The sequence below is a fragment of the Taudactylus pleione genome, unplaced genomic scaffold (assembly GCF_031769625.1).
Source record: "Taudactylus pleione unplaced genomic scaffold, aTauple2 ptg000012l, whole genome shotgun sequence".
In the NCBI taxonomy this organism is placed as follows: Eukaryota; Metazoa; Chordata; class Amphibia; order Anura; family Myobatrachidae; genus Taudactylus; species Taudactylus pleione.
This window is the reverse complement of record NW_028284415.1, coordinates 9,737,450-10,314,165: the sequence shown is the minus strand read 5'-3', so window position 1 is coordinate 10,314,165 and position 576,716 is coordinate 9,737,450. Positions and strand designations below refer to the sequence as shown.

Sequence of the window (576,716 nt, the reverse complement as noted above, 5' to 3'; positions counted from 1 at the left end):
GAGTGCAGGACTTTTTTGATATACAGTCAGGTCCATAAATATTGGGACATTGACAGAATTTTCAGATTTTGGCCTCTATTCACCACCACAATGGTTTTGAAATGAAACAAACAAGATGTGCTTTAACTGCAGACTTTCAGATTTAATTTAAGGGTAATTACATCCAAATCGGGTGAACGGTGTAGGAATTACAATAGTTTCAATATGTGCCTCCCACTTTTTAAGGGGCCAAAAGTAATGGGACTATCAACTCAAAAGCTATTTCATGGACAGGTGTGGATTATTCCCTCGTTATTTCATTATCAATTAAGCAGGTAAAGGGTCTGGAGTTGATTCTAGGTGTGACATTTGCATTTGGAATCAGTTGCTGTCAACTCTCAATATGAGATCCAAAGAGCTGTCAATTTCAGTGAAGCAAGCCATCATTAGGCTGAAAAATCAAAACAAACCCATCAGAGAGATAGCAAAAACATTAGGTGTGGCCAAATCAACTGTTTGGAACATTCTTAAAAAGAAAGAATGCACCGGAGAGCTCAGCAACACCAAAAGACCCGGAAGACCACGGAAAACAACTGTGGTGGATGACAGAAGAATTATTTCCCTGGTGAAGAAAAACCCCTTCACAACACTTGGCCAAATCAAGAACACTCTCCAGGAGGTAGGTGTATATGTATCAAAGTCAACAATCAAGAGAAGACTTCACAAGGGTGAATATAGAGGGTTCACCACAAGATGCAAACCATTGGTGAGCCACAAAAACAGGAAGACCAGATTAGAGTTTGCCAAACAACATCTAAAAAAGCCATTACAGTTCTGGAACAACATCCTATGGACAGATGAGACAAAGATCAACTTGTACCAGAGTGATGGGAAGAGAAGAGAAGGAAAGGAATTGCTCATGATCCAAAACATACCACCTCATCAGTGAAGCATGGTGGTGGTAGTGTCATGGCGTGGGCATGTATGGCTGCCAATGGAACTGGTTCCTTTGTATTTATTGATGATGTGACTGCTGACAAAAGCAGCAGAATGAATTCTGAAGTGTTTCGGGCAATATTATATGCTCATATTCAGTCAAATGCTTCAGAACTCATTGGACGGCGCTTCACAGTGCAGATGGACAATGACCCGAAGCATACTGCAAAATCAACCAAAGAGTTTATTAAGGCTAAAAAGTGGAATGTTATGCAATGGCCAAGTCAATCCCCTGACCTGAATCTGATTGAGCATGCATTTCACTTGATGAAGACAAAACTGAAGGGAAAATGCCCCAAGAACACGCAGGAACTGAAGACATTTGCAGTAGAGACCTGGCAGAGCATCACCAGGGATGAAACCCAGCGTCTGGTGATATCTATGCGTTCCAGACTTCAGGCTGTAGTTGCCTGCAAAGGATTTGCAACAAAGTATTAAAAAGTGAAAGTTAGATTTAGGATTCTTTAGTTTGTCCCATTACTTTTGGCCCCTTAAAAAGTGGGAGGCACATATAGAAACTGTTGTAATTCCTACACCGTTCACCTGATTTGGATGTAATTAAACTCAAATTAAATCTGAAAGTCTGCAGTTAAATCACATCTTGTTTGTTTCATTTCAAAGCCATTGTGGTGGTGAATAGAGGCCAAAATATGAAAATTCTGTCAATGTCCCAATATTTATGGACCTGACTGTATATATATATATACATACATACACAAACACATCAGGCAGGCAGCCCGATGTATGTGTGTGTATGTGTGTGTGTATATAACTATATATATATAAATATACAATATATACATATATATGTATATTAGGGGTGAGCGGGTTCAGATTTCTGAAATCCGAACCCCCCCGAGCCCCCCCGATCCGAGGCAGATCCGAGTCAGGCTCGACTTTTCCCGCCTGACTCGGATCTGAAATCGAGGCAAAACGTCATCATCCCGCCTTCCGGGTCTCACGGGTTATGGATCCTATATAAGGTACCCGCGTCAGCGCCATTTTCTCACTCGGCTGTGGACAGTGAAGAGGGAGGGTGGGAGTTAGGGCTGGCTGGGCTGTGTAGTGTAGTGTAGTGCAGAGTAGTGTTGTGCTGTGCTGTGCTGCGCTGTGCTGCTGTTGTCCATAGGGGCTGTGTCCACTACTTCAAACTCCATAGGGGCTGGCTGTGTTGTGCTGTGCTGCTGTTGTTAATAGGGGCTGTGTCCACTACTTCAAAGTCCATAGGGGCTGGCTGGACTGTGTTGTGCAGTCAGTTCTCCATAGGGGCTGTGTCCACTCCAAAGTCCTGTGCAGTGTCCCAGTCCTAAAGGGGTGCTGTAGTGTTGTCCAGGGGGTGCTCTGTCCATCAGGGGTGCTCCCCCAAGTGCTAAAAAAATAATATTTTTTCTGTGTTTGTGAATTGTGTGCGCAGTAGCCGCACGTGCATCAACAAAGTAGTGCCAAGCGTGCGCCTGTGTCATAAGTAAAGGGCCGGCTGGCTTGACCATTAAAGGGTGCTGTAACCCCCAAAGTACACTCCAGTCCAAACCAAAAAAAAAATATTTTCTTTGTTTGTGAATTGTGTGCGCAGTAGCCGCACGTGCATCAACAAAGTAGTGCCAAGCGTGCGCCTGTGTCATAAGTAAAGGGCCGGCTGGCTTGACCGTTAAAGGGTGCTGTAACCCCCAAAGTACACTCCAAACCAAATAACAAAATATTTTTTCTGTGTTTGTGAATTGTGTGCGCAGTAGCCGCACGTGCATCAACAAAGTAGTGCCAAGCGTGCGCCTGTGTCATAAGTAAAGGGCCGGCTGGCTTGACCGTTAAAGGGTGCTGTAACCACCAAAGTACACTCCAGTCCAAACCAAAAAAAAAAATATTTTCTGTGTTTGTGAATTGTGTGCGCAGTAGCCGCACGTGCATCAACAAAGTAGTGCCAAACGTGCGCCTGTGTCATAAGTAAAGGGCCGGCTGGCTTGACCGTTAAAGGGTGCTGTAACCCCCAAAGTACACTCCAAACCAAATAAAAAAATATTTTCTGTGTTTGTGAATTGTGTGCGCAGTAGCCGCACGTGCATCAACAAAGTAGTGCCAAGCGTGCGCCTGTGTCATAAGTAAAGGGCCGGCTGGCTTGACCGTTAAAGGGTGCTGTAACCCCCAAAGTACACTCCAAACCAAATAAAAAAATATTTTCTATGTTTGTGAATTGTGTGCACTGTGGCTGCACGTGCATCAACAAAGTAGTGCCAAGCGTGCGCCTGTGTCCCATAAGTAAAGAGCCGGCTGGCTCATTTCTTAAAGGGTGGTGTAACCCACAAAGTGCACTACTCTCCAGCAAAAATTAAAAAAAAAAATCTGTATTTGTGTGCGCTTTAGCTGCACGTATATATCAATATAACATAAATGGAGGACCAAACTTTCTCTGATAAAAATAAAATAGGGAAAGATCAAGAACCACTTCCTCCTAGTGCTGTTGCTGCTGCTGGGAGTTGTTCATCATCCCAGAGAGGAAGTAGGAACACCACAACTTTTACTAAACAATTGACCCTCCAACAGTCCCTAGCGATGAGGATGAAGTACGACAGCAGTCATCCTGAAGCAAAACGTATAACTGAGGCCTTGACTGCTATGTTGGTGTTAGACGTGGGTCCGGTATCTGCCATTAGTGCAGTGGGATTTAGACAATTGATGGAGGTAGTGTGTCCCCGGTTCCAAATCCCGTCTAGATTCCACCTGCATCCTTAAAGCAGCAGCGACAAGCGTGCGTCTGTCTGTTAAAGGGTGGTGTAACCCTCAAAGTGTGCTCCACAAACAATAAAAATATTCTTCTTTTTTTTTCTGTCTTTGTGAAATGTGTGGGCTGTAGCCGCACCTGCATCCTCAAAGCAGCAGCGACAAGCGTGCGTCTGTCTGTTAAAGGTGGTGTAACCCTCAAAGTGCGCTCCACAAACAATAAAAATATTCTTTTTTTTTCTCTCTTTGTGAATTGTGTGGGCTGTAGCCGCACTTGCATCCTCAAAGCAGCAGCGACAAGCGTGCGTCTGTCTGTTAAAGGGTGGTGTAACCCTCAAAGTGCGCTCCACAAACAATAAAAATATTCTTTTTTTTTCTGTCTTTGTGAATTGTGTGGGCTGTAGCCGTACTTGAATCCTCAAACCAGCAGTGACAATCGTGCGTCTGTCTGTTAAAGGGTGGTGTAACCCTCAAAGTGCTCCAAAAAATAAAAAACTATTTTTTTTATGTGTTTGTGACTTGTGTGCGATGTAGCTGCACATGCATCAACACAGTAGTAGCGCCAAGCGTGCGCCTCTGTCATAAGACAAGGCCGGTTTGGACATCTGTTCCGGACTGAAGGACGTGCCAACAATTTCTGACAAGTCTACTGTCACTGCATATGATACTGTCCTCAAAGCAGCAGCGACAAGCGTGTGTCTGTCTATTAAAGGGTGGTGTAACCCTCAAAGTGCGCTCCACAAACAATAAAAATATTCTTCTTTTTTTTCTGTCTTTGTGAAATGTGTGGGCAGTAGCCGCACCTACATCCTTAAAGCAGCAGCGACAAGCGTGCATCTGTCTGTTAAAGGATTACATCGGTGACAACATCCAAGTAGGCATGTCAGACAGTCCGTACCTGTACTGGCAGGAAAAAGAAGCAATTTGGAGGTCCCTGTACAAACTGGCTCTATTTTACCTGAGTTGCCCCCCCCTTCCAGTGTGTACTCCGAAAGAGTGTTTAGTGCAGCCGGGAACCTTGTCAGCGAAAGGCGTAGGAGGTTGCTTCCACAAAATGTGGAGAAGATGATGTTCATAAAATGAATTATCAACTCTTCCAGGGAGACCAGCCTCCTGAACGTACAGAGGGACCTGTGGTTGTGGATTCCAGCGGGGACGAATTAATACTCTGTGAGGATGAGGATGTACACAACACTGAAGAGGGTGAGGAATCAGTGGATGAGGAGGATGAGGATGACATCTTGCCTCCGTAGAGCCAGTTTGTGCAGGGACAGATTAATTGCCAGCCTGTTTTGTGGGGGCCCAAACGAACCAATCATTTCAGCCACAGTCATGTGGCAGACCCTGGCGCTGAAATGATTGGTTTGTTAAAGTGTGCATGTCCTATTTATACAACATAAGGGTGGGAGGGCCCAAGGACAATTCCATCTTGCACCTCTTTTTTTTCTTTGCAGTATGTACTGTTTGGGGCCTAGTTTTTCAAACTGCCATCCTGTCTGCCACTGCAGTGTCACTCCTAGATGGGCCACGTGTTTGTGCCGCCCACTCGTGTCGCTTAGCATAGTCATCCAGCTACTTCGGTGCAATCTTTTGGACATAAAAACACTATTGTGAGGTGTGAGATGTTCAGAATAGACTGGAAATGAGTGGAAATTAAGGTTATTGAGGTTAATAATAGCATAGGAGCAGAAAAACCCACACATTCTGTGATTTTAGCTGTTGTTATGCTTTTTTTTTTAAAAATACAGATCCAAAACACAAAACCCAGAACCCAAAACACGGAAGGGTGGTTTTGGCAAAACCAATCCAGATCCAAAACACGAAGAAAGATCCAGAACCAAAACCAAAACACAAAACACGAAAAGTGGCCGGTGCACACCCCTAATGTATATATATATGCATGTGTGTATATACAGTAGGGGTGAGCGGGTTCGGATTTCTGAAATCCGAACCCCCCCGAGCCCCCCCGATCCGAGTCCGATCCGAATCAGGCTCGACTTTTCCCGCCTGACTCGGATCTGAAATCGAGGCAAAACGTCATCATCCCGCCTTCCGAGTCTCGCGGGTTTTGGATCCTATATAAGGTACCCACGTCGGCGCCATTTTCTCACTCGGCTGTGGACAGTGAAGAGGGAGGGTGGGAGTTAGGGCTGTGTAGTGTAGTGTAGTGTAGTGCTGCTGTTGTCCACTACTTCAAAGTCCATAGGGGCTGGCTGTGTTGTGCTGTGCTTCTGTTGTTAATAGGGGCTGTGTCCACTACTTCAAAGTCCATAGGGGCTGGCTGGACTGTGTTGTGCAGTCAGTTCTCCATAGGGGCTGTGTCCACTCCAAAGTCCTGTGCAGTGTCCCAGTCCTAAAGGAGTGCTGCAGTGTTGTCCAGGGGGTGCTCTGTCCATCAGGGGTGCTCCCCCCAAGTGCTAAAAAAATAATATATTTTCTGTGTTTGTGAATTGTGTGCGCAGTAGCCGCACGTGCATCAACAAAGTAGTGCCAAGCGTGCGCCTGTGTCATAAGTAAAGGGCCGGCTGGCTTGACCGTTAAAGGGTGCTGTAACCCCCGAAAGTACACTCCAGTCCAAACCAAAAAAAAATTATTTTCTGTGTTTGTGAATTGTGTGCGCGGTAGCCGCACGTGCATCAACAAAGTAGTGCCAAGCGTGCGCCTGTGTCATAAGTAAATGGCCGGCTGGCTTGACCGTTAAGGGTGCTGTAACCCCCGAAAGTACACTCCAGTCCAAACCAAAAAAAAAATTATTTTCTGTGTTTGTGAATTGTGTGCGCAGTAGCCGCACGTGCATCAACAAAGTAGTGCCAAGCGTGCGCCTGTGTCATAAGTAAAGGGCCGGCTGGCTTGACCGTTAAGGGTGCTGTAACCCCCGAAAGTACACTCCAGTCCAAACCAAAAAAAAAATTATTTTCTGTGTTTGTGAATTGTGTGCGCAGTAGCCGCACGTGCATCAACAAAGTAGTGCCAAGCGTGCGCCTGTGTCATAAGTAAAGGGCCGGCTGGCTTGACCGTTAAGGGTGCTGTAACCCCCGAAAGTACACTCCAGTCCAAACCAAAAAAAAAATGATTTTCTGTGTTTGTGAATTGTGTGCGCAGTAGCCGCACGTGCATCAACAAAGTAGTGCCAAGCGTGCGCCTGTGTCATAAGTAAAGGGCCGGCTGGCTTGACCGTTAAGGGTGCTGTAACCCCCGAAAGTACACTCCAGTCCAAACCAAAAAAAAAATTATTTTCTGTGTTTGTGAATTGTGTGCGCAGTAGCCGCACGTGCATCAACAAAGTAGTGCCAAGCGTGCGCCTGTGTCATAAGTAAAGGGCCGGCTGGCTTGACCGTTAAGGGTGCTGTAACCCCCGAAAGTACACTCCAGTCCAAACCAAAAAAAAAATAATTTTCTGTGTTTGTGAATTGTGTGCGCAGTAGCCGCACGTGCATCAACAAAGTAGTGCCAAGCGTGCGCCTGTGTCATAAGTAAAGGGCCGGCTGGCTTGACCGTTAAGGGTGCTGTAACCCCCGAAAGTACACTCCAGTCCAAACCAAAAAAAAAATTATTTTCTGTGTTTGTGAATTGTGTGCGCAGTAGCCGCACGTGCATCAACAAAGTAGTGCCAAGCGTGCGCCTGTGTCATAAGTAAAGGGCCGGCTGGCTTGACCGTTAAGGGTGCTGTAACCCCCGAAAGTACACTCCAGTCCAAACCAAAAAAAAAATTATTTTCTGTGTTTGTGAATTGTGTGCACTGTGGCTGCACGTGCATCAACAAAGGAGCAGCGCCAAGCGTGCGCCTGTGTCCCATAAGTAAAGAGCCGGCTGGCTCATTTCTTAAAGGGTGGTGTAACCCACAAAGTGCACTACTCTCCAGCAAAAATAAAATAATATTTTCTGTGTTTGTGTGCGCTTTAGCCGCACGTATATATATCAATATAACATAAATGGAGGACCAAACTTTCTCCGATAAAAATAAAATAGGGAAAGATCAAGAACCACTTCCTCCTAGTGCTGTTGCTGCTGCTGGGAGTTGTTCATCATCCCAGAGAGGAAGTAGGAACATCACTACTTTTACTAAACAATTGACCCTCCAACAGTCCCTAGCGATGAGGATGAAGTACGACAGCAGTCATCCTGAAGCAAAACGTATAACTGAGGCCTTGACTGCTATGTTGGTGTTAGACGTGCGTCCGGTATCCGACATTAGTGCAGTGGGATTTAGACAATTGATGGAGGTAGTGTGTCCTCGGTTCCAAATCCCGTCTAGATTCCACCTGCATCCTCAAAGCAGCAGCGACAAGCGTGCGTCTGTCTGTTAAAGGGTGGTGACACCCTCAAAGTGTGCTACACAAACAATTAAAATATTGTTCTTTTTTTTTCTGTCTTTGTGAATTGTGTGGGCTGTAGCCGCACCTGCATCCTTAAAGCAGCAGCGACAAGCGTGCGTCTGTCTGTTAAAGGGTGGTGACACCCTCAAAGTGTGCTACACAAACAATTAAAATATTGTTCTTTTTTTTTTGGTCTTTGTGAAATGTGTGGGCTGTAGCCGCACCTGCATCCTTAAAGCAGCAGCGACAAGCGTGCGTCTGTCTGTTAAAGGGTGGTGACACCTCAAAGTGTTCTACACAAACAATTAAAATATTCTTCTTCTTTTTTCTGTCTTTGTGAATTGTGTGGGCTGTAGCCGCACTTGCATCCTCAAAGCAGCAGCGACAAGCGTGCGTCTGTCTGTTAAAGGGTGGTGTAACCCTCAAAGTGTGCTCCACAAACAATAAAAATATTCTTTTTTTTTTCTGTCTTTGTGAATTGTGTGGGCTGTAGCCGCACTTGAATCCTCAAAGCAGCAGCGACAAGCGTGCATCTGTCTGTTAAAGGATTACATCGGTGACAGCATCCAAGTAGGCATGTCAGACAGTCCGTACCTGTACTGGCAGGAAAAATAAGCAATTTGGAGGTCCCTGTACAAACTGGCTCTATTTTACCTGAGTTGCCCCCCCTCCAGTGTGTACTCCGAAAGAGTGTTTAGTGCAGCCGGGAACCTTGTCAGCGAAAGGCGTAGGAGGTTGCTTCCACAAAATGTGGAGAAGATGATGTTCATAAAATGAATTATCAACTCTTCCAGGGAGACCAGCCTCCAGAACGTACAGAGGGACCTGTGGTTCCAGCAGGGACGAATTAATACTCTGTGAGGATGAGGATGTACACACTGAAGAGGGTGAGGAATCGGTGGATGAGGAGGATGAGGATGACATCTTGCCTCCGTAGAGCCAGTTTGTGCAGGGACAGATAAATTGCCAGCTTGTTTTGTGGGGGCCCAAACGAACCAATCATTTCAGCCACAGTTGTGTGGCAGACCCTGGCGCTGAAATGATTGGTTTGTTAAAGTGTGCATGTCCTGTTTATACAACATAAGGGTGGGTGGGAGTGCCCAAGGACAATTCCATCTTGCACCTCTTTTTTTTCTTTGCATTATGTACAGTTTGGGGCCTAGTTTTTCAATGCCATCCTGTCTGCCACTGCAGTTTCACGCCTAGATGGGTCACGTGTTTGTGCCGCCCACTTGTGTCGCTTAGCATAGTCATCCAGCTACCTCGGTGCAACCTTTTGGACATAAAAACACTATTGTGAGGTGTGAGGTATTCAGAATAGACTGGAAATGAGTGGAAATTAAGGTTATTGAGGTTAATAATAGCATAGGAGCAGAAAAACCTACAAATTCTGTGATTTTAGCTGTTTTTATGCTTTTTTTCAAAAAAATACAGATCCAAAACACAAAACCCAGAACCCAAAACACGCAAGGGTGGTTTTGGCAAAACCAATCCAGATCCAAAACACGAAGAAAGATCCAGATCCAAAACCAAAACACAAAACACGAAAAGTGGCCGGTGCACACCCCTAATATACAGTATATATATATATATATATATATATATATATATAAAACTTTTATTGATAGGGGCCCCCACACATTAGTTGCACAGGGGCCCCTACAGACCTTAATCCGGCCCTGAGAACAATCCATCACAAAGTGAGTAAACTGAGTAAACAGACTGTCAGCATTTGGGTGTGGTGACAGGGGGCTGGTCAGAAAAATTCAGGTGTCTGTACATTTGAACGCCGTATCATGGGTGTGCATAAATTAGCCACTGAGATGCATACTCAGCTCTCTACCTGCGAGGAGACTCACAGTGTCTATGGCTGGTCACACTTGTTGTAAGTGCTGTGTGACTGCCCGATGTGCGTCAATGGTACCCAATGTTTATGCAGAAGAGCGATATTGGACGGATATGAGAAAGCAGCAATGAATCCGTGAAACTGCTGAATCAGGCCCTTAGTCCTTATGGAAAACTAAAGCTGAGTACACATCATGTAATGGTACAACCCAGCGACAGTGCGATTTGATGTAACGAAACATCGCGCACGCTGTACACACTGCACGATCCAGTGTATACAATGGCACGATTTATCGTTACATCATGCATCGTTGTTCACTGCATCATCCCATCTGCTGTGCAAAACAGCAGATGGGACATTGCAATGAACGACCATTATAAACTACAGATCGGGCATACATACTATATGATGTGTACCATATTTTGTTCCGATCCGCTTCGGAATGATATCGTATGGCGTGTACCCGGCTTAATATAGTGCAGATTTTCCATATCATCTACCTGGAACATAGGTGTGTTAATTGATGAACAAAATAGATCTACAGGTTGTACTAATTATATATAAGAATACTTTGAAAATACGCACTGTTAGGGTTTCATGAGTACAGAGTTTGAGAAACACCGCCTTATGCAGTAGGGAATAGTTTTATTTCTCCTGACTTGTATCTCTTCCCACCTCAGCTACTGTAGGTTAAATACTTATTGCTGAAGCTTCTAAGCTGCTTGCAGTTTCTATTTAAAAAGAAACTAAATCGAAGCATTCAGAACAACCATGTCCTACTGTATGAAATTATTCTAGGTACAGCAGTTATTCAGGCACACATTATATCCTGCCTTCTACTCTGCTATGTCCTTAAAATATTTCTGAAAAGACAGCCCCTTTGCTGTATTTCTGACAGTGGTCATTAAAAGCGATCAAAATCAATGTTGTGTTTCAGGGGCTAAATCACACATTTACTAATACTTAAAAATCAATATAAACAAATCATCTTTTAGCAGGGGCGTAGGGAGGGCGGTTCTGGTGGTGTGTGAGCTCTGGGCGCCGGGTGCTGGGAAGCAGCGGGAGATTGCTTGCGGCTGCTAAGCAGCAGCCACAGCAATCTCCTATGCCTGAGGGGGGGAGCAATCACTCTGATCGCGCCCCCCATGGCTTTGTGCCGGGCTGATGGGCTCACAGCGCCCCCTCCCCGGCGCGCAGCCTACAAAAGTATTATTTTTTTTCAAGGGGGCGTGGCCACGCCTCCCGCGATTTGGCCACACCCCCCCTTTACCGGGGCCCAGCGGCGCTCTCTACCCTTCAATGGTGGCAGCACCCTGGCAGTCAGAGTTACAGTAGGTGCCCAGTGACATGTTTGTATACCACCTACATAGCATTGCAGCTAGATCTGCTTGTGTTGGCTGATTTGTTGTTGTGCATATATCAAAGGATTACTGTGTAATATTTGCTTAAGTCACAGCTTTATTTGTGATATATAGATATACACTTAAGGCGTGTATCACCTTCTTGTACTGGAAAGCTTAAGTCCTTAGTGTATATAAGGCGCTGGTGTGACAGGAGGCAGGTGTGACAGGGGAACTGGAATGACAGGGGTCCGGTGTATCGGGGCTGGTGTGATAAGGGGCAGGAGGATGGAGTGACGGGACAGTAGGTCTTAAAGATAGTGCAGGAGGCTGGAGAGACACGGGGGGCAGGGGTCTGATTTAACCTCTGTGGTATGATGATGACATTGGTTATATTCCTAATCAAACCGGCATCTTCCGAACCATGTGATCTCCTGCATGAATAGTGGATACCGATTGAATACTTTCTGCCCAGGGAGGATTAATTTCTTTAGAATTTCCCAATTGCAGAGAAACCACCATATAGGTAAGGTGTATTTTTATTGAGTACACACAAAACTGTGGATTTTATTACTTTGGAATTACTTTAGTGGGTTGGAATAAATCTTGCCCTCCATGCCCCAGTTCGATACTACCCCTAATGTTTATTTTTATTTCCCTTTAATTTAACCCCACATGCAGGATATGCCTCATCCCTGGCACAATTGGAGGGGGCGCCATAGCACACACGTGCCCGGGCGCCCTGGCCACACGCTACACCTCTGTCTGTTAGTATATGTGTGATTTAGCCCCTGAAACATTTTCCTGTGGCCAGACCTTGAATGTAGCAAGTTGATTGAAACAGGACTGCAGGACTAGCTGACAACAGGGCAGTCAAGAGTTCCGATCTGGACCCTGGTACTGAGGGGGCGTGGCCAAAAATGAGAAGCATGGTCATGTCCTTCCCTAATAAACCTGTAAACAAACAGTATGCGCTACTTGCTCGGCACAGGGGTGGTTCAGGGGCACATCTGTAACAATTCTCCTCTCTGTCCACTACTGCTGCGGCCGGGTCTGTACAGCAGCACAGTGGCACATCAGGCAGTGAAAGAGAGGGGACTGCTTCTGCACAGCGGCAGCAGTCTCTTTTCTCTCAGTGCCCAATGTGGTGCTGCAGCTACACTGCTATACAGATGCAGCTGCATCAGTAGTGGACAGAGAGGAGAATGTTTTAGGTGGGGGCAGTCGCTAACCCGGGCCCCTCCAACTAGCCTGGTTAAGTAGTACCCATGCCCCCCCTCTCCTCAGTGCCCTTGGCAGATAATGCACATCCCTGTGGGACAGTGGTAACGATTGAGCATACTTAGCCTACTTTTTCAATTCTCCTCTACAGTAATCTGGAAAAAAGATGCAAATTACCACTTTGGGGGCAGGCTCTTTACATCATTAGGCCCTGACCCTGACACATCAAGATGCCGCAAATTGTTATTCCATAGGAAGTGGACTGGGCTAAAATGACATAATTTAAGCACTGCTCCATCCCTATAGAGCCACGATTCACAATATTATCTCCCCATCCTGCCCACTTTACTAGGAAGTGGGCAGAATGTGGGGGATCCACCTACTCCATCCAAAATATCAGGCGTCTTCTGCACCTTCCAGGAGAGTAGGTAAGTATGGGTCAAGTGGCAAATTTAAATTCTGTGGTGTGACCATAGAGTTAGAGGATCCATTAATGAGGGTGTGTGATAATGCTGTAATGTTATAAGTGGCTAAAGCAGAAGTACCCTCTCTGGAGCAGTGAGTTAGGATGTGTGTGCTGCGGAATGTGTGTGTATAAGATGACCTGTTATGTCAAAATTAATTCCTTCATTCATCTATCTCTATGTCAACAAATAGATTTTGATTATGTGTTATTTACATGAGAGATGTACAAAATAAAGTTGTAGCACCTTAATTATTGTGTGTTACATTGTAGCATCTAAATACAGTACATCCAGATAAAAATGCAGCTATTATGGGACTGTCCCACCATCCTAATACAGTAGTGACTACTTTAATCCCAGCTGCTGGGTGCTATGCCATGCTCCTATCAGTGGGTGCATCTCACATGCTAGACCCACCCACAAATGGGTGCAGCCATGCCCAACATGTTGTGGTCCCACAGGTTGTTGTTGTGCCTGGGCCCAGAATTTGTCTTGGCAGCCCTGGAGGTGACAGGCAGAACCAGGTGGGCATAGGGTTTAGTGGTGGGGTAACAAGACCATGGAGGGAGGGAGGTGGCTGAGAGTGGAACAACAGGAAAGGCCGGGGAAAGGAGCAGAGGGTTGGAAGGCAGACTGATGAGAGAATAAAGGGGGAACAACAAGTGGAGGAGACAAGAGGGGGAAGATAGAGATGGATAAAGCAGAGGATTATGTGGGCACAGAATATGGGCGCTGTTTGAAGTAAGGGTGTTCATGCTGTGGACGAGGTAATAAGTAAGATGAAAACTGGAGTTAAATGTTCAGAAATACAGGTAAAAGTACAGTGCTGCTAATGTATTAGTGCAGCTACAAGTGTGATATATAAAGAGAGGTGTGTGAGTAGTGGGTGCAGGAATTAGTTATTAAAAGAATGATTAAGGTGAACATATGTGACGCAAAGGAAAAAGGCAATACAAATGAGATTTTTTGTAGTATGACTATGAAGGGAAAAATTACAATGTACAGAGCCCATCCAGTCGGAAATTTTATGAACAACAAATATCAATCAATAGGAGCAGCACGCAGATAGGGGGGAACTTGCAATGTCCAAGCAGCGAGTGCAGCAAGGAGAGTCCTAGGTATTCATACAATGGCAGATGGTGAATTTGGAAACTCACATAAATATGTTGCTTGATGTCGGTCAGAAGGTGTTCTGGCTTTGAGGATGTTTTCCCTCAGTTTTCCTCCAGCTTAACTCCAGCGTAACTGCGTCTTAGTTATTAAATTGTAATTACACTTATAATCTAACACTTTGAATTAGGGATGTGCAGGCTCGGATAGGTTCGAGTTTGCACGTGGAGTTCGGATTTTTCCCTCCAAAAAAACGGAACTCAGAACGAGGCAAAACGTCATCTTACATGGACGAACATCATCATTCCTGGTCTTTTGTCCAGGAATGATGATGTTCGTCCATGTAAGATGACGTTTTGCCTCGTTCTGAGTTCCGTTTTTTTGGAGGGAAAAATCCGAACTCCACGTGCAAACTCGAACCTATCCGAGCCTGCACATCCCTACTTTGAATCTAATGTAGCCTACGTCTTTGCAGTCTTACTGATCACTAATAACTAAAGTTTCAAACATGTGTCTGTGTGCTCACTGATTGGGACCCCACCCCCAGAGCTCAATACACTAAATTGGGATGCAATAAAGTCTAGGATAAACAGTTTGTGAGAAGGGAGTAGACCATCACAGATTCACAAAATATTCCTAACTTCCTCTATAAAAATTGCTCCTAATATAGCAGTAGTAATAATTTACCTAGAGTAAAATCTGTAAAGCTGTGCAATAGCAATCAAGGTAACAGCATCTGATGAGGACTGTAGTAGCAGATTACCTGAAATCCAGAGAAAGGGAGAAGTCAGATCAGTCTTTGCTTGGTGTGCATATGGCTAATAAGATCTCCAGCGTAACTGCGTCTTAGTTGTTAAATTGTGATTACACTTATAATCTAACACTTTGAATCTAATGCAGCCTACGTCTTTGCAGCCTTACTGATCACTAATGACATATAAGCGATTGCACGATTACAACATCGTAATCGTGCAATCGCTCATTAATCATGCACAAATTGTGCACTATAATGTCGCAAAGACCAGCGATGCGCGCTCCCACCGGCTGTTTCCGTCATCAATCATCGGCTGAACAATGCCGGTCAATTTGCCGATAACGACAGATTGGCCATGTTCAGGGATGATGGAGGGTGCCTACAGGCACTGCAGGGGATGGGAAACGATGGTACGATTACGATGTCATAAACGTACTGTCGTTACCTCGTCTGCTAGTGGATGTACGCCTTAACAGCCTAGTCAAACTGAATAATTAATAATTAAATAAATGATTATATGATCTGATTATACTAATCTGTATATGCTGAGAAGCTGCAGGAAACCAAGTCTATATGCCTGGATGAGAAGCTAGGGATGGATGGCATTGCAAGACATAAAAGAATGCCCCAGTAAAGTATAGAATGTACAGTACACTGACTGTATACACACAATCTTGGCAAAGCCCATAATGAAAAGTGGTGCAACGGTCTTCCTCATAGAATAACAGAAAATAACAAAGAGCTTGGAATACAGCAATATTTGAATAAAATTAATATGCACAATTACAAATACATCAGCCGGTATAAAAAGACATATAAAGTTTTTAAAAAGTTAAAATATCAACACTTTAAAAATGTTCTATACCATCAATGTTCTAAGCACATAAAATTCAACCACTGTGTTAATAATAAGCTTTTATATTCATTGCATTTAGTGGCCAAAAACATATATGGCAGTAACCCATATACAGTAGCACTCTGGGCCATGTAATTATATGATGTAAGGCCTCATGATAAAGGCACATGAAGCATATTGCCAAATTGATTTGAGCAGCTTTCATTTTATGTTTGCTGTTTGGAGAAGCATGAATGAACCAGCATTTGGAGGGCATGCTGGCTCTTATAGTGCTAGCTCCCAGGGGTGACTCCCAGGTAAACTGGCTCCAAATTTGGATGTATTTCTGTATGTGTCTTTATCATGAGGCCTTACAACAGATAATTACATAGCCCAGAGTGGGCACTGTTATAATGCAGAGTAGGGACTGCCAGTATCAGAGAAGCCGTGAAGTGGCCTGGCAGCTTATCATGTACTTATAAATGCATGAAACAAATATCTCTGAATTTCTATTACCATATAGTTTTCATGTATTCTTCCAGGTACAATTTAGTGTGCTGGGGGAACTCTAGAGGATACTCCCCTTTCTGTTTTACTGGTTTAATGGCAGTAAGATTGCACCTGTCAACAGATGTTAATCACAAGAAGCACATAAAAAGCCAGTCTGTTAATAGTAGCAGCTGTAACACAGTTGTCAGTCTTTCTTATTAAGCATTCCTGGCCAGGTAATGCCTTAAAAAGCAAGTAAAAAACAGCTGTAGATTACTTATCTGTTTAAGCCGACTTGTAGCTAGATCTTTACCCAGGGGCTCAATGGATCTGATCCAGCTGGTGTATAAATGTTCAAAGTTTCCCTTAACGCGTTTCCCCACCTTATCGTGAGTCTAAGCAGTTTCCACAGAGAATTCGTAGTTCATTTTTATGAATATCAGTTTTTTCACACTTTTAGAAAGTAACCTCACAAGGTTCCCGGCTGTGCTAAACACTCTTTCCGAGTACACACTGGTGGGTGGGCAACTTAGGTAAAGCAAAGCTAGGTTGTACAAGGGACTCCAAATTGTCTTTGTTGTCCTCCCAGTATTCAAATGCACAAGATACAATTTGCACAATATTACATAGTGCGACTATAAGAACAAACCTGCATCATACTCACTGCAAAATGATGTGACTCTATAGTCAACACCACACAGAGACAGTAGCTTGTTTGTTTGCACTGCAGTGTGTGTGTGTGTGTGTGTGCAGTCACTGTGTGTGACAAATTAAACAAACACACTGACAATGAGGATGTCTAAGACACTTACTCCAGCTGCTAATTTAAAAACAATTTTTACTCCTAGCTACTCCACCTAGTCCTAATGGCGCCCTGATGGCGTGCTAAATGGTGTTTTTTTGTTTTCAAAACAGTTCTCCATCCCACAGTTCAACACCCTCTCCCTCCGCTCTCCTGTGTGAAATGCTGCCCGATCACGAGAGAAGGAATTTTATATGCAAACTAAAACACATGAAATTCAACACAGAAAGATGACTTTTGCCTCGTATTGGGATTTGAACTTGGAGGGAAGTCCCAAGCTGGGACTCAGGATTTTGTTTTCTGGGAAGAGAAGCTCTGGGTTCTATTTGTTTTACTTCTCAATATCATCCAGTTAATAGGAGAAATACCTGTTTCAAATATTGCATCCAAATATCACATTATTCATATAATATTATTAATCATATAAACCTACTCTCTTGGCTCCCGAAAATTGAGTGGCACTCCAGGCCACCCAGAAGAGTGGGTAAGTCTCCCAGAGATGGCCGCTACCTGCCCACACACACCCCCGCAGCTGCACTGCCACTGCATCCACCAATTTACCAAGCACAAGTGGCCAGACTGGGGGGGAGGGGGGGCGATGAAGTGATCTGGGCTGAATCTCACCATCATAGTGCCACTCCTTGCTTTACAATGCCATTAATATCCAAATAATATAGCAGGAGGTGTGGCCTGGAAAATACGATCATGCCGGCACACCCCCAACACCGCTCAATTATACCGCACCACACTCCCTCACTCCCCCCGCCCCTCCACTGTGCTGACCTGAGTGTACTAAAGGGAGATACAGGACCAAAATGAAAAAGACAGAGCTCAATCCCTGTACATATTGTTTCTCAATATGTACTAAGAGGTTTTCTCTGCTTTCTGCCTGCTAGCACCAAGGCACCTACAGATGCATTCTCACTCTTCTTTGCTGCAGTCGAACCAAACTGCCCCTCTTGGCGCGCTTGATCCTGTGAGACTCTGCTAGTGATGTTTGTCTTTTTATGTCTTTTTTGCCTAAAATGCATCTAAGTTGCAATGTGAAATGATTAGGACTCACCATGAGACTGTGCTGATTAATTTGATATGTGACTCTTGTATATCTGTGTATGACTTAGGGGCCTATTCATCAGCACTTAATTTTCACAAAAACAAGTGAAAATGCAAATTTTCAGTAAAAATTAAGTTATCGGGCCATTCATCAAGAAAGTAAAGCATCAGATATCACAGATATCTCCTGCTTACCTTCCTCTTGCGGAATTGCCCGCTGTCCTCATACACTAGTATAGGGACAGAATTCATCAAGCTCGGAAAATATTATATTTTCAGAGCTTGACTGTGGGAAGATAGCGAATGCTCCTGCCCCATCATCGCAACCCGCTCAGACATCGGGGATCTTTTGCGCATGCGTGACCTTTAGGTCGCGCATGCACAGTCCCCTCACTGCTCCGACAGGAGCAGTGAAAAGATTCACTGCTCAGAAAAGGAGCAGTGAAGCCGCTCGCGGGGACAGCTGATTTCGCATCAGCTGTCACTGCGCCAGGGCAATGATGAATTGTTCTGGTAGCCATGGCGAGTCAGAATGTTAATTATCGGGGTCTGGACCCCGATAATTAACATCATGAATAGGCCCCTGAGTCTCTTAACCAACATACAAATGCTACAGTATGATACAAATAAAAAGTGGTGCGCAAAAGCACTAGCACAAATCAACCATAAGAGTGTCACCTAACACTCTCCAATGTACAAAATGCAAGAAAAAATCTTCTTCCTCCTAAACCTTGCACTTGGCACTTAAATGAAAGCCTTCTTTCGGATGCATATTGCAAACCTCAGTTGTACCAGACTCTCACTGATTATTTTGAACCAAATGACACTCCTGAGGTTTCCAGCCTCACTGTTTGGGAGGCTCACAAATGTGTATTGAGGGGGAAATTGATCCAACTGGGTTCTTATATTAAAAAATAACGAGAGGATCATAAGCAACACTTGCTCCAGCAAATTAGATTGTTTAAATTGAAACACAAAGCCTCTTTGTCAGTTGCAGATCAGAAAGCTTTATCCTTGGCCCGATCTGAACTCAATAAACAATTGAATTAAGGGGTGAAAAGAGAATTTCGTTTATGTAAAAATCATTATTTTCAATGTGGCAATAAACCAGGTAAATTATTGGCACGGGCCTTGCGGGCTCAGAGAGCAGTATCTTTTATAGAGGTGGTCAAGGATGGGACTGGTAGAGATTGTAGAATGACCCCTGATATTGCCTCAGCATTTCATTCTTACTATTCGAAGCTGTATAGCCTTTCGTCCTTTGGCTCTCCTGCAGAGGTTGCTGCTTTTCAGGAGACTGTATCTAATTATCTCCAGAAGGTTAGTTTCCCCTCTGTCTCTGATGAGGATAGAGACTGGTTAGACAGCCCATTCATGTTGGAGGAATTGGAAGAAGCTCTAAAAAACACACCTACTTGTAAACGCCAGGGCCCTGATGGCTATATGGTTTTGTATTATTAAATGTTTAAGACCACTCTTTTACCCAAGATGTTGTTGGCTTTTAGCTCTGTATCTGTATTTTCATCCCAGCCCCTTGAAGCCCATGTTGCGGTTATACATAAGGACTGTAAGGACCCCCGGCCCTGTGCTCCAGCTATAGGCCTATCTCCCTCCTGAATACAGATATTAAACTATTTTCCAAACTTATTGCGAACAGACTGAAGATTCTTCTTCCTGCGTTAGTTCATTCAGACCAGGTTGGTTTTGTCCCGGGCTGGGAGGCCCGAGACAACACTACAAAGGAAATTGACCTGAAGCATCTTGCTGTAATGAAAAAGTCCCCAGCTCTTCTGTTATCCACTGATGCAGAGAAGGCCTTCGACAGAATAACTTGGCATTTTACGAGGGGTTTATTGGCACACATGTGGTTGGGTCCTCCCTCCTTACATAGGATCCTGGCTTTATATTCCACACCTACGGCATGTATTAAGATAAATGGTGCCCTTTCCGACCCAGTGCGGATTTTTAATGGCACTAGACAGGGATGCCCCCTATCCTCCATTATTTTTGTTTTGCGTATGGAGGCGTTGGCTAATGCTATCATTTTAAACCCTGACATATCTGGGTAGTTTGTAGATGGGTGTGAATATAAGCTGGCCTTGTTTGCCGATGACCTTCTGGCCATCCTTACCAACCCCTCTATTCACTTTCCTTGACCATAAAGTCTTAAGTCTTTAGATAAAAGTCTCAGGTAATGAATATATTAAAAACTTCTCCTTTTCCTCTGGAAGGCAATCGCAGTGACTACGCAGACCCATCGCAGAGTGATTGACAGAAAGTACCGTTTGTGGGAGGTGATGGGGGGTGGTCAACAAAATGCAGGTGTGCCAGTGCGATTGAACACCATTGCAGGGGCGTGCATAAATTATCCACTGTGATGCCATATGCAGCTTTGGCTTTCACTACTGGTGATGAGGTTAGCAATTCCTGAGTAAGGTCAGACTTGTGCAAGTGTGCGTGAGGCTCGGATGTTACCTGATGTTAGCAATGTTTTCGCAATCTTGCAAAGTATTGCGGATGTGTATAAGGTATTAGCACAGTGATTCCCAACCTCAATCCTCAAGGCACACTAACAGCCCTGGTTTTGGTGATATCCATGCTAATGCTCAGATGGTTTAATCAAAATATCTAAGGTTCTAATTAAGTCACCTGTGCTCAACTATGGCTATCCTTAAAACCTGGACTGTTAGTGTGCCTTGAGGACTGTGGTTGGGAACCCTTGTATTAGCATATCATCGCAGTGAGACTACGTGCGTAATCGCAGCCGCGATCAAAGTTGCCATCCGTACTGAATCAGGCCCTCAGTCTCAGCTGCACACTTATATATAAGTGTCACATATCAAACTAATCAGCACAGTCTCCTAGTGTGTCCTAGTCGCATTGCGACTTACAGATGTGTCCACATACTGTACATCTATCCTTGCACTACAAGTCATGTTAAACATAAAGCGTGAGTGCAATGCAACTCAGTGGCACCGAATGTCTTTTTGTGTGACTTTAGAAAGCACAAGCACTTGTGAATAGAAAGCACAAGCAGCTTCTGCTGATTAAAATGATATGTGGCATGCCTATACCCTGTGTGCGACTGCAGTTATATCTGCATGCAAAATGCTGCATTACAGCATCACAGCTCCTGACACTGTAACATAGCATTTTGCATGCAGATATGGCCACAGTCGCACAGAATATAGACATGTCGCATACCATTTTAATCAGCAGAAGCTGCTTGTGCTTCCTATTCACATTGCACGAAAAGATGCTCGGCGCTATCACCCGAGGAAAAACCTCACGATCCTGCTTTCGGGTCGCGAGGTTTTGTATTGAGCGGGCTTAACGCTGATTAGCTGAGAGAGCCGCCTGTCACGGCTCTCAGCCAATCAGCGTTAAGCCCATTAAAATGAACACTGAAGAAGAAGATGGTGCCTGCCATCTCGCGCCGCCTCATACCGTCAGCACCCCCCGCTGCCGACACTGCTGGCACCCCCACTGGCAGCATCCCCCACTGCCGACACCACCACTGCCACACTGCCGGCACCCCTGCACTGCTGCCTCACATACTGAAGACACAGTCAGTGACCCCCACACTGCCGACACTCCCACACTGAGGACACCACCAGCACCCCTGCACTGTCAGCACACATGAACTGAGGACACCGCTGGCACCCCCGCTCTGACGACACCGCCGGCACTCTGCATTGAAAACACCCCTGCACTGCTACACAGTCAGCAAACCTGCACTAAGATACTCTGTGAGGATGAGGATGTACACAACACTGAAGAGGGTGAGGAATCGGTGAATGAGGAGGATGAGGACGACATCTTGCCTCCGTAGAGCCAGTTTGTGCAGGGCCAGATTAATTGCCAGCTTGTTTTGTGGGGGCCCAAACGAACCAATCATTTCAGCCACAGTCGTGTGGCAGACCCTGGCGCTGAAATGATTGGTTTGTTAAAGTGTGCATGTCCTGTTTATACAAAATAAGGGTGGGTAGGAGGGCCCAAGGACAATTCCATCTTGCACCTCTTTTTTTTCTTTGCATTATGTACTGTTTGGGGCCTAGTTTTTCAAACTGCCATCCTGTCTGCCACTGCAGTGTCACTCCTAGATGGGCCACGTGTTTGTGCCGCCCACTCGTGTCGCTTAGCATAGTCATCCATCTACCTCGGTGCAACCTTTTGGACATAAAAACACTATTGTGAGGTGTGAGGTGTTCAGAATAAACTGGAAATGAGTGGAAATTAATAGCATAGGAGCAGAAAAATCAACACATTCTGTGATTTTAGCTGTTTTTATGCTTTTTAAAAAAAATAACAGATCCAAAACACAAAACCCAAAACCCAAAACACCGAAGGGTGGTTTTGGCAAAACCAATCCAGATCCAAAACACGAAGAAAGATCCAGATCCAAAACCAAAACACAAAACACGAAAAGTGGCCGGTGCACACCCCTAATATATATGTTAAATCCATCATAAATAGAATCTCATGCATAAACACCGCACATTACACACAGTTGTGCTGCTAACATGACGCACAGTAGCGAATGCACAATATCCTGCATGCGAACGCTGTTTATTAACTGCATGCGTGCACATCTGCCCCAAATCAGATAAACCTAACTAGCTTCTTTTCTCATATCCCTAATACTTACATAATGCACACTTACACAAAAGATTCCATAGCTATAAAGTAAAAGATCCAAGTTTTATTAATTTATTACAAATGCTGTGAAATAAAGACTATTTGGTATCTAAGGTTTAATACATGATAAATAAACCGTGTTTGGTATTATACTGATCTGCACTTTATCCACAGCTTTCTGGTATCATCGGTGTGAAGATCGGAACATGCGTTCGCAACTTATGGACCGTAAAGACATAAAGAACCAAAATGTACTCTGTAAAACCAACAGTCTAGATTTGCATGAGGTGGCAAAACGAAGGCAACCAGCTGTTGGAAGCTGGACTGTGGCCATTTGAATCAACCTGTTAAGTGCCTTGTAACAAGCGCACCATGAAGGAGAGCCAATGGTATCGCAACAAGACCTCTCTTTTGTTCAGCTTATTTCTGGGGGGGTATAAATATGTGTGCTCTGACCCTGGGTTTCTAGTCTATTCTGCTGATTGCTGATTGACGGAGATCTCTTGCTGATGCCGGAATCTGGTCCCAGAGCGCTTGTGTATGTATGACTGTATCTTGGGTCTGTATAATTTCTTTGCGCTAAATTGTATTTAGATCACAGGGTGTATTATCTGTACTTTGGTTGAATAATACTTTGTGCTTTGGAAACACATGTTCAAGGGCTAAGGTCTTTATTTTACTGTATGACTGCGTACGCAAATAGTGTAAATCTTAGAGGTTATAGGCAGGTCTTAGAAGGTATAGGTAGGAAGGTATATAGGGCCTGATTCAGACCCACTCGCGAGCGGCTGTCTGCTCGCAAGTGGGTCGATGTTATGGACTGAGCATGAGCACGACGGAGGGAGCTCCGTCGTGCGCATGCGCCAGACGCGACGAGCGAAGGAAAGTCCTTCGCTCGTTGTGTCTGATCAAAGGGGGCGTGCTGTCGATGTTGATTGACAGCACGCCCCCTTTGGTAGGCGTGCCGGGGGCGTGCCTCCCTGACGGGGGCGTTCCCACGGGAACGCCTCCCGTCAGAAGCCGGCCCACTGACATCACTAGTGATGTCAGTGGGAGTGATTTTGGCTCTGATAGAGCCAAAATCACTTCGGAGCTTGCGGTTGAAAACCTCAACCGCAGGCTCCGGCTCGCAATTTCGATGGTCGCGATGGTCGAGACCATCGCGGCCATCAAAATGCACGCTCGTATAGCCTGTGGGTGGTGACCCACAGCTATACGAGCGTCCAGAAGGACGCTCCATTTTCATGGAGGCCGGCCCTCATTCAGAGCGTGCGCTCTGCTCAGAGCGTACGGCTCTGAATGAGGGCCTTAGCCAGTATCCTTATAGTATAAACCACATGCAAAATAAATAAAGTAAAATAAATAATTCCATTCCATTTTCTCACAGCCCAGTCTGCTTAACATCATTTTGTTAGGCTCTCTTTAGAGGACTGCCTCAAAAGAGAGCCTAACAAAATGATTGGCCCCACACCTATAGAGTAGCAGTCCAACACTTAGCAACACTGGGCCATACTTGCCTACCCTCTCGATTTGGCAGGGAGCCTCCTGAAAATCGGGTGATGCTCCTGCTCCCCCGGAAAGGCAGACAAGCCTCCTGGCGGCCGCTGACCCCAACGCCCCTCTCCCATGTGGTTAAAAGGGAAACCCCCGCAGCGGGGGAGGCCAATTATGCGATTCACATAATTTTGGGGCCAAAATGCTGCAATCAAGTGGTCACGCCCCCAATCATCCGGTCGCACCCCGTGCTATGCCGATCAGGTTGCTCCCTCCCGTAAAGGGCTGCTAGAATGTCGGCAAGCATGCACTGGGCCCCTCTTATTACCCCTCACTGGCGTGTATCATATTAAATACTCTCAACTTAGTGCATGCCCTTGTTGCACTTCAAGTGCCAACATGCATATGTGCACCAGTGCATACTTGTAGTGCCACAGGAGCAAGCACTACACTTGTCCTAATATATAAATAAATAATAGTGCCCAATTTTAATAAAATGAAATAATGTTGTCCTCTTCCTACAAGAATGAAATATACAGTGTAGAGTTTTCTACCTGGTCTTCTCTAAACATCAGAATATACACAGCACATGTAAAATAGTGTACGATAATGGAAGTGTCATTTCTTATTTGTACATATATAAAAACAACAGTGTCTAACAGCAGTTACTCAGTCACAATATTTACTGGAACAAGTGTTGACTTCATGATTGTTCCTGTAAGATCATCCAGACAGTGAAGGATGTAGTTACACCCAGTAAGCTCACAGTCAGCACAGACCAAATATATCAATTACTAATGAATGTGAAACTGGAATGTCAACCTGTTTCCAGGCAAAGATCTGTGGAAGCCATATCTCAGCACCATTTAATAATCAGGACAAACTTGAACACTCCGATTTGTGTATTAAAACTGGAGCTGTTCTGTGCAAATCAGGACTGTTCGAAGAATTAATTGAAAGCGCTAAAGAAAACACTTTATTGCAATTAAAGACTCACTATAGCACTGAACGTTTTTAGCATTTTAAAGAAACATTTTTTTTAAAATTCATTTTATACACATTTATAGTAGATCTACAAGAAAAAACAAACAGATTCCCACAGCACACTGCAAATAGGCCAAAAGTGATTTACATAATAATAATAATAATTCATAGATCTCAGTTGCATTCATTTCCAAATATATGGTAAGCTAACAGCCATGGCAAGGCATCTTTTTCCTGGTGGTCCCTACACTACATGATAATAGCACCATTATTATTGCCACACCATTGTTGGTGGTGCCCGAAAGAATGAGATCCGTGCATGCGCAGCTAAACCATCTAAGGTTTTCTATCGATGATTTAAAACTATCTCCTATGAGATGTACATGCCTGTCCTACTCATTATTGAGGAGCAGTGCAGGAGGAGGGTGCAGGAGCATCATCAGAAACAATGCTCCATTAGGGTGCGTGCTAGATGAGACTATACATTGCGCATGGGTCTAACTTCCTCTCAGATCAGGAGGCGGTGCAGCTTTTTAGGCTGAACTTCCAAAATCTCCTGAACTTATATGAGCAGCTGCAGGATGAATTAGAACCGCTGACTGGCAGTAACTATGCAGTGTCTGGGTTGCATAAATTATTGTAAGCCTTGTACATTTTTGCAACAGGCTCCTTTCAGTTTGTGAGCTCTATGGTGTTGAGCAGGAGTCAGGGAACTTTTTTACCTTTTACCCCAAAATATATTTAGATTCGCTGATGTTACCCCCTTGATTTGAAAGGAAGGAAATCATATACTGTAGCAGTGCCCCCATATAATGCCCCTGTAGTAGTGCCCCCATATAAAGCCCCTGTAGTAGTGCCCCCATAGTTATGCCCCTGTAGTAGTGCTCCCATATAATGCCCCTGTAGTAGTGCCCCCATAGTTATGCCCCTGTAGTAGTGCCCTATAGCTATGCCCCTGTAGTAGTGCCCCCATATAATGCCCCTGTAGTAGTGCCCCGACATAATGCCCCTGTAGTAGTGCCCCCATAGTTATGCCCCTGTAGTAGTGCCCCCATATAATGCCCCTGTAGTAGTGCTCCCATATAGTGCCCCTGTAGCAGTGCCCCATATAATGTCCCTGTAGTGCCGCTTGTAAAAAAAAAACACTTACCTTAATCCCTGCTCCTGAATCTGCCGCCATCCTGTCCGCCCGGCCGCTCCTCAGAACTATGGGAGAGACATCATGACGTCTCTCCCATTGTGCGCATGGAGAGAGCCGGACACTAGAGTTCAGAAGAGAACTCCAGCCTCCGGCTAACGCAGTGCTGCAGGGAAGGAGCCATGAGCCTGCTGGTAATAACATCTCAGCGGGCGACCGGCTTAGAGCCTCCCTGCGGCACAGCCGGGCATGCAGAATGATTCATATGCATGCCCGGCTGTCTGTCCATTACCCCTCTAAAAACTAGAGAGGAGCTGGTCTGGTTCACCGAGAACCGGACCCACCCGAACATAGGGGAACTATGTAGGATCCAAGTCCAGCTCGGGTTTTCCCGCATAACCCGAAATCCAAAATGAGGCACAGCGTAATTATCCCGTTGTCGGATTTTCGCGGGTTTTGGATTCCATAACGCTCCTGTTGATCGGTGCCATTTTCACTCCGGCTGTGGAGAGTGTACAGAACAGACATGATCTGTTCTTCTTTGTTGTTCAAGGGTGCAGTGTTGTCAGGCTGGGGCTGCAGTATATAAAGTGGGGGGTGCTGCTGTGTCACTGTTGTCATGTCAATCAAGGGGCTAGGGCTGCAGTTCATAAAGGGGTGCTGTGTTGTCCAGGGGTGCTCTGTCAGTCCAGGGATGCTCTTCCTTAGTGTAAAAAAAAAGTTAAGAATTATCATTCCACATAAAATAAAACAAAAAAAACTTTTTTTTTATAATTTTTTTTGTGTGTGTGCTAGCTACGCTATTATTGTTCGGTGACACTGCTGGCCAGACCGCAGTTACATCTTCAACGTATTTGTGTCTCTGCATGTGGTTCGTCCACACTCCGCAGGGGTGCTTTGTTGTCCGGAAAGGGGTGCTGTGTTGTTCATTAAGGGGTTGCTGCCTCTCAGGGGTGCTCTTCCCTTGTGTAAAACAAATTATTGTTCAGTGACACTGCCAGCCAGACTGCAGTTTATCATCCACATATTTATGACTCTGCAGGTGGTCTGTCCACACTCCGCAGAGGTGCTTTGTTGTCCACAAAGGGGTGCTGTGTTGTTCATCAAGGGGCTGCTGCCTCGTCCAGGGGTGCTCTTCCCCAGTGTATAAAAAATGATTGTTCGGTGACACTGCCGGCCAGACCGCAGTTTATCATCCACGTATTTGTGACTCTGCAGGTGGTCCATCCACACTCCACAGGGGTGCTTGTTGTCCACAAATGGGTGCTGTGTTATTCATCAAGGGGCTGCTGCCTCGTCCAAGGGTGCTCTTCTTCAGTGTAAAAAAAACATATTGTTCGTTGACACTGATGGCCAGACAAAAGTTTATCATCCACGTATTTGTGACACATATTTGTGTGCTAGCTACGCTATTATTGTTTGGTGACACTGCCGGCCAGATCGCAGTTTATCATCCATGTATTGTGACACTTTAAGTCGTAGCGCAGTGTGTTATTCTTATTCATAAAAATTATTGTGACACTGTAAGTGGCAGCACAATGTCTAATTCTTATTCATAAAAAATCTTGTGACACTGTAAGTGGTAGCACAGTGTGTTATTCATTTCTTATTCATAAAAAATATTGTGACACTGTAGGTCAATGATACCGTAGAGTAATATTTAAAATTGGTACAAATTGACATGTGTGCTGTACCCCACTTCATTCGTGTTTGTTGATATGGAGAACGATCAGTTGAGAGGAGAGCAGAAACCACATACTAGTGCTGGAGCTGCTGCCAGTGCCACCAGTCAAGATGATACTAGTCCGTCTACATCATCTACTAAAGCCGATGCCCAAGGACATAATAGCTTAAGTCAGGGCATCTAAAATCAAAGAACCAATCTTTTACATTGGTAAAGAAAAAACATCAAAGGGAAAGTTAGCTGCAGAAAGACAAAATTGCCAATATGCTTTTCACCACACGAAGTGGCAAGGAAAGGCTAAGGCCTTTATTTATGACTGGTGGTACTGCCTCTTATGATGATGTAAGCCCTTCTCCCTGTAGATGTTTCAAAAAAATTTAAATCGTTAAGGTACAGGAACCAACTGTGCGCTGAGAAATGTCAACATGCTGACATAGAAATTAAGGATGCTTCTGTGGAAGTGTACCAGGATGAGGAGGATATTTGTGTAGCTAATGCTAATAAGGATGTTGATGATGAGGATGTTGTTGATGAGGATGTTGTTTGTGTAAATCAGGCCACAGTTGTTGCCCTTGAAAAGGAAAAGCCCATTGTCATGCCTGGGCATAAAACAAAAAAATCCACTTCTTATGTGTGGAATCATTTCTACCCAAATCCGGACAAAATTGTCAAGCCATCTGTACTCATTGTCATGCCAGATTAAGTAGAGGTAGGGACCCTAACCTTCTACTGTAGGAACCTCCTCCCTGTTACAAAAGTAACAACAAGCAGTCCAGTGTCAGCTAGCTCCCTTCTCTATGCTAGATCCAAGCACCTGGCATCTTCACCACCAACATTTCATCAACAATATCCTCAATCATGATCGGAAGTAGTCCTGCATCCAATTTGAGAAGGCTAACTCAGTCCTCCCCTATCCTAGATTCCTCAAAAGAATCCTTGAGCACTACATACGCTGCTGCTGCTGCTGTTGCTGGGAGTGGTTCTTCATCCCAGAAGGGGACTAGGAAGACTACTCATAGTAGTTCTAAAAAACAATTGACTGTTAAACAATCCTTTGCAAAAGGGAGCAAGTATGACAGCATTCACCCATTTGCACAGTGGATCACTAATGCCATAATATATTCAGGATGCTGGTATTAGATGTGCATCCAATATCCACCATTATTGAAGTGGTTTTTAACAGTTCATTGAAATCCTCTGTCCCCGCTACCAAATCCCATCTAGGTTCCACTTCACTAGAAAAGCAATTCCCAGCCTGTACAGGGAAGATGAAAAAACTTTATTAGTGTCCTCCAAAATGCCATTGTACCCACTGTCCACTTAACCACAGATATGTGGACAAGTGGAACAGGGCAAACATGAAATTACATGACCGGAACAGCCCACTGGGTGGGTGTATTGCCTTCAGCGGCATCATCAACAGCAGCATCTAAGAAAAAGCAGCTTATTCAGGGGCAAGCTACTCTTTGTATAACCATTTTCAATAAGAGGAATACCACTGACAACCTCTTAGAAAAACTCAAAGAAGTCATTGCAAAATGGCTTACCCCGCTTGGACTCTCCACGGGATTTGTGATTTCTGGCAACGTCACCAATATTGTGAGAGCAATGCAGCTGAGTGAATTCCAACACATCCCATGTTTTGCTCATACTATTAACTTGGTGGTGCAAAACTTTTTTAAAAATGACAGGGCCATGCATGAGATGTTCTCCGTAGCCCGCAAAATTTCTGGGCATTTTCGCCATTCAGCAGGTGCATGTAGAAGATTGCAGCATGTGCAAGAAATTATTAATTTTCCCTATCAACAGCTGAAGCAAGAGGTAGTTACAAGGTGGAACTCCACCTTTCATATGCCTGAGCAGATGGAGGAACAGCAATAAGCCATCTAAAGCTACACATGACATAGGAAGAGGAGGGGGACTGTACCTTGCTCAAGCTCAGTGGAAAATACTTTCCGTGTTGTGCAGAGTGCTGAAACACTTCAAAGTAGTCACCTGTGAAGTGAGTTCAGACACTGCCAGCTTGAGTCAGGTAATTCCCCTCATTAAACTGTTGGACAAGCAGCTTGAGAAACTGATGGAGGAGCTAAAACAAGGCGATTCCGCTACGTATGTCGGACTTGTAGATCAAGTCCTTTTCGCTTTGGCAGGACCCAAGGTTGTCAGGATCTCCCAATCAAAGCAATATATTTTGGCAACCGTGCTCGATCCTAGGTTTAAGTCATGCATTGTGTCTTTCTTCCCAATGGACACAGATCTGAAGAGATGCAAAGAACTGTTGGTAAGCAAATTGTCAGCTCAAGCGGCACGTGATGCAGCGATTGATCCTCCTTCAGTTTCTCCAGCAAGTGCAGCTGCCAGGAAAAAACTAAATTTTTCCAAAAAAGACCCACTGGTGATGCAGATGAGTCAACACAACCAGGCTTTGACATCTGGTTGGGTCTAAAAGAATTGCCTACAATTAATGAGATCTCTACCATGACTCCATCTGTTATGGTCACCATTCAAAGAATGTTGAGGACTAGTTTAATGATAACGTGCAAATAGGCATGTCAGACAGTCCATTTCACTACTGGCAGGAAAAAAAGGCAATTTTGAGGCCCTTGCACAAACTGTCTTTGCTTTACCTGAGCTGTCCACCCTCCAGTGTGTACTCAGAAAGAGTATTCAGCACAGCCATGAACCTTGTCAGCGATCAGCTTAGGAGGCTACTTCCTCAAAATGTGGAAAAGATGATGTCCATCAAAATGAACTACAAATTTCATGAAGAAGACATTTACTGTCAGTTACATCAAAAATTGACAGAGGCACCTGAGGCTGTAATTGTGGATTCCAGCAGGGACAAGTAAATATTGTGTGAAGATTATGTACACACTGATGAGGGGCAGGAATCAGATGATGATGGCGACAACATCTTGCCTCTGTAAAGCCAGTTTGTGCATGGAGAGATCATTGCCAGCAATGTCAGCTGCCCATTTTTTTGTGGGGGTCCAAACAAACCAATCGCTTCAGCCACAATTGGCAGTCCCTGTCGCTGAAGTGATTGGTTTGTTAAACTGTGCATGTCCTATATACAACATAAGGGTGGGTGGAAGGGCCCAAGGACAATTCCATCTTGCACCTCTTTTCTTTGTATTATGTACTGTTTGTGGCATTGCTGCCTGACATTTTTAATTTAATAATTTATGAAACTGCCATCCTGTCTGCCACTACCGTGTTGCAAAAGTTTAATAGATGTCCTATATTTTTTTAAACTGCAGCGCTTTTGTACCGCTGCTCTGATGCTCACTTTTTTATTTTATAGTTTCATACTGTATTTATTTAAACTAAAATCACAAATAGGTATACTTGCAAAATACTCTTACTGTATGCCATTTTTCATCCTTGATTTGTAGATTCCAACCTGGTGGGCTTGGTTTTCCTTGATCATAACAGCCATGTTTGGTCAGATGCAACTCAAACACCAAATGGAAAGGCTTTTTTCAGATGGTATCTGGAGATATTTTCTCTCCTCCCCTCCCAGCCTTCCCATCCATAATCCCAGAAGCACAATGATACCAGACTTTAAAAATCCCTCTGCCCCCTTCCGGTTCAGAGCTTCTGTTTTGTGTGATGCCACAGACAGCATCTCCTGCATACCCCTTTCATTTAAAAAAAAAAAATACTGGACCACCACAAGAGCTCAACTGGGGCAAGGACTGATTTGAATGAGTCAAATATTCTTTGAAAATGACTCCCCACTCCCTCCCTCATTATTTGCTTTGGAATCCAAAATTTAAATAAAATTTACTATGAATCAACCCTTCCTTTCCCTGCCTTCAGCTACATACATACTCCATCTCCCTCAGGCCTCTAGATTAATGAAAACATATGTTTACTTATGTGCCATGTTTGAAGTTGAACTGCCACATGTTTGCGCTGCCCATTTCTGCCACTTAGCTTAGTCAGCCAGATAGTTTGCTGCAAATTATGGGCCTAAACTGGATGAAAACAATATTGTGAGCTGTGAGGTGGTCAAAATGGACTGGAAATGAGTGGAAATTAATGTTACTGAGGTTAATAATACTGTAGGAACAAAACAGGCCTAAATTCCAGTATGTGATTTTAGCTGTTTTTATGATTTTCTAAATAAAATACAGATCCAAAATCATAACACGCAAGGTCGGTTTTACCAACACCAAATTCAGATCCAAAACATGAAGGAGATACAGATCCAAAACAAAAATACAGGGGTCTGCGCACATCCCTACTGAAAACACCAGGTGACTTGGTATATGGGTGTCAAACCTGGCTACTGACACCTGAGACCACATGGTAAGTTGGGAGGAATTCTGCTCTATGAGCCAAAGAAAGTTAGTGACATTGTTACCGCCTGCTGTATGCTACACAACATTGCACTGGAACAAGATATTTCTAACCTTTGGGACATCTCAGGATTTGCTCAGTATGGAAGGGGAAAATGAGGTTTGTGAGAGCATCATACACCAGTACTTAACATGTAAGTTTGTGAAAATCAAAGTCTTAAAATGGTGATATGTAACACAGTTACAGGTCTAAAAATGTAAAAGAAAAATTTTAACATTATATAGGGAACTTACATCTACCCATGTGAGGTGCTGCCATATACCTTTTGACATCTTTATATGGTAAGTGTAGTTATATTGATATTTTACCCAACAAACTATGGCCCTCATTCAGAGGCGCTCAGAAGAAGCGAGCGCTCGTTCTGAGGGCGGCCGCTTGTATTTTTAAGTGCGGCCTCCTGGTCGCGAGCTGTTACCACCCACAGCTTTAGCGACCGACCAGGTTGATGGTCGCGATTGTCAAAACCAATCTAGATTTGTTGCCATTCTGGTTCTGGTACCTTGTGCTACTCGGTTTATGTGTGCAGTTTTATGCAACTGTGTTGTGATGCAGGTAAGTTGTGTGGTTTGCACCTTCATGAACTTGACCTTCATCTTCCTAAAAGTATCCAATGAGTGTAACATTTATTTCACAGTTGGGATGGGTGGAGGTGAGTGAGTGGGCTGTGGCTGCTGCCTTTCCTCTGGCTCCTCAATGTTGGCTTCTGCTGTGTTCTCTGTAGGCTCTGCTGGATCTACCCCCATGAAGATGATGTGATCTCCTACATCTAGAGCTGGTGAGTTATACTGCAGAAATATTGTGTATAATCAATGCGGCCTTTGAATTCACACTGTATTTAGCAGTAACACCTGGATAACAGTGGTACATCGGGATCGGTACTCCTTCATTATCATCAGATTTGTCATGGCCCTTTCCCATGAGGCCACTCCCCTTTTTTAGGAGCGTGTCTTATTTCCCTATTTGAAAAATGGGGGGGGGGGCAACAATGCTTTTTCGGGCACAGGGCACCAAAAAGTCTAGTTACAGATCTGTACGGGAGGGTAAGGGTGCCTTTAGTGCCAAGTTTACATACCATTGTCCTACAAGCATAATTGCAAGTGGTGAATGGTTTGCTTAGTGTATTGGCTTTGACTTGTTTACATTGCTGAATGGATGGTGGGCTAAATTGCAGACATGTTACTTGACAATATTGATATATTGTGGCTGCCAACCCATGCTCTGATTGTACTTTTCTATCACTTCTATTTGTTGAGTACTCACCAGCAAGTTCAACATCATCATCAGTTTGTGGACAGTGGGGCAGCTGGTAACATGTCATTAAAATAGATAATGACATGTTACCATGGCCTATATTTGCGATAAGTACAGGCAGTGTCGGACTGGCCCACAGGGGTACAGGGGAAACCCCCGGTGGGCCCCACTGCCTGAGGACCCACTCCCTCCTCTAGGGATCAGGTTCCAGACTAAGCATGTCAATAATACATTATACATATGTTACATTTTACTGCACATGCCTATGGTGTATTTTCTACAATGCATTGCACCCCACTGTATGGGCCCCTATCACTGCATTCCCCTGGTGGGCCCTTAATGTCCCAGTCTGACACTGAGTACAGGAATCTGTACCCGAATATACATATTTATCATTAATAAATGGTGATCCTTATTGGATTTACCATTGCCAAAATAATGAATGCTGCATTTTGGGTAAACATTGTACACATTTGTAAATTGCAGTTCCTCTGCTGTGGTTCCTCACACTCTTCAGGTTCTTGTGTTCAAATTGGCCCCAATTGGTACAGTATAAGTTTATCAAATTGTAAAAAGGTCTGACTGTAAGATTAGAATGAATTATGGTCCTCGTTCAGCAGTGCACGCTGGTGCACTGCTGAACGCAGATTCCCGATGCTGCTTGCGAGCATCTTTGCAATTCCGTCCGATGCTGAATCTGGCCCTATGTTTCTACACATAAGGAAGCTAGAGAACCATAGGAACACAGATATAGAGTCATCCACAGAATACACTTTGGGGCATATTTATCACAATCAACATTTTTAATGCTGATCTGATAAATATTTTTCCTGAAAACTTGCAAGTGAAAATGAATGTTTTAACTTTTCACACAAATGTACTATTCTTCTCTTGTAAGGAGACGGGTTCTGACAACAGCCTGTCCTGGTGAATAGCTGGAAGCAGTGTGATAGTGTAAAGCTATCACACTGCTTCCTGGTTCGGGTCCAGATGTATCTGCTGTAATCCCCCCATAGTACATCTGGGGGATACTTAATATTTGTAGGTACCCCCCGAAAAGGTCTGTTTTCAGGAATATATTTGGCCCCTTAAAGTGGAATTGTCTTTATATACATGGTATCTAAAACCACCTTGCAAGATGGGCCACTACTGAGTGCATTCCCCCCAGACAGCCTATGTGCTCGCCCCCTAATCAATATTTCCCAGCCAGCCCCTGGGTTCCAGTGATGTGCGGTCAGGTGAGGCAGAGCCTCTCCTATCATACTTCTGTATACTCCACAGTTTTGATTATAAAAATTATAAGAAAAATGTAAAGAAAATATTATAAATATCTTCTTTGTATTATTCTAATTATTTTTTATAGTCAAAACTCTTGCGTAAAAAGTGTATGGCAGGTGAGGCACTGCCTCCCCTGTCTACCTTTTCCACACATCCTTGATCAAACCTCACCAAATTTCCAGCATTATATACTGCTGAACCTTTGTATAATGTCCACATTAACCCTTGGGTTCATATATGTATCTGTAAATCTGACTCTGATACTAGCCAGTGCCTCGCCAGCCATTTACCTCACCGCACATCACTGCTGAGTTCATATGTGATATCCAGGTACTGCAGGGTACCATTGACCTGATTGCCAGCAGGAGCCATAATGGTGAATGGAAAGAATCATGACACTAAAGATGAAAAATTACGATACCATCTAATGTAATAAAGTGACCTGACAAAGATATTTTTTCCACATATCTTTGTCAGGTCACTTTATTACATTAGATGGCATCTCAATTTTTTATCTTTAATGTCATGATTCTTTCCATTAGTTAATTTTTGAGACATGCCCCTGTTAGTATCAGTATTAAAACCATCAGTCCATTAGTTGCTTTGTTTATACATGTTCACTTGTTTATTTACTAATATCACCATGGTTACATTGTTATTTCCTCCTATAGGTGCATTTTTAATATGTGATGTGCTCTCCGTGTCTCTGCACGGCGCCTCTCAGTGACATCATTCATCAGCGACCTGGATGGTGGCGGGCGGAGGTATGGACAGCCCTGTAAGTATTTATTTATGTTGTCTATGTTTTTGTGCACTTGCACCCTGACGAAAATGCCGCTAATAGAGCATTGAAACGTTGGCACATACCTTGTTGTATGTTTCATTTAATCCGGAGTGCCGTCTGAACTGAAGTTATATATATATATATATATATATTTATGTACACTGCTGGCACACTTATGTGCTGTACACCATAACCCTGGAAGGCCAGTCAGGATGCCCCTCTTCCAGCGCACTGGTGCACCATGGGCTATAGGGGTCCCCAAATCCACCCCACACTCCTCTCAGCTTGCCTCCCCTCCTACCCGCATCGGAGCCTGGAACCCTCTTTCTCCGGGATCCTCTGCCCCACGAGGTGCTGCCAGCAGCAGCTCCAGAGTCCCGGCCCTTCTGCGCTTCACCGCTCTCACTGGACATCACGGGCAGCTGGTGGATTGGCAGGCCCCGCTGTCAGTCATCAGGGAGTGTGGCCAGGACACCTGGGCCAATGGGGAAGGTTCCGCTGGTGGGTGAGCATGGAGGATTGCTGGGCACTCACGTGGCTCTTGTCGGGAAGCGCACATCACCGCCACTCATTCTACATGCCCACAACAAAAACAATTGAATCCAGACCTGACCATCCGGATGATTAGCCGCGATGGCGGAGAAGAATACAGGGCGGAGAAATAAGACGCCCTGACTTCAACAATTGAATTCCCCCTTGTGATATTACGCAAATGTATCAAACCCCTCCCCAAATAAAGTTTGGTCTTTAAATGTAATAAATTAAGACATCTTGAGCTTCCATAATCTTTCTTTTTTAACAGTCCAGCATGAATGGGATCTTTTTAGATCCCTTCACTGGCTCTGTCCTCCTCTCTTCTCCTACCCTGCTCTCTTGAGGTGTCTGCAATATAGCAGACATTTGAGTTTTAAAATAGAAAAAAAAAAAAAATCTAATTAAAATGATTAGCTACATGTTTTTTTATATACTGTACTTACCTCTTCACCCGTTCCACCGCTGTCTATGAAGCTACGGATCTTCTGTGCAAGCACAAACTGTGATCACATGTGCATTGGCTATCTGACAAGGAGGAGGATTTTCACAGCTGCGGTAAAGCAGTTTCGAAAGTCATCAGGACATCATCGGGCACTGTTTTTGCAACAACTTTTCCGGCTGCACATTGTTAATACATGCTGCCGAAAAAAGTCTTATGAAATCTTATGAAATTTGCAATGATAAGAAATTATAATTTATGGGCTAAAAGCCCGATAATTGCTACATTACCCTCTAAGTAAGTGAAAAGTTTGGGAGCAAAATATTTTGTACTGGGTGGAAGGTGTCATTCTGGAGGGTCTCACGCAATCCTAAAAAGCATACATTCAGCAGCCACAGATATATATTTTATATATAAAGCAGATCTCCAATGTCGTTGTCAGATTCCTGCTTCAGTGACTACTCTATAAAGTAGACTTTGTGGTACTGTATGCGAGTGTTAGTAAAGTGTGTGGCTACTGTTACAGTGCTGCAAAAATATATCAGGGGTGTCCTGTGGTTCTGAAGTCTCACTCATTACTGCCTTCTCTAACTACAGTTAGAGGAACATAGTACACACAGGGAAGATGTATCAAAGCTTGGAGAGAGATAAAGTACCAACCAATCAGCTCCAAATGGTCATTTGTCAAACACAGCCTGTAAAGTGACAGTTAGAAGCTGATTTGTTGGTACTTTATTTATCTCCACTTTATCTTGCCCCATGGTTTGATACATCTCCTCCACAGACAGTACACAATGTGAGCATGTACTTGAAGATCTGCGGAGAGGAGACATTGTGTGCCTTTTCAGGGAAGCAGGTGTAAGTGTAAGAAAGAACACAAGGACACAAACAGCACACTGGATCACTAAGCGCTATAGTATAAAGATGGGTACAAACCTAAGGATTTTCTGTCCAACCATCCAACTAGTTGATTGGTTGGAATGAAAATCTAGTAACATATGGGAGTAGATGATGATCAGCAAGAAAACAGATGAAAATGGTCGTCAGACAAGTTTGTTAAATGTTTGATCTAAACAATTTGTTCAAACAACAGTTTTTGTCCATGTTCCGGCGTTTGGGAGCAAATTGCTGATTGTCATTTGCTTTCATACCTTACCAGATTTTCATTCCAACCAATCAGCTAGTTGGATGGTTGGACAGAAAATCTTTTGGTGTGTACCCAGCTTTAGTGTTAATCAGTTTGCTGGCAAACCTACAACCCTATAACCTGACTACGCCTGAAGTTTCTATACATGGAGTTGGGAGCAGCTTAAAGCTGCACAATCTACCACACACTCTGAGAATCTAAATAACAAGATGCTTAAACAGCTACACTGCCACTGAGCACACATGGTACTGGGTGAGCACTGCACTCTATTTGGGCTATCCTACTACAGCAGGAAGATATAGTGCCACAAACCTGTACAGTGCCACTTTACTGGAATGTATTTTCCACATTCTATGGACATTCATGTTGGATGTTGTAAGTACCGTATTATTTAGTGTACCGGTATTATGAGGTTTTTTAGAGCTAACATATTTAGATGCATTTTATTCATAATATATTTATACTGTTTCTCTCAATATTTTTATTCCTGTTTAGAATATATAAAACCTTTTATGGCTATTAATACATTTTTTTTTATCTAATCAATGATATATTGTCACTCCATTATTATTATTATTATATATTTGTATTTTTACATTGTTTTATTCTATTTACATGATTTATGCCAGTTATTACTGCTTACAATGTATACCCAAAACTACCATTTCCAGGCCAGCACCTTGGGCACTGGAGAATCCCTACACTCCCAAAGCAGCACACCTCTTATATCCATATCTCACTCACTTCATCAGAGCAGTCTCAACACATATACCTCAGGTAAGTGTTCATGTGAATTCATGTGCGTGTATGTCGAAGTGTAAAATTGTTCAATACAGAGAAGGTCCATGTGATTTGATTTCTAAGCATTACTATATATCCTATATTATACCGCTTTTATACCTAAATTCCGGGTCTGACCCGGCGGTTGGAACCGGGTTCCAATCCGGATCAGACCCGGAATTTCCACTGGCGTCGACCCTTGATATTCTGAGTTGGCGCCGTTCACACCGGAGCCGGGTCCCAGCGTTGAAGTGGACACTTGGAGATGACGTTATCTCCAAGCGCCACTGAAGCCAGCCAATCGGCAGGCATTTGGCACAATCCAGGTCATCGTGACCCGGATTGTGCCGTTTACACTGCAGGGTTTCACGGGTTACTCCCGCGTTAAACCCTGCAAGTTACCTGGGTTGGATTGCTGGGTCACTCCACCCGGGAGTTCAACCCTGTCCCCTTTTACACCAAGGAGCTACCCGAGTTACCCTGTAATAACCCGGGTTTTAGCTTTGTGTAAAAGGGGTATTAGTGTGAACAGACTGAAACATCAGCTAGAAAGATCATACATACATCTACAGAACTTCCCAGATACATATCTACTGTATGGTTTCTTTAAGGATGACAGTTAATTTTTGCTTATTCTTAATGATCATCTACTTCTTTAGCAAATATTTAACATACCACTGTAAATCTCATTCTATTTAGGCGTTAAATACAAACAAATTAAATTTCTCGACTCCCGAACGGGTAGATCTGTTGTGGAAATGATTATTTTAAAGTTGAAAACATCTGTTTCTGCAGCATCTCCCATCCAAATGACAGTTTGCTGGCAAGAGTCTGTCTTAAAGTCATAAACTTAATGAAAGTACATCCTCGCTTCATCTGATCAAATCACATTTGCATAATGGCAAGTTATTACATTTCTATGTTGCTAATTTTTTCCCCAGATTGGAGAGGGTCCCTTCCCAGGCTTTGTATGCAGCATAATAAGCTGCGGCTCTGTGGAAGGTCAGGCTCGCAGATACAGGTTGAAAAATGGGTTTAATCACTTGGGTAGTGGGGAATTACATCTCTATCTAATTGGATGACAAGTTGTAGGATGGTGAAATTAGTGGGAGCCAGAAGGAAGTTTGCAGTGAGAATTCTAGCTGTTCATATCAATCACATGTAATACAAATGTAGATATTAGCCTATAAAAACTTCCCGCTCACTGGAAATAATTGCATAAAGGAATGCTTTAAAGCTTTATTCACCTGTTCTAAACTGATTTTAAAAATTATTTCAACACCTCTGATATCTTAAATGCTATAAAAGCCAACCTTTCATAAAAAGATATGCAATTAGTATTAGATAACATAAATGTCAATTTTCTCAGAGACAGTAGATTAAAAAAAAAATCTACCTTTGAATGGGTATTCCGCTTTCAGACTATTTAAATAGTTTTGTAAATGGTCTCCTGCTAACTTTACTAACTACACTGTTATTGTGTTTTTGTGGTGGTTTTTTTCCGGGGAGGGGGGGTGATGTCTGTGTATGAAGCCCCAAATCTGTTATGCAAAGCCTCGCCCCCTTTTCGGGAACACGCAATGGGCACACTCGTAATGTCCCACTCTGCATCTCCAGAAAGTTGGGAGGTATGAATTGTTTATATGTGTGTACTATTTGGTGATGGTAAGAAGATTAAGAAGTATACACCAGCGGATTTTCCAGATAATCTGGACAGCTCAGTACTTAACCAGGAGTTTGGTTTATTGTATAGCAGTATGTTTGTACAGCCATGCTCACAGGGTCTCATTCAGACCCGCTCGCGAGCGCAGGACGCTCGCAAGCAGGTCGATGGTACCCAAATGCGCATGCGCATGATGGAGGGAGCTCCGTCGTGCGCATGCGCGAGACCCGGCTAGCAACGGGGTAGACGTCGCTCCGGGTCTCGCACCAAAGGGGGTGTGCTGTCGATGTTGATTGACAGCACGCCCCCTTTGGTGGGCGTGCTGGGGGCGTGGCTGCCAGACGGAGGCGTTACCATGGGAACGCCTACCGTCTGGGTCCGGCCCCACTGACATCACTAGTGATGTCAGTGGGAGTGATTTTGGCTCTGATAAAGCCAAAATCACTCCAGGGCTTGCGGCAGCGAGACCCTACCGCAGGGTCTCCATCGCAAGCCGGATGGTCGCGATGGTCTTGACCATCGCGACCATCATCATGGACGCTCGCATAAGCTGTGGGTGGTAACCCACAGCTATGCGAGCATCCATAAGGCCGCTCCAAGTTGAGGTAGGAGGGCCCTGATTCAGAGCGAGCGCTCTGGTCAGAGCGTCCGGCTCTGAATCAGGCCCACAGTTACATACACACAGTATCTTCATGGAGCGGAGTTTGAGCGGAACATACAGAGCACCAGCCGGTGATGCAGGGGCATTTCTAGAGAGGAGGGGCCCGTGCGCAGTCTTCGACACGGGCCCCCTCCTGTCCGCCCGGTGGCCGGCAACGCACTGAGCTGTGTGCGGCCAGCGCAGGAGTTATAGACTCTGGGCACTAGAGTGTGCCCAAATTCAATAGTGTATGCACATGTCACCGGGAAAATGGCTGGGGCGGTCATTTTCCAGTCGTTTTACAACGCCGGACGCCCGCGCCGACGTGGGACTCCGGAGAGGTAAGTACTATTATGGGTGCAGGGTGTGCGGTGCGGGGTCCCCTGGGCCTAGGGACCCGTGTTCCCCGCATACCATGCACCCATTACAGATACGCCCCTGCAGTGGCGTAATTTCATCCCAGGTGCCCGGAGGCAAGAAAATTGTTGGTGCCCCCTCACCAAAAAAAAAAAATGTACCACCCCCCACAACACCTATGCCAGCCCCAGCTGCTGCCACCCCCCCTATGCAGTTCCTTTTACACAATGCCCCCAGTAGTGGTCCCCCTATGCAGTGCCACCTATGTAGTGCCCCCCAGTAATGGTCCCCCTATGCTGTGCCTCCAGTAGTGTTCCCCCTATGCAGTACCTCCAGTAGTGAGCCCCCTGTAGTTACCCCCTGTAGTTGCGCCAGTAGTGAGCCCCCTGTAGTTGCTCACAGTAGTGAGCCCCCTATAGTTGCACCCAGTAGTGAGCCCCCTGTAGTTGCACCCAGTAGTGAGCCCCCTATAGTTGCACCCAGTAGTGAGCCCCCTGTAGTTGCACCCAGTAGTGTGCCCCCTGTAGTTACCCCCTGTAGTTGCCCCCTGTAGTGAGCCCCCTGTAGTTGCTCCCAGTAGTGAGCCCCCTGTAGTTGCTCACAGTAGTGAGCCCCCTATAGTTGCACCCAGTAGTGAGCCCCCTGTAGTTGCACCCAGGAGTGAGCCCCCTATAGTTGCACCCAGTAGTGAGCCCCCTGTAGTTGCACCCAGTAGTGAGCTCCCTGTAGTTGCTCCCAGTAGTGAGCCCCCTGTAGTTGCCCCCAGTAGTGAGCCCCGTGTAGTTACCCCCTGTAGTTGCCCCAGTAGTGAGCCCCCTGTAGTTGCTCACAGTAGTGAGCCCCCTATAGTTGCACCCAGTAGTGAGTCCCCTGTAGTTGCACCCAGTAGTGAGCCCCTATAGTTGCACCCAGTAGTGAGCCCCCTGTAGTTGCACCCAGTAGTGTGCCCCCTGTAGTTGCACCCAGTAGTGAGCCCCCTATAGTTGCACCCAGTAGTGAGCCCCCTGTAGTTGCACCCAGTAGTGTGCCCCCTGTAGTTGCACCCAGTAGTGAGCCCCCTATAGTTGCACCCAGTAGTGTGCCCCCTGTAGTTGCTCCCAGTAGTGAGCCCCCTGTAGTTGCCCCCAGTAGTGAGCCCCCCCGTGCACACAAAAAAAACAACAAACAAACAAACACTTACCTTTATCCCCGCCTCAGTGCTGCTGCCGTCCATCCCTGGTGCCTGCTCCTTGGCACTATGGGAGTGACGCCATGACATCACTCCCATAGTGCATTGCGGGACCCCGGAAGACGGAGGGAGCTCCTGAGCTCCGTCCCCGGTGTCCGCTCCTCGGCACTATGAGAGTGACGTCATGACGTCACTCCCATAGTGCATTGCGGGACCCGGAAGACGGAGGGAGCTCCGTCCTCCGGCTACCGCTGGGGGTTTGAATAGGAGCCGGGCGCCCGTGGGTAACACACCCAGTGGGCGCCCGGCAAATGGAGGGTGCAGGGAGTGCGGTCGCACCCCCTGCACCCTCCGTAGTTACGCCAATGGAGGTGGAGCGCTGATCAGCGGCGCTCTTTCTCCATGCAGCTCCCAGGGACAATGGAGCCAGGTGCCCCCTTCAGGGCTAGCGCCCAGCGGCAAATGACTCCATTGTCTCCGGGAGTTCCGCCACTGCGCCCCTGCAGTGATGTATGTTGGTAGCGGTGCATATACAGGTAAATGGAATGCCTTTGCAGGTATATGTTCTGAGTTATATAGCAGGGTCTCTCCGGAACTAAGTGGAACACATCCGTGTTTCATTGCAGTGCTCTAACAGTGGCAAAATGGCTCAGCACATGCACAGAAGACCAAACGAAGACCATCTTGGTAAAGACAGGTGCTTCCTTAAAGGAGCATCTTGGAGGTAGCGAGGTAGCGCACTTCATATTTCGACATGAATTAGCTAAATAAGCAAAGAAATCAGAAACTACTAACAGAGTGAATGTATAAAAAGTGCTTGATACAGAGGTGTTTGATACCACAATTTTCCTGCATCAGAGTGACAAGAGTATCACAGGAAAAAGAAAATGAAATATTTAGGACACTCTGTTCATAAATGTTGCTTTAAGCCCCTGCTTAATATAGTTTAGGCACTGTCTAATTGTCTAATGGTCCCACTATAATTTTGCTGGTTGTTAGCCTGCGTGCTTTCCATACCGAGCCACACAAGGATCATTAGTCTCATTACCAGAGACTGTGTTGCCTAATTCACAAGTATATTATTGACTCTGTTATATTTCATCTACATCATTACAGCTGGTATTGTGCACTATATAAAAAAGGATCAGCATTTTTCATTTGAACATATGGTATCAACTTTATTATCAGCTTCACAATAACATAAATTACATCTTTCGTGACTTTGATACTAACAATTACTGTGATGGGCTCACATTATTGAAGTCCACCTATCAATAGGGAGATGCCTAATATAAACTAGGCTATTCAGTGTTACCTCTGGATTTCCAGTTACGTATTGATAGAGTCCTGAAATTGGCTTTTAAATTTATTTTGTTTTTCACAGGTGGTATTGGAGCCTGATCAACTCCTCTATTTGTTTCCTCTCCCTGTGTTATTTACAATTTGTCTTTTACTTGTATGCAATATGTACTAGTACAGTCCTATGTTGTGTCATTTTTACATTTGTGTATGCATGGTACTAATTATTGTACTGTGTTTGTTTTAGGTAATTAAATGTTATATTGATAGAATACGTGGTTTTTGTGTTGTTCCTTTGTCCTTGCAGGAATATTAGAGCGCAGTATTCCCCTTTCTTCGTAATATAGTTTAGGCCCTGAATAAATACCTGATCACTTGTATGAAAAAACAGGTTTATTCCCCAGTTTTCTAAGGTAGGTGCTTGTTTCAGGAACCTGCAAAATAAACTGGTATTGTCCTCTCAGTGTCAGGCTGCCTGTGTTGCTATTATACAGATCCTTTGTGATGGTCTGTTTTAGGGGCTCCTGATTTTGCCAAATCGCTTCTGTTGTTGGGTAGAAGGTCGTCTTGTGTCAGGATTTTGAGAATATAGTGTATCCAGTTTGATATCTAAGCTGGAAAACCTGCCTTCTGAGATACACACTACTCAATAGTGGAAAAGGAATGTCTTGCAGAGGGCTGTGGAGACACTTCATTATAACTAAGGAGGTATGGTTTGTTGTTGTCACTGACCATAGCCCTCTAAGGTGGCTTCACTCTATAGAAGGTTATGGGCTCCTTTCCGCACAAATCCAAAAGAAAGGAATCCGAAAGAACACCATCGCAGCTGATAGCTGCGCATGGCTGCATATGCTCAATAGGACTCCAGTGTCATATACAATGGAAGTACTCACAACACAAAGGACAGCTGTCCTTTGTGTAAATACTTAATTAATACTTAATTAATCATGCATATGGCATTAATAAGTGCCACTATGTATGCAATAACTGGCAGGATTTGTCGCATATAATATGCAGTGCATAATACATCTAGCCCTCAGTGGTTCAAGCATTGTGCATCTGGCCACTCTGCACTCTACTTCATGTATTGGTCATTTGATGACTGGATACACTTACTGCTCAGCTGAGTCAATTTATCCCACTCACAGGACAATTCTGTTCCAAGTGTATTTTTGACTAGGGCTGAACTTGTCAGCCAATTTGTTAAAAATGGCCATATAAATTTGAATTGCAAATAGTAATTGGTTGGCATTCTTATAGGAGCTACTGAATATGATGGTATAAATTCTCATATTACTGCACTATGCCTGGAAATAATTATAAACTCTCTATCGTCAGATGACAGATGAACCATTACCATGAATCTTAACTAAAATAAAGACATGAGACCAAATGTGCCGTTCAAAAATTAATGATCAGCTTTATTTATTACAACAGAAGTATGGTGGCAGAAGAAAGAACGGCAAGCATATTGCAATCACTTGACGTAGACAAATGATGTCACAAATTGCGAGGGCCAACTATCCCTTTGTCAAAGGCAAATGTGAAATTACAATTTGCAAGGTATAATTATCCCTTTCTAAGCAAGTGGGGAGGTATCCAACATCCATGCCAATGCACTATTCAGGCCCACTTGGTTGAGAGGCGCCGCTGACCCCAGTAGTGTTAAATCAGCATAATCAGTCCATTGAAGGGGAGTGCACCCCCATACTGCAGCAAGCTGGCTGCCAAGTTGCCATTCTTTCCCGCCACACATGGTTCTCCACAAGAACCGAGCCCCCCACCATACCTAACTAGACAGGCAACAATGCTAACACTGAAAAAATGTCCTCAAGCCACAAAAAAGTCAGTGAGGTGAAACTCATCCGTACGGAAAAGGTGGGCATCTTGTACACGGATTAAGGGGTGATGCACCACCAACCCACCAATTTCCAACACATCTCTAGCCATGCACCTATTCACTTTCTTCATAGAGTGATCAATGACTGTCCAATTCGACCTATAATGCCAAGACAAGCGAGCAATGATAGACTCCGGCCAGAGTCTCACTACTTCTTGAAGGTCACGCAAATCCAAGGACGTCCTTTGGCATAAATCATTACCCCCAAGATGCACCACTAAGACAAGGGGGACACCAAATTGTTCTACCGCTCTGCGTAGCCTAGGTAAGAAAATCTTCCATAACACCCCCCCTGAACCCGAACCACCTGACCCTGTCCCACTGAGAAAACACATATGCATCAGAGGCAAAACGGATTGAGCAGCCCAAAACAAAAAGGAATGTCTAAACAACCATACGGGCCTTTCATCCAGGAAACCACCTGTAATATATAAAATGAATAGGTGAGTAAAGTGTGACACTTATTAACTGCTATAAGGAGGGGTAAGGAAAGGGGGGGTGGAAAAGTTGACCCGAGGTAAAAACATGACAAAAATCTGCACGATCTTTTGTAATTTTTAATATATATTCTGTATATTTATTATCCAGTATGCTTATTGCATATTTTTTCATTTTATTTTCTAAAAACAGGTGCCAAATCCCTCCACAACCCCACCGACAAAGTGACAAGTGGCCGTAGCTCTCAAGTCAAAACACAAATACAAGCAATTTGCATATACTCCAGAATGTCATGAAGAATGATCAGATGAATTGCAATTAATTGCAGAGTCCCTCTTTGCCTTGACAATGAACTTAGGACGTGATTCGGACCCTCTCGCTAGGCTGCATTCGCTCGTAGCTGTCCAATTTTTGCATTCTGCGTATGCATCGCAGTGTGCATGCGTGAACCAGTGTGAGAGATTGGGAAGTGATCGCTCATTGTGCATACACTGCCCAGTAGACTGAGTGACAGGAGAAGCCGTTTTTGGGTGGTGACAGGGGCTGGCTGCAAGGAATGGGGTAGAGGAGGTGCGAACGCTGGCGTGCCCGAACGTCCCAATGCCATCTCAGAGGCATGCATAAATTATAGGCAGCGTCATAGTACACGTTACCTGGCTTGTTTTTACAGTGAAGTGCTCGCAGTGCTTGCGGCAGGGAATGGACAACCACAAGCGCTGCCATCGCATCCGATGGTACCCGATGTACCGATGGTTGCATACACTTCCTGGAGATGATGTGCGCAAGCGAACATCTTAAGACAGGCTGGTGGGCATCTGCATACACAAAGTGATCGCATGCCAAGACATAGTGGGCGTGCTTATGCCTTAACGTGTGATCGCCTGCCTTATCGTGACTTCACTGAATTTGCATATGCTGGGTGCGAGCATACGCATCTAGCGAGCGGGTCTAAATTAGCTCCTAAGCCCAAAACAACATTTCCACTGCATTTCAGCCCTGCCACAAAAGGACCAGCTGACATCAGGTTAGTGATTCTCTCGTTAACACAGGTGAGAGTGTTGACGAAGACAAGGCTGGAGATCACTCTGTCATTCGGATTGAGTTCGAATAAAACAGAATGGAAGCTTTAAAAGGAGGGTGGAGCTTGAAATCATTGTTCTTCCTCTGTTTCTCATGGTTACCTGCAAGGAAACACGTGTAATTATCATTGCTTTGCACAAAAAGGGCTTCACAGGCAAGGATATTGCTGCTAGTAAGATTGCACCTAAATCAACCATTTATCGGATCATCAAGAACTTCAAGGAGAGAGGTCCAATAGTTTTGAAAAAGGCTTCAGGGCACCCAAGAACATCCATCAAGAGCCAGGACCGTCTCATAAAGTTGAATCAGCTGCGTAATTGGGGCACCACCAGTGCAGAGCTTGCTCAGGAATGGCAGCAGGCAGGTGTGAGTGCATCTTCACGCACAGTGAGGTGAAGACTTTTGGAGGATGGCCTGGTGTCAAGAAGGGCAGCAAAGAAGCCACTTCTCTCCAGAAAAAACATAAAGGACAGACTGATATTTTGCAAAAGGTACAGGGATTGGACTGCTGAGGACTGGGGTAAAGTTATTTTCTCTGATGAATACCCTTTCAGATCGTCTGGGGCATCTGGAAAAACGGTGAGAAAGAAAGGTGAGCGCTACCATCAGTCCTGTGTCATGCCAACAGTAAAGCATCCTGAGATCATTCATGTGTGGGGTTGCTTCTCAGCCAAGGGAGTGGGCTCACTCACAATTTTGCCTAAGAACACAGCCAAGAATAAAGAATGGTACCAAAACATCCTCCAAGAGCAACTTCTCCCAACCATCCAAGATCAGTTTGTTGACGAACAATGCCTTTCCCAGCATGATGCAGCACCTTGCCATAAGGCAAAAGTGATAACTAAGTGGCTCGGGAAACAAAACATTGAAATTTTGGGTCCATGGCCAGGACACTCCCCAGACCTTAATCCCATATAGAACTTGTGGTCAATCCTCAGGAGGTGGGTGGACAAACAAAAACCCACAAATTCTGACAAACTCCAAGCATTGATAAGGCAAGAATGGGCAGCCATCAGTCAGTATGTGGCCCAGAAGTTGATTGACAGCATGCCAGGGTTAATTGCAGAGGTCTTGAAAAAGAAGGGTCAACACTGCAAATATTGACTCTTTGCATAAACTTAATGTAATTGTCAATAAAAGCCTTTGACACTTATGAAATACTTGTAATTTTACTTCAGTATACCATAGTAACATCTGACAAAAAGGTCTAAAAACACTGAAGCAGCAAATTTTGTGAAAACTAATACTTGTGTCATTCACAAAACTTTTGCCCATGGCTGTATCTCCTGTAGGCATTGGACTTCCATCTTCCTAGAGTCTTGATTTCCTGTACCGACAGACCAGAGGGGGTAGCAAATGTCTCGGCACACATTCTAAAAGAATGGATGCCATAATTGGCTGGCAACAGCCTGAGGTGATGGATGCAGTGTAGAAAAACCGTCCTAAACTGAAATTTCATCAGAGGCGAGTCATCTGCGTGCATCAACCATGCACCAGGCAGAGAAGGACGGTAGCCCATGTATGATGTGGCAAGGCGTATTGGACATAGCCTGACATCCCTATAGAGTTTTAAGGACACCCAGAGTTCCCTGCCCAACTGGTTGGTCTTAGATCGCTGAATCTGACACAACAGTGTATCCAATAGGAGAACATGAGCATGAGCTAACGAGAAAGGGGCAAAGCACGATGCTGCAACTAATTTGCTGATGCAAAAAGCCCCATGGTAGGCCATCACATAAGCGATACTGAACAAGGCAACTTCAAATGAAGATGAACACATAAACTCTAAACTCGAGATCAACCGTAAAAGAAATGCAGGGCCAATGGGATGACATCGATCATCCATTGCAGGGACGATACGCGACCAAACCTAAGGGCTTTTTGGACAAAAAAGCTCTTTGTGATATCTGAACGACCCGCCAACTTAAAAAAGAGATGCCTGCAAGTCTCTTTGCCACATAAGCCAGAGACTTCCTGGCAGCGAACATGTTTTAAATGAAGGCTATCAACTTGGAGTACTGGGATTTGCCCGAGGATCTCTGTTTCTGCAAAAAACACTCACACTGGTGCCACAAAGCCTCATAATTCATCAAAGTCCGAGGGGCCATGGACCGACGTGCGAGACCCTTCATGCCGGCTCGATAATCTGCCAACAATGAGATGGACAAAAATCACCGACAATAGCAACTGATGGCACCAAGTCGCGAAAAATATCCCAATCCTGCATAGATAACACATCTGCAATGGAGTTCTCAATGCCAGGTATGCGATGAGTAGTAAAAAAACAAATTAAGTTGCAAACAACGAAGCACCAACCAAGCAAGAAGGTGCAAAACCGGTGGTGAAGACGAATGCTGATTGATAATTGCCTGCCAGAAGACAGTGGAACAGCCCTGTAATCTTGCCCCCCAAAGCTCCAATGCCACAACAATGGGAAACAACTCCAATAGGAGCACGTTTTTTGTAAGGCCCATTTGCACCCAATCAGACTGCCACGTGGAAAAACACCAAGAGTCACCTAGAAGAGCCTGAAGCCGCTTTATCTTATCTGTACCTGTATGGTGGACACCAAGGGCAGGGCAGTCAACACCCCAGCTCCAGCACTGGGCCTAGGCTGCTGTGTCAGCAGCAGCATCAATGCACCAACACCAACAACAGCACTGGTATCAAATTGCTGAGGGCCCCCAGCAACAGAAGGACTGGACCCTATTTGTCCTAAAAAGCCAGGAGCTCCCATAACGGATGAGTAAGATATAGCAGCCCCAGGCTTGAGGGATCTCATGCAGTGAGCAGGTTGCAAGCCTGCAGTATTGTGGGCTGCTGCCTGGTGGCCATGCCCCCTATGCCTCCTAGAATATGGATGTGGGCCATGCCCCACCACTCTGACTAAAATGGGCACAGGTGCCATTACAGGTTCCCGGACTACCCACTTATGCGCCCATTTTGGGCCACTCGGACCCCTGCCCGAGGAAGCCCCGGACTGGGCAGTCGCCAAGCTGGCCTCAGAATTAACTACCGCCATGGGCAGAGCTGGCCACGGGCGCCCGCTACAGGACAGCGTGTGCGCCCCTGGTGGATAACTGCCGACGGGGACACCGCAGCGGGTGTCCCACCCAGCAGAACGGCAACCAGACAGGTGGGCGGGGATGGAGCAGGCACGCTGGGGGCGAGGCATCCCTAATGCAGACAAGTAAAGAGAGGAGAATGAGGAGAGAGTAGAAAAGCAGAGGCAGAGGGAAGGAATAAGAAAAAAGAGAGTATAGGATAAGAAATAAGGAATTAATAAAAGATTAAAAAAACAATTCTCAAATTATCTGCAGACAAACAATATGACTTTACTGCTTACCGAGATCGAAGCAAAGAGGCAGGATCATACAACCAACTGACCTAAAATAAAACTGTGCTGTCCCTTAAACAGAACCACCCCCTGCCCTTAATTATTAACTCATTCTGTCCATGAGGTGTATGAATTTTCAGTTCTAGGCAAACTTCAGTTATCTTTATATCAATTAGTAAATTCATTATGTCTTTGGGGTAAATGTAATAGATTTTGATTTATTTTGAGAGTTTGCGGTTGCCAAATCTTGCTGCAAGATTGTTCTGAAACTCACACCATGTTATAGCATGTGAGTTAGATGGTGGCTACGTAACTTGCATGTAACAACTAGGGATGTGTGCCGACCCCTGTGTTTTGATTTTGGATCTGGATCTCCCCTAGTTTTGGATCTGGATTGGTTTTGCCAAAACCTTACCTCCGTGTTTTGTTTTTGGGTTTTGGTTTTGGATCTGGATTTTTTCTTAAAAAATAAACAAAACAGCTAAAATCACATAGAATGGGCCTTCTTTTATTCCTCCAGTATTAATAACCTTAATAACATTTATTTCCACTCGTTACCAGTCAATTTTGACCACCTCACAGCTCACAATATTGTTTTTTTCATCTAGTTAAAGGGCCCAAAGGTTTGCATCCAGCTTCCTGGCTCAAAACTGATTGATATAATTATGAATAGAGTTGAGGACTGTGCAAAGATGATGGTTGGGATACCCTTGAGGATTGACGAATTGATAGTTGATTGTTGGTGCAGCCCCTGGCAGTAAAATTGATAATAATTTAATTTAAAAACAATTCATTGGTGCAGCCCCGGGCTGAATAACTACTAATAAAAAGAAATTCATTGGTGCAGCCCCTGGCTGTAAAATTGAAAATAAATTAATTAAAAAACAATTGAGTGGTGCAGCCCCGGGCTGAACAATTAATAATAAAAAGAAATTCATTGGTGCAGCCCCTGGCTGTAAAATTGATAATAAATTAATTAAAAAATAATTCATTGGTGCAGCCCTGAGCTGAATAATTAATAATAATTTAATTTAAAAAGTACAAAAAAATTCATTGGGTGCAGCTCCTGGCTGAATAATGAATAAAAATAATTCATTGGTGCAGCCTCTGGCTGTAAAATTGATAATAAATTAATTTAAAAACAAATCTTTGGTTCCTAAACCAACCTTAACATTAATTTAAAATGTCAGACAGCAATGCTCCAACCAGCACATAATGGAAAGGAAAAAGGTGCAAGATGGAATAGTCCTTGTGCCCTCCCTCATGTTGTATATGAAACAGGACATTCAAAGTTTAACAAGCCAATCATTTCAGCGACAAGAACTGCCAATTGTGGATGAAATTATTGGTTTGTTTGGACCCCCATAAAACAAGCTGTCAATGTGCATTGGACATGGAAATGAAAATTATCCCATACACAAACTGACTTTACATTACAAGTTGTCGCTGTCCTCGTCATTGCCATCAGTGTGTACATCCTCTTCATCACACAATATTAATTCATCCCTGCTGGAATCCACCATAGGCGCCTCTGTAATTTTATTATATAATTGTTGGTAGAGGTCTCCCTCGTGGAATTTGTAATTAATTTTAATGAACATCATCTTTTTCACATTTTGAGGAAGTAACCTCCTATGCCGATCTCTGACAAGGTTGCCAACTGCACTGAAAACTCTTTCGGAGTACACACTGGAGGGTGGGAAACTTAAGTAATGCAAAGCCAGTTTGTGTAGGGGACTCCAAATTGCCTCTTTTTCCTGCCAGTACTGAGAGCGACTGTCTGACATATCACACATAGTCACGGTAGACATGTCACTAGTAGGCAGTTCTCTCAGGCCTGACCAGATGTAATTTTTTGGTGAATGATTTGCACGACCAGCAGGTATTCTGTAAGGAAAATTTTGCTTTTTCATGACAGCTGCAGAAACTGAAGGAGGAGATGATGGCGTTTCACATGGGGCTGCAGCTGACAATTTTTTTACCAACAGCTCTTTGCATAGTTTTAGATTTCGGTCTCTTGGAAAAAAACTCACAAGGTAGGACTTAAACCTAGAATCCAGAATGGTCACCAAAATATATTTTTCAGATTTCAATAGATTGACAATTCTTAGATCCTGGTGAAATGAATTAAGGGCTTGATCCAACAGTCTGACATACCTTGCGCAATCACTCCATTTCAGCTCCTCCTTCAGTTTCTCCAGCTGTTTTTGCAAAAGTCTGATGAGGGGAATGACCTGACTCAAGCTGGCAGTGTCTGAACTAACGTCACATGTGGCAAGTTCAAAGGGTTTGAGAACCTTCGACAACATGGAAATTATTCTCCACTGTGTTTGATTAAGGTGCATTCCCCCTCCACGGCCTATGTCATAGGCCATTGTATAGCCCTGGATGGCCTTTTGCTGTTCCTCCATCCGCTGAAGCATATAGAGGATAGAATTCCACCGAGCTACTACCTCATGCTTCAGCTGATGGCAGGGTAAATTTAACAGTACCTGCTGGTCATGCAATCTTCGACAAGCGGTTACCGAATTTCTAAAATTTCTGGATATTTTGCGGGCCACCGAGAGCATCTCCTGCACGCCTCTGTCATTTTTAAAATAGTTGCACCAAGAAATTAATTGTGTGAGCAAAACATGGGACATGTTGGAATTCGCCCACATGTTATGCTCTCACAATATTGGTGGCATTGTCCGAAATCACAAATCCCGAAGAGAGTCCAAGTGGGGTAAGACATTTAGCAATGATTTCCCTGAGTTTTTCTAAGAGTTGCCTCTTAGTAAAACCAGTTATACAAAGAGTAGCCTGCCTCTGTATCAGCTGTCTTTTGGTAGATGTTGCTGTTGTAGGCAATACACCTACCCAGTGGGCTATCAAAGTTATGTAATCCTTAGTTTGACCTGTCCCACTTGTCCACATATCAGTGCTAATGTGGACAGTGGGTACAATGGCATTTCTGAGAACATTAATAAGGTTTTTTTAATGTCCTTGTACAGACTTGGAATTGCTGTTCTAGCGAAGTGGGATCTAGAAGGGATCTGGTGGCGAGGACACAGGACCTCAATCAACTGTTGAAAAGCCACTGCAGTAATGGTAGCTTGTTTGCCTTTGCAAATGATTGTTTGACAGTTAATTGTTTTTTGGAGGTAGTCTTCCTCCTGGTCTCCTTCTGGGATGAAGATCCACTCACAGCAACAGCAACAGGCGTAGTCATCAAGGATCCTTCTTAGGAATCACGGATAGAAGAGGAGTCAATCATGCTTTGAATAACAACATTGGATGCAGCAGGACTACTCCCGATGACGAATGAGGATGTTGATGATGCAGGTGTTGGTGGTGGAGATCGAAGGCGCTTGGATCCCACAGAGAGGGAGCAGGTAGGTGACACTGGACTTGTTACGTTTTGAGTTTTGGAACTTGGTGACATACACTTTGATATTTGATGAATGCGCTCCAAGTGACGTAACAAGAAGGAGGTTCCTAGGTGGTTTAGGTGCTTCCATCTACTCACTCTTGCTTGGCATTGGTTACATATGGCTTGACAACTGTTGTCCGGATTGGGGTGGAAATAATTCCACACGTGAGAAGTGGATTTTTTTGTCTTTTGCCTCGGCATGACAACAATGGGCTTTGGCTTTTTCAGTCCATGGGCAACAGCTGTTGCCTTACTTAAACAAAGGACATCCTCGGCAACAACATCCTCATCACCAACATCTTCATCATCAACATCCTCATCATCCTTAGTGCCTTCAACTACCAAAATATCCTCCTCCCCATGTGCAATTCCAAAGCAGCATCCTCACTGACTACGTCTGCAAGATGTTGACTGCCCTTCCCCACATTTACAGAGGGCACACAAATGTTGGTACTTGGAGGATCCTCCAGTACACTAGTATTTAGGTCTGGCTCACACATGGCAACCGCAGACACACTTGCACTCTGCTCGGCGATTTGTGATTTTGATTTCTTAGGGCACACAGTTGGTTTTTCCTGAGCTGTCTTACGCTTCTTAACAACTTTCAATGTTTTAATGGTATCACCACCACTACTACTACAAGCAGAAGGGCTGTCAGAACCAACAGTCATCATAAATAAAGGCCAAGGCCTTATCCTTTCCTTGGCACTTTGTGTAGTGAATGGCATATTGCCAATTTTTTGTTTATCTAAAGGCAACTTGCCTTTCAATTTTTTTTTCTTTACTACAGTAAAATTAGCTTTACTATATCCATGGCATGACTTAAGCCCTGGGACATGGGCCTTCATAGAGGATGAGGAAGTTGACGGCCTTGCATCATCATGATGACTGCTGGCAGCAGCTACAACATATGGTTCTTGGCCTTGCTCTCCTGTCATGTGACAGCCCTCCATATTTTCTGTGGTCTTGAAGCAGTGTCACAAGCACCAATAGAGTAGCCAAGGTGCAGTTACAAAAATCACACATGTTCAGTCATACGCACACAAAAAAAAATAGACAAAAGACAAATTTTTTTTTTCGGGTCCAGAACTTGGGCCCAGAGCATAGATTGATGACAACTGGAGTCGGGCAGCACTAGGTTGCAACTTGCGTTCCTGTAGTATCTTGTGTGGCTGAGCCTAACACGCACACACAGAAAAAAAATAGATGAAAGGCACTTCTTTTTTCTGGGTCTAGAACTTTGGCCCAGAGCACAGATTGATGATAACTGGAGTTGGGCAGCACTAGGTTGCAACTTGCGATGCTGCTGTATCTTGTGCGGTTAAGCCTAACACACACACACAGAAAAAAAATAGACAACAGACAATATTTTTTGGGGGGTTTGGGTCCAGAACTTGGGCCCAGAGCACAGATTGATGGTCACTGGAGTCGGGCAGCACTAGGTTGCAACCTATGTTGCTGTATGTTGTGCGGCTAAGCCTAACACGCAAACACAGAGAAAAAAAATAGACAAAAGACACTTTTTTTTTTCGGGTCCAGAACTTGGGCCCAGGGCACAGATTGATGATGACTGGAGCCGGGCAGCACTAGGTTGCAATTTGCATTGCTGCTGTATCTTGTGCAGCTAAGCCTAACACGCACACACAGAAAAAAATACACAAGAGATACTATTTTTTTTTTTTTTTCGGGTCCAGAACTTGGGCCCAGAGCACAGATTGATGATGACTGGAGTTGGGCAGCACTAGGTTGTGTTGCTGTATCTTGTGTGGCTAAGCCTAACACGCACACACAGGAAAAAAATAAAAAGACAATATATTTTATTTTTCTTCAGGTCCAGAACTTTTTCCCAGATTGACGCAGCAGACAGCACAGCACCAGCCCAGATGGACGCAGCAGACAGCACAGCTCCAGCCCAGATGGATCAGCAACAGCACCAGCCCAGATGGACAAAGCAGACAGCACAGCTGTGGCAGCAAAAGATGGATCAGCAGTGCACCAATCCAGGGCACAGCAGACAGCAGAGCACAGCACCAGTACAGCACCAGCACAGGAAAGTACTACCTCTCCCAGCCCTACACTACCCACCCTCCCTGTTCAGTCTCCACAGCCGGAGTGAAATGGCGGCCACCGCGTGGTCCCTTATATACATAGTATCACAGCCTTGGGAACTTGGAGTTGTGTACCCAAACTGGGGTGTGAGACAGAGATACCTGAAACAAGAGGTGGTTTAAAAGTAGATGGTTTAATATAGTTTCTGCTCATACAGCAATAGAGAAGACTATGAAATAAGATGTTATACTATAGTCCTCTGTGCAGAGATAATGCAATATGAAAATAGAACTTGAAGGTCTTGGAATTTGTATCCGGACTGGAGTAACGTGGATTGAACTTGAAAAACTTGGAATTTGTATCCGGACTGCAGTAACATGGATTGAACTTGAGGAACTTGGAATTTGTATCCGGACTGGAGTAACATGGATTGAACTTGAAGAACTTGGAAATTGTATCCGGACTGGAGTAACATGGATTGAACTTGAAGAACGGAATTTGTATCCGGACTGGAGCAATGTGGATTGAACTTGAAGAACTTGGAATTTGTATCCAGACTGGAGTAATGTGGATTGAACTTGAATAACTTGGAACTTTGGAACTTGACTACTGAATTGAGTAGCGTGGATTGAACTTGAAGAACTTGGAACTTGACTCCTGAATGGAGTAGCATAGGTTTCACACAGGGAGCTAAGGAACATAAGTCATGCAGCAGCAATGGACATTGTTGCACTGGCAACCAGCATGTATTACAGGGAGGTCTTTTATACCAGCAGGCTGAGGCAGATAGGATGAGGCAACTTGAGACTGCTGGTGACTGGATGCACGAGTATCACCTGACCTGGACCAAGATGGCCGCGCCCATGGCCCGGAAGACTTGTGTACTGGAGCGCCGTGCATACATGTATCTGCGGCAGAGGAACAGCGGGGATGTTGCAGATGATTCTCAAGTGAAGGCCCAGCATCGGAAATCATGCGGGCAGCAGGCCGGCGGCACCGCGGACTGCGATGGCACAGTTGCATGGGAAGATGTAGGGGTCTGAGGCGGAGGTTTCTAGCATGGTTTGTGACACATAGAAACGAAAGCTCGAGAGCCGCAAGATTTCGTCTCTATGGTTTTGCCTCGGTTTGAGATCCAGCGGGAGGGTGGGGGAACCGGTTCTCGCCCCGGATCTCAAAATTCTGGTGGGTTCGGATCTCTGAAATCCGAACCCGCTCATCTCTAGTAACAACATGCGGGTTTGCTGCTGTCTAAAATTGTGAAAAACTTGAAAATCCAAAGTAGAGATTCATTACATGCGGTGTGTAGTCATTGGTCTGCAAAAGTCGCAGGAATTTGTGTGTGCTAGTAAGTGTTAGTACTGTCTTTAGTTTATAAGTGCTCAGTGTTAGGAAGAGGGGGATTCAGGTCAGCAGTGAGGAGGAGGTTGTAGGCTTCCCGCTCCTCTCCTGAGTTAGTGGAGGAGGGTGGAGAAGAGGATGAGGAGGAGGTAGAGGAGGAGCCTGCAGTGTGTACCCAGGCAAGGCCAGAACATGATGCAATGTGCATTTTTCCTATGAGGAAAACTGTGCACTAGAGCGCGCAATTGTGCCAGTGCATGAGAGGCTGCTAGGGGCTGAGGCACACCACACATCCCTGCCCCGCAAGTACAATACATCAATATTGTCAAGTAACATTTCTGCCAATAACATTGTGACATTTAGCCCACCATCCATTCAGCAATGTAATCAAGTCAAATCAATAGCAGTTAGAAAACCTGTCACCGTTTGCAATTACGCTTGTAGGAGAATGGTATGTAAACTTGACACTAAAGGAACCCTTATCCTCCTGTATTTGTTAAATAACCATGCTTGTACTTACATGAACTTAACTTAGTCACTACTGAATTACATTAACTACTGCATAACAGGAACTTAACTTAGTCACTACTGAATTACATGAACTACTGCATAACAGGAACTTAACTTAGTCACTACTGAAACCACCTGTGCACATGCATGGATATCCTAAAACCGGGATTGTAAAGGGAAGCAGATTAATAGGGACAATGTACTTTTGAATTAACAAGCATTATTACTTAAATGTACTTTACTCTTTCCAGGGCCTTCTCAAGCAAATCCTCAAACACCATCACCAATCACTATAGATGATTTAGGTGGTCAGGATCACATCACTCTCACAGTGGTAGATCCGGCAGAGAACACAGCAGAAGTCAACATTGAAGAGCCAGAGGAATGGTAGCAGCCACAGTCCACACCCTCCATCTATCCTCCAGCCATCCCAACTGTGGAAGAAACGTCCTTGTTTTTTTAGTGAGCCCTAACCAGGGGGTTTCTCACACATTTCTGCTCACAGCCTCCTGAGGGTGCAAGCAGAAATTCTGGTGCCAGCGGCTATCATGCCCTGACGGAGCAACAATTGAATTTTCCTCCACCTCCACCCATCCCAACTGTGGAAGAAATTTCGAACTCATTGGATACCTTCAGGAAGATGCTGGTCAAGTTCATGAAGGTGCAAACCACACAACTTACTAGCATCACAACACTTAAAATTAATTTGTTGCTCCGTCAGAGCGTGATAACCGCTGGCGCCGGTATTTCTGCTCGCACCCTCAGGAGGTTGCGAGCAGAAATGTGTAAGAAACCCCCTGGTTAGGGCGCACTAACTGCAGTTAGTGGACTTTCCGATGTTTGGAAATATGCGCAGGCACCAGTCCTGTTCTGAGCATGCGCAGTGATTGACAGTCTGCAGCCGTTAGGGGACGGGGAGGGATCGGCGACAGCCTCCGTTACCCGAAATGGAGGCATGTCGCTGCTGTTGGGGGCGGAGTTAAGAGGCCAGTGTCAGGACTGCGACTATTTCAGTACATAAAGATAGACTACTTTTGCCAAAGTTTCATTGTGTTCATTGGAGGAGCTATCCTGCTTGCTGGTATGCTTCTCATTCAGGGGATAGAGTGTTAAAGTGATCATCTGTTTCCCAGGTGTCGTCAGGTTGTGGGATTCCTAGATTGCTCATTATTTCAAACCTGATTCCATTTGGGTCACATGTTCTGAAACTTCCTATGGATCACAGACCTCTAGTATAAAGCCTGTTACTAACTGTGTCTCAGTGTCTCTGCAACGTTGCTTTCAAATCCCCGCTGTGCCTGTGGATTGCTGTGGACTTTGTTGTATTCCAGATGAACTTCTGATGTCAGTCACCCGCTGCACTACAGGGCCCAGCATTCCTATTGCCTAAGTATTGCTTATTGCTCCATCACAGCAGTTTCACCATTTTGCTGCACTATTTACTTTGCCTGTTGTTTTTCCGTTCCTGTGGATATTGAATTCATCCTTGTTACAGTTATCAACTGCACCATTATAGTGTCATCTTCGCATCACGGGGCTCAACCCCCGCTCTGAACCCTAGCCACACCACAGGGCTCAACCCTGCTATAATCTTCTCAGCATCACGGGGCTCAACCCCACTCTGTACTCTAGCCACACTACAGGGCTCAACCCTGCTACAATCTTCTCCACATCACGGGGCTCAACCCCGCTCCGTACTCTAGCCACATTGCAGGGCTCAACAGTGTTCCGGAATTCCATCACATCACAGGGTTCAACCCTGCTACAATCTTCTCCGCATCATGGGGCTCAACCCCGCTACGAACTCTAGCAATGCCGCAGGGCTCAACCCTGTCCTGGAATCTCATCGTCTTACAGGGCTTAACCCTGCTCCGACTTCACTATTCCACAAGGCTCAAGTTTGCTTCATCTCTCACTTCACCGCAGGGCACGGCCCTGTCCCGGAACTATACTATTCTGCAGGTTCTGCTATGCTATGGATTTCCATTACTACAGGGTTCTACCCTGGCAAAGGTCCTTAATGTCATCCTGAGGTGTTAGCCTCATTCTGGACTTGGGGTTCCCTACTACATTAGTTCTTATGTGCTAAAGACTGCTTGTATATATTTGGGGATTCTCTCCTACATATACTATTGCATATATGAATCTCTGTGCTGTTTGAGACTTTATTTGAGACCTTGCTGATTATAATTCTTTTATGAATAAATTCTATTTTACTTTTATCCTGTGCTAATGAGTTTCATGGAAAGGTCATTCCTAAGACCACCCCAGTTTATTTGTGCCTAGTAGTCCTGCCTCCCTCCAGGAGTCTCAAGTGTCGGCAGCCGTGACAGCCAGGATCTCCATCAGGTGATGGAGATTTCCTGGCCTCTTCCTCTAAACTGCGATGGTACACAGATTGGCCGATGTTACGTTGGACAATGCAGCTCGGATAAGTAATACACAGGGGGCGTGATGCCTCCTGCTGCATTACCATATCTGCAAAGGATTGCAATTGCAAAGCTGCCTGAGTGCATACTGTACATCATATATCTATAGCCTGAGTGCAGCTTTGCAATTACAATCCTTACAGAATCAGGCCCATAGTACTCAATAATTTATTGGATAGCAAAGTAACAGATGGTTCCAATTTGCCCAAAGGGTCACACTTTGTTTTTAAGGTGTTTTTAATTATTAAAAAAAAACATAACTTGTTGGGTAAGATATCAATTTAGCTATATTTACTTACCATATGCTGATGCCAAAAGATATATGCCAGCACCTCACATGGGTAGATTAAGTTCCCTAATGTCAACAAATGTTTAAAAAAGTACACTGGTCTATGAAAATAAACTTTTTTTTTTTTAGAAGAACTAAATAAATTGAATCTAAATGCATTTTTTGTGCTGAATTCGAATGTGCATTCAGATTTTTTCCATCGGGCAGGGTTTTTTTTGTGACATACTGTACGTTTAAAGTTTTATTAAATTAGCACTGACGTAAGTCTAAATAATAATATATATTCTGGCTGAATATATATTATTGTATGATGATTTTTGGGCATATTTTGCCTCATGGTCCAGCAATAGTCAGCCAGCATATTGGAACTCCATTTACTTTGGTACCTCTTTTCAATCATAGAAATCTGTTAATGATAATGCTTGCCATGCTCATCACTGACAGCCCCAAGATTTTCTGGGAAGAAGTCTAGGGGGTATATTTAGTGAGAGTTTATAGAAGTGGAGATGTTGCCCATGGCAACCAATCAGATACTAGCTATTATCTTCCAGAATGTGCTAGTTAAATGTTAAGTAGAATATGATTGGTTGCTATTGGCAACATTTCCATTTCTAAAAACTCTCACTTTAGTAAATATAGCCCTAGGTGGGAGTTCAAGAAGTGAATTTTTAAAGACATGTTGCATCCCATAGCTTTGTGTGAATTCAGTAGATCACTCACTATATCATGATAGTTTTCTGCTTTATGATTTCCAAGAAAACAAGAACAGATATTTTTGAATGACAACCAGGCTGCTTTATCCAGTGGATTTAACAGTTCTTGAACATTTTCATCATCCCTTACTGATCTTATTTGTTGCCCTATGAAAATGCTTCTTTTATTTTCCATCACTTTTAGTGCAACTAAAATTTAGATTTGAATTGTATAAATGCAGCAGAGTTTTTATCAATTGCTTTTACAAATTGTTCCATCAGTCCTAGTTTAATATGCAGTGGAGGTAAATATACTTTTTCAGGATCCGCAAAGGGGTATTTAACACATTTTTCTGCCCAGGAATAAGAGATTTATGTTTAGGCCATTGTTTTCTAATGTAGTGAGACTTCCTATCCCTGCTGTCCTATTCACACAAGAAACCAAACCAAGCAATGACCTTCAAATCACCACAGATAATCCAGTTATAATTTTCTAACAGAAAATTTATATTTTCATACGTCTCATTCATATCAGCGGCATGCGCTACAGGTATTGATGGGAATTTATTGCCATTATGTAGAAGCACAGCCTTCAAACTAACTTTTGAAGAGTCTATTAACAATCGCCACTCATCTGGCCGGTGTTCAAGAGCCTCCAGAACAGTACAAACATTCTTTCAAAAAACAACACCTTTTTCTTCAGAGAAGTAGTCTTTGAAATCACTATGGCGGATACAATAACTGCATATTCTTACATCTTTGTTGAGTAAATTCCATCCTTTGGGGGCGATTCAATTTTTTTTTTAATTCATTCCCCCTCCGTATTAAGCACATCCTGAGATGGTGAAGGGTCAGCTGGCTCCTCGCTGAATGCATCTATGTCCCCAAGATCAAAACTATCTTGTCCCAGGGCAATGGTGTAGCATACAACAGGCTTTAACAATGTCAGTAATTTTGTTTGGCTCATAGAGCAGAATTCCTCCTGACTTATCCAGACAGCGGAACCTGCTCTTCAAGAGGCCAAAGGTGTGCTCTATAACATTCTTGGTGACAATGTGAGCATTGTTGTATTTATGCTGAATGGGGCCATGTGGTCTCGATAGAGGTGACATGAGCCAGGTTTGACACCCATGTCCCGAATCACCTGGTGTTTTTAGAGAGGTAAAAATGAATACAAACATGTCAGGAAAGTTTACGTATAATAGTGATCACACCAGGGGTGTTTAAGGTTGTACATAAAGGAATAGTAACCAATTAATTTAGAAGCTATTTCAAACAGAATCACAGGAAGGGTATATTGGTTTTGCAAACATGGTTCCCAACACAGATGCAGAAAATCTTAACAAAAAGTTTATTTTGGGCAGATTGGTTCACTTTAAGAACCTACTTGTTAGGGGCCCTGCAGTCACAAACTATTACACACCTACAACAACAGAAGTAATTGCTAATGAGGACAGCAAGTACTATATACCTAGTAGCCAGCCCTCCGACATCTGTCAACATTCAAACTTCTCTCATAGGGCTGACTCAGAATATAGGCATCATGACAAGATCCTGGATAACCTGTAACCACACTTAGAATTGGAGGTGAACATCACTGACCACCTGTACATTGAGAGAGTGATAGTGATGCCTATTGACATACACTTCCCCCCTCAAGTGTGGTGTTCTGATCCCAATCTATGGGTCCCAGTATCCCAGTACAGTATGGAATTCCTAGAATATCTAGAACATCCCATTCCTAAACTCAGTGATATTTTTCAGGCACTCAGAAACGCCATTCCAGAAGCTCTTTAGCAAAATGACATAATCAGGTACGGCATTCCTGAACCTGTCTGCGTGGGGATTTGAGTGGCACCTGCAGCCACTCAGTGATTGATTGGTGCCAGATTAGGGAGAAGTATTGGTGCTGGACCGGCAGCCATCCAGCAATGACAGTCATCAAGATTGAAGGGACAGCAGTGGTATTTCAAAAAAGCTACTGGTTGAGAGCCAATCACAGCTGGCTCCAGATTGGCTGCCAGTCTGTGAGCTGTGATAGGCTTGTGGCCGGCGACTTATTTGAAATGTTGCGGCTGTCCTTTCAATCTTGATGACTGTCATTGTCATGGCTGCCGGTCCTGTGCCAATTCCCCCCCAGCTGTCAGCTCCAGTGTGCCTTGCCCCATGCCCCCCCAGTCCTGCATTCCCATATGATGTTGCTTGCCCTGTGCCCCCCACCCCAGGAGTGGTCCCCCTTATGCAGTGCTCCCAGTAGTGCCCCTTATACAGTGCCCCCAGTAGTGATCCCCCTTATGCAGTGCTCCCAGTAGTGTCCCTTATACAGTGCCCCCAGTAGTGATCCACCCTATGCAGTGCCCATTATACAGTGCCCCAGTAGTAGTCCCCCCTATGCAGTGCCCCCAGGAGTTGTCCCCCTATGCAGTGCTCCTAGTAGTGCCCCTTATACAGTGCCCCCCAAAGTGGTCCCCCTATGCAGTGCCCACAGTAATGCCCCTTATATTGTGCCCCCAGTAGTAGTCTCCCCTATGCAGTGCACCCACTAGTGCCCCTTATATAGTGCCCCCAGTAGTATTCCCCCCTATGTAGTGCCCCCAGTAGTGGTCCCCCCTTTGCAGTGCCCCTTATATAGTGCCCCCAGTGGTAGTACTAAGCAGTGCCCCCAGTAGTGGTCCACCCTATGCAGTACCCCCAGTAGTCCCCTTATATAGTGCCTCCAGTAGTAGTCCCCCCTATGCAGTGCCCCAGTAGTCCCCTTATATAGTGCCCCCAGTAGTAGTCCCCCCTATGCAGTTCCCCCAGTAGTGGTCCCCCTTCTGCAGTGCCCCTTATGTAGTGCCCCCAGTGGTAGTACTAAGCAGTGCCCCCAGTAGTAGTCCCCCCTATGCAGTACCCCCAGTAGTCCCCTTATATAGTGCCCCCAGTAGTAGTCCCCCCTATGCAGTGCCCCCAGCAGTGGTCCCCCCTATGCAGTTCCCTTTATTTAGTGCCCCTAGTAATAGTCCCCTTTATGCAGTGCCCCCAGTAGTGGTCCCCTCTATGCAGTTACCTTTATTTAGTGCCCCTAGTAATAGTCCCCTTTATGCAGTGCCCCCAGTAGTTGTCCCCCCTATGCAGTGTCCCCAGTAGTGCTCCTTATATAGTACCCCCATTAGTAGTCCACCCTATGCAGTGCCCCCAGTAGTGGCCCCCCTATGCAGTGTCCCTTATATAGTGCCCCTAGTAGTAGTCGCCTTTATGCAGTGCCTCCAGTAGTAGTCCCACCATCAATGCCAGTGCCCCTTACATATTTAAGGACAAAGACACACACACAAAAAAATACTTACCTGAATCTCCGCTCCTGCACTCTCATGAGTGAGCTCCAGGCCGGGTCCGGCAGTGGGTGCAGCAGTCAATGAGAGTCTGTCTGACTCTCATTGGCTGCCAAAACAAACACACTGCTGCCGGGTAGTACGAGTGTACTAGCCGGCGGCGGTGTTTGTTACTGTGTAGTGCGGACCACATGGAGTGCAGTCCGCACTACACTCACCAATGTCCAGTACCACGGCCAGCGCCCCCCCTGCGCTGCCAGTCTGATGGCACCCAGGGCACAAGCCCTGCTCGATCCCCCCTAGATACGCCTCTGGTCAAGCCCTCCCTGCTCTGCATCCCACAGGTCGTGTCTTCCCTGCCCTGTGACCCCCCAGTTGCAGCCCACCCAGATTCAGACATCACTGGTCTCCCATATATTGCACCCACCTTGCCCCTGTGCATTTCACAAACCACTTTTTCTCTTCCCGCTGCCCCTTCCATCTTCCACTTCTCCCTTCCACATCCCTTACCATCCTCCTCTTCTGCTGAAGGCTATGGAGTCCTGCTGGCCGACGATCAGAAGCGACGTGGAGAAGCATGGCAAGTAAGCAAAATCTTCTGACTTAAATTTTTCCCTCTAATGCTGCTATCACTGACGGCAGTAAAATTTGCCAGTTTTCACCAGTGAAGGCTTAACCATATGAACTGCACAAGTGTTATGGTGGTACTTCTATCACCATTTGCCATAATACCTACTTTATGTGAAACTGGCTTTGCAATGTATTTTATGTGGATCTGGCTTTTTCAATATATTTTAGGTGGATCTGGCTTTTTCAAATTTATTTATGTGGATCTGATTTTTTCAATATTAATATGAATTCTGCTTTTCTTCTATATGTGTTGTTGTGGCTTGATGTGGTTTTCCCTATAAATTTAGCATGTATTCTTTCTAGTTTTCGTTCCTATGTTTCTGTATTTGTATAGTTATATATACCAATATGATACAGTAGATTGACATGTTATAATAACACCAATCCCAACAACCCAAACTTTAAAATAAAAAAATGGTTACTCACCAATTGCTGCCACACCCCATTGTAGATCCATACACATTGCCCACAGCTCCGCCCACCTCTGCTTCCCCCCCCTCCCCACAAGAGTTCCTGAACTTATTTGTCTACAAAAAAAAGCACTGCCTAAACTATTGGAGCATCCCATTCATAAACTCTTATATCACCTATTACTAAACTATTTCAGACCCACAAACCTACATTAGAGATGGTGATATAATTTAGAAACTTATACATTAATTCTACAAATTATTTCTATAGAAGACCACAAAGTGTTAACTCAGTTGAAGATGACAAGGTGGCAACATCTTCCCTGGAAAGGTTCTTACAAAGGATTACATCCACATTAAAAATACATTTCTGACTAAACTAGACGTCAGACAAAACAATAATCCCTCCTATTAATGTGATTTAATGTTCATGTGCTAGTAGATGTCATTGTCGCTTCATTTCTCTTTGCTTGGGATTTACAATAGGGGCTATTACAATGGACAATTTTCCTAGCTTCAAACTGAGGTTCTATTTGTCAATGTGCGTAGGGATTATAGTCTGTACTATTTGCCCAACATGAATAAATGCACCATTGACTAATAAATGCATGCTTACATCCTATACATCACAAAATATTTTTCTATATCACTCACATTCAGATAGTGAATCTGAGTGATATAAAGAGCTCATAAATAAGTGGAATGTATTAATTGATTAATTAAATACTTGCATAGTACCTTTAATAAGGAGAGCATACATACTCTTATTTGCATTTTGCCAAATAGCCATTTTTGGGGAACAAACATACTAATTAGGGAGTTTGCTTTCATGTAAAAAGAAGAGTCGCCAAAATTGCATTTTTGCTCCTACGCAGCTGGGGGGTACAAAATTTGGCATCTGTCGCACCCAAAAATGGTGGCGTGGCCTGATTACTATAGGCCACGCCCCTATGTGATGTTATTTGGGGGCGTGCCTGCACAACACGCCTCCCGTATAACATCAGGCTGGGGGAGAGCCCAGCACTTTGTCACTAGCTGTGGTTCCCCTAGCCCTCTCCCGGCACTGAATGGATGCCGCATGCATGCGCGCTGCATCCATTCAGCTACTCTGGGGTCCGGCACCACCGCACAGCTACGGCGGTGGGAGTTCCCAACCTACCGACCAGACCACCCGCGGGACACTTCATCCCACGGGTGGAACAGCAGGACAGTGCTGTCCCGATGAAATTTGGATTTTGGGAGGGGTGCACCATCTATGTGGTTGCACCTCTGTACAACCGCACTGGTCAAACACCCCAAGTGCCAGCCCTGGTTGGGAGAGCCTGGAAATAGTGGATGTTCCCAGCTAAAATCACATCTTGTTGTACAACAGCCCATACCACAGAGGCTTTACAATCTTTGAATTCCCGCTTTTGTTTCACCATCATCAGAGTACATGTCATTTTGTGTTTCACAAGTGAGGCTATGCCCATGGGCTATAGTGGATGCAGGGGGTGCCATTGCTATGGGCCCAGAGGCTTAGGGGGCCCTAGACACAGGTCATATAGTTGTCCACCAAGTTACTGGAATTGCACGTTAAGCAATTGGCCCTTTGCCCATCATGAAAAGGGAACCCATCAGTGCTCTTATAGATGGCAGTCTCTAGCTCTTCCTCTCAGTAAGGCTTCACGCTGATATGATCCATCCATCGCATGCTCTCATTTCACCTTCACAACCAAACTAATCAGTGAGCTCGACAATAGGCTTCTCTTTTATTACAGCCATTGTAAAGTGAGCTGGGGACATAGTGAGCAATGTGGTATAATATGAACTGGGGGAAGTACAATGTGGCAGAATATGAAATGGGGGCTCTTTAATGTGCCATAATATGTACTGGGGACACTTTGAGGCTTAGGGGCCTATTCATGATGTTAATTATTGAGGTCCGTTCAGACCCCGATAATTAACATTCTAACTCACCACAGAATCCGGAGCAGTTCATCCTTGCTCTGGTGCAGTGACAGCTGATGCTGTCGGAGCAGTGATGGTAGTGCGCATGCGTGACCTACAGGTCACGCATGCGCACAAGAGCCCTGACTTCCAGCGGAAGGAGCCGGACAGGGGCGGAGGATCCAAAAGGATCCCTCTTCGCAACCCGGATCTCCTTCCCATAAGGAAGGAATGGGTTGCGATCCACAAGTGGGAGCATTCGCCATCGTTTACCGTCTTGATGATTGGCCCGAAAACGTAATTTTTACAATTGCCGTTGAAAATTTGCATTTTCACCTGCTTTTGTGAAAATTAAGTGATGATGAATAGACCCCATAATGTGAACTGGGGGCACTGTTTGGTTTAATGTGTACCGGCAGCACTACGATGTGGCATATTGTGAAATGATTGCAATACCATGTGGCATAATATGAATAGGGGCACTGTGGGTGTAATGTGAACTTGGGCACTACAATGGACTGAATTCAATTCAATGCGAAGATGAATAGCCGCGGGAGGGAGCTACCGCAGCTATTCAATACACCGCCATCATAGCTAACACCACCTCGAGAACAAGGAATGCAGTATCAGAGTGCTTGTAGGACACTATGGTGCAGTAACAGGTACAGTAGGTGAATTGTACTTACTCAGTTAAGGTATCTTAAATTTTCATTTGCCCTTGAAAAAGTCCCAAGGAGGGATGAAATGCGTTGGGTCACTATCATAATTTGCATACGATTATATGCTAATTTACCACCATTTTGCTTGTGTGGTTTTTGTATTTGTCAATATCCTTTATATTAAATCAGTTGTTTTTAGCTATAATAACTGGCATCAGTGTTTATGCTGCACCTTTTGAGCCCCTCACTCACATGCACTCAGCTTACCTAGACTCAGGGAGGAAATGGACCAGCAGATATCTTAACTGGGTAAGTACAATTCACCCACCTGTTACTACACCATAGTGTCCTACAAGCACCCTGATACTGCGTTCCTTGTTCTCGAGGTGGCATTAGCTACGACGGAGGTGGCACCAACAGCATCCTGAATCGCATAAGGCTTATATTTCATCATCTTCTTTATACAACACCAGCCTAAAGTTTTTGCCCACCTGATATAGTCAGACAGACTTCTAATACTGACTCTAATTGAGACAGGACTTAATTCACCCACCTTTTGGCCATCCTTACTTACCTCGCTATACTTGGTTACAAAAAAAATAGATTCCATTTATGATAGCAACATTCAACACCAAGGTTCAAGTTTTTGCCCACCTGGAGTCACCCCCTTCACTTTTACAGAAGATCACATAATAAGACTACTTGGAGACTCTGTATATGAGCAAACCATCACACCTACAGAGCTCATAATCTTATACAACCTTATACACATAACAACTATACTCACATATCTATTTACCACTGAGCGCTTTCCTCTTTTTGATTTGTATCTAGTCCTGTTAGGGAAGGAAGGGACACTTCCCGAGTGAGCAGCTAGTGGTAATTAATTTTCCTTATTCTGAGAGCGCTGACTGCTGTTTCTGTAAATACACTGCACAGTTTGGCCGGGCTAAAGGATTTCTTCCCGCACCCCCCTGGGGATGCAAGGAGAAATCCAACAAAAGTGCCGGGGGCGCAGTTGTGTGCCGGCTTAGCGTGGCGCTAGCAGCCGCGCACCCAACACTTTAGTCAAAGAATGCCGGTTCTCGTGTCTAAACACACAGGTTTAGTCATGAAAACTGCCATTCTCTGACTTATCCAATTCCCAACAAGGCACACAGCATGTTGTATTGAAAAGCTCCGGGAGCTCCCTCCCACGGCTATTCATCTTCAAATTTAATTGAATTCAGCCCAATGGGACATAAACTGAACTATACCATTACCATGAGGCATAAAATTAACTAAGGCACTACTAATTTTAATAACATTAACTAGGCACTACTACTGTATGGGCAGTGGCATAACTATATATTTTGCTCCCCCCTGCCAAAAATATTTGTGACGCCACATAGCATTTTGGTTAAATAATTACAGGGCCATTTATACGCAATTTGGCTCCCAGTGCAAAAGTTAAAAATGTGCCCCCACCGCCCTAGACAGCTTACAGTATTTTTCCTCCTTGTAGTAATTCCCCTTACACATTATACCACACACCATAATGCCCCATACACATCATTCCACACACCATAATGAACATTACACATTAAGCCACACACTGTAATGCCTATTACCAAAGTGCCCCTGACACCATTTTATGCCCCACAGTAAGGCTTCTAAGTACTTTTAAATTACCTGCTCATTGTCAAGGGTTTTATACAGTGCCCCCTGTAGTGGTCCCCCTATGCAGTGCCCCTTATATAGTGCCCCAGGTAGTGGTGTCCCACTATGCAGTGCCCTTTACATAATGCCACCAGTAGTAGTCCCCCTAATATAGTGCCCCCAGTACTAACCCCCCAGCAGTGCCCCCAGTAGTAGTCCCCCCCAGCAGAGCCTCCAGTAGTAGTCCTCCCTCAGAAATGCCCCCAGTAGTAGTCCTCCCCTAGCAATGCCCCCAATAGTAGTCCCCCACCTATGCAGTGCCCCGAGCAGTAATCCCCACCTATGCAGTGCCCTCAGTTGTGGTCCCACCAGTGCAGTGCCCCAGTAGTGGTCCCACCAGTGCAGTGCCTCCAGTAGTAGTCCTCCCCAGCAATGCCCCCAGTAGTAGTCCTCCCCCAGCAGTGCCCCCTGTAGTAGTCCCCCCAGCAGAGCCTCCAGTAGTAGTCCTGCCCCAGCAATGCCCCCTTATAGTAGTAGTCCTCCCCCAGCAATGCCCCCCCTATAGTAGTAGTCCTCCCCCAGCAATGCCCCCAGTAGTAGTCCTCCACCTATGCAGTGCCCCCAGCAGTAATCCCCACCTATGCAGTGCCCTCAGTTGTGGTCCCACCAGTGCAGTGCCCCCAGTAGTGGTCCCACCAGTGCAGTGCCCCCAGTAGTGGTCCCCCCAGCAATGCCCCCAGCAGTAGTTCCCCCCCAGCAATGCCCCCAGTAGTAGTCCTCTCCCAGCAGTGCCCCCAGTAGTAGGCTCCCCCAGTAGTAGTCTCCCCAGCAATGCCCCCAGTAGTAGTCCCCCCCAGCAATGCCCCCAGTAGTAGCCCCCCCAGCAATGCCCCCAGCAGTAGTCCCCCCCAGCAATGCCCCAATAGTAGTCCCCTCCCAGCAGCACCCAGAGTAGTAGTCCCCCCAGTAGTAGCCCCCCTGCAGTACCCCTAGTAGCAGTCCCACCCAGCAGTGTCCCCAGTAGTAGTCCCCTCCAGCAGTACCCCTAGTAGCAGTCCCACCCAGCAGTGCCCCTAGTAGCAGTCCCACCCAGCAATGCCCCAGTAGTAGTACCCACCCCAGTAATGCCCCCAGTAGTAGGCCCCCCCAGTAGTAGTCTCCCAAGCAATGCCCCCAGTAGTAGTCCCCCCCAGCAATGCCCCCAGTAGTAGCCCCCCCAGCAATGCCCCCAGCAGTAGTCCCCCCCAGCAATGCCCCAATAGTAGTCCCCTCCCAGCAGCACCCCCAGTAGTAGTCCCCCCAGTAGTAGCCCCCCTGCAGTACCCCTAGTAGCAGTCCCACCCAGCAGTGTCCCCAGTAGTAGTCCCCTCCAGCAGTACCCCTAGTAGCAGTCCCACCCAGCAGTGCCCCTAGTAGCAGTCCCACCCAGCAGTGCCCCAGCAGTAGTACCCACCCCAGTAATGCCCCCAGTAGCAGCCCCCCCAGCAATGTCCCCCAGCAGTGGCCCCCCCAGCAATGCCCCCCAGTAGTAGTCAACCCCCCAGCAATGCTCCCCAGTAGTAGTCCCCCCCAGCAATGCCCCCCAGTAGTGCCCCCCAGCAATAACCCCCAGTAGTAGTCCCCCCCAGCAATGCTCCCCAGTAGTAGTCCCCCCTGCAGTACCAGTAAACCCCCACCGGCCAGACAAACACATAAAAAAGAAGACCTCCACTTACCTTGATTCCGGCATCTGCTCCTCTGTCCGGCATCCTCCCGGGCCGGCCCGCTCTGCATGATGGGAGAGACATCAAGTCATGACGTCTCTCCCATCACCCACTGCGAGAGCCGGAAGATGAAGCTCCTCAGTGAGCTCCAGCCCGGCTCCGGTAGTGGGCGCAGCAGCCGAAGAGAGTCTGACTCTCATCGGCTGCTAAAACAAACACACAGCTGCCGGCGCCGGCGGCTGTGTGTTTGTTATACTAATAGTGTAGTGCAGACTGCACTTATGTGCTGTCCACACTACCGCCCTGCCTGGGTGACTAACAGATGCTAGAGGTAGGACCTCTAGAATATGTCTCCTCCTAGGCGGCGGCCATTTTTGGAGGGCCGTTTTCTGCAGATTTCATGCAGACGGCTAGTACGCATGGAATCTGTAGCCACCGTGCCCCACAAGCCTCCGCACCCCAAGCCACCGCGGGGTTGCAGGGGTGGTAGTTATGCCACTGTGTATGGGACAAAAAATTAACTAGGGAATTACTATGGGGCATAAAATTAACAACCAATGTGGAGAGAGGTATCTCTTTTGAAGCATTGGGACAGGGGGCCCTCAAAGTTTTGGCTATACCCTTGTCTATGCCAGTCAACTTATTCTGTGGCGTGGGATGCTTTGCTTAATAATGGGAACAGTTAAGGACAAATTCTGTAGTCTCAGAGTTTCATACAACTTGGCCTCACATGTGGATGCTTTGCATTCTCCTAAATCAATCCATCCACTTGTGAAATTAGATATCATCATTATCAGTGTACATTTGCACCAATCCCATAACTGGTGCAAGAGATCCATCTGACATCAGACAGATCTCCGCATACACAAATCCATCTACAAACCCATGACACCCCCTTTGGAACGCTTAGCCTATGTGCAAACATCCATTCTCTGTCAAGTTACATCCACACAGCAGTAAGTGGAGATGTTGCTGAGATGCATACTGTATGACTATGAAACGTAGTTGCTCAAAGTTGCGTTTATTCAGCTATGGTCCGTTAACGTGCACCTCTGAGTCAGCCACTGATGAGCAAAGTGTCACAGCTAAACACTGAGCTAGGCAAATATTTCCTTGAACAATTTTCTGAATTTTGAAAGCCGCTACAAAATCCTTCCCTGTTGTAAATCCGCACATCAGAATATGCAAGGACTGAGACACCCACTGTCAGCGTAAACGCTGAAATACCACTTGGTGCACCATCGAACAGGTACAGTATTTCATCTGGGTATGGCCTCCTATGTAGGTGGTTCAGCTGCTCCCTGTTATTTCCCAGTTACTGTCCAGGAACGCCCCTTACATTTCCGATACCGTGTGTCCGAATCTGTACATGCGACTCTGTACATACAAAATCAGGACGCATGTGTGGTGTGACTCAGATGAATAGGCATATAAAAATAATTTTTCCACTGCATCCAACAATGGAGCTGCATCTGACTCAGAACCAGGCCCATGGTGTTCAGGTGTCTGAACATTTGAAGGAGAATATTTACTATACCGTGGTTTGTCAAAGCAGATAATTATTGGCGTCTCTGATAAAAGTACATATTTAATACTGCAACCAGGGGTATATCTATAATGGGTGCAGTGTGCAGGGCACATGGGCCCCCGGGTCCAGGGGCTCCATACCGCACACCTTGCACCCATACAGTAGGTAATTATACTTACCTCTCCGCTGATTCCCGAAGTGCTGCTCCGCAGCGCCGAACCGGCGCTGTAGAGCAGCAAACACTCACTGGAAAAATGGCAGCGCCCATTTTCCCAGTGATCTGCGCATGCGCAGAAAATTATGTCCCCAGGAATGTAGGTGCAGGCACCATTTTCCCAGAGACCCATGCATGCGCTGTAGATTCTGCCATGAAGCCAGAATCTACAGCGCTCAGTGCTGCTGACCCGCCGTCAGAGAGGAGGGGGCCCAAACAGAGGCTGCACATGGGTCCCCTCCTCTCTTAAAATGCCCCTGACTGCAACTGTAATAAATGCTAAACCAGACTTGTTTAGCATTAATTCCTTTGTTTAGCATTAATGCCTATTGCCATTTGAAATCCATCGGTCGAAGCTGCCGATCATCGGCTTTGACAAACCGCAGCATAGTAAATATACCCTAAGATTCGTTAGAAACATTCTCTTTCTAGAGTTCATAAATAAGTGGAATGAATTCATTGAATACATACATAGAAACTTTGATAAGGAGATCATACATACTCTTATTTACATTTTGCCAAATTGCCACTTTTGGGAAAAAACATACTAATTAGGGAATTTGATTTAATTTAAAAAGAAATGTCCCTCAAAGAGACAATTGAATTTGCATACTTACAGTATTAGGTTATTCATATTGTTAAGAATTCATTAATTTTATTGATTTAATGATTAATATAATCCAAAATCTGCTTGCACGTTTGCAGTACCACAGGTAACCATGTCTGATACAATTTGCTTGAAGTCATTGACATATTTGCCTACTATTAATTTATCCTCCCCGGGAGAAGCCCAGGACGGAGAAGCAGGTGGGCGGCGATGGGGAGCGGGGCCTGACAGTTCACACATTAGGTCCCACCCTCTTGTAAAATCGCGTCATTAAGCCCCACCCCCTACTCGGGGACCCCCGATCTCCGTGAAAATTCTCCACATTCTGCCCACTTCACTAGGAAGTTGTCAGGAATGAGGGAAAAGTGCCTACACTACCGGGGTGCGGGGGGTTACGCAAAAAAAATGGGAGCCTCCGGGAGAGTTGGCATGTATGGTCATTGACTAGAATTTTTATTCAACAACATACATTTTTTCTCCTATGGTACAATCCACAAAAAAGAATCAAAGCAATTCAGTTACCTAGTGGATGGCTATCGATTATCTCTTTGGGTCCTGGGCGTTTATGCTCTTTCACTCATCCCCTGATCTATATCATGATGCAAATGGAAAACTAAGGAGAAGGAATTTTCTCAATGTTCCTCAATTTATTAAAATTTTATCAGAGATTTCACCAGTGCTAACCTATTTTGCGCAGCTTACCTCAGACTCCAAATATATCTACGGAAATGGAGGTATTAACACCATCTTGAGAAGACAGGGAACCTGTGAAGACCGAAAGGCTTCACTTAATCCCTGACATGTCAAACTTCTGTTTACATGTGCTGCATACTTACTGAATTTTGTCATCTCCTCTCCGATAGATGCCCGGTTAGAAGAAGGTGGCAGCTGATTAGGATGAATTATGGGCCTTCAGATCCGCATGCAAATGCCATCGCAGCTGCCATCTCTCATGCATCGTAATAGCGAAAATATGCTAATGTCTACAAAGTTTACCTGAAGATAGGGGCTCCCACTGATGCCTTCTCATATCCATCCAACGACATGCAACAGTGTAAAGATTGGTAACATTGATGCAGATCGTACAGCCACTCAGATTTTGAGTAAGTGTGACCTGTCTCAAGGACTGCGACTCTCCTGACATGTTGAGAGCTCTAGTGCTGTGAAGGAGATCGCCATGGCTACTTTATGCACGCCCATGAAATGGCGTATACTACTGAAAAAATGGCCAGCCATGCCTGCGTTTCCTTAAACACCCCCCCAGTTACCTCCTACAAACGATGACTACCTTTCACTCACTTTGCGAGTGAATCCCCTGTGCGGGCGTAATTGCAAATAAATCAGTGCATGTGCACAGTGCAGCTTTCGTGCATGCGTAATGGCTAACAATGGATTAATCTGCATAAAGATTGGTATTTGCGAGTGCATCTGAATCAGGGCCTATGTGTGTCATTTATGCAATTCTCATACAATCCCATCATATATAAAGGTCCACCACCACTCCACAGACCACTATTCCCAACACTATTCTTCCCATCCTGCCCACTTCACTAAGAAGTGGGAGTGATGTGGTATGACCACCACTCTTCCAGCAGCCTGGGGGGCTAACCAAAAATTTGGGAGTCTCCCAGAGGTTCTTGGAGAGTAGGAAAATATGATGCTTGGCTGTTGGCCACATATCAGCAATGTATTGTCAGGGCCGTAGCTAGGGTAGTGCGGCCGGTGCCATCGCACAGGGCACCACAGGGCAGGGGGCGCTGTTTGGGCCTGTCAAATTTCTGTTTATTATCATTCTTGCTTGTAGCTTCCCCTTATTTTATCCCCATCATCTCCTGGCCTCTCCCATCTCTTCCCTGGCCCTTCCCCATGAAGCCATGGCCCTTTTTTTTGGTGCATTATGTCCCTTTGAAAAATGAGGGGGGCGCCAATGCTCTTTCTGGCACAGGGCACCAAAAAGTCTAGTTACGGCTCTGTGTATTGTGATACCACACCAGCAGTTTTTAGCAATAGCGAAGGAGGAAAACCCTCACAGAGGTGCGCTGCTAAAATCTGTATGGCTGCGGCAAGCAGCCATACAGATTATTAGCACCAAAACTTAATAAATAGATGGCTTGGTTAAGTATAAGCCTGTTCATTATTTTAGTATATTACTTTGTAGTTTCACTTGCACTTTTAAACCAGCTACTTTTACTGATTGTTCAACATTTATGTTATACAGTAAGGTTTCTGGAATATCGTTATGACTTAATATCTCCATGGAGCATATAATTCCCTTGAATAGTAACCCCTCCCCCATGACACAGATTCTGGGTACTGTAGCTGCTGAATGGCTGTTCCAGAGATCAATGTTTCATGGAACTGAAGCATTTACGCCTATATTTCCTAATTGTCCTCCTTTGGGCCGACCTGTATGTGGGACTGTCCTCTGGTCTCATAGGTCACTCCTTGCTTCTGTCCTATGGCATATTCACTCAGAAATGGAATTTATAAAAACAGCTGTGTCCGTGTCCTCCAGCTCTATGCTGTGCCTTGCTGAAGTCATCCAGTGTTAAAAATAAACACTCACAGATTGAAACTCTCGATTCGGATAAATATTGTTCCTTTCCATTTCACATCAGTGGAATTCTGGGAAAGTACCACAGTCTATTCTTCTGCTGAAATGTCCAGCAACGTAGATAATTAAAAGGAATGAAGGCCTTGAATCCTATTCAGGACACGATGCCTTATTAACCTCTTCAATGACACTGATAGTAAACAGTTTTATAGTCTATTGTATCTACAATGAGGCCATTCTATTCTAGAACTGTATCTCATTTAAAAATGGCATTTAAGTGAAATTGTATCCTATTAAAGGGGCTCTAACCTTAACCTTTTACAGTACTTTGCCTGATTGTGCCTAGTACAGAATAAATCATATGCTTGGCATAGTTTTATGTTATCCTGATGTTTTTGCGTGTGCTTGTTCATATTTTCTGGGACAGATCATGACATCATATCATACGTCATACCTCCTCATTGGTACAAGGCCACACACACATCAAAAATAAAATTCTGAGAGGATTATCACACATAAATAAAACTGACATAGAACTCTAGAAGATAAAGGAATTCAGAGACAAGAATATTGGTGCTGATGCAAAAAGAACCTACAGCAGTTGCCCAGAAAAAAGGCACATGCAATCTGACACAGGCTTGTACATACTTACATTTCGAGAGGATTAATGGGAGAATGCAGGGACGGCCAAGATAGGCCAAATACAAATTGTCTGAGTCTGATCTGGACAAAGTCGCATACTGTATACGCTTTTAAAGTCTGTTGATGATCATTCGAAATCCCAGCAGTTTTGTTCCGGTTTATCGGCAGATTTACTAAGCTACAAAACCGCCAAGAAACCACACAATATAATAGAACATTGAATGACCATCGATGTTTCTCCCATTACAAGAAAATAAAAATTAGATTTACTACAAACCACCACAAAACCAACAAAAAAAACATTAGGTGGTTGTGACAGGAAAGAGTGCTGAAGAATCATGCTGTTTATGCTATGTGGTCATTCAAGAGGGAAGGAATCACAAAGCACTTATGGGCCTGATTCAGATTTGTACGCAGTGTCGATGTCGGACCCAAGCAGACAATTTTTTTCAGTCTGTGCATGTGTCCAAGTCGCACTGTGCATGTGACCCAATAGTTACGGCCGGGGGACACGGAGAGAACTTGGATGCAGAGAGGTGGAGTTTCAGTGGGGGTTCCTGGGCAGTAACGAGGTGGCTAGCCAGACTCAGCGACTGCGACTTTTTCCGCTGCTGCACTGATTTTGGTGACCCTGTTCCGACAGACATCCTCAACCTCCATAGGGCTGGTGTAATGAATTCCATCGGCTGCGGCATTAGCATAAAGTCACAAGCAGTGACATTAGTGTCCACCTCTGAATGAGGCCCATAATGAGGACAATCATATGTATTGCACAAGGAGACAAATACTGTAACATTACTAATTCTCTTAGGAGGGAAATACAATTTTATTAATTTATTTGGGGAAATAATTTTTTAATTTTCTCCTATTATATATTTTCCCTCACTATTATTGCCCTCATTATAAGCCTGGCACAGAGATGAATGCTAAGTGCACATAATGCCAATGTTCACCTAGTTGTGGGATTATTTGCTACTGCACATGTGGGTAATATTCTGAAAACCACTACAGTGCATGCATTACCCTGAGTATACGCACAAATACATAGTGTAAGGATCACTGGTATCAGACATGGCGAGGAAAAAACATGTGCGTTCCTGGGATCGCATGGGCGTGATATGACAGTGTTGTGGGAGTGTCAGTGAAAGTTGCTGCATTCTCAGATGCAGAGCTGCAGCCACAGAGGCTATGTTCAGACACTGCATCTGCCACAGGGCTGATGCAAATGTCGATGGTGCGCTGATGGTGAGCTGATGGTACACTGATGGTGCGCTGATGGTGAGCTGATGGTGTGCTGATGGTGAGCTGAAGGTGCACTGATGGTGAGCTGATGGTGAGCTGATGGTGGATTGTTCAGAGCCACCAGTGGTGTTGCAGTGTGCACGGGCCCTGAAAGTTGGCTTCTCAGGGCTTGCAAATTCCGGCACAGGCTACTACACAAGGGAAAGGTTGAAACTTGCATATCCATATTATCACCACTGCGACTCTGCAAAAAGATGCAGCCTCTGAATCAGGTACTCTAAATGTATTTTTATTCTACTCCTACTGATTAGCCAGATAGATGTAGCAATATACCGGTGGCTTTTCTGTAGTTTTACAAAGATGGAAATATACCGGTGGCAGTGTTGGTCAAAACCTAATGGAAAAAACATCCCAAAACAACCATAAAGTAGATGAGTATCGATGGTTTACAAAACTCAATCAAAAAAACTTCTAAAAGTAAATTTAGTGGTTCTGTGGTTCAATTTGCTAGCGATGTGCAGGGGTTTCACAACCCCAATCTTCAACCAATTCCAGCACTAGACAGGCTGGCTGGCTTTCACTATAACAAGGAGCCATTGAGCATGCTGTCCTACTGTCATAGTAAAGTCTATCCCTGGCCAGGTGCAGGATGCTGCCTCCATGGTAGAGTACAAACAACAGCATCACCCTTTTCAGAGGATACCAACTCTGTGCTGGAAAGCTCTTGGCTGTTGTAACTGGTTTACTTAATAAAACTTGGACATTTAGACGGCCTTTTGGTTACCCCAGCAGTCACAGTATAATGGTCAGGTCCATTATACCACCACCAAACACATATGTACTGTACAATTGTAAAATAAACTTTCATTGAATGAAATATTCCCCCAAACCCTTCTTCACCATTTAAAAAAATATATTAAAAATCTTGATCTGCCTGCGGCTCTGCCACCCTTCAGAGCTGAGCACCAGGCTACCACTTCAACTGCCATCATGGTAATCTGCCAGCTGGTGGATTACTATTATCCAACAGCAAACTAATTATTTTATAGGAGGGTTCCTTCAGATGAGTCCAATGTAATGGTTTGCACTTGGTCTCTTGCTACTAAATACATTGCTTTATTTTTATTTTAGTTTATGTTTTGGCTTCTTGCTTTGTCTTTCAACCATCTAATGTTTAACTCACAGACAGCTGTCATTTATTTATTTGTTTTCAGCCCTTGAATATGACACACAGCTGATCTCTGGTACAGTTATAATCAAGGCAGAGAGTGTATCAGAGATGTGTGTCCAAGGGCAAGATTATATAAATAAATCTGGCTAATGAGAAGAAAAAAAAAACATTCTGACAAGCAGTAAAGCAAATCATTTTGTCAAGTTGCAGGTGGGATATACAAGCCAAAATGTAAAGTTTTTCATGTGAAAATAACAATATTTGTATGAAATTTAGAGTAGAAAGCAACATTTTGATGATCTGTAGTATCTAGTCCCCATTACCGTCACACAGAGAATTGGAAAATTATGCAGCACTGGTGCTTCAAAGAAACCCAGGAGAAAAGGTTTCGATAAGTTCAGTAAGCAGGGTTTGGTGGAAGTTTAGACAACACAGCCTGTAAATGTAATGTATGAGGAAGAAAATGAAGGTCACATCTGTAGTTTATTGTCTCAGAAGGAAAGCCGTCTTCCCACTTGACCTTGAAAGTGACACTGTTCCCTTCCAGCTTTCAGCTGTTAGTTAGGAATATGAAGTGGGCCGTGTCACGCAGAATCAAGGCTGAACCACAATAACATTTTGTGACTTTGAATAGTGATTTTCACAAATAAATATTTTCATGTTGCCTGCCTCTCCTTTGGGCGCAGGAGATAGCGGTTCTAGCTTCCATATTATTTGCTCTGATTACAGCTGGGCTATTATCAGATATCATCACAAATCTATATAAATTGACAGGCAAAAGATATTACCATGCAGATGTGCAGCACATGTACAAGGCAATACACTATTTCCTGCAAGGTTGTACCTATATACCCAGGAATGGACCTAGATTATACACAAAATATTATCCATGATGGGAGGAAGATGGCGAATCAGGTGCTGCCTAGCCAGATACGGAATAGCCAATTAATGCACATTGTTGTAGTGTGGGGCAATATGTTTGAATTAGGGATGTGCAGGCTTTTATCCAGGAATGATGATGTTTGTCCATGCAAGATGACGTTTAGCCTCTTTCTGAGTTCCGTTTTTTTGGAGGGAAAAATCCGAACTCGGCGTGCAAACTCGAACCTATCCGAGCCTGCACATCCCTAGTTTAAATAGTTATGCAGTAATGGAAAATACACATGTATGGGTGAAGGCATAGTCCAGGTACAGTAGGTATGTGCAAGGCATCCTAAAAAAGTAATTTGCAAATAAATGAAAAATGTGGCCTTGCATAAATTAGTTTTAAAAGTCAATGCAAAAGGTATGTAAGTACCAGCAACATTCAGTAAGGTTATCTTCATCATAAGTGCTTTGGTTATTACCATTTAGTAATACACTCTACTGATATCATTCCCCTCGCCCCTTTTAGTTTTGCTTGTACTGAAAGTTTTATTTAATTAAATGCAAAAAACCCAGTGTGACAAAAATGCCCATCTGCTAAAGCAGGTGGTGTATTTTATGAAGGCTATATGGTAATAATCACATTTTATCGTTTTTAAAAAGCTTTTAAATGCCATCAAACAAATTGGTAATATCAACTAATTATCTGGCAATTTCTGATGCAAATCCATGTAAACAACACACAACAGATTAATTAATTCTCAATAAGTAACATTTATTATGCCAATTACATGCTCCGTTACCAAAAGTTCAGCAGAAACTTTAAATTCACAATAAAGAAAAAATGAATGCTGTGAAAAGGCGGGTAACTGCCGACTGTAAAAGTAGCCAGATAGAGTAACTGACTATGCTACAAGGAAACTTTTGTTCTACAGTACCTACAGATGAGCACAGTTGCAGTTTACCTTCATTTGGTTAGAATTTAAATGTTTTAATGTTTTGAAAAGTTCAGTCAAAATAGTCTTCATGTTACACTTTTGATTTGTCATTCCGTAGAATAACATTCAATAGTGTACTTTTCAATTCTGCCTTTTATGGAATTTATAGTCTAGAAATAGAGCCATGAAAAGAGTGGCTGCTGTAAAGTATACTAAGCTATTGCCATTATGTTGTTGCATTATTTTTTAAGCATCACATTGTAAGGTTAAGACACAAGTAAAACATCACATCCATGATGCACTGCACATGCGTCCCGATTGCCACCGCTGGTGGACGCAGGCACTCCTGGGTGATTACAGGGGGGATGGCTTGAGGCGATGGAAATGCTAATGCCAGAAATTCTGACGGACATATGGTTGCTCAGAAGTCCGATGGTGCGGCCGATATCCGCTGGATGGTGAATCTTTGTGCGCTCCACATCAGATTAGAGCTGCATCTGGTGGGCTTCTCAATAGACAGCCAATCAGCTGCAGCATCAGCATAATTTTGCAGTAGAGGATGCTACTGCTTTGCATCCACCTCTGAGTCACCATAAGGCAGAGATCAACCTTTATCAGCTCCATGACAAAGTGCTGCTGTCTATGGTCCTGAAATGCACTCTTTAGTGTATTTAAACAGTTTCCAGAGATATTTTCTGCTGCTTATCTGTAAAACATATTGAATTAATCCTCACACACACTGGATCACCAATTGATGGTCAAAATGCCATATTAAACAATATTTAATATGGTATATGTACAAATGTATATAACCTGGAACATTATTTATCTCTCTACAAAGGAATTATCTGAATTAAATAGGACTAGTAGAGTAATCCACTGCAAATTAAACCATTAATATGTCACTGGATGTGTGTGGATTAAATGTGGCACCGCTATTAACTCTCTCTCTCTTCTGGTCTTCTAATGTTTCTCCTCAAAAGTAAATGAATGATTTATACATCAATATAAAATGATATAGGCAGTGACATACTGTATATGCTGTATTGTTTTAACTTATTTCCACAGTAATTTTAACTCTACTGAGAAAGGAAGTAAAAAGGATAAGCAGAATTATTTGGAATGAGTTGCTATGTTATCATAAAAGATATTCATTGGTACTTATTGGAATAATAACTGCCCTGTCCTCAAAAGGGAGTTGGTTTTGATAGAAAGATTGTTGGTTAATGGGCACTATATAATGTGATATCTACTCATACATTTTTGCACAGTATGTAATGAATGGCTAGGTAGCAATAGGTTGAATTCATTAATATGTGTCACAAAAAGTATTGAAGCGGAAAGGAGCACTATGTATTATTAACTCTTTATTACTACCACAAATAAATTAGTTAAAATGTCCTACAGTATAATACAAAAAGAAGTTAATAAGTTAAACAGTACTATGTATTCAAAAGTAAGGAGATAGGGTAAAAACATTATATATAATTAACTGCTATGTAATAATAACAAATAAAGTGGAGTCCTTATGTAATACTACTTGATCTAGTCACAAAATGAAAGGGAATGGGAAATAGAACTATATGATTATATATCCCCCATATACTTACATGGAATGAGCTAAGCAACACTCGTAATAGTAGCATTGACTTTTTTATGCTACCAGTGAGGAACCTCTGCCGCAAGACAAAATGTGAATGAGTTGATAGAGCAATGCCCTCATTACCCTCTGATCACTAGAGACACCTATACCGGATTACAGTACAATGCGTTGTTATGGTACCATAGACAGATTTTCTGTTTCACCCTTTTGGATCTATTTTAACTCTCCTTGCTCCCCAGTGCTTCTACATTCCCTGCTATCACTGTTTTTATGGCTTTGTCTCTCCTGCTCTCTTTGTTTCAGTGTCTCTTGGGCCATTGTCCTTTTCTTCATACCTTCTTGACCTCCCAATGGTGACATAAAATGGGAAAACAGGAAATTAGGTCATGCTGATGAAAAGACTATATTAATATTTGTGCAGTTTCCAGCTCTATAGGAGAAATGGTAAAATCACTGAAAGTACAGTTTAAAAGAATTGTTCCTGCGTTGCGTGCACTGACATAAATGTGCATATTCGCAAGTGTAGAGAGTTGTAAACACGTTTGTGCCGCACCTGCCTGAAGGCCTGATTCAGACCCGGTCGCAAGCGCTGAGCGCTCACAACCGGGCACTATATAATGGGGCATGTGCCCGACGGAGCCGGCTCCGTCGTGCGCATGCGCAAGACCTGGCTAGCGACGGGCAATCCTTCACTCCGGGTCTCGCACCAAAGGGGGCGAGCTGTCGATGTTGAGTGACAGCTCGCCCCATTTGGTGGGCGGGCCGGGGGGGTGGCCGACCAAATGGAGGTGTTCCCAATGGAATGCTTGCCGTTTGGGGGCGGCCCCACTGACATCACCAGTGATGTCAGTGGAGAGCTTCCAGCTCTGTTAGAGCCAAAAACTCTCTGAGGCTTGCATCCACGAGACCCTACCACAAGGGTCTCATCGCAAACCCGATGGTTGCGATGGTCTTGACCATCGCGACCATCATCCTGGCTGCTCGCTATAGCTGTGGATGGTCACCCACAGCTATGCCACTCCAACAAAAATAAAAATAAAGGCCCTGATTCAGAGCGAGCGCTCTTTCAGAGCGTCCGGCTCTGAATCAGGCCCTCTGTTCCATACACTTGATTTGCTATTCATCATCACAATCAGTCAACACTTGTACCAGCCTATGCTAGGTGCAGAAGAAACACCTTGAAACAAAAGTATTTGTGCTATTGTCCAACTCTGCATAGCTTTCAGTTCCACCAACACATCGCACTGATTCTACATTGCCTTACTTGCAAATGCTCAGTTCCAGAGCACGCACAGTATGAAAACATACAAGATACACTCCACAAACAGGCATAAGCCCAACTCTGTATCAACCCCAGCATATTTTCAGTGCTGAACTGTATCATAGAATCACTATTTCTGCTTATTAATTTCCATATCACTCACCTTATTTGTCACTTTTCTGTGACAAAACAACCATTTTTCAATTGCATCATCTGCTAAGCTGGACACAAGCATAATGACCATATTTAGAGTCATTGGTGCAATCAATAATTGTTTTCTTTACAGTAGCTCAAACACACTCATTACATATGTCATCTGCTTGGCTCCAGAGCATGCACAGTGCAAAAATGTGCAAGCTCCATCCATAAAAGTGACTCATGCTCAATTCTGCATCAGCCCTACTGTACATGTGGAATTTATAAACCAGCAATTTCTTGAAGTCAGCACTTTTTGTTCAATGTACAAACTGCCGGATTCATTGAAGTAAAACCTCTGTAAAAAAATAAATAAATAAACATACTCGGCCAATGCCAAGTCTCTGAGAGGATCCATGATTGGCTGCCAATCTACAGTATAAGGTTAACTAGTTTGCACCTGAGATCTATAAGCAGTGGTCCGCTATGTTTGTATTGTGTTTTTTTAACTCTTTAGACTGTCAGAGTCAGATCACAGTTGCCTTCTGAAAATGTTCTGATAGACTTCCAATTATAGGGGAGTACTCCCAGCTCCTGTGAGTGAGTGCAGCCTTCCAGCATCCTACCCATTTCTCCTGTGAAGCTGTGAATCACGTTATTGCGAGACTTTCCACCGTGAAGCTATGCCATGAAGAGTAAGGAGGCACATATTACTATAATTATGATGCAATTAACCATAGAGAACACAGATATTTATTTTTAACCCTGCTGCCGATCATGCAGGTGTACAAGTATGGGCTATTGCTGATTAGGATTGACCTGACCATCCCTAGGTGCGAGGACCCATCATATGTTCCCTAGGTCCTGGACCGATGCTAAGTGGCAAAGAAAGGGAAGAGGAAGATTTTTTAAAAATCATTTTAAATTAAGACCGGCTAGATTACTGCGATTAGTTCCAACCAACCAATCAGCTTCTGTATTTTTTCTAGCACAGCCTGTAAAATGGCAGTTACTTTATCCCTCTATACTTCATCTGTCTCCAAGATTTGATCAATCACCTCCCCCCCTAATATTTGTGCAGTTTCCAGCTCTATAGGAGCAATAGTTAAATCACTGAAAGTACAGTTTATAAGAATTCCTCCTGAAATACACTCACAGATATAAATGCATATATTCACTAGCCCCAAGGATTTGACAGAGGGGAGACACAGGTGACCAGTGGAAGAAGGGGCAGGCCATGATAACAAGAACCATGCCATCACGCCATCTCCTGTCTTGCCCATTTCACTCTCCCGGCAGTCCTTAGGGACATTCCAAAATTCATGAGTCTCACGGACATTTCGAGAGAGTATGTAAATATAGTGTATAGGCCAGTGTGGGCAAACCGAAGTCTCAGCATCATAGGTGCAAGGGGTGCAACAGCTATGGGGCACATAGTTGGGGAGGGCATCTTCCTTGTCAAATTTACATGTGTTATATACATTTTTCACCATTGGGTGGTACATAGGGGCCCTTACAAACTTTTGCTATGTGTTACTCCCCTGCCCGGCATATTCTAAAATGGTTTTATACTGAATATTTGCAGTTTCCAGATTAACAATTTCTAACCAAAATTTAAAGGCACCAAACTATTTTTGAATAAATAGATTATTTAGCAACATCTGTAACCAAGAAAGCAAAATGTGTCTTGCACTGTATTTTATATTATATATGTTAAAAAGGAAGACAAGTTCACAACATTGTCAAATAGTATAAGGTATGTTTCTAACTTTTCAATACGATATTTTATGTACAATAGCTATTTCTGGTATCATTAAGATATTAATGTGATGCAATACCCATCATAAATATCTTTTATTATGCTTAGCCCTTGCCCCATTGCAATCCATATTCATCAATTTTATAGTCTATAGGCAGCCTATCACTTTCATTCATATGTGTAGAAATTGATCATTTTTATGTGAAAAGCCTTTTGCATGGATGTGATGTGGTAGTGTGTCCTTTCTGATGGCGATGCCTCTAACACTGAGCTGTAGCAGTCTTTTTATCACTTCAATCCCAAATGCGGATCATTTGTATGCAAACAGAAGTCCCTGCGTATGTAGGTGTGAGTAAATATAGGGAGGCAGGTGAAATGGTGCAGACATAACAAATGGAACAAAACAGGCCCAAATTACATCATTATAGCTATTTTTATAAATGTAAAAAAATATTCAGATCCAAAACCAAAGCAAAATGATGATTTTGTCAAAACCAATACACAATGACGAATTAGAAACACAACCAAAACACGAGTATCCACGCACATCTCTAGTCTCAATCACACTGGGGGTCATTCAGACCCGCTCGCGAGCGGCAGGACACTCGCAAGCGGGTCAATGTTCCCCACTGCGCATGCGCACGACGGAGGGAGCTCCGTCGTGCGCATGCGCGAGACCCGGCGAGCGACGGGCTCACCATCGCTCTGGGTCTCGCACCAAAGGGGGCGTGCTGTCGATGTTGATTGACAGCACGCCCCCTTTGGTGGGCGTGCCGGGGGCGTGCCTGCCAGACGGAGGCGTTCCCATGGGAACGCCTACCGTCTCAAGCCGGCCCCACTGACATCACTAGTGATGTCAGTGGGAGTGATTTTGGCTCTGATAGAGCCAAAACTACTCCAGGGCTTGCGGCAGCGAGACCCTACCGCAGGGTCTCCGTCGCAAGCCCGATGGTCGCAATGGTCAAGACCATCGCGACCATCATCATGGACGCTCACAGCTATGCTCACAGCATCGCGACCATCATCATGGACGCTCATCATCATGGACGCTCACAGCTATGCTCATAGCTGTGTAACCCACAGCTATGCGAGCGTCCATGAGGACGCTCCAAAAAAAGGTAGGAGGGCCCTGATTCAGAGCGAGCGCTCTAGTCAGAGCGTTCAGCTCTGAATCAGGCCCACTGTTTCTTTCCGTCACATGATATAGCACAATTAAGTAATAAACGACTTAAGGTGGGTACACACCAGGAAGATCTGTCTGCCATCCTGCTGTCGCGCCAACAGAGCGGCCGATCAGGTAAGCTATACACACATACCAATCGGCCGCTCGACGTGTCCGCGCTGCCATCACAACTGGGGGAACATTTGAATTTACCCGTTCAGCTGAGATGTCAGTCACCGGCGGCGGCAGCCCATACACACAGCAAGATGCTCTGAAATATCTGCAGATATATTGGCCATTTGCTGTGCTGCAGAGCAGATGCGATATGTGTTATGAGGCAGGCAGGATAACTTGGTTAGATGAGTTGCCTGCCAGGAGGGCAGGATTTCTTGGCTAGATGAGTTGCCTGCCAGGAGGGCAGGATTTCTTGGCTAGATGAGTTGCCTGCCAGGAAGGCAGGATTTCTTGGCTAGATGAGTTGCCTGCCGGGAGGGCAGGATTTCTTGGCTAGATGAGTTGCCTGCCAGGAGGGCAAGATTTCCAGGCTAGATGAGTTGCCTGCCAGGAGGGCAGGAATTCTTGGCTAGATGAGTTGCCTGCCAGGAGGGCAGGATTTCTTGGCTAGATGAGTTGCCTGCCGGGAGGGCAGGATTTCTTGGCTAGATGAGTTGCCTGCCAGGAGGGCAGGATTACTTGGCTAGATGAGTTGCCTGCCAGGAGGGCAGGATTTCTTGGCTCGATGAGTTGCCTGCCAGGAGGGCAGGATTTCTTGGCTAGATGAGTTGCCTGCCAGGAGGGCAGGATTTCATGGCTAGATGAGTTGCCTGCCAGGAGGGCAGGATATCTGGACTAGATGAGTTTCCATGCCAGGAATGCAGGATAACTTGGCTAGATGAGTTGCCTGCCAGGAGGGCAGGATTTCTTGGCTAAATGAGTTGCCTGCCAGGAGGGCAGGATTTCTTGGCTAGATGAGTTGCCTGCCAGGAGGGCAGGATTTCTTGGCTAGATGAGTTGCCTGCCACGAGGGCAGGATTTCTTGGCTACATGAGTTGCCTGCCAGGAGGGCAGGATAACAGGCTGAAAATAGTTCAGGTGTAAATGTACAGTTTGATTACACACAGTAGGGCTGAGAAAACTGTAGCTGCTGATTATACAGAGGAAGCACGGACCCAAAGGCTTGGACCTGCATACACTGAGCACAGCATGTGGATGGTGAATAGTTCAGGTGTAAATGTACAGTTTGATTACACACAGTAGGGCTGAGAAAGCTGTAGCTGCTGATTATACAGAGGAAGCACGGACCCAAAGGCTTGGGCCTGCATACACTGAGCACAGCATGTGGATGGTGAAAATAGACAGCAAGCTAACAGCAATCAGAGCAGAGTGGAACAACAGTCTTGAATAATTGAGCTACCTGCTGAAGCCTGGAAGGCAGCGTGGAGGGAGATGGAGAGTGGTAAATAGAAGCAGCGGCTGAAGTGTAGACAATCACGGAGGATAGCTGGAACAACCAGACCGAGCTGTAGGAGGAAACTCTATAACCGGCGAGGGGGAATGATCTGGAAGCTACAAATAGGAGGAGCAGCCAATCAGCAGCATATGGAGTATGAGTCACTCTCTGCAGCATCCCCGGTGCTTGGTAATCAGTGGAACCGGATTCTGAGTCAGTGTAGGTCCCGAGCCGGTGGGAAACAAGCCGCTGCCATGGCTTGTGACAATATGTCTATGAACAACATCGTTCACAGACATTTTTGGGGTACACATCTGCCGACCTGCTCTCGATATATGTGCCGTTCAGTTGAACGTCCGATATATTGTTCAGTGTGTACCCAGCTTTACTTCCGCTTGCACTTTCAGTATACTCTACCTTTATCATCCCACCCATCATTATGCTTAATGGTTGATAACAAGTTCTCTTGGTTCAAGAGCTTATACTTGTTGTCAATATCTTTTTCACTTCTCTCCTCCTTCACAATAGTTATTGGGAAACTGACCACTGTTTCCACATAACATTAATTACATAACTACTATTATTATTATATTGTTTATTTTTTGCACTACAGGTCCCAGTGGACCCTGAATGTCAGAACATACTAGTACATGTAGTCCTATAGGTGTCAGAAAGCTCTGGCAGCCATGTATATGGTGACACTTGTAGTTCTACAAGTATAAGCATACAAACCAGTTTTGGCATGTCATGGCTTGCTGAGATCAAGAGTGCACCAGCAGAAAATGTACATAATGTATTTTACATGGGCATAACTTCAAAAGGGTTGTTGGGGGAGCCCTAGTGGTTTCAGTACTGGTCTGTTTTCTGGGAGGTCCATGTTTCTTTGGTGAATCTGAATTTCCTAAGAAATTCCACTACATACTAAACTGGCTAGGGGTGTTCTCCACAGCTTGTAAATAGAAGAAAAAACATATGTACTGTAGTACAGTGGTAGTCCTTGATAAATTGGTAAAAGCCCTATCTATTGTACATAGAAGAAAACTGTTATCAATGGTAATAGGCCTCTCTACATAATTCATTGTAAATGTCACATTTTGCTTCCAAGTTTGCTATCTCAGTACAGTACTTCTCAACTCTCATGAACCTAGAACATCTCTCTATCTCTCTCTCTATCTCTCTCTCTCTCTCTCTCTCTCTCTCTTCCACAGTCATTCATGTCTCACATCAAACTTTACACAACCTTACACTAACCTCTTCACAAGCTACATCTTCCAGAGGCAAGATTTTTTAACTTGTAAACTTGCAAACTGAATGTATAGCTAATACAGACAGCCTGAGTGTAAAGATTTGTGTAACAATGAGATTCTCAAAGCAAGTGAAAATTCTGAAATTGTCAGTAGGGAGTTGCATATTATTAGGCAAACTGCAGAAGTTATATCAATAAAACAATTGTTTGGAAATCGATCCTTTGCTGGAGCAGTCTTTTTTTTTGCACTTGGACACAAAGTCCTTCCAACCAAGACCCTCCCACACTTACGGGTATAGCTAGAAGTTTGTGTACCCCTAACAAAGAAAGGGACTGCCCCCCATGTCACTCCAGGCTCCCCTGCCACTACAGGCCCACCCTATATCACTCCATGGCTTCCTGTGTCACTTTAGGCTCCCTTGTGTCACTCCAGGCCTCCACTGTGTCTCTCCAGGTCCACCCTGTGTCACTTCAGACCCACTCTGTGTCACTCCTGGCCCACCCTGTGTCATTCATGGCCCACCATGTCTCTTTCCAGGCCCCACTGTGTCTCCTTAAGCTCCCCCTGTGTTTCTGCAGACTCCCCTGTGTCACTCCTGGGCCTCACTGTCACTCCAGGCCCTTCATGTCACCCCTCTGTGTATCTCCAAGCTCCCATGTGTCTCTCCAGGCTCCCCTTGTATGGGTCTCCAGGCACCCCCTGTGTCTCTTCAGGCCCATCCTGTGCCTCTCTAGGCCCCCCTGTGCCTCTCTAGGCCTGCTGCATCATCCCCTGTGTCTCTCTAGTCTCCCCTGTGTCAATCCAGGCCTTCCATGTCACCCCTCTGTGTATCTCCAAGCTCCCCTGTGTCTTTCCAGGCCCCTCCTGTGTTTCTCTAGGTCCCTGTTGTGTCACTTCAGCCCATTACATCACTACGGCTCTAGCCCAGTCCCATACCTTATTGTCTTCTGGTTGCTGCTCCTCATTGCACCTGGCTATGGCTCCTTTGCTTCTCAGTGGTGCAGCATGACGTCATTAATGCTGCACCGCAATAACAAGAAAAAACTTTATTGTACCGGCCGTCTGTACTGCATGGGGGCCTGTAAACATGACCTAGTGAGGAAAGGGTAAATATTCCCTCTCTCCTGATACCTAAACTGTGTGACAACTCATCTCCTGAATTCTCCGCACTGTGTGACACCTTCTCTCCTGATACCCCCACTGATTGCCACACTCTTCTGATACACCCCACTGTGTGACATCCCCTCTCCTTATACCTCTACTGTGTGACACCTCCTCTATTGATACCCCCACTGTGTGAAGCCTCCTCTCCTGATTACCTTTACTTAGTGACAACTCCTCTCCTGGTACCTTCACTCTCCTGATAAACCACACTGTGTGACTGTGACACCTCCTCCTCTGTTACCCCCACTATGTGACACAGTCATCTCGATGTGCTTAACCTTGAACACGATGCCGTGAGCTCCCTCCCCAATGCAGCCCAGCAGGCTGTACTGTTCCATCACAACAGAGTCAGGGCTGCGGCCACGGCCTTAGGCTGTAATGTTTTGCCTGGCAACCACCACTCTCACATGACCTGCGAGCACCTCCCCTACCTCAGCATCACATGACAAATTTAGCTGCCAATCTTGTCTGGAACACGTGATGCTGTTACTCCCTCATCACCGCTGGGCGGCGCTCCCCCCTCGGCCAGTGCCCCTGACGAGTGCCATCCTGGCCAAGGGGTAGATACACCCCTGCCCACACTAATATCCTTTGGGACTAATATTTGAACACTGCTAGTGAACTTGCACCAAAAGAGTTAACGCCTCAAACCTATATATTCCTGGTTTCCCCTCTGAGTGCTGCCAGAAACTGTGAAAGTCTCAGGATACTGTGACTGCTGGCAGGTATGAGTCTTCTATAGTTCTGTATAAATAATTGCTTTTTTATTTTGTTAGATGTAATAATAACTAATGTGACATTGGGCAGGATGCACTATGATCTATTATGCCATAATTTGCGAGGGTTTGACCGCATTTCTCATATGCACCAAGCTTTGGAAAGCAAAGCTTTCCACAGCTTGGAGTCAGTGGGCAACACCATCTTCACATGGCGTTGCCCAATAGAAGCCTATGGGCATCTCTTTGCAAAGTTCATTATCCCACCCAGTGTCCCCCGCAGCGCGTGCATCCTTCTGTGCATGCGCAGAAGGACGCCAGAAGGACTATCGCTAAGGACATTTCTTATTGGGAGAACTATCCTTTGGAATTTTCTTCATGCGTACCGGCATAATTAACGCCGGCATGAATGCGATGAGTGGTGGGATGCATTGCATGCAAAATACAATGCTTGATGCATCCCGCCCATTATGTTTCTTTTATAGTGTACACTATTGCGAATATTTTTGTGTAAAGTATACTCCTTTCAGACTGTTGTTACACAGTAAAATGGTTGAGCCAAATGCTTAAAATATATTAAACCTGTGTCTTATACACAGAGGTGCTTCAGGCCTCATGCCTCGGAATATAATTTCTTTCTAGTATATTAGCCTTCTCATCAATATTGTTTTTAGTCCCCAAAATTGCTGTGTGCAGATGACAGATTATGATTAATGGAAGATCCTCAAAAAATTCCCTTATGTCCATTTAGTGTACCTGCTCTCTCCTGCTGACTGGCTCATTTGAACACAGTTGCACTAATTTACCTGGGAGCCATTATTTGTACTGCACCATCTTTTTTGGAAGGTGATTATGACACCCATTTACAATATGAGATAGACATCTTGCCAGCCTTAACAGCAATACATGTTGATTTTTTTTTTTATTAACACAAAATGGATGACAATCTGTCAGAAAATAGGTTTCTAAAATGGCTGCCCTGATCTCAGAGAAGCAAAAAACCTTGATTCTCTTAGAAAATAAAGTAATTATTAGCATAATTTATTTGGTATATGTTTAGCAGTTTTCAAGCAGTAGAAGTGAAAAACAATCAGAACAAGGCATTTTCCAGTACATTCTTTTTTCCACAGGCATGGCCTGCTCAGCTTGTTTAGCCAGGAAGGAATCCAATTTAATGCACTGCATCCTGTTACTGTTCATTCTATCATAAATGCAATGATTGTACAGTTCACTCACTGGCTGCATATTACCCTTAAAAGCCTTTGCTTCATTATCTACCTCATATAATGTCACCCTAATGTAATACACATTAGGAAAAAAACTGGAAGAGGTATCCCATATGTAATCTTGGTACAGGTACAGTAATTGAGGCAGGATGCTGTATGTAATTGTAATTGAAGTTAAGGTAGGATGTATAGTCAACTAATGTTCTTTTACTGAGAGAAGACAGCTTGGCTGAATACCTGTTCACAATCATCTGTAAATATAAGCAATCATCCTAGACCAACTATGTCGAACTCCCTGGCGCCACTTTAAGTACCATGAAAAGTTCAGGTGGGCACTCAGCTTCCAGGTATAGCCTGCTCCTCTCGTAAACAAAGCAATTGCATGGGGAAGCCTTCACTACAGAAAGGCTGTACATTTTACTGCTTACATTACAAGAAGATATGTGTGCATTCGGTTTTACTCGGATTTACTCGGATCTCAAAAACGGCATTTTATTGGCTATCACGTGTTTTGGATAGCCAATAAAGTAAATCCGAACTAATCCGAACTTGCGTTAATTTTGGCGTAAAGAACCGAGTAAATCCGAGTAAAACCGAACCCGCTCATCTCTAATTGCAAGGTTATCAATAGCTGTAAGAGGGCAGAAGTGGAAGAAGAAATGGAGGCAGGAGAAGGTACAGTTCAAGAGTATACACAATGGGAGGGCACAAAGAGTAAAGTGGGTGATGGGAGCAAATGTTAGAAGAAGGTGGGGTAGATAGACACACAGAATGGGATGTACTAATGGCAAATTGTGGTCAAAACATCAAAATATGCCATATGCATCAAGCTCCGAAAAGTGAAACTTTGACCTATTATGGTTGTACTGGGCTCTTATATACACTGTAAGTCCTTTTAAAACGCTTATACTATATGCACTACATGTCATGTTATGTTTGCACAGTACTTTTGTATGCATTCTGGACCTCATTCAGAGCCGCTCGCAAAATGCGAGCGCTTGCTCTGAATGAGGGCGGCCGCATCTCTAAAATGAGCCGGCCTCCTGGCCGCTCGCTAAGCTGTGGGTGACCACCCACAGCTTTAGCTAGTGGCCAGGTTGATGGTCGCGATGGTCAAGACCATCGCGACCCTCGGGGCTTGCGATGAGACCCTTGTTGGAGGGTCTCATCTGCTGCAAGCCACAGTGAGCTTTCAGCTCTATTAGAGCCGGAAGCTCACCACTGACATCACGAGTGATGTCAGTGGGGCCGCACCCAAATGGCAGGCATTCCGTCGGGAACGCCTCTGTTTGGCAAGCCACCCCCCCAGCCCCATCTACAAAACGGTGCGAGCTGTCGATCACCATCGACAGCCGCCCCTTTTGTAGTAAGCCCCGGAGCGAGATAATTTTTCTTTCGCTCCGGGGCTTGCACACGTGCAGTGCGGCCACTGTGCATGCGCAGGGTCTCAACATCAACCCACTTGCGAGCACATCGGCGCTTGTGAGCGGGTCTGAATGAGACCCCCCGTACTTAAAGAATACAGACACTCACCTATACCATGATGACAGCAAAAGGAAGAGCAGAGGTGTTTAGAAATAAAACATAGAATAATGGTGAAGCAGCAGAAGAGAGGTTACCAGCCGCTGCAAGAGCTCAACCCCCAGTGTTAATAGAGTGACTACTTGCTCTCTCTATAGGAATAGGTAGCATGAGGCAGTTGTGTCCTGCTGGAGCCCAAGTACTTAAATAAATAAACTAACGGGATGGTGGCCTATTACTATCAGTAACATTAATAAAACCAGTCACATGGCTGGGGTCCATATATCCAGCTTGTATCAGGGCAATTCCCCATTCTGCCATTGTCAGGATCAGCCGATTTGAGAAATCCAACATGTTGGAGATTCTCGATTCCCCAATTCCAACACAAAAATGCTCATAATAAGTAGAGTTTGGGATTTTTAACATGTTGAATTTCCCTGATCCATGATGGATCTCCAATCATTGATGTCTAGTGACTGGTATTTTTTGATCGCCGGATTGGATCGCCATTGGCAGACCAGGGAAACAGACCTGTATTGTATGGCCCTCAGGCTTCAATGTTTTGGGGGCAGCATCAAATTTCCTATAAATTATTTTGCCTGTTTTTATTTGTTCATTTGCTACTTCATCCTTACCAAACACATACAGTATTTTACACAGTATACATTAATCAGTCTGGTTTATAGGCATTTGGGGTTCAAAATTACTAAATTCATTCACAATGCCTTGCTCAACCTCAATAATAAATACAGTACAGAAGCAAAGCTGTTTAGATATTGGTGTGAGTGCAATTCCACCCACTAGTAGGTGCTGAGATGCAATGAAGCACAATCCTATGGTTTTTTTTTTAAATACATTTTTGCTTGTCGAACTCTGTGGTTTTTCGCAGGTACTCGCAAATATTAAGCATCACTGGGATTTACCAGGAAGGACCACAGCAGATATCTCCAATATCTGCCACAGCCCCTCCACTTTCCGACCACAAAGCAGCTCCTATTGGTGAGCTGTGGAGGTGGCAGGGTGCGTGACTGAGGGATAGCACTGTGGTTGGATGTGCAAAGTATGTAGAGAGAAGAGAGTCAGGAGAGAAAAGAGGAAATGAGTTGTCTTTGGCGTGGTGGAATTAGGCGGGGAGTGGGGGAGTTGAAAGTGTGGAAGTGAGAAGATGTGGGTGCTGGAAGGGGAGAAGGCAAAGTTTCATAGCTGAGGGGGAGTGGAGAAAATGAACAAAACAAGAAAGTGTGTACGGGACCAAAAAGAGGAGCTAGGGGTGGGCCACAAAGTAAGAGGACAGGGAATGGATCAATGGAGAGAGGAAAGGGAGAGAAGGGAGTAGAGGGTGAAAGAGGGAGAAAGAGTAGGGGCCCCATTTATCAATTGTAACCCTGTTATAAGGGTGACCGTTCCGTTTAGTGCCTCCACCCAAGCTAAGTGTAATAATAAGATAGTTTTTAAAGTGGGCCCCAATGATCATATAAATGATCAGATTATTTATTTCACTGATATAGGCTAATTATGGCTAACTAACCTTAATACTGTTTTTTTCTTTTACAGGTCTTAATAAATGTAAAAATTTATTTCAACATTAGCCATTAAACATTAGGTCAACAAATAATTCAATTTCCCTTAATACAGTATATGGTGCATAAAACTATTGTAACATATGGCATAACATTGAATGCCTTTCTATTCAAATGCGAATATAGCAGAGCATCACATGCAAATATATCTATCACAAACATGTAGGTTATTATCACACACCCTTTCCCTTTCCCGCATGAAACCATTATATAACATATAAAGCATATGACATCTGTTAGCAGTTCAGTCCTGTCTGAGCAAAAGTTGCAAAAGGCTATTGGTTATCAGTCTGTGTTCTTCAATGTGGTCCCAATGGTTACAGGGTGCCAAGTAATCCAACCTTTATGTTTGGGTTTTCTTTATACAAGTTCCTAGGTTTGATCTAAGGGCCTGATTCAGAGCCGGACGCTATTTGCGCTCGCTCGTTCAGAAAAAGGGGCCGGCTATTTAAATTGAGCGCTCGCTCTTTGCGGTCTGTTGACGCCTCTATGTCTGAGCGAGCGAACGAAACATGTGCTCGCTATTTTGTAAAGACGCCCCCTGGCCGCTCGCATCCTACGTCATCTCCGCTATTTATTTGATTAATCGAGTACATCGAAAGGCGTCTGAACTGCTCGCAGTGCTTGTGATAGGATTTTCCTACCGCAATCATGTGAACAGTTCAGGAAGAAACAACCAAGTGACGTGGTCGATGACGCTGCTTTGTTAATTATGCACACCCTTAAAACGCCCGTTTTGACCGTTTGGCACACCTGCGTTCGGATCACCACTCCCCGTTTTCAAGCACCTACCCCTGTTACCACCCACAAACGCCTCATCCTGTCACTCAAATTAGCAGGCACTCGCTATTTTGCGAGCGCTCGATTTCTGACCGCAATGACTGATTGACGCATGTGCATTACGACCCATACACATGCGCAGATGTGCGAACATCGCTCGGAGCGAACGAGCAGCCGCTTACGAGCGGCTCTGAATCAGGCCCTAAGTCTCAAGAGTCCAGTCTCACTCTGTTAGACTTTAGGGCATTAGTTGCTGTTGGACAAACGATTTGTTGCTTCAAGGATAAATGCCACTCAATTATTGATGGCAAGGACTGTATTCATAAGAACCTGTATGTTTAAATAGCTATCTTCTCTAAATAATCCTAAACTATAAGGACAATTGAAGGTGGATTATAATACCAGAGAGTGGTTTATAGGGTGAGATAAACCTAGACCAATTCCACCCCTTCACATTTAATTATCTACTCTTTGTATAGTGATTTCCCCTTCCTCTCCTGATATTAGGCGATGTGACAAAATGTCTAACTTGCTCACCACTCCTGGCCGATAGGGTTTTATCAGGCTTACTTCATGTGGCTGTGATGTTAGGCTGGCTGCTATCAGTAGAGCCTGCTTCTATACAGTCATCAGACATAGCTCCACCTGGCAGGTAGATCTCACAGCAAACTCCACCTCCCGTCTCACACTCTGTGTCACTGTATCAGCCCCTGCCCTGGCTCCGTAGTCTGGCTTCCGTAGCTGACCGTTGCCATTAGTCCTCCAACTGTCCAGCTAACGGCTTCCCACACTAGGCTCCCTCTCTCCCATGCACCCCTTCTAGAATATTCCCATTGAAATTAATTGAATGGGGGCATTTTTAATCACCCTATTTGGGGATACAATCCACCCTTTTAAATAGAGTATGATACACATAAGGATATATAATCACATATATATATATATATATATATATATAAACAGCGGGATGGCGGCACTCAATGCAAATAAATAGATTCTGCAGGCAGGTTGTTCACCAACATTTCAATACATGTTGTATTTTCGTCAGGGTGCAAGACGAAAATACAACATGAGTGCCGCCATCCCGCTGTTTGTATTGTTTGCTGCCTGACGGTTGTCTGGCTGTAACGGCGGGCACCTGCGATCATCTGCCATTGTTGCTGCTTGTGAAGGAGTGCTGCCTGTGTTTGCTTTGTTTATATATATATATATATATATATATATATGTACACATCCACCTGGTTACACTCTCCCCCTGATGCACCAACAAATTGTTTCTATCCCAGTTTACAACTTGAAAGAATTTCATCAGTGCATCACCAGCACCAGTATGACATATTACTTTGATTCACCGGGAACAATCATTGTTCATTTGAACCTGTTTCCCAATTACACCTTGCCCTCTTCTTTATCATCCTAATACCCACCCAAAGTAAGGCCATGAAAAAACTATACTAGGATGTATAATGTGAGGTATTTCGATAGGCTTTCCCAACGTATCATATGTTAACATCATTGGGGGTCTAACATTTCTCTTTGATCGTGGAATTGTCTCCCCCAAATCACTTAGTTCCTCAGAACTTTGCATTTCTGATTGGGATGTTCCCAATAATGAGCGCTCAGGAGGTGTCATGGTAGTAGTATCATTGGCGTCTTCCCTTTCTTGCACTTCCTCCAATATCTCTGAAGAAACTAATATCTGTTCTTGTATTTGTGAGAACTGAGGGTATATTACTATCTATTGAAGGAGATAGAATAATAATAATAATAATAATACCCAACCTCTTCCTCCAGCTTAGGGGGATCATTGTGTACTTCCTCATATTTTTTTTGTCTTCTCTTTTCCTACTGTGGTCTCAATTTGGGAGACTTTCTTGCTTAACACTTTCCAATTGGAGACCAGGATTGAATCTAATCTCCCAACCTATGTGCAATAAATGTTGCATATAGTATTTTTTAACCAGACCAGAGGCTCCTTCAGGCCAAATCTTGTAAGAGGGAATTCCTGGGAATTGCTCAATGACCTCATACAATTCAGGCTTCCATCTATTACTTAATTTGTGTCTGGATGAAGGTCCTAAATTTCGAACAAGAACCCTATCTCCAGGAAATAACTGTTCTTTTTCCCCAGTTTCTCAGCAATGTTCTGAGCAAGTGCATGTGCTTCACGTAGGTCTTCTCTTAGTTGTTCCACGTACTTTGTATGGGGTATATAATTGTTTTCGCTGTTGTTGACTCCAGGACAGACATCTATAGGAAGGCGGGCTTCTCTTCCAAACATTAGGAAGTAAGGGGAGTACCCCGTGGCCTCATTTTTAGTACAGTTGTACGAGTGTACCAACAAACTGACGTACCGACTCCACTGAGATTTTTTCCTAGGATCCAAAGTACCCAGCATATTGAGGAGGGTGCGATTAAAACTGGCTGCGGATCCCCTTGAGGGTGGTAAGGTGTGGTCAGTGATTTTTTTATGCCACTTATGTCACACATCTCTTGTATAATTCAGCTTTCAAATTCTCGCCCTTGCTCTGAATGCAAGCGAGTTGGTAATCCATAATGGATAAAACATTTTTCCCATAGGGTCTAAGCCACCATTGTAGCTCTTTGATCCTTTGTCAAATAAGCTTGCGAATAACGGGTGAAATGGTCAGTGATTACAAGCATGTGTGTCTTCCTTTCCTCTATAGAATCTATAGTCAAAAAATCCAAGCAAACCAAATCTAATGGACCATCTGAAGTGATATTCTTTAGAGCAGCATTCTTGGTGGGTAAGGTCTTTCGAAGGACACAATTACCACAGCTTTTACAATATTGTGTCACATCTTCCTCCATTCCTGGCCAATAAAATCGATTAGCTATCAAAGAAAAGGTCTTGTCTTTTCCAAAATGACCATGATCATCATGCAGAGCTTTCAAAACTATAGAATGGAATATTCCTGGTAACACCAATTGTTCTTTAACTTTCCCCATTTTAGAAGTCTTTACCCTATAAAGTACTCCTCTTTTGATTCTTAAAAAGTTATACTGTCTACAGAGGGTTCTAGCCTTCAAGTTGTCTGCAGAGATCAGTGGAGGCCGTCTTAAACCCTCCAACACAGCTCTTCTAACACCCTGAATATATAAATCTGTCCTCTGTTCTTCTTGTACCTGACGATAGTTTATCTTTTGAAGATCTCCCATCCCCCATTTTGACAACCAGCAATAGGCTAATGAGAGTGCAGCATCTGTGGCACCAAGAATCTCACAATAATTCTTTATTACTTGCTTAGCAAAAGTTCGATGGCATAATCCTCTAACTTCAGAGGCCGGAACTTCTATCCATTCCTCTTCTATGGATCCATCTGGTTCTTGTCTGAGTCTAGACAGAGCATCGGCGTCAATATTACTGGTCCCTGGCCTATACTTTAAACAAAAATTATACACAGACAGAGCCGCTAACCACCTATGCCCAGTGGCATCCAATTTGGTCGTGGTCTGAACATAAGTGAGAGGGTTATTATCCGTATGGACCTCATAGATCACCCCATACAGATAATCACGTAGTTTATCTATTATTATTATTATCGTTTATTTATATGGTGCCACAAGTGTTCCGCAGCGCCTTACAAAGTACATAAACAAATAGGTTGATTTACATTCACTTACAGTACAATACAATACAATACAATACAGGACTTGGATAATATACATTGCTACATTTGCGACCATAACACCCAGATAAGCAACAATGCATAGCAATCAAGTGTTAGATGCCCTGGTAGAGAGTAAGAAGTAGATGAAGGTAGAGTAAGGAGAAGCACAAGAGGGCAGAGGGCCCTGCTCATAGGAGCTTACATTCTAAAGGGGAGGGACAGACAAACAGGGGTGACACAGATGGGGTGGGCAGGGAGGAAGGAGTATGTAGCAGCAAGTTAAGATGAGAGCTGGAAGGCATTGATGGAATAGTGGGTCTTGAGAGTCCATTTGAAGGATTGAAGAGAGGCGGAGAGTCTGATGGGAAGTTCCAAAGGTGGGGAGCAGCACGTGCAAAATCTTGGAGGCAGGAGTGGGAGGAAGTAATCAATTGGCATGGGAGGCGGCGTGCATTTTTTGAATGAAGAGGGCAGACAAGAGAGTGAAGGGAGATGAGATCAGAGATGTAAATGGGAGATGAATGGCTGAGAGCTTTGTAAGTGAGTGTGAGAACCTTAAATTGGGTTCTAAAAGGGAAGGGGAGCCAGTGGAGAGCTTGTAGGAGAAGGGAGGCAGATGCAGAGCATTTTGAGAGGAAGATGAGCCAAGCAGCAGCATTGAGGACAGACTGCAGAGGGGAGAGAAGGGAGTTGGGGAGGCCAGATAGGAGGAGGTTACAGTAGTCTAATCTGGAGATGACCAATGAGTGTATGAGGGTTTTAGTGGCATCCTGGGTGAGAAAGGGTCTAATCTTGAAAATATTTTTAAGATGAAACGACAGGACTGTAAGAGATTCTGGATATGTGGTTTGAAGGAGAGGGAGGAGTCCAGGATAACTCCAAGACAGCGCACTTTGGGGCTAGAGGAGATAGTCATGCCATCAATTGATAAAGAAATGGTGGGAAGTGTGGTTACGCTGGGACATCCAGGAAGAGATGGCAGAGAGACAGTTGGAGACACGAGTGAGGAGAGAGGGAGAGAGGTTAGGGGAGGAAAGGTAGATCTGAGTATCATCAGCATAGAGATGATATTGGAGGTCAAAAGAGTTGATGAGTTCACCTAGTGAGGATGTATAGAGTGAGAAAAGGAGAGGTCCAAGAACAGAACCTTGGGGAACACCTACTGCAAGAAGCTGTGGGGGAGAAGAGGAGTCATGAGAGGAGACAGAGAAGGATTGGTCAGAGTGGTAGGAGGATAGCCAGGAGAGGGCAGTGTCACATAGACCAAGGGAGTGAAGGATTTGCAGAAGGAGAGGGTGGTCCACAGTGTCGAAAGCAGCAGAGAGGTCAAGGAGAATGAGTAGAGTAGTGGCCCTTGGATTTATCAGCAAGGAGGTCATTGCTGACTTTTGTGAGGGTAGTTTCAGTGGAGTGAAGAGAATGGAGGCCAGACTGAAAAGGGTCAAGGAGGGAGTGGGATGAAAGAAAGGTGGTAAGGCGGTTGTAAACAACACGCTCAAGGAGCATGGAGGCAAAAGGGAGGAGAGAGAGCCCATTACTACAGCCCATTTCAAAGCCAGGAATTCCAGTTTATGAGAAGGGTAGTTCCATTCACTGGGTGATAGTTCTCTGCTGATGTAGGAAATAGGCCACAAGTGGGAGTCATGTTGTTGATATAAACTCCCCCAAGCCCCTCCACAGATGCGTCTATATGCAAAACATAAGATCGAGAAGGATTGGCAAATGCCAAAACAGGGGTATGTGTAAGACTCTCCTTTAGTTCTTGAAAGGCTCGTTCACACTGTTGTGTCCACCGTTCTCCAAACTCCTCATTGACCCGATAGAAAAGACTTGGTACACTCTTCTTATCCCTCCTAGGGGATGATTTTTTTTTAACGGAGGATAGCCTTTAGTGAGGTTGGTCAGAGGTTTTGCAATTCTAGAAAATTGTGATACAAATCGCCTATAATATCCACAAAATCCTAAAAAGGTCAAAAACCTTCAACTTAGTCGGTCTAGGACATTCTTTCACTACCTCCACTTTAGATGGATCAGCAGCTATTCCTTCTCGACTAACTATATGACCTATATATCTCACAATTTTCTGACAAAGTTTACATTTCTCTAAAGATAATTTGAATCCATGTGCAATGATACGGTCTAATACTTTCAAAAGATGCAGGTTATGCTCTTCCAAGGTCTTAACAAACACAATGATGTCGTCAAGATACACCACCACTTCACGGAAATTCATGTCTCTTACCGTTTTTTCCATGCTTCTCTGAAAAGTAGCTGGGGCTCCCTTTGTCCCATGAGGCATTTGTAAAAATTCAGAAAAATCTAATGGGCAAATGAAAGCCGTTTATTCTACATACTTGGGATCCACTGAAACCTGCTAAAATCCACTTTTTAAGTCCAATACAAAAAACCACTGACTACCCTTCAAACAATCTAAGGCTTCATCAATCTTCGGCACTGTGTACTGATCTGGTACTGTTCGCTGGTTAAGGGTGCGATAGTCAATACACATATGTACCTCACCATTTTTTTTCCTAGCAACTACTTTAGCGAAGCAAATGGACTTTCAGACTCTTCAATGACTTGACTATTTAATAGTTTTATTAAATGTTGACATACATCCTCTAAGTCTGCAGGGGCCAGTTTACAGGATCTTTCCCTAAAAGGGGTCTCATCAGTTAACCTAATTTGGTGTGACACATTAGTGGCAAGTCCCAGATCCCATTCATGTTGTGAAAAGGCAGCATCTCTCAATATGAGATCTTTTATCAATTTAGCTTTGTCTTCTTTGGTAATATCACTTCTACAAATCACTCATCAAATTCCTGTGGGGCTCTATCACCCTCCCTTGTCTGTACTTCCCTCTCAATCTTCTTATAAACTTCAAGACAGGACGGATGTATACATAAAGATTTAGCATAACTTGTTCCTCCTGCTTCACGATACCATTGGGCCAAAGTTTTAAATAGATTTGCGTTGGTTCCAAGAATGATGGGAGCTTCTCTTTCTTCTCCCTCTGAATCTGGGCATATTAAAGCCATGGTGTTAATTTCTCCACTCACTCCAGTCACATTTTGGGGAAAACTCAGAGTAATTGGTATATATCCCAAATATGGATAGCTGTGATCACTCAATCCCCACAAGATGAGTCCTGACAAATGATGTCTATACCAGTCCTCAAATATGATGGATACTTGGGATCCACTGTCCAATAAAACAGTACACTTATTCCCATTAACAAACGCTGGTATCAGTGGAGCCGGCCCCATCAATCCCCTAGGTACAGAACAGTGATATTGACCACGACAACTCCCCATTACTCAATGTTGACTATCTAAGGAGCCGATGCGGGGTTCATCGGTCTCCCACGGGCGTTTCCCGACAAATTTCTACCTCTTCCAGTGTTAGGGGCCTCTTCAATATTATTCCACCTCTGATCACATTCAAAAGCACGATGACCAAATCTTCCACACTGAAAACATCTTTGAGATCTAGTTACTCTTCTTTTATTAGTACAACTAGAAGGCATAAGTCTATTATTTGTAATAGTTGCACTTTCTCTTTCCTTTATTTCCTCTTTGAACTGAAGCGCTAGTTGTCCTACTTCCCCTCTCAATTTTTCCAATATCTTAGTAAGATTGTCAATAGGAGCAGCTGCAGCTGTCTCATCTATTTTAGATGACACCACTTTAACTTTCTTTACAGTTTTCCTCTTGCTTCAACTAATGCCTCTTGTTGTTTTACTTCACGCTTCAATTGCATAAAAGAAGGGGGTTGTTTGCTGACAGTAGTATATCTTAGATGTTGGGCAATCGGATCTGTGGTAATCGCCCCCTCTATTAATTGTTGCATTATTTTATCATTCACCTTTTCCAGTGTCAGCCCTTTTTTTTCAACTATTTTATGAATTATTTTATCAATGTGGTATAGATAAGCGGTCAACTTCTCGCCTACATTTTGATAAGTATGTCTTAATCAGTATTTGAGATCATTTACATTTTCCATAGTATCAAACTCGAGATCTAGAGCTGCAAGATAATCCCTAAAACTTGCATTAGAATCATCTGTTCGGGTGGCATTTATTACTTCCATTGCAAGTCCCCTTAAGCTTTCTACTATACATTGTTTCTTCACGGCATCTGGACATAGCCATTCTTCTGATAACTGATGTACCATGTCTTTCCAAGCATCGTAGTTATCCTCGCCTGTTGGTACTGGCTGAATCAGAGAGAAACTCCTCAAGTGCCTGTAACCTCCTTCATAATGAATTCTCCCAAACTCATCAGCCATAGTTTTAACAACCACCATCATAGTATCATTGGGATTTGGATCAGTACCATTCTCTTCATTGGGAGAGGTTCTTATATCAGATGGTGTACAATTATGAACTGATTCTCCTGCCGTTCTCATATCACTTGTTGACTTTTCTGCAGGCCACAAGACACTCCACCTCTGCCCCTCACTATCAGGAACAGGAATCATTATAGGAATCATGTTCTTCTCTAATGGCTCTTTGGTGACTACTAATACAGCACATACTACTCCTGTCTCTCCTTCCCAAGTATCCACTACTTGTGGTCCTTTAACCCCATATATAATGCTTCAAAAGCTAATACAATTTGAGCACTCCTTACTTTACTCAAATCTCCCATATGTGTTATACAGTTTGATGGGGGAACATTTTTTCTTTCACACCACCCCAAAATATCTGCTTCTGTAAATAGCGCCATGATGCCTATTACTCAGCTAACAGAAGATACCCTGAGACTTGCCCTATTTTCCGAATCTCAGCAGTGCCTCCAGTTGTAACCCTGTTATAAGGGTGACCATTCAATTTAGTGCCTCCACCCAAGCTAAGTGTAATAATAAGATAGTTTTTAAAGTGGGCCTGCTTGGGTAGGCCCCAATGATCATATAAATGATCAGATTATTTATTTCACTAATATAGGCTAATTATAGCTAACTAACCTTAATACTGTTTTTTCTTTTACAGGTTTTACACATCACAACTCTCTCCCTCGTCAATCCTGCTATTCAGGTGAGTTTCAACTTTGTAAATTTAATATACCGAATAAATGTAACAATTTATTTCAACATTAGCCATTAAACATTAGGTCAACAAATAATTCAATTTCCCTCAATACAGTATATGATGCATAAAACTATTGTAACATATGACATAACATTGAATGCCTTTCTATTCAAATGCGAATATAGCAGAGCATCACATGCAAATATATCTATCACAAGCATGTAGGTTATTATCACACACCCTTTCCCTTTCCCGCATGAAACCATTATATAACATTTAAAGCATATGACATCTGTTAGCAGTTCAGTCCTGTCTGAGCAAAAGTTGCAAAAGGCTATTGGTTATCAGTCTGTGCTCCTCAATGTGGTCCCATTGGTTACAGGGTGCAAGTAATCCAACCTTTATGTTTGAGTTTTCATTATACAAGTTCCTGGTTTGATCTAAGTCTCAAGAGTCCAGTCTCACTCTGTTAGACTTTAGGGCATTATTTGCTGTTGGACAAACGATTTGTTGCTCCAAGGGTAAATGCCACTGAATTATTGATGGCAGGGACTCTGGGCCTGATTCAGAGCCGAACGCTCTGACCAGAGCGCTCACTCTGAATCAGTGCCCTCCTACCTGAAAATGGAGCGACCTCCTGGCTGCTCGCATAGCTGTGGGTGACCACCCACAGCATATACGAGTGGCCAAAAAGATGGTCGCGATGGTCAAGACCATCACGACCATCAGGCTTGCAACGAGACCCTGTGGTAGGGTCTCGCTGCCGCAAGCCCAGGAGTGATTTTGGCTCTATCAGAGCCAAAATCACTCCCACTGACATCAGTAATGATGTCAGTGGGGCCGGCTTCAGACGGTAGGCGTTCCCATGGGAACGCCTCCGTCTGGCAGCCACGCCCCCGGCACGCCCACCAAAGGGGGCGTGCTGTCACTCACCATCAACAGCACGCCCCCTTTGGTGCGAGACCCCGAGCGACGTATTCCTCGTCGCTCGCCGGGTCTCGCGCATGCGCACAACATCGACCTGCTTGCGAGCGTCCTTTGCTCGCGAGCGGGTCTGAATGACCCCCTCTATTCATAAGAACCTGTATGTTTAAATAGCTATCTTCTCTAAACAATCCTAAACTATAAGGACAATTGAAGGTGGATTATAATACCAGAGAGTGGTTTATAGGGTAAGATAAACCTAGACCAATTCCACCCCTTCACATTTAATTATCTACTCTTTGTATAGTAATTTCCCCTTCCTCTCCTGATATTAGGCGATGTGACAAAGTATCTTGCTTGCTCACCACTCCTGGCCGATAGGGCTTTATCAGGCTTACTTCATGTGGCTGTGATGTTAGGCTGGCTCCACCTGGCAGGCAGACCTCACAGCAAACTCCGCCTTCCGTCTCACACTCTGTGTCACTGTATCAGCCCTTGCCCTGGCTCCGTAGTCTGGCTTCTGTAGCTGACCACAGCTCACAGCCGCCAGCTGAGGTTTGTATTTCTTCCATCACTGCTGCTCACAGCAATCCTGGGCTTTAAAGGTGGGTTAATCCCAGTCACTGCTTTAAGTTTCTTATTTTTTCCTGAAACTCCAGAAAGCAAGCTTATAGGACTTGCTGGTGTTTCTGGTGTGGGACCCGTAGCTCTCAGTCTGATTGCCATTAGTCCTCCAACTTTCCAGCTAACAGTTCTCCCTGCTGCTTCCCACACTAGGCTCCCTCTCTCCCATGCGCCCCTTCTAGAATATTCCCATTGAAATGAATAGAATGGGGGCATTTTTAATCACCCTCTCTGGGGATACAATCCACCCTTTTAAATAGAGTATGATACACATAAGGATATATAATCACATATATATATATATATATATATATATATACAAACAAAAATGAATAAAGGTGGTACTCAGAGGCTTTAATATAAAGTGAATCAAGCGCCCACTGCGGAGTAGCTTTAATGTGACATCATATCAGCATCAACGTTTCGGGGATCATGTCCCCTTTCTCAAGACAACATGAGAAGGCATCGGAGCCATTTACAGCTGAGAGGACTGGTGAGTGCCGGGTCATAGTTGGATATATATATATATATATATATATAGATACATACACATTGACCTGGGTTACACAATGAATATTTGCAGTCAATTCCCTGAATTTCCGGGGGTGACCACAAGTATTTAGTATGACACAGGAACCGCAGCTGAAATCTCTGATACCGGCTGTGATCCCTCCATTCCCACAGGCAGCCACAGCCGCAGCTCCCATAGGTTTCTATATTTACCAATGTGATGCATTCTGGAGATCGGCCACTACACATCGCAAAACTTATTGGGAGAGAATTCCATAGGTACCCTCCCACAGTAATGGACCCCCTTCATGTGTGGTCAGTGGGACTGCTCATGTGCAGAAGCTCCGGCAGCACTTTCAGAGCCCCTGTCCCTGCGGTGCTGGATGATACATGGCAACAGTAAAATTGCATTTCACAATGTGATCTTGGACAATAACATTGCACCCAGATCACATTGGAAATGCGATTATTGATAAATGCCCCCCTAGATGAGCCAGGCGATATAGTAGGGGTGGAGGTGCAGCGTGGAGGAGCGAGAATACAGATAAGTCAAAACAAAGGCAAAAATAATAAAGACTAATATAAAATGTATTTAAAAATAAAAGACAGTACTCTTTAGGATAACTTTAGCAGTATGATATAAAAGATAACAAAAAAATGGAAGTTTGAAGCAGAAAATGAAAAGGTAAAAAGATACAAACATAAATAGCATTGCTATGAGTCTTTACAATGTTTCCATAGCCACAACTTGCAGGGACCAACAGGCACAAATTGGTGGGCAGGGCCAGTGGGCACAGACAGTGGGCAGGACAGTTGGGCATAGATCTGCAGGCACAGACCAGCAGGCAAGGAGATGCAGTGCCGCTTGTACTGGGGGGGGGGGGGTGACTCGGGGAAGAGGTGCCGCTTGTGCTGGGAGGGTCGGAGGTAAGGTACCGCTTGTACTGGGCGTGGGAGGATCAGAGGTGAGTTGCCACTTATATAGGGGTGCAGTGCTGTCTGTATTGGGGGAGATCAGAGGAGATTGCCGCTTGTACAGGTTGCAGTGCTGTCTGTGCTGGGGGGATCGGAGGAGAGGTACTGCTTATTCCGGGGGAAAGGGGGGAATCAGTGGAGAGGTGCCGCTTGTATTAGGGGTGGGGGGATTGGAGGTGAGGTGCTGCTTGTACAGGGGTGCAGTGCTGTCTATACTGGGGAAAATAGGAGCGATGAGGTGCCGCTTGTACTGGCTGAGCTGCTGCTGCTGTCTCTCTTCCTCTGCAGAAGCTGCTGTTGCCAGCACACAGCTCCCCGGCATGTCTCCCTTCAGCTGAGAAGCAGCAGCAGCATTGGTACCGGCGAGTCTCTGATGGCTGTCATAAGAGGTAACTGTGACAAAAGTAGGTGGACACTAGTGGACAGTGGGCCTGATTCAGACCCGCTCTCGAATGCATAGCGCTCGCAAGCGGGTCGATGGTCGGGCAGTGCGCACTGCGCATGCACGAGCCTCGGAGCGAGTGAGAAATCACTTGCTCCAGGGCTCGCTACAAGATGGGGCAGCTGTCAATGTTGATCGACAGCTCGCCCCATTTTGTAGGCGGGTTGGGGGGGTGGCTGCACAAACGGAGGCATTCCCGAAGGAACGCCTGCTGTTTGTGGGCGACCCTACTGACATCACCAGTGATGTCAATAGTGAACTTCCTGTTCTATTAGAGCAGGAAGTTCACTGGGGCTTGCGGTGGACGAGACACTACCATGAGGGTCTCATTGCAAGCCCGATGGTCGCGATAATTGCAACCATCGCCAGGCCGTCCGCACAAGCTGTGGGTGGTCACCCACAGCTATGCGAGTGGCCTGGAGGCGGATTTTTTAAATAAAAAAATCTGCCCTGATTCAGAGCGAGCGCTCGCAAATAGCGAGTGCCTCTGAATCAGGACCTGTGTCTGCCTGCTTATCATTCAGTTGGGGGGAAAGTTCTACACTAGAATGTCACAAGCTACAAGGACTGTTATTCCATGTAAAAGGTCTCATTCACAATCTAAATCTGCACTACCTACCTGTATAGGGTTTTGGAGATGATACCCTATTGCAAAAGCATTTTAGAATTGTTCTGAGAAAGAGTTAAAATGCAGGCAGTCCTCAAAGTGTTATACCAAAGCCAGCAGGTATTTACTTTTCGTCACACTGAATGTATATGTTGCCTTCTACCATCTCCCTAATTCCCTGGTGCATCTCTTCCCTCAGGACAAGAGCATGACATTTTTGTGTTAAAATTCCATCTTGTACATATCCTGCAGCCTGCGTAGAGGGACTGTTTCCTGACATAAGAAACCTGTGACATCCCTGATAATCATACTGGAAATTAATAAGAATACAATGTTACCAGATTATCTAAAAGGATGGCACAATCGACCATCTGCCTATTAATTGATTAACACTGTGGGGTATATTTACTAAAATGAGAGTTTTTAGAAGTGTTGATGTTGCCCATAGCAACCAATCAGATTCTACTTAACATTTAACTAGCACCTCTAGAAGATAATAGCTAGAATCTGACATCTCTACTTCTAAAAACTCTCACTTTAGTAAATATACCTATGTGTGAATTAGCATGTTTTACACAAATTGGAGGTCACGTCACTAAATTGTCAGGCCCCAGTGCCTTCTGTCTAAAAAATATCAGACCCCAGTGATATACCTTCCACAATTTGCTACATTTCCAAACCAAGCAAACTGTAGCTCCACAGATTACACCATTATTGTCTATACCATGGTCCAATTCCTTAAGATCAACTCCCTTAGACAAATATTTAAGGCTATTTATTTCCATGTGATGGGTTCCTCTAATCCAACTAAACTTAAATTTTGCACCAGCGCAGAGCTGGCGGAGACTGGGTCTCATCCTATATTTTTTAATGGGACCCATTTTGTTCCTCCGAGTTGCATTGTCCAGGTACATTGCGAGCAATGTTATAATGACTTTCCACACACTAAACTGACACATATCTGCTGTATACTCCAGTATGAAGATTGCCTAATGACCACTTGCTTAATTATTTCCCCCTATCGCTGGAATGGGTGATTTTTGGACTATTGCCGAAAGACATAATGATCTCGAAAGTCTGCAAAAGGCTTATACTGGTGTCAACTGTGACACACCAGAAGAGTCTCTAGGTCTGGTTCCAGCCTACATTCCCAGTCTTCCACATATTTCATGTCGACTGTGAACAAGTTACTTGTTTTTTTATGTACGTCACCTTAATGTTCCTACTATAATGCACAGATATTAATGTATGCTTTGTAATGTGGCTGGTAGTATGCACAGTATTTGTTATCTGCTTCAATAAAAATATTTATTTAAAAAAATAATAGTATGAAGACTTTAATGACCTCTCCCCAGCCTGATGATTAAATTATGTGGTGAAAAGCAGAAAAGTTTTCATTAATGAAAGGAATGGTTCCAAAGTGGCAGAGGGATGGAATCTGCTGAGATGTTTGTTTACATATTTGCATGTCTCTAAGGATGTGCACTCCAAGTTTTCAGATACTCTTAAGAGAATATTCATCATTATTATTATCCTCAATTTATAACGCATTGTTACTTAATACATAAGGTAGTCAGGGCATAGGAAGCTGTGTCGGTGTGGGTAATTTTAGGAGTGTGGCAGAATGTGAAGCTTGGCCTAATGTAAGGAGGCATGGCCACACCTCTTTAAAAAGAACAAACAGAAAAACTGCCTCTCAGCCAGGGGTAAATCCAGGTGGGAGGAGCACAATCAGTGTGATTCTACCTTTTCTCTGCACAGCCAGTGGAGACTGCTGCAGATCAGCAACAGCAGCAGCCTCTCTGATCCCACCACTGACATGTAAGAGGGAGGGGGGACCGCGTCTTACATGGGATGCTGACATGTAAGAGAGAGTGGTGGCCCCGTCGGACCTGGGAGCCCTCCAGCAAGCCCGGGCCTGGGTAATTAGTACCCACTCCCCACCCTCTCTGCGTTCATGCCCATCGCAGCCCAGCACACAGCAGTGTGTGCTGGACTGGGGAAACACAGGCCGCTGCAGCTGACAGGTAAGCAATGGGTGCGGGCGATAGATAAGGGTCTCCAACGGGACCCTCCATAAAACCCACACCCCCTATCAGCGCTTCTGTTATGAATGTGTAACAAACGTTTGTATCTCCCAAAAGTCAGTTCAAATGCATTGGCACGACTGCGTTTCACCAACCACCCCCTGTCACCACCCACAAATGGTACTTCATGTCAATCACTCTGTGATGGGTCTGCATAGTCACTGCGATCAATGTCCCGATCGCAGTGGCCGGTTCGCACACGCGCACTGCGATACATACGCATGCGCAGAACACTACAATCGGCAGTGGCGATCGGTAGTGAATCAGGCCCTCTGTCCACTCCAGTCCAGCTAGGGAAAATAAATTCCAAAACCAAATTCTGGATAAGATATTTAGGGGTCTATTTACTAAGCAGTGTTAGGAGACAGAGTGAAAAGTGATAAGAAAGTGATAAGGTGTCAGCCAATAAGCTCCCAACTGCCATCTCACAGGCTGTTTTTGAAAAATGACAGTTGGGAGCTGATTGGCTGGCACCTTATCACTTACTTATCACTTTTCACTCTGTCTCCTAACACTGCTTGGCAATAGACCCCTTAACCACTTAACTGGCTAATATTTTTTCAATAAATTAGCCACTACTGATTGAATTAGGTCAAAAACATCTATTTACTGTAAGTAGTAAACTACTGTATACTATAGTAGTAAGCATTGATGTACAATACTTTACCTTGTGTGTAGCCCCCTTAAAAATGTTGTTGTGGGCCTTGTGACCCTCATGGGCCCCTTTGGTCCTTGTGCCTGGACCTTTGCAGAGGAATTAGCTATGCTTAAAAAAAAAAAGATACTGTGTGATTATGGAGTATACCCTTTACATTATGCAACATGTAGAGCTGCAACGTAATGTTATCGTATGTCGAATTGTAGTGTCGCCACTTCACATTGACACATTGTAGTGCCCACAATTCACATTATGCCACATTTCAGGGCAACTACTTCACATTATGCCACATAATGGAAGATAAGAGGAAGATGACATGTAATTGTAATGTATAAATCATATATTGGGGCTGATAGTGTAGGGAGTATACACATCCACATAGCACTAGCCATGCCCACACAGCACTGGCCCCACCTCATTCACTTTCCACAATATCTCTTTGATCACTGTCAGCCCCATGCCCATGTGGCCCTTAAACCGGCCTTGCCCTTGAAGAGGGCAATCTGCAGTGCCTTAGCTAGCGCTCCCGGTGCAGGCCACGCCCCCTCTGTATGACATTACATGGAGCGGACATGGCCTGGACCCGGCGCTGGGAGCAGGTGAATACAGAAATGCCAGGAGCATCCTGTAAGGGCAGTGTTGTGACCATCTGGTGGCACAGGCACCCTGCTAGCCAGATGCAGGAGCTGTGGGTGAGTGGCGATTCCGCCCACAGAGCGCTGATCAGCCAGTCCTGGTTCCGAAAATTACGGGGAACAAAACATGTAGGGTTCCACCATAATTTAAGAACCATCACCTGGCTGCAGGGCCAGTGCTGGTTTTAAATATAGGGGGGGAAAAAATGCGTAGGGGTCCCCCTATATTTAAAGCCAGCACCGGACATAAACCGACCGGGGTGTAATGCCACTGCCAGGAGACCCTATTACCGGGTCTCCATGGCCAAAGCATTCTCACCCCAAGCCGGTCAGAAGCCCAGGGCTCTTCTCCACTCCCCTGGAGCGGTGGGTATGGGGGTAATAAAGTGTTAAATAGTATTAAACTATTGTATTTTACAGTGGAACTACAGGTGCCAGCATACCTTTGGCACTTGTGGAACTACAAGTGCCAGCAGGTAGCCATGGGCATGGCTTTGTGACAAGGGGCGTGGTCTCATGACGGGTGGCGGGGCCACGCACCGGAACCCCGGTTTTAGTCCCTCTGGGGGGTCCCGGAGGTGTGGGCTGCCCCCAGGAATCAGTCCCAATAGTGCCAGCTCCCTCACTGTGACAGGAGCCATGTGCTGCATGTAATTCTACAGTCACTGAGGGAGAGACGCACTTTGGTTTCACCCCTCAGTGGGAGACACCCTGGTGGGGCCCGCACCTCCCTTGTGATGCCACTGTGTGTGTGTGTAATGGGTGTTATTAATGGAAAAGGCAGGATGGCCAGATCTTTCCCAGTATGGGCAGATTTACACTTCTGTGATTTACAATTTTAAGAGGAAAAATACAAGAAGTTCACATTTTTTGAAGCCAGTAATGATGAAACAGAGACAGTGACCCAGTAGTGATATAAAATGGGAACAAGAGTTTTAGTCCAATCAAGGTAAGAGGCAACAGCCCAAGTAAGCAAGCCAAAGCTAATAGACAGGAAATCCAAATACTGGGAAGAAGAGGAGCAGTTCAAGAAGTCAGACTTAAGAAACAAGACCTTAACACATAAGATACACAAATAACTGTTGTTATATATTGGAATCTGGGTCTGCCAGATTCATATTGTTGTTTAATGCCTGCAGTACCATGTCTTACCACTGTGTTATTTTATAGTATTTCTTTACAGCTGCTGCAAAATGTGTTGCTTTATGTTTGTTCGCAGTTCAGTAAAGATGTTGAAAGCATGCTGACTACATCTCCAGATCTCCATGTATGTCTGTCTGAATGAGCACATACACAGACTGTTACGATCTCACACAGAGATGAGACCGCAAGGGACTGCTGACTAAGGATAGAACTGGGATATGAAGTGGCAGTCCTTCCACTACTGTTGCAAACTGGAGTGTGGCTGCAGAAGAATGGAACAAGCACAGTAATAATGGACAGAGGGCCTGATTCAGAGCCGCTCGTAAGCGGCCGCTCGTTTGTTCCGAGCGATGTTTGCACAACTGCGCATGCATACGGATCGTAATACGCATGTGCGAACCAGTCAGTGCGGCCGAAAATCATTTGTTCGCTATACAGCGAATGCCGGCTATTTTGAGTGACAGGAGGAGGCGTATGTGGGTGGTAACAGGGGAAGGTGCTTGAAAACGGGGAGTGGAGATCCGAACGCAGGTGTGCTTAAAGGTCAAAACGGGCGTTTTATGGGTGTGCATAATTAATACAGCAGCATCATTGACCATATCACTGGGTTATTTTATAGTCAGAACTGCTCGCAAGATTGAAGTAGGAAAAACCAACCACAAGAATAGCGAGCAGTTCATACGCTGGTCGATGTACTCGATTAATCTAATAAATAGCGGACATGACGTAGGATGCGAGCGGCCAGGGGGCGTAGTTTTCCAAAAAACGACCGCATGTTTGGTTCGCTCGTTCAGACCTAGAGGCGTGAACAGACAGCAAAGAGCGAACGGTTCATTTGAATAGCCACCCCTTTTTTCTGAACGAGCGAGCGCAAATAGCGTCCGGCTCTGAATGAGGTCCAGGGTACACTTGCAGCGGCAGATGAGAGGTTTCAGGATTGTCAAGGACTATGGTGCACGCTGGGTAGTCAGACAGGGAATGCCTAAACAACCTAAGCTAGCTGCACAGCATGGATGACCAGGACTGAGGATATTGCAGGATTTCACGACAAGACTAGACAGGCAAGGACTAGACAAGGACTAGAAAGGCCTAACACATGCAAAGACAAGACAGACAAAATACGAACAAGGTAAGACAGGCAATGTGCAAAATGTGTGGCAGGACTACAGGACTGAGGTCCAGCTTGAGACAGGACTTGAGAACTGAGGTGCAACTTGAGACTGGACAGAGCAGCCTTGCGGGCTGAGGTGCAACTTGAGACAGGACTTGAAGACAGGACGATGCGGGCTACAGGCCCATGGCGTGACTGGAACCAGCTGATGCGGACTTGCGGCCGAGGTGCATCTGAAACTGGAATATGCAGGCTTGAGGCCTGTGGCTTGACTGGAACCAGGTGATGCGGCCTTGCGGCTGAGGTGCGTCTGAAACTGGATGATGCAGGCTTGAACCCCGTGGCGTGACTGGAACCAGCTGATGCGGCCTTGCGGCCACGGTGCATCTGAAACTGGATTATGCGGGCTTGAGGCCTGTGGCGTGACTGGAACCAGGTGATGCGGCCTTGCGGCTGAGGTGCATCTGAAACTGGATGATGCAGGCTTGAGGCTCGTGGCGTGACTGGAACCAGGTGATGCGGCCTTGCGGCCGAGGAGCATCTGAAACTGAATGATACGGGTTTGAGGCCCGTGGCATGACTGAAACCAGGTGACGCAGCTTTGCGGCCGAGGTGCTTCTGAAGCTGGTTGATGCGGGTTTGAGGCCCTTGGTGTGACTGAAACCAGGTGATGTGGCCTAGTAGGATTATTGACTGGAAGCAGCAAAGATGAGAACACTGCAGAGTGACTCTGGTGGACACGAACAAACACAGCTGTGCAGGACTGAGGTAAGACTGGACTCTGGTGGACACAAATAACACAGCTTAGCAGGGCTGAGGTATAAAGCTGCTACAGGCAAGGTATGATGCACGAGGCATGTACTGGACACTGGGGAAATGACTCCATAAACAGGAACTGTAGAACTTAGAAAACCGGCTAGGACAGACTTCTGACGACAGACCAACTAACAAAGCATGACAGGCAGTATAACCAGCATGGAATGAAGGGCTGGCTGTAACTTAACAGATACAGGATCCAATCAGAGCAACACCCTGCAAGCCTCCCTAATGACAGGCTGCACACAGACAGATGATGATTAGTGAGCACCTGAGACAAAACACACAGACAGACAGGAATGACAGGCTATGAGCTAAACACAGACAGGACAGGATTTCCAGCTACCTGCCACAGCCGGAACAAGGACAGGACATGATGCAGTGTCCCAGTAGCAACTATGACTAGGAACTACCACCAAGATGATCTGCTAACCGCAGATACTAACACAGACACTACAACTGCATTTATCAAGCAGATACACTGAACTGATGTCTTAATATATCCACTGTGCATCTAAAGACTGCTCTGAAAGAAGCCAAAAGAAGCAGTGGGCACTAGATAAAGAAAATTAGTTGCTATGAATAGTACATGCCTTATCTTGATTATGATAAGACAATATTTCTATACCAGCCTTCCAACCAACACAGTGCGGTTTATATCAGGGAAGTGGACTGGAACTTGGGTAGCATTATTTACCTGTCAATTAACTGGGGTCAATTAAAAAAAGAGACAGAGGGCCAGCAGGCCCGGGTGGTGGTATGTGTGAGTGTAGTAACTGTATGCCCGCCACTGCTGATATAGGGGCCTATTCATTAACACATAAAATTTGATGGAGGTAATTAGGTTTAGAACTCGCATGGATTTCTACCTAATTACCAGAGGAATTCATCATTCCTCCTCTCCATAACTATCTATTCCGAAAAGCTGTCATTTCTGCGAAATAGATAGTTTTCCCTCACTACATTGCATTACCGCAGCTGGAATCCGTGCTGCGCATGCGCTGTTACATTCTACTTAGAGCTGCGGTAATTTTGTGTACCCCCGACCCCTCCTCCACCCTCCGCTCACCTCCCCCCCGTCCCGCACTTACCTGTCCGTGCAGCAGCCTCCGGCTCTGTCCTGCTGTTCTGTCATGTGGTCTCCCAGCACACCACAGTACAGATTAAAAAAAATATATATATATTTTTTCTAATCTTTATTGTGTTCTGCTGGGAGAACACAGTGTCCGACCAGCCTCCGGAGCCAGAGGACGCACCAGAGCGCCAGAGGGAGACGTCGGGGGATCTGTCCAGCTGTAAGCAGGTAAGTTTCACCTGCTATTCGCCACCTCACAGTAGCAAATAGTAACTCCATCAAATTCCGAAAATACATAATTTTCGGAATTTTATGAATACCATCATTTCCATATCTCCATACTAATGTCGAAGCTGAATAATTGAGTGAGACAAGTTCAGTTTAAAATTTAATCGCAGCGACACCATCTTGCGAATGGCCGCAAGACTCCATTTTGGAAATGAGATCGCAAGACACCATTTTTGTGGTCAGCACCAATTCAAGTTATAACTCAGGAGCTAAGAACAGATGGCAATGTTTTTGTTAACCTACCAAGGGCAACGGGAAAAAACAGCTTTCTGTGTAAAAGTAAATAAGAAGAGACAATGGGTATTTTTACATACAAATTGGGAATCCCTGGATGCAGATAAAGTATAGTTGTGGCAATTGTAATATAATATCTACACAATTGGATTTGCCTGAATCCTAGACAGGATGGCCCCAAATCCCACAGTTTGAGGTGATAATACATTTGCATTTCACACAAGAGTCTGTGAGAACAAAAGAGGTTTTGCTTTCCTTTGAACACACAACAGGTGGGGGCCTGCTTGACAGAGGGCATGTAGAACTACAACCCTCAGCCATCCACACTGCTGGATGTTCACTTCGTGTATGAGGGATTATGCACATAAATCTCACCCATTAATAACTAGCGTCCTTATACCAAACCTCGAATACCCACACACTACATATTCGCACATAAGGTTCCATAAGCATCAAAATGTATGATTCAAGAAGGTTCAGTTAGTTTAAATGCTAAGAAATAAAGATATTTGTTAACTAAGGAATTATACAAGATAAACATGTCATTCTTGGAGTTGTTCTGATGCATACTCTTTCCACAGTTTCCCGGTGCTATCGGTGAGGAGATCGCATTATGCATTCTCGAGTTATGGACCGCAGAACCTACAAGCAACCAAAATGTATATTTTAGATTCAACTGTTAGGATGCTAAAGGAGGCGTTACCAGAAAGACTCCGGCTGTTAGAGGCAGGGAAAGTCTATTTGAAACAACCTGTTAAATGTGTCGTTACATATGCTTCTCCTCTGGGAACCAATGAGATCAACAGGAAGTTCTTCCTTTGTCCTGTTTCAGTCTGGGGGGGAATAAATACATGTGTCCGAACACTGGTTTGCCAGTTCATGCTGAATTTTGGGTGAACTGAGGATATCTAGTCAGAAGTCTATCTCTGGGTCCAGAGGTGCAGCGTATGTATAACCGTACTTGGGTCTGTATTATTTCCTTTTTACGCCTAAATTATGTATGTATAGATTGTGTGTAACTGACTGTACTTTTACCTGAATAATACTTGTGCGTTGGAACCACAGATTCCACTCCTGTCTTTATTTGCGGTCATACTGCGTACGCAATTAGCGTTGTGTTTAGAGGTTTATAGGCAAGTTTTGTCTTAGAGGTTCTAGGCAGGTGAATCTTAGAGGTTTATAGGCAGGTTTTGTCTTAGAGGTTCTAGGCAGGTGAATCTTAGAGGTTTATAGGCAGGAATGTATTAAAAGGTTTATTTACAAATCCAACACTAATGTATGGGGATGTGGAAATTAACGCAGGGGAACTTAACCAGGAGATATCAGTGATAACTCTTGCGTTAAGATACTTCATGAATACTAAAATAATGTTATTTAAGGAAAATGTCCTTAAAAACGTTAATTTAGCGTTGATGAATAGGCGCCATAGTGAGAGCAATGAGAGTCATAGTTAGGCGTGGAAGGGAGGGGGGTCCTCTCCAAAGCCAAGAAGAGTGAAGTGGGTGCTACAAGGTCCAGCAAGCTCCAAAAATGTGGCTGAATATGGCATGGATTGTTATCCTTTATGTTACAGCTTGACGGTTTCCTGAACACTGAAATCCTTGCGCTAGTATAAATAAATAATTTAGTTTTCCCACTCATAGCTGCTAATCCAATCAGCCAGTACCAGCTGGCTAGTTAATTCTCAAACCAAATAAACCCAAAAGACTGTTGGATTGTGCTTTTGTCTTAATAAAGCTCCCTGAAGGAAGCGAAACCAGTCGACAAAGGGATAATAGTGCCCACAGACTGCATCCAGATATACCTGGTTTGTCACATTGTGTGAACCAGAGGCAAGTGAACCCCACGGGGAGGACCCGGTCCGAACGGTGTAAGGAGTGCCGGATTGCCGCACCAGCCGCTGTAAACAGAGACACCGTGGTTCCCCAGACTCAGGAGGAGAGCCATGCAGCAGAAACGCACTGCCGCCATCCACCACAAGTTATACGGGGAGGCAAACACTAATATTGAGTGAAAGAATTTCCTCTGGATCCCATGCACTTAAGCTTTTTCAACTTGCCGGTGAGCATTGCACACTATATGTACGCAAATAAACTATACAGGAGACTGTAAATAATTGTAATTCATTAGTAAGGATTTATACTCAAAAGTTACCTTGTTTCATATTTCATATCATTTTATACAAGGACCGATTGAAGTCCAAGGGACACTATTTTATACATGTATAATTTTCTATGTGGTAGATTTGTTATATCTCATGTGTGTCAAAATTTCTAACTTTGAATATGTATATTAAATGTGTTTTATTTTACTAAGAGAAGCCTTGTCTAAATGTTTTGTTTCAAAGTCAAGTGGTTATTATATTGTAATGGATTGTTATCTTGCAGTACTGATTTTGCACCTTTTCAAATTATAATCCATGTTTAATAAAGCTGTGACCTTTTTTGGCATAGTTAAGTCTATGTTTTTTCTGGGTTGATCAATGACATGGATGAGAGGAAGAGCATAAATCATTAGGAGGGTTCAAAATAAAAAGCAGCTGAGACGGAACTAGATCTGCCCCTCCTATGGGACAAGATACAGGCCTAAGGACCACTCTGCTCCTCATTGAATGTGCAGTTGTAGAGTGCAGCATATACTGTAGCATAGTGAAGGACACTGTTTGTATAAATGATACTTTCCTTTGCTTGTTGAAACAGCAGCAATAGATTGGATGCTTGCTATGCATACTGTGTATTGACAGAAAAACAGCTCACCAGCTTCTCCTACAGTGATTTCATTGTCTTCTCCCTGTTGTTCTATCTATCGTCAGAGTTTTACTTTATTTAGAACTCGGGAGGAGGCAGAGATGACAGTGCCTTGCTGTGAAATCTCTCCACTTAGCCACATAACAGGTAGCAGTTTGGCAGTTCTCTGCGCACTCCATCAGTAGGCATTAACACGGCTGATAATAAGCAGCTCCCAGTGGCATGCAGGTAGGAGGCCCCTCTTCGGGTTTGAACCATCGAATACAGCACTTGTCAACATTAACTTGTCCTTTGTTGTGATTAGACACTGGAATCTTAGACACCCGTTGTCATCTTGTACTGCTAGCCTCACAATAGCTGTCACCATTCCAGCATTTCCCAAGCATTCAGTAGCGACAGAGCACAGATGCAAAATTGGTATTTCAATGTACCTAGCTGCTGTAACACTGCAATTCTGTTAGTACATACCTTGATAGATGGCTCTTTTGAAATGCTAATAAATAGAGGTCAGTCTCGTACATCATTGCAGGATAAAAAGTGTCTGCGCAATGTCTTAAATTAGTCACTTATTAAACTTGAATGTTCTTTATAGACACTCACCATCATTATTTATGCACTACGGTTGTGAGATCTCTTCCAACATTTCCTCCGGATGTGTTCTAGTAATAGTAACTGTCTGGAGGACTACAGTAGGTCACACACCTTGGTAAGTTTTGATCTTAATTCATCGTGTATATGTGACCAAATATATGTACAGTCATTGATTGGCATTAGGACCATCCCATTAGTGGGACAACTTGTAAGTGATGGATGGCACAAATATATAATTGCAAAGGTATCATACTTGCCTACTTTTAAAAAAGCTTTTCAGGGAGCTTGTGAAAGCACACCTATGAGCGTGGTGGTAAAGTGGATGTGTACTGCTACATCTGAGAGGTGTGTCATAAATCTGATTTACATCCAAATGTAAATGAGCCACAAAGCAGTTAGTAAGATATATTTGTTGATGAAAATACACTGATACTTTTCAGAAAATGCATGTAGCCATAGGGATCATTGTGCCCCTATAATCAATGCAGGGAAATTATACTAATGATCCCATTTGAATGTACTGTATATATTATGTATATATATATATATATATATATATATATATACAGCTTCATAATAGGTGTAAGGTGCAATCATGGAGATTGCTAGACTCTTCAGGGAGTCAGGGATATTGCTACTATTTGAGGGAGTCTCCCTGACAATCAGGGAGAGGTGGCAAGTATGAAATACTGTATATGCACGGTGCACCTAAGGAGACTTCTTCTTTCACTGTTGTTATTATAATTAAGGTCTCCTTTGCTGGCTGGCAGAATAATAGAGGGGGATAATGTTGTGTGTAAACTTGTGAATGGCTCATCCCTTATTTGTAGCTTTTGCAAGTGTAAAAATAAATACTCAACTTGCCTTTTTATTTCTGTCGTACTGAATTTGTGTTTAGATAATTGTTATATGCGTAACACCTCTCTGGATTGTGATTTTTTTTTTCTAAAACACTATGGAATGTCTTTTTTAATAGTTATGTAGGCTTAAAAGACAGAGAACCATCACGTTAAACTTTTGCTAAATTGAAATTCTATAACTCAAGAGAAAGACAACATTATATAGAGTGCATCTGCAAAAGTAACCATGATAGGACAATTCCCTTCTGAACCCTACTGTATATATGGCAAATCAGATGAATTTCTGGGACCAATCACTCCACTGTCCAACACCATATGCCTGGTATGGAATCTACATACTGACCACACGTAAGCAGCATGCGCATGTATCAATTTTTCATGCCAGCAAATGAACAATTGCATTTCTTTAAAATCATATTGATATACAACTGAGGCACGCATGGTACAACTACAGCTATTGTAATGTTATCGTATATCGATAGAATGAATGATTTCATTTTGTACATTATAGTTCTGATGTGAAGGAACAAAAACACCTGCACATTGCAATGCGTGCTCAATGCAGAACAATTATAGGATCAGTAGACTACATGCTATTTAATGAAATCCTTTAAGATTAGAATATTTCACTTTATCTGATTATCATTCAGTTTGGTTATGTACAATTGTTTGTAATGGATCTGTTGTCACCCACGTGTGTCAATTTTTAAAAATAAATAAATGAACTTTGTTTATTTAAATAAACTTTTCTCCAAATAATCAATTACATATGAACATGGGCCTGATTGTGTGTCGCCTGTGATGTCGATGTGGGAGTCAGTTGAGCGATTTTTTATCCTGAATATGTGTCTCAGTTGCACTGCGCATGCGTCCAATGTCCGGTCTCAGAAATATCTTGAAAATGTATTGGGCATTCCTGGGCGATGACTGGGAGGTAACAGGGAGGTGGCTATGCCGATGCACGGAGATGGGCGTGTTATGGGAGTGTCGCAGGCGTGTGACTGAAGTGGTTGCGAACTCAGGCACCTTAATGCTCACATTGGCCACATTTTGATGGGGAATCTGTACCTAGCATGAGGCTGGTGCAAGTTTCGATGGTGCAACTGATTTAAAGATGCACCAAGCAGTATTTGAGCACCTACAGACGCTCAATGTATACCTGGGAAGGTCTTCAGTATTTGCATAAAGCCGCAGAAGCAATACCAGCAAAAGACGCAGACTCAGACCCTGCAGTGTGTGACTCAGAATTAGGTCCCATGTGTCAATTATTAAACATTCAAATAGAAAAGATTTATTGAAAGATTGGATGGGAAGGTGTGTGGTCAGGTTTTCAGTGAAATATTTTCTGTCTGTAGCAGGTTTATGATAGTACAATCATGACTCACGAGTACGCTGAGCAATGAATGAAGACAGAAATTCTTGCTCTTGTAGACTGTAGCAACAACAGAATAGCAAAACAGCCATAACACAATAGAGACAAATCAAAATCATAGCTTCACAAAAACGTACATATACCAGCATGCACTGCCACAGCATTGCTTTTAGGGCTACTACACATCCCAGTATGCACTGCCACAGTTTTACTATTAGGGCATGCGAAAATTGTGGCAGGGCATGCTGGAATATGTAGTTCCACAGTAGCTGGAGGGCCACATATTTGACACCCCAGGTCTACAGCATGTGTTTTTTTATCTTTCACAAAAGAAGAGATTATCTTTCAAAGAATATTTAAATATAAGCAAATCTGATATAGAAAAATACATAGGTAGTAGGACAGATGTGTTAACATGAACAAACTGCAGTATGAGTGTCCGGGGCATAGTAGAGTTGGCTCCGGGCTGCTTTACAAACTGCAGGATGAGTGTCCGGGGCATCTTGGTGATGGCCCCGGGCAGCTCTACAAACTGTAGGATGAGAGTCCGGGGCATCTTGGTGATGGCCCCGGGCAGCTCTACAAACTGTAGGATGAGAGTCCGGGACATCTTAGTGATAGCTCCGGGTGCCTCAACAAACTGCAGGATGAGTGTCCGGGGCATACTAGTGATGGCTCCGGGTGCCTCTACAAACTGCAGGATGAGTGTCCGGGGAATACTAGTGATGGCTCCGGGTGCCTCTACAAACTGCAGGATGAGTTTCTGGGGCATACTAGTGATGGCTCCGGGTGGCTCTACAAACTACAGAATGAGTGTCCGGGGCATCTTAGTGATGGCTCCGGGCAGCTCTACAAACTGCAGGATGAGTGTTCGGGGAATCCTAGTGATGACTCTGGGTGGCTCAACAAACTGCAGAATGAGTGTCAGGGGCATCTTAGTGATGACTCTGGGCAGCTCTACAAACTGCAGGATGAGTGTCCGGGGCATCTTAGTGATGATTCTGGGCAGCTCTACAAACTGCAGTATTAATGTCCGGGGCATCTTAGTGATGGCTTCGGGCAGCTCTACAAACTGCAGGATGAGTGTCCGGGGCATCTTAGTGATGGCTCCGGGTGGCTTTACAAACTGCAGGATGAGTGTCCGGGGAATTTTAGTGATGATTCTGGGCAGCTCTACAAACTGCAGGATTAATGTCCGGGGCATTTTAGTGATGGCTCCGGGCAGCTCTATAAACTGCAGGATGAGTGTCAGGAGCATCTTAGAGATGGCTCCGGGCAACTCTACAAACTGCAGGATGAGTGTCCAGCTCATCGTAGTTCCACAGTAGCTTGAGGGCCGCATATTTGACACCCCAGGTCTACATCATGTGTTTTTATATCTTTCACAAAAGAAGAGATTATCTTTCAAAGAATATTTAAATATAAGCAAATCTGATATAGAAAAATACATAGATGACAAGACTGATATGTTAACATGAACAAACTATAGGATGAGTGTCCGGGCATAGTAGTGTTGGCCCCGGGCTGCTTTACAAACTGCAGGACGTTAGGTTTTGGGGGGGAGGTTAGGGTTAAGCACCTCTAGGGGGGAGGGTTAGGCACCAATTTGGGGGGAGTTAGGGTTAGGCACTAAGGTTGGCAGGTTAGGGTTAGGCACTAATGGGGAGGGTTAGGGTGCGGGGTGGGGAGGGTTAGGGTTAGACTACAAGAAGGGATGGTTAGGGTGAGAAGGGGGAGGGTAAGTATACTTACCCAACCCCTGTTGGGATACCAACCATCGGGATACCGCTGTCGGTATTTTGACAGGAGGCATCCCGATAGCAGGCATTACATAGCCATTCCGATATAGGGCCTGATTCAGTGGTGCATGAAGTCGATTTCGGACGTAAGCGGCCAATGTTTTCAATATGAGCATGCCCCTGAGTCCACTGTGCATGCATCCCGATAGTTTACAGATGGCGTTTGCAGAACGATCAAATTTGGACACAGAGAGAATAAAGTTTGGTGGGTGTTACTGGGAGGTAATAGGAAGGTGGGTAGCCAGATGTGGGTGTGTTGTGGCCAGCGACTGCGTCTTTTTTCAAAGTTGCACTGGTGTCAGCAGCCATGTTCCAACTGACATCCATAGCAACCATAGTACTGCTCCAATGTTTGATGAGCGACTAAAGTGCATTAGATGTTGCGTTTATGTATGTAAACGGTGAATTGGAAATGCAGCCGGTGTGCGCTCAAGTAGAAAATCCGTCAGCTACGCCATTAGCATAATTTTGCAGTTGCGCTGTGCAAAACTACGCGACTGTGGCTGCATTAACGTCCCCCTCTGAATCAGGCCCTTAGTGATCTATTGACTGGCTCCTGTCAGAGGCTTTTGTTTATAGTGACATCTTACAGGTTCCTTCTGCAAACTGGACAAAAGCGAGAATATGTGTCATTATATTGGTAAGTTATTCTTTGTTCTTCTTTTCTCAATGAGAGCAGAAAGAGTATTAGTGGGTGACGTCATTCCTGCAACAGACACACAATGGAAATGCTTTTATGGCTAAAAAAGGAATCTAAATTATAGGGAACACAAAACATATGTACAGTTCAAGAAATAACCATTCTAAATATTAAATATTTAATTGTATGTTGCAGATTTATGAAAGAGGGGGATTTTCAACACGTGAGGAAACAAAAAAAAACGAGAGAGGAAAAAAGATGTCTTGCTGTTCTATAGGGCTGATTCATCACTCATGGAGTTATTTTCGACACCTTAATGAATCAGCCTCATAGAATACCACAGTATGAAGTGGTATTATCCATACATAATATTGAATTATTTCACGTGTAATACTGTATAATGAAGCTTTTGTTGAATTCTCACCAAATTCTTCACAGGCCTTCCTTTTAGGACATAAAATCTACCTGTCGCTTAAGAAGGCAATTTTGTGGATTGAATTCTGCCTGTCAATTCACTATGAACTAGTATAGTCAATAAGGCATAGCTGGGAGGGAGCAGGAGAAGCAAAATGTTCCCCTACTACAGTGGTTTCAAACCTGTGCACTACAGGGTGCGGCAGCGCACTGTCAGTGGTGCAGCATATGAAGTTATTTGGGTTGGCATCTTTGAAGGCACAGACACGTGCCGCCTTTTGCCTTAAGCTGGATACACACCTTTGTGATCCCCGGCTTATCGTGTTAAGCTCTCCTGACTAGCCAAGAAGTGTGCACCCACCTTGACCCCTTGTGAGCCCCCTGCGAGCCCTGTACACACTGTGCTAGAAATATCGGGAGGCTGGCCCGATAAATATTAAACAGCGCATAAGATGCGACCTCCCGAACCCAGCTGCTGCAGGAGCGTTATAAGCTGTTTATCGGCTAATGCACCTGCAATGGTCCTGCATACACACGTATACAATCGTTGGCCCGATCACCCAATATCGGGTGATCGGGCTGAGCATTGTGGCTATTTGCAAAGGCTGCACTACTTATGCTCCTTTCTGATCCTCCTCCTCCTTTGTGTGGCTTTATCCAGGTCGGCCCATCAGAAATTAAAAGATTTGCACATTCTATCAGCAGAATAAGCTAATGATTTCTGTGTAATGTCATTACCTGCAGGCTTTGTCAACAACTCAGATTTACAGTTACTCTTAAAACCATTGTTATTCTTGATGCATCATGATTAGCAAATCCATGTGAAAGGATGGACAGGATATTGATGGTAAGTGATGCACAACTTGTAAATGGTTTCATATTGCCAGTTGCAGATCTGATGCTCTGCAGAGCAGATATCTAAATGGTCCCCATTGTGTAATGTAAATTGAAAAATCAGGCTTAAGGACATATTTACCACAATCCACATTTTTTGTGGAAATTCATGACATGAAAATGAATATTTTCCCGCAAATGCACTATTCTGCTCTTGCCAGGAGACTGGAGCTGGAAGCAGTGTGATAGCAAAAAGCTACTGTATCACACTGCTTACTGGTTTGGGTCCTAGGCGCACACTGCTGATATCTGCTGTGATCCCTCCATAGTACATCTGGGGGATCCTTAAAATTTGTGCCCTCCCCCCAAAAAATAATAATAATAATAATAATGGTTGTTTTCAGGGAATTTCCTGCAAATATTTAATGATAACTAGGCTCCTTAAAAAGAGAAACTGGCCAGATAACTGTTCAATAAAACAAATTGTATACATGAGAAAACATCCAGAACCAGCCCAATACAAGCTAATTCTGTACTGTATACCTGTGCTGATCCTTTTAAATAACTGTTTTTAGATGAAAGCAATAACCACCAATTATATTGCATAATATTTTTTTGGTTACATACGAGCTGTACAGCATACTTGCCGGTATGTACCTAGAAAATTGCAATGGAGAGCCCTCCCAGTAAGAGCTGTCCATTGTGATAGACGGACTTCCGGGTTAATGACCCAGTTGTCTCTCTGGACGTGCCCACCGGGGGGGGGAGCAGAGAGGGATCCTATTGGATCTCTCTTAGGGGGCGTCCTAAAAAGAAGTCCAAAGGCTTCTATTGGGTAACGCCATCTAAACTGGTAAAGATGGTGTTACCCATCGGGTGGAAGCACCTGAATGCATCGCATTGCAGTGTTTAGTACATATGAAAAATGCGGTAAAACCCCAGAAAACTGCATTTTCCAGGGTTTTAACACATTTCTGAGCTTAGTGCATGCCGCCCACAGTCACAGTAGTATGTGTTGCAAAGGAGTTGGTATAAAGTCACAGATTAAGCATAATGATGCGTGACACAAGGTATGGCTCTGGTTGCTTGTACCTGAACTCTGTCGTTTGCCTATTTACCCAGATTAGCAACTGAGTTGCACTCAGTAGCTTCATGAAATGCCCTTGCAGTGTACTTTGTCACCTTAGTGATGCAAATAAGACGCACATTTTAAGAAAATATGATTGTGAGCTATGCCGCAAAGACCATGCCACTGCAAACTGGCTTTTTGGCACAATTTGAGCAAAGGTGTACAGTATATGTACACATCTGTAAATGCTCCTCCACCCTCAACTCTGCACAATCCTTTCCAGAACTGTGACCAAAAGGCATGATCAGGATGAAAAACGGAAAAACAACACTTCCTAGTACATCAACTCCTTTCGAGAACAATTTATAGACCAGCACCATTACTTACAAGTTTTGAACCATTACTTACCTACAAGTTTTGCACTCTAGTATTTTTCTAGCCTCATTCGTGTTTTAAACATGTTATTAGAGGGAGATGACATCAGAATTACATTATATTTATATTTTTTTAATGCTTTTTTTACATTGTTATATTTATGCAATGATTAGTAATTCTGCTTTTCAGCGATGAGCCATGGGTTCTTTCCAACCAGGCCACTATCTGGGGGGAGTTTGTTTGTTCTTCCTGTGCTTACAGTATGTGGGATACCTGTGGGTGCTCTGGTTTCCTCCGACGATCCAAAAACATACTGGTAGGGTAAGTTGCCTCTGATGAAATAATTAACCTTAATGCATATGTATCCATGTGGTACAGAATATAGAGTGTAAGCTCCGGTGGGTAGGGACTGAAGTGAAATACTAAAGAATCTCTGTAAAAGTGCTGCATAATTTGAATTAAGCAGAAGTAAACAAAACATTCTCAGGTCAATATGTAGAGCTTTTATTAGAACATTTTAATGACGATTTATTGTGCTGTAACCGTTTAATTACTGAGGAATATATTAATTAAGCCAATGTGCTAATGCAAAATGCCACTGATAAATTTTGTACATGATTTAATTTTGTATAATTATTTTACCTAACTCTAATGTAAGGCATGATTGAGTTCTCACTGGAACTTTAGCCTGGAGCCTTGATGTATTAAGAAATAATTCATCCGTTTCTCATCTTTAACAATGTCATGCCAATGAACATTGGTTTTTCATTACAGATCTTGGAGGCCATAGTACAAATGAGGACATGGGTAGGTCTGTTTAGGCCATTATAAAAATAATCCAACTTTCAAAAATGTCAACATTTACAAATTACACCAATCACGCAAAAAGTATACTCATCACATAAAAAGTACACCCATCACGTAAAAAGTTCAAGCATCACTTAAAAAGTACACCCATCACCTAAAAAGTGCAAGCATCACATAAAAAATACACCCATCACCTAAAAAGTACACCCATCACCTAAAAAGTGCAATATTCACCTACACAAAGAACAGGTAGCCATTTTGTGGACTGGACCAATATTTTTGAGATGACAGCTTATCGGGAAGGCAATGTAGCCTATTGAAAACTTGCATCTTTTGCGCGTGATCCCGTCCATCTCGCCAGTGTATGTATCCCATATTGACTTGAGTACCGTTTTTTTACACAATGTAGAGCTCTAGTTTTAAAGTATTTATTTCAGTACACTTTCTGTTCACTTATACCCCTTTTACACCGGAGCTAAAACCCGGGTTATTGCAGGATTAACCCGGGCAGCTCCCTGGTGTAAAAGGGGAGAGAGTTGGATCGCCGGGTCGAGTGACCAGGCAATCCAACCCAGGTAACTAGCAGAGTTTAACACGGGCGTAGCCCATGAAACCCTGATGTGAGAACAACGCACTCCGGGTCACGATGACCTGGAGTGTGCTGCAAGCCGGCCGATTGGTCCGGCTTCAGTGGCGCTTGGAGATGACGTCATCTCCAAGCGACCACTTACACGCCGGAAAAGCCGGGTCTATGCAGACCAGACTCCGGTGTGAGCGGCGCTGACTCGGGAATATCCCGAGTTGGCGCAGGCAAAATTCCGGGTCTGATCCAGATAGGAACCCTGTTCCAACTCCGGGTCAGACCCGGAATTTTGGTGGAAAAGGGCTATTAGTAAGGGTAAAGTGCTCAGTGTTTGTATCCGGTAGATACAAACACTGTACCATGGACAATCACAAGTTACAACCGAGGCATTTCATTGCTAGGTGCAGTTTCATCACTGGAAACACAAATATCTCACATGAAACAAACTTAAAAGTATTGCAACTTAAAATAAACTAACTTAAAGAATAGTGTTTATCCTTAAGAGTTGATAAAAGTCATGCATTTTTCAGTTATTTTCATTTCTAAAAATATTTTGCCTCATTGAGAAAAACTAAAAAAAAAATCACACTCTAATAGTCTTAATCAGGTGGAGTTCATCATTTAAAGTTGTCATTTCCTCTCTTCAGATGGAGAGTGCCTCATAGCAATCTCCGATTGGGAAATTGGAAATGGTCTTTAGTGGTTGTCAGTAATTCTTGCAGATGCCACAGGCTAATTCTTGTCCTGCTGCTCCCAGTCACTCCAATCCTATAGCCATATTGATGGATATTTCAAGGTTCATTAAGTTTCACAATAAAGAGCTCAGTGCTATCCAAGAGAGAGAATGGAATGGAGAAAATTTGTCCTGAGATGAGGGGAATGTCTGAAATATAAGAGGAAATATAGCTGGAGGGACACTGATTGGGCCGTATATTGTGTGCCAGATTAAAAGAATACTGCTATGTATACATAAAAAGCAATTTATTAACTAATCTGTGTAATTGAAAACTACTTCTGTGCAATAATGGCTGCTGAAATCTTGGGTATATTTAATGACAAAATAAAACACAACAAAATTCAAATGAATAGTTACCCCTAGCAATATAACAAGCAAATAAGTTGTTTAACTTGCAGGATATTGTTGATCAGTTGCTATGCGTTACTGTGCATTTACATATTTTGCTAGTAAGTAACCTTTTTAATGCAGTAATTGCCAGTAAGTAACCTTTCTAATGCAGTAATGATAAACTTTATATTCTTCTTGTGCCATGCTCTAACAATCAAAAGCATAGCACATTACCTGTAGTCTCATAATAACTAAAAATATTATATTTTATCATATATACCAATCCATACAGTAACATACCAGCAGGGATTTTAATGTAAAATAAAACAAGTGTTTAAAGCTTTAACAAGCTAATCTGACAATTCAGTTCTAGAAGACCAGAATTTTCACACAATTTTTATAGTTGAATATAAAACTGGAACAGGCACAACACAATTCTGCAAAGCATTTTCCTCCCTTCAACCTATAGTTTTTAATATGAATCTTGAAAAAGAATGTCTGTAGAACCAAATACAGACAACCCCATGACCCAAATGGCAGTAAAGCTAACCACTGCCTCACTATGATGCTCATATTGGTATAATTAATTATTGTAGCATATACCAACGCATACTATAATCTTTATTAGGTGACTGTTTCATAGATATTTTTTTAGCTATTTGGCTGCTCCATCCCAAATAATCATAGCATCTTATGTAAATAAGTTGCTATCTTATGTAATAGGGAGAAAAAATAGTGAAAGAGAGTGCTGATAACTGCAGTATTATAAATATTTATTAGATATTTAGCATAAAAAGTTATTAGTCGTCAATACATAACAATTGCCGGCCAGCAATAGCACAATCCAATAACAAGTTATTGGTCTACACAATTTAAATAATGGCACACACAGAATTATAAAAATTATTTTCATAAATATAATTATAACCTATTTTATCTAGAGGGTATTCAATATGATATTTCCTCTCTATTTGTGATGAGAGATTTATATTGCAGCTCCCATAAGCATTATCGGCAGCATGTTCCAGGGGCTGGGACACCTGTGCATATTTCCGTAGCTATCCCCTCCCTGGCTGAGAACATGATATTGAGCAATGTCCTTTATGCACAATATACCCTGTATTTCCTGGTTTGCCTGTTGAGCTTCCTCGCCATGGTACCCCTGTCCGAGAACAGGACTGACTTCCAGGGCTGCCATCAGAAATTGTACTGTATTGACAAAATAGGCAGGGCCCCCCTTGTAAGGGAATGGGACATAGGTAAGCGGAGCTGTAAATAATATGGGTGGAGCTACATCTGGGGTGGGGCATCAATTGGGAGAGGTGGACCTAGAATGGTAGAGGAGGGGTGGGACAGGGCAGGGTAGGCTGGACTTCAGGGGCACAAGGCTCGGAAAAATGGACTGGGGGCGGGCACAGGGCTGGGAAGGCTGGCTGTACTAGGGAGTCACAGGCTGGGATGGCTGGCTGTACTAGGGGCATCACAGGGCTGGGAAAGCTGGCTGTATTAGGGGGGGCACAGGGCTGGTAAGGCTAGCTGTACTAGGGGGGGCACAGGGCTTGGAAAACTAGCTGGACTAGGGGACACAGGGCTGGGAAGGCTGACTATGGGGGGCACAGAGCTGGTAAGGCTGGCTGTACTGGGGGGCACAGGGCTGGGAAAACTAGCTGGACTAGGGGAGAACAAGGCTGGGAAGGCTGACTATGGGGGGCACAGGGCTGGCAAGGATTGCTGTACTAGGGAGAGAAGCGCAGAGAAGGCTGGCTGGACTAGAAAGGGGGTGCAGAGAAGGGTCAGTGTACTTACCTGTTATTGGCAGCCAGTCAGGCATGGAGAAAACAAGGCAAGGATGTCAGCAGTGTGTACTGCACCAGCAGCCAGGGAAAAGAAGTGCTGGCGGCATTTTGAATATGGTTCAGCCGCGAGCCAATCACAGCTCGCTGACCGACAGCCAATCAGGAGCGGCCGCTGCTGATCGGTTGCTTGCGGACCGACAGTCAATCAGGAGCGGCCACAGCTGACTGGCTGTCATTCCGCGACCAGCCAATCAGGAGAGGCCACTCCTGATTGGCTGCCATTCCGCGAGCTCCAATTGGCTCACGGTTGGCAACTTACAGTATTTGGAATGTTTCCTGCGCAGAGTCTCCCTGGCTGCCGGTATAATGAATAATCCACACTGCTGACATCCGGGCCCCCTCTCTCTCCAGGCCCGGGACTACAGGCCCAGCAGTCCCCCCCCTGATGGCGGCCCTGTTGACTTCCATGGCATGTGCCTCCTGTTCACTGAGGGCATGTGGCTGAGCGGGAAGATCATGCTGGAGAGGGAGCAATTCACGCAAAATGTAGTAAAGTGAAGTAAATTGTGCTACCTGTCATCCTTAGGTTCATTTATGTGATGGGGACAGGTTTGTGCTTCTGTTTGTCCACAAATTTACATTACTGTACATTGGCCATAAATAGATTTGGTGCTGGACCAACCTGAGGCACCCCTGCAAGTGTCCTGAGGCACCCCAGGGTGCCACGGAGCACAGTTTGGGAAGCACTGCTATAAGATGTGATGGCCTTCAGTGCAGCTCTGGTTAAAGAATTGGCTTCTACATGTCCATCTTCAGATACCTTTTCTGACAAAAGTTTTAGTTTGACTTCACTACCTCAGACATTAAACTCAGATACACCACTTTACTCCCTTCTCAAGATTGTACGGTACAGGATCAATCAGTCCGAAAGAAGAAGTCTCAAAGGAATATTAAGAACCAACAAACTGACACTATCAGAGTTGGTTATGCTTCCCTCTGTTCATCTCCAAAGTCCTCCATTATTTCTAGTCATATCAATTCTTCCATTGGATACGGACTTGGAGTCAGAATTCGATCCTATACAAGGCAATGTCCTGTTTTCTGAGGATCCTCTGTTGTTTGATCCTATCCTACTGAGTCATGTATTTCGCCAGGAGTTACCTATGAGAACTACGACCCGTTCGTAAGAAAAATTCATCCTTTTGTACAAAATTGGTAGATCTACAGTTCCTCATACCAAATCTTGAGAGAGAGAGAGAGAGAGAGAGAGAGAGAGAGAGAGAGAGAGATGGAAATTGTGAATCAGTGTAATACATTAAAAAGCAGAATTAAACAATAAAAGATAAACAGACAGTATATCGTAAAGATATAACTAATGCAGAGGTTCCCAAACTCAGGGCCTGGTTCAGAGCCGCTCGCTAGATGCGATCGCTCGCACGATGTGTAAGCAATTTGAGTAGACAGTGCTACCGCACAGCAATGTATTGGCACGGCCAGTAGAGAGTGATCACATAGTGTATGCAGACACCCACCAGCCTGTTTTAAGATGCCCACTTGTGCACGTCATGTCCCGGAAGTGTAGCAACCATCGGTACATCGGATGCTATCACATCGCTTGAGGTTGACCATACCCTGCCGCAAGCACTTCAATATAAAAACCAGGTGACGTGTACTATGATGCTGTCTTTTAATTATGCATACCTCTACAATGCTATTGAGATGCTCAGGCACGCCTGCGTTTGCACCTCCACTCCCCCATTTTTAATGGCCATCCCGTTACCACCTACGAACGGCTTCCCCTGTCATTCACTCTACTGGGCTGTCTATGCGCAGCGAGCGAATGCATTGTGAACTTTCTGTAATCTATGCGCATGCGTACTGCTATGCATACCATTGGCAGCAGCGAGAGTATGCATCTTAGCGAGCGGGTCTGAATGAGCTCCTCAGTCCTCACAGCACCCTAATGGTCCAGGTGTTAAGGATAACCATGCTTGGGCAGAGGTGATTTACCTGTCTTTTGATTTAACTGTCTGTGCTCAACCATGGATTTTCTTAAAACTTGGACCATTAGGGTGCCATGAGGACTGAGTTTGGGAAACTTTTAACTAAAGGATATTAATGATCTACGGGAATCTTCAGAGACTACATCCCCTACATGTGTTTTTCTGTTTAATAAATAAAACTCTCAGAAATTTGTATATATCGCCAGCATATTGGTGTTGGTCCTTCTCTAGGGAACTCCATTATTTACTCAAATTAGTGCAAGGGTTACTGTAACTGGGAGCCTATTCCAAGGAGCATCTGTAAAGAAATATAATATACATGGATGAGGAAACAATGACACCTGGCTATTGATTGGACAAGTACTGCTGCCATCCAGTTGGCAGCTGTCTTTTAACATACATCAGATGCTATGACTTTACTACACCTGTATATAAACTGGCCAGCATATATCCACAGTAACAGTAGGTTATAGTTATACTGGGCAAACTGTAGGTATACAGATCTGCCCAGCTATTTTGTTGCTCATGGCGTGGCGTGAGTCGCGCCATGGACTTGTGGCGTGGCGTGCAGGCCTCTGAGTCGCGCCATGGACTTGTGGAATACCGTGGTATTCTTCAACGAAGGATATGCTACGGCATGTAATACAGTGCTTAACCACTGGGTGGCAAGTGCTCCACTTATCTAATTCATGTAATACAGTGCTTAACCGCTGGGTGGCGAGTGATCCACTGTTGTAATTTGTACTGAATGCCTTGTACTAAATGCCATACTGTTAAACTTACAGTAAATTGGATGGATATCACATTCACAGCATTTGCATGTTCGCACAACCAATACTGTATTTTTAATGTCACATAATGTACATACAGTACAGTACTGTACCGTACAGTAAGATCTTATAACAGGATGCAAATCACTGCACATACTGTATTGTACATACGGTACAGTGCAGTAACTGAACAGTAGAGAAGTTGCCCGAGTTGTTGTCACGGTATAACCGATACTGTAGATTAATGAGATGCACGCACAGCTTTCACTGAGATGGGATGAATTACAGTATGACAATTTATTTTTTTTATTAAAAACAGCAGCGGGAGGAGTGCACAAGGATGAGGCCACTCTGTGCGGTTCACTGTAGCTGTCGTGTGGGCTAGTGGTTAGGTGATCACTTTGGTAGCATTATGGTCCCGGGTTCGATCCCTGGAAAAGAATATACCGTACCGTATACTGTATATTTTTTTTTATTGGCACTGTCTGCTCTGGACACTATAGTGAAAGTACTTTAGTAGTCTTGTACTGTAATACTGTAGTATTGTTGTTTAAAAGGCTGCTTAAAAGTAAGACATTACAAACTGATTGTGTGTTTAAATAGTGCAAAACTTTCGTCAATGTCTGCGCTGTGGTGGCTGTCTGCTTCGAGGGGTTGCAATGGGATTTCATGCGCATGCCCAGTGGAGGGGTTACTATGGGATCTGTAGCGCCAAGAGAGGGCCTAAACCGCAAAACACAAACATGCGACAACGCAGATGCGGTCTCGGCCTTGCACACTATACCGACATTTCTTGGACTGTGTCTGAGAGTGGTTTCTGACTGCGAGAGAGCTCTCTGTGTTCAAAGCTGACTGTGCGTTTGAAGCGCAAAATAGCGTTGCATCGCAAACTTATGACAATGGTGATGCTCTTCCAACCTTGCACACTAAGTACGGTAGTAGTGGGATCTGTATGAGAGAGAGCTCTCTCTATTACACGGTTGGCGCTATGGTGGCTGTCAGCCATCTGCGATGGATTAGAAATGGAGGGGTACCTGTACAATGGGATCTGTGGCGCCAAGCCATACGTCATGTAGCGCTATGCCATGGCGTATGGATGATCATCACTGAGCATGCGCAGTTAGTTGGCTATATTACTGCAGCCGGTATGCTGTTGAATTTCCATCTCTGGCGGGCGCATGCCCAGTAGGGGGGGTTCGATGGGATTTCTGGCGCATGCCCAGTGGGCCGAGAGTCATACACAGTGCATCAGGTCCCTTCCCCCAAAGCAAGCAAGAGCCTCTCATTACCATAATAAAGGACGCTTTGTTAATCCATTTACTGTAAGCAGTCAGCTCTGCCCTAGTGTCCTGAAAAATGCTATGAATAGTGGCCATTGCCAAGGACACCATCCCCCGTCTGCTATGACAAATAGTGTGCCGCTATGAATGTGCCTGTACTGTATATTAAAAACTGACAGTGCCATTGAATTTTGCATCACACAATAGTGATTTCATAACTGCAGAAACTGGTAGTGAATGGACTGTATAGAATGAGAGACAGGGCTCTGTAAAACGCAAAACGCAAACATGCGACAACGCAGATGCGGTCTCGGCCTTGCACACTATACCGACATTTCTTGGACTGTGTCTGAGAGTGGTTTCTGACTGCGAGAGAGCTCTCTGTGTTCAAAGCTGACTGTGCGTTTGAAGCGCAAAATAGCGTTGCATCGCAAACTTATGACAATGGTGATGCTCTTCCAACCTTGCACACTAAGTACGGTAGTAGTGGGATCTGTATGAGAGAGAGCTCTCTCTATTACACGGTTGGCGCTATGGTGGCTGTCAGCCATCTGCGATGGATTAGAAATGGAGGGGTACCTGTACAATGGGATCTGTGGCGCCAAGCCATACGCCATGTAGCGCTATGCCATGGCGTATGGATGATCATCACTGAGCATGCGCAGTTAGTTGGCTATATTACTGCAGCCGGTATGCTGTTGAATTTCCATCTCTGGCGGGCGCATGCCCAGTAGGGGGGTTGCAATGGGATTTCTGGCGCATGCCCAGTGGGCCGAGAGTCATACACAGTGCATCAGGTCCCTTCCCCCAAAGCAAGCAAGAGCCTCTCATTACCATAATAAAGGACGCTTTGTTAATCCATTTACTGTAAGCAGTCAGCTCTGCCCTAGTGTCCTGAAAAATGCTATGAATAGTGGCCATTGCCAAGGACACCATCCCCCGTCTGCTAGGACAAATAGTGTGCCGCTATGAATGTGCCTGTACTGTATATTAAAAACTGACAGTGCCGTTGAATTTTGCATCACACAATAGTGATTTCATAACTGCAGAAACTGGTAGTGAATGGACTGTATAGAATGAGAGACAGGGCTCTGTAAAACGCAAAACGCAAACATGCAACAATGCAGATGCAGTCTCGGCCTTACACACTATACTGACGTCTCTTGGACTGTGTCTGAGAGTAGTTTCTGACTGCGAGAGAGCTCTCTGTGTTCAAAGCTGACTGTGCGTTTGAAGCGCAAAATAGCGTTGCATCGCAAACTTATGACAATGGTGATGCTCTTCCAACCTTGCACACTAAGGCACTCATTCAGAGCCGTATGCTCTGAGCAGAGCGCACGCTCTGAATGAGGGCCGCCCTCAATGAAAATGGAGCGTCCTCCTGGACGCTCGTATAGCTGTGGGTCACCACCCACAGTCTATACGAGCGTGCAGTTTGATGGCCGCGATGGTCTTGACCATCGCGACCATCGAAACTGCGAGCCAGAGCCTGCGGTTAAGGTTTTCAACCGCAAGCTCCGGAGTGATTTTGGCTCTATCAGAGCCAAAATCACTCCCACTGACATCACTAGTGATGTCAGTGGGCCGGCTTCTGACGGGAGGCGTTCCCGTGGGAATGCCCCCATCAGGGAGGCACGCCCCCGGCACACCTACCAAAGGGGGCGTGCTGTCAATCAACATCGACAGCACGGCCCCTTTGATCAGACACAACGAGCGAAGGACTTTCCATCGCTCGTCGCGTCTGGCGCATGCGCACGACGGAGCTCCCCCCGTCGTGCGCATGCTCAGTGCACACCATCGACCCACTTGCGAGCGGACAGCCGCTTGCGAGTGGGTCTGAATCAGGCCCTAAGTAAGGTAGTAGTGGGATCTGTATGAGAGAGCTCTCTCTATTACACGGTTGGCGCTATGGTGGCTGTCAGCCATCTGCGATGGATTAGAAATGGAGGGGTACCTGTAAAATGGGATCTGTGGCGCCAAGCCACACGCCATGGAGCGCTATGCCATGGCGTATGGATGATCATCACTGAGCATGCGCAGTTAGTTGGCTATATTACTGCAGCCGGTATGCTGTTGAATTTCCATCTCTGGCGGGCGCATGCCCAGTAGGGGGGTTGCGATGGGATTTCTGGCGCATGCCCAGTGGGCCAAGAGTCATACACAGTGCATCAGGTCCCTTCCCCCAAAGCAAGCAAGAGCCTCTCATTACCATAATAAAGGAAGCTTTGTTAATCCATTTACTGTAAGCAGTCAGCTCTGCCCTAGTGTCCTGAAAAATGCTACGAATAGTGACCATTGTCAAGGACACCATCCCCCATCTGCTAGGACAACTAGTGTGCCGTTATGAATGTGCCTGTACTAGCATTGAGGAAGGACAGTTCTCACGTCATCTCCTTCCTCCTAGGTACTGTACAGTAGTCATGTCCGTGTCCAGCTTGGAATTCCCCTAAAGGTACTGTAAACTGCGTAACTTTTAAAAAAAAAAACAGTCAGAACACACCAAAAATTCAATTTCATTTTGGGAGTGGAAGAAAAAAAATTGGGGGGAAAAAGTTAAACATGTAGGGGTAAATTTACTAAGATGGGAGTTCTATTTAAGAAGTTACTGTACTGTATGTTACCCATAGCAACCAATCAGATTCTACTTCTCATTTATCTACAGTAGCACCTTCTAGAAGATAATACCTGGAATCTGATTGGTTGCTATGGGCAACATCACTTAATAGAACTCCCATCTTAGTAAATGTACCCCCTAATATATAAAATGTACTGAGTTTAGTAAGGGTTGGATAACAATACTGAACAAAAGTAGCGAAGACTAAAAAAAAAAAAAAAAAAAAAGGGTATACCGTAGATCTGGGTATACCGTAGGCTACATGGGTATACCGTAGATCTGGGCATGCGCCTGAGATACGATGACGTACAGTATTGTAGGACACACTCAAGCCAGGTGCAACCTTGGTATTGCAGGCGGCTGTAGTGTAATGGTAAATGATCAAACCACTACATTACGCTGCCTGTACAACCCTTTTGCGGGTTCGAAACTTGAAAGGTTACACTTTTTATTTTTTATTATTACACAGTCAAGGTTACACTTTATTGTCATAAAGTACTGTGGCATAGAAATACCAGAATTTCTGGATAATGTATTAGTGAAGATTTAAAACAAAATAAAATTACTGTATACAGTATATATTTTAAAGGTCTCGAACCAGCGGCACAAGAAAATGGTAGATGCAGTAGGGCTAGGCATTAGCCCCCTAGACTACTGTACTGTAGTTCCTAGAGTCATGGAATCACTACAATGTCTACCGTAAGTCCGGGACAGGGTCGACAGTATTGTACTTACTATAATACAGACAACTGGGCATGCGCAGTGCTATGAGACTCAATACGCCACAGTGTAGCGCGCAACTAGCAATGCGGTATACTGTATGGTGTACCGTATGGAGCAACAAACTACAGTACTGTAGCTGGGCACATCTACAGTACATACAGTATAATATATTGCGTTTTGTAAGGGTTGGATAACAATACTCAACTACAGTACTATAGTGAACATTAAAAAATAAAAATAAATAAATTATCAAGGTCTCGAACATAAGGAGAGAAGTGTAAGCAAGACGGATCACCTAACCCCTTGCTCACAAGTCTCTCCTAGTAAGAATTGCATCTGTCCTCTACAGTACTTTATGTGACATCTACAGTTCCATACGATGAAGTACTCAGGCGTCTGTAGCGTAGAGGTAAGAAATTGAACTTCTACATTGCAGACGTCTGTACAACCCGGTTCCGGGTTCGAAACCTGGAAGGTTAAACTTTTTTTTTATTTTTTTTATTATTATTAGACAGTCAAGGTTACACTTTTTATTTTTAATATTATTATTACACAGTCAGTGTGTAATACGGAGATCCCAATTTCACTGTGTGTGAATCATGACCCGCTACTGTATGATCTTCCATACTGTACGCCATGGCATACTGTAGCGCTACAAGGGTATGGCTATGGCGCAGCACCACTGGCAATGCATTGCAACCCCGCCACTGGGCACGCGCCAGAGATCCTATTTGTACCGTAACCCCTCAGAACTGGCTATAAGTCACCACAGCGCCAACTGTGCTGATATTGAGGCAATTTTGCGGTTTAAACGCAGAGTCAGTTTGTAGTGCAGGGACTTCTCTCTCAAACAGAGTCAACTATCAGATCACTAAAGTTTCCAAGTCTGGGACAGCATTGCCATTGACGCAAGTTTGCGCTCTAGAGCACAGTCAGTTTGTAATACAGAGACTTCCCTCCAAACAAATTCCACTACTATAGCACTTTATGAAGTCATGAATTTACTATTGTGTATACTGTAAGTCAGTATACTGTGAAAATTCAGCAGTACTGTAGCAATACAGACAACTGGGCATGCGCCATGGCATAGCGCTACTTGGTTTATGGCTTGGCTCCACTGGACATGCGGCACACATTCCAATGTCATTGCAACCCGTCCACTGGGCATGCGCTGACATTGACGCAATTTTGCGGTTTAAATGCACAGTCAGTTTGTTATACAGAGACCACTCTCTTTAACAGGGCCCATTAGCACTTGATGGTCATAAAAAATCACTATAATGTCCACGTCTGGGTCAGCGCCGCCATTGACGCAGGTTTGCGTTCTAAGGTACAGTACTGTATGTAAAATAATAAAAATCCTATTTTCGCTGTTTGACTAATGAAGCACTGGGCATGCGCTCCACATGTACTGTATTGAATACTGAATATTTTAAGTGAAGATTTTTAAAAGTAATAAAAAAAAACATTTTCAAGGTCTCGAACCCACGGAACAAGAAGAGGGGAGAAGCAGTGAGACTAGGCATTAGACCGCTAGGCCACACGCTTCACCCAGTTCTGTAGTTTGTAAAGTAATAAAACCTCTACAATGTCTAAGTCTGGGACAGTGCCGACAGTATTTACATTTGCGCAAACACAGTATGATTTCAACCGCACAGTCAGTGGGTAATACAGAGCTTAATGATTTCAAACTGTATTATACATTCTTCTACCGCTTTATTATACCGTACATTCCTGATTCCATGTGGAAAACGCTGTAATACTGTATAGTGTACCGAATCACCGCTTCTGCCAAACAATCATCGGGCGGTGATACAGAACATACCGTACGGTACATTGGAAATCACACGCATGCGCTATGTAGTTTAGGAAAAGTGACACCTGGTGGGCAAAATGTTGTATTACACGTAATGAAATCAGACGCATGCGCTATGTAGTTTAGGAAAAGTGACATCTGGTGGGCAAAATGTTGTATTACACGTAATGAAATCAGACGCATGCGCTATGTAGTTTAGGAAAAGTGACATCTGGTGGGCAAAAAGTTGTATTACACGTAATGACTTTTTTCATTACTAAACTTTCTTTGTGGCACGACTCATGGCGTGGTGTGTGGCGCGCCATGCGTGGCGTGAGAGATAACGCTGTGATGCCACGTTATAGCTGGGCACATCAGTACCTTAAGCCACAGAATTAAGATAAATTTAAACCTATATAAATGTAATTTTGACACTACTGTTTTCTTGAATCAATTTAACAAAAGACTCACATCATTGCTGTATTCTGTTCATTTTTTTTATAGACTCCTCCAGGGGATCCCGGAGGGGGAGATTTAGTTGGGTTGTGCAGGGAGCCACCGCAGTCATGCCCCTCAGTGTACAATGTTACAATCCCCAACATTGACGCATTTCACCAGAAATCATGTAATCAAGTCCACAAAAGTTTGAATTGCTTTGCTTGAAATGTGGGAGAACTTCTCCTTAAAATCTTGCAGCATGAATGAGTGGAAGCTGTTCTACAATGCAGAGTAACGTTGAACAAGAGATACATTCCAATTTTCTGCCCAGTAAGACAAAGCTGTCCCTGTTCACATCAGTTGAGAGGTATGGCACACTTAGCTCCTGACATACTCTGTGTTACTCCAATATTTCAATTTTCTGAGTTAAAACGGGGGCATCACAGACAAGCAGGAGACAAACATCACATGCAGTAAGTTTCTGAAACCCTAATCACAAGCACCTTGATAATGAATTATGTTATTTTTATTCCAATCTTTCTAAGGACACATTCACATTTCTTTAATATTTACTGGGCACCATTGTATACACAATTTTGATCTTAGGATAGAAGTTGTTTTCTGTTCAACCAGGGAACAAAATGGGTTAAAGATATCTTCAGATACCACTGCACCACTCCTGGGGCTTTAATGTGCACTAGTCTATAGCAAACAATCAGACATTCCATTTTTATAGTCTAACCTGCACTAGACTAATCAATGCTGATTGGTTGCTAAAGGTTACTGGATTTGTACACCTCTGCACCCCATTGTCTGCTGTCATGTATGTAACCTGTTTACTTTGCTTAATGTCCAGTGATCTACAAGAAATGAACTCACCTCTTTGCTAGTCCATGTAAGGCACAATTATGGCTGGTAGCATTAATTATAAAGGGGTCTATTTACTAAGCTATGTTAGGACATAAAGTGAACGGAGGTAAGTAACCAGCCAATGAGCTCCTAACTGCCATCTCACAGGCTGTGTTTAAAAACTGACAGTTAGGAGCTGATTGACTGGTACCTTATCTCTGTTCACTTTATCTCCTAACACAGCTTAGTAAATAGACCCCTAAGTACTTAGGGCATTAACTGCAGTAACAGTAGAAGACTCATCAAAGTCAGTCTCTCTCTATATGTAAAAGTAAAAACTGACTGGTAACAATTGCCCTCTTGTCGTTCTTGGAAGCCCTCCACTCTGTTATGGTTTATTACCTTAAGCAGTTCTCTCCTTGCTGTATTTCCTTGGTTATCCCAATCTATTCTATCTTTAACCCTTTGTATACCACCACAATGACAACAGCATCTCCTAAAATATGCCACTACATTCAACCAACTACTAGTCTATAAGCTCATGCTCTTTCTGTTCAACTAAACACAATGCTGTAGCTTTACTTTAAAATTCAAAAATAGGGATGATGAATTAAAAAAATAAAAGCAAAAGGGTTAAAACTGTAAGCTCTATCGCCAAGGCTTTATTTAGATGTGTTTTGTTCCTAAGCACATATTTTGTATATGCTTTGAAAATCCATGTACAGTACTCCTCTTTGTTGCAGCACTGTTTAGATCTCAGCTAAAAAAGCAGCACATCGCATTACTGGAACACAAGTATAAATGTCCACAAAATAAGTACTGTGTATGCAATTCCCTGCCAACATGACAGACGCTGGTTCTACTTCCTTCCTGCAGTTGTCTCTTAGATTGCAAGCACTGTGTGCTAAGCATCAATTCATATAGCTGGTACTTTTAGGATCTATATCTCTTTATCTGTGTATCTATTTATCTATATATACATACATACTATAATTATATGTGTGTGTGTGGGCGAGTGTGTGTAAAAATGCATTTTATATATATATATATATTATATATATAATATATACACATTATCTATCGAATCAATATATAGTGTAAGGCTATGCTTATACTGTTGTCATGCTGTAGGACATGTACTGTAAACTGACATGCATTTATACAGAAATGTCCCATGGGGTAACAATACAAGTGAATTCCCACTGAGTGACAAATAAAAGGCTGGATTCTGGAACATGAAGAAAGAGAGAGAATGAGAGACTGGGTTCAGCTGCTGAGAACTCCTGTGAGTAATCTGGAATGAATCCATGCATGTACATCTGTGATCCCTGGTTGTGTCATTTCTAGGATAATGCCATTGATTTCCACACCTCGTTATATCAGAGAGGGATGCGCGCTTCCTTACACAGACTGGACCCTGCCACCTCGTCAGAGCATCAGGTCAGCCTGCAGGGACAGCTCCCATATACCACTGAGACGTCTCCATCAGCCCTCGTCCCGGGCCGGGGTAACAGTGTTTCCTAACTAGTGCACTGGTGACGGTGCCTGTATGAAGTGATGCAGGGATAAAACTGAGTCCCTGTTGGATGTGGGCGGACTAACACTGAGAACATCTCCTCCCCTTGTCTTACTAGTGCAGGCAGCAGCTTCTGCTATTCATTGAAGAGCAGCGTTTAACATCTGCAGTAAGGAATAAGGGTGAGTACAGTCCCTCTGTTTATGGGATAATGCATGCAATTGCAAATGCCTCCATTCTCTTTAATATGAACAGTATATTGTTTTTTAAGGCATATTTATATTTCTTTAACATTTGTCTATTGCTATTTTTTTAAGGATTAAAACAGTGGCAGCTTTATTCCAAGGCAGATGTATAACTCTGTGCAGCTGGGTGACTGGGGATAAGGTTATATGATTTAAGCTTGTAATGATGTAAGAAGCCGGGCTCTGCTGAGAAGGGGGGATGGTATCTATGCGCTTGGAAATGCTTCCTAGAGTCACGTTTTCAGAAATCACCTTATTGACAGGTTGTCAGAGTGTTAAAATAAGTGAACTGGGACTTAGAGCACTTAGGTCAGCATTGGATCTCCTGTACTCTATATGTCCTGCCAAGCCTTCCTTCATGTCTGAATTCAGAGATGCCTCACACTGAATGCCTTCTCATGGGATTGTAATGATCTACCTCTATGTAGACTCATTTCAACCAGACTTTTTCCCATAATCACAAACGAGGAAAATAAATCTTTGAAAATAGTATGTTGTCTATTTATTAATTATGTGACTATGTTATACAGTCTCAACTATTAACATGCATCATACATGCAATGAGATTCTATCTACTTGGGAAGGAGGTACTGTGTTATACTGTAGTTAGTGCACACATAATTACAATGTATATCTTCTGCAGGGTGTACAGCACTGCTCTAGTTACTGAATCATGTTCTTGTTTGTATTCCCACTTTCCAGGGACTTGGGTACAGACATGATGTATTAAAATCATAATTAATATGATTACAGTCAGTGGTCCTCTCTGCCCAGCTCACTGCTCTTTGGGATGTATCCTGAAAACCATCCGCATGTTGAAGATTTGAGCAGCACCCCATTCGGGATAACTTGTGTGACTTTGGTGTCTTGTAGCGTCACCCTGACTGGAATATCTGGATGACGGGGAAAGAGGTGAATTCATGGGCAATGTCAGACTGGAGGGGACACTTTGTGTAGGACTGTAAATAAAGCCATCACTTTACAAGTTGTCATATATCTACTAAGTAAAGAATAGCTTCTCATCTTATTTTAAAGGTTTAAAGTTGGGTATTGGTTGATCATGAGGTGGCAACACGTGCTCCTTCTTGTGGTCTATTTAGATCCACTTGGTCTCCTTTATCATTGTGAAGCCGCAGCAAAAGCTAAAGGTAACAAGAACCAAGGTCCATCCAAAAAGCCAGCCAACACTGCTAAAGGGAAGGAACTTAACAGTACAGCCGTGCCTGCCCCGGTCACCACCAGGAAGGTGAAGCCTCCAGTTGTACTACCTTATGAGAAGTGTATGGGCTATTATGATGTTAGTGGGCAATGGGACAAAGAGTTTGACTGTAACCACACCACCCATCCATACTGCTGTGGGACATGTTCTTTACGATACTGCTGTGAACAGAGAAACAAAAGACTGGATCAAATCTCATGTAAGACGTTGCCACCAATCTTGACAACTAAACCAAGCAACATTGTGGTGGAAGTTGATGCGTATGACCCACTTAACGACAAAACTAACACCACTGTCTACATCACATGTGGGGTCATCACCTTCATATTTATTGTTGGGATATTTGCCAAAGTGACTTATGACAAAGCAAGACGTCCACCTCGGGAAATGAACATACACAGGTAAGCCTACACAATCTGCCAGTCAATTTTAGAAATTTCGAATGGGTTAATATCGCCCTTAGTAACAAAGACAAAAACCATTGTCATAAGCTGAACCATAATTAGATTTGGATTTCCAAACAGTCTTTTATTCTGATTCTGTGTGGTACTGCAATCTCAACAATAAATGGTTTAGTTCCTTTTTAGAACAATAGTAGGTAGTAAGGTCTCTCTCTCAAAGCTGTCTACATCACAGAGTAGTAATTAAATTCAGCCAAATTTGTGCCATTTGCTTTTGAAGAAAAATCCATGATATTTACTGTTAAGCATTTTTAATTTTTAGATGGATGAAAATGAGCTCCAGGAACATTCAAAGCACATTTGAAACTTGGCATGCAATCTCACAAGCTGTCTACACTTGGTTCTCATAAGACAGAGCCTACTCTATACTTTTGCAGAAGACTGCACATAATACAAGAGTTTTTATTATCTGAGTTACTAGAGCAGATATATTCATTGTATCATTCTCCAGATCATCATTCCTAGCTTCAGCAGAAAAGAAAATATTATTTTGCATTATATAACATGCATTTGGTATATACAGTTATTATTGTGCTTTAATGTGACACATGGTTCCTGTGATTCTACCATCATTAATGCTGTTTAGAACCTGATGTGACAGCTTATTGTTGTAAACACAAAATAAATGGCTGTTGCATATTTTACGGGGTCAAGATATGTGACTACTATCATTAATACTGTGCCGGGTACAAAGAGATCAGAAACTCTCTATGGGGTTGTTGTATCATGAAATCTCATTTATGCTGTTCCTATATCATGAATAGTTTGTCATTACATATTCAGAGTATTTAATTATTTTTATGCTGATTACAAAACATAATCTTATAAAAGTGTGTAGGGACAAAGGTATTTAAATCAGTTCCCTGGACAAGAATAACAGGTCTAGATGTCTTCGGCTGTTGTGTGACCTTCCAGGGATTCAAATATCGCAAACTCATTTCCATCTTTTATTTGTTAAGCACATCAATGATTGACAACTTTGTTTTTTGGACAGACTGCTTTAGTTTATGATTGATTTCTGTTTTTGACCATCATCATGGAAATCCCACGAAGATAGTGGTTAAATACTGGTTTACGATCCAGGCCTGATTGGTCCATTTCAATAAAATAAACCCATGGTTAATTTTGTAATTGTATCTTTTGGTCTTCAAATAATGGTCAAATGTGGTGGGCACAAATTAGTATTATTGCATTGGCAGACATCAGAATTTTGCAGTACTGTAACACAAAAGATGACGTAATACTGTACATGTACTTTAAAATGGACTTGACAGATACCAATAGTTTGTGACAGAGCGAGACTTAGAATGAGATCTGTAACTTCCACATGATATAATAGGTACTCAAAATTTTAGCTGTATTTGTTCCACAGGAGTTAACATTTTTTTTTACAGTAGACACTGAGGTCTTTATTCCTTTGCCAATAGGAAGTAGCCACATGTGACATCCCAAGGTGATGTCATCACATCCCATTAATTCCAGTTGCATATCCTTTAATGCAACCAGCAGGCTCTACCATATAGATTCAGCCACCTGTCCTAAGCAGAATTATACAACTAGCATCCTGAAGCCCTTTACATCCAACTAGTGTAATAAAGATAATTAGACATCATTCTCTGAACTAAAAATATGTAAAAAAAAACTAGTCAGAACAGCAACCTGACATAAACATTTTGTAAAGTTATCTTAAATGGTCAGTTTTCTCGTAACCGCTGATACTGATAATCTGCTGTGGGATTATTTTTTAAGTACAGATTCCTACTTATGACAATGCAGAGTATTTAATAAGCTAAATAAACAGTATTCTCTGTAAGTGTAGGGACTTCTACGGTTTACCATAGCAACTAATTGTGTGAAAAATACAATCTCTTAAATAAACAGCCATTGATCTGCAAGTAAATGACTCAAGTCTTTGCTGTCCTTGTTTTGAAAGAATATAGCTGTATATATATATAGTAATATATATATATATATATATATATATATATATATTACTAATTATTTACATAGCGCACGGTTGCACACATATTCCGCAACACAGAGAATGTTTATCCATCCACATCAGTCCCTGCCCCAGTGGAGTTTACAAACAATATTCTATCACAGGGGTTCCCAACCATGATCCTCAAGGCACACTAACAGTCCAGGTTTTAAGGATTGCCATACTTGAGCACAGGCAACATAAATAGTACCTCAGTTATTTTGATTAAACCATCTGTGCTTTAGCATGGATATCACCAAAATTAGGACTGTTAGTGTGCCTTGAGGACAGAGGTTGGGAATCACTGTTCTAACACATGTACATACATTTACACACTAAAGTATATTTTTGTTGGGTACCAATTAATCAGTATATTTTTTGGAGTGTGGGAGGAAACTCACGGAAGCATAGGGAGAATGTGCAAACTCTACACAGCTTGGGCCATGGGTGGAGTTGAACCAAAGACCTCGGTACTGTGAGGCAGTAATGCTAACCATTACACTATCTGTGGAGGGAGAGAGAGAACCTAGCCTATAATATCCTCAATTAAAATAAAAATGTACCCATGTCTTTCCCTGCACAGCCCCTTGTATTTCACTACTTATTTTATTGTTTTGTTTAGCAGAGCACGTCAGGGTGTCTGTAGGAAGAGGCGCTCAGTGATCCTGTCTCTGTATGGCATCATCACAGAGCAGCAGTAATTCCTAGCTTTGCTTTATTTCTGTATTTTAAAGATTATCAATGATTTTCAGATAGGATATAATTGTGTATTCAATAAAGCTTGACACACACACACACACACACACACACATTATTTTTGTTCTTGGAATTGTGGAATTGCATTAGGGGGCTGGTTCTGTGTTGGACACTGTCACGGTTTGCGTCTTTATGTTAATGTAGCTACGAAGATCTGTGCATGTAGCTGGTGGAGATCTGTGCATCTCAATGTGAAAGGAGTAAGACGCCCACTGTCAGATTCTAGAATACCATTAGGGGCGTCTTTAGATGCCACCATTGGTTGCACCATCGGAACTTGCAGCAGCCCTCTGGCAGGTGCAGTTTCTCCATCTGAGCCTCCGATGTGATCGGTTCATCGGCTTTCCGCTACACACCTCCGTCACTCCCATAAAAGGCGAGATCTCTGTACATCTTTTCAGCCACCCCCTGTTACTTCCCAGTCACCATCCAGGAATGCCCCTAACATCTTTGCTACCATGTGTCCAAATTTGTACTGCACCTCTGTACGTACAAAATCTGTCCATGTGTGTTGTGTGACTCAGACGCATGAGCAGACTAAAAGCATCGCTCCACTACGTCCGATATTGCTGCTATGCTCGAAGTACTGGTGTATTCTCCTGTGGCTCAGTAAATGCTTTGATCTTTGTTTTGAAGGGTTAATGGGCTACAGTGACGTATTTAAAACTGTTGGGGAATAATGTAATTATTGCCCATATATACACAGTAATAGAGAAAGGATCCCCTTCTGTATGTTGCCCATATGGAAATAGTGTACAGGTGTGCATCACAGACTGTCTCCTTGATAGCAGAATACAAGGCATCAGTTGATGATTAAATACTGATAAGGGCTTGGCTACTGTACATAGATAGAAATGGTGACACAAAGGATATGTGGACGTTTCGGTTCTGCTCCATGATGTTAATGAATTACAAGTTAAGTAAGAAATGATGAGGTCTCCCTATGGATTTCATTTACATTTCTTACAGAACATACTGTACAGTCATTTGCAAGACTTATTTCCTGGAAAACTTTGCTGCTTGCTGAGGTATCTGTACATTTCCCATGTAGTCTATGTACTTCAGGAACAAGAACAGCTGGACAGGACTACTACTAGTCTATGCAGTTTTCAGTGTGACTTCTCTTGTTCTATATGTTATATAGTGTTCAGACTCAGAACTTGATTCAGCAAAGATCGATATTGCTAAAACGTACGCAGACAGCGGATTTGTGCGTACTGCGCATGCTTATGCATCACACACAGTGGTGCCTTTACGCTCGTGCGTAAAGGCACCACTGCAATTGCACTGCGATCAAGAAGATCACTCAGAGCCATCCCAGTGTGATTGACAGGCAGTGTGCATTTGGGGGTGGTGACGGGGGGGTGGTCGGCGAAATGCAGGCGTGCCTGTCATTGTCATTTGAACGCCGTGGCATGGGCGTGCATTAATTAGAAAGTGTGATTGCATACGCAACTTGAGTACTTACTGCATGCAATGAGGTTAGAAATTTCTAAGTAAGGTCAGGGCTGCTGTAATTCTGCGTGAGGGGCCAATGATACTCTATGTTACCGATGTTTATGGAGGTTTGCAAGGTATTACAGATGTGAGATACCGGTAGTGGGAGGTAGTGGGTGTCTCTATGCTGGCAGTGCGACGGCATTGCGATAGCAATCATTAGCATATTTTTGCAGAAGAACTGCGTGCGATTAAGGAGCTGCGATCGCAATAGCGATTCTTAATGAATCAGGCCCTTACTGTATGTATGTGTTGTCTTATTCTGCATGTTGGATGTAATTCTTAGTATTTGTTCATTCTCTGAATATATGGACAGCTGTATACTTATGAATTACTGCTTAGTACTAATTTATCTGATCTGCATGAGGAACAGAACTGTAAATGAACGCGAAGCATCATTGGAGATATTGCGGTCAAACCTCCAAAAATGAAGTTTTCGGAGGTCTGGCCGTTTAACGCATATACACCAAGCTCCAGAATGCGATATATTCCGGGGAATGGATGCATTGGGCAATGCGGTTGGCGTTGCCCAATAGAAGACTATGGGCTTCTATTCGCTACTCTCTCTTAGAGGGATCCAATCAGTTCCCTCCCAGCACCCCCTGTGGCGTGTGCATCACTCAATGCATGCGCAGATGGACTTCTGGGTCATAAACCCGGAAGTCCTTCTATTGCAAAAGACAGCTCTTACCAGGAATTCTGTCCTTTGTCATTATTTTCACGCATACGGTGATAATAAACGCTGTTATGCTTGTGAAGAGTGACAGAATGCATCACTTTCAAAATGCAATGCATCATGCACCCTGCCCACTGTCTGCTATTCTTTTGTATGTGGTAAAGTATTAAGAACACAACTATGCATTCCTATGGGATGCGGCCGCCGGTCTCAATCCCGACAGTGGAATCCCGGCAAGGGATTTAACTTAGGCGGCAAAATACTGATGCCTATGTCAATACTGATGCCGGAACGCAGAGGACGCCAGCCCGAACGAAGGTATGTCCGTGGCGCCCTTAGCTGCGCGGGGGGTGGTGGTTAGGATAAGAGAGTCTAGCGGGGTTATGGTCTGGTGTGTGTGGGGGGGAGATTAGGGTTAGGCACGTCGAGGGGGGATGGTTAGGGTTAGGCACCCCCAAGGAGAGATTAGGGTTAGGCACCTTCCCGGGAGGGTTAGGTTTAAGCAGCGGTAAGAGGGGGTTATGGTTAGGCAACCCAGGGGGGAGGTTAGGGTTAGGCACTAGGGAGAGAGGTTAGGGTTAGGCACCACTAAGGGAGGGACAGGGATAGGGGGACATTGGAGAGTTACTTACCTGCCACCGTCGTCATCTCCTTCTGACGAGCATCCGCTGTTGGGATTTGAACTGGCGGTATTTCAATCCCATTCCAATCCTATTCCTTTTGGTCTGTTAGCTGGATGCAGATGGTGGTGGTGGTGGAGAGGTTAAAATGTAATATAACTGAATATCAAACTTTTCAGTGAACAGTATCCTGCCATCTTTGATATATAACTAACATACTCATTTTACTGGGACCTTGATTAACCCACAGCTTGTGCCACATTCATTATACTTACCTCAGGTTATATGTAACTATGCATCTTTTACCAAGTGTATAGCATGCAATAAAAAGTAGTCATGTATTACTCGATATTATTAAACCACTGAAAATATTATTATTATTATTAATAATAATAATAATAATAATAATAATAATAATAATATAATGAACATAAAATAAAAAGATGTTTATACCACAAGTCATACTAGTTACAAAAAACTAAAAAACATGGACTTATATAGACTGAAAACATATCAAATGTATTCAACATGGAGTGTAGTGAAATAATTGATACATAGACCCCCTAAACTAGCCCACGTGCTATGCTAAATACATGACAATATATTTTCTATAAAATAATAAAAATAATATGGACTCTGTATTGTAAATTATATTGATATTGGAAGTTACAAAGGAGTTCAGTGATCAAAGGCACAAGACTGAGGGTTTATGATAATATGCAGCAGAAACTACGGGGGGATTGGCACATTATCCCTTATATTATTATAGAGTAATAAAGTGATAACAACAGAATTTACTAATTGAAAAAAATATATAGTAGATCTCTAGGTTACATATATTATTTACAGGCATTTAGTACATACCACTGTTAACATTTATTATTATTATTATTATTATTATTATTATTATTATTATTATTATTATTATTATTATATGTCCAGATTCCATACGATGTGAAAGAGTGCAGTGCAATGTGCCTACCAGGTGATGGGGAGGGAGGTAAAGGGGACCATATGCACTCATTCAGTAACTTATCTGCAATTCTCATGCTCAGTCAGGAGTAATTTTTCCTTGTAAACCATGTTTCTAGTAACTTAGATTTAAGCATAGTCATCCAGCCTATACAGAAGCATTAGCCATTCTGAAGGCTGAAGTCTTCTTTTACAGTAAACAGCATGGCTGAATGAGCTGATTATATCAGGCTCAGGACCGGTGTGTGAGTTATTGGCCCCCTTAGCACTGCACTGAGCATTTAATTCTAAAATATAATTATGTTCGTGCTGCAGTAGTCTATATCAGTGGTATCAATCTTGTTTGGTATCTTTGATAATGATGAAACAGTTTGTATTTTATAGAACACATTACACTAACAAATCACAATGATAGTTTGTGTAAGATAGGAGAAGGTCTCCATTTCAGTAGCAGTCTCAGACAGCTGGATTATTGAGTCAGCTCCTGTACATAAAGCACTTAATGTGTCATGTACAGAGGCACGTGCCCAGTTGCAACATATTAATGTCACATAGAGATGCAAGACCAACAGGACAGTGAGCGGAGGACAGATGAGGGGGGCAGGAGAACAATGAGTACTTGGAGTTCCCCTGAAAGCTAAGAGCCTGATCCCACTGCCTCCTTAATCTGGTTCTATTCTGTCTTGCTAAGTCACTAGTTGGGGCCCACAAGTCAAGGAGAGGTGATAACATTGGGCCCTTTTGATTCCTGGGCAATGATCAATGCACCCCTCTGCACCCATGGCAGATAAGACAGAGCCTGCTGCTTATACTATGTGACCAATCACTCTGCTGCACATAACTGGATTAAGGGGGGGGGGCACAGTAGTCAGGTGCTCTCGACCCCCTTTCCTCAGGGTGCACTGCAGGAGCCAGGGCATAGCATGGTTGGAGAAGCCAGAGGTTGTACTCCGGGCACTAGCAGCTCACTCCATCAGTGCCACTCCACTTTCCTGAACAGCTGAGCAGATATGGCCTGGGTGCTCAGTGCTTTTATCTATGCTCTGATCGGCCGCTGCATATCCTATTAACACTCCCCTTTCTCATTGGTGGATAGGTTCTTCTCGCTGAGGTTTCTTGGACTGCAGCAGGCATGAGCAGGGGCGTAAAGCACTGCAATCACCTACGCAGATATAAAGCTATCGCAGACCTAGGGACGGGACGTCAGCATTTGGGGGTGGTGACGGGGGAGTGTTTGTAGAAATGCAGACGTGCCTGTCTGCATGTGTACTCACTGCGTGTGATGAGGTTTGCAATTTCTGAGTAAAGTCAGACCTGTTGTAATTGTGCGTGAGGGGCCGATGTTACCCGATGTTCCCGATGTAAACGCAGGACTGCAAGATATTATGGATGTGAGCTAGCGGTAGTGGGCGTCTCTATTCTGGCTGTGCGACTGCTCTGCGATTACATTCATTAGCATATTTTCCGAGGCAGACCTGCGTGATTAATCGCAGCTGCGATCGCAGTAGTGATCCGTAATGAATCAGGCCCACAGAACACTAAGGAGGAGGACAATAGAAATGAGCAGGTGACAGAGAAAGATGCAGGAAAAATAAAATTTAGGAGATTATTTATTATTATTTTTTTATTTTATTGGGTTCTAGACCTGATAATTATAATTCCTTACCCCAGCAATAAGAATTAAAAGATCGCCAGAATGTGTTAATGACACATGTAGGTACAAGGGCTCCAATTGACTCAGAGAAGTGACACATTCCAGAACCTGGTAAATTCGGCAATTAATCAGCCCCCATAGGTTTCTCTGATAACTGCTATGGTCCCCCATAGATACATCCAGGGAATACGCAATATCTGCAAATATTCCTTGATAAATAGGCCCCTTAGGAGAAAAGGAATGAGAGTTGGGAGAGAAACCATGAATAACCTGAGAGAGCAGGAAATTGTGAGAGAAATAACACTGAAAAGAGAAAAGGAAATCTTCCCAGGAAATCCTCTGAAATCCACAGCTTTTACCTCCAAATTTGTTCTGCATCTCTCGCCCTGATTCAGAGGTCGATGCAGTGTTGATGTTGGATAACAGTTGACGATGTTTTTAGTCTGTGCATGCGTCCTAGTCGCACTGCGTATGCATCCAATGGTTAGCATCTGTGGATGCAGTACAAATTTAGATGCAGAGAGGTGGAATTTCAGTGGACATTTCTGGATGATAACAGAAGGTGGTTAGTCAAATGTGGGCGTGTAGCGGTCAGCAATCTAAGACAACCTATACTTAGGGATGGACATCAGAAGCTCATGGTTTTGAAGCCATCAATGTTTTTGATCCAATGGAAGTACATTTTCCATTGAATTCCAGGTTTTCAATGGTTGCTAGCCATTGGATACAGCTTCCGATGCTCATCCAATGGCTGACTACTGCTATGCAGCTGCAGACACCCAGTTGTCACATCTCTCCCACAAATGCTGTCCCTCTATCCTGTGCCATCTGGAATGCCAGATCGGTCTGTAACAAACTGGTCTCCACTCATGACCTTTTTATCTCCAAATCCCTACATCTTCTAGCCATTACTGAAACCTGGATTTCACCCACTGACACCACATGCCCTGTAGCTCTCTCCTCTGGGGGCCTCACCTTCTCTCGCACTCCCCAACCCGGGGGTTGCCATGGTGGTGGTTTTTGGGTCCTTTTACTCCTTCCAACTCATGCCCTCAGAACCATCCCTTACATTCTCTACATTTGACGTTCATGCTATACGCCTCTTCCAACCAGTACATCGAGTAGCAGTCATTTACCACCACCCTGGCCATCCCTCCAAATTCCTTGACAGCTTTGCCTCCTGGATCCCTCATCACTTTCTCTCCTCAGACCTTCCCTCCATTATCCTATTTTAGTTCAATATTCCAATTGATCTCCTCACAGAATCCTCTGCCTGTAAAATCCTTACCCTCACATCTTCATAATGGACCTTTCTCACCCTCCAATGTGAGTGAGCACTCACTTGATCTGGTCTTCATTCACTGCTGTGATATTTCAGATTACTCAAATTCCCCATTTCCCCTGTCTGACCATCACCTTCTCTCTTTTAACTTATCCCTCTCTCCTTCCCCTCCTCTACCTCCATAGGCCACTATCACTAAGCGTAACATTGAGGCTATTGACACAGTTATTTTTTTCTCCCTGCTTGACTCACTTCTCTCCCCTATACTCTCTCTCGGTATGCATTCGGCTTCCCGGTCGTCTGAATGCGACGCTTACATTACTGGCGCCAGAATACCGATGCCAGTCAGAATCCTGGTGCCGGCATCCCAACCGCCAGGATGCTGAAGGTAAGTAACAGGATTGAGGGGATGGTTAGGTTTAGGGGTTAGGCACTAGGGGGAGGGTTAGGATTATGCACTAAGGTGGGAAGGTTAGGTTTAGGGTGCGGGGAGGGGGAGGTTAGGTTTAGGCACTAGAGGGGAAGTTAGGTTCAGGCACCAGGGAGGGAGGGTTAGGGTAGGGAGAGGGGTAGGGTTAGCATACCGACCACCAAGTGTCGGTATGTTAACCCTGTCGGGTTCCAGCCATCGGGATTCTGACCACCTGGATCCCGACTGTTGGTATTACATACCGATTCCCTCTCTCCTGCCCTGAACATGCCACTTCCCTATACAATGCCTTCCTTTCTTCTGCTCTTGACTTTGTTGCTCTGGAAATTACTACTCACCATCGCAGATCCACAACTCAACCCTGGCTTTCCAAATGCACCAGATACCTGCAAAAGTATTCGTGAATTGCTGAGCAACAGTGGAGGAAATCACGATCTAAGCCAGACTTCCTCCATTTCAAATGTATGCTCTCATCCTACAGTGCTGCCCTGTCCCTCTCCAAACATTCATATTTCAACAACCTCATCTCCTCCCAGTCCTCAAACCTCTGATATCTCTTTGCCACTTTCAACTCCCTCCTCTGCCCTACACCTCCTTGCCTCCCCTCGTCGCTCTCTGCCCTTGACTTTTCCACCCACTTTACATCTAGAATTGACTTCATATGTTAGGACATCATATCACACCAAACTCAGCTCTCCACCCCCTCCTTTCCTAGACCACCCCTCCCCATCCATCTTACCAACTCTGACATACTTCTCCTCTGTATCTGGAGAGGAAGTCATGGCCCTCATCCGGTCCTCCCCCTTGACCCTATCCCTTTCTGCCTCCTCTGCTACCTCTCTCCTTCTGCCTATTCCCATCTTGCCCGCCTCCTCAATATCTCCCTCTCATCTGGCACTGTCCCTTATGCCCTTGCCTCCCCCATTCTTAAAAAACCTAAACTTGATCCTAACACACTCTCCAACTATCGACCCATCTCTCTCCTACCTTTTGCGTCCAAACTCCTTGAGCGTATTGTTTACAATGGCCTTACTGCCTTTCTTTCATCCCACTCCCTTCTTTACTCATTTTAATCTGGCTTCCGTTCTCTCCACTCCACTGAAACTGTTCTCACAAAAGTCAGCTATGACCTCCTTGCTGCCAAATCCAAGGATCAGACTCTTTCTCACTCTGGGTGCTACTAAAACCCTCACCCACTCACTGGTCATTTCCCAGGTTGGACAACTGTAACCTTCTATCTGGCCCAGACTCCCATCTCTCTCCATTCCAATCTGTCCTCAATATTGTTGCTCAGCTCATCTTCCTCTCCAAACATTCTACATCTGCCTCCCCTCTCCTTCAAGCCCTACACTGGCTCCCATTCCCCTTCAGAACCCAATTCAAGGTTCTTACACTCACTTACAAAGCCCTCACCAAATCCTCTCCCATTTACATCTCTGACTTCATCTCCCTTCACACTCCTGTCCATCCACTTTGCTTGACAAAGGTATGCCGTCTCTCCTGCCAACTGATTACTTCCTCCCACTCCCGCCTCCAAGATTTTGCCCGTACTGCTTCCTACCTCTGGAACTCTTTCCCTCTCCCTATAATGCTCTCAAACTCTCTACAAATCTTCAAATGGGCTCTCAAGACCCACTACTTCATCAAGGACTTCCAGCTCTCACCCTAACTACATGCTCTTTCCTCCCTGTCTACCCCATCTGTGTCACGCCTGTTTGTCTGCCCCTCCCCTTTAGAATGTAAGCTCTTTATGAGCAGGGCTCTCTTCCGTCATGTGCTTCTCCTTACCTATAGTTTCTTCTACTTCTTACCCACAAGGACACTTAACACTTGATTGCTGACTCCCTACTGCTTATTTTGAGTGTTTTAATCATTAATGAAGCCATGTATGCATTGTATTTAACTGCATGTCACTGGTTCTTGTTCACTCATTTGATTACATACTTTGTATGGCGCTGCGGAACACTTGTGGCGCCATATAAATAAAGGATAATAATAATAATCTCCTACACCTGGTGCACAGGTGTATTCATTATAAACTGACAGTTTAAAAAAAAAATTCACAGGTGGTCTGGAAAAAGTGAATGTTAGAAGTCATTTAGGACAGAGTTTGGCTATTACCAACTTATGATTTCCTGTGTCACTATTTTCTATTTTACAAGATTCATCTTAGGTGTGACTGGCACCTGAGTTGACAAGAAATAATATCTACAGCTCACTATTGGCTTGACTGTATTACTTGTGCTTTCCCTGGCAATGTCTGGGAGGATATATTGTAGTAACTGTGGGCATACCATTTCAAAAATGCACAAAACACAATAAATAAATAAATAAATAAATAACAGGAAACAAAAATATGCTACTCCTGTTAAACAGATTGAGGATTTCATCAGCTACAATGCAAAATCTTACCATCATTTTTCCCAGATATCAAATGTATGTTTTTATACAGCCAACTGTTCTGTGCTCTGGGTTAATGTTCCAGATCTGCCGTAGTGGCAAAAAATAATCCTATTGAGTTCTTTACATTCTACGTTGCTGTTTTCGAAAGAGCATTATTCAACCAAACACTGACTCTGACTCTCTCAGACTGCTCTTGCTAGAATTCCTTAAGCAACAGTGGGATCAGTACAATCATCTGTGTTTTGTAATACATACAGTATAGCTCTTGGTGGGGGGAACTATACAATCTGCTGAAATTTAGGGTTTCTGGAGAGGAGTCATCTATTTTAGCAGGGTTCTAGGTGTTCAGTTCCTGCAATCAGGTGGACTGGTTGCTTAATACAATCTATGAAGCTGTATGATGCATGCTATCACAAAGGTCACAATGACAGTAGCATTTGCACACGCTTGTTAATCTTTCCAGTTTCATGTAAACTCTCACGATGGATGACTTACTGAAAATCGGTAGTCAACACCGATATAGTATTCGTTTGTTTTTTAAATGTAATCACATTGGTTTGCAAAATGCGCGAACAGGCAGATCTTATTACAAATGATGAAAGTGAATCTGACAGCAATGTATAAATCCCACACTGCAGATTTTATGAAGCCTGTGGACAGAATATTGGGCAGTAAAGTGTGTCAGGCTCTGTATATTACTGTGCTACGTAAAAGACATGATATACAGTAACTGTAAATAAAAGTATATACTGTATATTTACTTAACTAAATCCAAACTGTTTCATATGACTCAGGTGCTCAAAGTTAACATATTTAAAGGATTAGCTACACCTAAAGCTTCAACTGTAGTTTTAGGCATAGTTATATGCGTATAGGCATATAGTTATATGTATATAGCCATACAGAGTTCACTGATATACTGTACAATAACATGCATAGAGGCCTATTCAAGAAGTTAATTATCGAGATCTGAACGGACCCCGATAATTAACACATTGACTCGCCGCGGCCTCCGGAGCAATTCATCATTGCTGAGGCAGCAGATTCGAAAATCAGCTGCCCAGTGAGCGGCTTCACTGTGCAGTGCATCTTTTCACTGCTCGCGAGAGCAGTGCGTATGAGTGACCTGACGTCCAGCGGAAGGAGCTGGACAGGGGCAGAGGGATACAAAAGGTTCCCTCTTCGCGACCCGGGACTCCTTCCCATAGGGAAGGAGCGGGTAGCGGTAGCAATCAAGCTCCGAAGGAGCTTGATGAATTCTGGCATCATACTAGTGTATGAGGACAGCGGGCCATTCCGCAAGAGGTAGGTAAGCAGGAGATATCTGCAGGAGCATGCGCAGCACTACCTACAGCGGCGGTAAGTTTGTGTAACCCCCGCAACCACCCCTCCCCCTCCGCTCACTGCCCCCCCATCCCGCACTTACCTGCCCGCGCAGGAGCCTCCGGCTCCGTCCTGCTGGTCTGACACGTGGTCTCCCAGCAGACCACAGTATTGTTTAAAAAAAATACTTTTTTTTTTTAATCTAAACTTTGTGTTCTGCTGGGAGAACACAGAGTGCGAGCAACCACCGGAGACAGAGGAGGGACCAGAGCACCGGAGGGAGCTGCGGGGGACCTGTCCAGCTGACCGCAGGTAAGTCTCACCTGCTATTCGCCACCTCACAGTGGCGGATAGTAACTCCATCAAATTCCGAAAATACATAATTTTCGGACTTTGCTGAATACCATAATTTTCATATCCCCATGCTAATGTATGGGAGTGTGGAAATTAACGCAGGGGGACTTAGCAAGGAGATATCAGTGTTATCTCCTGTGCTAAATGTCATCATGAATACTAAAATAACGTTATTTAAAGAAAATGGCCTTAAAAATGTTATTTTAGTGTTGATGAATAGGCCCTTAGGCCCCATAGTATCATGATACTCCATTTTTGCAGATTTCTACAAAGGCTAAAACAGGCCTGCTCTGCCCTCCTCTCACCTACAATAATGGCAAGCTCGGTGGGTGTCAGCACCCCTTACACCCATAACCTTCCTGTGGTCACCAAACACGTGGAGCATTAAGTAGTACCTGCATTAACAGATGACTCTCACACAGATGGTACAATTCCCAGTTAAAATATTTGTTTTTGGACTGCACCAACACTGTGAGTCCCTCATGCAGTAAGTCTTTTCTATAGCTATCAAACCTTAAAGTGTTTCCTGAAAGCTCACCTCCTTACCTGCCGAGGCTATGCTATCCAATTGCACACAAACACACACACACATGTCCCACCCAACCAAGTTCCTGCAAAGCTTACATTTATCCTATTTCTATATTCTAACCACATACTGTACTACTGTACTGGCCCTCAAACATATATTGATATGTGAATGGATCACATATCCTTACAAAGCATTTTTTCCAATTGCATTCTTCCTGCAACAATATGCAAACTGTGGCACATTGGGGCTGAAAAATCGCTCGCAATTTTTCCCAAGTAAGTATCATTTCTTATCCATACATATCGGTGCAATAAGAAATTATTTTGGGGGGCAATTTATGAAGAGTCTCTTGCCAAGAAAAGAGATCTAATAACTGCCCATCCTGCCAAAGACTAAAACTAAAATGTAAAATTGCACTATAACTGTACTTTCATATGCAAATCTAGTTTGCATAATGCACATGCATGGGTCTCTCTAATCTCCTGATCACGCTCAATATTGTATCCTATAGGCTACAGTAGATAATGATATGCAAAGATGGCATGAGCTATGCGGAGTGCTGCTGTCGCGTAAGGCAACAGATGGACTGCAGCAGATAACTCAGATATATGCTGCTGCTCCATTTTCAAATTACCGACATACTTAAATATGGAGGAAATCCTCCCTACACAGCTGTTTGCATGAGATTCACCACTAACAATGCTTTCAAAAGTAGGCGCAGTCATGCATACAGGCAGGGCCGCAACTAGGGGGGCTAAGGGGGCACATGCCCCGGGCACTGGACTAATGGGGTGAAGAGGAGAGGCTGCCAAGGTAGGGGTGCCCCAGGTAGCTGCATGTGTAAGTTTGGAGCTGCACACCGGGACCTGCAGGCAACCACGAGAGACACAGCATCGCCATAAGTCTAATGTGACTCCGGCCATGAGCCAATCAGATCTTGCGGACCGGCAGCAAATCAGCAGCAGCTGCCAGTCCACAAGCTCCAATTGGTTCGTGACCGGCACCACATTAGAATGACAGTGGTGCTGACTGATCCTCGGCATGTGGCATCCCCATTCCGTCCCATCCCACGCCGCCAGAGCTCACCCACCACGCAGCCCTGGCAGGTAGAAATAAGGAGCTGGCTTACTAGAAGATCCCATTTTAATGTGAAAGTTCATTTTAATAGTGTTTCTATCTGTCAATTCTGTGGGGGCTGCTGTCACTGGGAGCATTACTGTGGCATATTGTGTAAGGGACCTTACTGTGACATAATGTGCAGCAAGGGGCATTACTGTGGCATAATGTGTAAGGGGCATTACTGTAGCATAATGTTTTGTAAGGGGCATTACTGTGTGGCAAAAAGTGTTGTAAGGGGCATTACTGTGTGGTTTAATGTGTTGTAAGGGGCATTACTGTGTGGCATAATGTGTAAGGGGCATTACTGTGACATAATGTTTTGTAAGGGGCATTACTGTGTGGTAAAAAGGGTTGTAAGGGGCATTACTGTGTGGCATAATGGGTGGTAAGGGGCATTACTGTGTGGCATAATGTGTTGTAAGGGGCATTAATGTGTGGCATAATGGTTTGTAAGGGGCATTACTGTGTCAAGAAAACACACATCCTTTTTGTCCTCTATGTTGTGTTTTTTTTATTTTGGGGGCGCCAAATTACTGTCTTGCCCCGGGCGATGAAAACCCTAGTGTCGGCCCTGGTGCAGGGTAGGGAAGCCTGTTTCAGACGTATTCTTGCACCTAGCATGGGGCTCGTCAAATGCAGATACTGCACTGTCAAGTGCATTGTTGTAATAATCATCATCATCAGTCCGCACTTGCACTATCCTATACTTGGTTCAAAATATCCCATCTGCAAAACAGGAGTCCAACTCCCATAGCCCACAATTGCAATGACACACCCTCATTGAATTTTGATGAGAACGCACTGCTACAGCCCAGTTAAACCTTCTCAGTGACAAGTGGAGATGTATCTGAAATGTATATGAATCTGCATCGTACAGTCCGGAGCACGTGCAGTGAACCATTAATCCAGCTCCTGCATTCTTCTGATTTAAATAAAATACAACTGACATTATGAAGCAGTAAAGGAGTTATGCGAAACATTATTGATGTGATGTCAGTTGCTTTTTGCCAGCCTTTCTAGTACAAACTTGACTTGGCATCAGTATTATTCATATTTGCCAACATTCTAGCTGCCCCCTCCAGGAGGGTGAACATGATGCGGCATATGGGGATGTGGCTGGGGACATTACGCGGAATTAGGGGTGGAGCAGGGTCATGACCTCGTAATTGCATCATCGTGACCCCACCCCCGCCTGCACAATGCCGAGATTACTGCATTGTGAATCGGGGTGGAACCATGATGACGCAATTCAGCATGAATCGTGTCATTGGGTGAGGGGGGTCTGGAGGTATGCAGGTGCATGGCGGCCTCCCGGCCATTCCGGGTGAGTGGGCAAGGAAGGTATTATTGCCCGGGATCCTCTATAAGAGATATTTGTAAAGTGCAGGAAACAAAACTATGAGGTGAAGTCCCATTGATTTCACAATGTGATGACTCCAGGAACTAGGGCTTCCACTTTCTCCAGACACAAACAGGATATGACAATGGCTCTAGGGGTTGGGTATGCGATCCTGGCGCAGAGAAAGCCGGCGGTCGGAATCCCAGTGCCAAAATACAGATGGTTGAAATACCAGCACCTACAGGTAAGTAATTTAACCCTTCCCCCAACCCACCTTTCCTGCAGCATAACTCTAACGCCCCCCCTTCCGCAGCCTAAAGCTGGCCACACACTAGACCAACTTTCATCCAACCATCCAACTAGTTTATTGGTTGGAATGAAAATCTGGTAACATATGGGAGTAACTGATGATCAGCAATTTGCTCCTAAACCTAAATGCCAGAAAACAGATGAAAATGGTCGTCAGACAAGTTTGTTAAATGTTTGAACTATACAATTTGTTCAAACAACAGTTTTTGTCCATTTTCCGGCGTTTGTGAGCAAATTTCTGATTGTATTTGCTTGCATACCTTACCAGATTTTCATTCCAACCAATCAACTAGTTGGCTGGTTGGATGTAAGTTGGTCTAGTGTGTGACCAGCTTAACCCTAAAAAACCAACGAATATTGTAAGTTTAGTGTCCTAAATTGTTATATCGTTGGTGATGCTTCCTAGGGATGTAACCCTGTATAGATGTGGAGAGAGGAAAGGAGACTCTTTTTTTTCTGTGGCACAGCTGACCAAAAAATTCTATGCTGTGTCTGAGTGAGCTGCACCTCAAAGAAGATAATGTATCTCCCATCCAGATACTAGTGCGGACTACTTCACCAGACCATCAGTAGCTGGTACTCTCACACTGGCCAACTCCCATCCAGATACTAGTGCAGACTACTCCACCAGACCATCAGTAGCTGGTACTCTCTCACTGGCCAACTCCCATCCATATACTAGTGCAGGCTACTCCACCAGACCATCAGTAGCTGGTACTCTCACACTGGCCAACTCCCATCCAGATACTAGTACGGACTACTCCACCAGACCATCAGTAGCTGGTACTCTCACACTGGCCATCTCCCATCCAGATACTAGTGCGGACTACTCCACCAGACCATCAGTAGCTGGTACTCTCACACTGGCCAACTCCCATCCAGATACTAGTGCGGATTACTCAACCAGACCATCAGTAGCTGGTACTCTCACACTAGCCAACTCCCATCCAGATACTAGTGCAGACTACTCCACCAGACCATCAGTAGCTGGTACTCTCACACTGGCCAACTCTCATCCAGATACTAGCGCGAACTACTCCACCAGACCATCAGTAGCTGGAATTCTCACACTGGCCTGCTCCCATCCAGATACTAGTGCGGACTACGTCACCGGACCATCAGTAGCTGGTACTCTCACACTGGCCTGCTCCCATCCAGATACTAGTACAGACTACTCCACCAGGCCATCAGTAGATGGTACTCTCAAACTGGCCAACTCCCATCCAGATACCAGTGCGGACTACTCCACCAGACCATCAGTAGCTGGTACTCTCACACTGGCCAACTCCCATCCAGATCCTAGTGCGGACTACGTCAATGGACCATCAGTAGCTGGTACTCTCACACTGGCCTGCTCCCATCCAGATACTAGTGCGGACTACTCCACCAGACCATCAGTAGCTGGAGCTCTCAATTGTAATTGTAATTGTAACAGCTTCTATTTATCCATGTAGCTTGCAGGATTTATTTGATAACAGACACAATATAATTTATTTTTGTTCACAGCATCCCTTATATACATTGGAGCGACAGTACTTGTGCTAATATGCCATCACACTTTTATTGTGTTTTTATTGAAATTGGTTTTCAAGTGAAAGTTAGATAAAACCTGTATGATATTAGAATTTTATAAATATATGTTTAGATGGTCTCATATGCTTGCATTTATTTATATTTCATCAAAACAATATGAGTATGAATATGAGTCTAACATCTTCTGAGTACAGTATCACATGATTAATATCACTTTTTTGTATTTTTGTTTTTTGCTTATTTTTTAAGTCCGATACTTTTTGTACATTATTGCATGTGACTGGCCCCTCTTGATATTTTCCCCTCAGTTCATTGTGTAAAGAAAAAAAATGGATGAAAGCATTCATAGAGTAAGACCAAATTCCTCATTCTGTAAGCTGCAGAACTAATCATGCAGTGAGTATCCTATTAAGGTCCCCATACATCTGCGACGGATTGTCGCTATGTAGCGACAGGATCAGAAATTTCGACCGCCCGCCATCGATGTTCCGCGATCCGTTGCAGGATCGGTGAAATTCTTAATTTTACATTTCACCGATCTACCAATCACGATCATTTTTTGATCGCGATCGGCATATCTGTGAAATCCAGCATGTTGAATTTCAGCAGTCCTGCGATCCCGGGGTTGCAGGATCGCTACACCACGACAATTCATCACAGATGTATGGGGCCCTTTATTCGCTGTTCATTTTACCCTTGTATGTCTTATTTTCATGTACAGTAATGCTAATCGCACATTGTAACCTATGAAGTGTGAAGTGCACCCAAGATGGCTGCCTCGCTTGGTGTTCACTTGTGTAGAATAAACAATGCATGGTTCTGGTGATTTAGCAAGGATCTCTCCTTGTATTTTCCCCAATTATGTGTCATCTCTTCACTTGCATTAATCTCTTACATACAATTCTTGATCACTTATTACTCAGAGGCATCGATCCACTCTCATCATGTCTCCATAAACCTCTCTCATTTGCATTGTCACCTCAATATTTAGGCTCTAAGCCTGCAGATCTCACACCTTTACCTGTACTTTATCTAAGCTGAGCTTTCATCCCCTCAGCCTCCCCTTCCCCTTATTACTTCCATTACCAACTCTGCTCTCATTTACCTCGCCAGGCCTCACTTCTACCTCTTTGCCTTTTGAGAGCATTTATTCATAAAAATAAAGACAACTTCAAGCAGAAATATAGTTTAAAAAAAATATTTAAGCTTTTATTTCAAGTAATATATAAACTTTTGTTTTATTTACTTTGCATTATAACAGTGGTTCTCAAACTCGGTCCTCAGGACCCCACACAGGTCACGTTTTCCAGGTCACCCATCAGGTGCACAGGTGTATTCATTACTTACTGACACAGATTAAAAGATTCACAGGTGGAGCAAATTATTTAATTTGTGATTATGTGAGGAGACCTGGAAAACATGCACTGTTTGGGCTCCTGAGGACCGAGTTTGAGAACCTGTGCATTATAAAATAGAGAATTCTGGACCAAGATTGATCCAGAATTCTTACACTCTTGTCCTATAAGAGGAACAAGATGGTGGAAACCTCATGACTCAGGAGAGGAAAAAAACCTCTGTGGAGGAAACCTCTGGGGACCCATGGCTGAAGGACTGCCCATCCCTCTAGGCATTAAGAAGCTATCTTCAAGCAAAATATTTTAAAAAAATAAATGTAAGCTTTTATTTCAAGTAAAATATAACTTTTTTATTTACTCTGCATTATAAAATAGGGAATTCTGGACCAAGATTGGTCCAGAATTCTTACCCTCTTGTCCTATAAGAGGAACATGAAGGTGTGGAGTGACAGATAGACAGTACTAAGTTAGACAGTCAATAGATAGACACCAGAAGGTAGACAGTACATAGGTCGACAGGTAAATGGTCAACAGTGCTTTGGGTCAACAGTGTTAAATGGTCAACATGGTCAAAAGGTTGACATGCAAATGGTGTCTATCTATTGACTGTCTATCTAGTTACTGTCTACCTACCATCCGGTATACTGAACAAGATGGCGGAAACCTCATGACTCACAAAGAATCATCCTTCAGCACTCAGGAGAGGAAAAACCCCCTGTGGAGGAAACCTCTGGGGACCCATGGCTGAAGGACTGCCCGTCCCTCTAGGCATTAAGAGGCTATGCAGAGTTTGCCCAAATCACCCACCCACCACTAACCATGCATATCCCGTCATCCCTTCTGTCACCTCAATCTGCTATTTTGACCTACTATCCGGCCAGTGATAAACACATCTGCACATCCATGGCGAGCGCATGTCCACGGTGAGAGATAGAAAAGAGTGTGACAGACGGGAAGTGGGTGTGGGAGGGGAAGAGACAAGGCAGAGAGGGGAAGAGGGGAGTGGGAAGAAAAAATCCTAGCACCACCTTAGTATTTAGAGCTCCATGTAAGAAAGAGTTATGACCCCTTTAGTACTCATTTCTGGTGCTATAATGGGTGATGACTGCAATGCTATATTTAGCAAACAGCTCTAACGCTGTTTCTAAAGTCCCCACGGGGTTTGAGCTCTATGCGCATACACAGACGGTCATCACATATGTACATTAGTCAGTGAGCCATTGCCGGCAGCATTAGGCTGCCAGCAACACAGCAGGGCATGCAGCGGAGGAGGACACCGCTGGACCTCAATGTGGTGGTAAATACTAGCAGCATATTCGTATGTATCACAGTGACACAAAACAAAATATGCCACCAGCATTTAGTATCACTCTTACATGGAGCCAAAACTATGATCTAGATGTAACATTGACTAATGACAGTATTGGATAAAAATAAATAACTAAAGTACAATATGCTGTAATTCTATCACACCACTTCACATTAATAACAATGGAACAGGCCGCAATATTGGCATACCGGGCTTAGGAGGCAGAGTGTAAAGAATTTAATTAGGAACAGTATATTCCCATCCAACACCTACCTGGAGCACTGTGTAAAGGAATTAATTAGGCACAGTAAAGTCCCATCCAGACAGTGTCCACCTAACACCTATAAGAGATGTCCCAGATGTAGCCGCTTTGGGCTGTAATGACACTGTCCCACTAGGTGTGAGATTCTGTTTTTAACCAATACTGCCCTGTCCCCAAGGTCTTAAGTCATATTACAGTAGTCGCGCTGTCTGCAGATGCATGGAACTAAGCTGCCCTTATCTTTGTCCAGTCACTAACCTTATCCGAGTATCTCCTGATGGTGTGTGGTGCAGTGTCAGTGAACTGGTAGTGTATCAGAGAGGCAGCAACAGCAAAGCCCAGATACAGGCAATTACCATTATGACATCACAGCATGACCTCACAGACTCCAACAGACAGGCCAAGACTGGCTATTTCTGGTTTGAGGCCCCTGGTGTCTTTTGTATGACTGACCTAAGAGAACTGTGATGTCACTTCTTATTTACAACTATTACATTCACATCAGATTATTATTATTTCTATGGCAGGGTTTCCCTTGTAATTTTTTGGCTATGTGCTGCTTTGTATGAACCCAGTTACGGGTTTAAAATAAAAAAATTATTCCAGTATACAAAACATTATCAATACAGGTATGTAAAATATAGGTCTATCATTTACATTCCTTTGGGTAGCATTACATTTGTAAATCAAATCACATTCAGCACCATGCTTATATAAACCTCTAAATGATATAAACAAACTGAAATCAATAGCACCTCTATATAAAGAAGTAAAACTTTACGTTGTTTTTTAATGTTACAATGTATCAGTAATCGCCTCAATCAAGGATTAAGCACTGTTTATGGCACTGACCTCCCTCAGACGTATTGTGGTACTTTCAATTAAACATCATATTGGCCATAAGACTCAGCACTTTATTCTCTCCCTTCCCCATTAGGATCTACAGAGCAGCTATGGAAAGTGTTGTCCAATTGTCAAGTAGAACTTTGTTTAGAAAAATATATATATACTAAAATATTATAATAGTTGTCAAAAACCATAAGGGCAGCAAGTGAACAGACCTATATATGGTAACCAGAAGCTGCATCTGGGACCTCCGGGACTCTGCTTGATGGAAGACAGAAATCAGTGCAGCACATTAAACAGCTGAAATTGATTAGTTCATGTTCATGTGACTGAATGGCATGGACCTGTGTGATGGGAGGGGATGTTTGCACCAATCACAGCAGAGTATATCTGTGGACTGTATTATTCATATATACATACATAGATGCTAAGTACCACATTTTATTAGGAAACTGTTGCTGAGAAAGGGTCCCAGGCTGACAACCAACTTTATTTAATCACATCATTAATACAACAGGCTACAGCCCTGGGGTCCAGGCAGCTCACCTACATTCGCTATTGCCATGTTATGACTATGACTAATAACCTCCAGCTTCATTCCAGGTTAGAAGATTTAGGTCCCCTTCTGGATGAGCATTGGGAAACTATTGTATGCACCCTGCGACGTGCTACTATGTCGGTGCTGTTTCTACAGATTAGCTTTATATGTTACATTTATTACTCCCTGCAGGGTGGCTACATTTGGAGGTGCCTTGTGCAGTAGTGTCAGACCTTCCAACATTACCCCTTCCACCAGGTACAAAATGCTCTGCTCCTGGACTTCCCACCTAATTTATTATTCCTTTCACCTGTGTTGAACTGGTTGATTGATGAGAAGAAGGTTTCAACACAGGTGACTGCAATCATAAATTAGGTAGGAAGTGCAGAAGCAGAGCACTTTGTACCTGGTGGAAGGGGTCATGTTGGATGGTCTGTAACCCTCCCCCAGTGCCTAACCCCTAAACCTAACCCTAACCCTAAAACTTACCTTTGGAATAGCCGCCATTGGGACTGTCCAGCCGGGATTCTGAAACCTGTTGGGATTCTGGCGCCGGGATTGCTGCTCGCTTTTATTTATGCCTTTTGTCTTCCTTGATCTATTATAATTTGAAGACAGTCATTGTACCCAGGGCAATAACTTGTGGGGACCCTAACCAATAAAATTGGTAAAATGGTACACTGACAATGTTATTAAAAAGTATAACATACCAATCACCATCAGTTTTTTAAGAAGATATTTTATGATTAAGAAAAAATATAATCAAAATACCTACCAGTTTACATTATGCCACACTGAAGTACATATCAGTTTACATTATGCCACACTGAAGTACATACCAGTTCACATTATGCCACACTGAAGTACATACTAGTTCACATTATGCCACAATGAAGTTACATATCAATTCACATTATGCCACACTGAAGTAAATACGAGTTCACATTACACTGAAGTGCAAACCAGTTCACATTATGCTATACTGAAATACATACCGGTTCATATTATGCTCCACTGAGGTGCTCCCAGTTCACATTATGCCACACAGTGCCCCCCAGTTCACATTATGCATCCCCATTGCTACTTATCTCTCTGTGTGTGGCGGGCTTCTCTGATTTTAACTTCTTAATGGAACCATAAATGGTTTCTGTGTTTGACTGTGCTTGACACAGCAAATGTAAATGTATATACTACACATAGTTTTATGTTATCCCCCGGTGCCCATGAACAAACTCAGTGGTTTGTGTCTCTCCCCGAGTTCTGTTATATATTTGGAATTTGTTTCCTAATTTCCTCCTCTCATAAAATGTCGTACCTCAATGAAAAGACATACAGTGCATAAGGAAAGTATTTACAAAGCTTCACTTTTTCCACATTTTGTTATGTTACAGCCTTATTCCAAAATGGAATAAATTCATTTTTGTCCTCAAAATTCTACACACAAGACAACGTATAAAAAGTTTTTTTGAGATTTTTGCAAATTTAATAAAAAAAATAAACCTAAGAAATCACATGTACATAAGTAAATTACATGTACATAAGTGGCAAAGGCTGCCATGAAGCTCAAAATTGAGCTCAGGTCCATCCTGTTTCCACTGATCATCCTTGAGATATTCCTACAGCTTAATTGGTGTCTACCTGTGGTAAATTCAGTTGTTTGGACATGATTTTGAAAGACATACACCTGTCTATATAAGGTCTCACACTTGACAGTGCATGTCAGAGCACAAATCAAGCATGACGTCCAAGGAATTGTCTGTAGACCTCCTAGACAGGATTGTTTCGAGGCACAAATCTGGGGAAGGGTACAGAGAAATATCTGCTGCTTTGAAGATCCCAATGAGCACAGTGGCCTCCATCATCCATAAATGGAAGAAGTTTGGAACCACCAGGACTCTTCCTAGACTTGGCCGGCCGTCTAAACTGAGCGATTGTGGGAGAAGGGCCCTAGTCAGGGAGGTGACCAAGAACCCAATGGTCACTCTGTCAGAGCTACAGCATTCCTCTGTGGAGAGAGGAGAACCTTCCAGAAGGACAACTATCTATGCAGCAATCCACCAATCAGGCCTGTATGGTAGAGTGGCTAGATGGAAGCCACTCCTTTTAAAAAGCACATGGCAGCCTGTCTGGAGTTTGCCAAAATGTACCTGAAGGACTCTCAGGCCATAAGAGACAAAATTCTCTGGTCTGATGAGACAAAGATTGAACTCTTTGTTGTCAATGCCAGGCGCTATGTTTGGAGGAACCAGGCACCGCTCATCACCAGGCCAATACCATCCCTACAGTGAAGCATGGTGGTGGCAGCATCATGCCGTGGGGATGTTTTTCAATGGCAGGAACTGGGAGACTAGTCAGGATAGAGGGAAAGATGAATGCAGCAATGTACAGAGACTTCCTGGATAAAAACCTGCTCCAGAGCGCTCTTGACCTCAGACTGGGGCGACGGTTCATCTTTCAGCAGAACAACTACGCTAAGCACACAGCCAAGATATCAAAGGAGTGGCTTCAGGACAACTCTGTGAATGTCCTTGAGTGGCCCAGCCAGAGCCCAGACTTGAATCCGATTGAACAACTCTGGAGAGATCTGAAAATGGCTGTGCACCGACGCTTCCCATCCAACTTGATGGAGCTTGAGAGGTGCTGCAAAGAGGAATGGGCAAAACTGCCCAAAGATAGGTGTGCCAAGCTTGTGGCATCATATTCAAAAAGACTTGAGGCTGTAATTGCTGCCAAAGGTGGATCAACAAAGTATTGAGCAAAGGCTGTGAATACTTATGTACATGTGACTTCTTTTTTTTTTTAATTAAATTTGCAAAAATCTCAAAATAACTTTTTACACATGGGGCCTGATTCAGAGCCGTTCGCTATTTGCGGTCGTTCGTTCAAAAACAAGGGGTGGCTATTCAAATGATCCGTTCGCAAATTGCAGTCTGTTCACACCTCTAAGTCTGAACGAGCGAGCAAAACATACGCTTGTTTTTTTGTTAAAAACGCCCCCTGGCCGCTCGCACCATACGTCATGTCCGCTATTTATTAGATTAATCGAGTACATCGACCAGCGTATGAACTGCTCGCTATTCTTGTGGTTGGTTTTTGCTACCACAATCTTGCGAGCAGTTCTGGCTATAAAATAACCCAGTGACGTGGTCAATGACGCTGCTGTATTAATTATGCACACCCATAAAACGCCCGTTTTGACCTTTAAGCACGCCTGCGTTCGGATCTCCACTCCCCATTTTCAAGCACCTTCCCCTGTTACCACCCACATACGCCTCATTCTGTCACTCAAAATAGCAGGCATTCGCTATATTGCGAGCACATGAATTTCGGCCGCACTGACTGGTTCGCGCATGCGTATAACGATCCGTACGCATGCGCAGATGTGCGAACATCGCTCGGAACGAGCGTACTGCCGCTAGCGAGTGGCTCTGAATGAGGGCCATGGTCACTATGGGGTATTGTGTGTAGAATTTTGAGGACAAAAATGAATTTATTCCATTTTGGAATAAGGCTGTAACATAACAAAATGTGGAAAAAGTGAAGCGCTGTGAATACTTTCTGGATGCACTGTATAGCCCCTGCCATTATTCCATGCTTACAAGCTATTGTACTGTAAAGCGATAATCAGACATCAGTCAGACCGACAGGAATAATTTGGGACAAAATAATGGAGAAGAGAAAATACATTATGGAACTGTACTAAATGGTGAGCTCTGCAAAGAGGATTACTAGTAAGAAAAATTACAAAGTAAGTTTCTATAGGGGTCTATGCATCATCAATTAATTTCTACAAAAGTAGGTGAAAATTATGATTTTCACCTATTTTTGTAAAAATTAAGTGCCTGGGTTATTCATCATTCTTGTAACACAGGCGATATCACTGATATCTCCTGGTTATAATTCTCCCCCGATAATTTCCGCAGTGCCCATACTTTAGTATGGGGATATGGAAACTATGTAATTCATCAAGGTCCAAAAAAGCATTTTTTTCAGAACTTGACAGTGATACTGTACACCACTCTGAGATGGCGTACAGCACCTGATACAGCATAGGGATCTGAAAAGATCCCTCCCTGCTGTGCCTCTTACCTTCCTGATTCTGCCTCCCGGGTCCCCGAGTTCTAATCCAGTGAGCCGGGGTGGGAGAGGACATAGCAGTGGCAGCGGAGGACTGGCGCTGCAGGGCTGCACTGTCTCAGCGGGAGTCACAGACTCCTGCTGCACCTCTGCGGCAGTGGGGGTCAGGGAAAACACTTTAATAGGGTTAGCAGGGAGGTGCACTAGAGTGGATGTGGGAGGGGAGCGGGCTGGGGGGGCTGGACTCCTCCGGTCACTTCAGGGTTCACCTTCTGGCTGGGTCTTTGGGCTGGAAGGAGAGAGGAGCCTGGGAGTAGCGGCAGGGAACTTTGGCTGCCTGTCAGTGACTGCTTACCAGTGCAGCTCCTGCAGGCAGTGGCACAGTGGAGCCGGCGGGCATTGGAGACAGAACCCGGCAGACGGCAGCGTGACAGTGGAGCCAGCGGCACCTCTGAGACAGGACTCAGCAGACGACAGCGGGACAGTGCAGCCAACGGGACCTCAAAAACGGGACCTGGCAACATGGAACAGCTGGCACCGTGGTGGCATTGGGAGTGGACAGCGCGACATATAGAGTACCCGGCAGCGGGAAGGGGGGTAGATGCAGCAGATATGACACCAGGTGGGGGTTGGACCACAGCAGGCATAGAAGACCCGGCAGCGAGTTGGTGGGGCTGGATGGACACCTCAGAGGACCGGGCAGCAGGGAGTGGATGGGACAACTCAGAGGTCCAGGCAGCAGGGAGTAGATGGGACACCTCAAAGGACCGGGAAGTGGGGGGTGGGGTCAGGACCTGGCGGCTTGTGGGGAGGGGGGTGAACGGGACACCTCAGAGAGGACAGGGCTGAGCAGGGACACTGTGCAGTCGAAGGGGAAAAGTATCACATTTCCGAAAAGATGCCTTCACAGAAATAGCATCTTTTCGGAAGTGATATTTTAGTCATGCAAGGATGATGAATAGGACCTAGTTTAACAAAGAACTTGTGGCGAGTTCAAAACTAAACTATCACACATGATATTTTTATCATGATGAATAGTCCCCATAAAGAGGATATACTGTATTTTATACTTTCATCTCTATGTATTTACATTAGACAAATACAATGGAAAACTGAAGCACCTAAGCTTAGAATAAAAGTAATAAAAGGAAGTTTCCACAAACATGTTTTTTGTTCAAGTTCATATCTAACAAATCATTTCTAAAAATATTTAATTTTCTGATGCCTTACGATTAAAATGCAACATTAAATATATTCAGCTTCTTTGTATTACTAAGGAGACAGTATATATATCTATAACATTGTTTCAGTAATGTCAAATGTAACAATTGTCTTCACTGCATGTCAATTTTTGTTGCATTAAATAGGAAAGAGAGGGGATGTAAGAACTGAATTTGCTATTGCCTATGGTCCATCTGTGTGGTGTTTTTATGTTCTCAATGTGTTTGCTTAGATTTTCTCTGGGTTCTCCAGTTAACACAAACTCCAAAAACATAATAATGGTAGGTTAATATTCTGACAAATATTAACAATAGAGTGTGTGTGCGTGCGTATGTGCATACGTGTGTGTGTGCGTGTGTGTGTTTGCAGTGTATTTGGATAATAATTGTTCTTGTTTCTGAGCCATGTGTGCAACATCACTAGTCCAATTGCCCACTATGGGCTACAATATTATAGCTTGCATGGTATGCACTACCTCCCCATCTTGCAAAGATAAGGGTCGAGAACATGAACTATTTATGTCAATATATTAAATGGAGGAAAAAATAACGTGTTTGTTTTCTAGTTTCATTTTTAAAAGGGTTTGCAGCATATGGGCATATATTACTATGTACAGTAAAACAGATTTTACAGCTTAGATATTGCCATTTAAACATATGCATACATGACCTCTATGAAGCTGCCATACTGGAGAAAGTTATAACTTGTACAGAAGAAAATAATGCATATGCTTATTAGCACCATCTAGGGGCTTAGAGAGTGAAAGGAACTTGTATAACGTGTATGAATCTTAGGTTTTTTCAGCTTCTCCTAACATACCTGGGGTTCTTATTAACATATCGAGTTAATACCTGCTTTGTAGTAAAATAAATACTGCTCCTCTTGTCAGGTACCTTAATCATCATGGCTGGGGCAAGTTTCCAGAAGCCCTAGGCAAAGCCACATAATACCGCCCCTGCTCCCCCAATACCCTCCACACAACCTCTCACATACACACTTGACTTAAAATATTTTTAGATTTATTAACAACAGATTATATAAATAACTCTATAACAATGAAAACTATAATATTAACTTTTTACAGGACATGGACAGTGGCAAACGCAGGATTTCTAGAGGGGGGTTTCCAAATGCTTGAATTTAAAGCAAGTGTGGCCAGTCCACGAAGAGGGCATAATCAGCAATTAACCAGCTATAACATACATCATACGAAGTATAATGTATGTAATAATGTAATAATTCTGAGATATACAGAACCAACAATCACATTATTCCATTATATGCGTATGTAGGGCCATCCTGCCTGAGCTGAATATTTTTATTTCAGATGTGAGCTCCATTCCAGATAATTTCAGCAAGTTCGGGAATCTGGGGGAGCAGCAAAAGAACCTAGCACTGCCCTGGACATATATGTACAGATTGGTCTCTTTATGTACTGGCTAGTTCATTATTGTACAGTATTACTAATTAACCCTATCAATGGTCTATATCAGTGCACCCCTAGCAGTGCATGTTTTCCAGATCTCCTAGTTGGTGCACAGGTGTATTTATTACTGGTTCAGACATTTTAACAGATCAACAGGTGGTGCTAATTATTTAATTTGTGACACTGAGGGAATCTTAAAAAAATGCAACTTTAGTATTATATGCTATTTCTATTGTAGTCATCATGGTGTTGGCTTGGAAGGGGGGTTTCCAGGCAACCGGAAACCCCCCCCTGCGTTTGCCTATGATGTACTTGAAGAAATGCACACAAGAAATTACATTTATACTTTCCGTGCTTCTCGCATTCAAACATGAGTGTGCAACCGAAGTAGATCACCCATAAAGCAACCCAGGCACAGGGTTCCTAACAAGGAATACTTTGTGCATCACTATCCGTCATCTTATTTCTTTACATTTTACACCATACACATGCAATGCACATACATTCAGAAGTTGATCCAGAAAAAGTGACATTGGGTTTGGCTACCAGCACAGAATGATCTCAAGTAATAGCCCTTCCCCCCCCCCCCCCCAAAAAAAAAAGTTTTTTGGTTGGGTGGATCAAAATAAAACTTTGCTTTGGTACCCCTGAAATTTCAGATGACCACACTTATACAAATAGCATTATGTGATCGACACACAATACAGATTACATTTTTGTGAATCCACAAATTACAGAAGGAATGCTGATTATAGTCATACAGTACTGAAAGCATTTTTGTCACCACCATGCAGTACTGTGAGCATTATTGTGATAGCTATACAATACTGAGAGCATTTTTGTGGCCGCCATACAGTACAGAGAAAACTGAAAACTTTTGTGACCGCTGTACAATACTGAGAGCATTTCTTTGACCACCATACCATACTGAGAGCATTTTTGTGACTGCCATACAATACTGAGAGCATTTCTGTGACCACTATATAATACTGAGAGCATTTCTGTGACCGCCATACAATACTGAGAGCATTTCTGTGACCACCATATAATACTGAGAGCATTTTTATGACCACCATATAATACAGACAGTTTTTTTGTGACTGCCGTACAATTATAGCATTATAACCCCAATCAACATAATTATCCCCTTTTCCCACCACTATCATCAATTAATTACATTTATATTAATTAAACTTTTTTACATTATGAAGTGGACCACCCTACCCTACAGCCTAACCCTGACCCTCCCATCAGCAGCCTAACCCTAATGTTGACATTCTGACAATGTTGACATTTCACCTGTCGACATTGTGAGAATGTCAACACATTGCATGTCAACATTTTAACAATGTCGACATCATAGATGTTGACAATATGGTGTCAACATTATTAGTGTCATCATTGTCATCCTTGTGACTACATCCCTGTTCAGCATACTAGCCATTAATAATATAAACAGCCTACTTTACAAGCTAATCATGGAGCCTCTTCTGGGCGAATGGGAGAGAGGTATTTCTTTGTTTGTGTTCTTTTTGCTATAGGCATAAAGTATGACATATAAACAAAATAATATATCTCTATGATAGAGTGCCTGTAACACAAGCATGTGCATTTATTAATGAGGCTACGGCATAGGCACATGTGCTTACATTATAACCTTATTAAATCATCATCTTATTTATAATTAATTATGCTATAAAAATGTCATTTTTCTATTCAATTCCCCTGCCTACACATAAATTATTTCAGCACATAGCATGGTAAGGGCAAGAACAAGGTTAACTCATATAGTATCTAATCTTCTTAGGGTACTGTTTCTAGAACATAGGATATTAAAAACATGTACAAAAGCTAAAGGCCAAAAAAGGGTTAAAAAGGGAAAATAAGGTGCTATAAATATAATTAGAGAACTGTACACAAAGCTTAAAATTTAGCTTTGTGACGAGTGCACTGTAATAAGTCATATATTACTTACCAATGACATACATCCCAATATTCAATAAATAAATATAAATAAGCCTTTCCCATAATCAATTTAAAACACACATATATCCATCTAACCACACTTACGTGCTCATGTCACCATCTCCATTTTTTAGTTCGAGGGATATATTTACTAAAGGTTGATTTTTAACAATTTTGATTGCTTTACAATAGATGAAAATCTATCAACATCGAAGTGGTGTTTCTAGGGCTAAATCACACATTTACTAACAGACAATTTTGATTCGTTTTTTTAAGTATTAGTAAATGTTTGATTTAGCCCCAGAAACACAACATTGATGATCGAATTTCATCGATTTAAAATCGATTAAAATTGCCCTTTAGTAAACATACACCTGAATCTGAACTTTTGGGAGGTGTGATTTAGGGTCTGCATTCACCTAACCTCTATAGATGTCTAGTGCTGGACTTCTCTATAATGATAAGAGTTACACAGTTTCAAATAAGCAGCAGCATTATCAATCCCACTCTCAAGCAGTGGAGATAGACACTATGGGGCCCTATGTTCTACATACATCATTACCTCTATTTCACACTCTCCACTTATTACATTTCCTAATCTTGTTATGTATGCTCCCACCCAGTGGTGAATTTGCCATCAGGCACATGAGGCCCGTGCCTAGGGGTGCCACTTGGTTAGGGGGCAGCACTTGGATGCTTGTTTTATTGCTGTCAGTCTGAAATATACCAGTAACTATAAAATATTTCCATTGTACTCTAACATGCATGATTTTGATTGGAGTATGGACGGGTAGGACATGCTCAAACTGCCCGTGTAAGTTGTACTACTTAGTAAATATGTATACATACTGTAATTATAGTCACCAGAACAGGGGTGGCAAGGGGGCAACTCACCCCCCCCAAAACAAATATTTGAGAGACACCAGTATATGTAGAGCATGTTTACCATAGAGATATTCCCTATTCCAGCTGCTCCACTCCGCCCTTCCCACAGCCCTCCTCTGCCCGCCTCCTTCCCCCTCTACCTACCTCCAACTCCTACAGTGACTAGTAACTGTGGGCTGGCTCCTCCTCACCGGACATGCACCTTTCTCTCCTCCCACTTTATATATTCATCCCCTCCTACCCCTTAGAGCTCCCCCTTCATACTTTCTCTCTTCCCCCTTAGACCCAAATGCCCCCTACCAGTCACGTCACCCCTGACCTCCCCCCTTCCCCATGGCCTTGTTTTATTATTATATTATATTAAACTGCTAATCATCAAATAAGGACTTATAACTAAACAATGAAAATAATAAAGTTGGGAGTGGGGAGCAACCATTGCTGTTGTGCCTAGGGGCACCTTGACCTCTAAATCCAGCCCTGCTCCCACCTTGTCTCCCCTTATCACACATGGGGGTATGAACAGTAGTTATATGTTAGGCATATGAAGAGAGAGTCAGGTATCAGCTAGGTCAGTAGTAGGTAGTCATAATATACAGAGTTGTATAATAGTTTACAGAAGTGCAAAACACCTTTTACTTAAGTGCAGTAGAATGAAGTAAGACGTCTTTTATTATTATTATTATTATTATTATTATTATTATTGTTTATTTATATGGTGCCACAAGTGTTCAACAGCGCCTTACAAAGTACATAAACAAATAGACTGATTTACAGTGACTTACAGTACAGTACAGTACAATACAATACAATACCATACATTACAGTACATGGATAATATATATTGCTACATTCGCAACCATAATAGTCAGATAAGCAACAGTGCAAAGCAACCAAGTGTTAGATGCCCTGGCAGAGAGTAAGAAGTAGATGAAGGTAGAGTAAGGAGAAGCACAAGAGGGTAGAGGGCCCTGCTCATAGGAGCTTACATTCTAAGGGGGATGGACAGACAAACATGGGTGAAACAGATGGGGTAGGCAGGGAGGAAGGAGTATGTAGCAGCAAGTTAAGATGAGAGCTGGAAGGCTTTGATGAAATAGTGGGTCATGAGAGCCGGTTTGAAGGATTGAAGAGAGGTGGAGAGTCTGATGGGAAGCGGGAGAGAGTTCCAAAGGTGGGGAGCAGTGCGGGCAAAATCTTGGAGGTGGGAGTGGGAGGAAGTAATCAATTAGCATGAGAGGCGGTGTGCATTTGTTGAAAGAAGAGGGCGGACAGGAGAGTGAAGGAAGATGAGGTCAGAGATGTAAATGGAAGAGGAATGGCTGAGGGCTTTGTAAGTGAGTGTGAGAACCTTAACTTGGGTTCTAAAAGGGAAGGGGAGCCAGTGGAGAGCTTGTAGGAGAAGGGAGGCAGATGCAGAGCGTTTTGAGAGGAAGATGAGCCGAGCAACAGCATTGAGGACAGACTGGAGAGGGGAGAGAAGGGAGTTGGGGAGGCCAGATAGGAGGTTACAGTAGTCCAATCTGGAGATAACCAGTGAGTGGATGAGAGTTTAGTGGCATCCTGGGTGAGAAAGGGTCTAATCTTGGAAATATTTTTAAGATGAAAATGACAGGACTGTGAGAGATTCTGGATATGTGGTTTGAAGGAGAGGGAGGAGTCCAGGATAACTCCAAGACAGTGCACTTTGGGGCTAGAGGAGATAGTTGTGCCATCAATTGATAAAGAAATGGTGGTAAGTGTGGTTATGTAGGGGGGAGGGAAGATGATTAGCTCAGTCTTAGACATATTAAGTTTAATAAATCGCTGGGACATCCAGGAAGAGATGGCAGAGAGACAGTTGGAGACACGAGTGAGAAGAGAGGGAGAGAGGTCAGGGGAGAAAATGTAGATCTGAGTATCATCAGCATAGAGATGATATTGGAGGTCAAAAGAGCTGATGAGTTTACCTAGTGAGGATGTATAGAGTGAGAAAAGGAGAGGACCAAGAACAGAACCTTGGGGAACACTTACTGCAAGAAGCTGTGGGAGAGAAGAGGAGTCATGAGAGGAGACAGATCGGTCAGAGAGGTAGGAGGATAGTCAGGAGAGGGCAGTGTCACATAGACCAAGGGAGTGAAGGATTTGCAGAAGGAGAGGGTTGTCCACAGTGTCGAAAGCAGCAGAAAGGTCAAGGAGAATGAGCAGAGAGTAGTGTCTTTTTAAATACAATGAAGCTAGCAGGTACAGTCCCAATGTGTAGCTGCACTTTCAATGTAATATAACTTGGAACTAGAGATGTGCACTGACCCCCATGTATTGGTTTTGGTTTTGCCAATACCACCCTCACATATTTTGGCTTTGGATCTGTATTGTTTATTTTTTTAAATATAGAAACAGATAAAATCATGTAATGTTGGCCTATTTTTGCTCCTACAGTATTATTAACCTCAATAATATTGAGTTTCATTCAATTCCTGTCAATTTTGACCACCTCACGGCTCACAATATTTTTCACCTAATTGGCCAAAGGCTGGATGGCTAAACTAAACAACAGAGCAGTGGCACAAACACACGGCAGTTTAAAAGACTATAGCACATCTATGAAACATTGCCACACAACAATGGCAGACAGGATTGCAGTTTAATAAACTAAACGACCCCATACAAACGAAGAATGTTTTCATTAATCAAGAACTGCCCGAGTTCAGTACAGTTTGGAGGTTGAGTATGTATGTAGTGGAAGGCAGGTAAAGGAAGGAAGGATTGATTTGTTTCATAACATTAATTTAATTATTTGACTGCCGAAGATAATTTAAGAAAAAATAGACAAAAAACAAATTTACAGAATTATGGAGCTTATTTGGTATTATTCAGTAATATGCACTAGAAAAATTATTTACAGCAGTCAACAGAAATGCTTGTTGACCATGAATAAGCAGAAAATCTTTCTGCGTGTGGACTACATTTAGGAGAAACAACATGATATTATTATCCCTCATGCTTAGACTCTCTGGCACATCACATAAATGTGCTATGGGGGTGTGTTACCCAATTAGGAAGGATGGAGGGAGGAGGTGGAGTAGTACGGCCAGCATGTCAGCCTCGTAATATTTGTTAATGTAAGATTATAATGTCAGGGTAATGCTGATTTGGAGTTTGCAACTTTGCAGTACAATGACTAATTTTATTGACTTTTCTGGTTAAAAATGTTTTGCAAATGAATAATGTATTAGAGCAATATCCAATACAAATATTTGTTTATGCAAAAAAAGACTGTTCCCAATGTCCCCCAAAAATACAGCCCATAATGAAAGAAAGGTGTTGCTAGATGGAATTGCCCTTTGGGCACTCCCACCCTTATGTTGGTTTAACAAACCAAGCACTTCAGTGACAGGGACTGACACTTTTGTGACTGAAGTGCTAGGTTTGTTTAGGCCCTCACAAAACAAGCTACTGTACCAAGGGCTTAAGGAAGCTATTGTAACAGTGTTGTTAATGATCTCTACTGTGGCAAGATGATGTCATTATCATCCTCATCCACACCCTCATCATTGTTAACATCATCATCATCACAAAATATTAAGTCATCCCCGCTGGAATCTACCATTTTGCAGAAGTCTCTGTACTTTGAATTAATTGGCGGGAAAGATCTTCCTTATGGAATTTGTAGTTGATTCCTATGGAATTTTTTAGAACATTTTGAGGAAGTAGCCTCTTACGCCGATCGCTCGGTGGCACTGCACCTACTGCCCATTATTGCTAAAGTTTAAAAATATATATCGTTTTTTAACACAATGTCAATGCCTGGCTCTGAACAAAGTCACAAACACAAAAGTTCAAAGACCCAAAACGTTGGAATCTTTAAAGATGGCCTCGTGACAAGTCCATGGAGTGCTGTTCATTCTGGATATATATATATATATATATATATATATATACAGTCAGGTCCATAAATATTGGGACATTGACAGAATTTTCAGATTTTGGCCTCTATTCACCACCACAATGGTTTTGAAATGAAACAAACAAGATGTGCTTTAACTGCAGACTTTCAGATTTAATTTGAGGGTAATTACATCCAAATCGGGTGAACGGTGTAGGAATTACAACATTTTCAATATGTGACTCCCACTTTTTAAGGGGCCAAAAGTAATGGGACTATCAACTCAAAAGCTATTTCATGGACAGGTGTGGGCTATTCCCTCGTTATTTCATTATCAATTAAGCAGGTAAAAGGTCTGGAGTTGATTCTAGGTGTGACATTTGCATTTGGAATCAGTTGCTGTCGACTCTCAATATGAGATCCAAAGAGCTGTCACTATCAGTGAAGCAAGCCATCATTAGGCTGAAAAATCAAAACAAACCCATCAGAGAGATAGCAAAAACATTAGGTGTGGCCAAATCAACTGTTTTGAACATTCTTAAAAAGAAAGAATGCACCGGAGAGCTCAGCAACACCAAAAGACCCAGAAGACCACGGAAAACAACTGTGGTGGATGACAAAAGAATTATTTCCCTGGTGAAGAAAAACCCCTTCACAACAGTTGGCCAAATCAAGAACACTCTCCAGGAGGTAGATGTATATGTGTCAAAGTCAACAATCAAGAGAAGACTTCACAAGAGTAAATATAGAGGGTTCACCACAAGATGCAAACCATTGGTGAGCCACAAAAACAGGAAGACCAGATTAGAGTTTGCCAAACAACATCTAAAAAAGCCATTACAGTTCTGGAACAACATCCTATGGACAGATGAGACAAAGATCAACTTGTACCAGAGTGATGGGAAGAGAAGAGAAGGAAAGGAACTGCTCATGATCCAAAACATACCACCTTATCAGTGAAGGATGGTGGTGGTAGTGTCATGGCGTGGGCATGTATGGCTGCCAATGGAACTGGTTCCCTTGTATTTATTGATGATGTGACTGCTGACAAAAGCAGCAGAATGAATTCTGAAGTGTTTCGGGCAATATTATATGCTCATATTCAGTCAAATGCTTCAGAACTCATTGGACGGCGCTTCACAGTGCAGATGGACAATGACCCGAAGCATACTGCAAAAGCAACCAAAGAGTTTTTTAAGGCTAAAAAGTGGAATGTTATGCAATGGCCAAGTCATTCCCCTGACCTGAATCCAATTGAGCATGCATTTCACTTGATGAATACAAAACTGAAGGGAAAATGCCCCAAGAACAAGCAGGAACTGAAGACATTTGCAGTAGAGGCCAGGCAGAGCATCACCAGGGATGAAACCCAGCGTCTGGTGATGTCTATGCGTTCCAGACTTCAGGGTGTAATTGCCTGCAAAGGATTTGCAACAAAGTATTAAAAAGTGAAAGTTAGATTTAGGATTGTTTAGTTTGTCCCATTACTTTTAGCCCCTTAAAAAGTGGGAGGCACATATAGAAACCGTTGTAATTCCTACACCGTTCTCCTGATTTGGATGTAATTACCCTCAAATGAAATCTGAAAGTCTGCAGTTAAATCATATCTTGTGTGTTTCATTTCAAAGCCATTGTGGTGGTGAATAGAGGCCAAAATATGAAAATTCTGTCAATGTCCCAATATTTATGGACCTGACTGAATATATATATATATATATATATATATATATATATATAGTGACACAGTCAGGATAGGGGTCCCTCTCCTGGGGTAGACGGACTCCCTCTTTACACACACAGCAACTGTAGAAACAGGATACAAGTCAGGGGTTCTCGTACAAACTGGTCGGCGCCAGTCTTTATTGTGCCAAATGAATATAAACATAAACAAAACATAAACATAAGTCCTAGCCCAGCTGGGCACTAGCTACAGAGCACATTCCCTCTCTATAATAATGGTAGGGCCTATTGCCCTCACCATCAACAAAACACGTGCACAGTACTTACAAGGATTATCACCAAGTGTCTCTGAACAGGCTAGACTGCCTGCTCTCCCAGGTGTGAGACACTCAGCCACAAACAAACCCAGCTTACATTAAACATTTACAGCTGCAAGCCCTAATGAGCCTGTTACTAGGTTGAAAGGCCCAAAACCTGGAGTGGCCTGTGGAAGTAGCCCTCTCTCTCCTCACATCCACACCCCAGGACCCAAACCATCTTTTCCAAAAGCCGACACTGGTCTGCTTACAAAACAGACTTCTCCTGGGGTTTTTTAGAACACATAGGCCAAAAACCTAGGACAAATGTACCTGCCATTGACCACTTTACTAGTGCTTCTATCACAATATATATATTTATATATATATATATATATACACATTACCAGTTACAACTTTGGACGCACATCAAAACTATGAAAGAACACATATGGAATTATGTTGTAAACAGAAAAGTGTTAAACAAATCAAAATATGTATTATATTTTAGATTCCTCAAAGTAGCCCCCTTTTGCTTGGATGACAGCTCATCTCAGGGCTCAACCCTGCACCTACAGTATCTACATCTAGAAACTTTCCAGTAATTCCCCAAGATATCAATAAATACATTTCCTTTATTCATACAACCTTGGTCAGTCCTCATTTGAAACAGTTCCTGTCACTGTTACTCTATGCAGAAAACTTACCTTAAACCTCCACTGTTGGTGCTCCCAGAATCTTCCCCAGTTAAGTCTGATCCTCCGTAGGAGGTCCAATTTTCCACAGTCGTGACAAAAACATATTTTGATTTGTTCAACACTTTTTTGTTTACAACATAATTCCATATGTGTTCTTTCATAGTTTTGATATATATATATATATATATATATATATATAAACATACCAGGAGAAAGCTGCACTAGGAGTCTGTCAAAAGAGATTTAATTTTGATCCTTCACAATATCAAAGCCAACGTTTCGGGGCTATGTGCGCCCCTTTGTCAAGGTAAAGAAAGAACAGAAGTCTGAAAAGTTCTTACCTTATATCTCCAAAGAAGCCCGCCGAAGTGCCCGAACCCAGGCGCCGCCCGGGACCCCTCGTGACACCGGAGTCCCGCTCTGATGACGTAGATGCGCTGCGTAACCCTGGTAACCTAGGCAACCGGGATGCCAGCGCGAAAACGCGGCTGGTCGTCTTGGTAACAGAAAGCAAGGGAAAAAAAGAGAACACCAACGTGACACCGCTGTATCGGTTAAGATGCAGAATAAGAAAGTTAAAAATTAAAAAGTAGAGGGTCCATTAAATGTTACTATAAAGCAAGATAATTGTGTATTAAGATACAGTAATCCTCTACCACACCATGGACCAGTGTAGGGGACCAGAACTGTGTGCAGAAGGGTATGAAAACCTACAGGCACAAGACAGCGATCGTAAATAGAGACAAAAACATAATGCAAACAAAATGTAAATCATGCACACATACGTAAAGATAGGATCGGACAAGGGCACATGGCTCGTACGTAATTAAGTGCAACACAAAAATGTCGTGTGCACTGAGAATACAAAAAGGAAAGGACAAGGAAAAAAAGAAGGGACGAGGAAAAAAAAGGAGACGGGTAAAATAACAGAACTAAGTCAATTGAAAACGTTCCAAGCGATTTTCTCATTAAGTCCTGCCGGACTAATGGTGTTCAGGTTGAAAATCCATCTTGCTTCTACTTGGAGAAGTCGTAGGGCCCTATCTCCAACCCTGATGGTTTTGGGTACTTGATCGATAGCCATGTGTTTGAGGTCCGAAAGGTTGTGTTTCATCTCGGCGAAATGCCTAGCTACAGGTTGGTCAATGGATTTGCCGGTAAGAGCTCCTTTGATGGATGAGCGATGCAAGGCCATGCCCTCCCTCATGGTTCTAGTAGTCTTTCCGACATAGTATAGATGACAAGGACAACTGATCAAATAAATTATGAAGGAGGAAGTGCACATCAAGACGTGTCTAATGTGGAACAAGCGATCTGAGTGGGGGTGCATGAAAGTATGGCCAGTCACCATGTGCTGACAGGTCCACTAGGGACAAAATCGCCCTCCTGGAATCCGAGCACAAATCGATCTTGACCCAGGATCATTCAATTGATTGGGTTTCTCAACTTGAATCACAATGTGAAGCATATCGCAGAGACCTAACCAAATTTAAAAGAAACAAATTCCAGATAGTAAAATCCGATTACGATGATAATCGAGTATACCGATGGCTCATGGGAGGGGAGCCGATGTCACAACCTCAGAGACCATATAGACCCCGGTCGAATTGGCGTCGTCGCAGAGAAGGATTTAACCGCACTACAGCCTCCTCTAATAGCGATACTGAATTCAACCTTGTTGATTCAGAGGATCCCCAAGAAGGACCATCTGCTCCTCCAACCGAAGTTCCAAATATCTCTAAAGTATCAAAAAACAGGGGACGCCCACCCGCAGGGGGGGTCAAAACAAGAGGCTTAATTGGATCGACTTCCAAAAAGAAGAACTAATTTTCAACCTGTCCTCACGCCAGCTTACGTCAACTGAGACATCGGTTTTAAACAAAGGCCTCTCCTTTGTACCTACCAACTATCACGGTGACCTCTCTTGGAAGATTTCCTTACATCAATTCACTCGCAAGTTGAGACTCCAAGAATTCTTTGGTTCTAAACTCCCCACCCCTACACCACCTGAGGATCATGCCGATTTCATCAAACATAGACTTCGTTCTTCCTTTGACCCTCCCTCATCGAATGCATCCATCAAAGCATTCACTCGCCTTTTGGACGACGCAGTCAGACGCTATACGGCAGCCGCGCCTAAGAAACATTATAATCTTTCCAGCAGGGAACAACAAGCTCTGAGGGATCTTGGGCAATACAGGGACATAGTCATTCGCCCCGCCGACAAGGGGGGCGGCATTGTTATTCAAAATTTGACCGAGTATAAGGAGGAGGTCTATCAACAACTGTCGATTTTGGATACGTACGAACCTCTCAGCAGTGACCCCACGCTTGTGTATGAAAGAGAGCTAGACGACATCCTAACTCGGGCCAGAGACAGGAGGCTTTTATCAGACTAACTGGTGAAGGCTCTTACAACCGAACATCCGGTAATACCCATTTTATTCACTGTACCTAAAATACATAAGAGCATAACAAGACCACCTGGACGACCGATAATTTCGGCGAGAGGCTCACTATATCAACCTATCTCACAGTTTCTCGACAGTCTTCTACAACCTTCTTTATTGAAGCTTCCTACCTTCATCAAGGACACTTCAAGCTTCTTGACTCTCCTCAACAACTTAGGCCCTGTGCCAGACAACACATTAATATGTGTTATGGATATTTGCAGTCTGTATACCTCAATTCCCCACACAGATGGATTGGAGGCCATGACAGAATTTTTGATCTCAGAGAATGTTGACAACATCGAACACGATCTTTTTCTGCAATTACTACAATTAACTCTCACGAGAAATTATTTTTTGTTTGATGGACACTTTTTTCTCCAGCGCACGGGTTGCGCAATGGGGAGCAACGTGGCCCCGTCATATGCCAACATCTACATGCTGAAAGAGGAACAGTCCATGTTTTACAGCGATACCAGAGTGGCAAACAACATCATTGTGTTCGCCAGGTACATAGACGACCTATTCATGCTATGGTCCGGGGGTGAACAGCAATTCATCGCATTGATGTCGCACATTAACTCCAGAGCCTCACCGATTCGTGTCACCTATCAACACAGTTTCCATTCTCTCAACTATCTAGATGTTCAGGTCTCCATTATCAATGGATACATCATCACTGGGGTGTACTCCAAACCAACTGACAAGAACACCCTCCTATTGTCGAGTAGCCACCATCCACCAGCTTTAAAGAAAGGCCTCCCTAAATCACAGATGATTAGAGTGGCCAGGATCACCAGCGAGAGTCACAACTTGGAAATAGGTTTGAACGAGATTGTGCGCAAGTTCCTGCATAGGGGATACGATCCGTCTCTGTTACAAAAACAGAAGTAGGAAGTACTGAGTATCTCAAGAGACTCTTTATTTCAGCCCAGAGCCAAGAACTCTGAGACATTGATTCCTTGGAAAAGCCAATATAGTTCATCCAGTGCGGTCATACAAAGGGCTACTCGAGCGCTCTGGCCTATAGTCACGAGCGACAAGGACCTTCCTTCTTTAAAAGGCAAAAGACCCCTGGCTTGTTACACGCGCAGTAGGAACTTTAAGGACATTGTAGTTCACGCCGATATCACCAACTTTGACGCGGACCCAGATGCCTCCTCAAAGAATTTTTTATCCAAACAACCAGGCTGTTACAAATGCCTAAAATGTACTACCTGTCAGCACATGGTGACTGGCCATACTTTCATGCACCCCGACTCAGATCGCTTGTTCCACATTAGACACGTCTTGATGTGCACTTCCTCCTTCATAATTTATTTGATCAGTTGTCCTTGTCATCTATACTATGTCGGAAAGACTACTAGAACCATGAGGGAGCGCATGGCCTTGCATCGCTCAGCCATCAAAGGAGCTCTTACTGGCAAATCCATTGACCAACCTGTAGCTAGGCATTTCGCCGAGATGAAACACAACCTTTCGGACCTCAAACACATGGCTATCGATCAAGTACCCAAAACCATCAGGGGGGGAGATAGGGCCCTACGACTTCTCCAAGTAGAAGCAAGATGGATTTTCAACCTGAACACCATTAGTCCGGCAGGACTTAATGAGAAAATCGCTTGGAACGTTTTCAATTGACTTAGTTCTGTTATTTTACCCGTCTCCTTTTTTTTCCTCGTCCCTTCTTTTTTTCCTTGTCCCTTCCTTTTTGTATTCTCAGTGCACACGACATTTTTGTGTTGCACTTAATTACGTACGAGCCATGTGCCCTTGTCCGATCCTATCTTTACGTATGTGTGCATGATTTACATTTTGTTTGCATTATGTTTTTGTCTCTATTTACGATCGCTGTCTTGTGCCTGTAGGTTTTCATACCCTTCTGCACACAGTTCTGGTCCCCTACACTGGTCCATGGTGTGGTAGAGGATTACTGTATCTTAATACACAATTATCTTGCTTTATAGTAACATTTAATGGACCCTCTACTTTTTAATTTTTAACTTTCTTATTCTGCATCTTAACCGATACAGCGGTGTCACGTTGGTGTTCTCTTTTTTTCCCTTGCTTTCTGTTACCAAGACGACCAGCCGCGTTCTCGCCCTGGCATCCCGGTTGCCTAGGTTACCAGGGTTACGCAGCGCGTCTACGTCATCAGAGCGGGACTCCGGTGTCACGAGGGGTCCCGGGCGGCGTCTGGGTTTGGGCACTTCGGCGGGCTTCTTTGGGGATATAAGGTAAGAACATTTTAGACTTCTGTTCTTTCTTTACCTTGACAAAGGGGCGCACATAGCCCCGAAATGTTGGCTTTGATATTGTGAAGGATCACAATTAAATCTCTTTTGACAGACTCCTAGTGCCGCTTTCTCCTGGTATGTTTATGCATTTATGTAGCTGGCACAGGAGCAATTTGTCCGCAGTCTAGCAGAGTGCCGGTCCGTTCCTTTGCTGCTATATATATATATATATATATATATATATATTCTAAAGGTATTATAGACAGGCTTGAGAGGGGGCACTGATGTTATGTTGGTGGAAAACAGCAATATATCTGTTGTATGTAGAGGAAATATTAGTCAATGATGTCTATCTTGCACATGTCGAGGCAATGATCTTATTTACATATTTAACACATAGAGATGTGTTAAAGAAAAATGAATTTAGTAAATTGCTTAAACTGTCTCTTCAGCATGTGAACAAGGAAACACATTGCTATCTTCATCACTTAGCAGACCAGTGAATGCCCAACCATGGTGCTGTATGTCATATGACTTACCTAGTACCATCAGGGCTGGATTAAGGTTTGTGGAGGCCCCAGGGTATTGGCACTGCTATTAATACGTGTAAAGTGTAAATACTGCAAGCACCACAAAAGACCATGCTGTGTCATCCATGTGTGAAACCATCTAGCATGAACAAATGCACCACTTAAGAGCTTCCCCCAGCTCTTGTTAATTTCAGATATGGATCATTGGTTCGTAAAGTGATTTGTAGTTCATCAAAAGGTGGGGAGGTACATGTTGCCTATAGTATTACACTTATAAGGACTTACTAGGTACTAATTATCTTTTATTTCCACTCTTTATAGACATCATATTTAATTCCTACCATCACATTCTATAAAACTCGAAATATATACTAGAATTACTAGAATTTTGAACAAAACTCCAGAATGAATACAAATATGTTAATGTCCTTTTATGTTATAAGTTCATGCGTTAAGCACAAACTGTATACAATATAGAGTTGAAAGTTTGATGTTGAGTTTTACAGTTGTCATTTATTGTTAGATTTTGCAAACCTGAAGAATTAGTCTCGTACTGTATTTGAGCTTTTTACTGCCTAGAAGTCATACAGTACATCAGCTGGGAATCTTATATACATACCCTAGGACAATAGAATGGGGGAATTAGTGTTATATTAGTTTCCATAGTAACATGTGTTAAAGTATATGAGGAATGCTTATTGATTTCTAAGGAAACTGCAGGTGTACTTTCTATAGAGCAGCAGGTGATGCATGTTAACCCATTTGTAACAATACAAAATTATAGTGTTCCATGTTTGAACAATCAGTATGGTTATATACAGTAAGGGTCATTTTAGAAGAACAAAGCTATGATCTTAAAATAAATAAAATATGTCCCACTCCAACTGGTCATTGGTGTTGCTAATTCAACACCAAGATTCTAAAAGTAAGGAAGAGAATGTTGACAGGCATGTCAAACTCAAAATACCAACCGGGCCAAATATTCAAGGTCTAAGAGTGCGTGGACTGCAACAACAAAAAAAGTCTTATTTGCAATTTTGAAGTGCCCCCAGTAATGCCCCTTATGCAAAGCCCCCAGAAATGCCCCTTATGCAGAGCCCCCAGGAATGCCCCTTATGCAGAGCCCCCAGAAATGTCCTTAGTAGTGCCCCTTATGCAGAGCCCCCAGTAATGACCCTTATGCAGAGCCCCCATTAATGTCCTTAGTAGTGCCCCTTATGCAGTGTCCCCAGTAATGCCCCTTATGTAGAGCCCCATTAATGTCCCTAGTAGTGCCCCTTATGCAGTGTCCACAGTAATGCCCCTAGAAGTGCCCCTTATGCAGTACCCCCAGTAATGCCCCTTATTCAGAGCCCCCAGTAATGCCCATTATGCAGAGCCCCCAGAAATGCCACTTATGCAGAGCCCCCAGAAATGTCCCTTATGCAGAGCCCCCAGTAATGTCCTTAGTAGTGCCCCTTATGCAGAGCCCCTAGTAAAGCCCCTTATGCAGAGCCCCCAGTAATGCACCTTATGCAGAGCACCTTATGTTGTGCCCCCTCCCAATATAGAACAAACCCCACTCACTTGTGCACTACTTACCTTTCTTCACGATGGCCGCTGGGCACCGCTCCAGTCCATGCCGTCATCACTCCCACCGTCCTGCGTAGATGCTGCCGCTGACTAGATCTAATTAGATCCAGAGCGGCAGGCGCAGTCTCATCTTGTCACAGGAGACGCGGGTGATGCTGCATCACTGGTAACGCTGGCCTCTGAAGTGATCAGAGGCTTCTGATCACTTCAGAGACCAGCATTGCCAGCTTTAAAAGAGGTAAACACTGCTGATCAGAGCTCTGCTCCGATCATGGCAGGGGTGTAGGACGCATATTATGAGGGTTGTACAAAAAGTAACAGAATGACTACTCAAAAAATTCACCATCTGCCCTCAAACATTTTCTCCACCTCTCAACACAAGCTGTGAATCCACTTTGGAAAAATTCCAGTGGTTGGTGTTTGACCCAGGAACGTATGGCGTTTTTATGTCTTCAAAATGTTGAACCAGGAGACAGTATTTGAGAGGGCAAAACAGATGAAAGTCAGAAGGGGCCAAATCAGGACTGGATGGTGTATGTGGCATTATTGCCCACTCCATTTTGGCAATGGCCGCAGATGTTGCCATCGAAGTGTGAGGTCTGGCATTGTCATGGTGTAAGATGACTTTTAACAGTGGAATTGTTGACCTTTTTTTGCGGATGGCTTCTTTCAGCTTCTTAAGTGTAATAATGTATCGATCACTGTTGATTGATTGGTTTGGTTCCAAGTAATCGATGAGAATAACACCTCGGCAATCCCAGAAAAATGTGGCCATGACTTTGTTTACGGATCGCTGTGATTTAAACATTTTTGGCCTAGGTGAACTTGGGTGTTTCCATTGCTTTGATTGGGCCTTTGTTTCTGGGTCATAAAGGAATACCCAGGTCTCATCTCCTAATGACATTTTCCAAAAACATCTCAAAGTTGGTCAAAAGGTCATTGCACACTTCCACCCTTGGGCCTCATGATCCCTGGTTAATTGCTTTGAAACCCATTTAGCAGATTATTTACGATATCCCAAATCATTGATTAGTGTTTTTACAGTGCCATGGCTACATTCAAGTTCATCACTGACATCTCTGATGGTCACACGTCGGTCTTTCTGAATCATGGCATCATGGTGTCGGTTCACTGCTGTCACTGCAGTTGATGGTCTGCCACCACGAGGTTTGTCGCACACGGATGATTTTCCCAATTGAAAACACTTCATCCACCTTCTGACATTGCTATAGTCAATTGTACGCTCACCATACACTTTTTTCAGTCTTCTGTGGATTTCTGTAGCACTGCAGCCTTCTTTTTCCAGAGATTCAATGACGGCTCTTTGTTTCATCTTTGATTCCATGGTATTTCTTGGACTGCCTAAACAAAAATACATATATAGCTAGCAGACATATTAAACTACAAACTGACAAAGTTTCAAATAAATATTGCATATTATTTCAGAGTTATGAGCATTTAGGCATTACTTTTTGGACAACCCTCGTACATATGTGGTTCCACCCTCTTGGGCTGCATAAAATGTTTATTCGGGCCACATGCTTGACATGCCTGCATTAGGTGGTTGAATAAAAAAGCAAAATTAAAATCCATAGAAACCAGTGAGACTTTTCTTTTCAATGGTTTCATTAAGATATTACTGAATTTATGGCAAGTTTTATATTGGTAGCAGGGCAATTTGTATCAAATAGGAAAACTAAACAAATGCAAATAGCAGCATGGGAATGATTTATATTTATTATATTTATGTTTTACTTTACATTTCTTCTTGCTGCTTGGTGTGCTGTAACAACCCCAAAAGTGGCCAATGCCCTGTGCAGGCTGGGATGATGTTCTCTCCTTTACCTAAAATGTCACTACAGACCAGTGTACTGGTCCCACCAATAAACCACAGTCTCCAATTTCACTTCACTCCCACCAGATTCATCGCCAATGGGTGACTTTTCAGGAGCAGTCATCTTGCTATTTAGAAGCATAAAATGGCTGCTGCCCAGGAACCATAAAACAGATAAAATATTTGTTTAACTTTACCAACAACTAGATGCTCAAACATATTTAAGTATTCATTTTAATGAGAAGTGACATATTCCTTTTAATTAATTTGTGTATAGTACTTTCAGGTGCATATCTATAATGGATGCAGGGTGTACCCATAGTTTTATACTTACCTCTCTGGAGTCCCACGGCGGCGGTATCAGCGCTGTAAAAATCGACGTTTTGCACATGCGCAGTAAAGAAATCGCTGGGAAAATGGCCGCCATGGCCATTTTCCCGTGACCTGCACATGCGCAGTAGACTCTGAACACAGACTAGTGCCCAGAGTCTGCTGCTGCGGCACTGCTCTCAGTGCGCTGCTGGCCGCCGGAGAGAGAGGAGGGAAACACGGGCCCCCTCCTCTCTTAATACACCCTGAGTACATTACTTCTATAGATAGATTTATTGCAATTATGTTGGTTCTACTCTTTTTAGCCCTAAATCAGAAGACATGAAGATGGAGTGAGGAAGACTGAAATGTAACAAAAGGAAATACTCTTTATCGAAAGGGGCAATAGATCCATGAAGAATCTAGCAACAATTGTGAAGGGGACTCACATTATAACAGTATACAAGAATGTATGGAACTTACAGTATATGTGGCTGTTGTTCAGACCTAGAAAATATTAATAACCCCCCCACCACCACCTCCCTCCAAAAGTAGAAAAAAACTATAAACCCAACTACAAGCAAACCAAGACAAAAACAATAGAGAAAACAAATACTGTACATATATGAGTTATTTTCTGCCATAACATTCTGTATTTCTAGGTTAAGACCATTTTATTGTATGTGCCGCACAAGGACATTTTTGAAAGATAGTGCATTTTTATCCATTTATTGTGACCTTTTACCCCAGTTATTTAAGGTCTCTTATTATGCCTCACCTAATGCAAAACCCGGTTTCTGATACTGTGCAAACACTTTAGAAGGTTGAATAATGATAATAACAAATTCTTGGCTGGAATGGATACAAAAGTTTATGTTAAATTTGTAACAGTGAAAACAGACAGGAGGAGAATGTTGGAGGGAGAGATTAGTAATGAGGAAATTATCCTAAATACAGAGGCAGTGGCGCAGTCATATGAACCTGTACCTACTAGGGTCAAAGAAGAAACAATTAGAGATGTGTGCCGACACCCATGATTTGGTTTTGGTTTTGGATCTGTATCTCCCCTGGTTTTGGATCTGGATTGGTTTTGCAAAAAAAAAACCCCTTCCGTGTTTTGTTTTTTTGTTTTTGGATCTGGATTTTTTCTTAAAAAATCATAAAAACAGCTAAAATCACATAAAATGGGCCTGTTTTTGTTCCTACAGTATTATTAACCTCAATAATATTTATTTCCACTCGTTTACAGTAGAGATGAGCGGTTCGGATTCTGTGGAATCCGAACCGCTCCGAACATAGGGGTTCCGAGTCCACCCGAACTGTTCCCCGCCTGACTCGGATCCCCGTTCGGGGCCGAATGGCGGCTTCCTGATGTTGGATTATCGCGAGAGAATCCGACGTCAGGGCTCCTCTATTGTAGGGCAGACCACTGTGATAGCGGTCTTCCCTACACAGACACAAACAAACAGCCGCCAGCGGCAGCTGTGTTTGTAATAGCAGCCACTGAGAGTCAGGCAGACTCTCATTGGCTGCTGCACGGAGGGAGCCGGTTGGAGCTCACTCATGAGCTCCATCTTCCGGCTCCCTCCGCGCGTAATACAGCAGATCAGAGTGGACGGCGGCAGGAGCGGGGTTTTTATTTTTTTATTTGTGTGTTTGTAAGGGGGCGCTACTGGGGGCATGCTAATGGGGCACACTACTACTGGGGGCCTGCTAATGGGGCACTACTACTGGGGGCCTGTAATGGAGGCACTACTACTGGGGGCATGCTAATGGGGGCACTACTACCGGGGGCCTGCTACTGGGGACATGCTACTGGGGGGCATACTACTACTGGAGGCCTGCTAATGGGGGCACTACTACTAGGGGCCTGCTACTGGGGACATGCTACTGGGGGCACTGCTACTGGGGGGCATACTACTACTGGGGGCCTGCTAATGGGGGCACAACTACTGGGGGCCTGCTAATGGGGCACTACTACTGGGGGCCTGCTAATGGAGGCACTACTACTGGGGGCCTGCTAATGGGGGCACTACTACTGGGGGCCTGCTACTGGGGACATGCTACTGGGGGCACTGCTACTGGGGGGCATACTACTACTGGGGGCCTGCTAATGGGGGCACAACTACTGGGGGCCTGCTAATGGGGGCACTACTACTGGGGACATGCTACTGGGGGCACTACTACTGGGGGCCTGATACTGGGGGCCTGCTACTGGAGATGTGCTACTGGGGGCATACTACTGGGGGGCATACTACTGCTGTGGGCATGCTAATGGGGGCACTACTACTGGGGGCCTGCTACTGGGGGCACTGCTACTGGGGGGCATACTACTGGGGGGTATGCTAATGGGGGCACTGCTACTGGGGGGCATACTACTACTGGGGGCATGCTAATGGGGGCACTACTACCGGGGGCATACTACAGGGGGGCATGCTAATGGGGGCACTGCTACTGGGGGGCATACTACTACTGGGGGCATGCTAATGGGGGCACTAGTACCGGGGGCATACTACTGGGGGGCATGCTAATGGGGGCACTGCTACTGGGGGGCATACTACTACTGGGGGCATGCTAAAGGGGGCACTACTACCGGGGGCATACTACTGGGGGCATTCTAATTTGGGCACTGCTAATGGGGGGCATACTACTACTGGGGGCAAGCTAATGGGGGCACTACTAACGGGGGCATACTACTGGGGGGCATGCTAATGGGGGCACTGCTACTGGGGGGCATACTACTACTGGGGGCATGCTAATGGGGGCACTACTACCGGGAGCATACTACTGGGGGGCATGCTAATGGGGGCACTGCTACTGGGGGGCATACTACTGGGGGCCTGCTAATGGGGGCCTGCTAATGGGGGCACTACTACTGGGGGCCTGCTAATGGGGGCACTACTACTGGGGGGCATACTACTACTGGGGGCATACTACTGGGGGCATGCTAATGGCACTACTACTGGGGAAATGCTAATGGAGGCACTACTACTGGGGGGCATACTACTACTGGGGGCACTGTTACTGGGGGCATGCTAATGGGGGCACTACTACTGGGGGCCTGCTAATGGGGGCACTGCTACTGGGGGGCATACTACTACTGGGGCCACTGCATATGGGGCCCTACTACTAAGGGTACTGCATAGGGGGCACCACTACTGGGGGCATTGTGTAAGGGACACCACTGCTGGGGGCTTTGTATAAGTGGCACTACTACTGTCGGCATTGTATAAGGGCCATTACTACTGTGGGCTTTGTGTATAAGGGTCACTACTGTGGGCATTGTGTAAAAGGGTCACTACTGTGGGCATTGTGTAAAAGGGGCACTACTGTGTGTCGTAACATAAATAAGAGACACTACTTTATGGTGTAATGTGAATCAGGGACACTATGTGTGGTGTAATGTGAATAAGATTGTGCACTGTGACTCCTAGGGCCGTAAGCCACTTTGTAAACAAGTACTGTGAATCTGCTGGCCGTACCCCACTGGGTGGGTGCACTACTTTTCATTTCTGCCACTGCTGTGTGGCAATGTGTCATAGATGTGCTTTAAACTGTGGTGTCTGTGCTGCTGCTTTGTCGCTTGGTAAACAGTCAGCTCACTGCAACCTTTGGCCAATAATGGTGAAAACTACAATTTAAACTGTGAGGTGGTCTAAATAGACTGTAAATGACTGGAAATTAAGGTTATTGAGGTTAATAATACTCTAGGGAGAAAAAAAAGCCCAATTATGTGATTTTAGTTTTTTTTTTGTCAATTTTTGTAAAAAAATCCAAATCCAGTCACTGCAGTTTGGCAAATCCAAATCCAAAGCCAGACGACGAGTTAGAACTAAATCCAAATCCAGCAAAAATGGTCCGGCACACATCCCTAGTTTCGAGTCAGTTTTGACCACCTCACAGCTAACTATATTGTTTCCATCCAGTTTAGGCCCAAAATTTGCACCAAGCTTGCTGGCTGACTAAGCTAAGCGGAAGCAGTGGGCGGCACAAACACATGGCAGTTCAACTTCCAACATGGCACATCAGAAAACAAATATTTTTATTATTCAAGAGAGAGGCCTGAGGGAGTTGGAGTATGTATGTAGTTGAAGGCAGGGACAGGAAGGGTTGATTGGTAGTACATTTCATTTAATTTTTTGACTCCGCAGTAAATTTATGAGGGAGGGGAGGCATTTACAAAAAAATTTTGACACATTCACATCAGTCCTTGCCCCAGAAGAATCCTTGAGCACCATTCCTGCTGCTGGAAGTGGATTTTTTTTCATCCCAGAAGGGGACCAGGAAGAGTTCTACTGCTTTCCAATTCAATTGACTGTTAAATAATCCTTTGCAAAGCTTCCACATGAAAAGCATTTCCCAACCTGTACAGGAACATTAAAAAAACATAGTTATTTATTTATTACCAGTTATTTATATAGCGCACACATATTCCACAGCGCGTTAGTTGTCCATTCACTTCAGTCCCTGCCCCAGTGGAGCTTACACTCTATATTCCCTACCACATGCTCACACACACTAGAGTTAAGTTTTGTTGGGACCCAATTAACCTACCAGTATATTTTTGGAGTGTGAGAGGAAACCGGAGCACCCAGAGGAAACCCACGCATGCACAAGGAGAATATACAAACTCCACACAGTTAGGGCCGTAGTGAGAATCAAACCCACAACCTCAGTGCTGTATGGTAGTAATGCTAACCATTACACCGTCTGTGCTGCACAGTTAGTTAGTGGCCTTCAAACTGCCATTGTACCCACTGTCCACTTAACTAGAGCAGCTATGTGTACAAGCGGAACAGAGCAGCAAATTCAACATTTCAGATTTAAGGTTTAAGTCTTACATTGTCTACAAGTCTTAAGTCTACACCTTCTGCTGGGAGTGGATTTTCATTCCAGAAGGGATGACGACCTTGTTGTAAAGAACTACTGGCAGGAAAAAGAGGCAATTTGTAGGTCCTTACACAAACTGCCTTTGCTTTTCTTGAGCTGCCCACCTTCCATTGTGTACTCAGAAAGAGTTTTCAGCACAGCCGGGAACCTTGTGAGTGATCGACCTGAGACTACTTCCCCAAAATGTGGAAACGATGATGTCCATCAAAATGAACTGCAAATTCTACTAGAAAGACCTTTACCATCAATTATGTGCAAAAATTACAGAGGCACCTGTAATGGTGGATTCCAGCGGGGACAAATTAATATTGAAGAAGATGATGTATACATCACCCCAGATTATACCATCACCCAAGCCTATATCGTCATCCCATCCTGTGTTTTGTATAAATTACAGCTGCACTCCCTGTTAGATTTGGGATTCATTGTCCACTTTAGTGAATGTGAGCTCCATTTTAGTCCATATCATCACCACACCCCCTACACATCTTCTGCCCTGGGCTACAGGAGGAGAAGCTGCACTCTGGAATACGGTTGCATGGAGTTGCCCCTCTGACTCGCTGAAATTCAGGTAGAGGGGTCATGGGTTGGGACTGGGAGTAGGAACACTATAATCAGAGAATGCAGTTTTAGCTGCTTTATTCTATTTTCTAAACCATATCCCCGATTTTCACCTTTTGAAAATGTTAATGCAAATCTCAGCTGAGGCATTTGTGATATCATGGCTAATGCGTACACACACAGAAAAAAAACACATTGATTGATTTTTTTTTGGCACTTGGAAGGGAGAGCACCCTTGAATGAGGCAGCAGCCCCTTGATAAAGGACACAGGCAGCACACTTGCGCAGCTACATTGCTGGTGATAAGTGGGGATAATGCGCACACACACAGAAAAAAAAACACATTGATTGGATTAATTTTTTGGGGCACTTTGGGGGTAGAGCACCCCTCAATGAGGCAGCAGCCCCTTGATAAACGACACAGGCAGAACCCCTGTGCAGCTATGTTGCAGGTGATAAGTGGGGCTAATACGCACACACAGAAAAAAAACACATTGATTGATTGGATTAATTTTCTTCTGGCACTTGGGGGGGAGAGCACCCCTCAATGAGGCAGCAGCCCCTTGATAAACTACACAGGCAGCACACCTGCGCAGCTACATTGCAGATAAGTGTGGGTAACGTGCGCACACACACACTGGGGGTGAAGAGCACCCCTGATGGACAGAGCACCCCCTGGACAACACAGCAGCACCCCTCATGGACTGCAGTGACACAGGAGCCACTGAAGCCCCCCTCTTCTTTATGCAGCCTAGCTACTAGTAAATAGAGTAGCATGGCCCTTATGGACAACAGGCACAGCCCAACACAGCAGCCAGCCCTAGTATGGATGGAGTGAACAACAGCCAGCCAGCCCCTATGCAGTATGAATATTAAGCAGCCAGCCCCTGACAGGTGAACAGTAGCCAGCCCCAGGGGCGTTTCTAGAGAGGAGGGGACCCGTGTACATTCTCCAACACAGGTCCCCTCCTCTCCGCCCGGCGGCCGGCAGCACACTGAGCTGTGCGTGGCCAGCGCTGGAATTATAGACTCTGGGCACTAGAGTGTGCCCAGAGTCTACAGTGTATGCACAGGTCACCAGTACTGCGCATGCGCAAATGACGGGAGAGTGGCCACCGCGGCCATTTTCCAGTCGTTTTACATCGCCGGACCTCCACACCGACGTGGGACTATGGAGAGGTAAGTAATACTATGGGTGCAGGGTTTGCGGTGCAGGGCCCGTGTTCCGCGCATACCAGAACCCATTAAAGATACACCCCTGGCCAGCCCCTCAAACACACAGCACAGCACAGCCCCTTCCTTCCTCTTCCCTCTACAATCAGAATGAAAATGGCGGCGATCACGAAATCCTTTTATACAACCGAAAACCTGTGAGAATCCGACAGCGGGATGTTGACGTTTGGCTTCATTTTGAGATCCGAGTCAAACTGGAAAACCCGAGCCAACTTGGATCTTGACTAGGATCATTAAGTTTGGGTGGGTTCGGATCTCTGAGATCCGAACCCGCTCATCTCTAGAAACAATAAGTAGCAGAACCAATATTCATGGGAATTAAGATGTGTGGGGTACTTTATGCCTCAAAGATGTCTTTAGTTTCCAATAAATTGACAGGTTGAATATGGTTACAGTACACAAAATGGCTGTCTCTTGTGTATAAGTGATGGCTCCACTGAATTTCTAGCTGCTAGCTAGTCAGTGATTTTTATTTAAAAATAATTATTGAAGAGATCACATTAAATGTAAATGTAATGACAAATATCTTAACCTTGTCACACACAGACACATCTAGGGGAGTATCTATAATGGGTGCAGGGCACACAGGCCCCTGGGTCCAGAGGAGCCCACACCGCACACCCTGCACCCATATTTCCTAATACCTACCTCTCCGTCAGTCCCACGTCAGCTGGAGAGGCGCTACACAGAACGCCTGGAAAATGGCCACAGTGGCCACTTTCCCGACGTTCTGCACATGCGCTGTAGGGAAATCTCTGGAAAAATGAGTGCAGCAGCCACGTTTCCAGCGTTCTGCGCAGCGCAGTAGACTCCGGGCACAGTTTAGTGCCTGGAGTCTACTGAAACTGTCAGTACACAGAGGCCGCAGGAGATAGAGGATGGGGCCCTGATTGGTGAGTGAACACGGGCCCCCTCCTCTCTAAATACGCTCCTGTCGCATCTATCTATCTGTCTATATAAACACACACACTGCAGTCACTTTGCAGGCATTCTGTGTAGCGCCTCTCCAGTCAATGTGGGACTTCCGAGAGGTAAGTATTAAGAAGTATAGGTGCAGGGTGTGCAGTGTGGGCCCCCCAGGACCCAGCAGCTCGTGTGCCCCACACACCCTGCACCCATTATAGATACGCCCCTGTTGATCATATCAGCCATAAAATTAAAGCCACCTGCTCCTTTGTACCACCAATACAATTGTGACCTCTGAAGAAGTCCTGTGGTATCTGGCACCAAGATGTTAGCAGCAGATCCTTTAAGTCCTGTAAGTTGCAAGGTGGGGCCTTCCTGGCTTAGACTTGTTTTTTCCAGCACATCCCACAGATGCTCGATCAAATTAAGATCTGGGGAATTTGGAGTTCAAGTCAACACCTTGAACTATTTGTTATGTTCCTCAAATCATTCCTGAACAATTTTTGCAGTGTGGCAGGGCACATTATCCTGCTGAAAGAGGCCACTGCCATTAGAGAATACCATTGCTATGAAGAGGTGTACTTGGACTTCAACTATGTTTTAGGTAGGTGGAACATGTCAACGTAACATCCACATGTGGTCTTCTTCCTATAGTACATCCTGGCACCATCTCTTCTACAATGCACATATAAAAGAAAATGTGATTCATCAGACCAGGCCACCTTCTTCCATTGCTCCACAGTCCAGTTCTGATACTCATATGTCCATTGTAGGCACTTTTGGCATTGAAGAGGGGTCAGAATGACCAGCAAAATGTGTACTGTGTACTGTGAGTGTTGCTATCATAGCCAGCATTAACTTTTTCAGCAGCTTGTGCTTCAGTAGTTCTTCTTCTGTGGTATTAGACCAGACAGGTTAGCCTTCGCTCCTCATGCGCATCAATGAGACTTGGGCGCCCGTGACCCTGTAGCGACTCATCAGTTGTCCTTCTTTGTACTACTTTTGGTAGGCACTAACCACTGCTTAACGGGAATACCCCAAAATGTACTTTATATAACATTTATACTGTATCTATGTATAGTTTCTGTCACAGTTTTCTTTCGTTAGAAAGTCAAGGCCACTTGCTTGTATTTGCCAGCCAGCCTGTCTTCACTGCTTAATAAGTAAATTCCTAAATGTAATCACTGTTTGTTAATCACAAAGTTAGATTTACTGTATGCAATATTTATTAGTAAAACATAATTATCAATGTTGAACATGCTATTTATATCAACAGGAAAATATGTTTTGGTCTTTGGTTCAGCTCGATGATGTAAAGATTACCATGGAAATGACAGAAGTGGTGACAATTATCTTTAGGTATTGAGGAGCCAAAAGCAGCCTCAGTTTTGATGCTGTATCCAATGAGTGCAACTTCTGAGTTCACAGTGTCAGTCTCATGGTTTCACTGTCACATGGTTTCTCTGTCACATGGTTTCTATGTCACATTGTTTCTGAAAAGTGTGTGCTTTAGCAATGCAGAGTCTCTATGAATTACTGTAAAAAGATCTCACTGCTAAGAAAATACATTTTTCAGAACAGTCACATTTTAGTCTCTAATTACTTAATCATTTTCATTAGGTGTTTTTAAAAGTTGTCTTAAAAAATTTATACAGTAGACCAAAGCATCAATGTGCCAATATTCCGGGAGCCTAAAAAAGGCCAATAGAGGGGATTACACAGATGTCTACGCAGTTGCAGTTGCATCTTTATGCTTATGCCGTGACCAATGGGAATCCTGTTGAGTCGCCCACCATCTGCCATGCAAATCCAATGATGTGCTCACAACGACGCACTATCGGCACATCATGGACCGCACCATTGAATGTCCCAGTGACTATGGCTGCAAGTGTCAATTCAATTGTGTCTTTGGGTGCAGTCACTGACACCGAGACGCCCGCGACTGTTAGCCACTTCCCAGTTACCACCCAAAAACGCCCATCAAACTTGCATGGATCTCCATGCAGGTTCACACTGCATCTCCCAGTGGTAAAAATCAGGACGCATGCGCAGTACGTCTCGGATGCATGCACAGATTTAAAACAAGCACCTGATGCCTTATCTGCAATCTTTGGGGGGCGTGATTGCACCTCCCCAGCAAAATCAGGACCCCACGGAAAACCAGACCCGAGTACCCACCTCTGCACTGAGTGAACACTGATGAAGATGATGGGTATATTATGGGTATGAACATGATAGGCGATTGTCACCCGTCTGCGCATGCGTATGCATCACAGTGCATGTGCTCAAGCCAGTCATTGTGATCGGGAATCGTGCGCAGACTGAGCGCTACTTTGAGTGACAGCGCCTGCCGTTTGTGGGTGGTAACAGGGGGAGTTGCTTGTGAACGGGGGAGCAGTGGTGCGAACACAGGCTTGTCTGGGCATCAAAACGGAGCTTAGTGGGTGTGCATAATTAGCACGGGGGCGTCATTGTACATGTCACTTGGTTGTATTTCAACCTGCAGTGATCGCAGTGCTAGCGGCGGGGTAGGGTCTACCTCAAGCAATGCATGCAGCTCCAATTGCTCTTGATGTTACTGATCAACACTTCCTGGAGATGACTTGTGCTAAGAAAGAATAGTGGGCGTCTTTACACTGGCGTGCGCTCACTCTGTCGTCGCTCTCTAAAACATAGAGGGCGTCCTTAAGCCAGACAGTGTACTCGTGGAATTTGCATACCCGGCTCCTGGCGGCTGCGAGAGAGCGCAGCTTAGCGTCCGGGTCTGAATTGACCCCTTAGTTCTATGCACATAATGCAGGAGCAATTATGACCAATTTAAGTTCATCTCTGCATGAGCCCGTATAAAACTTTAACCATATTATGAACATGATGAAATTACTAAGAACAAGGTATTTAACAAGTTCCAAAAGTTCTTTGAGCAATACTTTAATCATTATCTAGCAAGTTTTTAAAGGAAGTTTAAAGACACAGGGGCCTTATCAGTGGTGGCTCCAGAGGTGGGGCTGCAGCACAGTCCAAAATTCAAATAGGGGAGCCACATCAACCGCCATCCCAAATGCTGGCAAACATCGCCGGCTGGGACTCACTTGCAGTTGGTGTGGCTCCCCTATTTGAATTTTAGACTGTGCTGCTGCCCTACCGCTGGAGCCTCCACTGCCTATTATTATCTGTTATATACACTTTCAAACGCTAGTTTCCACATGTTTTTAGTGGAGAAGTGTGCGGACCCCCGTGTTTTGCTTTTTATGCTAAATCTTTGTCGTGTTTTGGTTTTGGCAAAACAACACTCAAATGTTTTGGTGTTGGAATTCTTTCAAAGTTGATAAAATCAGCTAAAATCATGTAATTTGGACTTATTTTTGTTCCTACAGTATTAACATCAATAACATTCATTTCCAGTCAATCTTGACTACATCACAGCTCACAATATTGTTTTCACCAATATTGACCAAAGGCTCCAGCAAGCTGGCTGGTTAAACTAAGCGACAGAGCAGCGGCACAAGCACAAGGCAGTTTAAAAGAATATAGCGTATCTATGAAAATATTAACACTGCAGTGACAGACAGGGGGCCAAATGTAATATGGTGAGAGTTTAGAAAATGTGAGCATTTACCAGTAAACTCTCTTACTTTATAAACTCGGCCAATGTAATAGAGTCAGAGAACATGCAAACTGAGATGTTTTTCAGACTCTCGATTGATTCTCTCATCCAGATGTTTACCCATTTTGAAGATAAAACTCGACTAATGTGAGTTTACTGCTAAACTCTCAGATTTTCTAAACACTCACCCTATTAAATTTGGCCCAGGATGTCAGTTAAATAAACTATACAATCCTATAGAATGTTTTTTTATTTAATCAAGAACTAGATAAGAGTCCCGAGGCCAGCACTGGTAAATGGAGGTAGAATATGTAGAGAAAGCCAGGTAAAGCTTTGATTGATTGATTGATTGATTGCTAACAGTACTATTAATAACTATAAAGAAAAACTAATTGGAGACATGGAACAAAGTTTTAAAAATAAGCTTCCAAACCTCCAATGAGATTTTTAAAATGAAAACTGAATTCAAACAGCAAATCACAGGCCTCAGTACAATACAAGAGATTCAAGGAGTACTGTAGAAACCCAATCAAAGTCGATAATTATTATATGAGTATATGATTTGATTTGATTATACTACTCTGTATCTGTAGAGAAGCTGCAGAAAATGGGGCCTATGTGCCTGGATAAGAAGTTTGTGATGGATGGCCTTGCAAGATACAAAGAACATGAACACCCCAGTAAAGTACAGTAACATGCGCTGCCTGCCAAACACACACATGTTGCAAATCCCATAATCCCACCCACCCTCCCTTATGTTGTATATTAGGATATGTAAAGTTTAACAAACCAAGCAGATAAGCAACAGGGACTGTCACTTTTGTGGCGGAAGTACTTGGTTTTTTGGTACCCCACAAACCAAGCTACAAATGGGGTTAAGGTATCTAATGGTGTTGTTTAATCATCGTCTCAGTTGGAAGATGTAATTATCATCCTCATCATCACCCTCTTCACTGTTAATATCATCATCACACAATATGTTCATCCTCACTGAAATCCACCACTACAGTAGTCTCTGTTGTAATTGGCGGCTAAGGTCTTCCTCTTGGAATTCGTAGTTCATTTTTATGACCATCACTTTTTCCACATTTTTTGGAAGTAGCCTGCTACGTTAATCGCTCACAAGTTTCCCAGCTGTGATAAAAACACTCTTTCCAAGTACACACTGGAGGATGGGCACCCTAAATCCCCTTATACAAAGCTAGTTTGTATAAGGGGATTCAAATTGCCTTTTATTCCTTCCAATATTTAAAGGAACTGCGTGACATGCTAATTTGAACTATATCATCATAATAATCCTCCACCATTCTATCGATGATTACTGTATCAGATTGAGTCACGGTAGCGGTGTTGATAATTGTGGGCAATTGTTTTAAGCGTGACCAGTTGTCATAATGTCTCACTCGGCTGCTCTAACTTGACTCAACATAATCTCTTGGAAAAAGTAATCTTTGCATTTGCAGTAGAAACTGAAGCAGGAGATGTTGTCATATCATGTGCCACTTGAACTGACAACTTTGCATCTCTTAAGATCTGTCAGTAGGAAAGAAAGACATTATATATGACTTAAACCTAGGATCAAGCATGGTTGTCAAAACATACAAATCCAATTGCAAGATGTTGCAAAACCTTTAGTCCTGGCAAAGCAAAAAAAGAACTTGGTCTACAAGTCCAACATACTTAGCAGAATTTCTTCCTTTCATCTCCTTCTTCAGCTTCTCTAGCTGCTTGGCCATTAGTTTAATTAAGGGTATGACCTGACAGTGTCTGAATTCACTTAGTTGGTTACAATTTCAAATGGATTCAGTAGCTTGCATAAAATGGAGAGTATTCTCCAATGTGCTAGACTAAGGTAACATGCCCCCTCTCTCCTTATCTCATGTTTTAATATGTACTTTTGGATAGCTTGTTGCTGTTCCTCCACGCGCTGAAGCATATAAAGGGTGAAATTCCACCTGGTTACTATCTTTTGCTTCAGTTGGTGGCATGACAAAATTATACTGTTGTCGCAACTGCTGCAATCTTCTACATGCTGTTGCTGAATGCTGAAAATGTCCAGAATTTTTTCAGGCCAGAGACAGCATATCCTGCACACACTTGTCAGTTTTTAAGAAAATCTTAACCACTAAGTTTATTGTGTGTGCAAAACATGGTACATGTTCAAAATCACCCAGTTATAATGCTTGCACAATGTTACTTGCATTATCGGAAAGGACAGTCCTGAAGAGAGTCTTAGCGGGGTCAGCCATTTTGCTATCACATCCCTGAGTTTTTCCAACAGAATGAGACCAGTATGCGTCTTAGTGAAGCCAGTGATACAGAGAGTAGCCTGCCCGTGAATCAGCTAGCATTGTGTTTTAGATACTCTGCTTAAGGCGATACACCCACACAATGGGCATTCACAGTCATGTAATCTTTAGTTTGACCAGTACAGCTTGTCCACAAAAATGTAGTTATGTGTATAGTCTGCACAAGGACATTTTCTAGACCAAGAATAATTTTTTTTTAATGTCCCGGACCGCTATAGGTGGGGAATTACTGTTCTGGAAAAATGGAATTGAGATGGAATTTGGTAGTGGGGACACATGACCTAAACTTTTTGTCTAAAACCAGATGCATTGATGATGGATATTGGATGCAGATCTACAGTAATACTAATATATATAGCATGGCTTCAGTGATCAGCTGTGCAACAGGATGGTGGCTGTCATACTTGGTTCCTCTTACAAATGCTTGTTTCACAGTCAATTGTAGTTTAAAACTACTAGTTTTCTTGGTCCTCTTCAGTGATGAAGGATCACCCTCAGCAGCAGCAGCAGCTCTTGATCGCAATTATTATTTTTGGAATGGAATCCTGGATAGGGGAGGAGTCACACCCTTTGCAAATTAGGACTACCTCCGATTATTAATGAGGAGGTTGATGATGAAGGTTTTGGAAATGGAGTTTGCATGTGCTAGGATCTATCCATGCTGCTTTTAGCTGATGCTGGACTGTTTGTTAATTTTTATATGATTTTTACTGGTTTTGATAACTTGCTGCAAATGAAATAAGAGCTAGGATGTGCCTAGATAGTTAATGCTCCTACCTCTACTTACGTTGGCATCACAAATGGTAATGATGACTTGGAAATGTTGTCAGGATTTGGGGCGAAATGATTCCACACAAAAGAGGTGTTTTGGTCTTATGCCCAGGCATGATAATGGGCTTCTTCTTATCATTGGCAAGAAGTGCTGCCACTGATGGCTGACTTACTTTGACACAAACAACATACTCCTCCTGAATTTTATCCATTTATTGTTGTCCAACACATCATCAATATCCTCATTATCATCATATACACAAATATTCCCCTCATCCTGTTGCACTTCCACAGTAGCAACCTCAATTTTTATGTCATCATCATTACTTTTACTACTACTCATCCTCACATTTGCAGAGGGTTCAGAAATGGTGGAAAGAGGCTTATCTAAAATTACACTGTACATTTTTTGGCAGTAAATTTTCCCTTCATAGTTAGAGGTGATGTTTCCTTTATGTTTAGATTTGAGGTGCAATTTCTTAAACCTTCTTTCCCATTGACCTCCTTTAGTAGATGTTGAAGAAGTACTATGACTGGCAGCACCAGTACTGGGTTGCTCCTGCTTTTCTATGGACTGATCTATGATTGGTTTTATGTTTTATACCAGAACAGGAGTAAAACTACTATAGTTGAACTTAACTGCTGCCACACCAAGTGATGTACAATGAGATAGGGAAAGGAGGGACTGTTAGCTTTGCCATGCAGTTTTACTAAAAGATTGTACATTTTTGGTGACACCAAAAAATTAAATGCCTTGTTACCACTTATTTATTTTTGGAGTCTAGCTGTCAAGTATACATCTAGTCTACACACACCCAGTAAGCACATTAATATATGGTTCCTTTAGGAAACACACTCTTGAAACAATATACTATATTAATAGAATTTTTTTGTTTCTATCCTCATACATAAGTGACTGACACACTGAGAAGTGCTGTTAGCATGATCGGTCCAGAGTGACCTGAGTTGCTTGTTCAGTCATTAGATCTCTCCGGTTAAATCAATAGAATGTTTTCAAGTCTGAATATTCTGAGATTGAGACTAAGCAAAGTATTCCGAAATACCCCTGATGAAGTCATTTTAAGGACGAAATGCATTGGGAACTATTGTGTATTAATTTACTCACTTACAGGGTCATTATTGTGAAATACAAAATGGTGCAAGAATTTTTTTACATTTTACAAGTTGTCCACTTTTATTGAATGCACATATTTTATATGCTGAAATAAATTTCTTACGTCACTAATAGTGGCCATTGGGCCTTTCTTGGTGATGTTTTGGTGTGAGGTTCTGTTATAGAATAACCCAAAGAAGGATTCCACAACTCTAAGGTAAAGATTTCCAGCTTAATTTCCAGCAGTCCAAATTGGGATGCGCAGTCTGAGAGAACAACTTTAATTGAAGATCCCTAAAGTTTGCTCTATATGTTATTGGTCCAGGGTTGATTCACATCTCCAACATGTAAGGACTATATTTATACACTCTGTTAAAGTCCAATGTAAAGACATTTAGCCATCATTGATTAATATTGTAGCACACCCTTTTTTGTCTATATATATATATATATATATATAAATATATATATATATATATATATAACAAATGGAATAGTGAGCGCACAAGTGGAAACAATAATCTAGTGAATATATAATAAATGTTAACACACTCCTCATTAAATACGTGAGTGGCTGCTAGGGATAAATATTACTAAGTGGGTGTCACTCCACATACAAATTAGATAGATAAAGAGATAACCCAGAGCCTAATAGTGAAAAACAAATTGTGAACTAAGTAAAAAATTAAAGTGACTTTGGTTAAAAGAAAAGCAACTTAACTTCAATTAGAGAATCTTCGGTCATCTGACCACCATGAGTTCATACATAAAAAAAAAGATAGGCAAAATATTGTGTGTACGTAATGACTCTTTAACAACACACATAATGGTTTTTAGAACTTTTAGCGTTGTTCTTCTCTTTATATTATATGTTACAAAGAAGAAGCACAGGATGAGATGGTGACTCCTTCAAAATGGCTGCTATGGATTTGGGCTTACTAGTATCGGGACCATGGAAACATGGCAGCCACATGCCGTATTAAAATATTTGATCGCGGACATTAGATACCCGCCTAAGTGAATGAAAACAGAAATGGGAATAAAATGCTGTACTAAGGCGGAAGTGATATTATGCCGTATATATGTTCATCTATACAGGAAGCGAGTTGGCTCCCCCAATATGAGATCAGGGCGGAAGTGACTTGACGCGAGCTTGTATCCTAGCTCAGCCGTAGGCGGAAGTGACATTACGCGAGCTCGTATCCTAGTCCAGCCGCAGGCGGAAGTGACGTTATGTATTTTGAAGTACACACGGGGAAGGAATAATCCGACCATGTGACGTAACCAAGTGGATCTCTTGATACAGTCTGAGTGGATATTACAAATCGGAAATGACAGAATTAGTGGTGCACGTGTGTTCCACCTGAGGAACTTTATGTCATTATAGACATTTTTGACTAAATATTTTTAACCTTGCAAGATGTTTGTGATATTTATTGTGTTCCTATGTTGTTGTTGTAATAATTAGAACCTCTACTAAAGTGGTTATATAGACTTTGTATCACTTCCTGTTTGATGAGTGACAGGAAGTGATGCTCCCTGGTCTAGCCAACATGTGCTCGCTATGGTTAATTACTTTGGGTATAAATATGTCTCAATATTTCCATCTGATTATCCCCTTGAAGAAGTCTATTTCAACAGACGAAACGCATTGGGACCCCAATATATAACCCTCATATGATGGACAGATAAGCTTTTTACAATAAATGTGTTGTACATTGTATACCTGAATTCACTGTTTTGTTGCCATTTTATTTTAATTAAAATTGTTATATGTTTAATACACTGGGAGTGTTATATTAATTAAGGGGGACTTGCTAGAGTTCCTAAACTCCAGTATGGTATATTATTGTGTGTTGATGCAGAGTCATTACGTAAACACGATGCTTTTCCTATCTTTTTTTAATGTATGAACTCATAGTGGTCAGATGACCGAAGATTCTCTAATTGAAGTTAAGTTGCTTTTCTTTTAACCAAAGTCACTTTCATATTTTACTAAGTTCACAATTTGTTTTTCACTATTAGGCGCTGGGTTATCTCTTTATCTATCTATCTATATATATATATATATATATATATACATACAACAGCCTGTTTGCTTAGCAGCACTAGATTGCAGGTGCTACTACTGTATGTTTGTTTGCACTGCAGTGCACTGGATTGCAGTTGTTGATGCTAGCTAGTGTAGCTGACACATACACAGTGAGAAAGATACATGCAGCCAGCCTCCCACCTATTCCCATCTACTTACTACTAAAACGCTCTCTTTCCTCCTAATAGCATCCTGATGGTGTTTTTTCAAGACCAACTAAAGCCTGCCTCCTTTCAATAGTCTCCTGTGTGAAATTGTGCTTGATCATTAGGGAGGGACTCTTATATGCAATCCAAAACAAGTGAGATGCAATATTTTTGGGAATATTATGTTTTGACTCGTTCTAAGATCCAAGCTTGGCGGTAAGACCCAAGCCATGACTCAGATTCACTCGGAACACCTGAGTTCAGGTATGTTTGGTTTTCTGGAAAAATAAAACTAAAATTTATAGACCCATTAATTATACAGATGAGCTGTTTGGTTTTTGAAAAAACTAAACACACTTGATCTTTGGGGTGCCAAGTAGAATATAGCCCCAACTCGGGTCTTCTTGCAAATCGGAACTTGGATTTAAAGACCATGAGGGGTATTCAATATGAAACATTAACTTCACTGCCGGAGTTTTTTTCTGCGTTAAGTCTGCTGCGCGCTCCCGCTTATCCCCGTATTCAATATCAAATTAGCGAAAACGGGAAACTCCGAAGTTGGATTTGTGTAAAGTTACGAATTTTTCTTTAAAATAATTGTAAGACCCCCCTAAAGTTGTAAAAACATGGGGGAACACTATGGGTACCCCCGTTTTAGCCTTTAATTGAAAGTCGGGGATTTAAATAGCCGCAGCAGGTGTTTTTTTCCCGACATTGAAGAAGTGATGCAGAAGAGCACTTAGGTTATTTTTTTTGTTTTTTTTAGTGGTCCCATCAAATTTGCGGTACATGAAAATGGGTACTAGCATATTTTGATGTCCCAAAAGTAAATTTTTAAAAATTCTGCATTTGTGCACCTGCCGCTATAATTCTATTCTAGAAAACACCTGCCGCATCCAAAAATAACCAAAACACTTGATGGTGATTTTGCCAAGACCAAAACCAAAACCCTTTATGGTGGTTTTGGAAAATCAAAAAAAACTGACATTTGAGCACATCTTTAATTCATTATTAGTCGCCCAATGGGGCCGCCAATTATTCAGCAAACTACAATAAACTGTAAAGTTTTTGGAGTTTGCTTGTGGTAACCAATGTCATGTTCAGATGATGTTGGTTTCCGAAGTCCATTTTCCTATGGGAAGGAGGTCCAGGGTTTGTGAGAGGAATCCATTCAGGAAGTGACATTTTTCACAGCTGCATTAAGGGACAGACCACAATGGGGCTAGTGCTTCAGTGGGATAGCCTCTTTTCTGAAAAGCTTTCCTGGTAAGTGAACCTTCTTAAATAGCTCCAAAAAAATTGGAGCTAAACCATGCAAAATTAGTTGTTATTTATCGTAGAAAAACCTCAATAAATTCTAAATAGGCCCTGTGAGAAACTTCTCAGATCTGAAGGCCAGTTAGCAAAGAATTGGAGTTCTGGAGAAACTTAACTTCCTGTCAGCTTATGATATGCCTTTCAGGCATAATTTATTATGCCTCTGTAGTGTGGAGTAGCAAACTACCAAAACTCATAATTGGAATTAAGGGGGTCATTCAGACCCGGTCGTTAGTGCCGATGCGCTCGGACCGGGTCGATGGCCCCCCACAGAGCATGCGCACGCCGGCACCGTCGTACGCATGCGTGAGACCCGCTATGACCGACAGCGCCGGTCGTAGCAGGTCTCGATCCAAACGGGGCGAGCTGTCGATGTTGATTGACAGCTCGCCCCGTTTGGAAGGCGGGCCGGGGGGTGGCAGCCCAAACGGAGGCATTCCCATGGTAACGCCTACCGTTTGGGGGAGGCCCCACTGACATCACTAGTGATGTCAGTGGAGAGCTTCCAGCTCAGACAGAGCCAGAAGCTCTCCGGGTCTTACGACAAGGGAGACCGTACCCTAGGGTCTCGTCATAAGCCCTGATGGTCGCGATGGTCTCTGAACATCGCGACCATCACCGGAGCGGTCGTTAGAGCTGTGGGTGTTAACCCACAGCCTAACGACCGCAACAGAGGCGGGTGGTCAGGATGCAAGCGGCCGCCCAGTTTCTGAGCGACCGCTTGCATCCTCCGACCGCCTCTGAATGAGGCCCTAAGTCTCCTTCCCACAGGGGACAGGACCAAAGTAAAAAAAACATTCAATAAACACCTTCAAATAGCCTTTGACCCCAAAATACAAGTTGATCAATTTCGTGAGGTGTAGCTTTCAATCTTTTTGTTTTTCAAAGCAGACACAGCAAAATGCCACTAAAAGTGTTCTAGAGATACTGGGCTGTGACTTTATTTGCACAGGAATTAGTTTTAAACATGAACAAAGTCACACAACGGAACTTGGCGTGAGAAAAACTAGCAGAGTCGCACACATATGTAGAAATTTTGCACATCAAATTGATCAGTGTAATCTAGCAAAGTATATTTGTCACTTCCATTTCTTTTATTTATGCAATAAAACACATATTTTGAGTGAGAAAGACGCTCGGCTTGTCCGAGTCCACATTTATGTGAATAAAACTGTGGAATATTGATGTTAATGTGTATTGTTACCATACGTATAAACATTTAAAAAAAACAAAAAAGTAAAACGATCCTACAGATTTGTGGATAATTAAATAACATTAGCATGCTGTAACACAAAAATTGGTATAAACTACAGTATGTACTGTATTAATAAAAACACCTGCTCGAGGAGAAAAACTGTGTACCTCCTCAATGACAATGACTAGGACTCAGGGCCTGATTCATTAAGGATCACTATTGTGATCACATCTCCGTAATTGCATGCAGGGCTCTTGCGAAAATATGCTAATGAATGGTATCGCAATGCCATCGCACTGCCAGTATAGAGACGCCCACTGCCTCTCACCAGGCCTGCCAAGAGCCGTGGCGGGCCTCGGTAATAGGAGGCGTGGCCTAATAGCGGGAGGCGTGGCCACGCCCCCTTGCCGAGAGGAAAAAAGCGCTGGGGAGGGGGGGCGCTCTGAGCCCCCTCAGCCCGGTGCAAAGCCAGGGGCGGCGCGATCAGTGTGATCGCTCCCCCGCACAGGCATAGGAGACTGCTGTGGCTGCTGCTCAGCAGCCATGAGCAGTCTCCAACTGCAGCTCAGCACCCGCCGGGCCCCTCAGAAAGCCTGGGCCCGGGTAATCTGTACCCGCTCCCCCCCCCTCTCGGCGCCCCTGCGTCTCACTACCGCTATCTCATATCCACAATACATTGCAAACCTCCCTAAACATCGGTAACATCAGCCCCTCACGCAGAATTACAGCAGCCCTGACCTTACTTAGAAATTGCTAACCTCATTGCACGTAGTAAGTACGCAATGCAACCGCATTGGCTAATTTATGCACGCCCATGCAACGGCATTCAAATGGACAGATACGCCCGCGTTTCTCCGACCCCTACCCCGTCACCAGCCCCAAACACTCACTGCCTGTCAATCACTCTGCGATGGCTCTTTATGTTCTGTGTGATCGCAATGCGATCGCAGTGGTGCCTTCGTGCACGCACACTGCGAGGCATATGCAAGTACACAACAATCCTCCATCTGCATACGCTTTAGCAGTAAGGTTCTTTAATAAATCAGGCCCCCAGGATGTAAAATAACAACATCTATATTTTGATGGAGTCTCCATTTTCTTCATCCTTTCCACAGTGCGCCAATCCTGCATAATATTGATACATTAGCTGGTTCAAACGCGTTTTGCTATACTCTGACCACGGTGTGATCCAGCTCACTGCAATATCTTGACTTTTGTAACCAACCACAATTGATAGCATTCTTCTTCCAGCTTATTAGTTGGAATAATGTATGCATATTGCATAGTATGTTTCACTATCATCTAATCCTTCACTCTTATAAGTTACCAAAACTAATTTCTTGAGCATGTCGCACAATCTATTGTAAATGGAGTGTCATTTGAACAAAATGTGGGTATTTTAAGAATAAGTCTCATAACATTTCAGGTCTGTCATGTATACAACCTGACTTGTCTGCAGCTTTTTACTGTGAGGAGGAAGCTTCCATAAATAAAATCTTTTCTCATAGTGACCAGATTTCACTTCAGCTCTTCATGTAAAAGCAGCCAGCACATGCTTTGTATACACATTAGTAGTTGGCCTAAAATTCTGGATATAGACAGCTTCTATTACTAGTGGATAAGAAGAGTCAGGACCATACTTGCCGACATTCCTGGCAGCTTTCCGGGAGTAGCAGGAGGGGACCTTCTGCTCTCCTCTTCGGGGGCCGGGACCAGACGATAGATTGCATTAGGCCCTGCCCCCTTTGCAGAAAATCCCCCCGCCCAGGGGCATTTCTAGAGAAGAGGGGGCCCATGTGCAGTCTCCGACACGGGACCCCTCCTCTCCAACCGGCAGCTCACTGAGCTGTGCGCCGCCAGTGCCAGAGTTATAGACTCTGGGCCATTTTCCCTGTACTGCGCATGTGCAAATGACAGGGAAAAAAATCTCCCCATCCTACCCACTTCACTATGTGGGAGGTATGCCTACTTAACCGGGGGTGCGGGGAGGTTACCTGAAAAATCGTGAGCCTCCCGCAATTCTTGGGAGAGTAGGCATGTATGGTCAGGACTGACCAGGAAGTCAGTAAACAAGCTGTTCAAAAATTTTTACTTTAATAAAAAATCATTTTAAATATGTTTTAAGTGTATTCCTGGAAGAGGAAGTACCCCATACAAATATTTGGATTGAGTGGTGTGTAAGTACTCTTCAAAATACTTTAGATTTTGGTTACAGGAGCTGCTAGGGTCTTAGAGGGGACCACCCTCTGTTTATTACTAAATGGAGATGTGTATTGATCCTTGCAGTCAACTGTTATGTGTCTTCTGCTCTGGTGTGCCAGGTGCATGCGTGTGTTGTGTGGGTGTATAGAAATATTATGGAATTCTACAATTTGGACTGTGGAGTGTGTATTCTAGTCAGTTTAACAAAACATGCATAGCATTCCCAGCATGCTATTTTAGCGGGGCACCGCACCCCTGCTTGATTTTGCGCCCTGCCCTTTTGGCGGCGCCCTGATAAAACAACCTGCTGGGTGTCGTCCCCACCCGCGGACTGCAGTGTTCCCTGGGTGGGAAAAATAGCAGTGCAGCGATCACTGCCTGTGAACTTGGGAGCAGCCCAGCATGTCTGGTAGTGCCAGGCACGCCCCCAGGAGTGATGAAAAGGGGGCACATCTTAAAGAAACAGAAAATGCAATGCTAATATTAATAATCTGATGGTGGCTTTTATTTTTGTTTGAAATAACTACCGAGTGTACAAAGAGCAATACAAAAAGATGGTTCTCTGATATATATATCATCAACAAGATAGATGAACGTAGACAGACATAGAATGAAGGTGGTTCAGGGAGAGGGGTGGAGCAAGGTTCGGGGTATCATGGATAAAAGTCTTTCCATGCAAGAGAGAGGGGGGAGGGTTTCCTCTGGGTACATACCAAGAGTGACTGCTGTCTTCACACTCTGTTCTGGCTGTCCCTGTAGCAACTGCCAGGTGCCTGTGTGAGTCAGAGCAGCTGTGATTGCCATCTGTGATGCTGATGTGGTCCATTGGTGTTGAAGTCCATCTGGACATACTGTGCTCTGATCTTCTACATCAGGTTGAAAAATGCTGTGATTTGCTGGAGGTGGGTGTGTGCCCACTGATGCATTTCAGCCTATCACAGCCTTTCTAAAGGATTTGCAGTGTATCCATACTTGCTGCATATTCTTGCAGGTGTCCTGGTCCTGGATTCTACTGATTGGAGCTCTGTGCTTCCGGGAGGGGGCGGGAGGGGAGGGGGGGTGTATGGGTGGTTGTCAATCAATGGTTCCATTGTTTTGCATGGGAATGTGACACATGTCAGGTTGCAATAGGGGTGAGAATGGAGTGAGGGGGACACACAGAAGATAAAAAAGGGGGTTAATGGATTCTAGAACACACAACAACATACAAACCACTCAGCAAAACCCACAGCAACTTTTGCAAAAGAGCTAAGCAAACGTCTTACATCGGGACACAATAAAGGAATCTTAACTAAACAAAAGAAAGATTTTTTAGAAAACAAACATCCAACCATTCTCGTATTCTGCTATTTACATAAGATCCACAAAAACACCACCAACCCATCAGGAAAACCATTAATATAAGGTATCAACTCCATAACCTCCGACTTATCACAATACATAGACAATTTTCTCCAGAAATATGTCACCAAACAAAGATCACATATAAAGGACACAACAGAAACTCTAATAATCCTAAACAATATCCAATGGAACCACAACAGATGACTGGTTACATGTGATGTAACATCACTGTACATAGTCATTAAGGAGCTCAATAGCATTAAGCAATTGCTACATGAAGACCAGAGATGGATAGTGAACAAGCTGATTTTGTCATCAAGGCCATTCATTTCATATTCCACAATAACTACATATGGTTTGAGAAACAAATCTACTTATAACAACAGGGCACTGCAATGGGGACAAAGTCCCCGCAAAGTTATGTGAATCTATTTATGAGCCATTGGCAGGATGAGCAGATTTTAACCCAACATATCTTTGGTACGAACCTAGTCAAATGGAAAAGAAGCATTGATAATATATATTCATATGGGAAAGATCATAATAATCACTGCAACAATATATCTATGATATTAACAACAATGACAGGAATCTCATCTTCACAACTGAATACAGCAAAATCTCAAGTCAGTTTCCTACATTAAACAAGATAAAATCAAGACCAAAATATATCACAAAATGTAGATGTGAACAGCATCATGCTGGTGACAAATGAACAACTTCCACAGTGGCTCAACAATGTACTCGTACCTAAAAGAAAATTCTCAAGGATCACACATAAGTGCAGTGATATAAACAACTTCAAAGAACAAGCCACAGTCCTGAAACAACAGTTCCTGGACAAAAAGTACAAAGAGCAAATAATTGATAGTGCATTCAGTGAGGCACTCACCATAGTGAAAAGAACAAGGACCATATCATACATAAAAACCCAATCAAATTCATCACTGAGTACAATTCCCAAGCAACTGAAATCAAGAGAATAATACAGAACCACTACAAAATTCCGAACAAAGATGAAACACTAGCAAGTAGATGGAAGAAATCCAAAACAATGAAAGACTCATCAACGAAAGCTACCACTGCTTTCTCCTCCATCACAAAAAAAGAGAACTTTAAAGTCAAAGACTTCATAATTTGTGACACAACTGGTGTTATTTACCTACTAGAATTCAGCTGCGAAAACAATATGTAGGAAAAACCACCAGAAGCCTAAAAAAAATGGATAAGTGAACACAGAAGGAAACTTTCAATTGCACAACACTTCAGACAAAAACACAATAATGACCTGACACAAATCAAATACATCGCAATTAAAAAAGTACAGTAGAGAAAGGAGACTTCAACAACAAAATCATCCTACCTATACCTGGAACTATGAAACATCACATACAAGCTTACGTATGTGACTAAATAGTTCTAGACTAAATAGTTCCAAATGGATCCATGGTAGCAGTATAAATCAACTTATTAAAAGTGCATCACAACAAAGAAACCAAATATAAACAGCATATAACTATGAATTCTATACATCTCCAACACACGTCAGACCATGGATCCCATTATATATGCACATCCACACACCAACATACAAAAAGCATACACGTATATAGTGAGATGCCTAGGATCCCACAATACATTATCAACATAACACTTTTTTAGCCACATCCAACAAGTACACCTGATTCCACTTAAACATAATACATTAATATTAGGGATGTGCAGGCTCGGATAGGTTCGAGTTTGCACGTGGAGTTCGGATTTTTCCCTCCAAAAAAACGGAACTCAGAACGAGGCAAAACGTCATCTTACATGGACGAACATCATCATTCCTGGTCTTTTGTCCAGGAATGATGATGTTCGTCCATGTAAGATGACGTTTTGCCTCGTTCTGAGTTCCGTTTTTTTGGAGGGAAAAATCCGAACTCCACGTGCAAACTCGAACCTATCCGAGCCTGCACATCCCTAATTAATATCAATTCCATCCCCTTCGATTCCAGCATTACTATTAACACAATACAACACTCAAGTTATACCTACATCCATGGCCAGTTACTAGCAACTAGTTACTAGCAACAAGCATATACTGTAGTGTACATATCACCATCTATAAATTTGTATACTAGTATCCAAAACAGCATGCAATGATAACAACACACACATTAATTTAGTTCTAATACCTTTATTTATTTCCCTTTTTTTCTGATGCTCTTTGAGTCCCACTTCACTCGATTCCCACCCCTGAACCAACCTGACACCTGTCACATTCCCAACCAATGCAAACCAACAGAACCATTGATTGACAACCACCCTTACACACCCCCAGAAGCATGAAACTCCAATCAGGAGAAGCCAAGATTGGTACATCTGCAATAATAAGAAGCAGCAATTAAGAATACACTGCAAATCCTGGAGAATGGACATGATAGGGTGAAACATGTCAGGGGGCACACACCCGCCTCCAGCAAATCACAGGCCAGAGCAGAGTGTCCAGATAGCCTTCAACATCAAGGACTGTGTGAGCCATAGCAGAGACCACATCAGCAACACAGCCGGCAATCACAGCTGCTCTGACTCAGACAGGTGCCCAGACACTGCTGCAGGGCTGCAGGGACAGCCAGACCAGAGCAAGAAGTACCAAAGGGCAAGGGTGTATCTAGGGGTCCAAGCGCCAATGGCAAAGTAAGGGACTGGCACCTCCACCCCTGTTGGCAGTTAGTAAACAGACACCATGGTGGCTGTACAGGCGCTATCACCCCCTCCCCCTCGTCATCCGGATCTGATGCTTCTGACTGAAAGATCAGCAGCACATGCTTTTGACAGACTGAACTGGCCATGGGTGGCACTGCCAGGCAGCACCAGGCCCCCCCTCCACCAGCCAATGCCCCTGGCGAGTGCCATCCTGGCCAATAGGAGGATACAACCCTGCCGAAGGGAAATCCACATCCTCTCTCTTGAATGTAAAGACTTTTATCCATGATACCCCGAACCTTGCCCCACCCCTCTTCCTGCACTATCCACCTCTTATGTTTGTCAATCTGTGTATGTTCATTTTTTACTCATCTATCCTGTTGATATCGGTGAATCATCTATTTTCAAATCCACTAACTATTTGTACACTGGGTACTTATTTGAGATTTCTGTTTCATCAACTAAGAACTGTAAGTTCAATACACCACTCAAGTACTAGCTGCACAAATATTATTATTTTTGCATTCCATGTATCTGCACAATAGGCTTCAAAAGACGTTCAATGGATGTGTACTGCTACATTGTTTTTACAATTGTATACACTTTAATGAATAATTGATATGTTTTAGGATTTGTTAAATTGACTAGAATACATACTCCGCAGCCCCAATTGTGGAATTCCGTCCACCCACAAAACACATGCATGCACACCACACACCAGACCAGAAGACACATAACAGTTGAGCGCAAGGATCAACCCACATCTCCCTACACCATACAAATGATTGCTAAAGATGACTTGACATAGTCTTATTTAAAACTTGTAAGAAAGTTGCCTGTCTTGCACACATGACGTAATCATATCATCGAGCAGTGTGGCCACACACATATATGGCCACATTCAAGTGATTTGGTTGTTTAGAGATTCTGTTGAGCAATGAGATCAGAGTGCAGGGCATGTCTGCTGGCTACCACCTGTAATTTTGGGATCAAAGGATGATCCAAACTATTTGCGTATTGTTACAGAAATCACCATGCTGAATCTGGATCAAATATGGTATAATTGGATCAGAGTTTGGTCCGGTATGATGAGCACACGCACTGCAGAATTGGAAATTTATTCAAACTGAACAATTTGACAAACCAAAATCTTACCAATTGTAGAAGCTTTAAATGTTAACTGGACTTTTATCAATTGACATGGTTAATGCCCAGTGTATCACAGTCTTGTCTGTGATAAAAGAGCAGGTCAACCTAATCAAAGCTTCAGGCATCAGAATATACTATGGATCACTTCTGTATGCTTCTTATGCTACCTAAACTATGTTATCACCATTTAGTGTATCTTAAACTTTATGTCTCTCTATAGAAATAAAAGATCCATACAGTACTTCCAATGGAAGTAAGTGATTTTAGAAGTCATCTCAATGAGAGTAGACAAATAGACAAAAATTAGTTATTGATCAAAGTTCATTATCCATTTAGTATTAATTTAGCAGATACTATTATACTAGAATAAATACCGCAATAACATATTTATGTCTTAACACATTTTATTAATGTTTTACAGGGCACTTGCAGACATTTTGATACAACAGGGGCCGATCCCTATCCCACACTGTGAACGAGAGGCAATTTCCGCTGTCGAAAACTCTCCCAAGGAGAACACACCTGTTAGAACTTCGAAAAATCAGTATACTCCAGTACGAACCACGAAGACTAACCATGGAACAGGTGGGTGTATTAAACGTGTGTCACATTCCTTGGAGATGCCATGGATTCCAAAAGTCCTAGAATATTTTTTGGATTACCCAAAACACATACCTGAAAAGAGCTGTACCCATCACCTACTCCTAGAGACCTACATTTGTGCATGCATCATGTATCCATAATCATCTACGAAAAACATTCCTTTAACTCCTAGTACAAATCTAAATATCTCCTGTTCTGATAAGACCATGACTCTTTAGAAATTATATTTGTGAGTTTTATTTTCAAAATGTTAATGTAATTTAACATGCATATAAACATTTCACGAAAGGTTCCATGATCCTTTCTTCTCAAGTCATATAAAACTTGGTATTTGAAAATACTTCATATTGCGGTATTTACAGTTGCTTTAATTTTGCTTGAATTAGAGGTCACTGATGCACTTATTTAATAACATGGTAATATATACAGATGTGCTGCAACTCGTAGCAACCAATTAACATTAGCTTTCATTTTTTAAACGGCAGTAGTTATGGTTTACATAGAATTAAATAAGCCTCTGTTTCTAAGTAATTAAAGCTGACTACTTACTGTGAGATCACTGGTCAGGTCAGGCAATCAGCCCAATATTGCAGCATGTGTGGTGCCAGTGTAATGGCATATAATACTCTAAATAAAAATGTTCATATCATTATTTGGTATGTTGTGTATCAGGTAAATTATAGTTCAGGCTAGAGTAGGATGTCTGAAATAAAATCTGAAATATTTTGGGATGAGCCAAAGACTGATCAGTCTCCAAAAATTCATGTTTATTAAGACTACTTGCATTATTTTGTATTTTACATGAAATGAGACATTGATTTTGTGGAACAACTGAAGTCCTACAAGATGACTTCTGTGGTGAAAAATGAATTTGTTCCATTGTACTAATCTCCCTAGTTCTACCTATAAAACCGCAAGTTCCCTATTTCATAAGTCCATTTACTTGTTTAAAATTGTGCAGTGGAGAAGACTGTAATGTTCTCTACTGTGGGCCATATTCAATTTGGGAGTGAAAAGTCTGTGCTGGACTTTTTGCTCCACATCGCAGGTTTTCCAGGGATAAAGTATCGGGTGCGTGCCCGCTTTATCCCCATATTCAATTACAAATCACCGAAAATGGGAGCCAGAGGAAAGGTAAGTATCGGCAAAAAACGTGAATTTTCGGGAAATATTCCAGGGACCCCTCTAAAGTTGTCTAGACATGGGGGATCACTATGGGTACCCCCATTTTTACCTGCTGAAGGAAGTTGGGGTTTCTAATAGCCATGGCAGGTGCATATTTGCGGCTATGAAGAAGGGGTGAAGAATAGCACTTCGTTTTTTATTTTGGTAAAAATAACTATTGCTATCAAATTTGGGGTACATGAAAATGGGGGTAAGCATTTGTGTAAGTCTCTAAAATGATTTTAAAAAATTCTGCAAAAATGCACTTGCTGCTACTCCCGCAATGAGGAAAACACCTGTCGCATACTTGGGAACCCCTCTGAATTTAATTTGGCTATTTTAGAAGTGTGTTCCCTATTTTTTTTTTTTACCCTGAAAATTAAATTTCTTGGGGTGTCTCAATTTTTTGTTTTACTTTTTTTGACACAGTTTATTTTTATTTTTAGAATTTTTTTTTTATTATTTAGAAAAAGAATTACATTTGACCATCAGGTCTCATAATTATCATATTTCACTACAAATTTACATTATATACATATCTTTGCAAACAATAAAAAAAATCAAGAAAAGGGAAAAACAGTGAAAGCAAATCAGAAGAATTGTCATACCTTTCATCAGCATTATTTACAGAGGCTTACTAGCTCGGGGTTCTAACAGTTTATTTTTAAATGACATTCCCAGGGGTGCAGGCTATTTTTTTTTAAGCCTGCACCCCTAAACCCCAATTCTGCACTTTTTTTTGCCACCTATTTCAGTGGTGAAAAGTTATCCCCGTTTTTTTTCAAAGTAAAGTAAACTAAAGTAAAGTCTTTGTAATTGAATACGGGGTTAATTGAAATAGGTGAAAATGACGTCATCGGCGATAAATTATCACCGATTCCGACATTTCGCTCCAAATTGAATATGGCCCATGTTTAGTTACAAGATCACCACATGCTATGAAAGGGCAAATGAATTATCTGATTCTGATCTTTGTTAAATAGTAGAGTGAGCCAGCTCTCTCATTGATGTAAGACAGAGGTAGACAATCTGTGCGTCTCTAGAATGTGTATTGCAGCACGCCCTGCCCTCATTGGTTCCACCACAGCTGGAGAGCCACAGGTCGCCTAAACATGATGTAAAATATCATCTAGACCAGGCCACCTTTCAGTTGAAATGCTTTTTTTTCTAACTCTCATGGATTATAAATATTAACAGCATATGTTAAGTCTTCAGAAAGAAAAATAGCTCAAATTTACCATATGTTACACTTCATCTGATCTACTGTTGGTGTTTTGCAAGGGCTTCTACAAAGTCAGAACTAAATAAATCTACCATGGTGTGAATTTCAGTTTTTAACATAATATATATGCTGTGCATTAACCTTTTATTTTTAGTATCTGTTGGTATTAGGTACAGTACATGAAATATAATAATTATAATTTATTTTTCTTTACTTTTTTCTGGTAGACAGTATTCAAGCCCAACTTTCATGAAATTGTACCATTGTCTAGTTAAGACATTGTCTAATTAAATTGTCTGTCATTGTCTAGTTAGTAATAAGTAAGTATAAGTATGAATGAATAATGCGCTCAATGTTTATGGACTACTGTCAACAGAATTCCCGGTCAGTCAGTATGCCTTAGGCTTTAAGAGATTATGGGGGAGATGTATCAAAGCTCGGAGAGAGATAAAGTGGAGTCTGTAAAGTGACAGTTAGAAGCTGATTGGTAGGTACCTTGGGCGGGATCCATGAAGCATCACAGACGAGATGCGATGCATCCTGCCACTCTTTGCATGCATGCCGACATTAGCAACGCTGGTATGCATGACGAACACCGCAAAAGACTGTTCTCTCAGTAAGCGCGGCCCTTTGCGATGAAGGTACTTCCGGGTCTATGACCCAGAAGCCCCACTGGCATTGTACTGCGCATGCGCAGAAAGAGGGTAATGTCATCAGGAAGATGGTGCTATCCACCGCAACCAAGCCCCGGAGTGCATTGCATATGAGACATGCGGTCAAACTCGCATTTTCGGGGATTGGCCGCATTTCTACCTTTGCTGCATTCCTTTATCTTTCTCCACTTTATCTCCAAGCTTTGATAAATCTCCCCCTAAAGCTTGGTACACACTGTGAGATATATTGGCCAATCAATTGATCGGCGAATATTGATTGGTCAATATTGATCGGCCTAAATATCTGGTGCCCGTCGGCCAGTGTGTACCAGCGATATGTTTGTGAACAACGTCGTTCACAGACATATCGCCACACAGCCGATGGACAGATATGTCTTCAGACATATCTGTCCATCGGCAAGTGTGTACAGGCGATCAGCTGACCGCCTGCACACATGCAGCGGCAGCAGCGGGGAGGGAGGGAGGCTGACCCGCCCCCTGGCCAGCGGAACCCACAGCTGTCTGGAAGATGATGGTCATTCAGTGTATATGAACGTCCATCATCTGCAGATATATCTGCAGATCACTCGATATGCAGATATATCTGCTAGGTGTGTGCCCACCTTACGTTTGTTCTGCAGACCACCCATACACACTTGCCGATGGACAGATATGTCTGCAGACATATCTGTCCATCGGCTGTGCAGCACAGCCAATGCTATATGTCTGTGAACGACATCATTCACAAACATATCGCGGGTACATACTGGCCGAGGGGCAGCAGATGTATTGGCCGGTCAATTGATCGGCGAATATTGATTGGTCAATATTGATCGGCCAAAATATCTGGTGCCCGTCGGCCAGTGTGTACCAGCGATATGTTTGTTAACAATGTCGTTCACAGACATATCGCCACACAGCCGATGGACAGATATGTCTTCAGACATATCTGTCCATCGGCAAGTGTGTACAGGCGATCAGCTGACCGCCCGCACACATGCAGCGGCAGCAGCGGGGATGGAGGCTGACCCGCCCCCTGGCCAGCGGGACCCACGGCTGTCTGGAAGATGATGGTCATTCAGTGTATATGAACGTCCATCATCTGCAGATATATCTGCAGATCACTCGATCTGCAGATATATCTGCTAGGTGTGTGCCCACCTTACGTTTGTTCTGCAGACCACCCATACACACTTGCCGATGGACAGATATGTCTGCAGACATATCTGTCCATCGGCTGTGCAGCACAGCCAATGCTATATGTCTGTGAACGACATCGTTCACAAACATATCGCGGGTACATACTGGCCGAGGGGCAGCAGATGTATTGGCCGATCAATTGATCGGCTAATATATTTGTCAGTGTGTACCCAGCTTAAGTCTTGGAGAGCGATAAAGTAGATGGAGATTAAGTACCAACCAATCAGCTCCTGACTGTCACTTTATCTTCATCAACTTATTATTTTAAGATTTGATAAATCTTCACTTTAGATTAGATTTTCCAAACTCAAATCTAATTTGCAGTAAAAGGAATGAAGCTGTCCAGCATTTGTGGGCTACATGCAAAAGCAGCCAGTGTTCACCCTGCATGCAAAAAATAAATGTATTTGCAGTTGCACCCATTGCAGTGCATCATGGTATGTCCAGGTGTAAAGTTACTTTTTTTTTTTTTTGCTGTGCTCCCAACTCAGAATAAGCACCTTACTGTTTCATCAAACAGGGGCATTCTCAAGACAACATGCATCATCTGCATCAACAACAATATGATGATGAATTGTGATTTTAGAACAAGATAAATAAAAAAATGTAAATAGATGGTATTGATCTCCCCCCCACTCCCATCCAACTTAATTTTACCTGGAAACAAAATGTATCTACTGATCCTAGCAAGCTCTAGCAGCCATAAACTGCTTGGGTATGCTAGCACTTGTAGCACTACAACTGCCAGCATACCATGGCTGTATACCATATACATCACGTCTAGGACCTTTCCTCCGTCCCTGCAATCCCAGCATAAGAGCCGTAATCCTTCTAACCAATCAGAGCAGCTTTCTCATTTTCTGACCAATCAGAGCAGCTTTCTCATTCTCTGACCAATCAGAGCAAGATTTTCTCCAGAGCAGAGGGAAGGAGGTACATTCCAAGTATATACAAATCAGGGATATGAAAGTCAGGAATGGGCAAAAAGCAGAATTTGGACATTTTTGTGCACATGTGCAGCCTGAAAAACATGAGCCTTGTGTCTAGCTCTAAATGACTCCCTATGTACTTCACATTACTCACAGACTATAACCATTGTATTTTAATGGAGTGTACCTTTGCACAGAAGAGACATGTTGAGCAATATATAAATATGCTACAATAAATGAATGTTAGTCCATCAGGACTGTATGTTAGCTTTTCACTATACAGTACTTTAGTATACATTACAATATGGAAACTTGCCTACTCTCCCAGAATGTCCAGGAGGCTCCCGAATCTCAGGTGACTCTCCCAGACACTGATAAAAGTAGATAAGTCTCCAAGAGCACCCTTGATGGTGCCCTCCACCGCCCACTTCTCGAATGAAGTTGGCTAGTGGGGTGGCTTGATGATGCGATTCTCGCCAACATGGCGCTGCCCTTTGCTTTGCAATGCAGGTAATATTATTATCATTACCAGTTACTTCTATAGCGCACGCATATTCCGTGAGAGTATATGGCCATTCACATCAGTAAAAGCGGCATTGTATAGAGTGGTCGGGGCTACAATGATACACCCCTGCACTGCCCACTTGGCATACCATACCCCCCACATCACCGAAGTGGCAGCCAGAAAGTCTGCAAGTATGACTACATGTCTGTTTATTTATATACAGTACTACTTGTCAGCATTTATATCTACATGTTTATTATCTTTATTATCTTATAACTTATCTTTTTTGAGGCTTGGCTTCCCAGATAAACAGCCCATGATGATCATTTGTATGATATAATAGTACTATAGCAGTGGGGGCACCGTGTGCCCTGGGTCTCTACCAGTGGTGGCTCCAGAGGTGGGGCTGCAGTGCAGTCCAATATTCAAATAGGGGAGCCACACCAACTGCCAGTGATGTTTTGTAGCATTTGGGGAGGCAGTTGGTGTGGCTCCCCTATTTGAATATTGGACTGCTCTGCAGCCCCAACTCTGGTCCCTACCAGAATAATTCTCAGGTACTAAGTGCTACTATAAAAAAATCCTTCTCCCATTGCTCAGTGTCGTTTCCCCTACTAGTGGGGTCAATGCAGAGTTTGAAGTAAAATGAAAGTATATTACACAAAAAAAAAAGTGTTTGCCTTTGCATAGGCAGCAAATACAGCTATGTTCTGACAAGTTATCATCATCAGCGTGTACCTGTACCTCCCTACAGCAAGTGCAGGAGATACGCCCAGGTGCACAGAGGAAGGGGCAGGCATAGATTATAACAAGGGGGTGCAACCACACACCCTCCAGCAGCCATACCTCCTCAGCACCTGAGCAGCCCTGGATATGCCTTCCTAAATGGATGCAATCACAATGTCCACAATAACAATGATGACAGCTTAATGTTGACCGCACATTGACAACAGTTATGATGTCAACATTGTTGATATGTCAACATGGAACATGTCGACATCTGCAGAATAGCAACATGTTCAAAATGTTGAACTGTGAAATGATATTCCGCAGAATGCCAACATTAGGGTTCGGCTGCAGGAGCAGAGGTTTAGGGTTAGGCTGTAGGAGGGGTGGTTTAGGCACTAGGGGGAGGGATAGGATTAGGCTGCAGGAGGGGAGGGTTATCGTTGGGTACTAAGTAGGGGTTTTGGTTTTGGTTTTGGATCTGTATCTCCTTCAAGGTTTTGGATCTGGATTTGGTTTTGCAAAACCACCCTCAAGTGTTTTGGTTTTGGATCTGGATTTTTTTTTTTTAAATAGATAAAAAGTTTTAAAAACAGCTACATTTATCCAATCCAATCAAAAACCCAAAATTCGGATTTAAAATCCGAATTCCGAACCGCACAAAGATCAGAACCGCGACCCGGATTTATCCGGATCTCCTCAGGAGATTAGAACTGCAACTCGGATTTACCCGGATTCACGAAATTTGGGTGGATTTGGATTTCTGGAGAACCGAACCGCACATCTCTAGTACTAAGGGGAGGGATAAGGTTAGGTACAATTGGGAGGGTTAAGTTTAGGATTAGGGTTAGGGGTCATTGCTCATCATTGGACAGAGAAAATCATCATAACCTTACCTCCGGACCCGAAAGACACCCCTGGAGCCATCGGACCACTAGGACTGTTGTGTCGACATTCTAATCATGTTAACATGTTGCATGTCCACAGTAAAGCCATGTCAACATTCTCAGGGCAACAAAATAAACCCAACCACTTCTAACAGGCACATTTACAGGACTGCATTTCTTCGCATGAGAATTAATCCCCCTCCCCTACACACACAGCAATTACGCCTCTTCATTCAAAATGGTTGTCTCTATTCCCATATATCCATATGTTGCGCAGTGCAAATTCATACAGAATATGCTACAGCAAACGGCATACATTCAACTGTGCATCAGCCCCTATGTGTTTGCACTGCCTTGCCCCCTTCCACGGTTATTGTTTTATTCCCTTATTTTAATAAATGTGTACTGCTTATTTTCTAACACTTGTAGTTCTTAAGGAGACTGAGTTTCTGCAAAAAAAATCCCTACAGAAGCCCGGTTTCTGTCTAATAGACGCACCACTGTAGGTAAATATGTCTGTAAAAGAAGTAATACTTATCCAGTGTTAAATATACTGTATTTGGACATGAGAAAACACAAAGATGAGTGGGGTGTTTTTGTTGTTTTTCTTGTGAGGGGAGGGAGCTCGGCCACCCCTCTGTGATTCTTTGCATTAAAGTGTGGTTGATATGCACAAGTTATCCTAAAATCATACAGATCAGCTTTCCCTAAATCATTTTAAGGTCAATTAAATATGTGTCCGGATGAAGATTAAGTAAAGATCTCAGAGTGCTTTATTGATTGTCACGTATCGGCTTTCCAATGCAATTGAGCCAGGGTCAGGCTGTAACTGCCTGCTCTGGGATATACAGTATGAGATGTGAAGTTGCAGCCTTCAGTCTCAGCCCACATTGGAGGGATCTGGCCTCTACAGCTTCTCACCATCCTAAAGCAAGTTACATTTAATGTGCTTCTTTTTTGTCCAGGTCTGGAGCTATGAATGCATCAGCCACTGTATTGAAATAATTACATTATACAAGTATACTTCTCCCGTGGCTAACTTAATCCAGGGTGATTGTTGTAAAGGTGAATACACGTGGATGAGCTCTATATTTATTACCATTTATTACTAAATACTGTAAAAAATACTCATGACTACTGACGGTATACTTTCACCGTTGCCTAGCCAAGATAATACCACACAAATGCAATAGGTGCACCACTCCTGTATATAAATTAAGCAATAACGATAGCTATTTATGACTAACATTTCAGAATAATTGAATATTCTTTCATTGTGGTTTATGAAAGAATATTTAATTATTCTTAACTGTTGGTCATTTTATCACCAAATACAGTGCACACACATAAATGTTTATCCTCCTAGGGTGCTCTTCTCAGATACTTCTTCTGGCTCTTCCATAATGTATTGAAAGCACTTACCAGTCTCCTATAAAGGGCATACGATTAAAATGTATTCCCCATAATGTAAAACTCCAGGTCAACATTTTTGTTAGCAGAGACACCCTTTTAAAGATCCATCCACAAACAAGGACACAAAACATTTCTTCATATCATTGTTGATGGATTGAAGTCTTGAAAAAGTTGTCTTTGCTACTGGAAAGTTGACCTGGGTTTTTGGATTATGGGGAATACATTTTTTATTTTATCCCCCCTTTATTGAAGACCGGTGAGTGCATATAATATATATTTTCGTCAGTCAAGCATGAACAATAAGAGATGATTCATCATAATCCAAGTTGATGGAAATTAGAACCTATTAATTTAGAATAGAGTATATTTAACTGTAAATCAATAATTTAGTACACAATTCTGTGGGATTTCTATGGACATAGTATTTGAATAGGTCTTTCCATAAGAGCCTAATAGCAAATATCCTGTTTCAGTACACTCTACTTTTCAAAAGTGTTGAACATACAAAATTATGCAGAAATCAGCCACCACAGGCAGGGGAACAACTCTTTTTATACACTGTGCGTGAACTATTGTGATATTTATGACATTTAAGTTACCACAGCAACTCTAATGATTAGAAAATAAAAGAGGGGAGTTTAGGAGCAGCTTAAGAAAAAAAAACAGAACAAGGAGAATTTTGCAGAGAAACGCACGTGCAGTCTTGACACAAAGCTGGTATTAAGCAGAGATTAAACACATCTATTTTTAGAGGTAGACTGAAAGAAGAGTAGAATATTTTTTTTAAATTGTATTATACTAATTTCTGCTACTATATGATTGATAAGTAGAGTTCCCAGACAATCTACAATCTACATTTTACTGAGACAAAAAGCACTACCTAATGTCCACAGAGATACAATGAGAATGCTTTGTTGTGTCGGAAAACCGCCTTTTATTCTAGGTCAGTTGTAGCAGGGCATGGATAAGCACTAACAGAGTGATCAAGACGCTGTGTGACTGGCATTCAGTCACAGTGTTTGTGCCAGTATAATATGCTCCATCGGCACTCTACAAATAATGGGTCTGGTGGACAGAACAGGATGAAGTGGTTGTTAAACCCTGCGTGCTGACATTTAATAAAGACCGGAATAATGATTATGGGAACAGCTGACCAGGTCAAGAACAAGGTGAGGGAGATTGAAGTATGTTTTATGGAGGCAGACAAGATACTAATTTCTATGTTTTCTATGTTTGCTCTACATCTGTAATAACTCCCCTCCCCTACTTACTAAGCTTCAGTTTCTAGTAATGAGGTCTATCGCTGATTCAGATAAAGATAAGAAAAAGTAAAGTAAAAAGTTATACATTCATACTGTAAGTTTATGTATAGTGTTCTTAAAGGTGATATACTGTATATTGTATATTATATTATACATGCTACTTTCTGGACGTCCCCTACGGGAGATTTTGGAATAAAGGCCCATGATGAAAGTAGTGGGGGTGTGATAACAGGATTCATGATGCAGCAGATTCCAGCTTCTTGACCCCACTCTGCACACTCAAAAGCAAAGTGAGTGAGATCCTGGAGGGTGAGCTAGGCTACTCCAACATTTGTGAGCCTCCCAGACAGTATGTGAGAATAGCAAGTAGTAGGAAATACATACAAGTGCATCAACATGTTATAATAAATCATAATATGTGCATATACCGGCAATCTAAGCTCCGGCATCCCGACTGTCGGTATTATGACCGCATCCCCACAGTACTGTCTATGAAGATCATTTATATAGTAAAAATAAATTATATTTATAAAAAGCTAGCCAGTGTTATTCAAAAGTGATACTAAAGTACTACAATGCATTTGTTGGTAAAATTAGTGTATTGTGGCTGAAACTATAATAATCACCCTTTGGAATAATATCAGCAGCCTCTTTACATACAGTAATTCTTAGACAAACTGATTTCCATTTTGGATAAAGGTGGCTTAACCTGTATCTACATATAGCAATATGAACAAAAGACATACCTTCTTATTAGTCTGTGTACATATCTTATTGTATGTGCCTTATGCTATGGGTGTCGTGGGCTCAAGGCTTGGACTGTCCATTAAATGTAGCTAAAAATGTTCAGAGAGAGCCAAGCCGTGATACAGGGAAACATGGGAATCAAAACATTGCAGTTCTCTAAGATCACAAAATCATTATTTCTTTTAGCCCATATTTTAAGTTATTTTGTATCTACAGTATTTAATAATATGTGTGCTACATAAAATATACCCCGTTTGTCCCTAGGTAATTTAACATTTTATCAACCTAAATACTAATGATATTTATAAACCTATGTAAATAATATCTATATAGAGGTGAGTTCAGAGGTCATTACCGATTATGGGTGATTGCCGATGCTATCACTTCAAATCTCAATGGGAAAACGAATATATTATACAGAATAACACACTCCCTTTTGTTAATTATAATTATTACCTGGGAGATCTGTGACCTATATATAAAAGTAATCAACCTGCAGCTTTTATATGGTGACAGAATGCTTTGGTAATGTACAGTATAATATCTTTATCATGTAGAGTAGGGAGTGCAACATCCCATATATGAGCCACACTACAGCCTTCATTAGTTCATAATCATAAACTCAAAGGTCATGCTTTTCATTATGTGATTAAATCCACTTCCCCACATGTTTATATTGTAGCAGACTAAGAATATTCTGATCATTTCAGCTCATGAATCGTCAAAACGTCTTAGAGCTGATATTTCACATAGAATGACTGACTCCGCGGTGCTTAAACAGATGAATTAACACCAAGGTGTGAAGCTTGTTCGTAACATGCAGTTTTCTCTTGGAAACAATAACAGAACTGCTTGCGAGATTCCAACCTACTGTGAGCTGCCATCTGCCAAATGAACACCAGACAGTGGATCTATTATGTCAGAAGCATATAAATCACACACCAGTTCTACAGAACCCTTTCCCTTCTGCCTTCCACAGAGTCCCATGTGAAATTATTGATAAATAACCATCTTACACTTATAATAAGCATACTACTTAAACTTTATTATCAGTCTTCTCTCTTGGGAGCCAATGCAGAGTTGACCACGTTGGCCGTAATTGCTCCCCCATTGTGCGTGCAGAATTAAATGCATATATTGTCATGCTTTCAGAGTTGTGTGCCACTTGGTGTCATCATTATCAGTGCCCACTGGCACCTGCCCTATCCTGCGTAGCCCACAATTCCGTCAATAGCATAGATGTGAATGCACCGTTACCACCCAGTTACGCCTATCCAGCCACAATTTTTTTGTTTTTTGTTCTTGCATTGCAAAACTATAAACCTTTACTTAGCAGATTTTACTATTTGAGGGTTGCGGGGACTTTTCTTCTATACATGATTAGATTTTTTTTTTTGTAATTATTATGTAGTTCCCTGACCGCTGGTTCTTTCACCAGCCTTAGAGCTGTCTTATTTCCAAGACACGGCCATCTGGTATATCTTGAGCTGGCACTCTTTGGGGTTTCACAATGGCTGGAGCTCAATCAGGGCTATCTTGTCTCTGAGTCATAGGGATGAAAACCCCCATCAAATGTAATCATTTCTCTATAGTACTAGTAGGGGAAGCATATGGCACATTGGTTTGATTAGTTAAAAATTCCAAATCTTGCTATTTCAATCAGTAGCTGAAAGCAGTCATTGTATTCCTTATACAAAGGCAATCAGGCCAATATGAAGCATCCCTGTAACATGCACACATACAGTATATATTTAAAGGAAAGTAAACCCCATGCATGTGTCATTTCCAAGGTTACTTTAGAGGTGGGTAGGGAGGGTGGGGGCAGCCTAGTGCTTATAATGCAGTATACATTAACATGCCATGATCACGCCATATTTTTGGGTGCTTGCAGTGGAAGCATGTGCCGTACTGTGTATGCTCAGACTCCACTATGTCCTGGGCTCATAACCACATTTGCTATGGATTGCTACCAGTGTTGCACTGTTCAGACCTTGAGTTTTATTGTTACAACCTGTCAACCATTCCCAGCCATTTGTTCTCTGCTAAGCATGCCAGGGTGCAGCTTCCACCCAATTATCGTAAGTGCAAGTATGCAGAGAATTAAGATTCTGGGCCTGATTCAGAGACGTGAAAGAGCGCTCGCTCTGAATCAGGGCGTTTATTGGTTTTTTTTGTGCAGCTTCCTGGCCGCTCGTATAGCTGTGGTGATGTCAGTGGGGCCGCCCACAAATGGTAGGCGTTCGCATGGGAACGCCTCCGTTTGTGAAGCCACCCCCCCACCACGCCTACAAAACGCGGCGACCTGACGATCAACATCGACAGCCGCCCCTTTGAAAGTGAGCCACGAGCGAGAGAATTTCTCTCTCGCTCCGGGTCTTGCGCATGCACATTTCGGCCACTGCACGTGCGCAGAGCACACCATCGTCCCGCTCGCGAGCGCTCAAGTGCTTGCGAGCAGGTCTGAATCAGGCCCTCTGTGTACAGAATGCCCCATTCCCATCTATTTCCTAAATATTCATAGAAAAAGGTAACAGTTCATTAAGATAATGTTATTTTCTGGCATCAAATATATATTTCTACATGCAGATGTATCAATATGTACTGTAATATAAGTGAGGTAAGTAGTGCAGCTGTCACTCCATGTAGCAAGCACTCCAACTCACTACTGTATCAAATTAAAAAAATGTGCTCCATAGTTATAGAGGTTCTTGACCCAGGAAAACCAAAAAATTTACCTTTTAATAGTAGAAAGATGATTTATGTGTTATAATCAGCCTTCCATTAACAAAGCATCTTTCAGTGTATTATCAATACAAATATATCTATTTATTTGTTAATACAGCTACAGTATAGCTTTGCTTAGATGTCTGGTCTACGTCTATGGAAGTGTTGAAGATTAATTTGCCATATACCATGTGTCACTTTGTTTAATGTAGAAAGATGAAGGTATGTTATGAGCATAATGAAGTATTTACTAGATAACAGCTGTACGCTGCCTAATCCTTCACAGCTCCACCATCATTAATGCTGAGATTTATGCTCTTTTTTTTTTTACAAGAATAATTGCACTGATCCGTCAAACGCATGGCCATCCTCCTTGTCGCCATTCCCTTGCCAGAAGCATTCCATGTGTCAGGTTTTCATGTAAAGCAGAGTGCGGAGATGAGTAAAGACATTGGCCCAGATGCTGTAAACTCAATTACTAATGCATTTAATACCTCCCTAACACTAAGGTGCTATTCTTCAAGATAGGTAAGGTACACCTAACACCTGTTTGGCACTGCGACTAAAACTTTAGAAACTAAAAGTATGCAAATGTTATGCAAATACTGTGTAATGGCAATACCAATGGTCTAGATCCCCTAAAATATTTTTAGTAAGTGTTTTTATGGGCACTTTTCTAAGCAACATAATAGAAAAAACTTAAATAAATAGATATTGCTAATGTAAGTTACTTACCTTAGGTAACAAATCTCATATTTAAATATTTAGCATACCCATCATTTAGTCATGTGAAATTATTCTAAGATAAGCCTTGTCTCACATATGCATAAACTCTGCTTTAATTCCCCCAAGCTCCTCCCAGAAATGCCCTAATTTGTAAATCTGGATTGTACCACCAAAGTCTGGGCCATTGGGAGGTATGCTAAAGTAATGCCAATGGGCAGGGCCGCCGAGATCTCCAGTATGCCCTGATGCTGAGGGAGTGGGCGAGGCTACTTCCAGTCAGGTGTAGTTTGTAGAAAGTATGCTGTTGCCGAATGGGTGTGGTTATGACTTCCTTCAACCCCCGGCCCCCACAGGATGAAAGATAAACCCTTCCAATGATAATAACAGGTGTTAGACCCCGCCAGAGAAACCAGGTTTTCTGGTGAAAACTTCCCAACCTATTTAAGAAAGCTGCGGGATGGCGTTAGCAGCGGCAGCCCCAACAGAAAACAATGACATGATAAAGGGCGATTACTAGCGGAGGGGGGGACACAAACTTACCGCAGGTGTAGGTAGTGCTGCACATGCGCTGGTTTTACAGATGTAACAGCGCATGCGCAGCACTGTTTCCAGCTGCGGTAAATTAGACCAGGCAGGGATAACTATCTATTTCCCGAAAAGCTGTCATCGCAAAAATGACAGCTTTTCGGAAGAGATAGTTATGGGGAAGAGGAATGATGAATTCCTCCGGTAATTAGGTAGAATGCCGTGCGAGTTCTAAACCTAATTACCTCCTGAGAAACTTTAGGTATGATGAATAGGCCCCTAGATGTTTCTTAAATATTTGATTTTTTGAACTTGTGGTAAGGTGCAGAATGGAGTTTACAGAACAATTTGCTAATGTGTTAGCACATATCTTCAGGTCACATTATCCTTATAGCCAATGTCTACAACCAGCCATGAAAATACATTAAAAGGTTAGTCAAAAATAAAAGGTGATATGAATTCAACACTGATTGTACATTATGTTTAAATTTTGGTCTAATATTTTTAATCTAGTTCTCTGACCTCTGCTGTGTACATCAGTGGTGGTACAAACACCATTCAATATCCTGATCACTGAGAGTAATTGCAGTGGAAACTTGTATTATGCTCCAGGCTGGTTTATGGACAACTGTAGTAAGCAACTGTACACAGCTCATTTTATCATGAACAAATTACATATGCCCAGTTGAACATATACAGTATGGTGCAGGCTTACCCTACTATTTTTTTAATCCAGGACACTAATTATTACACAGCTTCTGTGGCTGGTTAAAATCAGGTGAAATGCAGGCTTGAAGTCAGCAAGCCACAGAACCTGTGTACATACAGCCTACAGTGGTGCTTGAAAGTTTGTGAACCCTTCAAAATTTTCTATATTTCTGCTGAAATGTGGCCTAAAACGACCTCAGATTTTCACACAAGTCTTAAAAGTAGATAAAGAGAACCAAATCAAATAAATGTGGCAAAAAAATTAGACATGCTAATTTTTGTTTGTTGTTGAGGAAAATTATCCAATATCACATATCTGTGAGTGTAAAAAGTATGCAAACCTTTAGGCTTAGCAGATATTTTGAAGGTGAAATTTGAGTCAGGTATTTTCAATCTATCAGATGACAATCAGGTGCGAGTGGACAACCTGTATTTTTAAAAGAACAGGGATCTATCAAACACTGATGTTCACAACACATATTTGTGGAAGTGTATCATGCCACGAACAAAGTAGATTTCTGAGGACCTCAGAAGAATAGTTGTTAATGCTCATCAGGCTGGAAAAGGTTACAATACCATCTCTAAAGAGTTTGGTCTCCACAAATCAACAGTCAGACAGATTGTGTACAAATGGAGGAAATTACAGACCATTATTACCCTCCCCAGGAGTGGTCAACCAACAATTAGCTAATGCTAATGTTCATGAGTCCACCATCAGGAGGACTCATGATTGCAAAAGAGAAAGGCAGGAGTGCAAAGCGAAAGCTGCTGCTCTCCAAAGAGAACATTGCTACCCGCCTGCAGTTTGCTAAAGATCACCTGGAAAAGTTAGAAGTCTATTGGAACAATGTTTTGTTCCAATAGACTACAAAATAGAGTACAAAATAGAGCTTTTTGGTTTAAATGAGAAGCGTTATGTTTGGAGAAAGGTGCACCCTGCATTCAAGCATAAAAACCTCATACCATCTGTGAAACACGGTGGTGGTGGTATCATGCTTTGGGCCTGTTTTGCTGCATCTGGCTCAGGACGACTTGCCATCATTGATGAGGCAATGAATTATTATACCAGAATATTCTAAAGGAAAATGTCAGGACATCTGTCCATGAGCTGCATCTCAAGAGAACGTGGGTCATGCAGCAAGACGTCGACCCAAAGCACACAAGTCATTCGATCAAAGAATGGTTAAAGAAGAATAAATGTAAAGTTTTGGAATGGCATAGTCAAAGTCCTGACCTTAATCCAAACGAAATGTGGTGGAAGGACCTGAAGCAAGCAGTTCATGGGAGGAAACTCACCAACATAACACAGTTGAAGTTGTTTTGTACGGAGGAATGGGGTAAAATTCCACTGACTGTAGGTCTGATCTAGCCAGGTAAATCCACTCCTAATTTCCCTTAATACTTAGCCTATACTCCTGCACAACATCATAAATGTAATCCCATGTGATAAATGTATCTGGTGCTAGGTTTATGCTCCTAACCCCACATTTACTTCAATATGCAGAAATACTAAAACACCAAAACATATCTCATAATAAATATAATACACAGTTACACACCAATTACCATCCTCACATGAATATAATACTGTACATGAATAGCTTTATTCTTCCAGTTCATAAGATTAATAAGCAATACCATGCCCGGCTCCATTGAAATATTCAGTGATATGCACACCACAAGTCCTCTAGGGATATCCCTTTATGTTGTACGTTCCTGTAGTTTATTTGCTATTCATTTTTGGAGATGACAAGCTGGGAGGACAATCATAGTGTGTACTGTACTAGCTTTTAGTGCTACATCTGTTAAAGCAGCTAGATATTGTAGCTGTGATGCATTCTGTTACTTGAAATGTGGTTAGAATAAAAAAACTTTTTGGAAATACAAATATATAATTTCTTAAGTATGTTAGACCTGGTAAACTAGATGGGATTTTCCCAAGCATATATTGCCACCCAGCGCTCAGTTTTAAATCTCTTTCATTATGTATTATGACCCAAGATGGGTATTAATGAAAACCAAAGACCTAATAATTTGCTCTATATCCCCCTTATAAAGCTGTCTGCCGGCACATTGCAACAGCATTCTAGTATTGTAGTCTGACTCATCTGCAATATTCCAGACTAATCTCAGCTCAGAGGCATTTAGCATGCAGTGAGTCTGCCTTCAGTATTACATTTAATTAAACTTTGACCTCAGCATATTGTACATGCACATTATGAAATGTTAACTACTGTGTGGGGAGCTGACTGTGTTCTTCATTATGTCCACTTTGCTGCCATAAAAAATGTAAATCCCCCACATACTGTAGATTAACAAGGACTTGTGTATGATGCAGTCTGACAAACGTATATAATCACTTCCAATCACACACTGACATAATGATATACAGATATAAGAATACTGCTACAAATACGCACTGATAGATACATTGTAGCATAAGAAAGTGCGCACATAAATACAAACTTAGATAAGTATAACACTACAGAGGAAAGGGAGAAGGCACAGTACACAGGTATGCACAAACCACATACAGAGGAGAAAAAACACTCTGTAGAGGAGAAAAGGTGAGGGCGTTCTAAAAAGTACAATAGTAAAGATGACAAGAAAAAAGGTAATATAATAAACAATAATTTATACAATAAAATGAAGTGCTAATAAGAGACACTGACAGATGAAAGATAAGAGAGAAATGGAGTAAGAGGGGGAGAAAGAGAGGAGTAAAAAAAGTGGAGGGAGTGCTGAATAGAGAGAGGAGAAAAGAGAAAGACAAAAAAAAAGTAAAAGAGACAGAGAAATAAATATGCAGCACTGAGGACAGCATCTAGTATAACATATAGGCTAATATAATATTGCTAATGGTTACAGCAATTGTCCCTCTTCACCAGTTTTCATTATTTTATAGACAATTAGCATAGATCTGTGATGGACTGGTGGCACACAGCTTCTTCCTACTTTATTGCCAGATTTGCCTGCTGACATGTTCTTACAGATAGGAGACTCTTTGTTTAAATGTATTGGCTTACTTTATTACTGAGCTTAAGGGTAATCTTTGACCCTTTTAAAGGGTAGAGGGATGCACATCCACATTGCCTGTCATTGATATGATAAGCTGTTAAGTGTACTACAGACCACTAAAAATGGTGTAAAACAAGGCATATCTGACAAAAGATAGCCTGAATAACTGAGGTACACACAGATCCATGCATTCTACTGATAGTGCTGTCATACAAGTAGGTAGGTAGCTTGACCCAGGGGGGAAGCTAGGCTTTTGTTCACATTAAAAATGCCATTCCACATGCCCCGTACATATGATGAGACATCCTCATGTGCCCGTTACATGTCCATCAGCTACATTGAGCGTGTAATCAACCCAGTTTCATTCAAACTCAAGCTAACTCCCTTTATTTATTGAAACCACTCATACTCAACCGGTTTCATTCTGCACTTCCAAAGGCACCCAAAGTCCTGACTATTCGTGGAGTTGAGTATCAAGTAGCAAAGATTCTGGACTCTTGAATCCAATATGGACATCTCCAATACTTAACCGACTAGAAGGGCTACCGCCAAGGAGAACGTTCCTGGACTTTTGCCTCTAACGTCCACGCTCCTCAGTTGATCCAAACGTTTCATGCCAAGTGCTGTCCTGGGCCGTCCATCAAGGGGGGAGGGGGGCTCTGTCATGCTCCGGACTATTAAAACCACTTTCTTACCACTCCAGTGCCTGTCCAGGATAGCATAGAGGTACGCATGCACTGCACATCACTCCCAGCTGCTGCTGAGGTCTGTCTGTGCTGCTCCTACCCCTTCCACTCGGTGTCCTGTTATTGAGCATGAAGATGTCTCTTAGCAGCCTCTTGCTCACAGCGTGTCTTCCCAGCATGATTGCACACAGGCTGCATGCCAGAGTTTCCTCCTAAACAACAGTATGGATACAGCCATGCTGGGCTCTGTCACCTGATACTCTTCCCCCACTCAGAGCGCTGCTCACAGACCAGCTGATCACAGCATCCAATCCCTGGGGATCCTGCCCTATAAATTCCATTTCCAGACTGGCCTCTGTTGCCAGTATAACCTTGCTGAAGTTACAGCTCAGTGCTGAGCTCCCAGTACTCTGTATCTGAACAGTTCCAGTCCATTATATCTGGTAAACAAGTCTCCTATAGCATCTTGCATACCACTGAGACTTGTTCTTACAGCCACCATCGGATCCAGCCTATACCTCCAACAATTAGTCTCATCTGATGCTTCCAACATTGCACTCATATTAATTAAGTTCTTCAATTCATCAACATTGGTCCAAACTGATCAAGTTCATTAATTCATTAACATCGGATTCTTATCAATTAAGTTCTTTAATTCATCAACATTGGTTCAACCGATCAAGTTAATTAATTCATTAACATCGGACTCTTATCAATGAAGTTCTTCAGTTCAACAACATTGGCCTTAACCGATCAAGTTCATCAATTCATTAATATCGGATTCAAATCTATCAAGTTCTTCAAATCATCAACATCGGTCTCAGAGTGATCCAGCTCTTAATCCAGCATAATCGGTCCCAATCCGATTCTGCTCATTCATTCAGTAATATCATCTCCAGTTCTCATTCCAACCTGCTGTTTAATAAAGACATTCCATTCTTGTTCTCGCCTTCAGGCCCATCATCCTCTGCAGCTCCTCTACCTCCTCACAGCAATACATGAGGAAGTCCTGGCTCAAGCCACCCAGGTTTATTCACACCTCCTAAGTCTACTATTCAGCCTCCCACGCCTGTTCCAACCCACACCAACCCTCAGGCCAGGGGCATATCTATAATGGGTGCAGGGTGTGCGGTGCACACGGGCCCCTAGGTCCAAGGGGGCCCGCACCGCACACCCTGCACCCATACTTTGTATTACTTACCTCTCTGAAGTCCCGCCTCGGGTCTCCCAGCGCTGTTCAAATGCCGGAGAAAGGCCATCGCAGCCATTTTTCCGGCATTTTGTGCATGCGCTGTGAGGATATAGCCAGGAAAATGGCAGCCGCGCCATTTCCCCGGTGATCTGTGCATGCGCAATAGACCCTGGACACACTCTAGTGTCCAGAGTCTATTGATTCTGCGGTGGCCGGCCAGCCGCTTCAGTCGGCTGCCGGCCACCGGAGTGAGAGAAGGGGGCCCGTGTCAGGGAATGCACAGGGGCCTACATGGGCCTCCTCCTCTCTAAAGATGCCCCTGCCTCAGGCGTGACACAAATTTAATTTGATTTAGGGGCATATACAGTTTTCACATACCTCACAATAGTCCTGACATTAGCAGATCTGTAGTCCTTATTTTATCCCACCTTGTTGTATCTTTCATTACAACCCATTCTTGCCTACCCTCCCGTTTCGGCTGGGAGCCTCCCAAATGTCGGGCACCGCCCCCCTGGGCCCCCCAGATAGGTAGGCAAGCCTCCCGGCACCCTGAGAACCGTCCGGCGCCCCCCGCGATTACAATATAAACCCCAGCAGCGGGGGGGCGGTGGCGGTGACATGATTCGCGCTGAATCGCGTCATCGTGGCCTCGTCCTTGCTTCACAATGCCGTTAATTACGGCAATGTGAAGAGGGGGCGGGGCCACGAGGACATGATCGCGCTGTCATTCCCCATGCTCCACCCCTAATGATGCGTCATTGCCGCATCACACCCCCATTTGCCATGACATGCCCCCCCACCATGGAAGCCCGACAGCTCCCTACCGGGAGGGAGCTAAATGTCAGCAAGCATGCTATCTGCTACCATGTATGTATCATAAGGCATAGATTTTAAATTGTATATCCAATCCCAATTCCACATAAAACAGAGAACACAGAAATCTAAGATATGCTAATGGAGGTTAGATTGATAAACCATTCTAGTTTCACAGCACCTGGAGAGCAACAGCTTGTCCAGCACTGATATACAGTAGCTACAGTAGTGAATATAAGTGACAACCTCCCCTGTATTACCGAGCATACGCATGGTAAGTACATAGCAGTGTTGGGCGAGATTACTTCCCAACATTCCGTCAGTCGGGGCAAAACTTCTGACTGCTGGGGCAGAATCAGAACTGTCTGAACTAGATCAGGGCAGATGGGAGGAGATCCAGTCACATAGTTGACAGTTACCATGTTGACATTTATAATGTTGACACCACAGTATCGACACTGGACTGCCAACATTGTTCATCATGTCACAATCACCATGTCAACATCCTTAGAATGTCAACATGTTCAGAATGTCGACGTCTGAAATGACGCCATGTCAAATTTTGACACTCTCAGAATGCTAATGGATAGGGTTTGGCAGTCATGAGGGAGGGGAGGGGAGTTAGGATGAGGCTAACAGGGGTTAGGCAGTGTGGGGGGGTATTTGGGTTAAGCACTAGGGGGAGGGGTTAGGGATAGGGTTAAAATACTCACCTAAACCGCAGCTCAATCAGAAGTCTGTGCCAAAAGTGACGGTCACATGGCCACTAGATGCCACGCTGGAGCTGCTGCAGCTGTCGGCATCGGTTAAGTGACCGCTGGGCCACCATGGACATTAGATCGACATTGTATCATGTTGACATGTCATCCCTGTAGACCCGATGAATGTCAACATGTTCACTGTCAACATGCTGCATACCGCCATTTTGACCTGATGCATGTTGACATGATAACTGTTGTTCTGACATATCGCACCTGATGGGAGATATGCATGAATCTGGGTAGTGGCGACTGGAACAATGTTCTGCATTGGATATTTGTGCAGAAAGTAATACTTCCCTGATAAATAATAACACATATCTTCCAGATATAGTATTTTATAGCTTGTTATTTTCAGTTCATGTAAGGAAAAATCAACGTGCAGCCCTGCTTGCTTATGCTGGAATCTGGTTCTATGCAGGGCAGTCCTCATTAAGATTCCCATTGAGTCCAACAAGATCTGCACTGTACTGTACATATTAGACAAATGGCCCTGGCCTCAAACTTTGCTTCTGTGGATCTGCATATTGGCAATTGGTAGATGTCATTGGTCGTTCATCCTGATTGTAATTCCTCTCATCTCCATCTAATCAATGCATGTCACTGCCAGGAGCAGTCAAGTATCACCTCAATCACAAAATATTTTCTTAGCCTGATAATGATGTTGCTCTGAAGGAGACACAAGATATTTGGTTTTCCAATAAAGACACAGTTTGGCACTAAGGATAGTGAAGACTGGATTTGTACTGAATGCTGTGAAATCAAGGATGATAATTAGTAGCCATATAATTCTATTTTTCAACACAAATCTATGGGTTTTTACATTCTTTACATAAGAAATAGCTATTTACAATTATACATGATGAATGAAAATTGATTAGAATGAATACATGGTAAATTAAATGTATAGACAAGTTCATTGCCATCAATAATTTTGAATAATGTTTTGAGATTAATAAAACATAAAGAGAACACGTCATTTTTGTGTTATGCTCACTGGAATCTGCATGGGAGCAAGCAACCAGAGCAAGATTAAGGGGGGGGGGGGGGGCGACAGGGACGGCAGCCCCAGGGTCCCCACACACAGAGGGGCCTCCACACAGGGTCGGTGTGATCCTTCCGAGAATAGGTGGCAGCTGTTCTTGAATGGGGGCTCAGCTGCCGCGGCTGTGTACTACAGTTAGTGCTGCTGCATACAGTGCAGAGCGGCTCCCGACTGACTGAGTCCCCTCATCGCCATCACATGACTCAACACGTCAGTGATGCTGATGAGGGGACTAGGGAGCAGCTCTGCCAGAATCGAGAAGATGGCAGGTTAGTAATCAGGTGCAGGGATGGAGGCAGTAGGGCTCTGTGTGGCTTGGGGAGTGGAGTGGGGGAGGGAGGGTGTTGGTAGGCTCCATGTGGCTTGAAGGAGGCCCCCACAACTTAGTTGCCCTAGGGCACCCACAAGCTTTAATGCGGCCCTGCAAGCAGTACACATACGCCCATTTTCTTAGTGCAGCGTTTCCCAAACTCGGGCCCCAAGGCACCTTAACCAGGAGCAGAACTATGGGAGACAATGGAGACGCCTGCCACTGGGCACCAGCACTGAAGGGGCACCTCCTCCATTGCCCACAATATATTCACCCCACATAGGGCTGTAAATATGTACCCGGGATGTACTGTCGTGGCCCCTCTTCTCGGCACCTGAGAAGCTACCATAACCATATACTAGTGGAGGACTCCGTGTCAGACCATCAGATACCTCTACCATCTATCTATAGCCTGTCCCCGCTCCTCAGCATCTTCTCATGCCAATGTGACACATCTGACGCCCCCTCTCACCCACAACTCTTGGTCCCACACCTCCCTGGTGGCAGCTATAGCAGCGGACCTGTGCGGCGGGCCCAGCGGGCTGCAGATCTTCCAGGAGCTGGATGTCAACAAGGATGCACCAGATGGAGCTGCAGGTAAGAGGGCATGGGAGACGGGGGCCTGGGGTACCAGAGACTGACAGGGGTATTCAATATGGAGCGAAAAGTCAGTTTTAGCGATAATTTCGCACCGATGACGTCATTTTTGCTGGTTTTGGTTTTACACCGTATTCAATTTCAAAGACTTTTCGCAGGTTCAAAAAGTCTTTGAAAAAAAACAGGGATTTCACCACTGAATAGGTGGCAAAAAAAAGTGCAGAATTGAGGTTTAGGGATGCAGGCTTAAAAAAAAATAGCCTGCATCCCTGGGAATGTCATTTTAAAATAAACTGTGTCAAAAATAGTTTTTTTTTAAAAATAGGGACACCCCAAAAAAATTATTTAAAATTTGGGGTGAAAAATAAAAATGGGAAAAAAGTGTTTAAAAATAGGGAAATAGGTTCAGGGCTATTCTGCAAGTATGTGGCAGGTGTATTCTAGAATAGGCTATTAGCGGCAGGTGCATTTGCAGAATTTTAAATAAAGACTTTAGGCACTTAAAAATATGCTAGTACCCATTTTCATGTACCCCAAATTTGATGGGACCACTTAACAAAACGAAAAAAAAAAACCTAAGTGCTCTTCTGCATCACTTCTCCAATGTCGGGAAAAAAACACCTGCAGCCGCTATTTAAATCCCATAGTGATCCCCCATGTTTTTACAGTTTTAGGGGGGTCCTACAATTTATTCCAGGTCAATTTCATTTTTTTTCGCAGATCCCACTTCGCAGGTTCCCGTTTTCGTAGCTTTTATATTGAATACTGGGATAAAGCGGGCGCGCGCCCGATACTTTTCCCAGGAAAATATCCGATGTGGAGCGAAAAGTCCAGCACGGACTTTTCGCTCCCATATTGAATACCCCTGTGAGTCTGGTGGCAGATTTTTGGTGGAGCAACTTCCCGGCATGTGAAGCAGTCGGCAGTAGACTGGGCATTTTGTGATTTGTAGTTTCACCACTTTTTAGACAAACTCAGTCCTCAAAGCCCCCACATGAGGTGGTTTTCCCCTCTATCTGGGGTATCCGGAGGGCACCCCACCCACATCAGGAGGACTCTGAGCCTCATGCTAATTGCACTATTTAGGTTTCTATCTTATCTGTGACTAACGCATAGCTGTATATACTCCTAATTAACCCCAGGACAGTAGCTGAGGTCTCCCTTCATACAAACATACATTCCAATCCTAAGTGCAGTCCCCACCTTTATAATAGACAATGTTGCAATGTTATTCCTTATCTTGTGTCTCTGGTATACGATGGGAGAGCTGTATACCTTTGCATGTGTACCAGACACATTAACTGAAGGGGATCTATACACAACCCTAAGGCAAACCCTTAACTTCTCCTTCAGCACTACTGTCCATGCATGGTCTGAGTGGAGCGTGCCAGTGAGGGTTTGCTATGGATCCAGAGGCGCTTTAAGAGAGGAGGGGGCCCCTGTGCAGGCTCTTATTGGGCCCTCTCCTCTCCGGCAGTGCATTAGACTCTGGTATTGTACCAGTGTCTACTGCGCATGCGCAGGTCTCCGGCAACATGGCGCCCATGCCACATTCCCGGGACATATCTACTGTGCATGCACGAATCACCAGGGAAATGGCCGCGGTGGCCATTTTACCAGTGATTTCTGCAGTGTTGCTGTCAGCGCCGGGCTGACGGAGAGGTAAGTATATTTAATTGGGTGCAGGGTGTGCGGTGTGTGGGCCCCCCTAGATCCTTGCACCCATTATAAATACGTCCCTGTACGTCCCTCTTCTGGTACTTTTTTGCGATCTGTAGCCCATAGGCAACAGCAGCTAACTCCACTTTGAGATAGTGTTAGCTACCAGGGCCAGTCTGCGGAATGCAGATACATTAAAGGGATTCTATAAATTTGAAGATATCTCTCGAACAAAGTTGTTTTTGGGTGATATACTGCAAATTTACTTTAGTTTACTAACTAAATTTACTAACAGAAACAAATTCACATATTCTATATTAGTGTTTTTGTGCGTGTGTGTTGATTGATAGATAGATAGATAGATAGATAGATAGATAGATAGATAGATAGATAGATATACACCATATTTATTTGCCCTATTTTTAGGAGGGGGGGCACCAAATTATAACTTGCCTCCAGGCGTCTGGGATGAACTTACGCCACTGACCCTAACAATCTAGAATTTAGGGATAACTATGCTTGTGCATTAATAGTATAATCAAATTCACTGAGATACGAATTGAGTCACCTAAGCTTAAACATGTATATCCTTAAAACCTAAACTCCAGAGTGCATAGAGGACCGGGTTTCGGAACCACATTTGCATGAATTTTCACTGTGCATGGTCAGGAAATGAGCACATGTAAATATGAGATTGCTGAGTCAAACACATTTTAAATGCATCTATACTTACTTCTAGAGAGCTGCAACTGGGGTGGGAAGAGGTGTTGCTACATAGGTAAAGTTCAGTATGGGCATGTTCATGCAAATACGGACCATGTAGGCCAGTGTGTAAGTGTATATATGCCTGATAAGAGACATATCTTCTGCCTCTTGTATAGGGCAGGTGCAAGAACACACTGATGATCATGACTTTTAATAAACCAGATGCATGTATTGCTGATGCAAAAGCGTAAATATATAGAGATGTTTACAGTTCTACAAATGAGCAATAATATGTTATTTTTCTGAGCATTTTTAATAATACACGCTCATTGTACTTCCAACTCTGAATGGGCCCTAATATGTTCCCCATTTACATATAGCATATTTACCTACTACCCTGGAATGTCCATGAAACTCCCAAATTTCAGAGGCTATTCTGGACCCTAGAGAGAGTAGGCCAGACTCGGCTCCTACATGCCACCCACTTGCCGAGTTCAGTGGGTGATGAGTGGCTTGATTGCATGAGTTTGAGTGAACTGTGTCACCATGGCTCTGTCCCCTGTGGTGTAATGCAGTGAATAGTGACATTGCACTATTGGGCCACAATGATGCAAATGGCACTTCGCCCCCTGCACTTGACTACTTTACCTCCCCTCCAGGATCTCCCAAAGGCGTAAAACATTGGCAAGTATGACATACTGGATCTCATTCAAACCCGCTCGCTAGATGCGTTCGCTTGCTCGATGCGTATGCAAATTCGGGAAGGCAGGCGATCGCACGGCAAGGCATTAGCACGCCCACTATGTCTTGGCGTACGATCGCTTTGTGTATGCAGACGCCCACCAGCCTGTCTAATGACACCCACTTGCGCACGTCATCTCCAGGAAGTGTATGTAACCATCGGTACATAGAGGATCATCGGAATAAACGCAGCACTCGTGGTTGACTGTACCCTACTGCAAGCACTGCGAGCACTACAGTGTGAAATACAACCAGGTGACGTGTACTATGACGCTGCCTATAATTTATGCACGCCTCTGAAGTGGTGTTAAGACGCTCAGGCACGCCTGCGTTTGCACCTCCACTGCCCAGTTTCTAGTGGCCTGCCCCTGTTACCACCCACAAATGGTTTGTCCTGTCACTCATTCAGCCGGACTGTCTATGCTCGGCAAGTGTACGCTTCCCAATCGCTCGTACTGGTTCATGCACAGTGATGCGTACGAATGCGCACATTGCGAAACATTGCCAGCTACGATCGAACGCTTCCAAGCGAGCGGGTCTGAATCAGGTCCATGGTGCTCACAAATGTCCTCTTCAAAGGTGGCATAAGGGTATTGCAATTTTCTTCCTTGTCAAGTTCTCTCTAAAGTGTAACTAAAAACTACACAGTTGTGGACTCAACAACAATACATTAAAGAGCAGTACACTATATAATTTTACTAAACCAGTGACATCAATGAGGTACTTCATATTCATCAAGATGCAGCCAATAACTTTACTTGGAACCAGTAACATCACTGAGACACTTCATATTCATGAGGATGCAGTCTATCTATACTTACCTATTCTCCCATGATGCCCGGGAGACTCCCCAATTTCCCAGAAGTGTAGTTAAACCTCCCACTTCCTGCTGATTTCCTATTGAAATTGCATTACTCACCTTGAAAGGGGTGGAGCCAGGGAAGGACTGGGGCTGTACATCAGCCCTGGAGTCCGCCCTGTGCGCACACACTCGCAAAGGGGGTGTGATTTAGTTTCAAGAGGGGCATGCCACAAATCACTGGGGCCTGGCCTTGCGGCACGCCCCCCTCTCTTCCTGGCCCACTGCCGCCACCCCTTCCCTCCCCCAGACCTAATACCCTGTATCTGGCGGAGTTGGGTGGAGGGCGAGGTAACTTCTGCCCTCCTCGGACCGGCCCAAAACACCAAATGCCAGAACTGCTAGATGGCCAATCCGGCCCTGGGTGGAGCCTAATGACAAGAAGCACATGACCCCACCGCACCAAGTGATTATCTATCAGCCAGTCCCATGGAGATGCAAGTCACAGCTTTGTTGGAAGTGGCAAAATATCCAGTTTTAGGCATTTTGAGAAAGTGTTTAGTTCATGACTTACCAGTGTTTGACTTTCAAGTGGAAATCTTTAAAGAACAGTTTTCTCCAATATCATGCATAACATAACTTATAAGTTCCACCCACCAGTACACTATAAATAGTGGGGACAGTATTGTCTAATGCTGAGTGTGGAAGCCATTTGCATACCTCCCAAGTCATGCCCCCATGGTGTATGCAATTTTAGGGGTATGACTGCGTGTATTACCCCTGTTTCTCATCATGCTGGGGGCTTACACAGCACTGCAGGAGTTTCTTAGACCCTAGCCTCTCCCTGCACAGTATGTATGATGTGATCATGCAATCACCGCTGCTCTGTTTTGTTTCAGAGTGTCCCCCAATCTCTCCCCCCGCTTGTGTGTATTTCATATTCAGAAGGAGGATTCAACAAGGGAAAGACAGAAAAGAGCAGGTTCATGTGCTATGTTTTGTTGCTGATTACTGCAGTACAGGCCCTTTAGAGGTTATGTGTTCATCACCAAATGTTCAATTTATCTCTCTGTACCAATGTTGTATGTTTTCTTGTTCTGATCTTACAAAGCTCTGATCTTAGTTACTTTTGCTATAAAACACATTAGCAGTAGCTATTCCAAACCCTCTAATAAATGTGCCAGGGTAGCTTTTGCAACATGTCTGTGTGATACATTCCTGTGCTGTTTGTGGTCTGAGTACATGTTGGGAAGGAGGTCCCCGAACATTCACCTTGCGTTCCTGACCTTGAACACTCCACAGAAGAGCAAGTTGTGTTAAGATTCAAGTGGAGGCACTGAGGCTAACAGTACCACAATGTGAGAAACATTACAAGTGGAAAATCTTTGATTCGCACACCATTACCCAGAAGACGCAGGGTGTTACACTTATTTTTTCATCAAAATACAGCTGACAAGATTTTTGTGCCTTTGTGCCTTGGTCCACTGCAGAAACTATGGGTCTCATTCAGAGCCGGACGCTCTGAAAGAGCGTTCACTGAATCTGGGAATTTGTTTATTTTTTTTGTGCGGCCTTCTGGCTGCTTGCATAGCTGTGGGTGACCAAGACCATCGCGACCATCGGGGCTTGTGACAAGACCCTTGTGGTAGGGTCTTGTGGCCGCAAGCCCCATAGAGCTTCTGGCTCTAATAGAGCTGGAAGCTCTCCCACTGACAAGCTCTCCCACTGACATCACTGGTGATGTCAGTGGGGCCGCCCACAAACGGCAGGTGTTCACATGGGAACGCCTCCATTTGTGAAGCCACCCCCCCGCCACGCCTACAAAACGGGGCAAGCTGTCAATTAACATCGACAGCCGCCCCTTTTGTAGTGAGCTACGGAGCGAGTGCTTTTTGCGCTCTCTCCGGGGCTCGCGCACGCGCAGTGCACACACCACGCGTGCACACTGGGCCACCATCGACCCGCTTGCGAGCACTATGCGCTTGCGAGCGGGTCTGAATCAGGCCCTATGTGTGGTAATTGTTTTATCACTACAGGTGTTTATTAGGGCGGGTGGAGCATGATTTGCATCATGGTACCAAATTTCTTAGAACAGTGGGCCTGATTCAGAGCCGGACGCTCTGAAAGAGCGCTCGCTCTGAATCAGGGCGTTTTTTTTTTTTCCTCTCTGGCTTAGTACCAGAATCTACTGCGCATGCCCGGTTCTCCGTGAAAATTGCGCCCGCGCCGTTTATCTGGGGACAGTAGTATCAGCCATTTTCCCAGTGACTTGTGCAAAGCAGTACTACGGAGAGGTAAGTATAAAACTATGGGTGCAGGGTGTGTGGTGTGGGCCCCCCTGGACCCATTATAGATACACCCCTGGAAGGTTTGTTGTCTTTGTACAAGCAAGGTTGGGAGGCTGACTGAGGCTGTAAACTAGTCTAATATTGTACTTTTATATAAAGGTAAACATTTGTTACAATCAGTGCTATTTTTAAGCAGAAATTCAGTTCCTGGATCTCTCATTAACTATTACCTAATGTCCTGGGCCAAAATGGATTTTCCATAAGATGTTTTATTTTAAAGTCCCTTTTGAGTGCCTTCTTTTCTAAATACTATATATATATATATATATATATATATGTACTGTATATGTGTATCCCGCATCTGTAACCAATTTATTGGTTTGCTTGTGCGGCTCAGGCCGCTGCAGGCATAATGAACTACTGCCCCTCAATTCACCAGGCATATCTAAGGCACATGCACAGCCTGAAGTGACAGTTACAGAGAGGACAGTTAGTGACAGTTACAGAGAGGACAGTTAGTGACAGTTACAGGTCAGGCAGAGCTGGACAAGGAGGTGCTGGGTGATCTGCACATCAAGGTGCGGAGGGAGAAAGACCTCTTCATGACTTGGCAGTGGGATTACACACAACCACTTAGGCCCGTATTCAAATTGAGCCAAGCCGCGATACTTTTTTGCCTCCCAGACTTTTCGCCTAATTTGCCTGCTTTGCAGGCGGAAAAGTATCGCACGCGTGCCCGCGTATCGCCGTATTCAATTTGAAAGTAGGCGAAAACAGGACCCGGCAAAACTTAAACAAGCGGAAAGTACTGTCAGATTTGGGGAAATCAGCCTGACACCCCCCAAAAGATGCTTTGACATGGGGGTTCCCTATGGTACCTCCCGATTTGGCTTGCTGAAGGTATTTGGTGTTTTTAAACAGGCTCAATAGCTGCTAAATAGCGTTTTTGTATAAGTGGTGAAGAATAGTATTCAGGAGTTTTTTTTGCAGAAAATAACTTATCCCAGCAAATTTGGGGTACTTGAAAATGGGGGCCAGCATATTTTAAAGTTGCTAAAGTTAAGTTGAAAAAATCATGAAAAATCCACCTGCTGCAAGCACCTGCAATGATAAAATCACCTGGCGCATACTTGGGGACCCCCCCAGAGTCAAGTTCGTTAGTTTTCAACTTTGTCCTTCAACATTTTTTTTTTTGTCTTTTTTTCAAAAATTTTTGACACAGTTTACCTTTGGGGGACTGTCTGAAGGCTGCACGGGGGTTCCCGCAATGTTGCATCCCAAAACCCCAATTCTGTACTTTTTTCCGCCTGCTATTCATAGGCGAAACTTTTTCACCTATTACATTGCATTGACTTTCCGCCTAGGCAGAAAGTCTTCCAAATTGAATACGGAGTAAAATCAATACAGGCGAAAATTACATCATCGGCGAAAAGTTTTTGCCAATAACACGCGAAATCGGCTTTTCGATCCAAATCGAATACGTGCCTAAGAGTAAATCTGGTCACACATCTAAAGATTATCTGTCCAACCAGCCAACTAGTTGATTGGTTGGAATGAAAATCTGGTAAAGTATGGGAATAACTGATGATCAGTAATTTGCTCCTAAATGCCAGAAAACAGATGAATATGGTCGTAAGACAAGTTTGTTAAATGTTTGATCTAAACAATTTGTTCAAACAACAGTTTTTGTCCATTTTCCCGTGTTTGGGAGCAAATTACTGATTGTCATTTGCTTTCATACCTTACCAGATTTTCTTTCCAACCAATCAACTAGTTGGCTGGTTGGACAGATAATCTTTAGATGTGTGGCCAGCTTAAGAAATAAAAGAAGAGATCAGTAAACAGAGAAAGGAGGTTTGAGCAAACAGAATAAAGCAAAAACAGATTGGTCTGCCTCAGATTGAGTGATCTGCAGATATATCTGTAGATGATGGTCGTTCATACACACTAAACGACCATCATCTTCCAGGCAGCCGCGGTTCCTGCTGACCGGGGGGTGAGTCCGCCCCCCTCCCCGCGGCTGCCGCTGCATATGTACGAGTGGTCGGCAGACCACCCGTACACACTTGCTGTTGGACAGATATGTCTGCATATATATTTGTCCTTCGGCTGTGAAGCAGAGACGATGCGATATGTCTGTGAACTATGTAGTTCACAGACATATCGCTGGTACATACCGGCCAACGGGCACCAGATATATTGGCCGATCAATTGATCAGCCAATATATCTGTCATTGTTTAGTACTGTGTGTACCCAGCTTTACACTTACAGTACCACAGGGAGGTAGCAGTTGTTATCACACCTGACTTTGCCCAAGTTCAGAGTGAGAGCTGATTCACTAGTGATACACTAGGTGAGAACGTTCCAATTACACCAGATTGTGGAATAAATATTTTTGTTAGACTGCATCTGAACTGTGCTGCATCTCTGTTATCTGGGAAATCCTTGTCCCTCTGCTGGGCTGTGGCTTTAATTTAAGAGCTGTTGCTGAAAGAAGATTCCCACCAAGGTAACTGATCTGTATGCACACCACACAGTTATCACCCTTATAACCTCGGGGTATCACATATATATAATATATAGTGTATATTTATGTAATATATATATATATATATATATATATATATATAAACCTGTTTTTCTATAGCTCCACCCCCAGTAGCTCCACCCACAGTTCATGCACCTATTTTACAGAAAAATAGCCCTGGTTATAATTAACACAAAACCATGTTTTCCTTTGAAAATTTTTGCATGACTTAAACTAGATATACCTCCCAACTGTCCTGATTTAAGGCCTGATTCATTATGGATCACAACTGTGATAGCGGCTGCGATTACTCACGCAGTCTGGTTGTGATGATATGCTAATACATTGCGATCCCTATGCCATTGCAGCACTACATAGGGACGCCCACTTTACTTTACACACATCCGTAATGTTTAGCAAGACTGCAAAACCATCGGTAACATCGAGTACAATTGTAGCCTTATGCACACTTGCACAAGGTTAGACCTTACTCAGAAATTGCTAACCTCATCACACACAGTGAAAGGCCAAGCTGCGTATGGCATTGCAGTGGCTAATTTATGGACGCCACTGCAACGGCGTTCAAACACACTGGCACGCCAGTGTTTTGCCGACCACACCCCGTCACCACCCACAAATGGCACTGTCAATCACTCTGCAATGGGCCTGCGTGGTCTCTGCAATCGTAGCTTTGATCACAGTGGCTTGTTCGCGCATGCACACTGCGATGCATTCACATGTGCAGATTGCAACAATAGGCCAGTTGCGTGCATAATCGCAGTTGCAATCCGTAATGAATCATGCCCTTAGTTGCATAATAATTAGAGATGTGCGGTTCAGTTTTTGCCTGAAATGCGAACAAACCAGAACTCAGGGGTTCCGAGTCAAATCAAGTCCCAGTTTGGAATCGCATTTGGGTTCCGAATGGAACCAAGTCCTGTCTCGGGTCTGCTGTCAGTTCAGAGCTTTGATTACAAAAAATGAATTTTGGTTTTGGTCTGTATGTAAACAGGTCCAAATTACATGTTTTTTGCAGTTTTTATCACTTTTTAAAGAATCAGAAACCGAACTAAAACCGAAACTGAACCAAAACACTAGAGTGTGGTTTTGACAAAACCTAAACCAAAACTAAAATACATAAATTAATTAGAACCAAAACAAAAATATGGGGGTCTGCACAAATCTCTAATAATAATAGCTTTTTGTTTGTTTGTTTTAATTTTTTTTTATAGGAATTCGCACCTTTGAAGTGGCCTTGAAAATACAAACAAGTCTTTTAGTAATACTTTTGTAGTCTCACTACCCCAAAAATTATCATACAAGGTTCAAATAACACCAATAGAATTATTTTAATTGTGGCCAGGTTAGGGGGTCTATACAGGGAAGACCAGATTATGGGGCCCAAGAAATTACCATATAGTGAACTAATAGCATCAACATAATTATTTTAATTGTGGACAGATTAATGTCTATCAATTGGAGAAGAGCCTAAATGCAATAAACATTTGTATTTGCCACAGATAGACTTTTCCCTATATATGAAGACCCACAGTTTCGGTATCCATCGCTGTGACTCTCCTATGATAGTTTCCCTATTCAAAGTACCATTACTGTCCTCTGAACCATGGTCACCAGAGGCAAAAATAAATCATTTTTGTTTTTAAATGCTTATTAAAATAATACATTTTTCAATTTTTTTTTATAATTGATTTTTTATTTTTATTTATTTCTATTGTTTTTCTGTATAAACTGCAACTGGAGGCCCAAATCCAGGCTTCAGTGTGGTGCACATGGGTGACTGGCATGCACAAAAGGGAATTAACTTGAAAGACACCACAAGTCTCTAGTCCAACACACAGGCATAGATTTTATTTCTAATTTTGCACAAAGTCTCTTGATACTGTATACTGTACACTGTTAGTGACGTACCGTGGTAAAATGTGGATTGAGAATTGTCGAAGCTGGATTATTGACTGAGAGAAGATCAGTTTAAAGTTGGATCGCAGCAACGCCATCTTGTGACTGGCCGCAAGACGCCATCTTGGAAATGAGGCCGCAAGATGCCATTTTGCGAATGGCCGCCTAAGCGCCATTTTAGATAAACTCACACTTTAGTACATGTGGCGATATTACTATTAGCATCATGCGATTGCATCTGTGACCATCGCCATAAGTTACGGCGATTCATCAAAAGCCCATTTTATGACTTTACGTAGTTTGGGTGCTCTGGATAAAGTGTGTGTATTATTATAATTCCCCTAAAGGATATATTTCAGAAATGGCTGTACAGTTTGTCAAAATTGGATTGCATTAGCTAAACAGAGCAAATGGCCACGTGACAACTAGCCTGTGAAGACAAGCTTCATGGACATAACGTCTGCTCTCACTCCAGGTGGCCCTGCTCGAATACAGCAAGAGGGTCATTTGTAGCACCTTACATTAGCAGGCTTCCTACAATAAAATACCTTCAAAGCCAAGAGTGTTATCTGAGGTTTGGGTCTTGTAGCTGTGCTAATTTGCATCCACACAGGCCCTGGGAGAACAAAGACCAGTATTTTGGAGCCTGAAAAGGGTGGGGGCTGCTGGGGCATGAACAAGTCATGGAACTATAATGCTCAGCATTCCACACTGCTAGGTGTTCTCATACACACATTAATACGCACAATTGCGCTGTTAACTAGTCACATATTAGCGAATGCATAAGACCCTGTATGAAAACGCTGAGTATTAGCTTCACGCACACGCATCTGCCCCAAGTTAACTAGCGTCTTTACATCAAGCCCCACATACTCACACATTACATATTCACATACAAGGTTCCATAAGCTTTAAGGTATAAGATTCAAGTATGCACATTTATTATAATTGTTAGGAAATAAAGATTATTTCGTAACTAAGGTTATATACGTGATAAGTAAGCCATTTTTGGTATTGTACTGATGCGTACTCTCTCAACAGTATTCCGGTAATATCGATGGAGAGATCGCATCATGCATTCTCAACTTATGGACCGCAGAGACTTCAAGCAACAAAATGTACATTATATGAACAACTGTTAGGATTTGCATGGGGCAGGAAACCAGAGACCACCAGTTGTTAGAGGCTGGATCGTGTCTATTTGAACCAACCTGTTAAATGCCTTGTAACATATGCCCTCTCCTTTAGGACCAATGGTATTAGCAACAAACTTCTCTATTGTGTTGTTTATTTCTGGGGGGTATAAATATGTGTGCTCTGACCCTGGGTTCCTAGTCTTCGTGCTGAATGCTGATTGACGAGGGGTTTCTTGCTGATGCCTAAGATCTGGACCAGAGAGCGCTGCGTATGTATAATTGTACTTGGGTCTGTATAATCTCTTTGCGCTAAGATTATATGAGGATCATAGCGTGTAACTGCTGTACTTTTACTTGAATAATACTTTGTGCTTTGGAACCACAGGTTCTAGGTCTGGAGTCTTTATTTACTGTATGACTGCGTACGCAAATTAGCGTCATCCTTAGAGGTTTATAGGCAGGATATTAGAAGGTATAGGCAGGGGTATATAGAGGTTCAAAGGCAGAATCCTTAGAATCAAGCAGCCTGTTTATTCAAATATGTTAAAACCAAATTGTTTTTAAATTAGGAACACTAAGAAAGTACATTTCTTCCAGCCTGTCACCTGTCGGATAATGAATCGTACATGCTGTTTACTTCTCTCAAGTAGCAGGCTACAGAGAGAGACAATTAAAGTAGTCTAATAGCAGATGAGTGCATTAGAATGTTTTTGAATATATTGAATGGTAATTTGATTAAAAAGTTTGTTCAAATTTGTTTCATAATGATTACCCAAGAACTTAATAGAACTTTGATTTTTTACTTAAAATGTTAGCCCTGTGTTTTTGGAAATAATATTGTCTATTTATGTTGAGAAACATTGTGGCAATAATTCAAACATTTTTATTGCTGCTTATAGCAGTGATAAAATAAATCAGTCAATTTAATTTAAACAGGCTTGCCGGGACAGCTAGGTGAGTCTTTGCAGATATTCAAATGCGTGAGATGGCATTTTTTAAATGTTTATAATAATAATGTTATCACCATTTTTGTAATATTATCACTATTTTAAGATGGCAATGCAAACCGGTACAATAAACTAAATAGGCTTCCCTATGAATGTTTTAGCCAACAAATCTGCAGGGTTATCACAGACGATAACGGCTATATTTTCATATATATTTCATATACTGTATTTAACTTTTTTTATATGTACCCTTCAAAAACAATATTTAAAGTACAGTATACATCTAATTATATTAAGTTATTAGAAAGATAGCTGAAACTTATTAGAAACTAAATACATCTCTATACATATAAATTTATCCAAGTAATTGCAGTTAATGGGTGTTTTCGAAGGACTGGTGTATTATAAAGTATCAGGGCTATTTAAAATAAAAGTTATCTGTGGTGGTCCCTCTATTCTCATTCACATAAGCAGCCCCAATAGCTTTCCTGCCAAAGAGACACAGTTAGCTTATCTTCTCCCCTGGGCTGTCTCTCAGTTGCTTCTGATCATTCTTTAGGAGAAAGTTGTATTTTAGTCTCCAGTCCATTGGCTACCAAGACATTTTATACCATCCTTGCCATTTTACCTGTGTCGGTGATGGTCACTATTAAGTAGCTTACAATCTGTTTTGTAAAAAGGTGTTTTGAGCCCTGGCTTTTCACTTCAGCTTATTCTTTGACTTTGATCCTGTCCTGTCTGCCCTGACCTTTGGAATGTTTCTGGCTATTTCTCTGCCTCAGCCCTTAATATAACATATGCTATTTAACCTTTTATTATTTCTAGTATTTCACACTTGGTACTAACTTTATTACTGTGTTTGCAGTACTAACTTTTATACTGTATTTGCCACCTCTTGCTAGAGATTTGTTACCTTATCCTGAACCAGTATTATTATTATTATTATTATTATTATTATTATTATTATTATTATTATTATTATTTGTGTTGTGCTGCTGTGGTACCTCCTGCCAGTGGTTCTGAAATCATTCCTCAGCTACTTCATTTCCAGTATTAATATTTAGCCTTGCCTATGGTTTTATTTGTATTATTTATTTGTTAGAACAGATTTAAGTCCCATTTATCCTTTTGAATTACAGTAATCATTGATAAGCAATCAATAAATAAAAATTACAAAATGTTTTAAAGCACTGTAAATTAGGTACTGTATTTTATTAAATATATATTTGCCATATATAAAATAAACAAATATAGAAAAAAATAAACATATATAAAAAACACAAGATACCTGTTAAAAATTGGCTTAACCTCAGACAATGCTAGTAGATGCTGTTCTAATACACAGTCTTAATAGTGTCTTTTTATGGACCAAATACTAATTTGGAAACGTTGCCTCCAAAGTTTTAATTACCAGTATGAATTAATTCATATAATGTGATTCCAGGTGGTCAATAGATTCCTTATGGAGTATCCTGATGAGACAATTTACAGGAGTAAGTATACACTATTATCATGGAGCTGTCACATCTCCATAGAAAGAAATACTGGAATAAATTACCAATAAGGCTCTATCAACCATTTCTCAGGACAGGATACTGGGTAGATGTAGAGTCTCACAATAACGCTTCCTGAAGTACAAATGGATCCTAAAGACACAGCTGTGGAGTGAGCTGGAGCAGACGATAGAGTGAGCTGGAGCAGATGATGGAGTGAGTCACGGCATAAAGCTGTAGCTGACTGAACTCTTCTTGTCTGCGGTCTCTCCAATCTTGTTAGCCAGCGCAAAGTGTGAGGTACGCCCGCCTGATGCGTTTCATCACTGGGGTGATGTGACTTTTTCAAAGGCATGTCTGATTAGCAAAGTAGTGTCCCTAAATAGGACTCAGGTGAATAATTAATGAATAAAAAAATACTTGTCAAGTATATCTGACTCCAATTACAACTGGAGGATGTAATATTTATATTAAAGGAAGTGAACTTACTAATATATATCCTAGTGTTTGTACAGCTGGAGGCTGGATATAAGCACAGGTAAATAATGATATATCTTAAATATTGTTAACTGGTACATTTGATGTCACAGAGTGAATTCTTAAGAAACTCTGTTGCAGATTGCCAGAATAGATGCCTTGGCTGGTTTGAGACTCTTTAAAAGGTTGAAACATTTTATAAGGTAGTGTGGAGGAGCTTGGCAGAGACACAACAGAGTGTGTGAGTCACTAATGCAGTCTGTTCCTTGGCTACAAGGCTGACACCATGGGAGGGTGTAAAGCTATTGATCCCTGTCAAAGATTCAGCTTCAAAGGGCTGTCAAATGATACATCACAGGCCCCACTGTTCTCTGCGGGAACATTTCAGCTCTGCGCACAAATCCACTGAGGACGCTGCGTACCCTGTTTACAGCAAGACAGAGCTAACAATTCTTAAAAGTTCTACTAATTACTTGACATAATGTTCCTTACTATTTTCTACCAATCCTGATGCAAACACTTCTGCTATAACTCACAGCAACTTGCCAGACCTCTACATTCATAGTCCTTGCATGAGACTAGATTGTACTAGTGTTGTACATTTTTTAGAAATTTACATCAAAACTTCTCCAATGACAGAATGTCAGAGGAACATTTCTAAGCCCTTCAAAAAAGAAAAACAAACGACATTCAGACAGTAAATCTGCTAAATGTTGATACAGAACTCAATAATTAGCCAGCAGCTTTTAAAATAAGGGTATAACATAAAATGAAAAGTGCACAGCACTTCAGAACAGTGCTATTGCTCTACCAAAAACATAAAAAAATATATAAATGTATAATAGTTATTAGCTTTCAATATACTTTAATATATATATAAAATAAATGTAAAACAACATGTAATTATTTAAATAGACTGCTTACATCTGCAATATTACACTTTCACCATAACATAAATAAAACCCCTACATGTGAAATATTAAACAATCTCCATATCATAAATAAACATCTTAAATATTAAAAGAAAAAAGATCTGCACAAAAATGGGCAGACTTCACGGACTTGTAGGTACTTTTATGATGTTATATCCTATGTTTCTATGTAATGGGAAGATCCTGAGCCCTGGTGCAAAACCTGATCCAGACCTCCCCTTAACCAAACTGTAGCAACAACCAAATCCTCACATAGTCATTCCACTCTCACTACAAACCTAAATTTGCATCATTTATGATATAAACATTTTTAAAAAGAATCATGATTAGCAAGAGGTAAGCAAAGTCCTAAGCTAGTAAAATGACAACTAGTGTGTCTCTTAAGGGGCCTATCCATTACCCGACTTTATGAACAATCTGACCAAAACCAGGAGGTTTTGGTTGCATTTTTCACAAAGTCAGGTAATGGATAGCCGGCAAGGACCAGCGATGCGCGTGCACGCTGGGTCCTTCTGTCTACTGAACATGCCCATCAACCTGATTCAGCATGTTCAGGGATAGGAGGTCGTGCTCGTTCACTGAATGACGTTCAGTGAACGCCGTTCAGTGCGGTGCCCGCATTAGTCCAGCTTGAAGATTGATACTTGCTCCACAGAATGGGTAGCGCTAAAAAAGGTTAAAAATGTGACCCCCTAAAACAACTAGATCCATGAATCCCAACACTCCAAATACTGCCAAAGACTCATTGCACACATGGGACGAAATTATATCCCCCTTATTACAGATCTATCACTCACCTCATGCCAATATTAATTCTTATGCCTAGATAAACTAATACTACATATACAGCGAGTAAAATAAGTATTGAACACATCAACATTTTTCTCAGTAAATATATTTGTAATGGGGCTATTGTAATGACATTTTCACCATGTGTCAGCAACAACCCGTGCAATCAACACATGCAAAGAAATCAAACCATAGATGTCCATATATTAAGTTATGTGTAATAATGTGAAATGACACAGGGAAAAAGTATTGAACACATGAAGAAAGGGAGGTGCAAAAAGACATGGAAAGGCAAGACACCAGCTGAAATCTATCAGTAATTAGAAAGCAGTCCTGCTCCTTGTCAGTGCAAATTAATATAAACTGGTTCAGTTCCAACTGATGGCCTATAAAAAAGTCTCATTACCAAGGTGTCACACAAGAAAATCTCATGATGGGTAAAAGCAATGAGCTCTCTCAAGACCTTCACAACCTTATTGTTGCAAAACATACTGATGGCATTGGTTACAGAAGGATTTCTAAACTTCTGAATGTTCCAGTGAGCACTGTTGAGTCCATAATCTGGAAGAGGAAAGAACATAATTTCACCAGAAACCGGCCACAACCAGGTGCTCCTCGCAAGATTTCTGACAGAGGAGTGAAAAGAATTATCAGAAGAGTTGTCCAAGAGCCAAGGACCACTTGTGGAGAGCTTCAGAAAGACCTGGAATTAGCAGGTACAATTGTTTCAAAGAAAACAATAAGTAATGCACTCAATCGTCATGGCCTGTATGCACGCTCACCAGGCAAGACTCCATTGCTGAAGAAAAAGCATATTGAAGCTTGTTTAAAGTTTGCTGCACAACATTTAGACAAGCCTGTGAAATACTGGGAGAATACAGTCTGGTCAGATGAGACCAAAATGTAACTCTTTGGACGCCATATTACACACCATGTTTGGAGGAGAAATGGCACTGCACATCACCCCAAAAACACCATACCAACAGTGAAGTTTGGAAGTGGTACATCATGGTGTGGGGCTGTATTTCAGGATACGGTTCTGGCATACTTCATATGCTTGAAGGAAGGATGAATGGAAAAATGTACAGAGACATTCTTGATTAAAATCTGCTGCCAGCAACCAGGATGCTGAAGATGAAACGAGGGTGGACATTTCAGCAAAACAATGATCCCAAACCCTCAGCCAAGGACACTCTCAAATGGTTTCAAAGAAAGAAAATAAAGCTGCAAGAATGGCCCAGCCAATCACCTGACTTGAATCCAATTGAAAATCTATGGAAAGAACTAAAGATCAGAGTTCATAGAAGAGGCCCACGGAACCTTCAAGATTTGAAGACTGTGTGGAAGAATGGGCCAAAATCATACCTGAGCAATGCATGTTACTAGTCTCTCCATAAAGGAGGCGTCTTGAAGCTGTCATTACCAACAAAGGCTTTTGTATGAAGTATTAAATACATTTCAGTAAGCGCGTTCAATACTTTTTCCCTGTGTCATTTCATATTATTACACATAACTTAATTTATGGACATCTATGGTTTGATTTCTTTGCATGTGTGGATTGCATGGGTTGTTGCTGACAATTCATGAAAATGTCATTACGATACCCCCATTACAAATATATTTACTGAGAAAAATGTTGATGTGATCAATACTTATTTTACCCGCAGTAAGTCTTATCAAAGGATTATCGAAATACTTCCATCCAAAAACCAAATCAAAGTACAGTACAAGATTTATACAGATTCGGGCATAGTAAAGGCCTAATGAAGGCACAGCTAATGTAACCCTTTCAAATATAGGGCAAAGCTTCTAAAAGCATTACGGGTTTTCGCCCCTTAATAAATTGTGCCTACAGTGCTGTTTAACGACCTAGGGCCTGATTCATTACGGATCGCTATTGCAATCGCAGCTGCAATTACGCACACAGGTCTGTTGCGAAAGTATGCTAATGACTGCAAATCGCAAAGCAATTATAGAGATGTCCAAAGCCAGTGTAGAGACGCCCACTACCGCTTTCGCACATCTGTAATATGTTTATGCACGCTCCTGTAACAGCGTTCAAATGGACTGGCATGCCTGCATTTCGCCGATCACCCCCTGTTAACACTCCCAAACACTCACTTCCTGTCAATCACTCTGCCATGGGTCTGCGTGGTCTCTGCGATCGTAGTGGTGCCTTCGCACACACACACTGCGATGCATACGCATGTACAGTAAGCAACAATCGTACCTCTACGTGTGTAATTGCAATAGCAATCCATAATGAATCAGGCCCCTAGTGCATGACAGACCTAAGTGCAGGGGCCCTAAGAATGGGAGCACCAGAGTTTTGCTAGATGTGGGGTGGAGTAGTGTTGACTTAAAATTATGTTAGAATGGAATTCTCCATTAAGCAGCCCTGTGTACAGTCTCTTATGTATCGCATTCAGCATTGCATTCATGCTTTTGTGCGGATATACATACAGTCTATGTGATTTTGTTCAGAACAGAGACGATCAGCTGCAGTATTTGATATTTGCTAACCTTCTGTAAGCAAAAGGAGGTGGTTTCATGCATTAGAGGAGTAGCTGTCCATGCTGAGCAGTTTCAGAGATTGACCCTCTAGCATTAAGCTCTCTCCTCTTCTCCATTAATAGCTTTCTCTTGCAAACAGTCTGGTATGAAATTGGTATTTGCAATGAGCTTCTTGTAACCTGCGATGCTTGCAGGATACATTTACTCTCTGGGTTCAGTGAGCAATGAAAGTTACATTCGGTTCTCAGATACACGTTTTGAATGAGATACAGCATGTTTTAAAGAAGAAATATGCACATGCAAAGGTCAATTAAAGAGTGGGAAAATTGCATTGTGTCTAGAAGAGCTCAATTACTTTCTTTTTTTCTAAGCAAGCGATCTTTCTGCTCTGATGGGGTGTGTGATGTTTTTAGATTTTTTTAGTTTTTTTAAACTGATTAGATTCTGATTAGATTCTGTCCATTTGTAGTTAGGAAAAGTCTCACTCATTTGTTTCATATAACAGTGAAAATGTTCTATGACTAAATATGTTACTGTCAGTAAAGGAAAGACAGCTAGTTAGTCCCAATTTTGGTGTGACAGTCAGGATTTCCAAGGGCAGTGTATTACAACTTATGGGCTGCGTCTCTGCAATTCAAAGGCAAGATTGGGGGTTTCAGGACATGCTTGCCTTCTTTTTGGACCTCTGCTCTGGGAGATTCCGGAGGTAAGGTGCAAGTGCGGGGGCTGTGATGATGCAAATTGCATCATCACGGACACACTCTGACTGTGCAGTGACATCATGCAGGGAAACCATGACCTGATGGTACTAATTGTGTCATCACTTTGCAAGAAAAAGAACTGTTATTCAGGAAATTCAAGAGCACCCAGATATTCTAGGAGAGTAGCAAGTATGAGTCAGCATGTGGTCTGTTCAGATGGTGAATGTTGGGAGGTATTGTCATTGTTAATATAGTGTCCCATTCTCCCATTCAGAATGCATTTCAATGACTCAATCAGGGAAACTGAGCAAGCCAGGGATGTGAAAGAAGAGGTGGGGCTGTCAATCTCAGTGCTGCTCCTCCTCTATGTCAGTGACTGGCTGTGCTCTTTAAGGGGCTGATACAGACAGAACTGAACACAAAATTAATTTTGCGTGTTTTCACACTACGTATGCCTCTGCGCCGACAAATGGCAAGTAAAAGTGACACGACTCAATCGTCTCTTAACTTGCAGCTGGAGGAGCTTAACTGGGCTGTAAAGGCGTTCACATGTAGGCAAAGTTAATTGCTGGCGGATTGACGGTATTGCATACATGGTATTATGCCTGTTTTCAGATGGATCTTTTACACCAGCAATAGAGTAGGTGCAAGTGAGCACTAATAATGACAGCTATGAAACCAAGCATACAGATAGCTGCTGTCCAATTGCAGAGTTGCGTGCAATGCGGCATATGGGCAAATATGCTCATTTAGTTATGTGCATTAGAGCCGCCATGCATTCAGCTTTACATAAACCCTGTAATATTTTGTTCATATAATGGTACTAACAATATCACTGGAGAAATTGCTTATTTCCTGTTAGAATCCATGCAGCTTACAAAGCAGAGCTTTCATTTTAAGTCCCTGGTGTAACTGTTGCACTTTAAGTGTAAGTACTGTATGTTGTTTGCTACAACAGACAACACTGTATCAGTTTTGCAATTGTTTTATTGGGTGTGATTCTGTACAGAATATGCAGAAGCGGGTAACTATGACACCCTAATGTCTATACCTTAAAAAAAGCATGCCTCGGCTTCAACCCTCTCATCAGGGGCAGATAGGGATGGAAAACCAGCCCGGGAAATTTCTGCAGCAGCCCTAAATGGGAGGAGGTGGTCTGTGAAGGGGGCAGGATCTGATGACATATCTAAATGGATATGATGGTATATAGGGGGCAAGTGGAGGAGAGACAGCAAGAAATATCAGAGAGAGATGGGGGAGGGAGAGAAACAAACGAGAGAGATAGAAAGATAGAGAGAGATGAAAGCTGTTTTTTTCTTCATTATTTATCAATGTACAATCCCATCTCCTCTATAAAATAATAATAATGCCAAATTTCAGTTTGTGCTGGGGGCTGTTTTATTCCCCCTCATATCACTGTATAGTGCCTTCACCTCAATATAATAATAATACCACATATCAGTGTGTGCTGGGAGCTTTGTTAATCCTCCTAATATATCACTGTACGATCTCCTCTCCTCTATATAACACCAATACCACATATCAGTGTGCTGGGAGCTGTGCTATTCCCCCCTCATATATCACTGTACTGTCCCCTATCCCCTATAAAATAATAATACCACATATCAGTGTGTGCTGGTGGTTGTGTTATTCTGCCTTCTGTATCACTGTACTGTCCCATCTCACCTATAAAATAATAATAATAATACCACATATCAGTGTGCTAGGAGCTGTATTATTCCCCCTCATATGTCATTGTACAGTCCCCTCTCCCCTATATAATAATACCACATAGCAGTGTGCGCTGGGAGCTGTGTTTCCCCCTCCCCTCATATATCACTGTACAGTCCCCTCTTCCCTACATATTAATAACAATACCACATATCAGTGTGCTAGGAGCAGTGTTATTTCCCCTCATATATCATTCAACGGTCCCCTCTCCCCTATATAATAATGATACCATATATCAGTGTGTGCTGGGTGCTGTGTTATTCCCCCTCATATATAATTGTTAGGTCCCCCCTCCCCTATATAGTAATACCACCACATATCAGTGTACTGGGAGCTGTGTTATTCCCCCTCATATATCACTGTACTCTTCCATCTCCCCTATATAATAATACCACATATCAGTGTATGCTGGGGGCTGTGGTATCTCTCACCATATGTCACTCTATAGTCCCCTCTCCCCTATATAGTAATACCACATATCAGTGTGCTGGAAGCTGTGTTATTCCCCCTCTCCTATATAATAGCAATGTCACATAGCAGTGTGCTGGGAGCTGTGTTATTGCCCCTCATATGTTACTATACTGTTTCCCCTCCCCTATATAATAACAATGTCACATAGAAGTGTGCTTGGAGCTGTGTTATTGCCCCTCATATGTCACTGTACTGTTCCACCTCCCCTACATAATAACAATGTCACATAGAAAATTGCTGGGAGCTGTGTTATTCCCCCTCTCCTATATAATAACAATGTCATAGCAGTGTGCTGGGAGCTGTGTTATTCCCTCTCATATGTCACTGTACTGTTCCCTCTCCCCTATACAGTATAATAACAATGTCACATAGGAGTGTGCTGGGAGCTGTGTTATTGCCCCTCATATGTCACTGTACTGTTCCCCCTCCCCTATATAATAACAATGTCACATAACAGTTTGCTGGGAGCTGTGTTATTCCCCCTCCTCTATATAATAACATTGTCACATAGTTGTTTGCTGGGAGCTGTGTTATTCCCCCTCATATGTCACCGTACTGTTCCCCCTCCCCTATATAATAACAATGTCACATAACAGTGTGCTGGGAGCTGTGTTACTCCCCCTCATATGTCACTGTACTGTTCCCTCTCCCCTATATAATAACAATGTCACATATCAGTATGTGCTGGCAGTTGTGTTCAGCCCCCCTGAGGGTCACTTAACAGCGTTTTTCCAATGCTGGTCTCACTGCTCCCACAGTCACATTGTGACCTTGGTGAAGGAGGAGTGGTGCCTGCTTCCTTTTGCACTTTCAGGAACCACCAGTGAGACACCCCTCCGTGTCTCCACCGCTGTGTTCAGTCCGAGGAACAGGAGCGCCATGTTCAGCCAGTGACGATGCTTATGCTATGCTGTCTGAGGAGACCACACTGGAGTGAGACACCTGATGGTGGGGAGAAGTAACTGCAAGGCAGTGTTACTGGCAGCCATGAGAGACTGAGCTGCCTCTGCATGGCCCAGCCGTCTGACATCTCCGGCTTTCTCCAGCGCCGCTTCTCACATGCGCAGCCACAGCAGTGAAGACCCTGAAGGGGCTGCTAATGAGAGAGATGTCCAGCCCAGCGGGAAGTACCCTGGTTTCCCGGCGACCCAATCCGTCCCTGCCTCTCATCAAAGTTATGTAACCAAGAAAAAGAAAATCAAGAAATGGAAGTGGACAGCCATTTTGTCGCTGAACCAAAATTTAGATTACCAATTTACTAGGGATAATTACCTAGATGCTCCAAAGTGTATTAACTAAGACCTTTAGTTCACTTAAGAGAGAGATGTTTAATAACTTAGGTAAATAGCTTATGCTCTGTGCAGTTTAACTAAGTATCTTATATAAATCAGCAATGATTCAGTAGTACTGAGCTGCCTCACTAATATAGGCACAAAGTGGTAAGAGTAAAGTTATAGCCTTGCCATGCCAATCTGCAGATATGTTCATGCGTGTGCCGGGTAGCGCATGAACATATCGGGTGTGCAGTGAAACAGAAAATCCAGATATATACGATTTCAGTTCCTCTAAAAAAAAAAAAGAAAACCGAATAAAAAAGCTTAAAAAAAGCTTATAAAGTAGACAAAAATTATTTTGTAAACAAAACTTATTTATTTTTTTTAGATAGAGTTTGCAGCATCAGAGCATAGGTGCACAAAATGCCTTATGAACAGTGATGTTACTAGTTCCTAAGGGTCTGGTAGGTGACAAAATTGCTGCTTTCACTAAGGCAAGCAATACTTTAATACTTCAGCAAGTTATTATCTCGGAATGAAGTAGCATAGCATTAACTCGTTTTAAACACCGACCAAGTGCCAACTTCACTTTAAAAGTGACATGTTATATTCTCTTATCTGTTCCCTAAATTATTCTATAGTATGGATTTAAATATTCTTGTGTCTGGAATTTACGCAGACTCAAACAGTAGGTCCCTTTGGGACTTGCTTCATCTCGATGCTTGAACTTGTTCTCAACCCTTCTCCTCTTTTATCCGCTGTCCTCACAGAATTACAGGTAAATCTGCCTTGTTGATATTATCAGCCTTTTGGTCCTGTGGGAAAATGAGTCTATATAGCAGAGGTTCCCAAACGTGGTCCTCAAGGCTCCCCAACAGTTCAGATTTTAAAATTATCCATGGTTTAGCACAGGTGACTTAATTAGTACCTCAGTCAATTTGATTTAACCACCTGTGCTCAACCATGGATATCTCTAAAACCTGAACTGTTGGGGAGCCTTGAGGACTGCGTTTGGGAACCCCTGCTATATAGCAATAACATACACCTGTCCCCATCAGGTAAAGAAACACACTCCTGAAAAACAATTATTTTGTAGGCTTTTAATGCAGCTGGAATCAAATATCAAAAACAACATTATATGTTATGATTTTTATTCATGTATCCTTTGTAGGGAGCAAAATTAATGTGTGTTCTTTTAGAACAGTGGCCCTCATTCAGAGCCGGACGCTCTTTCAGAACGCTCGCTCTGAATCAGGGCGTTTTTTTTTATTTTTTGCAGCTTCCTGGCCGCTCGCTAAGCTATGGGTGACCACCCACAGCTTTAGCGAGCGGCTAGGTGACGGTCGCGATGGTCGCGACCATCGGGGCTTGCGACGAGACCCTTGTGGTAGGGTCTCGTCCGTAGCAAGCCCCAGAGAGAAATCACTGGTGATGTCAGTGGTGCCTCCCATAAACGGCCTGTGTTCCTTCGGGAACACCTCCGTTTGTATAGCCACCCCCCCTCTCCACCTACAAAACGAGGCGAGCTGTCAATCAACATCGACAACTGCCCCTTTTGTAGTGAGTCCCGGAGCGAGAGAATTTCTCTCTCGCTCCGGGGCTTGCGCATGCGCGAGCGGGTCTGAATCAGGCCCAGTGTTCCAACTCCAGCTCTCAAGAAACCCCAACAGGTCATGTTTTGAGAATTTCTGTCTGTGGAAGCAGGTGGGATAATTACTGACCCAGCAAAATAGTTAACTCACTGGTGCATGATTAAAGAAATCCACAAAACATGACCTGTTGGGGGTACTTGTGGACTGGAGTTGGGAACCACTGTCCTGAGTCTCCTGATAAATGTTTATTCACTTCTTTAACTAATTTAAGTAAATCGGACTGCAAATTGAAATCTCACTTTTATATATGGGTGGAAAAGTGTGTGTCCTGACTCACATTTACCCTCCACTTCCCTAATGCTCAAATGACATCCTTATGTCCACTCTCTCCACTGCACACTGCTACAAATAGTGGCTCTGTGCAACATGCACGGGCCATGATGATGCAGATTGCACTGCCATAGACCCTGTACTTGTCCCCAGGACCACCCTTCCAGGATCTTTGTGTACGGGAGGTCAAATACGTTGGCAACTATGCACTTACTGAGGAAGGACCCTGCTCTGCTCAGCAAAACTTTTGATTTCACTCAGACACTACCAACTTAAAAAATGGGTGCTTTTAGGTCCTGTTCTCACAAAATTTGCACAGAGCTTTTGCGCTCTCATAAATGAGTCAATAGCCACTTTGTGATAATTAACAATACAGCTTTATATTGTTTGCAGCATGGTGAATAATAATGAGACATTGAAGATAATGGCTAAAATTTAGAGAGCTGCAGTTCCAGTGGCGGATCCTGGTGCAAAAATATGCTTTATGCCCCCATCCTCCACCCCACCAAAGTCCACAATATGCCACACGGCAGTATGTGACAGGTAGAGGTAGAGGTTTACAGGGAGAGGAAGAGAGTGATGGGGAGAGAGAGAGCGTGACAGGGAGAGAGAGAATGTGGCAGGGAGAAGCAATGGGTGACGGAGAGGCAGATGGTGACAAGCAGAGGGTGACAGGGAGAGTCAGAGAGCGGCAGGGAGAGGCAGATGGTGACAAGCAGAGGATGACAGGGAGAAGCATTGAGTGACATGGAGAGGGTAACAAGGAGAGGCAGAGGGTGACAGGGAGAAGCAGTGGGTGATGGGGAGAGGGAGAGGGTCATGGAGAGAGACATAGAGAGGCAGAGGGTTACAGGGAGGCAGTGGGTGACAGGTAGAGGCAGATGGTGACAAGCAGTGGGTGACAGGGAGAGGCAGATGTTGACAAACAGAGGGTGACAGGGAGAGTCAGAGGATGACGGAGAAGCAGACATTGACAAGCAGAGGGTGACGGAGAGGCAGATTGTGACAAGTAGAGGGTGACAGGGAGAGTCAGAGGATGACAGAGAAGCAGACAGTGACAAGCAGAGGGTGACAGGGAGAAGCAGTGGGTAACAGGGAGAAGCAGTGGGTGACAGAGAGAGTGACAAGGAGAGGCAGTAGGTGACAGGGAGAAGCAGTGGGTAACGGAGAAGCAGTGGGTGACATAGTGGGGTGACGGAGAAGCAGTAGGTGACGGGGAAGCAGTGGGTTATGGGGAGAAGGCTAGGGAGGTGGGGAGAGGCAGAGGGTGATTGAGAGAAAGAGGGTGACAGGGAGAGGTAGAGGGTGACAGGGAGAAGCTGTAGGTGAAAGAGAGAAGCAGTGGGTGACAGGGAGAAGCAGACAGTACAATCAGAGGGTGACAGGGAGAGGGAGACAGGGAGGTAGATAAGGACAAGCAAAGGGTGACAGGGAGAAGCATGAGTGACATAGAGAGGGTGACAGGGAGAAGCAGTAGGTGATGGGGAGAGGGAGTGAGTGATGGGGAGAGACAGTGTGTGATGGGGAGAGCCAGAGGGTGACAGGGAGAAGGTGACAGAGAGAAGCAGTGAGTGACAGGTAGAGGCAGATGGTGACAAGCAGTGGGTGACAGGTAAGCGGCTTCACAGTAGGGGACATTACTACAGGGGGCATTACTCAGAGGGCACTACTACTGGGGGCATTACTCAGAGGACACCACTACTGGGAGCACAGCTACAGGGGATATTACTCAGGGGGCACTACAACTGGGAGCATTACTCAGAGGACATTACTCATGGGGCATTACCAGGGGCACTACTACTGGGGGCATTACTATTGGGGGCATTACTCAGGTGGCACTACTACTGGGGGCATTACTCAGGGGGCACTACTACTGGGGGCATTACTCAGGGGGCACAACTACAGACGACATTACTCAGGGGGCGCTACTACTGGGGGCATTACTCAGGGAGCCTTACTATTGGGGGCATTACTCAGGGGCACTACTGGGGGCATTACTCAGGTGGCACTACTACTGGGGGCATTACTATTGGGGGTGCTACTACTGGGGGCACTACAGGGGGCATTACTACTAGGAGCACTACTATTGGGGGCACTATTACAGGGGGATTACTAATGGGGGTATTGCATAGGGGGCACTGCATAAGGGGCACCACTCATGGGGGCACTGCATAAGGGGGGCTCTGTATAAGGGACACCACTACTGTGGGCTCTGCATAAGGGGCACTACCACTGCGGGCACTGCATAAGGGGCACTACCACTACTGGGGGTACTGCATAAGGGGCACCACTACCGAGGGCACTGCATAAGGGACACTCCAACGACTCTGGGCTCTGCATAAGGGGCACTGCCACTGTGGGAACTGCATAAGGGACACTACCACTACTGAGGGCACTGCATAAGGGGCACCACTATAGAGGGCACTGCATAAGGGGCACTACCACTACTGTGGGCTCTGCATAAGGGGCACTACCACTGTGGACACTGTATAAGGGGCACTACCACTACTGGGGCACTGCATAAGGGGCACTACCACTGTGGACACTGCATATGGGGCACTACCACTACTGGGGGCACTGCATAAGGGGCACCACTACTGAGGGCACTGCATAAGGGGCACCACTACAGTAGGCATTATGTGTAAGGGGTACCACTACAGTGGGCATTATATGTAAGGGGCACTACTGCTGTGGGCATTGTATAAAGGGCATTACTACTGTGGGCATTGTGTATAAGGGGCACAAATGTGGGCATTGTGTAAAAGGGGCACTGCTGTGTGTCAAACATGAATAAGAAATACTACTATGTGGTGTAATGTGAATCAAGAATGTGCTACTATGTGGAGTAATTTGTATCGGGAATACTATTATATGACCACGCCCCTTTCTTTTGAGACCACGCCCCTTTGTCCCTTTATTGACATTGTACCGTGGGGGAGCGGTGAGTTCCACCACTTCTCTAGGACCACTTTAAGCACTGCTGCTGGTGAGAATTACAGTGCTACGCTATATCCCAGGGAACACAACCATTAATAGCAATCATTTCGCACTTTGATAAATTGTCCCCTTAATTTTAATCAAAATAAAAATAAAACACAATTCTGAAGATTTGTTCATGACATAGGTCAAAGAGCAATGGATTAAAGCACATATAACACCTAACATTTACAGTAGTTGTTATTTTAACTAAGGTCATTTGCAAAGCTTATACAGTAACAATAAAGACTTAACAATAAAGACTTAACCAATGCCGGGTACACACTAGACGATATGTCATCCGATCCGGCCGCATAGGATGACATATCGTGCACATCATCTAGTGTGTACACTCAATGTCGCTGATGAGGCAACATCGTTAGCAAGGGCTGTCTTTGCCGCCACCGGCATGTGTGTATGCACTTGCCAATGCCGGCACCCTGCCTGGTCTGCCGCTCACGAGGTCGTACACACAAGATATATAAAACAATCCAGTGAGTGACACAGCTAATGTTATTTTTTAATTTTGAATAGAACATTAAAAGCCTATTTTGATTAAATCTTCCCCAATTCACCTCTATACAGAATGTTTATTCTTATAATGTGAATTCTATTATGTATATTCACTGTGATCTGGCTCATATTTCACATCTTTCATAATATTATTTTTCAGCAAACAAAGGGATACACTATAATGCAGGAAATGGGCTGTATGATGCCAGACTAGATGAAACGCCTGTATAAACTGACTGACTTCTAGCAGCCACATTGTTTAAATCCCTGGATAGAAATTCAACTACTATAGACCTCCATTTTTGGAAGCAGAAAATGTGATGTTCTATACCACCCAACTATCTCTATTTAGGTGACACAGGACCTGATTTTGCTTGGATCGCTGTTGCCAATACGCACGCAATCGGCCGATTGTTGAGTACTGCGCAGGCATATGCATCGCAGTGCACGTGTGTGACCGACCACTGCGATCGGGACTGCGATAGCAGTGACCACGCAGACCCATCGCAGAGCGATTGACAGGAAGTGCCGTTTGTGGGTGGTCAGGGAAACGCAGACGTGCCAGTGCATTTGAACGCTGTTGCATGGGTGTGCATAAATTATCCCCTGCGATGCCTTTCGCAGCCTGCTGACACATAGCATGTGCTGAAGTTAGCAATTTCTGAGTAAGGTCAGAGCTTGTGCAAGTGTATGTGAGGCTGCGATGGTACTCGATTGTACCGATGGTTTCGCAGGCTTGCTAAACATTACGGATGTGTGTAAAGTAAAGTGGGTGTCCTTATGTTGTGCTGCAGGCAGCATAGCGATCGCAATGGATTAGCATACTATCACAGTTGAACTGCATGCGTAATCACTATTGCTATCGCAATTGCGATCGGTAGTGAATCAGGCCCACAGCCCATATTCCAGGTGATTGTCCTGCAGGGTCGGACTGGAGCATGAAGGGTCCACCGGAGGAATACAGTGGTAGGGGCCAGCTACCACATTGAGGGCAAGATGTACTAAGCATCATATCCGCAATGCTGTACATTCCGCCACTTATTGGGTACATACCGGTATGTACCTAGAAAATCACAAAGGACAGGTCTCCCGATAAGAACTGTCCTTTGTGAGATAGCGATCTTCAGGTTTATGACCCAGAAGTCCCTCTGACGTCCTTCTGCACATGCGCAGAAGGCCGCGTGCACCGCAGGGGGTGCTGGTATGGATCCAGTTGCTTCCTTAGGGTGAAGTGCAGAAAAAAGCCCATAGGCTTCTATTGGGTAACACTATTTATAGATAGAATTACTCCCCAGGTCCAAGCTCTGGAATGTATTGCAATCTGGAGCTTAGTACATATGGAAATGCAGTTAAAACTCCAAATACGGGGATTTTCAGAGTTTTTTCCGCATGTCACTCTTTAGTATATACCACCCTGAGTGCGGCCAACCACCACCAAGGCTAGGCAAACTATGAAAGAGGACATAGCCTGCAGTCAGCATGGACACTACAGTGTATGGTCTGGGCCCCTTTATAAATATATATAGTAAATACTTATAGTTAATACACCATAGTCATGGAAATACAGTATAATGTAACATAATAAAAGAGCACATGATGGTGATCCTATCTACATATATCATATTAATGCACTTTACATATGATAACGGTCCCCCATACACACCAGCTCGTAAATAAAACTCAAGGGGAGATGTATCCAGCCTTGGAGAGATGCTCATACCAAACCAATCAACTCCAAACTGTCATTTCAAAGACTGAACTAGAGAGAAGCTGATTGGCTGCTAATGGCAACTTCTCCACTTTATCTCTTTCCAAGGCTTGATACATCTCCCCCTGTATAAAATCTGCATTAGATCTAGTAAGGGCCAAATACATGACACTGTAAAAAAAAAGTATCCAAGGGGCTAATTCAGAGGTGGACTCTGAATCAGCCCCTTAGAGTTTAGATTTGGTCGCAAATGACTGGAGACGAAGGACGCATGCGCCACAGTATTGCTACAACGGCGGTCACAGTGTGAAGTATCTTGCAGTTTGACAAATTGCAAACATTTGGGGGCAGAGATGGGGAGCGTTGTTGAAAACGGAGGCATTTTGCCGCCATTTTGGGGGAGTGCCAAAGCCAGGGACTGCGTCTCCGACAGCAGATACACTGGCCCTGACAGCTTAGTCAAGGTTAACACACTGAACAAACTTAGGGGTTTATTTATCAAGCAGTGAAAAACTTAGTGAAGCCGACCAGTGGAGAAGTTGCCCATGGCAACCAATCAGCTTTGAAGTAACATTTATTAAGTACAGTCCATAAAATAATAGATAGGAGCTGGTTGGTTGCCATGGGCAACTTCTCCACTGGTCCGCTTCACTATTATTTTATAGACTGTACTTAATAAGTGTTACTTCAGTTCAAAGCTGATTGGTTGCCATGAGCAACTTCTACCCTGGTCCGCTTCACTATGTTTTTCATTGCTTGATAAATAAACCCCTTAGGCCCTTATTTATCAATGAGTTTTATCATTCACAACGAATGATAAAACTTGTTGCATGTGATCAACAGTGCTCCAGCCAAACAGCTCCCAACTGTCATTTTTTAAAAAGATGACAATTGGGAGCTTATTGACTGGAGCAACATAATCATTGTTGCTTTGTGAATGATAAAACTCGATGATAAATGAGGCCCTTAGGGGTAAATTTACTAAAGTGAGAGTTTTTAGAAGTGAGTTTTAGAAGAGATGTTGCCCATAGCAACCAATCAGATTCTACTTAACATTTAACTAGCACCTTCTAGAAGGTAATAGCTAGAATCTGATTGGTTGCTATTGGCAACATCTCTTCTAAAACTTACTTCTAAAAACTCTCACTTTAGTAAATTTACTCCTTAGTGTTGCTCAGATGTCCAATGCTTGATGATATGTTCACAATGGTTCTCCAATGCTGTATCTTCGGACACGGCGGAACTGAGAAGCCAGAAGTGGGTGAATCATTACACAACCTGGACTGTGCCCAGCCCTGATTCAGGCCCTAAGTTATTGCCACTGGGATGACTTAAGTGTTAGTTAACTTTTTTGATTTTATTTTTTTGCAACTACATTACAACTAATTTGTAATATTCTATATTTGAAATGTTCTTTTCACACAAGACTTTAGAGTAGGGGGTGGGGCAGTCAGGCAGTGGTGCTTGCCGGGGATTTCCCATGTACCCCCGTGGGCTAGTCCGACCCTGCTGTCCTGCCATCATTATAGACAGATTTGTTGATAGGGGAGTCTCGCTCACGGCAGTGGTGAGTTGTTGTTACTTGCGTTTGCCCCTGGTGAGTGTGGTGAAGAGGGAAGGAGGGTGGTTTTAGGCATTCACGCATATCATTACTGAGTGCTAGTCAGCAGCCAACAGTCTCATCTACCTGACAATTCCTGGCATTGGTATAAAAGTCCTAGCTGTGAGGGACATGTGGGAGGTATGCAGTTCCTAATTTGTAATGTCGAAAGGAATGGTTTTCCTGCCATTTGTTCTTATTAAGACATTATTTCTGTGAATAAACTCTTTTTAGACTGCTAATGCAGGGAGGGGCATACTATACTGTAAGTTAGGGTTCTATTGATAAATTCCTTTTTATTACACCATTTCTTTATAAGAGCAGTGACCTAAAACATATTTTCACTGCAGTAATGCAGCTATTTTGGTCTGATATGTAACTTTACATATCTACAATACAGGACCTCTAAAATATCTGATTATACAACAATGTAAAATTACAATAAGTACAGTATATGTTGCAGAATAATCATGGTGGGGCACGTTATTAATGGATTCTGGTATTACTGTTTGGTAGGATGATCTGTACAGGTTGAGTCTCCCATATCCGTTATTCCAAAAACCGAAATATTCAAAAAACCGGAATATTTCGGTGCATATGTGACGTCACGACGTGACCTGACGTCATGACGTCACTAGTATCAGCGGCCAATGATTAGCGGCGTGGGCGTGATCCGCACGCCAGGCCACCCCCCGCATCACCCGCCGGACTCCCAGCGGCAGCCGCCGGACCCCTCGTGACAGCCGCAGCACCCGCCGGACCCTTCCGCCTTACCTGCCGGACCCTTCCGCCTCAGTCGCCGGACCCCTCACGACACCCGCCGGACACCTGTAGCACCTGCCGGACCACCACGACACTGCCAGACACCTGTAGCACCCACCAGACCCGCGCAACAACTTCCAGACGCACATGCCGGGGCCTCCCGTGACACCCGCCGGGCGTCCCCCAGTAAATAAATAAAGTAAATATGTACAGTCTAACATACTGTATATCAGGACAGTTGGGAGGCATGCAATTCAGTAGGACTGGGAACACCGCTGGCAAAATGTGCATAATTTTGCAGGAAAGTTCAGAGCTGGGGCGTCTTAAGAGAGGAGATGGCCCGTGTTCGTTCCCCATGCGGGGCCCCATCCTCTCTCCTCGGCAGCTGACTGACGTGGCTGGCCAGCCACTGCAGCATCAGTAGACTCTGTGCACTTGAGTGTGACCAGAGTCTATTGCGCATGCGCAGATCACCGGGGAAATGGCACGGCGGCCATTTTCCGTCGTTTTGAGCAGCGTTGAGACACCCGACATGGGACCTCGGAGAGGTAAGTTTTAGATAATATGGGTGCAGGGTGTGTGGTGCAGACCCCCCCTGGACCCGGGTTCAGAGGACGGGATGCATCAAGCCCATTTTCTAAGGTTTGACCGAATTCCCCTTATGTACCAAGTTCCGGAAATCGACACGTTCTGGAGCTTTTACTCCATAGGAAACTCCTATGGGCTTCATACCGCATCATTCCCCAGCATGGCCAATGGCTGCGCATGCACAGAAGGATTCATAAACCCAGAAGTCCTCACACTGCAAAGGACAGATCTTATTGGAAGAGCATCACAAAACTACATGCATACGGCGTTACTACGCATGTGATCACTGACGGAATGTATCACATTCAAAATGCAATGCTTGATTCATCCTGTCCAGAATGAAATGAATGTTCTGCACAATAGTTTTCATAATTTTGTTCACCTCTAGTCAGTACTTAAAATAAATGTTTCAATTTATCCATTGTAGTTTTTCCTAGTAGAATAAAATCAATATCGGGATGGTTTGTGTCTGTAATAAGGAAGAATTTTGTTTTATGATGAGTACTTGCCAGTGTTATGAGGTTTATCTAACCTCTGACACTGTAGTCAGTCAGTTAAGGATAAAGCACTTTCACAAGCAAATAACAGGGAAGCCAGAGGACATTGTATCAAGACACAAATATGCTGTGCAAATGCAAATATTTACATGTAATCTTATGCTCCTATTGCCTTTGTTTTACAGACTGCAATTGTAGGAATTACTATTTAAAAGCTACTGCTTTGATTTGCTTTTAATAGGATCACATTTAGGGGCACCAGTTACTGGTGCCCATAAATGCAAATTAAGGTTCACCTAAATGTATGAACAAAGCACACCCAGGGACATGGGTTCCGGCAGAAGTGAAGTAATCACTAATGTGATCACTACACTTCTCCTTTGGAACCCCACCATGCTGATGCAAATGTGCGGTCTTCTGACCCAGCATGTGCAATCGACCATTGCCGGCGAGGGATCCTTTGGTACCTTCTCTAGGTAAATATTGCTCGGTATAGCCTATAACAATATCTGAAGATGGTGTTAATGTAGCTACCAGGGGCCAAGCTCCGGAATGCTTTGTGTTCCAGAGTTTGGTATATTTGCCAATTAGTAGCCTCCATAGAAACCTATACGGGCTGCTTTTACAGTCAAAAACATGAGACCGCAGCAGATACAGATGTGTCCAAATACACCTATCCTTAAACTGCACCAAATAGCACCATACAGCATGCCACAGACTTTGTGACTTAGCTGTGCCAAAACCAAGGGCGCAACTACCATTGGTGCATCGAGCGTGGCTGCTACGAGGCCCAGACCCACCTTCTCCTGCACCCAGATCACGCACCGGCCAAATGCAGACTGCTGGCAGAGACTGATGCTACCAGCATTCCCATTCCAGCTAGTGATAACTGAAGACGGATGGAGGAGGAGCTGATGCTGGATGGACTGAAAAGCTGTATGCTCTCTGTAAGCTCCAGAGAGATCTGTTGATGTCAGTGCCGCGGGAGAGGGGAGAGGGAGATCTATTAATGTGAATGTAGGGGTGGGAGATCTATTAATGTGAATTTAGCGGGGATCTTTTAATGTGAATGTGGCAGGGGAAGATCTAGTATTAATGTTATTGTGGCGGGGCAAAGATCTATTAATGTCAGTGGGGAGTCTAGCATGTCAGCGTATAGTAAGATGTGTTACTATATGATCATTTGTGCCTGTGTCTGTGATCACAGCAAATGTCATTTGAACTGCTGTGTAGTAAGGTCATCATAAATTGAAGGTTGAAGCATTTTAATTAGAATGTTGTGGAGGAGCATGCAAAGGATCTGTTCCACTCTTCAGGGTCCATGAAGAATATTCACACCCATACTGGGAGCACAATACATTGTGAATGAGATGCATCCCACCACTCATCGCAAGCATAACAGAGTTTACTAATGCCATATGCTTGAAGAAAATCACAAAGGACAGCTCTCTTAGTAAAGCTCTCCTTGCGATAGAAGGATTTCCGGGTTTATAACCCGGGAGTCCTACTGTGCATGCATTAAGTGATGGGAGGGATCCGACTGGATACCTCTCAAGGGAAATGCAAATAGAAGCCCATAAGCTTCAATTGGGTAACGCTAACTAAAGATGGCATTGACCCCACATCCAAACTCCACCATGTATCGCAAAAGTGTAGTAGTGTAGCCTATAGGCTACAATGGCTGATGCCATCTCAAGATGGCATCAGCTATTCAGGGATCAAGCTCCAAGAAGCGTGCATTTGAAAAATAATGCAGGTTTGATTAATAGAAAAATAGGTACTGTGGTATGCTGCTTTACTTACAGCCTTTAGTAAATTGGCAAGAAACTAAATCATACAAAAAAATGTTTATTCCCCTATGATTTAAGCAGCAGTTAAACTTGATAAACAGGCCCTTAGGACCTGTAAAAATAAGGCCACACAACATAACAATTGAAAAATTAAGCTTAAGAGACTCAAGACCTCACTTGTTTCCTGTTTAGCCTTAGGATGGCTGGGTATGTGGTGGCAGAGCACAATAAAGAATTGCCTGGTGGGGTGGCACCCGCTTAAGCTGTCATGAAAGGCAGGTGACCTCTTACTAGGCACCAAGATTGCTTCAGATGAATAGAAAACAGCACAGTAAGACAGGATGGTATATTTACACATGGCTATAGAATGCAGTTTGAATTTAAAACAACTAATTTGCTCTACATCGCATGCAACGGCACTCTAGCTGTGGGTACACACTTGGCCACACACACTGTCGACGTGTCTGCGTTGACATGACAACTGCCTGCACATATATGTGTGTCTACATACATCTTACTTCCTTGCGCGTTAAACAGCCCTTCTATTCACGCTATTTCATGCAACTTTTTCCCTTCAAATACACCTCATTCACACAGCAAATAGAACGGATAAGCAGCTTCTGCTGATTAAAATGATATGTAACATGCCTATATTCTGTGTGTGAATGCAGGTGTACAGTGCCTGCATGTGAAATGCTACACTGGTACTGTAACATAACGTTCAGCATTCAGATATGCAGACACACCCGCAGTCACACGGGAGGCAGTCGGGAAGCTGATGGACGGAATCCCAAACGTCCCGACTGTCTAAACCCGGCAAGGGTTAAATGGTAGGCGCCGAAATCGCGACGCCTGTCATTTTCCGTACGCCCCGGGAGCCCAACACCCGGCACCCGGCCTACCGATCGAAGGTAAGCCAGGCGCCGGGGGGTGTTAGGTTTAGGGTTCCCGGGGGAGATTTAGGGATAGGCACCCCCCGGGAGGTTAGGTTTAGGCTAGGAGAAAGGAGGGTTATGGATAGGCACCCCCGGGGGGAGGATAGAGTTAGGAACCCCGCGGGGGACTTAGGTTTAGGCAGCGGGGAAGGGGGGATTAGGGTTAGGCACTTGGGGGGACGTTAGGGTTAGGCACCCCTAAGGGAGGGTTAGGGGGTAGAATAGGTTAGGAAATACTTACCTTTCGACGATCGGGATTTTCACTGCTGCCAGGATGCCGCTGTCGGGATTTGAACCGCCGGCCATGCGTAAATCATACTGAATCCAGTCACACAAAGAATATAGGCATGTCACATATCATTTTAATCAGCAGAAGCTGCTTGTGTGTCTTTTTTGCATCATGAGAAAAAGACGCATTCGAATGTAAAAAGACCATCATGCTACCGAGTCGCACGGCACTCACTCGTTATGTTTAATGTGACTTGTAGCACACGGAGGTAAGGTGTATGTGGACACATATGTATATCGTCATCATCTATGCTGCAGGGCAGGTGCGATATGCCTGTGAATTACGTGGTTGACCGACATATCGTCTGCACACACCCTCCGACGCATTACAGATATATCGCCCCTTCAAATGGACCGATATATCTGTCAGTGTGTATCCAGCATAATAAAAGTATACAAATGCCAGCCTAGGTCTCATGTATATGACTTCATATTCAGAGCAGCTAGAACATAAAGATTATCTGACCATGTACAGAATTCTAATTCACATCCTCCCTGTCCCTTTCATGCACCCACACAAATAATGTCCCATTGCTCAGAATTTGGAGCAGACAGCAACAATATGATTAGATGAACACTTCTGGATGATGGACTGACTGACATTTCAAACATGGTTGTGTCACAAGGTTGGATGACAATAATTACAAGCCTTCCAGGCAAAGCCTGCTTGCTGTGCTGGAAGTAAAGTATGATCTGAATACTGATCAGGGCCTGCTGGCTTGCTTATACACAATGCTAATGCTAATACTATACTGGTGTCTAATTATAAACATAAGCAAGTTTTATTTTACCTTAGTTTTATCATTTCATCAAACACTTTAAGGGGGTAAAGAATCAACAAATATTGGCCCACCTTGATACACCCAAATGCACCCACAAAAAAGGACAGTCTACTTGGGTCACCAAAAAACAAGGCCCATGTCATGAAAATCAGCACTAATGTTGGTTATGCTGTTATATAAATGTTTGGTAAAGCTTGAGCCAATGTGTCTTTCCAACCACAAAGCTGGTGTACAGTAATTACATGTAACATACAGTAAGAAACATGGTTTCTCTCTCATGAGAAAGCACTTCAGTGGAGTTGAGAAAAAAATTCTAAACAATTTTAACAGCTAGGATTACTATCCGGTCAGTACTTTGCCAGCCTCGCCACCGCATATGTTATTGCATTTTTTATGCAAAAAGTCCAGTATTTTTTCTAGAAATGAGGGCACATATTCACAAATGAAGTTGTCAGAAGTTCTCTCATATGACATCATACCTCCTAACTGTTCCGATATACTGTAGGCAGAGCAGTCCCGATTTTGGGGCTGTGTTTCTCTGTTCCGATCAGTACAGCTTTGTCCTTGTTGGGCCAGATGTTGGAAGGTATGGTATGTCCTTTTCACTGCTGATCTGCACGTACAAAGCAATAGATAGGCCTTGTGATGCATGGCAACTCTCCCTTATCGTTTTGCAACAATACACACAATTCTTCCAGTTACCCCAGAGCAAATTTTGGGAGTCATGTTTCCCATTACATATAAAGGAGCTACTGTAATTCAATAGTGCAAGCTGAGTGCATAGTGCACCAAATAGATATTAGCTGTGGTTACAGTGGCCAATGAGCAAATATCCACTTCCACATCTGGTGCTTAGCGATTGCTCAGCTGTACATTCCTGTACGGGTACTGTATGTCTTTCTTTGGGCTCTGTGAGTTTAAAAGGCACGGAGAGATTAGCCTCTTTGCTGGTGATATTTTCTGCTACAGTGATGACTACTTGAGCTCCTTGATTCAGTTACATTTTAACTATGCAGAGCAACTTGCCCAGCGCGAGTGATCCGCCAGGTCCCGTGTAACTCTGCTAGCGTTGGCCATCTTTTTTTGCCTGAAATGCTTCTATGTCTCAATGTGATGTACTAGGACTCACCAGGAGACTGTGCTAATTAGTTTTATATGTGATACTTGTATATCTGTGAGCACCTGCATCTGTATATGAACCACAACGGAACTTGGAATGAAAAAAGCTGCAGCCGCTACATTTCAGCTCTTCATATACAGATTCAGAGACTTAGGGGTATATTTACTAAAGTGAGAGTTTTTAGAAGTGGAGATGTTGTCCATAGCAACCAATCAGATCCTAGCTGTTATCTTCTAGAAGGTGCTACTTAAATGTTAAGCAGAAACTGATTGGTTACTATGGACAACATCTCCAATTCTAAAAACTCTCACTTTAGTAAACATACCCCTTAGTCGCACACAGATATACAAGTGTCACATATCAAATTACTCAGCACAGTCTGCTGGTGTATCCTAGTCACATTGCATTGTGGCTTAGACACACTTTCTGCAAAAAAATATGCAGTCTCACAGGACCTCAGCACAGTGCTGAGAGGGGCTTTTTAGCAGCAGCAAAGATGTATAAGGACACATCTGTATTAAACTGCAGTTTTGCCAGAACTGTTAGCTACATACTGGTCAATATATAACTTTTCTACCTCTTGCCAGATGATAGGTGGATTACATTATATGGTGTAATGAAACATTATATCATATATTTATAGTTTGGTATATGCACGGTTGTTAAATTTCTTATCTGTTGGCTTTATTGCAGATCATACTGTGATTATGGTATTGAAATTAGAACTGACCAAATCTTAACAAAAATTGAGAACAACACTACAGTTCTCATAGGTTGTCGCCTGCTATATTATAAAATATAGGGATGCATGAGACTGGGGTCAATTTCCCTGTTAGATCCAATGATAGATCCAGATGTGCAGCTTGGAACGGTAGGAGCCTTTCAACAATGCCCCCCAAAAGACAGTTATGGAAATACAGGATGGTTCCAGCGCTTTCTATGATCTATCCTATAAATTTGTTGATGGTGTTCTCGATGTATTCAGAGATATGTAAAAAAACAGAATGGAAATATCATATAATACCGTCAAAAAAAAGTTTTCTTTCTTTTTTAAGAAAAATAAATGCACTCACCATTTACCGGTGGGTGATAGGCATTGGACACAATTTTCACCGTGGTCTTTCGGTGGTTGCAAATGCAACGTAGATCTGGATACCTCTGGGTTACTCCATAAATGGGGGAAAACACATATGATAAGCTTCCATAGTGCAAATCAGTAAATCCAATACAAGGTCCTACAAGGTTAAGTAGTATATTCACCTTGAATGGGGTGTGATGGAAGCCTTGGACATTTGTATTTTAAAACCGATGTTCGTCGGTTTAATATAGAGTTTGTTGAGCTTTGTGTAGATATTTAAATCCCAAAAATGTTTTGCTTGCAAAAGTCTAGTAATCAAATAATTTATAGTTTATTAGTCTATAATGGTGTTATCTAATTACACCAGATGATAATAAAAATCATTTTCATTGTAAGTAGACATTGAAAACAATTATTAAAATGAAATAAAGCAATTGGGATTAAAATATATATATATTAAAAAAAATAGAATAAAATGATCAAAAAAATTAGTTTTTTTAAAATACAATTGTTTAAAAAACAAAGGGCCTGATTCAGAGCCGTTCACTATTTGCGGTTGTTCGTTCAAAAACAAGGGGTGGCTATTCAAATCCATTCGCAAATTGCAGTCTGTTCCCACCTCTAAGTCTGAACGAGCGAGCAAAACATACGCTCGTTTATTTGATAAAAACGCCCCCTGGCCGCACGCACCATACGTCATGTCCGCTATTTATTAGATTAATCGAGTACATCGTACAGCGTATGAACTGCTCGCTATTCTTGTGGTTGGTGTTTTCAACCGCTATTTTGCGAGCAGTTCTGAGTTAAATAAAAACAAGTGACGTGGTCAATGACGCTGCTTTGTTAATTATGCACTCCCTTAAAACGCCCGTTTTGACCTTTAAGCACGCCTGCGTTCGGATCTCCACTCCCCGTTTTCAAGCACCTTCCCCTGTTACCACCCACATACGCCTCATTCTGTCACTCAAAATAGCAGGCCCTCGCTATATTGCGTACCAACGATTTTCGGCCGCACTGACTGGTTCGCGCATGCGTACTGAAAACCGTACGCATGCGCAGATGTGCGAACATCGCTCGGAACGAGCGTACTGCCGCTAGCGAGTGGCTCTGAATGAGGGCCAAAATCCATAGTTCAGAAATTAAAAAGTGGAGAGAACCAAGGTATCCAGATCTACGTTGCATTTTGCAACCACCGCAGGACCACGGTGAAAATTGTGTCCATCGCCTATCACCCACCGGTAAATGGTGAGTGTATTAATTTTTCTTAAAAAATAAAACTTTTTTTTTTACGGTATTATACGATATTGCCATTCTGTTTTTTTTCATATCGCTGAATACATCGAGAACACCATCAAACAAATTTATAGGATAGATCATAGAAAGCGCTGGAACCATCCTGTATTTCCATATTATAAAATATACATTGTACATTTGAAATGGGATTGAAATGCCGGCGGCTGTTTAGCTGCCGGTTCAAATCCCGAACATGGCTGCCTGAAGGGAGGAAATCCCAACAGCGACACGTAAGTAACCCTAACCACCCCCCATGGGTCCCTAAACCTAACCCCCCCTCCCTGCACTTTAAACCTATCCCTCCCAGAGGGGCGCCTGACCCTATCCCCCCTTCCTCAACCCTAACCCTCTCTGGGGGTGCATAACCCTAAGTCCCCCCGGGGTGCCCTAAACCTAACCCCCCCTCCCGCAGCTAAGAGGACGGGTGCCATGGACTTACCACATTCGGGCCAGCATCGTCCTGGAATCCGTCATTGGGATTATGATAGGCGTCTCGGTATCTCGACGCCTATCATGGAATCCCTAGCCGGCATTCTGCCATCGGGATTGTGACCAGCGGCCGCAATATGTTATATTGCCTAGTACAGTGATTCACAAACTGTGCACTGTGGCACCCTGGGGTGCCTCAGGGCACTTGCAAGGGTGCCTCAGGTTGGTGATCCAGCACTAAATCAAATTATTTATGGTCAATGTAATGTAAATATGTGGACAAACAGAAGCACAAACCTGTCCTCCACCACATAACTAAACCTAAGGATAACAGGTGAGTACAGTTTACTTCATTTTACAACTTTACTACATTTTTTGCAGAATTTCTCAATAACAAACTATTGGCTTAGGGGTGCCGTGTAAACATTGCTGACACTCTAGGGCAAATATATACAGAAACCAGCGCTGAATAAGATGGATGGTGTAATGAAAAACACAGTGGTTTATTTAAAAAGCATAAATATAGAGATATCTCAAGATGAACAAAATAAAAGTTCGCAATGGAACAAGGTAAATGAATATCTGCTCCTATATGATTGAACAGCTGGACCTAGGGCAACCTCCAATATGTCCCATGCAGATGAAATAATGTCTGCTTGAACGATTATCGTTCATCGTTATAACTCAGAAACTGAACAAATTTTTTAACGATTGAATGATAACGATGTCGTTAACGACAAATCGTTCACAAAATTGTTACGTGTGTATGCACCTTTAGTGTTATTATTTTAATATTTTAAAATATGTCCATTATAGCCAAAAAATGCACCAATGTGTATTATTGTATGAGATACATATAGAATGTATAATTGTATCAGTATGCAATATATACAAAACATACTAGCAATGAGAAGCTATTCTTAGAAGCAAAGTATTGATGTTACTGTAGCTCTTTAGTAACAAAGCACAGATACACTTCTGTTAGATTGTATCCGTCTCTGCCAGAAACAAGAGCTTTGATATTTAACCCAATGGATTTACCCACGCTGATCCAATATATAGTATTTCTATAGGTCAATACTTAGAGCAGTGTTGGACAATTATCAATAGGGTTGTATAGCACCTGCATATGCTTGAAGTGAAATTGAAAGTACAGTAAGCTTTTTAGATAGAATATACTTCTACCGATTCTCATACAGCTGGTGCTGACTTAATGATTTGCAGGTTCTTGCCTTAAGATGTTTTTCTGCTCGATCCTGTAAAGCAGTAGTGTCAACACACCTATCACCTTTATAAAGAATTCATATTAATATATTCAAATTAAAGATGCGGGCAGGTCCCAGGAAATCTCAATTAATGCTGATGCATTTCTTTGAAACCCAATTTCCTCAGAGGGAAAACATACCCCCCAATTCCTCAAGATTTGTGTTGACACTGTCCCAGTTCTCAGACCTTGAAAGAGCGTTGGCCTATTTTGAAGTGGGTGTGCAGGACTGGTTAGGCAGATCAGAGAGGGATTTAGGTGGCTCAGGGACTGGTTTGGGTAGATAGGAGCTTATATTGCCCAAATACCTGATGGACAGGCAGCAAAACAGCCTAAGGGTTATAGTTCAATCTCCACCAGTGTCTGATTACATTAACCTGTTGGAAGCTGATATGTCATTGCTACATCTCATTACAGTTCTTTGTGTCAGGATGGGTACAGGATACCGGCACTCAGGATCCCAGCTGTCAAAATCCCGATGCCGGTATCCCGACAGGGTTAGGATACTGACACCTGTCAGTAGGTATCCTAACCCTCTCCCTACCACAACACTCCCTTCCCAGTGCCTAAACCTAACCCCCCCTAGTGCCTAAATCTAACCTACTCCTCCCCGCACCCTAAACCTAACCCTCTCCCTACCACAACACTCCCTCCCCAGTGCCTAAACCTAACCCCCCCTAGTGCCTAAACCTAACCTCCCCCTCCCCGCACCCTAAACCTAACCCTATCTCTACCACAACACTCCCTCCCCAGTGCCTAAACCTAACCTCCCTAGTGCCTAAACCTAACCTCCCCCTCCCCGCACCCTAAACCTAACCCTATCTCTACCACAACACTCCCTCCCCAGTGCCTAAACCTAACCTCCCTAGTGCCTAAACCTAACCTCTGCCTCCCCGCACCCCAAACCTAACCCTCCCTCCCTAGTGCCTAACCCTAACCCTCCCCCTAGTGCCTAACCCCTAACCCTCCCCCCAACCACACAACTTACCTTCGGGATGCCGGTGCCGAGATTTGAGGTGTCGGATTCCGACGCCGGTATTATGAGCGTCGATATCCCCTGTGCCGGCATACTGAACATATCCCCTTTGTGCCTTGTTATTAAAGTTACAATATATCTATGCAGGCTACTAAACGGACACCAAGTGTATTCTAATATGCCTGAGGGTGTTTAGTTTTGTATTTTATGCACAGTGAACATATTTCTCTGCCTATCTGCATTTGTCACAGTGAATGGGAGTTGAAATGTAACTTGGTAAAATTAATTAACATCCATAGACAACCATGACATTGTGTCACTGGTAAAAACTGCAAAATGTCAGGAAGTTTGCTTGATATGACCATGTAGAAACATTTGAACAAGACTTCCTAGAAATGTTAGTATCCATCATTCAGCGATATGCCTCACTGGAGGAAGATATTGGTATACAGTACATAAGGTTTAAGTAAAGTTTCCATTTTAAAACCCTATTCAGTGAAAATTGCTACACGAAGAGAATTTGCCTATGCATTAAATTATTGTTATTTATTTTATTTTGATTATTAAAACAGACATTAAACAGCACTGTATTCAAAACATGTTGAATGCTTAAGTTCTGGTAACCCCTTCCAGACCTCAAATACTCCTGCGATCCTTAAAAATAGACTGTGTGAATGTGGCCATTGATTGCGAAAAATCAGCAAGTTGTTAATAGGTCAATGGTGAAGGTTCGACCATAACTCTAAATGGAAGAGCTTTTATACAGTAGTTGACTTTTAACACTTGTGTGTTTTTTTGCCAGCAGTAACCCCTTTGACAGATAGGGCTCATTATCTCATCACTCTATCACACTTTGATGAATAAAGCTAACAGCATGAAAAGTTATCCATAAAATTACTGTAGGTACTTTATGTGTGAAGGTTTAGAGGCCTATTGATCACTGTACGGTGACAAGGCTTCTTTTCTATCAACATAAAATCACTTATCGCTGTAATTTATCAATACAGTATTGCTATTCTCTGTTGCCTTGGCTATACTGACCCGTAGCAGTAAGGGATAATTTACTGCTTCACCAGGTCAGTCTCAGGAGATATGTCTATGCTAAAAATCTGTTAAAAGTAGTTTAAAAAAAAAAAAAAAAAAATGTTTTAAATGGTTAAACAAAGAAAAAAAAATGTGACATAACAATTACTTATTTACAGAATGAGGGGTCTATGTACTAATAATCACGGACCAGCCGTGATTATTATCTATCTATATCGCCAGAGATATTTAAATTTTTAATGAAAATATCCCCGCTTTGTACAAAGGGGAACTTGCAAATTGTAGAAGTCTTTGATATAAGTGAAAGACTTCCCCCGGGGAAGCTGACACTGTGCATGCGCACACTTTCAGCTTCCGGAGCCTGCCGGGGGATCTCTCTCCTGGGAATGGGTATGATATACCGCCGGCCATGCGATTCCCGTCAGCGGCAGCCCGACAGGAGCAGAGTGCGACGCAGCGGAAGCCCGACAGCGCTGGAAATCCCGATCGTGGCTAGGTAAGTATCTGCTAACCTAACCTAAACCCCCTAACCCTAACCCTCCTTAAGGGTGCCTAACCCTAACTTCCCCCCCAAGTGCCTAACCCTAATCCCCCCTCTAAGTGCCTAACCCTAGCCACCCCCTTCCCCTAGCCTAACCCTAACCTTCCCGGGGGGGTGCCTAACCCTAAGTCCCCCCCGGGAGCCCTAAACCTAACCCTTCCCCCCCGCGGCTGTCCGCTCGCGGCGCCCGGCATCACTACGATCGTGATGCCGGGCGCCGGTCTCCTGGCGTCGGGGAAATGCGGGCGTCTACCCGGCATTTCACCCATGCCAGGATAAGACAGTCGGGAAGCCGGCTGCCGGTATTTAGGCAGTCGGCTTCCCGATTGTTTCCCCTCTCCTGCACCTGGAGCCTCCATAGGCTTACAGCAGTTTTGTAAACTACCGTGGCCAAACCCCCGAAAGCTCAGTTTTTTTAATTTTATTACATAGGGGGCAGATCATAGTCCCATTTGATAATAATGGGGACTGTGATCTGCAGTGCTAATTAGCACTTGGCCTGAGATTTCTGTGAAGTCTCCTGCATTGTGCCATTAGTACATAGGAACAATACATAAAACTGACAGTTTCTGCATACATTTATGTAAAATACAGCTTGATACATAGGCCCCTAAACTTTTATTAATGATTTTCTTTTGTTTTAACAGAACAAAGATTATTTACATTATGTTTGTTTTCACTGTTGCAGGATTGTATTACTATCCCCTAATTATCATCCACTCCCCCACTCCATTTTCATCATTGTTAGGGTAATGCCACACAAGCACTTTTTCTGCTGTATGGGGCTATTTATCAAATTCTCTAATTATCAATCCTTTTTGCTGTATTTCTTATTGAGAATCATTTTGATTTTGGTGCTAATTATCATTGATGCAGAGCCAGGATAGCACTTGCAGAAACCTATTGTCTCGGTAAAGCGTAAAACTTTGTCGCTAATAACAGTGGGTTGTATTCCAGCAGTGTTGTGCACTCATGAGAGCCGTAGGAGGTGGAGGGATCAACAGGGAGGAACGAGCGAGCTAGCGCCATCTTCAGGTTAGCTACCAGAGCTTGCTAAATAGCACAACAGCAATGCTCCCATACATTGTATGGGGACTGCAATATGCACAGAAATCTCCTGTGTTAGAGCCATAATAAATAGCCTTTAAAGCTAGTGATAATCATGTTGACACTTCTATTTGGGGCAAATAAGGCTGATTAATGGGCCCCAGAGACTTGTCCAGTTTTAATTTCAGTTGAGAAATCTCTCTCCTCTTGCAGCCAGTTACATTTACTCGGTGCTTAAAGTGTTCTGTTTGACATGAAACGGCATTTGACATACATGTTTCTTACACATTTCCCAAATGCTGCAGGCAGAGAATTAGAGCAGCTTTGCATTTTAATTGCTTATGTATGAGTCTTTAGTGACTTTCTCGCACGTGCAGTAGCAAACAATCGCTCATGTCTGTGAACATCCACATTGGTGCAACTCAGAATCAAGCCCAAAAACTGCAACACCACCCATAGTACTAAAATGTGGGCACATGCGTCAGATATTATTAGCCTTCTGCCATTGGCGGTCAGTATAATTATGTCTCCATGCTTCATGGAGTACCTTGTCTCTTCACTCCATTTACACTACTGTGAGATGATGGACACATGCTTGTGAATACTTAAGGCTGCCTTACAACAGAAGACGTTTCCACTCGCTCCAAGGGGTGTGCAGCAGGATAATTATACTAACCATCAATAGCCAGAATGAGTGAGATGGAGTGGCGCAGTGGGCTAATAAGAGGTTGGTAAATAAACACTTCATGTGGCGATAAGTCTGATCTACTAATGCTGTTTATCAAATAGGAAGTCACCTATCACAGCAATTTATTATTATTATCTCACTCATCTTCCTCTGCAAAACACACCCTGAGCCATTCTTAGATAATGGTAACAGAAGGGTTACAGCAGCACATGTACCATTGACATTGTGATCTTTATTAAATAGGCTCCCCCATGGATTCTCTTATTGGAAACACCCAGCAAATCTTTTGACAAATGAAAGCATTACCCCCTGGGTGTATAGGGTGCAGTCCTATTGCCAGCGAAAAAAATGGTTGATAGGTCTTTCGCCCTTTACTAAATAGATCCCTTATATTTGGATGATTTATTATACATTCATATTTTTATTTAGACTTTGGAGGAGACATACAGTATCAAGCATTCTACACAGTGGAAAAGAGTCTTTGGCAGAGTGGAGGAACTTGAAAGGAGTGCAGGAGAGGTGGGAAAATTTTAAAAGTGCATTATTAAAGGAAACAGACCTTTGTATCAAAAGGGTTAGGAAAACCACAAGGAAAAGGAAGCCAGTGTGGTTTGAGAAAGAGGTAGCAAGTATTGTGAAAGCAAAAAAGATGGCCTTTAGGAAATACAAGCAGACACAAAATAATGAAGACAAAGGGGTGTATCTTATAAAATAAAGAAGGAGGCTAAGAAAGTAATCAGATGTACAAAGGCAAAAGCTGAGGAGAAAATGGCACAGACAGTGGATAAAGGGGGCAAAACTTTTTTTAAGTATATAAGCGAAAGGAGAAAAACAAAAGGTGAGGAGGGCAGTTGGTGTGATTCCCCTATTTGAATTTTGGACTGCGCTGGAGCCGCCACTGCCAGTCACAGGTATTCCTGCTTCTGACAATGTGTTGTGTACTGAGGCGTCCACATTCATTGTGTCTGTGTGTTACGTGGCGATATAAACCTTTATAGAATTGACAATAAATATGCATTGTTCAGCTGTGTACTAGTTCATATTTTCACATAACACACAGACACGAGGTGGGGCTGTGTCAAATCATCTAATGATAATCTAATAATTATCAGATCTGCTGTCAGTTTGAAACCGACGGGTATTGACATCGTATTGCAGTGTAAAAATTAGGGATGTGCAGGCTCGGATAGGTTCGAGTTTGCACGTCGAGTTCGGATTTTTCCCTCCAAAAAAACGGAACTCAGAAAGAGGCAAAACGTCATCTTGCACGGACGAACATCATCATTCCTGGACTTTTGTCCAGGAATGATGATGTTCGTCCATGCAAGATGACGTTTTGCCTCTTTCTGAGTTCCGTTTTTGTGGAGGGAAATGTTTCGCCTATATGACTAGGTGCCGAAAAAAAGTGCAGAATTGGGCTTTTGGGGTGCAGAGTTGCGGAATCCACCCTGCACCCTTTGTACATTTTTGGCGCTATTTAACACATCACTTTACACAATTAAAAACATGCTTGCACCCAATTTCATGTACCCCAAATTTGATATAAGTAGTTTTTTTTACAAAAAAAATGCTATTCTTCACCACTTCACCAAGGACGCAAAATGACTCCGATTGAGACCATATAAAAAACCCGAAATACGTACAGCAGGACTTTTCGAGGGTATCCTGAGTGATCCCCCCATGTCAGAACATCTTTTGGGGGTGTCAGGCAGATTTCCCCAATTCTTCCATCACTTTCCGCCTCTTTAAGTTTCGCCGGGACGCGTTTTCGCGTCCTTTGGATTTGAATACGGGGAAAAGCGGACACGCACGCGATACTTTTTCGCTTACAAAACCTCCAGTGTGGTGCGGAAAATCCGGCATGCGAATAGTCCGGAATTTTCACTCCAAATTGAATATATGTAAGCTGCTTGTGTTGTACCTGTAAAAAATTGGTTAAAATTATTTAAATAATGACGTGAGGTTCCCCCCCCCCCCCGAAAGACTAACCAGCCCCGGACTTGCCAGCCAGTCTTGGTTCTTAAAATTACAGGGAACAAAATGTGTAGGGTTCCACAGTAATTTAAGAACCAGCACCAGGCAGCAGACCTGGTTTTAAATATAGGGAGAAAAAAATGGCATGAGGTTCTCTGTATATTTAAAACCAGCTCCGGACCCTTTCTAGCGGGGGACTGATGCCACAGCCTGGGGTGCCCTTTTGCCGGGCCCCCCAGCCGCAGCATCAGCCCTGACTGCTAGTCAGCCCAGGCCAGGGATCCCTGGGGAGTGATGGACCCCTTCAATAAAGGGGTCCCCCTCTCCAGGGCACCCGTGGCCTAGGCTGATAGCGCGGGGCTATCCCCGCCACCCCTGTGTGATGGGTGACGGGTTGATAGTATATGTAGTGTTAAAAATAGAATTATCAACATTGTCTTTACAGTGGAACTACAGGTCCCAGCAAGCCTCCCCAGCATGCTGGTACTTGGAGAACCACAAGTACCAGCATGCGGGGCATTAAGGGCCCGCTGGTACGTGTAGTTCACCTGTAAAGAAATGTTTAAAAAAAACACAAGACACACACACCATAAAAATAAAGTTTTATTACATCCATACGCACTCACAAATACTCACCTGCTCCCAGATGTTCATGTCCCCTTCTCAACGTAAAGTATCCAATGGAAGTACCTGTAAAAAAAGATCCAATAATCACCTTTTGTTCCACGATGTTCTCCACAGTAATCCAAATAGGGCCCCGGACACACGGTATCAACACGCTACACCATGTTGATACAGTAGGCTAATGACAGCTCATGGGTTTGAGCTGCATTAGTTACTGGGCCGCGAGCCAATCAGCGGCGGCTTCACATTAGCGGCCACTCATTGCTGGGACCCACGTGGGCTTAACACTAGCGGCCGCTCATTGGCTAAGTCCACGTTGGCTCCAGCCAATAAGTGGCCGCTAATGTTAAGCCACCGCTCCTTGGCTCGCGGCCTGGTACTAATGACTGCTCAAACCCATGAGCTGTCATTATCGATCTGTATCAACATGCTGTTGCGTGTTGATACCGTGTATCCGGGGCCCTATTTGGATTACTGCGGAGAACATGGGACAAAAGGTGAGTATTGGATCTTTTTTTACAGGTACTTCCATTGGATACTTTACGTTGAGAAGGGGACGTGAACATCTGGCAGCAGGTTAGTATGTGAGAGTGTGTATGGATGTAATAAAACTTTATTTTCACGGTGTGTGTGTCTTGTGTTTTTTTACACATTTCTTTACAGGTGAATTACACGTACCAGAGGGCCCTTAATGCCTCGAAATATACCACTAGGGCTCCGATTTTCACTTTGTAACAAAATCCCGGCTGTAATCCATGTTGTAAGCAATCTGTGTAGGCACTGCTGCCGTTGCAATGTATAGTAAAGGGAATTTAGGAAATGTAACTAGATATCTTCGCAGGCAGTATCTTGCACACATTGTCGGCTGACAGTCTCAAATATAATGTAGAATAACTAAGTGCTTTGTTAATAATTCATACAATACAGAGCCACAGATAAATACATAACTTTATCCGTGGATTAACACCAACCGGTTTCAGCTCTTTCAAGACACCATCATCATCAGCATATAATTATTCCTTGCCATAATTCAAAGAGATCCATTCAAAGAGATCCTTTTTAAAAAATGAACGCCACTTAAATAGCAATTTGTACCTACCACCTACACCCCTCAGCTAGCAGACCCTAACATCATTTTGTGGTAGCATTGACAGCTGGGAACTGTTTAAACGAAATGAGCGCTTTGTTACCACCAGAGTTAGAAACGGATATCTGTCTGTTTGAACTAGGTGGATGTATATAGGATACTAATGCATTAATGATTTCAGGTGAGACCCTTGTATTGCCATAAATATTTTATTTCTTATATTTTTTATGTTCTTTTCTGCATGTTATTTCTTACACGGTGATGCCAGTAAGAATGATGAATAATGTCAAGGAAAATGCACTTTCCATGCAAACTAACTGTAACAGTGATTTTTTTTCTTCTTTCTTTTTTTAAGGGATTTATATTCTATATATATATAAGTTTATAGCATATAACGAGATTCCAGAGCCTTTCATTCTGATGGCCTTTCACATTTTGAGAACTATCTGTTGTCTTGTATCTGCTTTTAAATGTATTTCTTTGGATTCCACAATATTTTATATCTGCAAAATAGATATTTTCATGTCAACTCCTAGTATAAACTTATATATGGGGTAGCGCAAATGATGTGGCTATTAGTTACAAAGGGGTACTGTGATTATGGAAAAAGACAAGGCTGTAGTCATTGTAAACAGTTCAAACAAATCCATAGTTAATTTACAGTGTTTTATTCCTTATTATAGTACACACATTTTCCTAATGAACACTGAATGGATGACATCAGAGCTCACAACTTATGTGATTACATCAGAGTTCACCATTTAATTGCGATGGCATAGAGATATTATATTAAGTAAACATTACTTGTGTGTTATGAAGATATTACGGGATACATCTACTAAAGTGAGAGTTTTTAGAAGTGAGTTTTAGAAGACATGTTGCCCATAGCAACCAATCAGATTCTAGCTATTATCTTCTAGAAGGTGCTAGTTAAATGTTAAGTAGAATCTGATTGGTTGTTATGGGCAACATCTCTTCTAAAACTCACTTCTAAAAACTCTCACTTTAGTAAATTTACCCCTACAAATCGAGGAGGTGGTTTACCATCTAAGGTGTCAATCCTGTTAGGTGTGAGTTGGCTTTTCACGGCAAACTCGCACTGTGAAGTACTGTACAGTTGCAATCCAAGTCCAAACTCGCATTTTTTTTTTCAGAGGAAAATCACATTTTTTTTGTGCACACCCCCTGAGAGTGTGAGATGGTAGAGAAAATCTTTATTTTAAGGTACAAATATCAAGACACAGTGCAGAACACCTTGGACAGATCCCCTAATGACTAAGTAGGCATTTAAAAGTTTTCAATTAGCTTATTTTGCCCAATAATTACTTGCCAGTTTTGTATTTTAAAAAATGGCCTCAAATTACCTCCAAATCAACTTTTTCATTAGTTTAGGCATCCCAAATATAATTCGAATATTTTTTCTAATGAACAATAATTGCTTTTCATCAGTTAAAAAAAAAAAGTTAGCTTTTTATCATTTTTTTCTATTTTTAATTTTTTTTACACCATTTAAAAACCTCCAGTACCTTCCTTGTGCCCACTAACAGCCCTGTGTAATTCTGCTAACACAATTGCCACTTTTTTGAAGTCCAGGATAGTTTCCCCACTTTTCCATGCCCTTCTCCCAAGTCACATGCTATAGAAAATTCACACACCCTCTCCACGAGTAGCGCGAGTTGGCATTTCTAATTGGATTGAGCGTTTCTTGGGAGCGAGCATTCGTACGAAGTGTGTGAGTTTCATGAAACAAACTCGCATCTAATTGGATTGACCCCTAGATGTATTAGGCTGTAGGCTGGATGCTCTACTATCCTTATAATTTTCAGCAGGAAATGTTTTTATAATATCCAAGTGTTTGTATTACGCATTGAAATTTTACTTCATAGCTCAACAATAAATAACGACCACGGTTACGAGGCAAAACTGTGCGCGGGAGCCCAGCGATCCATGTGCATCCAGCTAAAATCTCAAACTGAGGTTCCAGTCAGAAGTGTATACTGCGGATTTATGCACAATTCCCCACCCCCCACATCCCCCAAAACAATTATTTTGCCTTGGAGCCCAATAAGGTACTAGTTCCAAGATTTTCACTTGTGAAAGAAAAGGGGATATGGTTCTTGTAGAGGAATAGTCACCAAGAGATGTATAGATTAAAACATTGTTTCTCATTCCCAGTACTCAGGGTCCCTCTCAGTAATTTCCAAGACCACATAGCAGGTGCACAGGTGTAGGACCAACTATCACATTTTAAAGATCCACAGGTAAGCTGGAAGACATGAATTAAAGTGTGCCCACCTCCTACACCCAGCTCAGGTAGCCATTTTGTAATTGCAGATTACCTCACTGTATTGGTCCATCTTAAAAATGACTACATTTGATGTATATAGAAGCCACTTCTGTAAAGGACATGTGAACTGGGTTTCTGTTTCCATGTTACAGTAATGTGAAATTAACAATTTTAACCTCTGAATGCACAGTTACCACAGGAAAGATTAGGCCTCACTGTGTGCAAAGTCTCTGATGTTCAATCTCGGGCCTGGTTTTTCTTTTGCAGCCTCTCGACGTTTCTCAGATGTGCCCACGAATATGGAGCCACCTGGCCACCTGAATACAATAGGTACAAGCGTATAAGCGTGTTTTCAGTCTGCTGGCAAGTTGCCTGTGCTTCATGTGGCTCTGTGCTTCTCAGTATGTTATGGTCAATGTAATTCAGTTAATGACCCACGTTGCAGGTTCCATAAAAGTCATTCTTCCCTCTGCCGATGAGGAAGCTGCAGAGAGACCCATAACAGCATCAATTGTCTCTCTTTTTTTTCATCATGCAATTCCTCTAATAATGAATAAAAAAATCCTAAGTATTGCCGTTACCAAGGTTACCACCTTCTCCTCATGCAGAATCAAACTAACATCTGCTCTCTGTATGTTGGTGTATGTTAAATACACAGGCTACAGCAATGCATGCATCAGTGTGTTTGTGTGCGGTTCATCTGGTTATGTATGTATGCTCTTCTCCTGCTGCGTTGGTGCATCTGTGTTAGGAAGTAAAAATATTGAGTTTTTATATCTGGCCTGATACCAGCCAGGCCTACAACAGTGTGCTGGAGACCTTAACATCTTTCTCTTGTATCAGAATATATTTTGGAAAAAAAATAGTATACATTTCATAATAGTTCAACTAGTTTCCATGACAATTTACATTAAAAGCATATTACTCTCAGCAGTCACATACCGGTATTAATGTCTTCCAATTTAAACATGGGGGCGTGCCACTGCCTCATGTGTTGTACCTAATCTATCTGTCTATCTAATTATATGTTTATTGTATAATTATTTGTTTATCTATCATTTTACCTATCTAACTATCTATCTATCTATCTATCTATCTATCTATCTTATGTATGTTTTTATATTTATATATATCATAGCTATATCAGATTGTGAACCTGTTATTATAATGGCTGGCATGATCATAAAACCAACAAAGGGCATTGCTTTCTGCATACATTGATATACAGGTCATTGACTTTGCATAGAGTGTGCCAATCTGTGTTTAAAATGGAGTTGGCAGGTGTGTACGTTTTTTTGTTAATCCTTGTTTATCATTTTCTGTGCTTTGTACTAAATGGCGTTATTTGGTATTTAATAGTATCTATGCGATACAGTATATTTGACATCAATATGTACTGTGATGGTTTATATGTTACAATGCTCATGTTTTCTTCTGTACTGGTCTGAAATGTTATAAAGTGTATGACATAATAGATACGTTCTGTCAGCATGGCCATCTTAACAGCATTTCAGGCCCTGGGCAAAGCAATGCACTGGGGCCCCCACCCACCCATTCACAGGAATAAACATGTAAATGGTCAAAAAAATTTATCCTTTACGTTTCAACAAAATCAATCCCTAGAACCCTAGAATCGTGGGGGCCCTGAGCAGCTGCCAAGTGTGCCTGTACATTAAAATGGTTCTGTCTGTTATTGAGCCCAAGAGCATTATACAAATGGTTTAATTGGGCACATTGGTGTAAATTCTGGACAAGAATAATTTACAAGCCATAGTACAAAAAGAGAGGATATCGTCATAACCTGTTGGCCAAAATTGGTATCACAGAACTTTCCTTGCTCCTGTTCTCTGCATTCTCCAAAACATTTATGATTCTGCTTCCAGAAGCATCATAGCCCCTCAGACAAAGAGGAGCACAAATCTCCCATTATGTTCTCAAAGCTGACCAGCTTTTAAAATTACTTTATGACAGAATTTCAGATTATGAAAATGCACGGAAATATTGATATGTATTATGGTAAAAACCTGCGGAGGAAGTGATCATTTTCTTTATTTCCCTAGTAAACATATTGTTACAATGTCTTTCCTTTCTAAAATACTTGGCAAAAGAGGCCATCTATGATGTACAATAACTTAGATTAGCTGTAGTCACGATAAAACCTTTTTTATCATATAATATTACCCCTCGTGGAATAGAGAAAAATGTTTTGTGGAACATTTTGCTCCTCTCTACTGTGGAGCATTGCTGGTCCACGTTTACGCCAAGTTCAATTTAAATTGTGTAACTGGCTCCTTTCTTTCAGCAGGACACTACGGGAAGGATATATATCGTAGCGGAGGACCTGATCTGCATAATTTCATCTCCTCTGGGTTTGTGACCTTAGGACGAGGACATCTCAAGGGTACAGTACAAATAAATTTATTTATGATCTCATACATATGGCTGTTCCTGTGACCACTGTCCACCACTGTCTTACTTGTTACTAAAATTTTATTCATCAAGTCTAGATAGATACCCTCTTATTGGTGTTTACCATGTTCTCCATTCATGCTGCTATACCATGTATGTAACATAAAATTCTAATCAATGTCACTACATATTTGTACTCGGTAACATTGTTTCAATGAACTACAACATGTGAACATTGGGAGGTTTTAGACTTTCAAGAAAATAGAATGTTGAACTATTACCGTTGAGGGATTGGGTGTATACGGTAACCAGTTACAGTTATAACAATATGTCAGAAATGATACTATTGTTCCATGCTGCCACGGTGGTTCTTGTTGGTACTGTAGTTACAGTATAATTTGTGAAAAGGAGGACAATGGATAAGGGACCGTGATTCAGAGTTGTACGTTATGCCGATATTTACGCAGTTGGCTGATGCTTTTATTACAGTGCTTGCATCTAAGTCACACGGTGCATGCGTTCCGATGTCTCTGTGATGTCACTCGCAGAGAGGATTTAGAAGCAGAGTGATTGACAGTTAGGGACCCGCTTGCGGGTGTTGTAACGGAGGTGTGGTTAGAAAAATACAGGTGTGTCGCAACCAGATCCAGCAACTGTGTCTTTGTATGCAGTTTCACTGGTGCTGGCGTCTTAGTTCTGTTGGCCATTCTGAGTTGCCATAGAGTTACTCAGAAAGCCGATGATCGTCTGCTCTGTGATCGAAACTGCGTCTTTGTACGAAGATGCTGCAACTTTTTATGCAGTCACTTGTATTTGTAAAGCCACCGGCGGGAGTTACATTTGCCTACATATTTTGGTGGCTGAAACATTTGCATATTAATTCACAGTATCTGCGTAAAGTCTCAGTGGGATTAGAATTCAACTCTGAATCAGGTCCTAAATTACTCATTAAAGAGTACATATCTCCTTTACACAATGGAGGCAGCTGAACCAATATTCATGAGAATAATTAAGAAGCCTGCCTGGTCATTGGAAACCATTGACCTCACCAGGCTCAGTATGGTATCAGGACACAAATTGGCTACCGCCACTGTGTTTAGGTGAAACATAGCTTTAATGCATGTACAAATTACTGTACTTGATCAAAATGGTTCATACAGTGGTATCTGAGAAGTAAAAGTTATAGATCTCTCTTGTACATTGCTCTCTTTCTCATCAGGAATATGGCTAACATGACCAAGATAACATTGGGGATTAAATAGTTGCATGCAGTACTGGTTTAAATAATCCTCAGTTCATGATTGTGATTAGTAAATACAAAAAAAACACCTTCATCCCACATCCAGCTCGGTTGGTGTAACATGAGTCATGTGACCATGTGACTCATTTTGACTGACTTAATTGAATGTAAAATAGCCATTGGAGGCATACCCAACTAGATATGAGGGTACTTCTGGATTTTAATACATGTGGCAATTACCAAACCACGAAGGATTTTATTAGACCATAACCAAGCCTTTAAAGCTTCATGTTAAATAGTTATGTGGATTATATAATTCCATGTTAGAGAGATACAATTTTAAATATACAACTTTGAAGATGGCTTTGGACCCTGAGCGAGGACACATGTTGCAGTTTTCTAGTGATGTCACTGTCTGTGAAGGTTAAACACACCTGTATATGACTTTATGGATATGACTTTATTGTACCCCAGTGTAAACTGGGGTACAATAAGGAGTTATTTTCTGCCTACTGTAAAATAAAAGTATACTGGTAGCCACCTTGGAGTTAAGGTGGCTTGTATAAAAGCAGTCGGGCAGCAGTCTTGTCTCTACTGTATGTGGAAATGAAGCTGTTGCACAGCTTCTAACATCATTGCCTATATATACAGGTACTGGGCCACTGTATACTGTGGGTTAGTCATACTCACATCTAATAAAAAAATAATATGGAAATGCTAAAGATTAAAAATTGCTCTTGTTAGGAAAAAAAATCCACAGTGTCAAAAGGCACCAATTAGCATATTTACAATTTAGCACGTGTGAGTGGTATTATAATTCTGTTATTGTGCCCTTTAATTTCTGTATCATTTGGTCTATAGTGAATATTTGTCCCCATGCAGGCTAAATTGGGTACACATGATAGTCTTATTAGAAAACTGATGTGCACTACCACTGTTAACAAACTACTAATTGCATGATTATTTTGCAAAAGAAAATCATTTCCTAGCAGTTCTGTATATATGAAAATAGTCTATAGTAATTTACATTAATCCCCCATTTAGTACTGTTAATTGGTGTTTGAAAACATGAACATGAAGTGAAAAAGCTCTATATAAAATTAATTTCTCACTAGAATCAACAGAAATGATATCAGTTGGTTTCCAAGATCATCCAGGAGCGCGTCCACACAATACAGAGAGGTCCCCACTCTGTCACCCTGTTCCCAGTTACTTCTGCAAGATCTGCTCGGTCGATGTGTTCTCTTTATGAACTCCCCGGGCTCTTCTATCTGTATTTTATAACACGAATACGTCGGCTGTGACAGACTGTGTGTGCATCACTTACAATACACTGGGAGCTATTCATCATCACTAAAACGGCCCGTTATATATGCGGAAACGCTAGTTCCACATATTTATGGTAACGGACCATTCGTCATCAGGAGTCCCATAAGACCATCTAATAATAAGCAAACTCTGAAAACGTAAGTTCAGAGTTTGCCTGTGAGAACAAACGCATCCCTCTTTGCATCCCCGGTACCATAGGAAGGAGTGGACAACAAGCGCCATCTGAAGAGGGCATTGTTCAAAAACTTTAGGTTTTCAGAGTTTGCTTTCGGACACCTGATGATGAATGGCCTGTTACCTTAAATATGCGGATACTAGTGTTTCAGCATGTGTAACTGCCCATTTTAGTGTTGATGAATAGGCCCCTAAATGACATATATCCTACATGCACCAGTTTATTATACAGTAATCTTGTTAGAGTATATTATAACAATCTGACTATGTAAACTCTGTAAACTAGTAAATGAAAACATTACATATTTCGGATTGCTAACAAAATCTGATTTATAGGTCTGTTAATGGTTTATTGCTTATTAACAGTAATAAAATAATACTAAACAGAATACTCTCCTGTAAATCAAAATGTAGTTTTAGTGGCATACAGTATGTATGAAAGAAGGAAAATCCCTGTTGCCAGTGAAAACATTCATGCAACCCGTGTTATTATATAACCAGTTTATTCAGTCAGATTTAAATGAACTACGTACAAAAAAGAACATTATTTCTGCCCACAATTATAGAAATCATTCAGGGCGACATACAGTATGAGAAAGTCTAATCATGTTTCCATGTGTTCCAAAAATATAGTTCCCATCGGACTTGCCCTCTTTTTGAAATAAAAATTTAGAGGTCAGGAAAAATTTCTATGGAGTCTGAGAGGTAGATTTTCTAAAGCCTTGAAAACTGTAACTGGAGATGTTGCTCATTGCAACCAGTCAGATTATATCTTTAATTTTTCTAGTACAATCTAAAACATTATAGCTATAATCTGATTGGTTGCTATGGATATTCTTCTGTGCTAATGGGACTCATAAATCTTCAATCAACTGGGGCAATTCCTCCTTTTGCAGATGATTGTGTAAAAATATCTGCAATTTACTGTATGGGGTACACCGATTGCACATTCCGACCAAAAAGTGATCGGAATCGGTAAATCAGGCTGTCCAACATGTTCGATTTCACTGACCAATTGGGGCTGAACATTGTTAGTGTATGGTAATGATCAGCCAATTTCTTGACTGTTGCTAGAAAAATAATGAGCCTTTCACGATTGGAAGATCTGTTATGTGCTTAAAATGATCTGTGAATCACTGAAAACTATCTGTAATGTATGGGTGCAGATTGGAGAATCATGGAACATACATAATATTTTGTGAGATCTGACAACCAGTACAATCTAGGTGATTTTGGCTGTAGATTTAAAGTGCTTCTTGATTTTGCTTTTTAAATGAATGCCACTTCATACAGAATCTATGGCCTAAATGTCTGAGAATTACGGAACTCACAACCTATTACATATTCTCCAACGAGTGTGACTGCTCAATATAAATATACTTATTATGTTGTAAACGTTGATTATTAGAAGTATTTCTTAGATTCTTAGATCTCTTTTAAAACTTCAGGATGGTGTGGCTTTTCCTCCAGAAGAACAGCTCTGGGGAAACAATGGCCAATTCGTTCTGCTGTGTGGTATGATTGGGGTAGGACTGGGAAAATATAAGGACATTTTTGCTGCATAAATGTGCAAAACACATGACCAAACACAGAATGATCCATAAGTTGTTTAATACTTTAATAAGGGTGAAATGGATGACATCATGTAAAGTTTAGCAAATTTTTTTGGCATATTTATTACAAATGAGCGGTTCGGTTTTGGCTTGTGTCTTTCTGTCAAGTTCAGACCTCCGAACGTGGAAAAACCTCATCTTTCCCAGACGTTTTGCCTCATTCTGAGATCTGAACTTGGCGGAAAGATCTGAGCCAAAACTGAACCGCTTATCTATAATATTTATATACCTTGTAAATACAAAAGTACTGCCTATTGCCATTTTAGGAGCATCCCTTTCATTGATTTGCACTTTTCTCCTAAAATATTGCTCATTTATCTGTCATTTATGTTCTCATTTATTCAAAAGCATGAGGAGACTGTATGACTGTCTTAATTATGTGTCACTGGAGAACATCTGTTTCATTAATATTGATAGAATTATGCACATAACTGCATTTTTCTCTATAAAGTGCGTTCTAATGAAAGTGATGCCTGATCGCTGCCACCCCTGAGGGCTTGTAATAATCATTATTTCTCTGCGTGTGGAAAATGCTCTGCTGTACCCACCATAGAAAGACCACCCATTGTTAATGCACCCTCTTCCACCCTTGAATCTCATTTGTGTTCAGCAAGCATCAGGAGTATGAGTATACCTCTATATTATCATACTGGTGACTATTCATATATTTTTGTTCCTGATCACTAAGTCATTATCTTTAATGCCCATCTAATGACATCAGAGCCTGTTATTGCTGCAGACTTAGGACCTCATTCAGAGCCGCTCGCAAAAGGCGAGCGCTTGCTCTGAATGAGGGTGGCTGCTTTTTTTTTTTAAGCCGGCCTCCTGGCCGCTCGCTAAGCTGTGGGTGACCACCCACAGCTTTTGCGAGTGGCCAGGTGATGGTTGCAATGGTCGTGACCATCGGGCTTGCGGTGAGACCCTTGTGGTAGGGTCTCGTCTGCCGCAAGCCCCAGTGAGCTTCCTACTCTAACAGAGCCGGAAGCTCACTACTGACATCACTGGTGATGTCAGTAGGGCCGCCCACAAACGGCAGGCGTTCCTTCAGGAACGCCTCCGTTTGTCCAGCCACCCCCCCCCTCCTGCAAAACGGGGAGAGCTGTCGATCAACATCGACAGCCACCCCATTTGTAGCGAGCCCTAGAGTGAGTGAATTTCTCACTCGCTATGGGGCTTGCGCACGCGCATTGTGCATGCCGTGCGTGCGCAATGCACAACCATTGACTCGCTTGCGAGCGCATAGCGCTTGCGAGCTGGTCTGAATGAGGTCCTTAGTTTTAAGAATTATATCTGATTCTGTTTATTAACCGTACTGTATAAAGTGGTTGTCAGTAATTTTCTCCCCCTGTCTGAGAAGATTTCATATTAAATCTGATTAGATAGCAGCAAAATTCATTTTTAATTCGTGATAGAGCGTCTCAGCTGTCAGGATACTTCTTATACCAAATAAGTGAACTCAAATAGTTGACATTTAAGGGTTTCTTTAAAACGGATCTTGTTTGAAAGTGGCAGCGATGCCACACTAGCTGACATTTAAAGTCCATATAACTGCACAGCACTGTCAGGATTTTAAAGGAGCGAGCAAAAAAAATGGAAGTTGCAGTAATTGAAAACAGCAGTGTACAAGAATGACTCATTATAGTAATCCCTGTATACCTACAACCCCATGACAATATGTTAAAGGCAACTTGATACATTCTGGATAGATGACAGACAACCAACTTATAATGTTCCCCTGGTATTTGTGAAGTGCAAAATAGCTGATGCTCGATGCAGAATTAGCTTTTGACCTGTCGTGTGCTTAGATTTATGCCGAAGAAAAGTTTGCAAAAAAAGGTGTTTGCAGAATGAAGTGGAGGAACGATGGTGGCCATAGCAAAGTACAGGATACATACACAAGTGCAGGGCTGAAATCAGACTTCCTAGATTATTTTTAAAAAAATAAAGGGGAAGAGAGAAATTATTTCTAGGTTGGGTTGATGCTGTGCAGAGGGGCACATGACTTGGTCTTTGCACAAGCCCCATTCAGCAGTCTTCAGGTTTCATGTTATACTTAATGTGTCCCATTTTGCCCTTCAAGTGGCACTTCAGACTAATACGGAAGGGGCTCCCTTAGATGGAAATAAAATAGATGTGACATAAGTCTTTGTGTGCTCATGCACAGAAGGTCATCCACATCCAGAAGTAGCAATAAGAGCATGTAGAAACGAATACACAACACAAGATAACCTGGTAAATCGATAACACATGGATTGGAAAAATCCTTCCATTATAATAGCATAATTGTAGCAAAATTGGTTTATTACAAATTACAAGTACCCCATGACTTCACAGAAGAAAGCATATTACTATTATATTTATATTACACACCAGGTTGGGGCGCTATACATACAAAATGTACAAGCACAAATGCCTAGGGACTTTCAATCCAATGTACATCCTTGACAAAGGAGCCTTCGGCCTCTAAAACATGTTTGTTTATTACTTCATTGAAAGGATGACACCATTAGAAATGACATTCTGGCAAGTTACTGCAGGGTTTACATATACGCTTGGCATTGAAGATGCTACTAAACTACTGCTGCTCCTCTCAGGACATCTGAGTGTGTACTACTAGCCTGTCCCTTTGCCGTCCAGCTTTAGTTTGCCATATGGGCACCATACATTAGCGACAGATTGCCGCGATCCCGCGATGCTGCAACCCGGCATCGCAGGATCGCAGAAATCCAACATGTTGGATTTCGGCAAATTGACGATCGTGATAATGTATGGGCACCTTAACTCACAATTTTCATTATATGAAAAATCTTCTACTCACATACATATACATGTTTGGGAGAAGAGATGTGCAGAAGAGGAGCTGTCTTAAGGTGCCCATACATTAGCGACTGTTTGTCGCGATCCGGCGACGCGATGGGAAATGCCGCGTTTCCGGGTAAAAATGCCAACCTCCCACCATCGATGTTCTGCGATCTGTCGCCGGATCGCAGACATTTCACATGTTAATTGTCCGCGATTTGACAATTGCGATCATTTTTTGATCGCAATCGTCAAATCGCCGAAATCCAACATGTTGGATTTCTGCGATCCTGCGATGCCGGGTTGCAGCATCGCGGGATCGCGGCAATCTGTCGCTAATGTATGGTGCCCATATGGCAAACTAAAGCTGGACGGCAAAGGGACAGGCTAGTAGTACACACTCAGATGTCCTGAGAGGAGCAGCAGTAGTTTAGTAGCATCTTCAATGCCAAGCGTATATGTAAACCCTGCAGTAACTTGCCAGAATGAAACATATATGAAGAAGTACTGTACTCCGTCCTCTAGGAAACACAGGTTTGTTCGTGTGTATCACCTTCCCTGCATTGATGCAAAGAAGATCATAAACTAATTGTAAAACATGTATTTACAGTGTTGCATGTCTCCATTTTACCTATGGGTTTGCACACTCCGAAGTGCATGTCATTGAGTGTATGCATCTTCTCCGGCGTTTTCCAGGATACAATGAACATATGGGAGTTTGCTTAATTCTGAAGCCTAAACAGTATTACTTACTGTACCTGGTCAGAATTGATCCTACTTTGTTTTCCTTACCATACTTTGGGTGGGATGTACTAAGCATCGATTCCACAATGCGGTAGATCCCCCCTGACTTCAGGTACACGGTTACCGATAAGAAGTCCATAGGCTTCTGAAGGTGGCGTTACCCATCGGGACGAAGCACCAGAATGCAATGCATTACAGGTGCTTACTACATTCGGGGAATGCGGTAAAACCCCCATAAACAGCATTTTCGTAGATTTTACCGCATTTTTATCTTTAGTACATCACGCCCGATTTTCGATGCGGAAGGTAACGCCAGGTTTTTCTGGCGTTACCTTATAGATGCCTATGGGCTTCTTACCGCATCCGCTCCCCGCCGCTTCGCCACCCCGCAACTCACTCTGCCCCCCCCCTTTACCTCAGCCTCCAGCGTGCAAGCCCGTGCTCCTCCTGGGTCCTCCTCCTCCATCTCCTCCTATTCTTCTTCCGGGTGCAGAAGGAGGAGCCTGGGACTTCCTGCAGAAGTCACCAGCAGGAAGCTCCCGGGACTAGGAGGGGGAGCAGACACTCGCAAGAGCTGTCCTTTGCGATACTAATCGCATATGTTAGTACATATGTGATTAGTAATTTTGCGGTGACTGGCGGGATGTATACAGCAAGGTTAGAACATCCCAGTCTTTAACGCTTAAATCTAAGTCAACATTGGAACTTCCATCTTGACAGGTATGGTAATCACATCATAATGGCAATAGCAGGTCAGCTTCAGTAATTACCTTTTAAATCCATTGAAGGTACCTGGAACCTGTTATTATAATAATGTTTTGATAAAGACTTATATACAATTTTGTATTCAGCTCACTAATAATATCTTAATTTGGGAAATATTACATAATTTGTGAATGGAGATGTACAATGTTCAAGTGAAATTCCGCACATACAGTATCTAGTTTCACAGGGAAACAGGCCATTGTGTGAAGTTAGGTGGTACAACATTTTTGTACCTTTTCCATTAGCATAATACCTTTAATCACTATATTTGTACATATAGATTATGTATAGTCTGCAGAACAAAGCTGGTATAAGAATGGTTAATTCATTCCTCTGTGCAGTGTGGTTGGGGTAGGATTGGGAGCACAATCCACCAGTGATCTCCATTTGTGAATGACTCAAGATGACAATTTTGATTAAGCTTGTACAGTACATTTACCCACAATGCTGTGTATGCCAACTGGTCAACCAAGTGCATTTCAAGGTGTGAACCATCTTCATAATCTTTGAAAACACCCTGGTTAAATTTATTTGCACCTATTGTGGTGGATACTCCGGAAATTGCACATGGTGGAAATAATAAAAATTCACCTAAAAGTCCAACAAACTACAATTGGATTAACATATTTTTTTTCTTCTAAAATCCTGCTTGCTTTAGCCTCATTAAGATCTTATATGATTACAAAGAGAGGGGACTTTATTTGCATGTTTTCATTACATGAACAATAGAAATGCCCCACAGAAGTACAACTATAAGGCGGAGTGTTATTATAAGCATATTTGCCATAATAGTGCCACTATAAGCATATTTGAGGGACTCCTGAATTTTTGCCAGTTTTCCACCATTCCCATGAGAGTAGAGCCTTCTGGATCCTGTCCATTTCCCAGATGAAGTGGGCGCTACAGGTGTTTGATGACATCATTTGCATTGAATCACGTCACTGTGACCCCACAGCGAACCATAGTATTGTGCTGTGGGACTAGGATGTAATTATGCACTTAATCAGCACCTAACAATGCATGCTCTTTTTTCACCTAACTCCTTCTGTCAGTTGGTGAAAGGTTTGCACCCCCATAGATGATGCCTTCTTGGACCGCACATCAATCTGTATCCCTATAAAATCAGATGCACTTAGTTGCACGTCCACATTCCAGTTCTAGGAAACACACCCAGAACATCCCACTGCTTCTGGACTACAGGCACAAATGGGAATGTGCAAGGTGGAATGAATAAAAATATTGTCACCAAGTGTCATAACTACAGCTATTGTACAACTAACCCTTCATTAGTGTCAACTTTCCTTTTTTCTCCTAAAATAATTTTGACACACCCGTTTCCCCCTTTACCCAAAGCTAATGCATTTGACTATAGACTAGGCGACCCGCAGACCTATCTGATGATTGATAAGTTTATACCAAATGTCTGCCCTATGTGCCGGGCTTAACAGCTTAACTGGGCGGGTATTTATATTGCAGGTTACCCGTACACAGCAGCACACGACTGATATATCTTTGTGATATATCGGCCATCTGCTGTGCTGCTCAGCAGGTCGAATATGTCTGTGAACTACGTAGTTCACAGACATATCCACTGTACACACCTGCCGATGCACTATAAATATATCGGGAAGCAGACGGGAAGCCAACGGACGTAATCCCGACCGTCGGCTTTCCGACTGTCAAATCCCGGCAAGGCACTAATGACAGGCGTCGAAATCCTGACGCCTGTCATTAGACCTACGCCGGGACCCCGACACCCGGCTTACCGATCGAAGGTAAGCCGGTCACCAGGCGCGGACAGCCGCAGGGGGGGGTAGGGTTAGGTTAGGGGCTCCTGGGGGGGACTTAGGGTTAGGCAGCCACTTGGGAGGTTAGGCTAGGGGAAGGGAGGGTTAGGTTTAGGCACCCCCAGAGGGAGGTTAGGGTTAGGCACCCCTCCCGTGGGACTTAGGTTTAGGCTGTGGGGAAGGGGGGTTAGGTTTAGGCACTTAGGGGGGGATTAGGGTTAGGAATTTGGGGGTGGGGTTAGGGTTAGGCACCCCTAAGGGAGGGTTAGGGTTAGGTGGTAGAATAGGGTTAGTGAATACTTACCTTTCGATGATCGGGATTTTCACAGCTGCCGGGCTGCCACTGTCGGGTTTGAGTCATACTGGTTCCCGGTAATCAAATGTGTTTGCTGCCAGGACCACATGTGACAAGATAACTGAATTGATCTATGTGTGAAAAAATTAAACAAGTTTGTAAAACAGCTGCATACTGTATATTCTATATTTTATATATTGTGGTAGTAGCGGTCCCTTAATTTTACGTGCTACAAAAAAAGTTTAAAATAATATATGTTAATTACATAAAATTAATATTTATTTTAAGCAATTAATTTAACTTTTCATTACCAGAATTAAATTGAACAGAATATATTTGACTTCTGTTACGCTTTTAAGCAGCTTAAAACCCCCTGGCGCCCTGTAGGGTTCTTGCTGACAGCTTCCATCTTGTGCATGCTGATCTTTAACAGAGAATTCCTGATGCATCTTCACAGAACTGTCACTTCATAAATATTAACAAAATTATCTGCATGACAATTACTCAGGAAATAGACAGTTCTGGGAGAAGAAAATATTATTTATCTATGAGTAAGGTTTGTTGTCTCTATAAATAGTCAATAACAGTTGTGCATAGTATATTATGTGCAGGCAACATAGCTCTTCTATATATATATATATATATATATATATATATATCGGATAATCTGGGGGGGGGGCAGTGGGGGCAGGAACTTTGGACACAGGTAAGACCAGCTAGATAAGGAGACGTCATATATGAGAAAAAATGAACATGTTGTGGATGATGCATAACAAAAAAAAGAACAATCAAATGAAACAATTTCAAAGGAGTTTGTGTAATGTTGCTGACACTGAAATCATTCTCAGCATCTGTTTTTGTTTGCTGTTTATACTGACTGAATAGTGCCACTCCTATAGCACCTACTAACTGTTCCATATTACCAGACTTGTCATAGTTATAGGAGATATAACAGACGGTAGATGGACATAACACAGTGAAAATCTACAGTAGCTGTTCCTGGTACTTATAACACAGTGAAGCTGCATCTCTATATTGTTGCGGGACCTTAGTATACACATTTGTACACTTGATGTACACCTGACACAGAAATATTCAGGACCAGACCAGGGCTTTATGCCAATCTGTGCCAGTTCCCCAAACCCGTGATCTCATACCTAGGAGGCAGGGCTGCTGACATTAGGAAGTAGAGCATTGCCCGTATGTCCCTAGGATGCTCTGAGCAGCCCTACGGGCTGCAGAGTACATGCCCAGAGTGTCACTTGGATGCCCTGGGTGGCTCTGCAGCATCGCTACTGGCTGCAGAGTGCCTTTCCAGCCAAATGGAGGAGCCAAGGGTGACGGCACCACTTCCACACCCCTAGTTACGGCCCAGGAAATACTGCAGTGTTTTTTTTTGTTGAACACATATTGACATATACACTTGTGAGTGTGCAGTTTTTGCTCAGAATTTTTATCCATACATTTGAGGCACAAAATGCATCCAATTTTATATGAGGACCATTATGTATGATTACATCAGGGGCTTTACCATCTCAAGACACTTTAGACACATAGTTTTAAAAGTACATACAGTATTTCCCCCAACATGCCCTGCCATTTAATAAACAGTACTCAAATATAATAAATACACCTATTCCCCATTTAAATAACACTGCACAACAATGAAAATGTTTCCGATGTGAAAATATTTACTTCTAATTGATTTCAGCATGCAAAGAATGAATATGACATTTAAAATTCTCAGTTAGCTCTGAGTACCGAGATATAGCCCATTTATGACGATGTAGGGGTATTCCTTGTGAAGTGGGCAGAATGGAGAGAATCTTACCAGCAATCTGCATTCCGCGCAGAGGGGGCGGGGCCTAAAAACCCAATTAAATGAATCAGTTATTTGTCCCCTCCCCTGTTCAAATATATGCGATTCACGGGATTACCCACACAAGATAACTGTGGTGCACTGAGTGACAAGCATAGTGAGCGATTCCACCGAGACATTTCAGCAATGGAACAAAGATATCAGGGTAGGTGAATCACTACTGTTGGACAGTGACAAGAGATGCCCCATAAGAGGAGTACAAGTGACAAGCAAAGAGAAAACACCCCCATGAATAGGCCACTATATTAGATAGTACTTTCGTATGCTGTATGTTTGTTTCGTATGCTGTATGTTTGTTTCGTATGCTGTATGTTTGTTTCGTATGCTGTATGTTTGTTTCGTATGCTGTATGTTTGTTTCGTATGCTGTATGTTTGTTTCGTTTTGTGTTCTTGCTTGTGATTGATTGAATTAAAACAACTGTTATTTATTTTCTATCTGGAAAATATCAGATTATTTTAAAATAGCTTTTCACTATGACTATATTACTAATGTACATACAGTATAGTGCATGTAGTGTAGCTCAAAAAATAGAGCTAGTAAAAAGATTCTGATACATTTTAGTTTTTCTTGACCTCAAATTAGTAATGTATGACTAATTTTAGAAAGGAAACAAATTAAAAGTATTAATTTGTTGTACAGTGTAATTAATGTTTTATTAACATTTATTGCAGGGCCGGTTTAAAGTCTACGGAGGCCCCTGGGCAACAAACTTGTGGAGGCCCCTATCAGTGATCAAAGTATATATATATATATATATATATATATATATATATATATAGAGAGAGAGAGAGAGAGAGATACTGTGTGTGCATGTATATATATATAAGATCATATATATATATATATATATATATATATACTGTATATATATATATATATATACACCGGCAAGACGATTAGAACTTTTCGGGAACGAATGGCACAACACCGGTCTGATATCAGGTTTGCCTATGAAAAGGGCAGCACCGATAAGCCAGTGGCAGCTAATTTTCCATCCATGGGTCACCAACTCGTGACTTTCAAATATATGATTATCGACTGGATTCCTCCCCCTAAGAGAGGAGGTGATAGAGATCTTCTGTTATTGAAGAGAGTCCAAATGGATACATGTATTGGACACTGTGGCCCCGCGCAGGTTAAATGAATATAACCACTTGCATAATTTTTTGCATTGAGAATTAGAAAAGTTTATATATATATATATATATATATATATATATATATACGTATATTGGACGTCCCGGATTAAAGTTTTTTCAGTTTTTTTAATTTTTTCAAAGTTTTTTCATTTTTCATTTCTTATATTATAATTTTTTTCACATTAATATATTTTTTCACATTAGCATTGTTTTTTCAGAGGCTCATTAATTATTATCAATTATTATTAATTGATTAAGTATTTTTAGTATGTATTTTTATTGGTGAAGGTTGTCACTATGTCTTTATTTGTTTAAACAGCTCTAAAATCCTAGGGTGAGCTTATTTACCCTGTGGAGGGTTATTGACTTTGATTGGGAACTATGTGGGTTAGCAGCGGTAGTGAGACCTTGGTATTTTGATGCGCACCACAATTGGAACGCACGGCATGTGAATTCCGGCTGCTTGACACGCAAACTGGAAGTGTGTTCCAACTCACTTGTTGTAGTCCAGCCCCTGTGAGTATAGTAGCGATGATCACGTGACTTCTGGTTGCGTGGAATGCAAACCGTAAGTATGTGACAGCGAAAGTGCTGTGTTGCTGATTATGTTGAATATTAAGAGCAGGAGCACAGTGTGCGCTTAGCGCATGACCTTAGTACATTGGCTATAGACCAGTGTGTGTGTATATATATTGTTGTGGGTAAATTATCATTGACGCCCATATATGGACTTCCTGTTTCCGGCTTTTTTCCTAGATTGAAGGTGGGGTGTGCTGAATGACTGATTAACAGTGGTATATAGGTGGTCCTGTGGAGTGGATGAGCTGTGAGTCCTGTCTTTCTGCACTGGTGGTGTCTTGAAAAAGACCGCGTTTGTGCGGTCAAAATGTCGACTCTCTTATTGCACCAATGCTGTGCTTATTAAAGTAGGTGTTTTTACACTTTTGAAGAGAAGCCCTGGTGAGCAAAAAGCGAGCGCTCGCTGTGAAACAGGGCGGGCGCAGGTTTTTTTAGTTTCGGCCTCTTGGCCGCTCGCATTGCTGTGGGTTACCACCCACAGCCATTGCGAGCGGCCATGATGATGGTCGTGATGGTCAAGACCATCGCGATCATCGGGCTTGCGACTAGACCCTTGTGGTAGGGTCTCGTGGCCGCAAGCCCCAGAGAGCTTCTGGCTGAAATAGAGCCGGAAGCTCTCTCACTGACATCACTGGTGATTTCAGTGGGGCCGCCCACAAACGGCAGGCGTTCGCATGGGAACGCCTCGTTTGTGAAGCCACGCCCCGCCACGCCTACAAAATGGGGCGAGTTGTCGATCAACATCAACAGCCGCCCCTTCTGTAGTGAGTCCCGGGGGGCTTGCGAGCGGGTCTGAATCAGGCCCTCAGTTATTTTCTGTTATATATATATATATATATATATGTATATACACACACACACAGAGGTCAGTGCAGTCTATGGGCCACTGAGGTAGAACCATAGACTTTACTCCATTACTCACTAAAGCATGGTCACGTGACTGATCGGAATCCTCTTTTAATTTGCACCTTTAGAATACACTAATTTGTGAGATACTGTATATCATTTATTATAATATTAGGGTAGAACACTATCTGGGTTTTTGAGTATAGTTGCGGTCAAATGATTGGAGGGCTACGATATATCAGAAATAAGATGAACAAATCATATATCAATTACTCCAACCTTAGAGAACTCGGGGTATCTACACTCGATTGAGGGCTCTGAACAGGGACGTCCTAAGAGAGGAGGGGGCCCATGTGCATTCCCCATCCGGGGCCCCCTTCTCTCTTGCCAGCCGTCGGCAGCCGACTGACGTGGCTGGCCGGCCGCCGCAGTATCAGTAGACTCTGGGCACTAGAGTGTGCCCAGAGTCTACCGCACATGTGCAGATCGCCGGGGAAATGGCATGGCCGCCATTTTCCCAGTGATTTCCTCACTACGTATGCGCAAAATGCCGGAAGAATGGCCACGGCGACCATTTTCCGGCGTTTTGTGCAGTGCTGACACACCCGACGCGGGACCTCATGGAGGTAAGTTTTAGATAATATGGGTGCAGGGTGTACGGTGCGAGCCCACCCTGCACTGACACACACAGGATTTCTTTCAAGTGATCTGACAAAAAAAGACACACCAAGTAGTTTAAAGGAACTTTATTTGTGACTATTAGTGGAGATATACATGCTTTTGCTTTTTAATCACTGATTTCCTTACTTTGACACAATCTATTACTTTTATCCTATTTTCGCTGGTCAATTTTTTTACTCTTCACAATATTAAATTGTTACTAATAAAAGTTATATTTTAATATATACCTCTGTGCACTACAATGGACATTTCTCTTTTTTCTTCCCATTCTATGTAGATTATACTTTATATGTCCATGGTACCACCCCCCCTCTTTCTTTTCACATCATATAGATTTTAGTGATATCGGAATATACAATCAGCTATAAGAGTTTCTTGTGCGTCTAGAGAATATTTTGTGCCATAGAACCATAGACCCTCACCTTGGAACCGGGAACTCCTCATCCTCCAGGCTCTCTTTCAAGCTTCCGGACCCAGCCGCCACCAAACTGTCAATATCCCCACCAGACCACAGCTGCTCTCTGCGCTGGACCAGCTCCCCCATCACTCTCCCTCCCGTGGCTCCCAACATGCAGGGGGGAGAGGAGGGATCTGCCGCTGCTGCCACGGCCGCTGGAGAAAGAGACTGTAGTGCATTGTCTCCATGGCTGAACTGGTGGCTGGCCGCTCACAGGCTCTGATGGGCGGAATCGGTATGAAATGCCGCCGGCCACATGGCCGCCGGTTCGATTCCCGGCAGCGCCTGGCTGACAAAAGCAGAGTTCCCGGCAGCGGAAGCCCGACAGCGCTGGAAATCCTGATCGTCACTAAGGTAAGTATAAACTAACCTAACCCCCTAACCCTCATTAGGAGTGCCTAACCCTGACCTCCCCCCCTTCCCCGCTGCCTAAACCTAAGTCCACCCCCGGGGGTGCCTAACCCTCCCTCCCCCTAGCCTAACCCTAACCCTCCCGGGGGGTGCCTAACCCTAAGTCCCCCCGGGTGCCCTAAACCAAACCCTCCCCTCCCCCCACGCAACTGTCCGCTCGCGGCGCCCGGCATCCCTTCGATCGGGATGCCGGGTGCCTGTCTCTCGGTGTCGGGGAAATGACAGGCATCTAGAAATAGCCGGCCGGCATTTCACCCTCGCCGGGAAATGACAGTCAGGAAGCCGGCTGCCGGGATTCCGGCTGGGTGGCCAACGCTGCCCACAGACCCACGGTGCATGGCTGGCCTAGTGTGAATGCTCGCACCAAGCTCCACCTTGCCGCAGACAGATTTGCGCATTCGCGGTCCTTATTTCAGACAGGGCTTGGGGATTCCGGGGGATTGGGTGGCTCTGCGGGGCAGCGGAAGACTGATCGGATGGAACGGGGGCATCCCGAAGAATGCGGGAGTGTTGGCAAGTATGCGGGGCCCCCTATATGTGAGGGGGCCCCTGTTACCCTGCCTATAATCCAGCCCTGATTTATTGCACAAATAGAATTAGAATTACAGGCAATATGGTAGGGTCTGTGAGGGTGAAAAGGTTTACACTGTCCGATTATGATAGGAGATTTTGGGCAGACACAGGAGGTCCTAAGACGAGTACAGACTAGTGGACAGAGCCATAACTAGACTTTTTGGTGCCCTGTGCCAGAAAGAGCATTGACGCCCCCCACCCCCCTATTTTTAAATAGTGACATAAGATAGTGCACCAAAAGGCCAATGGCCAAATAGGGGTGGCTTGGAGATGCTGGGGATAAAGAAGAGGAAGCTACAAGTGAGAATGATAATAAACAGTAAGATTGACAGGCCCAAATAGCGCCCCCTGCGCTGCGGTGACCTGTACCATGGCACTGGTCGCACCACCCTAGTTACCGCCCTGCTAGTGGGTATGTGTACATTTGCGCAAGTCAGGTTTTGTTTTGCGAGACACTTATTTAGATGAGATAAAGGGCTGGTGATGGTGCATCTACAGTTCAGCTGTGTTCCCTGCTGTGCTGGAGTCTACACCATCTCTTTCTCCCAGAAGGCCTTGATGTGTCTACCATCTTGGTGGTGCTGCAAATTCTTTTCTTTTATTTTTGGCATTTTCCTCCATCTAATTGCACTGTTGCTAAGAAGTGCACTTCTAACAATAAACCTAACCAGGGTAAAAAGAACTTTCAAAGATGCACCTTAGTGAATGGGCTTTACTGTTATTCTTATTAGTTTTAAATCTCCAGCAGCCACAGTATCGATAACTTGTTTTTTTTTTCCCTATACTTTGTCTCCCAGTTCCACTTTCCCTGGCAAACATCTGTATCACAGCTGGGTTGTTGTATTGGTAGCATGCCCTGGAGGGACTGGTGCCAGGTACTATAGAGCTGGAAAAACACAGACACTCCCAGGGAACAGAAATCACAGACAGTGGTGTAACTTCCACGTTTTTTTTACGTTATATTGTATCTGCAGTAGTGAAAGTAAGGCGGTATGGGCCGGTACGGTGTACCACTAATAAATTAGTAGCCGTTATGCCGTACCGCTCGACCACCTTACCTCCGTGGTACCACCATTAGCTGCACACTGCGCCGCCGAGCAAGTCACAGTGCTAGGAGGCGTCACAGCTTCTCCTAATTTTGCCTGGCAGCCGCCAGGGTTGCCGGGAGTGCAACGCCGACATCACGACGTCACGTCACGCTCCCTGCACTGTCTGCATACCCCCGGAGTGACGAGAAACACTGTGACGCAGCATACCTATAAAAAATACTTTCTACTTGCACCTCTGTACTGTATATTTGTAAAATGTTTTAGATAGAATGATAAATTCTTAAGTACATACAGTACTTCCTCAGGGGGAACAGGTGTTACAAGTAAAGGTTTTCTTATATTGACATACAAAATAGCATGTTTCAAATAACTGTTATCCAACACATACTGAGTCACCTCACATTTGGTAGATTTATGTTAGGATCACATTGAATATAATAACACATGTGCAGGCACACACATGTGCGTAAGTGTCAATGACCTCAGCATGCTCTTTCTTATAAGATGCTACACTGTTATTTATATAAATTTCAGTTTCTTTATACAATATACAGACTAGATCACTTTGCATAACCATAGTACATTGATTTTGAATAATACATGTAAATATTTACCATGTCTGTCAAAAAGATGAGTTATGTATATTTATAATTTGAAGTCTTATATATTTTGCTTGTCCGCATAGTTGGATTCAATTATTTTTCCTTCTTTATTTTTAATCCAAACAAAGTAACCAGAAGCCCGAAGGTTGTTTTAATACATAACGTTTCCAGGATTGTCGTACAGAGTGTAGCGAATGCATCAGATAATGTTCCCGCATAGCTTTTCTTTTAATGTTACTTTACATACTGCCAGTGTGCTGAATGGGTTTGCAAGTGTGTCATCCTCATTTACAGAGTATTGCAGATATATATGATTTGTGGAAGATTATTTGCCCATTCCAAATGCAGGGCTACAGTATTTCAGATAACACTTTTTGAAGAGAGCAATATATTTAATGTTAATTATAGTTCCTTTTTACATTGTAGAAAAACGAGTAATGGCAATCTCATAGCTCTAGCATCATGTCTTTGAGAGTATTAGTAAACTCTTGCAAAATGGTCATTGCAGCCTCAGTCAGAGCCCAGCCCTGCTTTTAATAAAATAAAGTACCTTCAGCTGCCACCACTGTACTCTCTATATTACGGAACGTGGTCCGTGTTGGTCACAACAGAAACAATTATGATGTTACAAACTGATCAGTGAGCGACGGAAGAGTTTATGTACTCAGGCTTGATATTAACCTTACTATAATCTGTGCTTGGATTGACTATTTTTCCTACAACGCCTCTATAAGCCAACATTAATTTTTCCAAGCAAGTACATCAGAATACTGTACATGGCAATACCAAGTTATTTTGTCTATAAAGAGTTTTATCATTCATTGGGGGGAATTCAATTCAGCGTAAATTGAATAGCGCCGGGAGCGAGCTCCCGGAGCTATTCAATTCAGTGCGCTGTGTGGTCGGAGAATACCGGTTATCGTGCCTTAACAAGGGTGTGAAGCCGTGGTAACCAGCATTCTCTCACCAAAGTGCCGGGCGCGCGGCTGTTAGCACCGCGTTATGCAGAAAAACAACTGCGCACCCGACACTTTAGTCGGATTTCTCCTCACATCCCCAGGGGGTGCAAAAATAAATCCCTAGCCCGCCCAAACAGTGCAGTGTATTGAGTAGCTTCGGGAGCTCCCTCCAGTCGCCATTCAACATTGTGCTGAATTGAATTCCCCCCATTAAAACAGGTTAATCTATTTTGATTTTTAAAACCATATCCAGAAATAATTTGCTTTGCAAACTATTGTTATACATTTTGGTTTTTATCTTGTGGCATAAAAATCATATTTTCAAGTTATTCCTAACCTATCTACTTGTGAGCTGGAGATTTAATCCAACATATAAAGTTTTAGAAGATAGTAGTCTTACATTCTACCATCCACATTTTCCTCTTACATTTTAGCAGACACAACTACTGTCCATTATTTCCATTCTTGCAGCTTAATGTTCTTTTAAAGACACTGAAAAATAAATAACAATGGCCCTCATTCAGAGCCACTCGCAAACAGCAGTACGCTCGTTGCGTTCCGATGTTGAATAACCGTGCATGCGTCGGTGTAACACTACGCATGTGCGTACGGCAGATTGCGAGTTTTTTGGGTCTCGTTCGTCAAATACCGTACAGGAAGTGACATGTCAAATGTGATTGACAGAACAGGGCGTTTTTGGGTGTTGACGGGGGTGGAGATGGAAAAACGCAGGCGTGGCGAGGCGTTTTTGGGGCGTACATACATTAGCAAATGCGAGCGTAAAATGTGTTCGGACCGACTCATACGTCACTGGATGATCCTCTTTCCCTTCAAAATGCTCGCACAGCTTAGGGTCTGGATTACTCGACCACATTGGCGATGGCCTTCTCCTCCGTCCCGGGACTCCACGATGTTGTTGCGATTAATCGCGGGAGGGCTGAAAAGCAATTAGTGTTGGATTGAAAACCGGCTTGGTATGTGTTTTGAAATCATTTTTTTGGGATAGCACAAAACCGTACGCAGGTGGAACTCAGAGCTGCTAATGTCAGGATAACACAATCAATTTGCGTACATTTGTGGGGGTTTATTTTGCCCTCAATTTGGTGGTTAGGGCCTATTGTAACAATAATGTCATCATGTTTTAATTTTCGCACCATTTTATTTTTACCTCTTGAATTTGCCTCGTTATATGATTTTTTAAACGTTCCTTAAAGAGCCCATTTCTTTTTTTTTAATTTTTCTTGTTTTTTGCCAGTTTTTGCCTTTTGGTCCAGGATTAAATGGTAACCCATTTGTACAATAATTTCACAATCCAATGTCAGATTTTTTGTTTCAATTTATTGCTCAAACAAAAAAATAAAAAATTAAGCTAATTGATATATTGATTGGCATGATACGATTGAGGGAGGTAGGCCGAAAAAACGAGCAGGTAATCGGAATCTGACAGTCCCACTTCCGGTTTGTACTTGTGCGTGCGTTCCCTTCAAGCCATTTCGGGGATGTACGCTCGCTATTTGGCACGCTCGTTAGTCAGAGGAGGGGTCGCCTGAGTTTGGGGCGGATTTTTAGCTGCGTAGGAAAAAACGAGCGAGTGCTTGAATTTAAATATTTTTTTACGTACGGCGAACGTGCGTACGCCCACTTGCGAGTGGGTCTGAATCAGGGCCAATGTTTGCAAATCATATTAATGAAAGGAAAAATGTAATGAAAAAAATCCTTTAAAATATTTAAGAAGGATGTTATTATCACATACTGTATATATAGATGTGTCCTCATATACTGAGAGTCTATACCCAAATTTTCCACAAATGTAGTTTTGGGGGGTTTGACCGATTTCTCATATGTAGGAAGCCCCAGAATGGGTTAGATGAGGTGGGTAACGCCATCTTCAGATGGAGTTGCCCTGTAGAAGCCTATGGGCTTCTATTCTCAAAGAGATGTTTGAGGGATCCCTCCCCCCCCCCGCGGCACACGTGTCCTTCTGCGCATGCGCAAAAGGACTCCAGAGGGTCTTCCAGGTCATAGACCCGGAAGTCTCTCATGCGCAAATAACAGCTCTTACCGAGAGAGCTGTCCTTTGCAATCTTCTTCATAGATACCAGTGTAATTAACTCCAGCATGCATGTGAAGGGTGGTGGGATGCATGCGTCATGCATAACGCCTCCAAGACTCATTCGCACACAGATGTACAAATGTACAATTGTTGCAAACTCCAGTGGTCCGTGTATTCTAGCAATGCAGTTTGTAGCTTCCAGTTTTATTTATGCAAATAAGATGTAGATTTTGAGTGAAAAAGATGCTCAGTTGCACGGGACCTGGAGAACCATGAGGGGCTATTCGGCACAACTGAAGCCACTGGATAAAAAGGCACATTTGTACGCTATAGACTAGTACAACATTCCATAAAATACAACAGGTACAGATATAAGCACAGCATTTGTATAATTCATCTCTTAGTGGGAGTACCTTCATTTTAACAATATTCACCAACAAACATAAATCATTTTATTTAAAAGTCATATTCGTGCTAGAAGTGCAATTTTGTGGCTCGTATCACCTATTTAAATAACTAAATAGTATTGTACAACTAAATTAATCAAATAAAGGAATTACTGTACTGGCATTTTGTAGTATTTTCTAATTGGCTCTTAGTATTTTGAAGCCATGGGAAGCTGTAACAAAACAAAAAGAGGCTTCATAAAACTTTCCATTTTCTTAAATATAGCAATTTGACACTTTTCAAACTTTCCCCAAACTCCTCCATTGTCTGCCTACAATTTCATTATCTTCTCTTCCCTGCATTGAGCAAATTACTTTTTTGTGATTATTTTTACAAGGTGTTTTTGCATTTGTCAGTAAGACTTGGACGCCGTCCCATCTACCTCTTGTTTACACAATGACAGCATGGAACACTGTATGCAAAGAGTTCCAAGCTGCGAGATTCTGATTGGTTGCCTTTATAAGAAGTTGTACGCTGTTTGGGTTCATCTGCATATTTCCCATGTAAATTTGCTGACACAATGTGGCCAGTATTATAATACTGGAAGTAGTAGAGGCATCTGAAAGGACCTTTCACAATAATAAAAAAGCCTGACATTTTATCATGCAAATAAATAACGTTTTCAGAACACAGTGCAGCTTGCACAACAAAAATTCTAATTAAAAAGCCAGGAGCATAGAAAATGAATTGAATGTCTCTTTTTTACAGCTCTTTCATTATTTTAAAACCTTATTTAATATGTTTAAGGCTCTCTAAATTTTAAATTATAACTTTACACTCCTATGAGTTTTAGGGAGGATAAAAACAAAATTATGTATTCATATTTTCTACTACACTTTCATTTCAGTGATGTAAAGAGTAGAAATGACAACAAAATATTAATGAATAGGGGGAGAGTGAACGCCGCACGGTAATGGAATTCAGGGGATTGGGAGGGTACAAATCTTACCTAGGTCTCTACTCATTAAAAATGTTTAAGTCATATCCAGAAAAGTGGAGACAGCCATATTCATGAGAATGCAGCCTATCACTTCACTGGGAACAACTGACATTACTGACACATTTCATATTCATGAGAATGCAGCCTATCACTTCACCGGGAACCACTGACATTACTGACACACTTCATATTCATGAGAATGCAGCTATCACTTCACTGGGAACCACTGACATTACTGATACACTTTATATTCATGAGAACAGGGTAATAACTAGGGTAGTGCGACCAGTGCCGTGGCACAGGGCACAGCAGGGCTGGGGGTGCTGTTTGGGCCTCTCAATTTTCCTGTTTATGATCATTCTCACCTCTTGCTTCCTCTTCTTTTATCCCCAGCATCTCCTGGCCTCCCTTATCTCTTCCCTGGCCCTTCCCCATGAGGCCATGGCCCTTTTTCAGGTGCATCTTATGTCCCTATTTAAAAAATGGGAGGGGGATGCCAATGCTCTCTCTGGCCCAGGGCACCAAAACTTCTAGTTACAGCTCTGAATGAGAATGCAGCCTTTCACTTCACTGGGAACCACTGACATTACTGATACACTGTATATTCATAAGAATGCAGCTATCACTTCACTGGGAACTACTGACATTATTGATACGCTGTATATTCATGAGAATGCAGCTATCACTTCACTGGGAACTACTGACATTACTGATACACTGTATATTCATGAGAATGCAGCTATCACTTCACTGGGAACTACTGACATTACTGATACTCTGTATATACATGAGAATGCAGCTATCACTTCACTGGGAACTACTGACATTACTGCTACACTGTATAATGAGAATGCAACTATCCCTTCACTGGGAACCACTGACATTACTGATACACTATATATTCATGAGAATGCAGCTATCACTTCACTGGGAACTACTGACATTACTGATACACTGTATATACATGAGAATGCAGCTATCACTTCACTGGGAACCACTGACATTACTGATACACTTCATATTCATGAGAATGCAGCCTATCACTTCACTGGGAACTACTGACTTTACTGATACACTGTATATACATGAGAATGCAGCTATCACTTCACTGGGAACCACTGACATTACTGATACACTTCATATTCATGAGAATGCAGCCTATCACTTCACTGGGAACCACTGACATTACTGATACACTGTATATTCATGAGAATCCAACCTATCACTTCAATGGGAACTACTGACATTACTGATACACTGTATAATGAGAATGCAACTATCCCTTCACTGGGAACCACTGACATTACTGATACACTATATATTCATGAGAATGCAGCTATCACTTCACTGGGAACTACTGACATTACTGATACACTGTATATACATGAGAATGCAGCTATCACTTCACTGGGAACCACTGACATTACTGATAGGCTGCATTCTCATGAATATGAAGTGTATCAGTAATGTCAGTGGTTCCCAGTGAAGTGATAGGCTGCATTCTCATGAATATGAAGTGTATCACTTCACTGGGAACCACTGACATTACTGATGCACTGTATATTTATGAGAATGCAACCTATCACTTCAATGGGAACTACTGACATTACTGATACACTGTATATACATGAGAATGCAGCTATCACTTCACTGGGAACCACTGACATTACTGATACACTTCATATTCATGAGAATGCAGCCTATCACTTAACTGGGAACTACTGACATTACTGATACACTGTATATTCATGAGAATGCAGCCTATCACTTTCACTGGGAACTACTGACATTACTGATACACTGTATATACATGAGAATGCAGCTATCACTTCACTGGGAACCACTGACATTACTGATACACTGTAAATTCATGAGAATGCAGCTATCACTTCACTGGGAACTACTGACATTACTGATACACTTCATATTCATGAGAATGCAGCCTATCACTTCACTGGGAACCACTGACATTACTGATACACTTCATATTCATGAGAATGCAGCCTATCACTTCACTGGGAACTACTGACATTACTGATACACTGTATATACATGAGAATGCAGCTATCACTTCACTGGGAACCACTGACATTACTGATACACTTCATATTCATGAAAATGTAGCCTATCACTTCACTGGGAACCACTGACATTACTGATACACTGAGCGCTCGCTCTGAATCAGTGCCCTCCTACCTGAAAATGGAGCGGCCTCCTGGCCGCTCGCATAGCTGTGGGTGACCACCCACAGCATATGCAAGTGGCCAAAAAGATGGTCGCGATAGTCAAGACCAACGCGAGCATCGGGCTTGCGACGAGACCCTGCGGTAGGGTCTCGCTGCCGCAAGCCCAGGAGTGATTTTGGCTCTATCAGAGCCAAAATCACTCCCACTGACATCATTACTGATGTCAGTGGGGCCGGCTTCAGACGGTAGGCGTTCCCATGGGAACGCCTCCGTCTGGCAGCCACGCCCCCGGCACGCCCACCAAAAGGGGTGTGCTGTCACTCACCATCGACAGCACGCCCCCTTTGGTGCGAGACCCTGAGCGACGTATTCCTCGTCGCTCGCTGGGTCTCGTGCATGCGCACGACAGAGCTCCCTCCGTCATGCGCATGCGCATTCGCACAACATCGACCCGCTTGCGAGCGTCCCTTGCTCGCGAGCGGGTCTGAATGACCCCCACACTTCATATTCATGACAATGCAGCTATCACTTCATTGGGAACCACTGATATTACTGACACACTTCATATTCATGACAATGCAGCTATCACTTCACTGGGAACCACTGACATTACTGATACACTTCATATTCATGACAATGCATCTATCACTTCACTGGGAACCACTGACATTACTGATACACTTCATATTAATGAGAATGCAGCTATCACTTCACTGGGAACTACTGACTTTACTGATACACTATATATTCATGACACTGCAGCCTATCACTTCACTGGGAACCACAGACATTACTGATACACTGTATAATGAGAATGCAGCTATCCCTTCACTGGGAACTACTGACATTACTGATACACTGTATATTCATGAGAATGCAGCCTATCACTTCACTGGGAACCACTGACATTACTGATACACTGTATATTCACGAGAATGCAGCCTATCACTTCACTGGGAACTACTGACATTACTGATACACTGTATATTCATGAGAATGCAACCTATCACTTCTACTGATACACTGTATATTCATGAGAATGCAGCTATCACTTCACTGGGAACTACTGACATTACTGATACACTGTATATACATGAGAATGCAGCTATCACTTCACTGGGAACCACTGACCTTACTGATACACTTCATATTCATGAGAATGCAGCCTATCACTTCACTGGGAACTACTGACTTTACTGATACACTGTATATACATGAGAATGCAGCTATCACTTCACTGGGAACTACTGACATTACTGATACACTGTATATTCATGAGAATGCAACCTATCACTTCACTGGGAACTACTGACATTACTGATACACTGTATATACATGAGAATGCAGCTATCACTTCACTGGGAACCACTGACATTACTGATACACTTCATATTCATGAGAATGCAGCCTATCACTTCACTGGGAACCACTGACATTACTGATACACTGTATATTCATGAAAATGCAGCCTATCACTTTACTGGGAACCACTGACTTTACTGATACACTGTATATACATGAGAATGCAGCTATCACTTCACTGGGAACTGCTGACATTACTGATACACTGTATATTCATGAGAATGCAGCTATCACTTCACTGGGAACTACTGACATTACTGATATACTTCATATTCATGAGAATGCAGCCTATCACTTCACTGGGAACCACTGACATTACTGATACACTGTATATACATGAGAATGCAGCTATCACTTCACTGGGAACTACTGACATTACTGATACACTGTATATACTTGAGAATGCAGCTATCACTTCACTGGGAACTACTGACATTACTGATACACTGTATATTCATGAGAATGCAGCTATCACTTCACTGGGAACTACTGACATTACTGATATACTTCATATTTATGAGAATGCAGCCTATCACTTCACTGGGAACCACTGACATTACTGATACACTGTATATACATGAGAATGCAGCTATCACTTCACTGGGAACTACTGACATTACTGATACACTGTATATACTTGAGAATGCAGCTATCACTTCACTGGGAACTACTGACATTACTGATACACTGTATATTCATGAGAATGCAGCTATCACTTCACTGGGAACTACTGACATTACTGATATACTTCATATTCATGAGAATGCAGTCTATCACTTCACTGGGAACTACTGACATTACTGATACACTGTATATTTATGAGAATGCAGCTATCACTTCATTGGGAACTACTGACATTACTGATACACTGTATATACTTGAGAATGCAGCTATCACTTCACTGGGAACCACTGACATTACTGATACACTTCATATTCATGAAAATGCAGCCTATCACTTCACTGGGAACCACTGACATTACTGATACACTTCATATTCATGAGAATGCAGCCTATCACTTCTCTGGGAACCACTGACATTACTGATACACTTCACATTCATGACAATGCAGCTATCACTTCACTGGGAACCACTGACATTACTGATACTCTTCATATTCATGAGAATGCAGCTATCACTTCACTGGCAACTACTGACATTACTGATACACTGTATATACATGACAATGCAGCCTATCACTTCACTGGGAACCACTAACATTACTGATACACTTCATATTCATGAAAATGCAGCCTATCACTTCACTGGGAACCACTGACATTACTGACACACTTCATACTCCAGAGTTTTGACAATAAAAATGATTAGAATAATACAAAGAAGATATTTATAATATTTTCTTTACAATTTTCTTATAATTTTTGGAGTATACCTAAGTATGACAGGAAAGGCTCTGCCTCACCTGACCGCATATCACTGGTGGGCAGGGGACATGGCAGCATCATGGTCACACCCCTTGTCATCATGGCCCCATCATGGCCTCACCCCCCGAAATACAATGGTGAGATTACCGGAATTGTAAAGTTGGGAGCATGGTTACGATGTTGCAATCCAGCAGGAATCGCGTCCTCCCACTTTACTTTGGAATTGGGCACCTGGCAGCTGAAAGAGACTTGAATCCTCTTCCAGGTGGCTGTGAGCAATAGCCAAGATTCGGGAGCCTCCTGCCTATTCCAAGAGTAGGCAAGTATGAACCAGTGACCTCACTCGGGTACTTCATATTCATGAGTATGCATCATATCACTTCACTCTGAGCCACTGACATAAAGAGACATTGGTTACCAATTAAATCATGTACAGTATCTTCATAAATATTGATCCAGCCCACAAAATGGCTTCTTTCATTATGTTTATGTAAAAATAAATTTAATATCTCTGTTTAGTTACAGTAAAACTCGTTGTTTTAAGAGCTACAGAAAAACATTGTGCATATTACATACTAGCTATCCTTTACATTACGTAGTTGCATCTCTAAGAAATCACTATAATAGAATCACCATCATATTCACTTATAGAATGGTCAGAAAAAAAGATCTGTAATTACAACAGGGCCAATTAAACTATAGAGTTCACATGTTAATGTCTCCACTCTTCATTATCTTGCTGGGAGATTTATATTGAATAGCCCACTAGCTGAATGTTGCTGTACTGGTTGATCAATACTATTGGATTCCTATGCCCATACATTACATGAAGTGAGTTGTGTTTCCTATGATTAGAAAGTGCATGCATGTCATTGATCCCTGCCTGTTATATGAAATTGTGCATTGATAGTTTTCTGTCGTATGTCTTACTGTCAGAAGAATGGTGGATATTCACTAACTGTTCATTTACTCTGGTGCCCCTTCTGGCACTACCTCATTGAAATTCTTTATTGTACAGAGGTTAGATGATATCCATGTAGTGTCTTCTCTCTTCCATTATAGATTTTGTGGTCCCATACCCTTGGATTTAGAATGTGTACATGCAATAATGGTACAATTTCACACATACCTGACAACACAATTCGTTATAGTTGTTGAGCCTTTTTATGCTTTTTAAAAACTTATTGCACAGAGATAAGTGAACTGTGAATTCATCATCATGTTGCTAGTCCACACAATCCAAGTAAAACTGTATATAGAACCAACATTTGGTAAATGGATAATTTATTGAATGGTTTGAATACTGGGAAACTGCAGTACAGATAAAATGTCTGTATAAATTTGAGTATTTCTTTAAGCTTGGACATTTTCAAAATCCCAAACTATACTGATAAATGAGCAAGCCTGCTATAGAATCAAGCCGCAATAATTTCACTCATCTGAGCACTATGAAGGTTATTTTATACAATAGTTTTAATAATTTTGTGCCTTAAACAAAGTTAGTGTACATTGAACCATCAAAAATCAAAGGTTTCACTATCTCAGTCATGCTAAAAATATTCCGTATATCGGAATATTCCGTATTTCGGAATATTTGGATATGGGAGACTCAACCTGTACATGTTTTTTTTCTGCTGAACTCTAAGAATATTTTAACTCGACTTTTACATATTATTCAATGTGATATTTTATGCCAAACCATGTGAGTGCTACTTTTTGTTAAAACATTATTTTGTTAAAATTATTTTATGCCAGGAATATTTCTCATTTTGTTCTTATATGAGAAACGATGGAAATTATGATCTGGTGAAAGGAAGAATTATCCATAAATTTGATATGCTGAAAATCCAAGTAGTAAGCACACTATCTTCATTTTGCTGTGTGACCTGGTTCTTTTATATAACAGAAAGTGTGGTGCTACTTTCTATGGTGGAAATCCCAAATCACTTATTTCTTTGACAACAAAGGGGTTAATAATATGTTCATTGTATTTATAATATTACATTATGTAGTTGATTTCTTTTTTTTCATTACATATGGTATCCTAAATGTAAATTATTGAAAAGAAACTGATAAGTCAAATTTAATTAGCAGCATTGTAATATATATAAAATTACAGTATGTCCAATTTGTGGGTTTTGGTGTGGGATGATACCATCATATTAGTTGTAGCTTTCTGTACAGGGGTGGACCGACTCTATCACATTTAGTAAGCAGAGCACCGCACTAACCCCCACCCGCCCATGCCCATTTCCCCTCCCTGGGATCCTTCCTCATTGGTCTGTTGGGGGTGTGCTGTAGGCTCACAGGGGACTGAGTTCTGGTTGCACGGCTCCGTGCATGGCCAGGCTGCTTTCTCGATGTGCCCTTTGCTGGCTGGCGCTTTACGCACCAGCCTAGTTTGAACACGGGTTGGGTCGGGCCGGCCTTATGTCTGTAATAAATTGCACAGGTAGTTTCCATCTTTTTTAATATGTTATATACCTGCAAAAAAGACTATTTGGGTTAAATGTTACAGGGTGCAGGATTCTGAAAGTGCCAAGATTTTGGTAAGTTACAGGGACATGCAGTCAGGGTAGGCAGGGGCAGAGCCTCCCCTGTCATACTCCCTCCCCTATCATACTACCTGTCATACTCCCTCCCCTATCATACTCTCTGTCATACTCCCTCCCCTATTATACTACCTGTCATACTCCCTCCCCTATCATACTACCTGTCATACTCCCTCCCCTATCATACTCTCTGTCATACTCCCTCCCCTATTATACTACCTGTCATACTCCCTCCCCTATCATACTCCCTGTCATTCGCCCTCCTCTATCATACTTCATGTCATACTCCCTCTATCATACTCCGTCATACTCCCTCCCCTATCATACTCTCTGTCATACTCCCTCCCCTATCACACTACCTGTCATACTCCCTCCTCTATCATACTCTCTGTCATACTCCCTCCCCTATCATACTACCTGTCATACTCCATCCCCTATCATACTCTCTGTCATACTCCCTCCCCTATTATACTACCTGTCATACTCCCTCCCCTATCATAATACCTGTCATACGCCCTCCCCTATCATACTCTCTGTCATACACCCTCCCCTATTATAATACCTGTCATACTCCCTCCCCTATCATACTACCTGTCATACTCCCTCCTCTATCATACTACCTGTCATACTCCCTCCTCTATCATACTACCTGTCATACTCCCTCCCCTATCATACTACCTGTTATACTCCCTCCCCTATCATACTACCTGTCATACTCCCTCCTCTATCATACTCCCTGTCATACTCCCTCCCCTATCATACTACCTGTCATACGCCCTCCTCTATCATACTTCTTGTCATACTCCCTCCTCTATCATACTCCCTGTCATACTCCCTCCCCTATCATACTACCTGTCATACGCCCTCCTCTATCATACTTCTTGTCATACTCCCTCCTCTATCATACTCCCTGTCATACTCCCTCCCCTATTATACTACCTGTCATACTCCCTCCTCTATCATACTACCTGTTATACTCCCTCCCCTATCATACTACCTGTCATACTCCCTCCCCTATCATACTACCTGTCATACTCCCTCCACTATTATACTCTCTGTCATACTCCCTTCCCTACCATACTACCTGTCATACTCACTCCCCTATCATACTACCTGTCATACTCTCTCCCCTATCATACCACCTGTCATACTCTCTCCCCTATCATACCACCTGTCATACTCCCTCCCCTATCATACTACCTGTCATACTCCCTCCCCTATCATACTACCAGTCATACTCCCTCCCCTATCATACTACCTGTCATACTCCCTCCCCTATCATACTCTCTGTCATACTCCCTCCCCTATTATACTACCTGTCATACTCCCTCTATCATACTCCCTGTCATACTCCCTCCCCTATCATACTACCTGTCATACTCCCTCCCCTATCATACTCTCTGTCATACTCCCTCCCCTATTATACTACCTGTCATACTCCCTTTCCTATCATACCACCTGTCATACTCCCTCCCCTATCACACTACCTGTCATACTCCCTCCCCTATCATACTACCTGTCATACTCCATCCCCTATCATACTACCAGTCATACTCCCTCCCCTATCATACTACCTGTCATACTCCCTCCCCTATCATACTACCTGTCATACTCCCTCCCCTATCATACTCTCTGTCATACTCCCTCCCCTATTATACTACCTGTCATACTCCCTCTATCATACTACCTGTCATACTCCCTCCCCTATCATACTCCCTGTCATACGCCCTCCTCTATCATACTTCATGTCATACTCCCTCTATCATACTCCCTGTCATACTCCCTCCCCTATCATACTACCTGTCATACTCCCTCCCCTATCATACTCTCTGTCATACTCCCTCCCCTATTATACTACCTGTCATACTCCCTTTCCTATCATACCACCTGTCATACTCCCTCCCCTATCACACTACCTGTCATACTCCCTCCTCTATCATACTCTCTGTCATACTCCCTCCCCTATCATACTACCTGTCATACTCTCTCCCCAATCATACTCTCTGTCATACTCCCTCCCCTATCATACTACCTGTCATACGCCCTCCCCTATCATACTCTCTGGCATACACCCTCCCCTATTATACTACCTGTCATACTCCCTCCCCTATCATACTACCTGTCATACTCCCTCCTCTATCATACTCCCTGTCATACTCCCTCCCCTATCATACTACCTGTCATACGCCCTCCTCTATCATACTTCTTGTCATACTCCCTCCTCTATCATACTCCCTGTCATACTCCCTCCCCTATCATACTACCTGTCATACGCCCTCCTCTATCATACTTCTTGTCATACTCCCTCCTCTATCATACTCCCTGTCATACTCCCTCCCCTATTATACTACCTGTCATACTCCCTCCTCTATCATACTACCTGTTATACTCCCTCCCCTATCATACTACCTGTCATACTCCCTCCCCTATCATACTACCTGTCATACTCCCTCCACTATTATACTCTCTGTCATACTCCCTTCCCTACCATACTACCTGTCATACTCACTCCCCTATCATACTACCTGTCATACTCTCTCCCCTATCATACCACCTGTCATACTCTCTCCCCTATCATACCACCTGTCATACTCCCTCCCCTATCATACTACCTGTCATACTCCCTCCCCTATCATACTACCAGTCATACTCCCTCCCCTATCATACTACCTGTCATACTCCCTCCCCTATCATACTCTCTGTCATACTCCCTCCCCTATTATACTACCTGTCATACTCCCTCTATCATACTCCCTGTCATACTCCCTCCCCTATCATACTACCTGTCATACTCCCTCCCCTATCATACTCTCTGTCATACTCCCTCCCCTATTATACTACCTGTCATACTCCCTTTCCTATCATACCACCTGTCATACTCCCTCCCCTATCACACTACCTGTCATACTCCCTCCCCTATCATACTACCTGTCATACTCCATCCCCTATCATACTACCAGTCATACTCCCTCCCCTATCATACTACCTGTCATACTCCCTCCCCTATCATACTCTCTGTCATACTCCCTCCCCTATTATACTACCTGTCATACTCCCTCTATCATACTACCTGTCATACTCCCTCCCCTATCATACTCCCTGTCATACGCCCTCCTCTATCATACTTCATGTCATACTCCCTCTATCATACTCCCTGTCATACTCCCTCCCCTATCATACTACCTGTCATACTCCCTCCCCTATCATACTCTCTGTCATACTCCCTCCCCTATTATACTACCTGTCATACTCCCTTTCCTATCATACCACCTGTCATACTCCCTCCCCTATCACACTACCTGTCATACTCCCTCCTCTATCATACTCTCTGTCATACTCCCTCCCCTATCATACTACCTGTCATACTCTCTCCCCAATCATACTCTCTGTCATACTCCCTCCCCTATCATACTACCTGTCATACGCCCTCCCCTATCATACTCTCTGGCATACACCCTCCCCTATTATACTACCTGTCATACTCCCTCCCCTATCATACTACCTGTCATACTCCCTCCTCTATCATACTACCTGTCATACTCCCTCCTCTATCATACAACCTGTCATACTCCCTCCCCTATCATACTACCTGTTATACTCCCTCCCCTATCATACTACCTGTCATACTCCCTCCTCTATCATACTCCCTGTCATACTCCCTCCCCTATCATACTACCTGTCATACTCCCTCCCCTATCATACTTCTTGTCATACTCCCTCCTCTATCATACTCCCTGTCATACTCCCTCCCCTATCATACTACCTGTCATACTCCCTCCCCTATCATACTCTCTGTCATACTCCCTCCCCTATTATACTACCTGTCATACTCCCTCCCCTATCATACTACCTGTCATACTCCCTCTCCTATCATACTCTGTGTCATACTCCCTCCCCTATTATACTATCTGTCATACTCCCTCCCCTATCATACTACCTGTCATACTCCCTCCCCTATCATACTACCTGTCATACTCCCTCCTCTATCATACTACCTGTCATACTCCCTCCCCTATCATACTACCTGTCATACTCCCTCCCCTATTATACTACCTGTCATACTCCCTCCCCTATCATACAACCTGTCATACTCCCTCCCCTATCATACTCTCTGTCATACTCCCTCCCCTATCATACTACCTGTCATACTCCCTCCCTTATCATACTACCTGTCATACTCCCTCCCCTATCATACTACCTGTCATACTCGCTCCTCTATCATACTACCTGTCATACTCCCTCCCCTATCATACTACCTGTCATACTCCCTCCCCTATCATACTACCTGTCATACTCCCTCCTCTATCATACTACCTGTCATACTCCCTCCCCTATCATACTACCAGTCATACTCCCTCCCGTGTCATACAACCTGTCATACTCCCTCCTCTATCATACTACCTGTCATACTCCCTCCTCTATCATACAACCTGTCATACTCCCTCCTCTATCATACTACCTGTCATACTCCCTCCTCTATCATACTCCCTGTCATACTCCCTCCCCTATCATACTACCTGTCATACTCCCTCCCCTATCATACTACCTGTCATACTCCCTCCTCTATCATACTACCTGTTATACTCCCTCCCCTATCATACTACCTGTCATACTCCCTCCCCTATCATACTACCTGTTATACTCCCTCCCCTATCATACTACCTGTCATACTCCCTCCCCTATCATACTACCTGTCATACTCCCTCCCCTATCATACTCTCTGTCATACTCCCTCCCCTATTATACTACCTGTCATACTCCCTCCCCTATCATACTACCTATCATACTCCCTCCCCTATCATACTCTCTGTCATACTCCCTCCCCTATTATACTATCTGTCATACTCCCTCCTCTATCATACTCCCTGTCATACTCCCTCCCCTATCATACTACCTGTCATACGCCCTCCTCTATCATACTTCTTGTCATACTCCCTCTTCTATCATACTCCCTGTCATACTCCCTCCCCTATCATACTACCTGTCATACTCCCTCCCCTATCATACTCTCTGTCATACTCCCTCCCCTATTATACTCTGTCATACTCCCTCCCCTATTATACTACCTGTCATACTCCCTCCCCTATTATACTACCTGTCATACTCCCTCCTCTATCATACTACCTGTCATACTCCCTCCCCTATCATACTACCTGTCATACTCCCTCCTCTATCATACTACCTGTCATACTCCCTCCCCTATCATACTACCTGTCATACTCCCTCCCCTATCATACTCTCTGTCATACTCCCTCCCCTATTATACTACCTGTCATACTCCCTCCCCTATCATACTACCTGTCATACTCCCTCCCCTATCATACTCTCTGTCATACTCCCTCCCCTATTATACTCTCTGTCATACTCCCTCCCCTATCATACTACCTGTCATACTCCCTCCCCTATCATACTACCTGTCATACTCCCTCCCCTATCAAACTACCTGTCATACTCCCTCCTCTATCATACTACCTGTCTTACTCCCTCCCTCCCCTATCATACAACCTGGCATACTCCCTCCTCTATCATACTACCTGTCATACTCCCTCCCCTATCATACTACCAGTCATACTCCCTCCCCTATCATACAACCTGTCATACTCCCTCCTCTATCATACTACCTGTCATACTCCCTCCTCTATCATACAACCTGTCATACTCCCTCCTCTATCATACTACCTGTCATACTCCCTCCTCTATCATACTCCCTGTCATACTCCCTCCCCTATCATACTACCTGTCATACTCCCTCCTCTATCATACTACCTGTTATACTCCCTCCACTATCATACTACCTGTCATACTCCCTCCCCTATCATACTACCTGTTATACTCCCTCCCCTATCATACTACCTTTCATACTCCCTCCCCTATCATACTACCTGTTATACTCCCTCCCCTATCATACTACCTGTTATACTCCCTCCCCTATCATACTCTCTGTCATACTCCCTCCCCTATTATACTACCTGTCATACTCCCTCCCCTATCATACTCTGTGTCATACTCCCTCCCCTATTATACTATCTGTCATACTCCCTCCCCTATCATACTACCTGTCATACTCCCTCCCCTATCATACTACCTGTCATACTCCCTCCCCTATCATACTACCTGTCATACTCCCTCCCCTATCATACTACCTGTCATACTCCCTCCCCTATCATACTCTCTGTCATACTCCCTCCCCTATCATACTACCTGTCATACTCCCTCCCCTATCATACTCTCTGTCATACTCCCTCCCCTATCATACTCTCTGTCATACTCCCTCCCCTATCATACTACCTGTCATACTCCCTCCCCTATCATACTACCTGTCATACTCCCTCCCCTATCATACTACCTGTCATACTCCCTCCTCTATCATACTCCCTGTCATACTCCCTCCCCTATCATACTCCCTGTCATACTCCCTCCCCTATCATACTACCTGTCATACTCCCTCCTCTATCATACTACCTGTTATACTCCCTCCACTATCATACTACCTGTCATACTCCCTCCCCTATCATACTACCTGTTATACTCCCTCCCCTATCATACTACCTGTTATACTCCCTCCCCTATCTTACTACCTGTCATACTCCCTCCCCTATCATACTACCTGTTATACTCCCTCCCCTATCATACTACCTGTCATACTCCCTCCCCTATCATACTACCTGTCATACTCCCTCCCCTATCATACTCTCTATCATACTCCCTCCCCTATTATACTACCTGTCATACTCCCTCCCCTATCATACTACCTGTCATACTCCCTCCCCTATCATACTACCTGTCATACTCCCTCCCCTATCATACTACCTGTCATACTCCCTCCCCTATCATACTACCTGTCATACTCCCTCCCCTATCATACTCTCTGTCATACTCCCTCCCCTATTATACTATCTGTCATACTCCCTCCCCTATCATACTACCTGTCATACTCCCTCCCCTATCATACTACCTGTCATACTCCCTCCTCTATCATACTACCTGTCATACTCCCTCCCCTATCATACTACCTGTCATACTCCCTCCTCTATCATATCACCTGTCATACTCCCTCCCCTATCATACTACCTGTCATACTCCCTCCCCTATCATACTCTCTGTCATACTCCCTCCCCTATTATACTATCTGTCATACTCCCTCCCCTATCATACTACCTGTCATACTCCCTCCCCTATCATACTACCTGTCATACTCCCTCCTCTATCATACTACCTGTCATACTCCCTCCCCTATCATACTACCTGTCATACTCCCTCCTCTATCATATCACCTGTCATACTCCCTCCCCTATCATACTACCTGTCATACTCCCTCCCCTATCATACTCTCTGTCATACTCCCTCCCCTATCATACTACCTGTCATACTCCCTCCCCTATCATACTAACTGTCATACTCCCTCCCCTATCATACTCTCTGTCATACTCCCTCCCCTATCATACTATCTGTCATACTCCCTCCCCTATCATACTACCTGTCATACTCCCTCCCCTATCATACTACCTGTCATACTCCCTCCTCTATCATACTACCTGTCATACTCCCTCCCCTATCATACTACCTGTTATACTCCCTCCCCTATCATACTACCTGTTATACTCCCTCCCCTATCATACTACCTGTCATACTCCCTCCTCTATCATAGAACCTGTCATACTCCCTCCTCTATCATACTACCTGTCATACTCCCTCCTCTATCATACTACCTGTCATACTCCCTCCCCTATCATACTACCTGTCATACTCCCTCCTCTATCATACTACCTGTCATACTCCCTCCTCTATCATACTACCTGTTATACTCCCTCCCCTATCATACTACCTGTCATACTCCCTCCCCTATCATACTACCTGTCATACTCCCTCCCCTATCATACTACCTGTCATACTCCCTCCTCTATCATACTACCTGTCATACTCCCTCCTCTATCATACTACCTGTTATACTCCCTCCCCTATCATACTACCTGTCATACTCCCTCCTCTATCATACTACCTGTTATACTCCCTCCCCTATCATACTACCTGTCATACTCCCTCCTCTATCATACTACCTGTTATACTCCCTCCCCTATCATACTACCTGTCAAATCCTGGCACTGTCAGAATTCCGTACTCTATTACATTATCCCTTTCTCTCTACTTTGAACACTTAGGGGCTGGTGCAGAGTTGTAAGTAAAATGGATGTACATTACTAAAAAGAACCAAGCACAGAAAAATAGTGTATTTTCACATAAAAGCAAGGCTGTAGGAGATAGTTTGCTGCAAGTCGTCATCATCAGCTTATACTTGCAGATGCACTATACTCAGGGCCGGCGCTTCCACTAAGCAAGCTTAGGCAGCTTCCTAGGGGCGCCGGCCACTAGAGGGCGCCCGGTCCTCCGCCCCAGCAATCGCACCCCCCATTTGCCGGGTGCCCGCTGAGATTGTGCTACCAGCGCGCACCCGACTTCTTCTCTCCCACCCCACCCCACCCCCCGGCGCCAGCGGCAGCCGGAGGATGGAGCTCACTCCTAAGCTCTGTCCTCCGGGTCCCGCAGTGCACTATGAGAGAGACATCATGATGTCACTCTCATAGTTCCGAGGAGCGGGCGCCGGGGAAGGGCTGCAGCAGGCACTGGAGCGGGGATTAAGGTAAGTATTGTTTTTATTTCTTATGTGTGTGTGTATGTCTGTGCGCGGGGGGGCTTACTACTGGGGGCATTACAGGAGCCTTACTACAGGGGCCTTACTATTGGGGGCACTACAGGGGCAGGGGCCTTACTACTGGGGGCGCTACAGGGGCCTTACTACTTGGGGCACTATAGTGGCCTTACTACTGGGGGCACTACAGGGGCCTTACTACTGGGGGCACTACAACTGGGGGCACTACAGGGGCCCTTACTACTGGGAGCACATCAAGCGGCATTACTACTGGGGCACTGCAGGCAGCATTACTACTGGGGGCACTACAAGAGCATTACAACTGGGGGCACTACAGAGGCCCTTACTACTGGGGGCACTGCAGGGGGCATTACTTTTAGGGGCATTACTATAGGGGGCATTATTACTACTGGGGGCACTGCATAAGGGACACTTTACAGTGGGCATTGCATAAGGGGCACCATTATAGTGGGCATTTAGTGTTTTAGGGGAACTACTACTGTGGGCATTGTGTAAGACCTAAGTTAGGGGGGCCCTTAAAAATGTTGCTATGGGACCCAAAAGTTCTAGTTACGCCCCTGATACTGTGTGGGTGTGTGGGTGTATATATATATATTTATTTTTATTTATTTTTTTGTGTGTATATATATATATATATATATACACTGTGTATATATACAGTATGTGTGTGTATATATACATACATACATTCTTCTGCCTGCACCCCACTCTTCGTACTCAGGGCCTGATTCAGACCTGCTCGCGAGCGCAGGACGCTCGCAAGCAGGTCGATGGTGCCCTACTGCGCATGCGCTCGACAGAGGGAGCTCCGTCGTGCGCATGCGCGAGACCCGGCTAGCGACGGGATAGCCGTCGCTCCGGGTCTCGCACCAAAGGGGGCGTGCTGTCGATGTTGCTGCCAGATGGAGGGAGGCGTTCCCATGGGAACACCTACCGTCTGAAGCCGGCCCCACTGACTTTTGGCCCCTTAAAAAGTGGGAGGCACATATTGAAACTGTTGTAATTCCTACACCGTTCACCCGATTTGGATGTAATTACCCTCAAATTAAATCTAAAAGTCTGCAGTTAAAGCACATCTTGTTTGTTTCATTTCAAAACCATTGTGGTGGTGAACAGAGGCCAAAATCTGAAAATTCTGTCAATGTCCCAATAATTATGGACCTGACTGTATATATATATATATATATATATATATATATATAAAACACAAAACTTATCTGCCACTCCACCTGTGCAAAGTAATTTTCACCTGAGGGGAGGGGCGCATGCAGAAGTTTTGCCTAGGGTGCCTAGAAGTCTAGCACCGGCCCTGACTATACTAGGTGCAAAAGATTTGCCTCCTAAGAGGCATTTATTCCATCCATATGTGGCGGTCTACATGGCCCACACTTGTGTGAAACACTCCCTCACTGGGCTTTGCCTCTTTCCATCCCAGTTCCTCCACTCTGGTTGTAAGGAATGATGTGTGCCAATTCAGACAAGACACATACACTCGTAAATTCAATCCTACATCAATCCCTTAACCTCTATAAAGGGGCCACAAAGCTAGAATTATCCATTACGTTTTTACAGAAGAGGGTACGTGACTATATATCTGCCATTAATACATTTAAACCAAACTGCAAGCATGTAGACGAGTGCAGTATATAATCCATAAATACCGGAAAAGTTAATTGGTATCTCCATTATTGACACACTGTCAAAGTTGGAGCTGGATGTCTAGACTAGATTAATATGTCTGTAACATACTCGAAACAACGTACTGTCTTGGTAAGCTCCTCTGGTAGGTGTTGCCTCTTTACAACTTACAGTAAACAGGAGACTGGGTAGGTACTGTAGGATTTTCTTCTTTAACAGTAATATGACATTTATAGAAACTGACTTTATTAAAAAATGCATTAACATTTTATTAACAGATATTTATTTATCACCTGTGTTAATATTAGGGATGTGCAGGCTCGGATAGGTTCGAGTTTGCACGTGGAGTTCGGATTTTTCCCTCCAAAAAAACGGAACTCAGAACGAGGCAAAACGTCATCTTACATGGACGAACATCATCATTCCTGGACAAAAGACCAGGAATGATGATGTTCGTCCATGTAAGATGACGTTTTGCCTCGTTCTGAGTTCCGTTTTTTTGGAGGGAAAAATCCGAACTCCACGTGCAAACTCGAACCTATCCGAGCCTGCACATCCCTAGTTAATATGTGTGTGCATTTGGATGATGGTGAGCAGAGTAAATAGTATATATACACTAGCTGAATCCCAGATGCAACAGATGGCATGTAGTTGGCATCCCGGCAGTCGAGATGCCGGCGGTTAGAATACACCGGAATCCTGTCAGTAGTCCAGGATCCTGAACTCTGCCATCCCGATGGTAAGTATTAGGTTTAGGGTTAGGGGTTAGTGTTAGGCACTAGGCTGCAGATGAAAGGGTTAGGGTTAGGCTGTGGGAATGGTGGATTGGGGTTTAGGGGGAGGATAGGGGTTAACGTTAGGATACTTACAAAATTCTGTTGGGATCCTGACTGTTGGGATGCTGCTGTTTGTATTCTGAGCGTTGACATCTCGATTGCCAGGATCATGTACCCAACCCAAACAGACAGCTCAAGACTAAGAGATCTATTTACTAAGCAGTGGGCCTGATTCAGACCCGCTCGCAAGCGCTATGCGCTCGCAAGCGGGTTGATGGCCGGGCAGTGCGCACGCACGCCCCGGAGCGAGCGAGAAAACACTCGCTCCGGGGCTCGCAACAAAACGGGGCAGCTGTCGATGTTGATCATCAGCTCGCCCCGTTTTGTAGGCGGGGAGGGGGGTGGCTGGCCAAACGGAGGCGTTCCCAAAGGAACGCCAGCCGTTTGAGGGCAGCCCTACTGACATCACTCGTGATGTCAGTAGTGAGCTTCCTGCTCTATTAGAGCAGGAAGCTCACTGGGGCTTGCGGGAACGAGACCCTACCGCAAGGGTCTCGTCGCAAGCCCGATGGTCGCGACCATCGCGACCATCACCTGGCCGCTCGCAAAAGCTCTGGGTGGTCACCCACAGCTTAGCAGGAAACCCCGGGCTCCTCCTCCTTTTCTCTGTACCTAGAAGAAGATTAGGAGGAGGCGGATGACCCAGGAGGAGCCGGGTCAATGGAGAGCAGGTGAGTGGGTGCCAGCGCTGGGTGACGGCGGGACGGCGAGGTGGCAGCGAACCTTCGGGAGCAGAGTGCGGTAAGAAGCCCATAGGCTTCTATAGGGTAATGCCAGGATTTTCTGGCGTTACCCTCCGTGCCGAAAAAAGGGTGGCCAGGGCTTAGTACATATGGAAATGTGGTAAAAACCCCATTTTTCCTTTAGTACATCCGATTGGCTGGCACCTTATCACTATTCACTCTGTCTCCTAACACTGCTTACTAAATAGACCCCTTAGCCAGTAGTATGGTTTATTGTGCACCAATGTGTCTGTGCAGCCATATGACTGTAGTATTTATCAGCTCCTGCAAACATAGGGCCTGATTCAGAGATGGACTTTAATGCGATTGCAGCTGCGATTTCGTATGAAACGCAGCTGCAAAAATATGATACTGGTTGCAAAGATCACCTGAGCATATGTCGTCGCTTACGTGCGTAAATATATCAGTAACAGCGATTCACATCGAGCAGTCATCTTGCCCTTGTGGCAGGTGACAGGTCTGACCAGCCACAAACAGTGCAGCTCTCCTTGTATGCTGAGAGCTCTCATGCTGCGTATGCCATCGTAATGGCTAATTTATGCAGGCTCATTAAATGGCGTTCAAATAGTAAGACACGCCAGCGTGTTTCTGACCATCCTCCTGTATCCACCCCCAAACGCTCACAGCCTGTCACTTACTTTGCCAGTGGATCCTCTGTGCGAATGTAATCACGGCGCGTGCACATTGCAGCTAATACGCATGCACACAGGCAAACAGTTGCTCAATCTGAGTAAATATAGCTATTGCGTCCATCTCTGAATCAGGCCCATACAGCATTGTTGACTGTCTGAATCCTTTAATCAGCATAAGTAACTTGGATCTTTGTGTAATGATAATGAGCTGTCCATATAAAAGTAACAGCAACAGCAAGTCAAACTGCAGTTATGTTTAATGCGTTTTGTATCTCATGCAGTCACTCATCTAGCAGTCACTCACTGTACTGTGGGTCTGATTCAGAGATGGACGCAAATGCCATCGCAACTGCGACTGCTCATGGATCGTAACTGCGAAAATATGCAAATGACTCACTTACTGTTCAGTGCTTACAGATGCCTACTGAAAGCATCTCACATCTGCCGCTCACACACAGAACTGGAAACATTGAACGTAGATCAAGCAGCCATCAGCCTTCTGACTGAGTATGTCTAAGCTGTCGCAGACACAGCCAGTCTCCAGACACGCAGAGAGCTCTCCTGCTGCGAGCAAGAACGCAGTAGCTAATTTATGGACACCCAGAAAACAGTGTTTAAATGGTTCCAACACACCTGCATTTCTCTAGCCACCCTCCGTTACCTCTCCCAAACGCTGACTACCTGTCACTCACTTTGCCAGTGAATCCCCTGTGTCATCGTATTCACAATTCAATCGCTGCACGTGCGCAGTGTGGCTTACATGCATGTGCAAAGGCAAACAATCGCTCAAGGTGTGCCAAAAGTCATAGGATAGGTGCTTAGTATTGTGTAGGAGCCCCTCTAACCCTGCAAAGTGCAGCAACCCGACGTGACACCGCTGGTGAGATGTTGACTCACGCGATCTGGATAGCTTCCCACAGCTCCCTGATATTTGTAGGTGTAGGAGCTTGGGTGCGAATGGACCTCTCCATCATGTCCGATAAATTCTCAGTTGAGTTCCTGTTGGGCGAATGTGGCGGCCACACCATTCAACAGAACTCTCCAGAATGCTCCTCAAACCAATTCTGGACAACTTGGGAACGATGATACAGTGCATTATCCTGATGGAATATTCCATAATTGTGGAGGTGCATAAGGTCAATGAAGGGCTGCAGATCATCATCAAACATTGCAACATAGCAGTTGCCAGTCAATTATGTGCTCAGCTGGACCAGCGAACCCTACCTATGAACACACCCCACACCATTATGGAACCACCACCAGCCTGCATGGTGCCTTGTTGACAACTTGGGTCCATGATCTCATGGGGTCTGCGCCACACACAAACCTACCATTAGCCTGAAACAACTGGAACTGTGACTCATTGGACCACACCATATGTTGCTAGTCGTCCATGGTCCAATTAGCGACTTCACAAGCCCATGTGAGGCATTGTGTCCAGTGTTGTCGTGTTAACAAGGGCACTCTGGTGAGACTTCTGCTCCCATATCTCATGGAAGCTAAATGCTGCACTGATCTGCTGGATATGTGTCTGGTACCTCCTGCATTGAATGTGGATGTGATTTGAGGCAGTGTCGCTTACCTGTTGCCATAGACAATTCTGGGCAAACACTGCTGGTCACGATCATTATGCCCATGTGGTCGGCCACAGCACTGTCCACGGTGGGTGGTAATGCTTTCGATGAGATATTACCGGTACACATGTGACACTGTAGATCAAGGAATGTTGAATGGCCATCGGGCACCCACTATCATACCTTTGTCAAATTCTGATAATCCATGCCACCTTGCCATGAGCAGCCTAGCCGGTGTTCAAACTGACTCACGGGATGTCAGATTACAACTGATGCAGGTCCGGGCATTTCCAAGATGTCACAGTATTGTAGCACCACCTACCATTACCTTTATATACTGCTATCACATGACTTTTGGCACGTCAGTGTAGTTAAAGTTGAAAAAGTCTAGATGCAGGTTAATAACTTGATGTCACTTGTAGGTGGGAAATCAATTTAAAGGCATTCTTCAGTTGTTTGACATTATCTGGCACCCAGTAATGACCATTGTTGTATTGTCATTAGGTCACTGTTTGCTGTTCAGTTTGAAATGTCATAAGTACAGTAATAAAGTAAACACCCAAGCCTTCCCTTTATTGTCAGAGAACTGCAAGATTTATTGTGTAATGGTACTTTACCGGTTCAGTATTACGGAGTTACTGTTTAAAATCTAATTCAGTGACAGTTTTATTGATTCCTCTCTGTTCCACACATAAAATAAAAAATTCACCATAAATTAAATTCAGTTCATTAAAATTAATTGTCGGCACTTGATTCCTGAAGTCAGAAGATAAACAGACACCTTTAGCTCATTAAAAGAAATTAGTTAATAAACATTTTAAGGTTTCCATTTCCATAAAACATATATTGTCTGCCAGAATAAATGTGCTTTTTTTTTCAGCAAATCTATTGTTGCTATCACTTTCTACTTATGTAATAATGCATTATAGTTTTCATATATAAAATTATTATGGTAATACTGTAGTAACTCTTGCTGCCAGCATATATGAACAGAGAGTAGAAAGCAAATGCACTAAGTTTTGGGGATGTAGTTAAAATGTCAACAATTACCATGTTGACATTCACGTCGACGCAACGATGACTACAGTTATTTCAACATTGTTAAAATGTCGGCAGACAATATGTCGTCATTTTCAGAATGTCAACATGTGAAATGTTGACATTTGTCAGAATGTCGACAGGGTTAGGCGGAGGATGGGAGGATAAGGTTGTGGGGGGGGCTTAGGGTTAGGCACTAGAGGAAGGATTAACGGTAGGGATTAGAGTTGCTGATAACAGAGATCCCAGGTCTGACCCAGAAGTGACAGCCTCATGACAGGACCCGGAGGCCGCGCTGGAACCGCTGCAGCTATCAGGAGCAGGTAAGCCACCACTGGGCCACCAGGGACAATATGTCGACATTCTAACATGGTACATTTCATCAACTCTACCGGAGAAATGTCATCATGGTCATAATATCGACATTGTGACCATGTTGACATTATGAATGTTGATGCGAATATGATTATCTAAAAAAATAATTTTGTGCCAAGAACTATACTGAGGGCATATTGTAGGATCAGGATGGGTATGGGATGTCGGCACTCGGTATCCCGGCGGTCAGAAACCCGACCCCAGCATCCCGACAGGGTTAGAATACTGACACCTGTCAGTAGGTATCCTAACCGTCCCCCTCTTCCTACCCCTAACCCTCCCTTCCCAGTGCCTGAACCTAACCTCCCTCTCCCTGTACCCTAAACCTAACCTCTCCCCATAGTGCCTGTCCCTAACCCTCCCCCTAGTGCCTAACCCCTAAAGCTAGCCCTCCCCCCAACCCTGCTACTTATCTTTGGGATTCCGGCGGTCGGGATGCCGGCACCGGGATTGTGACAGGTGTTGGGTTTCAGGTGCCGGCATTCTGGCCATCGGAATCACCATGGTCGGAATAATGACCACATCCCTGTAGGATCATTGTTGTGAATAAAAGAAAGATGGTTTCACCATGAGTGTACAGTAGGAGCAGATTCTTTGCTGTAAGAGTAGTAAAGCTATACATGAGCCGGTGGTGTCAAATTAACTAACAGAATTTAATAATGTATTGGATGCCTTTGTTAGAAGAAATGGTATATTTGGTTATAAGTCATAGAGAATATAAAGTAGACATTAACCGAAGGATTGCCACTTTTGGGGTCAGGAAGGATTTATTTCCCCCTTGTGATCCTAAATTGATAACTGTCACACTGATGGGTTTGATTTGCCTGTTATACAGTCACCCTGGATGACTCCTATAAAAACCCAGGCAATTTATAATAGGTTGAACTCAGTGAACTGTTGTCTTTCTGACAGATAATTCTGCTCATGTTGATACTAGTTTTGGAATTAATAGGGTTGCCTGCTTTTAAGGGTCGTGCTCCCTCCATGCCTCCAATGTGCATGATCATTGCTTGTACTCAAATTTTGTCCACCACAATATTAATTGAGAATTTTCTGTTTTTCTATCAACAGCTCATAGTCTGCCATCAAAGCTTTAAATAGCCCCCTAGGACCTGGGACATTGAGCCTGCCCTTTTATTTAACTGCCATTATTTGGATTTACATTTTGAAAGACATTACTGTATAAGGGCAGATTTATGTGGAAGATATATTGTTTGTGGAGTATTTCCATGAACTAAACAATCTTGTTCCACTAAACAAAATTAGTTTTTTTATTTGTGGGTTTAAAAGTAAGTGCACTCATGTGACCAAACTGCACTCATCAAGGATCCTCACATACTTCTTTCATCCTCAGATACAAATGTCTCCTCATACACTGTTACTCAAGTTACAGCACACTGCTGAAGTTATCATTTTTTTGTTTTTGAAAATAGAATTTACCTGATAAAGCTGATATGATAATGTTGGGGGAAAAGGTCAAACATAAGTATTGTTGAGCATCATTCCTTAAAAATATTTGTACTCATCATTTCCCCCCTCTGAAACACTCCTCCCACCTCTATGAAATTTCTAAATTTAGAAAGCATTTAAAACTGAAATCTGCTTGAAAGAAGAATTGATTTAATGAATGGTAGAAAGCCCACCCACTTCTACTATCTTGTTTTCTAAACTCTACCTGTCAAACAGTTGTCAAACACAGCATTAATAATACCCCTTTCACACATACATAAAATTCCTGGGTTTCGCATGTGAACGTGAAAGGTATGTGTGAAAAGAAATAATCGGGGACGAAGTCCCGGTGTCACGTTTAGTGTCCTGGAGTCCCCTACTGAGGGGCTGGAAGTTGTGGTTCCGGGTCAATGAAGGAGTCAGGAGTGAGGGGCCTGGATGTTCAGTCTCCTCGTCCACAAGCATCGGATGTTGGCATGACCTGACATATGGCTCGGAGTGTAACCTGCCGGGGGGTGTTCACCAGTGACCCCTACAAGCGGGATATGGATTTCAGCTGCACCCGGCAAGCAGGTTGCGGCCCCCAGGTCAGGGATCCGATGCAAGTGGGAATAGAGAAAAACACACCGCTTTGGCCCCCTGGAAATATAATCTCTGTACAACTAGTACAGAGAAGTACAATAGAGATGTTTCCTGAAGAGGTGCTGAGGCAGATCAGAGGGAGAGAATCCACTGAGGAGTAGGTTATGCAGCTAGCACTGGAGGGAAGTGAGGATATGCTGCAGTCACTGAAGGAGAGTGGTGATTGCACCAGTTTGGATGACCTGGTGTCTGTATACTGATGCCCGAGGATATGACACTGGTAAATAGCACACACAGGCAAAGGCACTTAAACCAGCACACACAGGCAAGGCTCTTATAAATAGTAAACAGGAAAAAGGTGTTCTATCACACTGCTGGCACTTTGTAAATAGCAAACAGGCAAGTACGGTATGTACTATCACACTGCTGCACAAGGAAATGGCACTTTGTAAATAATCACTAGGCTCAGTACATAGGAGATGTACAGAGCATATACTGGAAATACCCCTGGGAAGAGTCTCTGGAAGATTGCATGTGAAGCCTGGATGAAGCAAACAGCAACCATCTGGGAATAACGAAGTTGATCAGGCTATTACCTGTTCACCTGGAGTCCTATTTATACTGCCAGGTAGGAGCTGTCCATTGGATGAGCAAGTCAGCTGAGAGCTGACACAGCTACCACTAGATAAGCATCTATCACTTAATTCAGCCAAGATGGCTGCGCCCATGACCATCATCGCAGAAACTCAGATATGGAGAACTGCATGACAGCCACCCAGGCCCCGGGGAGAATACTCAGCAAGTCACCCACCGCTGCCCCTGACTTCTCCCTGCTCTCGCTAATGAGGGGAAACCGGCGCTGCTGTAAGTAACAGCCGATCCTAGGCAGAATCCTGACACCCGGGTGCATGACCCTGCTCTTTACCAGGGTCAGGCTGAGATCTCGCAATTTGCCAGGTAATAGACCCAGCAATTTCCCGGAGCTTAGTCTGAAAGAGGTATAATACAGCCTAGGTAACTACCTACTTGCATACTTGCCTAGTGAGCAAAAGTGGGCAGTCTGGGGGGGGGGTAATGAAGCAATTTGTCCTGAATCACGTCATCGTAGTCCCACCCCTTACTTTACAATGATGGTAATATCGGCATTGTAAAACGCAGGGCGGGACTGCGATGACTAAATTGTGCTGGCACACCCCCATTTGTACAGTGTTTCATTGGTCTCTCTAAAAAGGAACCAGCAGTAGTCCTCCATTATTGCAGTGTCCCAGCGTCCTTGGTAGCGATGCTCCATTGTCGGAATGTCTTGATAAAAATGTTCCCACTGTTCATCACTTACACTACCCAGGTTTTCAGGGAAAATGTCTAGATGTAAACAGTGAATATTAAATGACATCCTACAACCCATTTTCTTGTCGTTGTCTTATAGTTTATTCATGGTGGACACCTAGTTGGCCTCTAATCTGTTGCCTAAGAATCTACGCACATCAGCATTGAAGGAGGACTAAGCAGCAGGCTTAGCCCGAGTCAGAACTTGGTTAGACTCGGTACCGTAGCGGTGTTCGATTTTCAGCAAAACTGAACCACTCATCTCTACTAATAATATTGTGGTATAAAACATCATGTGTACCCAGATGATATGTCGATATGATCAACTGTCGACAATCTGTCCCAGGTGGTCTAGTGGCCTTTTACCTTCTCCTTACAGCTCCAGCACAGCTTCAGGGTCCCGGAGGTCATGTGACGTCACTTCCAGATCAGACCTCTGAGGGACTGGTGTTTTTTTAAGTGTTTCTCCCCTATGCACAACCCTAATCCCTACCCCTATTCCTAGCCCTAATCCCTACCCCTAGTCCTAGCACTCTCCCTAGTGCCGAACCCTAACCTCCCCCACCCACAAACTAACCCTAACCTCCCCCGCAGCCTAAACCTAGTCCTCTCAGTAGCACCTAAATACTGTTATTTGTTTGTCTATTTAATTGCTTATGTTCTATACCACCAATGCTACCAAAGAGAAAACATATGTCTTTCCCTGGCCTAAATTTAAATCAGTTTACTGACAAGTCCGGTGGAATAAGAAAGTAGATGAAAAGTAATCAAGGTTTAGGCTACTCTAAAATGTCAATGCCTAGAGACTACTATTTTACTATTTCAGACAACTCCAATGTCCAAACCTAGGTACACACTATAACCTAGGTACACACTATAACCTAGGTACACACTATAACCTAAGTACACACTATAACCTAGGTAAACACACACTATAGCCTAGGTACACACTATAACCTAGGTACACACTATAAGATTATCTATCCAATCTGGCTGGTTGGAATAAAGATCTGGTAATGTTTGAGAGCAGATCAACTATTTGCTCCCAAACGCCGGAAAACAGAGAAAAGTGGTCATTCAGACAAATTGGTTAAGTCAAACGGATTTAACCAGTTTGTCTGAACGACCATTTTTGTCTGTTTCCCAGTGTTTGAGAACAAATGGTCAATAGTCATTTGCTCCCATACATTACCAGATTTTCGATACCAGATAGATACAATTATAGCGGTGTACCTAGCATTATTTTATTGAGCACTTTTAATTCCTCTTCCTTTTTTTTTATTTCGCAAATAGGACATTATTGATTGGGTCTTCTCAATGGCCTGAAGATTTTGCCTGTGATCACGCCACTTTTTTCAAAATATTACCAGTTGTAACTGTCATATGCAGACACTGAACTTTTCCTCTTTGTGTGACTCTGCTCCTTGCTGAGCCTTTTTTATCCTGGATAAAAAAAAGTCTAAATAATGTGCTTTGTCATCTAAAGGTAAAGTTTTTAAATCCTAATTATTTCACAGTGTTGCTCACAGAAAGAAAGAAAAAATTTTCACTTTTTGTGCTATTCATTAATAATTAACTGCCTTCAATTTCCATTCATTTTTTCATAAACCTATCAATCTATTTGCTGTTATGGAACATGCCCAGTGACCTTCATTCCTCAAGGTCATCACCAGTGTGTCATTGTTAATTAAACATTTATTAGGTTATAAAAAAGCTTTTGGTTGAATCTCAGAGTGCCAGAGAGAGGGCATGTATGGCAAAATGCATGGTATTACAGGAGAGTTGGAGGACAATTGAACGATGCTTCATTAGTAGTTTTGTTGAACATTTAATTTAGAGGTGATCTCAGGATCACTGTAATCTATGTATGTAACTGTTCATAGACTGATAAGATAATAAAGTTGAACTAAGAAAAGCAAAAAAATGTGAAGGTGCGATGCCTGTGTAAGTGTATCTAACGTTTGACTATTTATCCATCAGTCTCACATTCTCCATGTGGGAAGTGCACCTAGAAAATGGTGACATTACCCACTTTGATGGAATATTATCCAGTTGAAAATGCACATGGTGTAAAAGGAAAAACATTTCTGACTATCATTAGTTTAGAACCATCCCCTTTATTACTTTAAACCAGTGGTTGCCAAACTTTTTTGATTCGCGGTGCTCTAGTGCATCAGAATTGTTTTCACGGCACCCCTAAGCCAAAAGTTTGTTATTGAGAAATTCAGAAATTTTTTTAGTAAATTAGTAAAGTGAAGTAAATTGTGCTACCTGTCATCCTTAGGTATAGATATGTGGTGGGGGACAGGTTTGCGCTTCTGTTTGTGCACATATTTACATTACATTGACCATAAATAATTTGATTTGGAGCTGGACAACCAACCTGAGGCACCCCTGCAAGTGTCCTGAGGAACCCCAGGGTGGCAGGGTGCACAGTTTGGGAACCACTGCTTTATACACTTAATTTTTCTCCTGATCTATTGCTTGTTCTAGTTACATTTAAGTCTTTAGTGTTTTTTAAAAGTGATGGGACATTTAGGGGGGGAGGGGATTCAATTAGCCGTGGTAATTTACCATGGGCTATTTGATCCCCTGGGCCAATTCAGTTAGCCCCGAAGTGCAACACTTATCAGGGATTTTTTGTCACCACTGGACAAGCAGTGAAAAAAAATCCCCTATAACTAGCTGGTTAATGGGTACTGCGACCCTGTTTAAAGTACAAATCCGTCAACTTTTCACTGTGTTAATACCCATTAACCAGTGTTAGCATGTCAATTTAACAAGCATTAACAAAGGTATCGGGTGAAAAAAGGACCCTAATTAAATAGCCGCGGACGATAAAACCCGAGGTTACCTCCCTTTTTCACCATTGAAAACTTATTGGGTGTAAATGATTTCCCCCCTTAGACTGTTTTTATTACATGTGACATTTTTACATGTTGCAATCATTTTATTGTGTTAGTATTTGTGGGCATATATAGACATGTGCCTGGATCCAACGCATCAGGATGATAGAAAAGCTAAGCAAAGGAAAACCTCCCATTACCAGTATCCCCTAAGCAAATCGAGTACTATTATAGAGAGAAAAATGTTCTGTGTGCACATTAAATACTACCTAGTAAATAGTGGCTCCATTGGGATGCAGTCGCCATGTCAACAGATGCAATGTTGACATTCATAAAGTCGGCAGTAGACGGTCGATATTCACAATGTCAACATGGTTTAAATGGTGACATCATAAATGTCGAAACCTGGAAAATGTTGACATGGATAGAATGTCACCATATGAAATGTCGACATTATCAAAATGTCCTTTGCATTAGCCTTAGGGTTACCATTAGGGTTACTACCACAGTTAGGGATACACTGACACTAAAAACAGGGTCGACATACTTACCATGTTGTCATTCCTACCGTGTCAACATGCAGAAGGTCAACATGGGAAATGTCAGCATTATATGAACATGTTCATTGTTGACATAACAACATGTCGACATTCTCATGTTGACATTATGAATGTCAACAAAATAGACCAAATCTGCTACATCAGTTTCTTTGTGAGCAGTAAAATAAATACTATGAGAATAGTTTGCTCATCTCTGTTATTCACCATAGGTCTAAAAAGCTGTCTCCACGTTCATGATAAGTTCCCAATGTTAGGACTTTCTGTCTCTCTCACAGTGGGTCAGCTGTATGGTACAGGGTGAATGTATTTCCTGCCTGTAGCTTGACATGCAGCCCGCTGGTTTACCATCCATTCTCTAAGCTACAATGATAATAATCATTTATCCCCTATTAACCCCACAGTGCAATCACTGCAGTGAAACCAGACCCTTGTGCTCTACCATCTGTTTACTGTCGGTGCCGCACTCATGCAGAAACTCCTAAGCTGCTGAACCTTTGCTAAACAGAGTGGCATCTCTCCCCATTGTCAAGTCATCTCAGCGTGGCTAGAGACAGCATATTCCATAATGATATGTTTATGCACGTCCCCTTACCATCCAGAAGTTCCAGAAGCACATTAGTATTATAAATGGCTGAGCTGCAGCTCCAATGCTGAATCCTGCGGGACAGCATGGCTCCACTCCAGATGTCGTATTCCGAAACCACAGTTAACTTAGAAGCGATAGAAAAAACTTTGACACAAATAAATCATGTTCAGTACATGTTGAACAAAGAGGTTCTTTATCCGGGAAAATTGCACATCATCGCAGACTGCACGTTTTAGCATTTGTATAACTAATAAGGCAATGCTGTCACTGGGATTTATAGCTCAGGTATTCTGCGTTTCAGGATTTTGCGTTTATTCAAGCAGCAAATGATAGTTGTCTTTTAATGTCTGCCAAAGGACTAGAAATATTTCCTATAACAGTCATAGATTTACTTCTCTTAGCAGCCAACCCTCATACAATATTGTAATTTGTAAATGAGAACTATTAAATCACAATGGAGTAAGATACTGTGCTATAATGGGAATAGGGTATCAGGAAAAATGTATGCTATTTATATAATATTAACTGGCAAGGATTCCTACATTGCAGGGACACTCCCCTTCAGTGGTGGATTTTGCCTAGGTGCTACAGTCCCTCTCCTCCAGTAAAATCTGCCACCTCCAATCAGCCAGTCAGAGTCAGTGCACTGGCTTCACTGGCAGTGGATTCCCATTGGAAGCAGTTTCTGCTAACCCCATGCACAGGGGCACTGAGAGGGGGGGTGCGGGTACTATTTACCCGGGCTTGTTGGAGGAGCCCAGCTGGACCCGGGTCTGACGTTGCCCCTCCCTCTTACCTGTCAGCAGCCTAGCACACGCTGTTGTGTGCTGGGCTGCAGTGGGACCAAGGAGACTGCTGCTGCTAAGCAGTAGCAGTCTTCTCTCCTCTATCTGTGTGGGGGGGGGAGCAATCACACTGATCATGCCCCCCCCCCTGGATTTGGTACTAGCTGAGGGTCTCACAGTGCTTCTCTAAAGGGGGTGTGGTCACACCTCCCATGACTAGGCCACTCCCAGACCCTCCCCCAGAGCAGTGGAGCCCGGGCTGCCTCTCTACGGTCTTGCCCATGCTTGCGCAAAAACACCAGCATCTAGGGACTAAGGCCCTTATTCAGATCCGTACGCTCTGAGCAGAGCGCACGCTCTGAATGAGGGCCGGGCTCCATTTTCATGGAGCGTCCTCCTGGACGCTCGTATAGCTGTGGGTCACCACCCACAGGCTATACGAGCGTGCATTGTGATGGTCGCGATGGTCGAGACCATCGCGACCATCGAATTTGCGAGCCGGAGCCTGCGGTTGAGGTTTTCAACCGCAAGCTCCGGAGTGATTTTGGCTCTATCAGAGCCAAAATCACTCCCACTGACATCACTAGTGATGTCAGTGGGCCGGCTTTTGACGGGAGGCGTTCCCGTGGGAACGCCCCCGTCAGGGAGGCACGCCCCTGGCACGCCCACCAAAGGGGGCGTGCTGTCAATCAACATTGACAGCACGCCCCCTTTGATCGGACACAACGAGCGAAGGACTTTCCTTCGCTCGTCGCGTCTGGCGCATGCGCACGACAGAGCTCCCTCCGTCGTGCGCATGCTCAGTCCATAACATCGACCCACTTGCGAGCGGACAGCCGCTCGCGAGTGGGTCTGAATCAGGCCCTAAATCAGCTGCATACAGGACAGGCAGTCCAATATTTAGGAGATAAAATGAAAAGCAGTGGCTGTAAAATGATAGAGGGTTGGAGTAAGATGTGTTATTTGCATACTGTAGTGCACTGCTCCAAATTTTCCGCTGCTCTGGTAATCCAAACACACTAGTATGCAGAGGCGTCTCCTGAAATCAGAGAAAAAACATGCTCCTTCATGCTCCCTGCTGGATGAACCATTTAGCTACACCTACTTCATGCTTTGAAAGGAATGTCCTCACTCTGCCCATATTCTCCTATTGGCTGGCGCAAACTTCTGCTCCTACTATTTTGCTCTGTAAACCTGTGTAGCAGACATCTACTGTGGGTGCACTTGTGCAAATGGATTCATTTTCCACAGTGCTTTGGGTCTATTCATCATCACTTAATTTCTACAAAAGCAGGTGAAAATTTAAATTTTCACCTGCTTTTGTAGAAATTATGTTTTGGGGCCATTCATCATACAGGTAACGCTGGAGCAGGGCGTTTTAAGAGAGGAGGAGGCCCGTGTGCAGACACAGTGCAGGCCCCCTCCTCTCTCTTGCGGTGCCCCGTCGGGTGGTGCAGCAGTAGGTTCTGGCTTAGTGCCAGAATCTACTGAGCATCTACTGAGCATGTGCAGTACTGCACATGCGCGAGTCTCTGGGAAAATTTTCCCAGTAACTTTTGCTGCTCTGCAGCGCCGGACAGGTAAGTATAAAGAGTTAATGGGTGCAGGGTGTGCAGTGTGGGCCCACCCTGCACCCATTATAGATACGCCCCTGAGTAGGAGATATCCCAGATATCTCCTGCTTACCTGTCTCTCCCGATATAGCCCGCTGTTCCCATACACTAGAATGGGGACCTAAATCATCAATCTCGACAATACAATATTTTCGGAGGTTGGCTGCGTGAGCATTCACCATCTTCAGATGGCCTTTGCTCCTGCACACAGCACTCACGCCGTTCCTTCCCTGTAGGAAGGAATCCCGGGTTGCGAAAAGGGATCCTTTCGGATCCCTACGCCAGATGCCGGAGCTTCGTGCGCTGACTCGGCAGTGCTAAGTTTCACTGCTCCAAAAGGAGCAGTGAATCCGATCGGGAAAACAGCTGATTTTCAGATCAGCAGTCTTTACACCAGAGCGCGATAATTAACATAATGAATAGTCCCCTAAAAGAGACCATATGAAAAGTCTAAGGCCAGCACCTGCACAATATCGCCTTGATATGGCAGATTTGGCCAAATCATAAAATCAAATCAGGCACATTGTACAGTTTGTATGCCCGATTTGCACGTTCCCGCGGTCGCATGCAATATCATGTGATTGGCCGTGCTGTACGGCCAATCACACGATATCGCATGTGAGGCTGTACCTATTAATGAAGGACGAAACAGTGAGAGTTCTGTCGTTCATTAAATAGTTTGAGTGTGTACCGGCAATCATGCCATGTCCAGGGTGAAGGCTAATCGCCCTGAACATTGGCAGAATTGCTGGTCATCAGCTGTGTGCCCACCCTAACAATTGTAGTATTGAGGAAATTATGAAATCAGTTTCTGTAGAGATTCTAGGCTAGGTTTGTCCAACTCTTATTCTCAAGGGCCAGAGGGCCTGATTCAGCAAGCAACGCAAAGGAGAGAACGTACGCACCCGTCGGCTGCGAGAATATGCTAATCAATGCATACGCATGGAGACAGCAGTACAAGATGCAGACACCCAGCCCTATACTAAGCCGCCCATCTCCCTTTACTCAAAGCCTGATCGGTATGCAAGATGCCGTAAACATCGGTAACATCGACCACATTTGCATAATAATGGTTGACCAGATCTCGCAGGATCTTGGCAATTTCCTGTGTGCACGGAGTTTCATCACTGCGTCCGTCGCCGCACTGGCTTAATTATGGACCCCCCTAAAACGGCGTCCCATCGCAAAGGCACCCCCCAGAACCACCCTCAAACAGTACTTCCTGTCAATCAATATCGGAAGGGGTCTGCGTGCATGCTGCGTGTAGTCTGCATATGCTTACCAGAACACACTGGTTAGTTCGCGCACGCACAGTGCGATGCATAAGCATGCGCAGTACAAAAACTTCGGCCAAATGCGTGCGTTCTCTCCTTTGCGTTGCTTGCTGAATCAGGACCAGAGACAGGCCAGACAGGGGCGTATCTATAATGGGTGCAGGGTGTGCGGGGAACATGGGCCCCGCACCGCACACCCTGCACCCAGAATATTACTTACCTCTACGAAGTCCCACGTCGGCGCGGGGGTCCGGCATGTAAAACGACTGGAAAATGGTCGCAGCGGCTATTTTCCCGTTGTTTGCACATGCGCAGTACGGCCATTTTCCCGGTGACATGTGCATACATTATAGACTCTGGGCACACTCTAGTGCCCAGAGTCTATAACTCCGGCGCTGGCCGCGCACAGCTCAGTGCGCTGCCGGCCGCCGGGCGTAGAGGAGACTGCACATGGGCCCCCTCCTCTCTAGAAACGCCCCTGAGGCCAGGATTTCAAGTCACATACACTCTCTCTGTGCAGAGATCAACTTGGCAGGTAACTGATTGTCACATGTCACTTACTGAAATTCTGAACTCGCTTGGACAACTTTTTCTGAGGCACGTCTCTGAAAATGAACCATACTAGGTCCCACTAATGAAATGCTGGGGGTTGAGCTGTAGCCAAAACAAAATCTGTGCTAGTTGAAGTTAATTTCTGGCAGATGCGTTTCAGAGCATGAATCAATTGATTTTCAAGGAAACATGGAGAGCAAGATTTATTTAAGGATTTTGTGAGTGCTCTAAGGCTCATTTGTGATAGATATTAACTAAAGGTTACCCTCAACCAGCAAAACATCGGAAAAGACAATTTTGTCACAGTGGCTGAGCTGTGCGTCTTAGGCAAACACTGGATAAACCAGTACGGATAATCCCATTGTAACACCTGCATTAAAATGGAGACACAGCCGCTTGTGAAGAGGTGAATCAATCATGTGTTCAATTTAAAAAGGATATATTTGTTCAAAGTCCAACAGCAAGTGTCATTATTAGACTTGTTAATTCATAATGAGACAGGAGATTAGTATAAAGGACTCTGGGGAAATATGCTCTAAGGCAGAGCATTAATCTGTTTGTGGGATAATAAAACAGTTTTTTTTCCCTTATGCAAGTCCTAAGATCATTTTTGAGATGAGCTCAAATAATGGTATTGTTCTCCTAATATAATGCAAGTTTACACTCTCTAGGTCAGTGATTCCCAACCTCGGTCCTCAAGGCACACTAACAGTCCTGGTTTTAGTGATATCCATGCTTAAACACAGATGGTTTAATCAAAATAACTAAGGTACTAATTAAGTCACCTGTGCTCAACTATGGCTATTCCTAAAACCTGGACTGTTAGTGTGCCTTGAGGACCGTGGTTGGGAACCCCTGCTCTAGGTATTTGGCAGGAGTTATACAGTCTTGTATTATGATATGTTCCTTAGGGCCTAATTCAGCAGAGGACGCAATGGCGATATTTACACAGATTGAGCGATTTAGCATGCATGTAAGTCGCACATCGCACGTGTTGCAATTGCTTTGCGATTACATATACGCACAGAAAATCCATTCGCAAAGTAAGTGTCATGTGGTCAGCTTTTGGGGGAGGTAACAGGGTGGTTAGAAAAACGCAGGTGTGTCTTACAAGTTAAATGCAGTTACATGGGCGTGCATAAATTAGCCATTGCCATCTCTTTAGCAGAATGAGACCTCTCTGCGTGTCAGGAGAGCTGCAGTGTTTGCGGCTGGTCAGGCTTGCCATGCATGCTGCGTGACTGCCCGATCTATGTCGATGTTACCGATGTTAAAGCAGGAGTGCGACATTTGACGGATAGGAGAAGACAACAGTGGACGTCTTTATGACGGCTGCGCTTTGGCAGGCATTAGCATATTTTAGCAGCTGTGTTCCATGCATTAGCGTCCTCTGCTGAATCAGGCCCTTAGAATCTTTTGCAACAGTGTATCAAAAAGTGTGTCCTGTTTTCTTTATTGGAGAATTAATGGGTTTGTTCAAGTTACTATAACCTCCCACAATTGCAAGAAATAAGCAGCCACAACATACTTCAGACTGTTCATTCTCGTGCAGCTCTCACTTGAGATTTGAGTTTTGAATTGGACGGATTGATCCTCCAGCACTGTGAGTGCAGTCCCCAAAGTCTGTAAACCTTGAATTGGTGTGCCTGAGTGTTGCGTTTGCTGGTGTGATACAAAAATAGAGTGTAAGCTGATAGAGGAGCAGAGTGTCCCTGGGTCCTTATTGGCCTCTCTTGGTTCTGTGATACAGATCTCTGACTGTCCATACGGAATGGGATTCACCATTCTGTCCACTGATACCCTTGAGTGAGAGGTTTGAGAAGTTGTACAACAGGCACTTAGAGGCACATCCAATCTGCCGCGTTAACCCAATTGGCCAGTTAATGAGGTTGGGCGCAAGGTTTTTGGTATTCAATTAACCACGCAAATTTAGCCACATTAATTTTCAATAGAATTTAACTTTAATTTTTCTCGCAGCCCCAGAGCCGGTGCAAAGTCTGGAAAAAGTGTTGGGACGCACAGAACCCCTTGGACAACCCGTAATGATTAATTAGGCAATTAGAAGTTTTCAATTAGCTTAATTTGGCTAATAATTACATGCCATTTTTGGGTGATATTCTGAAAAGTGCAGAATAATGGGTTAAAAGATGTGGGACAGGTATAGGGGCGATGTATTAATTCGACAGGTGTCTTGAACAGAAGATGGGAGTTACAGGTTTTTTTAACCAATTTTTAAAAGTGGCTTTAAAAGACTTAAAAATCAGCTTACATGCATTTTTATACACCCCAAATTTAACTAGAACATTTATTTGCTGAAAAACACTTACTTTCTATATTTGTTTTTACTGTTGTTAAAAATGGAAAAATCAGTCATTTGAAACCTTTTAAAAGCCCCAATATTTTGCTTGCTTTTTTTCCCCTGTAATAGACATCTACTGTATTATCCAATATATCTTTGCAGTTTTTAAGGGCACATGTTGATTTACCCATTTTTCTCCATAATTAACGCTGCTATTTACAGCCAAAAGTATTACGCAAGTTGTACTACAATTGAATTGGGAGCTCGCATAGCTGCGTTAATCGGAAATTGGGTGTGATAGGCTCGTTAATTTCAGTATGAAAACTCTAGCGGACAATTGGATATGCCTCTTAAGTTTTATTGGCTGGACATTGTGAAGGAGCATTTCTGAGAATGAAAAAACTGTACTCTGGGTTTCTGCAAAAGAGTTGTGAAAGGAGACACCTAGGGGTGTATTTACAGTTTTAGAAGTGGAGATGTTGCACATAGCAACCAATCAGATTCTAGGTATTATCTTCTAGAAGGTGCTAGTTAAATGTTAAGTAGAATCTGACTGATTGCTATGGGCAACTTCTGCACTTCTAAAAACTCTCACTTTAGTAAATATACCCCATAGTAGGATGACAGCCAGATCCCTGTTTGTCTTTGAAGAAGGTAGAAGGTGCCAAATTTCAAGGTTATTGCTAGGTATGTATTACAGAATGTTTTTTAAAGGAAAGAAAAAACCTAAGTGTCACCTACAGACAGGAGGTGTGTGTATGGTAATATCCCTGCATTCACTGCATATTCACAAACCATATTTTATTGCTATTCTTATAACCCCTGGCTTTTATATTTTATACACCTAGGGCCTGATTCAGAGGCGCACACAATTAGATGCAATGCCGGTGTTCAGGTAGTTGAGAACTTATTTGCCACAGCGCATGCGTAAAACAAGTCAGAATACCCCTAAGGCACAGAGTATATGCACAAAGATACTGTTACCACTAGGACAGACGGTATGAGAAATGGGACAACAAAGTGATGAGCATTTCTGGGTGGTGTCTGGGAGGTGACCTGAAGTGAATGCAAAAAAAGTCAGTCCCATGGGCATGTTATGGGAGAATCACTGAAAGCAGCAGCAATCTCAAATGAACAGCTGCAGTCACAGTATCCATGTTCAGATAAGGAAACTGTACATGCCATAGGGCTGGTGCAAGTGTTGATGGTGCACCCGATGTTGTGCCGATTGTGGCGTGTCAAGAATGCATGAAGTGGGTGTCTCAGTGCTTGCATATTCTGACTCTATCTACTACACTAGGGGAAGCCCGACACTAGCATTTGCATATTATCGCAGCCACATTTCCACAAACAGAAGTAAGAGTGGACTCGGCAGCGTCCACCTATGATCAGGTCCCTAATTCCATATTCGAATCAGCTTCTTCATAATCTGTCCCATCTTCATATTTGAGGCAATCAAGTCTCTTTCTTTTATCCATGTCCTTATCATCTCTCGCCTAGACTACTATAACCTCCTACTCTCTGGTCTTCCTCTCTCTCTACTCTCCTGTTTAAAGCCATCCAAATGCTGTTGTTTGTCTCATCTCCCTAACATTCAAAGCACTTCATCTCTCCTCCCCTTCCTACTGTACATCTCAGACCTCATCTCATAATCATTCCCTCTAACATTCTTTGCTATTCCTCTGGCTTTCAATTGCCCCCATTACTGCATCCAAAACTTCTCCAGTGTGGCTCCCCTCCTCTGTAAGCTCACTTCCTGCTCTATATGACAGTCTACAAGCTGCCTTGTTTCAAATGTGCCCTGAAAATACTCCTGTTCTATAAAGCCCATCAGACCTCATCACATTCTCAACTCACCCCATCACCCCGTCCTTAATCTTCCCTTATCATCTCTGTTCAGTTCACCTCCTAGATACAACCCCACACTCCCCTACATTGTACATTCTCATGAGCAGGGCCCTCCAACTTCTTGGTTCTCCCTCTGCACTATCCCTGTCTCCAATGTTCTTCAACTCCAAGTCAGCAACTTACTGTAGATCCTTTCTGTCTCCCCTTCCCAGGGTACCTGATTATTGAGTACTACTATTACTGACTGACACTTATTTACATGTCTAAATGTAAATGATTTTGATTTGCTAGTTAGTCTAGTGGGGTTCCTCATATATGTTAATCACTCATAAGTTCTCATAGGTTCCACCACTAGGTACCTGAGTTCCTGATTCAACTGCTCCATACAGATATTTTTTGGTATGAATTATGACAGTTTTTTCTTTGAAGTATAGTTTACTATAGGAAATATAGTACTGGGGTATCTGATCTGTGGATGTGTAGTTGGCCTTACTGGTTATATATATCTACTAACTATTCATCCTCACACCTGGCCAACAAGGAACAGGAAGGTTTGTTCATCAAGCATATCAATACATTCAGGTGGCCATAGATCCTGACTTAAGCAAATGTCAGTGAAGAAATGTTAATTTAGGCAGCCTTTTTATGGTGGTAAATGCATTAACCCTTTCCTTATCAGTTAGTTAAATGAAATGTGCACCTGGGAAATTACTATATCTGCAATACTAGGCTTGGCATCTAGCTTCACTAATACAGTAAATATAGTATAGTCTCTAAGATAAACCTGATTGATATGAATAATGCTGAACACTTCCAAGAGTTCTTAAAAAGCTTATCCAAACTATCCTAAAACAAAGGCTCTGCTAAGGGTGTATATAAATAGATAAAACACAGTATATTTAAACATATCTGCTGTGGAATACATTGCTACTAACAAAGCAGTTTATTACTTAAGATGTAGAATGTACTTTCTAAAAAATGTGAATTAGTGAAGTGAACACATTTTAATAATTTCCAGAGTGAACAGGGCTGCTAAAATATTAAACATAAGAAGCAACAGAACAGTATACTGTACATTAAAAGTTGTTTTACACAAATGAATCAAAAATCTGGACCAATAACCTTATTCATAAACATATCATCAGAAAATAATAGTCACCAGAATAATGTTTGAGGGTTCGGTATATTTTGTTGACATTGTTCGGTATATTTTGTTGACGGTATATTTTGTTGACATTCATCACATCGACATTCATCATGTCTATATAAGAATGTTAACCTGGTCGTAACGTCGATACGCTTGGCATGTCAACATTGACCATGTCAATATTCATCATTTTGACAATGGTTACTGCATCCCCGTAACCAAATCTCCTACTTCAAACTTGCTTACACATGTCTACACAGGAAAACACAGAGGTTGGTTGAGCTGAAATACTCAGTGCTGCTGTTAACATAAACAAAATGCACTCATTGACTGCACATTGTCAGAGCCCACCTTCATGTACAGTATGTTTAATTTTGAGAAATAAATCCAATGGGTTCTCTGACCCTAGTCGCAGTAACATTCTTGGGTTGTCCATACTAATCTTTGTTAATATATTTAAAGTGTTTTCACTATTTGAAAACCTTTTCAAGTTGGCATGCTTTATTCATTTAGGAAATGCTAGAAGTTACAGACCTATTAATCTCCCAGTTGTTTAATTGCTATATATCACTGACTCTGGCCATACTGTATCTGCAGACTAGTTACCATGTATCTTAATGGGCACATGATGATACCTGACCTTCCTCTATCAGAGCTGTAACTAGACTTTTTTAGTGCCCTGTGCCAGAGAGAGCATTGGCGCCCCCCCTCCACCCATTTTTTAAATAGGGACATAAGATAGTGCATCTGAAAAAGGGCCATGGCCTCATGGGGAAGGGCCAGGGAAGAGATAGGGGGAGCCAGGAGATGCTGGGGATGAAAGAAGAGGATGCTACAAGTGAGAATGATCATAAACAGGAAAATTGACAGGCCCAAACAGCGCCCCCTGCCCTGCGGTGCCCTGTCGCACCATCCTAGTTACGGCCCTGTCCTCTATAGAAATATTTCTGCTAATAATGGTAAAATGGAGCACCATTTTCAGAAATTTTGCTTCAAAATCACTAAGCAGAAGAAAATAATTCAGTAAATATATGAGCTCATATCAACAATGCATATGCAAGCTGTATATATCATTGTCATCCTGTTCTGGTCACAGCTCCCTTCCTAAACACTTTACGGTATAAGCAGAAATGGGATTTTGTATACTATTTTCACATAACAAGCTGATGGCACTCTCTGTTCACTCAAATACTTGACAGCACACAGCCAACATTTCTCTCTAGGAAGAACAAAGCTAATGCAATCTCTGTCTTATTACGCCTTGTGTTTACAACTGATAAAGTGATGCTACATTGCTACACTGTACATTCCTTTTCCTGCCAGTCTGTCTCAGTAATGTATTTAATTCTTTTCTCATGACCATAATGTAGGCCCACCTGCAGATGTGTTCTCATACACTGTGACTCACGTTACGCCAAATAGCCCCTGTCAGCGAGCCAGGTCTTATGTGGCTCGGCTGTGCTGAGCCTCTATTGTGCTCAAAATGTGTGTCTTATTCGCATAATTAAAACTATTGGAAGGGACAAACCTACATTGATAGCATACACTGACCACTGAGGCTTGCAGCACTTGTATATCTGTATGCGACTGAGTCTGAATATGTGCAAAAAGGGCTCTGATACGAGCAGCATGTTCCGTTGTGCTTCCTATGCAACTTTGTATGTGTTATACCAATTCCTGTGTGGTTTAAGTCACAGCCTAGCATGTTTGTTACTCTGTGAGCGGCTTTTTGCAGCATCTGCATAGCGTCTAAGATCCAAAAATATGGTACACTACTCGTCTTGGAATGTCTCAGTTGCGCCAAACATTTCGCACTGTATGGTGCAGACACACTCAGGGCCTGATTCAGACCCACTCACGAGCAATGCGCTCGCAAGCGGGTCGATAGTGGGGCACTGCGCATGCACAGCGCGTGCCGCACACGTGTGCAAGCCCCGTAGCGAGCGAGAAATTCACTCGCTACGGGGCTCGCTACAAACGGGGCGGCTGTCAATGTTGATCGATAGCTCGGCCCATTTTGTAGGCGGGGAGGGGGGTGGCTGGACAAACTGAGGCGTTCCTGATGGAACGCCTGCCATTTGTGGGTGGCCCTACTGACATCACGAGTGATGTCAGTAGTGAGCTTCCTGCTCTATTAGAGGGGCTCACTGGGGCTTGCGGGAACGAGACCCTACCACCAGGGTCTCGTCGCAAGCCCGATGGTCGCGACCATCGCGACCATCACCTGGCCGCCCGCTAAAGCTATAGGTGGTCACCCACAGCTTAGCGAGCGGCCTGGAGGCCGGGCATAAAAAAAGAAAAGGCCGCCCTGATTCATAGCTAGCGCTCACAAAGAGCGTCCGGCTCTGAATCAAGCCCTCAGTGTATGAGGACACATCTGCATCATGGCTGTTTCTCAGTTGGCTACTATTTTTGAAATATTGAAAAAGGGGGATACTGCCATCTGCCTAATCACAAACAGCCTGGAGACCCTAGAGCAGTAAAGAGTGCTGGGTTGAAGAGGGAGGTACTGTAGTATGTGATGGAATTACCTGATGTTTACATTTAATTCTGATCCCAATAAGAGATACAGCCAATTTGGAATTATAAATGAAATGCAGCCATAAATTACCATCTCCTTAATAAGAATCAACTTTGTTTCCAGTGTAGTTAATTGAAATTGTAAAAATACTCAGAACAGATTTTTGTGATATGGGATGTACATTTTGTGTAGTCTGTGTACTGTATGTTGATCTAATAGCTCTTTTACTGTATAGATATTCTCCTATTACTATTACAGCGCCTCCTGCTATATTGCTCTTTCATGTGTCAAAACAAAGATTACAATGAGATGTTCCAAGAGTGCGTGCGCTTTGCCCTTCTCTCCTCCTTTTGCCACTTATTTCCCTTCTTTTTGTTTCCTATAATCACCATCACTGCTGTCAGTAAGTGCAAGTGTCACGGTGCCAGACACTAATCACTGATTCTTTATCAAACTATAGGGCAAAACAACACTGGTACTACATTGCCCAGGAACTGCCCCCTGCAGGGGAAAATTCATATAATCCCAGAATTGCCTTTCCAAATAAAGAAGCAGCAAATAGTGCTTACTTAGAATACTTTATGTTGAGAATCCATGGGGCAGCACTGGCACATTTTCCTTCCATGTTATGGTGATGCCACCAAGCTGCCAATTTAAAATGGTGGGCAGTCAGAAGTAAGGCACCTCAAAGTGGGCTTTCTGCTTACAGATATAAATTGAATGAGTTGTGCATGAGTTACTGGACTTTTAACAAAATACATGCTTCAAATGTCCATCTTTTTTATTTGCTTTTCAGACATGTATTTATATAATCAGGCACTTATTTACAATATAAAAGCTGGTCCATGAATAAATACCAAAGTGTACAGCAGTAATTATATGAACTGCATGGCTGAAATGCACAGAAAATAGAAGTATAAAACAAATTATTTTGTAAGAAGGGCATGCACACAAGCCAAGTAATTTAAAGGCAATTTTAATGGTATAAATGAGGCTTCAGGTGCTGCTTTCCAGCTATTGCCCAACTGCAACTCCAAGCATGCGCACATATTCCTATTTCCTACCACTTGTACAAACAATATCAGGGAAAATTAGGAATGAGCAAGCAACCAATGAACTTTCACTCAGTGCTCTAACCTATAAAAAGATTTTTAATTATGAGTTCCTCTTCAATATACATCCCAAAATAAATTTAATCTTGTTTAATCTCCTTAAAGATGCAGAATCTTTTATTTAGTAATTATCTTGCAGGAGATAATTATTCATTCAAATTATGCTCTTTCCTGGTGATAAGCTAAAAGGCAAGGTGACCCGTTTCATTAATCCACCGTGAAGATTAGTAAACAGCAAAAGAGATGACTTATTGATATCTCTTCGCTACACAAATTCAAAGTACAAATCCAAATACAAGTCTACAAGTTATACAGCAGCTGTCCAGGGTGCTGAACTGATCTGAGGCAACAGAACACACAGCACTCTCCTTCTGCAAAGTGCACCGTCATCTTAGATAAACATTTATTTTTATACAGAATCACAATGTAGTACAAATAAGTTTCAATTCCAGTTATCTTCATTAAAAGGGAAATAAACTCCAGTGGTTCCCAAACTGGGTGGCACGGCATCCTGGTGTGTCAGCTTAACCGAAACCTCCAACAAGGGAAGTAGCAATGGAATATAGCAGAAATAAACATTCATCAATCATTGCAATTCTCCAATTCCCCAATGAGCTATTTTCTCTGGGAAACAATTGTCACATAGGGAATTATCTTCACACCCTGTTGTTGGATTATTATTATACGATTTTCAATGAATGTTCTCAATAGTGTTCGTGTCAATCTGCATGTATATCTTCCTGCTGCTTCCTTGTAATATAATACTGGCACAAAACACAATACATACAATCTTAATAACAATAAAATAATAAGATGTTTGATATTTTTTTTATTATGAACACCTTGTACGCTTCTCTACGCAGCTGGCTTCTTATTGTTGATATTAAGCCAATAAGCTGTAAGCAGTGAATACATTCCAACTAATGATAAGACTTAGCATTGTAAAGTAAACTTAATTACAATTCACAAGGGGGGTGGGGGGCAGTTTAAATAAAATATCACATTTACTGAATGTGGTGTAATTGTTAGTCAATTCTGACAAGTTGAAGTGTACAGAAAAAGTAGAAAAAATTAATTGTCATGAAGAGTTAAAGCTTTAATGGGCCAAAAGTTTCAAGCCAGATTGTGGCTTAATTGTGTCATTGTGGTCCAAGCATTTCATTAGACCTTGCCTCAGTAATAATGCATGAGGCTTTTCTTCAAGGTCATCTAGGGCTGAGCTGTAGACGTGGGAAAGCTGTCGGAGAGGAAAGAAAAAAAATCCCCCAGTCTGGAATATTTAAACAACACAATGTGTTGCCCTGAGGAATTTTTGAGGCTTCCTTAACAGCAGTGTTTTTTTCCAATTAAGCATTAGATCAATAGATAAATCACTGCGTTCACAATGGGTGAGGGGATGTTTCTCAGACAAAACTTGATGCTTATCTTGGTAGTCATTCCTCCAACTGGAAGACAATTTCAAAATACCATGGTGAATTATCATTTAATGGGTTTTCCACCTTGACACTTAATTTTTTTTAACCCACACTGGGGCATCCACACTTCTGCAGGGTCCTAGTAATTACAGATATTGAAAACCTCTCTTGGTCAGCCACTGTAATAACCTCTATACACTGGATGATGGAGGGATCTGGCACATGGTTATAAATGGCAGATGGGTCCAGGTCCTGAATTGCACCACAATCACTTGGATAGTGGTGGTAGCACTTACTACTTGTCCCAATTGTTGAGGTAACCCATAAGTCCTTTGCCAGGTTTCATAAAGTTGCCAACTATGATGCTCCATGGCCCTGTTCCCCCTGTAGTGTCCACACACAGCAGTTAGCTATATGGACTCCCTGTTATATTGTTGTCAACACCACAAGAAGTTTGAATATCCATAATTTTGTGTGTGTGTGAGCCAGCATTCTAGGGCTAGATATTATGCTCAGACGTAAAGGGCCAGCTGATATTGATTATTTCAAAAACACATTAAATCTATTAAAGAAATACTACATTTATTTGACTGTATTACAAAGTGGGCTAGTCAGATCACATGTGTCCTCAGCCATATATATTAAAGAGACACTAACTTAAATTAATTATTTAGGGAAATAGGGAATATTTATGTGTTTGAGGACAGATTTGTATCTCAGATATATGAGAAAGATAACACAGACAACAGGACTGGATTAAGCATTTGTGGGCCAGGTCTGGCCCTCCCCCTCTTGTGAGAACCGCTCTCACCTGGCTGTGCCTGCTGTTTGTGTGATTTCTCCCCGTGCTCCCCAACAAGGCAGCAGGGCAGGTGCCTTGGGCAGACTCCGGTGCCTCATCTCAGACAGCGCGGGGACCAATTCTGCTCGTCTCCAGTCTCTGCCGCCAGCAGTTGCTCACCCAGCAGAAGTGCATCAACTGGCAGCAGAGGCTGGATACTTGCAGAGTTGTCATCAGACAGAAGCACCAGAGCCTGGTCAGAGCAGCTCTGGCCAGTGGGGGCCCTCTGAGAGAGGGGGACCCAGAAGTACTCGCCCCTTGTGCCCCTCCTCCCTAATTCTGGCCCTAACAGACAATGGTGGTGCCTCAGCTGGACTGTTTGTAGCAGAGACTGCTACAGAATGTATAACAAACATTATTTATGAAGGTTTGTATTTAGAACTCTATTAAACAAATTATATTGGTACACTTTAAAAAAGGAGTTAGTGACAGTGTAGCTTTTATGTTTCTTGGGCTTGGTAATATTATAAATGGGTAATTTTGTAATAGTTTAAAATTTGGTGCTTTACTAAATTAACCAGAAATATAGAGATTTATGATGTTGATTTACAAAGATGGCTGGCCAGTGTCACCTTATATTTGAAGCCACATTAAAAACTGTGTTTTTGTTCAGTCCCAGGGCTCATTCAGACTTAAGTGCTTAAAAACCTATAAAACACTGACCTACACTTTATGACCCTTGTTAGTAATGCATTTATTATGCATTTGCTATGTGCTTTTCTTTAAATAGTACAATGTATTGTATGAGTAGCATACATTAACACATGGAACATAGGGCCTGATTCAGCATGGATCGCAATAGCAAACGCATACACAGAGCAGCCGATTGCTGTGTACTGTGCATGTGTATGCACCTCACTGCGCATGCGTGGCGATCGCACTCCGATTATGGACGCACAGTGGAATCCATTGTAGAGTGAGTGACAGGCCATGGAGCATTTGGGGGTGGTGACAGAAACACAGGTGTGCCTGTCTGTTTGAACGCCAGTGCATGGGCATACATAAATTAGCTACTGCGATTGCCTACGCAGCTTGTGTACTCACTGCGTGCGACGAGACTTGCAATTTCTTTGACAGGTCAGACCTGCTGTAATTCTGTGTGACGGACCGATGTTCTCTGATGTATATGCAGGACTGCGAGGTATTACGGATGTGAGAAGGCAGTAGTGGGTGTCTCTTTGCTGGCTGAGTGGTGGCAAACATTAGCATATTTTTGCAGCTTCATTGCGTGCGATTACGCAGCTGCAATTGTAGTTGCGATCCGTGCTGAATCAGGTCCATAGCTTGTGCTGTAAGCTAACATTTTAAAAGCAGTATTCAAATTTTAGATCATAATGGTGAGAATGCACTCATAAGAAGCCACTGTTATAATGTGATAGTTTCAGACCAGCATGCCCTGGCACAGTTTTGCTATTCGGCCATGATACAGCTATTGCAGGGCATGCTGAGATGCATAGTTTAACCAGGGCTGTAACTAGGGTGGTGCGACATGTGCCATGGCACAGGGCACCAGAAGGCAGGGGCACTGTTTGGGGCTGTAAGTGTTCTGTTCATAATCAGTAACACTTGCAGCTTCCTCTTCTTGTATCCCTGGTATCTCCTGGCCACCTCTATCTCCTCCTTGGTCGACTCCCCCTCCATCTGGCCACCTCCTCAAGCACCTTCAGTCACATCCTCTTTTATTTAACACACACATTTCAAAATACTGTCATACCCGTGACTCGTACCTATCACCTCTCACATGGCAGTCAAACACCTCACACATGGAGCTAACTGCCCCCAAATTTCTTATAGCAGCCCTGAACACAGCTACCAATTCCTGACCTAGGTGTTACCAGCACACCTCGAATACCCTTGTCGGTGAGTCCAGCTGCCGGCCCAGGGTACATACACCGATCTCCCCGCTGCTAATATTTGCTGCATATACACTACACATAGCTCTCTTTCTTTACATTTAGTCGGGGATCATACATTGGGCTCACACTGTATTGGCAGTGACATCTGCATAACAGTGAAACAACGGGATCGGTACCCCTTTATCATCTTACGGGAGAAATCAGATTTCTCATGGCCCATTACCATGAGGCCACACCCAATTTTGGGGCGCGCATCTTATGTCCTTATTTGATAATTGGGGGGTGGGGCGCCAATTCTTTTTCTGCCACAGGGCACCAAAAAGTCTAGTTACGGCTTTGAGTTTAACAGCAGCTGGAGAGCTGCTTATTGCCCACCCCTATTTTAGACCTTAGTGGCTGGAAAGCGCATTAACAGTAGATAGTTATATTAAACCCTCCAAACCTCTGTAGCCCTTAGAGATGTGAAAACATCCAGGTGCCTCAAACGAAGGTCAGAATGTATCTTTAAATTTTGTTTCTTTATATATACGCCACAAACCCATATGATGTTTGTATCAAAGGTTACACATTAGAGGTAGAAATAATGTACTTAGTTTGTTTACTTTTTAATATATTTTTGTCTATGATATTAATATAAAGATATTACTGACGCATTTTGAAATTGTGGCAATTGCTTCTCATTTTAAATTTAACACTTCTGGGAATATGCAAATCAATCAGGATCCCCAAACCTTTAACAGAGACAGTGAGAAGATGGCTATTTTCATTGATGTAAAAATTATACTCTAATGTTGCTGGCCAAGAATACTGCACAATTTTTATATCAGACAAATTGCTAGTTTAACAGAATGGATGAAAAGAATATGTGTGTTTTCATTCTGTCAAACAAAATGAATGCAGAATTTCCATTAAGCCAAGATTTTAACAAACACTCAGGCGGCCAAAGGCAGTTACACTTAGCGCAGATAAAATATGAGTGCTAAAATGATAGCTATTTGTTTCTAAATTAAGTGCTTTTTGAGTCATTAAGTGACGAGGATGTTAAGAAAATCACTGTGATAGCAGAATATGCTATTACATGTGGGTGGTCTGGACTTCCAAAAAGAATTTAAAAACACTTCCATCAATCTGTATTATTTTGGTGGCACTTGTTTAGAAAAGTGAACCACCAAGTATCCTTCTTTTGTACTCCAAAACCACCCTGTTCTTTATTGTACTCTTATATGTATATTTATTTTATAAATCAATATTCATACAATCCATTCATTAGCTAAAAAATATATCCCCTTCCATTCCATCCTTGCCCTTGTGCTTTTTCATGTTAGTGTATCTATGTATTAAATATGCAAAGTCCTCCAGAGTGGTGAGAGAAAAATTCCTGGTATAAGAGCCTGGGGGAGGGCACTTGGAACAGTGGAAAATTTATTCTTACCATGGTCTTGTGTTACAAGGGGTTCACCTGAACCTTATTGTTGATGCACATGTATGCTTAATCATATGTTTACTTTAAACTGAAAAACAAGGAAACATTAACTGGCAACTTAAGGTAAAACTATTACCACTCTCACCAGCTCTGTACTCATACCTCAATGCCACTGGCATACCTTTGCTGCCAGGCTGACCTAGAAGTAGCCCCATTGAGCCAGCCCAGGCAATCCTGGAATCATGAATATTGTTATTCTATATTTGTAGAAGAAATTGGCACTCTAGAGACCAACTTTTTTTTGAGTGTACCAACATATAGCAAATATAAAGGGATTAAAAGTGCCAAAGTGTTGCTTTAAAAAGGGCACATAGCTGCCCGAGATGTTGCTGCTGTACATTTTCCAGATGTGGTAAGAGGGCACATCTCCCAGTTGGCCAATTTATAAATGTGTCTTTGTTATTAACCAGGTTTCGCTTCAAAGAACCTCTCTGTAATCTACACATAATACATCTAATGTTATTGCATGAGATGAATGTACTAATAAAAGACAAATATAACTGAGTATAATTGCTCATTCGGCCTGCACAGACTATCCATTACCCGGGGAGCATTTATTGACTGCGGCTGTACTGGCTCCCTGAGCTCCTTAACAAAACAAGCACTAAATCTGTAATATAAACCCAACAATGTGCCATGAAATCATCCTCTAGGCCTGTGTGAAAATGAATCACAGGTGAAGTCCGGAGATATTTAAAGGAGATTACATTTCAGCCAGTGAAGCACTAAATATATTGTAACTGTGTCTGGTGCCTCATATTAAAGTCTGGATAATGGCTGAATGCAGAGCTGAGAATGATGTGCTCGCAGCATAAATGCACAAATGTACTCATTTTATAGGACACAATGGCAAAAATAGTGCTAAACACCTATTTAGGGAATTTTAATATTGCCTTAGCAATCATCACTTTTGTCAGTAGAACAGAAGTGTAGATTAACAACTTTGTCATGTGGAGGGGAGGTCTACAAAGTCATAATGGGTGGGTTGTGGGAACACGTTTAGTGTCATCAAGCTGACACTACAGGGCTTTTTACAGCTGCTATAATATAACTACTGTAGCCCGGCTCCTGTTTAGCAACTCACCAATCATCCCAGCACATTTTTGTAGAGCACGCCCAGGCGAGTATCACTCTGTAAGCAGAAAAAGAGACAAATGCAAGTGCACACTCTAACTATGCTGAACCTAATAATAATACTGCTAAATTGCATCCAAGAGGTTCCTAGCATAATAATGGCCATAATTATGGGCCTGCCCACCACGTCCAGATGACCTCTATCAGGCAGGTCCCTAACACTCCTATGGAACATATACAGGGCACGGTACCCCCCAGGCCAACCCAGCAGAACCGCCCCAAGGGCATCACACTAGTGTGAGATTTAAAATGAGGGTTAAAGAATGATAAAGAAGAAAGCCTATGTTTTAAGTCCTACATAAGTAGGAGGTTATAATAAAAAGTGTATAAAGTGCTACATATACAAAAAACAAACTAAAGACTCCATCTATGCTGAACCTAATAATAATACTGCTAAATTGCATCCACTGTACACTTTTTCACTTCTTTAGTTTGTTTTTTGTATATGTAGCACTTTATACACTTTTTATTATAACCTCCTACTTATGTAGGACTTAAAACATAGGCTTTCTTCTTTATCATTCTTTAACCCTCATTTTAAATCTCACACTAGTGTGATGCCATGGAGCGGTTCTGCTCGGTTGGCCTGGGGGGTACCGTGCCCTGTATTTGTTCCATAGGAGTGTTTGGGACCTGCCTGATAGAGGTCACCTGGACGCGGTGGGCAGGCCCATAATTATGGCCAATATTATGCTAAGAACCTCTTGGATGCAATTTAGCAGTATTATATATGATGTTCAGCATAGTTAGTGTGTGCACTTGCATTTGTCTCTTTTTCTGCTTGCAGCACTACAAGTCTCAGCAGGTAGCACCTCACATTTTGCTTAGAGTATCACTCTGTGTAAGCTCTGATAAGCACCTTCCTCCTAATATGGCAAATACACTGAAGACGTGTGAGAGAACGTGATGAACATATTTAGTAAAATATACAATTGTTATTTAATGTATAACGTTCAGCTCAGTCTTTCATATAAATAGTCCACTACATCTGCACCCTAGGAACGGTAGTGTGTGGTATTGCAGAAGTCAGCTATTAAGATTAAATTATTTGTAATGCACACTTTTTTACTGTAGTTCATTTTGCATGCAATGCTGCAGTGGAGAGAGCAATCATTTGTATAGTAGTACATTTGTAATGGTTAGAAAACAAGGGAACATCAATTCATTTAGTACAGTTTACAGTTTATTGCAAAGTGGATTGAGAGCAAGACAATATGGACTGGATAACAACAATCATCTTAGTCGTTCATATATTCAGTCTATACAATCTGCAGTATACAACTCTGTATATATCCCACAGTAGAATTTAATGGGATTTAGCTTTACTGCAAGGCAACAAAAAATAAAAAAAAACTCTGAAAATTGTGTTGCATTTTGGCAAGGAACAGCCTAATTGCTTTCTGAGTGAGCTCTTTATTGAGTTTCTGGTTGATCTGCCATCCATGTATCCAACTTTTTAATATCTCACCTCTACTAGCCTATTACCCTTCCGAGACATCCGCTCCACAAGGGGAGGAATATTTAAAAGAGTCTCATAAATGGGTATAAATATAGGTAGACTGCAATCTAAGAAGTTCATGTTAATGGAATGATAATTGAGAAATAATTAGTCTTTAGTAATATTGGCTTGGGTTTTTTTTAATACAATTTTCTAAGTGACTTAAAAATAGCCCATATTCCTAATTGTAGTTTTCAATTAAGGCTCTCAGCTGTGATACATGCAGACGCTTTAGCATGTAATTATGCGGCCAGTTGTAAGAGATGCATTAAGCTTTTTTAAAGATGTTATTGCATTTTCAAAGCAATTAATCAAATCCATACACCATGTCTTTTGGGGAATATGAGACCTGATCCAGATGAGATGAGACCACCTTACAATCCGGTAGCCCAAAATACATGCAGACGCAGGGCCATCTTAACGTATAGTCACACCGGGCAGCTGTGCAGGGCCACACAATTCTAGTGACCTTTGAGCAAGAGCAAGCTGGGCCAGTGGGCAACTACATGGAGTGTGCTATGGCTCACTTCGTGCATAGGACAACTGGCTGAGAGGCAGGCAGAGAAAGATGCTCCCCGGCTGCTCTAATTGTGAATTGCACACAATCACAGCAGTCAGGCAGCATTGTCTACTTGCCTCCCAGCCTATAGCCACAGAGTCAGATTAAGGGGGGGCACAGGGGTAACGTCCTTCCGGGCCCCCCATACTTTATTCACAGCTGCAGTGCAGAGCAGGAACTGCACTGCAGGCTGGAGAAGAGGGAGGTAGAATTCGTAAACCTCGATTTACATCATGTTTTTTGATGCTTAAACATTGGTTTTGCTGAAAGTACCAATAAATCTAAAGATTTAATTTTATTGACTGTTTACATTTTATTCCCGTGAATGGGCATGTAGGGGCCTCAGTGCATTGCTTTGCCCAGGGCCTACAATGCTGTTATGAAGTTATGATAGCCCTGTGCAGATGGAGTCATTATGGTGAGTAAATCTACTGGAAACAGTATTGATGAAAAAGTAACAAGATGACGCAGTATGAAAACTAAGTGTAGGTATGAATAATGCACAACCTAATGAAAATCATTATGGATATTATAAATCATCTTGGATTTCTGGGATCTATGTCTTCTTTGTGGTCATATACTTCCTCAGTAAGAGGGTGCATTAGCCCATATACGTTTTATATACTTCCAGGGCCGTAACTAGGGTGGTGCGACTAGTGCCATGGCAGAGGGCAGGGCCGAAACTAGGGTATCTGTCACCCGGTACAAGGCAGCAATTTTCCGCCCCCTCCCTTTCGTACCTGGATTTTGTCCTTGCTCCTCCATAAGGCAGTGCACTAGTCAGATGTCCCTGGCATAGTGACTTACATTATTCCACACACCATAATGCCCATTACACATTATGTCACACACTGTAATGCCTATTACCAAAGTGCCACTTACATATTTGCCCGACACCATTTTTATGCCCCACAGTTAGGCTTCTAATTACTTTAAAATGACCTGCTCGTTGTCAGGGGTTTTATGCTCATTGCCAGGGGTTCCATGCTCGTTGCCAGGGGGGGGTTTCATGCTCATTGCTATGGGGGTTTATGCTCATTGCCATGGGGTTACATGCTCGTTGCCATGGGGTTTATGCTCATTGCCAGGGGTTACAATCTCGTTGCCAGGGGGTTTCATGCTCGTTGCTATGGGTTTTATGCTCGTTGCTATGGGGTTTCACGGGAACAGATGCAGCTTTCAGCATCTTCTCCCGGCACTTCTGGGAACGCTGTTTGCGTTGCGCTGGCTAAACAGACACTAGTCTGCATGGAATCTGCAGAAAATGGCAATCCAAAAATGGCCGCCACCAAGGAGGAGACAGACACTAGAGGTCCAGTAAGGACCTCTAGCATCTATCTCCTCCTTGGTGGCGGCCATTTTTGGATGGCCGTTTTCTGAATCTGCAGCCCCCAAGCCACCGCGAGTCAGCTGTTTTTCACCCCCTGCACTCCGGCACCTGGTACACGTGCACCTCTAGCCCCTCCCTAGTTGCGGCCCTGCAGAGGGCACCGCAGGGTAGGGGGTGATGTTTGGGCCTGTCAATTTTGCTGTTTATTATCATTCTCACTTGTAGCTTCCTCTTCTTTTATCCCCAGCATCTCCTGGCCTCCCCTATATCTTCACTCCCTTGCCACCCCTGAAGCCTTTCCCCATGAGGCCATGGCCCTTTTTCAGGTGCACTATCTTATGTCCCTATTCAATAAATGGGGGCGGCATGGCCTGGTAGCCAACTGAGATGGATGTCCCAGATTAGAGCTTCATCCTGACAACCTCTCCTACAGCCAACTATCTGACCACAGGGGACTGGATCACTCCCTTGCCACCCCTGAAACCTGTCCACGCCGGGTGATTAGGTCCACAGAGCCAGGGGCAGTGTCCTTACCTTCCCGTGGGTTGCAGCCTTCACAACCCACAGAAGCCTGGGCCTCGATTTTGGCTGTGATCCGTCCGGATCACCGCATCGCGATGGAGAGCTGGGGCAGTGTCTGTTGTCCCTCCACCACTTGTCCGCTATCTGCTGCATGGGTCTCCCTCCCTGATGGCTGCACTTACCCCTGGAGAGTGCCGCTTACTGCTGGGCTCCGTGCTGGCCTGAGGCGTTGCCTCCTGCGGTCAGCATCCGGTGACACTGTGCTGGATAAGGGGCTGCTGAACTGCTTTCCTGCTGGAACACTGTGCTGCAGCTCTTTTGACACACTGATCCTCTCCCCTTCTGTCTAGACCCAGGAGAGGTCTTGTACACTCCTCAGTATACTAGGAGTGAGTCCTTGATGTAATTGGTACTCCCGCTCATTACACAGATACCTGCACTTGTTCTCACCAACTATATAACTCAGTTACACATACTGCAGGGTCTTTTAACCTTTTACCCTGCCTGCATTCGAAGTGAATATATTATATTGTTAATCATATTTTATTCTCCACTTTTGAGTCAGGGCTTAGCCTCAGGGGCAAATAAACCCTTTCTACATACTTAGCTCCCCCTTATGTCTAACCCCTGTGATTGCAACATCTCCTGAATTATCCCAGTCCAGGTTGTACATCCATAACTTATCAGTTCCACATTTACTGATTGCGGAGACCATGGTCTCTTGAGTGGTTGGGGTGCCTTGGACCGCTCGAAGATGCTGCCAAATTCCCTGCTCTAATGCTATTCGGGAGTATGGCTGCTTAGGTCAATTTTTCTGGGGAATGTGACCAGTGGCATGTTCCTGATTATACCTACAGTCTATGCTCAGTTTTCTCTCCACTTTGACAGCCTCTATATTGCCGCTGCTTTCCATGGGCAAGAACAAGAAGATCTCCTCAAAGGTGGACACTCCTAAACCACAGAGATCCTCTCTTCATTCTGATTTACATCAATTTTTAAGGTCTCCCATGGCTTCCTCAACAGCTATGGAGGCCTCATCTCAACTTTCTTCTCCAGCTACACTTCCTTCATTGTATCCTTCTCACATGGAAAATTCTAGTAGTATTGCCCTGTCAGAATTCCATGACCTCTCAGCCATAAAGAAACTTCTTAAATCCCTACCGACCAAACAAGAACTTCCATCTAAAAGAGACTTTGAATTGCTTGAAGTTAAACTCCAAGAAACAGTCTGCAAAGAAGTGGCAGTTCTCCAAGCTGACATCTCTCATTTGACAACCAGGTTGGTGGCTTTGGAAGAAGGGAAGGAGGCCATGGTTGAGGATTTCCAAAATTTACGAGACACGGTCCATAGTCACGCCAAAGGTCTGCTTCTTCTGCAACATAAAGTAGATGATCTCGACAATAGAGGATGTCGAAATAACCTCTGGGTTCGGGGCATCCCCAAAGATATTCCAACGCAGGGTTTAATAGAATTAACTTCTTCTACAAGACTCCTACTGTAGGGACCAGCTGAAGCAATGCATTGATGACTATATCTCCATTATTGACACTCCCGATATATCCAAAATTTCCCTTTGGGAGGCACACAAATGTGTAACTAGAGGTAAGCTGATTCAGCTTTTATCCTACATGAAAAAGCAGAGGGAGGCACAAAAGGTAACTTTACTGTAGCAGATTCAGGAGCTGGAGATGGCTCATAAGCCCTCCCAGTCTGGGAACGCTCTGGTGAAGCTTACAGATGCTAGACGATCCTTGAACAATCTCATGTCGGATAAAATTAAATTGGACTACCGTAAATGTAGAAGCTGCTTTTTTCAATGGGGAAATAAACATAGTAGGATGTTAGCCAGGGTTTTGCGAGTGCAGAGGGGCTCCATGCATATCCAGTCGATAGTAGACAATTCGGGCCGGGAATGTCGGTTAACATCGGAGATTGCTGAAGCATTCCATTCATATTACTCTGAACTCTATAATTTGTCTAAAGGCTCCTCTCCGACAACTGGTGAGGTAGAGGTCGAAAAGATATGGGCTTATCTTTCAAACATTAATTTCCCCACACTGTCAACAGATGATGCTCTTGCTCTGGGCCCAGATGGATTCCCGATTTCATATGCCTATGATGCTCCAGGCCTTTAACACAATCTCTGACAAACATAATTTTTCAACTCAATCCTTAGAGGCTCATATCACCATTATCCCTAAGGAGGGGAACGATCCCTCACAATGCCCTAGCTATAGACCTATATCCCTTTTTAATGTGGACATGAAACTTTATGCAAAACTTATTGCGAAGAGGATAAAATTACTCCTACCTTCAGTAATTCATTAAAATCAGGTGGGTTTTGTTTTGGGTTGTGAGGCCTGAGACAACACAACCAAAATGCTTAGCTTAATTCATCTGGCAACCCGGTCTCCAGAGGCCTCGATGCTATTATGCAACGATGCGGAGAAGGCCTTCGACCGCATTGATGAGGCATTCATGCAGGGTCTGTTGGAATATATGGGACTTGGTCCGACGTCCTTGCATATAATTTTAGCGCTTTACAGGGGACTTTCTGCCAGAATAAAAATGAATGGAGATTTTTCCAAATCCGGTTCAAATATCTAATGGGACAAGTCAAGGGTGTCCGCTGTCTCCATTGATATTAGTGTTATGCATGGAGGCTCTTGTGCGAGCCATAAGAGCCAATCCAAATATTTTGGGTTTACAGGTGGGGGGATCAGAATATAAGTTGGCCCTTTTTGCTGGTAACCTGCTAGCAATTATTTCAAACCCCACGATCTCCCTCCCTAATTTGATGAAAGAATTTAAAATCTTTAGTGATCTTTCCTTTTTTAAAATTAATTATTCCAAATCAATAGCTATGAATCTCACGGCTACTACATCTGTTCTTGCAGGTCTGCAACACGCCTTTCCCTTTCAGTGGCATTCATCCCACTTAAAATACTTGTGAGTTCTCCTCCCCAGGGACCTCTCTACGGTTCACTCACTTAATTTTGTTCCTTTACTTGCAAAGATCCGACATGAGCTTACTACTTGGACACGTAAGGGCATGTCATGGATTGGGAGGATTAATGTAATAAAAATGAACATTTTACCTCAGGTGCTCTATCTCCTACAAACTTTGCCAGTACTGATTCCTCATGTTTGGTTTACGGAACCTCTATTGGGTGGTGAAAAATTTTGTGTGGGGTGGGAGAACCCATTGGTTCAAACATGATATCCTATTTAGACATCGACACTTAGGTGGACTCCAGCTCCTGCATTTTAGTTTTTATTATGCCGCTGTTATACTTAGTAGAATACTGGAATGGTCCAGGATGGATTCTGTTAAACAGTGGGTAACTATTGAGGGCTCCTTTTTGCAGACACCCCTGTATGTTGTACCTTAGTTGTCACGACTACCTAGAATTTCACATCCAACCATAGGACCTACATTGGGAATTTGGAAAAGACTTAGGGGCTTAGAATGCATTTCCATGGTTCTCTCTCCTCTAGTCCCGTTGTTTGGAAATCCTGCTTTCCCTCCTGGGGCGTCCAACCTGGCTTTCCAAAGTTGGTCATGGGCAGGGATAACCAGGGTAGGTCAATTGTTGGGTACCTCTGGAGTTTTGTCTTTTTAGGTCATTCAAAATCAGGGTCATTTACCCAATAATGAGATCTGGAGATATCTCCAGATTAAACATTTTCTCCAATCACAGAGTCTCCTTTCTTTCGGAACTCGTAAATCCCTACCATTAGAGCAACTGGTCCTGTCCCCAACTTTTCCTTCCCACGTTGTGTCCGCCATATACACACTCATGATAGAATATCATTTTTCCTCTTTGCCAAACTTTACTAAAAAGTGGGAGACATATCTTGGTACAGACATTAGTGATATTCAATGGACTTCTATTTTTGAGAAATCCTGGAGTAGCTCTACCAACATATTAACTATTGAGACTCATTTTAAGGTAATCTCTTGTTGGTATCGTTGTCCATCAGTTTTATCTAAATTGTATCCGGGGGTGTAGGCTTGATGTTGGAGATGTGGGGGGGACTTTGGTAATCCTCTTGGTGGTCTTGTTCAGTTGCACAGGAGATTTTGGGCTTGGAGGTTCCAGATGGGCCTGAATTTTGGCTTCTGAATTTAATTTCCATGCCTTTATCTGTTTACAAAAAATCCCTTCTTAAGTACCTTAATAGTGCTGCCAAGGCAGTCATTCCTGTGCAATGGAGATCTACCTCCCCCCGACTCTAGTGGATTGGTTCAAAAGAATTGAACTATACCGCTCAATGGATGGTATTATATTGTCTTGGGATGACCAATCCAAAAACTACCTGAAGATTTGGTTTCATTGGTTAGATTTTTGCGAGTCGGCCCGTTATAAATCCCTAATGGGACTATTATAATTCTATTTCCCATTCACCCCAGATAACTTGATATTTGTTTTTTGCATTGGTCCTTAGGTATCCAGTGGAAAATCCCCCCCCCTCCCTCTCCCTCTCTCACCTTGTCACTTTCTTATTTTTCTTTTTCTTTTCTTCTCCTTCTCTTTTATTATTTTGTATTTGTTATGTTATATTAGATAATTAGTTTCATTTGCTAATTTTATGTGATGGTTTAATAAATGGCCATTTTAATTGAATGTGGACTTTTTTAGTCTGTATTGTGTTGACATTGCATTAATTGGGCTATGTTATTTTGTATACTGATATGTTTATTGAATATTTTCACATGTTATTGTGTCTATGTATTTGTTCTTTGAAATTCTTTAATAAACATTGCTTGCAGGAAAAACAAAATGGGGGGATGTGCTAATGCTCTCTCTGGCACAGGGTGCCAAAAAGTCCAGTTACGGCTCTGTATACTTCAACAAGGCAATGAAAATCATACCTGTCAAAATGGCTAATTTTGCATAGTACATACTGTTTTACACTCATGTAGGACTTAACGTGGGCCCATTTGCAGAGTGTTTTCCCAATGTGCATTCTCCCAGTCTGTGGGCATTCAGGTAAAGGCAGGGGCTGACTGGCAGCTTTTAGCCTGGGGGGAAAATACAAGCAAGTGGTCCTGGCTTCCTACAAGCATACGGCAAAAGAAAAATGGGCACAAACCAGGCATATGCAAGTGTAACTGACACAGGGTAGTACGCATTTCAAGTGCATCTCCACTAATGGCTGAAGAGGCGTAACTGGGCTGTAATGAGCAATTTCATATAGATAATGTTTAGTGAGGGCGTATTGATGGAACTGCAAACACAGAGTTGGTCCTAAGTGTAAATACGCCTGGTGCATCTTCTGCAACAAGTGTAGTCTGATGTACGATGATGATAATTATCAAAAACTAAACATATGTGTAGTAGTCAGGTGTACCACAAGATGTACAACATAAATATTTAATATTCCGACTAATACATGGAGTTAGTAAAGTGCCACTCTATGGGGTCAATTCAATTAGCCGCAAGGGAGTTTCCATTTAAATGGTGTAGAAACGTCAGCAATGGCGGCGTTTCTCCCAGCTCAATACCCCCCTAGACTTCAATTTTTTTGTACACAGCGCTGCGGGGCTGCAAACAAAAAGCTGCTTGTTCATAGCTACTGAAACTGCGGTATATAGCTGCACTTACTCACGGGGCAAGCCGCCTCAAGGCTAATTGAATCAACCCTATAGGTAAAAATAAATAAGAATATTACTGACTTGGTATTAAAACATTAATTTACAGTATTTAACCTTCAAAACAAACAATTTGCTACATATACACCAACAACACAAGCAAAACAGTGACTATTTTATATTGGTAAAATAAATTAATGATCATTCCCAATTTTTTATACATAACAAGTAGATCCCAAGTCTGACACCACCCTTCCTCATTAAAAATTAGTTCCCCGATCTGAGAGGTCAGTTCCCCTTCCTCCCTAGTTTAAAATTAGACCCCAGATCACACCAACTCCTTCAATTATGATCATACCCCATCCCTGACAACCTCCCCAGCTCCTCCAATTATAATCATAACCCAAAGTTGACAAACCTCCTCCCTCAATTGCAAAAATACCCCATACCTGACAATCATCCCTCCTTCCTCAATTGCTTTATAATCAGTCTCAAACTTGACAACTACCTCAATGTAAATAATAGCCCAGAACTGTCCCCCGAGTCGGGGCTTGACCCATGTCAAAAAACTGCCTCTCCTAAACCTGACTACCCCTACTTTTACCTCAATTAAAATCATGTCCCAGAACTGGCCCCTAAATCTAACAACCCTTTCACCTAGAATTACAATCATATCCTAGAACTATGCCCTTTCCCCCTGCAGACCTAACAACCCCCTCTTCTCTGTCAATTGAAATGCTGTCAATTAACACCCCTATACCTGACAACCCCTCTTCTCTCTCAATTAAAATCATGCCCCAACTGCTGATAAAAGATCAATTTTAATGAGACCTCAGTTCTATGGGGGCAGCCCAATACATCTACTCAACCTAGTCCAGGCTCCTGCTGCTGCAGTCCCTTCTGTGTTCTTCTGTCTCTGGCTCTCAACCTGAACCTGATTGGCCGCTTGCACTGTAGTTCCATTGATTGGTGAATGGCTGGAGCTATCCACCAATCAGTGTTTAGATACTCCCACAACTTTGATTGGTGGATGGCTAGCACCATCCACCAATCAATAATGCTAGCAGCTTGCAGTGTAGAGAGCCAGCAGCCGCTCAGGCTGCATTGCTGATTCGCTGTGTGTGCCTAGAGTGACAGTCTGACAGACTCTGGACTGGAGTCCGGACATGACAGGCGCCGATAGACGGGATGTAGTTAGGAGACCGGCAGATGGGATGCTGCCAGTCGAAATCCCAACGTCACAAGCCTTACATGGGCGTGCCCCTAAGTCCTTAAAAGTGTACCGGCCAGGGGGCAGATGCCACCCTGCCCCCCAGCCCGCCTCTGGGTAATAGTGATGCAAAGTTGAACACATTTTGTATCTACACTTATGACCAAAGAGGAGTAACTGGGCTGTAGCGGGACGTTCTCACATAAGAAAAGTTAAGTGAGGACCCATCGGTGCAACTGCAATCATGCATACAGAGGAGTCCTCTCAGAACTTTCCTTTTTTGCTTCATATGGCATGATATGCTTAGCACGGCTAAGACGCTCCATCACGAGTAGCAATTGGATAAATTCCCAATATAATTTACTGCAAAAAAAATTGTATTAAGTAACAGATTAAAGTAGCAAATTTGCAGAAAAATGAGAGTCATGGCATGGCAAATTTGACCATATGGCTATGTGTAGTTTGTGGACACATCTGTAGTGGGACTTGGGCATAAATACACCTGTTTAGGGGTTTGTCTTTTGCACTTAGTGTAGGGTAGATGCACTGGCGTAACTATAGATGGTGCAAGGGGTGCGCTTGCTATGGGGCCCGGCGGCTTAGGGGGCCCGCTGGCCCAGCAACCAACCCACTGCACCGTGCAGACTTTTCTATTTATTTCTTTTTTTATTTTCTCTATTATTCTTTATTAAAACTTAATGACTTCTGGGCAGCAGCGGACGGTGGGCAGGCATGATATTGATTACTGTGCTTCCGCCAGCTGCGCCGGTGAAGAGTTACTGACTGATCTCGCGGGGACTGGGAGGGATGTGCTGTAGTGCAACAGGGGCAAGACTCAAGTCGTCTGAGCGGAGTTTGAGGGAACACTCTTTGAATGACACTGTGGTGCAGCCAAGGCCGTAACTAGGGTAGTGTGACCAGTGCCATGGCACAGGGCACCGCAGGGCACGAGACGCAGTTTGAGCCTGTAATTTTTCCTGTTTATTATCATTCTCACTTGTAGCTTCCTCTTCTTTTATCCTCAGCATCTCCTGGCCTCCCCTATCTCTTCCCTGGCCCTTCCCCACGAGGCCATGGCCCTTTTTCGGGTCTTATGTTCTTATCTCATATCTGCTATATGTTGTGTGTGATGGTCACTGTAATGCTGTGTGTACTGTATGGCGTCCACTGGTGGCTCTTTTTACTGTACAGCTATATACTGTAAAAAGTTTTTTTTCTTAGGGGATGTGGCCACGCCTCCCGTGAATAGGTCACAACCTCTTTCACCCAGGTCAGCTTTCTACAGCCATATGTGTGTGAGAGGGTTAATGTAATGTCAAGGGTAATTATTGATATAGTTTGGATTGTACAACATCTTGTCCTATGGTGCCTTATTTTTCAAACTTCTCTGCCCCTCTTGTTAAAATCTGGCTGCGCCGCTGGCTGGAACTTGTAGTTCTACACTAACTAGAGAGTCACATATTGCCAGTTTTGTTCGGCAGTAACCTGTTTTCATAATTTGTTGGATATTACGAAGTCTTGACAGGATTTCTTTGAATGCATTGCATTTATCACTATCAATTACAGTCTGCACCTCGAATTAGCTGTGATTATTGTTAATCGTCAGTTCTCCTATTTCAGTAATGCTGTGAGTCACATCTTGATACCCTTTTTAAAAAATAAAATAACCGTTCATACACATTCTCAGATCTCTGGCTTTCTAGAACAAATAGTTCTCTGATCCTGACCTCATTGCCATTTTGTGCTGAAAGTTCTGGTAATCAGAGATGTTGCAGTTTACTGGAATTGATCTAGACTTTGTTTATCTGATGCAGTCCTGCCCCCGATAGAGACAGAGGCTTGTGATAAAGTCCCAGGGTAAGAGATCCGCTCCTACCTCTGTGACATATGATGGAAAAGTCTTCAATAGATAACATAGTGATTGACACGTTTGCTTCCCAGAAAACTTGAGGTCTCTAGTTCCACACGTCACTTACAGTTTTCTGTATTTGTTTCCAACTTTTCAGTCTCATCGCCGGTTGCTGCACTTCTGACACGGTTCTATTATGCTGAGATTGCGTAATGTCCCAGCCATTTATCTTACAGCCCCTGTTCTCTATTTTTAAAATCCTACTCCCACTTAGCTACAATTTGCTACAATTTGGGTGATAAACACATCTTTACAAAGTTCAGACTTGTTACAAATTAAAGAACTGCTAAACTAAAATGCAAGTTCCTTTGTATAGAAATGTAATACTGACTGTCAGACCTAATTAAGTGCTTCATTCATGGGTAATCTGTGCAGGGTTTTTTTGCACATTAGACGTCCTGTCTGCTACATTCTTTGGGAACCTTTCAGAAACGAAATTGTTGGGTGATAACGTGAAGAGTTTTTACACATTTTTATATAACTGTGTCAGCTTCTGCAATCATATTGTTATTGCAGCCAACTAAGGCAGGCAATGTTGGTGTTTTTTCACCCTGCAATCAGCCCTTGCTCTGGGCAGGGTACATACCCATATTCGAAGTACAAGCCATAAGAGGTTCATTTTGCATAGGACAGACACCATCTGCCAAGAAAATGAATCATAAGATTAGGTCATGGACACTGTAATTTGGGAGCATGGCATGATGGATTAACCTGGTTGGATTGTTGAATTGTGGAATTGGCCGATTTGGTAGCAATTTGTTTATTCTGGATTGTTCAGAGTTACAGTATGTCTGAGAATATATACATTTGTTTGTTTTTATTAGTTCTTTCTTTCGTTTGTGCTTCCAGAGTTTTCAGTGTTTAGAACTTGGGGTTGGCATATAGACAGTGGAGAAAAAGTCAGATATTGCTGGTTTTTGGGTTGCACAAACAGCAGACTATTGGGTCTATTTACTATCCTAGAAAATCAGCTATCACCATATTTTATAATAAAAATCTCGCTGAGCCATACTGGAGCAGGGCGGTAAGAGTTAATTTACAGATAATGCACATGCGTCATCTAGCTATCAGTTCCAGGAATATGCAGTAGTGCTAAAAGACAAGAGGTTTCAAAATTGTTAAAATAGATAAAACATATTTTTAAAACAATAATATTTAACAATTTTTGCCAAAGGAAAGATTATATATATTTTTAAATAATACAGTATTATGCATTAATTTTGTCTTGCAATGACAATAACTGAGGAAGGGATGCAGCAGTACTTGTACCACTCAAATCTTTGTTAAATAGGCTTCCCCAAGCTCTGCAAGCCCCAGTGAAACTTCCCTCTGGTATTGACCCCTTGATGTATAGGAAGTTAGAAAGTAAAAAATAGACCCCTGTTAGATTGTAATAGTTAAGAAGAGTCAGATGTCAGAGTACACAATCAGCCAGTACAGGCAAGGTCAAGGCTGGAGGAGTTCAAGTAAGGTCAAAGCATGTTCTCTACACTGAAAAAAATGGAAAAGATTCAGCAGGTAGAATACAGCAAACTGAGGGCCTGATTCAGACCCGCTCGCGAGCGTAGGATGCTCGCAAGCGGGTCGATGGTGCCCTAATGCGCATGCGCACAATGGGGGGCGTGGCTGCCAGACGGAGGCGTTCCCATGGGAATGCCTACCGTCTGAGTCCGGCCCCACTGACATCACTAGTGATGTCAGTGGGAGTGATTTTGGCTCTGATGGAGCCAAAATCACTCCAGGGCTTGCGGTCACCGAGACCCTACCGCAGGGACTCGTCGCAAGCCGATGGTCGCGATGGTCTTGACCATTGCAACCATCATCATGGACGCTTGCTATGCGAGCGTCCATGAGGCCGCTCCAATTTCAGGTAGGAGGGCCCTGATTCAGAGCGAGCGCTCTGGTCAGAGCGTCCGGCTCTGAATCAGGCTCTGAATCTGTAAAGGGCAATGCTACTGTGAATGAGCACCTACTACATGCACTGTAGGCACTAATCTGGAAGCTAGAACAGTTCATGAATAGCATTGAGACAGATGAACCCGTTCAGCTACCCATGAAGGACCAGCAAACCAATAAAGAAGGTTAGTTCCCATTTGGCCAATCATGAACATCAGAGTGAATGGAAAGGTTAGACTTTAATATATCAGATCCTGAAATTAAGAAGTGTTTCCTATTCAGTGGTAGCGCAATCTGTGGCCTAAGAACAATACTGGCCGTCAAGCAATTCAAACCACCATCTCCATTTCAGCTGTGGGAGGAATGCTGTGATTTTTGTCTGACCAGAATGAGAACTTTGGATATAGCCGGTTGTATTTATTCAGACATGAAGTAAGTATGCTTAAGTTTGTCACTCTGTTAATGTGTTTTTGTTTAGAGTTGTACGCTGACCCCTGTGTTTTGGTTTTAGATCTGGATTCATAACCACCCTCAAGTGTTTTGTTTTTTTTAAATTGCTAAAAAGTTTTAAAAACCAGCTAAAATCATTTAATTTTTGCAATCTAAAACCCGAAATTTGGATTAGAATCTGAATTCTGAACCAGGGAAGATCATAACCGTGACTCGGATCTGTCTCCGGATCTCTTCAGGAGATCAAAACCGTCACTCAGATCTGTCCGGATTCACGATATTCGTGAGGATTCGGATTTCTGAAGAACCAAACCGCAAATCCCTTGTTTTTATACAGTTAACCTTGAGCCCATCATCCTTACACCCAACACATCTAGTAACATCATACAAAAAAAGCTAGCACCCAAGTACTTTATTCTAAAAATATTACAGTACAGTATGCACTGATACTCAGACTTGAATTTTTATTGCAGTCGACCCCCATACCTATCACTTTGGGTTGGGATAGGAGAGTCAACATTATAAGATTCATTTTCATATAGTACAACATGTATTTTAATTTTAATTTGCTCCTAGCGATTTAATAAAAGATAAACTGTTGAAGCAATTCTTTTAGCACCCCCCACACCCTTATACAGGAATGCACTTGTCAATGAAGCACTCCTTTGTTTAATGTTATTTTTATTGGCTCTTCTATTGTAATACAAACCTAGTAAACTTTAATGAATTAGGTCCAGAGAGACAAATAAAAAATTGCCCAACACAAATAAATCAGAGAAAGTGTAAAGGTTTATGCATCCCTTACATTGGGGAAATCAGGGCCTAGGAAACTGACACAAAGGTCTGTGAAGGTTCTAGAGCCCAGCGCGACTAGGAAATTTCCTTTATCTGAGGTAATTACATGATCAGAGAAAATGGTAAGAGGCATAAATGGAATCCTATTGCTTTTAATATTTCAGCTGGCTGTCCTCCAAAAAACATAATGTGGATGGCTAAGCATATAATTGTATAAGCAATAAAACAAGAGAGTTATAATCTTTCACTAGTATTCATCCAGAAATATTTTCCAGCACCATGTGGAAATGCTAAATTTACTTAAAATCTTGAGTACATTAAAATAAATTCTCTATTGTATTTACAAGACCTTAGTAAAGACAGATGGTTTGAAAATGTGTTGTATAGAATGTTATACCGTCTCCATCTTGTTGTTTACATCTGCCATTTGGGAGCCTGTTTGCTTCACTGACAACAGTTACAGTAAGTATATGGTTATAAAGACAGTAAAATAATTGTTTAATACATACGTAAGAGTGCAGAGAATTTATAATACAGTAATGGCGGTTTAATAGGAGACTCATGAAACCACCATTACAGTATTAGAGGTACTTTGCCAATTAAATAAAAAATATATATACATATTCACATCTGTATATATTGCTGGTATAGATTGTCATGCTGCAATTGAACTCCAGTCTCTCACAACTTGTAGCCACACACACCCAGCTAGGTATGCAGGACCCAGAAACTCATTTTCAACACTCTCTCCACTCTGCATGTTCTTGGGACCTCCAACCCAGGCCTGGATCTGCAATATGGCCACATAATCACTGGGTCTAGGGTTCAAACTACATTAACTGCAGCCTGGGCAGGAGCTGGGAAAGGGAGAAAGGGGCAGCACACAAGAAATGACCTGGAGGTTATTCACAGTAAGTATCAAATGTCAACTGATCACAGCTTGTCCAATTAGCTAAGCACTGAGCTGAAGTGGGCGTCGTGTTTTGGCTCATTGGTAAACAGAAATACATGGAAGCACTCTGCACTTTGGATACCAACAGGACAACTTTATTGGAGGGGGGCACTAGAGGTACATAATGAGCTATGATAAGAGTCCTATCAGAGGGAAAGGTGAGTCTAAAGTTTTAGAGGAAATGTCTCACTTGTCACATTGGAATGCAAAGAAAGGTGTTGCTGTCTTGAGGACATGGTGATGTAGATGATTAGGCAGTGGAAGCTGAAATGTTTTGTGATTTCTTGTAAGTTTGCAGAGAGCATATAGAAAATACATGAGGAATTCATTTATTGGCGAATATGACTCGATCGGAGAAAGTACATTCATTATGAGAGGTGCTCTGAGTGATATTTATAATTCACTTAAAAAAAATATATATATTTCTTACAATGTGGTGAGGTTGGGCTGGGCTGTGGGTCGCTGTGAAATCCACCAACAGCCCTGTCAGAGATATAACATTTTAGTCTAACAACAGTAATCGGCAGCATTCATTACAAGAATATAAATACATTCAATTCAAATGATGTAAAAACATTATGATAATGAAGTGGATTTACATAGAGTGCACTTCTTTCCACATTGTGAACTACTATCTTTTCATTTTATGGAATGGAATCTGGAATTTTGTATTTTTATAGAACCATAATGATCTTTATTCTTCTGGCACTCAGTGACCCAGATAGCTGTTATCTATTGACCCCTTTACCTATAAATTCTCCTTAAAAGTTCACCTCTGGCTATGGTAGTAATTGCATGTACACACGACAAGATGCTTTCATGATAAATATGCCTTTGGGGGTGCTGAAAATACCATCAATTATGAACCCCACAGATAATCAATCTCCATGAGCTCTCAGCTGATGGACAATGGAAAGATGATGTATATATATCCTCTGTGTCCCAGAATCAAGTCTGAGATTTAGTGAAACAAAAATAGTTTTTTTTGGACTCACATTAAATGATCATTAATACATGTTATTACCTGTATCCTGTGTATCTGGTACAGGTGAAGATTGGGATGGAAAATCAGCCCGAAAAATTTCTGGAAGCAGCCCTAGATGGTGGGGTCATGGTCTGTTGATGGGGGCTAGAGAAGCAAGAGGCCTACTAGTTTTACATGCCGGGGTACATGTACTAGCCTGTACTTGCAGTCAGCTGTGGGATTTCTGAAAAGTAGCTACTAGATTTAAAGCAGCAATAATTTAAAAAGCAAAACCAACCTGATTTTTCCTTTTAAAATAATGCAGCTTTAAATTTAGTGGCTTAGCCGAAATCCTGAGGTCTCCTGAAACTCATAGGCTAATATACAGTATTTACTCTGTTATGGTCTACTGTAAGACCATAGATACCTCTTGTAGTGCAAGAGACTGTGGGGTCAAGGCATAACTCAAAAAATATGGTGTCAGTACAAAATATAGTGACTACATCCATCAATTATTAAGAACATGGAAACATGATAGCAAATGTTTTAAATAAATTTACAGGATGCTGTGCAGTTACATCTGTTGTGACACTACACTCGCCAAAGTAACATGACCACCAATGGCCTATCTATAATGATTGTAGAGTGTGCAGTGCATATGGGCCCCTGCTTCCAGGGGGCCTAAACCACATACCCTGCACCTATATATTAAATTTATCTCTCCACCGTGTCCTGGGGACATATTTACTGCGCATGTTCAAGTCACCTTATTCCTGGTGACTTGTGCATGCGCAACAGACATGTCCCGGGAATAAGGTGCGGGTGACATTTTCCCGGAGACCAGCTTATGCACAGTAGATTCTGGCACCAAGCCAGAATCTTCTGTGCTGCCAGAGAGGAGGGGACCCACATGGAGGCTGCACACGGGCCCCCTACTCTCTTTAACTGCCCCTGATGACCACTTTACATTATTTTTATTATTATATAAATGACAATAATTTTTAACTGTTGCATTTAGGAAAATAAATGGGAAACTATCCAGCATCCTCAACACAAATATAGTTCTAGCGGTAAATGCATTGAGTTGCGGGTTTTCAAAATCATTTAATCAATTTATTAAAGTAAAAATCTGCTGAGTTTTGCCTTTACTTTCTAACCATAACAGCAGCCCTCATAGGTTTCTATGGAGGCTGCTTAATTGTCTGATTTACCAAGCTCCACAATGCGAAGCAGGGGATTGGGGGGGCAGCAGTGGCGTAACTAAGATGGGGTCGGGCGGGGTACATTCCCTGGGAGCTGATAGACCGGCATTGCCCAAGGGGCTCCACACTACACAGTAACTAACACACCGGCACCGTGTAGTACACTCGTACTACCCGGCAACGTTGTGTTTGTTTTAGCAGCCAATGAGAGTCAGACAGACCCTCATTGGCTGCTGCACCCAGGGCCGGAGCCGGGCTCCTCCTTCTGGCTCACGCACTGGTTGAAGGGAGAGAAGTCATGACGTCTCTACCATAGTGCCGAGCGGAACCAGAGGAGCGGATGGCGGCAGGTGCAGGAGCGGGATTCAGGTAAGTATAATTTTGTCTGTCTGTGTGTGTCTACGTGCTTTATGTGTAAAAGGCACTTCTACTGGGGGCACTGTATATTGGGCACTGCAAAGGGGGCACTCTATAAGGGGCACTACTGGAGGCACTGCATAAGGGGCACTACTGGGGCACTGCATAATGAGCACTACAACAGGGGTAATTGCATAAGGGGCACTACTACTGGGGACTTTGCATAAGGGTCACTACTACAGTGGGCATTGCATGAGGGGCACTACTATGGGCATTGCATAATAGGCACTACAACAGGGAGCTCTGTATAAGGGACACTACTACTGGGGGCATTAAGGTGCATATGGAATGGAAAGGAATGCTCCCAGAGTGACGAGAAACGGTGATGTGTCATGTTTCCACGCCCTTTTTTCAGTGGCCACGCTCCTTGTGGCATGTGTCCACGCCCACTTTTTCAGTGCACGCACATAGGGGGAGGGGCTGCATTTTTCATCTCGCCCTGGGCTTCAAATACCCTATTTACGCCACTGGCGGGAGGGTGTAGTACATCTGAGTTGGCCCAGCAGGAACTGTCTCGTGCTCCTGGTGACCCAATCCGCCCCTGATTGGCCTCGTAAAGATAGATATAGATTCCAGTGGCAACTGAAGTGTGTATGCTTGCTACATGAAATCACTTCTGGTTGTCCTGTGAGTGTTATTCCTCAATTTCTTTTTTGTATTCATTTCTGAATATATTATTGTTTTGAGACTTCAATGCATCACTATATATGGGTATATAAAGATAGATAGATAGATAGATAGATAGATAGATAGATAGATAGATAGATAGATAGATATGGGATAGATAGAGAGATAGATAGATAGATAGATAGATAGATAGATAGATAGATAGATAGATAGATATGGGATAGATAGATAGATAGATAAATAGATAGGATTATCTATAATGGGTGCAGGGTATGCGGTTCACACATGGGGGCCCACACCATACACACTGCACCCATATATTTATTATACTTACCTCTCCAGAGTCCTGCATCTGGTTATGCAAACTGAAATCACTGGGAAAATGGCGCGATGGCTGTTTTCCCAGTGATTTGCACATGTTCACTAGAGATATCTTCAGGAACATAGCACAGGTGCCATGTTCTCGGAGACCTGAACATGCGCACTAGACTTTGGCACAATGCCAGAGTCTACTGCACTGCCGGAGAGGAGGGGGCTACATTGAGGCCCCCTCCTCTCTTAGAAAACCCTGTATAGATAGAAAGATAAGCCGACAGATAGATAGATAGATAGATAGATAGATAGATAGATAGATAGATAGATACTGTAGATAGATAGATAGATAGATAGATAGATAGATAGATAGATAGATACAGGACCGTAACTAGGGGTGTGCGAGCAGTCCCTTCATCTAGGCTGCAGGGCCATTGGAGCAGCACTGTGGCTGCCCCATGGCACCTGCATCCCAGACGCCCTGCAGCACTGGCGTTTCTAGAGAGGAGGGAGCCCGTGTGCAGTCTCCGACACGGGCCCCTTCCTCTCCACACTGAGCTGTGCGTGGCCAACGCCGGAGTTATAGACTCTGGGCACTAGAGTGTGCCCAGGGTCTATAGTGTATGTCACAGGACCCTGTGCTGCGCATGCGCAAACGACGGGAAAATGGCCACCGTGGTCATTTTCCAGTCGTTTTACAGCGCCGCACCCCCGCACCGACGTGGGACTCCAGAGAGGTAAGTAATATTATAGGGCCCGTGTTCCCCGCACACCCTGTGCCCATTATAGATACGCCCCTGCCCTGCAGCCAGAAGCACTGCTGCAGAGCTGAGCTTGTCCAGTGCTCCACTTCCTGCTGCCTTCAGCCCTGCCCCCTTTGCATGACCTCATTATGTCATATGTTTGGGGAGCGAGGGTGGCACAGAGCCCTGTTCTAATGCTGATAACATGATATTGTCAACTGTTAAAGATATCATATTAGGGCCCAAGTCATCAAAAGCCAAGTCCCCACCGTACCTTCACAGGCAGACAGAATCTCTTTGAACTCAGTGGCTTGCAGACTCAGACTTGGGCTTCAGATCTGCCATGTACGTGTGCCCAGTACTATCCACTCTCAGCCAGCTCCATTCAGACACAATAAATTCAGTGAAATATGAAAGTCATTGAGGTATGTCACGTTACAGTATGGTGAAGCAAAAGCGGAACCCGAAGATTGTGTTGTAGGAACTTGACCCTTCTTTGAAATGGACAGTTCTGCGACAAAACTTGGTTTGCACAACAATTTAATTCATCTCTAGTTTGAGTGCAGCTTCGAGCAATATTAATAAACCACACTCTCTTCCTCTGTAAATATTTGTTATAGGATCTCCATAACCTGTCTCTGACCATGTGCCAAGGTAACAACTGGGGTCCACCACTGTCAATCACTTGTGCCAGGCTGTTATATATGAGCCACAGCTCCTTATTCCTGTATGTACAATGAAGCTTAACATATAATATATACCTTAAGCCAGTTCTTAATGAGTGTGGATGTGGAAGTTTTAAGCCTATGGACAATAAACTGCACAGTGGAAGATTTAAGTCTCCACTCTCATGTGTGTTACTCTAATCCTCCAGTGCAAATGAAAAAAGGATGTGGAGAGGGGACAAGGGTGACTGAATAATAAAACACAGCTTGTAGCAGTGCCTGAAGCGCTTACTAAACTGGCATCCCAGCCTCCCAAAATGGACTCGACAAAACGTATTTCATCTTAACCCTTTCTTCAGTATACAGAATCCTCTTGTGCAGCAAAAATGTCTGTTAGAATGTGAACTGCCTCCTAACCTCCTCACTCCCCAGGTAATACAGCATTTATATATCTATATAAGCCCACCATCTTGAAGGAAACTGAAGGGATACACAATTAGCACATTTCTTGTAACTTTAGATTGTCTTTTAGTAAAAAAGTTGCAAGATATAAAACAACTATAACAAACATGAAAAAAGGTTACAGATAATTAAAATTTGCCAACTTTGTAGAACTGCCTCCTGGTAGATGCAAAGGGGAGGTCTACAAATTCATAGCCGATGGGTCAGGGTGACGCAACTTGTCATGTATGATTTAGTAACAAGGATAAAACAGGCAATTTATTTTTTGTCTAATTTAGAATATTGCTATCCAGATAGCGCAGTTACAAAAATATACAGTAGGTGCTGGGACAGTACCAGCATAATATGCCTGTCACAGCGTAGAGAAAAGTATAAACATAGCAGACTGCAACATGTCTATAATTCAATCCAGCTCTATGTGTATGCACATACCCTATCTGCATAAGATAAAATAGAAGGATTATAAAAAGAGGAGAGAAGAGGAGAAGCATGTTACTGAAAGACACATAAAAAAGTGCCGTGAAATGAGGCAATTGGAGAGATGTGGAGTCTGTGGAATGTTATAAGAATAATGAGAAAGGCAGAATAGTAGCCAGGGGGGGGGGAAGTAGGGGGAGCAAATGCTCCCTCTAACATATAGATGGTCCTGGGTGGTGCCTACAGAAGGTAAAGGTGGCGGGTGGGACTCTAAACTGCTGATGCACTCCACCCGCCATCTGCTCTGCTCGTCGTCTCTATTGACCATCTTGTGTTTATATTTTGGTGGCTTCCTGTCCCCCTGTACTGTAGCATCACTTACGCACAGAGCACTGCTCAGCAGAGTGACAGACCGTCAAAGATTCATATATTCATACTTGCTTAGAGTGTGACAGTGAGTAATTTACTTGTTTAGTTAGGAAACAGTTTTATATTAAATTTAAATTAGTATTGGCTTGCATCTGGCTCACTCAAGACAGTTGAGTGAGTGAATTATGGGGATTTTTTTTCTGTAATTTTACAGTCTAATAAATTATATTGTATGTTTATTGTTAGTCTGGTATATGGCTGAGATCAAAATTCTCTTCAAATTCTGTAATTTAACCAATCAATAAAAAGATGCCCAGCAATTCAAGTCTTCTCTAATATAGCCTTAAATAACCTCAGGGAATTATGTTAGCAAGGACTCTGTGGTTGACTTGGAATATAATGTTGTTACTTGTTACCCCTGAGGAAGTCTGAGGGTGAGACACTTCTCCATCTCGATGAAACGCGTTGGATGAAACTTGCTCTTTTCAGATAAGCACATTTTTTTCTTGTACAATATACGAGCATTCATATTACTAGTATAATTGGATTACACTATGGCCCTCATTCAGAGGCGGTCGCAAGAAGCGAGCGCTTGCTCTGAATGAGGGCGGCCACTTGTGGTTTGAAGTGCAGCCTCCTGGCCGCTAGCTAAGCTGTGGGTTGCCACCCACAGCTTTAGAGACCGACCAGGTTGATGGTCGCGATGGTCAAGACCATTGCGACCATCAGGGCTTGCAACGAGACCCTAAGATTGGGTCTCGGCAACTGCAAGCCTCAGGGAGCTTCCTGCTCTGATCGCGCAGGAAGCTCCCCACTGACATCACTGTTTATGTCAGTGCGGCTGCCAACAAAATGGCAGACATTCCTTAAGGAACGCCTCCGTTTGTGAAACCACCCCCCTGCCATGCCTACAAAACGGGTCGAGCTGTCAATCACCATCGACAGCCGCCCCTTTTGTATTGAGCTCCGGAGCGAGAGAATTTCTCTCTCGCTCCGGAGCTTGCGCATGCGCAGTGCGGCCGCTGCGCATGCTCAGGGCCTAAACATCAACCCGGTTGCGAACAACAGGTTTGAGTGAGGGCCAATGTGTGTCTATCTTTCATGATTTTTATGTTTTATGGAGTCACAATAAATACGAACATTCTAATTGCTGGAAACTTTTTTTTTTATCTATCTGTTTTTGAAAGCAATCAGATAAGATGGATTTTTATTTATCCTGGTATGGGTCCACTTTTAGTGTATTTGTACACATTGGTGGTGTTCACACAATATTGCACTTGGAGGCGCCTCTGTCTTTTTACTTTATATCTAAATTTTAGGAATGTACCATATATCTGAACAAGGAGCTTGGCCGTCCAATACAGTACAGGTGGATTTTCCTATGCACTACAATTCCATGTTACAAACTCTATTTAATCACTATTTTAGTACCTACTTGGTTTTGTGTATGATATATATATATATACTGTGTCTATATATAATTATATGATCTCTTTGTTTTTCAATGCTTTTGCATTTTCTTTCTCATTTGTTTCTGTGCTTTACAGCCATGTCTTTTCAATGAGTAGGAGAGTTGTTTATTTTCATAATCCTGAAATATAACTCAAAGCTGTTTTGTATTGTATTTAACAAACATTTGTTGTAACTCACGGTATGGAAAATGAAATACTCTGCCCGTTTACAGAACATAACTGAAAAACACAGAAGGAATCTGAAATGTGTGTGTGCGGGGGAACATTTATGGAAAGTTGCAGATGAGCAATAAATTGGGAATACATTTAAAACTCACCTATAGGTTGGTAAGTGTCCCTTTTTGGTAATTAGCAGTATTGTCAGACAAGAGGCACGGTTTGGCTTAACGCTGTTTTCCCAGTCTGGGTAAAGATAAACATCCAATATCCATGTTTATCTTTTTGACTCATAAGCACACAATTTCTAATCCTTCCATGATCCTATAAACATCTTTCCTTCTGCTATCATCTGGAAATCATTTCAGACTCAAGCTCCATTATCTGTTTGGTTAACAGCCCCTCTGATAATATGGCAGTTGTACTTATTATTTTTGCAATTCTGAGGTAATTTTTTTTCTAAGCATCATCTTTTTTTTTAGATTTGACATAATAATAATAATAATAATAAATAACAATTATTATTATTATTATCATCATTATCATCATCATCATCACCACACAAATTAAAATATGAATTTATTTTCCTCTGGGTACCCTTCATGGGAAGATTGCTAATTATGTTTTATTAATCAAAGCTTCACAATTACTACACACAACAGAAACCAAACAAAAGCAGCATGAAGTCTTCATTCCTAGTTCAGGAACTGCTTTAAGCGCTGCCTCAGGGGGATGGCGAGTTCAGCGCTAAGAAACATTCTCAGTGGGGGTTCCCTGGCTAACATAGTGAGGGCCCCATTTGGAATCTTGTGGTGTGTGTGTGTCTTATGATGTCATGTAATGTATTGGACACCAGCTGTTTTCAGCACTTTACAGTTGTCTATGCTCAGAGTTTGAAATGACAGTAATACACATTAGATTAAAAGGATGGTAGTCTAAAAATGGCTAAAAAGGAAAAGTGGGATGATGACTGCATTTGGCCGGGTATGTGGGTAGTCATCTTCGAATTGTGCTAACTGGCCCTTTATGATCTGACCGTTCAGATTAAACCAACATACATGTATGGTAAATTCTGACAGAGATCTGACCAAGCAGTCAGATTACCCTGTGTAAGGATCTTTATCATTCAGGATAGTGCCAACAGCAGGTATGGTTTGTTGTCTATAGTGGTACATTCTACCAATGAGACATAGTACAGCATGTTAAAGCCACCTTGACCCAGAGGCACCAATGAACACATTGTCTGCTACGAATGTTAGCAGCCATTTTGAGAATGCATCCCATGAATTTGCTAGAAAACAAGTGATGTTTCTGATTTCTAGATCATTGATTTGTTGCATGCTCATGAATATTGATTCAGCCCACAAAATGTCTGCATCCTGTGCTTGAGAGCAATTCTCACTACACCATGTATTAAAGCAAAAAAGATTGTCTTAAAATTCTAACTACCACCAAATAATTTATTCTATCAAATGGCGATGAATATTGGATATTCACTAACATTAACTGCATGTTTCTTTATTTTCATTTTGTACAATAAAACTTTATATATAAAAAGTTTTATGTGGACAGGCTATAAAATGTAACAGTTAACTTGTGAATTTTCAAATTGCAAATGTGCCCATTAAACCCACTGAGTTGTTTCAGATAATTTGGTTATTTTCAAAAGCAGAAGCAAACCCACAAAAAAACCTGTAGGTACTCATCTAATTTTTATCAGCCAAGCTGAATAACTGTTACACTAATGACGACCAACGGTATGAGTGACTGAGTAGCACCTGTCCCACCACATCCACATCGCCACACCTATATTACACAGAACATTCTGAAGATTCTCATAAAACAAAATATAGGAGCTCATTTACAGATGCATAAAGCAAGACACTAGTTTTGCAAAGCGGCATCTAAGTGGACCACCATGGGCGTAACTATAGTGGGTGCAACGGGTGCCATTTCTATAGGGCCCAGAGGATTAGGGGGCCCCCGGACCCAGCTCATATACAGTAGTTAGTTGTCTACCAAGTTCCTGAAATTACCGTGCCTGAAAAGGGGGAAAAGTCAGTGTCTCTCAGTAAAGCTCCACGCTGATATGATCCATCTCCCACACTCCTGTTTCCTGCTCACAGACACAGCTGAGCTAATCAGTAAACCTAGCACTGTTGCAGAGAAGACTTTTTATTGTTTATAATCTTTGTGAAGCTAGGGCATGGTAATTGTGCTCCGAGTTTTGGACGGTCCCAAAAAGGGACAGTGTGATAGTGTGCCTAAATTAGGAAATGCTTTGCTTAAAGTGGAATTTCCTGTATTAGGAAGTATCCCCTCAGGTAGGAGCTAGTTCATCCCTGCCCCCTGGGTGGCATAATATGTACTGGCAACACTACAATGTGGCATATTGTGAACTGGAGGAATAATATGAACTGGTGGCACTGTGTGGTATAATGTGAAATAGGGTGCTACTATGGGGCATAAAATAAACTAAGGCACTATTATTGTACGGTGCATAAAATGAACTAGAAGAATATTATGAGGCATAAAATAGACAACCACTATGGAGATATGTGTCGCTCTAGAAGCATTGGGGTGGGGCCCCTTCCAAATATTGCTATGGGGCCCACAAAGTTCTGGTTATGCCCCTGTGGACCACCAAGTGCACATTAAGGTGTACACCTGCTGTCTGCTATGAAGAGACCCCTCAGCAGTATAGACAGAGTCAGACTGCACCACAGGGGTACAGGGGAAATCCCTGAAGGCCCCACTTCCTCTCTTTGTCAGGTTTCGGACATTGCACTTGAATTATACATTGTACCTTAATACAGGGTCAGTTACAGTACTTGGTAGAGCAGGAACATGGATGAACAGACCATGCACTTTAGTATCCATGTTGTCTGCAGGTTATGTCCTCTATAATGTTTGGCCAAGCCTCTGTTGTTGTCTGGCCACAACCTTTAAGCATGGGCCCCTACCACTACTTTTGCTGGTGGCCCTTCATGCCCCAGTCCAACACTGAGTATAGAAGTACTGTATGTCCAGTTTTCTGGAAGAGTGATACCTTACAATGTGTAAATGTCATATTAAAATCCAATGCCCTACCTTTTTAGAATCTGCGCTTTCAGTCAATTGATTTTTTTAAAAACTTTCTCCAAAACTGTTGCTTAGTTTTGCCTGAATTATGGCTCAAATTAATGGCAAGACTTTGATTACATCAGGACGCTCTTTATTACATGTGACATCTAATTTGTGTTTGAAGATCCTCAATTTCCATCACGATCAAAGGTAATGCAAAAATTAAGTCCTTTTGCAGTGTGAAAACAGATGTGAGCCCCAGAAATAAATGGTCCTAAAACTGCAGCTTTTCTAGCCGTTTATTTCATTTTAAAAATGTCACGCTACAGAAGGAAGGAATTACACCCTTTTCCACCCAACCTCTTCAGTTGGCTGATGCATGCTTCTATTCCTTTGCAAATGTATCTAACTTTATTTGCACAAATATGTGTTTCAGTGGAAATTTAGCTTCACCTGCGCAAAGGACCAAAGCTGATTTCACACTGCACCTTGGCCATTTTGCATTTTATCAATGACCTCCTCTTTGTTTAAAATCAGTTCCCTCTATGAAATATTGTACTTCATAGTTATCTCATTTAAATTTTCATTTCATGTAAAGAAAATGTAATTTTCTCTGTATGATGAAATATTTAAACTTGTCATGCTTCTCTTTTTCATTAAATAGCCAAATCTACTGCATATAATAATCAAAATCCCACAGTGAATAAAGCGTAACACAGTCTGATAATACTTATGAGATGGGAATTTATGAAAATTCTAATTTTTTGTCAGATGTTTCCTATTTTATTAGTATCCAATAGAAACAATCTGCGGCAGCAATGCAGAAGTTATGCCAATTAGAGATTGTCTACAGCTATCCAACTAATTATAGAGATGTTCTCTGCAGAGAGAAATCTTAGAGCTACAGAAAATCTGAGATAGTTAACTAGCAAGCTGTATAGCTAAAATGAGTAGTTCTGGAGTTAATTGGACAGTGGTAAAAGAATAATCTAAACTTCAGGATGTCCTAGCAAAGCTATACTGTGATGCAATGCAAAGTGATTATAGGCCAAATCCTGTTTCTCACAGTCGTTTCCCAACTTTTAAAGGACCAGTGACAACTTACAGATTTAGTTGAAGAGACATTGTTTGCTTTGGTAAATCCATCAGTATTATTTGTATTACAACTTAACTGCCTCTGACAAAACATACATTGTACATTGTCTACTGGCTTCATAATTAAAGTGAACCTGTTCCCTGCACACTGTGAAGGCAGCCATTTTGTGCGTTGAATCAATATTAAGGCTAGGAATGAGTGGTATCACTGTTAATTCATGCCTCAGTAATGTCACAAGCCTCTATTGTAGTGTAATCATCTCATGAATATTGGTTCAGCATCCAAAATAGCTGCCTCTGCTATCTGTAGGCAAGGGTACACTTTAAGGATTTGTGGCATTCTTTCCTCTTTGTAAAATCAGTGTACATTATGTCTCCACCCAAGCATAAAGACTGTCTGTTTAGGGACCACAGTGTCTGGTGTTGTGCTCCATCTACAACTTTCCAACTGAGATTTGGGACTTCACGATGGTTGTCTGATTCAAGGTGAATCAGAACACCGTCTGTGAGAATTTATCTGTATTTTTATCTGCAGCGGGAGCCACAGGATTTGCTCACTGGAGTCCTGATGTCATCAGAAGTTGCAGACGAGAAAAGCGCAAGATGCAAGAAGGGACGGGTAAGTGGGCACTGGAGGCCCATTGAAACGACAGTGGGGGGGGAATCAGATAATCATGAGTTCAAGCAGTTGTTGGGGCAATTATAGTTTGGCGTCTGAGCTCCCAGAGCCACAGAGTGTTATATTGTGATTTCACAAAATATGTGAGCAAGATGAAGGCTATCATATGTTGAGTAGATTCTTTTGGGCTAAAAATGGGAACATTTGTACGATAAACACAGCACTTGTATTAGAGCTACTAGCATAAGCATACTGGGCATCACAAAATAAAATGGTTGATTTACTTACTGGATATGTATTGATTATGTAACAATGTCCCAAACTGCATTTTTTAAATTTAACTAAAGCCACTGACCTGCCACTTTAGGTAAATTATTCACAGCTGAGGAGTGCTTCAGAGGCCATATCTACCACATGAGCCATTTTTATCTCATGTGAAAGTATAAGCAAAGTGGCGACATTCATTAGACATCTTGGCACATAGCAAAAGATGGTCTCTTCCATGCTTAGAAATGTAGGGTTATATTTACTCACCAGCATGCTTTCAAAGCCTTTGACTGATGGATTTAAATTAGCAGTGGAAAATTAATGCTAAATCAGACTTGTTAAGCATTTATTTTTATCACCACTGTAAGCCCGTCGGTCAAAGCCACCGAGGATCGTTGGCTTTGAAAACTTACTGGTTAGTAAATATACTTAATGGAGTGGATAAAACATGTAACATCATAAAGGCATTCTTTAGACCTTTTTAGGGAAAAAATAAAGTAAACTACATACAAATTAATCTAGCATTCATTTTAGCCTTTCTAAATAGCCTAACATAAATGACAAGACTAAAGGAATGTGAACAACTATCAGTATTTAATTAAATTAATAGTAACATTATTTACAATTGTCTAATGTTTTAGCTTTTTTATATGTCTTATTATGCTGAAGATTTTCAGAGGTGGGAATCATTTCTATTGGCTTTTATAAATAATAAATGGTGCTTTCAAACTTACAAAGCATGAGCAAAAACTGTTCTGCATAACATTTGAACGTGAAATTTCAAAGTTTTCTCAATTAGAATTTTTCCTTGGGTGTTCCACACAGAATTCTCCCTGTTATTTTGGTCCTCCAGGTATTCCCCTATCATTTACATTCTGCCCCGCAATACCTATATCATCTGTTTTTCTCCACAGAATGTCTCACTCATTCTTGCGCCTCATGTAATTCCCCTATAATTTTTGTTCCACCCAGAATCTTCCCATTGGCTTTGTTGTGCCCAGAACGCTTCATGTAATTTTTTTCTGCCCAGAATTGTTACTTTCATTTTGTTCTACCCGGACTTTTTACACCACAGATATACCACAAAGCAGAATGAATTGCCAATGATGTCAATCCAGCATTAATTATAGACTCTAAATGCCACGAAATTCAGAATTCACAAATACAATATGGAATGGATGAAGTAAAAGCGGAACTCGAACATTCTACTATTGTCACTTTAGTTATATTATTTACTGTCCACAAATAGTACTTTATTCTGAAGGCTTTACAAGTTATTAAATTATCTAATTTAAATAAAAAAAATGTAGAAAAAATTAAAGTAAGTTCAGTAAATATCTGATGGGTATTGCAGTACACCAAAATGTATTGTGTCTAGCGGTGGTGACACAGTGATATAATGGGGTCTTAGCAGTAACACACAGTCTCCTCTGTAGGAGACACAAGGGGCACATCCTACACCATATGACGAAGGAGAGGAGGAGATGCACGGAGAACTGAGAATGCGCAGTAGCTCACTTGGCTAGGTCAGAGGTCACGCCTCTGGTGGTTCAGGGTCAGTCCCTGGACAGTATCAGTCTATACTGAGAGCCCAATATTTAAGTATACTGTACAGAGTATATTCCTGATAAATTAAAAAAATCTTGAAGTTAAAGAGCTTTAAACATGTAAAAGAAACAATCTAAAATCTAGAACAATATAAAATATAGAGACCAAGGGGAAGATTTACTATGATGCGGTTTATCAAGCCTTCCGATTATTGGGCTCTTTGACTGATAGTTTTAAAACATCAATAGGAATGAATGCTAAACAAGCCTGGTTTAGTATTCATTCCTATTGCTGTTTTAAAACTATAGGTCAAAGCCTTCCATCATTGGCAGTTTTCTCAAAACAATATATCTGTACCCAGCTTTAGTTACACTACAGGTCTCATTATATTATAGACATGTTTATTAACACACTCTGGTACATCTACCCCCTGATATCTCTTAAAATCAATGAAAAACTTTATATAGAAAATGAAAAGTGTTAAAATCAACAGCAAAAACTTATTCAAGATACTGTCATAAAAAATAAAAGGAAAGAAATAAAGGAGAAATTTGAATAATAGAAATTGTGTTCAAGAGTTTCAAATCAATATCCCTAGACTCAATTTCCCCAATGCTGTACTTTTGATGATACTATAAACAGTAATTAACCTATCTCCTTATATAGAGTATTTTGCATAATATAGTTCTTCTGTATGAATAATAGCAGCAACTTTTGGTTACTTACTTTTTTTACATGTAGTAGGTCAGCTATATACAGTATATACGGGATCTGAGTTCTGATTTAAAATGCCCACACCTCTATACATGTGGCAGTGTGTGGTTGGTCCAAGAGCAGAACAAGTCTGCTCTATAGCCAGATAAGAGCCCCATTGTGCCCTATGCAACACTAGTCTCAGCACCCTTATGCCCACCATTTGACAAATGGATGAGGTGATAAAATGATTTAGGGAATTCTTGCCCCTAGGTGCCACTAGGCAGAAGCCTAAATTGTCTAATGGATGATTCAGCTATGGTCGCTGATAGAGACACAACTGTTTGCCTAGCTGTCTTTTAGCTTGTTTTACAATTTGTCTTTGTCTTAGTTACACTACAGTTCTTATTATATTATAGACATGTTTATTAACACACTCTGATATAACACATGTAGCATTCCCCAGGATTGAGGTAACAAACATATATACAAAAATATACAGTATGTAACAGCTCCATCTAGTGTTTAATGTGGAACTCATTACCAGTACCACAGGTACAGTATAGTGGAAAGTTATATCATAAATGCAAGGACATAACATGGAAGTGCTAAGTGATCCTATTAGGTAAATGCCTTTAATGTCTGGTTAGAAATCCTACCTTGCATTATACATGTGCAGGTAATTTACTGTAAAAATGCAAATCGGTAGTAGACCATAGAAGTCATTAGGCATTTACCTTCATTAGTTTTGTGCTTTCCACTCATGTTGGTGCAGTATTGTTGCATGTATGGTCCAAACATTAGCACAATAATGATCTTCACATAATAGTCAGCTCATTATTAGGCTTCCCCCTGAATCCATGTAACCAGCTTAAATTGTATTGAACTGACCAGTGCTAATTGCTGAAACACAAAACACCCTAAGAACAAGTGTGAAGAAGATAACACATTGATAAAGATTACTATGATAAAAACATACACAAAATAAAATAGCAAAGTAATCATAGAATTTTTTTTTTCATTCTTAAACAATAAGTTTAGGATGCAGTGGGCGAAAATAAATAAAATATAGTAAAAGTGTTTTTAAAAAGATGTGGTATTCACACGTTTCTACTATAAAAATAGCACTGCCTGTCAATTCTGAAGAGAGTAAACTCACAGAAAGGAACCGTGGGTGGATACATGTAAATCAATCCATATATATGGTTTATATCACAGATACAGCCAGTTTTGAATCTATCTAACTTGCAGACAGCTGAAAATCATTGTTGTATTAGCCTAAACATACAGTATAATTCAGTCCGTTTATAATAAGAGCATGATAAGCCGAGGACTAAGGGAAATGTTATAATGTGTATCTGACATGACAACAAATCTACTTGACAGTTGACATCAAGTGATATTGGCAGAACTTTCTCTCCCCTAAACTGCACACGAGGTTAACTGTAATGGCACATGACAGCCTCCTGTTGCACATTCTTTCCATTGTGTAGATATTTATTGAAATATTCTTAGCCCAGCTGCAGGGGTTTTTTTTTATCTCTGAGAAAACTCATTTTTATGTTTATCTGTTTTTCCCTTCAAGAAATGCTATCATTTGCACTGGAAGTATTCCTTGTCGGAAGAGCAATTCAATTAAATAAAGTGCAGAAGGACCTGATAGCAGCGAAAGTCAATGGCTGCCTTCTCTATGTATGCAGGAATTTATACAGCTGCAACAACGCGTGCACAGCTTTACTAAACAGACAATAACCAAAGTGCTATAAATTCTGCAGATATAAAACAGCATTCAGTTTAATGCAGACATTTCAATGATACAATACATAACTGGTTTCTAAATTTCAGAGCCAGTAAAGCAAGTATTTGACATTAATAAATGTCAAAAGCTGCCTATTACTGAGCTGACATTAAGTTTATACCTAAATAAATAAATATCCTGTGCTCACCATTTTGTAGTGGGATTGTATATTATCAGGGATGGGCTTCCCTAACTTTACATGGGTGGGTCCTAGGTATTATTATTATTATTATTATTTATTTATATGGTGCCACAAAGGGTCCGCAGCTCCTTAAAAAGTACATAAACAGAGCAAACAAAACAAGTTAAAATAAAAAAATGAAGAGACTTAGGGGTATATTTACTAAAGTGAGAGTCTTTAGAAGTGGAGAAGTTGCCCATAGCAACCAATCAGATTCAGATCATGCTGGAGAGGGAGAATTTGATGGTTGAGAAGTGGTGGCCGGAATCTGCCTGTAGGCTCAGCGTAGGGACGTGACCCTGCTCAGCCCCTGACTCCCTCCCCTCTCTAGACTGCTGCTAAGAGGGCACATTGCTATCTCTGATTGTATCTCACTGTCTCAGAGAGTCAATCAGAGCACAGCCCTCGGCCCTGCAGCAGTCAGTCACTCACACAGCACAACAGGTTTTTTTCTGTGATTTTCTTCATTCCAAGCCTCAGTTTCAGATGTTCTCTTGCTGTTTCAGGATCCTGGCCAGCTGCTATATAGCAGCTTGGTTTCTAGATTTTTTTCTGTCACTTGGTGTACTAAAATCATCACTGCTTAGCTCCCTTTTGTTACAGATGAATGGCTCATACACCTAAACCTTCCTCAACTAATACTGTATAGAATTAAAATCCGTCCAGTGGTTCAAGAGGTTAACCAGACAGAACAGACAGATCTCTATATCAGGAACATTATATTATATAGAGAGAGATAACTGCCCCTTCCTCAGTACTTGGCTTCATAGTGTGGATGTAAAACGTACTGTTCAATGCAGTGGGGATGCGGCAGTGGCCTGTCAGGCAAGTTAAATTAAATAGTAAAAAAATTCTATATACATAGAGATAGCGGCACATATACTACCTTGCATATATAACTAATAGTCTAAATATAAAAAAAGAATTGTGTGAGTAACCTTTCACAATAATATAATTTATTAAATGCTGTAGCACCTTAAAAATATATATAGTACCTATAAAACTGGTACATATACAGATATACATATATCACATATAAAAAGAATAGTCAATATTACAATCAAATATCAACTGATATTGGCATAAATGTGCATAGACAGCTTTTTCAAAGGCAGTGTAGGGTCTAATCCCTGTTATCCCATATGAATACCAAATCTCATTAAGACTAATAACATGCACCTGTACATAATGATTGCATACATATAACATTTAAGACCGAAATAAGGGAACTCACACATTCTATAATAAAACAATATTTCCTAAAATGGAGACAAATGTATAAAGTTAAATTAGATAGCACTATGCTAAGGATATTCACTGAAACAATTAATTTGTACTAATTGGGGAATTCAGTTAGGTGCGGGGTTAAGCTCCAGGTATCACAGGCGAAGCTAAAATAATATAGATAATTATTGCGCTGGTGTGATGGAAATAACACTCATATATTGTATATATATATAAAAAATATTTAATATTTATTAAATTAATATATAAAAGCATACACATATAACTATACACTTGACCATACTATATCCTAACTTCATATAAGTTCAGTAAAAATAAATATTAGTACCAGCTTTCAATTAGATACAAAGTAATATACTCATAAAAATTCAGTTACATTGTATTATTGCACTTCTACCTCCATTCATAGCTGCTCACAGTAAACATTAATTAGCAATTCACAGTATGATTTCTCTTATTCATCTCACCAAAAGTCTCGCAATTTAGGAGCACTTTTAATAGCAAAGGGCTTGAAATATCTTTAGTTGTTATAATGCTCATCCGTCCCTTAGAAATATAATTAGGGCTTTTGAAGACATGGGTTTGAAGTCCCGGCAGCTGAATAGCCGCCGGTTCATATCCTGACGCCGGCAGCCCAAAGGGAGAAGATCCTGACAGGGCAGGTAAGTGCCCTATCCCTACCCTTCTCCCCCCCCTAACCCTCCCTTAGTGGTGCCTAACCCTAACTGGAATGGGTATGTTTGACCGCCAGACGTCAGCCCGGCGGTTCAAATCCTGACGCTGGCAGCCCGATGCACAAGATCCTGACAGCGGAGGTAAGTTAAGTATTCCTAACCCTCTCCCTCCCGTAACCTTCCTTTAGGGGTGCCTAACCCTAATCTCCCCCCTTAGTGCCTAACCCAAACCCTCCCTCGTAAGTGCCTAAACCTAACCCCCCCCTCCCCGCACCCTAAAGTGAACCCTCCCAGGGGGGTGTCTGACCCTTACCTCCCACCCTAGTGCCTAAACCTAACCCCCTCTTCCCCTAGCCTAACCCTAACCTTCCCCAGGGGGGGTGCCTAACCCCAAGTCCCCCCGGGGTGCCCTAAACCTAACCCCCCCATCCCCGGCTACATACATACTTACCCCCGGCATTGGACGATTGGTCCGGCATCCTGTCAGGGTCCCGACGTTGGGATTAACATAGGCGTCGGCATTTTGATGCCTATGTTAGATCCCTTGCCGGGATTATGCTGTCAGTATTGAGACCGGCGGGCATGCGCCTGCCGGTCTTATAACTGCATACCCCCTAGCCTCCCCCAGTGGGTGCCTAACCCTAACCCACCTTACCCCACACTAAACCTAACCCTTCCAGTGGGGTGCCTGACCATAACCTTCCGCGGGGGTGCCTAACCCTATCCCTTCCAGCTAGGGGTGCCTAACCTGAACCTCCCCCCAAAAAAAACATAACCCTAACCCCACTACACTCCCTAAACCTAACCATCCCCCCTGTGGCTAACGCTAAGGGCTCTCCGGACTTATCTCATACAGGGTGCTATCCTTCGACATTCCGGTGTTGGGATTAAGATAGGTGGCGGTATTTTAACGCCTATCTGAAGTCCCTTGTCGATATTCAGATGTCTGTATTGAGATCGGCGGCCGCATAACTACATCCCCTCTTTAACACTGGTCCAATCTAGCAGGTTGAGATAGAGGTTTATTTGTGTGTGCTTAAACAACGATTATCACGCTTGTACGACATACTTACTCGTATTTACCCACAGTCCCGGACACTCCTTTGGTTTTCTTTCTTTGTATAATGGCTTAGTCCACGGATCCTCTTTATGTAGAGGCACTTACTTAGATGCCGACTCCGTGAAAGGTGAAGGACGGCCGGTCACAGGCTCCGTCTTTGCAACGCCCGCTAAATCGGAGCTCTGTGTTCCTTACACTAGATATCCGACAGGTTCCGTGTGTAGTAGTATATAACAGCTGGTGGTCACATGTCTCATCTGTCTCTCTTTGGTTAGAAAAACTCTGTGAGGGGGGTTGGTTGCCCTCCACCAGGAATCACGGATAGTCTCAGAGATATGATTAGCAAATCCCGGTGGTATATTTATTTGGAGAACAGCACTACTGAGGCCTTTTTCAAGTTGGTTTGTTCTCCTTCTGCACTTGAGGGTCTTTTTATAGCACCATATCCACAGCCCAATTATTTAATTACAATCAAGTGTATCTTGTTATACTTAATTCACTTTGTGGACCAAAAATTAATGCTTAACTGATGTCTAAGGAACTCATTAAAACCATACGTATACAGCATATACAAACACATTTATAAATAACAAATAGCTTTCAAGGATCACTTATATTATCTTAAAAATATTATATTTAATAAAAATACATTTTTGTTTTTATCATTTCAGAGTTTCATATTATTTTACTTTTTTTATTTTTTATCTGCAATTACAATAGTCCTCATTATATAAAGAGAAATAGAATAAAACAAAGGAAGGAATACCATTGCAGATTGGAAGGAAGGGGATCCACTGTATCACATTACTAATTTATGTACATTTTCACCATCCCCCAAATCACTAAAAGTATATCTTAATAATTATATATATATATATATATATATATATATATATCTATATATTCTATATTATGTATATACATTTTACATATACAGGTTGAGTCTCCCATATCCAAAATGCTTGTGACCAGGTGTATTTTGGATAACGGAATATTCTGTATTTTGGAATAATTGCATATCATAATGAGATATCTTGGGAATGGGACACAAATATACACACAGAATGCATTTATGTGTTATATACACCTTATACACACAGGGCCTGATTCAGACCCGGACGCTATTTGCAGATGCTCGTTCTTAAAAAGGGGCCGGATATTTAAATTGAGCGCTCACTCTTTGTGGTGTGTTGACGCCTCTATGTCTGAGCGAGCGTTCTGAAAAATGCGCTCGCTATTTTGTAAAGACGCCCCTTTGCCGTTCGCATCACACGTCATCTCCGTTATTTATTAGATTAATCGGGAACATCGAAAGGCATCTGAACTGCTCGCAGTGCTTGTGGTAGGATTTACTTCCCGCTATCACTGCGAGCAGTTCAGGCTAAAAGACAACCAAGTGACGTGGTCGATGACGCTCCTTTACTAATTATGCAAAGTCCCCTCCATTGACCAGACAGTACATATGTACTGTCCAGTTAAAGTGTGGCTTATCACAGGTGAAGCTATTTTATTAAACTGCATTTTTTTAACTGTGCTAACCCATAGATTCTGCGCAAAGTGCAGGAATCTATGGGTTTCCCCGCACGTTAAAATGCAATCTGTATTTTAACGCAAATTTTTCCTCGCAGTTCCGGATGCTGTGATGGAAAATCCTGCCTCTTCCCACAGCTAATTGAATCTGGCAGTGTCGACAATTAGCAACGGGGTAAACCCCACAGTCAATTGGATATGCCCCTAAGGGCCTGATTCAAAGGTGCACAGTAACTGCATAGAATGCCGATGTTCACATAGATGAGCAATTATTTGCTACTGCACATGCACAAAATATTCTGAAAACCCCTATGATGCATGCATTACCCTGAGTGTACACTCACATGCGCTGTTGTGTATGGGACCGATAGTAACAGAAATGGCAAGGGAAAACCATGGGTGGTGACTGGGAATGTCCATCTTGGCGGCGTGTTATGGGAGTGTCGCAGGCGTGTCAGTGAAAGAGACTGCGTACTCAGGCGCAGAGCCACAGCCACAGAGGTCATGTTTAGATGAAGACACTGCACCTGCTATAGGGCAGGTGCAAGAGTTGATGATGCACGTGATGGTGGGCAGATAATGGAGTGTCAGGAATCACTGGTGGTGGTACAGCATTCAGAGACACTGAAAGTAGGTGCTCCAGTGCAAGCACATTAAGGTCCACGATAGTACAGAAGGGGAGGGCTGAAACTAGCATCTATATATTATCACTGACGCGACTCCGCAACTCTGCGCACCTCTTAATCAGGCCCTAAATTTGATTTCACTTTTTGGGTTTCATTTGAATACAATGCATGCCTAATATACTAGCATTTTGTTCTAGGACTATTTACCTTGGTATTTACTGGCAAATCCTCCCTGTTCCATCCTAAAGGCTCCTTCATAATGCTGGTGGCATTGTATGTAAATGAGCAGAAGGGCCAGAATTACATGTCAATATAGTAGTTTGAAAATGACTTCTGACATGACAGCTTCCTTTACTTGCTTCATTTCAGTAGGTTACCTATATTAATTAGCATATTAAAGGCTTTGTGACTCTTTGCAGTGTTTACAGTACACGTCCAGATTTTAAAGGTCTCTCATGAAGCCACTCTCAGCATACAGTACATGGCCAGGTAATGATCCCTTTTAGAGAAACAAACACAGTTTCCAATGCTGAATGTTGAACGTACGCCGATTGGCCAAGAGTTTCTTTCATGTTTTTACATTGTGCATGCTCCAGGGCCAAGCATACATAAGTAGAGGCACTACAGAGTTATACACATTTCATGGGCATCTACTGCAGTGGCATAAGTGGGCTTTCTCACATATGGGGGGAGATGTTCTAAGCTCTAGAAAGTGATAAATTGGAAAGTGATAAACTACCAGTCATTCAGCTCCTAACTGTCACTTTACTGGCTGTTTTTGAAAAATGACTGTAAGGAGCTGATTGGTTGATTGTTTATCACTTTTCAATTAATCACTTTCTAGAGCTTAGTACATCTACCCCATAGACAGTTCAGTGAAGACATATTGAGGTACTGTACCTGTGGGATAAGGGCGGGTTTACCACATGATATGTTCAACTGTGCATGATGATAAATATATGCACTATTTTTCACATACTCAAGGGAAGCTCAAGTGCCCAATTTTCATTCAATTCAGCATCAGCCCGATACTTCAAGTGAATAAATATTTGCCAAATTTCCCACCCTCCTTGAAGGAATGGTTTACTAGACCTCTATATGAATATGGAGGACCTTCATTTAGTACCTACCTCCCGCACTCACTTTCTTGTCTTGTTTTTGTCTTTTTTTTTTCCACTGGTTTGTATTTTGCAGGGTCTATTATTGGTCCATAGATGTACTCGTTACATTGATTCTTTGCTTATGTATGTCAATTCTACATTAGGGTTTTACTATGCTATTTTCTCTTTGGTCCCTTGTCTAATTATTGTTGTTTGTATGTCTAAATTAAAAAAAAACATATATGGCAAAAAATATATATATTTGCCAAATTTGAGCACTACTAGTTTAGCGCTTTAACATACACCAGTAGCTGCATGTATGCTTTATTGGTTTTAGGTTTGTTTCAGTCTCTTTCAGATTTGATTTGTGTGAGTTTGCATTATAATCTCGTCATTAATGCACAGTACTGAACACGCAGAAATGTTCATAGCCAATACTAGAGTAGATAGCAGCAAACATTTACTGCCATTGGAAAAAGACTTATACAGCAACAGGAAATGTCTTTAGGCATAATAAATGCAACATTTAAAAAGCTATTTTCATCATTGCTTTTAAGTAACTGCAATTAAAGCAGTATAAAAAAAAATCTGAAAAATATTTTTTTTTATCATTAGAAGTGCATTGGATACTAATCAATTACATATGTTATGAACATGTGTTTACACATACACACACACACTGTCCCCTTGTAATTTAAAATGTGAGGATATAATGTAAAGGAGCAAATGCTATATTATGAGATACAGGTAACCTATTGATGAAAGAAACAAATTCTGACTTGTTTATCATTAGAATTCTGATTAATTCAGTCTATTCTAACAATGAAGGTACTGTAATGCTTCAACAGAGCTAGCAAAGTCGAAATTGAGGGAATAAGAAAGAAGTTTCATTACATGTTTTATTCTGCTTATAAATATTTAGGGAACATTTTATTTATATAAAAGTCATTATCTTTTGGTGTAATTTTTAATACTGGACAATGCTGGATTTATTTGTTGACTAAATGTAAAAAGCATTACCGTCCAGATATACTGCAGGCAAATTATAGCTGGGGTCTAGAAGTAATTACGCTTGTGTTGACTGACAGCTGAAAGCTTATAGAAACTGTTCATGTGTATAAGTTATGTACTGTATTACACTCACAGTTTTTAACCACAATAAGCTGTAGTCTTATAAGCTTCCTCTGAGTCCAGATCATAACTTTGCAAGATTTGCTTTGAGGCATTAGAAAAATGTTTCTGTCAGTTCCTGTCTGTCCTCTCTTTGCTGGAAATAGACGGCCCAATCTGCTTTTTTCTTCTTTTTACTAGAGAGTGTTCTTTAAATCTCTGAACACTGACCAGTTCAATACATCAGAAATGATGACTTTTCATCCCATGCTCCTTTAGGGCTTCAGCATGTACAGCTTTTTTAGTCAATGAAAAATTGATCAAAAAACAGATCTATGTACAAGAGAAAATCAGCTATTTTTAGACCCAAATGTTGGCATGTTGATGAATTGTTGAAGAGAATGGCTTTGCTGAATTTGAGAAACATTAAACTATATGGGGGAGGTGGTTTGTCCTTGACATCTAGTCAAGTGTTGGACTGAATAGAAGAAACTTCCAGGGACAACAGTAAGGGTCAGATTCAATTACATGCAAGCAACTTTGTGTGATATGGGCTGCAAGCAGGGGAGACAAATCCCACAAAGCCGCTGAGTAATTGACATGCCTCCTAAATGTTTAAGGTACATTTTTCTAGGGATTGAAAATTTTAATAAATTTAATCAACTCCTGCTCATGTGCGATTTCCCAGTGTGAAAGTGGGCAGGACAAACTGTAGCCAATCAGGTCATCAGAATCTTGAGGGTGTCCATTTTGTATGAGGCAGGTGACTTGTCTATTCGTGTGACTAAAGTTTGTGAGGACATGGCTGCATTTTGTGGCAGATTCAGTGTCATAATGTGAGGCGACAAAAAGAGGTCAACAGGGAGCTACAGACTGTAGAGTGTTAGTGGCAGGAGCAGGGTCGCTCAACTATAGTGAAGTGAAGTTTCTGTCACATTGCCGCAGAATGATGGCCATTATAAAACATGTCGTTTCATGATATCAAGCTACACTGAACTTAATGAGTTAAAAAAAAAAACTTCTGACCAGTGTCTGACTTCCCCTAAGGTTTTCTTTCATTGTAAAATGGACATTATATTTGAAGGATTATTACTAATATCTCATTTCTCTGTCATGAATGGGAAATCTAAGCTCTACACCTACCCTACAAGATATCTTCAGGAGCATTTACTTCTGAGATGCAAGTGTTTGCCAACATACCACCAGATATAAAAATATAAAAACTGAACCCAAAGAATTGTTATAAGATTCTTGTATAAATATCTCCAAGGCTTGCATTGCTTTTAATAAGTTGTGGATAATGAAAACTCAGAAACCAGTAGAATTCACTCAACATGCAATTATACCATCTAAAGGTACAAAAACGAAGGGAATCGGTATGTAATACTGACAGACGTGATCCAGGCGGTCAGAATCCTGACAGGGTTAACATACCGACACTTGGTGGTCGGTAATATGCTAACCCTCCCCCTCTCCCTACCCTAATCCTCCCTCCCTGATGCCTGAACCTAACCTCCCCCTCCCCGCACCCTAAACCTAACCTTCCCCCTTAGTGCCTATCCCTAACCCTCCCCCTAGTGCCTAACCCCAAAACCTAACCCTCCTCCCCACTCTGCTACTTACCTTCAGCAACGCGGTGGTTTGGCTGCCGGCCCGGGATTCTGACTGACATCGGTATTTCTGGCACTGGTAAGGTCAGCATCAACATCCAGACCACCTGGATGCTGAACGCATACCGGCCTGAGCATTACAGTATTTTTGATCAAAATCTCTTAGAGGCAAGAGTACTTTTGTTTAGTCAACAAGATTTATCGCTCTTGAATGTTTGTCGTAATTTCATCTATTACAAGTTTAGAGTGGTGAAAATTTATGCCAGAAATTAATACTTATCCTAAAAGAATAGAATTTGAATATCAGTAGGTTCCCAAACTAATAAGGCAGAAAAAAACCATAGAAATATCAGATCCAACATTCATTTTCAAATAAAAAAAAATCTTGATTTAGTCAATTGTAAATTTTTTCAATAAAAACAAAACATTACTTAAGTATGGAGACACATAGGGGTAAATATACTAAAGTGAGAATTTTTAGAAGTGGAGAAGTTGCCCATAGCAACCAATCAGATTCTACTTAACATTTAACTAGCACCTTCTAGAAAATAATAGCTAGAATCTGATTGGTTGCTATGGGCAACATGTCCATTTCTAAAAACTCTCTCTTTAGTAAATTTACCCAATAGGCTTATTTAACAAGGCAACGGCAAAGCTAAGTGTAAATATGCCCATATGTAGTCTCAGCAGCTTTCAGATATCAATAATGTTACTCAATCTGTTCTTTACATTCATCCTGATTAACTACTGGGACAATACTTGTACTGAGGAAATATCTGTTAGATTGTGAAGAAGAAATCACATTTCCTTCAGGTGCAATGGATGCCCTCTGTTACTGAAGTATGGTTACTGAAACAGTAAATAAAGACATTATACTGGCTTTGGATATCTATTATCTAATGCTGCTATTGCCCCTCCCAGCTCTCACTGGCTGCCTGATAGACACAGTCACAGTCTTCTCCCCGAGCCAGCACTGTCAACACCTCCGATTGTCCCCCTCCACTCACAGGCCCCTACGATCTCTCCCCAACTTTTGGTCCTTCATGATCACACAAACACACATTGGCCCTCACAAGTAGAGGGAGGGGTCGGCGGAGATAGAGAGATGAGGGTAGGAGGGACACAGGGATAAAAGAAAGTGGGGGACAGAGATAAAAGAGAGGAGGAGGGGTCGATATGAAAGAGAGAGAGGGGGATTGATGAAAGATGGGGAGGGGGACAGAGATGAAAGAGAGGAGGACAGAGATGAAAGAGAAATACAGACAGGGAGAGGGGCTAAAGGGGGGGAGGAGGGACAGACCAAAGAGGAAGATGAGGGGACATAGAGATGAGATTGGGATGGGGGCAGAGATCAGCGAGACGGGGGGATGTTGACCGAGAGAGACTTAGTGGAACATAGATGAAAGAGAAACATACACTGGATGGCATGAGGCTGGAGAGACATAGAAGGCACTTAAAGCTGGAAACAACATTGGGTATGGGGCTATTGAGACAAAGGGGTCATGAGGCTCTATGGAAGCCACGCTAGCTACGACCGGGCAAATGATGTTTCAAAAATACTTCTACTGTAAATAGATTTTCATAGTACCTAGCTTGCAGCTATCCCACTGTACAACATTTCATGCTTTTTATTTTAATATTTTCTTTTCATAAGCAAATTACCAAAAGATGGACACTTTCATGTGATCTGCTGTGTATTGACAATGGTGCTGTGTGATCCACTAGCACTCCTGCTGTATAAACATTATAAATCTGGAGTTACAGAACAAAATGCAATGTTTTGGTTTATATGAATGAGTGGATAAGACACTGGAAGTATTACATCTAAGGCTTAATGTGGGCCAGTCATTATTATATCACCCTTCATAATGCTCTGTTTCAAAGGAACCTGACCTTTGAAATTACTAAAACCATTAGCAGTGCCATCATGGCTATGATGTTGGTATATAACCCCTGTCTTTACATAGACTTGTGATTGACAGGCTATACTTAATTTGGAAAGAAAGTCTACAGATTAAACAAGGTCAAGATTGTCAACTCTTTAAAAAAATATCATCATATTCTATATATTAATGATTATGCCTTGTCACTAAAATGATTCTGTGCTATAACATGCAATTAGGCTAATACTACTGAGCTAAGACTATATCCACATTTTATACAGACTTGACATTTGTTTCAGACATTCACATAACCTCCGTTTAAATATCATCATGCATTTCAAAGCAATTTATGTAAAATATGTTATTTGAGCAACTGCTAAGTGCCGCATAATTGGTTGGTGATACAGACTTTGTGATGAGTTGATATGTATAGTATATGCCAAGCAGCTAATTGTCTATAACAGGTATAGGGAACCTGTGACTCTTGTATCTGGTAAAGCTTGCTGACATGTGTAGTGTCCCAAGAGCTGGAGAGCCAAGATTGCTTGCCATGGCTCTGTGATGCATAATACGTTTTCAGTTGTACAATGTTTCTTACAGCCAGAGCAAACAGAAATTACAATTACATGAATGGGCAATTTATGAAGAATTTTACAATTTGTTAGTTTATGTCTAGCTGTTCCTGGTTTTATATTGTAGTATAATGGGCAAAGCGTTCATCATAATTATTATAATAAAGGACTCTGTTCCAAAAAACTGACAATCTAGGGATAAAATAATCAGAACCGGTACCATGGACACATTATATTTTTGGTATAATGAGATCTGTAGTCAAAGGGATTTCAATCTAGTTGTATAATAAGAGACTTTGATTTGAGGGGAGTACAGGAAATTACATTTTAATAGTTTAGTGAATGATCTTGCTACAAGGAGCTTAACCGCTAGCAGTATAATCAGAGACCCTTTTCATACAGACATACAATCTAGAACACAGATGCGCAACCATTTGGGCCATGGACCATATGAGGCCCATAAGGCTTTTTTTGAGGCCCACAGAAGCAGCACAGGTACAGGGGGACCTGTGTCTGACCTGTATCTACAGCAATGCTACTTTAGAAGCAACCTTGTGCACAGGGGTTTGTACATGCGTACTGTAGTTCAGCTTAAAACAGGGCTTCTGTGCACATGATCCATTCCCTGCTGATGCTCAGAAGGGCAGAGCAGTGGCTTAGTAAACCCTGTAGTGGCTGCACTTCAGGCATGCTGCTTTCCTGAAAATGAATATTAAAGGGACAGTAAGCACTAAGTAGCAATTACTGTATATATTAGATAACAATATAACAGCAATCAGTCAGGGAAGGCAGCATAGTAATTGAAATGACCAGTACCACATGTAAAACAATAGTTGCCAAATTTTATTCTATTGGGAGGTGTAGGTGGTGCGTCCCTGACAGGAGGACGGTGCTGGGGGTGGGTACCATCAATGCATCATTGTAGCCTCACTCCACAATGCAAAGCCACAATTCTCAGCATTGTATGGCGGTGGCATGGCCAGAACTACTTAAATCTTTACATAAAACCGTCTGCGTGAGGCATCCAGAGGTCTGTGGGAGGCTTGTTTAGACTTCTGGGCATCCAGGAGAGCCATCCAACATTTGGGAGTCACCCAGACGTTCCAGGAGAGTAGTTAAGTATGCTCCACATGGGATGCAGTCAGAATGCCAACCACTGGGATTCAGGCAGTTAGAATGCCAACGACAAAATCCTGACACTTATCAGAATACCGGTGCCGGCATCCCAATCGCCAGTACTGGGGTTAGGGTAAGGGGTTAGGGTTAGGCACTAGGGGGTGTCAGGTTTAGGCTGCGGGGAGGGAGGGGTAGGGTTATTGGTTAGGTTAGGATTATGTACTTAGGGGGTGTCGGCATTCTAACCTGGACGGGATGCCAGCATCGTGATTCTGACCGCCGGGATCCCAAGCACCGGCATCCCGAGTATCGGCATCCCGTACCCGTCCCGCTCCAAACATGTATAATGTTTGCTAGACAGATCTGATAATCATTTTCTGTGAAAGGCCAACAAATTCTAGGATCATGATTAAATGAAAAAACACCTTTAATAATACTACATTAGAAATGTTGTTTATTTATTCACTTTTTTATTTAGTGCCCATATTTTATTCTTAATAGAAATCCTTGGTGTCTTCCACCTCATATTTTGTGTAAGGGGAGTTATGTTCTTTTACCTTTTAGGGGGGAGGAGTGTTTTTATTGTTATTACTGTTGACTTATATTTTGTTATAGACTCTTGGTATTTGCCTTGTGCCGCCCTGGTTACTACCTTGGGTGCTTGCAGGTATAGAGCACTATGACTTGTCTGCCCTTCTGTATCAGTCAATAAAGGTTTACCAGGCAGGCATTAGTGTTACACTGCCGTATGGAAGTGGTGATTACAGTTGGACTGGCAGAGTAACAGTGTATTGTACTGGCTTGTGTCTTAATCGCAGAGTACTATTACAGCCATACCCTACTGTCAGTTCTGTACTATAACTATGACTACAGAACATGAGTTCAGATGACCCTCATGGCTTTCTCTGCTTAAGCATATGCTATGTAATTACATAGGAGAGAAAGTAACACCACACTGTTGCCTCCTGCAATGTAAAATCAATCTCTGCTTTAATGATGCAAGAGTAGGTATATATATATATACACTTGGAAAAATACATCTGTATTTCATAATTTTCAGAAAAAACTATAGTGCTGGCTAAACATTCCAAATCACATACCTTACCATATATGTACATATGCTTTTCTGTGAATATATGACAAGGTCTATACAATGAATTAACTCCCTCCTGTCCTGTGCATTTACTTTCTATATATACATGGCATACTTGAAAACAAGATGGATTCTTATTCTATACAAAAATGGCTTCTATACTTCCACACTACAATGTCCATACAGTGCCAAAATTGCAGAACATCGCCCAACTGCTACTTCTGCCAGTCATTCTGCATTCAATGATTAACATCTGATATACTGTATCCAGATCACGTGTCTTCTAAGACCCATATACATAGCAATTCACAGCCAATTGCATGTGATCCAGCCTAACTGCAGTCAGAAGTGTGTGGCCTGTAAGATTCTGCATAGACCAGTACTCTCAGTGCACTTTTACAGTGTTACAGAAGCATACCTCCCAACATGACCCTCTCCAGGAGGGACACAATGCTCTGGTCCTGGACTTCCCTGGTAATTTATGATTGGTGGAGGCTCCAGGGGTGGGGCTGCAGTACAGTCCAATATTCAAATAGGGGAGTCACACCAACTGCCAGTGAGTCCCAGCCAGTGATGTTTAGCAGCGTGTGAAATGACAGTTGCTGTGACTCCCCTATTTGAATTTTGAACTGTGCTGCAGCCCCGCCTCTTACCAGGGAAGTCCAGGACCAGAGCATTGTGTCCCTCCTGGAGAGGGTCATGTTGGGAGGTATGCAGAAGCAGAGCTGTAACTATACTTTTTGGTGCCCTGTGCCAGGAAGAGCTTTGGCACCCCCAATTTTTTAAAGGGACATAATGCACCCAAAAAAGGGGAATGACCTTATGGAGAAGGGCCAGGGAAGAGATTGGGGAGACCAGAATATGCTGGGGATGAAATAATAGGAAGCTACAAGTGAGAATGATAATAAACAGAAAATTGACAGGCCCAAACAGCGCCCCCTGACCTGTGGTGCCCTGTGCGATGGCACCGGCCGCACTACCCTAGCTACGGCCTGTGCCAGATTAAGGTCCACATGGGCCTGGAGCTGAAATTCATGAAGGGCCTTTTGTGTGCTGCCACGGGGGCGTGACCAGCACAGTGGGCTGTGACTACAGATGTGGGGGGTTGGTCTGCACAGGGCATATGACTAGCACCATGTAGGACACCTATATATTTATTAATAGTCCCAAAACTGCCGGCACTCTGCACTATCCAATTCATCTGGCCCTGGTGCTTAAGTATCAAAGATTCCATACCATCCAAAGAAGACGACACAGCACTCCAAGGGCTCCAATGGCAATATCACATACCAAGTGTACTTATTTGAACCATAAAGATCAACGTTTCAGGGCATCCGTATGTAAGTGTGTCCTGACGAAAGGGCGGATGCCCTGAAACGTTGACATAGGAGGCCATGGTCAGACAGAGACACTGTAGATGCCATAGGGCTGGAGCAAGTTTGGATGGTGTGAACAATGGTGGCGTATAAGGAGGCACCAATCGTTATTACTGCATGTCTGGGCACTAAAAGTGCGCGTCTCAGTCCTTCCACGTTCGTCTGCACAGTGGCATTTGCATAAAGTCGCAGATGGATGACCGCCAATAGATGCTGCTGTGTGCACTTATGCATGCGACTCATCAAATCAGGCCCTATGCCACATTTTAGTGCCCCAGGTACACATTATGCCACATGGTAGTGCACCCCAAGACGCATTATGCCACTTTGTAGTGTGCCCGTTACACATAATGCTAATTTGTAGTGCCCACAGAACACTATATGCCACTTTTTAGTGTCCCAGTTTATCTATGCCACATCGCAGTGTCCCCTAATACACATTATGCAACATCGTAATGCACCCAAAACAATCTAATTTACATCCCAGTGCCCCAGATACACATTATGCCACATTATATTGTCCCCGATACACAAAAATACACACAACAGTCGCTCCAACTCTACCGTTTTAGCCGGTACAGTACAGTTTTTTTTTAATGGTCTGTACCAGCAAACGGGCTGTACCGATTTTACTGGGTGGGTACAATCTACTGATTTCTTAAGCAGCGCTGCTGAACACAGGATTCCCGCAGCGCTGCTAAGTGACAGCCGGCTCTTCTCCTTCCTCCCTGGTTCTCCACAGTCTGTCTTGATGCTTGCACCGGTAAACAGAACTTGCAGTATAACACTTATACTGCAAGTTTGAAACCCACCAGCGCCAGCTGCCTCAAGACCCCCGTTGACACGCCCCTTTATCTGTGACCACGCCCCCTTTAATCTGTGGCCATGCCCCTGTACCGAGTTCTTGCTGAAAAATGTTGGAGGGTATGGTACATGTGAACCCTGATGTGTGTGTGTGTGTGTGTATGTATATATATATATATATATATATACACACACACACACACACTCACACCCACCCACACATATTTCATATATACTACATAATAATTGTGTAATGCCATCACGTCTCCTCAATGCAGGAGCTCCAACGGCTCCCACTGCGAGCGTGGCGGGACAGCGTTAGTAGTGGATCAGCCGTTGGGGTATATATGGTAGCAGTGATGTTGGAATGGAGCCGTGATGAAGTGGGTTGGGACAGAGTTGCGACAGGGGGTGTTGGCGGAATGGAGCCACGCAGGGGGGGAGGTCAGAAGAGAGGGGGTGGGGCTGAGCAGGGGATTGAGACAGAGGTGCTGGCTAAATTAGTACACACACACACATATATATATATATATATATATATATATATACACATACATACAGTCAATACAAGCTGGCACTCCAGTGTTTTTGTCTAATATAAATATATATATATATATACACACATACATACACACACACACACACACACATTATATATATATATATATATAACTTGATCAATAAAATACAGTCACTGCTTGCATACCTTTTTACCATGTGGGGCTCAGATCTCAGCAGCAGCCACCTGGACATGACATCCCAATCAGCAGCACTGCCATCAGAGAGTCTGGATCAGTCACCCTGTTACGCGGGCTGCCTTCATGGAGATAAGTTCCTCTTACTGCTGGGCTGCTTAAGATTGCGGTGGTGGGGGTGGCAGCTGTGATGGCACGCGGCGCGGAGATGAGACACTCGGTGCAGGGAGGGCTATTGAACCCTTCCACTGGGCCTCCAAACCAATGTCACAGTCCAGTGTCTGGACTGCGGGCGGCGGTCGGGAGGGGGTGGGGGTGTTCAGGTGCCGGAGTCTCAGGGGGCGGAGCTTCAGACGGCCACAGGGAGGGGATGGGGGTGGTCGGGTGCCGAGGTATCAGGGGGCGGAGCTTCAGACAGCCGTAGACAGGGCAAGGAGGACAGGGTCAGGGTGGTCGTGTCTCAGGGGGCGGAGCTTCAGACAGGGCAGGCTGGTTGTAGCAGCCAAACAGGAAAAACGTTTTTCCAGTCTGCCGCAGCACAGCAGATACTGTGGGCCTATTTAGATCGGAGGCCTGGAGCTGCAGCTCCACCCGCCCCATTGGTAATCCGGCCCTGGCTACGGCCCTGTACAGAAGTCACAGAGAGAAGATTTGAATTATTTAAAATGTTTCAAAAGAAAAAAGTAGGCTTAAGTTGATTGACAGCTTCAGAAAGTGAAAAAAAGAAAAGAAAATGTGTTAGACATAACTAAAGCTGGGTACACACTATACGCTATATATCGGCCTATCTTGCGATCTGTGACAGTTTGCAACGACCGTCTTATAGTGTGTACCGGCAAATCCATCCAATTCATCTGATGGGACGATTCCATGGACGACGTGGTGTTGTTACATGAAGCATGTAACAATATATCACATTGTCGCACAGTGGATCATGTAGTGCATACGGATATGCAATATATCATTACATCGCGTCGCTGGGTCGCACCAACATTCAGGTGTATACCCAATTTTAGAAGTGCGGTAAAGGACTTTAAAATTGCAGTGCTTCCCATTTAAAAGATGCTAACCTCAAGTGACAAATAATTTGTAATTTATTTATATGATCCATGAATTTTACAGAGCTTATTTTAGGAGTTGTATATTTTAGATTCTGCCTTTGTGTTTCCCTTGTCACATATTATAATAAATAGAAATATATGCATACTCATAAATCACCTTATCAAGAGATTTATGCTTGCAGTATGTAATGTACATGTGATATATGCTGACGGGGAACTAATTATTTACTCTCAATGAAAGGCCCAGAGCACAATCTTAATGTCCTACCCAGCGATTTCAACATTAATTTTGCTTCGCAAGAATAAACTGCAATTATGTTTGAACTGAGAGCAATGTTTTCGGGTGCAGTGCAAGATACCTGGACCTGCTCTCTCATGTTTTCTGAACAAGTTCCCCCAAACTCACACACATGCGCTGCAGAGGTATTACTGCATACTTGCCAACTCTCCTTGATTGTCAGGGAGACTCCCTGACATAGTAGCAATCTCCCTGTCTCCCTGAAGAGTCCCTGATTACACCGTACCCCCATTATGTAGCTGTTATATAAAAAAAAAACAAAGATATGGACATTTAAATGGGATCATTAGTATAATGTCCCTGCATTGGGTTACTTATAAGGCACAATGAAGTCTATTCATGAAGCAGAGAAGAGCCCTGTTTAGCTGAAATCAGGGCTCTTCTCTGCTTCGTGCTATTCATGGAGCAAGTTTATTGTATTACTTCTCCAGTGGCACCCCCGCTCCATGCCTGCATCGCATCAGCATACTTTTGTATGGTGAGTGCAATTCATGAAGGATGGCGCTATCTATAACTCAAGACGAAAAGAGCAGGGAAGCTGCATACTTCCCTGCTGTCTGCCCGACACCTGGCGCTGGCTCCGCCTCCTTTTCCCAGTGTCCATTGCAGCCGTTCTGATTTGACCTGCGGCTCTTTGATGCTGGCGCATGCGCAGTGAGAATACAGACATATCGGGCACCCAATATGTCTGTATTCTCACTGCGTACAGGGATCCCAGAGGGGCTGGACAGCGCCCGAAGATGCCGGGCAGGTAAGTGTACATGAATGGCTACTAAACATTATGTGATGCGATAGTGATATATTTTAGTAGCCACTTCATGTTCTACATGAATAGACCTCTTTGAATCCTATGGCTACATGCTTTTTCTGAAAAGTATTAGTGTGTTTTCATCTACAAGTAGATCTTACTAACTGCTTCGGGGCTCATTTACATTTGAATGTAAGTCAATTTCATGGCACTCCTCTCAGATGTAGCTGTACATGTACATTTTACCGCTGCACTCATAAATGTTGCTTTCACAATCTCACTGAAATGCTTTTTCAAAGGTAGGCAAATACTGTATGTATTAGTGTAGGGCAGATGTTTTCCCTGTGGTCAGATACAGATCACCAAACACTGCATCCTACTGTTTAATTGAGGATCAGCTGACATTTTGTTTTGCTTAGCAATAATTAATGAGATCTGAGGTCGAGCCTGTGGTAAGATGTGGTAAAAAGTTAAAATTGTTTGTAGGTCAAATTAAAAGATATGGTATTGTGTTTATAACATTTATTGAAAAGTATTTTCTAATATAATATGCATTCATTTAAAGTCAATATGGCTAGCTCCGCACCCTTTCTTGTTTCCCGTGCAAATCACTGGATTATTTTGTGAGGGGCGGGGCATAAGCATGCAATATGACACCCCAGTACTTCACTGGGTCTGTGCTTTTTTTATATAGATAGATAGATAGATAGATAGATAGATAGATAGATAGATAGATAGATAGATAGATAGATAGATAGATAGATAGATAGATAGATAGACAGATAGACAGTGCTATTTTTCAGCAGGAACCTCTCATTAACTATGACGTAATGTGGGCCAAAATAAATTTTCCATAAAATAAGTTTTATTTCAAAGGCCATTTTGAGTGCCTTCTTTTCTAAATACTATATATGTGCATGTAATAATATCTAACATATATATATATATATATATATATATATATATATATATATCTTCACCCCCAGTAATTCCACCCACAGTTCTTGAACCTATTATTCCAGCAAAATATCCCTGTAAATATCTATTTATCTATCTATATAGATATATATATATATACTGTATATGCAGATAGTAGGAATAGCGCACTCGTGAGAATAGTATAAAAAGTATAATTTTTCTTGTAATAATGCTCACATACATCAAGGTTAAGAACTTTGTACATAGCCCAGTAATCAGCTCTTCTCAGCTGGCAGATCTCTTAGTCGCCACCACCAGTGGCGGGCTGGGCCGGGGGGCAGGGTGCCATGTGCCCCCCGGGCCGCAGCGTCATGTTATTCAGCAACGTCCTAACATGTACATACAGTCCCTCTATTACAATCAGTATGCCTATGTGCCTCCTTATGGCTATAGTGATCAAGGATATCTTGCCCATCTGCTCAGCACGTCCCAACATATAGACAACAGTATGAATTCACCAAGCGTTGGATTGTTCACCCACTAATAGGGAACGTGAGCTGGGTTTAGACCGTCGTGAGACAGGTTAGTTTTACCCTACTGATGAGGTGTTGTCGCCATAGTCGACATAGTGTTGTCGGGCCGCGGTGCAGACTGTGTCACTGTGACACAGACTGCACCGCGTGTGTAGCGCTGACCGGACAGAGTTCGGTCAGCACTACACAAGTGTCAAACACACAGCCGCCGGCTCCGGCAGCTCTGTGTTTGTTGTAAGCAGCAGCCAATGAGAGTCTGTCAGACTCTGATTAGCTGCTGCTGTGCCCACTGCAGGAGCCGCTCCATCTTCCGGCTCCCACAGTGGGCAATGGGAGAGGCGTCATGACATCATATGACGTCTCTCCCATAATGCCCGGGAAGGACAGATGGAGGAGCTGATGGCGCCGGCGGGAGCGCGGGGATTGAGTGTTTTTTTGGTTTTTTTTGCTACGTGTGTCTACTGGGGGGGAGGCTGGCACTACAAGGGGGGGACCACTACTGGGGGCACCACAAGGGGGAACCACTACTGGAGGCACTTCAAGGGGGGGACTACAACTGGGGGGGACTACTACTGGGGCACTTCAAGGGGGGGACTACTATTACAAGGGGGGACTACTACTACTAGGGGCACTGAAAGGGGAGGGGACAACTACTAGGGGCACTGCATAGGGGGGAGGGGACTACTACTAGGGGCACTACATAGGGGGAGGGGACTACCACTGGGGGCACTGCATCGAGGGACCACTGCTGGGTGCTCTATAAAAAGGGCAATACTGGGGGTACTACATAGGGGGGAGACTACAACTGGGGCCACTATTTAAGGGGCACTGCATAAGGGTTACCACTATTGGGGGCACTGCATGGGGTGTGGACTGCTACTGGGGGCACTATATAAGGAGCACTGCATAGGGGGTACCACTAATGGGGGCACTATATAAGGGGCTTACTACTGGGGTTACAAGGGGCACTGCACAGGGGGGACCACTACTAGGGGCACTGTATAAGGGGCACTGCATAGGGGGATCACTACTGGGGGCACTACTGGAGGCCTGCATAAGGGGATCCTCTCCTGGGGCACAGGGGGGCACTGCATATGGGCACCACGACGGGGCTGTTCCTAATCTTTATTTTTACTTTACATTAATCCCATATGGACCCGCCTCCTCCCTGGAACATTTGAGGGGGGGGTGCCGTAGCACGCATGTTCTTCGGGCACCCTGGCTACACGCTACCCCTCTGCCAGGGCCGCCTGCATGCATTTGCCCCCCAGGCTAAAAGTTGCCAGCGCTGGTTCTGGAGATAGCAGATGACTTCAGTATCTCACATCAGTTTAGACCACGCCCTATATATATATATATATATATATATATATATAAAATAGATCTCCACCCCTGTCCCCCCACCCAAATCCTGCATTTGACCCTGGAGTCAGATCGGTCACTCTGCAGATCCTCCTTCTGGACAGGAAAGTACCAATGGAGTTGTGAAGAATGTTTAATGTTATCTAGGGGGGTTGTATATTTATGCAATAGGGGTGTGTATTTGTGTTTTTCTTTTCTGGGGGGGTGGTGTGTTATAACACTGTATGTGGTGGGGGTGATGTATTAATGTTTTGTGAGTGTGTGCGGGAAGGAGGTGTATTAATATTGTGTGTTTGTGGTGGGGGTATATTCATATTATCTGTGTTAAATGTGGGTCACTCCTGACAGTCTTGGCATTATAAGGTGATCATTGCTACACTCTGCATTACATGGCGGTCACTGCAACACTCTGAATTATATGGCAGGCACTGAAACTCTCTATACATTATATGATGGGCACAGCAACATTCTATGCATGATATAGTGGCCACTGATTGCCTCTGTATTATATGGCAGTCACTATAACATTCTATGCGTTATATGGCAGTCACTGCAATGTTCTCTGCAATATATGACAGTCACTACAAAGTTCTCTGCATTATATGGCAGTCACTAAAATGCTATCAGTATTGTATGGTAGTCATTAAAAATGCTCTGAGTATTGTCTGGTGGTAACTTAAATGCTCTCTGTATTGTTTAGCAGTCACTAAAATGCTCTCCATATTGTCTGGTAGTCACTATAATGCTCTCCATATTGTCTGGCGGTCACCGATTGCAGATGGCATGAGTGATTTTTACACTACTGTGCATGCGGCATTTTCCAAAATATCACTGTGAGCATGCATCAAATTGGATCTGCATCAATGGGTGAATGCAAGTGGTAACCAGATTAGCGGGTAATGGGCTGTTACTGGATGGTGAGTACTGAGTTGCATTATTCAACTCTTTATTATAGGAATGTTAAGGGTGTGTAGTTCATTTTACTAAGTTGAAGAGTCAGCATGGGGGGGGGGGGGCACTAACATCTATCTTGCCTCCCGGCGACTGGGATGAAGTTACGCCACTGGAATGATGTGTTGGAGGTTGCACATAACACTTGCTTTTTTTGAAAATGAAGTGAACCTTATTTTGCAAGCTAAAATCAGAGTGTATTATGTAAGTGACAGCTATGTAGGGGTTAACTGTGACTGGTGGGCTCAGGCAATGAAACATAAAAGAGAAAAGGCAAAATAGAAAACAGACCATATTTGGGAAAAACTGATTTCACCTGGTATTTAGCAAACAGGGCACAAAGAAACACTGGCTTCATCCTACCCACTGAGGCAGTTCTGTGTGTGCTAGTCACAATTACAGGAGACAGGCATATTTGTGCTGCTGAGCAACAATCCAATCTTTCTAAAACTGTTTTGCTTTTCTGAATTCTTAAAGATTATTAACATCGCTCCCTTAATTCATCTCTTGTCAAAGAAAATCACTGGCCAATTTATCCGCCATCTGCCAGCCAATTAGATAACCCAAAAGATATGAGCTACTCTTTATAGTCACACCAATGTCTTTTTTTAAAATGATCACTCACCAATATTATGTACTAATACAGTATAAAATTCTATTTAGGTAAAATCTTGTACAGAGAGGCTGTAACTGTGACACTACCTGCTGCAAACAGCAGTTCATCTGCCCATTCTAAGCATCACCATTGTTTACATTTCAAATTCTTTCATATGTCTCCTATATTCTGGTATTTCTTGCCTTTTTTTTCAAATGCTTCAATACTGTCCCCAAATAACAAACTATCCTTTTTTCAAAGATTACAAAACGTCTGTCTAGTCAGACAATTATTTGACAGTGTGAGTATGTGATGACAACTAATCTCTCCATTAGTCCATTACTCCCATAACCTAAATGGACAACAAATTATATATGTATTTACAGATTCTCATATATTAATTACCCATTTCCGCTTTGCTTATCTCTACTACTCGTAAAACCATTTTACAGCTAGAGACGTTTTTACAGGGAATGCACAATTAAGCTTTATATCATTAAAAAATGTTGCAGCTATTTTGTTGGGATTCATTAGGAAGCCAGCACCTATGTTAATCATTTTTGTCAGTGTCAATGATGTCTGTCTGTTCCCACTTTGTAACATTGCGTCGAGAGGAATATGCAATTTTCATGTGTTGAGTAGGAAACATCAATAATTGGAGAGTTTTTATCTGCTGAAAGTGCTGTAGGGCCACATTCATGCAAAAGTCAGCCTCCACCACTCTCCTCCATCAGATACAGCTGTGACATTAATTGTGTATACAGGCATATGTGCATACACACATCAGCTAACCAACTAGTTCAGGAAAGCTGTAAGTTAATGTTTACCAATCAAGAAAGTATTGCTAAAGCAGCTAAAAGGTCCGTTCATTATCCCTTAATGGCCTGTTACACACGCAGAAACGCTAGTTTTCGCATATTTAAGGTAATGGGCCTCTCATCATCAGGGGTCAGATAGGACCACCTGATATTCCTCAACCTCCAAAAACCTTTTTCTGAGTTTGCCTGCAAGAACAAATGCCATCTCCAGATGGCGCTTGTGGTCGGAGCTTCGATCCCTCCGCCGCCTCCTAACTGCCTCTCCAGCGGCTATAAGCATGCATGACCACCAGTCACACATGTGCAGAAGCTGGCGATGGGGACAGGTAAGTAACGCTGCTACAGAAGTAGCAGTTACTGATCGCAGGGACAGCTGTTTTTCGGAGCAGCTGTCCCCGCACCCGAGCAATGCTGAATTGCTTTGGTAATAAGTATCCCTCGCGGCCCTAACTGTGTATCCCACCTCGGCCCTAACTGTGTGGAGTTTGTATATTCTTCCTGTGCTTGCGTGGGTTTCCTCCGGGTACTCCGGTTTCCTCCCACACTCCAAAAATATACTGGTAGGTTAATTGGCTCCCAACACAAATTAACTCTAGTGTGTATGTTTGTGCGCATGTGATAGGGAAAATAGAGTGTAAGCTCCACTGGAGCAGGGACTGATGTGAATGGCCTAATATTCTCTGTAAAGCGCTGCGGAATATGTGTGCGCTATATAAATAACTGGTAATAATAATAATAATTAAGTAACCACCGCGGCGAGGTGGATACTTCATCATCAGGGCCATACAGCCCCTGATGGTGAATAAACCCCTAAGTATCACTCAGCTGCCTTAGACAGATTTTAATGATTGATTGCCGAAATACATTTTTTTCTTTCTGAAATAAGTGGCAATAGAAAATCATTGTTCTTGCCACGTTTTTGTAAATAGGGCCTTTGCCCTAATGAGTAGATTATTTAGGGAGAAATTTTTTGTTATTGACAGGGTTTTTTCATATGACCCTATAAATCGAAGTGTAACCCTCCACCATTGTTAACATGTAGAATGCTTTTGATAGATGAAAATGTTTTATTTTTCAAAAGAAATATTATTTTTCAATGTTTAAAGACTTTTTCATATAATCATTTTGTAAATTTAAAAAAAAAGTTATTTTTTTTATTCGTTTTTTTTTTATTAGTTGAACTTAAAGGTCAAATGTGAGCTTTCATGTCCACTGTGCATGTCAGTATACACTAGCTGGCACACTTGCAGTTATCAAAAAAACTGAAATGGCGAGTGACCCTTGTTGTTTTGGGCCAGTATCGCCAAGACTGCTGTGTATCACTAATACCCCTTTCAGACATACTGAGATTCCCGGGATTTTGGCCTGCCTCGGCCAAATTTCCCGGGTCTCATGTCTGTGTGAAAGGTACCTACCCGGGAACACGTTCCCGGGTAGCCGCCCCTGCAATAGACCAGGGTTCTGTCTGAATGGTGCTACTACTCCCGGGCAGCACCAAGCAGCTTTGACATATAGCTGACAGCGCAGAGTGTCCTATAGGATGCTCAGCACTGCTGCTTTGAGCTGACAGCGCAGAGCGTCCTATAGTACGCTCAGCGCTGCTGCTTTGAGCTGACAGCGTAGAGCGTCCTGTAGGACGCTCAGCGCTGCTGCTTTGTTTGAGCTGACAGCGCAGAGCGTCCTATAGGACGCTCAGCGTTGCTGCTCACCACCCCCAGCACCGGCCGGCTGTGCCACCGCGGGCCACCCGCACTCCCTCTGGACCACCAAGGAATTAAAATAAATGTTAAAAGAATTATAATAAAAAAAAAAAACTGCATTACGATTGGCCGGCTTTTGGCTGGGAGGAGCAAACGGCAGAGAAGAGGCAGGTAAGCAGAAAAACCCTGCTCTTGTCTGAAAGGGGTCTACCTGGGAATTTCCCGGGTAGACACTGTAGTGTGAAAGGGGGGTCTCGACCAAATATCCGGGAATTTGCACAGGAGAAATTCCCGGGTCTGAGCAGGAAATTTCCCGGGTTGTATGTCTGAAAGGGGTATAAGCTGCATTAAAACTGCCAATTACAGATTTTTTATCACTTTTTTTTGTAAATAGCCCTCTAAATCATCTGTGCTTCAGAAGGAATATTCCACTACACCCTACCTGCGTGCAGCCTGCAGACCACAAATGTTTGTGTTGTGCACCAGGCCAAAATTTGCGCTCTGTGTCCTGTACCTGTCCTCTGCCTAAAAGCCCTGTCTAAATTATTGCAGGGCCGTAGACTGATGCCTACATCTACTAATGCTCTATGGGAAATGTCCCAAATTTTATAAATCATTTGCTCTTATGTTGATGCATACTAAAAAAGAGCCTGTAACATAATATTACAAGAGGAGCTATTCATTGTGTTATGACCTAACCTATGCCAGAATTTATAATGAGAAGCGTCTCGTCCAATTACTCATTTCAAGTGTTCTTGAAAATAAATGAAATTCAATACATCAATGAGTTATTGCTGCTAGCTGAGACGTCTGCTGCCATAATGAAATTGTACAGATTATGTGATCAACTTAATGTATTTTTATCCACCGGGTAAAGTACAAGGCTAATATATTTATATCTCATATGGTTCCCTTAGTCATAACCACAATATATATTGCAAAACAAAAGTATATGCACTCACAGAACCTGGCAATACAGTACACTGCAGTCTGATTTGTCCTTCTGTCCTCATGTGTTCATATATATAAAATAGTAGCATACCTGTATACCCTCCCAGAAGTCGCAGGAGGCTCCCGATTTTTCGGGTAATCCCCCGCACTCCCGGAAGGGTAGGCACTTCTCCCGCATTCTGCCTACTTCCTAGTGAAATGGGCAGAATAAGGAGAATTTTCTTGCGGACCGGCCGGTCCGCGAGTAGGGGGCGTGAACTAATGACGCAATTCTATGAGAATTGCATCATTTGGCCCCGCCCACTTATTAAAAGATGTGCCGTTCGCGGCAAATTGCTTAATGACTCGATTCGTCCGTCCCCTCCCCCAACACCTCCCACCTGCTTCTCCTCCCCAGGCTTCTCCCAAGGAGAAGAAGTCAAATGTCAATAAGTATGAATAGTAGTGCTTCTTTGAGATCAGTGATAGGCAACCTGATACACTTCAGAGGCCGCATTAGGTGATCCTCCAACCTTACAAAGGGCCGAACAATACTCTTAATCTCAGTAGTAAATTAAATTAATACATCTAATTAATGAAAGAGACACCTATCTGTAATCACATATCAGCAGGCCTTTTAAACAAGCATCACAACCTACAACAAAAAAATATGACAATAACGGAGGAAGAAGTTGAGGGCTGCAGGTCAAGGCTTAAAGGGCCGCATGTGGCCCAGGGCTGCCTGTGTTAGTGCATTACTGGCAGGATGTTTAGAGTTTTGAAAGCACTTTTTGCAATCCATTTATCGCTTCTATCTCACCCTGAGCACAGTCACCCAGTCACTGAGCATTGATCTACTAGACATCTAGCAATATAGATCATCCAAAATCAGAGATATATTTTATAGGTGTAACTGCCGTAAGCCACTGTAAAAAGATAGTACATCTACAGCAGTGGTCGGGGAACAGGGGTAAATTACCCCACATGGGGTAAAAATTAAATTGCTGGGGGGTAATGAATGGACAGCCGGGCATGCATATGAATCATTCTATAATATAGAATGATTCATATGCATGCCCGGCTGTGCCGCTGGGAGGCTCTAAGCCGGATGCCCGCTAAGATGTTATTATCAGCGGGCGCCCGGCTCCTTCCCTGCAGCGCCGCGTTAACCGGAGGCTGGAGTTCTCTTCTGAACTCCAGCTTCCGGCTCTCTCCGTGCGCACTATGGGAGAGACGTCATGATGTCTCTCCCATAGTTCCGAGGAGCAGCCGGGCAGACAGGACGGCGGCGGATGCAGGAGCGGGGATTAAGGTAAGTGTTGTTTTTGTACAAGCGGCACTACAGGGGCATTATATGGGGGTACTACTACAGGGGTATTATATGGGGGCACTACTACAGGGGCATAACTATGGGGGCACTACTACAGGGGCATTATATGGGGGCACTACTATATGATTTCCTTCTTTTCAAATCAAGGGGGTAACGTCGGCGTATCTAAATATATTTTGGGGTAAAAGGTAAAAAAGTTCCCTGACCCCTGATCTACAGAATACAGATGTGTCCTAACTAAGCTTTGTTATATTCGCACCAAAGAACCCTTTTTCTCATGCCACAGTTATGGATACAGTGGCGCACCATGTAATCGGACATTTGTAATTAGCACTTTCTATCAAAACATGCCTGTTCATCTCTATTAAATATGCAAGAAAACATCGCATTTTCAATTGTGCAAAATTTGCACAAAGTTAGCAAAAAAGTGGCAGACTATCAGCAATAAAAGAAGCATAATATTAGTGATAAAGTAGCAAAATATGAGCAAAAAAGTAGAAAAGAGCATTAGACTAATCAGCATTGTTGTCTTTCCAAAAACTAACAATGCGGCTAAACGTGGAAAATCATATTGTACATATAATACAGTGACCTGTGTACAATAGGACAACACGATTATCCACTTTTAGCCGCACTGTCAGACAACAGTGTATTTACGCTCTTTGCTACTTTTCTGCTAATCTTCTGCTACTTTTGCGTTAATTTTGTACAAATTTTTAACAATTGAAAGTGCTTTTAAGTACAGCGCAGTAATGGCGACAGCGCAAAAAAACAGTACCGAAAACTTAGCGTGAGATGGGGTCATTAATGGAGCACACCATCTGGCAGCACTCTGTTGAATATGTGACATGCTGGGCACAGCTAAGTACGGACACATTTGTACACTGACTAGGATTTCCTAATTATAGGTATTGCCTGGATAGAATAATGGCTAGCATGGAGAAACCAGCTAAAGCTAAAGAAAATAAAAAGAGGTGCTTCTTATGTCTCTACCTTTGTTTCCTGTCACCGTGCATTGCCTGTGGAACTTTATGGCAGCATGCCCCTCGCAATGGTGCCTTGGTCGTACATTGTTTTGCACCCATTATCTTTATGCAGGCAACTGTTTTGTGGGCTAATCCAATGCAGCCAATCAATCCACTAAGATCTAATAACATCACTAGTCCCACATTTATCAGTGATGTCGTTAGTTTGTAGTGAATCAATAGGCTTAATATTGAGGCCGGGAGTCAGACTGAGCACAAAATATCTTGGCTGTAAATAAAGCTTCAACCCATACATGCCTACTTATCATCTGTCTTTCAGATGCAAAAGGAAGGTATGGAAAAATAGGAGATGGGTATAACTTGATGACACCATAAATGTCATGAGGAGGATGGAGCATTGTGTGCAAAGCCACAAATTGCATCATCATGTTCTTTCTACTGTGGTTTTGCAAGAAAGCCAAAAAAATACAAAAATATATTTTCCTGGGCACATTGAATGACAGAATTATGATATGATCATGTTCCTGCCCACTTAGTGGTCACTGAGGTGGGTGTGGGTTTAGGGATGGGATTTGCATCATCACGGGATGTCCACTTTGCAATATGATTACTTATAATTTAACTCATAGTTGTTATCTTTCCAGAAATGTCAGTGAGATTTGAATTCTGGGTAATGTTCTAGCCCATGGCATACTGATGCAATATGAGGCTTTACGTTTACATCAGTGCTGCAGTGGGTGGTGTGTTATGACACAAACCGCATCAGAAAGGCCCATTGGCTCACAACGTCTCATCCGATGGAGGTTTGGTCTAAAAGATCATGCAAATTTGTCAGGTGCTTAATGGATCCCTTCTTCAAGCTACATGTTCCTATACATAAGCTCAAACTCAAAAGGGTCATATTATACTGTAGGCCATATTATAGTGATGCACAATAAAAGTTTTTTTGACATCAACAACTCTTAAACAAAGATTTTTTTATGAAATTGTCCTGGTCTTACTAATACCCCTTTTACACCAGAGCAAAAACCTGGGTTTTTGCTGTGTCTACCCGGGTCACAGCTCAGTGTAAAAGGGTCCCTGAAAAATAACCCAGGTCAAGTGACCCAGCAATCCATCCCAGGTAGCTACCAGGGTTGGACCCAGGATGGACCCGGGTAATGGTGCAGTGTAAACGGTGCAATCTGGGTTATCTGACATGGGTCATGCCTAAAATTAGCTGATTGGTGGTTGTGGGGCATTCACCTTCCACTTTTTATGACCTCACAGGTTTAGCAGGGCAGACCTGAGTTCAGTGTGAACAGGGCTGACCTGGGAGTAACCCAGATCAAAGGTGCAGTGTAAATGGGTCTGACCTGGGTCTGACCAGGGTTGGAACCATGTTCAAAAACCCAGGTCGGACCTGGTTTTTTGGTGGAAAAGAGGTATGAGTAAAAGTATGAAAAAAGTTTACAGAAGTCTAATTTTATATTAATTCTGGGTTAGGCGCTATTTATGATACAGAATGCTACTTAACAGCTTTCCATCAAAAGCCCTATGGACTTAGAAGTAGTTCAAAGAATATAAAGACACAGGGAATTAAGGATTTAAGATGAGTTAAACGCCTAGCCAATTACAATGGCTAAATTTAGAAGGGAGATGACTTTGAGAGGTTATGGCTGAAAACAGACAAAATACATAAAAAGTCAAATAAAGAAAGTAAGAACTGGAAAAGTAGATGTGTACGATCCGTTACTGTATGTACTTGTGTTGCCCCAACTGAGGGACCTCATACAAGAAACTATAGGCCTTCCAAAGAAGTCAGCACTTTCTCTGTACATTACCAATTCCACATTCATGCTATTTTTTCTTTCATTTAATGATTTGGAATCACTGCATGTGCAGGTCTGTTGTTCCTTTATAAGAGCCAAGCACATCAGTCAGTTCCTGCCCGATGATATTATTACTCAAGGGATCTTCTGGCAACACTTACAGCTAATTAGTGATACCGTTGCCACCTACTGTTTACCGGTAAAAATGATAAGTCGTTGAAAAGAGTCAAAGAGATAACAATTGACTGAAAGGGTAATTATTTAAACTAAAAACCATTAAGGGGCCTATTTATCAAGCTTTTTTTTATAAAATAATGTAGAAACTGCTGTTACTGCATCATTTTATGAGTTGTTGCTATGTACTAATAGCACAATGCAGAACATTTCACAGAAATCTCCAGCAGAATGGTAATTAGCACTACAGACTGCAGTCCACATTATTATCAATTATGACTACGATCTAGGCCCTATGTACAGTACTAAACTCTGAAAATCTAAGCTTTTCGGAGTTTGGCCCCATTAGTTTATAACATCTTCAGATGGTGTAAACTGCTTTATACTAGGGATGTGAGCCGACCCCTGTGTTTTGGTTTCGGTTTTGGATCTGTATTTCCTCGTGTTTTGGATCTGGATTTGGTTTTGCCAAAACCGCCCCTTGCGTGTTTTGGATCTGTGTTTTTGTTTTTCAAAAATGTATAAAAACTGCTACAATCACATCATTTGGTTTTTATTTTGTTCTTACAGTATTAATAAACTCAATAACATTAATTTACACAGTCAATTTTGACCACCTCACAGCTCACAATATGGTTTTCAATCGGTTTAGGCCCAAAATTTGCACCAAGCTAGCTGGCTGACTAAGCTAAGCAGCAGCAGTGGGCAGCACAAACACGAGGCAGTGCATTTTCCAACATTGCACATAAGGAAACATATGTTTTCATTAATCAAGAGGCCTGAAGGAGTTGGAGCATATATGTAGTTGAAGGCAGGGACAGGAAGGATGGAGTGGTAGTAAGTTTAATTTCATTTTTTTATTCTGAAGCAAATTTATGAGGGAGGAGGGGAGAGCATGGGTGAACAATATGTCCCATGTTTTGCCCACAAAATCAACTTGGTGGTTCAGAATATTTTTTTTCAATTAAAGGGGAATGCAGGAGATGCTGTCTGTGGCCATACACATTTCTGGACATTTTTGGGTTTCAGAAACCACATGTTAAAGATTGCAGCAGCAATGGCAGTTCAACTTCCAACATGGCACATCAGGAAACAATTGTTTTTATTATTCAAGATGCCTGAAGGAGTTGAAGTATGTGTGTTGAAGGCAGGGAAAGGAAGGTTTGATTAGTAGTAAATTTAATTAAATTTTTGGATTCTAAAGCAAATTTATGAGGGAGGAGGGGAGGCATTTACAAAAAATATTTAAATCATTCACCTCAGTCCTTACCCCAGAGGAATCCTTGAGCACTATGGCTGCTGCCGCTGCTGGGAGTGGACTTTTTCCCCAGAAGGGGACCAGGAAGACTACTAGTAGTACTTTAAAAAACAATTGACTGTTAAACAAGGGGGAGAAAGTATGACAGCAGTCACCCAGTTGCATAGTGGATCACTGACGTCAAAACATCTATGCTGGTATTAGATGTGCATCCAATATCCGCCAATAATGCAGTGGGTTTTAGACAGTTAGTTGAGGTCCTGTCCCTGCTACCAAATCCCATCAAGATTCCACTTTACTAAAAAAGCAATTCCCAACCTGTACAGGGACATTAAAAAGAAACTTAATTAGTGGCCTCCAAAATGCCATTGTACCCACTGTCCACTTAACCACAGATATGTGTACAAGCTGAACAGAGCAAATGCAAGATTTAAGATATAAGGTTTAAGTCATACGTTGTGTCTTTCTTCCCATCGGACACAGATCTGAAGAGATGCAAAGAGCTGTTGGTAAGCAAATTGTCAGCTCAAGTGGCACGTGATGCAGCAATTGCTTCTCCTTCAGTTTCTCCAGCAAGTGCATCTGCCGAGAAAAAACAAAACTTTCCCAAAAGACCCACTGATGATGCAGATGAGTCAACACAAAACACAAAAACTTTTTGGATGGACGCACTGAAGATGACGTAACAGGGAGGAGATCCCTAGATGATTAAGGTTCCTACCTCAAAGGGTACAGATGACTTGACAATTGTTGTCCAGATTTGGGTAGAAATAATTCCACACATAAGAAGTGAATTTTTTTGTCTTGTGCCATGGAATGACAATTGGCTTTTCCTTATCATGGACAATAACTGTTTCTTCCACTGGTGCCTGATTTACACAAACAACATCTTCATCAACAACATCTTTATTAGCATCAGCTACACAAATATCCTGCTCATCCTGGTGCACTTCCACAGAAGCATCCTCGATTTCTATGTTAGCATGTCCACTTGTGCTTACATAATCATAAGAGGCAGAACCACCAGTCATAAATAAAGGCCAAGGTCTTAGCCTTTCCATGCCACTTCATGTGGTGAAAGGCATATTGCCATTTTTATGTCTTTCTGCAGCTAACATTCTCTTTGATGTATTTTTATTTACCACTGTAAAAGATTGGTTCTTGATTTTAGATGCCCTGACTGACATCGGCTTTAGTAGATGATGTAGATGGACTAGTATCATCATGACTGGTGGCACTGGCAGCAGCTCCAGCACTAGTATGTGGTTCCTGCTCTCCTCTCATCTGATTGTTCTCCATATCAACAAACACGAATGAAGTGGGGTACAGCACACATGTCAATTTGTACCAATTTTAAATATTACACTGCGGTATCAATGACCTACAGTGTCACAAGATTTTTTATGAATAAGAAAAGAATAACACACTGCGCTGCCACTTAGTATCACAAGATTATTTATGAGTAAGAATAACACACTGCGATACCACTTACAGTGTCACAAGATTATTTATAAATAAGAATAACACACTGCGATTAGGGGTGAGCGGGTTCGGATTTCTGAAATCCGAACCCCCCCGAGCCCCCCCGATCCGAGTCAGGCTCGACTTTTCCCGCCTGACTCGGATCTGAAATCAAGGCAAAACGTCATCATCCCGCCTTCCGGGTCTCGCGGGTTTTGGACCCTATATAAGGTACCCGCGTCGGCGCCAATTTCTCACTCGGCTGTGGACAGTGAAGAGGGAGGGTGGGAGTTAGGGCTGGCTGGGCTGTGTAGTGTAGTGTAGTGCAGTGTAGTGTTGTGCTGCGCTGTGCTGCTGTTGTCCATAGGGGCTGTGTCCACTCCTCCAAAGTCCATAGGGGCTGGCTGGACTGTGTTGTGCAGTCAGTTATCCATAGGGGCTGTGTCCACTCCAAAGTCCTGTGCAGTGTCCCAGTCCTAAAGGGGTGCTGTAGTGTTATCCAGGGGGTGCTCTGTCCATCAGGGGTGCTCCCCCCAAGTGCAAAAAAATATATATATTTTTTCTGTGTTTGTGAATTGTGTGCACAGTAGCCGCACGTGCATCAACAAAGTAGTGCCAAGCGTGCGCCTGTGTCATAAGTAAAGGGCCGGCTGGCTTGACCGTTAAAGGGTGTTGTAACCCCCAAAGTGCACTCCAAACAAAATAAAAAATATTTTCTGTGTTTGTGAATTGTGTGCACTGTGGCTGCACGTGCATCAACAAAGGAGCAGCGCCAAGCGTGTGCCTGTGTCCCATTAGTAAAGGGCCGGCTGGCTTGTCCGTTAAAGGGTGCTGTAACCACCAAAGTACACTCCAAACAAAATAAAAAAATATTTTCTGTGTTTGTGAATTGTGTGCACTGTGGCTGCACGTGCATCAACAAAGGAGCAGTGCCAAGCGTGCACCTGTGTTCCATTAGTAAAGGCCGGCTGGCTTGTCCGTTAAAGGGTGCTGTAACCCCCAAAGTGCACTCCAAACAAAAAAAATATATATTTTCTGTGTTTGTGAATTGTGTGCACTGTAGCCGCACGTGCATCAACAAAGGAGCAGCGCCAAGCGTGCGCCTGTGTCCCATAAGTAAAGGGCGGCTGGCTTGTCCATTAAAGGGTGCTGTAACCCCCAAAGTGCACTCCAAACAAAATAAAAAAATATTTTCTGTGTTTATGAATTGTGTGCACTGTGGCTGCACGTGCATCAACAAAGGAGCAGTGCCAAGCGTGCGCCTGTGTCCCATTAGTAAAGGGCCAGCTGGCTTGTCCGTTAAAGGGTGCTGTAACCCCCAAAGTACACTCCAAACAAAAAAAAAATATTTTCTGTGTTTGTGAATTGTGTGCACTGTGGCTGCACGTGCATCAACAAAGGAGCAGCGCCAAGCGTGCGCCTGTGTCCCATAAGTAAAGGGCCAGCTGGCTCATTTCTTAAAGGGTGGTGTAACCCACAAAGTGCACTAGTCTCCAACAAAAATAAAAAATTATTTTCTGTGTTTGTGTGCACCTTAGCCGCACGTATATATCAATATAACATAAATGGAGGACCAAACTTTCTCTGATAAAAATAAAATAGGGAAAGATCAAGAACCACTTCCTCCTAGTGCTGTTGCTGCTGCTGGGAGTTGTTCATCATCCCAGAGAGGAAGTAGGAACACCACTACTTTTACTAAACAATTGACCCTCCAACAGTCCTTAGCGAGGAGGATGAGGTACGACAGCAGTCATCCTGAAGCAAAACGTATAACTGAGGCCTTAACTGCTATGTTGGTGTTAGACATGCATCCGGTATCCGCCATTAGTGCAGTGGGATTTAGACAATTGATGGAGGTAGTGTGTCCCCGGTTCCAAATCCCGTCTAGATTCCACCTGCATCCTCAAAGCAGCAGCGACAAGCATGCGTCTGTCTGTTAAAGGGTGGTGTAACCCTCAAAGCGCGCTCCACAAACAATAAAAAAATTCTTTTTTTCTGTCTTTGTGAATTGTGTGGGCTGTAGCCGCACCTGCATCCTCAAAGCAGCAGCGCCAAGCGTGCGTCTGTCTGTTAAAGGGTGGTGTAACCCTCAAAGTGCGCTCCACAAACAATAAAAAAATTCTTCTTTTTTTTCTGTCTTTGTGAATTGTGTGCACTGTAGCTGCACGTGCATCAACAAAGGAGCAGCGCCAAGCGTGCGTCTGTGTCCCATAAGTCTGTTAAAGGGTGGTGTAACCCCCAAAGTGCTCCAAAAAATAAAAAACTATTTTTTTCTGTGTTTGTGACTTGTGTTCGATGTAGCCGCACGTGCATCAACACAGTAGCAGCGCCAAGCGTGCGCCTGTGTCATAAATCAAGGGCCGGTTTGGACATCTGGTCCGGACTGAAGGACGTGCCAACAATTTCTGACAAGTCTACTGTCACTGCATATGATACTGTCCTCAAAGCAGCAGCGACAAGCGTGCGTATGTCTGTTAAAGGGTGGTGTAACCCTTAAAGTGCGCACCACAAACAATAAAAAAATTCTTCTTTTTTTTCTGTCTTTGTGAAATGTGTGGGCTGTAGCTGCACCTGCATCGTCAAAGCAGCAGCGACAAGCGTGCGTCTGTCTGTTAAAGGGTGGTGTAACCCTCAAAGTGCGCTCCACAAACAATAAAAAAATTCTTTTTTTTCTGTCTTTGTGAATTGTGTGGGCTGTAGCCGCACCTGCATCCTCAAAGCAGCAGCGACACGTGTGCATCTGTCTGTTAAAGGATTACATCGGTGACAGCATCCAAGTAGGCATGTCAGATAGTCCGTACATGTACTGACAGGAAAAGAGGCAATTTGGAGGCCCCTGTACAAACTGGCTCTATTTTACCTGAGTTGCCGTCCCTCCAGTGTGTACTCCGAAAGAGTGTTTAGTGCAGCCGGGAACCTTGTCAGCGAAAGGCATAGGAGGTTGCTTCCACAAAATGTGGAGAAGATGATGTTCATAAAAATTAATTATCAACTCTTCCAGGGAGACCAGCCTCCATAAAGTACAGAGGGACCTGTGGTGGTGGATTCCAGCGGGGACGAATTAATACTCTGTGAGGATGAGGATGTACACAACACTGAAGAGGGTGAGGAATCGGTGAATGAGGAGGATGAGGACGACATCTTGCCTCCGTAGAGCCAGTTTGTGCAGGGACAGATTAATTGCCAGCTTGTTTTGTGGGGGCCCAAACAAACCAATCATTTCAGCCACAGTCGTGTGGCAGACCCTGGCGCTGAAATGATTGGGTTGTTAAAGTGTGCATGTCATGTTTATACAACATAATGGTGGGTGGGAGGGCCCAAGGACAATTCCATCTTGCACCCCTTTTTTTTTTCCTTTGCATTATGTACTGTTTGGGGCCTAGTTTTTCAAACTGCCATCCTGTCTGCCACTGCAGTGTCACTCCTAGATGGGCCACATGTTTGTGCCGCCCACTCGTGTCGCTTAGCATAGTCATCCAGCTACCTCGGTGCAACCTTTTGGACATAAAAACACTATTGTGAGGTGGGAGGTGTTCAGAATAGACTGGAAATGAGTGGAAATTAAGGTTATTGAGGTTATTAATAGCATAGGAGCAGAAAAACCCACAAATTCTGTGATTTTAGCTGTTTTTATGCTTTTTTTAAAAAAAATACAGATCCAAAACACAAAACCCAGAACCCAAAACACTGAAGGGTGGTTTTGGCAAAACCAATCCAGATCCAAAACACGAAGAAAGATCCAGATCCAAAACATAAAAAGTGGCTGGTGCACACCCCTAACTGCGATACCACTTAGTGTCAAAAGATTTTTTTATGAATAAGAAAAGAATAACACTCTGCGCTGCCACTTAGTGTCACAAGATTATTTATGAATAACAATAACACACTGCGATACCACTTACAGTGTCACAAGATTATTTATAAATAAGAATAACACACTGCGATACCACGTACAGTGTCACAAGATTATTTCTGAATAAGAAAAGAATAACACACTGCGCTGCCACTTAGTGTCACAAGATTATTTATGAATAAGAAAAGAATAACACACTGCGCTGACACTTAGTGTCACATGATTATTTATGAATAAGAAAAGAATAACACACTGCACTGCCACTTACAGTGATGTAATTATGTTTTATATATAATGCATGTTATTTAGCACTTTGTTGTGGTCTTGTAGTTGGCGTGCAAACTAATCATTTATTCACGATTGAGAAAAGAAGTGAAAAGTTTAATATTAGACTGTGCCACCACTTACAGTGTCACAAGATTTTTTATGAATAAGAAAAGAGAAATACACTGCGTTGCCACTTACAGTGATGTCATTATGTTTTATATATAACGCATGTTATTTAGCACTTTGTTGTGGTCTTGTTATTGTGGTCGGTGTGTAGACTACTCATTTATTCACAATTGAGGAGAGAAGTGAACAGTTGAATATTAGATTGTGCTACCACTTCCAGTATCACAAATTTTTTTAGGAAAAAGAATAACACACTGCGCTACCACTTACAGTGATATCATTAAGTTTTATATATAACACGTTATTTAGCACTTTGTTATGGTCTTGTAGTCGGCCTGTAGACTAATCAGGGCCAGATTAAGGGGGGGCGGCAGGGGGAGACACACATAGAGGGGCCCCCACAACAAACGCAGGCAGGGGAGGTACTGAGTACTTAGAAACCCCCCCTGACGGACAAATCTCGGCAAAGTGGGGGCGGAGCCAAAATTACAAGCCCCGCCCCCATATTACCCGCAAATCGCGGCAGTACGACACAAGGGGTTGGGGCCTAATGTGAGGTGCCCGTCCCCATTTTCAACTTGCAGCATAAAAATGTAAGTATATGTACTGGTTTATTGTGTATATATGTGTATGCATGTGTTTGTGTATATATACTGTATGTGTTCTTGCGTGCATACTGTGAATGTGTTCATTTGTATATATGTGTTAGTGTGTGTGTATACGGTGTATGTATGTGTTTATGTGTGTACACTGTATATGTGTGTTAGTATGTATGTAATATATATATATATATAATATTGCTAGATATACATATATGTGTGTGTGCATGTTTAACACAAGACATTAACCTCGCCCACGTGTATGAACTTACCTCCCCCTCCCTGCACCCTAAACCTAACCCCTAAATCTAACCCTAACCCTCCCCCCAACCCCGCTACTACATTAACCTCGCCCACGTGTATGAACTTACCTCCCCCTCCCTGCACCCTAAACCTAACCCCTAAATCTAACCCTAACCCTCCCCCCAACCCCGCTACTACCTTCGGCATCCCGGCGATCGGGATGCAGGTGCCGGGATTCTGACCGGTGTCGGTAATGTAAGTGTCGGCATCCCGACTGCCAGGATGCCGAAAGCATCCCATATTAGAACCCCCAGAAAATCCTGTGTTTGCCCCTGCCCACATATGGTTGGTGTGAGCCTGCTGAGGCTCCGTGTGGCTTGGCGGGGGCCCCCACAACTTTGTTGTCTCAGGGCCCCCACAAGCCTTAAACCGGCCGTGACACTAATCATTTATTCATGATTGAGGAAGTTGAATATTAGACTGCGCTACCACTTACAGTGTCACAAGATTTTTTATGAATAAGAATAACACACTGCGCTATGACTTATAGTATCACAATACGTGCACAATAAACTGCGGTCTGGCCGGCAGTGTCACCAACGTACATACACACTTTTATTTTTTTGGACACTGGGGAAGAGCACCCCTGAATGAGGCAACAGCACCTTGTTGAACAACACAGACAGCACCCCTTTTTTATGGACAACAAAGCACCCCTGCCGAGTGCGGACAGACCACCTGCAGAGTCACAAATCCGTGAACAATAAACTGCGGTCTGGCCGGCAGTGTCACCAAACAATAATAGCGCAGCTAAGTTGCTAATGCACACTCACAAAATAAAAAGCACTTTTATTTTTTTGGACACTGGGGAAGAGCACCACTGAATGAGGCAGCAGCACCTTGATGAACAACACAGACAGCACCCCTTTTTTATGGACAACAAAGCACCCCTGCTAAGTGCGGACAGACCACCTGCAGAGTCACAAATACGTGGACGATAAACTCCGGCAGTGTCACCGCACAATAATAGCGCAGCTAAGTTGTTAACGTACACACACAAAAAAAGAAAAAAGTACTTTTATTTTTTTTACACTGGGGAAGAGCACCCCTAATTGACAAAGCACACCCCCTGGACAACACAGCACCCCTTTATGGACTGCAGCCCTAGCCTGATGGACAGGACACCAACACAGAAGCAGCCACAGTTAATTGACAGAACAAGTGACACATTAGCTGCAGCACCCACTGAAGGAAGATCCCCTTTATATACTGCAGCCTAAGCCCCTTTATGGACAACACAGCAGTAGCCTTCAGGCCAAGACCCCGACTGGACACACACACTTGACAGTGACTGACTACGTCTGCTAACTTCTCTCTCCACAGCCAGAGTGAAAATGGCGCAGATCACAGGGACCTTTATATAATCCTAAACCCGCAAGAATCCGACAGCGGGAGGATGACTCGTTTTGCCTCGTTTTCAGATCCAAGTCAGGCGGGAAAACTCGAGCCGGACTCTGATCTCGCCTCGGAACACGTAGTTTCGGTAGATCCGATTCTCGGAGAACCGGTCCCGCTCATCTCTACTTTAAATTTATGGAGGCTTACAAGCAGGAGCGAGATCTCCCGATCTCTCTCTCTCGCAGCCTCTAGCCAGCTGTGTCAGCTTCCACCGCAAAACGGATCCTTGATAATCAAGGCAATTCTGTGATTATTAGTACATAAGCCGATAAAACTTTGTATATTCATTCCTAATTCATAATGCAAATATTTTCTAAATATGGGTAATTATATTAAAATATGTACATGTAGTAGGTAAGTATGTACTGTTGTGGCGACCAACATTCAGTGAATTACGTTCTGTTCTAACAACTGAAGCTTGACAGATAATGGCCCTCATTCAGAGCCGGACGCTCTGAGCAGAGCGCACGCTCTGAATGAGGGCCGTCCTCCATAATTATGGAGCGTCCTCCTGGACACTCGTATAGCTGTGGGTCACCACCCACAGCCTATACGAGCGTGCAGGTTGATGGCCGCGATGGTCTTGACCATCGCGACCATCGCCACTGCGAGCCGGAGCCTGCGGTTGAGTTTCTCAACCGCAAGGCCCGGAGTGATTTTGGCTCTTTCAGAGCCAAAATCACTCCCACTGACATCACTAGTGATGTCAGTGGGCTGGCTTCTGGCGGTAGGCGTTCCCTTGGGAACGCCCCCGTCTGCGAGGCACGCCCCCGGCACGCCCACCAAAGGGGGCGTGCTGTCAATCAACATCGACAGCACGCCCCCTTTGATCAGACACAACGAGCGAAGGAAAGTCCTTCGCTCGTCGCGTCTGGCGCATGCGCACGACGAAGCTCCCTCCGTCGTGCGCATGCGCAGTGCACACCATCGACCCACTTGCGAGCGGACAGCCGCTTGCGAGTGGGTCTGAATCAGGCCCAATGTTCTAAACTAAGAGACACTAAAAAACACAGTGTTTTAAAACACATATTTATTTTGCAAGTTCCCTTAAAGTGCACATATTGCCAGCACACAAGGGAGGCAGACTTTATATGGGTTTAAACTTTAAACCCTATGAATGCAGGCTACCAATTCACTAAATCTAGTAAAATGACGAATGTACATGAGGCAATAATTGTCAAGTCTCTAGTGCATTAATAGGCTGCATCCTCAATGATATTGTTTGTCTTAGTCCATAACATAGCTAAAGTTCTTAAGGTGCATACACACGTAAAGATTTTCTGTCCAACCATCCAACTAGTTGATTGGTTGGAATGAAATTCTGGTAAGTTATGAAAGCAAATGACAATCAGCAATTTGCTCCCAAACGCCGGAAAATGGACAAAAACTGTTGTTTGAACAAATTGTTTAGATCAATCATTTAACAAACTTGTCTGATGACCATTTTCATCTGTTTTCTGGCATTTAGGAGCAAATTGCTGATCATCAGTTACTCCCATCCGTTACCAGATTTTCATTCCAACCAATCAACTAGTTGATTGGTTGGAATGAAATTCTGGTAAGTTATGAAAGCAAATGACAATCAGCAATTTGCTCCCAAACGCCGGAAAATGGACAAAAACTGTTGTTTGAACAAATCGTTTAGATCAATCATTTAACAAACTTGTCTGATGACCATTTTCATCTGTTTTCTGGCATTTAGGAGCAAATTGCTGATCATCAGTTACTCCCATCCGTTACCAGATTTTCATTCCAACCAATCAACTAGTTGGAAGGTTGGACAGAAAATCTTTACGTGTGTACCCAGCATTAGTCTTTCAGGAAATAAGAGGTCAAAATGAATGTTATTCCCATTTTCATCATCATCATTGCTTATCTGTAAGCAGGGCCGTAACTAGGGTAGTGCGACCAGTGCCATGGCACAGGGCACCACAGGACAAGGGGCGCTGTTTGGGCCTGTCAATTTTCTGTTTATTATCATTCTCACTTGTAGCTTCCTCTTATTTTATCCCAAGCATCTCCTGGCCTCCCATATCTCTTCCCAGGCCTTTCCCCATGAGGCCATGGCCCTTTTTCGGGTACTTTATATCCCTATTTAAAAAATAGTAGGGTCGCCAATGCTCTTTCTGGCACAGGGCACCAAAAAGTCTAGTTACAGCTCTGTCTGTAAGGTGCTACAAAACTCAGCATTGGAGAGTTAGTTCTGATCTATGAGATGCAAAATACAATGTGTATCACAAGATATAAAATGGTTGTGGCTATGCAGGATTCTTCATTATAATCATTCTTGTCAGCTCTCCCAGAACGTCCGGAAAAGTCCCAAATATAGGGGAAGCTTTCCCGGCTAATTCCCCGCATGCATGGTGATGATGTGATGGACATTGAATATTGTGTCATCACAGACCTGCCTCCACTGTAAAAGCTGTGAATCGCGGCTTTGAACAGCGGGGTGTGCGGCCACGATGATGCAAATATGGTGCCAACTGCTCCAATTGGACATGGCTGCCCCCTCCAGGTGTCGCAAGGAGGTGGCTCCAAATGTTAGCAATTATGATTAATATACTTATAAATGAATTAATATGTTATGATTATAATTAATCATAACATATGAGTACAAAAATTAAATGAGGCCCTGCTAAAGGTACCTTAAAAGATTATGGATGGCAGTGGTACAAGTCTATATGCATGCAGGGAAAATCGCTTGTACCCCCTGCTACTGAACCCCTGGCGCATATTTAGTCACATGGTTAGCCAGTTGGAAAGAGCAGTCTGCAACTTTAGTAACACGCAACTCATATATAAATATAATACAATATATATATATATATATACAGTATATATTTGTCATGTGAAGTGCCTACATTGTGAATCAGTGAACATAACCTTTACCCGGCTGCAGGTTAAATAGCACATGATTACATTCCTAAGGGAGAGAACAGTGAGGCGAATCTCCACTCCGGGTGTGATGAATCATTTTGCATTAGAATTTTAGATTGAATTTGTGCTATCAAACGTCAATGCAAATTCAGTAATAACATGTAATTTTCTCTGGTTTAAACATTTCCTAAATAGGTGCATGCTGCCGCTCTGATTCTGAACACTCGCTAAGTGACTGTTTAGGCAGATTACTCCCTCCTTCTTAGTGCAGGCAGTATTTATCTTCAGCTAATGCTGATTCAAGTATTACGGCTCCTCTTGCTGTATAGAAAGATGTCTTTGCTGTGCAAGATACCCATTGTCACAGAAGAAAAGTCCGTATGACAGTCAGATTTAAGGATTATAAATTTAAAGCACATCAGGCTTAAGAACGGGCTTGGAAATTAGTTATACAAAAACTATGCCGTGCAAACTTCATTTCTTATATATAATAGCTGTTATTCTGTGATTAGACTACACCTACAGTATATGTATGTGTGTGTCTCTGTCTGTTCAATACTGCTTTGCCACATTGGGCATTGTCTGCAACAGTATGTTGTTTGACTATTATAGTTATTTATTAACTACTTAGCTTTGTGCCATTTGATAAATTGAGCCCTTTCAGTCCCCATAGCAGACCATAGCCTGTTATGGTAACTTGCGGAAATAGAGAGACCACAACAGAAATCAGGGATCTCTCTGTAGTTTCCCCCATGTTAAATAAGGAGAATCGGAGATAACCCCTTTTTCTAGCAAAAGAGGGGGCATCACTGCATGATAAATACACCCCTAAGTACTTCTTTCCTCATTTATGGTTTTGTGCACTTTTTCTATGTGATCACCAACACTTTAGTGCAGAGGTTCTCAAACTCGGTCCTCAGGACCCCACACAGTTCACTTTTTCCAGGTCACCCAGCAGGTGCACAGGTGTATTCATTACTCACTGACACATTTTAAACGTTCCACTGGTGGAGCTAATTATTTCACTTATTTTGTGAGACCTGGAAAACATGCACTGTTTGGGGTCCTGAGGACCGAGTTTGAGAACCTGTGCTTTAGTGGACATGTATAAAAATAAACAAACATTATTGTATTGAGAAAAAGGCCACAATATATGCAGTCTCCACTTTTTTAAGGTCATTGTACTACAGTACATGACTGCACCTAGCCTGCACTCGCAACTAATGCCCAAGATTGCACAAATCAGCCCATCAGGATTAAAATCAGAGGTTGTTAAAGATTATAAATAACCTGCTCATCGACATATCAGGCCAAGCAATCACTGGTGTGGGGCATGTTATGCTTAGGTGCCAACTGTACCTAATTCCCATGTACAGATTTTAACAATTTGTCCTTGGAAATGCCTGGTTTGTAGCATTCATAAAATACACATTAGCATTTATCTTATTGTCCATATTCCTATTATCTACTATTATTCTCTATATTTTATAACTAAACATTTATCAAAGAGATATTTTTTATTTTTTATTTTATTATCTTTTATATATAAGAAGTCCGAAGTGTCCACAGCATTGTATAGAGCAAACATAGAAAACAGTTCACAGTGACCTGGTATTACAGCATAAGTACATATACAATGCCATACCATAGGATAATTACCAAACATTAATATCTCACCACACTCTGGGTAGGACAGATAACAGGGGCAAGGATGGAGCACCCAAAGCTAGCAGGAGTCATGGGCCAGTATCCAATTAGCCCCAAACATTATTCGGGCGCTAATGGATCTCTCAGGGCTATTCAAATACCCTCGAAAGCTGCCACTTATCTGGGATTGTGTTTCACCTGCAGGCGAAACAAAATCCCAAAAAACAACGCTGTTTTCGTGTTGGCAATTGCGAAAACAGACAAGTTTCACGGAACCTGTGTGTTTTGTCACAAAAACGGGACATTGTTCTCATGAAAAATATAGGATCTAAGTGGATAGCCCGATAATGACCATCGGGTAAAAATCGATATAACAGCGCGGTTTTTTTTGTGAGAAAAATTATCGGGACTAATTGGTTAGCGGCCATGGTCGGGAATTGATTCAGTACTCAGTCATCCTGTACCCAACATATGGGCGAGCAGAGCAAAAAACATATTTAAATAGGGGATCAATTACATTCTTATACCCCTTTTCCACCTAAATTCCGGGTCTGACCCGGAGTTGGAACAAAGTTCCTATCCGGATCAGACCCGGAATTTTGCCGGCGCCGACTCGGGATATTCCCGAGTCAGCGCCGCTCACACCGCAGTCGGGTCTGCATAGACCCGGCTTTTGCGGAGTGAAAGTGGTCACTTGGAGATGACGTCATGACGTCATCTCCAATCGCCACTGAAGCCGGACCAATCGGCCGGCTAGCAGCGCACTCCAGGTCATCATGACCCGGAGTGCGCTGTTCTCACAGCAGGGTTTCACGGGCTACGCCCGTGTTAAACCCTGCTAGTTACCTGGGATGGATTGCCGGGTCACTCGACCCGGCGATCCAACTCTCTCCCCTTTTACACCAGGGAGCTGCCCGGGTTAACTGTTCAAAAACCCGGGTTTTAGCTCCGGTGTAAAAGGGGTATTACAGTACATAGTGGATTCTGCAATGATCAATTATACCCCTTTCACACAGAAAAGTAAATTCCCGGGTCAACCATTTGGACCCAGTAATTTGCTGATCAACACCGATCCTTTTTCTGTGTGAAAGGGTCAACCCGGGTCGAAGTCCCAGGAATTTCGACCCAGGTCATACAGAATAAATACCCGGGTTCATCCGCAATCCATCAGGTCCAAATGCTTGACCTGGGAATTTGCTTTTCTTTGTGAAGGGGGTGGTGTACAAGCTGGCAGAGAAACCCGTCAAACAGATGTCAGGTAAAAGCCAGGATTTTGAGTGTTTTCTGTGTGAAAGGGGTAATCATCAAGAATGGAGAAATAAGAGAAGTAAAACAGCATTAGATGTCAATTCACCTATCAGTAGTTGTCTGATACCCCTTTTCCACCAAAATTCCGGGTGGAAAAGATCAGACCCGGAATTTAGCCGGTGCCGACTCGGGATATTCCCGAGTTGACGCCGCTCACACCGGACCAAACGGCCGGCTTGCAGTACACTCCAGGTCATCGTGACCCGGAGTGCGCTGTTCTCACAGCAGGGTTTCATGGGCTACGCCCATGCTAAACCCTGCTGGTTACCTGGGTTGGATTGCCGGGTCACTCGACTCGGCGATCCAACCCTCTCCCCTTTTACACCAGGGAGCTGCCCGGGTTAGCCCTGCAATAACCCGGGTTTTAGCTCCGGTGTAAAAGGGGTATGAATCAGAATTAATCAAAATAGAGAATCGTCAGTGTTACATTTTATTTATATATTTGATGACAATAATTCATTTGTTTTTCATTATTTTTATTAGATAAGATCTGTAGTAATATGTCAGTGGCATCACCATATATATTTTTAATATTTAACTATTTGGGATCCAAAGTCCCAGTTGTAGAGAGCTAAAGCTAGGAGCAGCTATGAGAGTGAAGCTACAGTTCAGGAAAATAAATTAGTCCAAAAGATTCCTGTTACTAACATACTGTAAGTGTCCCATCACTTTATCCAAAATCATCATAATGTGTGATATAGGCAGCTTATCTACTCTTATTAGGCTGTCATCCTAAATATAATATCCCTCATTGTTCCTTAGATATCATTCTAAAGGTGGTTAATGCTAGACAGCAGAAAGGATGTTGAAAGTGTGCTAGATAGCATAAAGCAAATTGAAACATTTGTAGAGAGCATAAATCAGAAGAGAGTTTCCAGGCAATGCTTTATAACCTAGTTTAATGGACATTCAATAATGTGAATTGTGGTGCACCATGGTCCACCTGGAGAGCACCACTTATGACATACTCAGATGCACCTATTAAGCAGCAGGGAACTATTTTGTTGGTTGGTTTGATATTATGTGTAGTTTATTATATTCAGTTTATATACAAAAGTATCAGTAACTGCAGTATGTTATAACAGTATGTTACAAGAACTTGATAAGATCTTTATAGTGGGAAATGCAGTACCTAGCTTTATAATGGTATGAGAACTTTTCTCTAAATATTTGTGAATTTTAAAAGTTGCTTTTTTATATTGCATCACTTTGTAAATTAGGAAATTTGGAACTACATTAGATTATTTCCTTCATTGGGTTGTAAATTTCATTATTTGTTTTTTCTCATACTCTGTTGCTAAGTGCGGAACATATTGCTGTTCATGTTCTTAGGGTAAGCCCCTTGTTAATCCAAAATATATCAGTTTCACCAATTAAGTACACCACTGTCTTGTAGATTTAGCCTTTGCAACTCATTTAAACTGGAATAAATTTTATGGGATTACTTTATGATAATAATAGGATATAAGAGGCTTAACCCAGATTTATTTGGAAAAAATAGGTTTATGGTGACTATCAACTTCTAAACAAGATATTAGATTATTAAACAAATTATCCACTAACGGTCTTAAAGAGGCATTTAATATCTGGCTTTAAGACATTGGGGTTATTTATCATTGAGAGTTGTAATGTAAACCTGTATGCAATACATACTGAACCTATATTTGTGCAATTTTGGCTCTATTTAAGAAAACTAATGAGAAGAAAATATGGAGTTTTCCATAGCAAACAATTAGATATCTGCTTTAATATTCTAAACCAGAGGTTCCCAAACTCTGCCATTACAGTCCAGGATTTAAGGATATCCATGCTTGAGGCCAGATGGTTAAATCAAATTGACTGAGATACTAAGTAAGTCACCTGTGCTCAAGCATGGATATCCTTAAAATGTGGACTGTATTGCCGGAGTTTGGTAACCTCTGTTCTAAAATGATCTAGACACATGCTGAAAACTTGTTGCAATAGTCAACATTACCACTTCCTTATGCTCCAGTTATGATGAATGGGCAATACCTACAGTATTTCTTCCAAACTACTGCCTGTTTGACCTTACTTTAGAGTACAATGGTAAAGTAACTACAGTAGCAAGAGACATTTGAACGAAGTATAAGCTTGACACCTCAGTATTTCCTTGTTTTGAGAACACTGAGAGTATAGGAAGACTGTCATCAGTGGTGTAACTACCTATGGGAGCCTGCCCAACAGAGACACCTAGGAGCAGGGCTGCAATCAGGGGGACACAAGAGGTTTTATGTAATGGGCCCAGTTGAGAAGGGAACCTTGAATCCTTACTGCAACACTGATGATTACATCAACACATTGCTTCTGATTCATAAACAGTCTGCCTGTGACTCAGCATCAGTTTGCACCTGGGATCATACAGTAGGTGCCATTGTAGCTGTATTAAGTAGGGGCATGGGGGGGCTTACCATCTCCTCAGGACCGGCACAAAGCTTCCAGGGAGCCCCCCCCCGCACACACACCTAACTCCAATTCTGCTCCTCTCCTACTATACCGGCTTCCTCTGCATTTGTGTGAGCACAGCCTAGGCAGAGGAAGTCAAAGGGATATTCCCCGAACACAGCCAATGAAACGGCCCTGTCAGCACCATGGATGATCCTTGTGAATATTTTGTCATAAGTGTGGTCAACATAATACTTTCTAGTTTTAGCTTTTCATTCCTTCTGCAACATGGTGGGTACGAGGTTAACATTACTGATTCACTCCATTGAGGTCATAAGTCTGAAGATGGTGAATACTACCGCAGTCAAGCTCCAAAAATATTTTTGGAGCTTGATTAATTCTATCCTCATACTAGTGTATGGGGACAGTGGGCCATTCCGCAAGAGGAAGGTAAGCAGGAGATATCTGTGATATCTCCTGTTTTACCCTCTTAATGAATGGCCCGATAACTTAATTTTTACTCTCTCCTCGGCGGCCGGCGGCCAATTGACGCAGCTGGCCGGCCACCGCAGAAGCAGTAGACACTGGGAACTAGAGTGTGCCCAGAGTCTACTGCGCATGCGCAGAACGCCTGAAAAATGGCTGCAGCAGCGCCATTTTCTGGTGTTCTTTGCAGCGCTGACACCCGACACGGGACCACGGACAGGTGAGTTTGAAAAAATATGGGTGCAGGGTACGCGGTGCGGGACCCCCCTGGACCCGGGGGCTTGTGTGCCCCGCACACCCTGCACCCATTATAGATACGCTCCTGCCCCTAAATGTCCTCCGTAAAGTGCTGCATAATATGTGTCTGCTACTATATGTAAATAATTGTTAATGAATAAAATAAGTTACGCTGCTGATCGTTTTTCACTACAGGAATGTCTACTGAAATGAACTGAAAAAAAGGCAAATGATACAGCTAAAAGAGAGCAATGCTTGAAATGTGTGATCAACACTGACATGTCTGATTACTCTCATAAAAAATCTGCAGTAAACAGTACTCTACCTGCTATCTATACATATTACAGGGAGCTGTACTGAGAGCCTGATTCAGCAAGGGATGCAAGGGAGAGAATGCACGCATTCAACTGATGTTAGGGATGCCGTTATAGGGGCGTGCATAATTAAGGCAGTACAGCGGCATACGCAGCCAAGCGACTCGATCCACGCAGGAAGTGGCCAAGATTCTGCGCCAGGTCAGGTCATCCTCTATTGTGCATCTGGGTCTGATGGTTCTTGAGCATTGAGTAAAGGGAGATGGGCGGCACTATATATTGCTGGGCGTCTGCATCCTTGTGCTGCGGTTGCCGTGCGTATGCATTGATTAGCATATACACGTAGCAGCTGAGTGCATGCGTTCTCTCCCTTGCGTGCCTTGCTGAATCAGGCCCTGAGTGTCTTGTGCTTTATTGCTAGCACTGGTGTCTATTAAATTGACAGGCTGCATAGGCATGAATTTGTAGCTGGGGGAACAAAATTACTGGAATTGTGCAAGCTTCCAGTTTGGTGTGAGCATAGTGTTTTTATATATATATATATATATATATATATATATATATATATCCGGGTTTCCTGGGCTGCACGGCTCAAAGTGGAAATATGGAATTCTGGGTTTTCCAGGTAACCCAGAGCTAGCAGGAAATCAGCAGCAGAGGAAGAGTTTAGGAGATAAAGTGAACGATGATAAGGTATCAGCCAATCAACTCCTAACTGCCATGTCACAGGCTGTGTTTGAAAAATGGCAGTTAGGAGCTGATTGGCTGGTACCTTAGCACCATTAACTTTATCTGCTAACACAGCTTAGTAAATAGACTCCTCATTCACCTAGTCTAGCGAGTAGGCCCAAGTAACTGTAGTGCCATGGACCAAGGGCCAAGGGCTATGCCGGGAGAGCATGGCCGATTGTAAGCAAGAGGAGTGCTGTGACCTTTTTATGTTCATCCACTTATCTGTATGTACCTGTGTTTCCAGGCCTAAGCCTGAGTATGCTGTTCCTCAGTATCTGATGCCAGTAAAAATACAGTGTGTATTGAGAGAAAATCTGCTATATATATATATATATATATATCCAAGGAAGTCCTGTACGTAACAAGAACAGAGGGCACTCACCAATAGCCTGTAATTTTTTTTATTCCATATCTCACATGGGTGAATAACCTTAATCGACGTTTCGATCCCGGAGGACCTTTGTCAAGATAATCATCACCTGTATTTAGTAGCCGGTAGTATCACCAACACACATGTATCACCCATGACATCATAACATGTATTAAACACACAGGCCCCAATTTATACCATACCCATTACCGCAGCGCGCCTGATCCCACGTGCAGCACATCACGGAAGTGACAAACACTTCCTATCACATGGCTCAGACATCACACTGCGTCACAACCCGTTGCTATGCAACCACAGAATGCTAATCACGGACACACTACTGACACGTTACAATAATACACTGGATCCCGGCGCGTTGCTAAGCACCAGAGAAGCCACTGATTTAGCACATAAAGCTAGTATAAAGTCAGAGTGACTTATCTATTAAAGTAACGGCCAAATAAGTGAGCGTTAAATATAGCACCCCTGATGAGCATACCAGGATAATATAGACAATATTATATGCCCAGTGTTACAGCGCGTTGCTATGCAACCCATGGATACCAATCACAAACGTGCAGTGAACACATGTCCAATTGATCTGCACGTCCAGTGCGCTATGTCCAGGCGCGTTGCTAAGCACCAGAAGGACAACACATTTAAACACTCAGGGTTTGTATAACGCTGACACCGCCAAATAACATGGCAATTACCCAATAAGCAAACATCAAATATTAAACATAGCGCCATTGATATGCACATTAGGGTAGTTTGCACAATATTATACATTATATCTTATAGACTCCAACTATATTAATCACAAGCGGAAGCACACATAATCCTAATCATAGCTGGTATATAAAGGCATGATATAAATAAGGGCCCATGATACATAATAAAATACCAATACAAATATAGAAATACATATTGAAAAAAGCTACAGTCCAAAAAAGGGACTAATATGATGACCCACTGCCAGTGTAGAGAACATTGTACACTATCTCAAAAACATAGTCATTGGATTGGACTCATTTAATCCACGCGGAGTTAAAGTCCCAAGACGATATATCCACCGACTTTCTAATTTACGCAGTCTGACTACCCGATCTCCTCCCCTTATAAGGGGTGGTACCCAGTCAATTAGTCTACACCTCAGAGTGGCAACCTGATGGTTCAACTTCCTAAAGTGTACGGCAACCAGTTTGTCTGATACTCCTGAGGATAGGGCTTGGCGGATGGATAGTCTATGATTAGCCATCCTCTCTCTGAAGCAACATGTGGTCATGCCCACGTATCCCAACCCACACGGGCATGTGAGTAGATATATGACATGATCCATAGTGCAGGTTAATTTATACTTAATCTTTATCTGACGCCCAGTCAGAGGATGTGGGAAAGAGGGACCCATCTGCATAGCGTTGCAGGTGACACAACCCATACACCTATAGCATCCAGGTTTCTGGCTATATAGCCAGGTAGGCATGTGTTCTTGTTTAGGTCTCAATGTAGTCCTCAATAACATATCTTTGAGGTTGGGTCCTCTTTTATAAGACATCATGGGTGCTCGCATACCAACAGCTTCCAACTTTTTATCTGACGAAACAATAGGCCAATGTTTTCTCAATGTTTTCTTGACCAAAGGTGTCTTGTTGTCATATGTACTGACATATACCATCCAATCAGGTTTATTCACAGCATTTCCTTGTAATCCCGTTAAGGCATAACGGGCTTTGGTGAGGCACCTCTGTATCACATCTTTTTTATAGCCCCGTTCTTTAAATTTCATCGTCATCTCGGTCAGTTGTTCTTCCATTCTCACATTATCTGTGTTGTTACGAAGGACCCGAAGATATTGTGAAATTGGTAGACTTTCCAATAAATTAGTTGGATGAAAGCTCATAGCGTGTAAGATAGTGTTCCTATCAGTGGCTTTCGTGTATAGGGTGGTTCCCAGCCGATTTCCATCTTTATAAATTGAAAGATCTAGAAAATTGACCTTCACATCATCAATTTGATAGGTAAATCTCACTGGGTTGTCCAAACTGTTCAAGTGGGTCATCATATGAATAAAACTCTCTTGAGTGTCACTCCAAATTAAAAATATATCGTCTATGAATCTCTTGAAGAAGAGTATCCTGTCCTGGAACTGTGGGAATATCTCAGTAGACTCATACTCCGCCATGTAGATGTTCGCATAGGCCGGAGCGAGATTAGAACCCATCGCTGTTCCAGAACGTTGTAAGTAATAATCCCTCCCATACATGAAGGAATTATTACTTAAAATAAATTGCACCAATTCCAATACAAATTCAATCGGAGGATGATTGAATCCCTCATCACCCCTCCAACTTCTAGTTAGTGAGGTGCGAAGGGCATCAAGCCCTCCTTTGTGGGGAATTATAGTGTACAGAGAACATACGTCCATTCTCACCAAATGCACACACGCTGGAATCTCACCAATTGCTTTCAATTTCACCAAAAAATCACCCCCATCTCTACTGTAGCTCATATTGTTAACCACAATATGTTGTAACAATGAGTCTACATAGACTGCCAATGGTTGTAGTGTGGAATCCCTAGCAGAGATTATAGGCCTACCTGGTGGGTGCACCGGATCTTTAGGCAATGTGTAAATAATTGCACTCACCGGGTAATCAACCCTTAGATAGTCAGCCAACTCCTTCCCCAACCAGCCATTGGAAAATCCCAAATCTATCAACATATCTGCTTTGTTCTTTATCTCCTGCATAGGGTTATAGTGCAATTTAACATAAATGTCCTCATCAGCCAACTGTCGTAGGATCTCGACATTGTAGTCTGACCAATTTTGGACCACCACAGCTCCACCCTTGTCAGCCGTTCTAAACACAAGGTGGGCATTGTTACGTAGGGAGCGTAGGGCCAACCTTTCATCTTTAGTCAAATTATCAAATATACGAGGGCCCCGATTGTTAGTAACATCTTGTTCAGTCAATCTCATGAATGTACGGAGACTAGGATTCGTGGATTGGGGATCAAAAGACGATGGCTTTTTCAATCTATTGTTAACCTGTTGTTCACCTTCAACACCAGGAAACAATTCCTTTAATCTGATCTTACGTCCAAACCTATAGTGTTGAACCCCCCCATTCAAATGCATTATGCTTAAATGTTGGTACAAAGGATAAACCACGGGACAGAACACTAATTTCTGGTCCCAATAATGGGGTGGACAACAGGTTAAAAACAAGATCTAAATCCTTCTGCGTCTCGCCCTTCTTTTTGTAACCACCTCTCCTCTGGTGTGGCCTGTGCCTCTTTGTTGTCGAGTGACCAAACTTGGTACCCCTAAAAAACGACCAGTAGTAGTATTCTCAGTATTATCTGTATCAGATGTAGACACAGGGGAAACAGAATCAACAGCTGATAAAGCCACTTGTCTATTCGATCTGAAAACCCTCGATGTTTTTCTAGTACCAGTATCACCAGTGAGCCACCAGTATACCGTATGATTTTTATAATCGGTGTTAACAGTTGTAAGTTTTTTTCTTTTAAATGCCACCAAATCCTTCTTATAAGTCTCAACTTGTGCAGATAATTTATTCAACCACTTCTCAGATTTATCATTAGCCAATGTCCCACTATGTAGACTATCAAAGGAAACAATTTCCTCCTTAGTTTTTCTTAATTCAGAGCCCACCTCTTCAACCACTAAAAGGATTAAATCTAGGGAGCATTTATTAAGAACGGCGCACCAACGGCTGCAAAAGACCGGATTATTGCGGCCGATGGTGGGCACGTTAGCAATCCTAAACCCTCGGGGAATCTGTTTGGTACTGAAATATTCGGACAAAAATTGGCCATGTAATTCTAAGTCTATCTCCCTATGCTTCAATTTCACAAATCTATAATAGAGATCTATTGTCGTTTCAGCTGGTAATCCTTGAAATTTAAACTGATCAAATAAACATTTCTCAGCATCGTCATCAGTTAGTGAGAGAACTCCGCATTCTGCTTGTGCAAGTAACTCTTCATCAAGGAAACTAGATGCCCCTAGAGACATCCTTAGAAAGTCTCTAATACCAATATTTTACTATAATAAATACACAGAAGATATACTGGAGTGACACCAAGAGGAGTCTAAAATACATCAAATACAACCTAAAAAGAAAGCATCATATTTGAAAAATACAATAATTACATGAAAAGATGCCAAAGGCAAATATACCACATGCAGACAAAAAACCAATATGGATGGCGGGTGTCAGGATAAGCAAAAAATTCCATAAAAAACAGAATCCAGCCAATATAAAAAATCCAGTGGTCCTGCACTCACGTCCAATATATCCAACAGCGGGGTGCAGCCTCCTAAGACTTAGCAATAAGTCCCAATATATCCAAGGAAGTCCTGTACGTAACAAGAACAGAGGGCACTCACCAATAGCCAGTAATTTATTTTATTCCATATCTCACATGGGTGAATAACCTTAATCGACGTTTCGATCCCGGAGGACCTTTGTCAAGATAATCATCACCTGTTTTTAGTAGCCGGTAGTATCACCAACACACGTGTATCACCCATGACATCATAACATGTATTAAACACACAGGCCCCAATTTATACCATACCCATTACCGCAGCGCGCCTGATCCCACGTGCAGCACATCACGGAAGTGACAAACACTTCCTATCACATGGCTCAGACATCACACTGCGTCACAATCCGTTGCTATGCAACCACAGAATGCTAATCACGGACGCACTACGGACACGTTACAATAATACACTGGATCCCGGCGCGTTGCTAAGCACCAGAGAGCCACTGATTTAGCACATAAAGCTAGTATAAAGTCAGAGTGACTTATCTATTAAAGTAACAGCCAAATAAGTGAGCGTTAAATATAGCACCCCTGATGAGCATACCAGGATAATATAGACAATATTATATGCCCAGTGTTACAGCGCGTTGCTATGCAACCCATGGATACCAATCACATGCGTGCAGTGAACAGATGTCCAATTGATCTGCACGTCCAGTGCGCTATGTCCAGGCGCGTTGCTAAGCACCAAAAGGACAACACATCTAACACTCAGGGTTTGTATAACGCTGACACCGCCAATTAACATGGCAATTACCCAATAAGCAAACATCAAATATTAAACATAGCGCCATTGATATGCACATTAGGGTAGTTTGCACAATATTATACATTATATCTTATAGACTCCAACTATATTAATCACAAGCGCAAGCACACATAATCCTAATCATAGCTGGTATATAAAGGCATGATAGTCCAGGGTAGCCGGCACTCTGCAAGCTAAAATATGTGCCACGGTGCTCGTTCCCAATAAATAGAATCGAGGAGCAATATGAACGGCACTTGATGGGCTTGTTAAAGAAACATTAAGAAGGCACTCCGGACCTCATTCAGAGCCGCTCACAAAATGCGAGAGCTCGCTCTGAATGAGGGCGGCCGCTTCTTCTTTAAAATCTGGCCTCCTGGCCGCTCGCCAAGCTGTGGGTGACCACCCACAGCTTTAGCGAGTGACCAGGAGATGGTCGCGATGGTCGAGACCATTGGGGCTTGCGACAAGACCCTTGGGGTCGGGTCTCGTCTCCCGCAAGCCCCAGGTAGCTTCCTGCTCTAACAGAGCAGGAAGCTACCTACTGATATCACTGCTGATGTCAATAGGGCTGCCTACAAACAGCAGGCGTTCCTTCAGGAACGCCTCCGTTTGTCTGGCCACCCCCCTACCCCTTTTGTAGCGAGCCCCGGAGCGAGTGAATTTGTCACTCGCTCCGGGGCTAGCGCATGCGCACTGTGGCCGCTGCTCGTGTGCAGGGCCACACCATCGACCCGCTTGCGAGCGCATAGGCGCTTGCGAGCGCGTCTGAATGAGGTCCTCAGTCCACAGTTTCCTGCAACGTTTCGAGGTTTAATCCTCGTCCTCAGGCAGTAAATACTAATAATACTAATAATTACTGCCTGAGAACGAGGATTAAACCTCAAAACATTGCAGGAAACTGTGGACTGAGGGCCTGATTCAGACCTGCTCGCGAGCGCTGAGCGCTCGCAAGCAGGTCGATGTTGCTCAAGTGCGCATGCGCACGACGGAGGCGGCTCCGTCGTGCGCAAGCGCGAGACCCGAATTACGACGGCCAAGCCATCGTTATGTGTCTCGCACCAAAGGGGGAGTGCTGTCGATGGTGATTGACAGCACGCCCCCTTTGGTGGGCGTGCCGGGGGCGTGGCTGCCCAGACGGAGGCGTTCCCATGGGAACACCTACTGTCTGGGGCCGGCCCCACTGACATCACTAGTGATGTCAGTGGGAGTGCTTTTGGCTCTGATAGAGCCAAAAACACTCCAGGGCTTGCGGCAGACGAGACCCTACCACAAGGGTTTCGTCGCAAGCCCGATGGTCGCGATGGTCTTGACCATCGCGACCATCATTTTGGCCGCTCGCTATAGCTGTGGGTGCGGCGAGGAGGCCGCTCCAAAAAGTAAGAGGGACGGCCCTGATTCAGAGCGAGCTGCCTTCTTTATATTGCTTTAACAAACCCATCGAGTGCCGTTCATATTGCTCCTCATATATATATATATATATATATATATATATATAATCAGGATAGCCTGGCACCCCGGGTACAATGATTAGTATTAGGGTGCCTTCCTGAAATCCATGCAAGTATCCAAAGTCCTTATATGTGAGAACAAGGCGGCACTCCAATTCTCAATGTAGAAAAAGTATTATATTTAAATCAACATAGTGGCAATACAAACATCATCGACGTTTCAAAGTCCTAAGACTTTTTCTTCAGGATGTATCACTATCAGGGATGTTGTAAAAAGGTCAACTGTAACAATATTGACATTAATAATGTTGACACCACAATGTTGACAGTTGTGATGTTGACATTGTTAAAGTGTTGATAGGCCACATACTCCCAGTGGTTCTTTACATTATCAAACACCCCTTTCATCTATTGTTCTTTACCATTGTAGTTTACTTACCTTAGGTCTCCTTTTTTCTTAATTTCCTCTTAGTCTCCCATCACACTGAAAAAACACACAAAGGTTTTGCGCTGCTAGAAATAGTATTCAAAATTTAATATGAAATATATATGATAAAAAAATAGTTAAATGTGATTAACCCTTAACGCGTTCCGTCACTCACACGTGACTTTCTCAAAAGGAGACTTATGACTGGCTTGATAAAAAGTTACTGATTGCCTCATTTGAGGAGTTACATTGTCTAAGTGTTACAATTGAAAAACTTACATTCTTGGTTTAGATAGTCATTTATACTATGTCATGTCATTGTGTTTTCTATATGCTTTGAAGTATTTTTTAGATTAATGATATCGATATCCATATTATATTTTATTTAATTTATATGTATGCTATACCTGTTTTTTACATTTAACTATTTTTTTATCATATATATTTCATATTAAATTTTGAATACTATTTCTAGCAGCGCAAGACCTTTGTGGGTTTTTTCTGTTTTTATTGATATGGAACCCTCACAGTAGGTTCTTTTTGGCCTTGCAGTGCTAGGAATACGTAATACTGTGTATGTATATCCATTGATTTGGACTGTGTCGATAGCGCTCTGTTTTTTAATAATTTTTGTTTTTTTCCCATCACACTGAGTCTGCGGCTCCCGGCTCCTCTTTGATGCTGTTTCAGCACGGTGGGAGGATGAGACTTTGTGTGACAAGCCCATGCACTATCCAGTGTAGTAGGGGCCCGGAATAGCACACTCTCCTCCCCTTACTCTGCTGATTGGCTGGAGCACGTGCTGCAGGACACAGGCTTTTTTATTTTGTCACCCCACTGTCCTAATGCGTAATACACCAGGGACCAACTTGTGACCCACAGTTTGAGAATAGCTGCATTAAACAACTCAACTTCCCTCATTCTTCATGTGGGTGTATTTGTTAATATGTATATTTCATTATGTCTTGACAACTGTATAGTTCCTTTTTTTGTTTTGCATTATCGTTGTTACTCTTAGGGGCATACTCAATTAGGTGCGAAAAGTCCCGTACTTTTCGCATGCCGTACCTTTCGCCGACATCGCTGGTTTTCCATGCGAAAAAGTATCGCTCTCGTACCCGCTCATCCCTGTATTCAATTATAAATTGTCGAAAACAGGACTGGCCAAATTCGGACCTGGCAAAAAGTGCTGTCAGATTTGGGGAAATCAGCCTGACACCCCCCAAAAGATGCACTGACAATGGGGATCACTATACAGTAGATACCACCGAATAGGCCTGATGAAGGTATTTGGGGTACTTAAATGCTCTCAATAGCTGCTAATTAGTGTCTTTGCAGAAGTGGTGAAGAATAGCATTTAGCAGGTTTTTTTGCAGAAATTAAGTAGTCCCAGCAAATTTGGGGTACACGAAAATGGGTGCTAGCATATTTTAAAGTTGCTGAAGTGAAGTTTTAAAAAACTTAAAAATCCACCTGCAAACTTTGAAACACCTGGGGCATCCTTGGGGACCCCCCTGGAGTCTATTTCACTAGTTTTTAAGTTTGTCCCCCAACTTTGGTATTTTTCGCCCCCAAAATGAAAGTGCTTTTTTGGGGTGTTCTTAAGCATTTTTTAAACTTTTTTTGACATAGTTTACTTTTGGAGGTCTGTCCCAAGGTGCTGGGTTGTATCCGGACGTTTGCACCCCAAAACCCTAATTTTGCTCTTTTATTGACACTTATTCATAGGCAAAACTTTTTTGCCTATTCCAATGCATTGACTTTCCGCATTGGCGAAAAGTCTTTGGAATTGAATACGGGGATAAGTTTTCGCCTGGCAAAATGACGTCACCGCCGATACTTTTCCGCAGAAACTGACTTTTCGCACCTAATTGAATATGCACCTAAGTATGTGTTCTTTTTTTGTAAATATAGAAAATCGCACAGTACCTGTGAATGATGGATCCGTTTTAAGCACTTATTTATCTACAATTCTGATGAAGCCCTGAAAATGAACATTCCTTATCAGTACATCAGCTTTAAATGTTATTTCAGAGCTATTTATTAAGGGGCAGTTGCTGGGACACAGCGACACGGAGTGAGAGGAAAGTGATAGCTACCACTATCACTTTACTTCCGGGTTCTGGTTTGGCCGGTGCAACTGCGCATTTCTAAATAAAAAAACTCTGCCATGGGTTTCGCAAACAGCTCCAGTCCAGCAAGGAGGCATCAGAAGATCCCTCTCCGGCTGAGCTGCTCCCATAGGGGAAAGAGGGCTTACTTTATCTTTAGAATGCGCTAGCTACTGAAGTCAAGCTCAACTATTGGTTTATGGAGCTTGAATTATAGCAAAACTGCATCATCATTATGCATTGTATAAATACTGTGTTATGCTGCAATTGTGTGTAAAATGCAGGTGATATCTGTGATATCTTCTACTTTAGACAATTGTTATGTAGATACTTCATTTTATTTACAATGGATTATTTACAATAATTTGACAAATAGGCCCCATATTCCTTATGTATGGACAGCCATCTCTCTTTTTCTGTTCTAGGTATTGTTCGAAAATACATAGTTATAGCCTGTTTTCGTGTTCCTATTGATTTTTGGATTTAAGTAAACAAAATGAGGTTTGTTTTATCTGAGAATGCAAAAATACCCCATTGTTAGTCAAACATAAAATCACAGATGAGGAGCAGCGGGTGCTAAGATAGAGGGAGCTTTACCAAACCCATACGAATTGTCAGCCTTCAGTCTACTGCATGAATTTTGAATCCTTGGAGGCTGCTATTACTTTCAGACATAACGCACTAAGCAATGATGGTATGTGAGGATATGTCTGCATTAACTGTAGGAACTGCAAGAAAATGTATAACTTCAAATGACAGTATATGAACATAAACTGCTTCACTAGATTTCTTTGAATTCTAGAAGTAGTGGGAAGCACGAAGGTACAAAGACACCATTTGAACAAAAGACAGTGAGATCAAAAGCAAATAAGACTCAGCCACCGTAGGGAGAACTTAGACAGCGATATATTCCCTTCATTTTTTTTCTATTCTTTTCATTAATATTCAGTTCTTGTTGGTGTTATTTCTTTTTTTATCTGTAATTGCCAAGAATATTGGGCTAGATAACAGCACAAATAATCCCTGTTGTATATGTTAAATCATTTAATATTTTGTGTTTTAAGATTAGTCACATCAGATCGAATGTACTTAGAAAATTATAAATATGTGTTATTTTAAAAAGAATGATTTAAAAATAAAAGATAAGGACTAATAAGATTTGTAGATATACTGTACGGAATATATTTGTATGATATAGTAGGATTTAGGATGAATTGCCACAGATTTACCTTTTTTAGGTTTTGAACACAAATATTAACATAATATGAAAATATTAAAGCGGATTAGGCACATTATTCATTGTGACAGGTTGGTAGCGCATTAACCACTTAATTGGCACAGTTGCATGAGATGCGCCTGCAGTCAGCTGGGTTTTCCCTGACATTGTGGCATCCATACAATCGTATCGTCCTGCATCATCCTCATACTTGCTGAATTTTTAGATCTCCTCTGCGGGAGAACTGAGGAGGGGGCAGAGCTAAATTACACATTTTCGCGTCATCTAGCTTTGCCCCCTCCATACGGAGCAACGATTCCCGGCAATTATCTCTCCATCCTGCCCACTTCACTAGGAAGTGGGTGGGATGCGGGAGATCCGGACACTCTTCCGGGGGTGCGGGGGCCTACCAAAAATTCGTCAGCCTCCCGCAACTTCAGGGAGAGTAAATAAGTATGGCCGTCCTCCAGGTTTTAATAATTACACAGCTAATTAGGAGAGATGATTTATTACAAGGACGGACGCGATTTGCTGACAGTTGTGTCATCCCAACCCCCCTCCTCCACCCTCTATTTCTCTAAAAAGTGTGCGGGATGCAGGAGGGTGACCTGCTGCCCCGAAAGCGTAGGCAAGTATTCCCACAAATGGAGTTGATGTTTCCATGTTCTCAGAGAAATTGAAAACTAGGTTTCAGCCTAAACTTCCAATTGGACAGATATTGTATATTACAGGAGCAATTTATACATTAAATCATATTTATGGGCATAATTTAACTAATGCAATAAGATCATCCAACAGAGAAAATCCACATCTGTAACAAAGACTGTCGTGTCCTGTTACTCACATGAGTGAGACTACATCGAGCACTATTGTAGGAAAGAAAGTGACATGAAGGAGCTGGTTCTAAAGCAGTCGTAGGGTAGACTTTGTTTTTTTTTTAATCTTTACACTGTGCATATTTCAAGCCAGAAATCTGCAAGAGGCCACGGAAAGTGCTTTTACGTGGCCAGCTGTGAAATTTGGAAGGAAGACATGTTCTGGGTATTCTCTCCATTATGCACATGGCAGAAAATTAGGTGTAGTTGCACAAATCAAACGTAGTACATGCCCATATGTTTAGCATTTAGTAAATGACCTTTACTGGTGGAGCTATTAGTGCAGATGGAAATAGAGACTTGCTTCAGTGGTTTGATGCATTCTTTTTTGTAAACCGCTAACGCTGGATGTTTAAATGAAGACCCAGAGACATGATATGGGGCCTGATTCAGAGATGGACGCAGTGCTGATATTTATGCAGCTGAGTGATGTTTTGCTACTGAACATGCACAAAATGTCTTGAAAACCCTTACTGAACACATGCGAATCAATGTGAGCAATGCCATTCGCAAATGTGTAGGGAATCGCTAATAGAAGGAGTCTGCAATCCCAGGGGGTTTCAAGGTAAGACTGTGAGGTATCCTAAAGTGATCGCAAAATGGGGCCATTTCATGAGCGTGTTATGGGAGTGTCACTGGGAACACTGCAACATTCCCAATTGTAAATCCAATGCTTCAGAGGCCATGTGTAGTTAGATTAGAGAGTAGCTAGAATAAACCCTAGGCTACCGCGAATGTAGATGGCACGACCGATGTTGCATCAGTATTGGTGTGTTTACCATCTCCTTTGCAAAGGCACCGACCACGCAGCCTGAAAGTGGTCGTCTCACCTCTCGTACACTCCACTGCACTGTTCTGAACAAAAGGAAAGCTGAGTTTAGCATTTGCATATTCCCGCACCACTATTGTGACCGTGGCTGCATTACCAACCATCTTGGATTCATGCCCATGGTGAAAAAGGAGGTGATTTTTTTTAAACACAAACTAAGCCTGGTGGCAGGAAATGTACAAGAAAGCAGTTTAGGACCAATAACGACTCACGAACCAATCACATAAGGTGGTTTATTATCACCCCCTGCACTAAGATGGTCGCCACCCCCCTTTCACTTTAACTCCACTTTAACTCCATCTTGGACCACCTAAAAGGGTGGTACCCAGGGGCACCCATATGGGTGGTATCCACAACTGCTCCTGAATAGAAAGGTACGTACTTCGTACCATATCTAGCGCCCCACTGATTGCTGTGCTTTACCGCCCATAATGGAGGAAAAAGGGTCTGTAATTCCAAATGACAAAGGACCTGAAACCAGAGTCTACCTAAATAACCGCCCCTGGATCCGAATTAGCTCCCACACACATCCTCTCAGTGCTCAGTTGTACACCAAACCAGTTACATGTTACTAAACGCAGACACTACCTTGGGTTTAAATTTCTTAATTTTATTATTCTGAATTCAGTTTGTATTATATTAATATACCTCATAAACCTTCAACTCTAGGTCGATGACCTGCTTTACAAGCCAACACGTATGACGTATTCTCTCTCATGCTTCTGGTGATAAATGGGAGATGTAATTGCAGCTACGCACTTCTCTATTCAGTTGAATACACTGTGATCCCTGGATAGTTTCCAATATTACTACACAGCCAGATCTATTTATGTTAAATGTTGTAAGTAAAGGTAAAAGACAAATTTTTAGCTATTCATGAATGAGCTAAAATGCACTTTCCTACTGTTGTACTGTTTGTTAAATTCCCATCAAACATATGTTTTATGCTTTAAAAGATAAAGAGATAAAGCAGTTATTATACAATTACACTAATATTACATTGGATGTGCTGCTTGTTCATAATTGCTCACTCACTCGGAATATCTTTGAGATCTACAGTATATATTAGGAAGAAGAGTCCTCTCAAGCTGCAGTAGAGTCATTGCTGTGTTTTTCTGTTATTATTACCTTCATTTATGAAGCACCAGCATATTGAGTGTGAGGGTATCATGATACACATAAATAACACACAGTGACATGAAACAGAAAAAAGGCCCTGCCCAAATGAACTCATAGTCTATAAAGTGTAATACATCAGGTAGCAGAGTAACACTTGCAGCTGATGGGGGGAGTGGTTACTTAATGCCAGCAGCATTATCAGCCACCAACATTAAAGCAGCCAGTGGTGATTAGTGTGGGGCCACCCTGGTGGATGTGGGATGGTTGGAATCAGGGGCTGGCTGGCAACTTTTAGCCTGGGGGGCAAATGCATGCAGGTGGCCCTGGCAGAGGAGTAGCGTGTAGCCAGGGTGCCCGAAGAACGTGCATGCTATGGCACCCCCCCCCCTCAAGTGTTCCAGGGAGGAGGCGGGTCCATATGGGATTAATGTAAAGTAAAAATAAATATTAGGAACAGCCCCGTCGTGGTGCCCATATGCAGTGCCCCCCTGTGCCCCAGGAGAGGATCCCCTTATGCAGGCCTCCAGTAGTGCCCCCAGTAGTGATCCCCCTATGCAGTGCCCCTTATACAGTGCCCCCAGTAGTGGTCCCCCCTGTGCAGTGCCCCTTGTGCCCCCAGTAGTAAGCCCCTTATATAGTGCCCCCATTAGTGGTACCCCCAGTAGCAGTCCACACCCCATGCAGTACCCCCAATAGTGGTAACCCTTATGCAGTGCCCCTTAAATAGTGTCCCCAGTTGTAGTCCCCCCCCTATGGAGTACCCCCAGTATTGCCCTTTTTATAGAGCCCCCAGCAGTGGTCCCTCGATGCCGTGCCCCCAGTGGTAATCCCCTCCCCCCTATGTAGTGCCCCTAGTAGTAGTCCCCTCCCCCCTATGCAGTGCCCCTAGTAGTTGTCCCCTCCCCTTGTAGTGCCCCTAGTAGTAGTAGTCCCCCCTTGTAATAGTAGTCTCCCCCTTGTAGTGCCTCCAGTAGTAGCCCCCCCAGTTGTAGTCCCCCCTTGAAGTGCCCCCAGTTATAATCCCGAGTAGTGGTCCCCCCTTGTATTTCCCCCCCACTGTAGTGCCCCCAGTAGTGATCTCCCCCTTGTAGTACCCCCAGTAATGGTCTCCCTCTTGTAGTGCCCCCAGTAGTAGTCCCTCCCTCTTGTAGTGCCCCCAGTCCAGTAGTGGTTCCCCTTTGTAGTGCCACCAGTAGTAGTAGTCCCCCCTGTATTGCCCCCAGTAGTAGTAGTTCCCCCCTTGTGGTTCCCCCAGTAGTGGGCTCCCCCTTGTAGTGCCAGCCTCCCCCCAGTAGACACACGTAGTTAAAAAAAACAAAAAAACACCTGAATCCCCACTCCCGCCATCGCCATCCGCTTCTCCGTCTGTCCTTCCCGGGCCGGGCCGCTCTGCATTATGGGAGAGACATCATATGACGTCATGACGCCTCTCCCATTGCCCACTGCGGGAGCCGGAAGATGGAGCGGCTCCTGCAGTGGGCGCAGCAGCAGCTAATGAGAGTCTCTCATTGGCTGCTGATCAAAACAAACACAGCTGCCGGAGCTGGCGGCTGTGTGTTTGTTACTTGTGTAGCGCTGACCGAACTCCGTCCGGTCAACGCTACACACGCGGTGCAGTCTGTGTCACAGTGACACAGACTGCCCGCGGCCCGGGGGGCACATGGCACCCTGCCCCCCGGCCCAGCCCGCCACTGTTTGGAATAAAGACAGACAGCTGCTGGCAACCATGATTGTACTTCACCACCAGGGACAAATTATGATTAAAAACCAGACTGGGCAATTTTGGAAGCAGCCCTGAAAGGAGGGGATAGTGTCTGATGGCATATATGAGGCATCTGGATGGGTCTGATGGCATATAAGAAGAAATATGTTGATAGGTGATACAGGAGTTGGGGGCACCAAGCTGAGTCTTTGGCCCCGGGTGCCAGAAGCATAACTTCACCACTGATTGCAAAATAATACTAAGGGGGAGGAGATGATGTTGCAGGTAAGCAAAAACAAAAGCATACATTAGGGAAGAGGGCCCAATCTATAGGGGAGGGATTGTCAGACAGAGGTGACACAGAACAGAGAGACAACATGCTTAGGCAAAAATTGTGTTTTAGGAGGGAAATAAATTATTATTCATCACTAATAAAGCCAGGGAAGGCATAAGGCCTATACCTCCTCCAGCTGTGTCCTGGATAGTATATGTATTAGTAATATGTAAATAGTTAAATCAGGAGACGACCCTCAGCCTCTGCAATGTGTGGGCAATATACTGCTTTGTGGGTACGCAGTTGCCGCCGTTACTGTGTCTTTTTATGCAGCGCAAATGCATATTTATTGAAAGGCTGCAGCCTATGGGCTTCCCAATGTGAAGCCCACTGCCTACAGCGCTAATACGACTTTAGACCCAGTCGCTGATTGCGACATGCCCGCATTTGGCTAGCCGCCCCCCTTTTTAACACTAAGAAACGCCCACCGAAATTGCCTAACTTTGCGTAAATCTTTCTACCTCTCCCAGCGGTAGCCATCAGAGCCCATGTACAGTGCGACTCAGACGTAGGCAGATAAGTATAATCTTATATAACTGTGGGTCCCTGTGTGCACTGCACATCAGATACACCCATGTTCATCTGGTAAGGGTGGGGGGGGATTCATTTTATAAGATAGTTGAGAAGTGAAATTAGTCTTTCACCTCCTTATTTACAGTAGCATACACTTCCATGTTTTAAAATAAAACTTGATATCACCATGAATTTTGTGGTTCATTCTGTACTTTCATCTGTTAGTTCACATTATACCTGTAAACAGATTTATTGTCTGTTATTTAAAATGACAAGTCTTTAGAGAAGAATAATAGGGTTCATGCATTAAAGTGCATAAAGCAATAAAAGCTTGATATGTTTTTGCTGGAGACCCCTTCCCTGAACTCCCAGCCTGTGATAAATCACAGCGACAGCACTGCCCTCCCCTCACTAATAACTGCTCTTTAAAAGTAAAATTTATTGAAATGGGCGGATTCAGGACATTAAATTGTGGCATTTTCCCTTCCCCGCTGCTTGTAAAGTCTTTATTATACATAGGGAGGAGAGGAATTTTTAGTCTCTGGAATTATTTTTCACTCTATAATACACTATATAATATACACTCTTGTAGGTGTTATTATGATATCATACAAAAGAGCAAATAATTGGAAGTTACTGTATTTAAAGCAGAATAGAAGACAGTACTGTACCTCGAAAAAAGGGATTTACAAGACATTCAGAACATATCTGTTTTCAAGCAATTTCAGATTCCTTTGCAAAATATAGAAATATAAAGGTTGAGGACAAAAAAATATCTACAGGTCTATCTAGTCTGTGTTTACTGTTTGAGGCCCTGATCCATAGTTGGCCGCAAATGCAGTCGCGACTACGATTCCGTTCCCAGCAGTTGTACAATAATTTGCAAATTCTGCAGCTGCCTGGATTCGCAAATCCATGTCGCTGCGTACAAAGTCACAGCATCGGACACAGGGCCTGATTCAGAGCCGGACACTCTGACAAGAGCACTCGCTCTGAATCAGGGCCCTCATACCTAATATTGGAGCGGCCTCCTGGCCGCTCGCATAGCTGTGGGTGACCACCCACAGCTTATGCATGCGGCCAAAAAGATGGTCGCGATGGTCAAGACCATCGCGACCATCGGGTTTGCGACGAGACCCTGCGGTAGGGTCTCGCTGCCACAAACCCAGGAGTGCTTTCGGCTCTATCAGAGCCATAATCACTCCCACTGACATCACTAGTGATGTCAGTGGGGCCAGCCCCAGATGGTAGGCGTTCCCATGGGAACGCCTCCGTCTGGGCAGCCACGCCCCCGGCACACCCACCAAAGGGGGCGTGCTGTCATTCACCATCGACAGCACGCCCCCTTTGGTGCGAGAACCATAGCAACGGCTTGGCCGTCGCTATTCGGGTCTTGCGCATGCTCACGACGGAGCTCCCTCCGTTGTGCGCATGCGCACTAGGGCACCATCTACCCGCTTGTGAGCGCTCAGCGCTCGCGAGTTGGTCTGAATCAGGCTCACAGATCAGTCAAGTAACCTGATAGTTGCGCAGAATGAGCATGGAAACTAAGACGCCAGAGCCATTTTGTCTGCGTTTGGGATTGCAGCTTCAGGCAGAGGCACACACAGAAAATGGTCACCACACTCTTGCGTTTGACCTGCCACCTCCCCGTTGCCGCCCACAAATGGTCACCTGCCTGTCAATCACTTTGTGAATAAATACTCACTGCAAAGGAATGACATCGGTAATGAAACTTGACTCGTGCGCAGTGCAATTCAGATGCATGCGCAGATTACGATAATGGAGTCCTCACCGCAACTGTTGGGAGACTATTGAATAAATCTATCATGTATTAATTGGTTCATATGTAAGTATCAGATGGAATAGAGCTTGGGTACATGCTACAAATTAGGACCTCTGTGAGTTTGTAGTCAGTTTAAGCTCACAGGTCAATAATAATTCAGAGTAACACTTGGGGTAAAATACACTTTTCAATGCCCAATGACCATTTTCTGTATAACTGGAGCCAGTTTTATGCCTCGGCTGCTTCTTGTCCCACCTTTCCTCCAACAGCTCCATATTGCTTCTCCTACAAGCTCAGCACACTTCTCTCAAATACTTTATGTCCAATCATCTGACGTTCTATCCCACCAATTCAAAATTCAAGGTGATGAAGACCAAGCAAAAAAAGGTTGTTCAGACAAATGAAGTTCTAAGAAAAATCACAAGATCTTGCTGAAATAAGACTGCAATCTAAGGGCCTCATTCAGACCCGCTCCCTAGATGCGTTCGCTCGCACGATGCGTATGCAAATTTGAGAAGGCAGGCGATCGCACAGCAAAACAGTAGCACGCCCACAATGTCTTGCCGTGCGATCACTGTGTGTATGCAGACGCCCACCAGCTTGTCTTAAGACGCCCACTTGCGCACATCATCTCCAGGAAGTGTATGCAACCATATGCGTACATCTGGTACCATCGGAAGCGCTCACAGCACTTGTGGCTGACCATACCCTGCCGCAAGCACTACGATTTCTTCAGTGTGAAATACAACCAAGTGACGTGCACTATGACGCTGCCTCTTAATTATGCACGCCTCTGAAACGGCGTTGAGATGCTCAAGCACGCCTGCATTCACACCTCCACTCCCCCGTTTTTAATGGCCAGCCCCTGTCACCACCCACAAACGGCTTCTCCTGTCACTCATTCTGCTGTGCTCTCTATGCACAGTGAGCGTACGCTTCCCAATCGTTCACACTTGTTCGCGTACGTGCATTGCGATGCATACGCATACGGAGAATGCAAAAATCATCTGGCTGCGTGCGAAAGCTTCCTAGCGAGCGGGTTTGAATCAGGCCCTAAGTATAACTAATTTTATTAGCAATTCTTGAGTCTATTAGTGACTAAGTTACTGTGCTCTTTAGCTTAAAGCTAATCAGTGGTTGCCAAGACTTGTCGACATTTTTATACGCAAGGCATAGAGGGTACTGGACCTGGGAAATTACATAACAATCTCTAAATTCAGAGAACAAAAGGAAAATCCAGGTTCTGGCCAGGTATACAACAAGCATGGTCAGAAGTCAGACAGGCCATTTATTAATGATAACATACTCAATGCGATCTTGGCACAATATTAGCACTCAAGATCGTATTGCTGTATTCGATCATACCGGCTAAATGTATTAAAGAGCTCCCGCAGGGACAGGGCTCCGAAAGGAACCCATCTCTGCCATGTGCTTGGAGTGAAGTGACCACGTCAGCGGTCTCTTCACTCCTGTGCTGGGACTCTAACACAAGCATGCTAGATGCGCGGTCTACTTGGTAAATCCGACAGCGCACCCCCCATAGAAAAACTATAGGGATTGTGGCTGTTGTCAGAAATGGAAGGACCGCAGCAGATATCGGAGATATGTGTCACTGTCCCTCCATAATACATCTGGGGGATACTAAATATTTGCGGTTTCCCTCCCAAAACGGGTGTTTGGGGGGAAAATGCTGCAAATAGTTAATGAAAAATATGCCCCTAAATCACCAATGGATCTACAAGAAACAGCACACTTAAGTGGGGTATTATCACAAGTACCTCACAGCATGTCCTGTGAACTTTTATATATAGATGTGTCCACATTCACCATGCTCAAATCACACCAAACAAGCCCATTTGGTGCACCACATACTTTGCGACTTAGCCGCGCCAAGCGTCTTTTTCTTTAAATATGTGTCTGGGGTGGGATGTATGCATTAATGACACCAATATGTAAATAGAATTGCAATTAAAATTGCAAAGGACAGCTCCTCCAGAAAGGTTTATGACCCAGAAGTCCCTTTGTGCATGCATCGTATGATGTGTGGTGTGCGCGTGGTGTGGGGGATGCTGGGAGGGATCCAAATGTGAAAAGAAGCCCATTGGTGGCATTGCCCATCGAGTCCAAACACCAGAAAGTGAGGCATATGGGAATGCGACCAAAACTACGAAACGCCAGTTATGCTTCTTCTGTGACTTTATACACAGTCTATACCAAGTCTTTTGCAACAAAAGTACTAATGTACAGTAGTGTCCCTGGCACACAGTGAGCTATGATGTGAATAAGATACAAAATTAGGAAAAAGTACAATTGGCAACTATGTCGCACCAAGCATTTTGTAATATATAGCACAGAACTTCTAGGTGAATGAGAACACATCTGTAGGGCCTGATTCTTAGTATGTCGCAACTCCATAAATATCTGCATAAAGTGATTTTTCCAAAATGCGCAGAAGCAAATTTGCACATTTTTGCGTATCTCCAGGCGATTCTGAGTCGGACAGATGTTGGCTGGATCTCTGCTTGCGTAAAATGGAGACCATTGCGGTCGCACACAAGAGATCTGTTTTGTGGGTGTGTCGTGGGCGTGTAGCTAGAGTTCTGTGCTATTCTGAGATGTGCATACAGCAAAGGGAAGCTTACTTCTGATGAATCTCTTGCACCCAGCAAGGGTCTGGAGCAAGTTCCGATACCATTGATGACTATTATGGCTGTGGACAGAAAACACAGTACGTGGTGCAGTTTACCGATTGACACCTAAGGTACAAAATCTGGCTTCTGCGGCTTTCTGCAATTACAGCCACTTTGTGTCTGACTCAAAGAATCAGGCTTATAATGAGCTACTGATAAGTGTGTCATCATCTGCCAAACTTAGACACGGGCAAGTGGCCAAATCCACCTGCAGTTTGACAATACAAAACATATACATAAGATCTCAGTTTCAATCCTATTGTCAGTGATTTGGGTACATTTCTGTATTCCAAGCACCAGAGTCAATTACGACACATTTTAAAGATCATAATTTCAGTAAACAAGGCTGGAACCTGAAAGCGATTTTAATCATGGTGACAGAATAATCCTTAGAGATCAGGAGATGGCAGAGAACATTCATTAGTTGATAGATCAAGTCTCCTCTTTACTGTCATACAGTACATGATAGGAATATAATCCACATTGTGTATACATGGCATGATCACTCTCTTGTGTGAGTATATAATACGTTGTATAAAATCAAACATGGCAACCTTGGGTGTTACGCTAATGAGGTAGAAGCTAGAGGTAGCAGGGGTAGCTGCTGCTTTAGGGCCCAATAGCTGATGGAGTCTGTCAACTAGTGAGCCTCTTAGCATATGCTTACCCATGTAACTGCCACCGTGCTACCACGGGCTATACTCCCTCCTGTTAGCACAGCGTAATATGGCTACCAATGTGATACTCAGGTAAGTAGTATTGTGTCGTGAAGTGTTTTCCTTACCAAAAGTTATCATTCTGGTCCACCGCTACAGCGCAGGTTCCACTGTTAGTCAACAGAGAGGTAAAGAAGGATCGTTGCACACAGAAAATATTACAATATCTAATAACTGTCACCACAATGTTTTATACAATTTATTTAACTGGAAACTTGACTGGGTAGACTTCTTTGGCTGAAAGAACTTCTGCTTGATCAGCATAAACAATTGTACCTTACAATAAATGCTTTGTAATATTACACTTATAGTTGTATTATCCCTATAACAAAACACTTCTATAGCATAACAAATTTCTTATACTTACAGCCAATTTAAAGAATTACACAATAACAGATCATAGTGTCAACAATATTTTACACGGAACAAGGCAGTCACATATATTAACTTTAACCTTTGGGCCCCATACAGTAAGATTACTCAGTTCAGTACGATGGAGCTCGGTGGTGCACTTGCCAGAACGTATTTTCTCCTTCTAGACTCTTTATCAGAGTTACAGAGTCTGCAATTATTATATGGGGATGTAGTTATGAGACCGGTGGCTGCGATGCTGCCGGTCTCAATCCCAACAAGGAAATCCCGACAAGGTACTTAAGATAGGTGTCAAAATAACGACACCTATCTAAATCCCGAAGCCGGAACACCGAAGGACGCCAGCACTAATGAGGCAAGTCCGGGGCACCCTTAACGTTAGCCGTGGGGGGGAGGGTTAGGTTAGGGAGCGTAGCGGGGTTAGGGTTAGGTTTCTTGGGGGGGTTAGGGTTAGGCAGCCCTAGGGGGGACGGTTAGGGTTAGGCACCTGCCGGGATTTCATACCCATTCCATTATATGTTACAAAGCACATACTGTGTTTGCTAAACTGTGTTGAATTAAGGACTAAAGTGTCTTAAGGTGCCCACACACTGGACGACTCGCAAAAAATGCAATCTCGTCAACGATTTCCCTTGAACTCCCTGGGCAACTCACCGGCACTCCTGGACAGACGGTATCTTGCTAAACTGTTCAATGTGACTAACGACCTATCGTGCATCCTTAATGAGTTCCAGTGCATCGTTAAGGAGCTTGCCATATCTTACCTGCAGTAGGTAAGATCTAAAGATACGACAAACGACCCACGGGACCGGATAGTTATCGTTCCTGGAAGCTGCACGATTAGCATGTTTTTAAACGATGTTTTGTTTTTGTGCAAAACGTGCATAAAATCGTCCAGTGTGTGGGTGACTTTAGTTTTGCATAGAAATAGTCATAACACACTGAGATGAACTCAATTGTTACTTTGTAAACATCCAAGCATTAGCAACAAAGTTTCTTTAGTAATGTGCTCCAGAAAGTCTCTAAAGGTGCCTATACACTTGGCGATCTGCACACGATCCCACGATGTGTACGACTTCCCTTGAAACTCCTCCTCGGCAGCTCTGCACACGATTTGGTGTTTAAAGTGTCCAATTTACAAACGATCTATCGTGCATTCAGACTTTTTCCAGTGCATTGTGTCCCAAATTGGCAGATCTGCCCTACAGCAGGGCAGATCTGAAGATGTAATGTGCGACCAGCCGGGACGCGCATCGCATCGTGATCGTGAGTGGGGACTCACGATTTGGGCATATTTTACACGATCTGTCGTTCCGATGCGTCGGAATCGGCCAGATCGGGTAAAGTATCACCAAGTGTGTAGGCACCTTGAGAATATTATTACTGGAGAGTTTGCTGACTCAAAATATGTTACGCAGATACTGGCACCGTTCCTTGGTCAGGGCTGAACGCTATACCCTCTCTCTTTTGATTGGGTACTAAATGGTCGATCTAATTAGACATGATGATCTCGCCGGCGCAAGTCATTCACGGCAATGGCCGCACTTTACGGCAGCCTGGATTCGCAGAACTTTGTTCACAGCCGTATATTAGGCACAGCTATTAGCTCTGTCCAATCAGCTGGCCGACTCTGTATAGTCTTTTCTGACGCTCTCAGAGGAACCGATAGTAACTCCTCACTCGGTGGTATTAACAAACTGTTCTGCCAGGCGGCAATAGTTTAGGCTATGCTTTGTTCAGCTTAAGGTTTATACTGTCTCTGGTGTTGTCCCTCTCGATTATGGACTTGGGTGTTTGTATGGATAGCAATGCAGAACTACAGACCAGTGATGTGTGGTGAGGTAAATGGCTGGAGAGGCACTGGCTAGTTTCAGAGCTAGATTTACATATGCATACATATATGAACCTAAGGGTTCATGTGGGCATTATATAAAGGTGCAGCAGTAGAAAGTGCTAGAAATTTGGTGTGTTTTGATCAGGGATGTGCGGAAAAGGTAGGTGGGGGAGGCAGTGCCTCACCTGCCATATACTTTTTACTCCACAGTTTTGACTATAAAAATTATAAGAAAAAAATAAAGAAAATATTATAAATATTTTCTTTGTATTATTCTAATAATTTTTATAGTTTAAACTTTGGAGTATACCTAAGTATGACAGGAAAGGCTCTACCTCACCTGACTGCACATCACTGCTACAGACCTATACCATACACTAACGCTGGCTCCAACTGATAAATGAAGGCTGACAAGATGTCCTCTTTATCTGTAGCCACTGCTCTCCCCAAGTGACTGGATACCTTCTTTTGCTGCCCATAGAGTGCCTTTCAAGGGAGAAGCCCTCCAGTCACCAGGAAAAAACACTGGGAATCCGGTGAAACACAAACACACCATGCAGCTTTGCTACCACCGACAGTTACCTCACCACAGCGCAGCCACCAGCTGCCATTTTCTCAAATCTTTGAGCTGGCCACAGTACTCACTGGTCCCCTAATGTCCGCCACCGCTGAGGGGCAGTGCAAAAAGTCCCTGAACCCCAAAGAAAACAGTTAAATCATGGCATTATAATGTTAATATTTTTGTAAGAAGACGTCAGCATGGGTAGGCACACAGGGTCTTGGTGGGGTGCCACACCAAGACCACAAGTCACTGAAAGCCCCAGAATGTAAAGTGATATATACATACCTCCCAACATGACCCTTTCCAGGAGGGACACAATGCTCTGGTCCTAGACTTCCCTGGTAATTTATGATTGGTGGTCGCTCCAGAGGTGGGGCTGCAGTACAGTCCAAAATTCAAATAGGGGAGTCACACCAACTGCCAGTGAGTGCCAGCCAGTGATGTTTGGCAGTGTGTGAAATGACAGTTGGTGTGACTCCCCTATTTGACTTTTGAACTGCGCTGCAGCCCCACCTCTTACCAGGGAAGTCCAGGACCAGAGCATTGTGTCCCTCCTGGAGATAGTCATGTTGGGAGGTATGTATATATCAGGACTCCAAACTTAATTCTGCTCAGAAGGCAATGTTAGTCTGATATTCCCGTCCTCTCTGAGCAGAGAGGCAGACTGGAGATGCCAAGTAAGGTAAGTGAGGGTCGGGTTGGGAAGCATGACCTTCCTCAGAAAAATTGCTGCTCTCTTCATAGTGTTTCTATGGAGTCCTCAAACTCGTTACATCCTGATGAAAATGTTAAAATGTTTACAAAAAAATACTTTTAGTAGCTGAGTACTGGTCTTTTACAAAGCAATATTATGTTTGTCATATGGTGTGCCTGTTATGCCAGCTTCTTCAAATTATTCTGAAATCATAGGGGCTTGAAAAACTGTAATGTAGATCTCAACCTGTATTCAGAGTTGGCTGGATCTATGCAGCAACACTGCCCCTACACATTTGTTACTTTAATATAGCCGTCATCATCATCAGCAGCAGCAGCTTACATTCTGGGACAATCGCAGGATTTCTAGAGTGGGGGTTTCCAAATGCTTAACTTTAGACCGAGTGTGACCATCCCATGAAGAGGGCATAATTAGCACTTAACAATCTGTTGTCTGCCCCATACAAAGTGCAATGTATGTAATACAGGGGCCAGCAATCACAATAAGCTGTTAGATACAACAGCAGGGCCAGCCGGTCTGAGCTGAATGTTTTTCCCTGAGTGTGGGGAGCAGTACGGAAGCACCCCAGAGAAGAGATGCATATGACTTGAGGTGGGGCCCGTCGCTATGCTTCACTAAGCCCCTCCCCTCACGGGAAATGATGCAGATCGCGGGTTATTCGAGTAGGGGCAGGGCCAATATGACGTCATTTTCTTATAAACATGTCATATTGGCTCCACCCCTTCACTGTTTATTCGCGATTCGCAAGATTATCATCCCCTAGTGCCCACTTCACTAGGAAATGGGCAAGATGTGGGAGGGCTGCCTACTCTTCTGGGGATGCAGGGAAATGCCCGCAAATTCGGGAGACTCCAACAACTTCTGGGAAAGTAGGCAGGTATGATTATGTTTGGTATAGGCCCCTTTGTATTCCTACAGTTGAAATTTTTTCTAGAATGGTTTTAGAAAAGTGCAGGTTCAAAGCATTACACTGTTTTTTTCATATCACATGCCTATGTTTGCATAGATAATAGGATTTTGGAATAACATCTTGCACTTTGGGATGGGAGTAGCTAATTGGATCAGGGGTATTTCTGTCCCAGGGAAACTTGTGGCGTTGCCATTAGCAAGCAATCAGAAATAAAAGCAAACATCTGATTGGATGCTATGGATAAACCACAGTTTCCCTGTACACTAATTTTCATAAATGTCCCTTTTTATGATTGGCCGAATTTTCATGAATATTTGTTAAATCCACAAATGTTTGCCCGTACCATGTGCTTTATGAAGGGCCTTAATGTCACATCTTCCTAGAGATTTGAAAGGCTGAAGTAAAAGAAAAAACATATTTTACAAAGTTGTGTCTTATACAGACACCTATGAACATTGTTAAAAATTTGGCAGTTCACAGTAACAGTAATAAAGCAATAGACGTAATAATTGCAGCTCCATGGTTTTACAACTGCACCACATGAATAACAAATATGCAAAATTTTGGTAAAAATCCACTGTACATTTCATTTTCTCAGTCTCACATCAATTGATTTGCTTCATGTTTTTATCCTTCAGCATTTAGCTGTGAAGCTTTTAGGTGAATACATACAGTATGTGTAATGAAGAGAAGGGCCTTTTCATTTCAGCAGCAAACGATCCATTCCCAGGACCAGTGACTATATAAGTAAAAGGTTACAGTTATTTCATGTCCCCATTGTGAGAAATCCCTGTGAGCCACAGCTAATGGAGGCAGCACGGCCTGCACCTTGTATTCAGCCCTCTCACTCAGTTGTAAAAGGTCATATTTGCATTCTGTGCTCCAACTGTGCATTGTACAGTACACAGATCATGATTCATTACCAAGACATAAAAACTGTAATAATCTTTTTTTCTAGTACAGTGACAGATAATGTGAGTTGCTACATGGCTTCTGGCGTAATTAATGATTTCATCATCTCTTCTTAAGGCCCCCAAATACAACTCCTCTTCTGGCTTTCTCTTTCTCTATGTAAGATCTTTTTCCTACACCTAATCTCAACTAAAGTCATAGGTCTGCACTAGAAATGAAGAAAGTTGTGGCAATCTTTAATTGAATCAAGTTTTGCGGAGGAACATGGCGTTTCACAAAACAGTCTTTGAATTCCATTTTTGCTAAGCCAAGGGTGTATAATGTAATTCAGACTTACCTACTCTTCCTGAACATCCAAGAAACTCACACATTTTGTGGAGTCCCCATGGACACCCTGAAGAGTGGTGTACTCTTTCACATCCCGCTCACTACCGAGGGACCGGTTGCAGCCTCTGGCGGGTCGCCTCCTTTCTAGCAGCGCAGTAGACTCTTGCTTTGTGCCAGAGTCTACTGCCCATGGGCAGGTCTCCAGGATCATGGCACTCATTCTATGTTCCTGCAGACATCTCTAGTGCATATGCACAAATCACGGGGAAAATGGCCGTCGCACCATTTTCCAGGTGATTTCAGTCTGCAGCACCAGCTGACATGGGTCTCCAGAAAGGTAAGTATAATAATTATATGGGTGCAGGGTGTGCGGTGTGGGGACCAATGGAGACCTAGAGGCCCATGTGCACCACACACCATGCACCCATGCATCCGCCAATGCTCACTACCTAGTGTAATGGGAAGGGATGTGATGCTCTGTTAATCTTTAGAAATCTCCAGCATCTAAGCCCCTCCCTATCTGCACAATGATGCAATTCACAGCAGTGCGCACCAGGAGGCTGTGCCATGAAGATGTGCCTTGCATAGCTACGCTCAAAGGCACAAACCCCATGCATCTCCCCAAAGTAATTTCCCATAAAGGAGATATATAAAATTGCCAAGTATGGCCTAATTAATAGAACTGGTATAAAACTGGTCCATACTTTCTGCCATGTGGTTGGGGTGAGAGCGCACTAGGTGAAACGTGTGAAATGCCACATCTATGTAAATGAGGAATGGTGCAGATGTTTTGCAAAACAATTTTGAAAATAATACTCATCTCTTGGGCAGTAGAAATAATGTCATAGCAGCCATATTAGCTGCCCCAGTGGTAGTTCCGATAACGAGTAACATACATCCTGGTTAGAGACTCAAAAAGCCGATCACAGTGTACTAGAGACGCTGGGCTGCAGATTAATCACAAAGGAACTTGGCAGGAGAAAACGCTGCGGCCGCTTACATCGGAGCCCTTTTTACGCAGATTCAGACTCAATCGCACACGGACATTCAGATGCGCCCACGTTCATTGTGGCTGATAACGGCACAAACATGCCTGCGAATCGTGCTATGCGCCACGCTACGCTATGGCGTGTCCACGATCGCAGGAGTGCGTCTCTATTCAGTCCTATGGAGACGTGAAAGCGCATCCCCGATCATGGGAGTGCATCTCCCATTATATCATATGGGGATGTGAATGCCCATCTCTGACCGTGGGAGTCTGTCTCGCGCCACGGATAGCGCGATTCGCTGCGCTATGAAAAACAATGTAACTGGGCAGATCTGTACATATGTGACACATCAAATTGACCAGTATAATCTAGCAAAGTAGTTTCGTCACTCCCACTTGATCTATTTATCAAATAAGACGCAAAAAGCCACTCGGCACCCGAGTAGTTGGGACCTGATGTGCCGAGACGGGCTATTTGGTGTGACTGAAGCCACAGTGCATAAAGAAGACATATCTGTATATCTGGTTCCAAGGCTAACAGAGCTATATATGGTACCAAGACTAATGTACCCAGCTATATATGATGACAATTATACTTACCTCTGCACTGTCCTCTGCTGCTTTCTCCCTGTGAGATGGATGCGCCAGTGACACACACAGCAGCTTCCAGCATTAATGGATAGTGCTATTCCTGCCCTGCACTGAACCCCACAAGCTGTGAGAGATCTGTGCAGGACAAGAATGAGAAGAACATTCAGGCAATGCTGTTAGCTGTTTGGCACAGAAGAGAGAGAGAGAGCATGGAGCAGGAGGACTGCGTTGCCAGCCAATGTTAGATAACAGATTTCTCATTCACTGAAGTGCAAATATATTGTTTTCGTAACAAATTCAGCTTGCCATTGGTGTCTCATTTAAGCTGAATTTCATATCCTATGTTCAGTTATGCCATTGTAATATATCTTGTTTTCTGACTTGTGTTTGTAATATACTGTACACAACAAATTAAAATAAACGGTTATAACTAATATACATTTTAAAAATGGGAATTCCCTGAGAGCAGCTTCCACAAAATGGATGCCCTGTACTGAGTCTCATTTATGAAGGGTAAAACAGCGGCACAGCACAGGATCTTGTTTGGTAACATTCTATACCTAAAGCGGCCTATCCACTAGGTGACCTGAAAGACTGAACGTCTAGTGTTCAGACCTTCAGGTCGCCGAGGTGCGGTGCCCGCTCTGAACGTCATTCAGTGCAGGAGTCCGACCTCCTATCTCTGAACATGCCGAACCTGACGAGCGTCGTCAGGTTGTGCACGCGCATCGCTGGTCCTTGCCAACTATCCTTTACCCGACTTTGTGAACAATTCGACCAAAACCTCCTGATTTTGGTCGGATTGTTCACAAAGTCGTGTAATGGATAGGCCCCTTAGCTTTCCACCAAACCACACATTTGTGGGACACGTTTAATTTGCAGAAGCGCATTTCTAGAGACACTTTAAACAATGTAAAAAATAATTTGCTTTAAATGCATAAGAGTGCCAAGTGTAATAAAGACATTCCAGACATTCTCTCACTCTCATGATTACTTTAAGCCATAAATGATGCTAAACTAAGCAGTGTTCTAGGAAATAAAACTTACATGTCTATTTAATTAAAGCTTAGATTATACTGACTTTAGCTCTGTTAACTCTGACCTCAACCTTTTTCTGACCACCCCCTGGCCTGATTAGTTGGCAGCTGCCTGGCATGATTGGCCTTGGGACCTCAGTGTATGGGTTCCCATTGGTGATGTATATCACGTCCTTATTTCCCTGACAGTACAAATCGGGTCTCTGTCTGGACCAAATAATACAAGGGGACTGTATGATACATGAGTGAGACAGAGTTTGTCCCAAACCCAACACATATACACTTTCAGGCATACACACATAAAGATGCATGCACAGACACATTTATATAGAGACACACACATATAGCCCCATACAGATATATGACGTACTGTACTGTACTATAACTATCATGGTTTTAATTTTATATTCTGTACATTTTTTCTAAACATAAAAAATTTGCTCTATTTATTGACACAAGTTGTTTTATGATTTTTTTAGGTGATCATCAGCAAAATTATAACCACCTCGTGCTCAACAATGCCTCCCAGACGCCCACCAATGGTAAGTGGGTTTCCAATAATCAGGTCTCTTGTAAACACAGATTTCCTCTGGGGTTATGGGGCCTGATTCAGAGTTGGGAATAGAGTAAGAAAGAACTTAGGTGGGGCAGATGTAAAATGTGCAGAAAGCACTGGGGTAACTACTGTAGGTGCAAGGGGTGCGGCTGTTAGGGGCCCGGACTGCCTCCGGGACCCCCTCCCCCCTTGCACCTACGGTGCCAGGCCAGCTGTGGTCGCATCCTCCAGTAGTGTTCTGAGCAAGGCAGGCACATCTGCCCTCCCGGTCAGCTCCGCCTCCGGCTCTCCTCATTGACTGATACTGGGAGGAGGCATGGCAGCTTCCTCTCATCATCAGTCAGTGAGGAGAGATGGATCTGTACGGGAGAGGAGTTGTGCCTTCCCTGCGCAGTACACACTGAAGGAGGATGTGACCACCAGAGGTAAGTCAGGGAGAGAGCGGGGGCCGAGGGGGGGCGGGGACCTAGGGGGGCCCATGAAAATTTTGCTATGGGGACACCCTAGGTCTAGTTATGCCCCTGGCAGAGAGATTTAGATTTGGGAGGGGTGTTTCCAAACTGATATCTAAACTACAGTGTAAAAATAAAGCTGTCCAGAATTTGTGGGCTACATGCAAACGCAACCAGTATTTAACTTGCATGCAAAAATGTCTTATGTATTTGTACTAGGGGTGTGCACCAGCCACTTTTCGTGTTTTGTGTTTTGGTTTTGGATCTGGATCTTTCTTCGTGTTTTGGATCTGGATTGGTTTTGCCAAAACCACCCTTCCGTGTTTTGGGTTCTGGGTTTTGTGTTTTGGATCTGTATTTTTTTGAAAAAAAGCATAAAATCAGCTAAAATCACAGAATTTGTAGGTTTTTCTGCTCCTATGCTATTATTAACCTCAATAACCTTAATTTCCACTCATTTCCAGTCTATTCTAAACACCTCACACCTCACAATAGTGTTTTTATGTCCAAAAGGTTGCACCGAGGTAGCTGGATGACTATGCTAAGCGACACGAGTGGGCGGCACAAACACGTGACCCATCTAGGCGTGATACTGCAGTGGCAGACAGGATGGCAGTTTGAAAAACTAGGCCCCAAACTGTACATAATGCAAAGAAAAAAAAGAGGTGCAAGATGGAATTGTCCTTGGGCCCTCCCACCCACCCTTATGTTGTATAAACAGGATATGCACACTTTAACAAACCAATCATTTCAGCGCCAGGGTCTGCCCCACGACTGTGGCTGAAATGATTGGTTCGTTTGGGCCCCCACAAAACAAGCTGGCAATTAATCTGTCCCTGCACAAACTGGCTCTACGGAGGCAAGATGTCATCCTCATCCTCCTCATCCACCGATTCCTCACCCTCTTCAGTGTGTACATCCTCATCCTCACAGAGTATTAACTCGTCCCCACTGGAATCCACCACCACAGGTCCCTCTGTACGTTCTGGAGGCTGGTCTCCCTGGAAGAGCTGATAATTCATTTTGATGAACATCATCTTCTCCACATTCTGTGGAAGCAACCTCCTACGCCTTTCGCTGACAAGGTTCCCGGCTGCACTAAACACTCTTTCGGAGTACACACTGGAGGGGGGGCAACTCAGGTAAAATAGAGCCAGTTTGTACAGGGGCCTCCAAATTGCCTCTTTTTCCTGCCAGTACAGGTATGGACTGTCTGACATGCCTACTTGGATGCTGTCACCGATGTAATCCTCCACCATTCTGTCAATGGTGACAGTATCATATGCAGTGACAGTAGACATGTCAGAAATTGTTGCCAGGTCCTTCAGTCCGGACCAGATGTCCAAACTTGGTCCTGTCTGCCCTGCATCACCGCCAGCGGGTTGCTTAGGATACCTAAGTTTTTTCCTGGCAGCCCCAGTTGCGGGAGAAAATGAAGAAGGAGCTGTTGACGTGTCACGTTCCACTTCAGCTGACAGTGTGTTCACCAGCAGGTCTTTGCACCTCTGCAGGCTTGTGTCGGCCGGAAAGAGAGACACCACAAATAGGCTTTAAACCTAGGATCGAGCACGGTGGCCAAAATGTAGTGGTATGATTTCAACAGATTGACCACCCTGGAATCCTGGCAAAGCGAATGAAGGGCTTCATCCACAAGTCCCACATGCCGAGCGGAATCGCTCCGTCTTAGCTCCTCCTTCACTTTCTCCAGCTGCTTCTGCAAAAGCCTGATGAGGGGAATAACCTGACTCAAGCTGGCAGTGTCTGAACTGACTTCACGTGTGGCAAGTTCGAAGGGCTGGAGAACCTTGCACAACACGGAAATCATTCTCCACTGCGCTTGAGTCAGGTGCATACCCCCTCCTTTGCCTATGTCATAGGTGGATGTATAGGCTTGTATGGCCTTTTGCTGCTCCTCCATCCTCTGAAGCATATAGAGGGTTGAGTTCCACCGCGTCACAACCTCTTGCTTCAGGTGATGGCGGGGCAGGTTCAAGAGTGTTTGCTGGTGCTCCAGTCTTCGGCACGCAGTCGCTGAATGGCGAAAGTGGCCAGAAATTTTTCGGGCCACCCAAAGCGTCTCCTGCACGCCCCTGTCGCTTTTCAGAAAATTCTGCACCACCAAGTTTATTGTGTGAGTAAAACATGGGACGTGCTGGAATTTGCCCAGATGTAATGCCCGCACAATATTGGTGGCGTTGTCAGATATCACAAATCCCCAGGAGAGTCTAAGTGGGGTAAGCCACTGGGCGATGATTTCCCTCAGTTTCTCTAAGAGGTTGTCGGCGGTGTGCCTCTTACTGAAACCGGTGATACACAGCGTAGCCTGCCTTGGAACGAGCTGGCGTTTCTGAGATGCTGCTACTGGTGACGCTGCTGCTGTTGCTGCGTAAGGTGATACATCTACCCAGTGGGCTGTCACAGTCATATAGTCCTTAGTCTGCCCTGTTCCACTTGTCCACATGTCCGTGGTTAAGTGAACATTGTGTACAACGGCATTTTTCGGGACACTGAGGACACTTTTTCTGACGTTTCTGTACAGTCTCGGTATCGCCTGCCTAGTGAAGTGGAATCTAGACGGGATTTGGAACCGGGGACACACTACCTCCATCAATTGTCTAAATCCCACTGCACTAATGGCGGATACCGGATGCACTTCTAACACCAACATAGCAGTAAAGGCCTCAGTTATACGTTTTGCTTCAGGATGACTGCTGTCATACTTCATCCTCTCGCTAAGGACTGTTGGAGGGTCAATTGTTTAGTAAAAGTAGTGGTGTTCCTACTTCCTCTCTGGGATGATGAATGACTCCCAGCAACAGCAGCAGCGGCAGCAGTAGGCGTAGCAATGCAGGATCCTCCAGAGGAATCCCGGATAAGAGAGTCAGTCATGCCAGTGACATGGCCTGCAGGACTACTTCCGATCCTGACTAAGGAGGAAATTGACGAGGAGGGAGTTGACGGTGTGGTTTGCAGGCGCTTGGATACAACAGGACAACGGGATTTAGGTGTCCCTGGACTGCTTATGGTCTTAGCCAAAGTTTCTAAACTTGACAGTAACTTTTTATGAACGCGCTGCAGGTGCCGTATAAGGGAGGATGTTCCTAGGTGGTTAACGTCCCTACCCCTACTTATTTCACCTTTACATATGGTACATATGGCAAGACAGTTGTTGTCCGGATTTGGATAGAAATATTGCCAGACCAAAGAGGTGGAATGTTTGGCCTTCTGCCCAGGCATGACCATGATGGGCTTTTTCATCCCACGGACAACAACTGTCTCCCCCGGAGCCTGATTTAAACAAACCACATCACCATCAGAATCCTCCTCGCCAACTTCCTCCTCAGCGCCAGCTACACCAGTATCCTCATCCTGTTGTACTTCAACAGTGACATCTTCAATTTGCATATCAGCAAGTGGACTGTGGGTGCTCCTTTCAGCACTTGCAGGGGGCGTGCAAATGGTGGAAAGAGCCACCTCTTCCCGTCCAGTGCTGGGAAGGTCAGGCATCGCAACCACCACCACACTTGGACTCTCCTTGGGGATTTGTGATATCTTCTTAGAAAGCACAGTTCTTCGCTGTGCTTTTGCCAGCTTAACTCTTTTGATTTTTTTAGTGGGAGGAGGGCTTCCATCGTCATGTGAAGCTGAACCACTAGTCATGAACATACTAGGGATCGACCTTAGCCGTTCCTTGCCACTCCGTGTCGTAAATGGCATATTGGCAAGTTTACGTTTCTCTTCAGCTGATTTAAATGTTTTTTTCAAGGTAATTTTCCTGAACTTTGTAATTTGGGATTGTATGTGCCCTCTACTATGACATTGGGCATCGGCCTTGGCAGACGACGTTGATGGCATGTTATTGTCTATGTCATGACTAGTGGCAGCAGCTTCAGCACTAGGAGAAAGTGGTTCTTGATCTTTCTCTATTTTATTTTTATCGGAGAAAGTTTGGTCCTCCATTTATGTTATATCGATTTGATATATACGTGCGGCTAAACACAGGAAATATTTTTTTATTTTTGCTGGAGAGTAGTGCACTTTGTGGGTTACACCACCCTTTAAGAAATGAGCCAGCTGGCTCTTTACTTATGGGACACAGGAGCACGTTTGGCGCTGCTGCTTTGTTGATGCACGTGCGGCTACTGCGCACACAATTCACAAACACAGAAAATATATATTTTTTTGGTTTGGAGTGTACTTTGGGGGTTACAGCACCCTTTAACGGTCAAGCCAGCCGGCCCTTTACTTATGACACAGGCGCACATTTGGCACTACTTTGTTGATGCACGTGCGGCTACTGCGCACACAATTCACAAACACAGAAAATAATTTTTTTTTTGCTTTGGAGTGTACTTTGAGGGTTACAGCACCCTTTAACGGTCAAGCCAGCCGGCCCTTTACTTATGACACAGGCGCACGCTTGGCACTACTTTGTTGATGCACGTGCGGCTACTGCGCACACAATTCACAAACACAGAAAATATTTTTTTTTTTGGTTTGGACTGGAGTGTACTTTGGGGGTTACAGCACCCTTTAATGGTCAAGCCAGCCGGCCCTTTACTTATGACACAGGCGCACGCTTGGCACTACTTTGTTGAAGCACGTGCGGCTACTGCGCACACAATTCACAAACACAGAAAATATATATTTTTTTGGTTTGGACTGGAGTGTACTTTGGGGGTTACAGCACCCTTTAATGGTCAAGCCAGCCGGCCCTTTACTTATGACACAGGCGCACGCTTGGCACTACTTTGTTGATGCACGTGCGGCTACTGCGCACACAATTCACAAACACAGAAAATAATTTTTTTTTTGCTTTGGAGTGTACTTTGGGGGTTACAGCACCCTTTAACGGTCAAGCCAGCCGGCCCTTTACTTATGACACAGGCGCACGCTTGGCACTACTTTGTTGATGCACGTGCGGCTACTGCGCACACAATTCACAAACACAGAAAATATATTTTTTTTTGGTTTGGACTGGAGTGTACTTTGGGGGTTACAGCACCCTTTAACGGTCAAGCCAGCCGGCCCTTTACTTATGACACAGGCGCACGCTTGGCACTACTTTGTTGATGCACGTGCGGCTACTGCGCACACAATTCACAAACACAGAAAATATATATTTTTTTGGTTTGGACTGGAGTGTACTTTGGGGGTTACAGCACCCTTTAATGGTCAAGCCAGCCGGCCCTTTACTTATGACACAGGCGCACGCTTGGCACTACTTTGTTGATGCACGTGCGGCTACTGCGCACACAATTCACAAACACAGAAAATAATTTTTTTTTGGTTTGGACTGGAGTGTACTTTGGGGGTTACAGCACCCTTTAACGGTCAAGCCAGCCGGCCCTTTACTTATGACACAGGCGCACGCTTGGCACTACTTTGTTGATGCACGTGCGGCTACTGCGCACACAATTCACAAACACAGAAAATAATATTTTTTTTGGTTTGGACTGGAGTGTACTTTGGGGGTTACAGCACCCTTTAACGGTCAAGCCAGCCGGCCCTTTACTTATGACACAGGCGCACGCTTGGCACTACTTTGTTGATGCACGTGCGGCTACTGCGCACACAATTCACAAACACAGAAAATAATTTTTTGGGGGGTTTGGACTGGAGTGTACTTTGGGGGTTACAGCACCCTTTAACGGTCAAGCCAGCCAGCCCTCTACTTATGACACAGGCGCACGCTTGGCACTACTTTGTTGATGCACGTGCGGCTACTGCGCACACAATTCACAAACACAGAAAATATATATTTTTTTGGTTTGGAGTGTACTTTGGGGGTTACAGCACCCTTTAACGGTCAAGCCAGCCGGCCCTTTACTTATGACACAGGCACACGCTTGGCACTACTTTGTTGATGCACGTGCGGCTACTGCGCACACAATTCACAAACACAGAAAATAATTTTTTTTTTGGTTTGGACTGGAGTGTACTTTGGGGGTTACAGCACCCTTTAACGGTCAAGCCAGCCGGCCCTTTACTTATGACACAGGCGCACGCTTGGCACTACTTTGTTGATGCACGTGCGGCTACTGCGCACACAATTCACAAACACAGAAAATATTTTTTTTTTTTTGGTTTGGAGTGTACTTTGGGGGTTACAGCACCCTTTAACGGTCAAGCCAGCCGGCCCTTTACTTATGACACAGGCGCACGCTTGGCACTACTTTGTTGATGCACGCGCAGCTACTGCGCACACAATTCACAAACACAGAAAATAATTTTTTTTTTGGTTTGGACTGGAGTGTACTTTGGGGGTTACAGCACCCTTTAACGGTCAAGCCAGCCGGCCCTTTACTTATGACACAGGCGCACGCTTGGCACTACTTTGTTGATGCACGTGCGGCTACTGCGCACACAATTCACAAACACAGAAAATATTTTTTTTTTTGGTTTGGACTGGAGTGTACTTTGGGGGTTACAGCACCCTTTAATGGTCAAACCAGCCGGCCCTTTACTTATGACACAGGCGCACGCTTGGCACTACTTTGTTGATGCACGTGCGGCTACTGCGCACACAATTCACAAACACAGAAAATATATTTTTTTTTGGTTTGGACTGGAGTGTACTTTGGGGGTTACAGCACCCTTTAATGGTCAAGCCAGCCGGCCCTTTACTTATGACACAGGCGCACGCTTGGCACTACTTTGTTGATGCACGTGCGGCTACTGCGCACACAATTCACAAACACAGAAAATAATTTTTTTTTTGCTTTGGAGTGTACTTTGGGGGTTACAGCACCCTTTAACGGTCAAGCCAGCTGGCCCTTTACTTATGACACAGGCGCACGCTTGGCACTACTTTGTTGATGCACGTGCGGCTACTGCGCACACAATTCACAAACACAGAAAAAATATTATTTTTTTAGCACTTGGGGGGAGCACCCCTGATGGACAGAGCACCCCCTGGACAACACTACAGCACCCCTTTAGGACTGGCACACTGCACAGGACTTTGGAGTGGACACAGCCCCTATGGAGAACTTGCTGCACAACACAGTCCAGCCAGCCCCTATGGACTTTGAAGTAGTGGACACAGCCCCTATTAACAACAGCAGCACAGCACAACACAGCCAGCCCCTATGGAGTTTGAAGTAGTGGACAACAGCAGCACAGCGCAGCACAGCACAGCACAACACTACTCTGCACTACACTACACTACACTACACAGCCCAGCCAGCCCTAACTCCCACCCTCCCTCTTCACTGTCCACATCCGAGTGAGAAAATGGCGCCGACGCGGGTACCTTATATAGGATCCAAAACCCGCAAGACCCGGAAGGCGGGATGATGACGTTTTGCCTCGATTTCAGATCCGAGTCAGGCGGGAAAAGTCGAGCCTGACTCGGATCTGACTCGGATCGGGGGGGCTCGGGGGGGTTCGGATTTCAGAAATCCGAACCCGCTCACCCCTAATTTGTACCCCTTGCATTGCAACATGGTTTGTCCAGGTACACAGTTACTTGCTCTATCTTACTCTATTCCCCAAACTGAATCAGGCCCTATGACATTTGTTAATAATTACTGAGGATGGATATTACTTATTGTTATTTCTGAAATGTCCTGTGCCCAAAGTTTACCAAATTAGTACCCGGCATCAAAAAACAACACTTTTTGCTTAGACACTTTATAATAAACTTTAGGGTGGTGGGTTTGCTGCTCCATTGAACTTGGTGTATAGGTGGTAAGGGTTGCTACATGTACCAATGAACTTTGGTCGGTATTACGACATTTTCTGATAAACTTGTGGTGCGTACACACTAGACGATATGCTCCCTGAGCTATATCGTCTAGTGTGTCCCCGGCAGGGTGTGCTCAATGTCGTTCATGACATTGAGCACACCCACTGAACGATATCATTAACGATATCGTTCAGCGCCGGGCTCTCTTCCCCTATTCCCCAACATGCAGCAATCTGACAACATCGTCAGGTTGGCCTGCATGTTAACCCGATGAACGATGATGATGAACGACCCGCGGGAACGCGCGTCATCGTTATCGTTCACCGTTTTTGTGATAAAAATGGACGATAAAGTGGACGACTGAACAATAACGATATCGTTATCGTTCAGTCGTCCACATTAAGGGCTTTATTCAGAGGCGGCCGTACAGTCTGCGACCGCACGGCCACCTCGATGTTTGTCTAGTGAGCATGCGCACGAGGGAGCCAGCTTCTTCATGCGCATGCGTGAGACCCGCTACGACTGACAGCGCAGGTCATAGCGGGTCTCTTTTCAAAGGGGACGAGCTGTCGATGTTGATTGACAGCTCGCCCCGTTTGGAAGGCGGGCCAGGGGGGGTGGTAGCCCAAACGGAGGCATTCCCATGGGAATGCCTGCCGTTTGGGGGAGGCCCCACTGACATCACTAGTGATGTCTAGTGATGTCACATCACTAGTGATGTCAGTGGAGAGCTTCCGGCTCTGACAGAGCCAGAAGCTCTCCGGGGCTTACGACAAGTGAGACCCTACCCTAGGGTCTCGTCGTAAGCCCCGATGGTCGCGATGGTCAATGACCATCACCCTAGCGGTCGTTAGAGCTGTGGGCGTTAACCCACAGCCTAACGACCGAAACAGAGGCGGCCGGTCAGGATGCAAGCGGCCGCCCAGTTTCTGAGCGACCGCTTGCATCCTCCGACCACCTCTGAATTAGAGCCTAATTGCCCAGTGTGTACCCACCATTAGTCTGGAGGAAATTCTGTATGTTCTGATAACCTTATACTAGCTCAGAATGATGCACAGGATATTACAGTGATTATTCTGATTTTTATGACCTTGAGATTTCAAGGATTATAAAATCCTGAATTCTAGGGCTAAATCTGTTCTCCGACTAACCCAGGATGACAGGGATTGATGTGTGTTCTAGTGAATTTGGATGTGAGATTGAGGTGTTTTGCGGTACACTTGTCACTGTGGTTATAAATATATTTTCTAGTGAACGTGGTCTAAATGGGATTGCTATGTGTTGTGATGGAACATGTCACCGTGGGATCAATGTATTTTCTGATGAACTTGGTCTAGTGAAGAATGATATATTGTCCAATGAAACATATGGTGGAATTGATGTGAATTGATGTGTCTCAAGATGGAGAAGATATTATACTAAAATAAACTACATAGAGGGGTATTCATGAAAGCTTGGAGAGAGATAAAATTGTGAAAGATAACATACCAACCAATCAGCTCCTGTTATTTTTCAAACACGGCCTGTAAAGTGACAGTTGGGAGCAGATTGGTTGGTACTCTATCTCTCACAATTTTATCACTCTCCAAGCTTTCAAGAATACCCACAAAATGAAGATGTAGTATCTACACTCTTTTCATCCTCCTACTCTACTTCCTCTCCTCTGGATCCTATACCCTCACAAATCAGTAAAGCTCTGTCTCCTGTGCTCATCCCAATCTTAACTAAAATCTGTAATCTCTCTTTCTCTACTGGTATCTTTCCATCACTGTTGCATGCAGTGATCACTCCCATTTTCCCATTTGAAAAAACAAAATTCTGACCCTAACTCTCTCTCAAATTACCATTTGAGAGAGAGAGTTTGGAGGGGCTCCCATGCCCCTCCAAGCTACTGGAGAGCCTTGCCTACACTCACCTCACACACTTTCTTAAGTTGCACAACTTACTGGACCCAATTCAGTTAGGCTTTCGTTCCCAACACTCCACAGAGACAGCACTGTCTAAGGTAGTAAATAATCTGGTCACTGCCAAAGTTAAAGGCCATTACTCACTACTTATTCTTCTATATATCTCTGTTGCCTTTGACACTGTTGACCACTCTCTTCTCATACAAAACTACAATCCCTAGGTCTTCAAGATACAGCCTTTTCTTGCTTCTCATCCGACCTATCTAATCGCTCTTTCACTGTTCGCTTTTCCAATTCTGCCTCCTCTTCGCTACATCTATCAGTTGGCGTACCGTAAGGCTCAGTCTTAGGTCCTCTGCTTCTCTCAATCTATACCACCTCTCTTGGCAAACTAATCAGCTCTTTTGGTTTTCAGTATCATCTGTACGCGGATGATACTCAAATCTACCTATCCTCCCCAGATTTGTCACCATCTGTGTCAAATCTGTGTCTCTCATCCATACGCATTACTTGTTCCCATGCACGGTTACCCTCCCACACACAATTAGACTTTCCAGCAGTCTCCAAACATTCAAGCGTTCCCTGAAAATTCACCTCTTCAGACAATCTTATCAGATTCCAGATCTGCCCACATAACCCTCATAGCTTCCCTATCTAACGCCTTTCTTACAGTATACACTTATCATCACACATGTTCTCTTTCTTCAATTTTACATCCTCCTAACCCTAGGCCACTTTCCTGTGTGACTGGATCATACAGCTCACCAATAACCTCTGCAATCTGGCTGGACCAATTTGCAATATTTAGCACCTATCCTTGTATATCAACACTTATTTCCCTATAGATTGTAAGCTTGCGAGCAGGGTCCTCTTACCTTTATGTCTGTCTGTTACTACCCAGTCTTGTTCTATTAATGTTGTTTCCATTTGTAAAAGGCAACGGAATATGCTGCGTTATATAAGAAACTGTTAATAAATAATAATACCCCCCTAAGATACTGATGAATATGAAATCATCATGTAAGCTTGCGTAAATATATATATGTATATATATATATATATATACACATATATATATATATTGTATGTATATATATATAATATATATATATATATATATATATATATATACAGTCAGGTCCATAAATATTGGGACATTGACAGAATTTTCATATTTTGGCCTCTATTCACCACCACAATGGTTTTCAAATGAAACAAACAAGATGTGCTTTAACTGCAGACTTTCAGATTTAATTTGAGGGTAATTACATCTAAATCGGGTGAACGGTGTAGGAATTACAACGGTTTCAATATGTGCCTCTCAAGGGGCCAAAAGTAATGGGACTATTAGCTCAAAAGCTATTTCATGGACAGGTGTGGGCTATTCCCTCGTTATTTAATTATCAATTAAGAAGGTAAAAGGTCTGGAGTTGATCCTAGGTGTGACATTGGCATTTGGAATCAGTTGATGTCGACTCTCAATATGAGATCCAAAGAGCTGTCACTATCAGTGAAGCAAGCCATCATTAGGCTGAAAAATCAAAACAAACCCATTAGAGAGATAGCAAAAACATTAGGTGTGGCCAAATCAACTGTTTGGAACATTCTTAAAAAGAAAGAACGCACCGGAGAGCTCAGCAACACCAAAAGACCCGGAAGACCACGGAAAACAACTGTGGTGGATGACAGAAGAATTATTTCCCTGGTGAAGAAAAATCCCTTCACAACAGTTGGCCAAATCAAGAACACTCTCCAGGAGGTAGATGTATATGTGTCAAAGTCAACAATCAAGAGAAGACTTCACAAGAGTGAATATAGAGGGTTCACCACAAGATGCAAACCATTGGTGAGCCACAAAAACAGGAAGACCAGATTAAAGTTTGCCAAACAAAATCTAAAAAAGCCATTACAGTTCTGGAACAACATCCTATGGACAGATGAGACAAAGATCAACTTGTACCAGAGTGATGGGAAGAGACAAGTACGGAGAAGGAAAGGAACTGCTCATGATCCAAAACATACCACCTCATCAGTGAAGCATGATGGTGGTAGTGTCATGGCGTGGGCATGTATGGCTGCCAATGGAACTGGTTCCCTTGTATTTATTGATGATGTGACTGCTGACAAAAGCAGCAGAATGAATTCTGAAGTGTTTTGGGCAATATTATATGCTCATATTCAGTCAAATGCTTCAGAACTCATTGGATGGCGCTTCACAATGCAGATGGACAATGACCCGAAGCATACTGCAAAAGCAACCAAAGAGTTTTTTAAGGCTAAAAAGTGGAATGTTATGCAATGGCCAAGTCAATCCCCTGACGTGAATCTGATTGAGCATGCATTTCACTTGATGAGGACAAAACTGATGGGAAAATGCCCCAAGAACAAGCAGGAACTGAAGACTTTTGCAGTAGAGGCCTGGCAGAGCATCACCAGGGATGAAACCCAGCGTCTGGTGATGTCTATGCGTTCCAGACTTCAGGCTATAATTGCCTGCAAAGGATTTGCAACAAAGTATTATAGTGAAAGTTAGATTTAGGATTGTTTAGTTTGTCCCATTACTTTTGGCCCATTAAAAAGTGGGAAGCACATATAGAAACCATTGTAATTCCTACACCGTTCACCTGATTTGGATGTAATTACCCTCAAATTAAATCTGAAAGTCTGCAATTAAATCACATCTTGTTTGTTTCATTTCAAAGCCATTGTGGTGGTGAAAATATGAAAATTCTGTCAATGTCCCAATATTTATGCACCTGACCAGTGCTCGAAGTGGTAATTTAGAGGTGGGGGTATGGAGATTGAATCCCCCCTATGGGCCCCTGCTTCCATATCACCCCCCCTACACCCCCTCACCCTTCTCCCTGCCTGCTCCCCTCTCTCACACCTTGATTTTACTGATTCCCTTTCTTTTTCACCCCCTACAATAGTTAGCCTGCCTCCCTCTGTCTGCCCCTCTCTCTAGTCTCTCTCTCACACCCTCCCCTCTCTCTAAATCCCTCTTACCTGCGCTGCTGGAGTGGAGACACCGGGATCCTCTGGTCTTCTTCACTGCAGTTTACCTGGCGCCGCTATGAGCCAATGAGAAGCTGCCATTTGGCAGCTTCTCATTGGCTGGCGGCTGCGAGCCTTGCGATTGACTGGCAGCCGCGAGTCCCGCGATTGGCTGGCGGCTGCGAGCCTCGTGATTGGCTGGCAGCCGCACAGTGCGTGGTGCTTACAGTGCAGCCGGGACCAGGTACTTTGTCCCGGCTACATGTCAGCGCCTCCGCTGCGGCGATTGAGATGTGTCCCCTGCGGTACACATCTCTACACATTGCTGCCACTGTTTCAGCGCTGGGATCCCATACTGGATCCCAGTGCTGGTACATTCTCTAAAATGAATTGGGGCCGGGAAGTGGCGGTATGTCATACCGCCGTATACCGCCCCACTTCGACCACTGCACCTGACTGTATATATATAGAATTGGATATAACCTGGAAGATAATTTCTTACTTACTTTTGCACATCTATTACCACATACATGACCAACAAATCACACACAGCAGTCAATAGCTCCTGTAGCCTGGGGGTTAGAAAAGTTCAGCAGTTGGCTAAAAGAAAACCATCTTTGATGATAGAACATAAAGGTGGTCCATGTGGGGCATATGTGACATGGAAGGAGATGTACTAAGCTCTGGAAAATGATAAACTACTGTACCAGCCACTCAGCTCCTAACTGTCACGTTACATGCTATGACAGGAGCTGATTGGTGGGTAATTTATCACTCTCCAATTTATCACTTTCCAGAGCTTAGTACATCATGATACGTTCAGTATCCCAGCACAGGGTATGCTGGTGCTTAGAATACCGGCGCCGAAATCCCGACACCTGTCAAAATCCCAGCGCCGGCATCCCAAAGGTAAGTAGTGGGGTTGGGGGGAGGGCTAGGCACTAGGAGGAGGGTTAGAGTTAGGCACTAGGAGGGGAGGGTTAGGTTTAGGGTGCAGGGAGGGGGAGGTTAGGTTTAGGCACTAGGAGGGAGGTTAGGTTCAGACACCGGGGTGAGAGGGAGAGGGGAGGGCTAGGATACATACCGACAGATGTCAGTATCCTAACCCTGTCGGGATGCTGGCATCAGGATTTTGACCACCGGGATCCTGAGCACCAGCATCCCATACCCATCTCATAATTCCTTATACAATAGAATTAATATCAGTACTGTTATGATGGCTTATATGATGGCTTATTGTTAACGTACAGTAGTGTTTTGTAGTAATACAACATGCTGTATAGTTCTTTTATGACACACATAGCCTTGATAACTGGACAGATAATTATATTCAGTCATGTAACATGCTAGATATAGCAGTATTAAATATAAATCAGAGATGCGCAACCTGTGAGTCAGTACCCTAAATTATATTCTCCAAATCTTGTTTTGGTGCAGCTTGATTGTCAAATGTGCAACAGACTCTCCTCGGACCTAAGGAGTATTTTTCAAGAAGTGATAATTCCTTCCTCAGGCATCACCTGTGATGTTAATGTCTTTTCTTCCAATAAACTGAGAGCTATTTCAGCAACATAGCGGTATGCCAGAAATTATATCAGAGGCAGTGCGGACATGTGGCCTCCGTGTCTTCCTTTATCCCCACTGCCTACTCTTACTCATACTTACCTACTCTCCCGGGAACGTCCGCAAGACCCCCAGAAGAGTGGGTGGTTTCTCCGGCATGCCACCCACTTCCCTGTGAAGTGAGTAGAATGTGGAGAGTAATGCTGGGACTCTCAGGTCCGTTGGGAGGAGTCGGACAATTTGATCAAATTCTCTGAGACTCTCTTAATTTTAGAACCACTCCTTGCCCAAGGACCCGTGATTTGTGACATTATCCTGTGATGGAAATGGGGCCTAATGAAGCAAAATACCCAGCTCCACCCCCTCAGTGTTCAGCTGGTATATATGCTTTTCCTACATCTGCCCATTTCCATCCTCACCCCGATACTCAACCGAGCACACAAGTACATTGTCAGTACACTGTACTATTATACAGCAAGGAAATGACAGATCACATCAGAGTGTAGTAGGTAACAGGAGGGAGAAGAGACATCCCTACAGAGGTGGGTTTTTGAAGCAACTCTCAGGTGGTTTAAACATTCATAAATTGCTGCCCAAATACATTGTGTTTCCCTGCGATATGCAGCTATAAAGAATGTTCAGCATGGAGAACACTGACACTCTGACAATATGGGACTCAGCTAAGAAAATAGTTGAGCATGACCCATATAGACGCGTCCTGAGGAGAAAAACGTAACAACAAAATAATATACACCATAAGATAGACTCTAAACTCAATGATTTACACCTATGCTGCTTCTTCCAACACGCCTCCGAGGAGCATCATTAGTGGTAAGATTGCAGCTTTCACTTTGGAAACCCATCAGGTAAAATAAGACGAGGCATAGAAAACATTCTTGGCTACATGCAAAATTGGTGAAAACAACAAATTTGTTGATCAAATAAGAAGCCGCAGCCACGTCTGTGTATTTTGCCGCAGTCGCATCTGCGATTTTATGCAAATGGTGCTACAAATCCGTGTGTCCGATTGTGCTGAGACGCCCACTGTTAGTGTCTGTACACACTCAAATACCGCTTGACGCACCATCAAAACTTGCACCAGCCCTATGGCAGGTCAGATTATCTGTCTGAGTATGTCATCCTATGTGAACAATTCTGCATCTATGAATGCAACCACTATCCATGTCACTCCCATAAGACGGAACATCTCCATCTAGTTAGCCAAACCCCCTGTTATCTCCCAGTCACCGCCCAGAAACACCACATACATTTCTGATACTGTGCATCTAACTTTGTACTGTGACTCTATACGAAATCAGAACACTGTGTACAACTCAGAAACAGGCCCAATAACTGTTATATGTTTTATTAAGTGTCAACTTCTAAAAGAGAGATACCAGTAGTAAAATATGCAGGTGACTTTTTTGCTTAATAGAGTAAGGTTTCAGGTAACAGTGAAGTTGTCACTGAGGTGCAGAATTGTGGTTCCTTTGCCAATTCTTACTGTATTTGTAACTTGTTTCTGCAAGATTTGTAGTCAGTGCGTAGAGGTTTAACAACATTCATTTTATTCCACTGTGTGGCGTTGTTGGAGTGGGACCAGGAGCAATGGAGGCCAGATATCACTATTGTAGCATGCAACATTGTTAGAGCGAATGTTTGCAGAGCAGCTTGAATATGATTCTTATCTCTACCTGGGAGTATGAAGCCTGTCCCTAGGATTGCTATAGACTTCTATTAGTATTTCAGGCAATTAAAACTAACATGGGTGATTGACAGTGACCTCAGCTCAGCAGATACTGGAGTTGTAAGCAGAACATACATCTCCTGCTGTGGAATTTGCTTTTGAAACTATAAATATAAATAAAATATGAAAATGAAGCTGGAGTGCTCAGATGTATGACTGCTGGCAAATGCAAACAGACGCTGCTTTTCCTAAAATTATATTTATGTACAAGATGCTCCCTGTAATATGATGGTTGTTTTTGAGACATGACCTTAATAGTTTGAAAAATGTGGTAGTATTTGAAACACTATAGTGTCAGTGAGGATATTACACATGGGTTTAAATCTAGCCAATTAGGATAGACCTGGGGTGGAGTTTGGAAGCTACTATAAATCTTGTATCTACTTGCAACAACTTAGGGGAGTAGTGTCACCTTTTTTCATAGAAGATAGAGATCACCAAAGGGCAATTGGATGTGTGTTTAATAATTTGACATGTTGGGGGTGATTCAAATGTTGCGTGGGCAGCAATAATTAATGAGTGAACACTTTTGTAATTCAACTGTTCTCGGCGCTCGTTAATTATCACCCTCTTCACGCCCTATTAGACCTGGTTTAGCCATGTACAACAGCTAAACCCATCTAACGTTCTGGTTAGGGCGCCCTAAATGCGGGTTTCTTGCACATTTCTGCTTGCCAGCAGAAATGTCAGTGTTGGCGCTTATTGCGCTCAGACGGAGCAACAATTGAATTGCTTTATCGAGTGCCTTAAATAAATAGCCGCCGGCTAAACAATTGAATCGCCCCCACTAACCATAAACTGACAGTTTGTTTCACCATTACTACATTGAGAATGGGAGACAATAGTGCCACACTAGATTAAACAGATGCTTAGGGACACCTGCGTTCTATACGGCCACACAAAAATGGAGATTGTAAAAGGTGTTTTGGAAGTGACTGTTTCACAGCAAGCACAGGTGTTGCAAGTAGTGAAGAGAAGACTCAGAAGGAGACCACTAGGCTTTTGCATACACAACTGAACCTGGCAATACAGACACAGCAGGACAAGGGGATGCAGATCACAGTGCAGAAAATGACACCTGCAGACGACACCGAGTTGTGTCCGATAGCATTCAATATACCTCTAAATGCCCATGGAAAATCAGGCCGAGTTGTTAGCATCCAATATCCAAATCAATATGGATTTAAATGAAATACAGGCATTGGACTATCAACATATTTCATAGTTTCATTGAATTCAAGGCCCCCCGTGAGACCCAACAATTTAATTTTTGGTTGCAACTGTATGATTTGGCTAATGTTTTTCATAAGTGCATTAGGGCTCTATTCATTGTGGTAATTATCGGGACTCTAGATGATGTGCCCGATTGGACGACATATCGTCTAGTGTGTACCCGGCATTAGAGGTTCTAGTGATAGATCATTTCACTTGGGGTCTGGACAAATGGCTTCAGGTGCTTCTGCAAAGAGACTCACAAAAGTTTGAGTAACTCTTAATCACGTTGAGGAAGCTCAAGGCTATTCAGCAGAAGTATCTAGCGTTTCTGCATAAATCCATGCCAACTCCAAAGTAGTGGGTGAATGAATGGCCCAGTCGACCCACGTATGGGGGTGTCACGATGGGAAATGTGCCAGAAAGGGAAGTAACTTGGCCAGAATGCTTTGAGTGTAAAAGTGTGGGTCATTCGCAGGCCTAATATCCCATACTATAGGAGCCCATACACTTTAGTCTGTCTCGTGTTGGGTGGGTTCGGTACTACTGTCGGGATGCCAGCGCCGGGATTCTGGCAGGTGTCGGGATTCCGGCGCCAGCATTCTAAGCGACGGTATCCCGACTGTTGGGATTTTAACTGGATCCCTTGTTGGTTAGTTCTACCCTGTGTACTATACTATGGAACTTATGCAATTGTGTCAGAGAGAAGCTAAAATCCCGCACCTGCGAGGTTTTGCCTGCAGGTGCGGGTTTTTTGATATTCAATTCGGTGTGTTTCTTTTTCTCGTTTGTGTCCTGGGAGGTTTTTATTCTAGCACCTACAGAGCAAATGTGTTAATTATTCAGCACTCACTTTCCAAAGTGCTGTCTTCTTCAGCCAGCGTCAGGACCCGGACTCCAGCAGCAGCGGTGAGTATGTAGAGTATGAGTGAGTGTGTGCATGAGTGTGAGTGTGTGAACCCCAGTGTATGTGTGTCCCCCCCAGTTTCAGTGTGGCCCCCCACCCCGGAATGGGCGCTGGGAGAACTACATCTCCCAGCTGCCCTTGTCCCTCCCACCAGCCCCCGGGACTCCCAGCAGCCCCCTCTCCAGTGAGAAGATAGAGGGGAGGCCACCGGGAGCCGCGGAGACCACCGGAGACCAGGCAGGTAAGTGCAGAATTTAAAAAAAAAAAAAAAATTACGCTGCGCAGGGTTTTCAGAGCTGAAAACCCCGCGCCCACTTTTTTAAAATTGGATACCACGGGTATTGGGAGCACACATTCCCGCGGTATTCCAAAATTGGGTGCGAGGGGTGCAAGATTTTTTACCTTGCTAAACCATGCGCCCAGTTGAATATGCCCCTATATGTTCTACAGCAGGGAAGACCTGGTTGCTTTGGATTACTCTAATACTGACATAAAAGGGGTGTTGCACCCTTGAGGGAAACGCATCTGGGTTTCCAGCATAGTGACAAAACTACCATATTCCTTTATTTTGGGGTGGGACACCTCTCTTTGATAAAATTCCTCCACAGCAAGTAATGAAAGAGGCTCTGTTAGGAAAAGAGACTATGCTAGAAGAGAACATTATGGATATACAGTTGCTTAGAGAGACTCTCCAAGTTGACAAGAGGATACTGGTCTGTTTGAATTAACGTCCAAAGATGCTAAATGTGAGAAACAAACAGCTGAAAAGTGCAGCGAGAAGTGACATCGAAGCACAACGTTGTCTTGTTGGGAGAGACACAGATAAAACTAATGCCCAGGACAGGAGCCGGGTACTGTAATATGATACCATGACAGTTACCCCCATAGGATTTTGTGCAGGACCAGCTTACAAAAGCTAACCTAACAAATCCATTTAAAGCTTTGACTAACTTAGGGCCTTATTCAGAGCCGGACGCAAAGGCGATTACGCACGTAATCGAGCCATTATTTGCCATTGCGCATGCATAGAAGCTGCACTGCACGTGCACATAGATCGCACCGCGATCACGGACGCACATACGAATCCATCGCAGAGTGAGTGACAGATTGTCAGCATTTGGGGGTGGTCAGAGAAACGCCAGCGTTTCTGTCCGTTTAAACACCGTTACATGTGCATGCATAAATTAGCCCTGAGAGTGCATACTCTGAAGAGCTCCCAAGGCTGCGCCAAGTCAGACTATCCGCAAGGGCGAGATGGTCGTCTCGGTGATGCTATCAATATTTATGCTGGTATGCGTTGTTGCACGCATGTAAGAAGGTAGTAGCGGGCGTCTTTATGCTCGGGTGACCTTTGCTAACTTTAACATATTTTCGCAGCTGCATTGCGTATTGGCCTTAACCTGCTGGTGATGCAGTTCATTTTATAGTTAAAAATTATTCCTCTAGAGGAGACCCTCTGCTGGCTTGCTTGGGACTTCTAATTAACATTTAACTAGCAGCTTCTAGAAGATAATAACTAGAATCTGATTGGTTGCTATGGGCAACATCTCCACTTCTAAAAACTCTCACTTTAGTAAATATACCCGCTGGTGTAAGGACTGGCCTCCTGGACACTTCTCTCTAGTGTGTTTGCTCTGCCATAGTGATATGCCTAATCCCATCTGCTGCCAGCTGTGATCCTCGGGCTAGAGTTCCGAGCTCCCTGCATTGAGGTAGCGGGTGGCTCTCTCCTTCATCCTTCCAAATCCAGATTTCCTCCTGTCCAGTAGTGACTCCCTACTGAAACTGATTGCCTCATACTGCAGTCTGGTCATGAGCAGCCTTGCAGTGCTATTGTGGCTATACCTCTAGTCAGCTATTCACTTTTTGCAAGATTCACCTATAGCTATACTCCTACACTGAGTACTTGTATAACTCTCTGGTATCTGTCTGTTCCTGACTGTTGATTACTTGAGTATCTTGGCCATGAACACAGCTGAGCTTCCAACCTATGGTGCCTAAAACTGTGTACCCACTGCTAACGTTCTACCGTGCAGGCTGATCTTTCTTTAGTACAGCATGAACTCCAGAAAATGAGGGAGCAGATGGGTGAAGCACCGCATAACTTACTACATTGACCTCGCAGATAGTCATTTGCAAGCTGAAAATGTCTGATCTTGAAGGTTGACTGTGCAGGAATATTTAGAGATTTATTGGTTTGACTGAGAGAGCCGAGCAATCTGAGCTCGAAAAGTTCTTTGCAGATTGGCTTCTGTGAGAATATGGTAGAAATACCTACTTCCCTCATTTTGGTGTGGAGTGGGCCCATTGTCACCCCTCTAAATCTCCCCTGCTGGGGGCTCCCTCTCACATCTTCTTTGCGATAAACCTTTAAAGACCATGATACCATTCTGAAATTGGCCAGGCTTTGTGATCCGCTCAAGTATAAAAACCATTTGTCATGGCGGGCTCAGGGGAATCTCCTTCTGAGGAGCTGAAAGCTGAGATCCCGGATTGTGGAAGGAATCGGAGGCGAGGAGCCTGGATGTATGTCCTCCTCATCCACAAGTATCAGATGTTGGTGAGACCTGACCAAAGGCGCGGAGTCTAACCTGTTGGGAGGTGTTCACCAGTGACCCCTCCAAACAGGATATGGGTCTAAGCTGCACCCAGCAAACAGGTCATGGCCCTTTGGTCAGGTATCCAATCGCACCACTTGCACAGAAGAGTGACACTGTGGTTGTACTCGGAGAATGTACAGAGCCTGCGGGCAAGGTATCCAGTCGCACAACTGGCACAGGAGAGTGACACTGTGGTTGTGCTCGGAGAATGTACAGAGCATGCGGGCAAGGTATCCAATTGCACCGCTGGCACAGGAGAGTGACTAGAGATGGCTCGAGAGTAAACAGCAAGGGAACCTGGAATGAAGTGACGGCAAGCAAACACTAGTAGTAACGACTTTGTACAGGCAACTTCCTGCTGTCCGGAGCCTAGTTATATACTCTAAGGTAGCAGTTCATTGGAGGACAGCATCAGCTGACAACCACCACGCTACCATTGGGTACAGGATAATCAGGTGACGAAGACTGTCATGGCTGCATCCATGACGGCAACCGCAGTAATTAAGTCACGGAGGAGCTCATGGATGTCTACGTGGTCCAGTGGCATAATCCTCAGCGCGTCACTTGCCGCCGCACCTGACATCTGACCGCTGGAGAGGTCAGTGGAAGCTGGCACTGGGGTGAGTAACGGCTGATCATAGGCTGCAACCTGACACCATTCAGTTTTGGTCTACCCTGATTTTGCACTGGATATGGGGAAGAGTAATTTCCAAAACAGCTCCAGGTTGTTGATAACAGCACTACTGACTACTTTACCTTTGCTTAAGGTGCTGGGGATGCCTGGAGTGGAAACAGAGGCCCTGATTCAGAGCCAGACGCTCTGACAGAGCGCTCGCTCTGAATCAGGGCCGTCCCTTGCATAGCTGTGGGTGACCACCCACAGCTATAGCGAGCGGCCAAAATGATGGTCGCGACCATCGGGCTTGTGACTAGACCCTTGTGGTAGGGGCTCATCTGCTGCAAGCCCTGGAGTGCTTTTGGCTCTACCAGAGCCAAAAGCACTCCCACTGACATCACTAGTGATGTCAGTGGGGCCGGCCCCAGACAGTAGGCGTTCCCATGGGAACGCCTCCGTCTGGGCAGCCACGCCCCCGGCACGCCCACCAAAGGGGGCGTGTTGTCAATCACCATCGACAGCACGCCCCCTTTGGTGCGAGACCCATAGCGACGGCTTGGCCATCGTTATTCTGGTCTCGCGCATGCGCACGACGGAGCCGCCTCCGTCGCGCACATGCGCACTTGGCCAACATCGACCCGCTTGCGAGCGCTCAGCGTTCGCAGCGGGTCTGAATCAGGCCCAGAGGGCGGGTGATACATTGGCGCTCTGGTGTCCTGTGTGTGCTGTTCTTGGCTGGTCCCCTGTGGCTTCTTGCTGACTCCCGGTCGGCGATGTTGGGCAGTGTTTAGAGATTCAGGTTGTGTAGCTCCCCCTCTTTTAGTTTTGGGCTGCAATGCAGGCCCAGTTTCAGAGTCGCCACTGCATCCATCACTGAATCAGGGCCTGAACCTGCAAGCTTTGAGATACAGGGGCGGAGATTCCAACAAAGAAGTTTGTTTCCTGCTGTAATTTTAATGTTATGTGCTGGAGTGTAGAAAGGATTTCAATACATATTTTAACCACTTAACTGATATTTTTTTTACTCAAACATGTCACCAGAAATTGTTGTTTCCATATATTTTATAAACTAATTAACTATTTTAGGGAAACAAATACACCCACGGATGTAGCATTAACTTCCCCCCTGGCAACAGATCAACCAGAGGCATTACCCCCACCTGCCCAGTGTCCTTTTGCCCCCACTGTAGCAATATCTCCTCTGTGTCATATGTGTCCATTGTAGTATTGCCCCCCATCACCCAGTGTCCATATGTCTCTATTCTAATAGAACCCCTGCCGCAGAGATCAGCGTAATAGTGCACAGTGGGGGAAAGCTGGAGGTATCCATTCTGCATATGAGCAGAATGTATTTCCTCCTCAGATGCCATGGGATAGAGGAGGAGGGCACTGTGGCATGGGATGACCATGTCAGAGAAAACTTATTTGGCTGTGGTTGCATCCCATGCAACCGTGCCAATTATGAGGCATATTCAATTAGAAGCGAAAAGTCCCATACTTTTCGCTTGCCGGACTTTTCGCCGACATCGCTTGTTTTGCATGCGAAAAAAGTATCGCACGCGTCCCCGCTTATCCCCGTATTCAATTCCAAAGGATGCGAAAATGCGTCCCTGCGAAACTCAAACAGGCGAAAAGTGCTGTCAGATATGGAAAATCAGCCTGACACCCCCCAAAAGATGCACTGACATGGGGGATCACTATGGATACCCCCGAATAGCCCTGCTGGAGGTTTTTAGGGTGTTTAAATGCTCTCAATTGATGCTATTTTGCGTCTTTGCACAAGGGGTGAAGAATAGCATTTAGCAGTTTTTTGGGAAAAAATAATAGTCCCAGCAAATTTGGGGTACATGAAAATGGGTGCAAGCATGGTTAAAAATTGCTAAAGTGAGGTCCTAAAAAGAGTGAAAAACGCACCTTCAGCAAGCACCTGCAATCAAAAAAACACCTCCCCCATACTTGCAGACTCCCCCAAGTCTATTTCGCTATTTTTTAAATTTGTACCTCAACTTTGAACTTTTTCATCCCCTTTTTAAAAGTAATTTTTTGGGGTGTTCTTTAATTCTTTTTTGGATTTACCTTTGGGGACCTGTCCTAAGAGTGCAGGATGGTTTCCCCACCTTTGCACCCCAAAACCACAATTCGGCACTTTATACTGCCAGCTATTCATAGGCAAAACTTTTCTGCCGGGTACATTGCACTGCGTTTTCGCACTTGCGAAAAGTCGCAACAATTGAATACGGGATAAGTTTCTGCTGGCGAAATGACTTCACCCGTGAAACTTTTTTGCAAAAAATGGCTTTTCGCCGCAAATTGTATACAGCCCTAAATTGTAAATGTTCTTTTGTAACCCAAGACTTGCTGGAGAAAGTGTAAATAAATAGAATCTATTTTGAGATAAGAGATGGTCTGGCGTCCAACGTATTGTGTGATCTATTGTGCTGCACTGCATTATAATTTACCTGTATAAACGCGAGTGACTACATCTGCAGTAAAATTCACATACGTGGGGGAGTCGCAATTGCAAAGCTGCACGCAGGCTATAGATATACAGTATGATGTATGCACACAGGCAGCTTTGCAATTGCGTCCTTGTAATAATGCAAATGCAGCAGGAGGTATATGACACTTACGATGAAGCACTGCGATGAAGGTAGCAGGCTGGGATCACCATCGCGACCGTCGGTGGTCGATTGTCGCAATGGTGGATGGCGCCAGGCGGCCAGGAAGCTGAGTAAGCCTCAGCTTACTCAGGCTGGCCAGCTTGCGAGCCCAGAATACGTTCACACAGTCTTTGGGCTGGGCACTCCCGGAAAATGGGGCGGATACGTTTCCAGGAATGCCGGCCTCCCCCGCACTGCCCCTTAAATGCTTGTGCGTGATTGAGCAGGACCCATTCTGCACACTCGCAGAATGGGTCCTGCGCACACGCATATTCCCAATAATCGGGAATCTGTGCTCAGCTGAATCAAGTCCTTGTTCACTTAAGGGTCTATGGGCCTGATTCAGACCCGGTCGCAAGGCTGCGTTCGCACACAGCCTGTCGATGTTTGCAATCTGCGCATGCGTACAAGAAGCAGTGTGCGTACGCGAACTAGTCCATGCGATCAGGAAGCGTTCGCACCTTCTACACAGAAGCTCCGCAAGCATGAGTGACAGGACGTGCCATTTGTGGGTGGTGACCAGGGCCGGTTCTATGCATACGTATGGTACGCAGCTGAGTAGGGCGCCACATAGTCGAGGGCGCCTCATCTGCGACCATGCTGGCCGCGGGCAGACTGCGTCTCTGTGACACAGCTGCACCGCGCGTGTAACGTTGGCCGAACGGAGTCTGATCAGCACTACACAGTGACAAACACACGGCCACCGGCGCCAGCAGCTGTGTGCTTGTCTTAATTAGACTCTCATTGGCTGCTGCGCCCACTGCCACAGCCGGGTTGGAGCTGAGCTCCATCTTCCAGCTCCCGCAGTGGGTAATGGGAGAAACGTCATGACATCTCTCCCATAATGCAGAGCGGGCGAGCCCGGGAGGACGGACGAAGGAGCGGATGGCGGCGGTGGGAGCAGGAGCCATAGCGGGGATTCAGGTGGTTTTTTGGGGGTTTTTTTATTACGTGTGTCTACTGGGGGGGGCACTAAAGGTTGGACTACTACTGGGGACACTGCATAGAGGGGGAATCTCCACTGGGGGCACAACAAGAGGGGGACTACTACAAGGTGGGACTACTACTAAGGGCACTACAAGGGGGGGACTACTACAAGGGTGGGACTACTACTAGGGGCACTACAAGGGGAGGGTACTACTACTAGGTGCACTACAAGGGAGGGGACTACCACTGGGGGCACTGCATCGGGGGAACCACTAAGGGCAGCACTATATACAGGGCAATACTGGGGGTACTGCATAGGGAGGGAACTACAACTGGGGCCACTGTTTAAAGGGCACTGCATAAGGGGTACCACTATTGGTGGCACTGCATGGGGGGGACTACTACTTGGGGCACTATATAAGGGGCACTGCATAGGGGGGGAGTACTACTGGGGGCACTATATAATGAGCTTACTACTGGAGCACAAGGGGCACTGCACAGGGGGACCACTACTGGGGGCTCTATATAAGGGACACTGCATAGGGGATACCACTACTGGGGGCACTGCATAGGGGGACTACTACTGGGCGCACTATATAAGGGGCTTACTACTGGGGGCACAAGGGGTACTGCACAGGGTTGTCCACTACTGGGGGCACTGCACTGGGGGGACTACTGCTGGGGGCACTATATAAGGGGCACTGCATAGAGGGTACCACTACTGGGGACACTGCATAGGGTGACTACTACTGGGGGCAGTATATAAGGGGCTTACTACTGGGGGCACAAGGGGCACTGCACAGGGGGGACCACTACTGGGGGCACTGTAAAAGGGACACTGCAAAGGGGAGATCACTACAGGGGGCACTGCATAGGGGGGACTACTACTGGGGGCACTATAAGGGGCACTACTGGGGGACTGCATAAGGGGGACCACTCCTGCGGCACAAGGGGTACTGCACAAGGGGGACAACTGCTGGGGGCACTGTATAAGGGGCACTGCGTAGGAAGGATCACTACAGGGGGCACTGCATAGGGGGGACTACTACTGGGGGTACTATATAAGGGGCACTACTGGGGGACTGCATAAGGGGGACCACTCCTGGGGCACAAGGGGTACTGCACAGGGGGGACAACTACTGGGGGCACTGTATAAGGGGCACTGCATAGGGGGGATCACTACTGGGGGCCTGCATAAGGGTGACCACTACTGGGGGCAATGTATAAGGGGCACTACTTGGGGCCTGCATAAGAGGGGCCACTACTGGGGGCATTGCATACTGGGGTTACTGTATAAGGGGCACTACTGGGGGGACTGCATTAAGGTGCATATGGAATGGAAAGGACTGTTCCCAGAGTGACGAGAAAGGAGGGTTATGGCTTTTTCCATGAGACCACAGCCCCTTAATTTGTTTGAGCATGCGCAACAATATGCCTGGTGCTTACCAAAAAATTTGAGCTAGGGCCGGCCCTGGTGGTGACAGGGGGTGGTCGATGGCAACGGGGGTGTGGTGGTGCGAACGCAGGCGTGTCTGTGCATTGGAACGCCATTTCAGGGACGTGCATAATTAAGACGCATTGTCAGTGTACACGTCACATGGCTGAATTACACACTGAAGCACTCGCAGTGCTTGCAGTAGAGTGTGGTCAGCCACAAGTGCTGCATATGGTTCCAATGTCAGCCAATGTTACCGATTGTTTAATATACTTCCTGGAGATGACGTATGTTACTAAGGGAAAGTGGGCGTCTTGTGTCAGGCTGGAAAGCGTCTAAATACATACCGCGATCGCACAGCAAAACATAGTGGGCATGCTAATGTCTTGCTAGCAATCGCAGGATTTGCATACTGTACTTTGGATGCGAACAGCTGCGTGAGAATGCAGCTTTGCGAACGGGTCTGAATCAGGCCCTATGTACTAAGCCTTGGATGGAGATAAAGTACCAACCAAGCATCTCCTAATTGTCACTTTATAGCTGTGTTTGAAAAATTACAATTAGTAGTTGATTGGTTGGTACATTATCTCCATCCACTTTGTCTCTCTCCAAGGCTTAGTACATAGACCCATAGTGTCCACATCCATGAGCTCCATGAAGGAGAGCTGTATTACCTGAAAGCTGTATTACACAGGTATCTCACAATATGTGCACAGTGACAGGGCGTTCCATCAGTGTGCTGTAGTAGAAAAAGAGTGCCTACCAATATAAAGGGATAAAGAGTCCCTTTGGTGCTACCTGCTAAGAAGCAAATTTGTGGTGATCAACTGACCTGTGGTTGCCTACCTATCCACACATTTGACCATAAATCATGAATATTAAAATAGTTTATTATGCAATTTTTCTATTTTATGTAATTAGGGAGACTGTGGGGCTGATAGTGTAGGGGGCCTACATGCCCACATGGCACTGGCCCCACCCACACAGCACTGGTCATAACTCCTCCGCTTCTCAGTATAGGCCCTTGAACATTTTCAGCCCCAGGCACATGTGGCCCTTAAACTTTCTCTGCTGTAAACGAGCCGTATTAAGGTTTGACACATATTTTCTATGTGATTAGTAGGTGCAGTCAGTATTGGATTGGAATGGTGCCATGGCAAGACAGCTTGACTAGCATTTTAAATGTTCCCCCATGGCTGGATTTGTTTGGACAGCCTGGGGTATTGCATCCTCCAGAATGCTGTATACACCTGGCTTTGGTTGTGAGTAAAAGTGGGAAAGACCCCCTTACTTACTTATTGCTGTATCAGGGGAACATTTTTTATTTTGTCCACTTTTCCCCATGGGCATAGCATATCACTAGCCTTATAGCCCATTACCTGAGAGGGCCGGGGACCCAAAGACAATTTCGGATCTTTGAGGGCTCTTCAGTCCAATTGATAACTGAGTTATACAGGAAGTAAGGGCAGGGGAGGGGGGGGGCAGTTTTATTCAGCAGCTAGCAGTCATATGTTTTTCAATTGATAAATTATATGTATATATAATTCAGCTACAGATTGTGTTACACATACATTTGGCATGTTGCAGTGTTGGGTGATGGATTGGGACAGAACAGATCTGAGTGTATGAGTGTGACTGTAGCAATGGAGTATGGAGGGACATTACTAATACCACTGTAGCTAAGTATTTACAACTGGATTAGATTATTTAACATTAGATTATTTGCAATGAGTCAATCTTATTTGGTGCTGAAGTAACAACCTGTTCTCCTTCTTACAGAGAAACCCCGCATGAACAACATCCTTACCTCTGCGACTGAGCCGTATGATTTGTCTTTCTCCCGATCATTTCAGAACCTCTCCCATCTCCCTCCATCCTACGAGTCAGCTGTGAAGACCAATCCAAGTAAATATTCTTCTCTCAAAAGATTAAGTAGGTGTACTTCATTTCATTCTCATGGCTTTGGCCCATATTTTGTTGGAATCGCTGGGCAACAAGGCACTAACGCATTTCACACAATTTGTCATCCTCATTGCCATATGACGTGTGACTCTGTTATCAGTCAGAAAACATGTCAAATTTACATATAAGATACTTATATTATTATACCACTGGAGACTACTTAAATCAGGCTCTTTTTCACAGTACTTGTTTCATTTAAAAAAATACTTGAACATTTGACCTAATACCAGAAATTATTTTACAGATAACCCCTTTGCCAAACTGGGAAAATTGGAAGAGTCCCCCAGTGTACCTGTTGGTACTGGTAGTGGTCACTTTCCCAGGATTGACATCCTGAAAACGTTTGAATAAATATATTACTTTGTGTAGGGTACCAATAAAGCTCACTATATGGCTGCCCTGCCTTGTCCAATCAGCTTTGTTGACACATAGGTCTGAGCAATCATATTCACTTAAATGTCTACAGCAAGTCATCCTTAGAGCAGCTTGGGCAAACCTTGTCCATTTTGGCTACATGTACTAGGTTTTTTACCCATCATACTCATCCTCTCCACCCCTGATGCAGACATCTGCTTATCCAATCCCAGTTGTGAAGGGTATCTTCTTCTCTTTGCTGTCCCATCTCCATCTTTGCATGCAGTGGGAGCCGTGGAAAGGGGGGTTGCGCCAGGCTCCCACTGCACATGTTGTAGATGTGACAGACCATCCACGATTATTATATGGATGTTGGATAATTGATTCTCTGAATAGCTGAATATGGGTTGCTCCTTTCTTGATTATCAGTATATCTACCCTTCAGTCTTTTTAATTTGTGGACATGTAAGTCATTATTTAACTTTAATTAAGGACTGCATCAATGGAAACAGCACGTGTCACACACCGTGAAAATGCAGCCTAACTGTCCAACAGAAACCAGTGACCTCTACCAGCCACTTCAGGCCAAATGTTCATGAGGCACTTAGTGAAATTAAAGGATGCATAATGGTTATACCCACAGAATGGCTGCCTCCTGTGTATTTAGATAGCAATTGCACTCAATTTATCAAGATGTTTGAAGCAGTATTCTGGAAACTGGATAGGAAGACTCCTGACTGTCCAAGTGGTAACTATCACTGGGCAGGGATAACTAAGATTTTCTTTTGCTAATATAATGTAAGGTACTCAACTTTCTGGAAATACCGACTGAGAACAGTACAAATACTCTTGTCTATGTACTTTCACAATCCTTCTTAAATGAGGTTACTCGTGGAAAGGTTACTCGCCAGACAGACCGGCCAAGGGCTTGTAGTAAATAGGGATAAGCCTATGGCAGGATAAATAGACTTTCTCTCTTTAGTAAATCTCTATATATATAAAATAATGTCCCTGGTTTAGGGGTCAGTCTGTTTGTTTGGGCCAATATTTTGAACCACTGGACAGATTTTGATGGGTTTTTCACTATCCTATACTGCATTGGTCGAGGAAGGTTTAGTGTATGAACCATTCATGTGTGAAAAAAGGAGCCAAGCAGTGACGATTTTACTGAAGCAAGTCATTGAAACAACGAGTGTGCTATGTGAGTGACTGACAAGGGCTGCGCTTTGATTGGCTCTCTGAGACAGTGAGAGCCAACCAAAGCTAGCAATGTGCCCCGTTGCTTAGCAGCACCTTAGAGAGAGGAGGGAGTCAGCGAATGAGCAGAGTCACGTCTGAGGCAGACAGAGCATGACAGACAACCTCTAATGAATCCATGAAGATGCCCTGATGCAGACACAGTAGCCAAGAAGGAGCCAGGAGAGACATAGCTAACAGAAATGAAAAAAACAAATAACCATTGGAACACCATTAAATGTTCTCCATTCGATGGTGGAAAACTTTGGACCACCACCAGCAAATTGTAAAAACACTATCATTGGAACAAAAACATTGATGGTTAGTAACCTTCGGATTCTGATGTCCATCCCTATGCTGAACCTACAAGCGGACTCCGGCCACCACTCCTCCACCATGAAGTGCTCCCTCTCCAGCGTGATGTTCCTGCTCAGCCACACACCCACGATGAACCGGTGGCACCTTCAATGGAAATCAGCGCTGTTTTGGACAGAGTCACCATGATGAAGAAACTCAACAGGAAGACCAGGAAATATAGGGCACATTATGCAAATAGGACATTGCCTATAGCAAAGTTTGGCAGCTGGGGAGGGGTGCACATGGAGGCTGCGGAAATATGCACAGGTACCCCAGCCCCAGGGACATGCTGCTAATAATGCTTACAGAAGCTGCAATACATCCCAGTGGCTGGGCCCCAGTCAGCTGCAGGGTAGGGTTTTGGTGACACTACTGAGATGCAGGGGGCTGTGGTAAGAACCAGTGGCAGGAGTGAGAAACAGGGGCCTGTAGTGAGATTCAAGAGGCTGTGCAGAAATATAGGATGCTGTAGTAAAATGCAGGAGTGAGAAGCAGGAGGCTGTTGTGAGATACAGGGGGCTGTGGTGAGATGCAGGGGACTGTGGTAACATGGCAAAGGTTGTTATGTGATGCAGGGGGCTGTGGTGAGATGAAATTGCTCCAGTGCAAAGCCGTGGTAGGTCACTAGTAGACCTATAAATGGTATCGTTAGTGACCATCACCTACTATAAAATTGACATTTGCTACCAACTATTTAAATTGAGATGCTGTGAGGGAATTTGGGGTGGCTTACCCTAGGGCAGATTTGAGAACTACAAGTCTGAAATAATACATGCGACTTTATCCTGGATTTCCTGAATTTAAGAGACATTACTTTTCTCATCACTCTAACTAAAGAAGCTCCTATTTTCTGCACATGCATACCAGATCTTATAATTTGCCATGCAACCGGTTAAGTAAGAAACACATTTCTCATTTTTCTGTGACACACCCTATCTGCAGAGAACACAGGACTCTTCTAGAACAGAAGAATTTATCACTGTCAGCGTGTGGTGCTGATAACTGGCATTGCATATGTATGAATGAATACACGAGACCACTCAATTTCCATGACGACTATTAAGTCTGGCATTAGGAAACAGACCTGAGTAATGATTTGACTCACTCTAGAAGGGTAACTTAAATACACCGCTTAATTCCTTTTGCATATAAAGCAATATTTCCCATAGAAAGGCAAAAGGGAATTATACAGCTTTGACTGAGCCTTATTTGGAAAGAGGCAATGAATATTTTCACCTCATACAGTCAACATAAAATAAGTGAATTTTTCAGCTAGATGTTAAGAGATTGAAATGGGAAATTTCAGAAGTTAATCACTCAGACTGCAAATGAAAGGGCACCTGTCACCCACGTATATTAAAAGTAGACTTTTGGTGGTATGTACCAATAGTCAGTGTAGACTGAGTTCTCAAGAATGCATTTACATAACTAAGGGACTTCAGCACTAATGCTGGCCATACACTAGCACGATTTCTGTCCGATTGGCTGATTTTAGACGCTTCGTACGAGAATTGTGTCGAAATCGTGTAGTATTTATGTAGGATACAATCCGATCCGTGCTCCCGTCGCTCTTAAACGTATCGTATGATCAGATGTTCAGCCCATACTATCTATCGTAATCGTATGCAGATCTTCCCATGTATTTGTGCATGCAATGCATCGTGCGTCCGACCAGCGTCATTTCGGTTACATTTTGAAGAAGTGTGTGTTCTTTCAGTGACCTTCCCTCCTAAACTGCAGATAGATCGTATCGTGAAATCGTATGTACATCGTGTGTCAATCGTACTGCCGGGACTGCCAGGGAGCTGCCGGGGAGTTCAAGGGAATTATCTTATGCTGGTTGTACTAGTGTATGGCCAGCATAAGAAACAAAAGGACAGCCATTATATGGGTTTAACCCAGGATTTCCCAAACTCGCTCCTCAAAGCAATCTAACAGTTCATGTTTTGTGGGTATCCATGTTTGAGTACATGATTAAATCAAGATGACTGAGATAGTAAGTAAGTCACATATACTTAAGTATGGGTATCCTTAAAACCTGGACTGTTCTGATGCTTTGATAACCGAGTTTTGGAAACACTGGTTTAACCAATATTCACTGAAAAATGATAAGATCAGTGAGGTGTGTTTTCATAGTCTGAGTTCTCATGAATATTGTCTCAGACCACAAAATGGCTACTATCACCTTATTTGAACCTTTATTCAACAGCATGCGTTTAAAAATATTATCCAGTACCAAGCTCATTATGGCCATCATTCATTGCATTTATATTGTTGCAGAAACTTGTAGTTCACAGGGTAACAAAAATGTATAAATACTCTGCAACAGACCTATTATTTGTAGGACAGATCCTAATTCTCATGGTCGAAAAGATAACATGGCATAGATATGATACAGGGTGCGTGGACACTGAACTGGGGATATAGCAGGGCAAATTGGATTCATCTTTACCCAGATGGATGGCATTGCCTAAGCCTCTCATCCTGACTTCTTTTATTGAAAAATTGTCCATTTTTCACTGATCTAATTTTATTTAAGTGTATGTATGTGTACATATCCTCCTATAACTCTTTATTACAGTGGGGCATTTGCAAACTAATGAACAATAAAATAAATAAGCAATATTATTTTTTGTAGTAGTACATTTTTCTTACTATTTAAGCTTTTTGACCTATGCCAACAGCTGTTCAGCCTATGATGACTAACTCCCTGCTAGTCAGTGACTTGATATGACCTGACCTGATTAGTGTTTTTAAAAAGTTCAAACTATTTTTCTTCAAGACAAAAACACAGAACTGTTCTTAATCACTGTTGAAAATGAAACCGTCACTGAAAATGATCCTCAGCATACTTCCACATGAACAAGACGGCAAAATCGTTACAGCAAAGACTTGTGTTCTTTGCCCACACATAGTGCCATGTGGATAGGAAATGCCTTAACTATGCATCTACCACTCCCATCTTTTCTTTAGCTTACATTGTTGTTAGATTTTTTTACATTTTCTTGTTTCAGGGTGAGATGTAGATGACTGGAGCTGGAAAATATGACTAAATATAGTAATATCCTTGATTCCCAAGTGCACCGAAGACCCTTTTCAACCTTACAGGCGTTGTAGGCGGTATCTGGCAGAAGAACGCTAGATTACATTTTCAGGTGTTTCTAGTAGAACACTCTAAAAATAACATCTTTTCCTTGTCGACCGGATACAAATCATTGTTATTTCTCAGCAGTTCAGATCATTGGGCAAGAACAAAAGTGATGTGCATCTGTCTCTTTATATAAACGTGTGTGTGCCATGGCATGCAAGTAACTGAGTGTGTGTTTATTCCTGTTCCTGGAAGCTTTCTGTTTGTTATTATTTATTAGTGTTGTTGCAATGTGTTTATATAGCAGAAATCCATAAGCTGTATAATGAAAGCTAATCATTTTTGTTATTAAAAGTAAAGTCAACTCATTGTAGATTTTGCAACTACAGGTTGAGTCTCCCATATACAAACATTCCGAAATATGGAATATTCCAAAATACGGAATTTTTTTGACATGACTGAGATAATGAAACCTTTGATTTTGGATGGTTCAATGTACACAAACTTTGTCTAAGGCACACATTCTTAAAATTATTGTATAAAATTATCTTCAGGTTGTGTGTATAAGGTGTATATGAAACATAAATGAATTTAATTTCTGTACACAAATTTTGTTTGAGTCACAATATTATTGAAAATATTGTATAAAATGACCTGCAAGCTGTGTGTAAAGTGCATATAACACACAAATGCATTCTGTGTGTATATTTGGGTCCGGTTCCCAAGATATTTCATTATGGTATGCAATTATTCCAAAATACGGAATATTCCGTTATCCAAAATGCCCTTGGCCCAAGCATTTTGGATATGGGAGACTCAACCTGTATAACATTGATCCTACAGTATGTCTAAGCATTTGCTAAATACAGTCTATACAGTCTATTTCCCACATATACTTCATCTATGGGAGGTTGATGCAGTCATCCAACCTGATCCAAACACACAGCCAGGGCCGGTGTAAGCTGTCTGGGCTCCTTAGGCAACATTTCATCCACCACCCCTGCTCAATCCAATACTATGCCATACTATGCAACATATTAGTGATGCCAATTTATAATATACCACACAGCAGTATCCCAAATTCATAATATACTATAAAGAAAATGCCCCAACTACTATGCCACACAGCAGAGCCCCAAAATCATACTGTGCCCCAATTCATAATATGCTACACATCTGTGCCACAAATTCATTATATGCCACACAGCTGTATCCCCAATTCATAGTTATGCTACACATCAATGCCTCCAATACGGGTTGGGTATGAAATCCCTGATGTGATGCTGCTGGTCAGAATACCGACAGTGGCATCCCAACAGCCAGAATCCCGACACCCATAGGAAGTCAAGGTAAGTATTTTTCTAACCTCTAACCTAACCAACCCTCCCTGATGCCTAAACCTAACCTCCCCCTCCCCGTACCCTAAACCTAACACCCCCTCACCGGTGCCTGACCCTAACCCTCCCCCTAATGCCTAACCTAACCTCCCCCTAGCACCCCGATACTTACCTGTGGGATGTCGGCAGACGGGATACTGTTGGCGGGATCCCGACCTGTCGGGATTTCGGCGCCGGTATTCAGGCAGTCGGCATCCCGCACATCCCCTCCAATGCATATGCTACATAGCTGTGCACAAAATGTATTCTATGCCACATAAATTATGCTATACAATGTCCTTAATACATATGCCCCAAATTCTAACACACACACACACGTGCATCAGCCTTGGTCATCAGTAGACCCAGCTGGGACTGAAAAAGGGAATCGGTATGAGATTCCCGGCAGCGGCAGCCCGATGCTGGAACAGATCCCGGCTGCGGCAGCCCGACAGCGCTGGAAATGCTGATTGTCCCTAGGTAAGTATTAACTAACCTGACCTACCCCCCTAACCCTAACCCACCCTTAGGGATGCCTAACCCTAACCTCCCCCCCCGAGTGCCTAACCCTAATCCCACTCTAAGTGCCTAAACCTAACCCCCTCTTCCCCGCTGCCTAAACCTAAGTCCCCCGGGGGGGTGCCCAACCCTAACCTCCGCCCCGGGGGTGCCTAACTCTTACCCTCCCTCCCCCTAGCCTAACCCTAACCTTCCGGGGGGTGTCTAACCCTAAGTTCCCCCCGGGAGTCCTAAACCTAACCCTCCCCTGTGGCTGTCCTCTCGCGGCGCCCGGCAACCCTTCAATGGAGATGCCGGGCGCCGGTCTCCCGGCGTTGGTGAAATGAGCGGCGTCTATATCTAGACGCCGGGCATTTCACCCTCGCCGGGATGTGACAGTCGGGAAGCCAGCTGTCGGTCTAATGTCAGCCGGCTTCCCAAATGCATCCCCTGAAAAAGACATCCTTGCTTTTCTTGTGGACTCAGTGGCGCCCTCCTGTGGCCGGCGCCCCTAGGCAGCCGCCTAAAGCTGCCTGAGGCTAGTTTCACACCTGCTGGTTTTTTACCAGGTGTGAAAAAAAGAATAACAGGGAAGCAGTGGAACCTTTCACACGGCCCGGTCACTATGTAACAGCTGGGAGTATCCACTGAGCAGGACCCGGGCCGTGTGAAAGGACCCACCTGCTTCCCTGCTTAACTATATTTCACAGCCGGCAAAAAAAAAGGGCGGCTTTTTGCTGCCCGATCAAAACTGGCAAGTATGAAACTGGCCTAATGGTAGCACCGGCCCTGCGCACAGCATATCATATACCCAAATTGATCAGATTCTAACTGACTTGTACACATTGCTTTTCAAGTTAGTCAGTCAAACCAGATTTGAGGCCTGTCACATAATCTGATGGTGAGGGACTCACGTATACAAAAGACTACTTTTATATACGTGCTGGAGTTTGCTTCATGTGGTGTACTATCATCCTCAATCCATTAACATTCAGAGTCACTGGACTCCTTTATTTATTGGTGGACTGGTTCATGAGTATTTCCTCAAAGTTGCATTTTTATATTGTTGTGCTTTTTAATCATCATTTCTTAACAGAATACATTGCTTATATACAATTTTTATATCTTAACCCACAAGTCCTTTATTAGCAACTCTTCATTATTATTTTATTTATATGACACAATTACACTTTATCCATTAGCGCTGTTTCCCTTCTTAATTCTTTACAAGTATATAGATATCTTTGAGATCAATAGGAGGTATTGACACCTCTCCTCACTAACTGCTGGCTTATAGTAGTTATAGTAGTGCCATCTTGAGGATTATTTTTGTATTACTCCTGACCCGGAGTTTGTTACAGCTCCTGATACTAACAAGATGGAAAGGGATGTAATCGGGAAGCCGACGGTCTAAATGCCGACCGCCGGCTTCCCAACTGTCAAATCCCAGCAAGGAACTAAAGACAGGTGTCGAAAACTCAGCACCTGCAATTAGACCTATGCCGGAAGACCGACGCCCGGCATACCGAACGAAGGTAAGCCGGGTGCGGACAGTCGCGGAGGGGAGGGTTAGGTTTTAGGGCTCCTGAGGGGAATTAGGGTTAGGCACCCGCCCCGGAAGGGTTAGGTTTAGGCTAGGGGAAGGGGGGGTTAGGGTTAGGCACCCCCAGAGGGAGGTTTAGGTTATGCATCCCCCTGGGAGACTTAGGTTTAGGTTGCAGGGAAGGGGGGGTTAGGTTTAGGCACTTAAAGGGGGGGTTAGGGTTAGGCACTTGGGGGGGAGGTTAGGGTTATTTATTTTTTTCATGCCGGGCAGCGCTGATGTCAGGAACCGTATGGGAAAAAGCCAGGGGGTTAGGGTGGCTAGAGAACAAGCAGGTGAGTGACAGTGCTAGGTCTCCTTTTGCGGCCAAGCCCAGGTTTGGCTAGACCTGGCCAGAGGCGCAGAGTCTAACTCACTTCATAGGCAAACGCAAGGGGGGTTTCCGTCTGCCTGGAAACCCCCCTCCCCTGCACATACCATGACCACAATAGAAATAGCAATATAATAAAATGTTACTAGTGCTGCATGCTCTTCTCAGTATCACAAATTAAATGATTAGCACCACCTATGGATCTTTAAAATGTGTCAGCCAGTAATACATAAATATACCTGTGCACCAACTAGGAGATGTGGAAAAGATGCACTGTTAGGGGTGCACTGCTACAGACCATCAATTTGGTTAATTATTAATACTGTATACTAATACAATATCCAGTACATAAGGAGACCAATATGTACATATATGTCCAGGGCAGTGCTAAATTCTTCTGCTGCTCCCTCAGACTCCCGGACTTGCTCCAATGCTCAGGAATGATGCCCACATCTGAAAAAAACATTCTGCTCAGACAGGATGGATCTACTGCTGCATCTAATGGCTTACTGTGATTGCTGGTCCTGTATATGCTAGAATTATGCAACACAATATACCTTGTATGTAATATATTAAAGCTGGTTATGCCCTCTTCATGGACTGGCTACACTCACTCTAAAATCAAGCATTTGGAAACCCCCCTCTAGAAATCCTGCATTTGCCACTGCACTTGGTGGTCTTCACCAGTGACCCCCTCCAGTTGGGATATGGGTTTCGCTGCACCAAGTGAGCAGGTCCAGGCCCTCTAGACAGGTATCTGGGTGTGGCAGGAAGACCGGAACTATATTAGAATTAATTAGCATTTAGAACCCTAAGAATGTAATAACACGCATGAAAACTAAACAGATAGGACACAAAGAATCAGTTAGGACTGAATAATTGAACACAGGAGACCGGCATATACACTGAATATTTGAACACAGGAGATCAGCGTGAACTGAATACTTAAATACAGGAGATCAGTAATGAACTGAATACTTGAGCACAGGAGATCCAGGTCCTGACTTGCACAGAGAAATGTGGATACAGGCATGTACTGGGAATTACTAGAGATCCAGCTGAGAGCTAACTAGTAGTTAGCATGAAAGCTGACACCGCAGGAACACAGGGAAACAGTTAGAGAGCTGAGTAGCACACTAAAAGACAACACAGGGATTTACAAGAAAACTGAAGTTCTGTGAGAGAGCTGAAGTAACACACTGGCAATTAGCATGGGAGCTAATACAAGTAACACTGTTGGTCAGCGTGAGGGCTGAAACAACACACTGTAGATGTTTTGTGGAAAACACCAGAGAGCATAACAATCACTGAAACAGCAAAGTTGAACAGCAGTTTCCTGTTCCTGGAGTCAGACTTAAATAACCCTGGGTAGCTGGTCATTGGATCAGAGGATCAGCTTAGTGACCACAGGACTACCATTGGGAGAGACTAGTCAGGTTATATGGACCAACATGACTGCTCCTCTGCCCAGCACCCCAGAAACCAGGATGCACGCACGGAAGCCCTAGCCGACCCTGGGGAGAATACTCGGACACCACTCCCAAGGACTGAACACCTAAGCCCAAGTATGCCGGCACGGAGATGAGTAGCTGCCGATCCCAGGCCACATCCTGACAGCTGAACACCTGCAGCACTCACTCAGACACTGGCCAGCTGCCATGGCTGTGTGGCTGCGCGTAGCGTGACGTGACATCAGAGGTCACGCTGTGTAGCGCCGTGCCCACCACATTGACCAACTCAATCCCGGTATTGAGCATTTTTCAATCCCGGGATTGAAAACACAACCCTGGATTGTCTTCCCTAGCTCTATAGCATTAATGAATTCTGAAGTCTCTTCTATCCTGGGAGTCTCTAGAAAAGCAGCTTAACAATTGTGGGGAAAAAATTTTTTCACCTCTACATCCTGCCTGCTTAGCAGACACCTTGAAAATGTGAAAATAGTATTTTCATAATGCCAAATTTCAAATACAAAAATTATAATGAAATACAAAATGTAGCACCAGAGCGTGTAGTTTCATACTCTAATGTACAGTATACTTCTGTTTTCTATTTGTATTTGAAGTCCTTCAAGTATAGATTTACCTCTGACCGCTTTTTAAAGCTGTTTAAAATGTGCTAAATTTTAAACATACAGTGACTTGCAAAAGTATTCAAACTCCAAATGCAGATCTGTCTGTAATGTCACTAATGCTGGGCATACATGGCCAGATAAAATGCCTGTCAGCCTGCAGATGTCGGCAGCATACACTATGAGATATCTCACAGTGTATTAGCCCGACATCTGCGCTTCGCCCCTGGGGGAGGAGACATTTCCCTGTTCCTTCCATGGGAAGGAACACAGGAAATGTCTGTCTGTCGGTGGCGGCTGGGCATACATTGCCCAATGCGGCCGACAGTTTAAATGACAAATATTGCATCGGACGGGCATGCTGGTCGATCCAGCAAGCCCGAACGAGCGATATTTAACCCTCGGTCGCCTCTACATGAATACTGCAGTTCACAAGCGTCATCCAACCAACCTGAACAACTTGGAGAAAATCAGCAGGGAAGAATGTGCAGAAATCAGTGTGCAAACCTGGTAGAAACTTACCTCAAAGACTTGGGGCCTGATTCAGACCCATTCGCTAGCAAGCGATCGCTCGGAGCAAGCAATGTTTTGCAAAGTGCGCATGCGTATGCATCGCAGTGCGCGTGCGCGAACTAGTCTGTGCAATCGGGAAGCAATCGCTCACCCAGCAGAGACAGCCCAGCTGAATGAGTGAAAGGTCAAGCCATTTGTGGGTGGTAACAGGGGCAGGCCACTGGAAACGGGGGAGTGGAGGTGCGAACGCAGGCGTGCCTGAGCATCTTAACGCTGTTTCAGTGGCGTGCATAATTAACAGGCACCGTCATAGTACACGTCACCTGGTTGAACTATACACTGAAGTGCTTGCGGTAGGGTACAGTCAACCGCAAGCACTGGGGTCAGTTCCGATGGAACCCGATGTACCGATGGTTGTATATACTTCCCCGAGATGACGTTCACTAGTGGGCGGCTAAAGACAGGCTGGTGGGCATCTGCATACGCACAGTGATCGCTTGCCAAGACATAGTGGGCGTGCTTATGCCTTGCCGTGCGATCGCCTGCCTAGCTGTCCAGTTCCGACGGCCCGGCTGAGTAAGCTTGAGCTTACACAGCCTGGCCAAAGCAGCATCCATCACAACCAATGGTCGAGATGGTATTTTGAGGCAGCATCTACAGACACTGCACTCAGATCGCAGATGCATGCAGGAGGTATCTATTTCTTACAGATACTGTAATACCCACTTTCCGTGTCCAATGGTTGGGATACCGTAGGTCACTCAATCATGGCAGAGAGGTGAAGATAATCTGACCCTAGGTCTAATAACCACATAGGTTTTAAATACACTTTATTTAATTAGCCACAGTTGGAGAACAAAGTAGCAATTTAGACCATCAGGTACAATTGTTCCGATGTAAACATATATATATATACATATTGTATATGCACAAAACAACATCTAAGATTTTAATAAGCATAAATTCTGTCTATGATTCCAGAAATAAACTTACAACTATAGGTTAGAGTACTATATACTTTTCAACAATATGAATCCTGGCTATTACTATACCTTAAATCTTATACTGCAGTATAAAGTCCCAAATCTCAATATCCCCAGAGTTTTAACTATGTTGCAACATTGACGATGCACATCAAGTTTATTTATTAGTACTGTATCTGCCAGCTCCAGCTGGTTAATTGGCTGATATATAGGTTGTAATGGTTATGAATTGAGAAGATTAATCTATGGGAGCCTAGTTATATTCATTTATTCTGCAAAGTCCGTGGTTAGGTAAATAAGGTTGCTGGAATTTGCTTTATAGCATACTGGTTATAGTGTGAGACTGTCCTCCACAAAAGGCTTGCTATAAAATATTACACTTCTCTTCTGTATAATTGCTGGGACAGCTAAACTGACTCCACTGCAGCAATAGTACTGAGGCATCGAACTTATATACACACTGAATAGCTGCTACCTGCATTATGTCCAGGTTGGGTACTTAGATCTGCATACTGTATCTTCTGTCTCTTTCTATTTATTATCACCCTTTCATGACTAAGAGGTGCCTGTGGAGGTGACTGGTTCTGCATTGTCAATGTAATTGCTTTCTCTATACATTGTGTCCGGATTGTGAGGAGCTGTGAATTTGACAGGTGCTGGGTAATGTGGTAACTACACCGTGATGCCCCATATACCTGCCCTCCTCGCAGGCTCTAAGGGGCTCCCCCAGCTCTGCCCTCTGTCAGGTTCCTCCTCTCAGTGTTGTCTCTCAGGTCCACCTCTGGCTCTACCCAGCTTAGGGGAAGCGCAGCTCCAGGTCCTGCCTCCTCCACTGTCAGCCACTGAGGGGGACTGGCCAAAAATTTGCCTCCTCACAGCACAGCTCAGCTCTCCATGGCCATTACCTCAGCTCAGCTCTGACCAACTGACATTTCCTCCAACTGTCACATGTCTGACCACCAGACACTGCTCATGTAACCTGCTCCTGACCTCCTGAGCAGCTGCAGAGGTGTGCCTGTTTATTGACATAGCGCTATGCATGGTGTAGAACGTAATACCTTGCATAGCAGGGTATTACAATACCTCCTGCTGCATTTGCCTTTAGTTGGACGGTATTGCACAGCCATTTCCCTGCAGCTGTGCATTATTGTCCATCTCTAAATCAGGCCCACAATAACACCAGTGATGATTAACAAAGCCAATGTGGGTTAGTACAATATGATATGTGGCTAGCAATGGGCTTTGTGTATAGGTGGTTATGCAAAGTGGTCTGTGCAAAGGGCTAATGCATTTCCTCCACACTACATTTCTCATAGCCGATGTTGGGCAGTTGGCCTTTGAAGGATGACAGCAAAATCCCCAATCATAAACTGATCAAGATGAATCAGAACATTATCAGGCATTTTGATATTTGTGGTTGGAATATGACCACTCTTACTATACACTCATGTGCCAGAAAAACAGAGACACCTGTCCAATAGTGTATAGGTCCTCCTTTTTGATCAGATTACAGCAGCAACATGATATGGTGTGGTCTCCACGAGCTCTCTTAAGTTCTGTCTAGATAGTGTACACCATGCTTCATTAATTCCACAATTCCCTAATATTCGCTTGTGGTGGAACCAAGTCATTGATGGCACATTGAATTGCATCCCACATGTGTTCTATTGGGCTCAAATCCAACAAACAAGGGGGCCAACTCATGATGCCAAACTCAGAGTAATGCTCATCTAGCCATAAAACCCATCTGAGTGAATGCATGACATGAACAAGTGCAAATGATCCGCAAGGATGGTTTTGTAGCATCCGCTTGCCAGCACTGTCTGCAGATGTATCAGGCATCTTAATGCGTGCCAGGTGGACACACCCAACACCATAACAGAGCCACCCTCTACTGTCCCTTGTTGTCATGCAATGTCTATTGCCTGGTGGTGTTATCTCCACATGCAGAATAGTCCATCTGCCCGAAAGAGTTGGAGCCTCAACATGTTGGAAATGTCATCTTGCATCCAGTGGTGGTGTTCACAAGCCCAGGTGGTGCATAGAGTCTTGTGCTGAGGGGTCAGCAATGGAACCTTTGGGGGCCATCAGCTCTTGTACCCCATAGAAGAAAGGGAATGCTGCACTGTTTGAACGTCGCACGCTGGTCAGATGTTACAATATGTGCCCGACAAATGCTGTCCACGATCATCCAGGTTTTTTCATCAGCCACAGCGATCTCGGTGCTGGATGTCATCCCTGATGTTGTGTAGTTGCAGTACATTCTTGACATTTTTGCATGCAAAAATTAACTTTTTGTGTTGATTTTGAAGATGGATGTAACTACCATAGGTGCAGGGGATGCTATGGGGCTCAGATTGCCTCTGGGGCCCACCTACCCTGCAGCCAGTTCATGCCCCTTGGCATCCCTCTCTGAGTGTCTCCTGCGCTGCCCACAGAGTGATCTGCAGCAGCCCCTGTTGCCAATCTTATTTTCTACACTGCTGCTGAGCTCAGCTGCTCAGGGCTTGCCAATTAGTAGTGCAGTAGTGCACTAATCCCAAGACTCTCTCCTGTAGATTTGGTGATTAAGGGTGCCGGGGGTAGCACATGCTGGTCAGCAATGTCTGCAGATGTATCATGCATCCTAATGCGTGCCAGGTGGATACACCCAACACCATAACAGAGCCACCGCCGCTCTGTACTGTCCCTTGTTGGCATGCAGGGTCCATCGCCTCATGGTGTTTTCTCCACATGCGTAATCGTCCATCTACCCAAAACAGTTGGAACCCCAACATGTTGGACCAGTCATATTGCATCCAGTGGTGCTGTTCACGAGCCCAGATGGTGCACAGAGTCTTGTGCTGAGAGGTCAGCAATGGAACCTTAGGGGGCCATCAGCTCCTGTACCCCATAGAAGAAATGGAATGCTGCACTGTTTGAACATTGGACGCTGGTCAGATATTACAATACGTGTCCGAAAATGCTGTCCACGATCATCCAGTGTTTTTCATCAGCCACAGCTGTCTCGTGTGCTGGATGTCTTCCCTGATGTTGTGTAGTTGCAGTACACTCTTTACATTTCTGCATGTGAAAATTCACATTTTATGTTGATTTTGGAAATGTAGTGACCCAGCACTCTGGCACCTACTATCACGCATCATTCAAAGTCACTTAAATTGTGATACCGGGGATGTAACTACCATAGGTGCAGGGGATGCTATGGGACCCAGATTGCCTCTGGGCCCCTCCTCCCCTGCACCGAGTTCATGCCCCTTGGCATCCCTCTCTGAGTATCTCCTGCGCTGCCCACAGAGTGATCCGCAGCAGCCACTGTTGCCAATCCTATTTTCTACACTGCTGCTGAGCTCAGCTGCTCAGGTTCTGCCAATTAGTAGTGCACTAATTCCGAGACTCTCTCCTCTCTAGAGTTGGTAATTAGGGGTGCGAGGGCAGCACACATCCTGTATGTGGACTGTGTACACACTATGGCCCCGCCCCCATCTCTTTTTGCAGATTTCTCTCAAGCTGCACCTCCTCCATGCACCTCAGAGACTTAGGCAGATTATCTCAGAGTGACACCTGACTCCAATAAAAGAGACTACAATTAGTAACACTCTTGCTTCCGAATGCCGACAGCAGCCCCAAGGTAGTGTCAATGATAATGTCAAATAAAAATAGATTAAGTTGATTTTACACCAATTTTATTTTCCATTAGTTTTTGTTAAGTTTTATGATTTTCAAACAAGATAAATGCTAAGGTCCTGGTAATGTTACTGTTTAATGTAGGTGCTGACTATGTATAGTTAACACTGCTGTGTGGTGGAAGGGTATAATATGGACTATGAGAAATATATCATTACATAATGATAGATATTTTAAATATTTTAAATAATATAATGTGCTTAAGATTTGTACACATTATCTTTATTCAAAATCTCTATAACCATGTAATAAAATGTATTACCATGGTCCACAAAACATCCTTCCACCTCATACCAGGGCTAAACATATATAGACAGCACCAGTGGTCACACCAGCATGCTATACCGTGCCTTTAAAACCCCACATTTATGCAAAACATTTGTATTATTTTTTTTTATGTATTTACACCTCAAAGCATGGCACTGCTCACTCCTGCTCTGTTTGTAAAGCCACACAACAGGTATCCAATATGTATCACACAAAAATCAGCCCAATAACTGTTTAGACAGAGAGCTAATGCTGGAAATGGCCCAGCTTTTCCTATTGTCATTAGATTTGTTTTAGAATCAGAAACACTTACCAAAAAGCATTGCAGTGGCTGACTATAGAGAAGCGATGTCACATGATGAAGCATCGCTAATCTCTGGAATTGCGTCATAAGGTTGGGGGTGGATTGGTACAGTATGTGTGCTGGCATCTTCCAGCCACACCGACAGGGATCACTACTTGCTTCCCACAGAGCTCTTTATCCAATCACTGTTCTCAGAGGGAAACACATGATTTCTAGAGGGGGTCTCCAAATACATGATTTTAGAGCGAGTGTGACCAGCCTATGAAGAAGGCATAATGTAATACTTAATACTTCAGACATATATAGTACAGAGCCAGGCAACATAGTAAGCCTAGATACAGCAGTAAGGCCAACCTGACTGAGCTGAATGGGTTTTTTTCTGGATTTGGGCACCATTCCACAAGTTCCATGCTCTGTGGTGCATTGGAGAAAGCCTGCTGGTGCATCACAAGAACTGAGACTTAGCCATGGATGTACACATATATTTCCTTATATACTGAATAGTGTATGTAATACAGTATTAACAATATACACTATAGATGGTCTATAGCAGTGTTTCCGAAACTCAGGGCCTGATTCAGACCCGGACGCTATTTGCGGCCGCTCGCTCTAAAAAAGGGGCCGGATATTTAAATTGAGCGCTCGCTCTTTGTGGCGTGAGGACACCTCTATGTCTGTGCGAGCGTCTGCCAAATGAGCTTGCTATTTTTTCAAGACCCTCCTTTGCCGCTCGCAAATCACATCATCTCCTGTTTTTATTGGATTAATCGGGAACATCGAACGGCATCTGAACTGCTCGCAGCGCTTGAGGTAGGAATTACTTCCCGCAATCACTGCGAGCAGTTCAGGGTAAAAGACAACCAAGTGACGTGATCGATGATGCTCCTTTGCTAATTATGCACTCCCATTAAACGGCCTTTTGACCGTTGGGCACGCCTGCATTCGCACACAACCACTCCCCCGTTTTCAAGCACCTTCCCCTGTTACCACCCACAAACGGCAAATTCTGTCACTCAAAATAGCAGCCCCTCTGTGTTTTACGAGTGCACGATTTCCGACCACAATGACTGGTTTGCGCATGCACATTGCGAACCATACGCATGCGCAGTTGTGCGACCATCGCTCAGAGCGAGCGTGCGGATGCTTACGAGCAGGTCTGAATCAGGCCCTCAGTCCTCAGGGACTCCTAACAGTGCATATTTTCTAGATCTCCTAGATGGTGCACTGGCTGACATATTTTAAAAGATCCACAGATGGTGCTAATTATTTCATTTATGATACTGAGGAGAGATGTGTAAACCATTCTCTGTTAGGGTTCCCTGAAGACCAAGTTTGGGAACCACTGGTATAGTACAGACTGTATGGGATTTGTGTAAAAAAAAATAATATCTGTATAGTTATCCTGTATAAACATATATAACATAAGTGGTCAGGAAAAGGTTAAGCAGCTCATATAAAATATACATACCTATATACATACATAGTATAACCAGTAGGAGACAGAACTGAGCTTTCTAACCACACATTCTCCCACCTCATGTTAAGGCACCTGTCTCTTCTTGCTGGCAGCTGCTCTATGGTCTCTCTGGTCCAGGGTGCTGATTGTGCTTAGATACACACACAGCAGACTTGGTAGAAGCTACTGGTACTTGGCATGAGCAGCAGCTCCCTTCTGTCTCTTATACTGCATATTGTGGCCACAACTCTAGCAAAATTGTTTTATATACGACTGCTATTGTGGTCATGATTCGAGCTGGGGAGTTTCTGGGCATCTGGAAAACCCCTGCGTTTTCTTATACAGTATATCAGAATAGGTGTTAAGGATAAGTGAATAGCAGGTCTTGATGATTGCTTATTTTATTCTGTCATTTCTTTATTGCAAAAACATTGATAGAGTTAGTTCACAATGAACAAAACAGACCAAACCAAATTACATTTTGTATACTTTAATTAAATTTACCCTCTAGTATTTTTTATTTATTTTTTACGTTAAATTTAGTCTTCAGCAAAAGTTTTAAATTGAAAGAGTTTTCAACATTACCCCTTTTTAACATTCTGCACCACATTTCTTAAGCCAGGAGAATTTGATAAGAGAAAAGCTCATTTAGTTTGTTAAGAAGAACGTCTGTTTTATCAGCAGTTATATTAGATTGCATCTGTTCTAGCCAGTGGAGTCCTGTCTACAGCAGGACAAGTAATATAGGGCGTGAAGAATTTGCTACTTCAAAGCAATGGACAGATGTCTGAGACACGGATTCTTTCTGCATGTTAAAAGATTGTTATAGCACTGGTTTAAAGCATTTAGGTCTTCCCACCTAACCTTTATTATGTTTAATGATTCGTCCCAATTGCTGCCAGAAAAATATATCATATCAGAAAGCAAAAGGAAAACTGGCATTTATTTTAGATTTCCCAGGTATGGAAGGAAAGTAATGATTCTTATATCACTGGAAAACTAATTATGAATATACCTAAATCAGTAATCTAGAACCCCAAAATATAAAGGCTTACTAAACATGTTTTCTACCCTCAGGTGATTTTAATTAATTGTATGTGCCGTTGTTCAACTTTTACATAATTTTTTCAAACTAGTCTCCTTCCATACTTACTGGCTTATATGATCATTTTTCTTGTATATTTATCCATGGATACTACAAATACTAGGATGAAAAGTGCAGAACAAAGCACTAAAGAAAACACATATTTAGTAAACGTTGCAGGAGCAAATGTACAAACCCGAATAGATACATTTTGTAACGGATATATACAATGGCATATGTAAACTTTCATATACTAAATTTATTGCAAATAAGATATACAGTATTTTACATTTGTGAGCCAGCAGCAGTCTTCCATGCAGTCCTGGATTAACAACAGCACCCACACATAGTTACCACATGGGATCTTTGCAAAATAGTTGCCCTGGACCCCCAACAAACCATAATCCAGCCCTACTTCATACTTCCCATCCCAACATTTTGAAGTCCTGAACCGGGACATCCCTTGTGCACCACAAAGGTGTGCATGTGAAAGGGGTGTGGCCACATGCACAGAAGGCCATGCTCCTAATGTATGTTTGGGGGGCGTGACTGCGTGGTATGCCCCCGTTTCTCATCATGCTAGGGGTGAGCCCAACACTCCGCCAGCTGCTGGACTGTCCCCAACCTCTCACGGCACAGTGGTATACAAAGCAGCAGTGACAGAGCCCCCGCCCCCAACCTCCCCACAGGACACTGCGGCCCATGGGTGGAACATCAGAACATTGCTGAAATTAGGCGGTTGGTATATATGTTGTTACTTCCATGTTTTTAGTCTCTGAGTGATTCCCTGATTTTACAGTATTTCATGAGTTTACAGACAGTAAGTGTGATTAACAAGTCTCTTTACAGATATTTAACACTCCTTAATGGATCTGTTTATAATGTTAATCATATGGGGAGGTGGGAGTAACACAAAAACCGAGCAAATAACTGTGTTTTTGGACATACCATGTTGCAATGCAATGGGTAGGGGTGCAAAAACATTTATTTTTGCTGGACAGCTTTATTTTTACTGTGTAATGTAGATCTGAGTTTGGACATGCCCTATCAATCTAGGGGGTAAATTTACTAAAGAGAGAGTTTTTAGAAGTGAGTTTTAGAAGAGATGTTGCCCATAGCAACCAATCAGATTCAAGCTATTATCTTCTAGAAGGTGCTAGTTAAATGTTAAGTAGAATCTGATTGGTTGCTATGGGCAACATTTCTTCTAAAACTCACTTCTAAAAACTCTCACTTTAGTTAATTTACCCCTAAATCTCGCTGCACATGTTACATCTGCCCCACCTGCAGTGCAGCATGGTTTTACCAAAGTGCACAGTTCCTCCTTTTTGCTTTATTTTTTCCACCTTAGAATCAGGACCATTATTGTCAGGGTGTCCAGTGGATATTAGTTCAGGATTGTTAGCAAAGTTTGGGATTGGATTGATTTGTCCAAAAATTTCTGAATGATATTTTATTTATTCAGTAGACAGTGGAGGTCATTTATGAAGGTAAAATGCAGTTCCAGAGTGTATAAAACAGCAAAGGACCTGCTATGCACCTCCTTGGTTTGTGCCGAAGAACATAGGTTTTCAAAGCAATATGGTCACATTTATTAGAAGCAGAATTTTACACCAAAGTACAGACGAACGCATGTACTGTATGTCTCTTTTTGTGCCCATGGTCCCATAGTTCCATTAGACTACTGAATTTGGGGGGATTCTCCTGACTCCAGTGAGAGTTTCAGCCCGCAACTTCTTCATCATGCAGCTTGCTATAAATAAGGTCACCGTGGTCCCACCCCCAGCGACTTAATGCACAAATTGTCATAAGTTGTCACACAGGGGAGGGCCACAATGATGCAACCCACGGCTCTTCGCCTCCACCCCAGCCAGATTAACCTGCAGTACCTCTCCATGGACCTTCCAGGTCTGGGACTGCCAAAGTTGGCAATTATGATAAAACAAAATAAAACTTCATTAAGCAAAATTATAATGAGCTAAAATGGTGGAAAAGGTCCTTTTTGCTAAACATTGCTCAAATGTGGCTCATGCAGACCTGCAGTTATGTGCATATATATCTTTTATGAGGGATATATAAAAAAAATACGGAAAAACACTGAGTAATAAACATGTTTCTATTATTGATATTCTAGGAGACACATGTTATAAATTGGTTTAATCAGGTTGTCTTCAGTTGTCAGAGTCACTATCCTTGTCTATAAAGAGCAACTCACAATAATAGCACAGCAATAATACACAGGAGGCATCACAGAAAAACATATAATACATAAAAAGCATGTTTAGTTTTATACAGCAGTTAAAAAACTGTGAACTGACATTAGCCATTCTCCAGGCACACTTTGTAAAAAGCACATACTGTATTTAACATTTTAGCAGGCATACAATTATGTCTAATGGACTGGTTTAAAGCTGTAATTTTGTGTACATGCATTACAGCTAAATATATCGGACTCCACCTGTACACCTTTCGCAGTTATTTCTACCCTTCTAAAAAATGCTGTGTTTCATCTTACCAAATACGGGGTTATTACAAAAGAAATTGGGTATATGTAATAGCCAACCTGGGAAAATCAACCTGGTTTTGCCTTTTAAATGACTGCTACTTTAAAACATCAGGCAGTCTTGTACGGGACTCGCCGATACCAGCAGTCCTCAGGCTATTACATATACCCCATAGACAGTTTTAACATTTATAAAACAATGACTATAATAATTTAAGGTAACAACACACAATCATTCAGCATGGATCGCAACTGCAACAGCGTAAACAGATCAATCGATGGTGCATACTGGGCATGCAGTGCGCGCGCGTGAGTTAGCATTGTGATCGCTTTGTGATCACTCAAGCAAAATAAAAGCCATCGCAGAGTGAGTGACAGGCTGTGAGCATTTGGCGGTGGTGACGGGGGAGTGGTCGGAGAAATTTAGGCGTGTCTGTCCATTTGAACGCTGTTGCATGGGCATGCATAAATTAGCCACTGAGACGGCATATGCAGCTTGAGTACTCACTGTGTTCACCAAGACTTGCAGTTTCTGCAGCAGGTCAGACCTGCTGTAATTCTGCGCGAGGGGCCGATGTTACTCAATGTTACCGATGTATACACAGGACTGCAAGGTATTACAGATGTGAGATAGCAGTAGTGGCCGTCTCTATGCTTTCTGTGCGACGGCTTTGCGATTGCATTCATTAGCATATTTTCACAGCTTGCCTCCATGCGATTACGGAGCTGCGATCAGAATAGCAATCCATGCTGAATCATGCTCACTATACACAGTTTCATAGAAAAACCGTGGAAGTGTTAACTATGGAAGGCCAGGCCGACATAAGCACTCATGACCAGTCAGGCAATATGGACGGAAATGCTGTAAAGAAGGCATTTTTGTACTAGATTTAATTAAAATGGATTCCATGTTAGAGCTTGATTCAGGAATCACCACCGACTAGACGATCCATCTACGATTGACACAAGAAACTTGAAACAAATGGATGTTTATGTAAAGTTAAAAGCCCTGAGTGATCGCGTGCATCTGATGACCAAATGGAGTATGTTGATGCCATTTATTAATGCATGCCCACGCGGCTGCAAATGACTCCATACAATCTGCAGTTACATTATTGCGCAGTCTAAGTGACCAGGATATAATCACACATTGTGATTTCTGTGCAGTAATGCAGGAGCATTGTGAAGAGGAGGGTTTTATTGAGCATCTAATAATCAGTGACAAATATACCTTCCACACCAATGGGAAAGTTAACAAACAGAACATTCACTAATGGGTGACTGAACATCGGAGATCAGCAATGGAGCATGCGCAAGATTCCCCAAAGGTTAATGTTTTCTGTGCTATGTCCTGTAAAAAAGTGCAATGCCCCTTCTTTGTCCAAGAAAGAAATGTAATGGGAGCATCTTATCTTGATATACTTATTAATTGGTTGATGCCTCAACTGTACGAAGACAGTGACAATTTCATTTTTCAACAAGATGGAGCACCGCCACACTGGCACCGCAAAGTAAAAAATTACCTTGACGAAAAACAGTTCCACAGCGCTGAAATGGCTGCGCAACAGATGCCAACATGTCTCTCCTATGGTGGCCACCACAAAGTCTCCATCTATCATCTTTTGTTTTAAGGGGATATGTCGAGGACTAGGTCTGCATTCCACCCCTTCCTGTTAATCTCGAAGATCTGAAACAACGTATCTCAACAGAAAATCCTGGAGTTGATGCAGACATATTAATGTGTGTTTGGCAAGAATTCAACTACTGTGTTGATATCTGCCCTGTGTCTTAAGTTACACACATGGAACATCTGTAAGTCTCTGTAATAAACTTCCACAGTTTCTCTACAAACGGTGTATGGTGCGTGTTACTATGATAAATAGTTATTATTTTATAAATTGTTAAAACTGTCAATCTCTTTTGTAATAACCCTGTTTTTTTTACATTTAGCAACTTTAGTGCCCCTTATACAGTGCCCCTTATAGAGTGCTCAGGCAGTGGGGCCCACCGGGGAATCCCCTATACCCCTGTGGGCCAGTCCAACCCTGAGCATAACTACCCTGTATACACAGTACAGCTACCCTCGATAAACATATAGATCAGCCACCCTGGCTATACACACAGAATAACTGCCATGGTTACACACTCAGAACAGTGACCCCGAGTACACACCCAAATTCACTCAGCCTGGATACACCACACATGCAAAAGTTTGCATTTCTTAACACATGAAAGTTGCATTGCGAACAAATTTTCATATTTCCATGTTATTCTGTTGTATTTTTATATCTGCATTAATGCTTTTAGTTTTGTCTACAGTTTTGGAGGATGATATATCTCAAGATGTCATTGTGTACACAAGTATTGTTTTAAGAAAACCAAATGAATTAATTTCATAACTAAATATATCTATCCCTTGTTGTTGCAGCTGATAAAGATGCTGATGATTACTATATGAGAAGACGGCATCTTCCAGATCTGGCAGCTCGGGGGACACTTCCCCTTAATGTCATCAAAATGACTCAGGATCAGTTAAATTACAGAGAGAGGCCAAGAAGACCCGTGCGTGCAATGTCGCAGGACAGAGTCTTGTCTCCAGAGAAAAACATGCCAGAAGAAGGGTACGGTTTACCCTATGACCGAATTCTGTCAGATGAGCAGCTTCTGTCTGCTGAACGTCTACATTCTCAAGATCCTCTTCTTTCCCCAGACAAGGCCATGACCCTCAAGAGGGCTGACTTTCAAGAGAAGTCCATGTCAAGAGCCATTTCCCAAACGGATGTCTTTGTTTCTACACCTGTATTGGATCGTTATAGGATGACAAAGATGCACTCTCATCCCAGTGCCTCAAATAACTTATATAATACGTTGGGTGTGAACCAAACTGCTGCTAAACGCCAAGCCTTTGCTTCACGGAGGCACAACACAGTTGAACAACTGCATTATATTCCTGGACACCACCAACAGTATCGCACAGCTAGCAAAACAGAAGTGACTGTTTGATAAAATAATGTGAATTGTAGATAATCGTTACAGACTGAAGCAGTCCCAGGACACCACACTACAGTGGCCTTGTGGGCCAAGAAGACCTCTTATTTTATGTTCCATTGGTCAACATCATGTCCATTACTCATTCTAGTCTGTGTTACTACTGGTCACTGGAAACAGAAGAAGCTGGATCTGACAGAACAGGTCATTTGAAATGATCTGTCTTAAAGGAATGTTCTAAGGGCTTATCTACACTAATACTCTTGGGTGTACCAATCGATTCATAAGAAAACCATTTTCTGGTGAGGAGAAACAGGCTTCATGGGAAAGCATATGCTAATTTTGGTCAACGGTGTAGATATGTTTACTGAATGCTGGACAGAGTCTTACTGTATAGCTGTATCTCAAAAATGGCCAATCCTTTCATGTATGTAGCATGTATCAACCAAATTATTTTGGTACCTCAATGCTGCATCATTCATCGATACACATGATGTATTATCAACATCTCCTTCGGTAGTGAGGTCATGAAAGCTTACTAGTGTGGTGGAGACATTGTAATCTGGAAGAAGGGTCATCTTAAAAGAGTATTTATTAGTGCCTATAACTCGTCCGCTCTCTTAACGTAGGAATTAGTGGGTGTGTCTCTACAAGCACAATACTGCTAATAGAGCCCATTGTCAATCCATCCTATTTTTATCTTAACCCGCTTTGTAAATAGATGTATTAGGAAGATGGAAATAAGACTTCATTTTATTACTGGTCATCTTCTAGACAATAATCAATCAAATGATGTCACAATTCCATAAGTTACCCTACATGGATATTTTATAGCAGATACTTTTGACCTTACATGCCTTCCATGATAAGCTTATTTTTTACAAGAACTGCAAAGCATTTTAATGTATACGGGACATGTCCACCATAGTCTGTCAGTGAAGAGATTTTTTTTTCTCTCCAAAATTAGAAGGACTTTGTGAAATTTATATTCATGTTTAATCTGGTGCCATATTACTCAACACTAACCACTGTTTTGTAAATTGGAAATAGATTTCCAGACATCATGTTATAAAGAAACCATTTTAAACATAGAGTTTAACAACGCGTGGACATATGTGCATTAATCTTGTTGTAAGCAAACTAAACTTGTTCTATAACACATAGGTTAAAAGGGCAACTGTACTCATAAAAACAGTGGGATTACATACCCTTTAAAAGTGTATTTATCCTGTCATTGACATTTCCCTCATATTAATTAGCAAAGTGAACTATATAACTTTTGGAAAAGAGGCCATTTTGCATCACTGTAGATTTTAATAAAGGTGTTGAGTGTCTGATCTCACTCTAAACTCATATTTGTGCCATATATTTCTAAAAATAAGTCTAATTTACATTTTTTATGTTTTTTAATCTTAAATATTACCTTAGGTATTACAGTAATACCACATGCACACACAGCTTATTACATTTTTACAAATATATTAAATATATACAATGTCATCATATTTTCCATCAGTCTTTTCACAATTTCACATAACATCAACATTTATAAGTGATTTGTGGTGTACATTGTTTTATAGGCATAAATGATGATACTGTACATTTTATACACAAAACAATACAAAAACAGAATTCCCCAATCTGTGCTCTGTAATCAAGCACATAGCCAGCAGTAGCTCAACACCTGCAAGTTCCAGAAGTAGTACATGGGGTAAAAAAGACAATTTAAGAATGTTGTCTTAATTCTTGCAAATTATAGTACCATAGTATAAATTAGGGGGAAAAAAGCATCTGTACTATATTATTTTTCTTCTCATTTATGCTTTGGCGAATGGCTATAAGAATTTTACAACATCTTAATTAGCAGTGAAAAAATATTAAACCGTACTTTAAGACATTTAACTCAATGTATTCCCATGGATACTTTGCGCATCTTTTACTTGAACCTTTTCTTAGTTGCACCCACATATGCTCTTGATTACCCCATCAAGTGCCACCAATTAAACAAACTATTTTGCTGATATACAAACTCCTCTCTGTAACATAGAACCATTATTTCGGATCCACCTACAGTATTAAGATAAAAATAATATTTTCACCTGTTAGTAAATACATTGAAAAATACCTGTGAAATAATCTAAATAGAGAAACAATCTTTTATGCTGTCTTAATTTAGGGTAGTTTTAGAAAACAAAATGCCTATAGATTTTGGCGTTACGTATGCGTCGTCTGTTGTTCTGCATATATTACACTGGCATTTTAATTTCATGGTATACTAAACTTCAGAAATAAAATGTACATTAGAGAAAGCAACATGTTTTTGTAAGGTGTGTAATAAATAATATATGGAATAAAGGTAAACTGTTTTCAGCTCTGGGTAATTTCCTGTGCTTATAACAGCTGAGAGATTAATGACGATGATATACTGTTGACATCGTACATAGAAATAAAGGAACTGTATCCTTTGGATTTATTATGGCTTTTTTGAATCATCAGTATGCATTTATATGGATTGTATTTTCTCACGGCTTGGAATCATGGGTTGCTGTTATAACTGAATTAAATGTACTGTATTTATAATCTTCTTAATACCCCTGTGTGATCATGTGATTGGCTTATATGAAGATGAGTCACTGTGTGGGATGGGTCAGGTTTTCAGGGCTGCTATGGGAATCACCTTATCAGGGGCGGATTGGGATGGAAAATCAGATGGGAAGTTTCTAGAATCAGCCCTAATTGGGAGGGTGGGGGGGGGCAGGAGATCCCCTTTATATAAGCAAGAGGCCTACTAGTTGTACATGCCGGGGTAAATGTACTAGTCTGCAATTGCAGTCAGTCGCGGGATTGCTGAATTTTAGCTGCTAGATTTAAAGCTGAAATACTTTAAAAGGCAAAAACAACCTGGTTTTGCCTTGTAAAATAATACATCTTTAAATCTAGCGGCTTCCCGTTATTTGCTGAAACCCTGAAGCTGGCCACACATCTAAAGATTATCTGTCCAACCAGCCAGCTAGTTGATTGGTTGGAATGAAAATCTGGTAACGTATGGGAGTAACTGATGATCAGCTTCTAAATGCCAGATGAAAATGGACATTCAGACAAGTTTGTTAAATGTTTGATCTAAACAATTTGTTCATACGACAGTTTTTGTCCATTTTCTGGCATTTGGGAGCAAATTGCTGATTGTCATTTGCTTTCATACCTTACAAGATTTTCATTCCAACCAATCAGCTAGTTGGCTGGTTGGACAGATAATCTTTAGATGTGTGGCCAGCTTAAGCCTGCCTGCATCTCGCAGGCTATTACATTTACCCTGGTTTGTTTTTTTCTACTGTAAGATACCTCTTGTAGTAAGATACATATATACAGTATCAGTACAAATTATAGTGAGTATATGCATCAGTTATTAAGAGCATACTTTAAACACATGGTGGTGAATGTTCAAAATAAATTTACAGGATGCTGTGCAGGTACATTTGCTATGACACTACACACACCAAAGTAACATGACCAATGTACATTATTTTTATTATTGTATAAACTACAATAAGTAGCTGTTAGGGAAATAAATGGGAAACTACCCAGAATCCTCAATAAAAATATAGGTCTAGATGTAACTGTATTGAGTTGTAGGTTTTCAAAATCAATGAATCATTGTTATGAAAGAAAATATCCGCTGGGTTTTGCCTTTATGGCCATTGGCATTTTAAAAACAGATGGCTACTTTTAGCCCCTATTGTTGCTTCTAAATGATATGCCAATGTATTGGTCAGTTAGGGGCATACTTATTATTTGTGGGTGCTCCCAAAAAATGGGTGTTTTAGGGGGATATCGATAAATAGACCCCTTATTAAGGGAAGATTTTAATTTTCAAGCTTAATTATATAATTCACATCGAATCCAGTGAAAAGAAAACAAATAGTGGTAATAGTGAGTAAACAACATAGGAGCAATTATATTGTGCAATTGAGAACTACTGAGAAACAGGAACAAAGCTGTAAAATGCTAAGTATACACTGGCAGATATATTGTGCGTATAGTTGATCGGCCAATATATCAGGTGTCTGGCGGCCAGTGTGTACCAGCGCTATGTTTGTGAACCAATATATCTGCACATATAGTGGGCTATTGTTCTGTGTGTACGGGCGGTCTGCTGACTGCCTGTACAGTAGCAGCAGAGGCCAGGGGAGGGGGGAGAGGGTAACACGCCCCCTGGGCAGATGACAGATGACGGTTGGTCAGTGTGCATGAACAACCATCGTCTGCAGATATATCTGTCAGGTGTGTACCCAGCTTTAGGGGTAGTTTTGGAAACTCGGGACAGATGGTAACTAGGATGGCAGAAGACTGGTAGTAAGGAGATGTTGCTAACGCAAGGAAATCATTGTAGGCTTAAATCATTTACAACAATGTGAAACACTCGCTATTAAGTTGCTTTGTCCTCCTCTTGGTCCGGTCTGTCGGTACTGGCTCCATGCTCAGTCAGCCCACCTCCTCCTTCCCTACAGCCAGTGCATTGAGCCTGCTCTGGATTTCCTGGCCCAATGACACTGAGTAATAGCAGATCAGGCAGCGTATCCCTTTGGTAAACCAGTTGGTAGCACTGGGGATCCCCTAGCACTGAGAGAGGGGGGTCGCACATCTGAGCCATCCCAGCGGGAACTGTCCCGTGCTCCTGGTTGTGTAATTCGCCCCTTCACTTTATACACCAATAAGACATATTTACTAAGACCTGTATGGCCACCACCTACAAAAGATTGGATATCAACGCAATGCCAGCGGGATGAAGAAGAGAATTCCACAACTGTCCATCTAATGTCCACAGCAGACCATCTGTTTTAGAACTGCTTTATTGAGCATTTTGAACAGCTTATTTAGTGAGACAGCATAATACTTTCATATAAAGTCACAAATAGGTGCAGGGTTAGACAATATATATAGTTTTATACAAACTTGGCTATTCTGTGACAGAACAAATATATACAGTCAGGTGCATAAATATGGGAACATTGACAGAATTTTCATATTTTGGCCTCTATTCACCACCACAATGGCTTTGAAATGAAACAAACAAGATGTGCTTTAACTGCAGACTTTCAGATTTAATTTGAGGGTAATTACATCCAAATCAGGTGAACGGTGTAGGAATTACAACGGTTTCTATATGTGCCTCCCACTTTTTAAGGGGCCAAAAGTAATGGGACTAACTAAACAATCCTAAATCTAACTATATATATATATATCAATTAACAGTCCATGGAATGTTTATATATGGAATTTTAATCTTTGATTTGTCTTCCTGGGCTGTTCCCAGTGTCATTGGGGTCAAGAACTACATGTGTAACCTTACCCTGCAACATCAATATAGAAGGCACAAGATTCATATACAGGAAGACGCTCTTTGTCAGGGAGGCTTCTCTCCTTTCATTATTTCGCCCATGGTCATGTGTCACATTTTTAGGACCTCCGGATACATGGCTTATCCTATAGACATAGGCATGGCTGTAAGTTTTCGTTTAATCACTCCACTTTTACCACTAGTATCTCACACATCTCCTTCATTGACGTTTATCTTTAGGAATCACCTCCAAGGCAGTAGTGCTTTGAGAGACTGGAATGATTTACAGTTTACTGTACTTTTCAAGCTAACTGAGAATGACAGTCAGACATTCCGCAGCCCTGACTCTTCCTATGATGAAATCAGTTGTTGTTGCATCTCTGTATATCAGCTGTCCTCAGGCAAAGACAAGTGGAATAAAATGAAAACACATGAGCAGCGTGATTAGAATAAAACTTTTAAAAAATAATGTTAAAATCACACAGCTGAAGTCACAGTATGGAGTAAAAAGCAGCATGAAATGCGCCCTGTTACTGCACGACACAGGTTGAGTTTGTTCCTTCTGGCAAATGTGAGCAAGGTCAGCACTATTAATATTATTATTATTCTCAACCAGAGAGAGAAATAAAATGCAGAAAAAACATCCTGTCTATGGTGCCAATTAGCAGACAATGAAGCTCAAAATAAGGAGAATCATTATGTATTGATTCAAGAGGCAAATAACATTAATAAATGGTGGCAATATTATTTTATTACTGTATTACTGATGCTAAATTAATCTTTGTTTTTTTTAAGAATGCTATATGATTTCCTAAATATTATAAAGGGTGATGTTAATTAAGGACAATAACATTGTATTTATTAAAGGGACAACAATTATTATTTTATGATACTGCAAATAGTGCCCACATCATTAAATAAAAATCCTTGCCCTCATCATAAATACATTTTTATTGTCTTTTTAATTTACAATTCCTAAATATTGCCTCTTTAATATACTGTAATTAATAATTTTGCACTATTAAATTTTTTTGTTGCCTACTATAGTAATAAAATAATATTGCATCAGTATTTATTTATTAATGTTATTTTGTTTTACTTGAGCTTATTTATCTGCTAATGGCCACATATCTCATATTGAATGATTTTCTCGCATATCACAAACACCTAATATTTTTGGCACTGTTTGCGGTGATTTACACAACTGCCACTTAATAAATTTGGCAATTTTTATTCTTCATAACTTTAAAAATGGAATGTTGATGTGTTTAGTGGAATTTTTTAAACTGGTGATCATTCATCAGTTTGTTGCCGGTTTTGTTAGTAAATACAATGGATGAAAATAATTGGCACTTGGCTATGATGCCAATACCCAGTGCCAGTCTCCCTGACTCAGAAGAGCTGGACATGTCACATCCAAATTATTCAATCTGCTAAAATAAGAAGCAACAGAGGGTGGGACTCACCATCTACAAAAAACTTTCCACCAGCCTTTTACAGTATGTGACAAATACCACCCTCCAGATTATTGGTTCATGATTTGATCACTTTCAAGGACTCAGAGGAGTATCTATAATGGGTGCAGGGTATGCGGTGCACACGGGCCCCTGGGTCCAGGGGGGGCCACACCGCACACCCTGCAACCATAGAGTCTTATACTTACCTGCCCATAGTGGTGCTCTGCAGCACCGAGCCGGCACTGCAGAGCAGCAAAAATCATTGGGAAAATGGCAGCGGCCATTTTCCCGGTGACTCGCACATGCACAATGCCGCTGTCCCAGGGAAAATGGTGCGGGCGCCATTTTCCTGGAAAACCTCGCATGCGCAGTAGATTCTGCAACTAAGCCAGAATATACTGCCAGTGCTGAGCTACGGGACCGCCAGGGAGAGGATGGGGCCCGCAATGAGTCTGCACATGGGCCTCCTCCTCTTTTGAAATGCCCCTGCAAGGACTCATCTGCTTTATATTCATTGCCGTGAAATACGCTGAAAGTTTAATATTGCAGTTATAAGATACAAAGTTGTATTTTTATTCTAATCACTTAAATAACGTGTGTTTTCCCTTTCAACTCAGTGTGCTGAAGAGGTAGATTAGCTTTAGATAATCCTGAACAGAAGCCAATCACTAACGCCATAACCAAAAAAGGGGACCACCTCTGCAATTATTTAAAATAAACTAAATACATAATACATCGATTGAAAGAACATTAATGCTAACAGGTTGCTGAGGAGAGAGAGCTGTTGGCACAGCTCAGAGAAAATTTTTACTTGTTATAGGCATGCGCAGTGTGCTGCAGATGGATGAAGAAGCTACATGCGTTAGACAGCCCCCTTCCTAATTTATTGGTTAGCTAGGATATGCAATCAGGAAGCAGGCGGCCGAAATGCCGACCGCCGGCTTCCCGACTGTGAAATCCCGGCATGGGACTAATGCTAGGTGTCGAAATCCCGACGCCTATCATTATCCACCCGACGAAATCCCGCCGCCCGACATACCGAACGAAGGTAAGCCGGGCTTCGGGGGAGCGGACAGCCGCGGGGGGGAGGGAGGGTTAGGTTTAGAGGCTCCTGGGGGAATTTAGGGTTAGGCACCCCCTTGGGAGGGTTAGGTTTAGGGCGCGGGGAGGGGTGGGTTAGGTTTAGGCACCCAGACGTTAGGATTAGGCACTAGGGGGGAGGTTAGGGTTAGGCACCCTTAAGGGAGAGTTAGGGTTAGGGGGAGGAGAGGGTTAGGGATAGTTAAAATACTTACCCTGTTGGGATCTTCATTCTTCTGCCTTCCGGCGTCGGTATTACATACGCCGGGGCTTATGTCAGGCGGTATGTCATACCGATTCCGTTAGCTAGAATAAGCCCAGTATGCCATGCATGACAGCTCTTTTCTTTCCTTGTTGCAAATGCAGAAAACAGGAATCTAATTGCAGGTAATGATAAAAGTTCTGTAAAGTGCTACAGGTGGGAAGGGGTGCTGAACAGGCAACCTGTACAAAACACTACTCCCCTTTTCAAAATTGTACTGTCCTGGGTTTTATCAGGTAATTTACTACAATCCGCATTAAAATGCAGATTGTAGTGTGATATTACCGACTGAATTTGCATTGAGAATTCAGGCAATATCACAGGAATTTATTAAAAATCTTTTGCAGGGACAGAGCTTGCGATAAAGCTCTGTCCCTGCGAATCCCCTCTGCAGCCTTATCACTTTATTTTTCAGAAAAAATACAGCGAAAAGGTGCCCGCTCATGCACCGACCGGCAGCCGCTACCCCCCCTGTGATTGCAACACCCCCGTGCAGGTGATTGGTGCATTTGGTGATGTCCTCCGTGGCTCCGGTCAACTGGACTCCCATCCTGCACTGTGACACAGTCAGCTGACCGAGTCTCAGTGCAGGATGGAACAACAGCTGACCAGAGCCGCGGAGGTCATCACCGGAGCACCGATCACTGGCCCTGGACTCAGGTAAGTTTTTTTTTTTTTAATTAATATTTTTATTTAGCAGTGATCAGCTTGTGGTCTGTTAAGACCACAAAGCTAAACACTAGGACCAGCTCCAGGCTCTGCTCTGCCTGTTAGAGCAGAGCAGGAGTCCGTTAATTGGGGGAAAGCCTGGATAATGCCACCTCCAGGTGGCGTTATTATCACAGGGCTTCCCCCGGTATATTTTCACAATTTATTTTTAGTAAATCTCAGGCCGATCGCATTTCCCATTACACTTATGGGAAATGCGATCTGCTAACTAAAAATATGTGATAATTAGGGGTTGGAGTAGAATTTTATGATTCTACTCCAATTGCCCTTTAGTAAATATAGGTGAAACTAAAATAATGTGAAAAGGGTCTGAAAACACCCTTTTTCACTTTATTTTAGTAAAAAATAATGTTAATAAATAGATCACTATGTGTGGGAGTGTACGCTTCAATGTCAAATATGATTTGTGATTTCTGAAATGTAGAACAATTCAAGAGCACTTCACCTTCCCTTAAGCGTGCATGTGTAAGAGGGGTGTGGTACAGTGCCTGCTGCAGTGCAGGTGTACTCTTGCAGCACACCCTCTCACATTTAGGCCATATGGGTAACAGATGGTCCTGGTATGCCAACTCTACACGGACAAGTTGATGAGAGAGCCGCCCTTCCCCAAAACAGACCGACACGCCCTACTGAACAGAGAGCCACTCAAAACAGGGGTTTGGGTTTTAAGTGAGGATTATCACTGGCACTTTTGGCCTCAAGTCCCAAGCTTCACCTATAGGTACTCACGCATCAGGTGAAGACTCGACCTTGCACCGGAGTGCAAGGGGAAGCAGTCAGGGAGCCGACGGACGCAATCCCGACCGCTGGCTTCCCAACTGTCTAATCCCGGCAAAGTTAGGGCTAGGCTAGGGGAACAGGAGGTTAGGGTTAGGTATCCCCCTGGGAGACTTAGGTTTAGGCAGCAAGAAAGGGGGGGTTAGGTTTAGGCACTTAGAGGAGGGATTAGGGTTAGGCACTGTGGAGGAGGTTAGGGTTAAGCACCCCTAAGGGAGGGTTAGGGTTAGGGGGAAAAGATTAGGGTTACTTATCTTTAGCAGCAGTTGGGATCTTCACCCCTGCTGCGCATGCGCTGTCGGGATTTGAACCATGCGGCCGGCGGTAATACATACCGATCCCAGTGCAAGACCCACTGACAGAAAGAAACCGGACAGACACAGAGGTTCTCACCAGTGGCACTCTTGAAACTTTGTCCCGCACGATCCCTCACAGGTAGGGAGACAACAATAATGTCTTGCAGAGCCCTATCCTATGCTAGCAGTGTGTCACGCTAACACACCTATCTCCATCTATGTTTGCAATGGCTCTAACTCACTGGCCTAACAAACTATATGTGTGGTGTAACACAATCTACAAAATACAACAGTTGGTAACAGGGCTAAATCAATGTACCCTGCATGGCACAACAATCTGATACACACAGTAAGGACAGCTATACAGTTCCAAAGAAACCACAGACCAATAACCTAAGTGCTGCCCCTTTAAACTCTGCCTAACTAGAGCTGGCCAGCTCCTCTTCTAGCTGACGGGAAAACACAGTATTTAAGTGGGAGCCTTACAGGTCTCCACGTGAGCTGGTAACCTATTGCAGGCGTTAGCAACTGCTTTGCGTGCGTATAAGCAAAATAGCAATCCGAGCTGAATCAGGCCCTAAGAACACACTTCTTTACATAACCTGGGCCATACTACCCAGACTATGCATGACACTATCCTATATATTTACTACATCTAAAGTGATCTGAGCCTACTGCTCAGTCACTTTACTCATAGGGGCTTCCTAGACAGTAACCTTGGCCTAATGCCCAGGGTCACTTACAGTGGAGCTTAGGCCTTTTGGCCTGCCTAAAAATACTTCCAGTGGCCTGGGCCTAATACCCAGGGGCACTTTACCGGGGCTCAGGCCTCACAGTCTGTCTGATGGTGGCGCGAGTGATTCGGGCATACTGCCCAGAGTCACTTTATTTGAGGGCATGGTCCTAATGCCTGCCTAGCATTGGCACCATTAGTGACCTGGGCCTAGTGCCAAGGTCACGCACAACTAATTGGGGGCAATTAAAATCTACAGGGCCTAATGCTGTCTATGAAGCCTGGACCTAGTGCCCACCTACTCTTCGCTGTGTCCTCTCATGACTCCTCTTCCCCTCCACTTCCACTAAAGGTAGGAGTTCCCCAAGGTTCTGTTCTTGGACCTCTCCTTTTCTCCCTATATACATCCTCTTTAGGTGAACTCATTAACTCCTTTGACCTCCAATATCATCTCTATGCAGATGATACTCAAATTTACCTTTCCACCCCTGAGCTCACCCCTGAGCTCCTTACCCGTATCTCCAACTGTCTCTCTGCTGTCTCTTCGTGGATGTCCCAGCGCTTTCTTAAACTTAACATGTCTAAGACTGAGCTGATCATCTTCCCACCCTCTTCCACTACATCACTTTCCACAATTTTGTTATCTATTGATGGCACAACTATCTCCTCTAGCCCCAAAGTGCGCTGTCTTGGAGTTATCCTAGACTCCTCCCTCTCCTTTAAACCGCACATTCAGCACATCTCGCAGTCCTGCCGTTTTCACCTAAAAAATATCTCCAGGATTAGACCCTTCCTCACCCAGGATGCCACTAAAACCCTCATCCACTCACTGGTCATATCCAGATTGGACTACTGTAACCTTCTCCTAGCTGGCCTCCCAGTCTCTCACCTCTCTCCACTACAATCTGTTCTCAATGCTGCTGCTCGGCTCATCTTCCTCTCCAGACGTTCTATATCTGCTTCCCCTCTCCTTCAAGCCCTACACTGGCTCCCCTTCCCCTTCAGATGCCAATTCAAGGTTCTTACATTCACCTACAAAGCCCTCACCAAATCCTCTCCCGCATACATTTCTGACCTTCTCTCCCTTCACACTCCCACCCGCCCACTTCGCTCAACTAATGCATGCCGCCTCTCTTGCCAACTGATTACTTCCTCCCACTCCCGCATCCGAGATTTTGCCCGTGCTGCTCCCTACCTTTGGAATGCTCTCCCTCTCCCTATCAGACTCTCCACCTCTCTACAAATCTTCAAACGGGCTCTCAAGACCCACTACTTCATCAAGGCCTTCCAGCACTCCTCCTAACCCACCTCATGCTCTTTCCTTCCTATCTTCCCCTTCTGTGTCACGCCTGTCTGTCTGCCCCTCCCCTTAGAATGTAAGCTCTCATGAGCAGGGACCTCTTCCCTCATGTGCTTCTCTTTACATTTTCTTCTACTCTCTACTCCCCATTAGGGCACCTAACACGGGACCGCCAACTCCCGGCAGCTTATTGTGAGTGCTTTAATCACTATTTCAGCAATGTATATAAGTTGTGTCCCTGTCCTGCACTGTAATGTACTGTAAGTTACTTGTTTCTTGTTCACTTATTAGTTCTATGTACTATGTAAGGCGCTGCGGAACACTTGTGGCGCCATATAAATAAAGGATAATAATAATAATAATAATACTCACCCACAGGCATAATGCCTGACTGTGCCAACGGGCCTAGTGCCTGTCTACCCTGGTGGCCTAGGGAAGGGTTAATGATACCGGTGGCCCAAGGCTATCCACCGGTATGTTGGGAGAATAAATACAAAAATAGAACAATGCGCTCCACCGGTATGCTGGGAGAGGCTGCAGTGGGGAGCTTCATTTGTAGCTCTTTTACTTCCCTCCACCGCTGTGCTCCTCAGTCCTCAACTTTGGCTAAGCCTCCCGACGCCTGCCACAGTCCTCATGGTCAGCCACCAAATCTTCATTTCTTCTTCCCACCAGCGTTCCTTCCTCAGCCGCCTCTTCTTCTCTTCAGAAGATCTTTCTCCTTCCTCTCCGCCGCTGGACTGCCTGCTCTGCAGCATCTATAATAAGACGCCGCATGTTGAGTCAATCGCAGCTCGTCGCGGAAACCTCCTATTGGCTGCTGAACTGCGAACCGTGACTAGCTCACAGGCAACGCCAAATTCAAATGCCCAGCGCTTCTGCAGCTTGCCCGGCGCTGGGAGAAGATACACTGAGGTGGGGGAAAAGATATGTGTAGAGGGCCTGTTTTATTATGGATCACTATTGCGATTGCAGCTGCAATTACGCACACAGTTCTGCTGCAAAAAAAATGATAATGTCTGCAACTGCTTATCCAGCATAAAGACGCCCACTACCGCTTTCTCACACCCATAAGACATCGCAATCTTGCGTATACATCGGTAGCATCGGGTAACATCGGACCCTCACAAGTCTGACCTGACTCAGAAATTGCAACATCGCACGCAGTGAATACTCAAGCTGGAAATGCTGTCGCAGTGGCTAATTTATGCACGCCCATGCAACGGCGTTCAAACGGACAGGCGCGCCGGTTTTTCGCCAACCTCTCCCCTGCCACCACCCCCAAACGCTGACATCCCCTCACTCACTCTACGATAGCTTTGTATCTGCGTACGTGATACTGGCCTGTGCATGGGCACTGCTCAGCATACGCATGTGCAGTGCGCACCAGCTGCCGATCTGGGTACGCTGTTGCAATTGCGATCCGTGATGAATCAGGCCCAGAGTTCTTTATTTTGCCGCCTGCTTGTGTATGTAGAGAATATATAGTTACTTTAGTCTCTCTATCATAAGATATAAATAATCATCTTTTGTAAAGGCTTGAAAATATCTTCTTTGTCGTTTCTGCTTTAACAGGCCAGTTAATATGTCAGCCACTCTCCTGCAATAGAACTCTAGGAAGGGTACATATTTCAAGTTGTCCTCATATGGTACCATAGTAAAGTGCACTGTGCATCAGCATTTAAAGAACATCTTCTAGGAATCTAAGCTTATTTCTGATACACAGCCATCCTGGGAAATCTAATGCATGAACGACTGAGATGATACACTCTCCAGATATACCGTCAACAAAAGAAATCCATTTATCAGACTGGTACCAAGAGTCTATACTTATGATACAATAGCAGACAAGTGAACAAACATTGCACTCACAAATATTTTATTTCTCTAATAAGTTATAAAGATGGAGAGAGAGAGAGAGAGTTATAAAAGATGGAGAGAGAAAGAGAGATAAAGAGAGATGCAACGTATCCAGGTGCCCCTCTGGGAAAAAAATCCTATGCAGCACAAAACAGTGGATGGCACTCCGAGACTCGGCAATAAAGAAATACAGACGGACTGTGGCCCTGATTCAGAGCCGGACGCTCTGACAGAGCGCTTGCTCTGAATCAGGGCGTCTTTTTTTTTTTTTTATGGAGCGGCCTCCTGGCAGCTCACATTGCTGTGGGTTGCCACCCACAGCTAATGCGAGCGGCCAGGATGATGGTTGCGATGGTCAAGACCATCGCGACAATCAGGCTTGCAACGAGACCCTTGTGGTAGGGTCTCGTGGCCGCAAGCCCCAGAGAGCTTTCGGCTCAAACAGAGCCGAAAGCTCTCCCACTGGTGATCAATGGTGATGTCAGTGGAGCCACCCCCAAATGGTAGGCATTCCTATGGGAACGCCTCCTTTGGTGCGAGACCCGGAGCGACGGATTGCCCGTCGCTATCCGGGTCTCGCGCATGCGCACGACGGAGCCGGCTCTGTCGTGCGCATGCGCTCTGGGCCACCATCGACCCGGTTGCGAGCGCTCTGTGCTTGCGCCAGGGTCTGAATCAGGCCCTGTGTCAATAGAAGTCAACGTTTCAGAGCTGTAGTCTTGATAACAGAGCCTAGAGCTCTGTAACGTTGACTTCTATTGACGCAAATACAGAGATATGTAGGAGCGCTAGTTTGAATAAAGACAATTCAACTAGGAATACAAAAATGTAATAACAATAAATATATAAATTAAGACAAAATCAACAAAGATATCACGTAAACGTTAATTTGTGCAATCCTCAGACCAATCTAATTGGACACCAATATAAACCATCTATTGCTGGAATAATGTATCTGTGCAATTTGGATACAAGGTGGGGTGAAAGATCCTGAATAATGTAGCAATAAACAATGTATGGGTGATGAACATGTCTGTCCCAATGATATAGCAACAACAATTAGGGATAAGTGCTGTAGAGAGCTGCTGTATTAACTCAGGCAATTTTCCACTATGCCAAAGCAATGTGCAGATGGTATGAAGAAAGGGTGGTTAACTCTACCGCTATTTGCGGGAGTGTAATTTGCATAGGTGCAAAATAATTACCAGCGAGGCTCTCCAAAGTCCAAGAATCCCAGCCGAATGATGGCAGACACAGGCTCTCGTAGGAGGTAACGCTCTAACCGCTCATCAGCGGGAGCGTGAGATCGGCAGTGCTGTCACGGCTGGGAGCCGATAGCCGGTTGCTCCAAATAGCCGGGCACTTCACCTGTGTGTGTGCAGTCCGCCTCCACACGCTAGTGAAACTTCTTCATACAAGGGACGAGGGACAGCACCCAAAAGACAGTATAGAGATGATCTGCTACAAGCCAGCGGAAATCCTTGACGCGTTTCTCCGGGTTATCAAAACCCCAGTTTCCTCAGAAGGCATAGTATCCACTGTCTCACAGGGGGTTTAAATAGCTCCATTTATTGATTTAAATTGCGAGATATTCTGCAGCTTGATAGTTCAGCTGTTTATGTTTAAACTCAAATTTGCTGAGAGCGTCAACCCAAATTAGACATGCATGCATCTTTTAAGCTGCACGCAATATGTATAGACATGAAAATTATATTAGGCAGAAAATTGCACTATGCCAAAGCAATGTGCCGTAAACGTTATTTTGCCATCAAAAATGTAAAGAAAGGTAAAATAGAGGGATCTCCGATTATTACTGATGATGTTGTATATTCAACTTTTTGTCATCTGACAGAGGATGACAATATTCCATTAAATGACTTGGTCTCTTTGCTAGAGGAAAATGACAAGTATGCTGAGAATTCTATTGATACTTTTATTCCAGTGTATGATGTTTCCAGCTCTACCTGTAATCCCAAAATAAAGGATTGCAAAATTAAGTCACAATTTTTTCCATTGCAATACAAAAGTGCCCCAATTGAAACCTTTTACCAAAAAACCCTGAGGGAATTTGAAAGTCTGTGTATTAAAGCACACACAGATTTGAAATATTGTCATAATATGACACAACAAGAAAGATCTGCCATAAAGGAATTACAAAAAGACACTACAATAACTATTAAGCCAGCTGATAAGGGTGGTGGTATTGTGGTGCAGAATACTTCATATTATTTATTAGAAGCTAACAGACAACTATCTGATTTGAATTTCTACACCACAATTGAAAAAGATCCCACCACCCTCTATCAATCCGAACTGTTTGAATTGTTGCAGAGTGCTCTTAGACAAGGTATTATCACCAAAGATACATTTCTTTTTCTTTATCCAGCACATACTATTATCCCCATGTATTATCACCTCCCCAAGATGCACAAGTCACAAATCAATCCTCCTGGTCGCCCCATAATTTCTGGTGTAGGTCCCCCACTGCGAATCTTTCCCATTATGTTGACCAATATTTACAACCTCGCGCTGTCTCACAGAGATCCCATCTGAGAGATACCACACATTTTCTTGAGAGGATATCAGGTATTGAATTGGAAGATGATTATCACTTTATTACGTGTGATGTCTCATCATTGTATACCAATATACCACATGCATTGGGCATGAATATGGTTGATCGTAGTCTCAGAGAAGTTGTTGGGATGTCAGTGGAACAGCGTGATTTTATTATTCACTCTATTCACTTTATTTTGAATCACAATTATTTTTTGTTTAATCACGTTTTTTATCATCAAGTTCTTGGCACAGCGATGTGGACCAGGTTCTCGCCGAGTTACGCTAACATCTATATGGGGGCATTTGAAAATGAATACATCTGGGATGGCCCCTTCGGTGCGAACCTGGTCCTCTATACACGGTATATAGATGATTTATTTTTCATTTGGAAAGGTGATTCTTTGTCTATTTCACATTTTGTTCAACACCTTAATCACAATCACTTTAACCTCACCTTCACTAGCACATATCACCAGTCCACCATCAATTTCTTGGATATTACTTTGGAAATCAAAGATAATCAGATTAATACATCCACTTTTCAAAAAGAAGTAGACTGCAACAATTACATTAGCTACAATAGTAACCACCAAAAAAGCGGGCTTCAAAACATCCCTAAAGGGCAACTTTGCCGATTTAGAAGAAATTGTTCAGAGAAAGATAAATTCATAGAACAAACTATACCCTTAATCAATTCATTTAAAGAAAAATCATACCCTCAGGATTTACTTGATAAGGCTTTCAATGAAACGTTAGCACTGGATAGGTCTTCTTTATTTTCGAAAAAAGAAAAAACAATAATAGAAAAGGAAAAAGTGGATAGATCCCTTGTCTTTGTATCGAAACGAAATAGTTTGTCACACAAAATAAGGAATATTGTCACTAGGAATTTTTCAATTTTAAAATTGGATCCCGTGTTGAAATCAGAACTAGAAAATAAACCTATTATAATTTAAAAAAAACCGGATAATCTACAGAGGAATCTTGTGTCTAGTCACTTTTCATATGGAGATACACATAATATCAGCTCCAATTCTATAACTTGGGCTCCAAAACCTATTGGTTGCTTCAAGTGTAGTCATGTGAGATGCACTACGTGCAAATACATATCTAATCGAGAAAAAAGTTTTCATTCAACCATTTCAACACAGTCTTTTACAATAGGCACTTTTGTTAACTGTGAGACCAATTATGTTATCTATGTTTTGTCATGCCCTTGCAATAAGCAGTATGTGGGTCATACCACTAGGAAATTTATATTCCGTTTTCTGGAACATAGACGTAATATCATCTATCGCATGACAAAACATAGTATAGGTTGACATTTTACACATGAACACGGGGCAAATCCAGAGGTTTTGAAAACAGTTATCATAGAACATGTTCCTATCACTCAAAGAGGTGGAGAACGATATAAAAGGCTATGTATGAGAGAAGCCTTCTGGATTCATACACTTCACACCCTATGTCCAGATGGACTTAACGAATCCATTGAATTAGATTTTTGATTCATTGTTTATCATCTTTTTTTGTCTTTGTCCTTCCCCAATCTCCCTTATTTCTTTACATGGCCATCTCCATCAGTTAGAAACAGTGGTCCCGCTGCGCTATACAGTTAGATTTGGTCAGGAAAATGAGGGTTCATTATATCTCAGGACCTCTGATTATATTGTTCTTAGGTTATTGGAGTGAAGAGATATCTGCTCCCTCTCAGTTATTGTTTTATTGTTTATTGTTTTATTTTTATTTTATTTTTACTCATCTCTACATATGCTCGGTCATTTTTATATATGGTTCTTCCTGATTCCATCTATATAAGTGTTATATGTCTTTTCGCCCTATTTTATTTTTATTTTCAATTCTAGTTTCATTTAGATGTATATGGTTATATCACTCAATAATTCCTATAGGACCTTCACCATTTCCATATATGGAGATTAAACAGTTAATTGTTTATATGTGGTCCTTGTGTTTATTTCTATGCATCCATTCCCAATATACCTCCTATTGGGATACCTTGTCTAGTTTCATTAGTTTTTACCATGTTGTTTTTGTTTACATGGCTAGCTTCTAAATATGTGCATACGTGCGTGTATGTAGATATATATGTATATATATATATATATATATATATATATATATATATATGTATATTTGGATATATGCACATGTAGGTATAATATGTGTATTAACAGAGATCCTACATTTACATTTATTGAATTTAAGAGTTAAAAGTTAATTGGTATGTTTTTGTATTCTTGTATATGCATTTATATATGCAGTCATCGTATTCCTCTATTAACATGGTTGAATCTGACTGAGTAACACATGGGTTTTGTTTTATATTTTCATGTATTTATTTGCTTATTTGTTTTTACTATAAATATATATATATATATTTTATTATATACTATTTTTAAATATCTGCAATTTTCTGCCTAATATAATTTTCATGTCTATACATATTGCATGCAGCTTAAAAGATGCATGCATGTCTAATTTGGGTTGATGCTCTTAGCAAATTTGAGTTTAAACATAAACAGCTGAATTATCAAGCTGCAGAATATCTCGCAATTTAAATCAATAAATGGAGCTATTTAAACCCCCTGTGAGACAGCGGATACTATGCCTTCTGAGGAAACTGGGGTTTTGATAACCCGGAGAAACGCGTCAAGGATTTCCGCTGGCTTGTAGCAGATCATCACTATACTGTCATTTGGGTGCTGTCCCTTGTCCCTCGTATGAGGAAGTTTCACAAGCGTGTGGAGGCGGACTGCACACACACAGGTGAAGTGCCCGGCTATTTGGAGCAACCGGCTATTGGCTCCCAGCCTGACAGCACTGCCGATCTCACGCTCCCGCTGATGAGCGGTTAGAGCGTTACCTCCTACGAAAGCCTGTGTCTGCCATCATTCGGCTGGGATTCTTGGACTTTGGAGAGCCTCGCTGGTAATTATTTTGCACCTATCCAAATTGCACTCCTGCAAATAGCGGTAGAGTTAACCACCCTTTCTTCATACCATCTGCACATTGCTTTGGCATAGTGGAAAATTGCCTGAATTAATACAGCAGCTCTCTACAGCACTTATCCCTAATTGTTGTTGCTATATTATTGGGACAGACACGTTCATCACCCATACATTGTTTATTGCTACATTATTCAGGATCTTTCACCCCAGCTTGTATACAATTTGCACAGATACATTATTCCAGCAATAGCTGGTTTATATTGGTGTCCAATTAGATTGGTCTGAGGATTGCACAAATTAATGTTTACGTGATATCTTTGTTGATTTTGTCTTAATTTATATATTTATTGTTATTACATTTTTGTATTCCTAGTTGAATTGTCTTTAATCAAACTAGCGCTCCTACATATCTCTGTATTTGTTCCCTTCTTTAGCAGGTAGCAGACCCTGCTTGTTAGGAGCTGCCATTCTGGATATACATTGTGTTTTTGGTTGAACAGCGCATTTTTCTATTGATGCAGACCATCTGCATTTCTTTATTGCTGATTCTCGGAGTGCCATCCACTGTTTTGTGCTATATATATATATATATATATATATATATATATACTGTACATATACACAATCCAATAGTCCGGCACTCCCTATTGTCAGAAATAACCCCGTTGCCAGCATCAGCATATCAACATAGACATGCTATAATAAAAGAGCAGGGTATGACGAAAATGCATAGCCATTGAAACGTTGACCACAGGAAGACTTGTGTTATGTGGAAAATATAGAAAAAGCAGAAATCACATGACCTGCGCTTGGTATGCTAATCCAAACAGGGGTGATGTTCCCGTAATCTTATTCAATCGTTCAGTGTAGCTCTCATAGGTGATATGCCATAATCAAGAGCAAAAGAAATTGTACATAGTGAAGCACAATTTATTACAAGATAAGTGAAAAACATATACAACAAATAGTTAAAAAAGCATTCCCTGGGCGGGATATTCCACAGTGACAAGTATTTGCAATTACTGGATAGCAGAGAGTCCTGTCAACGGACAGTCCTCAATGAGCGTGAGATGTCAATCATCAGTAAGTATCCCGGGCATACTGCTGGGCACTGCTCACCTCCTCAACCGTCCGGGCCTTGCAAGGTATCTGCCAGCATGGAGGTCCCCCGTCTGCACCGACGCGTTTCGATCCCTAAATTCTGGGATCTTTCTCAAGGTAGATATCAATGGTGAATGCTAAATCGATCCCTCACAGCCTTTAAATACTACTTGCATCCAATCGTATTCCCTCCATCACAGCTGTTCCCTAAGTACCATTGGACTACATGTCCCATGATTCTCTATTCCGGCGACCACGTGACAGGTCTTTCCTATACGTCATATCCGGGATCGTCTTTCTAGTATACTTTCCACCACAGCGAATCTCTAAACAAAGGTAACTACAAGGTCCATGTTTCCTTGCTCTGGTGGTCACATGATCCTCATAGAAATCCGTTGTCTCCAGAATCCCCTGGTTCTCCCCTGGGATTACAACAATTTAAAGACAACCCCGCACGTCTTCTTTAATTTATTAGCACTCAAGACGTCATCACTGTTGCCTTGGAAATATAAACAGCAGACACTCTCCAATAAGTTCCATATATTGTCCAGATATAAAAGTCAATCAGTCCCTGAAAGAAACAATTGGAACATGTAGTAGGTTCCTCAGGAAAATAGTAATAAAAATACATAATTAAGATAACATAATGAAAACATACAGTAAACTAACAAACACAGAGTATAAAGTGCCATGTGCAAGTGTAATGTTCTAAAATAAATAAAATACCATGTGCAAGTGCAATATTCTACAGGTAATTGAATCTTTATAAAAACCATTTTACCTCGAAATCAATATTGAGACCACCTGGATGTAAAGTGCCGAAATCAAAAATCTTTTTAATTTTGGCTTTTGCTAATTGTGTGGCCAGGTCTCTCCTTCTCCATTGCCCTTTAATATTTTGGAGGCCCATAAAACATTTAATCTCAGAGGGATCACATTTATGATGTTTTTTAAAATGAATGAGAAGAGCACGGGTTTCTACCCCTTTTCGGATGTTCTGTAAATGTTCCCCAATTCGAACTTTTAATGGTCTCGAGGTTCTACCTATATAAAAAAGGTTGCAAGTGCACGCTATTGCATATATAACACTTTTTGTTTGGCACGTAATAAAATCTTTGATTGCACAAGTTTTTCCATTTATCTCAACCTCTAAAATTTAATTTTTTCCTTCTCCTTTTATACATTTACTCCCTACACATGTACTGCAATGAAAAAAACCTTTAGTTGTAATACCTCCTCTGTTTTCATTCTTAGGTAAAGCACTCCTCACTAAGTGAGTACCTATATTTGGTGCTTTCCTATATATACATTTTGGTATATTAGGTAGTTGGGGTCCAAGTATAGGGTCTTTCTGTAAGATAACCCAATGTTTACGCAGGGATTTTTCTAGTAGTTTATATTGACTGCTATAAGAGGCGATAAATGCCCATTCAGAAACCTTAGATCTCTTGTTTCTGTTCTCTTTATTTTGTTTCAAGCGATCTTCTCTTTCTATTTTTGCTACCTCTTCTACAGTTTGTTCAATTTTGTTACTTTGATATCCCTATGCCACAAATTTTGCTTTCATTTCTTTTGCTTGCGTTTCGTATGCATTTGGATAACTACAATTCCTTTTTAATCTTCTCAGTTGCCCTCCTGGAATAGAGAACAACCAGTTGAAATGATGACAACTATCTGCACCAATATAAGAACTGGAGTCAGTGGGTTTTGAAAAATTTAGAGTATATAAATAATTATTTTCTGCTATTACAGTGATGTCCAAAAAATGTATTTTATTACTACTTTCTGTAAAAACAAATTCAATATTTAAAACATTATTATTTAAATAATGATAAAAGTCTTTTAAAAGAGTGCTTCCTCCTCTCCAAATAAAAAAGACGTCATCTATATAACGTGACCAGGACACCAGGTTCGCTCCGAATGGGTTATCATTCCAAATCACTGTGTCTTCCCACTGACCCATGAAACTATTTGCATAACTCGGAGCGAACCTGGTGCCCATTGCGGTCCCCACCTTCTGGAGATAGAAGACGTCATTAAAAACAAAATAATTGTTAGATAAAATAAATTGCACACCCTCTACTAGAAAGTTCTGTAGGCCTATATCCAAATCACTATCTTTCAGAGTTTTGGTGATCGCCTTCACCCCTTCCTGCTGATCTATTACAGTGTACAGAGATTTTACATCTGCTGTCACCATAATATATTCACTTTCCCATTTAATTGTTGTTAAAAGATTCAGGAAATCCCTTGAATCTTTTAAATGGGATCAAATCTTTATGACCAAAGGTTGTAAAAAATGGTCAATAAACTCTGATACATTCGCCTTAATAGAATCTATCCCCGACACTATAGGTATATCATCACTAACTAGTGTCCACAAAGTTCCCTTTCATATACGTCAGATTGAATACTGATTTAGGTTTAAATGGGGTTCTTTCCATATCTGATTGTGCATTCACAAGGACAGCATCTTTTGATAGGAATAATTTTTTAATAGCTAATTTTCTAGTAAACCTATTCAAATCTATAAAGGTAGTGAACTTGTTCAGGGGAACAGATGGAGCATATTTCAGTCCTTTTTCTAAAACACTTTGTTCCTCGTGAGAAAAAATATGTGCACTCAAATTGAATATTTTAACCCTACCATCTTTGCAGTCTGTAGGATTCTTTTCCATATTCATTCCCTCTATATGTTCCTCAACTGACATTGTCATCGCCTTTTTAATTTTTTTCTTTTTGTTGCGTTTGCATTTTAATGTACGTTTGTTACCTCCCCTGCATCCTCTAGTGGTCATTTTACAGCATAATGTACTCTCCCCCCATCTAAAAAACGTGATTGTTCATTTTCTTCCATAAGGGGTTGATAACGATTTCTCAATAGAGGATACCTCCTATCTCCATCTCTATATTGTTGTTGATCTTCCCATTTTTTATCGGGCCTTTCTCTACCTGCCCAATGTCCTTTAAATGGTATTTGTTCCCAAGTAGAATATTTATTATATGAATTTCCAGGAGAAATCCCATATTCCCTCTTATCTTCTCTGCTCCTATCATAATATTTGTTCCTCCATGTTCTATTTGGGGTATGGATTTCCTCTTTTCTTTTACTCCTATTAAAGTTCTCTCTTTGTTGGATTTGAGTTTTTTTCATATACCCTCCATTCCTTATGGTTCTAATGGAATTAGATTGTCCTTCCCATACTTTATTATATGATGGTCTGACATCAACAGATTTTTTCAACTCCTCATTAACATCATCTCGAGGATAATCGCTCTCAGCATATCCCCTATCTCTCCGAAATTTTTTGACCTTACGGTCTATCAAAATTTTTTCATTTTTTTTAAGAGTATATTCTATTCTTTTTTTCAATTCTATATATTCCGGTGAATTCATAAGGGGCAAGAGTAGTTTCCTATATGCATTAATCTCTGTCTCTAATTTGGTGAGTTCTTTTCTCCTGTCGTTAATTATTAAATTAATCACTGAAAAGGAACATGTTCACAAAATATTGTCCCATTCAATTTTGAAATCCTCACTAGCTGTTGAAAAGGAGGCTGTTTTCTGAATTGTTAAACCTTTAGGGATTAATTGGTGGGTTACATATTGTTCTAATGTTACTGTTTCCCACCAAATGTGATTCTCTTTTAATAGTGTATTTTCCAATTTTTTCATTATACCATCTAAACTTTCATCCATAAGAATGGTGGAATCATTTTCCTCATTAGAGACATTAAAAACATTATCCAGGAGATTTCTCCTATTTTCACGATATTTAAACATGACTATGCAGCACGAACCAAGATATCACAATGGGATAAGAATCAATGCTATATATAGATGTGTGTAGATAACTCAGTCTGTGCGCAAAGCCCTCATGCAGCAGGACAAACGTACATTAAAATGCAAATGCAACAAAAAGAAAAAAATTAAAAAGGCGATGACAATGTCAGTTGAGGAACATATAGAGGGGATGAATATGGAAAAGAATCCCACAGACTGCAAAGATGGTAGGGTTAAAATATTCAATTTGAGCGCACATATTTTATCTCACGAGGAACAAAGTGTTTTAGAAAAAGGACTGAAATATGCTCCGTCTGTTCCCCTGAACAAGTTCACTACCTTTATAGATTTGAATAGGTTTACTAGAAAATTAGCTATTAAAAAATTCTTCCTGTCAAAAGATGCTGTCCTTGTCGATGCACAATCAGATATGGAAAGAACCCCATTTAAACCTAAATCAGTATTCAATCCGACGTATATGAAAGGGAACTTTGTGGACACTTTCTATAAACTAGTTAGTGATGATATCCAGAGCATAAACTCCAAAAAAATCATCCATAATCTCACAAGTAAAGAACGTAAAGCCCTGAAAAATTTACAGGGAAATAAGGACATCGTAGTGAAACCCGCCGATAAGGGTGGGGGTGTGGTCATTCTCAACAGAACAATGTATGAGAATTAAATTCTAAGACAGGTGGAAGACAGAAGCACGTACTACAAACTTTGTGCAGATCCCACTCAAGGGATGTTAGAAAAACTTAGAATATTGTTGGATAAATATAAGGACAATAAAGTACTCACAGAGAAAGAGTCTTCATTTATGTATATTGCAGAACCAGTCACACCAGTGATTTATGTACTCCCGAAAATACATAAAGATTCCCTACACCCACCGGGATGACCTATAGTGTCAGGGATAGATTCTATTACGGCAAATGTATCAGAGTTTATTGACCATTTTTTACAACCTTTGGTCATAAAGAATCGATTCCATTTAAAAGATTCAAGGGATTTCCTGAATCTTTTAACAACAATAAAATGGGAAAGTGAATATATTATGGTGACAGCAGATGTAAAATCTCAGTACACTATAATAGATCACCAGAAAGGGGTGAAGGCGATCAACCAAAACTCTGAAAGACAGTGATTTGGATATAGGCCTACAGAACTTTCTAGTAGAGGGTGTGCAATTTATTTTATCTAACAATTATTTTGTTTTTAATGACGTCTTCTATCTCCAGAAGGTGGGGACCACAATGGGCACCAGGTTCGCTCCGAGTTATGCAAATATTTTCATGGGTCAGTGGGAAGACACGGTGATTTGGAATGATAACCCATTCGGAGTGAACCTGGTGTCCTGGTCACGTTATATAGATGACATCTTTTTTATTTGGAGAGGAGGAAGCACTCTTTTAAAAGGCTTTTATCATTATTTAAATAATAATGTTTTAAATATTGAATTTGTTTTTACAGAAAGTAGTAATAAAATCAATTTTTTGGACATCACTGTAATAGCAGAAAATAATTATTTATATACTCTAAATTTTTCAAAACACACTGACTCCAGTTCTTATATTGGTGCAGATAGTTGTCATCATTTCAGCTGGTTGTTCTCTATTCCAGGAGGGCAACTAAGAAGATTAAAAAGGAATTGTAGTTATCCAAATGCATACGAAACGCAAGCAAAAGAAATGAAAGCAAAATTTGTGGCATCGGGATATCAAAGTAACAAAATTGAACAAACTGTAGAAGAGGTAGCAAAAATAGAAAGAGAAGATCTCTTGAAACAAAATAAAGAGAACAGAAACAAGAGATCTAAGGTTTCTGAATGGGCATTTATCACCTCTTATAGCAGTCAATATAAACTACTAGAAAAATCCCTGCGTAAACATTGGGTTATCTTACAGAAAGACCCTATACTTGGACCCCAACTACCTAATATACCAAAATGTATATATAGGAAAGCACCAAATATAGGTACTCACTTAGTGAGGAGTGCTTTACCTAAGAATGAAAACAGAGGAGGTATTACAACTAAAGGTTTTTTTCGTTGCGGTACATGTGTAGGGTGTAAATGTATAAAAGGAGAAGGAAAAAATAAAATTTTAGAGGTTGAGATAAATGGAAAAACTTGTGCAATCAAAGATTTTATTACGTGCCACACAAAAAGTGTTATATATGCAATAGCGTGCACTTGCAACCTTTTTTATATAGGTAGAACCTCGAGACCATTAAAAGTTCAAATTGGGGAACATTTACGGAACATCCGAAAAGGGGTAGAAACCCATGCTCTTCTCAATCATTTTAAAAATCATCATAAATGTGATCCCTCCGAGATTAAATGTTTTATGGGCCTCCAAAATATTAAAGGGCAATGGAGAAGGAGAGACCTGGCCACACAATTAGCAAAAGCCAAAATGAAAAAGATTTTTGATTTCGGCACTTTACATCCAGGTGGTTTTAATATTGATTTCGAGGTAAAATGGTTTTTATAAATATTCAATTACCTGTAGAATATTGCACTTGCACATGGTATTTTATTTATTTTAGAACATTGCACTTGCACATGGCACTTTATACTCTGTGTTTGTTAGTTTACTGTATGTTTTCATTATGTTATCTTAATTATGTATTTTTTATTACTATTTTCCCGAGGAACCTACTACATGTTCCAATTGTTTCTTTCGGGGACTGATTGACTTTTATATCTGGACAATATATGGAACTTATTGGAGAGTGTCTGCTGTTTATATTTCCAAGGCAACAGTGATGACGTCTTGAGTGCTAATAAATTAAAGAAAACATGCGGGGTTGTCTTTAAATTGTTGTAATCCCAGGGGAGAACCAGGGGATTCTGGAGACAACGGATTTCTATGAGGATCATGTGACCGCCACAGCAAGGAATTATGGACCTTGTAGTTACCTTTGTTTAGAAATTTGCTGTGGCGGAAAGTATACTAGAAAGACGATCCCGGATATAACAAATAGGAAAGACCTGTCACGTGGTCGCCGGAATTGAGAATCATGGGACATGTAGTCCAATGGTACTTAGGGAACAGCTGTGACGGAGGGAATATGATTGGATGCAAGTAGTATTTAAAGGCTGTGAGGGATCAATTTAGCATTCACAATTGATATCTACCTTGAGAAAGATCCCAGAATTTAGGGATCGAAACGCGTCGGTGCAGACGGGGGACCTCCATGCTGGCAGATACCTTGCAAGGCCCGGACGGTTGAGGAGGTGAGCAGTGCCCAGCAGTATGCCCGGGATACTTACTGATGATTGACATCTCACGCTCATTGAGGACTGTCCGTTGACAGGACTCTCTGCTATCCGGTAATTGCAAATACTTGTCACTGTGGAATATCCCGCCCAGGGAATGCTTTTTTAACTATTTGTTGTATATGTTTTTCACTTATCTTGTAATAAATTGTGCTTCACTATGTACAATTTCTTTTGCTCTTGATTATGGCATATCACCTATGAGAGCTACACTGAACGATTGAATAAGATTAGGGGAACATCACCCCTGTTTGGATTAGCATACCAAGCGCAGGTCATGTGATTTCTGCTTTTTCTATATTTTCCACATGTTGGTGAAGGTTGGGATACCTTTGTATAGAGATCACGTTTGTCCTGCTGCATGAGGGTTTTCCGCACAGACTGAGTTATCTACACACATCTATATATAGACTTGTGTTATGTGTCTTATTGAAGCCTCGTAGTGCCGCATATACTCTACTCCTTTATATATATATACACTGTATATATATTCCATAGGCAAAAAAACCCAACATCTGCAGCCCCACCATTAATGCGTCAGCCTTAATGATCGGAATTTCATTGCTTTTATTATTTTGAGTGGCAGAAATTCAGTAGGTTTTGTGAAATTTCAAGAAAAGAGGGATTCACACAAATGCGATCCAAATTAAATGGTGCAGCAATGGAACTCTGGTGATTATCACAAATCACCCCAACAATGGCAAAACAAAAAGAAATGTTCCCATGCGCTCCAAATGGGAATAACTTTTGCAAAATGTTCTCAATATTTCATGAATAAACAAATCCAAAGCAATGAAGCACTTATAATGTCACTGTGCCAACAATCCACTGGTATGCATAGATGGCAAAAATGTCCAAATGTGAAAAAATGCAAATCCAAATCCTCAAACAATAATCAGTCACCGTAGGTCTTTTTACTCCAGTAATCCTCGTGTATATTCCTTAATGGTGGTTTCTCTTAAATGTGGTAGCATGCAACATTTATTTTTGTTTTGTGAAATTTCAGATCATCTCTAAGAAGCCTTAATGGGACATGTGAAACCATAAGGTTTTTTGTCTATGAAATTTCATTGCTTTTATCAAATGTATTAACCATCAGGTTTTGGAGGAGCAAACCGGGCCACCTGTAGGGGAGAAGGGTGACAAAATGGTACATTAGCACTGGTGGAGGAGGGGACAGCACACAGGTGTTTTGTGGGTGCAGAGTGAGAGATGGCGGTGGCCGGAAGGTGTGCAGAGCAGTGGCAGCAGTGAGGGTGCGGAGCAATGGCAGCAGCGGGGGAGTGCACAGGGGCACCAGTGGGTGACAGAGGGGCTCACTGGCGCTGGGCATGCATCTGAGAAAATGAAATCAATAAGACACAGATGCATGGATGTATCAGTGAGATCCATCCATGCATCTGTGTTAAAAATTGAATATGTATAAAATACATTTAAAAAAATGCCGTGCCCACCGCAAAAGCACAACCAGCCCCGGGATTTCCACTGCTGGTCCTGGTTGTGAAAATACAGTGGACAAAAAGCATAGCGGTTTCCTGTAATTAGCACAACCAGCTCCAGGCTTTTCAGAGCCAGCCCTGGTTGTCAAAATACAGGGGACAAAATACATAGGGGTCCCCTGCATTTAGTACAACCAGAACTGGGCTCAGCTGTGGTTTTGGAAATACAGGGGACAAAAACAGTAGGGGTCCACTGTATTATCCATAACCAACAACGGACCCTTTCTAGCGGGGGAGTAATGCTAGAGCCAGGGGAACCCTTTCACCGGGTCCCCCGGCCAAAGCATTACCCCTGACTGCTAGTCAGCCGAGGCCGGAGAGCCCCCCAATAAAGGGGTCCCCCTCTCCAGGGCACCCCAAGCCTAGGCTGATAGCCCGGGACTATCCCCGGCACCCCTGGGCGGTGGGTGCCAGGTTGATTGTGTATAGTTTAGTGCAAATAAAGAGTTAAAATATTGTCTTTTGCAGGTTAACTACAGGTCCCAGCAAGCATCCCCTGCATGTTGGTACTTGGAGAACCAAAAGTACCAGCAAGTAGGGCATTAAGGGCCTGCTGGTACCTATAGTACACCTGTAAAATAAATATTAAAATAAAAACAATACACCAAATATATTAATAATTTATTTTGCTACACTTTCACCTGGGGGGCAGCAGCCTTTAAGCTCTTTTACGGGGCCGCCACCGCCCCAGGGCTTCCGTCGTCTTTGCCTGGCGGGCACCAACCTGCCAGGGCTTCCAGCATCTTCGTCTGGAGGGGACCAACCCGCCAGGGCTTCTGGCATCTTTGCCTGGCAGGCACCAACCTTCTGGGGTCCTTTTCACCTAGTGGGCGGCAGCTTGTAAGCTCTTTTTCATGGCCGCCGCCCACTAGGACTTCCTACATATTCCCTCTTCAGCAGCTTTTCACTGCTGACTCTCTGCCGGCGGACTGCCATGCCGTTGCCTCGCGCTGGCTTATATAAGCCAGCCGAGTGGGCATGGCGATGACGATGTGAGATTGGCTCGCGGTGGCCCTCTGAATTTCATAAATGAGCACGAAAGTAACCTTAGTAATCACAAAAATAACCCTGGCGCCTAGTGAGAACCTGTGTTGGCACAACGCTGATGCACCAGTTGCCACTTTGCAAAAATTGGAGATTACCTATCTCCAATGCAGAAAATAGCTAAACCAGAAAAATATTTGCAGCGGCGCTTACAGCATCATGCACAACAACACATCGATTATTAATATGTTTATTAAAATTCAACAAAAATAAACTATAAGCTCCGGGGAGTATAAATAAAATATATTCACATATTAATAAATGAAATTCCAGAGCATATAGGCTGTATTTGCGCTAGTATCAAAAATAGTGACCTCTGCATACTAGACACAATGTTGCTGAATTGAAAAGAACACACAATATAAAATTGCAATCTCAGTTGATAACTTATGGTGCATACACACGTCAGATTTAACTGGTCGATTTGAACAGTAACGATATCGGTATATCATTATCGTTCAAATCGACCAGTTTCTGGCCCCTTCAAATGACCAAACGATGGTCAATGCGATGGTCGATATCGACCAGGTTAGCCTGTTTACTATAGGGACCCGCCATCATTGATAGCAGGTCATTATAGTAGTTGGGAGGTTGATGTATGTGTTGGATGTTCGATATCGAACATCCAACACATGCAGGACAACCAGAACACGATCGTTATTGTTATCTGATCACCTCCAAGTCTGTCCGTGTGTACCCTCCATTAGTGTTCAGACCTTTTTGTATAATAAGGAAAGATGGTTATATTGCATCATCCACATTTGCGGGATAGCAAAAGTCACAGTTTCAACTGGAATAATTATCCTTAGGTTGGTTTAGGTGATTATAGCTGGATAAGTATGTAGGAGAAATTAATTTGTTACTCACTGCAATAATGTCCTCCTATTTATGCTCAGGTCTGGGATGGTTAGAGGCAATTCCAGCATCTGCTGGTAGTGATGCACAATGCCGGGCTGTAGATGGGGGACAGGGGGATTTGATTCTTAATAGTCACTCCAAGTGTGACCACTGGTTTCCCCTGTGAGTATGGGCCACACTGGACCTCCGCAAACAGGATCTCGGTCAGGCTGTACTAATACTGCTCCAGCAAAATAGGATAGTCAGACACTCTTAATATAGAGCGGCAAGTATCTGCCTGCTTTTCTGCAGGTCTATCGCCAGCTCCAGCCTGGCTTGGCTACCACAGCTATACAAAACATCAGTCTTGGTGGCCTTCGCTGTATCCTCCAGGTATAGGCTCTGACTTCCCCAGACTGCAGCTTAGCTGGTTTAATGTCACACAGTCTGAGAGGTTTGTGGACCCCCTGCCTCCTGCAGGTCTGGGACTCAGGCCCCCTTTCCCCAATGACTTGGCTTAGCTTCACTGGGCTCTCTGGCTGCCACAGTCCCACTTAGACTGTCTCCAATGGCAGCCTGACTGGTCTGCCTTCTCATCAGCCCACACCTGAGCTCTTTCTACAAGGCAGCACAAAGATGTGTCACAACTCAGGATCTCTCCAACCCCACACAGAATCTTCTGATCACCAGCACCATCTCTGGTGATATTGCCACTATATATATATATATATATATATATGTAGTGACAGGGACAGCCTGCTTTCACAAGGGGTTAATGTGGAGCAGCAGGTTTGTGCAGAAATTGAGCAATAAAACAGCATTGTAACAAGCTCTGCACTCTGTTGTAAGCCACATGCAAGGCTAATTAGCAGCCTGTTATCTCTCTTTAAAGCTGTGTCAGTGCATGGCCACAGTGATCCTAATGGTGAAATAGTCACCCAGGTTATAGGCCCCGGGAGTAACTAGTGTTAGGGATCCTGGACCTGTGAGTCCACTAAAAGAACTGTATTGCTGTTTGGGAGATTCTGTGTACCAGCCTGTAACCTCTTGCCTGTGAACACTGCACTGTCCTGTATACCTGCCTGTGGTGAGGAAATAAAGCTTCTGTCAGATTTTACCCAGTCTATGTGATTCTTGTCACATTTGGCTCCTGAACAGGGACTTTGCAGGATGCTACTGTGCAGCAAGAGCCCGGATATAGTGACCGGATCCACCCACAACGGCAGTGAGATGCATTGTAGGATGCTACCCGCTGCGCAGTGGCTTGGTGTGTCTGAGTCACATTACTAGCAGCTGGGTAGGTGAGTGTGGCAGGCCAGCCATAAAACAGCAGTTGTTCACAGTGATAATATGTCCATGTGTGTATGCAAATTGTGCACAATATACAGTACAACTGCTTAATTCCTGTGTATGTGTCTGGAAGCCTAGGGAATGTAGTGCAGTGTAGAGAAAAGGAACACTGCTGCAGTCACACCAGAGATCATTTTACAATGTAATGAAGTCTGAACATGAGCAATAGGTGGATGACTGCTTAAAAGCTCTGCCAACAATGATCCCCCTCAAGGGAGCTCATGAACTGCTTGCTTGTTCTAATCACAGCAGGGGCAGAACTATGGGAGACAATGGAGGCGCCTGCCACCAGGCTCCAGCCTTGAAGGGGCGCCTCCTCCATTGTCCACAACGTATTCACTTCACTTATGGCTGTAACTTGTGATGCTCTGAAAGTTTGTACAGTGCTGCACCACTAGCACCAGGTTCAGGTGTGTTCAGAATGCATCGGTGGCCGATTTCCCCTTCACTAAGATAGGACACACCGTGACAGAGAGGCAAGCCTGTACTCCCCTTTTGCTTTTGCAGACACAGTGACCAGACCAAAAGGAAGGTACAACACAATTTTATTGTAACCAATCAAAGATTAACACTTGACACAGGAAATGTTTACCATTCACAGATTAAATGAAATAACTTACACTTTTTAATATCAAGATCTTTGCTTATTACCTCCCCGTCCTCTACCCTGACCCCAGCTGGCAAGCAAGTGACACCAACAAGAACCACAATTCCTACAGAACTTTTAATTTATCTAAAATCTAATGAGAGACCTAAACATGAAACCTGCTGGTCGAGCTTGTATCAATAATGCATCGGCAACTTATATCTTTAAAATACAGTCTGTGCTACGCTTTTTTTTGCTAAGAAAAACGTGGGAAAACACATGCAGGTTAGGCTTGGATCAGTAGTGCACCAGCAGCCTATAGCTTTGAAACACAGTCTGTGCTGATAGCAGTAGTTCCCCGGCAACTTGCAGTAATTTACATAGTCTTTGGACCTTGAGAAAAATAAGGACAACACTGATAGCAGTAGTTCACTGGCAGCAATAATGTAACAAAGTCTCTGAGCCTTGAGAAAAATAAGGACAACACTGAGGCTATGCTGATAGCAGTAGTTCACCGGCAGCAATAATGTAACACAGTTTTCCTAAATGCTTATGCCACAAATTACTATCACCAGAATTGCCAGCTGGGGTTACACAGGGCTAAATAAACAAGTAATGTACATTACATCAGCATGAATGGACTTTGAAATGGTTACCGGGACAAACAGTGTATAAGAGACAATTTACATTAACAGCAATACCAGTAAATATTCAAACATTTCATGCAAGCAAAATATCAATCAACATTGACAATAATAACACAGCAAGCAGTGAACAGCTTTACAGAGTGCTATAACAGATAAAGGGCCACGGAGGGCCACTATCAACCACTTTAGCTAACACATGAGTCAAACAGTAAACATAGCCAAATACATATCACATGGCATTACATTTAGTTTAAAGCTAGACATAAAATACTTTATACAACACCCACAGTGGCATTGGACATGAGTCGACACCCATAAGTCACGTTCCCTCCTGAACATGAGCCAGAGGTTCACAGGAAAGAAAATGACCACCAATACAATACTTGGGGAAAAGAGAGGGTGACCTATCTTTTACTTCCCTCCTATTTCAACATTACACACACACTTTACCTAATTTAAGACACTATGACCCCTTTCTACACCCAGTTGTGTGGGAGACTAACTCCTGGTCCCAGCTTTTACACAAAACCTAGTCTCCCAGCCTAATCATGTTTAGCCACAAGGTAAAGGATAATGCAATAGACCCAGGGGACCCAGATAGGATAGGTGTACAGAGGGGCAGGGCCTTAATGGAGGGAAGATAGGAGCTGTGGAGGGACTGAGTATAGGGAGGTTCTGATATGATCTCACCCCTGGCAGTGGCTATTCAGCCTCCTCCGATGTCCAGGGAAACTCTGGGATGCACAGCACCGCA

The 576,716-nt window shown here is 43.1% G+C and overlaps 1 protein-coding gene across 5 annotated transcripts; it reads left to right on the top strand.

Annotated features, from left to right (window-relative positions):
• Nucleotides 1-144,275: 144,275 nt before the first annotated feature.
• On the top strand, nt 144,276-545,021 carry SHISA6 (shisa family member 6). 5 transcript variants are annotated; one of them, XM_088468619.1, is made up of 8 exons: nt 144,276-144,597; nt 145,363-146,280; nt 222,415-222,578; nt 299,589-299,651; nt 301,627-301,722; nt 489,051-489,113; nt 517,617-517,769; nt 541,912-545,021. In XM_088468619.1, exons 2-8 carry the CDS (start codon nt 145,721-145,723, stop codon nt 542,484-542,486), a joined length of 1,674 nt encoding a protein of 557 aa, XP_088324745.1. In that variant the 5' UTR covers nt 144,276-144,597; nt 145,363-145,720; the 3' UTR covers nt 542,487-545,021. The 5 variants fall into 5 exon arrangements, with proteins under 5 accessions (XP_088324745.1, XP_088324746.1, XP_088324744.1 ...); XM_088468620.1 differs by having other exon boundaries at nt 301,624-301,722; nt 517,617-517,742; XM_088468618.1 differs by having other exon boundaries at nt 301,624-301,722.
• The last annotated feature ends 31,695 nt before the right edge of the window (nt 545,022-576,716 follow it).

Excerpts from the sequence above, each read along its gene's own strand:
- SHISA6 (XM_088468618.1), top strand. The coding sequence starts at position 145,721 with ATGAGGTGGCAACACGTGCTCCTTCTTGTGGTCTATTTAGATCCACTT. Across the intron at positions 301,723-489,050 it reads AGGACGAGGACATCTCAAGG|GTGATCATCAGCAAAATTAT; the intron begins GTACAGTACAAA and ends TGATTTTTTTAG. Across the intron at positions 517,770-541,911 it reads TTCTTCTCTCAAAAGATTAA|CTGATAAAGATGCTGATGAT; the intron begins GTAGGTGTACTT and ends TTGTTGTTGCAG.